The 521,672-nt window shown below is 38.5% G+C and overlaps 20 protein-coding genes, 9 long non-coding RNA genes and 9 other non-coding genes across 52 annotated transcripts; 16 read left to right on the top strand and 22 right to left on the bottom strand.

Annotated features, from left to right (window-relative positions):
- Positions 1 to 5,750: 5,750 nt before the first annotated feature.
- Positions 5,751 to 12,843, bottom strand: slc3a2a (solute carrier family 3 member 2a). Its single transcript, XM_008435897.2, has 11 exons — positions 12,712 to 12,843; positions 11,438 to 11,642; positions 11,154 to 11,338; positions 8,970 to 9,143; positions 8,798 to 8,889; positions 8,578 to 8,711; positions 7,387 to 7,496; positions 7,078 to 7,277; positions 6,883 to 6,918; positions 6,565 to 6,775; positions 5,751 to 6,329 (listed from the first exon to the last, which is right to left on the bottom strand). Exons 2-11 carry the CDS (start codon positions 11,632 to 11,634, stop codon positions 6,190 to 6,192), a joined length of 1,479 nt encoding a protein of 492 aa, XP_008434119.1. The 5' UTR covers positions 11,635 to 11,642; positions 12,712 to 12,843; the 3' UTR covers positions 5,751 to 6,189.
- A 7,033-nt stretch (positions 12,844 to 19,876) lies between these two features.
- On the top strand, positions 19,877 to 19,948 carry trnam-cau (transfer RNA methionine (anticodon CAU)). The gene has a single exon. It is a non-coding gene; the product is annotated as a tRNA-Met (tRNA).
- A 1,536-nt stretch (positions 19,949 to 21,484) lies between these two features.
- snx15 (sorting nexin 15) lies at positions 21,485 to 27,540 on the top strand. Its single transcript, XM_008435898.3, has 7 exons — positions 21,485 to 21,708; positions 22,410 to 22,566; positions 23,382 to 23,497; positions 24,114 to 24,393; positions 24,474 to 24,647; positions 25,418 to 25,615; positions 26,974 to 27,540. The coding sequence occupies exons 1-7, from the start codon at positions 21,610 to 21,612 to the stop codon at positions 27,105 to 27,107; spliced, it is 1,158 nt and encodes a 385-aa protein (XP_008434120.2). The 5' UTR covers positions 21,485 to 21,609; the 3' UTR covers positions 27,108 to 27,540.
- Positions 26,781 to 26,862, top strand: trnal-aag (transfer RNA leucine (anticodon AAG)). Its single transcript has one exon. It is a non-coding gene; the product is annotated as a tRNA-Leu (tRNA).
- An 11,345-nt stretch (positions 27,541 to 38,885) lies between the features above and the next one.
- prox3 (prospero homeobox 3) lies at positions 38,886 to 56,366 on the top strand. 3 transcript variants are annotated; one of them, XM_008435899.3, is made up of 7 exons: positions 38,886 to 39,396; positions 43,792 to 43,863; positions 45,720 to 47,404; positions 47,488 to 47,595; positions 50,845 to 50,957; positions 51,905 to 52,010; positions 54,205 to 56,366. In XM_008435899.3, the coding sequence occupies exons 3-7, from the start codon at positions 45,722 to 45,724 to the stop codon at positions 54,376 to 54,378; spliced, it is 2,184 nt and encodes a 727-aa protein (XP_008434121.2). In that variant the 5' UTR covers positions 38,886 to 39,396; positions 43,792 to 43,863; positions 45,720 to 45,721; the 3' UTR covers positions 54,379 to 56,366. The 3 variants fall into 3 exon arrangements, with proteins under 3 accessions (XP_008434121.2, XP_008434123.2, XP_081455544.1); XM_008435901.3 differs by lacking the exon at positions 43,792 to 43,863 and having other exon boundaries at positions 38,898 to 39,396; XM_081599418.1 differs by lacking the exon at positions 43,792 to 43,863 and having other exon boundaries at positions 38,899 to 39,396; positions 45,764 to 47,404.
- A 1,903-nt stretch (positions 56,367 to 58,269) lies between these two features.
- Positions 58,270 to 65,406, top strand: tmem179ba (transmembrane protein 179Ba). The gene is made up of 6 exons (XM_008435902.3): positions 58,270 to 58,585; positions 59,177 to 59,372; positions 61,530 to 61,726; positions 63,235 to 63,372; positions 64,497 to 64,575; positions 64,674 to 65,406. Exons 2-6 carry the CDS (start codon positions 59,274 to 59,276, stop codon positions 64,851 to 64,853), a joined length of 693 nt encoding a protein of 230 aa, XP_008434124.1. The 5' UTR covers positions 58,270 to 58,585; positions 59,177 to 59,273; the 3' UTR covers positions 64,854 to 65,406.
- Positions 65,407 to 66,931: 1,525 nt separating this feature from the next.
- LOC145548613 (uncharacterized) lies at positions 66,932 to 69,594 on the top strand. Its single transcript, XR_014084629.1, has 2 exons — positions 66,932 to 67,023; positions 68,456 to 69,594. It is a non-coding gene; the product is annotated as an uncharacterized LOC145548613 (long non-coding RNA).
- A 1,585-nt stretch (positions 69,595 to 71,179) lies between these two features.
- LOC103480740 (uncharacterized) lies at positions 71,180 to 75,179 on the bottom strand. Its single transcript, XR_536163.3, has 4 exons — positions 74,069 to 75,179; positions 72,933 to 73,028; positions 72,657 to 72,713; positions 71,180 to 71,749 (listed from the first exon to the last, which is right to left on the bottom strand). It is a non-coding gene; the product is annotated as an uncharacterized LOC103480740 (long non-coding RNA).
- Positions 75,180 to 78,234: 3,055 nt separating this feature from the next.
- brms1 (BRMS1 transcriptional repressor and anoikis regulator) lies at positions 78,235 to 86,078 on the bottom strand. The gene is made up of 10 exons (XM_008435905.2): positions 85,953 to 86,078; positions 84,469 to 84,694; positions 84,306 to 84,396; positions 82,401 to 82,528; positions 81,831 to 81,910; positions 80,641 to 80,737; positions 79,838 to 79,927; positions 79,694 to 79,758; positions 78,552 to 78,591; positions 78,235 to 78,471 (listed from the first exon to the last, which is right to left on the bottom strand). The coding sequence occupies exons 2-10, from the start codon at positions 84,686 to 84,688 to the stop codon at positions 78,464 to 78,466; spliced, it is 819 nt and encodes a 272-aa protein (XP_008434127.1). The 5' UTR covers positions 84,689 to 84,694; positions 85,953 to 86,078; the 3' UTR covers positions 78,235 to 78,463.
- A 1,435-nt stretch (positions 86,079 to 87,513) lies between these two features.
- Positions 87,514 to 119,540, bottom strand: ppp1r14bb (protein phosphatase 1, regulatory (inhibitor) subunit 14Bb). Its single transcript, XM_008435907.3, has 4 exons — positions 118,902 to 119,540; positions 92,506 to 92,589; positions 92,391 to 92,423; positions 87,514 to 92,300 (listed from the first exon to the last, which is right to left on the bottom strand). The coding sequence occupies exons 1-4, from the start codon at positions 119,100 to 119,102 to the stop codon at positions 92,232 to 92,234; spliced, it is 387 nt and encodes a 128-aa protein (XP_008434129.1). The 5' UTR covers positions 119,103 to 119,540; the 3' UTR covers positions 87,514 to 92,231.
- Positions 115,562 to 118,084, top strand: LOC145548949 (uncharacterized). The gene is made up of 2 exons (XR_014084895.1): positions 115,562 to 115,650; positions 116,868 to 118,084. It is a non-coding gene; the product is annotated as an uncharacterized LOC145548949 (long non-coding RNA).
- Positions 119,541 to 128,607: 9,067 nt separating the features above from the next.
- plcb3 (phospholipase C, beta 3 (phosphatidylinositol-specific)) lies at positions 128,608 to 189,829 on the top strand. Of its 2 annotated transcripts, XM_017310518.2 has the most exons (35): positions 128,608 to 129,324; positions 144,419 to 144,442; positions 146,829 to 146,915; positions 166,088 to 166,156; positions 170,791 to 170,925; positions 171,041 to 171,120; positions 171,367 to 171,420; positions 171,905 to 171,977; positions 174,199 to 174,299; positions 174,391 to 174,557; positions 175,028 to 175,174; positions 175,329 to 175,486; positions 176,082 to 176,164; positions 176,309 to 176,393; positions 176,994 to 177,132; positions 177,444 to 177,533; positions 177,628 to 177,701; positions 177,782 to 177,878; positions 178,024 to 178,108; positions 178,532 to 178,656; positions 179,651 to 179,805; positions 179,891 to 180,052; positions 180,143 to 180,242; positions 180,364 to 180,468; positions 181,072 to 181,157; positions 181,276 to 181,393; positions 182,109 to 182,153; positions 182,265 to 182,374; positions 182,993 to 183,060; positions 183,178 to 183,313; positions 184,057 to 184,133; positions 184,287 to 184,367; positions 184,515 to 184,572; positions 184,772 to 184,858; positions 186,979 to 189,829. In XM_017310518.2, exons 1-35 carry the CDS (start codon positions 129,226 to 129,228, stop codon positions 187,267 to 187,269), a joined length of 3,651 nt encoding a protein of 1,216 aa, XP_017166007.1. In that variant the 5' UTR covers positions 128,608 to 129,225; the 3' UTR covers positions 187,270 to 189,829. The 2 variants fall into 2 exon arrangements, with proteins under 2 accessions (XP_017166007.1, XP_008434128.1); XM_008435906.3 differs by lacking the exon at positions 144,419 to 144,442 and having other exon boundaries at positions 128,612 to 129,324.
- Positions 189,830 to 197,219: 7,390 nt separating this feature from the next.
- On the top strand, positions 197,220 to 293,692 carry LOC145548537 (uncharacterized). 4 transcript variants are annotated; one of them, XR_014084549.1, is made up of 4 exons: positions 197,220 to 197,891; positions 222,374 to 222,429; positions 280,496 to 280,634; positions 292,724 to 293,692. It is a non-coding gene; the product is annotated as an uncharacterized LOC145548537 (long non-coding RNA). The 4 variants fall into 4 exon arrangements; XR_014084547.1 differs by lacking the exon at positions 197,220 to 197,891 and adding an exon at positions 215,817 to 215,963; XR_014084548.1 differs by lacking the exons at positions 280,496 to 280,634; positions 292,724 to 293,692 and adding an exon at positions 224,939 to 225,256.
- Positions 198,871 to 310,331, bottom strand: LOC103480746 (sodium/calcium exchanger 1-like). Of its 3 annotated transcripts, none has more exons than XM_008435908.3 (17): positions 310,173 to 310,330; positions 264,474 to 264,721; positions 263,898 to 264,037; positions 262,883 to 263,035; positions 262,564 to 262,791; positions 262,026 to 262,430; positions 260,115 to 260,225; positions 259,880 to 260,032; positions 258,468 to 258,564; positions 257,270 to 257,461; positions 256,476 to 256,668; positions 227,854 to 227,960; positions 224,483 to 224,607; positions 222,434 to 222,463; positions 221,858 to 221,957; positions 220,644 to 220,916; positions 198,871 to 206,505 (listed from the first exon to the last, which is right to left on the bottom strand). In XM_008435908.3, exons 2-17 carry the CDS (start codon positions 264,646 to 264,648, stop codon positions 206,126 to 206,128), a joined length of 2,862 nt encoding a protein of 953 aa, XP_008434130.1. In that variant the 5' UTR covers positions 264,649 to 264,721; positions 310,173 to 310,330; the 3' UTR covers positions 198,871 to 206,125. The 3 variants fall into 3 exon arrangements, with proteins under 3 accessions (XP_008434130.1, XP_008434131.1, XP_081455188.1); XM_081599062.1 differs by lacking the exon at positions 198,871 to 206,505 and adding an exon at positions 218,950 to 219,382 and having other exon boundaries at positions 310,173 to 310,331; XM_008435909.3 differs by lacking the exon at positions 222,434 to 222,463 and having other exon boundaries at positions 310,173 to 310,329.
- A 21,278-nt stretch (positions 310,332 to 331,609) lies between these two features.
- badb (BCL2 associated agonist of cell death b) lies at positions 331,610 to 338,844 on the top strand. Of its 2 annotated transcripts, none has more exons than XM_081599316.1 (4): positions 331,610 to 331,781; positions 333,522 to 333,674; positions 334,232 to 334,446; positions 335,195 to 338,844. In XM_081599316.1, exons 2-4 carry the CDS (start codon positions 333,530 to 333,532, stop codon positions 335,330 to 335,332), a joined length of 498 nt encoding a protein of 165 aa, XP_081455442.1. In that variant the 5' UTR covers positions 331,610 to 331,781; positions 333,522 to 333,529; the 3' UTR covers positions 335,333 to 338,844. The 2 variants fall into 2 exon arrangements, with proteins under 2 accessions (XP_081455442.1, XP_008434133.1); XM_008435911.3 differs by having other exon boundaries at positions 331,612 to 331,781; positions 334,229 to 334,446.
- Positions 338,845 to 339,957: 1,113 nt separating this feature from the next.
- On the bottom strand, positions 339,958 to 344,196 carry LOC103480748 (glyoxal reductase). The gene is made up of 6 exons (XM_008435912.3): positions 344,095 to 344,196; positions 343,523 to 343,796; positions 343,304 to 343,449; positions 342,271 to 342,410; positions 341,215 to 341,373; positions 339,958 to 340,855 (listed from the first exon to the last, which is right to left on the bottom strand). The coding sequence occupies exons 2-6, from the start codon at positions 343,774 to 343,776 to the stop codon at positions 340,676 to 340,678; spliced, it is 879 nt and encodes a 292-aa protein (XP_008434134.1). The 5' UTR covers positions 343,777 to 343,796; positions 344,095 to 344,196; the 3' UTR covers positions 339,958 to 340,675.
- Positions 344,197 to 344,279: 83 nt separating this feature from the next.
- majin (membrane anchored junction protein) lies at positions 344,280 to 353,746 on the top strand. 2 transcript variants are annotated; one of them, XM_081599314.1, is made up of 12 exons: positions 344,280 to 344,389; positions 344,509 to 344,625; positions 345,432 to 345,477; positions 345,585 to 345,660; positions 346,154 to 346,252; positions 346,455 to 346,471; positions 346,648 to 346,781; positions 349,466 to 349,532; positions 352,180 to 352,253; positions 352,824 to 352,867; positions 353,219 to 353,333; positions 353,431 to 353,746. In XM_081599314.1, exons 2-10 carry the CDS (start codon positions 344,525 to 344,527, stop codon positions 352,861 to 352,863), a joined length of 654 nt encoding a protein of 217 aa, XP_081455440.1. In that variant the 5' UTR covers positions 344,280 to 344,389; positions 344,509 to 344,524; the 3' UTR covers positions 352,864 to 352,867; positions 353,219 to 353,333; positions 353,431 to 353,746. The 2 variants fall into 2 exon arrangements, with proteins under 2 accessions (XP_081455440.1, XP_081455441.1); XM_081599315.1 differs by having other exon boundaries at positions 353,253 to 353,333.
- Positions 353,747 to 354,923: 1,177 nt separating this feature from the next.
- gpha2 (glycoprotein hormone subunit alpha 2) lies at positions 354,924 to 358,539 on the bottom strand. Its single transcript, XM_017310487.2, has 3 exons — positions 357,142 to 358,539; positions 356,628 to 356,812; positions 354,924 to 355,232 (listed from the first exon to the last, which is right to left on the bottom strand). The coding sequence occupies exons 1-3, from the start codon at positions 357,254 to 357,256 to the stop codon at positions 355,128 to 355,130; spliced, it is 405 nt and encodes a 134-aa protein (XP_017165976.1). The 5' UTR covers positions 357,257 to 358,539; the 3' UTR covers positions 354,924 to 355,127.
- On the top strand, positions 355,129 to 358,629 carry LOC108167214 (uncharacterized). The gene is made up of 3 exons (XR_001777579.2): positions 355,129 to 356,856; positions 357,081 to 357,277; positions 358,537 to 358,629. It is a non-coding gene; the product is annotated as an uncharacterized LOC108167214 (long non-coding RNA).
- A 5,034-nt stretch (positions 358,630 to 363,663) lies between these two features.
- On the bottom strand, positions 363,664 to 367,648 carry LOC103480754 (glycoprotein hormone beta-5-like). 2 transcript variants are annotated; one of them, XM_008435917.3, is made up of 3 exons: positions 365,638 to 367,648; positions 364,835 to 365,036; positions 363,664 to 363,929 (listed from the first exon to the last, which is right to left on the bottom strand). In XM_008435917.3, exons 2-3 carry the CDS (start codon positions 365,033 to 365,035, stop codon positions 363,741 to 363,743), a joined length of 390 nt encoding a protein of 129 aa, XP_008434139.1. In that variant the 5' UTR covers position 365,036; positions 365,638 to 367,648; the 3' UTR covers positions 363,664 to 363,740. The 2 variants fall into 2 exon arrangements, with proteins under 2 accessions (XP_008434139.1, XP_081455200.1); XM_081599074.1 differs by lacking the exon at positions 365,638 to 367,648 and having other exon boundaries at positions 364,835 to 365,631.
- LOC103480753 (uncharacterized) lies at positions 364,950 to 416,163 on the top strand. 4 transcript variants are annotated; one of them, XR_014084551.1, is made up of 5 exons: positions 364,950 to 365,040; positions 399,277 to 399,390; positions 399,607 to 399,730; positions 399,822 to 399,905; positions 414,852 to 416,163. It is a non-coding gene; the product is annotated as an uncharacterized LOC103480753 (long non-coding RNA). The 4 variants fall into 4 exon arrangements; XR_014084553.1 differs by lacking the exon at positions 414,852 to 416,163 and adding an exon at positions 411,310 to 412,904; XR_014084552.1 differs by lacking the exon at positions 414,852 to 416,163 and adding an exon at positions 406,513 to 406,901.
- On the bottom strand, positions 370,033 to 416,560 carry ppp2r5b (protein phosphatase 2, regulatory subunit B', beta). The gene is made up of 13 exons (XM_008435916.3): positions 416,368 to 416,560; positions 394,997 to 395,193; positions 391,377 to 391,478; positions 390,778 to 390,870; positions 389,959 to 390,089; positions 389,137 to 389,196; positions 385,880 to 385,988; positions 379,859 to 379,912; positions 379,504 to 379,554; positions 379,309 to 379,428; positions 379,026 to 379,153; positions 377,684 to 377,785; positions 370,033 to 376,566 (listed from the first exon to the last, which is right to left on the bottom strand). Exons 1-13 carry the CDS (start codon positions 416,558 to 416,560, stop codon positions 376,338 to 376,340), a joined length of 1,569 nt encoding a protein of 522 aa, XP_008434138.1. The 3' UTR covers positions 370,033 to 376,337.
- Positions 416,561 to 418,034: 1,474 nt separating this feature from the next.
- On the top strand, positions 418,035 to 423,347 carry LOC103480755 (uncharacterized). Its single transcript, XR_536168.3, has 3 exons — positions 418,035 to 418,917; positions 419,045 to 419,199; positions 422,859 to 423,347. It is a non-coding gene; the product is annotated as an uncharacterized LOC103480755 (long non-coding RNA).
- On the bottom strand, positions 420,380 to 434,495 carry batf2 (basic leucine zipper ATF-like transcription factor 2). The gene is made up of 3 exons (XM_008435919.3): positions 432,705 to 434,495; positions 430,145 to 430,264; positions 420,380 to 424,522 (listed from the first exon to the last, which is right to left on the bottom strand). Exons 1-3 carry the CDS (start codon positions 432,795 to 432,797, stop codon positions 423,674 to 423,676), a joined length of 1,062 nt encoding a protein of 353 aa, XP_008434141.1. The 5' UTR covers positions 432,798 to 434,495; the 3' UTR covers positions 420,380 to 423,673.
- A 2,459-nt stretch (positions 434,496 to 436,954) lies between these two features.
- Positions 436,955 to 439,691, top strand: arl2 (ADP-ribosylation factor-like 2). Its single transcript, XM_008435920.3, has 5 exons — positions 436,955 to 437,218; positions 438,024 to 438,134; positions 438,310 to 438,472; positions 439,305 to 439,385; positions 439,456 to 439,691. The coding sequence occupies exons 1-5, from the start codon at positions 437,154 to 437,156 to the stop codon at positions 439,588 to 439,590; spliced, it is 555 nt and encodes a 184-aa protein (XP_008434142.1). The 5' UTR covers positions 436,955 to 437,153; the 3' UTR covers positions 439,591 to 439,691.
- Positions 439,692 to 440,138: 447 nt separating this feature from the next.
- On the bottom strand, positions 440,139 to 440,912 carry LOC145548667 (uncharacterized). Its single transcript, XR_014084671.1, has 2 exons — positions 440,615 to 440,912; positions 440,139 to 440,421 (listed from the first exon to the last, which is right to left on the bottom strand). It is a non-coding gene; the product is annotated as an uncharacterized LOC145548667 (long non-coding RNA).
- On the bottom strand, positions 440,499 to 440,571 carry LOC145548986 (small nucleolar RNA SNORD31). Its single transcript, XR_014084930.1, has one exon. It is a non-coding gene; the product is annotated as a small nucleolar RNA SNORD31 (small nucleolar RNA).
- A 16-nt stretch (positions 440,913 to 440,928) lies between the features above and the next one.
- Positions 440,929 to 448,194, bottom strand: LOC145548668 (uncharacterized). Its single transcript, XR_014084672.1, has 15 exons — positions 448,116 to 448,194; positions 447,483 to 447,516; positions 447,218 to 447,248; positions 446,016 to 446,061; positions 445,767 to 445,817; positions 445,534 to 445,582; positions 445,273 to 445,321; positions 444,707 to 444,746; positions 444,455 to 444,514; positions 444,144 to 444,192; positions 443,561 to 443,584; positions 442,575 to 442,596; positions 441,910 to 441,953; positions 441,577 to 441,603; positions 440,929 to 440,970 (listed from the first exon to the last, which is right to left on the bottom strand). It is a non-coding gene; the product is annotated as an uncharacterized LOC145548668 (long non-coding RNA).
- LOC145548988 (small nucleolar RNA SNORD31) lies at positions 444,035 to 444,108 on the bottom strand. The gene has a single exon (XR_014084932.1). It is a non-coding gene; the product is annotated as a small nucleolar RNA SNORD31 (small nucleolar RNA).
- LOC145548989 (small nucleolar RNA SNORD22) lies at positions 444,283 to 444,408 on the bottom strand. The gene has a single exon (XR_014084933.1). It is a non-coding gene; the product is annotated as a small nucleolar RNA SNORD22 (small nucleolar RNA).
- LOC145548985 (small nucleolar RNA SNORD30) lies at positions 444,588 to 444,656 on the bottom strand. Its single transcript, XR_014084929.1, has one exon. It is a non-coding gene; the product is annotated as a small nucleolar RNA SNORD30 (small nucleolar RNA).
- LOC145548983 (small nucleolar RNA SNORD29) lies at positions 444,819 to 444,885 on the bottom strand. The gene has a single exon (XR_014084927.1). It is a non-coding gene; the product is annotated as a small nucleolar RNA SNORD29 (small nucleolar RNA).
- LOC145548984 (small nucleolar RNA SNORD26) lies at positions 446,143 to 446,219 on the bottom strand. The gene has a single exon (XR_014084928.1). It is a non-coding gene; the product is annotated as a small nucleolar RNA SNORD26 (small nucleolar RNA).
- A 1,379-nt stretch (positions 448,195 to 449,573) lies between the features above and the next one.
- On the bottom strand, positions 449,574 to 458,261 carry LOC103480759 (uncharacterized). Its single transcript, XM_008435921.3, has 4 exons — positions 456,621 to 458,261; positions 455,717 to 455,822; positions 452,355 to 452,981; positions 449,574 to 450,763 (listed from the first exon to the last, which is right to left on the bottom strand). Exons 3-4 carry the CDS (start codon positions 452,940 to 452,942, stop codon positions 450,608 to 450,610), a joined length of 744 nt encoding a protein of 247 aa, XP_008434143.1. The 5' UTR covers positions 452,943 to 452,981; positions 455,717 to 455,822; positions 456,621 to 458,261; the 3' UTR covers positions 449,574 to 450,607.
- Positions 458,262 to 477,259: 18,998 nt separating this feature from the next.
- b3gat3 (beta-1,3-glucuronyltransferase 3 (glucuronosyltransferase I)) lies at positions 477,260 to 484,077 on the bottom strand. The gene is made up of 8 exons (XM_008435925.3): positions 483,905 to 484,077; positions 483,644 to 483,744; positions 483,094 to 483,277; positions 482,059 to 482,242; positions 480,851 to 481,012; positions 480,080 to 480,166; positions 479,085 to 479,288; positions 477,260 to 478,977 (listed from the first exon to the last, which is right to left on the bottom strand). Exons 2-8 carry the CDS (start codon positions 483,735 to 483,737, stop codon positions 478,879 to 478,881), a joined length of 1,014 nt encoding a protein of 337 aa, XP_008434147.2. The 5' UTR covers positions 483,738 to 483,744; positions 483,905 to 484,077; the 3' UTR covers positions 477,260 to 478,878.
- Positions 484,078 to 485,021: 944 nt separating this feature from the next.
- naa40 (N-alpha-acetyltransferase 40, NatD catalytic subunit) lies at positions 485,022 to 496,004 on the bottom strand. The gene is made up of 8 exons (XM_008435926.3): positions 495,624 to 496,004; positions 493,165 to 493,260; positions 492,026 to 492,078; positions 491,851 to 491,946; positions 490,686 to 490,844; positions 490,523 to 490,606; positions 489,756 to 489,833; positions 485,022 to 488,340 (listed from the first exon to the last, which is right to left on the bottom strand). The coding sequence occupies exons 1-8, from the start codon at positions 495,627 to 495,629 to the stop codon at positions 488,193 to 488,195; spliced, it is 720 nt and encodes a 239-aa protein (XP_008434148.1). The 5' UTR covers positions 495,630 to 496,004; the 3' UTR covers positions 485,022 to 488,192.
- Positions 496,005 to 496,521: 517 nt separating this feature from the next.
- trnal-aag (transfer RNA leucine (anticodon AAG)) lies at positions 496,522 to 496,603 on the bottom strand. The gene has a single exon. It is a non-coding gene; the product is annotated as a tRNA-Leu (tRNA).
- Positions 496,604 to 503,052: 6,449 nt separating this feature from the next.
- rcor2 (REST corepressor 2) lies at positions 503,053 to 519,340 on the top strand. The gene is made up of 13 exons (XM_008435927.3): positions 503,053 to 503,281; positions 508,627 to 508,752; positions 510,139 to 510,195; positions 511,010 to 511,090; positions 511,214 to 511,266; positions 511,355 to 511,516; positions 512,385 to 512,509; positions 512,805 to 512,871; positions 512,964 to 513,206; positions 515,136 to 515,213; positions 515,389 to 515,446; positions 516,517 to 516,743; positions 517,933 to 519,340. The coding sequence occupies exons 1-13, from the start codon at positions 503,065 to 503,067 to the stop codon at positions 518,257 to 518,259; spliced, it is 1,821 nt and encodes a 606-aa protein (XP_008434149.2). The 5' UTR covers positions 503,053 to 503,064; the 3' UTR covers positions 518,260 to 519,340.
- Positions 519,341 to 521,672: the final 2,332 nt, after the last annotated feature.

Raw genomic sequence — 521,672 nt, forward strand, 5'->3', positions numbered from 1 at the left:
AGAGCGCAGACATTTAGATCGGGCTCCGGAAAATACGTCATGATTTTGCATAGCCGACATCTTGTGCCATGCTCTTTCCACTGTCTCGTGAAGCCACAAAATGGCCGTGATGATCAGCTGATCGGGTGTTTTCCGGGCAGTTGCGTCATCGCCCGAGGACCTTTATATCTCATCAACTGTTTTTAAATAGCTCTAAAATCTTAACATTTTGGGCAAAACCTTTATGCGGAATAGTTTTTGAAAGATTAAAGCCTCTTTTAGCGGATAATTAAAAAAAAAAATTTTAAAGGCACGTGGAGCCTTTGTTTACAGAGCGAGCCGAGGTCACGTGGCAGCTGGACCACCCTAACCGGTGGGTCCGTCGGGTTCAAGCTTAAGGTGATGTATTGATATTAGCTAGCTAGTCATCTTTTAACTAACTTTACCTGCATCCAACAGCTTTACTAAACAGTCTGTTAGTTTGGGGGGGAAACTGTGAAAAGTTCTTTGCGTTTTTGCTGGTTTGCTGCCATGATTCTAACACACCTGTGCAGCTCCGCACAGTAGCAGCAGATCTCCTTCACTGCCGCACAGGTGTAAACCCAGCGTCGTAGCGCTCATGTTGCGTTTAAAGACGACTCGGAAAAACAGAACAGTACATTGTATAATTTATTCATCCTTCGACCATCATCTGCTAGAACAAGCAGAACAAGTCATGGATGTTAACATTTTATTTACACATTCATGAATATTGTGAGGTACTGTATATACAGAACAAGAAATTTTGAAATCCTAGAACAGTCTGTTAATTTAATGGGATTAAAAGTGGACAGAACCGGAATGAACCGGTTTTGTTTCTGCGAAGAGCACCTGACATATCTTTTGTTGATTTACTTCTAAATATGAGCTAAACTGAAACACATTAAACTGTTCTGAAATGAGTTTGCTGTTGCTAAATTGATGTGGTCTTACATTTTGTGTCAACTTCTAACACCGACAAGAAAAAAAAAACGAGACCACGGAAAAGGGAAAAACTTTGTCTATGAACTCTATCGTGACGGAATTGTAGGATTTTTGTTTAGTAGGATTTACTACAGCGATGCAAAACTTGTGTGAGCTTTTTCTGTGACGTATACATTGTTTTGATTTTTATGTGCTGATCATGTTCGATAAAGAGAAGACAATGATTAAGGTTTCCAAAATGACTCCATCAGGAGTTATCTTTACAACACGCGAGCTAAGTGAACGTCCAATGATGAGTCAGTCGTACTTTTCGTAAAACAAAGCGTTCTACAAACGTTGAAAGCAGGAAGGCAGACGTCAAGCCTTAGAAACATTCCCAAAATATCAAAATGATATACAGAGTCTTGTGTCATTATGTCATATAAAGAAAGAGTCAGGTAAAATGAGTAAATACTAATAAAACTAATAAAAGTGATTGAAATCAATCAATTATACAGAATGAGGAACTGTAGAAACTCAACTGTGTAGACTAGATTAGCAACGAAACCCTGTGTAAAAGGCAAAATGATTAAATAAACATAAAAGTTAAGATTGTAGATAGTAACATTAACTAACGACAACATATATAATGGTAGAGAACATTAATCAGTCCTTGCTATGAATATTTACCACTTAAAACGCCCCAAAATAATAAAAATGTAATGAAATTTGCTAAATTTTGAAATCAAATAATACATTATAATGTAGAATTGCTATAAACTTCACCTGAAGTTAGGCTGAATCTTTTGAGCATATGTTGTGTTTATATCTTAAGTAACTGCTTAAAATGACTTCATATTGATATTCTCAGTGTGAAGGGACTCCTAGTGGACATTGCATTCCCTTATTCTATAGTTTCTATGTGTTGTGTGTTCCATGAAAGCTGAAGAAAGGTCATGCATCTTCATGTTTCTGTGATGTAAAAGGTGGTAGCGTATCAGGCTGTCAGACTCAGACTGAGAGTCAGTCATGAGTGTGCACGGCGGTGGTTTGGTTTCGCAGCGGCGTGGGGTGAACTCAGAGGTGCCGAGACAGGCTCTGATTCCCGGTATCGCCGACTTCAAACCTCCCCTGTGATACCACAGTAAAACAGCGGCACCGTATTGTATCAGACCCCGAAACCGTGCTGAGTTATGTCTCACCTGTTAGATGAACACTTTGACATTTTTATCAAATGTGGATTAGTACAGTGTTTTTTTTTTTTTTTTTTGGTTGTGATGAGGATAATTTTTTAAGAAGAGGAATATATCTTGACTGACATTTTTACTGTGTTGAAATGCCTTATTTCATTAAGTTCAATATTATTTTGTCTGTTTCCAGTAAAATTAGGTAAGGTTAAAATATATATTGCTTTATTAATAACATTTCATTAGGTGTTTCAGTAGCTTATAACCATTTGCTTTTTGTACTACTAAACTTTCAAGTACCTTTAAATCTTGAAAAATGTACTTTCAAGATTTAAATCTAAACTATTCTTGCTAATTGGACAAGAAAAAAGACTAAACCTAAATTTAAGTGGTTTTTCTACTGATTTAACAAGCACTTGTTGCCAGTAATACTTACATGCAGTTTCAAAGTATTTGGTTTTGTAAAATCAAACATATATTAAGCAAACATTTTATTTGTTTTTGTTAAGAAATGTACTTATGGTGAATAAACTAACTCATTTTAACTCTTTAACATTAAGTTGTAATGGTTTCTGCAAGGATGATTGTTAACATACACTACGGTTGATGTTGTGGTTTTATGATACTGTATTACAGTTATAAGTTAACCACTAATCTTTAAGATATGTTTAATATAAGACTATTTTCCCAGGAGTCATCAATGCACAGTTTTGCCGAGTTTCTTTCAGAAAGAACACGAACGTTGTTGCTTGCTGATGTACAGAGAAAACCACAAACGCTGTGCTCAAAGATGCTGTACTGTGGTGGTTATGTTAGCTATCAGTGTGACCGAAAAAACAAAATCAACGCTTTAGACAAACACGTCAGTCATACGGCTAATTTACTGAAAATGAAGTATTTGGTTGTTTATCAAAAGTAAGTGAACTAGACTCTTTCTCAGATATTCGTCTTTAAGTCTGAGGCAGATTTACAGTTGAAACTTGATATTTACTTACAAATAACATTTTTCCCTCACTGAAAGAAATTAAATTTACTATTTTAGGTCAGTAATGATGATCAAATTTATTTATATTTACTAAATGCCAAAATAATGAAAAAGAGTTATTTTTAATTCTGATCCAGATGTTTACATGCATTTCCTTAGTATTTTGTAAGATAAGCTTTTAAACTGTATGATATTATGGGTTTTCTCCACTGGCTTCTTACAGCAGTTTGCTGGAAATTTGGCCCATTCCTCCTGACAGAAGTGCTGTCGTTGAATCAGTGTTGTAAGCCCTGCTTGCACACTTTTTCAGATGTGCCGTCATATTTTCTGTGATTCCAGATTGGTCCTTTGTAATGGCTGATCCAAGACACCGCCTTTGTTGTCCTTAAACCGTAATTTAGCTGTGCACTTATGGTCATTATCCATTTGGAAGACCAATTTTGGGCACCTTGATGGTGCTTCAGTATTTCTACATAAGGTTATGCCATCTATTTTTTTCTGAAAATGCACCAGTTCTTTCTCCTGTCACTTAATACTGCTATAAAGTCTTTATTTCCTTAAAAGTCTTTATACATGATTGTAATTGTTTGAGCCGATGAACGTAGACCAAGTTGTACCCAATGATGAACCAGGCTAGTTGAGGTCAACGGTTGTCTTGTTAATATCTTGACGTATTTTTTTCCTAAATGATCACTTGAATAAGCAGTGTTTAAGGTGTTTCCTTCAGAAGTTTCAAACCTGAATTTGAAGAGAAAAATAACACTAAATCTCGTCATTCTGGGATTTAGCTAATAGAAATAACTCTGGTCATCCTTACTGATCTAAAATAGGAAAAATGATGTGTGATTTAATGTCAGAGTTGAGAAGAGAAAGTTTAAACATTTATACAGTTCAGGTTAAAACCTGGTTTCAACTGTTTATATTGGGTTGATATATTGGTAAATGATAAATGGTGATGTATTGGTGACCATCTACTCTATTTTTGTTGCACCTTATTTCTTTTGTTTTATTTTTGTTTCCTAGTTTTGCAGCTAAAGTGCTCTTTATGCAACATGGAAAAATGGTCACTTGAATAAATAGTTTCTAATTCAGACCTTTAAATGTATAGTGAGTGACTCAGGATTTTCATTCAGATTTTTTTTAATAAATGTATTTTTATTTAAGCTAACGTTGTTAAACTAAAGCCGCACACATCAGTAGTTGCTCCAAGTACCATTGTCATCACTGCAGTCAAATTAGCGGCTAATTAATCATTTTTTATATTATTTAAAATGCTTTGGCTGTAATGCTATCATTTCCATGGAGTCACCAAAACAGTTTTATTGTTTCTTAAAAAAAAATAAATTAAAAACATGTAAAAACAACAATGACGGTAGATGAAAGGCGAAAGCGGCGATGCATTTTGTCAAAATGCTGCACAGTGATGGTATCAGCGGCCGTGAACCTTTTGTTCTCGGCTAATCTGTTAGATAATAACAGTCGTACAAATAATTTGATAAATCTTTGGGTTGTCTTGTCATTTCTGTTCAAAATGAAACAAACTGGACTCTATAAATATATAACAAAGATGGTGTTTGTTTATAGTTACATTGATAAAATTTAAGGCTAATGATAAACTGGAATTTTAACATCAAGTCAGACACTTTAATGTGAAGAGAAAACTACAGCGGCTTTAGTATAAATAGGACATTGGTATTGCAGCCTTTGTTCAAAGCAATTGTTAGGTACATAAAACATGTTAAAAATAAAATGACCTACTCTATAAACATAGCAAGACTTGATCATTTTAATTTAATAGATAAGTATTTGTAAAAACTGGAACATTTTTCTTTTAATACACACTATGGTTTAAATATTAATTCAATGCCATTACACAAAGTGTTAAGTATATAAATAAATATTTAGGGATTAATTCTGATGCGTCACCAAGACACATTAGTAAAGTTTCTATATATATATATATATATATATATATATATATGTGTGTGTGTGTGTGGCCACGAAGGCTTTTTCCCCCCCTCCCCCAAAGGTGCAGCACCACAACAGCAATGCAGTCCTTGTTCACTTCATCGTTCTCCAAAGTTCAATACTTCAAACCAAACATGCCAATTGTAGAGATTTTTACCAAACTAAATGATTTGCTTCACCTCATCACATATTTTTTTTTGTCCAAACAGAAGACCCTACATTTCTAAACAAAGATTAAACGTGAATGGAGTCATCACAAGCTCTCACTTACAGATGTAGTTTTGTCTGAGTTCAGTCCCTGTAATTTCTGAATTTATGTGGTTTATTCAGAGTTGATGTCAGCCATAACACTGAAACCTCCGGTCGTTTAAATTTCCACCTCCGTTTTATGGTCATAGCAAAGCAGAGTTAGACAAACTTACCCAAATTTGAAGTAGTTTTACATAAGTCATTTTAGAGCCGCTGCCAGGTGTTTCAAACACTTAAACGCTATAGAAAGTGAGCTACGTTTGCATCAGTGTCGTAAAATCTAAATTATGTTGGTGAGAATGAAGACACGCTTCCCCTCAACATCTGTGACACAGTTTCACACACCTGTATAAGCTGAAAAACATTTTGATATTATCTTTGGCTTAGATAAAAAGACAACTTTCATAAGTGGTGTTGCAAAAAACAAACAAAAAGCGTACTACGCAAGAGTCGGCACAGACCAGTTTACTCATTTCTTTAACTTTGTTTCCACAAGCTTCAGTTACATGTGTCTGCATCCAAAAAAATAAAGAGCTGGAACATTCACTAAAACACTGGTTTAAAAACAAAAACAAAGGAATGCTCAAAATACACAGATGGAATGTCTTGCACATCTGAACAAAAAGTTAACGTTAAAAAGCATTTTGTTTTTGAACAAAAGACATTTAAAAAAAAAAAAAAGAAAAAAAAAGCTAAAACTGGCAACTGCTTTCCTCCAAACACATTCTGACCAAACTAATGATCTGTTATGGTAGCAAAATACAAATCCTGAATTTTTATAATGTTTCATCCAACTCCTAAGATTTAGCACTGCTGACTTTAGCTTCTACAAAATAAATCTGATCTGCAGACAACTTTGCTGTAGGTTTGGCGCCATCTTCAGCCTGTGAAGGGGAACTGCAGGATCACTGCTTTTTCAGGTCCTAGAGTGAATTTCTTCAGGCTGACAGTCGACTGCACTGCCAGATTTTCATCTGTCGATATCTTCACTACCGCTGTGTCTGGCAAAGTTACACCTTCTGCAGGAGCAAAAAAAAAAAAAAAAAAAAAAAAAAAAGCTTTAATACAACCAATATTAAACAATAAGAAGAAGAAGAAGAAAAAAAGAGATTTACTATTAATCTCAAAATAGTAAGTTGGAATTTTGAGGGGGAAAAAAAAATAAAATGACAATTTTATTCCCCAGTTGCTCCAATCCTCTTCACTGTAATTTACATGACTGTTTTTCTGCATAATATTTGACCACCAGCTCACCTGTAGGAGGAAGTGTAAGTTTTAGTTCTGCTGGTTTCTCTCCCCAGTTAACTGCGGTTATGTATCTTTCGCTCTGGTCCCACACTCGAAGGAAGGCGAGGGATGTGGCAGAGGAGTTGAGTGGATAATAGTCGCCGTGAAGCAGCGAGCGCTCCTTTCCTCGGAGGTCACTGAGGGATTTGAACCATGACCTGCTTTCCGTCTGGTTAGCCTGCATACCAGAGATGTAAGGATGTTTAAAAACAAGAAGCTGCTAGACTGCAAATTAAGGTCCTTTAGAAAAAAAAAAAAAAAAGTCATAACTGACTGAATACTTACATCCAATTCCCAAACCATGTTGAGCCTTCCAGAACCCTGAAAATTGGAAGGTTTTTTTTCATGTTGAAATCCAAGATTTGATGCATTTCATAAATGGCAAGAAAAGTTTTCAGACACAAAATGCAGATTAGTGATCAGAGTCAATTACAGGAACGTCGTTTGAACATTTCAACACATTGTCAGGTTGGGGCTTACATTTCCTTGAAGGCCAATTTCGTCTCCGTAGGTAAACACCGGTATTCCAGGCAAAGTGAAGAGCAGCAGCTGGTAGAGATGCTGCAGGTCTGAGGACGTTGCCACTTTAGACAGAGGTTCCAGTTTGCTGGCACCAAGACCCCAGCCCACATTGCTCTGCTCAGAGTGGAGGACGTCCACAGTTTTGATGCGCTCCACACCTGCAAATCCACAGGGGAGAGAAAAAAAAAAATGCACAAAATGCATCAAAACTCCAAACAAAAACAAAAAAAACAGGGAAAGTTCTTAGCTCAAACAGGCTAAACCCACCATTGTCACTCGAGCCGAGGAGGTTGGGCAGAATAATGTCCACACCAGTGGTGTTGATCAGGTGGAGCACCTCACCTACTGGAGCCCCTTCTACCGCACCCATCAGCGCACTGAGGGGAAGAATGCTACGTCAGTCACTAAACAAGGAAAAATCAAGGCAGAGCTTTCCACTGTAGCTGCACCGCCACAAATAAATTAGGCCTAAGCAATAAATTAATTCCATGAGCTCAATTTCCATTTGAAAGATTTATGGCTTTTCTTTCTACCAAGAACTGGAAGACGAGAGTTTTCAGTCTGGTGTTTTAGTCTCAACTGAAGAACGATTTTAATTAGAGACTTCATAACTAATTTTGTTTTACATCTGTTTTGGATATTTAAAACGTCTTCCAGTTCCAGTGTTAAACGTTCATTATAATTTATCATTGCCATCATATTACTTGAAAAATGGTCTCAAAACAATATTGTTTATCGCAATGACTTCTGGGAAAATTTATAATCCAACAAAATTTGTTTTCATGATGGGCTGCAACAATTCATCAAATGACTCAAAGACCTACGTTTTTAAAATTTCTCAAGGCAAAATATCTCCCTTGAAGCTTTGTGAAGTTATGCTTTAGTATCTAGTGCATTGTTGATTGTGTTGCGCAACACTCTTACTTCTGCCACAAATGACAAATGTTTAGGGGGAGACAGGAAGGCACAGAAAGAAACACCAAAAATAAAATATAAACAGGGGGCTGCTAACAGGTGATGTTTTTGTTGCCTTTGCAAAAGATTAACTTTTATCTGATTGTCAGTGCAGAAGAAAATACAAGTCAAAAACTTAGAATAAACTGGAATCAAATTTAAAGACCTACTGAAAATTTAGGATGCATTTCAGGTTTAAAATGAGGTCTAGAGACAGTCTAGTTAACATTATGCGATTTTAAAAGGTCATGATAAAACTTCACCACCAGGGGTCACTCTACCATGACAAAAAAAAAAAAAAAAAAAAAGACACTTATCTACTCGTTTTCTTGCCGACTTTTCTCCACTTAATACCTCCCACTGGAATGTCTTTGCAACAAATCAGCTGATATTTTTGAGAGTTTTGAGATCAAATTCATGGAAAAATAACCCGACTGTCAAATTAATCTCGCTTTTTCTCCCCTAAATCTAGTTTCTCAGAGGTCAGAAAACGGATTCAGTCACCTCACTTTGCCGACAGTGCGGTTGCCCTGGACGGCAGTCCTCAGTGTTTGCCACTCGTTGAAGCCAGAGGCAAACTTTAGGTCTGACACCTTGATGCCATCAACACCCAGATTTATCCAGTGCTCTGCTGCCTCCTGGAAGAGAGCAGAAGCGCATCAGGTTGGTACAGAGCCGCTGAAGAAAGCACGTGAAATTCAGACAAACGTAAACACTGGCTCACCCTGACTTTCTCCACCATCTCATCGGCTTCGGCAGAAAACCATGGATTAGCGCCCTCGTAGTTTGGAGTCAGGTCAACAATCACAGAAATACCTTAAAAAGAAACAGGAAACGCCAAACTAAATAACTGAACAATTTTAATTTTGAGCCTTTATGTGAATAAAATAAGCTACCTTTCTTTTTAGCCTTCAGCAGCACAGCCTCCAGCTCTTCCATCGTTCCATGGTCTATGCGGATCTTTTTAAGATCCAGGGTGTTTGGCTGGTCCTTCTGGACGACGTGAAGAGGACCAAGAACCACACCTTTGACCTTTAACTGGTTCAGCTGGTCCAACTTCCCCTCAAGACCTGGCAGAGGACAGAATACAGGCCCATAAAATAAATCTGCAGTTTGAATTTCACACCAGTACAGAACCTAGAACATGCGTGTGAAAAATAACACATTTGTCAAAGTTTGTACACTTTTCCCACAGTAAAATTCAGGCAGTTTGAAGGCAAGTTTTCAAAATCTTACACCAGTTTTGAGGTAAAAAAAAAGGCTGTTTCAATTAACCATTTCATTATTACTGTAATTAGATCTGGACAGGATGGCTGAAAAACGCATCACAATACAAGCATTTCACATCAGTTGATAGATCAATATTTATCGTTTTAAATAACTGAAATGGTGCCAAACTGGTGACGTGACATTTCCCCGTTTTACCACAATTTTGACTCTGCGTTTTTTTTCCCCCCACTTTTGAGCAGTTATGAGGAGCAAACTGCTGCATCAGTTACTCAGCAGGTCGTTGCTAGGTAACCACAAGTTACTCAGCAGGTCGTTGCTAGGTAACCACAAGTTACTCAGCAGGTTGTTGCTAGGTAACCAGAGAGTTAATCTCGTTTAGCTTGCCGAGAGGTGAACATTTTTCCTCTGCTTATATCCCCCATAATACCATAAATTTTCTACCAGGAGCTTTATTTATAGATATTAATCACGTGTCTATTGCGATATACATATTGTTATTTATTGCTAATAAAATAAAAGATTACATTTAGGAAACATTTTTCATACTCCTGACCAGTCCAACAACAAAACACTAATTTAATGACACATCCCCCAATTTCAATAACTTTATCATAATTTCCCTTTGGGATCAATAGTGTTTTTGAATTTGAAAACAAATAAGAATCTTTATTTCAGTTACTGTGCAGTTCAAGCACCTGTACAAACCGTGAGTTGCGGAGATCTGAAGGACACACTTTAGGAGAAACAAAAGAAAAAGGGGGGGGGGGGAAACAAAAGGTGTGAAATAACAGACAAGTACCGACCCAAGACAGGAGTGTGTGAACAACCACATCCACACCCTGTGCCAGCCATGTGAAGTCTGAGCACAAGCGGGGTCTCTATGCGAGAACAATAAAGTCACATGTGGTTTCTGGAATTCCTCCCAAAGCCAGCTGGAAACCAGAGTGTGTCCCCCACTAATTTGCAGCAAGTGCAGGACGTTCTGTCCTTTTGACCCGTCTCCAAAGAAAATTGGAGCCGCTTGAAGCATTTTAATGAATGCATTAAAAAATATAAAATAAAATAAAAGTTCAGTTGGTAGTTAAGAGTAACTCTGTACGACTTTAATCTGAATGAGATATGAAAGAAGTGACTCAGTCGTGTTCTACGTCCCTTTGGCCTTTAGTCGCACAGTCCCAGCCAAGTCAGCAGTTTCTTATCCAACTAAGCAAAACTTCATCACAAGACTACACTCATGTGAATCAGCTGGAACATTTAAGGCAAGAGAGTTAAAAAAAAGAACTAAAAAAGCAAACAATGTAGTCCAATTTTTGGTACAAAATTAATTGTATTTAGTGTAGATCCAAATTTTAAAAAGTATCTAGTTTTTAAATTCTTTTAAAAAGAACAATTTGTTACAGCTAAAGTAACAAATTGTTCCCTTTGTTCAAATGAACAATTTGTTCTCTTACAACTGAATAATAAGTTTGTTCACTTGAGCAAATTATTCAGTTTTATTAAAATTTGTGTGACTTTTCAAAATGCTTGCTACGATTAGCCAAATAAAATAATGAAATAAAAGCTGATTTGGGTCGAGAAAAGTCGGCTTTTCAGTAAAATGTCTCTGGATAAACGAGGCTCTAGGGGCTTTGGAGTAAAGAAACTGAGTGAATCTAACATTTTCCATTGTTAGAAATGGAAAGTTAGAAAGTTATATTGGTTAATTACAAATAAAAAGTCTCCATTTGCATGAACCACCTGCGCAGTTGGGGGTCGCATAAAATCAGCACCCCTGATTTAAGTCTTGTTTTTGTGCTTCAACACAGTAATCAAAGCTAAAGATTTTTTTCTAATCTCCAAAAACATTTTACCTTTCAGTCCATTGGAGAAAGCATGAAGGTTGGGGATCTGGTACAGAGGCCCTTCATTCCACCAGTGCATCTCAGGGATGGGTTTGCAGCGAGGAGCCTGGACAATGATCACTATGGCGCCGGCCAGCATGCCGACCCAGCCCAGCCAGAACAGAACCAGCAGCGCCAAGCGAGTTCTCACCCACCTGCATGTTAAAACATACATGCAAGGTTTGGGGAATGTTTAAATAATAACCTACAGATGCCGATAGATAATGACAAAGTTGTATTTTGTCGGCTCTTACCCTGGGGTGCCAGCCACCTTCATCAGCTCCTCCTTGGAGAGGCCGGTGAACGTTACATCCTCATCAGGGATCTTCAGCTTCACGCTGCCGTTCTTCTCTCCAGTAGGGGAAGGATGGTCTCCGGCCATAGGCTGCTTCTCCTGGTCCACCGTGTTCAGCTTCACCTCCTCCAAGTCGATCTCGGTGTCCTTACTCATGGTTGGATCTGATTTACGATCAAATAATGAGCCTGTCAAGTTGATTTATGGTCTCCTCTACAGCGTTTGACAAGGTGCAAATGAATATTTGATTTTTATCAGTTCCAGTTTACTCAGGTTTCACATTAAAAAGCAAACTGCAGGCCAGGGGAGTAAAGTAAATGTTGATGAAGGCTACTAAAATGTATAAAGAACTGCAAATTAGACTAAAAGGATATTTTAATATACATCAAAAGTTTTTAAATCTTAAAATGTCACTAGTCATAAAGTCACGAAGTCATAAAAAAGTACCAACATATAAATGTTAGTAGTTCTACATATACTTAACATAAATTTAAGGTTTTCATACATAGATCGAAGTTGCAATTATATTAATCTTAATGTGATTTTAAAATTTTGATCTACAACAATGGAGATTTTTTTTTTTTAAATTATTGTAGATTTGGACCGCTTTTCATTTGCTAAAGATTATAATCCTATTTCCGCGTTCAACAGTGTCTGACGAAATCATCCCTTTTAGTTGCAGACTAAGCCGAAATTGTAAATTTCACAATAAAAGAACGAGAATATTTTTTTTATTTAAAAATTTAAATCAAATTCTAAAACGCCACAATATGATACCTCCTTTATCTAGAGAATGAAAACAATATCAATTCTCGCAACTCCTCATGAGCGTTGCAGTCTAAAATAGTCAACCTAAAACCTCGTGCGTCTTAATTTGTTGAACCGGAAGTGGTTCTAACCAGCATTTGATAAGTTTATTCACTTTAATCGCTCCTGAACTACAAATACAGATTAACCGGGACGGGGGGGGGAAAGCGAAAACCACTTCATGTTTTATATTGATAACTCAAAGTACAAATGAGAAATTAGACCAAGAAAAAAATAAAGTTGTAATATTCTAGCTTTTGTCTTCTTGGAGGATAAAATCCATCTACGTCAGGAGCAGGAGCCAGTCCACAATGGAAGTCCACCTTCCATTTCCTCTCGAGACTCCGTAATATTATATCTGAAATGTAAGCTAACTACACGGTTCCCAGGGAAGAGGAAAATCCCACAAAATAAATTTAGGCTTACCTGTTAAAAGCAGTTAAATATCCGTCGAGTCTATTGACCCACTTTGAATGGCGTCTCCTCTGATCTCTGTTGAAAAGCCGGTTGGAGTGCATTTGTAGCCCAGTATTAGTCCCGCCCACTGAGAAATCAACCAATCCGTTTGCTTTACTCTCTCTCTTCGGCCACGAGGACAAATATGGCATATTTTACTAAACTACATACAAATATAGTTTTTAGCCTCCACGTCGTTGCAGTCAAATATAATGTGATAGTAGTTAGTTTTAAATCCTCGCTGATGTTTCCTCTTTTGATAAAAAGTAAAGAAAGTACAAAATGTACTTTTTGAAGATATATTTAATCGAAATGTTCCTTATTTCTCTGAAATAGAGAAATCAGTTAAATTAGGCACATAATTGATTATATCATTAGTATAATTAGCCATGATGATTGATTTAGACGTCAAACCTTTGATCTTTAAATGATTGACCTGTCTGTTACTCACAGGTTTAATTAAATCATCATCTGTCCTAAAATGGTCCCTTCTTCTGTGATTAACAAGGCACATGTGCCTTCCAACTTTTAACCAACTGAAAATTGTTCTTTTGTAGTCTCCCTTACCTGGTTTGATACCCCTGAATAAAATCCAAAGCAATGAACCCTCAAAGAAGAATCCAGTTTTGTGTAATTTATTAACCTTCTCTAGAAGATCAGTGAATAAAGTGAGGTTCCAACCCTAACTTTAAAGCAGGATTACATATTTAGATGGCCTAGTTAAAGTCTAAACCTGAATGTAAAGGGGAATCCCTGACACACTGACCTTAAACTCTTTTGCAGAGACAGACAGGTAAAATGTAAATGTCTTGATGTGAAAATACTTGCATCTATAAAGTACTGTCTTAATTTGAGTATAGTAAAGGAGTAATAAGGAATACTCCTTATTGCTTGAATAAGAAGTTTTCAAGCAAACGCACTTGAGTTGTCAGGTTGTATTTGTAAAAAATCTATGTTTCAATTTTTCTGTTTAATCCCAGTAAAATCAAGTGATTTCTTTGGGTACAAAAGAAGTTCAATATTTGCAAGGCACTGATTGTATTTACAAATGGAGACTAGGAAATGTAACAGGGGATTCTTTCTTTCTACAGACGCTGTAGGCTTATGTAAACCTGCCATGTTTTCTGTTTATAGTTTATTTTCCTGTCTCCTAACAATGGACGGGATTTACACAAAGACTTTTCTCGGTAAAGGCATAAAAACACCTCTTTGATCTCTCAAATGTCTGCGTTTCACCTTGCTGTTGTTTTGTTTTGGTGTGAACCCTTCTGTTTTAATTTGATCTGATTTTCGCTGATGACTGAAGTCATAATTACGTTATAGTTGATTTAAATGATCTGATCTGAAAAACAACATCCTCCTCCTGCGGCTGCTGCTGCTCTGACACATTTCCCAGCTGCTGCTGACCTTCACTGAACAACATAGTTCTCAGAAAAAACCTCCCAACAGTTTCATGCTCGCAATCCATTGGGGCCTCCAGTGCTATTTGCTTTGTTTACAGCACAAGGCTGTTGCCTGAATATTTGGAGAGCTTCATTACATGCAACAATCACGTTGAGCAAAGCTTTTAACTCAACAATCATTTAAATTATTACCATCAGGTGTGGGGTTTGTAGATGAGAAACAGGCATTCTTTTGGCAGTTTCTTTGTAACACAAGCTCGTTATTGCTTCACACTATGTATTTGATCTGTACCTAACCACTCAGGCTGTTATTTCTGAGTCAGTCTCTACAATTTAAAAACAAGTCAACAACTTTGTGAAGCCGCAGATAACGACAGGAACCAGCTTAGCTACTCTGCTCTCACCTCTGCATGACCGCACCTCTGCATGTAAGCGCTTGCTCTGTTCATGTGTTTTTGTAGATTGAAATAAATAAAATAAAATAAAAACACATCTTAGTGACGTTTGAAGAGTCTGATTTGCTCCAGATTCTTTTCACTCTTTCACTGTAATATTATAGGTCACATAAATCAGAGCTGACCCATATATTCATGAGGTATAAAAATATAAAGTTGTACTCCAGCTTCTCATTCACCACAGTGTCAGTCTGTCTATTTAGGTCTTGGCCTAAAACCTGCACCTGTCTATTTCGGACACTGTGACACAGCAACTTTTAGCCTCAGTTATTGGGCCAGACCTCGGAGAGTGTCTCACAATCCCATTGAGCTGCAGAAATGTAGGAATTGACCCAGGGCAAATGTCACTTGACCCGGAGCAAATGTCACAGCCACCCCCATTGCTTCCCAAAAGTTTCCACACCCTTCTAATTTGTCCGTCTTTGGTTGGTTTATCGGGATGATCCGTAATAGACCAACAGAAAGTAGTAGATTAAAAGAATAGTGGAAAAAAAATGATACATGGTTAACAGTTTCTAAAAACAAACATTTGAAAAGGGTGAAATGTGTTCAACCATCTTTACTCTGATGCCCTCATATAAAATCTATTGTAACTTATGCCTCATTTTTACTGATTGGTATGGTTCTACACAACACTTTGTCCACTTCCAGTGTAAAATCGACCCACAACCGACCCGTACCACACCATTCCTGAACCTCCTTCAGTTGGAGGTCAATGGACAATGGTACAATACGGTTAGGGTGGAGCTACTCCCGTCTCATATTACAGTCCACTGATAGTGGAGCAGAAAAACGTCACTGCTTGCAACAAGCGCGAGACATACTACTGCGCCACCGCAGGTACGATTGTCGTTGGCTAGCATGACGCCACATCACCTGCCCAGTGAGTCCAATTGGCAGGGGAAATGTCCTGAATTTGATAAAATAAACCCCTGTCTACAGGCGTTGCTTTTGTTTGGTTCTTTCCCAGATTTGTCTGCAGATCCTATAGTTCCTCCCCATTGTTTTGGAACCGCCTCAGAGATGGTACAAGCCGGGTGTTGCGTATAAGTGATTTGATTGGCAGGACACTGCATTCATTGGCTGTTCAGCGTCAGTCAGACTGGGCAACCCGCACTGAACATACCAAGAGATTTCAGAGAAACTAACCCGCTCATGTCCACATGGTGAAGAACACACATCCAGTGGAGACACTCAACTTGGCTAGAACCGAACTAGACATTATCTGGCTGGAGTGAGACTTGACATTCAAGAAGGGGATATAGTGTCACCAGTGGCGAACCACTCAGTGGAAATGAGGAAGATCCACCTTCAGACATCAGCATAATGGTAAAAACCTGACTCATCTGTAAAAGCTTCAGAGGTTCAGAGGGAAAATAAATTAATGTAAAGCATCATAAAGACCAAAAAACCACCTACAAACCAACCACCTATCAGAAGCAGACCAATAGTAACTCTGGAGGAGATGCAGAGATCACTAGCTCAGCTGAGAGTCTGTTGACAGGGCAAACATTAGTTGTGTGCTCTACAAATCTGACCTTTATGCAGACAAGAGAAGAAAAAAGCCGCTGTTTAAAAAATGCTGGAAGAAGTTGAATTTATATTGAGCAACCAGACTGTTCATCCCGACAGAGAGACACGACGATAGCATTACAGGGAAGCTGGTGAGACTTAGTGGGAAGAGTGCCTGAGCTAAATATAGGAAATTCCTGAAAGGAAACGTGTTGGAGTCTGCAGAAGACTTGAGACTGAGGTGGAGGTTCGCCTTCAAGCAGGACAATGACCCTGAATATTCTTCATTTGTTAGTTTATTTGACAGGGACAATGCACACAAACATAGAACAGAACAAGTCCGTAACTTATGGGTTGCATAAAGAGCACAACTCCACCCCCTGGTTGGGGATTTCTATGCATTAAAGTACATACAATTTATAAATCAAAATAAAGTAAGAATACAGAAGAGTATTTCTGCCTAAATATTTGTGTGTTCAACCTTGCAACCTCAATCAAGATACAATAAAAATACATTTATAAACAACCATGCAACCTTCTAATTTATATACATGTCCTGGTACATCTTCACACTTTCAACTAATATACTAAAAATTGTAAGTATAATACTAACTCACTCATAGATGCATTTCCACACATACAACCAGAACTGCAATGGAGAAGCTAAAATCAAAGCATATCATGAGTTAGAATAAATCAGTCAGAGATTATAGTACATAGGTACAAGCCACACTGTATATTTTCTTAAAATATATTTAAAAAAACATGTTTTTTTCCTTCCTTTTTATTACTATGCCAATAAAATTGTCTGACCAAATATGTAAAAGTGCAACGGGTATTTATCTTGACGTGTTAGAAGATGGACCCAAATGGAGAAGGCAAGAAAACATTTAGTTGAATAAAATATTTAATGACAAAAAAAAGATGACAAGGGCTAAAAACTAATAATGAACCACTGAATCCAAAGAAAAACTATAAATCCAACAGAAGGATGGCAGGGAATAGACGAGAGAATCTGGCGAGGAGTGACTGGGAATGAAGTGCTTCAATGCAGGGAGGTTGAATGCAGAACTGAAGACCTGGGCTGATGGGCTGACGGCTTGTAGGTGTGACAGGGGGAAACAGGAGGCCGACTGAGGACAGGGAGAGAGAAAAAGTGGCACAGAGAAAGTACAAAGGGGAACAGGAAATAAATCTAACTCTAAAGAACAACTGAACTAAAGAAGCATAGTAAAACTAGAGTGACAAAGAATTACTAGAAACAAAAAAAAACCATAATGAACTAGAGGAAGAGCTGAAGTGGGAACAAGGCAGAGCTAATAGAAAAACCTAAATAAAAAAGACAAAACCCTAAACCCCAGATCCTAGCAGTATAATCGCATTAGATTCTCCAGACAGTCAGATACTTGTCGTCAACATCTCTGTATTCACTTGCCGCTCCATCTGGTTCTCTTTTTATCTCTGTGTGACGCTCACGTGTTTGCAGAGTCAGGTTGTAACAGAGCTGCCCGATGTGAACACAGTGTGCTGTTGATCTGCAGCACATGGGACGAGAGACAAAGTACCTAACCGGCTATGCTAACGTTTTCACTCTCTTGAGTCCTCTTTCCAGGCAGGAGTATAGTGAACAGCAGGAAACATGGTAGAAAAAACGAGGGGAAGAGAAAATTTGCCGTGTCAGTGGAAGTATGACGGAGAGGAGGAGTCAGAGAAATAAGGGGAAAGGGCGTACGAGCTGAAGGAAGGAGATGTAAACATGTTTATGAGCTGAGGAGTAAGCAAATATTAGTAACGTTAACATAATACTGATCTATATATGTATGTGTGTGTGTGTGTGTTTCCACTGATATTGTCTGAGCCCTGGACCCAAGAAAGGGAGCAAAGTTTATGCATTCAGAGTTTTTCTCTGTTAGATAATGCAATTTTTTCTGTTTGTGACTAGAAAGGAGTTAAAGGTTATTAGCTTTGAGCTCAAAAATGCATGCAGGCTAGTAATTCCTGTTCTCTCCAGTTCAGCTGTCTTTGTTCGATAAACAACACATCTGGTTCAGGTTCGGAGCTTCAACAAAGACACAATATCCCACTGCTAAAAGAAATGAAAATGTGCAATCTGAATGTCAAAGTAAACAAAAGATAAAAATAAACATGAAAGAGTAAGCAGTGTTTCATTCCAGCTTTCAGTGAAAGTGTTTAAGTTGGTTAAAAAGCACAAACAGGCAGAGATCCAGCCTCACAATAAATCCAGGTCTGATCCCCTGTGGGAGAGTTTATTTTGCGAGACGGCGTGAGCTCAATGGAAAAAAAAAAAAGGCAGAGCGCAGCAAAACAAACCCAGACCAGTTCAGACCAGTCTGTCTGAGGATGCGTGTTTTTCATCTCATTGTTTCAGGATCCCAACATGTTCCCTCAGACACCCAACATGCAGATTTCAGGCTCTGAAACAATGAACGACTTCAGTCTCAGCACAGAACAGAGGCTCAGGTGTTTATTTTCTAAACTTGCTTCGCTTTTCTAGGAGTTTTGATCCATTTAAGATCTAATCAATCCATATTACTGTATATCTCTGATTTAAAATAAGATCAGGGTGTGAAGTGCTCAATAATTTAGTCCTGAACTTTGACTGGTATTGTGCAATTCTTGATGTATCACTGATATGATCTCCATCTTGTAGGTGTTTATTAACCCATAGAGTTGTGTAATCAAGGTCTTCATTACTTGAAAGGTACATGTTGATTTGTTTGAATTAAATACACAAATAATCAGAGGTTGAAGCATTTTATTGTTACTGTTTGTTTGTGGTTGAGCTGTAATAAGAACCCTAATAACACAACCGTTTAAAGAGCAACTAAACCCCACAGGGTTTTTTTTCAGATAAACTTTCTAAATCGGTTCTTAATGTTTCGGTGCAAATTGAGACATTTTCATGTAAATATTTTTATTTCTACAGCATTTAGCCTAAAGCTGACTCGGTGCTGCCCTCTTTGGGTTGAACAGTGGCTACTGCAGCTGAATTTTCTCATTGGTTATAGCGGTACATCCCAGCTGAAGCATCTGTTTTTTTCTTCTAACGATCTTGTATGCATTTGTTTTCAAAATAAAACATTAGGTCACCACATCTGTATATTCCCTTTAAAAATACTAATATTTAAGAGGTAAATATTCAGACCTCTCAAACTTTTTCACATTTCATCACACTACAACCACAAACATGAATGTGTTTTATTGGGATTTTATCTCGTTGGCCAACTCAAAGTAGATAATAACTGTGAAGTGCGAGGACAAGAATACGTGTCCTGAAAAGAGTGTTATGTCTTCAATCCTTTAAAACTTGGTCAAAGTCCAGAGCAGTAGTCAATGTAGAATCAAAACCTAATTTAATATTACTGACCTGAAGCTATTTTACAAAGATGAGTGAGCAGAACATGCTATAAGTTACTGCAGGTTAAAAGGATGCACTATGTTTTGTTGATAAAATCTCACTAAACTACTTTGAAGTTTGTTGTTGTAATGCCACAAAGGTTAAAAAAAAGTTCAAGGGGCATGAATCCTTTTGTAAGACACAGTGTAAGACTGCTAACTGTAAATGGTTTACTCAGTATTCATGTGTTGAGCCTCCTTAAATCCTCCTAACTCCTTTGAGCTCCTCTTTGTGAAACTGCGCTGCAAACAATGGCTCCATGTTACGTAAGAAGCCCCTCACTGTGAATGTGAAGCAGCACACAACGGTGATGAAGCACTTTTCCCTCCCCCATCAACCCAACGTGCAGCAGAGTGGCGCAGCGGAAGCGTGCTGGGCCCATAACCCAGAGGTCGATGGATCGAAACCATCCTCTGCTATTTTCTGAAAGCTTGCGACGTTGGATCTGCATACGGGAAAATCAGCTCCGTCGCTTTCCCCTTCTGTCCCTGGAGATTCAGTGATGCTAAACCAGGCAGATGGCTGGGCAACTTTAGATTAAATATTTACCTCATTTGAGTCTGTTACACATTTTCCCTTCAATTTAACAGGCAATGAGAGCAGCAGACGCAATGATGAACACTGACCTTTGACTTGCAGTCTGCTGCAAACAAACGCTCATAAAAATGCCTTATTAATGAGGATATTTTACATTATTTACACGGTTAAATTCTGTAAAATATAAACCTCCTATTTTTAGGGGAAAGACTGGAAATGATGGTAATAGGTGTTACACGACTGCATTGAAGTCATTTGTTGTTGATCTCTTTGTATTGTGAAGTGTCCTCAACATGTCTGTCTGGTTTTCTTGTTTCAGGTTCCTCCTTCATACATAGCATTATTGAAGTCAATTTAAGAAAATGTAAAAACAAAAGAAAGAGGTTTATTTCCAACCCCTATTTTCTTTCCGCTTTCACAATAGCTTTTTGTATAGCACCCCCTAGAGGATCTTAGCTCTCATTACTATCTGAAGAGGTTTGAGGTGGAGCCATATGAAGGATTAGTTTTGTTAGTTTTAAATATCTACAACTACATATACTCATATACTTTCTTGAATTTTAATTTGCACTTATTTCATCACAATTCCTATGTATAGTCACAAACTTGATCTTGATTATTTTTATTTTTTAAGAACGCTGCTTCTGGTTAACTCAGAAATAAATAAATACCTCTTAACTCATATCTGCTTTTCTAAGTGCCTTTCATTTGTAGATTTTTTGCCTCCTTTATCACAGCTTTTAACAATTTGTCTGTGTTGTAGCACTGTCTGGAACAACACACCCAATTGGAAGGCCTCAAAACCCTTTTCTAAAACTTGATTTTTACCACAAATAACCTCATAAAGTTTCAATATTTATTATATGTAGAAGACCTGACTAAGACATGAGCATAATCACGCTAATTTTCTAAGGCAGACAACAAATGAAGTCAAAACGAAGCTCATTTGCCATAGGAGAGTGTAAATAAAAAAGTTATATCTGAAAAAGGTTTAATTTAGCTACGTCATACCAATAAAGCAGCTAATATCGAAAAAGGATGACTATGTTTACATCCACGTCCTCTTTCTATTTTTAGACAAAACCAAACAGCCAAACTAAACACATTTTACTAGTTGAATTAAACACAGTGGGTTTGTATATTCTCTGTAAATTAGGGCAAAAGTACGTTAGGTGCATTTCAAGCACGTCGTGTTAGCCAAACTAAAAGGTCACCATTATTTGTAGCACAATCTTAAGTGCTCTATATAAAGCACTTAATAAAAAAAAATTAGCTGTACTTAAAATTTAACGACTTGTTTTCATACGCACCCGTCATACGCACCTTGCCAGTCACAATATGGCCGACTCGAAGACAAATCGTTGCTACGGCAACAAAAGCGAAGCGGCGTCCACTGTTCTATACGCAAGCACGCACTGAAGTACGTCACAAACCAGGAAATGTCCACAGAGATAAGTGACTGAAGAATCACAACAGAGCAACTCACCGCGGCTGTTTCCCGACGGTTCTTTTTCGTGTTTCTGGTTTTAATTTATCTCTGGAAATGTCACGGAAACCCAAAGACGAATACTACCGGTTCTTCTCTGTTACTGACCCACGGAACCACGAGAAGGGGTACACGGAGTACAAAGTGACAGCCAGGGTGAGTTATAACTCTATAACCGTAGTGTTTCATTTATACAAAAAAAAAAATTACTTCTGTTATTGAACAGATGTTCATGTTCCAAAAATATGTCAGGTGCATTTCAATGAATTAGAATAATATTGAAAAGTTTATGAATTCCACTCACTCCATTCACTAAGACAAAGACATTAAATAGATTAAATACGCATCTATTTTTGCTAATTATCATGATTTTCCACTTACAAATACATTTATGATTAGTATAGTAAATCAGACCAATAATAAAAACATTGTAATACTGGAATGTCAGCTTAATGAAAAGTATGTTCAATTTTCGCCTAAAGCTTATTTTCAAAAGGTTATTGTACTAGTAAATATTCAAATTCAGCGAGCTGAACCTGTACTTCTGTGTACGGATAAAATATTGTCGGTTTTCCTACACAAAACAAAAACAAGAATGCAAATGTAAAGCCAGATAGCATGTCTAGATATAAACACAAATACACCCTGGGGGGATTTTATTTGAATTTGAGATGCTCTGCTGGTGCTGGAATGAAACGGGACATGTGATTCTGTTCATGTGCTCCAGCAGCCTTATGACCACTTTAATGCCCGTTCAGAAAGGATTTATGAAGCTCAGATGATCTCTGCAGACACAACAACATGCTCAAAACTCGAATTAGGTGGAACCAATCTATTTTAACTTCTCACCCTTGCAGTTTGTGTCCAAGCGTCACCCGGACGATGTGAAGGAGGTGGTGGTGTGGAAGAGGTTCTCCGAGCTGAAGAAGCTCCACGGAGAGCTGTCCTACACCCACAGGAACCTGTTCAGGAGGCAGGAGGAGTTTCCAGTGTTTCCACGTGCACAGGTTTTTGGTATGATGTGTAAAAAGTTCTCTTCAGATCTAGTTTACTCATCTGGGTCTGAATGATGCTACACCTCAAACAGGTTTGCATATCTGAGGTGTAGCATCAGCTATGCAAACATAGAGTCCCAATAGAGTTCCTGTCAGAGCTGCTGCTTCACATGCTTCAACGTTAGAGTGTTTCTTTAGTAAATACTTGTGTACTTCATCACTTGCACCTCTCTCTTATCTCTGGGTTTATAGTGTTTTATTTAATAGCTCTTTTTCCAGGGTTGGATGCTCTTACAACAGACAACGAAAACAATGTTTTGACACAAGAATTAGCTGCACAAGATTTTTTTTTTCTGCAACACAGGTTCTCTTTTCTCCTTAAAAGTTCAGTTATATAAATAACCCAGTCATGTTTGCTTCAATGAGCCTTCCATCTTACCTACACACGTTTCGAAGCTTTTGGTGTAATTCTGACTGGATTTTGGGAGTCAGTTACCTGGTGGTTCCTGGTACAGACATGACTTTTAATCATAGTGCAGAAATTTTCCTCAGAGGTTGAGGTTGGAGTTCTTCCAGAAACGAAATGTAAGATGGATGTATCTAATCCACCATGATTTGTGAAGTGTGTTTAAGATTATTGTTCTGTTAGAAGACCAACTTGTGTCCAACTTATTTATTTGAAGTTAAACTGAGGAACTTGCCAGCAGTCTTTTTTTTAGTTTATTGTTCCAGTTTGTCCAGAGCACCAGTAAAACCAGTAACAGAAAGAGCAATTTTTAAAAAAAAACTTTCAGCATCATAATCAGCTTTATCATCTTGTTGTGTTCATCCTAGGAAGGTTTGATGAAGCTGTGATTGAGGAGAGGAGGAAGGCAGCAGAGAGCATGCTTCTGTTCACTACCAGTATACCTGCACTATACAACAGCCCACAACTAAAGGACTTCTTCAGGGTGAGGACACAGAACAGGCTCTCTGTTTCATCTCTGTACTTTTTTCTTTTTGATTTGTATACGTTGTTCTGTTTATTTTGCAAATTAGAATTCTAATCTTAAAACGCAACAAGTCCATTGTTCTTCAAGTTAAAATTAATGACATTTCATAACGTGGTGAACTATTTATTATATTCTGCAAATAATATACATAACAGTATATTTCCAGCATGTTTTCAAAAAAGATTTATGACAAGAGAAAGCATGTATAGTTTGAGAGGATTGGAGATATTTTAAAAACAAAGTCTGAACTAAACATTTCTGTCAAAAGGAAACAAAGAGAGTAAATCCATTTTCACTTTTAAGGAAATGGTAAAATATTCTATCAAGGTGTAATGAAGTATTTGGTAAAGTGCTGTGTCATTACAAGGATACTATATGTTTTGTTCTGTCATTATTAGCTCTACATATATGGATGGTTGATTGATGTTTAGTTACTTATGGTTAAACAAATTCACTTTTAAGAGAAAGGGTAGACTATATAAGACTTTTTCATTCAAAACGTGACATTTTGTGACATGTTAATTTAAACTGCAGAAGAATAAAATAAAAATAAAAATAAATGAATGAATGTTAGGGTGGTGAAGTCAGCAGACCTCTGGATCCGTCCCCGGCGTCCTCAGCCGGGCCGCTGCCTCCTCCTCTCATCCCCCTGCCGAAGAGGAGGACCTCAGACTGTGAACCCGCTGAAGAGGAGGAGGGTAGGGAGGCACCCACCTTACCTCAAGACCTGGGCACCAACATCAGCTTGGAGGTCGGGGAGCCGGAGGTGGCGGCTGAGGCCTACAACGAGATCGGAGGAACGCCAACAGAGGAAGAACAGGAGGATCTTGACGACGCAGAACTGGATGACCGAGGTTTAAATCTAACAATCTGCAAGCTGTTTCTGGTTTATTTGTGTCTTTGTCATCATTTCGGTTCATGTTTCCATCTGCAGTGTCGTCTCCTGAGCTGTCTCTAACGAGACTCGAGCAGTCGGAGGAGACGCAGGAGGAATTCGACTCATTGTTTGACTCGGTGATCGAAGAGCAAGTCCCGTCTCCCAAGGAGGAAGTTCCTCCTCCTCTGTCTGAAAATGACCTGGCTGTCTTTGATCCCTGCTATAAACAAGGTGGGTTCAACCACAGAATATAAACTATGACTCTCTGCAGCTTTTACTTATCCTGGACATTGCCTTCCTACGCAGTTCTGCTTGATTCTGATCGCCCTTCACTGCTCTGCTTGAGATTTCTCTCACTAACCTGGATTTCTCTGGTAGAGTAACAAAGACTGAGAAAAACACTATCTGTGTTTCCATTGACCATATAATTGCACAATTTGAGATTTTGAAAATACATTCTCTTAATGGAAACATGGCAATTTTGAAAAAATAATTTCTCAACAAAAAGTTTTAGGATAAAGTGGTTTTAGGCTGAAATTGGTTTATTTAGCAAAACTGCATTGGAAACACTTTTTTCACATGATCAACGACTGGTGCAAACCACAAAGAAGAAGACGACAGGAAGTAGTCAGAAGATGTTGGCGCATCCTGTGTTTTAAATACTTATTATGTGAACAAACTTATTCATGTGTGACTTTATTTGCATTTCTAATTTAGTGGAAACACTTCAATTGCAAAATTGTGTTTGTTTTTTTTGGCATTAGCAGAATATTGACAAAGTTTTGCTCACCTTTGTAATGGAAATGCAGATATTGTTTCTAAGAAAACATGCGGAACCTTTGATAAAAGCCCTTTAGAATATTACAAGAAATCTACTTTCTTGAACACAAACTAAAAATAAATTAGAGATAATTCAAAACTTTTACAGGACTGTTTATGAAACTGCTTTCTTTTAAACCTTAAATTAAAAATCAGTTTTGTTTTTTCTCGTTCTGTTTAAGAAAGATCAGATTCCTCGAGCGATCACTCTGAACTGTTCTCGCTGCCGCTGGCCAGTCTGATTGGAGGAGACGCCGGTTACTTGAACCAGGCGGCCAATGAGCTGACGGCAGCCCTGGAGCGGGAGAAGGAGGGAGAGTTCGGTTCTGCCATCCGTGGCTACCGGACAGCGGTGGACATACTCATCACTGGAGTGCAGGGTAACATGAGAGACCAGTCAAACCAGTTCATTTTCATCATGATTAGTTTCATCAAAGCTGTAAAACATGCAGATTGTAATGCAAATTTTACACCAACTGCACCAAACTGTGCAAAAGAAACACAGTTTTGAGCTTTTTACACTTTTTTACGTTTGAGTTTTTACTGTTTCCAAAAACAGCCCAACTGCCTAAAGAAAACCACTCCGCCATTTTTCCGGAATGTAACGATACAAATCATCAAGCACTGCTCCGTTACCTAGCAACCCCAGCAGAGCTTCAGCACGTTTGGTCAGCAGGTTTTACCGCTGTATTTGCTGTACAATGGCTGCTGAAAAAGACAAATGCTTTGTTGTTGACTTACCCTCCAGAAACCACTTGTAGCATTCTTGTTGGTTGTGCAAGAAGCTCCACTTCTGCTTCTCAAAGTATCTAATTGTGCATCTGTTTGTAGCCGTTTTCTCATGTTAGTGTAAACGGTGAGTTGGCCAGCAGTAGCTTATTTGAATTTAAAGTGACAAAATGCCTTCGGGCAGAGCTGACCTTGTTATTTAGTGAAATGAATTAGCTTGTTGATGGTATTCCAGTTTATTGAGACAAATATGTATTTTTGGTTTCCACTCTTGTGCCCAGCTGACGGACACGGCCAATTCTTCACAATAAACCGCATGTTGCATGGGGAGAACATGCAAACTCCATTCAAGACTGAGGCTCTAACTCAGGATCTTCTTGCTGCACAGGACCATGTAGCCTATGAGACAATATATTAAGTGAAATGCTTACCTTGTATGTGTACAGTTAGTGCTTACTCAGCCTTTTTAGTGACTATTGTATTGATCCATGCCTGGGCTGCTGGACCTTGTCCTTTCCCTTAAAGCGTCACTGAGTTGTCTGTGGCGCTAAATTTATAACAGCTTCTCTGCAGGTGTTGGTTTACATCAAGCTGGAGGAAAAATGCTTCTTACTTGAAATAAAATATGTTTTGTTGCTCCTCTTGCTTATATAAATAAGTGTGCTGTGTTTTTTTGGCTTATAGTAAGATACAAATCAAACTAAATAAACTAAAAAGGCGTTGTCTGCAACATTACAACATGCCACGACTCAACATTGAGTCATCTGCTCCTCCCCACTTCAGTGTAGTTTCTGACACTGATCCAGTACCTAACATGGTAGCGTGGCCGAGCGGTCTAAGGCGCTGGATTAAGGCTCCAGTCTCTTCGGGGGCGTGGGTTCGAATCCCACCGCTGCCAAAACATTTTGTTATTCAGCTGGAATGTGACTTAAAAATAAATGGAAAAAGCTACAATCAGAGCACAGAAAGTAAAGCTTGATGAGATTTTTTATGTGTTCATGTTCTGCAGGAGACCCAGATCCGGTTCGCAGGGAGTCTGTGATGAGGAGGACGGCCCAGTACCTGAAGCACGCCGAGATGCTGGTGGAACAGCACGCTTCGCCGGGTCACACGGCTGCTCACACACACACACAGGACCCGTAGATACACACTTCACACACTTCACACACACAAAGACGACTTAAAGGCAACGGGAGCTCAGGTTCAGGGCTCATGAAGTGATGACAGGTTTGACAGCTAAAATAAGAATCCCAAACCAGTTTCCATTCCCAGTAACAAACCGTTTCTGGTACCTAATGCGCCAGTAACGACGCTCTGCGCACTGGGACCTCACAGACATCTAATCTACAAAACACAGACAAAGTCTTTAAGTTTATGGATGAAAATTTCCTCTGTTTGGTCTTTTTATATTGTTGATGTTTGTAATGTTAACATCTCTGTGGCTTTGCATTTTGCACAATATTTTGTTAATAAATCTGATTTTAATTTAATTCAGAAAAACGTTTCAATTTGATTCAAAAATATTTTACTCTATTTATCCCACGAGGAAAAATAAATGCTGTTGTAACTCATTTTATCCAAGAATCTTCAAAGAGTTTTTGTGGGTGGTGATGCTGTGGGAAGGAAGAATCTCCAGTAGCAGTCAGTCTTGCAACAAATCTGAAAAAGCCTCTGACTGAAGACAGTTGCTGGGATGACAGCCGGTCTGCAGCGGCTGAATTTGAGCTGCTAACATGCTCAAATTATGTCAGCAAATTATGTATTTCTCCTGGATGACGTCATCCAGGACATGGTGCTGATCCACCTCATTTGCTTTTGCTGCTTGTCGTATGGTTAGAAAGCCGGGCAGAAGGATGTTGGAGTAGAGGATGTGAGAAGACGGTTTGGTTTTCTCCTACTCTGCATCCATGAAGCCTCCTCTTCAGCTAATCTGGGATTTTGAGGTCAAAGTTCAGGTATTATTTGAGCTTTTTGAGCTTATTTGAGCTAATCAGCTGCTCCAAGTATTACAAACAAACAATACCCGGTTGTCCTGGTTATGCACCGTAATGTCAGTTGTGTTGTGACAGAAGAAAGTTAAAAAAAAAGGAAGAGTAAAAATCATTCCAGCTTCACAGCATCCAAAAAAAACAAAAAAATAAAACGTGAGGGAATATTTAACCAAACATTCAGTGACTCAACAAACTAAACAAATCACATCGAAGGCAACAAAACTACAACAACCTGTTGTTGTGCAGGTGTTATCTGAGCTGTGAGATGCTAATCTGCTGCTGCAAGCTTACGCGTCATAACTGTCTGGAGAAATGTGATAAAAAATCGTTTATACGTTTTGTGTTCTGGAAAAACAAGTTTTCCTGAACACAGGTTTTGCTAATACGTTGACAGTTTATTAAAAAAAACTTCAGGTTTTATTGTTGCTAAGCAAATGTTCGGTGTAGCTCCACAACAAAAATACAAAAACAGCACGACTTTGTGGATTTTAAATATAAATCATACAATTTTGTGCTTTTGATGACTTAAGCTAGAAGTGTCCAAACTTTTTTGGGCCAAAATCATTGAGTCAAGAGTAAAGGAAACTAAAAGAAACTGAAATCAAGCAATAAAATAGTTATTTTGATCGTCTTTTTGTTTTTTTCTTAGTAGATGCGAAACTTAAAAATAATTTTGCACGTTTGTTAAATTATTTTAGAAAAACACCTAGTTTTTAAATTATTTTGGGCTCGACTGAACAAATTCATTTTCTGCTATAATAACAGGATTTGAGTCAAAAAGGTTTCAATATTTAGTCAAGTTTAATAAAATAGAAGCTGATTTGAAAAGGGAATCCCACTGATAAAGTCTGCTTTTTTTCTTTTTACAAATATGCTCATTTCAACTTTTACTTTGTAGACCTGGAACACTTCGCTTTTGATAATCGGATTACATTTTTACATCTAAAGCTTTTAATCCTTACAGTGTTTATTTAGTGAGACGTCACGTAGATTTGCTGTAGTACCTATTAAATTCCTGTGAGAGTCGCTGTTGCTCATTTTAAGATTAAAACGCGCCCCGGACTGGAGAAACGGATGAAAGAAAACAGCTGCTGGTTTTTAATAATAAACATGAAGCTTGCTGCAGTTAATCTACTTCACATAATCATGATTGTTTGAACTTTCTACGTTTGGTTAAAGAATTTAAAATGTCTTAAATTTGACTTGAAAAGATAGTCAGCCTTTAATATCGTCACCTTACTAGGATAGTGGCCTAAGTAATTTTTTGCTAAAAGATGTGTTGGAGTTATTTATTCTTTATTTTTATCAATTTGAATTTTGTTGACAGTTTATTCTTAGTTTACTTTATATTTTTTGTATTACTTAGAGTTTATTTGTAGGTTAATAATTGTTGATTTTATACATTTTTAGTTTTGTTATTTTTATTTGTTTTTCTTTCACAGAAACTGTGGGTCCATTTTCTATAAGTGTAGGGACTGGTATAGGACCAGCATGCACTGGGTTTGGAGAGGCAGCAGGAAACAAAGAAAAGTTTGATTTTGTTATTTGCTTACCAACTTTAAGCCATAAAGAGCAACATTCAAGTTTTGGACATTGGATTTCTTTTGGCTGCGTACGAAACTTCACCCCAGTGCAGGAGTGGCTTGTTGATTGAACTTTTATGGGATGTTTGGTTTGACAAACAATCACTACTACAAGATGATTTAGGGGTGGGGGGATCACTTTTGGCAAATTATTAATAAACAATTATCTTAGTAAGGTGACGATATGCTAATCACAGGTCTTAAATTTTGCTTTGACAGGACAATTTAATCTCATATATTATATTTTGTTAATTTTTTTCTTGAGGGACTTTTCTGTCAGGCAAAAGTTTGAGTCGCACTCAGAAATCTTTGTTACATTCTTTGACTGGCTACCACTAACCAGCTGCTAACACAGCCTTGCTAACTTGCTAGCTGGCATTTTTGCATCTGTTAGGTAAGTGCATATTTACCACCAGTTGGACCATGTGTGTCAAACTGGAGGCCCGTGGGCCAAATCCGGCCCAACATAGCTTTTTATGTGGCCCTCTTCTAGACGAAACACTAAATGTGCTTAAATATGTTATTAATAAAATCAATGCCGCTTTTATCTGTTTACTGATAAATTATATCAATCAGTTCCTCCATTTTCTTGAGAATTATCTAAATTCATGCAAAATCGACAAATTCATGCGCTTTTTTGCGCTAATAATTGGGATTTTATTGCAAAAACTGTCTTTTTTGTACTGAACAGCTGCCTCAGCTTTAACTGGTGTCAGATTATAGTCCATAATCTACACAGTGAGTAATAAAAAGTTATATTTACTATCATAAATAAGTGGAAATATTTCCAAATTAGTACCACAAACATTTTGATTTTTATTGCAAAAAAAATCACAAATCAATTGTAAAATCCTGGAGGGATGAAAAAGACATTCAATATTATTTTTTTATTATTTTATTTTAACAGTTTGTGAACATGTTTTATCAATACATTCTGGCACAACCGGCCAGAATGATCTGGATTTGGCCCAAAATAAAAATGAGTTTGATGGAAGAAGTTTGTACATTTCTGTGAAGATAAAAGTCACAATAGTCTTAAAAAGTCTTAAATATGATTTGCTGAAACCTTCAGAAGCTATTCTAAAGACCTTTAGCTGTAACTTCATAGAAAATATCGAGGGTATGTGCAAATTTATCACCAGTTAGACAAACAAAGTTCTTGCATTTCTATGGATATAAAGGTCTTACATTTCTTTCATAATGGTCTTAAAAAGTCTTAATTTTTTTTCCTGCTGAAACCTTTCGAAACCCTGCTAACGACCTGTAGCTGTAACTTCAACTCATTAGGGAACACTAATGCACGGCAAACACCTAAGAGAGATAATCAAACGCATTTTTTTTGCATAAAAGTAAGTAATTTTTCAGTAGTTTCAGCATGGATGGAAAGTTATTGGTTTGGCATCAAAGAGGGGAGAGAGGGAGGATGGGATGCAGAAAAGAGAAAGCAAACAGCAGAATCCCTTCTCTGGAGAGACGGGGGATGAAAGGAGGGCTGGAAACAGATGGAGGGGTGACCATTTCCCCAACCAGATGAGAAAACGAGGGGTCACGGAGAAAGAGAGACAACAAACGCTGGAGGAGAGGAAAAAACGAAGGGATGAGATTAGAGGATAAGCAGAGATGATCCTTCTATTGTTAACGGGGTGGAAAAAAGCAGACCATCCCTCTTCCTCCCTCCGTCTCTCTCTTTGGCTTTGTTTTGACCACTGCGGGGTGCTTGAAGAGGATGGAGGGATGGCAGTGAAAGAGCGATAACGCTGCTACATCCTGTTATGCATCCCTCTTTCTCTCTACCTTTCAATCCATCTCCCCTTCCCTCGTTCTGGTGCTCCACCTGTGAAATGCAGAAAGAAACAGAAACAAAGAGACGGAGGTGAGGAGGGAGGGGGGCTAACAGCCGCGCAACATTAGCATGCTGAGAGTGTCAGCACTCTCCTCTCTTTTCTATCATCCCTCTTTCCATCCCTCCTCCCTCTGTCTCTTTCTCCTCACTGGTCACTGCAATTATACCATCCAAACACTCCAGCCTGAGAGCATAATGGCTTTCCTCCACATGTGTGTGTGTGTGAGATCAAAAGACACAGATGTGTGTATCGGTGCATAATTTAGAGCCACACGTGACACATTAAGTGTGACACAGAAGGGGCGGCTGTGGGTGTGCAGGAGAAAAACGAGCATATGTGGGTGCGGATGAGGGTGTGTGAGTCCTCACGGCTACAAAAACTGCTTCTCCAACCTCTGAACCGAGCCCGCTCTCCAACGGGCTCCGGCGAACCCGCTTCACACACGCAAACACACGCATACACACACACACACATTCTCGCTTGGACCGTTATGACCTAAATGGCCACTGGGTTGAGACAAACAGCACACCTGCTTTCGCTCTGTTTTTGTTTTCGTTCCATCAACTTCTTCTTCTCCCCTCTCAACCCATCCTCCTTGTTTTTATTCCACTACACACACACACACACACACACACACACCCCTCCTCTGTGAGCTTGTTATCCCTCCCCGTCCAGTCGTTTCTCTCTCTGTCACCTTGCCCCCAGCTATTCCAGCACACTTTTGTCTCCCCCCGCCTCATCTCTCACTCTCACACACTCACATTAAACACACTCGTTGTCTATTTTCTGTCAGCCCAGGGCTCTGTGGCGGCCTGACTCTCTCCTACAGACAGGCTTGACATTTGTTTTCACCCTCCCGGGGTCTGTTTGGTTGTTGCTGTGGGGCTTGATGTTGATTTAAGACTATTACTATCTGAAGTATTTTATTAATATAAAAAAACAGACTGAAAATACTAACTAATAAGATTCTGGCTGGAGGTGTAAAGAACAGTGAAACAATTTTACTGACAAAGAAGCCATTTCTCCCGAAGTAGCGTGGAAACTCCAGACTACACATTGCAAATGTAAATCTGATTAAACTACGGGTTCATTCACACCAACCCGTTTAATCAAACTCGTTCGTTCGTCTAGAAAGTCCGTTTCGTTTGAAGACTAAAAAGAGCTAAACCTGGTCGCCTACAAATCCCGGTTTCGGTTTGGTTGACGTGAACTCTGCTGCCGTTTGAATGCGGACCGGAGACCGCGCCAGAACCAGGAAGTGGACTACAGCGCAGGGCATTCTGGGTAAATACAACCTAAACAAACGCGCTAGAATATCGCTAGTGGGGAACATGGCTCACGTTCTTTTACCTAAATAAAATCCGACGCCAATCCATTTTTGTTGACATTTCGCTAAGAAGGAAGTTGAACGCTTGTCTTCTTCAGGCGTTTTCATGTTCAGTGTTACTTGGTGCAGCGCCACCACAGGCGAGGAGGGGAGCAAGTTCCTCAAAGGGTTTGGTTCGTTTGACAGTGCAGAGTGAAAGTGAACCACAGAAGCTAAAAATATAACAAATGTTGCAACGTTGGTCCCCAATCAAACCGAGTCTTCTGGACTGTCAGGTGTGAAAATACCATAAAGCTAAAACTAATTTGTTTGGCCATAATGGCAGTTGTTACATTAGGAAGAAAAGGGAGAAGAGCAGAACTGTGAAATACAGTGGTGGGAGCGTCATCTTTTGTGGCTGTTTTCCTAGGGAAAAGAAATATGTTGAGCTCACTGAGGCTAGTTGAGAAGGCTAGCATGTGTTTTTAATTGATCTTGTTGCAGTAAGCGCCGAGGACCCAACTTTGGGTCCCCTACAGCGACAGAGAGGTTAAAGAAGATAACCCAAAAATAAAGGACAGAATATAAAGCTTTGACTTGCCTGGATTTTTAGGCCCAGTCTAAATTCTAAAAACAATTATTTAAAAATTTCTCTACATATGTAACATGTTCATTAAAGTATAATTTTTGCACAGAGAACCAACATGGAGGGATTAAGAGCAACATTTTTCTCTGAAGCCACTGGTTGCAGATCTCTCTCCTAAACTCCCATTAGAACCAGTTTTGTAATTGAATAATCAGACAGGTACACAGCGGGTGATTGACAGCGCTAAGACCCGCCTCCTGGCTCTGATTGGTTCGCACTGGGAGACGGCAAAGGAGCTCAGATCTTACAACATAGTGACAGTGACAGTTTCCACAGATATTTAAAAAAGAATTTTAAAAAAATGACATACTGCAGCTTTAAGGTGAGTTTTTCAAACATTAGAAAATGTAATGTCAGGCATGGTGACAGTTACAACCCAATTGCACAGATTTGGGTGAAATGATCAGTTTTGAACATAATTGGGTGTTTTAACTGGACAACAACACACAAAGTTACATTGAATATTTATTCAAAACTGCTTTCCGTACCAGGAACCCAATCAATTTTAAAAACTCCGACATTACCGGTAGGATTGGACGAATATTCAGGCAGAAGCTTGTTGGTTCCCCTAACAGTAATCATCATAACTGTCGTCTCTTCCTGCTGGCTGTCTCGCTCCCTCCTCCCTTCCCATATTAGTAAATCAATAAACATACACTTTATGCCATTTATTGATCCGTTCACCCCCCCTTTTGTGTCCACTTTACTCTCTATTTTCTCACTCCATGAATATAAAATCTCGTTTCTCCGCCTGTCTCTTTCACTCCCTCTGCCTGTCAGCCCCTTTCTCTTTATATCTCTCACTGTGGGATATCCTATTTATATGGCTGGCACCTCCATGGCTCCACTGAAGTGTGTATGTGTGTGTGTGCGTGGGCGTGTGTGTGTGTGTGTTTGATGTTAGTCTGAGTGGTTAACATAATACGAGTCCTCAGAGAGATGATGATGATGATGCTCAGGCACTCAAACACACACAGATACATAATTTTAGACCTTTTTTTGGTCAGCCTTTCTGTGAACAATCTGAGCTTTTTTTTTTGCATCCTCCAAGCTGCGCCGCAGTTATTATCCGTCGCATTCTCCCACTGTCCACACGGACACGCACCTTTGTTCCCCGACCTGCTTCCCAGAATGATAAAACCCAGCATTATCTTTTGTTATTCATTACCGCAGATGGAGCCATCATTTCGCATCCATCCTCCTCCCTCTGCATATGTTTTTATTTATTCAAACCTCTTACTCTCTCTCTTTTTTTTCCATGCCCGTCTCCTCCTCTTTGCATATTTATCCAGGCACATCTCCCTCTCTGTTTTTTTCCCCTCTCCCCACTTTCTGTACCCATGTGTCCAGCTTTTGTTGGCTGCCTTGTTTCCATAACAACTTGCGACCTTTCACTCGGTGCATAACCATTTTTAATCAGAAGTAGAGAGAGAGAGAGAGGGGGTGGATTTGAAAGGGTAACATTACTCAGGTGATGCGCTGAAACTGGTGAGAAAAACAAACGAAAGACTGTGACTGAAACGAGGAACGAAAAGTGGCCTTGGCTCAGCCTGAAACCAGAAGAGTTTGGTTTTGAGTTCACTGCTTTGTAACTAGTTACATTTACTTTTTTGAAACAATGTACTTTTTGGAGTATTTTTACTGTGCTCTACATTTTACTTTTACTTGAATAATTTAATTATGAAGTAGTTCTACTCTTGAGTAAAATTTCATTCAGCGGATTGATATATATATATATATATATATATATATATATATATATATATATATATATATATATATATATATATATATATATATATATAAAAGGGTTGAATCTGCTGGATTGTAATTTTGTAAAACATCATCGAAATGTTGCGCACAAAGAAAAATTACAAAATTACAATCCAGCAGATTCAGCCCTTTTTTTTCAACAGAAAGGAAAGGAAAATTAAACAATAAAACAAAAAAACAAACTCCCCCTTCCCATCTCAGCTCAAAATCAACCCGATGGAAAAGAAAAAATAAAAATAAAAATATTCTTCATTAGATATGAATACCCATATTTATAACCCATGAATACCCATATTTATATTTTGCTCATCTTCAGTTGGGAAAAACTTCCAAGTTTGAAAAATAGAAAAGAAAACATTTTGCCATTTTTGGTAAAACTTTTGTGAAGACCCTCGTAAGGCGTATTAGATTTTCTCAAACTTCAAAAATAACATAATGTCCTTAAAACCCGCAAATTTCCACATAAATTTATATTTTGGTCCATCCGATTATGTAATTTTAAATATTAAATGATAATTTGATCAGTACTCGGTATTTGAGTGGACTTTTTTACCAAATACTCTTTAGTCTTACTTGAGTAAAATATGTTGCTACTCTTAGTTTGAGTACAGGTTTTGGATGCTTTTCCCACCTCTGACTGCAGGTTTTTAGAAAACTTGTCAGGTGAGTGTTTTCTTCTTATAGATAATCTATTTCTCATTGTAGTGATGCATTTTATTTGTTTTAGAAATAACCTTGTAATCCAGTCTTTTTCTACTTGCACCTTCTTGAACTGAAGTCTGAGATTCCCCCTGCAGAATGATGGATTTTCGTTTGGATTGTTTGGCCTTTGTAACTCTTCTCAGATTGATGAGTGGCCATAATTGTTCCACTGAGGTCATGGCTGATGTCCTTCAGCCTTGGCAAGGTGTTCACATACACCTGTTGGCCGCTGACCAGCAAACTGAAACAACTCCTGCTTTTATAGAGGAGTTCACACCTGGACCTGGACCTGGCTCCTGTCTTCCTCTGTGAATCCTATGAAAGCACCAAAAGTTTTCTTAGTTTTTTTTTTTCCCAAAGCTGTAACAGGTTTTAATCCTTCACATTAATAACAAGCTAATACTTAAATTTGACCTATTATGTTTTCTTGAACGGGTTAGAGTAGAAATATAGGCTATAAAAACATATTTATTGCATTTTTGTTTTGCTCAAAAACCATTCGAGTTTCTATCAGTTATTTTAGCGCCTCTGTCACTTTAAATCCAAATAAGCTGCTGCTGGCCACGCCCCCTAGCTCAACGTTTACATTAGCACGTGCGGCTGAAAATACAACTGTAAATCTTCGTAAAGTAGGAAGTGGTTTCTGAATGGTAAGTCAACCCCATAGACATAATATAAGAGTAGACCCCGCATTGGCTGCTCCGGCGCAGGAAATACGGCGGCCATCTTGGAGCGGTACACCCTCCTACTTTGCTCAATCAAAACAGCAGAAGATGCCTCAGCACTGAGGGATATTGTTGTTCAGATTGATGGACTATTGTTGTGAGGGCTCCTCAGACAACATTTCACAAGTAAGATGGACATATTATTGTGTATATATTGTGATTAGAATATTACTTTACTGTATTTATGTCCACCGGCGAGATACCAGCTAATATTAGCTACAGTGCTTGGTATAATACCGGGTTCAGCCCCGCTATGAAGACTGAGATTCCGTAAATCTAAAAAAATGAATTATTCTCTAACATTGACTTAGATTATCTGACACAAGAGCCTATATTAGAAATGAAACAATATAACACATATTATAAAACTTATATTATGTGTTATAACTTTCACCAGCAAAGTTTACACAGGTGGTAAAGACTATTATTTATATGTAATTCTTTCACTAGTAAGATACATCCCAAATCTTCCGTTTTTGTTTTTAAAGTTTCCTAAAGACACGATGTGAGGAAGAAGAGGGAGATATCTATAAAGAGAGATACATTCACTGCAGCACGGATGAATCTCACATCCGATTTTGGACTCTATCTCAGCTGCTGAATCTCTCTGAAGCTAGAACTCGTCGACTGGAAAACATATTTAAATATATAATACACAGGGGCGCAACTACACATTGTTCAGGTGGATGCGAAAACATAAATTATGTCTATGAGTGAACCCTCCATAACAAAACACTTGTCTTTTCCAGCAACAAAACAAGCTGGTCAAATTCAGCCAGGGTTACCTAGAAATCCAAATTGACTTCCGACACATTTGACCTTAACTGGGGTTGCTAGGTAACGGGCTGGGCCTGCTAATTTGTGACGCTACATTCCAGAGATTTTTGAAACGGCTCATTTTCCTAGACACCCAAAGACATTAACTGGTGTACCAGCAATAAAAATAATATAGAAATAATTTTCCATGTGTAAAGGAATTTAGTTTGTATTTTTCAACATGACTTTTTAAATATATGCATACATTTTTATCATGCTAGCTAGGTGCTAGCTTAAGTAGCCGCTTAACTCGCCTTGTTTTAATCTTCTGCTCAAACTGTAAATGGCGGTGAGGGCAGCTCTACTTTTCAAAGGTTAACTTCATGCAGCAACAAGCTGCGAAGCGGGACAGTGGATCTTTGTGTCCAGTTTCAGGGCTGGAGCTCCGGAAGAGATTCCTGCGGTGAGATAAAGCTGTTAATGTATGACTTGGTCACTTTCTGAGGTTAGTATCTATATGGTATAGGTGCAGTGTAGATAGGAAAAAATGAGTACATTTTGGCAAAAAAAAAAAAAACAACTCACATTTTGAGATTAATCTCCGAAAATTTCTAGAAAAAACAGAGAAGTTTCTGAACTTCGAAAGTTGAATATTTCGACTGAAAAACTCAGAAATGTTGAGATTAGCCTCAGAATTTTTTTTTTTTAGAAAAACAGGAACATTTGTGAGCCCCAAAAGTTGGATATTAGTGAGAAAAAATACATATTTGAGATTGATCTCAGAAATTTTCTAGGAAAAGCAAGAATATTTCTGAGCTCAAAAAGGAACTCTTGGATCTAAATATTTTTGACTTTTTGAACTCAGAAATAAACTTCTTATTTTTTTCTCAAACATTTCTGAGATAAAAATGTCTGAGCTCAAAAAGTTGAAAATTTGGTAGAAAACAAATTCAAAATTGATCTCAGAAATTCACAAGAAAATTGTGGAAGTTCAGAAATTTTCAAGATGAAAATTTCAAAAAGGAGAGAAATTTTGACTATGCAACACAGAAATGGCCTTTTTTTTTAAAGAAAATATCTGACTCCAATCTCAAATAGTTTATAGTTTTTTTCTCTATATTTTTGACTTTTCAAACTCGGAATTTAATTTTTTATTTTTTTTTCAACTTTTTGAGATTAATTAAAAAATTTCTGATTTTTTTCTATTTTTAAAATAATAAATTTCCATGTTTTTCTAGAAAATCTCTGAGATTAATCTCAACATCTCTTGAGTTTTTTTTAATTAATCAGGCATTTTCTGGAAAAGCGTGGCAATTTTAAAAAATTCGATTTTTGAAACTTTTTTTCTAGAAACTTTCTGAGATTAATCTAAAAATTTCTGAGTTTTTTCTAGCAAATGTTCTACTTTTCAAACTTATACATTTCTGATTCTACAAAATTTCTGAAATTTTTAGATTAGTCTCAGACATTTTTTAGAATAAATTGGAAATTCGAGAATGCTTAACCTCTGAAACTCTTTTTCCAGAAACTTTCATAGTTTTTTTGTGGGCATGTATTTATTTTGTTTCCATACAATGTCTTTGACAGCGTTGCACATTAATGCCCTGCGAGTCTTCTGCCAAATGAAGTCTCTTCCCATGATGAGTGTGGCAGCAGCTACTGTTATTAATGGGCAGAGTGAGCTGAGTAAGTTAAGGAGCAGCAGAAATGTTGGTGTTTGTAGTTTCCGTGTGATGTGTATGAGCTCATAGTGGGGGTCATGCCAACATGGGAGGGATCGGACCGTCAAGTGGACAGCTCTGTAGCCCGCCTGCCCGCCCACTGCGCTCCACTCCACTCCACTCCACTCCACACCGGGAGCAGCGCGTCAGGGCTGATGCCAGCCAGCCGAACATAGATGGACTGACGAGGGAGGAACAACAAAAACAAAACCTCTGCGCAACTAGAATAAATCCCTAAGAGCTGCTCAGCGGGTGAGAATAAAACTGTGTGACGCAGCTCTCTTACGGGTCCCGGTCCAGGTCAGTGCCCGTTCTGGAGACAGTGAGAGGCGGACAGTGGAGTGGAAAAAGCTTCGGGGAGCGGACACAGCTGGAGCTCCTCTCCGTGAGTTATTTCTTCTGAATTTAAAACTTCATCTTTTAAACGAAGCCGCTTTAACAACAACCCGAACCAGCGGCTGCCTTTAGCGCTCTGTGTGTTTATCTGCGTGTTTTTTTAATGCGACATTAGTCCTCACAGCTGCCAATTAGTCACAGGACGCAGGCGCGAGCGCGCGCACAGAAACAAACTGACGGCTCGGTGCGCGAGAACGGCCAAAGCGGATTCCTGTCGCGTGACAGAGCCGGCAGATGTTGCCACGCGCCCCGAGGCTTGAAAAAGCTTCAAACGATAGATAGATATATAGATAGATAGATATATAGATAGATAGATAGATAGATAGATAGATAGATAGATAGATAGATAGATAGATAGATAGATAGATAGATAGATAGATAGATAGATAGATAGATAGATAGATAGATAGATAGATAGATAGATAGATAGATAGATAGATAGATAGATAGATAGATACTTTTAAATAAAACTATAAATATAATACAACAAAATAACATTTATTTATTTATAATTAAACTCGTATACTCTATATTAATGTTTAGAGTTTAAATATTTTGAGCCAATGACAAAGTAAATACTGTGTGTGTGTTAAAATATTCAACATAACCTTTGCAACATGAATGTTTTGAATTTATTTTTGAAATTATGTTTTGTATGAAAACGTTCTATTTGTAAGCAGAAATTATTTTGAAATATGAAAATATAACAAAAGCTGGAATTATTTTTGAATTTTTTTATTGACTGTGTAAATGTCATGAAATAGTTCAAGTTTTTTTTACTTTGAGTTCTAAAAAAATATGTATTTGTAGTCAGAGCTTACGTATATTTTATATGTGAATTATATACCAATAGTTACTTAATATATGTGTAATTTCCACTGTGAATGTTGTTAATACCCCCTCTCCATTTTTAGTATTTTTGTTTTTTACAAATTTTTAAATTAAAAAACATGTATTTCTCTCAATAGGGTGCTTATATTTACAATCTGATTTTTTTTAAAATTATTTTTATATGAAGATTTTTAAAACCAATGTTTAGTTTTAGTTGTAATGAAAGTTTATTTTTACTATTTAAAATAAGTGAACTTTTACCAGAAATTCTGTTTTGTTTTTCATTAAAATAAACATATTTCCATTTGTAGTTTAATGCAACAATCAAAATGGACTTTTTTGACTATCAAATCTCTTAGATATTTCCTAAGGTTGTTTTATTCAAGCCAGTTTTTGCATTACAAAACTGACGGCTCCAGTCGATTTGATAATTACTTTTAAATTTGCAGATAGGGAAGTCTTCCCAACATGCATTAGGTCTATTAACATCCCCGGTTTAGGCACGTTAATCACTGTGCTGCTAGTTTTTTCTGCTCCAGCAGTGCCATATTCTTAAACCTAATCTGGTGGTTAATAGCGCTCATATTTGTAGCTCAAGGCTCATATTTTGTGCAGCTTTCCGCTGGCTTTGAAAGGCTAATCTGTCCCTGATATAAGCGCATTGGTCGGCCTGCCATCTGGGCTGTATTATAGCGGAGAGGAGAGGGCATTTGAATAATTGATATTTAGCTATTTATAGGAGGATTATTCTGTTCATGTTGCACCAGGGCGATCTATCTATCTATCTATCTATCTATCTATCTATCTATCTATCTATCTATCTATCTATCTATCTATCTATCTATCTATCTATCTATCTATCTATCTATCTATCTATCTATCTATCTATCTATCTATCTATCTATCTGTCTATCTGTCTATCTGTCTATCTGTCGATCTATCTGAAGTGGATTATGGGTGTTGCTGTTCACACTACTCTCACTCCATTTCACTCTACAAGGACAGTTGACCATTGTTAGCCCTCTCTCAAGCCTCTTTCCCGTTTTTTTGATGGTGAAAGTGTGTGTGACGATAAACACTCTGATCAAACAGAGCTTAACAACCTGCCCAAACAGATAACACACTGAGGGGGAGGAAAAGAGAGGATGGCAGAGGAAGGAAAAGGGGGGGAAAAGTGGGAGGGAGGTTAGGTTAGTAAAAAACAGATGAGGACCGGTTCTTTGTGTTTAAAATGCCCCGTTGTACAAAGGAAGGTGAAAATAAGCCGATGTTTATTATTTGGAACATCTAAAAACACACCTATGTTGTTGTTATTTCCAGTTTTTGTTAGGTTGTGGAGTACGGATTCAAGCACAACAGGAAGTATAGAAAGAAACCCGGAGGATGATGCGAGGCAGAGATCATGAGCCAGATGTTACCCGGTGCCCTACCAGCACATAGCCTGACCCACAGGCTGTTAACCTCTTTCTCTCTGCCCTACATCTGATTTTGGTTCCTCCTGTTCAGCCTGATACAAATCTGTTGCTTAACAATAAATATATCTTGTGATGTAGAGGTAGAGCAGGCACCGTATTTACGGATGCGATAGTTTGCAGCGCAGTCGTTCTGGGTTCGATTATTGACTCTGAAACTTTTCTCTCTTCCTTATGTCAATAGGCCACAAAAACCCCATTAATATGTTTCATATTTATTCCAAAGTTTAAAACTGATATTTGAGTGCAACATGTCAAATATTTAAGGAAGACCTATTTTGCAAAATTCACATTTTGCACATTTTTATACTTCCATGTGGATTTCTGCTGCTTCTAATAACAGCCCACACACCCAAAAAACCCAGCAAGCTGTTTTTTGGCGTTCGGAATATAAAGCATTTCAAAAAACCTCCATATTGTTAAGTCACGACAGGCACTGTGTTGTCGCCTAGCAACCCCAGTGAAGCCCAGTCTGTCACCTAGCAACCAAAGTGGAGTTCCAGCACATTTGGTCAGCTGGTTTTACTGCTGTATGCGCTGTACAATGGCTGCTGGAAAAGACAAGCGTTTTGTTGTTGACTTACCATCCAGAAACAACTTGCTGCACTCTTGTTGGTTGTGTAGGAAGCTCTACTAATGTTTTTCAAAGATGAGTAATGTGTAATTGTGCATCTGTTTGCAGCTATTTTCATGTGCGAGTGGGGGCCAACTCAACGCTTTGTGCACAGTTGTAATGAAACTGTTTGGTATAGCTCAGAGACCTATTCTAACGTGTTCAAGGAACCCTTAACAAACAAAAACTACAAAAACAAGCTGCAAAATATTTACGTTTGAAGCTGGTAAGCATGGTTAAAATGAAACTCAGAAGGACGTCAGACCCAACTCACCTCTGTCAGTGTCAGGACCAAACTAGCGATGATTAACTTTACAAGCCAATAACAAGATGCATCTGAAAAATATTCACACAGCACAGCAAAGCTTTCACTGACACTATGTGACAAATTTAATCAGATATAACCTGGTAGAAGTACAAATAATATTCATGATCTGCAATTTTTATGTTTATGCATGTGGCAGTCATCTTGGATTATGAGGTTGGGGTTTGAAGTTGGATGTTTGACTTTAAATGATTCTGTTGGTGATTTCAATCAATCAATCAATCAATCAATCAATCAATCAATCAATCAAATTTTATTTGTATAGCACATTTCAGCAGCAAGGCATTTTAAAGTGCTTTACATAATTAAAATAAAAACAGCTAACTGAATAAACAGAAAGACAAAGAGAATTTAAAAAAAAGAGGTTAAAGATAAAAACATTAAAACCCGCACCCCTTGTAGGACTTCAGTTAAACGTCTCACACCTCAGATTTTTAGTTAAGATGTCATTTAACAAGGATTCTCACACCCCTAGATATAGATTCGTTTAACTGGGACGTTTTCCGGGGGGGCTTCACATAGACAGTGTGAAAGAAATAAAAATAAGTTAATAACTAGATGAAAAGTAAAGATAAAAACATTAAAAACATCAAAGACATCAAAACCCGCACTCTAAACCTAATTTAGCCATAAGCAACTCTAAACAGGTGGGTTTTAAGTTGATATTTAAAGGCACCTAGTGTTTCAGCTGTTTTACAGTTTTCTGGAAGTTTGTTCCAAATTTGTGGTGCGTAGAAGCTGAATGCTGCTTCTCCTCATTTGGTTCTGGTTCTGGGGATGCAGAGCAGACCAGAACCAGAAGATCTGAGGGGTCTAGACGGTTGGTGCAGCAATAACAGATCTTTATTGTGGTGCTAAACCGTTCAGTGATTTATAAACTAACAACAGTATTTTAAAGTCTATTCTTTGAGCTACAGGAAGCCAGTGTAGGGACTTTAAAACTGGTGTTATGTGCTCTGAGCACATAACACCAGTTTTGGATGGATGGATGGATGATCCATCCATCCATCCATCCATCCATCCATCCATCCATCCATCCATCCATCCATCCATCCATCCATCCATCCATCCATCCATCCATCCATCCATCCATCTTTAAGGATGGTTAAAGTTAAAGTTCTCCCTCCTGTTCAATTTTTGCAGATCATCATTATAAAGATCCAAGTGGACAAGGCTGCAGCCTTTGACCGATCAGTGGCCTGTTTTGTTGTTCAGGTTAGTTGAGCATTCATGTTCTGACCATGTTACAGTGAAATAATAGATTAATTCACCAAATCTCACATTAAAAACATATTTTCATTGGAGATATTTTCTTTCTCTGAAAGGCAAGGAAATTAATTTGAATGTGACATTGGGAATGTAAAAGACCGCTTTCATTTTGCTTTTGTAAGAATAATCCTTATAAAAAAAAGTGTCAATGCTTTCAATTTTTTAGTCCTTTTTATTTAGAGATTCTAGTAAAAATTGTGAGTACAATCAAAAAGTTTCTGTTATTCATCTTTTTGGAATCTGAATAACTTTGGCAGAGAAGGACCAAACCAAGCAAATAAACACCACACAGGAAACTATTCAAAAGTCTGAAGTCACTTCATTAGTAAAAACATCCCGTTTTCAGGAGCTCTGGTCAGATGACACCAAAACAATACGTTTTGATCCACATTTAAAGCACCATTCCAAGAGTGGGACACGGTGGTGGCAGCATCATGGTGTTAGCATGCATTTGTTCAGCAAGAGTTGATGGTAAGGTGGAAGAGAACCTGTTAGAAACAGTACAGACATGGGACTGGGGCGGAGGCTCATCTTTTAACAGAACGACAAACATACAACAAGATTGCATAATTTACATCAGAAAGTCAAAGTCCCAAAATCCAATAGACCACCTGTTTCTCCATCCAATCTGACTGAGCTTGAACTGTTTTGTCAAGAATGGGCAAAAGATGGATCACTGAATTATCAACAAAAGGTCGCTGTAGAAAACATTGACGTAGAACACGTGTCAAACTCAAGGCCCGTGGGCCAAATCTGGACCGCCATAGCTTTTTATGTGGCCCTCTACATCATAGATTAAACACTAAGTGTGCTTAAATATTTTGGTATTAATCAAATCATTGCAGTTGTTATTTGTCTACTGCTAAATTATATCAATCAGTCCCTCCAGTTTCTTGAGAATTATTGTGGAATAATAATTCCACAATAATTATTATTCCACAATAATAATTATTGTCAACAAATCCTCGCACTTCATAATTGAGAGTTTATTAGAGATTTTTCTCAGAAATTGTCAAAAACTTTCTTACTTGTTCTAAACAGCTACCTCAGCCTAAATTGATGTCAGATTATAGTCTATTTACCATCATAAAGAAGTAGAAATATTTCTAAATTAGTACCACAAACACTTTGATTTCTATTGCAAAAAAATCACAAAAAGAATCACAAAAACCTAGAGGGACCGAAAAGATGTTCAATAATATTTCATTTCAAGAATTCATTGATATTTTAACAGTTTGTGAGCAGGTTTTGTCAGCATTCTGGCACAACTGGCCCTTTAAGAGTATTCATAATTTTGATTTGGCCCAAAACAAAAATTAATGTATCACCCCTAACTTAGTGGGTTTAATATTAATAAACTGAACACTTTTCATATTTTTATTTCTTAAAAACGTAACTAGCCCCCTTGTTAAAGCCTAAGCCATGCCCCCTGGCAGATTTAGAAAGTTACAGAAAGTGGGCGGAGCCAAGAAACACAAAGGGGTGTGACCAAGATAGAGTGTGGTCAGGATGAGAAGCACTGTTGCCAACTTATCCACTTTATCGTTATATTTAGCAACTTTTCAGACCCTCAAGTGGCTTTTATTCAAAAAAGGATAAATTTATACAGTTTATCTGCAAAACAATAGTTGATTATAAGTGATTTAGTTAATCTATATCACTTATAATATACACTGAAGTTTGCAATAGTCGTGCAGTAGTGGATATGAATACCAGTTTTGTCACTTTTACATTTTTAGAACAACAAAAACTGTTTAAAATACAAACTTATCAACACAAATTTTCTGTGGTTGTCTTTGCAGTGATGAATTCATCTACAGACCTTTTCGATGACTCCTCCCCCCAGATACGGACTTTTACTCCCGGTCTCTCCTCCGCCGACCTATCTGGAGTCCACACCGCTCCCGGCTTCAGACCCCCTGGCTTCCCCCTCATCCACCATCTCCTCCAGCCGGGCGGAGGTCCACGGAGGATCCTGACTGCAAACCAGAACGAAGTGACTGCCACTCAAATAGAGCAAGAAGAGGGGATAATGGAGGGAGAGGACGAGTTGACGGAGGTGAAAAGGAAGTGCAACGACAACGCCCTCATGGCTGAGTGGAGTCAAGATGTCATGAAAGTGAAAAGGATGAAGCTAGAGTGCAGGCAGAAAGATAAGGAGTTGGAGGACGGAGGGAAGAGGAGAGAGGGGAGGAGACGGGAGAGGGAGGAGCTGAAGGAGCAGCTTGAGGAGGCCAGGGAGAGACTGCAGGCCCTGCAGGAGAAAGTCTGGAGGGCGTTTGGGGAAAAGGCAGAGAAGGAGGAGAAGAAAACGAAGCGCCTAAGCGGAACCAGGTGTGATGGAGATGAAGGGACGGTGGAGGATGAGGAAGACGTCACAGGAGAGATGTTTGATGAAGAGGACATTGATGGCGCTGAGATGGAGAAGGAATCTTTCTCCCTGCTTTCTGTTTCCCATTTTGACAACTTCCACAAACGGAAAGACGAGTTGCATAAAGACAGAGAAAGACGGACAGAGAGAGGAAGAGAAGGAGACATGGAGGGCATCATGGAGGGATCAAGACTGTGGCTGGAGTGCGGAGGTCTGACCAGGGGAGACTGGGACGGAGGCACTGAAGACGAGGATGAGGAGGGAGGACAGAAGTTTGCTCAGGCGCTGAAGCTGGAGCTGGGCAGCGCCGTGGCGCGAGTCATTGACCGAGTCCTTCGTCTTTACACGGAGATGATGGACCATTCCTCCCAGCCTGCCGCCATCTCCTTCCACCCATCTGATCAGGCACAGGACGGAGGGAAGGGGAGGGACGACTGGATGGGACTGTTGACGAGAGGAAGAGTGGAGGAACCGATGAAGGAGAAGGAGGACGGAGACAGAGAGCAGCAGCTCAAGAAGTTGGTTCCTCCTGGACCAGATCTGGCAATGCCATTGGCCGTTCACAGGTCACCTGACACGCGGAAGACCTTCCCTCTCCTCGGACCGCCACTCTCTACCAGCATCAACTCCTCCCACCCAAATCTCCCCCTTCATCACCCCTCTTTGACCCGACCCACTCCTCTTCCTCACCCTCCACTCTTGCCTCCAGCTTCACAGCCCAAAGAGACTTCCTCCTCCACTTCTTTCCACCCCTCTTCATCGTCCTCTTCCTCCTCATCATCCTCCTTCCCTGCACCACCTCCACCACCTCCTCCTCCACCTCCGCCTCTTCCTCTTCCATTACTCCACTACTCCATGCAGCAGCTCTTCTCCCGCTCACTCCACCACCCACAGCTCCCGCATCTCGCTCCGTCTCGGAAGGACTACCTGAATTCTGACCCCTTCCTGGAGTTCTCCTCTCACGCCTCCTTCCCTCCGCTCCCTTTCCTCGGGCACCTGGACCCGTCGCTGACTCGCCATGGAGTCAGAGAGAGGGAGAGGGGGGTGAGGGGAGACGGCAGCATCAGAGGAGGTGGAGGAATGGACGGAGGAGAGCTCTACCTGACCGCCGGCGGGATATCCTTTTTGTCATTTGAGGGAAGGAATAACAGAGAGGATTGTGTTTGTTCATGTTTGTCCTTAACCAGTGTCATGTTTACGCTCAGGAGGGATTGTCTCCCTGCCATCTGAAGAAAGCCAAGCTCATGTTCTTCTACACACGGTACCCCAGCTCCAACACGCTCAAGACCTACTTCCCTGATGTCAAGGTAAATGTGCCTCAATGATCCATCCGTCCATAGTCCCTAGTTATCCAAGACAGGGTCACACGGTACAGTAAAGGAAGATCCACCAACCAAGCCATCGACTGACCAACCAACCAACCAACCAAGTTTGTTTGTATAGCACAAACTTTATTGATTTTCACAACAAGGCAGTTCAAAGTGCTTTAATCATAAAAACACAAGAATAAAAAATCATAAACACAACATACAGTCAACGTTTGTGAAAACCAGTAACAGACATTACATTTTGACAAGCGCCATCATCAAGATCGTCAATACGCATCAAGTATTTTGGTCAATGTTTCATTAATTATGTTTCAAAGGAAACTCTAAACAGGTGGATTTCTAGTCAAATTTGAAAGAAACTCAGTGTTACGGCTGTTTTGCAGTTTTCTGGAAGTTTGTTCCAGATTTGTGGTACACAGAAGCTGAATGCTGCTTCTCCATATTTGGTTCTGGTTTTTCAGAGGAGAACCAGAAGACCTGAGAGGTCTGTAAGGTTGATACAACAGCAGATTGTGGTGCTAAGCTGTTCAGTGATTTATAAACTAACAACAGTATTTTAAAGTCTATTCTCTGAGCTACAGGGAGCCCGTGTAGGGATTTTAAAACATACTCGAACCAACTCTCTCGGTTCCCCGAACAGGGTAGTGGCTGCTCAACGCAATTTCTTCACCATGACAGATCAGAGCAGTGCTTACTTTATTTCAGACAAGACTCCAATCCATCTATCTTCCTGTTTCTCAGCTCTGCTATTGCTCCTGTACAAGACACAAAAATGATCTGTACCTCTCTGTCCTGGTAAAAACCAGCCCCTGGTTCTACGCTTTGCTTCGTACAGAGGGTTTGGACCCTTGGCTATTCAGAAAATACTTGGCGCTTATTTTACCCAATTGCTAACTTTTGTTAGCGAGGTCGACAGGTCGATGAAACCTATCAGAAACTGCGTGTGCTGTGAACAACCCTGACATTTTTGCCAGTGATAAAATGTCTAAAACATTCCTCTTGCTCAGAGTTGAATTGTAGCTCTCTTCACGTTATCAGACACAGGTTGATTCTTTGATGTGTGAATTAATTGATATCTTCTTACCATTACCATCATGTAACATCATAGGATGTCACACCACTAACTAGCTAACTAAAAAGTTAGTTCTGCTAACACTAACACATCACACCAACACAGTACTTAGTGGAAGCTAGTGCTAAAGCGCTAACTTAATTTCAAGCTATATCTGACCTTGAAAGACAACTATTGAACAACAATTTAACTTTTGCATTGTAATTTTGTGTGTTCTATATTACCCTTAGATACTGTATTTACAGTATGTTTATATATTGTTTGCTGCTGTCCATGTTTTATTTTGTTCCTGAATGTTTCTGGTTTAAAATACAGTTACTGCAGGAAAAAAGAGAGGGAATGGAACTGCCGTGTAAGCAGTCTTCACCCACTTCAAAATAAGAGCATGGATATAAATGTCTAACAAACTAAGAACTCTTAATGGTCAATAACCAAAACTTCAACAAAGATTTTGAACTTTATTCAACAGAATATTTACAAAACATCCAAGTATATTTGGGATTTAGCTGGAAAAAATAATTTAGAGGTAGCTAGATGTGCTAAAAATGTCAAAGGATAGCAAAAATGCTAAACTAAAACTTATTTTCACTATTAGCATATTAGCTTAAATGTGCCCACCCCTGAATAAAACCACCTGGCCTTATCTTTTGAGTCTTTCAGTCTCAGTCAAAGGATGGCCTTCTTTATATATTCATTTTAATTGCTCTTTAGACCACAATGTAAATAGATTTAAAGTTCAGAGTCAGAGTCTTAATTCATGTTTGATCCACATATAAAACTGAATATTCAGTTATTGATAGGAAGGTCAATCAGCCCAGAGGAGAGTGAATGCAGTATTAAAGTTCAATGTTGGAGTCTTAATATATAAATGATATTTATGGTGCTTTCCATCTGGATACATCAACTAGTTTACATTTAGAACAGGTTCATTTTGGACCCCCTGATGCAAAAATGACATTATGTAAAATCACCAAATATGGATTTTTACAAACTGATATGCTTTTAAAGCATTTCAAATAGATTTCTCACATTTATTAGTTTGATTGAAAACTTAGAGGTAATTGCCTTGACGTAACAAAAACCCTATATTATCCTAGATATGTCTGGCCCTGAGTGAAGGATTTGAATCCATCTGCTACCTTATACTAAGAGTGAAACGTTGTACATTATGTTGCATGTTCACAGTAGCTGCATCTCCATTGACCATAGAACTACACAAATTAGAATTATGAAAATAAATTTGTTCAGTGGAAAATCAACATTAAAAAAAACAACAACACGTTTTTCCATAAAAAAGATGAGCTGGTTTTTCAGCTGCATCAAAATTAGATTAGATTAGATACGGTAATCCCGATCAACAACCATGTGATTAATAACCTGCTGTTTTTACTGGCAGTAGGTGGTTAGAGGAAGACGGTTGTCATGTTTTTTAACGACTTATCGGATGAGCAAACATATTCAAATGTGATTTTAATTGCGTTAGTTTAGAAATTGCGTTTTCTTCCACGTTAGTGGAAAATTGACAAAGTTTTGCACACATTTGAAAAGGAAGCACAGATAGTGTTTTATCTGTCAGGTTTTAAGACGGTGCTGCAAATTAAATCTCAGAGCAATTCGTGCATGTTTTCACAATGTTTAACAAAAGTCTGGACAGAAGCAAAACACACAGCACCAACTGTATTTAACAGAGGTGTAAAAAGTCACATGGTGACTGCAGGAGCCTTGATTCAATCCCTAAAATAAAAAAGAATGATTTCCAACTATTTTTTACAATTTCTTCCCCACTGAATGAATTTACTGAACCCATATGTTTGGTTTCTCTAGATTATTACGTGTGAGCTGCTGCAATGAGGCAGAATTAGTTTTACACTTATTTAAATGTTCTGCAGAGGGATCAAAGCTGTGACCTTAATTAGTTTGTGGCTTCAGGGTCGGCCAGCACAGGTGTCATCAGCTAACCCAGCAGCATAAAGCAGCCGCAGCCGCAGCCTGGCCAAACTCAAACTGTACAGACCAAAAATAGCTGCTCTCTGGTTTGTTAATCGTTTTCAAATAAATTGAATCTGGATATTGTTTTGCAGTCTGTCCAACCCATGAAATAAAAATATTATGATATAATAAATAAAGCTAATAAGCGTCTTTCTCCTGCTGTCTAGTTTAACCGCTGCGTGACCTCGCAGATGATTAAATGGTTCAGCAACTTCAGGGAGTTTTTCTACATCCAGATGGAGCGATTTGCACGCCAGGCGGTCCGCGACGCTCTCACTCGGTGAGTTACACTCTGCCCCGAATTTACTCCATCTACACTAGAGTCTGCTAGTGTTTATTTTAATCTTTTTTTTTTTACAAATTTAATGATCTATATTTTTTACAAAACGGAGTGGAACAATGTATAGATATAGATATATGTTAAATAGGGGTGACCAAAGTGCGGCTCAGTTACTGCAGTTTGATTTAAATTTGACCCGTCCATCACCGGCGGACATTTTTAGTAATAAAAATAAAATAAATATAGAATAGAATAAAATTATTACCAACATAATTTTCTTGAAATGGAAAAATTTTAAATCCAGCACAAAGTATTCATCTTTTTTCAGCCAGGCGTTTATATTAAGTAGAACCGCGTTTATCCAGAGATGTTTGATTTCGCTGCACCTAAATCAGCTTTTATATGATTTGTTAAATTTGGCTAAACATAGTATGTGTTTTGAAAGAAAATGGGCCAAATCCTGTTTTTATATAACTGAGAATAAATCTGTTTAATCGAACCCAAAAGAATTTGAAAACTAGATGAAACATTTTTATGTTTTGCATCTATGATGAATAACATCAGTTTCCTTAAAATAAATAAATAAAAAAATTGGACTACTTTATTTGATTAATTTTAGTTTCCTTTTCTATATTTTCTTGTGAGTACTTTTGACTCAACATTTAAACCCACATGAACAAAGTTTGTAAACCCCTGCATTAGAAGATAATCCAGTTTAAATGTGTTTAGAAGTAACTATAAACATGGTTTTTATAGTTCTTTTCACTCTCATACCATTAATCACATAAGCAGCTTCACATGGCAACAAATGAAAACAGAAAAAATGATTTGTGTTGCTTGACACTTTGATTATTTTGAGCTCATTTAGATCGTTTGTGTTCTAATATGTTGAAGTCAATAAATGTCTGTAAAAGGGATGAATGAAACTGAGGATGTTTCTGACGCAGGGACGGCACAGCTCGTCTGGGCCGAGAGAATCAGCTGCGAGTGGGTCGAGATACGGAGCTGTACCGCATCCTGAACATGCACTACAACAAGAGCAACGTCTACCAGGTCAGGACAGGATCAGTACAGAAGTTTACAGACGTGTAGGCATTCTTGTCATGCGAATCTGACTTATTTCAACCATCTGTCACCAGGAGGGAATGAGTGTATGAGAAACAGCTGTTTTAAAAAACAAAAAGTAGGAGCACAAGTTTCAGTTTATGCCAAATTCGGTAAAACATAAACATACATACTGTCGTACTGATATTTGGAGGACAGAAATGGCATAAATCATTAAGTTTCTGGCATAAATGTGTCAGCCTATTGTATTTACTCTTTAAATTAACTCCATTTAAGTTGGTTTTTATTGGCTCATTCCCAGTTTTAAGGGAAGCGCATATAATTTCCATATTTTCCATATAGTGGAGATGGAGTCATTCCAGAAGAACCAGTTGGGATGTGTGCTTTGGATCGGTGTCCTGTTAGGAAAAGCTTTTATTGTCGAATTATATCCAAAATTTACATTTTGCCTGTTTTTGTTCTTCCATTTGGGACTCAACTGCTTCTAAAAAACAGACCAAGTGATTTAAAAAAAACAAAACAAAACAAAAAAAGCATCCAGCTATTTTTTGCCAACAAGTTTGTGTTTTTAGGGATCTGGAAAATGAGACGTTTCAAAAATATTAAGTTCCATTTGAGAGGCACTGCCCCCGTTACCTAGCAACCAATGTGAAGCTCTGCCCGTTACCTAGCAACCCAAAGAAAGTTCCAGCACTTTAGTTAACTGGTTTTACCACCGTTTGCGCTGCTGGAAAAGACAAGTGTTTTGTTGTTGAATTACCATTCAGAAACCAGTTGCTGCAATCTTGTTGGTTATGCAATTAATGTGTAGTTTTACTTAGTTGTAGTTATTATTTTAAACTTTTTGGTTCAAAAAATCCAGATTTTGTTGCTTATAATTGACTTGTTAAAGCAATAAAATGTCATAGACTTCAGTCCTATTGAAAATCCCACAATTTAAATGAAACATCAACATTTCTGTTGAGAAGAGTGGGTAAATATCCTGTTAGAAGATTGTTTCTGTACAATTTCAGTGGCATTTATCTAAATATTGGTTGCCTCAATATATACTTGAGCCTGGGTGTGTAATTTTGACAGATTTGAATTAGAAAAAATCTCCAATAAAATGAAATATTTGTCTTTAAATGTAATTGAAAAATGGGGTTGTATTTTCATTCTACTCAGGGAAATAATGTCTCAAATAAATTGTCTGTAATAAATAAACTTTTAACTTCTGACTAAAAATTTAAATATTATGCAGTAGATGTTATGTTGAAATGCAGGACACAAACTGTTAAAACCGTTTTTATCTTGTCACAAAATGTACATCTTTTTTTCACCACTAGCCGGCAGTAGTGGTCCACCAAATTTACAGCAAAATGTCAGGAAAAATCTTTAAGTGAATCAGGTTGGTATTTAAAATTTAAAACCAATAACTTTTAAAATGTAAAATTAAAAATAGTGCCTGCTTTGAAAAAACTGTGAAATATGTTATTTTTCTTTATAAAACTGTCATAAAAACCTGAAAAGCAAATTTCAGTACAAACCTCCAGCTTGGAGGGGAAAGCTCTCTCAATTTTTCTTATATGTGGTCCATGCAGCTTTTACTTCCTGTTTATTACAGTCATAAGAAATGTCAAAGTTTTTCAAAATTACACATTGACTGGTCAATTTGCTCCAAACCAGTAGAAACGTGACAAATTCACATTTTCTGTTTTATTTTCTCTCATAAATCACAACAATTGGTTGGAAATGTAGCTACTGAGTTGATTTTTAACTTCTCTTTATAACAACATGAGACCAAAAGGACAATGATCCCAAACACAAAGTCAAATCTACAACAGAAGGGCTGAAAAAGAAGTGAATGGAGGTACAGCAGCGGTCCAGTCAAAGTCTGGACCGCAACTTGATTAACATGTTTGCAACCTCAACAAACTGAAAATGATTCTGTGCTAAATAATGACTATTATTGGAATCTGTTGTGTGTTTTTTTAAGTTGAATTTTACTTATTTTTTTTTTAACCTTTTCAAATCTAAATAAATAAAAAAATGTATCACCCTGAAAGAGGGTGTACTTACTTTTTTAGAATTACTGTTTATTTATCATTTGCTGCTTTTAAATAATGATAATCTACTAAACTAAGGGTTTGCCTCCTCTGCCAGTACGTGTTACAGACTTTGACTGGTCCGTTTCTGTGTGCAGGTTCCTGAGAGATTCATCGAGGTGTCAGAAGTGGCTCTGAGGGAGTTTTACTCGGCCATTTGGACTGGGAGAGACAGCGACCCCTGCTGGAAGAAAGGAATATATAAAATCATCTGCAAGCTGGACAGTCCTCTGCCGGATGCCTTCAGGATGCCTGGCTGTCCGGTGGGCTGAGCTCTGCGTTTCTCCTCTACGTGAACTCCACTGCATGCTCAATCACATTTTTATCAAGGTTTAAACAAACCGTCAAGCTGTAAATGATGAGTCTGGTTCTCAGTTTGAGGTTAAAAACAATTATTTGGGACATAAACACAGGACAGACAGTGGACATGCTAAGTGCTCAAACAAGAGTCTTGTGACTGCACTCATCCTGGCCATACCGCTGAATTAAAAGCAGGAATTCCTTCTGCAAACATTCCTCTGCAGTCAGGCTGCAAACCGCAGCTTTTCTACATTACACGTTTGATAAAACTCTCCTGAAACCGAGCGCTGACACAGCCTCGTATTGTTCGTTCTGTCACAGATTCATAACGAGTCCCTCTGTATGTGTGAGGCTGAGTTTTACTGACGATTAGCTGGAATTTTAGAGAAACATTCGCAAGTTATTCCAGAGAAAATTAAATTTAAAGCAATTAAAAGGGATTTTATGTGACATCAACAGAAAATAGCGCCCAACTGTGAAGTCAAATGTAATGGTTTAACATTTGTTTTTACAAATTAAGTCAGATATACATTTGTATTCAGCCTGCTTTGTTTATTTGTTGTAAATTTGTTCATTTGAGCCCAACTGAGTTGCACATCACTGTCGATCTTGTTTTGGATCGACAATGAATAAATAACATCGGCGTCCTACAAACGACAAACAAAAAAATCGGACTAATTTATTTGCTTTATTCTATTTTATTTTATTTTTTTAAATCTTCCTTACTGATTACTTTTAATTTAACATTTTGGGCCACTTGACAAAAAGTTTAAAGGCTCTCCTGTTATAAAATCTCAACGTCACAAATTGTTTATTTACATAAATAGCAAATTGTTTCGCTGATAGACGGCACAAAGTCAACGCCGCTGAAATGCAGTTTTTAAGCAAAAATGGAAAGTCACAATGTTTAACCATTCAGCACAAAAAGTGTCAGGGTTAAAACACCCACAGCACCGACAAAAGTTTAATCATTTTCTCATTTGATCAGAGTTTCCTCTTCCATAGATTCGCTGTGTTGCATAGCTTCATATTTGGTTGCCATGGGTTTTAGCCAGGTGTGTCAAACATATTTTTTATTTGTATACACAAATGAAAACCACATATCAAGATTTCTTCAACTTCACAATTACGCACGACTCTGTGTCGTCACAAACAGTCTCAACAAAATACAATGAAATTTCTGGCTTCAAGGTTAGAAAATGTGAAAATACTCAGAGGATGTGATCACGCTAGCGGGGAATATCCTGGCTGGTTCTTCTAAAAGCTCAAAAGATTGACTTTGATTTCCTGCAGCTCAAAGACAAACATTTATTAACAAAAACACGTCATGTTCCTGTGAATCCCGTCACTATCCAGTGGGAAAACATCAGAGTCCATTTTCTATCAGAATCTGTTTTACTAATTTCCCTCCATCTGAAGCAGCTTTTAATCTTCATAGAAAATAGTTCTTTGTGATGCTGGACAAATCTTTGATTATTTATGAGAGTCTAGAAATGTATTGATTATCCTTCAAAGTCTTTGCTCAGAGTGTAACTACTGTACAGCTTTTGTGCATGATAAATACAAATGTACTCAACATGGAAATCTGTTCAGACATATTGAAGTTGACATAGCTGTATATTGATGTTTCTGGTGTTTCTCTTATGTTCTCTTGAAATATTTTATATTCTTTGAACGTGAAGCTGAACTAAATAAGTTAAAATATCTGAGCTTTGGTTTTTGCAGAATGGTTGTTTTATATTTTAAATCTTGTATGTTGTGATTGTTTGATCTGAAAACAAAATAGCTTTTGTTGGTGTAATTATTTGTGACGTGTATTCAAGTGCGTGTTTCCCAGATTTGTAATTTTTATTTTTTTTCCTTTACATTGTACAGAATGTGCTGCAGTCTTTGCTGTAGATCTGTGCCTCATTCAATGAATTTTACGTCTTATCAGCTAATTAAAGTAATACCAACCTCATGTCATGAAATGTGTTTATTTATATGCAACATGAACACCTTCCATATTTATTGGTAAAGATGTGTAGAACACATTAAAACACGCCCACAGCATCAAGGATCCTCCACCGTACCCAACATTGGCAATGAGGGATTTAATTTTTTATTTACTTATTGGTGACATTTTTAGTCTGAACTGACTCAATTAAATTCAATTTAAAAAATACTTTATCTTTTTTTCTTTTAATTAAGTGAAAAAGAGTTTAAAAAGTCCACATGATTACAGTATAGAAAGCCTTTTTGTAGTTTCAATGTGGAAGAGCAGCTGCTCTACTATGAGTCCCTCCACGATGACTGAGCTTCTTAACAGCCCCTATCTACACTTCTGGTACCCCATTCACCTGAATTACCCCCAACAGGACTTCCCAACACCTCTTCAGAGTCCAAAAACACGTAGACCAGTTGGGTGGGCTCCCATACAGCCGACAGGACCCTGCTGAGTGTACAGAGCTGTTCTTCAAAATTAAGTAATTTTCCTTTTTCGCATCTCTCAAATACAGAAATCTTCCTCAATTTGTTAAGTTAAATCAGCTGCCCTTGACCCTTGTGATAGAGCAGCTGATTCTCATTCAGAGGGAACAGCACTCACAAAGGCAAACATTTTCCAAATTTAAGGATTAATCCTTTGGATTGAAGACAATACATTTATTCACTTGTATAAAAGATGCAATGCTGACAGTAATTAGGGATGAAAGAGTGATTTTTCACCAATTTGACAGAAAACATGCCAATGTGCCAATGGTCAGTTTTTCCAAATGCTTGATGGATCCTGTTGCTGCCAAAAAACAAAACAGAAGAAATCTATTAGCAAGTAGCCTTTTCACAATAATGTATTAAAAAATGGATTGCATTTAAAAGCAAAATAAATGTTTCTCTTTATCCTTAAAGCATATATACCACTAATGCCAGAAAAGCTTTTTATTTTTCCTTCAGTGTGAATCTTTAATAATCATTTACACTATTTATTTCCTTTATTCGAAAGCTAAGATCTAAATTTAGTACAGTTGAACATTTTAAGTTTTTTAGTTAGATATTTTTCTGTCTACAGGGTAAACAAATATTTCGAATTTAGTTGTTTTATTCACTATTGAATAAAACAATAATTAATTACTCCCATATTTGGTGGAGATGGATCATTTATAATGTGTTTTATTTTCAGTAGTCTATGTTGTCTTTGAATTGCAAATAAAAAACGGTATTAAAGAGCATGTAGAAATAAGAAACAAGTACTGAAGTCTAGCGAAACTACACAGTTTAGCTTCAAGAGCAAGAATTTTAATGACTTGAAGTAAGACAAAAGTAACTTACAATTAACTTTTCAGAAAGATATAGAAGCCTGATTTAAGTAAATAATGTCTTAATAGTGATGAAAAAGTACTAGTTCCACCGGCAAATTATATTTTAAAATATGGGGAAAATGTATCCTTATCTGTTAAATACTCTGCTAGTGGAACTAAGACTTTTTCCATCCAATATTAAGGAATTATTTTCTTAAAATAAGCTCCTATATCTTGCTGAAAAGTTACTTGCAAGATCTTATTTGCACTAGAAACTCGACCAAAAGAGTTTGTGGTTTTGCAGTGTAATGAACGAACGAGAAACTTTCTGGTCCACTAGCTGATTTAAAATTGTGTCATATATATATATATATATAGAAGAAAATGACCCGGTCAGATGACAGAAGTCACAAGGTTTGATTAAGCTTCGCGGAGGAGAAAAGGCTCCACTTTGAGTCATCTGCAGTCACGTCTAACTGCCATGTCATGCCTGTGAAACCTCAAACGGTCAAACTTATGACAAAGTCTGATCGCCTGACTCTGCATTTGCTATACCGAACCTTAAAGCCAGTGTAGTTCCCAGTGACCCTGCTCTCTCTCACAGCTTTTAGAGGTTATACCTCCCAGCTGGAATCAGTGGGTTATGCGGTGAAAATAGATTTGCTCGCTTTTGTCAGGAAATGTCTAAATGAATTACCTCTGCAGTGTGACAGACATGATTTCTGATGTCTTTATGCGGGGCTGTGCAGACTGAAAGGATGAAACTTGACATCATATGAAAGAAAGGAGCCTGAAGGCTGGAGGACTGTGGCGGTGGAGGCTCGACAGTTAAAGCAAGCGAGCGACACCGGATATTTACCACTTTTACCTTCAAAATAAAAGCTCGGCACGCCCTGACAAACAGGTGAGTTGATAAACTTGGCTTTATTGAAACTATACTGTGTTTGCTTGTATGGGTTTTGTGAGATCTTCCAAAAATACAAAACATTACCACGTATCTTTGGTCTAGTTCCTAATGCAGATATGTAAGTAAACTAACCTCAAAGTAACTTTTCAGCAGCTTATTTTAATTCCTTAAAGCAAGACATTTTTCTCATGTTATAAGTATAATAATCTGCCAGTAGAACTATTTTAAAAAATCTGTAATAAGAAATTATTTACTGAAAACAAGGTTATATCTCTTGCTTGAAAGTTACTTGTAAGTTTTGTCTTATTTCAAATGTACTAAGATATTTGCACTAGAAAAAATAGACCAGAAATGTCCTGTGTGCTTTTGAAGTGTAGACCTTATCAAATGTGGACAAAGCAAAGTATCACAAAACACCAATAATTTGTATTTTTGTGCTCAACTGAATACCTGAGTAAAAAAATATGCTTAAAAAAAAACTTCTGAAATTTGAGGGGCTGAAACTTACTATGCATTTGCAACGACATTAATTTACCGTCTTACTAAATATTCCTGAAAGTGTTTATTTTCACTAACGGTCACCTGTAGGAATCAGGTTCTTATTTTGAAACTCCTTCCCGGAAGCGGTCCCTGCTCATCGCGGCTGCCTTGATTGGTCCCTGTCCAGAAGCGGCCCGCGGGGTGGATGATGGCGGTGTCGGTGCTGCTGGTGCTGGAGCTGAGCCTGTACGCCTGCTGCTTCGTCTGTGGGATCGTCGCCGCCGCCTCCCTCACCATCGTCCAGGTGAGATTCACGGAGAAACCCCGCATCTACCGGGGCTTCCACCGGGGCGCCGCGCTCTCGCTTCCGGGAGAACTCACGTCTCTGCTCCGGGGAGTGTAAAAAGTTTAGAAAACACGGAACCAAAAGAGAGAGCCTCGCTCAAACTAAACTATCTACCACTGTAGCAACTTTTTTATCCACAACTAGTTAAAGTTTTGACACGTTCTTACGTCCCTCTGACAGTGTCGTGTACTTTATCCATGGTGTCACATCAGTAAACTTTCATTTTCTCCTGTTTCCCAGCTTTTAAAGTGTAACTGCGGTTTTATTTATAACTATTATGAAGGAATATTTCATATTAAATGTGAGGCGAATAAAAAAAAATTTAATGTAGGTATCAGGAAAACACAAGTTCATCACGGTTGATAAGTGTTTTAAATGTTCGGGTTTTATCTTGGTGTGTTTTCGTTAGAAATGTTGGAGGAAATGTGAACATGTGCGCCAGTAATAAGCGAGTCTTGTGATCGAGTCGCTAGTCGCGCCCATTCGCTTTCACTTGTATGGAGCTCTGGAGGTGCCAAATGTAGAAATCAGAAAAAATTATTCATTGGACATCTGATAAATGCAAAATAAATAAATAAAAATTGTCAGAGAAACTGTGATATGAGATTTTATAAGCTTTAATTTAGTAAAGAATGCAGCACTGTAATTGGAAGACATCTTAAACACATCAAAAACAATCAATAGAAATCAATAGAATTAATCAGAAATTAAAAAAACCCCACACACATCTGAAATGATAAATAAAATGGTTAATAAAGTCTGTAAACAAAATTGCCTTTAAAAAATTAATCATCATTTCAAACAATGAAAATTGTCACGCTTCTATTAATTTATTATGTGATTAATCGATTAAATACTTATTGTGACAAGTGTCACAATAAGCACTTGGGATATTAATGCATTAGTTTATAATATATGTTCAGTCTGATACTTTCGCTGGCATTGAATTTAAGTTTTTTTTTGTTTATATAACTTGGATTCACAACAAATGTCACCACAAGTATATATTCAGAAAGTTAATTTAATCCAGTCACACAGACAGATTAAAAATAAATTGCTTTCCAATTTGATCCTTTTTATAAAACACTGCAGTTAAATTTAAATTACTTTTGCTGTTGGTGAAAAGTATTTTGTTGTGTTTATCTAAAGAAAACCAGCTTCTTTAGTTTTTTTAGTGTGAACTAAAAAAGCTATTAGTGCTAACTAGAAACAACCAATCAGAGCCAGGAGGCGGGTCTTAGTACTACCAATAACCTCTCCTTGTGGTGCTGCTCATCCTCCCTGCAGTCCCTTTCTTGCCGCAGCTAGCATAACCTGTTGTGAATGCTAATGCTAGTTAGCATGGTCACCAATAATAGATAGATAAACAGTTTTCCTGTAGCGGGGAGTTTTTTCTCCACCATTAGCACATGTAGCAGCGAGTACATGAGGATGATTGACAGCACTAAAACCTGGCTCTGACTGCTTGTTTTTCATCGGGAGCGCTGCATTTCTTCAGATAGCATTAGTAGCTCAGGAGGTCAGTGGTCGACCTTTTCACAGATGATCTGTTTCATAACAAACAGTTACAACATGGCAACAGTTTTAACGAATACATAAAAAACATATTTTTATAATAATTACATACCGCACCTTCAATATGCATTAATACGCAGATTGGAAGCCATTTTAGCACTACCACAGAAGCTAACATCTGCTAACATCCCACATAAAACTAGCTAAGCCTGGTGGTAGGGAAGCTAGGGCAATCATACAGCAACTTTTAGTGTTTTTGAGTTAAAAAATGTTTAAAGTTGAGAGGAAATTTTAAAATATTACTAGGTAACTATGTGCTATTGGAAGACATTATCGACAATACTTAAACAACTAAAAAGTTTTAAAAACCCTAAAATAAATAAAACAAACAAAGCTTAGCCTGGTGGGGGTGCAAGTAAAGCCTGGTGGCCCGCCAGGCTTATAATAACCCTGTTCCTTATTTCTGATCTTGGGGGCTCAGCCAATCAGCACCAAGGAAAGTAAACCCTGGATTGGCTGCTTTGCAGACTTATATTCTTGTGAACATTTTAGATTTGCTCTGAGTCTGTGAACTCAAACCTGTCTTTCTCTCTGTGTCAGGGTAACTTCGGTGGTCTGTGCATGCTGTATGGACGCGTCAGCTACAATGCCACAGGAAACGTCATCGGAGTCCAGGCTTCCACCTCGGCCTCTCTGTGCTACTTTGTGTCGGCCATTTCCATCATGGTGGCGGTGGTGTGTTTCTCCCTGTCTGTGTACTGGGTGTACGCTTTCTGCATGGAGGGAGAAATGAGAAGGTGACGAGAGTCCGTCCTCATGACGAGACATGGCAGGACATGTCCTGTCCTGTCAGTTTTATTGTTTTAATCACCGCCCAAACCAGAGGAGTGACACATGAAGCAAAACAAGCTAACCTGTTGGTATTCCTTTAAACTTCAGGAACTGGAAAGCAGTTGTTGATCTAATTTATTTACACGTTTTTTATGAAAACTGTCTCAAAGGTTCATTTCTTTATGATTTATTCCAAATGGAACAGATCGATATGCTGCATCTAGATAAATATGGAAGAAATGTGTCTTGGGCAACTCCAGGCTCAACTTTTCTTCCTTGGATTGTAACATTTCTGGAACTTTCAGCCGCTAAAGAAACAACAAACCTTTTACAATAACAAATAAATAAATTGTCCCAGAAGTTATTGCGATAAACAATAATATTGTTTTGAGAAACATTTCAAGTAATATACAAGAAATCATTGTCACGGAGCAATAAACTTTAGTTTCTAAAAAACATTTAACACTGAATCTGAGAGACATTTTAAATAAACAACAAATCAATGACTTATGACGTCTCTGTAAACAAAATTGTTCTTACAGAGTTAATTGAGACCAGAGCTCAAAGACTGAAGACTTTCCAAGCATGCAAATGGAAATTATTGAGCTCGTTTTCATTTATTATTTTATAATTAATTGATTTACTGCTTATTGCTACAGGGACAAACAATATACAAAGCTAGAAAATGCTGAACTTTTTGCAATATTGTGTGTTTATTATCGTAAAAAGTAGAACAAAACCAAACAGACATAACAAGAAAAGGCTGTTTCAGGAATGCAGGCTGCAGAACTCTAATAAATATCTAATATTTGAAATGCGTTTACATAGACTAAATCCTGCCAATTAAATTTTTTTGTCTTGCTTCTAGTGCAAATATCTTAGCACACGTGAAATAAGACAAAACTAATTTACAAGTCACTTTTCAGCCAGATATGGGAGCTTGTTTTAAGTCAGTAATTCCTTAAATGACTTAAAAGTACAGAATCAAAGATGGCGGCGTCTTTCTTTCTATATTTAGCAACATTTAAGACAATAATAAATTGGTATTGGCCAAAATCAGAATAGGCAGATCAGGTTTTTAAAGATTGGCCAGAAAACTGCAATCGATGCATTCCTACTCTCAACCGGCCCTTTATTTGAAGAGACTTCATAATTCATATTACTTGTTTTCTGTTTTTTTATTTTTATTTTGGATATTTAAAACATCTTCCAGTTCCGTGTTAAATGTTCATTAGAATTTAAAGTTTATTAATCTTTTGAGAATGTGTACTTGCATTATTATGCCATTAATATTACATTACTTGAAAATGGTCTCAAAACAACATTAACATTTATTGCAGTAACTTCTGGGAAATTTGTTATTATTGTGGCAGGTTTACTGTCTGGCTTGAGTAAATATCTTGTTTCCACTGTGGTTAAAGGCTCAGCTGAATCCTCCTTTCTGTTTCTCTTCCTGCTTCCTGTCGTCCTCCAGGGAGCGCGTGTGGCTGAACGTGATGGTGTTTGTGAGCGGCATCTTTCTGTTCTTCCTGCTCATCACCGGCTGCATGCTGAAGATCGGCCGCGACTCGCTCTGCGACTCCATCCTCCAAACCGTTACCGGGGTCAAAAGGTGCTGCAGGCACTCGCTCGCTCGCCTTTTCCTCCTCTGGTCAGAAACCAGACAGGCTCAGACACGAAAAAACAGACTAAGCAAAGCTCGTTTCAGCTTTTTATTTCTGAGGTTTCACAGGAAGCTGGACCTTTATTTTTCAGATTTTCTCTCTAAATATCATAGATATATCTTTTTTTTTTTAAAATTGAACTGGTGCTGTCAAAAAAGCCAAACTTTGCTTTTCTTTTGTCGCAAAAAGACATATCTTTGTCTGATAAATGAGGATTTTATTCATATAGCTTTTATATAGGTTTAATACAGATTTTTTTTTTACTCAGTTGGGTTAATAAAACTTACTTATCACAAATGTTCTATGAAGTTAAAAAAAAAAAGTAAATTTCTGATAAATATCTACTTTGGGAAAACTATTACAAGCAGAATGAAATTTATATTTGTGGGATATTATTGTATAATCAATTTAGTTCATATAAATCAAGATGGTGGCTAACTTTAGTCCAGAAGCTTCTGCCCCACAGTTACTAAGGGCAACAGAAAAAAAGGGGGGAGGAGCTGTCAGTTACTGGTTGCTACGGTAACCGCCAACTGCCAAGCGCAGCATAACAGAATTTAACAGGTGAATGTAATTTTTTTGACTAAACAAAATGAATTTGAAGAACAAATACAAACAAATGTTTGACAAACTTCACATCTGTGATATTGTCAAAGTAAAACCCTATTACAAATGTAATATTTAGAATTTAGTTGAGCATAAAAGACGAGGTTTATATATATATATATATATATATATATATATATTTATCACCAATTAGTGCATATAGGACAAACATTACAGACTAACAAAAAGCAAGAAGAGGTATTGATCTACACAATAAATAACCAAAATGGAGAATGAGTAACGGGCACAAAAATAAAATAACCAACCAAACAAACAAAAAAAAAACCTAAACAACGGATACATTCAAAATAAACACAAAACATAATCAAATGGTGTTACAACAAAAACAATGAAGTTGTTTATCATTTGTGGATTAGGATAAAACTACATACTATTCTACAAAAGACGAGGTACAAATTCCCTTTTGCTTTGTATCTGAGGTTTTTTTTTCTTCTTTGTCTTCAAGTTGTGACGAAGTTCAGAGCAAAACTTGGGTCAGTCCAATTCAAGGAACGAAGATCTACACCAACCTTCACAAATCAGAGGTACCGATCTCACCACAATCTGACGTTCATGTTTATTCAAAATGCTTGAGGTGCATTGATTGTTTGTTTTCCTGTTTTTGTGTCACGTTGCTCCTCAGACAGCGGTCTGGGTCAACTTCTTCTTCTGGCTCATCATCGGGGTGCTGGTGATTGTCCAGAAGCGCCAGAGTTCGGGGGCAAAGCTCGTCCCCACGCCGGCCGGATCCCTCTTCGGCGAGCCGGGGGCGAGCGCCACAGAGACGGAGCCGTTCTTCAACCGGCCCCCGCGGCCGCAGTAGTGCCCGGTGACCGCTGGGAAAACTGGAGATGTTTCTTATTTTATACCACATTCATTTCAGGTTTTTTTTCTGCAATCAGCAGCGTACCTTAGTGAAAGTAATCACAGTTTGTGCTTTTGGCATCGTAATCCAAAGATTTAAGAATGTAACTAAAGCCAATTTAGTTTTTTTAATTGTTTGTATTTTTTAAGTTGTTGAATCAAAAACTTTGTGTTTCAGCCAAAAATTGTGAGACCTTTATTGCTGCAACTTATTTTTCATAATCTTTACCAAAAAAAAACAACTTTCAACCAAGTTCTGTTTCAGTAACACTGAGATAACTTAAGACATTTATCTGATACAGACCTTGTGTCCTTGTGAGTCAGAAGTGGTCTTTATTTACCTAAATCAAGTATTAAATATCAATATAACCTCTGTAGCTTCAAATGTGAATGTTTGCATCAATACTACTTGATGTTTTTGTGTTCAGTCTGTAAAAGAAGCCCTTATTTGAGAAGAAATGTTGCTAAATGTCTCCCCCTGCTGGCCAATACTAAATTCATTTGTACTGGAATGCAGCTTCTTGTTTCTTTTAAGATGAATCTTTTGGTTTTTGCAAAGTATATTTTAAATGTTCCACGCACGCGCAGTATAACTTCATGTTTTACTTTAGACAGACATTTATCTTTGTGACCATCTCAGTTTTTACTTCTTGTTTTCCTCCCTGTGGTGGTGGTTGTACAAAATGTACGTACCAACCCCATAACAAAAGCAAGCAACCTTGTGAAGATGCTAGCTTTAGCTAGTAAGAAAGTGTCAGCATCATGTATGGCTGCTTAGCAGTAGGAGGGACTGGTGCACTTGACAAAACAGAGGACATCACGATTAAAGAACAATTGGGGTGAAATATTGAAACTGCATCTCAAGACATCAGGCAGGAAGTCAAAGCTTGCACTAATGAGTTTACGAAACAGGCAGTAGCTGTTTCCATCGGTTTCCAAAGAACGATTAACAGCACAATGGAGGAATATTGTTGTGATGATCTCCTGAAGGTGGAGTGTCAGAAAGAGTAAGCACTTCTTAAAGAGACGGGCCCAATTTCAAGGCGTTGAATTGTGAAGTCACGTTTCTTTTAAGTGATTGATGTATGCAGCAGTCTAAAAGGCAAACTAAGGAACTATATGTAAACTTCTAAATTAGGAGAAAGTGATAAAGATTCTTTCAGTTTTCTGGCATTTAGAAAATAATTTGGGTAATCCTCACTGACCTCAAACAGGAATGTTAAGTCTGCTTCATGTCTGACCTGGGATAGACTATAGAAAAGGCTTAAAGGGGCAGTAGCCCCAATTTTCAAATAATGTTTTCAAACAAATGTGTATTCTGAAAACATTGTACTTTAAATAAACTAATAGGCCTAAATCAGGTAAACTGTATTGATATTTTAGTTGTTTTTTTTCATAAACATAAATCAACACTCAAGTATTTAAAAATTATGAAGTTATAGTAAATTTTTTGCTAACTACATGAAGCTTACATGGTTGGATATATTAAACCAACCATGTATCAGTTCATACCCACAGATGTATTAAACTAATTTGCTGTAAAAGTACTTTTCTATGTTGAGTGGGGACCAAAATTGGCTCCTCATCCTTGTAAATCTGGCTCTGTGTCCAGCAGTCATTAAAATACAGTTTTATAGGGTTTATGTAGATTTTCTCCGTTTGAACATTCTTATTTAGATTATCCTCTTCCTTTTTGCCTGCAGTTAAGTTTTTATTGAGGCAGCTGTTGGGATGTATCTTTTTACAGCATATATTGATTAGTAAGCTCCTGAATATAAACCAGGCAGATGAAAATAGAGCAGGAGGAGAGCTTACACAGTCCTCTCCTTTCCCTAATGGTTTTATCTGAGGATTACCTGACCTCACTTTGAGCCTGAGGTAAGACGGTGACGCTCACTCAGAAAAGCCACCAGTGACAGCTTGGACTTCAAAGACGGATACTGAAATATCTGCAGCAAAACTCGCCTTAAAAAAGGATTTCTGGAGTTATATGCTTTTTTTTTTAATGAGCAGGAAGTAAATCTGTGAAGTGAGAAAAGCAAGGGACTATCAGACACTGGAGAACAGTGATACGGACCAGGAAGCCGAATCTCAGAAGACTGGAGATCAATCTGACCATGGAATCAATGGTGAGATGTTGTTTAAAGTGACGGTTAGAAAAAAAAGCAAAATTATATAAAGAGATGATGAGGAGAAGGCAAACAAAGCAGTGAGATAAGCCAAGATAAACCTTTGTAATCCACTTCACACACCCAGATCAAATGTTGAGTTTTAGTGTTGTCACAACTGATAGTCAATTAGTCCCTGTTTAATTGGGAACAAAAGTTGCAACATTTGTTACATTTTCAGCTGGTGTGGTTCGCTTTCATACTGCACTGTGTCAAACGAACGAAACTCTTTGAGAAACCTGTGTATCCTCCTCACCTGTGGTGGCGCTGTACCAAGAACCATTGAAGGAAACGACACAAAAAAAGCTCTGAAGAAGACATGAGTGAAACTTAACTGCAAACAATAATGGAGCAGCGCCAGATTTTAGTGGTTGTATGTTTTTCTTTTGCCTTTGGCAAAAGAAAAGCCATTTCTTTAGCTAGCAATAGAGTAGTGCATTTGTTTTGGTTATATTACCCAGAATGCCCTGCACTGTAGCTCACTTCCGGCTTTGGAAGCAGTCTCTCATCCCCCTGGCATTCACATATGCATTCGAACCGCACCAGAGTTCACTTTAACCAAACCAAGACCTAGGTTTTTAGGTGGACCACAGTTCACTTTTCTGGTCTGTATCAGAAGCTGCATTCACATCAGTCCTTTTTAGTCCATTTTAATTAAACTCTAGTTTGTTTGTCCAGTTTATTTTGGGAGCTTTCAATCAAACTGTCTAAAAAATGAGCTCTGGTCTGCCTAAAAACCCAGGTCTTGGCTTGGTTGAAGTGAACTCCAGAGAGGTTACAGAGCATATGTGAACACCAAGCGGACTGAAACCGCTTCAAAAGCAGGAACAGGACTGCAGCACAGGGGATTCTGGGTAAATATAACCAAAACAAATGCTTGATTCTAGAACTATTGGGAGAAATATCTCATTGTCTTTTGCCAGAGACAACTGAAAACTCTTACAACTGCCAAAATTTGACACCACTCTACACATTGTGTTTACATTTGGTGAAGAAGGAAGCTGCGCTCAGTGTCTCCTTCATATTCCGTGTCATTTCCCTCAGTTGTTTTTGGTGCAGCGCCACCACAGGCGAGGCGGGGCACAGATTGCTCACAGGGTTTGGTTCATTTGACACAGTACAGTGTGAAACTGAACCACAGCAGCTGAAAATGCAACAAATGTTGCAACTTTGTTCCCAATCAAACCAAGTCTACTGGAGTTCAAGGGCGCAGTCACACCTCCCCAAACAAACCAAACTTTCTTGACAAACAAACTAGAGTTTGATTAAGGCAAACTAAACAAGGCTGGTGTGAATTCACCCTTAAAACCTGCCCATCTGTAAGTGACCTGCAGTTCACAGCTTCCATCTGCCCAGATGCTCTTCATCCATTTGTGTCTCGTCATCTCTGCAGGAGATGTCCAGCAGCCAGTGCGACTCGGTGGTGGTGAGCGTGGAGTCGCTCTTGGGCGACGCCAAGCGGATGCAGCAGCAGTGCAGGGAGCGCAGCGAGCAGCTGTCAATGGCCGCCACGCAGCTGCGGGTGGAGTCGGCCGCCCTCAGGGAGCAGTGCGAGGCCACCCAGCTCGACATGGCCCGGATCCGCCGGCAGCTGGATGAGCTACTGGACACCAAAGCGGCCTTTGAGGCCAGGGAGCGGCAGGCCCGTAAACTCAGCAAGCAGCTGTGAAGAGACCAGAGGACAGAGAGCTGATGTTTGGATGATGTCAGATAGTTTAATGATCCTTTATAAGGGTGGAGTCATTTTCAACAATCACAGACTGCATTTCCATTGACTTCCATTGTGCAACTTCACATTTGAAGATAAATTCACTTAATGGAAACACCAATTTCAGAAAAACGCTCGGTTTTTGTCCCCATTGGAACCAAGTTTACTTGACTATCAGGCTTGAAAAGATTCTTAGCACAGGTTGTAGTCAATGGCAATGGAGGAAGTGAACAAATATTGATCTAACATTAGCTGTTTCCAATGACCATGAGCAAATTGGAATTACAAAAAAAAATTTTTTTTTTAAATCACTTAATATAAACAATGGTGCTAGTATGAAGTGTAGGGTTGCCACCTTTCAGAAATAAAAATAAGGGACAAAATAAGTTGCTTTAAACTTTTTTTGGGGGAGGGGGCGGGGGGGTCATGTTAAAACCTATAAATATGTAGGAATTTAATATTTGGGAAGTACTTAAACTTAAATGTCAGCACCAGAGTTTTCTAGAAAAATATTCAGATTTTATTTTTTGGTTTTATAGGCTCTACATTGAAGATGATAAGAAATAAAGGCATACTTTATTTTGTTTTACTGCCAGCTGCAGTAGTTCATCTGCTCTGGGCTCCCATATTGAGCTGTCTGCTAGTGTTAATGCTTAGCCGGTCCAGTTTCAAACTCTTCTTATTTGAGTAAGAGTTAGAGAGGCAAATGTAATTAAAATATTGGCTACCTTCGACAGAAAACGGAGCCAAGTCTATGAAAGCAATGTAGCAGTTTAGCTAGTTTTGAATTCCAAGGCAGTTTATCATGATTCAGCCAAAGTAATGAAATGTGTTTCTTCCTGTTGAGCAGTGAAAGTAAATAAAAACATGGTACATGTCTTTTGATCTAAGTATTTACTTAGTGGAGGGTTTTTGATAGTGCTGCACAGCCACAGCAATAGATAGCTCCTCACTTCAGTGGCTCTAATGGAGCCCATGTCGTTCAGCGCTGCTGTTGCTCCTCCTACACTTTGGACTGACAATAGTTGTCAATGTTTAATGTTGTTCTAACAATAGTGTGTGGAGGTGGGGGGGAGCTAAAGATTAATTCTTATTTTTTTTCTTAGATGTATGGTGGATTTACTTCGTTCTTTGTTTCTATTGCCTTTTTTCATATTGATACACAGTAAAAAATGCTGGGTTATTTTCATAGCCCAATTTCTGGGTAGAAGCTGTTGGGTTATAGGTTGGGTTAGTATGACCAAATATTGGGTCAAAATTCATAACTCAAGAGTTGGGTCAGAAATTTACCAGAACTACAGCTTGAACACTTCTGTTGGGTCAGGTGTTGGGTAGATTTACCCAATCGGTTGGGTTAAAGACGAAACTTGGAAGAAGCCCCACCGCTCTTCACAAGCCTCCATTTTCAACAAGACTGAACGTTCCTTATCGGACTTCTCCTCTACTTTGAAATAAGACATGGTAAGTAAAATGAAGACAAAGTTTCAACGTGAATAGGATTTTATAAATAAATAGAATTTATCTAGAACATGTTTGACATTTATTTTTAAGGTTATATAAAATGTTTATTACAGTAGGTTGCTCTGACAAAGAGCTTCAGTGTTGCTACAAACATGGCTGTTTAAAAAAAGATGAAGGGGAAGGGCACAATTTGTCAAGTAAATTAAAATCAGTTGTTTAATATAACCTCAAACATATTTGTTCGTAACTTAACATAGTCAAATTTTTAAAAATCGATTTAGTTTTAAGAGATAAGATAGTTGACGGTTTGTCCCGATTTTCGCGGGCTTAGTTCACTAGCAGGGTGTAATATGCGCGCGCATCCTTAGAGGGCTGAGGCGACGTTTTCGAACACCACCAGTAATGGCGGAGGAGAGCGAGCAGAGCTATTAATAAAATGGGTATATAATGCTTTTTGAAAATAAAATAACTTTTACAAAGTTATTAGGCGATAAATTAGGTGTGTAAACCTGAATTATGCGTTCGGTTTATTAACATATGGCTTAATTACAAACATGCTCGGACGTGTTCGGACTCATCCGCTCCCCAGCAACTGCTGGCTCTCGTCTCGCCCGCTCTTAGTTGACCGCGCGGTGCGGCTCGTTAAATAAAGAAAATAAACAGGAGAATAAATAAACCTATTTATCAATCTCAATCCCCTTTGTCAAAAATGTTATTTCAACATGAACAATGCAGAACATCTGGAATCAATCTGGCCAACAGTTAAAGGCTAACGGCTCGAGGCTAAGGGCTCAATGCTAACGGCTAAGTTACCTTTAATTCTAAATAATATTCATACTAAGTTAAAAATGACATTTTATAAGCTAGACAGAACAGCAGAACAACAGTTGGAAATAAAATATTTCCAACTGTTGTTGAATAAATAACACAGGTTGTGGTCAAAGCAGCTATGAGTAGATTAAAATTAATAATTTATTTGGGCAAAAAAAACAACAAAGAAGATAGATATGAAAAACTTACAGACTGGGAGCCATTTATCCTACCCTTGGGATCAATTTTGAATGTTGAATTTGTACAATCTTGGGAAATAAAAAAATACAATTCTTAAGTTGATAGTTATTGTCCATAAACTGGCCATGTTATTCTTTTGATTTTCTTTTAGTGTTTTTTTCCTGTCCTTTCAAATGGTAAATATAAATTTTTACACTTATGAGAAATGATTATCACATGCCACATGGTTGACATCGCTACTTCCATAACTGGCCCGTATTTGGTATGAGTGGCTGACAGGAAGCTAAGCCATCACTGGTCCAGGTACGGCATGCCTCATGTGAACCGCGCCATCATTGCCAGACCGGATGCGGGCCAGGGGGAAGGAGGGACCGAGAGTCTGGTGAGTCACAGCGTTAAACTGGCGTGAACAGAGGCTGGTGGCCACAGCAGGTCACCTCTCCTTGGGCTGCAGCGGCTTTAAACCCCGCTGGGGTTGGATTCTCCTCCCGCAGTTCGGCTGCAGATCTGAGGGCAGAAGAAACAGGAGCTGAGACTCCAGAAACATCAGAAATGCTGCAGACATGGATGGAGTGAGAATCAACACGTGGTGCACTTTCTGAGGCCAGTTGCACAAAAACTGCAGTGTGTAAAGTAAGATGAACAGAAGAGATGAAGTCCTTAAAGCTCTAGAGATACCAGTCACAAGTTTTTTAATTTGAAGATGCTGGAATCCAATCTTTCTGTTCACACCGCGCCAGTTAATCTGCTTGCTGAGGGAGTGTGTGAGGAGCGCTGCAAAATCCTTCCAACACACTCATTCAGTGATCCTCCACCCTTTAAAGCTAGAGCCTACTGTGTAAGTAGAAGAACAGTTCTTCAATAATCTACCTATTCAGTCGTGTGCTAATGTATCAGGGAACAATTTATTAGTCTAACAGTCTTGGATTGTGATATGTAAAGAAACAGAAATCTTAGAACTGTGCTATGGCTCAGACTAAATGTTGAATGTGAGTTACTGTAGCTGTTCTTTAGATCCGTGTTCAAGGCTAAACTCATTCCTGCAATGGAATGAGCATTTTAGCCCTTAAATTAAATATTTATACTGAATATTCTGTACTTCAAATAAGATGATGAATGCAAGTGAGGATAAAAACTGAAAACTTTTCCTAATAAGTGGAGGATGTAAATTGCTGCTTATTCTAATATTATTTAGTATTCTCCACATATTGTGTAGTTCCTGTTACAGTGCAGCGGTGCCTGTGGTTCCTTCAGGTGATAAATCTGAGAGGTTATGTTGTGATGCTTTAAGAAACCATCCAGCCTGGATTAAAACATGAACACAGACCATCATGACAAAGTTTTTTTATCCGTTACATGCAGGTCAACAGGCTCACTGGAATGCATTTTCCTCAAGTGTTATTCACATGCTTACCAGTTGCTTGTGAAGTTCGGGGTTGTCACCAAGTTCAGCTTCCATGTCTTCAACAGACTGTCGATTGTTCAGTGGGAAAGAGGAAAGTAATAACTCATCTCCAGATGGAGTCTGTAATCTTTGCATTGCTTTGTAAATTATTTTAATCTGATCCATCATAACTTCCTGGTTTATTAAAATATTTTCGAGGAGTGCTGTAAAATAAAACGGTACTATCCATGAGTACTTTAACCACAACATTATGATTCTAAAACATGATCACAGTAGAACACTTACAAAGATGAAGAGTGTAATAAATGGTGGTGGCTTCCTGGAGATGGTGTAGAAGGGCGGTGGCTTGATGATCAGTGGCTCAGTGGTGATGGAGCAGAACTGCGGTGGTTGAGATATACAGGATTAGAAATTCTTGGTGCTTTTACTGTAAGATTAATCTAAGTAATGCAGCATGTGTGCAAGTAAAGTTATAAGTTTATGCATTAATACAATTCAATTAGTTGTTCATTCTGATTTAAAATGGAAAAAAATTGAAATAGCTTTTATTGTCCCACAAAGGGGAAATTTGGAAGCAACAGCAACCTTAGTATAAAGGTTCACACATTTTAATCCTGGGTTAGCAAAACCAGCCTAAGTGATAACTAACTCTAGATCAGGGGTCACCAACCTTTTTGAGACTGGGAGCTGCTTCACGGGTACAGAGTAACATGAAGGGCTACTTGTTAAGGACAAATTTTCTTTTCTCAGCCTTTATAACAATGTATATATGATTATGTTAGCCCTTATAAGAGGGACAATTATAAGAGAATTGACCACAGATGAAACCAGTGTGCCTTCACTTACTTTTGTATTAAATGTAAAGAGCAGAACACAGAAATCTCTTTTTATACAATTCTTAACCTAAGTACAAGTCGACACTACATTTTTTTCAGAGAAAATCAGTTACTTAATACTTAAACATCCATCCATCCATCCATCCATTTTCTTGCACCCTTGTCCCTCAGTGGGGTCGGGAGGGTTGCTGGTGCCCATCTCCAGCTAACGTTCCGGGCGAGAGGCTGGGTTACTTAAACATTTCACTCTGAATTAATGTTGTTATGGTACTGTCAGAAGTACATTAATTAAAAAAAAGAAATATTTCCTATCAAAATGATGAAGAACAGTACATTACTTCTACTACACCATAAAAATCACAATTATTCCGGTTTAAACAAATCAAACTACCGGACGCCGAACGGAACATGTTCCTGTCGCCTTACTGCGGTTAGGAACAGAGCTACGTAGCTAGCCAAACACTCTTCACACATCACATTAAACCAAGGTGACTAATGAAAACAAACTAAATACATACAAACTCGCACATACAGGACTAGCATTCATCCATATCATCCTCCTGAAAGATTAATCTAATTTCTTACCTTATAAGAGGGACAATTATAAGCAGTGGCGGCTGGTACCGACAGTTAGCTGAACGGGGCTATCAGAAGTCAGCCCTTCGGAAAGATCCAGGGATTTTTACAGGCGGTTTGACACCAGGTTTGTTGAAAATTCAGCAAAATGGGATACATTATTTCTAAAATGTATTTATTTTAGGTAGTTATTTTATTATTTTTTCTTTCTTTACTTTATTGTAAATATCAGGGAGGGTTTAGCCCTCGATCGGTACTGTGTCACTAAAGTGATTTATGTTATGAAAAAAAATTGTTTATTTCTAACAGTTAGGATTATGTATTTTAAGTTGTTTGGTTCACTCACCTTTTGAGATTTTTGTAAAATGTTTATATTTCGTGTCGAACTATTGTTTGTTGGAAGCTATCGCGAGATATGTGTATATGTGATTTGTGTTTTTGTGCTGCGAGACTTGAATAAACAGAAGGAACAGAGGCCTTGTGTCTCGTGTAGCTGTTAAGGTATTTTGTAGTTATGTTTGAAATATTTTGTAAATTTATTGGTTATGATGTTTTAATTACTTAATATTTTATTTTAGAGTGGACGACGAAGTATTAATCTGCTAAATACCTCCGAAGTTGCAGGCGGCCATGAGGTAACTTTGTTAAAGCACGTGTCACCTGTCTGTCTGTAAATGTATCTATGTCTGAAGCTTTGTGTTTTATTTCTATAGTTTTCACGGCATTTAATAAGAAGAGTCCATCTAAAGGAAGCCGTACCAGTGTGTCACTTTGGAGATACAGGTACACTTAATGATATTGTATTAGCGATTAGGTTCAGCAAATACTTTTACTTTTAATACTTAAGTATTTTTAAAAGCCAGTACTTTTTTTTTTACATTTACTCAAGTAAAATGTTAATGTGATACTTTTACTAGAGTACATTTTTGTCTGTGTATTTGTACTTTTCCTTAAGTGTATGTTTTGAGTACTTTCTCCACCACTGTGTACAACAGTAACCAAATTATATATTGAGTCAATATTAGCGCTGTTGTGCCTAAAAAATGTGATGAAGCATGATGTTTAACTTGGCCACCATTTAAATCTGAACCGAGCCTCTCCACAGGCAGCTTGGGGGATGGAGAGCTGTCCGGAGATCCGACACACTTGGCCACAGCCCGAAGTTCCTCCACAGTCCTCCCATTGTCACTCATGAGGCGGTGGAGACTTCTGGTTTTATAAAGCGGAATTCTGGAACAACATGTTTATTGGATTAAGACGCGGCGACGCATGAGCATCACGGGGCTAAAAACACGCTTCCGTGTCCATCGTTCAATAAGAAAACTTTAAAATACAGCTACCCTTTTTTGACGAGATGGAAAAAAAACTGCAGACATCTTTCAACTTCTGTCTGGAAATGGCAATGCAGTCAAAGAATTGCTCTTTAAATGATTAAAAGTGACAACCTGATAGTTATTCACAAGGTCATAGGATGTTTCAGAAGAACCCTTGCACGACCTAAAAAAAATAAATTATCTAAAAACGGCGTTGAAGTGGATTCAGCAAGCTGTCTGCTGTGGAGACGATTCAGGCGATGCTCAGACTAAAGGACCCTCAAGAGAAGACCAGAGGTTGGGTTTCGTAGAACCTCTTAGTCTGGATAGGCCTCTGACTCGGAACCAGACTATGACTCAGGACTGGACGCTGACTCGGAACCGGACTACGACTCAGGACTGGACGCTGACTCGGAACCGGACTACGACTCAGGACTGGACGCTGACTCGGAACTGGACTACGACTCAGGACTGGACGCTGACTCGGAACCGGACTACGACTCAGGACTGGACGCTGACTCGGAACTGGACTACGACTCAGGACTGGACCCTGACTTGGAAACGGACTCTGTGTCAGGACCAGACTCCGAGTTTGGACCGGCCTCTGACTCGGAACCAGACTATGACTCAGGACTGGACCCTGACTCAGAACCGGACTCTGAGTCGGGACCTGCCTCATAGTCTGGACCAACCTCAGAGTCGGAACCGACCTGGACCAACCTCAGAGTCGGAACCGACCTGGACCAACCTCAGATTCGGGACTGACCTCTGAGTCAGAATCGTCTTCCGAGTCTGGACCTGCGTCCGAGTCATGTCCGTCCTCTGAGTCTGTCATGATGTGGTCTTGTTTGTGGTGAGGAATATGCTCGTATTCCCAGGCAGACATTCCCAGGCAGGTGTTTAATGATAAATCCAAGTAACAAGAATCCAGCAACACAGGTAACACATGGAACACCGAGGAACAAGACGTGCAGCGACCGAACAGACGTACCATAGACGACTCGACAAGGAACAAAGACAACAGGTGGACTTAAAAACACAGGGAAGGTAATCGGGAAACTAGACACACCTGGGAAGCAATCAACAGGGAAGACAAGGCAGGAACAGGACTAAATGCAAAACCTCAAAATAACTACACAGAAAAACACGGATCACAACAATACCACCCCCTCAAGGGCGGCTACCAAACGCCCAAAAAAGTCCAACAAAAAACAACCTATCAGGGTGGGTGGAGGGGTGAAGGAAGGAGGGCCAGAGTACAGAGAAAAACAAAACTACTGAATAACTTGGTCCTTAAACAAAAAAAGAACCCAACAGAGTGGGCAGAGTACCAGGAGGCGGACCCCCTCGAAGGTGGTCCGGAGGCCATCGCAGAAGGCGAATCCCTCAAGGGAGGTCCGGCGGGAAGCGGAGTCGTGGAAGGGACGGAGCACAGGGAGGCAGAAGCTCGGGAAAGTATGTACGTACGTACCATTGCCATTTCCATACATTCATACGCACGCACGCATGAGTTGGCTGTTGCTGTGGCTCTGCAGCACCAACAAAAAAAACCCTCCAGTAAGTAAATACTTAAAACAAAAGATATGCAACACGTTTTAGAAACACATTGACAATAAACTGTTTGTTATTTCATTACTTTGGCTGAATCATCATAAACTGATACCTTATGCCTTGGAAATCAAAACTAGCTAAACTGCCACATTGCTTTAATAGACTTGGCTCCTTTTGCTGTCGAAGGTAGCCAATATTATATTTAGCTCTCTTAACTCTTACTTTAATTAGAAGAGTTTGAAACGGGAGCGGCTGAGCGTTAGCACTAGCCGACAGCTCTGTATGGGAGCCGAGAGCAGAGGGGCTACTGCAGCTGGCAGTTAAACAAAATAAAGTATGCCTTTATTTCTTACCATCTTCAATGTAGAGCCTTTAAAACCACAAAATAAAATCTGAATATTTTTCTAGAAAACTTTGGTGCTGATCTTTAAGTTTAAGGTATACTTCCCAAATATTTAATTCCTACATATTTAAAGGTTTTAACATGAACCCCCACCCCCCAAAAGAATAAAAAATTAAAGTTTAAAAGCAACTTAAATTCCCATTTAAATAACACGACTTGCAGTGAGAACCACTGCAATAAATCAATATTTGAGGAATTTGATTAAGTGGAGTTACTTATTAAAACTTGTTTTTATTTAGAGCCTTTAGTTTTTGTAAAGGTGTAACAGAGATTAGATCTGTGACTGAACCAAACTCGTATCTAAACATTTGAATCTTAGTTTGACTTCTACGGGTCTCAACATGTATACTGAGAAAAACACTTTTATTCATTGCTACTTACTAGTCATTTTTGATGGTGGAGCTTGAACACACAAAAAAAAACACATTTTACTGTAACTTTGCCAACCCCCCCCCCACCCCAAAATTGCTCTTAAAAAATGTCCCTGTTTACGGTCCCCTTATTAATGAGATGGGATTGACGCTCTTGCCAAATGTATATAAAATATTGCTTTAAATATTAGAAAATGAAAAACATAAAACCTTTCCTTAAAGAGAATGAATATTTTATTCTTTGTGATTTTGATATTTGTGGGAGTTAATGTTAAATAAATAAATTGCAAAAAAAAAAAAAAAAGATTTACTGGTCATTCGGTTGCAGGAAGTTAATGCAGTTATTTCTAGAAAAAAAACTGCTAAGCATTCATTTATTACATCTACAGATGATTCTTTATCCTCTTAAGGATAAAGAAAGTTGTTTATAGCCAAAGTTGTTAAGAAACATTGTGGAAGGCCCAAAGAGTCTCAGATTGCAAAACCCGAAAATAAGTTTTATTTTTTCTCTCATAAACAAACAGCAAAAGGCCTGTGTCATAAAAGATTAAAATTTTAATCGGCATTATAAATCATTCTATAAATACATGGTTGTCATTTCATTAAGAATGCATCTTAAATAGCAACAGATAAACAAGCAGTCAGGTTGGGGGTCAAAAATTTAAACAAAAACAGCGGAGCAGCGTGAGCTGCTGTGTTTCAGTCAGAAACTGGGAATGTTGTGCCTCCGTTAGGTTTGGTGTCTGCAGCTCGGCTTTTCACGTCATCACCGCTCTGGGAGACATCAGAGGAAACAGTTAGAGAAATAAACACTTGCAGAATGACAGGTTTTTGTGCAGCTGAAGCGAACTTACTCTCGACTTTCTTTTTTAGTGGGGAGAGCGCCGCTTTTGCCTGGAAGACACAGAAATGCTTTTATATTAGCGACTGCGACGGATGCACCGATTGATCGGCGGATGACTGGAATCTGACGATATCCGACACTCGGCATCCAAGCTCTTTTTCCTGTTCCACAAATACGCTGAAGGTAAATGACCAAACTGTAAATAAAACCTTAACAGCACTAACAAACAATATATACGTGGAAACAGATCTTGGATAGAAAAAGCCTTTATTCAGATTTAACTGAATCTATCGCTACAGGCAATTATTCAATTAACGGGTTAAATTATCATTTCTATACTGATGATTAATATTTTTGAAGAGCAATTTTGTTTTTTGAGAGACTTTATTTTTTACTTAGTTTCAAGTTGAGTGTGTTTTAAATTTCCATTTTATTTATTGAGTTTGGTTGTTGTGTTTTCATTTTGGATATTTAAAATATCTTCCAGTTATAGTGTTCAGTGTTCTTTACTAAATTAAAGTTTGTTATCAAGCCATTATCAATATATTACTTCAAAATGACCTCAAAACAACAATATTAACATTTATTGCAATAATTTCTGGGTCAATTTATCGTCTAGCAAAATTTATTGCAACAGCAACAGATATAGAGATTCACTGAAAACACTAGAAGACTATAACAAAAATTATATCATTTTGAGAAACTGGGGGGAGAGGAACTTTAATTTTCCTTTTTTAAATATCTTATTTACCTATAGACCTCTATAAGCTGCTTTCTTCTAAATTATTTTATTTTAGCTAGTAGTTTATCTTAATTTGCTTTTTAAAGATCTTTGGTCAATATTTCATGAACTCAAATGGAAAAATGTCAACAGTTTTCAGGTTTTATCTTATTTCTCAGCTTTAATCAACTTAAATTCAGTTTAATCATGTTGCACCAATTCACATCAAATGTCTCAAGGAAATTTACAAAAAAACAAATAAACATTTCAATTTAATCATAAATACATTCCAATTGATTCTAGTTATTAAAAGCAGTTTACAAAGTTTCTATCTTGTGAGAAAAATCATCTTGCAGAAATATACAAACCCTTTTATTGTAATTTATGAGAATTTTAAGTGATTAAAGAACTAGAGAAAGTGGATTTCCGACCTTCTTGATGGCGGTCCAGTCTTCCAGGATGTCGATGTCTCTCAGCATGTAGACAATAAACGGCCCTGAAACACGAAACCGGAGCTTTAACCCGACCTGAACCTGTTTGTTCACTGGAGGATCGTTAAGATTTGCTTTTCTTACCCGAAACTAGAGACACTTTCTTCTTTCTGTCCGAGCGGCCAAGCAGGTTCTTCCTTTTGCACTTCTTTCCTCTCATCTCATCGCTCCACTCTGCAGCAAAGAAAAGCAGCAGCAGAAAAAAACACGTCTATAAATAATCACACAGAATATCAACATGAAGAAACCAACAAAGTTTCTGAACATTTTTCTGTTTTAGTCAGAAGGAAGGAAGAACAATATAAGAACAAAAAGGTGAAAAGAGGGAAAGGCACAAGATGGGGAAGGAAGGATTAAAGGAAGGAAATGTGGAAAGAAGGTATGAAAGCATAAAAGGACAAAGAAGGCAAAAAATACAAGGAAGGAATAAGAGGATAAGTGGAAGGAGGGTCTAAAGGAAACAGAAGGAAGTATGAAAGGAAGGAACGATGTAGGAAAAGAAATGAAAGGCAAAAGAAATGGAAGGAAGGTATAAGTACAGAAGGAAGTAAAAAAGGAAGGAAGGAACAAAGGACACAATGGATGGAAGGAAGGAGAACGATGGTGAAAGTAAGGAGGAAGGTAGAGAAACAGAACAAAATGGGAACCAAGAAAGAAAGGAAAGAAGATTAGATAAAGGAGGAAAACAAAGACTAAAGGGAAGGATACATGAGAAGGATGCGGTGAAGGAAATAAGGAAGGACACAGAAAAAGAAAAGACAGATTAAAGATTTAAGGGCACAAGGAAGGAAAGAAGGATGGAAATTTGTAAAGTACTGATCAGTAAAATACTGATAATCTGACAGCGACTCCATGTCGACGAAACCGTTTCCATAGTAACCGTTTACCTGAGGTGAGGTCTATGTTCTGCCTGTCCTCCTCCAGCCTGCGAATCTTTTCCAGAAGCTCCGCCTTCATGGCGTCAAACAGCAGGGAGCGCTCGCTCTGCAGCACAAAAAACACCGTCAACCTTTAGTCACTGGGAGACTTTAAGGTCCAAACGGGTCAATCAGACAGACAGACGCCATTCAGATCAGCTGAACGACTAAACCACCAGGTGGCGACGTCAACAACACGCTCCAAAAGCCGTTTGGATCGGTCCAAGGAAACGACAAGTCGTTCTGAATATTTGTACGACAAGAACCGTTTGGACCTAAACTATCCTCTGCACTTATTGGATGAGTTTGAAGCGCAACTGGATTTATTAAAGGTGTCGGATTAAGAGGAGCTGAATGCCCACCACACTTTTTAGATTTGACACTTTGATGTGGAAGATCAACACAATCTTTACCTGCTTTTTCTGTAAAACCATTTAGTTTTACATGCATTTAGGAGGTTCTGATGACAAATAAGACAAAGGTTTCACTGTGAGCGTCTTTTTTTAATATTAAGAGGATAAATTATTATCTACAGCTCTATTTTATTGTAGAGCAGCAAGCGGCTCTTTAGACCTTAATAACTTTGGCAAAAAGTAATAAAGGCCAATTAATGTATTTAAATAAACATAATGACAAATGCAGGCTTCAGCAGTTTTTCAGATTTCTTTTATGGCGTAATTGCACTAAATATCTACAAATGAAGGACTCAAAATTCAAAAGTAGGTTATTTAATTTTGAGTCATTCTTTTGTAGATATTTAGTTTAGTTATCCCATCTAAAAATAAAATCAGAAAAACAACTTGTAATTTTATTAAGTCTTTCTCTGTAATTAGGTTGGAAACTATCTGCTGGTTTTTCAGAATAAAAAAAGAACATTTTAATTGTCATATTAGGTATAAATGTATAAACCTTAAAGGACTTTTTGTAGTATTTTCCACCAATATCGGCGTCCCGTAGAAGAAAATACATCCACCCACTTAATTACAAAAATGCTGCCTCTTTCTTAAAACCCATAGAAGAATAAATAAAATGTTGGTTGCTTAAATGCAAGATAGATATTTATCGAAAATGTTATTTTTTAAAAGACGTGCAGCTCTAAAGTTTAATGTAGGACTGAGGTTTAGTGTTTGTGGTGGTTTTGATGCATGAGGCAGAATCACCTCCAGGTGTTGCTTCGCCCCCTGGACTTCACAGTCGTGCTTGTGTTTGATCACCTGCAGACACAGCTCCCTGTAAACTCCTGCAGAGGAAACCAGAGAGGCGCATGAGAGACCCGAGGTCCAAACATCCATCTGGTCATAGAGGCAGAATGACCAGACCACTTAAAATGATCAGTTTCTTGATCAGACCGATCTCCAGTCTGGATTTTACTCGTTATAGGTATATGTTTAAGTAAAATTAACATTGTTCTTTTATTCTATGAACTACTGACAACATGCCTCTGCAATTCCAAGCAAAAATGTTGTATTTATTAGCAGAAAATGAGAAATGGTGAAAATAACAAAAAAGATGCAGAGCAGAGGTTTTCAATGGAGTTCAGTGCAGAGGTCTCTTCATTTTTTCCATTTTGGTGTCTGTCTATAAAATCTAAGTTAATAACTGCGTCTTTAAGACGCATTGTAACCAAATTTGACATCACTATATGCCTGTTTTTACCAGTACTGCAAATAATCCATCTTAAGGGAGGATAAGGTTATCAGAGCCCTTGTTATGCTGGAGGTTTGATTTACCGGCCACTTGTGTTCGTATCTGCATGCTGTTCTGGAGAGCAGCCAGCGGCTCTCTGTATTCCCCAGCCTTCCCGGTCAGAACCTCGTCCAGCTTCACCTTCACCTGGTTCAGCCGCTCACGAAACAACCTGCAAACACCATGAAGTCGGCCATGTTCTTCAGCTCAATGAGACTGTTTGAGAAAACAACACTGGGGCGGGTTGAGCAGACGAGAGCTTGAGTCGTTTTAACAAGATTAAAATTTGAGTTAATTGCAGTTGATCGTACTTTAGTCGAAAACCAAAGTATCGACAAAATAAGAAACATTTTCAATTCAAAAATCCACTTTTGTGCTAAAATATTGAATAAACATATGAGCTCAGCAGTAAAGATATTTATTGTTTTTAATTGTTTGAGTTATTCAACCAGCAGATTTCAGCTCAAGTTTTTCAGGAATCTGAAATCATTTATGTAGCTTCTTTAAAAAAGTCCTTCTTTAGAAATGTAACTGTGGACGCTGACATTAGCGACGTCTGTGCTGCATGTTTAGCATTGAGATGCTACCTTAGGCTTGAATAGCTACACTGATATGCTAACTACTTTTAGCACAACAGTCTTCTCAAGAGTTTCAACAGATCGTTTTTTGAAGCAACAATTAATCCCAGTGGGTGAAGAGAAGCACTTTGCCGTCTTTGCTGTTGTTTCTGGATGTCATTTGTGCATCGGCTAATTTCTGCATATTAGATAATAAATAATCAATTAATCACAGGACGGATTAAAACGAGCTCAATAATTTTTATTTGTACGATTCTCCTTTTTCTCTCTTTCTACCAAAACCGATCTCCAGGCTGGGGTTTTGGTCTCAACTTTTTGACAATTTTGGTTACAGAAACTTTATAATGAATTTGATTTGTTTTTTGTTTATTTATTTTGGATATTTTTAATATCTTCTAGTTCCAGTGTCAAATGTTTGACAGAATTTAAAGGTTATTGATCTTTGAGAGTGTGTAGTTGCATTATTATGCCTGTAATGGAACATTTTATAATGTGCTCCTCACCCCTTTTGTGCTTTAGATTGTGTCTCATGATGAGATCATGTGCCTGCATGATCTCATCATGAGATTGGTCAAGCTGCTCTCCTATAGACTCTATGGTGCCGTATAACAGCAGGGGACGTCGTTGATCCTGGAGACCATCTAAGTTGTAGAACTTATCAGTCCTCTTTAGCATGAAAGAACAACCTCCATATCCTTAACAATAGACAAACACCAGACCATCTGGGTTGGGCTCCACAGAACTGTTGGTACATAACAATCAGGGATTCACACCTATTGTCCAATCAAGTTTCTCTGCTCTGACCAGAACCTATAAAAGGAAGCCAGATCCACTGTTGGTCAAACTGATAGACGCCTTTGACTCTGTATTTCTGTTCTCACCTTGCAAGGTTTTAATACATTTCTTATTTCTTCTCCTCCAGACTCTAGTTAAAGTATTTTTTTTCCACGACAATGCCGTTACCATTATATCACTTAAAATGATCTCTAAACAACAATATTATTGTTAATCGCAATAACTTCTGGGACAATTTATCGTCTAGCCAAATTTGCTGTGGCAGGCCTACCAGAAACACGGTACAAAGGTTTTCAGCTGGGACTCTTGTAAATTAAAAAAAATACTCCGATGAACTGCATTTAAATTTTTAACATGTTAAAATCCAATTAAAATGAAAAATCTAATTAATTAATTGAAACTAACACATTAAAGTGCTGGCTCTGATTTTGAGGCATGTAGTTTGGTATCTTGAAACTACAAGCACTGTGTTGCTTTGTTTAGGACAGTACATGTCCCAGTTAGTAAGCAGTTCATATCTGTAGTTATTATTTACAGCACAGCATGGGCAACATGAACAGAAAAAAAGTAAAGTACTTCTCTTTGAGTTCCTGGAACTGTTTCTCCAGATCCATCATCTCGTCTAGACACTCTCCTCTTCTCCGTTCGCAGTCCTCATCGTCCATTTCTTCAGAGAGAGACATGTTTCACACCAGCAATGGTTTCATTCAAACGCTTCTCCTTCCACAAGATTTCCTACCTGAACTCTCCTCTTCCTCTTCCTCCTCCTCTTCTACCTCCTCACTCTCCTCCATGTCGCTGTCCCTCTCCTCCACGCTCTCCTCCATCGTCTCCTCTCCTCCCCCCGTCCTCTCGGCGTCCTTCGGTTCCTCCACCTCTCCGTTGGCTTCGGGGAGCTGCGACTCTCCGTCTGCCTCCATCTCCTCCTCCAGCTCCCTCTCAGCGGGTTGGGCAGGCATGGAGGGCTGGAGGGAGTGTTTTTCATTCAGAGGAGAGAATAATTACACATTTTATATTGTTTTCAAACAAGGAAACGGATGACACGGCTTTAAAGTGTATCTATAGATGCGATTTTCTTTTTTAGTTCAACAGATTGAGTCTGTTGTATCAGAAGGTATAGAAACTCGAGTTTCAAATATAAAAATGTGTTCTTTATCACATCAGTTCAGCTGTTTTTGGTTTATCTGCAATTGGTTAACATTTTAAGACAATTTAAAGTTACAGAATGTCAGTAAATATTAATGCAATAAGTTTAGAACCATGTTCTTCAATCACTGATTCTCAAGTGTAACGTTTCAATGGATATTTAAACAGAATTGAATTAGGCAACAACATGTTATTGCTTTTTTTATATTACTAGTATTTTATTTTGTTTGTGTGTGTATATAAATATATATAAAAATGAATGAAGGGCAGATTGTGAGATACTGAGCCACCTTACGGTTCTTACCGTCTGTGTGAAGTAAGCTACGTAAACATTGGCGTTAACCGGAAGTTAATATTTTTATTTCTTAGAAAGAAAGTGTTTTGTTTTGTTTTTTTAATGGGTAAACCTTTTAAAATTAATTTCGATTTGTACCATGTGACAAAAAAATAAATAGATAGTGCCTTTTAAATTTCCTCGAAAGTTTGTACAACCGCTCCAAACAGAACTTTATTTTGGTAACAACCGGAAGTCAAGCATTAAAATTAGACAGTTTCACTCTTCGTAGCTTCCGTGATGTCATTGAGTAAAAAACGGTAAATGGGGAGAGCGACAGCATTTAAACTCAATTAAGCAGCTGACTTCATCTTAATTTGAGTTGTATTGAATGTATTTCTTACTAATAAATCACGAAAGGTAGAAGTGAAAACTATTTCCCCGTATTCTTTTAAAAAGCAGCGGTAAACGGCCAGTGAAGTCAAGTGCAACACTAGCTAACATGGAAACAACACAGAGCGAGGGAAACACTGTTCGCCGTATTTACAGTCAAACAAACACGCCTCATTTTGTATAAACAGATGCGACGGTTAATGCTAGACAGTATAGTAGGCGGGGTAACGCCGCTTAACAGCGCAGAGAAACACCGGAGCATCTTTTGGAATGATCTACAAGGAGAGCAATACTCGGATTAACAAACGCCGTTCTTCCTCTCCGAGTGAGCAGGCAGGCAGCCGATGCTGTTTGTTATCAGATCACCGCGCACCGCATCTGGCGGCAGGCAGGAAAACCCCAAAGCTCACCTTGTCTGGTTGTTGAGCTGCAGAAAGTTTGAAGTTCGGTTCACTTGTTTATTTCCATTGTGAAAAGTACTTCCTCTTCGTCTGGCTCCGCTTCTGTTCGACACTTTGCCGGACTCAACGAGCCCGTCAGCTCAGCCAATCAGCGTCGAGAAGTCCAGTGAAGTTATCCAATAGGAAAGCCCATCCCGCAAAGTTGTCGTCCAATCAAAATATAAAAATATTTCACACAAGCCAATCACATAATATATAATAATTCAGCATATTTTTACTGAATTAAAAGTAAAGTCATTCAAGAGTAGAAAAGTATTTTGCAAAATGGCTACTCAGATACTAAGTAGCTAATCATAATATTTAATTATGTAATTAAGTAAATGTAACTAGTTACTACTCTGACTTTAATGTGACATAATAAATTATTGTTTTTTATGAATATTAATTACAGAATTTAACATCTATAATTACAGTGTAACACAGTTTTAGTCCAAAAACTCTTTATTAGGCAGAAAACTAACCGTTCCCACTGTGAAACATGGTGGTAGCAGTATCATGTTGAGGGGACGTGTTTCTTTAGTAGGGGCAGAGCTGAACTGAGCAGTTTAAAGGTTTAATAACAGATTTCAAATTTAAATTATTTTTTAACATTTAAGAAAATTATGCATTATTTGCTGTCACTTGACAGTTAATATTTTCTTTTGGTTGGATACATAAAATCTGTTTGTGTTTGCAATGGGCCAAAATGTGAAAAACATCACAAGGTCTGTTGGCAATTGAAGACCACTGTTACTGAAAGGAAATTTAGCTTTTAAATATTATATTCTATGAATAATGTGATTAAATTAAACAGTATACAAACATTTGCTCCCCTGCTACTGTAGAGAAAGTTTTGTATTTACAAGCACAAAGAAAAGTACTGATAGACATGTTGTAATGCTATTTTCAACCACCAGCTGGCACCAAAGAGCCAACGGTTAAGCAGGTTCAGAACCTTTTCATAAAGTAAAAGGTGCAGAAGATGTTATTGGTCTCAAATGTTGCATCAAACTGTTCCTGCCGTTTAAAGTCCTTTTACTGAGAGATTACCAACTAGCCAACATGGCTGTGTGTGCAAAAATAACAACCGCTAAATAACTGGTTATTGCCTTCCTTATAGTGTTTGTAATAGCAATAAATGGCTGTGGAAGAATTTTGTCCAACTTGAAATAATTCACAACAACACAGCTCAGTAGGAGTGAAGTGTCGACTTTGAATAGGCCATCCCCAAAACTATAATTAGCTAAAGTAAAAATAGGGAATCCTGAATCTAAATTTTATTTTAAAATATGTTCAACAATCCACCAGTGGAACTAGTACTTAAAAACAAAATCAACATTAAGTAATTGACTTTAACCAAGCTCCTACATCTTGTTGAAAAGTTACTTGCAACTTAGCTTTGACTTATTTCAAGTGTATTTGCACTAGGAACTTGATCAAAATGTTAAGATTTTGTGTTTTTGCAGTGTTGAGGTCAATCCTGTGACAAATTAATGCTATAAGGAATCGAATTAAAAACAGGGAAGAAAACTCAATTTCAAATGTTTTTATTAAAGTTGCATAAAAGAGTAACAAAATTGGGCAAAAAACAAAACCTGTTGTTGATATCGCTACATTTGTTTTTCTAATCATTGTCAAAAAAACAAAGCAAAACACCTCCACCAGTACTCCATCCTGCATGGTTTAGCTCTTGTATTTAGCATCAATGATAATCACTTGACATTTTTTTATATTTATTTTTTATTTTTTTGCAATTTTCCCCAACAGTAAAAAAAAGAAACAGACATATCAATAACAGTCTAAGAAGATATATATAATATATAATCCAAAACCTGAATTTAGAAACAAAAATCCACTCAGCTACTGATTGAAGTTGCCTAAAACAATCCGACCAATCAGAGAAACCGCCGGGAGCTCAGTCTGGAGACGCCACAGATAAAGGCAAAAGCAATTGCACCAGAAAAATGCATCTGAATGGATTTGTTTTGTTCAACTAAATGTTGTTTCAAGGCTTGGCATCAAGAGGTGCGATGATCAAGTTAAAAACAGACCAGACTTAAACAGGTCCGTGTGAATAGCATTGCTTACCTAAACAGAGTCGCTTTATAAAGGCCTAAGTATTAAACACTCACTTCTAATAAGAAAAAGAAAACATTTCAAAACAAGGAGCAATAGATCAGAGATTCTCCACAGGAAGCAGAGTGTCTTACAAAAGAGTTTAACTTTACATTTATAAGTGTTACAACCACAAACCTCAGAGTTTAAATAGGATTTCATTTGATAAACTCAAAGTAATGGATAATTGCAAAGTGGGGAAATTTTTTTTTTTGGATAACTACAAATAAAATCTCAAAAGTGTGGAATGCGTCTGTATTCAGCCCAAAATAAAAATCCCATTCATCTCACAGGGCTCTGTCATCTGAAAATAGAAAGAGACTTACAAAAACCTAAACACTTAAAATTCACACAGCAGTACCTGATGCTCAAATCTGACTTTTCTTTTTCTTCTAAAATCAGATTTAAATTTTGTTTTATGTGGGTGTTCATACTACTAATTAAATGCAAGCGCAATCAGACTTTTGGGTCCAATCCCAAAGCCACACAGCATTTAAATGTTTATGGAAGTAGCAACGGATGGAGCCATCAATGAAAGTTATTGAGCAATAAGAGTTGACAATATCATTAAAAGATCACAAGACAAAGGAATCTAATAAAAAGAAAGCCAAGTGTCATCACTCTCAGCGTCGGCCATTGAAAGTTGGATAAAATTTGATATCACTGTTCAGTCTACAAACGGTTTGAAAACTAATGGAGATACAGTTAATGTGGCGTTCCAGTTAGCTGGGAACTGTCAGCTGGGTTTGACGTCAAACCAAAGCAAACAGCCGTCTAGTTAAGATGCAGTAATTTCAACATGGCGGCGCCCAAACACCATTTTAAGCTTTACTTTCCAAAAGCAATCTCAACTTCTGATTTGTTCAGTTTAAGGCTACATTGATTTTAGACGCACTCATAGATGTGTGTCTTGTTAAATAAAAATGTTTCCACCACAGATTACTTCTGTTGATGCAAGAGGCGGCCATATTGCACCAGGAAGTCCACTGTACAAATTTTAACTGGGGGTAGTGAAGTTGCTCCCAGTTTCCCAGAGGGAAATCCAATTTCAGAGGGTGTTCTGACTGGGGAAGCTGGAATTTCCCAGTTCAGAGTACAACTGGTACGCAGCATCAGTACCACTTATGGAAGAGGCACAAATCAGATTTTTTTTCACGGTGAAAAGATCAAAATGAGAACGTTGCACGTGTCCTAAAATGCAACAGAAGCAAATTCATCAAAAAAGTAGGCAAGTGGGCCATGGTAGCTCTGTAGGAGCTGCAGAGGTCCACAGCTCAGGTGGTAGAATATGTTGACTGGAAAACTATAAACCATGTCTTTATTAGGATGGTGCATCAAGAAACCACCAGAAGTCCAATTAGCATCAACCCATATAGCAGAGACAGGAAACACGTGGAAGAAGATGAAGACATCTAAACTTTAAAAATAGTTGTCCAAAGCAGATTTCCTTCCAGTTCATAATTATGCAACACTTTGTTAATCTACGACATAAAATCCCAACAAACGACAGTGAAATTTCTGGTTGGAAAAGTCATAAAATGTGAAAAATTTCAACCCATTTTTGCAAAGCAGAGTAGATCTGCTCAGCAGCAAAAAAAAAAACTGAAGTACTCCTGTTTTTCTTTTTTTTTTGGTTTGTGTAACATAAATTATACCTAAGGCAACATCTGTTTTTATTTTTGTTTTTTAAAGAAAGGAAATGGAGAATGAAGGGAAAAGGTTGAGAAATGGATAAAATGTAGGAAGGAGTGAAATGAGAGCAGCAGTCTGAAAATGGGCCGTAGTAAAGAGAGAAAGGCAGACGGTAAAATGCCGGTAAATGTCGGCGCAGACGAACTGCAACATGCTGATGCTGCCGATGGCCGGCGGGCGTCGGTCTCTGATCTGATTGGTCGGCGATCAGAAACAGATGGCTTATTCTTTGAGATGATTGGCAGGAGCCATGAGAAGAATAAAAGAAAAAAAAAGGCTTAAAGATGAGAGGAGAAGTGACTGTTAAGAACAATGTGACGTTAGGGTGCTGTGGTTTTAAAAAAGGCAGCTTTTTACAGGGTTCCCTCTTTACGACTGTCAGGTCGTAAACACATCCTCAGGGTGTGTTTGACAACAAGGAATAAAAAAGGAACCAGTCCTTTACCAAAAAAAGTCTGTCCTACGTAACAGCTGAATATACAGGCCCAAAAACACTCCTTACAGATGTTGCTGTACATTATGTAGCAACACACACTAATAGCAACACAGACGTACATGTGTATGTGCAGGCTGGATCGAGGAACCAAAATTCACATTCAGCCTATAAAAATAAAAAAGAAGAAAAAACCCCACTTCTGGTCTAGCTTCAAATAAAAACAAAAACATTTATTTGAAGGTCTAAAACCGGCCTTGCAGCCAGACGGCTGACCAGTGAGTCTTTCTAAAGGTTCAATCACTATTTCCAGGCATCAAAGTTTCCTCTTCGCTGTACTAAAGATAGATTTACACGACGCTGTGGTCAGAGGTTCAGATTTTCTTCCCCCAAAAATGACACAGTGCTGGGTTTATGTAAAAGAGCATATATCACCATATAATAGAGCCAGAAAACCCTAAGAAACATACACACTACATCCAAGTCTTTTCTTTAAACAAAAAGACTCTTTCGAGTCACGCCTACTGAAACAGGAAGGCACTACCATATATGGATAACTACGTAAAGTCTGAAAATCTCTCATGGTAATCACAGAACTACATTTTTAATGAGTATGTGGAGAAGAATAGCAGGAGTGAGAGATTTTCAAACGTGTTGCCCTAAAAAACAACCAGAGTTAAAGCGATCAGGAGACGAAAAGCAGGGAATCAACAGCCAGACCGAGGTGATGGCTGTTTGTGAGCATAAAGTTTATCCTGTAAGAAAATGCTGTTTTCTTTTCAATAATTAGCAGGATTTTGTTTGTTTTATCGTTTATAAGTCAAATGAAGGAGAACAGATGAAGTATCTCTGTCAACAATTGAGATTCTAATAAACAATCTGATGTGTAATGATGGCAAAATGTGCCACGTGTTCTTTGACTTTGTATTTTTATGATGTAAAGCACTTTGAAATGCCTTGTTGCTTAAATGTGTTATACAAATAACATTTGGTTAGATTTTTTTATTTGATCTCAGCTCTGTTCTTCTAGCCACAACTGGCGTAGCATAAGATTGATTTTTTTTTTCTGAGCAGCAACTGGAGCAGTAAATGTACTGGTTCAGATTTTTATCCCAAGTTCTCCACTGTAATTACAGGAAGACTTCCTGACCGAGCTTTTAAATCCTCCTGAAGTCTGCCGGTTTGTAAGATCTCCAATCTCTTGGATATTTCATTTTCATAAAAATGATCACTTTATGAATCCAAATTTTATTCTCTTCAGCAACTTTCAGCTGCTTTACATTTCCTCTTCCTGTCACTTTTTTGTTTTATTTTACTTTTTTACATATTTCTCAATTTTAGTCATGAAATGAGTCCAACTATTCTGAGCTGTGAGTCTGGACACAGATGAAGTTGCTAACATGATGATATATGCCCTTTAAGAGACACCAAAAAAGTCCTTTTGCAGCACTCCCTGTGCTTAGGCGGCAGAAACAGAACCCCAAAAATATTATTATTAAAAAAAGATTAAGTGAAGTGACGATCTCCCTCAAACAGAACCAGGAGAGGGAAAAAATCTCAAACAAGTTAAAATATTCACATAATCTCGCTGGTGGAGGCTGAAGTATTTGCCCCTGTTTCATCCTCAGTTTTCACTCCGTTTCGTATTTTACTTGTTCTTCCCCGCTTTTACAGTAATTATGGGACTCTGCTCCTCCTCAGACAGATGGGACAGGTGGGAGGAAGATTAGGAAGAGAAAAGTAGAGTAACGGCAGGAGACGAAACAGTAGGGAGAGGAGAGACGAGCCGCAAGGCGAGTTATTCATTTCTGCTGATGAAAGAAGTCCAGATCCATCACGGCACACGCAAAAAACCAAGACAGAGACAACTATGATCAGAAGCAATTCTAACATTTTATGACCTTCAACGGAGGAGGAAGAGGACCTTAAATAAAAAACGAGGAGCGTGGAAGGAAGACGAGATGGAGGGCCGGAGAGGAGGGGAAAACGTGGGGAAAGTTTGGACGCCATCATTTCTTCTGAGGCGTAGAGAGCTTCTGCATTCCTCTGATCTTGTCAAGCAGCTCTGAGATGAAATCCTGCAGGGCAACAAGGAGAACAGGACTCACAAGGCGTGAACTTAAACAGGAAATGGAGAGAAAACACAAGAGAGAATCAAGCCGCTTTACCTCAGTGGGTTTAAAACAGTCAACCAGCAAGTCCTGCAACACGGAGAAATGTCACACAAGTGGAAAGTTTGTTTTTGTTTGTTTATTAGCGTGTAAATCTGCAGGTTTTCCTCACCTTGACCCTGGCTGCTCGCTCAACGTCACTGGGCATGTCCAGCAGTTCATCCACGTCGATCTCCAGCTCTGGGATGGCTTCCTCCTGCAGCAACCAAAACAATACGGAGACGGCAATGAGCAACAAACGGGCTGTTCTGTCAGAGCGGAGTGATGCCCACTGTTAAACACTAGAGGGCAGCAAACATCCACCATGCCTTCTGAATGTTTAGAAGAGGAAAAACCACAAGTTTGACATAAGATAATTTTTACTTTTGTATATTTTCGATGCAGACAGGAAGTGACTGCATCAGACTTTCAAATTACACAGTTTTCAAAACCAGAAAACACTACATTTTAAAAACGAATCATATACATTTTTACCATGCCAGGCCTCAAGTGTACGAAAAATTAATGCATACTGTGACCAAATAAGGAGAAAAATTAGGCCTGTAACCATAACAAACATAGCTGGACAATAAATTATCCTAGAAATTGTTGCAATAACTATAATATTGTCAGTTTGATACAATTTTCAACTAATAAAATGATAGTAAAGTGGCATATGAAAGCAAGTACAACCTCTCAAATATCAGAAAACTTTAAACTGGAAAACATTTTAAAGATCCAAAATACACAAACAAACCGAAACGAAACAACAATTAAAACATTCTTAAGTCTCTGTAAGAAAAAAAAAGAAGAAAAAAAGTCGTCATTCAGCTTAGACGGGGAAAACAGGAAAAAGTGGCAGGTTGTGCAAACCAACTATTTTGTTCTGGGTGTCGCAAAATGCCGGCGTTCCAGTGATATTAGAGAAGTGCATCTCTTTAACAAGTCATTTTAATTTATCATGAAATTGATAGATTTATTGTTTATTCTGAAAGGCTTTAGGTGGAACTCGATTAAACCTTTTAATTTGGTTAATTTTGAGGGAATTAACCAAAAATCATTCAAATCAAAAGCAATTTATTGACAAAACAAGCAACATTTTCAATTCAAAAAACCTTTCGCTGCTAAATTATTGAATAAACAGACATGTTTTCTATTTATTCTGTTGTTCAACCATCAGATTAGTGTGAAGGGCTGTTTCACCCATTTAACATACAAATTTATCACCTGTTTTCCAAATAGTGCTTGAATTCAGGTAATTTTAGGCTGCGTTCACACCAGGCCTGTTGTTCGGTTCGCTTTAGTTGAACTGTTTGTTTGCATAGAAAGTTCGGTTCGTTTAGGTTGGTGTGAACGTACAAATAAATCCAACTCTGGCCCGACTAAAAACCTCGGTTCAGTTCAAGTGAACTCTGGTGCAGTTTGAGACTGCTCCAAAAGCAGGAAGAGGACTACAATGCAGGGCATTCTGGGTAAATACAACCAAACAAGCACACATAAAGAGAGAAATGGCTTGTGGTCCTTTGCTAAAACCAAAAGATAAATCCTACAACCACTAAAATCTGACGCCACTCCATTTTTGTTTACGTTTCATAAAGGACGCTGCGCTCAATGTCTTCTTCAGAGGTTTTTGTCGTTGGTGCAGCGCCCCCACAGGTGAGGAGAGAAACAGGTTTTTCAACTCTGTACGGTGTGAAAGCGAACCGCAGCAGCTGAAAAACGTAACAAATGTTGCAACTTTGGTTCCCAATCAAGCCAAAGCTACCGGACTATCAGGTGTGAAGACGGATAAATCGCCCTCCATAAAGTCAGAGAAAATGTAAAGAAAGCAGAAAATGGCGGCAGCAGTGAGTCCACCTTTTGTGTGCTTCCATTGTCACAATCCTGGTTCTCCATCTTTCTAAGACGCACACTGGCTCAGTGTGCGTTCTGTCAAAGCGGTACAACACAACCCCCCCTCAGAAAACCCAGCAGACACATTCATACCAGCCCTCATTTCCTGCTCTTTTCAGCTGAATTGCTACCCTACACTCATGATGTTCTCCAGGAATCTCGCCGTCGCTCCGGTCCTCCCCCTCGGTTAGAGTTGCCCACACCAGCTGTCTCTGCACCTGCCCGCCTAAACCCCCGGCTATCTCACCACACAAACACGGCATCCAGAAGCAGCCGACAGCGAGGCGCAGCATGCCGAGTCTGCACATTCAAGTGTCAGATTAACCCGGCAATCTAGATTTTTTCTTCCCCCCACCCCTTTTTTTTTTTTTCCTGTGAAAACTCGCACACTTCTTCCTCTTTTCCAACGTGAGGCTTAAGGAATTATAAAATGAGCTAAATAAGTCTGAGCTGGAGAGTGTGTGTGTTTAATCCTGCACAAGGCGGCCTGGGTGTGTGAGATAGAGACTGAAAGTGACAGACGGACGTCGTGTCAGCAGAGCGCCGCATGCAGACTTCATGTGAGCATCAAAGCAGGCATTAACACATGAGAACACGAGAGAAATGTACACTGATGCACAAACTAAGGCTGGTGATGAGTCTGGGGTTTTTTTGACAAAAAATACAAAAAATATTTGATAAAAAAAAATGATTTGATCAAAACGTTTTTGATAAAAAATTTGGTGAAAAATCTGGAGTTTTTGCCAGTGTGTTTCATTGTGTTACCAAAATTCAGAGTGATGTCATCGCAAGCAGGGCGGCCATCTTGCTTTTACAGCTTCCATTTATTTGGGCTTTGAATTCAGGTCAAATCTATGATGAAATATAAGAGTCTGGCTAAGACCTTTTTGATTTTTCACGAAAATAAAGTCACAATGTTACAAGAACACAGTTGTAGTAATCTGAGAATAAAGTCATGTGACAATAAAGCTGAAATAATGAGCATAAAGTCTCGATATTACAAAAATACAGTCGTAATATTAGGAGAATGAAGTTGTAATTTTATGAAAACTCCACTTTTTAGAGAATATTTTCTGCCATCTAATTTCTTATTTTTACAAAACTCATGTCACTCAGCCTTTTCACTAAACGAGGCCTTTCACAAAAACGAATTTTGCTGGACGATAAATTGTCCCAGAAATTATCGCGATAATCGATAATATTGTTTTGACACCATTTTGAAGTCATTCTTAAAGATCAAGAAACTTTAAATGTAACACTGGAACTAGAAAACATTTTAAATGTCTAAAATAAACAAAACAACAGAAAAAAGTGACATTTATTATGAAGTCTTCAAAAAAAGATCTAGTTGAGACCAAAGCCCCAGTCTGAAGAGTTCAGTCATCCAGTTTTTGTTAAATCATGCCAATGAAAATTATTGAGCTTGTTTCAGTTTATCATGCGATTAGTTGATTTATTGTGACAGGCCTGTTGCTAGCCCTGAGCTAGCTGAAGTCTGACACAAAGAAGGATCTGCCCAACACGTGGTCTCCATGCACGTCGAAAAGCTAAAAACGAACCACAAACTGAGCAGAAACAAGGATGCCAACAATCCAGCAGACATGCAACAAGAATAAATCACAAGTTCTGGCCAGTTAAAAGATTAAATATGACGCAGCCTCGGAGACAGTGATTTAACAGGCGGTGTTAATCTGTGGAGCGGAGGGGGAAGGGAACGCCGAGAGGAAGGAAGGTAAAAGGTTAAGGAGCGCGCAGAGCAGAGCGGAGCGCTCCGAGAGAGCGAGGGAAGAAGGAGGAGAGAGAGAGAGAGAGAGAGAGGGACGAGCTGTGGAGGGGGGAGGCCGGAAGACAGGCTTCAGAGAGGAGACACAAAGAAAGCTGGGAATCACGAGGGAGGATTTCCAAAACAATCCTCCAGACTGACTGACTGCGAGTCTGAACTGCTGTCTGCAGATGAGTCCTGGAATAAAAACCGGCCGCAGGACACTGGCAGGCCGGGGCGTGGATCAATTCAGAGAATAACGATGAAAAGGTCGGCTTTATGCTGAAATACCTGCAGAAAATCACATAAAATGTGCTTTCTCTCAACCTTTGATGCCGACCACAGAAGAGGAGAAAGACTTCATGAAACAGAAACAAAAGTTTGAGGCCATTTTTATTTCACCCAACCAAGAACAGTGGGGCAAATTTAATATTTTCCTGAGTAATAAACAACTAAACGATTAATCAGATAACTAGACCATACAGACTCAAAAACATGGAACTGCTGAAAGAACAACACGCTCAGAGCAGCAATTCAGCCAAAACTGTTAAAAAATATACAAATTTAGCATTTAAGATAAAAAAAAAACACTTGTCCATGAATCTGTTTCACCCAAAACTCTTCATGTAACTTAGTTTTCATGTCACCTGGTTCAAATTATGTAAAAAATAAATCTAACAAACACCTTTTTCTGGCCAATCATTTATTATTTCACCCAAAAAATAGTCAACATTTTAGTCCTACACAAGCAGAAACGGTTGATCAAGTGTAAACCGGAATGCTGCTGCTGCATTTTAGACAATAAAATGTTTATTTTCTTATTTTAAAAAAGGATATTTATCATTTATTAATATTACATAAAAATGGCTTACATGGTTAAATGAAAAATTTAGTTTGAGCTGATTTTCTTCAACCGATTCTTCTGATTACTGATCAGAACAAATGATTACTAAGGCGATTATGCAGCTCTAGAAACAACCAATCTGGTTAAATAGAAGCTAATTTAACTAATCCGTCCCATAAAACAGGAGAATCAGACGCTGTAGGAGCCGTTTCTTTAATAAATCCCTTTTTGACTATTTTTTCCTGATTTGTTGAACGTATCTGTTGGGATAAAAAACTGGCTGCTACCACAAAAGGTTTTCCTGTCCTTTAAGTCGAATGAAATGCATTTTTAAATGACGCAGAGATTCTGTGGTGAAAATGAGGGAACATCGCTTTGTGCTTTTCAAATTTAAGAAATACTTTATTAAGCCCAAAAGGAAATGAAGTAATGATTCAAATTCTCCACATGTTGGCAAAACTTCAGAGCCCGGTTCTCATCACAAATTTGCTGTTTGGCCACATAAAAATATAAACTAAGAAACTCTATGTTCATTAAAAGCGGAGCAGCCATGTCTTATTTATCACCGCCCGAGTTAGCAGAAAGTTTAATATTGATTTCCACTTAGTGACGGCATCAGTGCTCCGTGTTGTGTCTGGTTATTGGGTCGTCTCTCTTCTTCGCTCCCAGATTTAATTCCTCAAACAGTTTGACTGTAACTCCGCTTCATCCTCTCCATGTTCTCTGAACGTGAGGATTTAAACCTCTGAATCCTCTCCGTTTCTTTTAAGAGTCAGCCGCGCAGATTTTCCTCACTAATCTGCTGAAAACGTCCGCAGCTTTCAACGGATTAAACGCTTGCAGCCTCATGACGCATTCTGGTAAAATCTTACAACAGATCTGAGTCCATTTAGGACTTTAATTTTTTTTAACTATTCGCCACCACAGGATGACACAGAGAGAGAGAGAGAGAGAGAGAGAGAGAGCAACCAGACTCTTTCACCTTAATAAGCAACACAAGCGACACATTTATGATGTAATAAGGTTTTTGGAGAACAACAGTAAAATTTCTGGAAACGGATGTTAAGAGAGAAAAGAAAAGATACTGGAGAAGCAGTTTCTCCAATTGGGCTGACTTGATTTATTCTTTCGGATTTGAATAAAACTTCTAAACACTTGGAGTAATTAAGGTTAGTACACATATAATCCATTAATTTAACAGATTTAAAAAAAATCTAGAGTTAAAAGAAGGAATTTTGCTCTCATTACTAAGAATGAACCGATTGTAGCTTTTTCACACCACTTCCAGATTTTCTCCACAGAAATGTACAAACTTCGTCCAGCCAGCTGGTGGTAAATTTGCACTTACCCCTGACAGATGCAAAAGGGTAGCTAGCTAGCCAGCTAGCAGGGGATGTTAGCATTGAATCACAGAACGCATTAAAGATGTCTGAGTGCGACTCAAACTTTTGCCTGACAGAAAAGACCAGCAAGAAAAACAGTAATACATACAAGATTAAATTGTCCTGCCATGAAATTTAAGACCCAATGTAAGGCAAACTTACAGTTTTAAATTAATTTATGACATTTGAGGCATTAAGTTCAGGATTCAACCACATAGTGAGTGGATGATTTAAAAGGTTATCACATGAGCCACATCCCAGCTTCCTGCAAATTAAATCCTTTGCATTTTCACTTCTGGATTTCTGGATTCCTTCAGGGCGCCGAACCTTTTCACTCAGCGAGCTTTGAAATTAAACGCTGCTGCATCTGGGAAAACACTTGATCTGTCGGACGGCTAAGTCACTCATCCTTTAATAACTTCACGAATGCACGTCTGGATAATCCTAACTGTTGAGTTTATATTCTGCCTGTTTAAGAAACAACAGAAAGGAGGGAAAGCATCCATTTTATTCAGCGGTCACTTGACCAACTTATATCTTCCTCTGTCACTGAAATCAAACAGAGGAATGTGATTCTTAGGCTGCGTGAGACTAAATCTGATTCTTGACAAGCAGAACTGCTGATAAGTGACCATCTATCCCTTCCCAGTATTAACTGTGACCCCTTGCTGCTCTGAGTTAAGAGCAGACCTTTAAGTAGGTCAGATATGGCCACCTACAAGGACTGCACATCCTGTTTCTGATTCATTTGATACGGTCTGCGAGTCGACACAGAAAGAAAGCGCTCTGTTGTGTAGAACATGTATAAAAACACAGATTGAGTTTACAGAAGAGCTGTTAGACGGATGATGAATAGCCACTTTGGCTGCTCTGCTGCCTCAGTAACAAACTGGGATAAAAATAACCATCTACAGGATGGCTAAATGCCCGTTGTGCAACAAAACACAAGCCGTCCTCTGGCTGAGCGCGAAACGGGGACAAACACGAGCGAAGGGGGAAGAAAGCTGGAAGCAAAGCGGCGACGCAGGAAAACAGCCGAGTGCCGCTAAACAATAAGATTTCACTTTAATTGCCCTGGACGGCTGTTAGAAATCTGAACTTTTAAAAACTGCTTGTTGATATTATTTAAATGCACAAACACGAAACTCGGAAGAGGAAGGCTTTAAATACATAATGTGCAAAGTTTCACTTCTAAACCATGAATCTATTTTGAGCGGCTCTGATTATTCAGGCGGTGTTTGTGAGCGCGGCGCATTAAAACTACAGCCCAGAGCTGTTTGCCTTGGCACAATGAAGCAGGTACACGTTATGTTTGGACGGCAGATGAACACACACCGACACTCTGCACCTAATACGCACAAATATGAGGCCGATTTACAGCTATCTGACTCCAGCTCTGCAACTAAGCTGCTTATGATGATTAAGAAACACCTTAAAACTCTGAATTGTGCAAGTCGGACAATTTTTCAGGCTAAAGGGAAAAATTGTGCAATGATTGCGGCTCCGACTGGGGCTAAAAAAGCACCTAAAGCAGGTCGAGCAACAAATCTTCATGCATGAGCAGCGACTTATTGAGCAACCACAGATGTGCAATAAAACAGAATTCAGCAAAAATACAAACAAATAATGGTGAGCAGGTTAAGTGTTTCTTCACAGTGCTCGGCCTCATCTTGTGACAGTGAAGTTAAGCCAACTTTCATTTATAAGGAAACAGTTGAAACAAGTTTGCTGCTGAGCTGACAGGCGAGTAATGGGAATCTGGGAGATTTATGTTTATCTTGCAAAGCCTCACTGCTCTTTTAATTTGTTTTTGCTCATTAGTTAAGCAGATTTTCTGGAAGTTTTTCAAATTTTCTTTGATTTTTCTCTCAATTTTTGCTAAATCTTGAAGAGAAATGACAAATGAAGAATAAAGGAAGAAGTTTCAGGCGATCTATTTTAAGCCGCATTTCAAAACAGATGAAATCCTGAAGTTCACATGTTAAACCATCTTTAGCAATTAACTCAGCCAAAACCATGTACCTCTGGCCATCAGTGGCCATGCTAATTAGCCTGAGCATTCATGACAGGCTACGCTAGCTGTAGCTTAGCAGAGCGCTGTCAATCACGGCTAAGATTGACAGCGCTAAGTCCCGCCTCCGGACTCTGATTGGCTGTTTCAAGTTAGCACAGTTGGGAGGAGGCAAAGGAGCTCGATCTTTTTTTTTCCACAGACATCTCATACAAACTGTCACGACATAGTAACTGTTTCATCAATTATGTTAAAAAAATTATTTGTTACCCTGCAGCTTTAATATTTGCAGAGCCTGAAAAAATCTTAATCAAAGCCATTTTAAAAATAAAATAAAACTGGGATAATTTGAAGCTAATTATAAACCGCTGAAGAGCGCTGCGTCGCAAGGTGGTCGTCCATAATCAGGAAGAAGATGGCTGAACTGAGATCGATCCAGCTTCCTGTCTTGTTTTCGCCCCACTCTGACTCTTTGTTAGCCTCCCCCTGTAGCTGGCTCGTCCAGATCCCCCCTCGCAGCCGACACTTCGTCCCCCTCGCCGCTCATGAGAGGCGCAGATAGATAGAAGCAGTCACCGGGAGGTCAGCAGGGGTCCCAGGGATTAGCAGTGCTCTGTGTCAGTCATCGCCTGCTGCTTTCCATCCCTCGTATCTCTTTCTGCCGCATACACACTTCATCAGGAATCTGCAGGGCCCATAGGAGCAACCCGCTCCTGTCTGCCCTCCTCTGAGGATCTGAGCAGCTACGTCCTGTCTGGGAACAGGACCTTGGAAGATAAGAGGGGAAGTGAAATGATATTGTTTGGCTGTATATGCTAGAGGCTAGACCTGACTGAGCGACATTAGTCATATTGTATGCTTATGTGTCTCGGTAATTAATCTGAGTGGCGGCTGGCATCACACGGCGCCTTCAGCCATAAACCACAGTGATCAGCAGCCAATGCACTTAATCCAGCCCAACATCTTGTGTTTGAGGTGAACCTCTGGCTGCTGCAGGCTGCTAATCTTCATCTCTGCTGCCCGTCTAATCAGCTGGATGTACTTCCTCACAGGAAGACTATGATGTCCTGTTTTGAATCATATGAAAAGCAGACAGAAAGAGCAGCAGGCCAAGCAGATTTACCGGAGCGGCCTTTGTAACCAGCTTACAGCACAAACAGAAGCTGGAAAATAGCATTTCCTTCATTTAGTCGCCACTAATTCCTTCGTTCTTTCTAACCTTTACATTTGGATTTTTCTGTTGTTTCACTGACGACAATTATTTAAAGCTTGTTAGAATAAAAACAGGAAATTTATTGTCTTCATCTAACATCCTACAAGTGTTTTTATCTGTATTTGCGATGAAATGAAAACTTTTCGTAGCATGAACAAGCTACGAAAAGTTGCATCTTCATGCTACTTCTAAATCTGATGACATAGTTCATCTGTCATCAGATTAACTCAGTCTGATGACAGGACGCTGGACACTGCTCCAAATGAAACCCACGACACTTTGAACTAAAGGTTACACAGACAAGGAGCGTACTGCATGTACGCCGGCATGTTAGGGTCATCGTAGATAGCAAAATAAAAAAGGAGGAGCAAATTTCTGCCAAAAAACTCAGACATTTCTAGAAAAAAGGAAGGACATTTCTGAGCTCCAAATGTTGAACATTTGCAAGAAAAACTCAGAAATTCAGATCTCAGAAATTTTCTAGAAAAGGAAACAAGCTAATTTTCTGGTTTCGACTTTTGAAACTCGTTTTTTTGTAGAAAAAACACTTGTGTTTTTTCTACAAAAAAGAAAAGAGTTTTGGAGAAGCATTCAAAATACTGACTCAAAAACAGAGACTAGCTGAGGTAAAACTTCAATAATTGGATGTTCTGAACCTGAGATTTGCAGATTTGCAGAAATAAATGTTTGTGAAAAGTCGTGATGAAAAATCACAACCATGCCGGATATGAAACTGCTGGTTTTCCTCCAGACTCTCAGCGTTTCCCTTTTAGCTGCAGCCCTGCTGAACCTGAAGAGATGGAGTTGGTGAGAGGCTGAACATTGTTCTTTGTGCTGTCAGAATGACAATAAAACACATTCAGGTCACTGGTGAATTGGTTCTTATGGAGGTGGAACAGGATTTTCTCACTTTTTTGTCTCTCAAGACTTTTCACGGCTGAAACTGGGTCATCGTTCCCAGTAATTCCTCCTTTGCTTTTTTCCACATATTGTTTACATATTTTCTCTATTTTGCCCCCATCCTTTTGTCAGCCTCACATGAAAACGGCTAACGCTGATTTAATCAGGGCGCTGAAGACGTGCTGTACTTGTACAATCATAAAACTAACAGAAGCAGTGATTTACTGAAAAACACAGTGACAGGAAGACTGAGGGAAAAACCCAGAGTCACCAATAAGAGATGAACTGACCTCACTGATAACAAGCAACACTGTCCTCCATCTGATGAGTCCAGTTCAGTAAACATAGCATTTGCTGTATTTGCCAAAGCAAAAATGATTTACTGTCCCAGAAATTATTCAGATAAACAATAATATTATTTTCAGACCATTTTCAACTATTTGACAATAATAATCTGAATAATTAATGCAAGAAGAGCGGCGCAAAAATAAAATAAAAAACCCCATTTGATTTCTGAAACTGGAAAACATTTTGAATAACAGAAACAATCATTCAAATGGATTATTATGAAGCCTCTGCAACTAAAATTGCATTTCAGACAATAATAATCATTCAGCTTAGACAGGAAAACAGGCAAAAGTGTGGCAGGTTGTGCAAACTAACTGCTTCGTACTGGGAGTCAAATGTTTGCAGAATTTCTCAAAATGTCGGCTTATCAACATTAAAGGGGAACATCCGAATGAAAGTGATCGCTCTCATTTTAATTTATCAGTTGTTTACTTTATTTATTGCTAATTGTGGCAGGCTTACTTCTCAAACACACACATTATACACAAAAATATTAAAAACCCAGACTAACTGAACCCTGACCAGCTGTGCAGCAGCCGTGTCTGATCTCTGGACACTTGAGTGATTCACACATCGGCTTGTTTGTGCTTTCTGAACAGGCCGCAGGTTTTCTATGTGTTTACTGCAGACGTCTATGCAGCAGCTTCTCAGCTAAGATGCTGGTCCCTCTGGGAGGTAACAACCCGCCTTAGGTAAACTGGTACTGCTTTGGCAACCGTGCAGCGCTGCTGCCAGGGCTGGAGATCTGCTGTAATGGCTTCCAACAAGAGCAGGAAAGCAAGAATCAGGCAAACAGAAGCAGAAATCTGAGAACGACAGACATAAATATGAGTTCATTCCCTAAAAATAGAGATTTGTCTGATTTCTGATGTTCAGTTTTGATAAAGCTTTAGCATCTCCTATTATAGTGGCGAATAGCCACTGTAAACATCATTCGTTTTGCATATTCTCATCCTTACTGGGTCAGCAGGATTCTAGGAAAACATGGAATTAAAATTAAAACAATGGTTATGATTTACTCAGATTGGCACAAACTCATGTCTTCTGGCAGATCACTCTTTTTCTCCAATAACATTCAGGTACAAAACAAACAAAATGGTAAAATGGCTGGGCGATGCAGCCAAAAAATAAAATCTCAAGTTATTTTATATCAAATTTGATTTCTGATTTAAAAAAACATTTTTCCCTCACTTTTCTTCCTTCCTTAAAAAAAAGAGAAATGACACTGAATTCAAAGTTGAAATAAATAAAAACTGTCAAACATGTCAAACAATACTGTAGTTTAAGAGTGGATTATTTATATCACTCTGGAAAGGGGGGAATCCAGATATTAAAGCTTCAAAAACCGAATGAATGAATTTTACTTTAATTCATAAAATCAATTTATCATCCATCATCCTTTGCGCTGCACAGAAGGCTGTTTGTCAGTGAAATGGCATAATTTGGCCATGCCAGGCTTAAAGCTAAAACACAACAGAAAAGTTGTTTCCTCCAACTGAACTCTTACTATTGATTTTTCTCTCAGTGACCGCCTCTACAGTGAAGAGTGTTGCTGTTACCGTGATCTAGTTGGACTTTGGTTTGATGCAAGAAATCGTTAAGCAACATTTGAGTTTCCAATCATTGGTCAAAGTCTGTTGAATGAAGCAATTCAGTGAGATTTCTTGGCGGAATTCATCTTAAAGTCTGACGACGATTAATCAGTTCTTCAGCCAAGAACTGACAGTTTAATCAGTTCTTGGCTGATTGCATTTGAAAAGTTCCTTCAAGTCAAATCCCAACACTGGGGTGAACATAACATGACTGTTTGGTCATGCAACATTAATAAAACTGTCCTGAAACAGAGGATCACGGGTAATTTAACTACAGTAACACGGCAATGTAGAAGTTATAGTCAAACTGCTGCAGGCAAAGCAGATTCATCTCTACCATCAGATCTATCCCAGATAGTATTTGCATTGGTACGTGTAGAGCATAGGAGCTATGTGCCTCTGCATGACTTCCTCTGATAGCAACCAACTTATTTGCTGATAGGTTCAGGAAACCTTCAGCCACAGCTGCACAGAAACTCCCCGTCTGCAGCGACACCGGCCGACATGTCACATCCTCCTGCTGATGTCTTCAACTACGCTCTGCCAACTGTAATATCGATTGTCATTCAGCATGGCGTCGGGACTCAATTTAATCGACTTGGCTGTGCTGGTTACCGTCCAGAGTCACAAGAGCGACGCCATCTGCTCTGATTTGAAACAATGGAGAAACCGGAGTCTGAACAAAGCTCAACAATCAAAGGTTTGATTTGTAAAGCTGTTCTCCACTGAAGCAATGCATTGGAAAAAGATCAAGAAAAAAGTGAAAAGCTTTCAAAGTGGAAAGAGTTCATCCTGTTCAGATTGTTTCTTCACACAGCAGTGACAACGTCTTATGAAGAAGCTAATATATTCAGCTTCTCTTAGTAAAAAATACTTCATATTTGAGAATTTCCTGTCTGATGAATTGTTTTGGGAAAGCATTCAAGCCTTTAAACGTTTTACATTTTGTCACATTACAACCAAAAACTGGATGTACATGAAGGTTTATTTGGATTTAAGATGATTGCACAATTTTGTGTTGGTCTGAGTTGTGAAGTGGAAGGAAAGTTAGTTTTTTGGCAGAGTTGTCTCTATAAGCTTTCCATAACCAGAGACTGCAATAATGCCTATTTTCTTTGAAAAACATTCATTTTCAAGTCAGATTCTCAATTGGATTTAGGCCCTTACTTTGATTGGTCCATTCCACAACATGAACATGCCTTGATCCGAACCTTTCCAGTGTAGCTCTGGGTGTATATTTAAGGGTTGTTTTCCTGCTGGAAGGTGAACCTTTGCTCTGGACTGGAGTCTTTTGTAGCTTTTATCTGGTTTCTATCCAGGATTTTCCTGTTTTTAGCTGCACTGTTCACTGTTCTCCAGTCCCTGATGATGAAAATCATCGTCCTAACCAATGTTAGGACGATGATTTCAGGTAAAGATGATGTTCAGGGTAGCGACAGATTCTGCGACCTGAGAGTTGTGAAGCTTTGTGGTTTCTCTGATTAAAGCTCTCCTGTATGTTTAGTTGGACGCCTATCAAGTGAAATACATGGAGGTCTGGGGTGATAAAGTGACAAAATATGGGAAAGTTCAAGGGGTATGAAAATGTTAGCAAAACACAGTAGATTAAGGTAAAAATAATGAATAAATCATTAATCCCATGATGAATTAAAATGAGTTTGATGATTTCCATTTGCAAAGTTATTTGTCTTTCTCATGTTTTTCTCTTTCTACCAAAATCTGGATGACAAAAAGTCCTCAGTCTGGTTCATTGGTCTCAACTAGCCCCTTTTTTGAAGGACAACTGTATTTACAGAGGCTTCAGTGTCTATTTTATCTGTTGTTTTGGGTATTTTGCTTACTTATTTTGGGTATTTAAAATGTCTTCCGGTTTCAGTGGGAAATGTTCATTAGAAATTAAAGTTTGTTGATCTTTGAGAGGGTGCAGTTAAATCATCCCATTACCACTGTATTACTGAAAAATGGTCTCAAAATAACAATATTACCATTTATCGCAATAACATCTGGATCAGTTTATCTGGATCAGTTTATCATCCAGGAACATTTGTTAGGTTATATAACCATCACACAACACATTATTTTAAAAAATCAGATGGGAAAGGTGAACCTTCAGCCTCAGTTTCCTGTTGAGGACAGGAAGCCCAAACGATTCATAGTAATACTGTTTACTGAAAAACATGAGCGAGACAAAGAGACGTTATGCACGTGCAGAAGAGACAATGTCACTAGAACTGGACGGAAAGAGGAGATTACCTGCAGATTACAGTACGACTGCATACAAACAAGGATTACTGCAGATTATCATTATGTCACTCTTGGCAAGAACAACAAACACAACAAGTAGCTTAAAGTGTTCATTTAGCCTCGTCATTCTTTAAAAACATTGCTTCCTTTTATTCTGAAAATGTTTAGCAGGAAAGGAGGCCAGGGAAGATGGGAATGTTACTCCCATCAGTTGGTAAATGAGGAATATCCTGAGTAACCTTTATTCAGTATTATTGAGATTTAATCCTTGTGGATTTGAAACTGGAACAGAGGACATATTTGTTCATACAGATCAGCTATCAGAGCAGTTTCTGACCTCCTAAACCTTTGCAACACAACGGATAATCTGACCCACTAATGCGCTGTTTGTTTTATATTTAGCCAATAAGAGGAAGATTTCAGTAGATTACAGTGAGTGAATGAATTTAGGTTTTTTGTATAACTGCAACATGTAATTAAAAGATTATTTCAGACAACAGAGGTGAAACTTTCAACTGATAATTGCATAATTTTTTCACTTTTACATATAATCAAAAAACTAAAGCTGTGAAGCTAATTTTTATTATTCATTGACTTTTTTCCCTGTGGCTCAATCCCTGTGCAGAAACAAATTATTCCCTGGTAGATTTTTTTTCCTGCATTTATTTAAAGAGTTAAAAAAAAAAAACTGCTCACTGCTGTGCAAATTTTAAGAAAAATTATAAGAAAAATGAGCATGCTGAGAGCTTTTAGAGACTGAATGACCACTCAAAACCGAGTGAAGCATCTATCACCGTCACCTTTTTCGCCAATCAACTTTCTCATCGCTGCCCTCAGAGCTTTGATCCCACCAATGTTTAAAACAAGTTTTAAAATTGACGGTTGATTTTTGAAACCTGAGACATCATGCATGACGACTAAAATAATTGTAGCTATTACAAGTTTGGTTGTACAGATTGGACAGATTCCTCTCACGGATATTCAGATGTCAGACAGGAAACATCGGAAAGCCTCTCGAGACCAAACATAAGTTCAGAGTAAACAAACGTGTCCGACGAGAGGGAGATCGTTTCTGAACTATATTTAACAGAGAACAAACAATACAAAGACGTCTGCAACGTCCCCCGGACTTTCTACTTCACCACGGCAGTTGTTTTGTCTTCTGTACTGGGAATTCCCGTCCACGTTTCTGTTGCCTCGCTTTCTGATTGGCTAAACGGCACGATCAATAGGCTGTGTGATTGATTATTCTTGGAGAACACCAAGGACGCTGCAGTATCAGGCCAAAACAATCCAATATTCTAGATTTTAGATTGCCGGGGTCACAGCGTCCTTCCAAGCGGACCAGATTGTTCTCAACACAGGAATATCTCTTCAGATCATCTCAGAGCCGTCACAAAGAGATTGTCGGATGAAGAACAAGGCTTTAGGTAACTATCCACAAAGTCAATCAGTCTAACCATGATTATTAGGAGACTTTACAAATCTAGGTTTACTCGAGAAAAGTTCAACAGACGTTCTTGGAATTGGTTCTATGCGCTTCCAGAATGCGGAACGTTATGTGGAATTGTGACTCCAGCTGTTTCTGGAACGTTCTCAGAGATGAATAGTTGTCGGAAAGATCATCTACTCTCTGAGAAGTGAGTAGGTGATCATAACAAAACTTGTGTTAAGATCTGGAAACCTTGTTTGACCCATGTGGGCGGCATGCCGGTGCCTCTATTAGATGCTGCATAGTCATGTGAAAAGGTTGCTACATTTCACAAACTATCAGTCGCTGTTTTATTTTTGGGGCGGGTCAAGGAGGGACATTGACATCTTGCTGATGTTTTATTAATGTTCTACAGACTTAAAACCCTTTAAAAATATATATCTATAAAAAACAGTCTAACCATGACACACAACAGTGAGTCTGATCAAAAATCAGCAACTCATTGGTTACAATAATGATTGCTCCACTCCTCTCTTCACACTTACTCGCCAACTCGGCTGTGAACTTGATACCACTGGGAGTTTCCAAAGCAGGATAACTTTAGCTTTTGCCAATGTTTGCTGATTTAACTCACACCAAGGAGTCAATAAGGAGCGTTTCACAGACAAATCAGGGCAGCTCTTTTTAAACACATCTAGCATTTCAAAATGACCACCAAACACTACACCCATGTTGCTTTTGTTGCTAAAAATATTTTACGTCTCACTGACTCCAGAGAGGCTTGTACGTCTTCTTAATGATGACGCATTAAATCCTTTTAGAAAGCGCTCTCATGCAGTATAAAACTGGCTCTCAGAAAGATACAAGCAGAACAAAGTCAGAGACTGAATAAAGCCGTAACCTGAAGAGCTCCACTGCTGACAGCTTGACTGATGTCGGCTGTGATCTTCCTCCGGGGAAAGAAATGCTCTGCTGAGTGGATCGGTGTTACCCGCCGGACCGAGCGGCTGGCAGAGGGAGTCCAGACTTATGATCCCTGCCTCCTGAAACACGCTTTATTGTTTTCAGACGGTTAAAAACAGAGAGGCCAATAAACACGGCAACAGAGTCGCTCATCTGTCTTCTACAAGTACTTTAAAGAGAAAACACCCTGGAGCCACTTACGGTTTTAATACACGCCTGCGTATCACACCACATCACCATTATACTGCCTTTGAAAAGCCTCATCAAGGTGCTCAGAAACTCTTACTCAACGGCTGGAGAAAATAGCATTTACAGTTTTAACTGAATAATAATTTAATAGTTACACTCAGAACTTTGCTGAGGACACAGAAAACACTTCAAACTGAGAATGATTCAGTATAATTAGCCATAAAAACGAAAGGTTTCTTAACATTTATTATGTTCGTGAATGAAAATATGTCGTAACACTGACTAAAATAACACACGCAGCCTATAAGTACTTACCAGAAAGGATCTGATCAATAGTCTTTCTCAGGTCGATAAACATGTCATCACTTACTCTCCAAAAACCAACCTACAGTGTCTTTGAAATGTATTCATTTCCCTTAAACTTCTCCACAGGTTTACACATTACCACCAAAAACGTCAACACACTGGAATCAATGGGACGGCGTGTCTGTGAGAATTAGTTTCTCTCTCAGACTTTTCTTATGTCTCGTAATTTAATGGCAAGACAAAAGACGGTTGTACTAAACTCAGAGACTTACTGTATACGCTATTTATGATGTTCAACCTATTTTTTTTACCTAAAATAAAAGATATTGTGAAGTATTTTCAAGTAGTTGCAGCAGTTGGTGGTAAAAGTTGTGTCCAAACTCGTCACAGCTAATTTAAGTTTTATCTCAGATTCAGTAAACGCTGTGTTGTGGATTTTACCTCGTTAGTTGGCGTTTTTGAGCAGAATATGGTGCCATCTACAAGTTGTAAGTTATAACACAAGAAAAATGTCTTATAAGTGAAATAATCTGCCAGTGGAGATAGTACTTTTTAAAATCAATAGTATTGATTATAAACCAAGCTTTTTCTTGCTGGAAGTTCACTGTATGTTAGTTTTGTCAATGCAAGGGTACTAAAGTATTTGCACTAGAAACAAGACAAAAATACTTGGCAAGTTTTTGTGCTTTTGCATTTTAGCACACGAAAACGAGGCCTGTCAAAATAAACAATCAATCAATTAATCGTATGATAAATTTAAACAATCTTGATAATTTCCATTTGTATGATTTATTGTTTTTCTTTTGTCTCTCTTAATGTAAAAAACACTCTTCAGTCTGATGCTTTGGTGTCAACTTGCTCTTGTTTTAAGAATAATTTTCATTATTCACTTTATTTGTTATTTTTGTTGTTTTGTTAATTTATTTTTGGATATTTAAAATGTCTTCCAGTCCCAGTGTTAAATGTTCATTAGGATTTTTAAAGTTTATTAATCTCTGAGAATATGTTCTTGCATTATTATGCCACTACCAGTATATTTACTTGAAAATGGTCTCAAAACAACAATCGTTTATCGCAATAACGTTTGGGACAATTTATTGTCCAGAAAAATGTATCGTGACAGGCCTGAACAAATGTTTTTGTCTAAGAAAAGAGTGAAAAGCTAAAGACAGACATCTCTTGTGCCGATGTGGACAGTTAATATTTTAGCGTCACACTCCGCAGGTATAGAACATTCTCGAACAGTGAGCCGTTAGCCTTGTTCTGTTTCATATAACCTGGTTCTGATTAAACATCTTTCTGCGACAGTAATTACTGAAAATAACTGTTAAAAATATCTGAACTATTTTACTAAAGCTGTAAAACCTCTCAGCGGTAATAGTTGCAAAAGTCCCAGCTGCAGTTTAACCTCAGTGAGCATCTGCTGATGAAGTTGGTATTTTTATGAACTGTTTGTGCTTCATTTCACTTCCTGTGACTGAAAGCTTAAATATTCATCTCAATGACTCAACTCCTGGTTTCCTTATACTCTTCTCCCCTTATTTGTTGTCCTGAACTTCCTTCCCATCTTGCTCACGCACAGATCCAAACACATGCTTGGGTCTCACGATATCCTTGGCCGTTTTCCACCTCTTTGATATGGCCGTACATCCAGTCAGTGTTCAAAAAGAAAAACGTTCGCTCGCTGACTGTGTAGGGCTGTGGCTTGTGCTGAGTCACCCCTCCTCCTCCTCCCTCCACACAGACAAACAGAAAGACAACTGTGTGTTCAACATGTAGGACCACATGTAACCTACTGCAACATGTGTGCGCACCCATCTGTGTGTGTCGGTGTGTGTGGGGAGCTTCCTCAGACACAGTGGAGTCTTTCAGTCCCGCTGTGCAACAACCTCTCTTTGTAGTCACCCTCATGTGAAGCAGGGCAACACTGATTGGTATTCAACCCTTTAAGTTGTGCGTTTTAAAGGAGTCTGGTGAAAACTAAGACGATCACCATGAGAACAAAAATCTGGCAGTTTGGATTATGATTTGCACGTCGAGACAGAGTTCAGGTTTACAGGAAGGAGGGCCACTGAGCTGTTATTTGAAACATGAAGTGATCACTTCAGTGAGGAGCTTCATTTCCTCTTCTGTTGTTGACTCTTCCATAGGAAGAGCCACGTTTCCTTTGGTCAGTTTATTGCAAGGCTTTCTGCTAAATATGTGGCATTACCTCACTTTGAAGGGCCTTTCTGTTGGATTTATGACGTGTAGTATTTACTCCAGTGGCTCACGCAGAACATTTTGATTTAAGGTGCATTAGAAACAATTGTAGCTTTAGCAGATAGTGGTATCTTGGGGTCACCATGTCTCCATAATAACCATCAGACACCATCTACTTGCCGTTTGGTTGTTTGGGAGTACAACAGTACAGTGGACCCTTGTATTCACAGAGTTCACTACCAGTCACCTGAAAATAGCTAATAATTGTCTATTTTATTAGATCAGCCACCAAAAATACCTTAATATGGACGTATTTGCACAGTAGAAACTGAATTGGCACCACAGCAGAAGCTAACGTCTACGGTCTTCCTTATTTCCTCTCTTGAGGGTTCAGCCAATCAGCGCCAAGCAAAAAAAAAAAAAAAAAGGCACTCCTGGATTGGCAGCTGTGCAAACAACAGCCAATAGAGCATTAAGTATCATTTCACATTGGTATTTTATCTTCCAAAGATGCTTTTTCTTTTGAATATTTCAGATATGCAACTCATTACCTGGTGTCTATGGCGACGTTCACACAGCACGCAAATGCAACCGATATCCGACTTTTTAACCGCAATCGGAACGGTCATATCGCTTTTTAAATGACTTTTACGTCGTTCACATGACATAATTCTGCAACCGAAGAAGCAGACACAATAAATCCAGATGTAAACAATGGCTGACAAGCCACAAAGAGACATTGCTATTAGTTGTGCTTTTGTTTTGTCAGCTACTTTCGTCTTATGATCTTGTGACAATTCAAAATCCATCCACAGACGCCGGCATCCATTATTATTTCTATGAACAATGCACTGCTATGTGACATCCACGTTCTTTTTCTGCGGATGTGGGTCACTTTGGGGTCGTAAACCATTCACACAGAAGTCTGATTGTAGTCGCAATCAGTAACGAAGAACATGCAAAAGTAAAAAGAAAAATCGGGATTGAGTGTCAATATTATTGCAAAACTCACCAGTATGATTGCATAGGGCATCTTTTCTTAATGTGGTGTTGTCGTAACATTGACCCAGATTTTCCTATGATAAAGATATAGATTAGATTAATTGTCCTCCTATGTTAGAGAAAAAGCCAAAATGCTGTTCAAAGTGTTAACAGCATGGATAATAATTGACAAATGTACTCAAAATAAGGCTTAAATCTCCAGTGTGCGGTTATTTAGCCGAGTTTTCAGATTGTTTTTCGACAGTAGGTGTTCCTAAATTTGGCCGGCTGTCTGTGCTTCAACATTTATCATCCGATGACTCAACTCATGTATTTCATCAGCGTTCAGCTGGGTTTAAGTACAGTGCTCCAAGATTTCAACACTGCCTGATTTCCAATAACTTTGGCGTTAAGTGATCCCCGTATACACAAGGTAGGACAGAGCAAGGAGATAATCGGTTTTCAAAGAGACAAACTAAAGCCCTTTGCCGTACTGGGGCTAAAGGCTCTAATAGTCTCCCTGACTAATGACTCATTTGGGAAAACCTTGAAGGATAAAATTAGATTTATAGAGACGGATAACGCCAAACGTTCCCGTCTGGTTTCTAACCAGATCAGAAGGACTTCTGCACAGGAAGTCATTTACCGCTCTCCAGAAAGTTCGTTTCATTGTGAATAAAATAGGAAGACACCATAAAAACAAGTATTAAGACGACATGTTTCATAGCCATTATTTAATTTGCTCGCCTCTACTGCGCGCTGTCACAGGGTTAAGGAAACACTTTCTCCCTCTCCTTCCTACTCCTTTTCTCTCTCTCCTTTTTCCATCCCCTTCTCTTCCCCCGTCCGTTGCATTCCTGCTAACCAGTCCTGCCTCTGTTCTCACTCGTATTCCCATCTGCGACTGTGTGGCCACGTTGGACCCTGGAGATCAGGGTCCGCCCACTCGCTCCTCTGTTAACCGTGTAGCTACTGCTTGGTTTCCTGCACGCTTACGAAAAAGCAAACAAGTCCTTTTAGGAGAAGTAAAAAGTTAACGGGGGAAGTTGCCATGGAAATGACGAGGAAATCTGATTGTTCTGCTAAAAGCATCCCAACGACCAAAGGCCGAAGCTCACTTAGCACCCCACGCCCCAAACCGCTAAAAGGGTGGCAACGAAGGACAAAGTTTGGACAGTGTTTATAAACCGGCAGCATATGGAGAAGCCCTGCAGGCCTGTTATCTGCTAGCTCAGGGTTTCTGGTTTCAAGCTAGCATGGCTGGGTTTAAAAATAAACAAAGAGATGGGGAATGTGGGTTTTCTGCTGCAGCTGCTCCCACTCCACAAAACACAGCACACCTATCAGATAACCTGAGGCACCTCTTCACAAACTGCACCTGGGATGAAGGTCCAGGTGGGTTTTGCAGGGCCTTCCATCACCTAAAACAGTTTAGTCACATTACAAACTCAACCCTCAGCATATTTTAGAAGTTAGTGGTGAATAACTGTAGCATGGAAGGAAAATTAAACACAAATAAACCCCAAAAAGTGTGGTATTAACTTGTATTCAGTCCCTTTCACCCTTAAATAAAATCCAGTGCAACCAGGAGTCTCACTATTGGTATAAAGAGGAAGGTATTCTGGTCAGATGAGCCCCAAAAATAAATATTTTGGAAACACTGATTCACACATTTCTCCATGGGGAACATATTTAAAAGAAAAAAGACTTTACGACTTTCTTCTGCTGGAACAAAGACGATGTAAAAGAGTTCATACCTAAAGCCGAACCACCGTAAACAGATAACCACAGCTCCAACTGCACCGACCAAAGCAGCGATGCATCGATCGCAGTTTTCTGGTCGATCACAATCAACAGACTTTAAAAAGCCTGACCTGATGAATACGATTTAAACCACTACCAATTTTCTTTTGTTGCTGTTTGAAAAGTTTCTAAAGACAGAGACGTGCTCCAAAAAAAACAACCAAAGCAAAACATGGTTCTACAACATGGTCCATGCAGCAGATCAGGGCGCAAATGCATGCAAAAGATTAAGATTGGTTTGCCAAGAATACTTTTGAGGCTGTGATAAAGTGACAAAACCTAAAAATGTCAAAAGGGTATGAATATTTTTTACACCGGACTTAAGAAATTTAGGCTGACTAAGCACCAACTAGTTTTAACCACATATCCATCCTTTCACTTTGTATTTCACATGCAATGGATGGAAATATGCTAAAATCTGGATGTCAACCAATGCCTCATTAAAATCTGCCTGCTAATACAACCATTTTACAATTTAAGAAAGGTTTTCTTGATTTAAATGGAATGAGGTTTTTCTCTTCACACTCCAAAAACACAAAATCTTACCAAGTATTTTTGGCCTAGTTTCTATTGTAAATATCTTGGTACACTTGAAGTAAGACAAAACTAACTTATGAGTAACTTTTTAGCACAACACTGGAGGTTGATTTAGGTCAATAATTGCTTAATATTGATGAAAAAGTTCTAGTTCCATTGGCAGATAATTTCACTTACAAGGAGACATTTTTCCCATGTTGATTTTCCATCAACATTAAGGAATTATTGACTTAAAACAAGCTCATTTTTCTTGCTAAAAAGTGACTTAGTTAGTTTTGTCTTATTTCAAGTGTACTGTGACATTTGCATTAGAAACCAGACCAAAAGTACTTGGTAAGAGTTTGTGTTTTTGCAGTGCAGTGCTTGGTTAACCAACATAAACATTTAGCAAACCTTGTTGCCATGGATTTGTGCCACTAAATACTCATAGCAGCAGAAACCGCCGGCATCTTTACTTGTGAGTTTGTCTGAAACTGGGGTTCCTCTCCAGTTACTGTTTGGCAGCACGTGCTTCACATCTCCCACTCTAACTGAGCCCGGCGCGCCTCCGTCAGTGAACCGACTGTAAATTAATCTCTTTGTTGTCTAACAGCCTCGGCTCAGACTGGATCGGGACAACGAAGAGGGGGGCAACCACGAGTATGGACGCCACCAAACCAAGAACGTGAGTCCCAAGGTACAAAATAAGGCAACATTGTCACATAAATTCAACTAAAAGCTGGTTATGCACACACAAGGATAAAATACAGTGGACAGTTTCGTCCCATATATATCCCATCAGGGAACGTTATCCGTTTATAGATTATCAGTGCATTGAAACCTCCATACACAATGAGAGGTCTGCAGAAGATATTATTGGCAGAAAATCAAAGCATGTTGATTTCCAAATTCTCTTTAGGCCCATTAATCCTCTCTGCTGGCTTTAGAGACAGGATGGACGATGTCAGAGAAACAAAAGGCTGCAGGCTGGACCTTCAGACTGAACGTTTCCCCTAATTACACGATTACTTACAGAAAATAGTCCCACATCTATGTTTAGCATGTTCAGACCTGGCAAACTATCTGAAGGAACGTTTGTTGCAGTTTATTGTTTTACCAAGTCAACCTTTTCAGTTTATTTGCTATTTATTTTACATTGGCTGTTATACTGCTAACTGCACTGACTGAACAAATTAAATGAAAGTTGTTTTTACATGTTTGACTGAGCTTGTGAAGCTATTGGTGTATTTAAATGTGCCACTCTGGTGCAGAGTTATCAAATACATTTTTTTATTGGCTGATACTAAATCTTAGATATCTGTATTGGTATCAGAAGTGAAAAATGTGGATTGGTGCATATGTATTCAAAATTTGATCAAATGAAGTTACTGCATGCAGTTCAGTGATATAAATAACACTTCTTTAAGCAAGTGGCATCCCAAAGAAGTCAAATTAAAATGGAAATATTATTCAAGCAGGGTTTCCTTCAGTTTATTATAAGTCTGGCAGGCCACCAGGCTTTAGTTGTGACACCGCCAGGCTAAATATTGCTAATTCATTTAATTTCCTTTGAAATGTTTGCATTTTTAAGACTTTATAGTTGGTGTTCAGGTATTGATCTTCCAATAAAATATAATTATCAAGGGATATTTTCAAATTTCCTGTTAACTTTAGACATTTTTTAACTCAAAAACACGACGTGCCGCTGGACGGATGACTGCCTGACCTCCATAACCACCAGGCTTAGCAGGTTTTCTGCAGGAAACCTTGTTCAAGTGCTCTAAAACTGCTGTGCCATGCCATCACAGACACACGGTTATCTAAAAGGGAAGTACTAAATAGTTTTCCCGTCATCGTTTTTATTATTATCGGTCAGTAAAAGCCTGGCTCTGTCCTGTCCGACTGCATCTTCAGGCCCTGTAGGTCTCCAGACACTATGGACAGAATATGGGTCAAAGCCGGCTCAGTGGACCTGACACCAACTTACCAACTACTGACGCCAGCAGTTATACGCCACACACAGCTGCCGCCGGGCCGCGTCAGAGAAACCGCTCGGTCTGATGAGGTGAAGGAGGATTCTCCTGACAGCTGCATGTCCAGTCATCACTTCGGCTACAGACGGATCGTTGCAAAGAGCCGGGCCGATCAGACATGAATGACTGGACCTCTACAGTCAGACGAGGCACTTCAGAACCTTGTTCGGACTCACTGTGGCTGTGACTAACAGGGAAGGACTGGGAAGTGTGGGTTTTGAAGATATGGATCAGGTACAGGTACTGGGGAGAGTTCTCCAGACCAGTTTTCTCATTCTGATTGGCGGACATAAATTGGCTTAATGGTCCTTATCACCAACTTTGGCCTCTGCAATTATTTCACTAAAGTGTCAAAGTTTTGGTTCCCCATCTGATCAGGCTTGTCTCAATATCTAATTTTTGCTTGATGATAAATTGTCCCAGTAATTACAGCAAGACCATTTTCAAGTAATATATGGGCCTGTCACAGTAAGCAATAAATCAATTAATAGCATGATAAGTTAAAATTAGCTCAATAATCGTTTGAGTGATTTATAGTTTTTCTCCCTTTCTACCAAAAACTGGATGATAACGTCTTCAGTCTGGACCTTCGGTCTCAACCAGCCTTTTCTTCTGTTATAGAGACTTTGTAATTCATTTTATTTGTTGTTTCTGTTGTGTTATTTATTTTGGCTCTTCAAAATGTCTTCCAGTCCCAGTGTTTAATCTTCATCAGAATTTGAGGATGTGTTCTTGCATTATTTTGTCATTATCATTATGTTACTTGAAAATGGCGTCAAAACAACGATATTATCATTTATAGCTAAAACTTCAGGGGCAATTTATCGTTCAACAAAATTAGTTACTGTGCCAAGCCTAGTTGATGATGACTTAATGCAAAACCAATAAAAGTTTAATCTTGTAATGAACACTGGAGAACATTTTAAATATCCAAAATAAAAAACAACAACCAAAAACAATAAATACCAATACACCCAAACAAAATTTCCCTTCATAAACTCTTCGACACGACGCAACTTACTTAAAATTTTTAATTTCTGCATTTAATCATAATGTATTTTCACGGAACCGACAAATATAACATTTCTGATAACACTGTCAGCTTTGTTTTTAATCACCATTAATTAAAATTTATCGAGACAACACTAAGTCATAAGACATTTTTCACAATCAAATGATACACGATAGTATGGATGATGAATTGATGATCTTTACCAATTCTGTATAAGTAAGTTTAATTATTGTTTGATTGTTCAAGTCAAAAACTGTGAAAAACTGGCAGCAGCATTTACTTTGAGCATTTTTTTTGTGTGTGCATAGTCATTAAAATAATTGTCAAAAACCAGATTTTGGTCCACCATCCCATATACCCACAATAAATTTAGTGCACATGGTAGAATATGTTCCCTAAAGTAATAAAAGCACAAGAATTGGAATTGGAATAAAAACAATGCTAAATGGACACACACTGCCAGGTTTAATTTTTTAAAAAAAGCATAACATGAAAAAAATATAGAAAAGCAGGGTGTATTTAAATAATGTGAAATAATTCTCAGGTGTGCTTTAAGCCCGTTTCAGCCAATCAGAACAAAGAGCCACGCTGCCAGCTTCATGATGAGGCTATAAAGCACCATGTGCCACATTTAGCCAACCTGTAGGAGAGGATGGGAAGTTTCCCCGCATCGCTCCTAAAAACACGCAAAAATAGAGATGTTCAATCATTTATTTTCACTATTTGTGTCTTTATTGCTTTAATTACAAACATGTCCGTCAGGTCTGTAAACAGTTCTGTCTGAGAAAATAGCGAAGCTAGGCCAAAAGCAACGGCCAAGAGGCTGATCGTGTTTCTTTCTTCTGGATCAGGCTGATTAATTAATACGCCGCCGAATCGACAGGCTCGGTTCGGTTGTGTTACCTCGCAGTCGTAGAGGTCCGTTAGCTGGTCGATGATCCACTCCTCCAGGTTCAGTCTCTTCCTCAGCTCCTTTCGGTCGTATTTGACGGTAACCCTTCCCTGCTTCCTAACGGGAGTCTCCGGTTCCTCCGTGGTGCCGGCCGGCGTCTGGAAATATACCCGCGGTTGAGGGCTTGTCTCCGGGCTCGTTACAGCTGCCATTGTCGCTCGGTTAGGGGATGATTTTTCTCTTTTTTAAAAAAAAAAAGGAAAATGGACCCCCCTCCTATCTGGAGGTGTGGAAGTGTAAAAAAATGGGACTGTTGTTCTACAAATAAATAGCTGTGTGTGACTTGAAATCCCCCCGGTAAGAAAAAAAAAGAAAAGAAAATAACGGTCGCTGGACCTTTTGTTGTCCAAAATGGCTCAAAGGGACACTGACATGGGATGTCCGCTTCCACAAAGACAGACCGACTGCTGCGGTTCAAGTGGACGTGTAACCGGCTTATCGGGCTATTTCCAGCAGTCAGGCTCCCTGCTTCTGTTAAAAAAGGAGAAGGCAGCGGAGGCAGAGCCGGCCGCAACTCTTCTGGTTGAGTACAAAGAGGAATCACACGTCGGTCTCTCCGTTCCGCTGGTCCCCGGGGAGCAGCGTGGTGGGCTTTACGGGTCTTTTCCGGGATCCGACTATGATGGATCGGATCTTCTGTGTACGAATTGTTCACGGGTTTATTTTTTCAGCTTTTAGTGCATTTTTAGTCTTTTGTTTTTGTATTTTTAATAGTAGAGTAAATTAATTAATGTTTCTTCTCCGTTCCGCTGCTCCGAGGAGAGGAGCATGATGGGCTTTCCGGGTTTTCTCCGGGATCCAACTCTGATGGCTCGGCTCATTTTTTTTTCATTTTTTCATCTTTTTGTTTATTTTTTGTGCGGTCACTGTATGTTAATAGTATATTGAATAAATTTCTGTTCTTTTCTACCAAACACTATTATTATTATTATTATTATTTTATTATTATTATTTATCCAACCTGGTACTAGAGCAGATTCTGAACAGGTTATTTTGAACTGGATTAGATTTCTAAAAACAGGGTAAATATGTTTTTCCAATAAATGGTTTTTTTTTTGTTTTTTTTTGCAATATTTTGGGAAGGATGTCAGAGCTGGAAGACAATTGAACTTATTTGTGGGCAAATGATTTTACAAAATTGTTGCAGCCTGGATCATTGCTTAAATTGAATAGTGCAAAAATGAACTCTATAGACAGATTGATTGATAGATACTTCCTTATTGTTAAATAATGAACTCATACATGGCTCATTATTAGTTGTTAGCCTTACATCTTAATTTATTTAAATTATAAGTTGATTAATTTACTTATTTACCCAGCATGTAAAAATGAGAGTTGCTAAAGAGCCTGAAATAATTTGATTTAGAATGTTTTCATGCTGCATTGGGATACATATAGTGAAAGTTTCTCACCTTGATCTCACACTTTAGCTTCAAAACAGCACAATAAAACCCAAAGATACTTCATGCTGCTTAAGTTTTCAATAGCCTGTCTCTCTTCCGAGATTACAATACAAACCATAGGTGGAAATCAGCAGGAACAACTGTATTTTCTGCCTCATTGTTGGTCTTGAAATGAAAGTGATTCACCAGCAGGCGAAGGCCACAGCGATAAGGTATTAAAAGGAGAAATGTGCCGCATTTCTTCACAGTGGGTCCATTGTGCTGTCACAGCGGGGAGCCTCCTGCCTGGACGGGCAGATTGAAACTAAAGTTTGAATAACAACAGGAGTCAGGGAGGAGGTGCAGACAATCACTGTCTCTCACTTCTTTTATTGGTCTCTGTGTGTGTGTGTGTGTGTGTGTGTGTGTGTGTGTGTGTGTGTGTGTGTGTGTGTGTGTGTGTAATGTGGGGATGTTCACATCTATCATTTCTTCATATCTGTGTGTGTGTGTGTGTGTGTGTGTGTGGAGGGGGTTGAACACGTGTGTGTCCTACTGGGCAAATTTCACAGACAACCATGGCAACAAGACATGAAACCTGAATTATTCAGAGAAAGGTCTGAAACTTACAGTCGAGTAAGCACACATTTAGACATGTGTGCTCAGACATGCACAGCTTTTCACCCACATTTCTGCAGCAGAAAAACTCGACAAACACGCTGCAAGGTGAACAAACTCTGTGTCTTCTGGAAAGAGGGAGAGACGTTATTAAAACTCATCAGTTGTTCTGTCAAAATAATGAAGAAGGTGATGGTGAGTTTGTGTGTTTTGGTTATAGGCTGGGCAATACGACTTCAAAATAAAATCAGATTTTTTTATTTTTTTTAAATGCCAAATCGTAGATGCCAAATATTTTCAAAAACCTGCTTTTATTTCAGGTATATCTTCTGGAAGATCTTAAAGTTTAAATAAATGCAAGCCGTAAAACAGGATTATAAGCCCGGAGCGGGCTGACATCACTGAGATGCTTTGTCTGGTTTTCTATGTTGCTCTGTATGTTAGCAATGCCAGAATGCAAAGCAAACTCAATTGAGCTGAACCTAAAGAGTACATTGGTGGGAAAAAAAATCTTACTTTCCAAAAATTAAATCTTCATAAACAGAAAATCTGACTTTTTTTTTTTTCCTGCCCAAATAAATCTTGTAAAAATATTTAAAACGACACGTTTAGACAGAGAATCCAGTAGTTATCTGCAGATTATACGGTAAACTCAAATCAAGTAAAAGTTTATTTATACAGCAACATTTACAACAACCTCAGCTGACCAAAGTGCTTCACAACAAACACAACATCACAGGTAGAGAAATGATCAAATAGAACATCAAATTAAGTTTTAGGAGAAATAATAAGACAATAATTACAAACCTGTGTTAGAGTTTGAATAAAAAACAAAACAATACTTAAACAACAGCTGCCGTCATTTTCTGCTGCAGAAAATTGCTGCATGTTTATTTCCAACAACCTATTAACCCCAATTGCTTAAAAGGGCAGAATTACATAAAATCGACTATATTGGGCTTTCATCATGTTATAATGTTATTCCATCATCGGTTTAGTTTGATCTGCGTTAAAACTGTTGTCTAAAATCCAGAGATTTTACACACACGTTGGGAAGGCCGGCTCCAGAAGTGGCATTTCCTGCACTGGTTCAGTGAGCCAAGAAGCCTTTGAAGCATGAGAGACAAAGAGATCTGCTGCTGATCTGAAAACTCCAGTTTTTCCAGGGCGGCTCGTTGTTTTTGACAGTTTGTGACCGAATGAAGCTGCTCGTTGCATCAGATTCTGTTCTGTTCGCAATGTTTGCTATTTGAGTTTTTCCTCCTCGTTGACTTTTTTCTGTTTTATCTTCAAAGGTTTTTTCTTCAAGAATTAAAAAAAAACATAGATTTTTATCAATCTAAAGATGTTTTTGTTTTTTTTTTTGTAACAAATGTGACATGATTCGTCACGCCGAAGCGCCTTGAGGCAGAAGACGCTTAACTGTGGATTAACCGAATCGCTGATGCTTCTGAGCGGAACAGATTTTAATGTTCCCTGCAACATCAGCGCTGAAACAAGTTCAACTGGTTCTTTAACAGAAAACATTTCTATCATCTTTTAACTTTTTTTTTTTTTTTACATGTTTTGCACACTATTGATTTGCGTGTAGAGCTCCTTCAGTGACAGACAGACTGCATCCTAGGTGCACATAAAAGCGTTATCACAGATCCTTCCTCCCCACATTTTATAACCATTTATACGTTTATAGCCGTCACTCCTCCCAACAAACGTGTTTACATCCCTGCTGACGCTAAGGAACTAATAAATAAAATTATGATATAGTCATCATATGACACGAATAAACTCGTACGAGAATAAAGTCATTATATTATGATTCTATTCTCATACACCTTTACTCTTGTAATTTTATTTTATTTCCTTAGAATAGCCCTAATACTCAGTTGGACATTATTATCGTTATTTCCACTTATGCTAAAAGGTTATGAATCATCCTGAATGAAAAATCTGTCATTTAAAGTTTTAAATTAACATAACAGCCATCTCTATAACGTGCTTGTTTGTTTGTTTGCTTGTTTGTTTGTTTGTTTGTTTGTTTGTTTGTTTGTTTGTTTGTTGTTTGTTTGTTTGTTTGTTTGTTTGTTTGTTTGTTGTTTGTTTGTTTGTTTGTTTGTTTGTTTGCTTGTTTGTTTGGATCCCCAAACAAAACTCGACCCCTTCTCTTCTGGGGGTCCAGATCATAGAAAACAACATTAATTATAGAAACAGTTACATTAATGCAAAAATATAACACTTTATATAATAAAATAATTAAACTGCATTAGAAACAGCATATTTTCATAAATCTACAATTATAAAACTGTATAATAAAATAATTAAGCAGAGCTCTTTTAAAAGCATTCGTTTCATGTTTTTATTCTTCTAAAAACAAATCTTTTGTTCAGCCTTCCTGCTGCATGGTGGGAGAGTAAAACAACCTTTTAAAACATTCATTGTATTAACATCGCGCAAAGTTTGGCTAAATAGCAGTGGATTATATAAAGCAATCGGTATCTTACGCACTACAATATTTCTAAAAAAAAAAAAAAAAAGCACAAGAAACCATTTAAATGAGAGGTACTCAATGTTCTCTCCACCAGAGGGAGCTGGAGGTCAGTTTGCATTTTATTTCTTGCAGTGTGTGGGAAACAGTGAGGCAGACCAGGCCTCTCTATGTAAATCTCCATTAAAATAAGAAGCTCTCCCCTGCTTGTGTGTGTGTGGGGGTGTGTGTGTGTGTTATCTTTATCATTCCATGCGTGAGTGTCCTCTGTTTGCACCTCCGTGACTTACTGTGATTTATGTGTGCACAACGAGGATTGATGTGTGTGCACATGCAGGTTACACCCTGCACAGCTGAAAATGGTCCATCCACATTCCTAACTGTTGCACAAACACCGAGCGTCAAACGTGGGCGCAGTTTGGCTCTGCCGCCACTAGATGGCGGTACGTTACTGAACATGTGCCTCACATCTACCGTGAGAACCAGACAGAAAAAATTTATGTCATTCAAAACATTTTGGCACGTTTGCAAGAGATAATTCAGCTGTAAATAAATAAAAGCCTGCAGTGAAAGCAAATGGTAGTTCTCTGGTAATCGACATTGTCCTTGGATTGGTGCTCTAAAGGGGGGGGAAACTATAATCAGCGCTCGGCCTGGACGCCCACATGAGTGATTTTCTCCAAAACAACCCTGACAATAATCCTGCAGTGTTGTGGAGACAGCTCCAGACTCCAGTAAAAGCTGACAGCGGCTGCACGCCAAAGTCTCAGGAATCTGATCAAGTTTTTATTGCTACTGTGGACAGGCCTCTCCCATTGAAACCAGAGCATGCACTGGGTGTGTGTGTGTGTGTGTGTGTGGATAGAGAGGGCAGTGTGTTGAGGACACAGTGAGCATGTCTGTCTTTTTTTTTCTTAACACAATGTGTCTTTGTGAGTCCTTGGCGTTGCGTTGGAGAGAAAAATTTGTCCGTTTGCTGGACAGAGAGAACGAGAGAAGAAGGAAAGATGAGTGGATGGGAGTTTTTTTCCTCTCAAACATCTGTTCATTTCTGCTCCTCCGACCTTTACCTCTGCTCTGTTTTTATTATTATTATTGCAAGCCACGTCTTGACTTCTCTTTTTGTTTTATGTCCAGTCAGAAAGTTGGTCGTTGACTTCCTTGTTGTGCTAAATGCCTCGACACATTCCCGCGCTGCGACCGGTTCCAGTAAAGAAACCACATTCTTTTCAGAAATCCCTTTCACTTTTCGCTGTGCTGCTCACCTCTGGGTGAGGCTTTGCCTGATCTGTTGCCAAAAACAAAGATGAAAAAATTAAATTAAATTAAAAATGAAAAAATAGATTGTGAAAATCTCCTGCACCTTGCAGATGTAACTTTTTGTGTTGGAGAAGCAGCAAATTTCACAATGGTGTGGTGGATAAAACAATAAGCAGTCATTTCAAGTCTTTAAATGTAGGCTAAGAAAACAACTGCGGATATTAACCTCACAGTCACAAACTATGAAGAAGTTCTCCCGACTTGCTGTTTGAAGCAGCCAATCAGACGTCAGAGTTCCTCCTAGTCCCGCCCACTGAGTTTGATTGATGAAGGTGTTTAGTTTAAATTAATTCATGATGTTCTTCAGCACAAGAGCATGAAATCATCTAGAAAATCATGAAATAATAATATGTAGATTTTCACTACATATAATTCATTCTATATTTAATATATTTCATAGTTTTCAGTAAAAACTGAGCAAAAGTACTTATTTTTGGCCACTAAGTTGTGGATCTCTGCAGCTCTTCTTCAGTTACCGTTGGCCTCTCTGTAGCTGTTCTCTAATATAACACTGTTTTATGAATATATCTGTGTTTTAATCTCCAGCTGGTGGAAAAACTACGTCCCCTAAACTATCTGTTCTTGTTTCAAGAGAAGACCTTCATCTTTAACACCATAAATCTGCTGCCAGGGTGAACTCTAACACATATGATTTGCAGTGCTTATAATGTCATGTGGAAGTTTTAAACAGAGATTTAATTTCTGAAAACCAGCAATATGTTGAGTTGAAGTGTCTGGGTAGAAATAGAGAGGCTGTAAATATGAAAAATGTACAACCTTTTTAACCAAAATCCACATTTTGTACCTTTTTGTACTTTCATTTGGATTTCTAATGCTTCTCTAAACAGCCCAAGCAGTTGAAAGAGACAATAAGTAAATGTTTTGAGCCGTTTCAAAAACCTCCACATTACTGGAGCGCTCTCCGCCATTACCTAGCAACCCACGCTGCGCTCCAGCACATTTGGCCAGCTGGTTTTACCGCACTGTGCAATGGCTGCTGGAAAACACAAGAATTTTGTTGTTGACTTTCCATTTAGGAGCTTCTGCTTTTCAAAGATCTGGAGTTGTATAACTGCGCAGTGTAAACGTTGAGTTAGGGGGCGTGGCCAGCAGCAGCTTACTTGAATTTAAAGTGACAAGACGCCCTAAAGCAGCTAATTACACCGATCAACAGAAAAAAAAGTTGTCTGGGGTTTTTCAACTGTTTTAGGGTAATTTTGATTTACTGAATCCAAAAATCACATTGGTTTTGATCATCGGGTCAACTTTCTGAACTACGGATGCAACATCAGCATCAAAATGCAGTTGTTCTCACATCTGGATCGGTTTCCTGAGAATCTGGGATTGACGAGTGACGATGAGGAGAGTTGAAGACATAATGTTCAGTTTCCATGTATCTGTGTTTTTTTATTCAACTTACAGAAATCCAAGTTTGTAACAATTAATTAATTAATTCATTCATTCTGTTAGAAAACATTAGTTTTTTTATCCTAAAACCTCTTTTTGGATGATAAATATTATCAGTTCATTTACGTTAGTATCACAAAAAAGTAATCAATTCACTCAGAAGATCAGATTCTCTAAATCAAATTAGAATGAAAACCTGACCTGATTTAGAAAAAATGGGATTTAATCTGTCACCGTCACCAACTGAATATTTCTAATTCAGTTGAAGAAACATAGACAACTTCCAAAAAAATGTGTTATTAAAGAAGATCAAAATAGGCAGAACAGAATAAAGTCTCATTATGTAAGAACGATTTTGAGCAAAAAAAATGTAAAGAAGATGTTTTGTTTAGACCATAGACTCATCCTAACCTGTTGCACGTCCTCTTTAAATGCTGTGGGCAGATCAAATAATGTCCAGCAGCTTGAGTCCATATTTTAGAGGCCTGTCTGTGGGTTTCTCTGTGACGGGCCAGAAACAGGTGCCTGCACTTCAGTTCCAGCTGACAACACACCATTGTTTGGCCAAAAGAAATAAAGTGGAAAATGTTTTTTTATTTATGTATATTTATGACAGAGAGGAGTGGAGGGGGGTGCGGCTGTGTGTGCATCTGCTTATAAACCAGCGAAACAGAATATTCCTGCCAATGTGTGTGCATGCTGCAGAGCTGTAAATATGCATTTGCTGTGCTGCGTGTGTGTGTGTTGGGTTACGGTCTGGTTAATTAACAGTGTGCCTGGTTTTTGTTACTTCCTGGATTCAATTTCTTTGGATCACATGAACCCAAAAGATGCAAACAAGCTTCACAGGTTAGAATACGTTGCAGTTTGCTGGCTCTCTCCTCGCCTTCGTCGTCCGCTGCATGTTCAGGGAAACACAAACAGAAAGTATGTTCATCAGTCATTCAGTCAGCAGGCTGCAGCATAGCAAACATTCCTGCCTGGTGGAGTTAAGGAGTAGGGGAACAGCAACGGGTGCGGGACCCTCTGAGATGTTGCTCGGCAGCTGGATTTGGTCGGGATCAGAATGCGAGTCCTTTGTTCCGCAGCAGGCGACCGCAAAGAAAAGTTGCTCTCTGGTTTCGTTTACCGTAAAGTCGTTTTAATGCAGATTTGCAGTTTGTTATGCAGCTTCTTTGTGTCACAGAGGGAACGGCTCCCCTCCAGGCCTGTCAGATCAACACTTTGAAGATTATTGTGAATCTTTAGAAAACATTGGTCAGGTGCAAGCATGTTTTATTAACCAAGCAATCTGTCACTGTCAGCAAACTCAAAGACGTAGGTAATATAGAGATTTACTTCAGATCCATGCTGTGAACACTGTGAGTTTTGGCCCAGCTATTAGACATTAGATTGGCCGTTGGCTTTCTCTACGATTCCAGTCATTTTACAGCTCTTCTGGGATTTCTCCCATTAACTCAGATTCCCTCTGGTAAACTTTCTACCGGGCCAATCAGAGAGCAGAAGGAGAAGCTGTAAACAATGAGGTCAATTTTCTGTGCTGTAAAGTGGCTACATTCACATCAGCTCCATTTAATCCGCTGTAATCGAACTTTGGTTTGTCTAGAAAGTGAGTTCACTTGGGGAGCTGTGAATGCGCAGTCAAGCAAAAACGTGAACCTACAAACTTAGGTCTGGCTTTGGTTAAAGTGAGCGCTGGTGCAGTTCGAATACATGTGTGAGCGCTAAGCGAACCGCAAACTGCTCCAAAAGCAGGAAGTGAACTGCAGTGCAGGGCATTCTGGGTAAATACAACCAAAACAAACGCGCTAGGTTAGCGCTAGCTGGAGAAATTACTTATAGTCTTTTACCAAAGACAAAAAAGAAATCCTACAACCACTAAAATTTGACACCACTCCATTTTCGTTTATATTTTGTGAAGCTCACATCTTCTTTAGAGGTTTTTGTGTCGTTTCCTTCAGTGGTTCTTGGTGCAGCGCCCCCACAGGTGAGGAGGGGAACAGGTTTTAAAGGAGTTTGGTTTGTTTGACAGTGCAGTGTGAAAATGAACCGCACCAACTGAAAATGTAACAAATGTTTCAGTTTTGGCCCCCAATGTAACTGGGTCTACCAGAGTATTATAGTGAAAACAGAATTAGGGCCAGTTGGCCTAATTGGTTGTTTCTTAGTACTGGGAAAAAGAGAGGAGCTCGATTTTTCCCCCCACATATTATCTGTCTCAAACTACCATACTCTAACATGACATTTTTAAAAAATTAATAAAACTTACACACTGAAGCTTTAATCATCCGAAACATTTGAGTGACAAAAACAGAGGCATTTTAAGGAAGTTTGAAGACCTAACTATTAGTCAAGACCGCTTTTTTTGCACAATCTTGCACATTGCACAGCTGTTTCAGTCTCACGTCCTCATTGCTTTACCATTGTAGAGACACAAAGCAGCAGAGGAACTCATTTAAACACACCCATTTCACACAAACTCCGACTCCCCTCTCGCTTCTCTCATTTCTCTGTCACTCAGCGCTATCTGACGCCGTCCTCCTCCTCTCCCTTTACGGCTCCTCTTTCAAAAAAAAAAAAAAAAAACTCTCTCTCTCTTTCTGTTTTTTTTTTCCTCACAGAAAACATGCTGGTAGGAGAGGAGGAGGAGAGAAGAAGAAGAAACGCCTCAGAGGCGACAAGAGAGTAAGAAAGCGGGGAAAGTTGAGAGAGGCGACCAGATGGACCGGAGGAGGAAACGGGAATCTCCACTGCGCTTTTAGGAGGGGATCAATAAACAAATAAATGAATCAAAGCTGGTGATTGAAAGAAGACAGGGCGCGTCGCCGCGGGTGCGTGGACGCGGACGTGAACAAGACAGCAGTGACTGTGGGTCCCGTCTCCGTGTGGATCTGGCTCCTCATGCGCCGCGGCAACTTTTAAGGGGCCTCCGAGAGGAAAAAAGGAGGCGAAGAAGAAGAAGAAGCTTTGGAGGAAGGAAGAAGCTGATCGATAAGCTCCCGGGGAGTCCCGCAAGCGCAAGCCGGGGTTTTAGGCGTTGGCAGCCGGGCAGGGGAGTCCCTCGTCATGGCCGGGGCCAAGCCGGGAGTCCACGCGTTGCAGCTGAAACCCGTGATCGTCCACGAAGAGCTGAAGAAGGGGAGCAAGTTCATCAGATGGGAAGAGGTGAGGTGCTTTTTGCTGAATCTGCGCTTTCAAGCGCATAAGTTAGTGATCAGCGTGTGTGTGTATGTGTGTGTGTGTTTCATAACTAACAGCGCAGGTGTGCGTGGACCGTGTCCTGAACAGAGGAGCTCACTGTACTGAAAGTGTGTTAATGTGATACTCTGCCTTAAAGAAAAAGAAAGAAAGTCCCTTATAGTTGCCAGCAGGGTTTTAAATGCGCCGTTTTGTGTTGACTTCCAGTCGAGCCGGTTTCTCCTCACCTTTACGTAACTTCCCCCAACTCCTGCGTCCCTTGAGCACCTGTCTCAGCAGGACGCATTTGAGGGGCGTGGGGGAAATCACGCTCAGGATCTCACCTGAAAATATCATTAAGCCTTTTTTAGACACGCTTCCGCGTATTTTCGGAGTCTTTTCATGCGACCGCAGATGTTTGCTTCCGCGTTTTACCTTCCGCGTGTTTATCCTCGTGTCTGGCAACCCTGACACGCACTGACGGTGTCAACGAGTGAGTGTAACAGGGTGTAAGGGCCTCGTCGTACCCATTAATGATTAACAGAGGCTCGAGCTGCAGACCGCATGCAAAGCGTTTGTCTCTGTGTTCGGTTGTGACCGTAAACGTTTCGGCTCGGAGGGGAATGCTGCCCTATTTGCGCTCTTATTGCGATCATGTTTCGCAGATAGATCAGGTTTGGTCACCTGCAGGAGCTCAAAGCTCTCAGATTTAAATACATGCTGGCAGAAACTGAGCTGAACATGTTAGAATGTTTGGGTTTGACTGAGTTTTCTAACTTAAATATAATCATACTTTCAAAAAATAATAATAAAATAAAAAGCCCTAGCTGATTCAGGGCAGTAGTTTTAAAAGTGAGACGACGTTTAAATTTCTGTCACCTCCTCAGATTTTACAACATGATCATAATTTATTTATTTTAATGTTTTTTCCAACTTCAGAAAGTGAGTGTTTAGTATTTCCATCTTAATAGGCAGAAAGCTGATGTTTTAGAAAAAGAAGCAAAAATTCAGACTCAATGCACATTAATTTTTGACAGTTTTACAGCTATAAAATGAAAATGTATATGTATACGGGCCAATTATAATTACGGTTATAAAAGGATTAAAGTTTATGTTCTAATTTAAGTTTATAAGTTGGAATAGAAACGGCTCAGTTTTTGTGTTTCCTTCATAAGTTCAGAATTTGTTTCTTAAGGAATTCAGTAAGTTAACCCTAAAAGCTCCATTTGATTGCAGGCTTGTAAATAAAATTTCACCACAATAAAAGAACATGCAGTTGTATTTTCACCACTTTTTAAAATTTTTTAGAGTGGAACATAATTTCTATCACTTTAAAAGTTCTTAAATTGGTCCCTGTGGTTCTACTCCAGTCACTTTTAAAGTTCACAAAGTGGAACATGCAGTAGTTATTTTAAAGTTTATATATTGTTGAATTTTCATTCCTGTTTAGTAGTTTTCTGTGAGGAACGTTGGCTGTATTTCCGTCACTTTTTCATATGAAGAATCGGTTAAATTTTGTGGCTTTACAGTTCAGATGATGAGAAAATGTTGATGTTTCTGTCATTTAGTCAGAAGTTGGGTAGTTTTCTGGAAGTGAAACCTTTGTATGGATTTCATCAATTTAAATGTTCAGAAAGTGAAAACGACGATTGTATCGCCGTCACTTTGTCAGACGCTCAGACATATTTCTGTCACTACGACAGCAGTTCAGAAAATGGACAAACGCCGATACTTAAATCATTTTTATCCCTTTGGTTGTATATTTTGTCACTTTTTGAGCGCTGTCTGCTTAAAGCCGTGCCCCATCTCTGTGATTTTGACAACAGGCTAAAAGCAACGAACAGTGATCCAAATCTTAAAATAAAAGACGTGAGGGAGCTCAAGACACCAAATTTGGATTTTTATCTAGATGACATTGAATTTAATTTGATTTCCACTTGGTTCTTTTTGACGCCAACAACCTCACTGAGGCAAAAAACTTGGTCCAGTTATTTTAACAAAGATTTAACCAAATTATAGCACATCGTCATGTCATTGTGTGCATCGTATTGTCTTCCGGAGAAGGGTTTTTTCTTTCAACTGTGACTGAGACGTGCTTTTATACTTCCTTTGCTTCCTTTGCTCCTCCAACTCTTCCAGTTTCTCTCAGAGGGAATTCCCAGGAAATGCTTCTGCTGCTGATTAACCGTGTGAACGTTCAAAAACGCGTACAAAACGCCTCCCCGTGCGTCGTTTAGTGTCTCTGTTTCACCGCTTCACGTCCACCTAAAGAGGCAGCAAATAAAAGCACAGCGTTCTTTACTCATGATGGTCACTGTGTGCTGAAGCGCACCAGTCCCTCCTGCAGAAGAGCAGCCAGACTTTGAGGGTTTTCACCAGGTCTTTTGATTATTTCTGGGGTTTTGGAGCATCTTTTTTGTATTTTCTGTCTGTTATTTTATTATAATTGTTTGATCACATGAATGCGGTGCCTTCAGAAAGGATAAAACCAGACCTGTGGGGCTCCTCAGTTTGATTCCTGATCATTTTTCTGTCTTTCTTTTTTATTTTTATGATTTCACACAAGGAAGTACACCAGCAGGTGTTCCTCTTATTTACTCAAATGTGGTAAGCTAATTTACAAATAGAAACCCCTGACATCACCATCATCTGGGTTTCCCCCGCCTGAGGGAAAGTAATGTTGGTACATTCAGATTTCCAAAAATCATCAGATGAAATTTAGCAAGTCCATATAATTTGGTTAATTTACCTGTAACAGTTTATTTTGATTTAATATCAAACATAGAGGGGAAAAGTTGGTGTTTTTATGCAGCGTATGTAAACATCTGACCTTACATGGATAAAACCAAATGTAGTTTCCCATCTACTTCAGAGTAAGTTTTCTTCCAGCTGCTGACCTGGATGTGTTGCCCTTAGATTACGCCCAGTGCCGGAGTTACAGGGATGAGGGGCCCTGGGCCGGAGCCAGTTTTGGTGCCTTTTCAGGAAAAATAATTGTATTAATTATAAATTACAGTACATTGATATATAGACTTTTAAATCAGGTGAAATGAACTGATTCATGGTAGGGTTAATATAGCCAGTAATTCAATGTTGTTTCCAAAAAAATCATCTACAACTTCAATCTGAATTTTTTTTATATTCATAAATATCCTTAAATAATACAGTTCACACCTATAAGTTTTATAGAAAGTACAATGTTGGCAAAAAAAATCACATTTAATACAAAACTAAAAAAATTTTAATCTTTGCCCTCCGCTAGCCTCTCAAAGAAATTGGCGCCCTGGGCTACTGCCCAGATAAGCCCTTTCTAAAGTCTGGTCCAGATTACATCCTGTGTTCTCTGACAGGTAATCTATTAGATATTGATTGGCACGAAGTTATTTTGGTTTAGGGATTTGTTAAAATGTGATAAGAACTGGTATCCAGACAAAGTGCCTTGGGGAACTCCTGTCTGTTTACATCCAGCCCCCTCAGTTCGTCTCCGTCTACATGGATCTGTTTTTTTACGCTTCAACTTTATCTGATAATCTCAACGTTTGGTTGCATTTTCCCGTTTCTGTCTTTGGTTCTAATATTTCCTCTGTCTGTAAAATTCACTGCAGAGTTTTCCAAAGGCCTTCAGGCTGTGAGACGAACAGAAAGACACCCTGACTCATGCAAGGACGGGGGAGGAGGAGGAGGAGCAGCAGGAATGCATTCCAAATTGACTCTTTCTTTCGTGTTTTGGCTCGCGTACACATGTGCTCGTATGTGTTTGTGCACGCCTGGTCTTCGTTTCTTTTTTTTACTGGTTGTGTGTTGAATGACTTCCTGTTTGAGCTTGTTGTGAGGCTCCAGAGCCAAACCATTTTTCCCCCCCCTTGGTTCTGCCGCGCTGCTCCAGCCCGGCCCAGTGCAGCCCGGCCGCAATTCAATTTAGGCAGATTCCAACTGGAATCCAGTTAAAATTCCTCCCAAACAACCAATTAAGCGAGGCGCTTCAGACTGCTTGTCTGCAGCGCAGCTTTGGAGCGCCGTCAGTGATTTGGAAGTGAGGTTACGCTGCAGCTGAACTCTGGGATTTCTTTAATGTTGGCGAATTACTCAAGAAGCCCAACATTTTGCTTATATTTTGTACAACAAAACTTTTCTACCTGTTTTTTTTTTTGTTTTTTTTTTTTGGTTTGACCAGATGAGAAAAGTTGCGTAGCTGATTAGCTTATCCAGTTTAATGTAGTTACTTTAATCTGGACCTGCACACACCGTCACATGGGATCACGTTACCTTTTGGAAATCTGACATTCTTTTAACGTCCGGGCTTCTTTTCATATTCATGTTCAGCTAAATTAGGCGCGGAGGGCCATAAAAACACGCATTTCAGGCTTGTAAGTTTTGTGGATGCTGAATCAATCCTACAAGCCACGCTGCATTTCGCTTCAGACTTTCAATTTTCAGCCAGAAATTATCCTCTTTTTCCTTTATGTCAGTATTTCTGTGTCAACCCAAACTGAAAAACATGCACTGTTTTCTCCAATATTCAGGCTTTTGCTTTTCTAATTTCCATCATTTAGTCTGAAAGGCCTTTTTTCTTTTTTTTTTTGCCATATAAACAAGCCTGTTTTAGTGGTGCAGACACATGCGTAATCTGGGCCATTTTCTGTTTGGCTCTTAGCGGGTTTTAATCTAAATTACTTTGAGGTCTGCTCAGCTGCAGGGCAGATGGTAATGTAGCTTGTTAAACCCGGCTGCTGCAAGTTTGGGTATACTTTTTCATTTTTTATTCCTTGCTTCTTTTGAAGGGATTACAGAGAAGATTGATATTTTCTCTTGTTTATAAACAAGTAGCCGCAATAGTTTAACATGAAGATCAAACACCAGGAAGTTGTTGTGTGACATGAAAACGTGAAAAATGCTCAAAATGTCCACAGTGACCCACAGTGAAATCAAAGCAGCTGCTTTTCTGAGTCCAGTCCAAGTGGAAAACTATTTAAATGCTGCCGTTTTAAAGGTTTACCGTAAATCTGGTTTGGGCTGAATATCTTCGCTGAAAGACAAACAAACAAATTGCATAACCTCCATTATAAAGATAAAGAGGAAACATTTTTACATGGAATTTAGATGCGGAGCTGATTAGTTACCTCTAATTGGTCATTTGTTACTAAACGAAAAAAGATTTGGTGAATTTGGTTTACTTTAAAGTTGATGTGAAGCTGTCATTAGCCTAAAAAGCTAACTTAGGCCACGTACACACATTAGATCTTGATGCTCACGTTAAATTTGTTGCTGAAATCCGATTGTTTTTTTTAATTTTTGTAGCATGTTTGGTCACACTACTTATTAAATGTGACAGCAATCAAACGTCTTAGGAATACGTCAAATCTTTCACAATCAATGTTTATCGTAAAAGATAGCATAAGCTAGCATTTTGCTACATAGACATACAAAACCCATTTATTGTCTATATTTACAACCTATCTGCTATTAACCCTTCATAGCTGTGCTCTCTGGAGAAATGTAATTATAAATCATTTTGGTAGGAAATGCTACCAGCTAGCATTTCCTGCTAAGGCTAACTTAGCTAACCTAGCTAAGAATAAACACCACAGAAGAAAATGTTAAATTCCTAGTAAGAGGGTCTTAAGCATTTCCATGAATGATGAGCCGTTAGTTTTATTTTTAGCATGAAAATAATAAATATCGCTCCATCTTTGGTCAAATTTAGCAAAACTGAGTCTTTGGCTACACGTGGTAGCGTTTGCAACCTTTGAGGTTATAGTTCTGGTATCTCATATCTGTTTTGCCATTTTTCAGTGAATATTAGCATGAACAAGCACGCAAAAAAAAAAAAATTCTGCAAGAAATCATAAATCAGAGTTGAGCACGAATGTTTCCTGAACAGACAAATTCCCTCCATGTTCAGACTTGTACTTCTGCTTTTTTTTATTATCACGCTTTGCCTATCAACTTTGCATCAGCATGATCTTATCATGGCCCACTATTTGTTTTCACTCAAACTAAAACCAGTATTTTTAGGTTTCCATTTGAAACGATATGTTTTTATGCAGACTCGTCAGTGTTTGTGGGGGTTCATTCTGGGTGATGTGTTGCATGTCGAAGCAACAAGTCCCGATTTGTCAGATGTTTCAGAGATTAGGAAAAAAAAGAAGAACGAAGAGCGAAGGATGGTGCGAATGTGTGACACCAAGTCTAGAAATGCTCCTGACATCTTGTCAGGTTGGTGAGAAACGAGCCCCGGATGCAGGGAGGCCGAGAGGTGAAAGGTCAACCGTAGCCACATGTGAAGTGTGGTGCTGACATCTGTGCTGTTGAGCTGTGGTCATAATTTGACCTCCATCCATTCCAAGCTTTGCTGCTCATGTTTATCTGACGACTAATCTCTTCCTCATTCATTATTGTCATTTCTTGCTCTGTCTTTTCCCCACTCGTTTGCTTCCTGCCTGTTTACGTTCCTGTTAAATGTGTTTCTGGTCGAGCCTCTTTCTTTTGTTTTCTTTGAAAGAGTAGATGATTTAAAAATCTTATTAGCCTTTAACACCAATAACCCTCAAGGTTTAGGGCCACCAGAAGAAAAAAAACAACACAATAATTTTTACCTTTTTCTAGGAATTCTGACTTTAAACTCAGAATTAGAATTGTTTATATTGTTAATGGAGAGGATTTTAGTGTGGATAAATACTACAACAAGCCAGAAGCTATTTTGTGATTATTTTCATTATTTTCCTATACCAACACATAATTGACATTCCCCTGACGATGTTTTATTTATTTTGTTTTTGACAGAATTCTGAGGTAAAAGTATGAATTCTGAAAAGAAGTCATAATTTTGAGCTTAAACTCCGACTTCTGAATTTAAATCGTAAATTCTGAGTCTGAAGTCCGAATTCTGAACTTTGAAAGTCTGAAGTCTGAATAAAATTAATATTTTTACTTTGTTCAACACATTTATCAGATGCATTAACTGTAGAATTAAGCAGAAGCTGATATCTGTTCTGTAATATTCTAATACATCATTTGTCCTGTAGCTTATGTTGGGGTTCAATTATTATTTGGAAGACATTAGAAGAGTATATTCTATTTAATGGTGTTTTAAAGTCACTTATAACTCTTGTTTTTTGCAACCAGAAGGTATTTTTTCCATTTCATTAGGTTTTTGTTTAGCTAGGAAGCAACAAGCCTGTAGTCATGTAATCCTGTGATTGTGTGTTTCTGTAATTTATACTAATGTTGGGGAAAAGCTAACGTCACTATAGATGCTCCTTTAGCATTTTCTCTACAAACCTTAGTTTTTAAAAATAATTAATATTTTTATATTTTTGTCATCTTCAATGAATTGACATAGCTGTTGAAAAAAATGAGGGAAATCATCTTTAAATAGTTTGTAGAAGACCTAAAAACATAATCGCAACTAAAATCTAAGCAGAAGATGAAACCACGTTTGACAATAAGCCAAAACCTGACATTAAGTTCAAGCTTATGAATGAAAGACTTCTAAACTCTTTATTTAGTTGATAAAGTTTCACATTTTCCATATGCAAATGTCAAGAAAGTAAATTATATTCCTAACAAAATAGACTTTTCAGGGTATATTGTGTTTTATGTAGATACACACTAGCCCAGTCAGGCTAGCAGATTAGCATTTTGTTGTTTTTTTTCTCATGTAAATTAATCGGAAAAGTGGAAATTGCCTCTACACACACGGTTATTATTGATTGTGCAGAACATCTACAAACTAAGGGGTCCAACGGTAGAAAATACAGCCTGATCAGATGAAAGTTAAATGAGCGGAGTGAAGAAATAAAGTGCGCAGCACGTGCCAACGCAGCGAGAGCAGCAGCCAAAAGTACTCAGGGTGAACACAAGCAGACCCAGCTAACAGAGATCTTATCGAGACTTAGCAAAAACTGCCGGTTATTTAGATTAATCACTATTTATGTGGTGCAATCACTATTGTCGCCATGCGAGTCTCTTTCTGTTTGGCTCATTTCCACCTCCGCCGCCTTCGTCTCCTCCCTCTTTTCTCGGTGGAGTGTAAAGGTTACCGGCTGTCCTGAACTTCCAGCATATTGCCAAAGCAGCAGCTGAACTATGCTCACACAGATCTCACCGAGCACAGAGAGAGGCAGGGCGGACCAAAGGTGCGCTTGAAACCGGCCACTTTTATCAGCTTCCACACTAATGGCTTTCTCCTGACTCGCACACTCATATGCATAGTAGAGCAATGAAAAAATGGCTGCATTGTTGGGAAGTAATGTGTGTGACTGTTTCTGGTACATTCACTGACTTGATGAAGACCTGTTTATGAGGACGAGCCCAGAGGAACCCCCTTTCTAAGGGTTTAGAGGCACAGTGTGAATTCAGTTTTGATTAAGGCAAATAATGTGTTGGTAAAGATTGGGATTTTATACAAAAAATCACTTTTTGGGTGTTTTTGTGTTTCCATTTGGGTCTCAACTGCATCTAAAACCAGCCTAAGCACTTAAAAAACACCCAGCCATTTTTTGGAAATAAGTTAATGTTTCTGGTTTCTGGAAAATGAACTGTTTGATGGGAACTGCGCTGTTGCTTAGCAACCCAAGCCGAGCTCCAGCATGTTTGGTCAGCTGGTTTTATTGCTGTGTTTTGTTGTTGACCATTCAGAAACCACTTGCCAGCTTCTTGTTGGTTGTGCAGGAGGCGCCGTTTCTGCTGTTCAAAGAGGTATCTGTTTGCAATAAAGCAATAGCTACATAAATATAAATACCACTATATATATTTCTGATCAATATCAAAAGATAATATGTCTAACAGAATATTTAATATTCGATATGTAGAATATTTACTGAACTCTGATCCAGAACCGCACAGCATTCTGGGAGATGTAGGCAGAGGAAAGCCGTTGGCTCCTCAACCTCTCACGGCCAGCTAAGGAAGATAAGTGGCATTAACTCTTGGTTACCTAGCAACCTCGGTAAAAAAAAAATCCCTCTTTGTTTACCTAGCAACAACCTGTTGAGTAACTCGTGCAACAGCAGCTGCCTCAAAGCTGCTGAAAAATAAAAAAAAAACAGGCGAGGAGTAAAAACTGGATAAAACAGGAAATATCGCGCCAGGAAATATCATTATTTCAGATATTTAAAACAAAAAACTAGTAATAATCATCTATTAACTGATATGAAACTCTTATATTGTAATAAGTTTTTCAGCCAAATTGTCCAACCTTAGCTAGCGGCCATGTTGGAGTGTAAACATTGAGTTGGGGGGGCGTGGCCAGCAGCAGTTTATCTGGATTTAAAGGGACAGGACGCCCTAAAGCAGCTCATTCTGAAAGGAGCTCAAAATAAGAACTAAAATCTCATTATCCAAGAATGATTTTGTGAAAAAATCTAATGAACATGTTTTGTTTAGCCCATAGATCTATCCTAATATGTTCAAGGAAGCATGATAGGTCACCTTTAAGAAAAATGTTTGGATTAGGAATAAATGCACTTAGTAAAATGAATGGAAGTCAATACAATGTCCTTATACGGGTAGGAAGACAAACTTGTGTGTCCTGGAAGTGTAGTGATTTTTCAAGAGGTGCTCGTTAGCCAGTCGGTACACATCAGCCCCAGGGTGGTCTCTCCACCCCGACTCTGGGTGTTTGACAGTGAAGACTAGTAATAAAGATGTTTGTCAGAGGGGGTCAGGACATTAGGACGGATGGAGGGTCCGGAGAGCCTCAAGAGGCCTTTAGGTAGTTTAAGACAGAAGAAATTGATGTAAATGTTTGCAAGCTGTGTGACACAAAAAGGCCAGTATGAGGAAGCAAAACCAGACTTCAGAAAGCTCCGACATATGGCTGTTAGTTAGGGAGTGGGCTCTGATTATAGACCCACCACCCATTGTCACAGAAACACACTGCGGGGGTCATGTACAGTAAACAAGGTGTGGGAAGAGGCCATGCTCTATTGATTTTCTTGGACAGGGCTTTCCCTTAGTTTCAGAGGGAGCATCAAGCACAGCTTAGAAGTACATGTAGGATGCTTTCACACCAGTTTAGTTCACTTCAATCAAGCTCCGGTTGGTTTGCCACAAAAGTCCAGTTTGTTGAATACGCAATTGAACTCCAATGCAGACATAAAAAGCGAACTCTGGTCTGCCTAAAAATCAAGATGTGGGTACTATTAAAGTGAACTCTGGTTTGGTTTGAATGTGTACGTGAACGCCAAGCGGACCAGAGACCGCTCCAAAAGCAGGAAGTGGACTATAGCGCAGGGAATTCTGGGTAAATACAACCAAAACGAACGTGAGAATCTAGAGGATTTCTTTTTACCAACAACAAAAAAGAAATCTTATAGCTGCTAAAATCTGACGTCACTCCATTTTTGTTGCCATTTCATAAGGAAGGAAGTTTCACTCAGTGTCTTCTTCAGAGCTTTTTGTGTCGGCGCCACCACAGATGAGGAGGGGAACACGTTTTTCAAAGAGTTTGGATCGTTATACACAAAGTAGTGTGAAAGTGAACTGCAGCAACTGAAAATGAAACAACTGTTGCAATCTTGATGCCCAATAAAACCTGGTCTACCAGACTATCAGGAGTGAAATCGCTCTAAGAGAACAGCAGGTTGGAATGAGGAAAAACTGGGTCCCTGAGTTAAACTGAGATATTTTACAAAGAAGCAACAACAAAACCAGTTGGTGACCATGACTGGACGACTTCAGCTTAACCAGATTGTCCAGTAATGACTGTAGCATTGAGTTGTAATGCTACAGTTGCTACAGTTGTTTGTCAGTTGTTTAGGTTTTTTGTCAACATTTTTACTGGACAAATAATTCCAGATTTCCTGCATATCGCTCTGTAAAACGACAACGTATAGAGCAGAGATTGAGTGCGACTTCTGTCCTGGCATTTCACTGGCGAGACCAGAACACTGCCGTTTACAGGAGGCCAACACACCTGGAAATAAATCAAATAAAGTAACTTAAGTAGATAATTGAATAAATACAGATTTTTTTGTTTAGCAGCTGATAATAAACATGTTCACAGTAATTTTTATAAATGTTTTTAATAATGAAACAACAAATTAGACTTTTGTGACCCGTGAGTATTTCAAACTTGACACCATTGGCCTAATGTAGTAAAACGTTTGGACGTCCCTGACATAGAAAAATTATTTGTAGATATTCAGTGTCGCAGACATTGGAAACTCGTACTTGGTGACATTTGTGTAAAATAGTGTGTTTAAAGATTCATTTTGTAATTACACACAATTAAATACAAAAATGAAAAAATAGTTCCTAATGTAAGGAAATTCCAAATAATTGGTTTAAGTTCAGTAATCTATTTAAGACAAGCTAGATGTTTTAAGTTGTAATCAAAAGTTTAACTGGATTAACAAACTAAAAATCATTTACGTAACATTTCGGTGACATGGAATGACACTTTTGGGTATATTACGATTGAAAACCATCACAAGGAAACATCTGTTGGCTGCAACGTATGTAAAACCGTCCCGCAAATCATGCAAAAATGGATCCAAACACAATGATGTGTGTGTGCCATAATTTGCATACATGTAATTTTATCCTCCAAACAGTTCTTACCAGAACTTAGTCCAGAAATAATAAGGATAAAGTTTATACATCCCACACCCGAGTGTGAACAATGTTTTTGATTTTGCTCCAACTGGAAATTTGTGACCAACTGGTTGAAAAAAGAGTCACTGGAGAACCATTGTAAACACAACATCCAACTGGTCACACAAACTGGGACCAGCTGGAGGTTGTGTGTTGTGAAGCCAGTGACCAAACTGCTGGACAACATGCAAAATAGGTCATTATCAATAAATGACAACAATTTATAATGGTGTACAAAAAAACCAAAACAAATAAAAATAACAAATAATAATGTATAATAATTAATAAATAAGGCACTAAAGACCAAAGAGATTTTGCTAAAACATCACATTTTAAGCCTGTTACATTTTCCGTATTATAAGGATGCATTCACATTAGCCTGTTTAGGAGACCATTCCAAAAGCAAGAAGTGGACTATGACGCAGGGCATTCTGGATAAAAACAATCCAAACAAATGTGAAAGTCTAACTCTAGCAGGAGAAATAACTCGTGGTCTTATGCTAATGACAAAATAGAAATGCTTCAACTGCTAAAATCTGATCCTACTCCATTATTTTTCTTACATTTTGTGAAGAAGGAAGTTGCGTGTCATCTTCTGAGGTTTTCATGTCGTTTCCTTCAGTGGTTCTTGGTGCAGCGCCACCACAGGCGAGGAGAGGAACAGGTTTTCCAATTAGTTTTTTAATACTTTGGCACAGTGCAGTGTGAAAGCGAACCGCAGCAGCTGAAAATGTAACAAATGTTGCAGTTTTGGTGCCCAATCAAACTGCGTCTACCGGACTATCTCTGTTACTTACAGTTTTAAATCTCTGTGATGCTCCATTGTTTCTGCTCACATAATCTTTTTATTTAAAAAAAGAAAAACATATTTGTTGCACCGTTTAAAATATTTCTGATCACAAAAGTGTTATCACAGATCTACAATCTGCAGTTAAAGCTGAATAGAAAGTGGTTTGTTTTGGGGAAGAAAATCTGTCTCACATTAAGCTAAACTCAAATTGGATTAAAGTTACATTTTTCTTGTAATGCTCCAATTTGCTGTCAGTGCCCAAGTGAAGCATTTTGATTTCCTGCACATGCCTTTAATAGAAAGCAAGGTTCTCTCAGTAATTATGACATTGAGTTACTCTGGACAGCTAAGAGTGCTTTTGGCTCAGTTCTGTTGTCTTTAAAGCTTTAGCTCAGCATGCAAAAAGATAAACAAACATGGCTGTGAGTTTCTCAAAGAGGAGCGCCGCTCCAACGTTTTCGGCATCCCATCGACGTCTGAAGGGAGCCTCTGCCATGAGGTCGGAGCCTTAAGATGGTAATCACGGCAGCACATTTGGGACCGTATGGCTCCCCGGTTGTCCCAGTGAATAAACAGAGGTCAGGAGTTCAGTCATTTATAGAGCAGAGTTCACCTTTCATCCCAGTTACGCTCATGTTACTCTGTCAGGGGGGTTATGTGAAGACAGACCAGAATTTCCTTCTGGTTTTGGCTTCAGAAGGAGATTTGATGTCTTGTTTCTAGCAAATGATTCACAAATTATTGCTGCTTAGTGCAGCTTTATGATGTTTTCGAAAAGCACCAAGGTTATCCTTATTGCTCTTCTAACTCAGGAATCTGTTACAAGACACAGAGCATTTACAGCCATTTATTGTATTTTTATCAAGTTTTTTTCTTTTTCTCTTTCTTTCTTAAAATGAAAATGATATTAATTGGCTTTTCTTTCAATCATCCTGTCTGTGAGCTGTATGACTATTAGGGTCAGGCTACAGGAATTTTAGCTTAATTACAAAAGTACAGGCAAAATATTAGCAGAATAAAGAGACAAAATTAAAATTTAGTGAAAAGAAAGTTGGTGAAAAAAGCTCAGTTTGTGTGATTTTCTTTTCTTCTTCTAAATATTCTCATTTCTTTGTTTAATTGAGTCAAAGTCCTTCTACTGATATTAATTTGTTCATGGTGTGTTAAAAGATTAAATATTTCCTTAGTTGAAAAACTTATACCAAAGTATAACTTCACAAGATGCTCCATATTTCTCGTTTTATTTCTTGTTTTTGTTTTCATAAAATTACTACTTCATTTTCCTAATATTATGACTGTGTTCTTGTAATTTTAAAACATTGTAAAAATCATAGCTTGGCCCTAATATTCTGTCAGAGTTGACCTGATTTCAAAGTCCAAATAAACAAAAGCTGTAAAACACACTTGTCAACCAAGATGGCCGCCGTGAGCGCGTTGAAATCACTCTGAACTATGGAAACCCAAGGAAAATCCAGATTTTCCAAAAATTAAATCTTTAAAAACCAAAATTTTGATTTATTGATAAAGTTGATTCTATTTCCCAGCCCTACAACTATTTCTGTTCAATTATTTTCATGCTTGTAGTTTCCTATGCTAATAAAATGAAATTCAGCACAGTGGACAGTGATCAGCAAAAACTAATTTGAAACTATCACATTCTGGCGTCTGCTCCAGTTCTGACCAGCATTATTATTCTAATGTATGTCTATCTAAAGAACTGCGTGGTCATGATGCTTTATACATCCTTTTCAGTTGCCGTTTCGTCTGCTGCTGAGGTATCTGAACAGTTAAAAAGCTACTTAAAACAGATCTCTTCAGACTTTCTGCACCAGTTTGGTGTGAAAAACTGGTTTTTACTGATAGGATTACTTGTGTATTGTTTCAGTTGCTACACGGCCTTTATACTCTGTTTTTAGAGCTCTTTCTGTTTTATTTTTGACCCAGTTACTTGTAATTCATCGTGCTAGACTTGTTTATATACCACCTGTTTATATACCAGATGTTTATATGCATCTGGAATAGTTTTTAAAATGTCTAAATGCAGTGATTATGAGGGCCTCACATAGGAATAATGCAGCTATCAAAACATGGTGCCAAGAATACACTTCAAGTTAAATCCACATATGACATAAATTGACACAAAGACTTAAAAATTGTGTGGATAGAGTGAAAAGTCCTCCATATTTACTTGTTTACTGTAACAAAGATACCAGTGTTTCATAAACAGACATTTTTTTGTAGTTAAAAAAATTGGCCTCAGTTGGCCTGTTTTTGCCAAGAAAGCAATCTGTGAAATTTCAAGATTACATTCCTGCTTAGGGTGGGGATAGAACTCAACCATCGGGAAACTGAAGTTTTAAATTACTCATCAAGGTTAAAAGATAAATGTTTGATAGTTTATCTTTCATATTTTAAGCTTTTCTGGCTCTAAAGCATGATTATTTGTGCTCTTTAAGGCATCCAGTTATACTGGTAAACAACATTATGGGGGGATCATCAATTCCCCCCATAATGTTATTTACATTGAGATGCCCCATCAGATTTTATTCTGTTTTTCTGACTTTGTTTCTTCTTTTTCAACCTTTTTCTTTTCCCTCCTATCATCCTCTCCATCTTTTCCCGCCTGGTTTTCATCATCCCTCTCTTCCTCTCATCCTTCTGCCAATCCAAACCTTTGCTCTGTTTTATCTTTAGCCACCCTTGGAGCCTAAAGTGAAGGTACGTTCTTAGTCATAAAGCTAATAATTATAGAGCACTTAAGGTTTTATTACTAGCTTCATATTGAGAGTGACTGCCTAAAACCTTGGCACACCTTAACACTGGTATTGCTATTATAAATAGTAATTTTAGAGTCGTATAAAGATGTGGTTTGTTTTTGCTTCATTCTCAGTTTGGTTTCTTGAAATTATTTCATGATTTCCATGCTTGAATACCTAACATTCAGCTATTCCAGATTATATTTTTGTGTTTTTGTTAAATTTCCACCATTATTGCTGCTCTTTTTTTAGCTGCCTGTGTAACCCTTTTACATCTCAGCTCCGGTAGGTCGACTGCTTCACGGCAGACGCACTCAGGCTCACTGTATTTATTCTAACAAAAGGCGAAATCAAGATGGTGGCTAACTTTAATCCCGAAGCTTCTGCCCAACACTTAACAGACAGAAAAAAGGGGGAGGAGCTGACAGTTACCGGTTGCTACGGTAACCACCAACTGCCAAGAGCAGCGTAACGGAACTTAACACACCAATAAATGTCTGGATAAACAACTTCTTCACTAAATAAAATACATTTGAGGAATACATAAACAAAATTTTGACATTCTTCACGTCTACAATGTTAAAATAAAACCCTGCTTAGTAGTGACTGGTGTCTCTGAGACATCCGCCACTTTAAAAACAATCTGCGTCGTCGCTGTTTTCCGCCATGTCTGGACTGAATTGTCTGTGATTGTAACTGATGAGCGTGTGTGTGTGTGTGCGTGTGCGTGTGTGTGTGTGTGTGTGTGTGTGTGTGTGTGTGTGTGTGTGTGTGTGTGTGTGTGTGTGTGTGTGTGTGTGTGTGTGTGTGTGTGTGTGTGTGACTCTATAATGATGATGCCATTGACATGTTGATTTGGGTTCCTGTGCCGTCATTATTCCGAATATGAATGAGACCTTCAAGCTGGCTGAGGACCAAAACAAACGTTGCTCTTCAGGAAACGCAAACACATGGCGCCACAGCCCGATGTCACCGCTTCTCCACGTGTCGTTTCAGTTACTATTTACCCATCAAATTACTGTTTTTAAATTTAACTTGATTCCTCAACAACAAATGGAGATAAGATTGATATTTTTCTCTTTTACTTGATAGAAATCAGTGCTGCTTTGAATATTTATGCTTCTGTTGGTTTAAGTGTCAGTAAAAATCCGAGTGAAGTTGCTCCCCACGTTGACCTTCTTCAAATTAAACAAAATTGGTGTCAAATGTTTGTGCAGCACAAATTTTTGCGTGTGCTGCTATCATTTAAAATGTATTAATAAATGTCTCCAGAGGTCACCAAAGATCAAACAGCCTGTCCACATTTACGGAATAAAACATGGTGTCAGTAAACTGTGCTACGTTTGTGCAGCAAAATTTTTTGTTTCTGCTGTTATTTTTAAGATTCAAAAACAAAACAAAAACAAAGGTCACCAAAGACCAACCTGCCAATCCAACCCACATTAAAACAATCAAACAAAATGTATATAAATGAATTGTGCTTCGCTGGTGCAGCTAAAATATTTGCTTGATCTTGCAAATCCTGAATCGGATCGTAAAACCAAACTAAACCTTTGCTCTCTGGTCACCAGTGTGATTTATCATAACTTTAATTACTTTGTAAAAAGATTTCTAAAAAATGTCTTCATTCATTCCTTCAGTATTTGGTAGAACTGACTTTTCTTGGTTTTCTATTATTAATAAAATTGCAAAAATCTCAAACTTTTTTTTCTAAATAATCATTGTAAGGTATTTGTGTGTAGAAGTTTGAGAAAAAATAAATGCATTCAAGTTCTGATAAGTGTCTACAAACGGATGGAGGCAGGATTTATAAACACCAGCTATTCAATGTTGTTTATGAACATGATTAAAATTAACAAATTAAAATTGATTAAAATTGCTCAAACAATTTTAATCAGTTTTGGGTTTCTATATTCCCACATTTTTCTACTTTTAGCAGAAAAAAGTTGGCTAGTTGATTTAATTCAAATTAATTTGACCAATAACTAAACTAAATCCTCTACAAATTAAGTACATTAAGAGATGTTTTGTTTAGTAATCTTTTAGCTGTGCCTTAGTTTTATGATTGTCTTATGTTATCAGGTTAATCAACTACAATCTGTTAGGAAAATGAGCAGATGTGTTATGACTGCTACTTCAATATTAGAGATGCAAAACTAATGCTCAGTTTTGCTCTATAAAAAGAAGGAAGATTTTCTAAAACTTAATCCTCTAAATGAAGTAACAGTGAAAGAAATAGCATCCACAACCTAAAACAAACCTTTTAAATGTCCATTTGCTAAACCATGAGATGTCTTTTTGTTTTGTTTTATATTTGCAGCTTTAACATCTTGTTTTCTGTCCTTCAGGATTCGGCCAACTCCACACCCGTCCTGGGGACCCTGAAAGTCGACGAAAATGGGTTTTACCTGACGTGGATAGCAGGGGGCCAACAGGTAAGACAAATGCACAGAGAAAAGCCTCAAATGTTGGTTTGAAATGATTTTTTTTTTTTTTTTTTTGCTATCTGACGAAACCGAAATGGACCTCGATGTGTTTTTAATGTCCTAATATGAGCGAGAACATTAATTTGTCCACTTTAACGCCGCTGTATGGAAAATAGACCGACTTCCTCTGTATTGCTTTATGTTTTTTAACTGCTTCTCCTCCTCTGAGCTCCTATAAAGTCTCACATTGTGGTTTTCCTGTCCATTAGCTCCATCCAAATTGGTCTGTTCAATTTGTGGTGTTTGTCTTCTTCTCCTTCCTTCCGCCGCCTCCTCGATGTCGTTGTGGTCTTTATCAGTCTCGTCTCTCTTTTGCTCCATCATCACCACTTCCGCACATCCATCCTCCCCTTCATATCTTTGGTTGGCTGCATTTGTGTCTCCATTAGTGCCGTCATATTAGATTTGACATTTTGGGCATTTAGCTAATTGGTCGAATGCAATAAGCAGCGGGCTGGTAGGATGATTCCAGATTTTAGTTGCGATTGTGTTCCACAGATGTACTGCAGATGTACTTAATCATAATTGGGGTAATTTTGATGAATTATTGTAAGAATTGTAAGGAATTATTTTTGGCTCTGGTATTTATTTTATTCTCTTTCATTAGATAGAAAATGCACCTTTGCTGTAATACCAGGTTCTAAATTTGTCATTTAATCATTAAAATTTAATTAAATCATCCAGTGATTTTTTTTTTCTTTCTCCACCCCTTCATAAAAAAGTTGCTCCTTATAGTTGAAGTATGTCACTTTAAAAAGAAGAAAACTGTTTTCTTTTTTTTTTACATATTAGTTAAAATAATCACCACGTTGTGACAGTATGAGACAGATAATCTGTAAAAAGATTAGTCTCCTCTACCTCCTCCTGGAATTGCTATTGTTGGCTGAAGAAATTACCAAAAACAACCAATCAGAGCCAGGAGGCGGGTCTTAGCGCTGTCAATCAACCTCAGAAATGAGATGCTCAATATGCTAATGGCGGAAAAACAACTCACCGTTACAGGAAAACTGCTTATCCGCCATCACTGGTAGACATTCTAGCTAATTTTAGTGAACAGTGCGCACACAGGCCTGATTGACAGCGCTAAGACCCGCCTCCTGGCTCTGATTGGTTGCATATTTAGCATGAGGAGCTTTATTTTTTTATTTTTTAAGGTTTTATTGGAAATGAGAGAGGGGGAAGACATGCGGCAAAGGTCGCCAGGTCGGGAATCGAACCTGTGACGGCCACGTCAAGGACTAGGGCCTCCATATGTGGGTTGTGCTAAACCCTTGCGCCACCACAGCACACCCCAGGAGCTTTATTTTTTTCACAGATTATCTATTTTATAATATTCTGTCAAGACATGGTGACAGATTCAACAAATATGTAAAAAAAATAATTTTATTCTAAAAGCTACATAGTGCAACTTCAACTTTTTAAATAGTCGTTCTGTAAATCAGAAATGAAAAACTGCTCAAATTAAATGCAGATGATGGAAGAAGTGACGTTATTGCTGTTTCATGCAGACTTTCTCTCTCTTTTGATTATAAAAAGTGATTTCAGATAAAAGTTGTGAAGCGGTCATGTGGTATTTTGACACAATATTCAACCCAAATTTGGTTTTAAGTGGCGTCTGCCGAGGAAGTCGTCCAGAGAAGCATCATAATTAACCCAATCTTCCTCCTCACACCCAAACTTTGTCCGTTTATCAGTCGGCATGTGTGCCGTGACCCGCTGATACCAAAAACCTCTCACTATGTTGTGTGTGCATGTTTCGGATTGTGAGGCCCGGTGTTGATATCTGGGCCAGAGCTCACGTCACCCCGTCAGTCGACACGCGTGTCAGCATGTGGACACCGAGCTTTAAACTCTCATTTCATCCTGATGTGCTACACGTGTGTGATTGTGGGAATGAGATAATGGGCCATTTGTCGCCGGAGGGGCAGCTGTGACACTGTTTAGCAGACAGAGACGATTACGTCTTGGATCCTTTCATAGAGATGAGAGGAGATTTTACACAAAAATGGCTGCCAATGGAGTGAAGTTTTTATCGCTTAGCTGGATGAGAAGAGTCTCTGCTGCAGAATGGATGATTTGTTGGTTTCTTTGAACGTGAATCAAATTAAATTAATGATCAATATTAGTATTCTTTATAATTTCGGTTGATTTTGTGTCAATGTTACAGAGAGGTAGAGCGCACAGAGATCATACTCAAGCAGGAGTACTTCTACATATTTTACAAAGTTGAAACATTTCCACATAAACAATTATATGTTTGTAAGAGTAAAAAAAGCCAGTTGAGTTCTAATGTGTCAGAACATTTTAATATGATGCAAGACAAACACTAATTTTATCTGCAAAGGTTAATAACAAACTAACAATAATAAGATTTTAAAGGCTGAAATTAATTAAAGATGGATCCATCCATCCATCCATCCATCCATCCATCCATCCATCCATCCATCCATCCAATCAACTAACTTTTTATCCGTCTGTCCGTTCGTCGGTCGGTCCAGTCTCCACTAACAACAGTATCATGTTTTTATTGCTGCCTAATGTGTTTTCCATCTTCTTAAATAACGACCTTGGCTGATTTACTCACTGCTGAAAAGGTTAAAAATACTTTAAAAGACAAAACATTAAATTTGCAGGAGGATTTATGACTTCCTCTCCTCCTTTCCCAGCTACACTATTCGCAGGACAAAAAAATTCCCCATCTAGTTATGTTTATCTGTGTTTATTAATCAGCTGACTTGTCTGCAAAAAAAAAAAAAAAATGTTATTAGTCACATTGTCTGACTTGGGTGAAAGACTGAGATGAGGACATGTAACTGAGACCAGCCTGACATCAAACGTCTCTCCTCCGCGCCACAGAGAGTGTTATTACAGAAATCCCAGCGACGGAACTAATGGTAGCTCTGTGACAGTGTTTGCCTGTTCCCTGATTACTGCTTTTGATTTATGGTAATGCTGGCATGACTGAGCCGGGTTAGTGTGGCTGCTATTCTTGTTCCAGTAGCGGGAACGCGGCTCGGTCAGAGCCGCAGAACGCCCAGACCACCGAGGCGAACTTCTGGGAAATCCGGGAATTTAGGGCCAGGGAGTCAAATGATGTAATTTTCTGTTGCTTTGGTTGCGCTGAAAACCAAAGCAGCTTTTTATCCGCTAACTTTCCATAAACTTGTCAATCAAACTGTTGTTTTTTTATGCCTCTCTTTCTGCAAACTTTGTTGTTGTTTTTTTTCACCCGAAGCTCCTCGGCTGCATCTGAATGTTCCTGAGTGTCGTCATTTCATCGATCCCAGAGCGAAGCTTTAATTCAGCCTCTGGGCTCCCCAGGAGGCTGGAGGATAAGAAAGAGGACAGGGCAACAGAAGCGATTATTAATGAGAGCAGCTAATGCGCCTTCACACAGACGACAAGGATATTCTGGATAGAAACCCATTTCTCTGAATAGAGGCGCCCAAAATATGAAACTCTCCGGTGCAGCTTTATTTTTTGCCGCTCCGCTCTTCTTCTTCTTACTGCAAGAAGCAGATTGTTCCGACACTTTTACCTTTAGATTCTGCATCACAAAAATGTCAAAACGACTTTTTTTTTTAAAGTGAGAATGGGTCTTAAAGGTGACATTGCATTTTATTTACAGCCAGGAAAGTGTTGGTGTTTATTGGGATTCACCGCTGTAGTTTGCAAAATGAAAAATACACATTGAACTTTTTCACTTTTTGCCACGACACAAAGACAAACGGACCTGTCACCACAACACATTTTATTAAAGATAAATTATCCTAGTAGTTATTGCGACAATTATGTTGTTGTTGTTTTGAGATCATTTTCAAGAAATATAACAGTAATAATGCAAGAACACATTCTTAGAGATAAATAAAAATTTAAATCCTGGTGAATATTTAACACTGGAGCGGAAGACATTAAAAAAACTATATATATATATATATATATATATATATATATATATATATATATATATATATTAGATTCTTGAGACCAAAGCAACAAACTGAAGACTGAAGACTTTTGTCATCCAGATTTTGGTAAAAAAAAAAAAAAAAAAAAGAAAAGAAAAAAACCCAGAAAAATAAGTCATGGAAATTATTGAGTTTGTTTTAATGCATCAGGCAACTAATTGATTTATTAATTTATTGCTTATTGCTACAGGCATAATAATAAACATCTGTGTATTTTATTACAACAAAATGGGAAATAATTATAAAAAAGTCCAAACTTCTATGTATTTCAGAACCGGCTTTGTTGCTAAGTTTGTTGACACAAACAAGAAATTTGACTTCAGTTCATTTTGTTCTCAATAAAGACGTTTAAAATATAAATCACAGGGGTTGCACCGATTCTGATTTTGATGGAAATCGATTTTTTTTCTTTACTCAAAGTCGGTAGATTATAGGCAGGTCCGTCTGACAGAGCAAAGGGACACTGGCTGGTTTCTAGACCTTTAAGGAGGCAGAAAATTGGGGCCAATTGATCAGTGCATCCTTAATAAGTATATAAAAAGTCTAAATATCAAAGTTTTTTCTTTATTGTAACCACGTGTGTGAATAGTGTATCAACAAAAGAAGAAAAGGTTGAAGTGGTGCAAAGAATTAACTGTCTTAGGTAGCTGGTTTTTAACAGAGTTTGAGCCATTTTACCAAACTGTATTGCTCTAATCGCCATTTAAAGACGTTTGTAGGAAGCACTGGCTAAACACAAAAGCAAGACACACTTTCCAGATTTTATTTTCTCTTCCTGCTTCTTCAGGATGATGTATCTTGTGTTGGTCCATCACCTAAAATCCCCATGAAATACGCAGAGGTTTCTGGTTGCAGCTTGCCGGAGAGAATGTGGGAAAAGCTGCAGCTGTGTGAATACTTTTGCAAATCGCTGCGGCTCCACAGATTTTAAAGACATAAACTTCAGATTTGGCTCTGACCACTTATGTGTACTTTCTCCTACATCTTCAGAAAACATTGAACTGACAGAGCGGAGCTGCGGCGAGTTTCTGCCGGATAAATCTGCAGCGATTCTGACATTTCACTGCTCATATGTAAACGACACGGAGAAGTTAAACTGATTTATGGGTAGATGTTTCTACAGGGTGCAAAGTTTTAACTCCAAGTCCTTCCTGCTGGCTCCGTCCATCATCCTTCCATTAGACACTTTCTGTTCCAATCTGGTTCTGTTTGGAGAACCAACCCTCATATTTCTCCTACATGTTTTATAACATCTCCTTTGTGTGTCTGCTTTGATTTATGGCTTCTTTCACCTATTTTCCAGCTTTCGCTCCGTCATCCCGTCTTATCGCCATCTGCTTTGTGTCACCGTCTTGTTCTGCTCCACTTTAACGTTTTACTTCAAATATTTCAACACTTTTGTCTGTTTTCTTTTCCTAGTATTTGTCGTACCTCTGTCCTGTTGCTGACAGGACCGGCCTTCTTCCCACGATTTGTCTATCTTTCACATCTCTCTCTCTCATCTGCTGTTTCCTCCCTGTAGACCTTCCTCTGGATCTTTTTATCAGCAGTTCTCCATCTTTGCAACATATCTTGACGTCCGGCTTACAACAACCCTGACTTTTTCTTAGCCCAGATTTTCTCATTATATTGAGATCATTTAATGTAATCGTTCATTACAGATTTTCATATCAAAAACTATGCTTTGGAGATATAAGTCGGGGTAAAATAGGGGTTCACACTATATTTTCACTTCAAAAAACGAAATCTTATTAAGAATTTTTGTCTAGTTTCTTCTCTGGTGCTTGAAATAATACAAATATTCTATAGGAGTTTTTTTTTTTTTAAATCAATAATTCTTTAATATTGATATTTTTTTCACTTACACAGGGAAAATGTCTTGTCATAAGGAAAAAAAATCTGCCTGTGGAACAAGCATTTTTCAATTTATAAACATTTTGTACATTTTAAAACAGCCCAAATGCTTGAAACCAACGTCCATCATTTCTTTTGGCAATAAGTTAATATTTTTTGGCATCTGGAAATGGATCCAGACGCCAAATGTCACACTGCGCCGTTACCTAGCAACCCCAGTCGAGCCCAGACCCATTACCTAGCAACCCAAGGGGAGTTCCAGCACGTTTGGTCAGCTGGTTTCACCGCTGTATGCGCTGTACAATGGCTGCTGGAAAAAAAGAGAGAGTTTAGTTGTTGACTTTCCATTCAGAAACCACTTGCTGCATCCTAATCAGTTGAGCAGGAGGCTCTACTTTTGCTTTTCAAACAGCCGCTTGCAGTCATTTTCACATGCGAGAGTAAACGTCGAGTTGGACGGCGTCGCCAGCAACAGCTTATTTGGATTTAAAGTGACAAGACGCCCTTAAAAAAAAACTCATTCTGAAAAGAAACTTAAAATATTCATAACTAACCAGACTGAAATCTCATTTAGGAACAATTTTGAGGAATGAACATGTTTTGAATTACCATAGACCTATCCTAACTTGTTCAAAGCAGCATACTAGATTGCCTTTAAGGAGCTATTTACTTTAAACAAGTTGCTATATCTTGTTGAGAAGCTCTTTGTAAGTTAGTTTTGTCTTATTCCAAGATGTTTGCACTAAAAACTAGACAAAAATACTTGGTAAGATATGTTTTTTTTGCAGTGCCGTTTCTTTCACTTTAGTTTAAATGTGTTGGTTGCTGCTGTATCTCCGAACCCCAGAAGGAATCCAGTTCTGGAGCTACTTCCCAACATTCTTGCTGCGGGACGTGGGGTCGCATCCAGCTGAGGCTTCGCTGTAAACACAAACTGCATGCCAGTGGCCGCGGGTTGCGCAAGATCCCAAAACCAACACGCGCAGCACGCTTGCAGCTTCCTGCGAAACCTTCTCTCCGTGTCTTCTGCCAGTCCTCTTCCTCATCTTGGCGTTTGCGTTCGTTGGCGTTGCTGAGAGTTTGCATGTTCTCTCTCGGCGTTTCTGCAGATTCTCTGGCTTCCTCCTGCAGCTCAGAAACATGCACGCGAAGCGGTGACCCCGCTGACCTTTGGCTGATCAGCCTTGCTGATAGGCTTACCAAATTTTGAACAAAATCAACAGCAAACATTCATTTACTGGGGAGTTTACTGAGATTTCTCTAGCAGATCTTTACATTAAACGTCTTTTTCAAAATCATCACTAAAGCGCTGTGTAAAAAAAAAAAGTATTCAATATCATCTTAACCTATAATTAACTGATTTGTTGCTTATTGCAACGGCTCAACCATTTGGGTTCTGATTTGGACCGTTTATCAGATGTTTCCCCTCTCAGGGTAGTAAATATTTAGGTTTTGCAGAACAGATAGTTCAAATCTGAATGAGTCACTCAGGTTTCAGAGAGCAGCAGGATCTAGTTTGTTGTGAACACAGAAACCAGGAAGTTGTTGGGTTTCAGAGGTTATCTTGCTGATGTATTTGTTGGTTTAATCAAGCGTTTAATAAAGTTTAAATTTGGCTCAGTTAGGCTGTCCCCCTCACCTGAACACACTTTTGCTTTCATTTGGCTTCATCTTATTTCATTTAGTCTGCAAACTCGGCCTCAGTTTGTCCGAGTTTCTCGCTGAGAGTCCTTGGACAGCTGGTAGCCATCAGAGGGATGAGGCAGAAGTCACTCCTCTAGCATAAACTAAAACATATCATTTCCTCTGCTTCTGCTATTTTATTCTTTCTGTTTTCCTTTCACATCACTTTTTCTCGGGTCTTCGGATTCTTTTCTCTCATCTTCTCTCCTCAGGAATTACTGCTGCCTAAATTCTTACGACAACACTTCAGATCTCTGTAATTCTGCCTCTTGGCGTGGGAAAGTGGGCAGAAAGTCTCAGAGAGAAACATCGGGGTGGTGGGGGATTTTGTTGCCCCTTTTTTCTTTCCTCCCACTTCTAATTTCACCATATGTTTTTAAGAATCTCGTGTTGCTACTTTCCCTTTCATGTTCGTATCACCTGAGCTGTCGGATGTTTTTCCTCTGGGACGTAGCGACACCTCTGAGGTGGGAAGGTGATCCGAGATTTAGAAATCTGGCGTGACAACCGCTCTGTTCAGATGTTTATACAGGCTTCAGCATTTTTATTAAATTGCTGAATTGAAATGGTTCTTGAATTATGACGATCACACTAGGTTAATCTTTTCTCCAGGAGTGGAAAATGGCTTTTAGTGTTGTTCACTAGCTTCCCAAATCATCACAACCTTTTTACCGGCTGTAAGGAACCAGACTTAACCACGGACAAATATTCAGACATGAAGAAAAACTTCAATTCAATAATATCAAAAATAATTAAAGTATCAAAATTCAATGCAAAATAATTATTTATTTTAAATAAACTTCTCACTATAGCCTGACAGCTCAACCTACGGCTCATTTTGAAATGATTTGTTTTCTCCATTTAAGAAGGCTCTAATGTTAGTTTAATGTTAGACTTTCACCGTGGCATTTCAGTAGTTTCTAGTTCGTTGTGGACTGCATGTTGGGCGGCTCCTGCATCGTGTTTTGGACTTTACAACCAATATTCTTTCATCTCAGGGTTTAGAAACTGGGTGTTCCAGCAGGACAATGGTCCCGAACAGGTTTTGAAAGGCTTTTTGAATTGCTTCACAAAGGTTTGACTTCTACTGTATTGAATATTTGACTACGCTTTTTATGGAGGAATAAAGCAGACCGTCATTAAGATGGCTACTCAGTCCTATTATTAATCTGTAGACTAAAAGCATTGTTGGTGCCGGAAATCGCTAATCCCATCAGATTAAACAAATTCTACCAGTTCTACCAAGTAGAGTACCAAAAATTAAGTGGTCAAAGTGAAACTTACACTTCGTTCACACTGCAGCCTGAAGTGACCCAATTACGACCCAAATTACGTTTGTCGAGTGTCAATGACGTTCAGATCAGCTGAATGCGACCTGGCCGTTAGCATTCAGGTCACATTTGAAAAGACCGGTAGATGTCCAAGTGGCCTGGGTTGCATTAGAGAAAAATCTGATCTGTGTTGTTCAGACTGTCATACAAAGATCAGATACAGGTCGCTTTAAGGCAAAAATAAAATAAAAGAATTGGAATTGGGTCACTTTGGGCTGCAGTGTGAACGCAGCCTTACTTAGTTAATATATCTTGTTGAATCTATTTAAGCCTTTATATATATTTTTTAACAAAAGCTGATCGTTTATATTATCTTTTTTAATTGTGGGTTAAATGCTGTGCAGATAGATGTAATCCAGATTATCTCTGTGGCTCTTGTCAGTCATTCACATTGAGTTAAGTGGGATCAAATTGGTGACACAACAAGCTCTCTAGTCACTTCTCTGCTCCCAAGTGGGACTCTGCAGAGGAAGTTGAAAGTGACAGTTGATAATGTGACGGCTTCCTCCCTCCTTCCCCTCTTTTTGTTTGGCAAAGTGGACCTTATTCCACTCATGCAATATCATTACTCAACAGAGAAGTGATCATTTTAACTTGCACATATTTAGAATAATGCAAATCGACCCACTGTGCTCTTGAGCAGTGTGAAAACTCAATCGCACGGAGAACTGAGATGTTTCCCGCACAATCTGGGAGTTCCAGTGGATTTGTGTCCTTTGTTTTTTCAGTAACCTAATGAAACCGTGACCATGTGTGGGTGACTTTTCATACCTCTAATACAGATTAGACATGCTTTTTATTGTTTGATTGTCAAAAAAACAGTTGCATTTTCGTTGGAATTTTAACAATAGAAACATAATGATACAGAAGACATCTAATATATTCAATATTTATTGAAGTTCTAAAGGTAGAGTTCAAATCAAGTCAAACAATTTTAATATATTACACTGAAATGACTACAATGTAGGTAAAATTATATGTAAAGTGGACAAACCACATTTTCTGGCATATTTCGTTCACCTAACAAACATCATTTCACACTGTGAAGATCAACAGAACATTTTGATAAAGCCAAATCAAGAATATTGTCAAATTTATAAGAATAGTAAACAAATGTTTATGTTTGACTCTTTAAATGACTTTTCTCTGAATTTACATGTATAGAAAGTAGTGATGTTCTGATCAAGGTTTTTTGTCTGCAATACTGTTAGCATTTGCCAATGTGGAGTTCAATTCCAATACCAAATAAAAATCAAAAGTAAAATAACTACATCCAATCTGATGGCCATCAGCTGCTTACATGTCTCTGATTAACTGTTAGCTCTGATTACATCTTAGTTGGACTCTAAGTAGCTAGTAGTTCAACTGTAAGTAGCTGTTAACTTGACTGTGATTAGCTGTTAGCTCAACTGATTAGCTGTTAGTCAACTCTAATTAGGTGTTAGCTTAAGTAGCTGCTAACTTGACTTTAGGTAAATGTCAGCTTGACTGATTAGCTGTTAGCTTGGTAGATTAGATGCTAGCTTGACTTTAATTAGCTGTTAGCTCATAGCTCAACTCTGACTAGCTGTTAGCCTGACTCTGATTAGCTGTTATCATAACTAAGTAGTTTCTAGCTTGGCTCTGAATAGCCGTTAGCTTGACTGAATATTTTAGCTCTGATCTTTTGGCTCCTAGTTTGATTCTGAGCAACTGTTGTTTTTTTAGTCTTGGTGAATTGCTGCCTATAACTTCAAACCCAGTATTTTGTACAACAACAAACAAATCTTTCAAATTCAAACTGACTCTCTGGTGCTGGTTTTATGTCCGTTGGCTGCAGGAGGCGGCCAACTAACATGGCTGCCTCCTGTTGTGGTCTCTGCTGTAAGAACCTCCTGATCCATCTTTGTTTTTGTTTCTGGAAATATTTTTTTTTTGTTTTGTGAGATTTTGTATGTGCTCATTCCAGCCATTTATTTGCACACTGGGAGGCTTGGTATGTGAATATTGTTTATGTGCATGGTTATTTTTAATTGATTTTCCACTTACTGTAGAGAACCCCTTGTCCCTTCATAGGGGATGTTTGTCATGATCCACATTTATGTTTATGATATTACAGTGTCTTATTTTTACGATCTATTCTGCAGAGTTTTTCTCTTTAGCAGATCATTCATTCTTAGTCAGTCTAGTTGTGATTGTGACAATATACTTTCTCTGTTGCTTGTGCTCCATTAATGTCTGCTTGCACTTTAAGCCTCAATATAAAACATCTGAGATGTAAAAATGGATTAAGAAGGGGAGGAAAAACTGAAAGGGGAATAGTTGAGGAGAAAACAGTGGAAATATAATAAAATGGAGCTATATCAGGTTTTCCCTCTTTATTTTCTTTATTTGAACTCTCCTACTGAAACCGTAAAATGGTTTAAATCTTCAAATTTGACATATTTCTCCACTTTTGGTGCCCTTTAAATTTCTCCAAACTCCTCCCTATTTGCCTTTTTTCTAACTTTCTAATCTGTCCGAGTGCTCCAGAGGTTCAGTTTCTGATTGGCCTCTGTTTTGTTATTTGATAGCAGTTGTAATTGGTCATTTGAGATGTTTTTAGCTAAGGTGATCTTTTAGAACTCACACAGGCACGTCACAGGAAAGGAGTGCCGCTGCCTTGATTGTTTAGTTGGCCTTTTGTATTCTTTTGCTCTTCAGAAAGTGAATGGTGGAAGGGAAGTGGAAAATCAGAGAAATGAAGGAAGGAAAGGAGTATGTGAATGAGGCTCTAATCACAACGCATAAATATTTGCTGTGCTTATTTGAAAGGCTAAATATAGGCTGACTTAATAACAGGGGGAGGGATTAAAATCACTTAAATCACACACGCAAAGAAATTCAAAAGGTTACTTTATAATACGACTCCTTTTTGCTTTCAAGACATACTCAAATGTGTCGGTTGTGACCTTATTTTAAGAATCTTTTTACTTTAACTAACTATTAGGTTGTCTAATAAATGCAAGCATAAAGCTAACTGTTAGCCTAACTATCAGCAGTAGTTAGCGTCAGCAACTATTAGCTTTACTAGCATCTTTTGGTCTGGCTTTGAGTAGATATTTATCATATTGGGGTATTTTTTATCAGAAAAAAAATTATAATAATTTTGTTTTGTGGTGAGAATTTTAAATTACAGCTGGCAGTACTGTCTGATTATTTATTTATTTATTTTTTGTTGCAATTTTCTCTGCAGATTGTTCCACAAGAACATCAATACATGTCAATAAACTTGAACATATAATGAAATTCAGTTACTATATGGTAGCTAGTGTTAGAAATAACACTACTTTTAGTAACTGGTGTCTTAGAGAAGCCTAGTACTACAAAAAAAGATTATTTTAAGAGCAGTAGTTGCGTATGTGGGGCATTGATTTCTGTATTACAATGTAGCCATACAGTTACCTAAAAAGACTGCAAAGAAAATCTAAATATTTTCTCTTTTATTGTTTTCACAATAGTACCACAAACTATTATGATAAAATAACAAGCCCATATCACTTACTGTTATCTTGACACTTGGTAAAAGTTAGCTTTATTAGCTGGTAGCTTGATACTGAGATGAAGTTGTTAGCTTGAGTAGTTGTTAGCTTCGCTCTGAGCATCTGTAAGCTTGGCTCTGAGTAGACGTTAGCTTATGAGCAATGGTTAAGTTGAGCAGAGGTGACCTGTAGCCACTGTTTGCTTGAGTAGCTGTTAGCTTGACGCTAAGCAGTGATTTGCTTTATAAGGCATAAGCTTGGAGCTGAGAAGTTAACTTTATTAGCTGTTAGCATGAGTAGTTGTTAATTTGACACTGAGAAGAAGTTGGCTAGCTTGAGAAGCTGCTAGCTTGTTTCTGAGGAGAGATGGGCTATCTTCTAGCTATCTTCTAGCCCATCTCTGAGCAGCTGTTAGCATTTGTTCCCTACTGGCCACTACAGCCCAGGGTCTACTGATCAAGTTAGTAGAAGAAAACAAAATTATGAGAGATTAATGATAGCACTGCTATAGACATCATGGTTTGCGAGCTTCAAACCATGTTGTCTACAGAGCTTCAACATTCTACAAATGTATTCAGGTCTACAACATTTGTAGAATATTGCTAGCCTTGTCTCTGGATTTTTTTTCCATGAAGCCATCTATATACATCAATGTCTGAGTTATCATCAAACCACTGTATACAGTCAACAAATGCTCTGTACAGTTACTTTAACACAAAGCTGGTGCTCTGCTAGCCAGAGAGAAACCAAAACAGTGATGTTGCACTGGACTGTGTTTGCATAGAGATATTGTGAATGTAAGCCATGTAGTGTTCAATTAAATAAATATGTGGAAATATAGATGTTTACAAGCTGTTTCTGCATTATCTTTATCTGCATGCAATAGTACAGTTTCTGTTATTGACCTTTGTTTTCAAAGGTCAGTTTCACAATACATTAAGCTGTTTCTCACCAGCAGTTCAGTTAAACATGGATCTCATTTAATCAGGCTTAAATGATTTAAATGATTAAATTTAAATGTATACATGTATAAAATACCATGTATTTTATACATGGTATAAAATATTACCATGTTAATATTTTATACTAGCCTATCAAATCTGGACTTCTGTAATTGAGTGTAATATGTCTGTTATCTGAACGACTTCAGGAAGTGTTTCTGTATCACTTCTTTCAAGTCAGAACCACTATACCGACAAGAATGCATTTCAGATAAAAACAAAGATGTAGTTTGAGGAAATAATTTTGATTAAATTGTCTTCTCACACATAGTCCACAGCACAGTTTAACTTCCTTTAGTTCACAAGAAAGCCTCAGATTTTATCGCTCACCTCCAAGGTAGTACACGGTACTTTTCAGTAATGGAAAGTACCGACTGGTCACGTGCAGATAACCAAAACACAGCTGTTTTTAGTACAAACGCGAGCAGCAGCGGTTTGACTTTCTAGGAAGAGCTGTGAAGAAAACAATGCGACTAGGATGAGTTTCTCTAGATATTGCTGGAACATTGGTTCTTTAATCCTGGAAATGTTCTTCATGTGATAAAAGGCTGACTTTGTAACTGACTTTATGTGTCTCCGAAGGTTCAGGTTTGATTTCATCACTACACCCAGATTTAGAGCCTGATAAATTTCCAGCTACATCGTCCCTCTTTAGACCCAAAGATGATCATTTCAGTTTTGTTACTGTTCAGGTTTTGTTTCAGTTGTGTCTGTTTGCAACTAGAGTGCAAGTTTTAACGTTGAGTTTCGGGGCGTGGCCAGCAGTCCCTTATTAGCATTAAAGTGACAGAACACCAAAATGGCTCATTCTGAAAAGACTTCAAAATAGACAGAACTGATCAACTAAATCTCATAATCTGAGAATTATTTTGTGAAAAAAAATGTAATGGACCCTTTTTATGTAGCCCATAGACCTATTCTAACTTGTTTTAAAAAAAAAAAGCACAATAGGTCTTCTTTAGTGTAACGTGAAGTAGCTATATGAATACACTTTCTATAATAGTCCATAAAATCAAAATGCTGTAAAATTTGAGAAGTTTCCAATCCCAGGAGAACGTGTAAGCTGAAGTTCATAGCAGCTCTTTATTCCTGCATCCGTCTTGGGAAGCCCTCAGCGCGCGTTGTTTACAGCCGTAGTAAACTTGAGTGTGAAGAGGTGAGGGAAGCTGTGTTTAACACACTGAGCTGAATGGAGCAGCTCCCAGCTAAACATCACACACACAGACACGTTATCACAAAGAAAACAGCTGGGATATGTTAAGAATGTGATCATGGATGTTCACCCCACTTCACTTGATACGCCGTTTTGTGTTTTTCTTCCTGGGCTCATTAGCCTCTAAAGTGGTCGATTTGATATTTTTTGTTTCCTTCCTGTGCCACATGTAGTGAGTGTGTCGACTTTCAAGGGTTTTCCACGCTCGCATACACACCCTGTGTTGCTCAACAGGTCAGGATGTTTCACAAGTTTAGACCTGAACGCAGAGGATTGGTTTGTGTGAATTTTATCACAGGTCTCTGACTGTGTGTGGGTGAGCGACTAAGATTTCCTTGCCTGCGTGTGATGTAAGAGAGTCGCAGCGGCCAGAGAGAAAGTTGTAGTCTCATTACTCTCATCTCCAAGGAGTCTCCCTGGCAGTGGCAGAATGAAACCATGGCCTGTGGGAGAAGTGAGGAGTGTGTGTGTCCTAAAGACCCAAAAGTCGCTTGTTCCCCCAGGAAATAATTTATTCTCCACAGGCCAATCAGAGGTCAACATTTGAGAAGGCTTAATCCAATTGGTGCGTCGCTCCTTGACCTTTATTTGTTCCAGCCGATCCCAGGGGAGCTGGCAGCCTGAGGGCCGGTGGAAAGCTGGAGGAGGAAGGCATGAGATTCGGTGCTTAGAAAATGATGCTGACTGCGACTGCTTGCTGTGTATCTATGAAACAGAAACATGGACAGCAGAGACGAGAGTTTGGCACAGTGATGTTTCAGACCAGGATGGCGCTCTGCAAATGTTGTTACTGCATTCAGCCAGCTTCATTGGGATTTTAGGTGCCAAGTCAACATTAATTAGTACATTTTGGAGTAAAAGTGATGACTGAAAAACTTATCACGATGATATAAACATTTATATCAGTCAATATTGATATTTGTCTATCGATAATTGTTGATTAGTTCTTTGTTTTAGATGTCTTTATAGCTAGTGGTACAACCTTTCCTGTTTTATCCAATTTTCATTCGACGCTGTTTTTTTTTTAAGCAGTTATGAGGCAAAGTGGTGGAGCCTTAAACTGCTGTTTCGCCAGTTACTCGGCAGGTTGTTGCTAGGTAACCAAACGTTACTCAGCAGGTTGTTGCTAGGTAACCAAATAGTGAGTGAGTCAGTTGATTCCACCATCCTAGCTTAGCTGGCCTCCAGAGGTTTTAAACCGCTAAAGCCTTTCCTCTGCCTACATCTCCCAGAATGCTGTGTGGTTCTTGATTGGAGCTCAGTGAATATTCTATAAGTAGAATATACCATCAGACATATCAGCTGTTGATATTGATCACTTGTCTATTACAATAGGACTGTCCATTGATTTGCTGGACAGTCCTAGTGAACACAGCATGGTGGTGGTGAATATGCACGCCACACCTTTCATGTCAAACTTGTGTGTATCTTTTGAAAAAGTTTCATTAACGGAGAAATTTCCCAAGACATGGAGTAGGAAGCTGTAATTTCTAGAACACCTCAGAATGAGCAGAGTGGATGGAAGAAATAAGGAGGTTTGTGGAATGAGTGTGGGTCTAAACAAATATTTACACAGAACGGAGCATGCATCCTCCCCTGTGTTTATGGTTGGGTTTATGACCGCATCTCCTCCCCAGCCTTCTCATTTTTATCCCATGGTTCTTTTCTCAAGGCAGCTGTATCCCAGTGGCTTATGGTGCTCCCAACTCTTTAGCCATGAATCTGAGGGGAAGCATCGAGAACATGTCCTAAAAAAAAAAAAGAAGCCTCTGTAGTGTTTTTAGTGGGCCTCTGTCTCTGTGATGCCACACAACAAGCCAAACACACACACACATGTCACTGGTTGTGTTTCTTGCATTGAGGAGGTAAAATGTCTAAGAAATTTTGTGGAAGGAGATAAAAGGCTGCACAGAGTATTGGGTGTTAGCCCGAGGAATGGATTACAACTTCTTTTATTTTGGTCATCCATCTAAAAGTTGTGTTTTGTACCGTCTTCATCTGTTTGTTCTATCTTAGATTAATGTGTATAGAGGTAATGAAGGATCATAACATAAAGCGTCACTCTTCCTGGGTTTTTCTATCTGGCTGCAGTTTGTTTCTTTTTTTGTCTGTTTTGTTTATGCTCAGTTAAATTTCAGAAGGGGATTTTGTAGTTTTCTGAGCCTATTCACCTTTATTTCCAATTTCTTAATGTTGTGATTGCCTTTCATTCATATTGTTTAGTAATTTTTAAACTATATCAAATATTTGCTCACTCAGACTTTAAGACATATATGAATGTAAATATGTAAGTTCATTAAAAATCTTATTGGATTTTGTTTAGTTTTAAATAACATGTTTCTGTTCAGACATGACTATTATGCCATTTGGTCAAATAGAGTAAATTAGTTTATAGTGGAAATAATTTCCAACAATAAGCTTGTAGTTAAGATCACAATTAGCTAATTGTATGGCTAAATTATGCTAAGAATGGGCAAAAATGTTTGAAATTCGACCAAACATTTTTGAGTATTGCATCTGTATTACAAACGATCTTCGACATATTGTATTTGCAGAAATATGACCGCGTGAGTGCTCTTAGCAGCAATCTACCTTTGAGGTATATTTCTGCGGTAACCATGCCAACAAGAATTTAGGCAGTTAGGATTACGTGAACGTATTGTTTGTTCTTTGGTTGATTAAATGTATAGCGGTGCACATAATTTTTGAGTGTAGCATGAAGACGTGCTTTAGCTAGTAACCTACTTATATTTCCGTTATATTTCAGCTACTAAAACGTTTTGACCGTGGCATTAAGGTGAATGTTTTAACCACTAACCCATTTTCCCTTGTGTTGTATTTAGTTTCAAACATTTATGAAAAAAATTCAGTTAAGAAAAGCAACCTTGTGTGGAAACTTTATCAGTTGTTCTGGATGTCTAATTACATACTCACGTATTGTGAGGACAGCACAACGATTGTATTGTAATATCAGTAAACATCAGCCATTGTAGCAGTATTAATATCGGCCCAATTTTAAGCATATCCCTAATAATAAGTCGGATAAATGGGTTTTGATGCAAAACATCTTGCAATCTTAATTTTCTTTAGAAAAGATCCAGCAGCACTTTTTTTTTCCTTTTATGTGTTGCAGTCTAAAAATGAAAAAACGGTCAAAATTGTAACCATCAGACATCAAAAGAAACCAGAAACCGGTGTGTTTGCAGTTTGATTTGCAGTTTGTTTTTGAAAATGTAGCATCAGGGTAGCATGTGGAACATTGGTAACAGTAGGCGACCAAAATACGGAGGCTATTTTTCTCTCTGCTGTTGTTGGAGGTTTGAATCCTGGCACCTCTGATGCATCGCTTCCCCCTTTCTTTCTCTGTCCATTTCCTGACTGCATATTGCTCATTTAGGCCTCTAAGGCCACAAGAACATAAAAAAGTTTATGCATCAGGTACTATATTTCTACCAATCACTATAGATTTACCAATCAGGCTTTTTTCTGCCTTTTTCAGAGTCAATTTTAAGAAAATCTCTGCATATTTTGTTGCATCGCTTGCAGTAACATTGCACTTAAATGATGGCATGAATTAGGGCTGCAGTTGATGCTTAATTTTTCTATTGATTATTCTAACGATTGAGATAACGAAGCCATTCTGAAGATTTTTCATGCGAGCCTTTTTACACAAAATTATAAATGCAATAAAAGATGTAAATGACCAAATAAATCTATGTTTAGATAGGAAAATAAACATTTTACTGCCTAAAATTCAATAACGTAACATTCCTTTACTGTACACTTGATCAATAGTAGCAAAAAATGCAGCTAAACAAAAAATCTTAAAAAAAAAAATTAATAAATGTAGAGCAAAAGGTTTTTAATTTATTTTTAACAAGATTTGAACCGGGTGAAGCTAAAACTGCCACTTGAGGTGTTGTGGGTAGAACATTTACAGACAAAGAAGGTTTTTCATCTTAAATGCAAAATGTATATATTTTTGTTCCATTTTGTCTTAATTATGGCTATGGCTGCATTGTTCTTTTAGCGAATGGCCTTTTTTACAGTCCGTATACTCCAGTTAGCAATTATTTGATTACTGAACTAGTTAATGATTATTTCAGTAATCTTCTAATCATGATTAATTTCATTGTTTCATTCCTATTACTAATTTGTTCATTGTAGGCATCTTTTACATAACATGTCTTAATTTCTGCTTGAGTTTTGTAAGATTTTAGAAATTATTGTCCTCATGTTCAAGGTTTGAAATAATTTGTCTAGAAACTGACGTTTGGGCCGATCCTTGGCCATAACTGTCAAAAATGTATCGTTCAACTGAATGAATTGGCTTCAGCTGCTTTAAAAGCAAACGGTTCACTTTGGGGTCATCATATAAACATAGATTAATGAAGTGAAAGCAATGCTGATAATTGAGTCCAGCTTTAGTAAACTGGGAAGAAACCACTCCTACTCCCACGCCAAGACCAACTTCACTGTTTCCTCTTTTGCCTTTATTGTGCTGCAGCCATGCTTTAAATGCTGTAAATATTACTTAAAGACGTCACCAAATCACTGTTTTTGTGTTGCAGGAAACCGAAATCATCGATATGTGGACAATCTGTGACACAAGAAAAGGAAAGTTCGCCAAGTCACCGAAGGTTGGTAACATGTCCTTGAGTCTGAGTCAGAGAGAGGGAGACTGAAGTTCTTCCTTCTGCTGTCAGGAACTTTCTCCTCGGAGCATGAATGTGATGTTCAAATGTTACTGTCAGGGAGAAGTGTGTGTGTGTGTGTGTTTTCTCACTCAGCTGATGGCGCTAAGGTGACGGGGTGTTAATGAGGCCGCCGACAGCTGGCCCGTCAGACAGGAAGTGATTTAACCAGTTTCTGTTGGAGGGGAAGTTATTGTGTAAGTGGGTTCATGTGGCTGAGACGCAGATGAAGCAGCGTTTTTGACCTCATCGACGTCTTCGTGTTACTCAAATGAGTGGATTAATTTGGAAAGAAATTCAAATATTGAATAAAGTAAAATAAAAAGGTTATAATTTCATATTTTTTAGCAATAAATTTAAATTACCAAATATTATATAGTGGCGTATCATTGAATTTTTAGTGGGGTGTTTCAGGTATTCCAACTTATTTAAACTTGGTGAAAGTGAATTGGTATTGGAGACATTTTTATTTCTATTTGAAGGCATTCATATTCAATTTGACTGACAGTTACAGTGAGTGGAACAGGTCTATCAACCCCAAAGTTGTAATTGCCCTGAAAAGAAACCATAAAGTTGCTATGGCTGGAACTGCAGCAGACTCTCTGGCTGTTGTCAGACTTCAATGATTAGCAGTATTTGAGACTTGGGCATCCTGTACTCTGTGAGGTGATAATCTTAGTCTTTCTTGTTTTACATCATAATTAACAGGAGATTGGGGTTTATTTTTTTAGAAAGACAAATTCCCCTGTACATCCAGCTCTCCACAGAGATACCACAAGGCCCACATTCAACTGATTATGTTTTATAGAAAATCTTTGTTTAACCATAAATATTAGATTGCTAATTTCATTAAATCTCTTGAAAAAGTTACATTTACACTCGCTGGGAATAGTCAGTCGTTATAATGTGTGACCGTGGCAACAAGGTATTGATTTTTCAACTGGAAACTGATTAGCATCTCAGAAGCTCTAATTAAACCTAAACTACATCCCCAAATCCCAGACGGGTTGAAAAGTTTGTTTTATGAATTCCAAACAGAACCAAAGAGCAAACGGAGAATGATTAAGTTCAGATCGTTTCCAGTCTCTGCCCGACTTTCTAATCCTACGACCTGATAGAGATATAAAGAAGAACGGCAAAAGCAAATGAGGTGGATTAGCTCTTCAGCTCATTGGAAAACTGGCTGCTGCCTTTACGGAAACAAAAGTATGTAAATTTTTTTGATTAACCAATTAATGATTTGATAATAAAAATATGTGAAATAGATTTTTTAGGTATAATTTAATCTATATTAAGCTAAAACTGCCACTTGAGGAGTTCTGGGTAGAACATATTTACAGTTATTTTTTTCTGTCTTAAATGCAAAATGTATATATATTTTTTTGGCACAGTTTGGTTTTAACTACTGTTTTGAGTGTTTTTTCAGCAAATGGTTGATCATTTGTAGCAAAGGCTCTGGATGCAAAACATTTTCTGATATCTCCTGTAAAATGCTTGGATTGGGGATTTACAGCCACATTTGGATTGTGATTAAACTCTTTCTTAGTTCAGGTTATAGCTAAGTTTGAATTTGAAAGGTCAGTTTCCGCTGTTGCTCCCAGTTCAGACCAGCACAGGAACAAAACAATGGCGTCCGAGATAAACCAGCATCAGTGGGAATAAACCGACTGATGCTTTGATTCAGCCTGAGACATTCAAGACACATCAGGGCTGGAGGATCACAGAGTCCGTTCAGCGTCTCTCTGCTGTGGAGGAAAAACAGTCGACAGCAGACCCAGTCCTCCACATGCAGCTCAGCAGGCAGGCAGAACCTGCTGCCATGAGAGAGAGAGAAAGATGGAGAGAGAGAACGAGATGGCTCATCCCACTGAGAAAACTATAGATTAAATCATCCATCAGATCATCTGTCCATCCATCTATCAGATCATCCATCTGTCCGTCCGTCTGTCCGTCCATCCATCCGTCCATCTGACTTTCCACCCATCCTTCCTCACAGCCTGCAGGTTCCACTGTGTACCAAAAGTTCACCATTACCTTTGTATTTATCCATGAGCAAATACTGGACATATTCAGGTTTATATTTAACTAAGTAGCGTTTGTGTCCATGCACAGCATTTCCCACAGCTTCCTGCATGGCTGGCTGGGCTTCATGCGGTGCATTTGTTTATTCATTGCCGCTTCATGCTCTGTATGTAAATACTTACCGGCACACCAAACAGCTAGGAGCAAATTCAAACAGCTTTACTAAGTCATGGAAATGATTCCCCTCTTTTTTACACTTAAAGGAACTCCTAGGAGTTGCACTTTACTGCACATATCGTATGTTTTTCTCGACCCACAATGCTTTTTCCTAATCTTCACATGTGACTGTTGAGCAGTGTAGATATTTGTATTTGCTCATAGTTAAAATATATTCAAGATTTTATTCATATATGACTTTACAGCTTTAAAGAGGTTTTATTACATTTGATCAAATAAGTTGAGAGTGGCACTGGCCAGATGGCGGACATGCTTTGCAGAGCATTTTATGGTCCTTAATGACACTGTTTTTGATGTACGCCCCCATAACTTTACTGTTTTGATTGGCCTTCATTTGGATACCAAACACACAGTAGTAGTGCAGTTACTGTGGCTGCCAAACATTGAAATGTCCGCCTCAGCAACACTAAATGCAGGATTTAAAAGATCAACAGCATCATTTTAGATCAAGGACCAACAATCGTACCAATCAGGAAGGAGTGTAGTCTTCTCAAAAATACACAACAGCTCAAAATGATAAGTAAAATATGTTTAGAATATTTTTTTTTAAATATATATATATATATATATATATATATATATATATATATATATATTAGGTGTTTCCACTCTAGAACTTGCTTTAGTTGATTAGAGTGCTGGGACGTTATTTAATGGTGAACAAAAAGAAGAGTTGGGGAAAATGATATTTGATCACAAACATTATCATTTACTTTAATTAGTGCCGGGTCTCTATTAACTTTAGGGACGTCTGTGCTGCTGCTACATGGTTAGCGTTGAGATGCTATTTTAAGCTTGGATAGCTTCATGAGACTAACTTATGCTAGCACAACTTGAACACAACAACAACAACAACAGTCTTTTCCAGTGTCAGTGTCCCATCAGATCATTTTTTTAAGAAATATTTATGCACAGTGGGCCGAGAAGTGACTTTTTCATTTACTGTGCTTCAGATTTACAGATGTACCAGAAACACGTAAATACAAAGGTTCCATTAGCAACTCTTGTATTAAAAGGAACAAAACAAAAAAAACAGTGATATCTTAATCAAAAATCTATATAATTAATCAAAATTAATGCGTTAATCCAGTCCCTAATTTTTATTGAATAAAAGTAAAATTTCAAAAATTGGAATATTTAAATTAGCAGGTCAGAAATCGAATATATTGGTTGGCAGCACCATTGCCTTGCAGCAAGAGAGATGCTGTTTTGAATCTCAACCTAGTTTCTGCATGGTGTTTGCATGTTCTTCCTAGTAATATGATTAACTGAGTTCTCTAAATTGTCCTTATAGCCAATATTTAGAATAAATGTTCTTTTAAAACCCTTAAACCAGTCCAGTTAATTCAACTCCCTCACCTCAGGAGGTGAGGGAGTTGACAGGTTTTACCTGTGACAGGTTTTACCTGTCACAGGATAAAACCTGAAGTCCAACGGTCCGACTGTGCTGCAATATAGATTTGAATACCTGGCACGTTTCCATGGCAATATCTTTGCATCTGCCTGTCATTTGTTGTACCTGAAGTACAGGATCATCAACTCATCCATATAAGCTGTTTTTTTTTTTTTTGTAACGTTCACTTATATAATCTTCATTTTTTTTTTTTTAATGACCAAAAAATTGCCTATTTCTCCTAAATCACCTGTAAAGTTGCAGCACAGGTGCTCCTAACTACATTAGGATGTAGCTAAATAGCTTAATCATTAAATTTGGTAATTCAGTCTTAAAAGTGTAAGATTGTAGTTGGTTTATGTAGCTTGTGTATTTTATTAATATATTTCTGCCAATTTTGATCAATAAAAATTATGTTACTAATCATTGGAGCTGACCTGACCAACAGATGGTCATCGACACCTTCTACCCTCTTTGCTAAAGAAATTTCTGTGTCAAAGCATATTTATGGAAAGTTTAGTGGAAGAAAAAAGGTGCATGAGCAGCGGTGCTAGCCACAGCAGTATTTATAAGATGAGTTTCAGTTTTTTAATTTGAATTAGTTAAATAAATGAAAGTTTTGGTGATTTATGTCATCAAAATTTGCAATCTTGGGAAATTACTCCACTCAACCTTCCTCTGTAACGTGACTGAGGAAAAGTGATGCTTAATTGCAAGACAGATGCAAGGTACCATAGGGAGTTGGTGGGCTAAAAAAGAGGAAAGAGTCATTTAGATAATTAGTTTAGAATGCAGAGCCTCGTGCATCACATTCTTCCTTCCAGGAGAGACGGACACAGTTTGTGTTTGTCCTCACTGTTCAGATTGTTTGGCTCTTTGTTGTTTTGGGGACATTGTGAAAAATGAAGCATTTCTGTTGTTTTGTTAGGATCCCAAGTTACGGGAGAAGCTGTCCTATGAAAAAGAGGGGTTTGAATCAAAGCTGCTGACCATCGTCTATGGAGTGGACATGGTGAACGTCTCATTCATGTGTTTGTTGGGCTTGGATGAGAAAATCACACAGGTAATCCTGGAGCTCCGCCTCCCTCCGACACACGTTAGCTAGTCATTAGCATTGTCTGCCTTCCAGCAGCGATGCGGTCGAGTCACACGCCGTCCTCATGTGTGTTTGTTTCCAGATTTGGACAGATGAGCTCTTCGACCTGGCGACCAACATACTGTCCAGGAATTCATCGAGGATCAGGCACCTTTACAAAGCGTAAGACACATTCACAGTTTAGGGAACCGAAGCTGCTGACTGGCGTCAACAGGAAACAAAATGGAGGACAGAAAAGAGTTTACATGTCCAGGATAATTCAATCCATCCATCCAGATATGCATACATACATACATCCATACATACGGGCTGAAAAATGGGAGAACGCTGTGAATGTGTGGAATCTGAACAGGAAGTGTGAAGGACCCAGTTTGTAGATATTTCCAACGATGCTCTGTTTGTTTTCAGGTACACTAAACTAAAGCTTCATGGGAATTTGGATGGGAGGATCCCTATGAAGCAGTGAGTAAAAGCCTTTTCTGCTCCCTCTGTAACACACCCATCTCTACGTTGCCTATTCATGTTCTCGCTTTGCTCTTTGTCTTAAAAACATGGAAGTTGCCGTCCGTTTTCTCTTTATTTATAATCTATGATGCTGTGGGAAGTGTTTGCTCCCTTATAGATTATTTATTTATTTATTTTTTACCTACTCTATGAAGAAAACTCGGCCAAAAATCCTCCACTGTGAGTTAGAAGACTCACCAATCCAGGGAGGCATTACTTACGAGGCTGTAAGGGCGCAATTGCTTTTTCACAGCAGGTCAGGTTGGTTTGGGAAGCTTTTTTTCCCTTAACATAGGAATTCATCTTTTGAAAAATTGCTTTTTTAGGGTTTATAACTTGTGATCTGTAAGACAGCAAACACTTTTTTTACCCCAGCAAACATTAACTTGTAGCTCCAACTTGAACCAAGCCAAACCTAACAGTGAGAGTTTTTGCTTTTCAGCTTTATGAAGTTGTTTTCTGATAAGAAGAGGGTGGAGACTGCAATGGAGCAGTGTAACCTAAACAACAACAAGGTAATCAATACATGCAATCTCTTGTGATTAACCAAAAGATATTCATTCAAACAGCAACGCTTTCATACAAGGAAATGGAAAACGATTTATCACTTGATCCACCAACTTAATGAAGAATATCTGAATTATTGATTTTTATTATTTTTTACGTTTAATAACTTCCTCTATCTTTAACTTGCTGCATCATAAGATAAAACTTCCTTCCAGTTTTGAAAGAGAGCACTGAGATAAATTCACTGTCATTCAATTAAGTGTTCTGTTCCAGGCCTGCTTCTGGTTTAGATGCTGGTATTGAGCTTCCTATGTTTTGAATTTAGGCAAAGAGATGTCTGAATGTTACAAACTTTTAAATGGAGACGATCTAAATTACTTGCTAAAAGGTAAGAAAGCAGCCTGCTAAATTGGAAGCTCACTTGAGCTTGAAGCTTTTTTGTGCTTTTTGGGGCATTTTTATAAAACTTTATAAAAACAGCTTAAAAAATCTAGAAATCTGTTTCTGGAAAAGTAATATATTTGAAAATTATTCCTTATATTAAAGTGTTTTTTTTATAACAGCTAATGGCCACAATCTGCACATATCCCCTCTAAAAACAACAATAGCTTCTTATTTTAGTATTTAAAATATCAAATATAGCTGATATGCAGAAACATGCACGGTGGGAACTGTTTTAGAGCTACAACAGACGACTGTAACATCTACAGTCGTCTTTTTTCTGCTCTGCAGCCAGTAGCATGTTAAGCAGCAGTGCATCCAGGTTGAGTATGTGAGAAATACTCTAGGGAAAAAAACGCAAATAATTTGTATGCAAATTTCTCTCAAAAATCCACAGATGCCCACAGTGTGTAGACGGACATAGAGAAGCTAGTCGAGCCTCCTTGTGTTTTATGAAGCCTAACTTCCAACAATTTGATGTGTTCCTTCTGAGTGACTGTGACTAGTTGCAGAACAGGGCAGCAGTGGGAAACTTGGGTTCATACAAGCACTGCTGCATCTGGCTGCTGCCAATTAACTCACAGCTGATTGAGCTGCTGATGTTAAACAAGTCTGGTTCTTGTTCATCAGCCCTCACCGGTCCAACACGATGAACTGGCAGCACTGGTTCTCCCAAGGTTTCAGAGGAAACTGAACGAATGAGCAGTTTCCCCTTTCACTCCACTGTGGCTCGTCTAGTTTTTTTCTCTCTCAAGAAATTTATTTCACTGACAGTTCTTCTTGCTTTGACCACCCGAACATCTCTCCCAGAAATTAGATTGCCAAATGCAACAACCATTATTCAATATTTTATTTATTTATTTTTATTGGAGACCAGCAATAAAAGTATATGTAAATTTTAAACATGCAGTTGAATAACAATGAAGTCTGTGTCAATACAGAGGTTTATGAAGAAATAGATTATTTGCAGTTGTGCTGTAGATGCTTCAGAGTTGTTTGTTGTTTCATCCATCTCCTGACTGATACTTTTGCAGGATGAGTTTCTTCTGATCTCATCCTATAAGTTTCCTGGTCTGGAAACTGTGACTGTAGCTGAAGGATGTACTATATAAGGTTGTTTATGTTTACTGTTGTTTACTGGCAGTGCTTTTACATTTCTACCAGTAACGGCTGGGTGGGAGTTACCTGTGTCTTCCTCTGTTACTGTCTGGGGCGAAAGCTGAAAAATGTTTGGGGGACTGCTCCTCCACCGTGGTTCCACTCCTTACAGTATCGCAGTTTTACAGATTTTGAGATGAAGCCAGGTCTCTTAAGTGTTGAATATTCGCTGTAGTACTAAAACTCTTTTTTTAAAGTCACAAGACTTGTTCTTCTTGATCAAGTCTGGAAACATGGCTGACAGAGCTGTGTGTGCTTGTCTCTTTGCTCTGGTGCCACCTGTTGGTGAAAAGTGTTGTGGCGCCATGGTCTGCACTAACTTTAAACACATTGTTACAAATTGCCACATCTCTCTCAAACAGCTCCTTTGAAGGAATAAAGCCTGTTTAGAGAACACGAGTTATATAATACAAATTGAAAGAAAAATAATTTTGGGAAATTGAGGTGATTTGTGATAATATATATAAAAAAGCCCTGATACGTTATCATTATGTTTAGAAACAGCTGAAACCAGATAGTTTTTCTCTCTTCCTACTTTAAGTGACTTGGGGTTTACAAAGTTATCTGTATTTGATAAATAACCAGATAATGTTTATAATCTTCCAATCCTCCGTCTTGATCTCTCTGCAGTCTGAAAGTATAAAGACCGATGATTTGACATGGGAGGTTTTTCTAAAGTTCCTCGACAACTTGTGTATCCGACCCGAACTGCAGAGCATCTTTGAGGAATGGTATTTGTACTTTTAGTTTTTCTTCTTTTTAACCTAATTGCTCAGATTTTTGGGGTCGCTCCTCGGTGATACGGTTCTGTCTGTCGTTCAGTGGTGCTCGGAGGAAACCGTTCATCTCTCTCGACCAGTTCCTGGATTTCCTCAACGACAAGCAGCGGGACTCCAGGCTGAACGAGGTGCTGTACCCGCCCCTGAAACGGGACCAGGTCCGACAGGTCATGGAGAAGTTTGAGAGCAACCTCAGCCAGCTGGAGAGAGGTTAGCAGCTCAGATTTAATTTCTTGATCTGGTTAAATACCCTTATGAAACGACAATAATAAAGAATAGTTCAGGGGACGTATTATTCTTCCTTGAACATGTTAGGATGGGTTTATGACAGGGTGTCCAAATTCTGGCCCAAATCTGTGGCCTTTTGAGTGATTTTATTTCATGCCACCCAACTGCAATTGAAGGATGACACAAATTTGACCTGTCCATCACAGGTGCAGATGCAAACTTTTTATTTTTAATCAGGGTAGAAATTATTACCAACAAAATTTTCTTACAATACAAAATGTGAAGTACAACACAAACGTTTGCATTTTTCTAACCAAGCTTTTATAATGACCAGAAATCAAGTCATTATTCTTCAGACTTTATTTCTGTGTTTGAAATTTGTTTTGTTTAGCTGTAAATGTTTTGAATAATAAAAACCACACCTGGTCTGTCTGTCTGTCTTTCTGTTGCAGACCAGCTCAGTCTGCAGGGTTTCAGTCGATTCCTCAACAGCGAGGAAAACAATAGCTTACCTCTAGAAAACCTTGACCTCTTTGACGACATGACACATCCGCTGGCTCACTACTTTATAAACTCCTCTCACAACACATACCTCACAGGTAAAACGCTCTCCAGAAGAATCTACATCTTTACCTTCGGTGGTTTATTTAACTGAAAAGATTCAAGGTGCTTATTTAAAGCTGCAAAGCGTTAATTAAATCCCCAGTGGCTCAGTTTGAACATGCAGCTATGTGTCTCTCTGCCTGCCGCCAGTGGGTCAGCTGACGGGCGCGTCATCGGTAGAGATGTACAGGCAGGTGCTGCTCACCGGCTGCCGCTGCATTGAGCTGGACTGCTGGAAGGGCAAACCACCAGACGAGGAGCCCTACATCACCCACGGGTTCACCATGACCACTGAGATCCCATTCAAGGTCTTTCAACACTTATTCAAATTCAGTTCAAATTCAAAAATGCTTTATTTATCCCAAATGGAAATTAAATGTTGTCGTAACTCTTAACATCCTTCAAAGTGTCGTTGTCGATGGCGATGCTGTGGGCAGGAAGGGTCTCCTGTAGCAGTCAGTCTTGCAGCATACCTGAAAAGGCCTCTGAATGAAGACTGTGTTTCTGTGTGACAGTCTCACAGCTCTATGAGCAGGAAAGGCAATATTCCGCAGCATGTGTAAATGTGTCAGTTTTAATGAAGACATATCATGCTTTTAAATCATTCACGAATGGTCTATATAAAGTACAGCTGCAATGCTTTGGTTTGAATTCCTGGTTATTGTAGCTCTATAGACTTCTACAATACAAGTGAATTAAACAAAGTGAAGCAGTTGGCTAACGGGAGCATCCAGAACGTCACTGAATGCTTTTGGGTCATGTCTTCCTCAAGACAAAAACGGTAAAAACCAATCCAGACAGAAGCAGAAATGTGGCAATAAAAATATTTATTTATTTTTCAGATGTATTTTATGATCTGAGACTTTCACATTTTAAATGTCCTCTTCCTGTCGTGGCCTGCAGGATGTGATTGAAGCAATAGCAGAAACCGCTTTCAAGGCTTCCCCCTACCCTCTCATCCTGTCTTTTGAAAACCACGTTGACTCGTAAGTCTCGTTAAAACTTTGTCACAGGCTGCCTGCATGTGGCTCTTCTGTGAACTCTGTGCTAGTATATTAGCCACTAAACTTGGCCACTGATGCTTGAAGGCATGTAGGGCTCCAGTTTCTAATAAGTTTCTGTCATTTCAGACCTAAGCAACAGGCCAAGATGGCAGAGTACTGCAGGACGATTTTTGGAGACGCCCTGCTCATTGATCCGCTGGATAAATACCCGGTAAACTCAAATCTGTGTTCTCTGTGCTGTCCAACCTCAATCATCGCCTGTGATGCTCATATCTGCTTAATCTGACCCACAACCCCACAGTGGGGCAATGAAGGGGAGGGCAGACGGGGGAAACTTTCCTTAGAAATTGGGGGAATTAAGAGTAAATTGGGGGGTAATTTTAGCAAATAGTATCATACACATCATGAATATGTTTAATCTTAGGAAGAAATCTATGCAAAATAACACAAGTGAGAATATTACATTTTAACATGAGTGAATATGTGATTGTGGGGATCATTCAGTTAATGTTCATGTGTTTCCCCCATTCATTTTACGAGTTAAACCAGAATTGACAAGCCTGTTCTTAAGCAAAATAAGATACTTCTTTAAATTCAGTGTTGCGAAATCCAACAAGAACATTCATGTTTTGACAATTCTGATAGCTTTAGCTTCAGTTTTAAACATCGAGTTTGGCTCTGAGACTGAAGTTTGTCTCTTATATCTGATGAAATTAAAGATACCTAGTTTTTTATTATTATTGTTAATTTGGTATCAATCCTGTTTTATTTTAGCTCAAACATTACCATTTGTCATCTGTATGGGTTTTAGCTGGAACAAGAAACCCCTCTTCCCTCACCACAAGACCTGCTGGGAAAGATCCTGATCAAAAACAAGAAGAAGCCCCACCTTGAGAAGACAACCGTGCGGCGCAAAGATCCCGTCCCGACCCAGCCGTCGCCTTCCCGGGGTACGGATGCAGACAGTCACAAGGGTGAACCATAAAATGTCATTGCTAAAGTAACTGTATCCAAGAAGAATAATAAAAAGTTGTGCGGAGGGAAAAAGTGCAACCAAAATGGATGAACAAGCAATAGGACCTAAATGGGTTAGATTTTGATTTGATTTGGTTTATGGGAGGGTCAGACACCACAGTGCGGTGCCCAGCCTACATAAAATACAAATGGCTCCTTGGACACAAAGAGTTAATAAAGTCTAAGTGATTTAAAACTTTTTGCAAACTTACTTAAGCTGACAGACAAATGGCTGCTGGTTTTGCAGATTCCCCCCTTACAGAAACAGAGGGACAGAAGATCCTGTCCAACGGTGACCAAAAGCAAGCTGAGAAGGCGGCCAAAGACCCCGGGCAACGTAAGTCGCTCTGTATTCTCAAACAGAGTTGAATGGATTTGACTGGCACACATACGTACATTTTTTTCTGGATATATTTATCCTGTTCTGGCAGGAGGGGAAGGAGAGAGTGAGGAGGAAGACGAGAATGAGACGCTGCCAGAGGGAAAAAAGGCCGCCAGTGAAGAGGTATTAGAAATAGCAGATTGGCCCTTTGATGGTCTCTTTGGGCGGCTTGCTGATGGATTCCTGCGATCTTCTCCCCTCAGGGTACAGCCCTAAACGAAGTGTCCGCTACTGAGGAGATGTCCAATCTCGTCAACTACATCCAACCTGTTAAATTCAAGGGTTTTGACAATGCATTGAGTGAGTGTGTGTCTGCCGATGATGAGAAGGCTGGAGACGGTGGCAAAAGGATATCTTTCAGTGCTTTTGAGTGATCATTAAAGTTTACTTTCATGTTCCTTTACCAGTTCCTAATATTTATCCTATCCACATTCTGTTTTACCAGGGAGGAGAAGGCTCTATGAGATGTCTTCATTTGTGGAAACCAAAGCCATAGAAATCCTGAAAACCTTCCCCTTTGAGTGTCTTACGTATCCTTAAAAGCTTGAAGCAGAGCTTGTGTGCTAATCTCTCCGCCAGTATTTCTCAAATTCCAGAAAATGGATATTCAGGTTCCAAATCCGTATTCCTCCCAGCAGAGACAGAATCCATAGTGTTAAGTTGTTGGTTGGTCTTGGTTTTAGGATATGTATTTTAGGATATCTGGTCAAACAAAAGTCTGGTCCCATATTTGCAGACTCTACATTTTGACTTATATAAACAATTGACATCATAAGTGGTACCGCTGATACAGCAACCAACGGATCCACCTTCTTTATTCGAACATCGGCCTGGACACCATCAGGAACTGAACTTTGAGTCTTGCTGCGCCCAGCATGTAATAAATTGAATCTGCAGATGTTGCCCCTCCCTGTACCTGTTCAGCATGTTGATCCTTGACAGGACTCTTCCAGGTATAATAAGAAGCAGCTGAGCCGGATCTACCCCAAAGGAACGAGGGTAGACAGCTCCAACTACATGCCTCAGCTCTTCTGGAACATCGGATGCCAGATGGTGGCACTGAACTTTCAGACTCTTGGTAAGCACTGCTAATTCAGCCTTGTTCCTTTGGATTTGTGTTTGTTGCTCTCTAAAGCTGACGTATAAAGCGCCTTTCACATTCACTGGCAGCTCTGGTAAAAATCTGTAAAACACTCTGACGTAGATTCCCTTCTTCACCCGTCAAAGCAGTAGGTAATAAGTTTAAAACTACTAGAGGTGTGACAATCAGGAGGCCCCGAATGTCATGATGACTCCTAACATAGTCTTAGGAAATATTCCTGTTGTGTTTTGGGAGTTAAGAGCGACCTAGTCTGCTCAGAAAGCGCAGAATAACTGGTGGCGTGATCAGGAATTCACTGGTCTAAAACCTGAGATATTCAACATGTTGGATTGTCTTGGCCCATATCGCAGCGTGTGGTGTCCCCTGAAAACAAGCGAGTAACGCAACCAGTTGATTGTGATGTTTGGCCAATCAGAAAGCGTGATGGAGGGGCATCCAAAATACACTGAAGACAACTGCCATCTTAAAAATAGTCCATAAACTCTCACCGTTGCTTCTTCCCAGTCGGCCATGTTTGTTTATTCTAAACTCACATTGGTCTAGGGAGGTTTGGCGAGATTTCCTGAATGTTGTTGAGCTAAATCTGTCCATGTTTGGTGTTTTGTTTTCACCCTGTGGCTGAACACAACACACTGCACAAAAAAACTTGTTACACCTGAAACTTTTTTATCATCATGTGGGGTCTGTCAGGTTTTGAAAATCGGCCTGATCATTTAAATCTTGCCATGTGAACAAGACTTGACGATAGCTTTTCTGTTTTTCAACAAGAGAAAAAAGCCATTCTTAAAGTGTAATTTTTATTCTACTGAACTAAATTTATTTGCAATAAAATAATTTATTTTAAGCCTTATAGCCTTTTTTAGCTGTGCCAAAAACACAGAGGGCTGTATTAGGAAACACTCTTATGTCAGCCTTCACAAAAATCTTCTCCCTTCTGTAAATTATGTAAAATGTTTTTGTTCTCTCTCAGACCTCCCCATGCAGCTGAACATGGGCGTATTTGAGTATAATGGCCACAGCGGCTACCTGCTGAAGCCAGAGATCATGACCAGGGCGGACAAACAGTTTGATCCCTATACGGAAGAAATTGTGGATGGGATTGTTGCCAATACGGTCATAGTTCGGGTACGAACCAAACTGTCTGTGTATTGTCTGATTAAAGCAGCCTGTGTCATCGTGCTATAATTGTGTGTTACTGCCCCTCCATCAGATAATCTCAGGTCAGTTCCTGACGGATAAAAAGGTCGGTGTGTATGTGGAGGTTGACCTGTTTGGACTTCCACATGATACAAAGAGGAGGAGCAAAACCAGGACCTCCAATGGGAACTCCATGGACCCCGTGTGGGAAGATGAGCGCTTCGTCTTCTACAAGGTTTGCTCACAAAGCAAACTTTTTCCAACATTTCGTCTTCTGTCGTACATCCTTTTTTAAAACTGGTGTGTTGGTTTCAATACATTCCAGGTGATTCTCCCCTCACTGGCCTCTCTGAGGATTTCTGCATTTGAGGAAAACGGCAAGTTCATCGGACACCGAATTCTCCCAGTGTCTTCCCTCAAACGTGGTGAGCTTTCTGATATTTATGTGATCTGAAAGCAAAGTACTACTACTAAATTATAATGTATGTCCTCAGGAATGTTTTATATCTATCATTAATAGGTCTCCATTTGTCTTTTTTTTCTTAGGCTACCGCTACATCAACCTGAGGACCGAGTTTAACCAGCCACTATTAATGGCCTCTCTGCTGGTTTACACTGAAGCTAAGGACTTTGTCCCTAATCAACACTTGGGTAAATTTATCATCCTTCAGTTGGAACTTAAACGATATGATCATCTTTAAATCAACAAGAAGTAACAGGACAAGTTACTGCCGCCGTCCAATGGGAAACAACGGCTGTTAGGAATCTCCTGTGTTTTTCATTCTTTTTTCATTTTCCTTTTATAAAGAATTTTTAGTTTATTTCTTTGACAAATTAGCGACTGTTCACAGAAGCTAATCTCCACTTTTAGCTAGCAACATTTTTAGGTCTGCTTTTTATGTAGCTAGTTTCTCTTTATTCTATTTATTGAAATAAATTAGTTTAAATAAATGCTTTGATATATTTGAAATCCATTTTTCTAGCAAAGAAACAATCTTGCAGTTGCCACCAAGGTTGTACTTGGTTGGCGTTGATTAGCAGCTCGACTACCTGTCATGTTGTTAGCATATTTGTTGTTTTATTTAACTTCCTTATTAACAAAACACTTAACGTTTACATTTTTGACTGCACAGTTATTTTTAAAATACTTTTTAACTTTTCAATCTGTTATGTATGGCTCTCTAATCAACAGTTAAACGCCATAATCAGTTAAGCTAATCTGCCTCTGGTGTTTCTTCATTTTTCTGTACCCAGACTACATCGAGGCTCTGACCAACCCCATTAAGCACATCAATCAGTTGGACGCAAGAGAAAAGCTGCTTGCTGATCTCTTGGAGGAAGTAAGACAAAAATACGCTTTACTTTGTGTAGGAGTTAGTGAGCATGTCTTTAGTGTTCTTCATCTATTGTCCATTGTAATCAGTTTTAATATATGAAATGTTTACTTTTGGAAAACAGTTAGAAGATGATCCTAGCGGATTTATGTTTGAGGACATTCAAGATTCACACCCTTCCCCTGAGCCGGCGCTTCCCAGCAGTCCTATTGAAGAGACTCCTGAGTGTCTACCTGCACCAGGTAGGCACATCCACAAATTCACTGTTTGAGTGTCGGCACTGGAGTGATGGTTTATGTAAAAGCTTATAGACATTCCTGTGCCAACTAGAAACTGCTCAAACCAGACCTGCGGGTCAGCAGGGTTTTTTAGTGTTACATTAGCCACCAGATGCAACACTGGTTCAGTCGAGAGAAGTGCAGAGAAGAGCTGTAATGTGTGCTAAGCTGATGTTCGTAAATGGGCAAGAATCATGAAGGCCAAGAAACGCATCGTCACACAGATCAGGGAGAAAATTGTGAAGACATTTAAAGAAGAGTTGGGTTATAAACCAACATCTCAACCTCTGAACAGATCTCCAGCCTAAGCAACACTAAGCATGCAGTTTAACAGGAGACGGGGTGAAGGACATTAACCCTACACCAACCTAAAGCTGGAGTGTTAGCAAGACTCTATCACATAAGATTTACAAACAAGACTTTTATGTTTGTTGTTCTCTTGAGACAAAATGTGGAAACGTTAATAGGATATTTCTCAAGGCATCATACTGTTCAGAAGCTCCAATTCAGACATTTTTATGACAATCGGTGAACGTATTTTTTTGTGGATCTGCAGTAAATTTAGCTGCATTTGCATTCAAACCAACGTCTCCTGTTGTTGAACAAGTCTGGGAATGATTCATTTGTCCATAATCTGTTGCACATGAGCTGTGAGTGTTTTCTCTGCCTCCTGTTGTAGTGCAAAATCCTACGGAGGAGGATTTCGTAGTATCCATAGTCACAGGTAAGATTACAACGCATTCATTTCCACCCTGAAACAAATGAAGTCGTCTTGTTTGACAAACAGCCATCAGGGTTGAAATAAGCTGGACTTAAAGTGATGTATATATTTCAGATATCTCAAGTATGTCTCTGGAGGAACTGAGGCAGCAAAAGAATCTCACCAAGCTGAAAAAGAAACAAATTAAAGACTTCAGTGAGCTGCGAAAGAAAAACCAAAAGAAGGTAAATGCAAAATAGAAAAAGCTTAAAAAGAACACCCAGCCATTTTTTGGTAATACGTTAATGTTTTTTGGTGTCTGGAAAATGAGCCTTTTCAAAAATCTCCCAATTGTTGAGTCGCAATTGAATGGCACCACAATGTTGCCTAGAAACCCAAGAAGAGCTCCAGCATGTTTGGTCAACTGTATGCATTGTATAATGGCTGCTGGAAAAAAAAGACAAGCGTTCTGTTGTTGACTTCCATCCAGAAACCAGTTGCTGCATTCTTTTTGGTTGTGCAGGAGGCTCCACTTCTGCTTCTCAACGATGTACGGATATATAATTCCACATCCGTTTGCAGCCGTTTTCATGTGCGAGTGTAAATGTTGAGTAGGGGAGCAGCTTATCTGGATTTAAAGTGACAAGAGGCCCCAAAACAGCTCATTCTGAAAGGAGCTCAAAACGGGCAGAACTGACCAAACTAAAATTTCATAATCTAGGAATGATTTTGTACAAAAAATAAACATGTGTTGTAGTGCATAGATCTATCCTAACTTTTTCAAGAAAGCAGGTTAGCGTACAAATACTTTCTTGTGCCAAACTGTATTTGGTTTTTCATTGTGTTTTTCCCCCCACCCCTAGATTCAGGCTGAAAGTCAAAAGAAGCGCACCACCATTGAGAAAAACTTCAAGCGTAGCATCAAGAAAGGGTGAGTAAAGCCTGAAGGATGGAAGAGGGATGAAACGGATGAAAGACGACAGCAATGTGAAGATGAAGATAAAAGGTGAACTGAAAGGTGCTGAACTGGTGTTCCTCTGTGCTCCAGTGATTCCCAGGACAAGATTGGAGACCTGGAGAAGCAGAAGGCCCTGCTCTGGGAACAAAACATGCAGGAGCTGCTGGAACTGCGGCAGAGCCTCCATTTGCAGGAAAAACAGATGCAACTGCAGCACTTGGCAGAGGTAACAACACTTCAACACAAAGCTGAAAGCACCAGTTGCTCTAAGAAACAGAGATGGTTTAACGGTCGCTTTCTGGACCGCAGGGACATTTCGTAACTGACCTCGCTGACCTCCAGCAGGTTCCTGCCCAGTAAGAGAAGCAAACAGGTGGATCTGGAGTGATTTATAAGACAGTAACTGAAGAGTTAATTTATTACAGTCATGCTGTATTGGTAAAACGTATCGACTTCCTACTAGTTCTACTGCTTTGGCCAAAGGTGTATAAAATACAGGCCTTAGCCGGAATCACCAGGTTTCTGCAGAGTCTGATGACCATCATGAGATGCTAGCAGCTCAAGTTCTCGGCAACAGAGACGATATTTCACGTCTTGGATGAGGTGGATTAGCAAGCAAAGCTAATTAGCAAGCAATGCTAATCCACCTCATTTGCTTTTGATGCTCCCCTTTAAATCTCTGTCAGGCCGTTTGGTAAAAAAGCCGGGCAGAGAGACGTTGGAGTAGGGGATACGATCCTTGTTCATGATAATCATTGGAAGAGATGGTTTGAACTTCCTCCTTCTCTCTCTGCTCTCCCGATTCTGTGCACTAGCAACACTTGTTTAATAAAAAATTAGCTGTTTCTTATTAAAATGTTCAGACATTTCAGAAATAAACTCTAGATTCTACACAGGACAGTTTGATCCAAAATGCTTCGCCTGTCAGCCTCCAGTGTTACTGAAAAATCTGCTGCTGTTTCTTCTCAGGAGCACGAGAAGCTAAAACTGATGGTGACTGAATATCAAGAATTTCACACCAAGAAGCTCACAGACGCATGCACCAAGTAAGAGCAACAGCCAACGCTACAGTTTTCCAGGATTCATTTTGCTCCTGGTTGGACTTTCTCCATACTCTTAACTCTCAGCTGTGTCTCTTAAATCAGGTTGATTTGGTTTCTTTTTATATGTATACAGTTAATCTGTGACTGTGTCTGCAGGGAGAAGAAGGAGATCCAAAAGGTCCTGGAAAGGAGGAGAATACAGAACCTTGTAGAAGCAAAGAAGAAAGAACCTGACTTGTACAAAAACATTTAATTTCCATTTACCTGTTTTATCAATCTGAGATAAAATGCTTAGTTTATTTTTTAGATCCAGTAATCTGTTGTCTTTCACTCCTCTCTTTGATCTTCATTGTTTTATCTTTGTTCTTATTTTTCTCTCTCTAGGAAATTATCTGATTTCACCAAGAAACACATAAACGAAAGTGTGGAAGTTTTTCGCAAGGTAATCCAACTCGTACATCATTACAGCTCCTAGCAAGTTTGAAATGACTTCATTTACAGTCCAGTTTTCTGTTCTGGGCTTCATCTGGGGCCAATTTATCTGGACCAGCAACTTTAGTAACTTTCATTAGCTTTTCTTTGTTATTTTATGCTGTTTTTCTTCCTGGTTTTACCTAAAATCTCCACTTGCTCCTCACCAGCTTGAGAAGTTGCAGAGCATGAGAAAAGAGAAGTTCTTACTGAAGCATCTGGAAATGACGCAGCAGATGGAAAGTCTGCTTACACAGGTGAGTGTAGGCAAAACTAATCATTACAAGAAAGAGAAATACTTTAATCTAAACAAGGTTTCCTCTGGTCCTACTGTGCTGCATGTTTGGCTGCTACACGTCTGATTCAAATGAACTGGCAGACTAAAACATGGTATCAGAAGTGTGCCAGAGCTGTTCATTTAAAGCACTTTAAACCGCCTGGTTGCTGAAATGTCCTATACAAAAAAAACCTGAATTTGACTTAAAATGTCCCTTCAAGGTAATGCTGCATGTGGTTGAAAGAAGTCAAAGCACTGATGTCCAATTTTCTTGTTAGCTCACGGAAAATCAGAGTATCACAGCAGCAGCTAATTATTGTTGAGAAGGTAGTTACTGATTTATTTAATGGTAATGTATTTTTATAACGCTTGTCTAAGCACTCAAAGTTGATTTACATGAGCACAACAATATGAAACAAAACAAAGCAACAAAACAGAAAACCACAAAAAGTCAGATTTAAATATTAGAAAACATTTTGCTGATGTTACATATGCACTTATTTTGTCTTCTGTGAAAACCGAAATCACATTCTTAGTGGTGGTTTCTTGGATCACCGCACCACTGACTGATATTTATATTCAGATTTTTCTTCATAGATACAACTCAGACTAAGAGCTTGATAAGTACACAATTCTTTGTATAATCTGCTACATATATACAAAATAACATTAGTCAGCATAAATAAACATAAACTTAACATGCATTACTAATAAAAAACAATTTATTATAAATGCGCCATGGATATATAATACCGTATAAAACCTTGCTAATCTAAAATAAAGGGGGAAAATAACCGTTAAACTTCCCTATCTCTTCAACAGACATGCTAAATGTGGCTAACGATTAGCCTAAAACAGTGGTTCTTAACCTGGGTTCGACCGAACCCCAGGGGTTCGGCGGAGCCTCTGCCGCGGAGGTAAATACACACTTGTGTAAAGTCATGATGACGCCCCGCTTTGCCGTCACTTGCTGCAGAGGATCACGTTACATTGCTTAGCCAATCAGAGCTGCGGAGGAGCCCTGATTGTAGGAGCTCCACTCTCAGCATGGATGTGAACTTGTGTCTTTAATTACTTAAGCAAAACTCACCGTTTTTATCATAGACATTAATACTATAATATTAATGTCTATGGTTTTTACCAAATTCTATAGTCTAAATCTGCTCCTTAGTTGCATCTTTTCGGGGTTGCTACTGCCTCTAGTGGCGTGGGGGTGGTAACACAGCTAATATAATTAAATCAGAATACCGCAAAGTATTTTGTGTGTCGGCGGGGGGCAGGGGGGGATAAGAAGGGTTCGGTGAATGCGCATATAAAACTGGGGGATTCGGTACCTCAAAAAAGGTTAAGAACCACTGGCCTAAAAGCAGGTAACCATCACCTCACCTCTAGCTAACATTTAGGTTAGCGACAAGAGCAATACTTGACTTCCAGCGGCTTCCTTCGCTGCCATTGCAGCGCAGAAAATCGAAGTCATTGTTCACGACTTCTTTTGTTCTCTGATACCAGAGGGAATCGCAGTCAGCAGCAGAAAAAAGGCCAGGCTGTCCGCAATAACGCATGAAGTCAACGGCCAGGCATCAAAACAGAATAAATGTCAACAAACAATGTTTCTAACTTACAACAGAAAATTTCTAGCCATCTAACTGCCCCATATGCACAGGAGCCACCTGTGAAAACAGAAATCACTTTCTTAGTAGCGGCTTCGCAGTCATGTTGTGACGCTCTGATGTTGACATCCGCATTTGACGTCAGTAGAGCTGACGCAGTAAGACTGTGGTGTAAGTCTCTCTCCCTCGTCACTACTGCCATCTTTTGGCGTTAATTGGTATTACACCGGAAATGACTTCACAATCATCTAGTAGTGAATGAGAGTCAGCTCCACAACACAAATAATTAAAACACAGATAATAAAAAAAAAATAGCTAAGGGGGTGACTTCAAATAGCTCAGTAATCCTGGGTGCCACAAATGTTGGGTACACAAAGAAAAGATGTGAAGATGTAAATTGGTGCTTAAAAATGCCTTTTATTATCTCAGAAACTTTATGCTTACAAACAACATTTGAACCCCCGGTGTTTGTCTTTGTGCTCCTGAGCAGCTTGAGTCGCAGCTGAACGAAAAACTGGAGGAGGAGTACCGTCAGCTGCCGAGAGAGATCAGTCAGCACCTTCCTTCGGACCTACAAAACAAAGGCGCCTGTATGGATTCCCCGTTATCGGCCCTGTCCAATCACAGCAGCCCCACCTCCAGCACGCCCTCCAACTGCTCCACGCCCTGGTTCCCGAGATCGTTCGACAAGAGTATGGACAATAATCAGGGCTCGCTGCACGACTCCACGTCCTCCTCCACAACTCCTGCCCCGTCGGAGTCGGAACTTTCTTTCAACTAGACTTTTACATTTTACAGAGAGAGGGAAAACAAGATGGAGGTCTAAAGTGATCGCGTGTGGGGTAGAAATGATTATGGATTATCTACTAATTTTATTCTTTTTTTTTAAAGAAATCACTGTTTTGTCCTTGTCTACGGAGCTGTATTTTTTATTTTGCTGTTTTTGACAAATTTGTAATTGAAATCTTCATTAGCGTCATAATCAGACCTTTCTTTGTTACACATTTAAAACATTGTTCTTGTCTCTTTTAATTGTTGTATTCCTCTGTCTTGCAGCCAGTCAGATTTGCTGCTTCATGGTGACCCAGGGAAGCTGAAACTTTGTGTTTCAAGCATCTTTAACCTCTTTTTTTATACACATATATTCTGGAAAGCTTTAAATCATGTTGAACAGAGCAGCATCTGACATTTTACTGGTTCAGATATGATCACCCTGGACAGATTTTAGACCCAAATATGTAAAAATACTCGAGCTAAAATTAAGGGATTTTATTTTATTTTTTTAAGGTTTCAAATCTGAAATTTTGAACTGTAATAGCGGAGGCTGACCACTAGATGGTGATAAAGCCCTACCCTTTTCCTTCCTGTGGAAATATTCTGCACTCCACCACCATCTTCACCACAACCTGCAGCCTAATTGATCAGCGTTTCTGCTCTTTAACTCTTAGATGCAAGTCTTTCTGTTTCTGTTTTTGTCTTCCCTCTGAATGGAAATGGGTTTAATTTGAATGTTTTTTTTATCTCCTGTGTGTGCCATGGCAGCCTGGAGAGGGACGTTGCCTAAATTAGCAGGACTGCTGTGGAATAAGCTGCACTATGACATCTTAATGTAACTGAGATTCTGTTTCCATCCTGCGGATGTTGTTGTTGTTGTTTTAAGGCTGATTTAACTCCACTTCCATAACCTCGATGCTTTAAAGCAGACATAAGAAAAGCTTTATGTAGATTTTATTTCTCCTAAATGTTTCCCTAATTAACTGTGGTGCACAGAGTTAACGGTACGTTGGGTTTGCTTCTACCAAAGCTTCCAGTTTTTCTCTGTTATTTTTTGTGAGTGTTTCCTCTTTGTCCACTCTGAGTGGTGAACTGATGGTACTATGTATAGATAATCCGTGTATATGTGTAGCTGTACATGAGTTTTACTACTGACTACTAATGCTGGTGGGTGATGGAGGTTAAAATGGGGTGAGGGAAGAACCAAAACGAGTAATTTTATTTTTTTGGTTTTATTTTTGTAATATTTAGGGAATCCTGTTTGCTTTTTATGAGCACTGACTGCCTTTGTTTCTTCATGACCCCTATAATTACATATCTGATCGAGCTGATTGTTGGCATGGATTCTTTGGAGGAATGGGTTTACATGGACCCTGCGTGACGGGTTCATTCAGCGGTTCTGACATATCCACTCAGCTGCTAACCCTCCAGGTGTTTGAGGCTTAAAACACTGAGACCGTTATAAATGAATCTCACTGGAATCCTGACCAAATCAAAGGAAAATCAAATTAATCGGTTACCTAAAATCACTAGTTTATTTTAATTTAATTATAAAATTACACCATTATAACTTTTTCAGACAACCACATGGATTTTAAAAATATTTTCTATTTCCTTTTTCATCCAGTGAAGTCTTTTTTTGTTGATTTGGATGCAGGATTGGACCTGATGTAAAGACGAAGATACTAATCAGTCGTCTCCATCTTGAAGGTTTTGAGTCAGGACCAGTACTTGGATCTGCTCAATTTCCTTCACTTTGACTAAAATAAGTCCTGTTTGAAGTGATGTAACCCCACAGCATGCTGCAGCCACCACCCTGCGTCGTTGTAATTGGTGACATAAATTGTTGCTTATTTGTAAAACAAATATTTTAAAGATGTTTATAATTGGATAAACCTGGATATTTTCTTCAGAAGAAAATGAATCTGTTTCTCAACGCTTTTGTACAAAAATAAGGAGATTACATGAGTTCATGTGAAATTACTGCAGCTCCACTAACAGATTTGTTACATTTTTAGTTGATTTATACGAGATGAAGGTGGGAAACATTATTGTCTCAATGTTTTCAAGTCCTAAACACTGGAATTGTAACAATAATCCAACAAGGAGCTGCTGTTTACGTTCAGGGTTTTTTACTGTACAATTCTAGTTTGCTCCTTTTTTTTTTTTTGTTCTTTTTTTTTTTTTACCTGTCATAGCAGCGTTCACCTGCAGGAGTCAGTGTTTCCTTTGAATGAAACCTCTCAAGCTTTACAGATGCTCGTCAAAGCGCTCTGCACTAACACAAAGCGCTCTACTCTGGACTCGCATGTGACTGTCATCAGTCTAAACCAAAAATCTCAACGCATTCCTCTCAGTCCGCTCGGAAATGGAGCGCAGTTTAAAGTCACCGTTCTTGTTCTTTGGTTCTGACAGGATTATTATCAGGTACTCGCTCGTTTCGCTGTGGTTAAAAAGCACTTTTGGATGTTTGTGAAACATGTTCCCATGATGCAGGCTTCATTGCAGTTACACCTGCTCTCTGTGCAAAGCATCTGTAGCCTCCTGAATACATTTGAAAGAACTGAGGTGGTTTGTTTTCTATTTGCACTTTGAACTTGGATTTTATTTGGTACCGTTTCGTCTCATAATGCAAAGAAAAGTCATTGATTCACATGCACATTAGTTTTGAACCATTTCTTTCTTCACTTTAGGAATCTACAGAGGTGCATTTATTAGTAAATGTCATTGCTGGGGATTTTTGCACTATATCAGCTGCAGTTATGGACCATATTCTGATCAGTGGTGATTCCCACCCATTAAGATTCAAGCCAGCATCTCAAACTTACTCCACCAATTCTGATTCAAAGGTTTACCAAGAAACACTCTAATGAAACATCCATCATCAGGTACATATCTCAAATAATCCAACCTGGTAATCTGCATTTTAGACTTTAACTGTCTTTACGATTGAGTATAGGCTTGTTTAAAGATTGTGTTGTATCAAAATGCAAAAAAATAACTTTAACTGCACCTTTAATAGACCAACAGGACACTACATTGTGAGGTTGGAGAGAAAATGTTCTACATCAGCGGTGTCACTCATTTTAATTTTGGGCCAAATCAAGATCATGAATGCTCTTAAAGGGCCGGTTGTCCCAGAATGTATTGATAAAACCTGTTCACAAACTGTTAATATATGAATGAATTCTTAAAATTAAATAATATTGAACATCTTTTCAGTCCCTCCAGGATTTTGTGATTCTTTTTGTGATTTTTTTTTCCCAATAAAAATCAAAGTATGGTACTAATTTGGAAATATTTGCGATATTTGCGCTTATTTATGTCGGTAAATATGACTTTTTATTACTCGCCGTATAGGTCATGGACTATAATCTGACATCAATTAAAGCTGAAGCAGCTGCTTAGTACAAGTAAGAAAGTTTTTTGCAATAAAATACAAATGAAGTAGCGCAAAAAATTGAGAATTTGTTGATTTTGCATGAATTTCCACAATAATTCTCAAGAAACTGGAGAGACTGATATAATTTGGCAGTAAACAGAAAAATTGCATTGATTTGATTGAAAACATAATATTTAAGCACAATTAGAGTTTAATCTAGATTCTAGAGGGTCACATAAAAAGCCACGGCGGGCCGGATCTGGCTCACGGACCTCCAGTTTGACACGTGTTCTGTATCAATGATTTCTTTGTGATTTAATGTAAAACTGCATTAACTGCTGTTCTGTGTCAATAAGGTTGTAGAATGAAATTAACCCTTTGCATGGATTTGCGCAGATTTGTCACAAATCGCGCCGCCTGGGCATTATATCGGTAACATCAACAGTATCGATGTTACCCTCGTCAAAATCACATCTTTATGAGTCGGACATTTTCCTCTCGTGACATCATCATTCCAACATGTTTGTATGATTTTCTCCCTGATCTGAATGTTGCTTGTTTCGATTTTTCAGCTGCTACAGTCAAGTCAGAGGAGTTTTACTAGTTTGCTTCAAAGTTATTGATTACTGATCCTGGAGGTGAAAACTTCTAAACTTCACTGAAAGCCAGGCAGTTTCTTATTTTCAGACAGGATGGGAATTTACCTAAACTGTAGAAAAATGACTGCAGTAACACCTGGCAGTATCTGTACCGTGGTGTTTATGGCACAATTATTAGTATGGATTAGTATTGAGAGCAATATGTATTCATTAATATTTTTGAATGCAGTTAACTTTGCTTAAAAGTACATTTGGATTTAAATTAAAGGTGACACATACGTCATGTGAATGGTGGAAGTGGAGTTAATGTTAATTACTAAGAGCACTCAGGCTGCGTCACACTGCAGCCCAAAGTGACCCATTTCCGATTTTCTGCGACCTGCATCTGATCTTTTCAATGACAAGCGGGAAGAAAAACAACAGTCATGACGGACAATAACGAGGATTAAGTTGTTAAATGTGCTGGTTCCGGTCGGACAACAACTTCAAAAGTGTAAGCTACACTCAACAATTAGCATCCATGTTCACTTCCGCAAACACTGAGCGCTTCTTCTTTAAGGCAGTTGGCTCTCTACGTGGGACATTACTGCGCATGCGGGACACTTTCAGGTCGTTTGCAGTTCACTGGAAATCACATACAAGTCATATAATTACAAGTGTAAACAACCACGGCAAAAAAAAAAAAAAAATCTGATTTGAGAAATCGGAATTGGGTCACTTCAGGCTTCAGCGTGTAACTGGTGCTATTTTCTTCTGAAAGATTTGCTTGTTCGTTGGTTTTAAATTAATTTTGATTTATTTAAAATGTGCCATACTGTGAATCACACTTTTATGTAGCACTAAAAGTTGCTACATTACAGCCATAAGTGGCTGAAGTCCTAAACTACTTTTTCTGGTAGAGCTATTAGCAACAGGCTACTGTTAACAAGCACAAGGACAACAATCTGGTCCTCATTATGGGTATTATATTGCCTCATTATATTGCCAAATCTAGTTAGAAACAGGATATTAGTCAAATTACACTTTAGTAGTAAGCAACACATTAGCTCTTATTAGCAGTGATGCTAAATATCAGGCCTATTCATTCATACAAGCTTGTACTGCTTGAGCTGTTACCAATTTAGTGCTAATTAGCAATTTCACTACAATCTAGCCTTAAGTGAAACTCTGTGGTGCTGCTACCGATTAGCAATTGTCCAGGACTAATTTATGTTATCACTACAACCAGCATTAATCGTAAGAGCACATAGTGGGCTACAAATCAACTAACTATTAAGACCTTTGTGACGTTTCCACATCCTGTGTTAACTACAAACAGGCTAGTGCTAATTAGCACCAGCACTAATTAACAGATAACTGTCAGTGGCCTAATTCAAATTAAATCTGTCTCTATAAGCTGGTGTCAGTCAGGATGATATGGACAAGATAAAAAAAAAACTGCCAAAAATGCCAAGGTACAGTCAATACTTAAAGAAGGTCAATTTTTTAAAGCTTATTTAATGTTTGTATTGCAATGAGTATGGTACCATTAGCTGTTATGTGTATCAGATTTTGTTCAGAAGTAATTTTCTAATTTATAATGCGGTCATTTGTTGATATCCAGAATCAGGCTGTAAAATAAACAGAACCGTTCCCCCTTGTGGCCATAGTTGCTGTTTTTGCTCTGTTTGGTCTGCAGTGTGGCCCGTGTGGCCCAGTCCATGTTCTGCTGCTGTTTGTTTTCTTTTTCCATCACTATAAACCAGCTGGATCGTTTTTAAGCCACAAACTTTAACTTCCTCTCTGTCTTATTTACGTTGTAAACTACCATTTAGATTAGAACATCGTACTTACAGGATTGCTGCAGCAGATATTACGGCACCAAGCAGAAGTCTTTCCTCTTATTAGACATTTGGTGGCGGGTCTCCCTCGGGCCGACCCTCAGGCCTCTGGCTGACATCTTTCCCCCTCTGTTCTTCCTGTCTCTGCCTCTCTGTCACATTTCTTCGCCTCCAGTTTCACCCAGTAATGAGCCCATATTTTACTCCTGCACTGGTTAAATTAATTAAGAGCAGCAGTAGAGTGTGTTCGCTTCATGTCATGCAAAATACATGAGACGAGATGTGGGTTCAGTTTTTCTGTAGTGTAAATGACTGTCGGATATAAAGGGAATACTATACGTCGATCCGGATGTAATATTTTATTGTTCCTTTCTAATTAATGTAAAGTATATGAATGAACATTTAGTAATAAACTTGTAACTTTATGCAAACCATTTGCTGTTTTCAGTTTTTCTTTGTTTGTGGTAGTTGAAAAGGGCTTAGAAATGCATATTTTCCTGTCACTTTCCTCCCATTATTTCTAATAAACACAAGTAAAAAGCATACTATCAATTTTAATTAAACAGCGCCTCTTCAGTTGCTCTTTTAGCCTATTTACACAATATATGTATTTATTTATGCATCCAGGGGAAAATCTGACTTTATGCCTGATGGAGCAAAATGCATCAAATTATGAAAGACCAGCGCAGTTTGTGAAGCACAAATTGTGTAAAACTGAATTCAGTTTGCTTAAAGCTGTTGTTAATTTTAAATGGCAAAGGGACATGATGAACAAGGAAAGTGGAAGAGTTTTAAAGAAGATATAGTTACTGTCAACATTAAAACTCTGCAAGAACAGGAAGTGTTTCTCATTTTGTTGAATGTATTTAATTTAAACTGCGTTGTAGAAACTTCTAGTCGCTCTCTAACGCTCAGTTACATAAATACTGATGAAGCTCCCAAAAAGCAAAATAACTTTGATAGCATTACAGTAAATAAACTAATAGTGTTTAGGCGTTCTGTGACGCTGTCATCTTCATTAAAACTTTTACATCAGTTTTTGGAATATTTAATTAGATCCAGATTTTTTTTTTTTGCATTTGTGAAAACAAACAGCCGTTTCAGATGGTTTTTAAGATGAACTCACATTACCTTCTCTTATATTATACGACTATTCCTCAGACTTTTACTGCACAGATGCATTTTTATGCCTTTTTGATCAAATATAATTTGTTTATTTTGAAACCTTGTCCTCTCATTTTCAAAAAAAGTTACATACAACTTTTCTAAAACTTTGTTTAAATTGACTTGTCATTAAAGATATTTTAATCTTTTTCATTTTATATTAAAATTGAAATCCTTTTTGTGGACCTATTTGGAAATATTGGTTATTTTAAGTTATCATTAAAGATTTCCTTTAAATTATTTCAGCTTTTCTTTCTGCGCATCAAACCCTTAATTGTCCTTTCAGTTTATTTCACCAGCTAACAAACCTCATTTCAGCTTGTTAAATACATTTAGACCACATTACTTTTGGTTTCTGAATGGTAAGTCAACATCAAAACACTTGCCTTTTCCAGCAGCCATTGTACAGCACATACAGCAGTAAAACCATCTGACAAAATGTGTTGGAACTTTTGGGTTGCTAGGTAACGAGCTGGGGTTTGCTGGGGTTGCTAGGTAACGGCGCAGTGCCTGCTGATTTGTGACTCTACAGTCTGGAGGTTTTTGAAATGGCTTGTTTTCCAGACACCATAAAACATGAACGTACTGCCAAATAACAGCGGGGTGTTTTTTTTTTTGTTTTTTTTAAGTGTTTCTAAAAGCAGTAGAAACCCAAATGGAAGTATAAAAAACTGCAGAACCTGAATTCTGCACATGTTCCATTTAACACATAGATGCATGAAAAAGCCATAAATTAAAGACATTTACGGAGACGGCGGGTAAACTTGACACGAAAAATGAAATATCTAACAATTTTGAAAGTCTTGTTCTCCTTTGCCATTATTGGCTTGTTTGCTTTCAGCCGACATCGCTCTGCCTTTGCTAAAGCTTCCTGTCAGACAGAGATGACAGATAAAATCACAGCCTTTACGTTTCATTTCATGTTGAGTGATAAAAGCCTCCTTTGTTTCCTGTCTCCCTCCGCAATAAGCAGCCAGCTTGTTTGGGTGAATACTAATACGAAACTGTTTGTACAACTACAAAGCCAATTAACCGACTAAGAAGTGTCAAAAGCGTTTAGGCATGAAGGCAGAAACTCGGGGCCCCTGAGAGACGAGGCTATCAGCGTAGCGAGTCGCTTTCTGTCTGCCTCATCCCACTGGATGAATTTGCTCCAGCACCAACTCCATCACTCGTTCTGTTCGACGTTTCTTTCTTCTCATACACTTTAAATCCATTCTTAGCAGTTTCATTCCAGCCTGCTCCTGCCTTCCTTCATGTTTCCCTCAGGTCTGGGGTGTTTACGCTGCGTCCCGTTCTCCTCCAGCAGAGGATGCAGCAGCAGACTTGTCTCAGCGCGGTGGTCACCGCCGGATCGCTGTGAGGATAACAGCTGCCACTCTGCTGTTGGGGAGCTGACGGAGAAGAACGGGGACAGGGGGGGAGACGCAGGAGCTTAAACACCTGGAAACTTTGCCTGCTATCTGCCCTAATTGGATCAGTTTTAGTAAGTGAATTGAAAACACAACCTTGTGTGGCGTCACTGGGTCTATTTTAGGGGGGCTGTAGCCCCTCTGAAATATTCAGATGCCCCTTAAATAATTTGGCAGTTGGTTTCTTTATTTGTTTTTAATTTTACAAGTAACTGCCAACAAACTCGATATAATAGGGCCAGAATACGAGTTTAAATAATCAAATAAACTTTTATTTTTTAACTCAAATATGATTACATGCATATGTAAAAGGGTTTTATTTTAGCAATATTATAAGTTTGTCAAAATGTGTTTATTTACTCTTTGAATTTATTTAGTTTACGTCAGACATTTATTGGTGTTTTAAGTTCCGTTACGTTGCTCTTGGCAGTTGGTGGTTACCATAGCAACCAGTAACTGTCAGCTCCTCCCCTTTTTTTCTGTTGCCATCGGTAACTGATATGTATTAGAATCAGCTGTGTTTTCTTTACAGGTATTATATTTTGAAATAAATTTTGGACAAATTTGATAGTGTACAGAGTTTTATGAGTAATTTTGCTATGTTTTGTGTTTGTTTTTAAATGTTATTGTTAACGTTTCCCATTTTAGCTAGCATATACTTTTTTTTAGGTATATGTTTGAGTAAAATGAACATTGTTCTTTTATTCTATGAACTACTGACAATGTGTCTCCAAAATTCCAAGCAAAAATTTAGTTTTTATTTGTAGAAAATCAGAAAAGGGCAAAATAATGAAAAAGATGCAGTCCTTTCAGGCCTCAAGTAATGCAAAGAATAGAATAAGGATATTCAAGAATAGTGAAAGATTACCGTAGATGGAATTTTAGCCATTTCCCATTTTCAGAAGCCAACTTCTGCTTCGTTTTATGTTGAGAAAATCTGTCCCAAAGTGCCTGAGAGCAGATCCGTAAATCACGGTTGAGGTGTTTATTGGTCAGCAGTGCAGCACGGCTATTTCACCGGTTTGGTCCCAGGTGTCTTTCAGTGTTTGCATGCATGAGTTTACAAACTTTCAGCAACCTTTCCCTGCTTCATGCGGCACAAATATTCTAATGTTTCTCAGGTGGAATATGAAACTCTGTAATATATCTGTACTCTGCTTAGCTGATAATTATTGCTGATGTTTAACTTTTTGTCAGGTCGCAGACCAGAAATTGGAGACTGATCTAATCTCAGACTTGCTAATTCTTCTTACCACCAGATATTTACATAAAATTAACAAAGAGACAATTATTTTATTTCCTCAATGCTTAATTTAAATATAAAGCTTTTCCTGCTTTGGGTCTCTTACTAAAATTATTTTTCTATTTGCTAAACACAGACAGAGATTTGATAGCCCTTTTTATGGCAGAATATATTTGCCATAAATATATTATGGCAAATAATATATTTATGGCAATAAATATATTAATAAATATATTATTTATTGCCATAAATAATATATTTATATTATTTATGGCAATAAATAATATTGCCATGTGGAGTAAACACATGGAGTTTACTTTCAAGTTTCATAATTGTCCAATCAACATATAGTAAAAAAAACCCTCATGATTGTTTTAGTTTACATGTCAGTTTGTTGATTTGACATTAAGTAGTTTGGCCAATAATAACTGTGGGTGGACATGGTTTCCAAGCTACTGGCCCAAGATCAGATTATTCTAAAAACAAGCTGTAATGGATTGGACCTTATCCATGTTCAGTTAGGTGGAACTGTGGGAAAATTGATCGAGGTAATGTTGGCAAAAAATGAACAGCGGTAGCAACAGAAAGTCCTGCAGAGCTGCAATAAAATCGAGCTGCTGGCTAACGTTAGCTTGTAAACATCGCTCTCTACCAGCTATGTTCGGCCTGAGCTAACGGTGGCTAACTGTAGCGAAGCTAGCGATGACGCCGGTGTTCTGACAGCGTACAACGGTTAGCAAACAGAACGACAGCGGCAAGGCCTCATGGAGACCCACCACAGAAAGCTAATGGGAGGAAATTATACCCAAGGGGTTTTGGTTTTTCAGAAACTGTGAGGAAAAGAGGACTTTCTCCACAACTGAATTTTATAAAAAAAAAAAAAAACGAACTCAGAATGACAGAAGAGGCTTTCTGCAGGCTCCTTGATGGCCATAAGGTCAAGTTGGACTTTAAGGAGTTGATTTTACAACTTTGCAAGAAAACAGACAAGAAAAAATAACTTGTAAAGGTAAGAGCTATTGTGCTTTGTGTAAATTAATATTAGCTGTTGTGATTGTGCGACCAGATGATTTTGTTTATTTGATATGCTGCTTTGAATATTGAATCATTATGGTGGGATGCTTAGAGTTAGTTTGAGATCAGTAATTGGGTTTTTGTGTTCCGGTTATCTTATTTCAGCAAATTGGATGATTTCTATTGTCATAATCGTGAGGTTTGGGATGATTTAATTAATTGCATTAGGCGATTTGTGAGTGAGATGGCAGTACATATAATGGAAATTAGCAGTCATCAGCTTTTGACCACCAGGTGTGTGATTTGACATGCTAGCTTGTTTGGAAGCTAGCATTAGCTTCAAACAATTAAGGTGAGCCTTAATTGTTGTATTTGAATTTTTTTACCTGTTGAACTTAGGCCCATTTCTATCCCATTTACTAATCTTTTGAAGAGCGATGAGCCTTCCAGGGACCGAAGCCCGGTTCTAATATGGCGGACCCTCTTGTGAGGCATGAATGCAGTTACTAAAATGAATGGAAGTCAATACAAAGTCCTAATTTGGGTAGAAATACAAACTTGTGTGTGTTAAGTCTGTCTGGAAACCCCTGTTTGTTTGTTGGGTGTCAATAACTTTAGCCAAAACAAATTTATTTGGACAGCACAATTTACAGAAAAATGTAAGGAGTGTAAACTCTTTTTAACTTCCTTTTGAGTGGGTGTTATGGTCGTGACATGGGCCTGTCAGCTACAGGGCCCGGGGCCCCTAGGATTACTAATCCGGCTATGTATGCAACATCTCCGGTAAATATTTTTTCATTAAATATTACATCTAAGCATTTTTGTAAGTACTTATTTGTATAATTTATCAAAATGTCAACTGGTTAATGTTGATATAAAATACAGTTATGTTGGGATAAAACTGTGGCATAAGTTGACTGAAAGTTGAATTATTCCAGATCCTATTTCCACCAAAGGAAAAGACCCAGACATGCTTTTAACATTTGCCAGTCATATTTTATTTCACTTTTAAGAAAAAAAAGAAAAGTTTGGTCTTTGTAAACATCTATATCATTGTTCATATCTTGCCATTTTCAGCATTTAAAAATACTTTACTCTTTACTACAACATCTCCAACATCAACACTGTAGTCAGAATGAGCGTGATTCATGCATCGACACACCCAGGGAGGGAGAAATATGAATGAACCCACACACCCAAAACAAAAGGATAAAAGCACATTTATTATATTATTTTACTAAGCTAAGTTGGTGTTTTTCTCTCTGAGAGGCTTTTCTCTTACAAAATGATCAGAAACGACACAAAACAAAAATAAATGTAACAAAACAATAGGATCCTAAAATGAACAAGAAAAAGAAAACTTGAAATACCAAAAACTGATAAAGCACTTTGTGACAAACATGTCTGCATGAGTATAAAGTGACAAAGATATAAATACTTGGAAAGGAGGAGTGGCTAAAGGAGAAAATAATCCAATAAAATATAAAAATGTTGATGCTTTTTTAAAGATGGAAATCTCAAACCACAAAAATTACAGTAATTCTTTGAATTTGTTCAGCATCACTTGTACAACTTTTAGATATAAAATATTCAAATATGAATTCACTTGAGTTGCCTTAAATAGAATTTTAATGATCAAGAAATATGACAAAGGAAAACTAATGGTGATTAAAAAAAATAAATATAGAAAAGGTGCCTAATACAACAAAGAATAAATAGATATCAAACCAAGATCCCTGTAAAATTCATCTTTTAAACATAAATCACACCGATGTTCGTCATCAAGAGGTGGTACTTTTGGGTATTGTTATGGTAAACAACCAATATAATAACAGAATTCAGAGTAATAAGTATTTAAACAGATGGCAAAAAAAAAAAAATCTAAAAAAAATGGTGAGGTAAATTTCCCAATTTAAAAACAAAGTTATATCTTTGTGTATAATTAAGAATGTAATGTTGCTTTGCTTGGTCACTTCTGGATTCTTAATATTCTGGAAATAATTTTTTATGGAAATATGCCAACTCTGGAAAAAGGCAATGTAATCGTAACAGCAGCTTCCTTCATTAACCATCCGGGTTTTTCCATATGAACATTCTGCAGTACAATCCTCTCGCCTCCAACCTGATTTAACACATTCCTCTCATGACACACAAACACAGAGCTCATTAGGCCTTCAGATACATGGTGAACTGCAAATAAAGTGTGAAGCCAGAATATAGATTTCCCAGTTAGAAATTGACTATATTGCCCCCAGAAGTCAACCATTCTGGTTTCCAAATCCAACATGGCCGCTTTACGCATAGAAACCGCCAAGGAATACTTAAAGATGATTTGGATAACTTCCTTTCTTCCTTCTAGAAAATAAACAAAGTATTACAAAATATATACACTGGACAAGTAGGGAGCCATCATTTCTTTCTACAAACAATCTTGGCTTAAACTTATTGTAAATGAATAACATTTCCTTCTAATATTCACTGTTTTGTAGAACTGAGCCACGTTAAAAGGCAAAGGGTTCAGCCTAAGTGTTATCAGACAGACGAAGTGGTGCCATCACTGTTTCTAGAGTGCATTGCAAATGATAAAAAAGGTAATCGATACTCTACTTTTATTCGAAATGACACAAGCTATAACTTAGGTAAGACAAGTCATTTTCAGAACAAAAGTTATAGATTTAAAAAGTTGTGGCCACCTGGAACAGTAGTGCAAACCCAACTAGTTAGATGTAGGCTGATATAAAATTGTCATGGTATAATAGTTTGTAAAAATACAATGGTTCAGTATTTACACAAAAATAAAAGTCAAATGTATAACTATATTTATTTATATCTATTGTCTGTCATTTTTGTTCTTTTTGCTGGTCGTCTTGGCCAAAAATAGAAAAAAAAAAACTTTACTACAATTGGTATTTGTTTTTTGAACAACATCTGAATGAGACAGAGATAACTGGAGTAAATGTAAAACATCCCCCAGAATATAATACAGCCAGTCTTATGTTCAAAAGTAATTTCAGTCCTTGTTAAATCATAAATTCACTATGATTTATACTGGCCAAACCCAGGTCTGAAATGTCTCAAATATTTCAAAACCTCATAATATGAAGTAGGTGAAAAGATGTCAAGAACCAAAGCAGTTCATGAGCAGATGTGAAATGAAATAATTTGAGTCATCAACCAGGTTTACCAGGGACATTTCTAACACTTTGAGTCCAGTGAACCACAGTCTCCCATTGGCTGTTTAACTGATAGTTTTAAAAATGGCGTTAATTTAAATGTTGCTAATTTAACAAGAGTGGTGGTTAAAGCTCCTTCAGTTTCCAGAAAACGACTGATTTGTTTTTTGCTATACAAGATACTTCCAAACTGCAGAATTTTCTGTTTTCAAAGCAAAGAGAGTGTCGTAGCCTTCTTTAAGCCGGCTGACTGGCAGTGTGCAGCAACCTGTGGGCATGGAGGGGCTCCCATTGCTTTCCTCAATACTCTTTATAGTTGAGCACTCCTGTTAAACCGGCACTTTTTCTGGCATCTCATTAAAGTGCCAGAAAACTTTGAACCATATTAATGAAACATTTCTTCAATTTTGTGAACCGTTTCTCTGATTGTTTCAGTTTTTAAAAACACATTTCTGCGTTTTCTCTGGCAATTTGATGTTTTAGCTGTCTGCATGTGGTCTACCTGTGACGGTGTCTTATGAACGTACGTAAACACGACGGCGGCGACCGTCAGCCGGTCGGGGAACGAACAGACGGCGACCTCAGCGTAAAATAAAAGGCGACACTTTCAACCCTCCTGCCAAGATCTATTCTCAGTTTTGAATGACAGCCAGATTTATTACAAATCTAATATTACTTGGCAGGTACCCCCCCCCCCCTCCCCCCACACACACACATACACAGATAATCCAATTTATAACCTTTTTTTGTTTTTATCCCCCCTGTGGGTCCGGCTGTTATTCGTATTCATTAATCTCGTGTTTGGGATGTTTGCCAAAGACACAGGGCAAGTCCTGGTAAGGAGATTACAACACCAGCTCACACAGACAAAACCCCCCTAACACACGTATGCTTCACAGAGAGAATAACTGAATGAGAAATGACACGGTAATGTTCGATAGAGGAACAGAAAACACGGATAATGAAAGAGAACGACGACACAGAGCTAGAGTCCCACAGACTCAGTTTAGCTGGTAGCTAAGCAACAGGCAGAAGGACAAAAATATTGTTACATTTCTTCACTTTCCAACATGCAGCTGTCCTCCAGCGAAGATTACCAACCTTTAAACAGCCAGGCTCTCTAATTCAGCCTGCTTGTTTACCCCGTGGCGTCAGCAGCATTATTATCCTGCTGCCTGCTCTTTCTTTAACCGGTTACAGAAGCTTAAGTCATTGAGAAAAAGAGTCTGGCCAGACTGATGGCCTAGCAGCCAATCAGCAAGTCATGTTTTAAAAACACAAGCAAGCTAACGAGCAGTGCTACAAACAAGACTGAAGACCGGGCCGGCCAAAGCCTTTCTGGGGCCCTAAACAGGTTTTTATTTGAAGCTGGTCAACACCACATGATTATATTCTTCCTCAGCTATTTTGTGTAACATACCTACTAGCATTAACATCATTTGTAACTAGCTTACGTCGTGCCGGTGTTATGGCTATTAATTTGAACCTTACAGGAGTAACAAACTAAAACGAAATAGTTAGATTTTGAAATGCAGAGTGGTATTTAAGTGTGCCACATCATTTTAACTCTTTGAAAATAACACACTAAACAAGTTTCTTATCTTATATTTCCCCAATCATGGCAACAGCAGGAAGATATTAATCTATTATTTGTGTAACAACTGTAAAAATAATATAAAAATTGTTTGCCATGTGTAATAGCATTTAGTTTGTATAATTCAATGTTATTTTCAATGTACATACATTATCATGCTAGCGTTGTGCTCTTGGGGGCCCCCTGGTGGTGTGGGGGTCCCTAGAAGCCTCTTTACTTGCATATGGCGAACTAAAGACATGCTAAAGAAATGAACAGAAATTAGACTGTGGAGGCCAGTGGTGTCAAAAGTGGCTAAAAATACCCATTTCTAAACCCTAAAATCTAAAAAATGTATATAAACGTTATTGGACAGATGTGTTCTTGTCAATGATCAAATTAAAGAGAGTGGTTGTTATTAAAAGAGAATACTTTTAACAAATGTTTTCCATTGTAGAATAGTTTTAATACGTCAGAAATAACTTTTACTTAATTAGAAATTAAGAAGGGGAACATTTTATTTCTTTATCTTCAGTTCACAAATTTAATCCTGGGACAGCAAAAGGTCCCTACGGCACACATTGGACAGACACCCTGATGTCGGCTAGAAGCCCTGAATGTAACTGCTGAGGGCAAAATCTTTACACTGATCAAACTTGGACATCTTGTCTTTTTTCTTTTGTCACTCAGTTCTTTCACTCTGCTAAAAATATTCTCCCCAGTCGACCTTGGATTGAACTGGGATGTACTGGAAGTGAAGGATACCATCGATGTTTCTAGAAAGCAATAACATTTCTGACAACTAAAATTGTACCAGCTGTTTCTGAGACAAAAACTATATTTTTTTGTTTTCCTGATCAACTCAAAATATAGTTTCTGAAAGAAGATGATAAAGACCGTCCAACAAAACAAATGTTAGATTTTATGGGGTATTTCACAGATTGTAGGAGGTATATATCTTATCTGGTAAGAAAATGATTTGTTTTACAGACAATTAACTGTAGCAGCATCATTTTCCTCCGTGTCTGAGCCAAATGAGGCAGAGAATTTTTCACTGCTGATGCCTAACTTCTCTTACAACCACTATATGCGTAGCCTTTGCTTGAAGTGACGCAGTTCCTCTTACTCTATTCCGACCTTTAACTTAGGAATAATTTGATGTGTTTCTGCCTTCATTGCTGCCAAAAAAATCTTAAATTATAGAAAATGGGTTGTTATACATGCAGTTATGCTTGCTGAACATTGTACTTGCTGGTCTTTTCAAAAGTTTTGCTGGTTCTCATCAGCGTTGCAAACCTGTTTTAGTTGGGTTCAACGTTTATTTCCTTGAAGTCTGCAGGCAGCATGGTCCTCAGTTAGAGGAAAGTAGCTTGGTTTCTGTGGGTTTTTTTCTTTCTGTAACGTGGTTTGACAAAGGGAATGAATTTATTAATAATCCGCGTCGACCAACCATATGCCGTCCCATCTGTCCGGTTCCAGACACGCTTCTGGGCAAGAGACGATCTAAAAACTGCGCTTCAACACTTCTTTTCCAGACAGACGTGGATGTCGGAACAGTTAATTTGACATGAAATGTGGCTTAAAACAATTTCACAAAAGCAAAACAAACAGATTCACCCATAAAAACACAGCAGATCACGTAGCACATTTAATTGTAGTGTTGTACTCACCACAGCTGCCGGCACATTGGGGAGTTTAAAAAGTAAATCTGCACAGTTTAAAAAGGTTGTGTTGGTGATTTGTGACAATTTGTTATAGTTTGGTACAAAGAAACGCCCCGTGATGCAGAACAGACGCGTGATTCTTCAGCTGCCTTGTATTTTTCCCTTTAACTCTCTCAATCTTGTTCCCACAAAGATGGAGGCTTCACATAAATAAAATACCAGTCATGTCCCACACACATCGATACAGGTTTCTGATAATATCATGTACAAATAGAAACACTGGTTATGGTCATAGTTTGGATTTTTCTACACCGTTTCCTTCACAGTTGTCGTCACGATCACAGTCAGTACGATCCTTCATTTTGATTGGTCCTTCTGGTGTACGGAAGTCCCCTATTGGCTATAGTTCGATTAGTTGTTTTTCAAAGTGTAAACATTTTACGTAACAATGTGTAGCGCTCAGTACTTTTGTACATCCTCATCAGCTTGGCTTTTATTCCACTCTGCGTTTCTTGACATCTTTCTTCTGTCGCTCTGTTTTTGTATATTTGTTGTTGTTGTTTTTACAATTCCACGATAACAACATCAACACGTGACGCCATTGAAAAGAGTAGAAAATGTGTTTTGGGAGGAGGAAAAGGGGACATGGGAAGAGTTTAAAAAGGGTTTTATGGTGGCGACTTGTCACAACGTCGAGTTTTCTTTTTGGACACGTAGGGCGAGGATGGGGAACATGAGGCAGGCAGGGGGACGATCAGGACAGGAAGGTTTGTACAATGAGACAATTTTTGCACAGTGTATCCTTAAATAAGAGGAAGAAGAGGGTTAATTTATCATCTCGCCGGCAGGTTTTAGTGCAGGATCTCCTGAGGGCCCCGTCATTTTGAGTGTATTGAGAGGAAAAAGGCGATGAAAGTTAGAAGTCAAGGGCGATGATCCACTGTTCCTCTGTAGCACAGAGCCTTTCAAACGTATTCATACCTCCTGAACTTTTTTACATTTTGTCGCACTACAACTGTAAACTTCAGTGGGATCTTACAAAATAATAGAAAAGATGAACTAAAGAATACATGGATTTCAAATCTGTTGCACACTAAAATATGAAAAGCATGCTATGCACATTACCCCATTTACTCGAATACCCTGTAAATAAATACATCAGTCCAATTCCCTTCAGAAGTTACTCAATCAGTGATTGGAGTACTAGTGTGATATAACTTCTATATAAAACGTAACTTTTAGTGGGTGTATCACATATAATCTAAATAAAAAGTGTTAAAGTTTGAGGTTGTAATGTGAGAAAATGTAAAAATAGTTTCAGTGGGTATTCATTTTTCATGGAGGTGTAATGACAGAGGAAAGACTGTCGGGGTTTCCTGCAGCTCAGTTTATCTCTAACCTTTTTCTCCGTCATTTTTCATTCGGCTGCTGCACGACGCGCTCTTCTCTCTGGTTTTGTTGTTGACTTTTGTAGCTTTATCGCTGACCTTCGTCCTTCCTCTCAGCTCTGCTTCTTTCTTCAAAGCTCAGCTGATTATCTTCTCTGCAGCTGGTTTGGCTTTAAAGTGAAACAACAGCAGTCCTCTGATGATAACACTGTTTCAAGGTTTTCCTTGATACACTGGAGGGCCTTTATTGTTCAAAGAGCTTCTTTAAAAGACGAGAATAATTAGTCTCAACATTGTTGGGGGAGTTGTTGGTTCTCATGAGGGTGTACACTCATTTTATTTAGGGAAAAAACATAATTGAATGACATGAAATCCATTTTCAGATAAAGTCTTAAGGTTTCCCACCTCCTCCGCACCAGTCAGGTCTCTTTCTAAAACACTTGTATATGGCAGTAGGCCTCCATCGAAGCCAGCAGGATGTAAATTAGCCACAGAGAGACGAACAGCAGCGACGTTAGCAACTTGCAAGTCCGCGGCCCGCCCAGCTCGCCTCCGGCCACCGTGGGTCGCCGGCGGTAGAGAAGCGTCAACACGCACACCACGGCCAGGATGGTGAAGAGGGTGACGGAGAAGGCCAGGTTTCCTGGGTCCACCCTGAAAGGCTTGCCCTTAGAGCGCCAGGCGATGGCGGCAATGGTCCACGCCACACCGATACCCAGGAAGACGTTGACGGCGTTGGAGCCAGTCACGTTGCCGATGGAGGCGTCAGCGTACTGGTCCTGGATGGCCGCAACCTTACTGGCAAAAGTATCTGAGAAAACAGCAAAAAAAAAATTTAAAATCAATATTTAAGTCGGCGGTGTATAGAAAATTATTTGAAGATGTAAAATGCATACAAGAATGGAAAAATATCAATTAAACCACCAGTATAGACCAAACAAACGTTCAGTGTCAGGATTCAAATTTTACTGGACGATAAATTGTCCCAGAAATTATTGCGATAAACGATAATATTGTTCTGAAACCATTTTCAAGTAAGTTAAATACATAATCTTTACCTTCATAAAAATGTTTATGAAGGTAAAAAAAAGTATGTAGAGCACCAAGGTTCCAATCAGTAGATCTACTGAATGCTAACTAAGTTGAGATAAGTTTATGCTAAAAATAAATCTCTAACTCAACAATGGTGACTCTTGAGCAGTTTGTTTAGTACAAAGAGTGAGGGTGCTTTGAGGACTGTATGTTGTGCAACAACTCAAACAGCAGAGCGATGCAGTGACCCTGCAGTTTTTATAGGATTACATTTGCATAACCATAAATGTCTCAGCATGTTTCGGAGTATTAATTTAACAAGTGAGCCCATTAGAGCTGAAGGAGAAAAAGAGATTTGTCAAAGAGTTGTAATTACATGAAGTAGCTCTCCAATCAGAAAACAGAATTTGATCCTGAGGGTTGATCTTGCAGCCAAAACCATACTCTTATTGATGAGTAGTTGGTTTTCATCTGCATAGTGGATTTTATATAGTCAGAAAACATTAATTTAAACATCTAGAAAGTCAGATTTTACATAACTTAGTACATATGATATAGGGGTGTAGTGATACAATAATTTCACGATACGATATTCTGGTCACGATACGATATGTATTACAATATTTGTTGAACGATACCATTCGATACGATTCAGTGCATTTTTAGGATTTTTTTGAAATATTTTAGAAGGACAGAGTGATTTTAGGGACATTTTGTGTTCCATAGACTTGAATTTAGTTAACTGAAAACTGATTAAAAGCACCAACTACACAATACCTGTTTAGAAACTCTGATTGGACAGTCTAACAGTCTGCAGCTGGACAAAATGAATCAAAGATGCAGTGAGAGAATTAGTTTCTGTCATTTAATTCATGTGGACTTGACATAAAACTCAAAAGTTTAAACTGTAATCCAGGAGCAGAGTGGGGAGGTTATCAGGCTCTGTAGACTCTCAATATGCAAATGATTTCATTTATGTTTTTTCTTTTGGACACTGTGGCTGCATTTAATGCATATCAATTAGCAGGAGTATGAAAGACGTAAAAATAATGAACTATAGTATATTAAGAAATTATATGTAATCCTCTGTGCTACATGAATGCAAATTAAAACATTTGCAACAAGTAAATCAAGTAAATTAAGTCCAATATTAGGTCTGTGTGAGCTAAACGTGAGAGTGAGACATTTTATATATATATATATATATATATATATATGTAATATACACACACACACACATACTGGCATATACTGCCACCCCTGAAAAAATCCCTGCCACCGTCTTGCCACCCCATAAATATTTTTCTAGATCCGCCCCTGAGGCTTTTATATGGGGTCAAATGATAAGTTACACCAGAAATAAGACGAATAGAAACTTTATGGAGATGATAAAACTTGAAGAACAAATTAAAGAGGCTGAGCTCGAGATAAATGTAAAGGATTCTAAAGAAAAGCAACAAAAACTGCTAATATTAAGGGCAAAATATAACAAACTATCTACTACCAAAGCTTCATCAGAGATATTCAAGCTGAAACGATCCGACTACGATCAAGGAGAAAAGGCAATCTCTAATCTCGCCTGGCGCATTAAAGCTCTGCAGAATGAAAATACTTCTGATCCTCTAAAAATTAATGATCTCTTTAAAGATTATTACTCCAAATTATATACATCTAAAGGACACATATCACAAATATGACTAGATTAATTTTTTAACTCTACATATCCCCACACTTAGTGAAACGGTTAAATCAGAGCTGAATATCCCGATATCTATAGATGAACTTTCAAATGCAGTACATAAATTTAAATGTACTTCCCGGTCCGGACGGGATCCCTTTGGACCTTTATAAAATATTTAAAAACAGACTACTACAGCCCCTCTATAATATGCTTGCAGAAAGTTATACCCTTAAAGAATTACCTCCTTCTCTACGAAATGCAACCATAACAGTACTACCTAAACCTGGAAAACCTCCCACCAGATGCGAATCTTTTCAACCAATCTCTCTTTTAAATTCTGACATAATATCTAAAGTACTAGCACTTGGGCTTGAGAAATGTTTACCATCTCTTTCTGAACCTGATCGGAACAGATTCATAAAGGGGCAGCAAGCTAAATATGAACATCCCGATACTGCTTTACTTTCACTTGATGCAGAAAAAGCATTCGACAGAGTGGAACATAATTATCTATACAATGTTTTATCTCAATTTGGCTTGGGTAGTTATTTCATAACCTGGATTAAAATAATTTATAATAAACCCACAGCCTCAGTTATAACGAATAATATTATATCTGATTCATTTAATCTAGCTAGGGGAACACGTTAAGCGTGTCTCCTCTCACCCCTCCTCTTTATTCCTGTAATTGAACCATTGGCTTTTGCCATAAGGAACAATCAAAACATACAGAATAAAAAGTATTGAATCTAAAATTAGACTATTTGCAGATGACATTATTTTAATGATGTTTAATCTGAAGTCCTCAATCCCTCAACTACTTAAGTCCTTCCTTCCTTCCTTCCTTCCTTCCTTCCTTCCTTCCTTCCTTCCTTCCTTCCTTCCTTCCTTCCTTCCTTCCTTCCTTCCTTCCTTCCTTCCTTCCTTCCTTCCTTCCTTCCTTCCTTCCTTCCTTCCTTCCTTCCTTCCTTCCTTCCTTACTTACTTACTTACTTACTTACTTACTTACTTACTTACTTACTTACTTACTTACTTACTTACTTATTTTAATGTCTAATCTGAAGTCCTCAATCCCTCAACTACTTAAAACCATCAATGAATTTTGGTTGTCCATCCATCCATTTTCTAACAACCTTTGTCCCTTAGTGGGACAGGAGGGTTGCTCCCACAACCCACAACCTTCTTGCTGCAGGGCAACAGCTCTACCAACTGTGCCACTGTGCAGCCTACACACACACACCTAGGGGCAATTTGGAGAGGCCAATTAACCTGACAGTCATGTTTTTGGACTGGGAGGAAACCGGAGTACCCGGAGAAAACCCACCATGCACAGGGAGAACATACAGAAACACCGGAGCCGTGAATCAAACCCACAACCTTCTTGCTGCAGGGCAACAGCTCTCCCAACTGTGCCACTGTGCAGCCTACACACACACAACTAGGGACAATTTGGAGAGGCCAATTAACCTGACAGTCATGTTTTTGGACTGGGAGGAACACGGAGTACCAAGAGAAAACCCACCATGCCCAGGGAGAACATGCAGAAAGACCAGAGCCATGAATCAAACCCACAACCTTCTTGCTGCAGGGCAACAGCTGTACAAACTGTACCACTGTGCAGCCTACACACTGACACATAGGGGCAATTTGGAGAGGTCAATTAACCTGAAAGTCATGTTTTTGAACTGGGAGGAACCCGGAGTACCCGGAGAAAACCCAAGCATGCACAGGGAGAACATGCAGAAAGACTGTGGCCGTGAATCGAACCCAGAACCTTCTTTCTGCAAGGCAGCAGTTCTACTAACTGTGCCACTGTGCAGCCCCAAAGCTAAATCCTATTTTTAAATCAGTCCACCTCAAATTTAACAAGGGGACGATCTCTAAATTTGGCTCAAGAAATCGAACAGCAATTATCTTCATCAAGGAGGTGTGGGTTATACTTAGCTCTGTCTTCGCAAGTTGGGCATGCGGCATATTTTGATTTGTTGAGAGCTCGAGCGCCGTAAATGTCCTCGTCCTTCGCCCTTTTTACCAGCACAGAAGTTAGGGTCTCGTCGTCCCGTCTCTTTGTAGGGCGAACGTCCTCGGCCGAGGACGTTTTTGGAAGATTTTCCAAATCTTCCCCTACGACTGCCCTGTCTTGAGACAGGTCTTCCAACGCCGCTTCTGTCAGAGCAGAGGTTGAGGATCTAGATCCAACAACCTCTGCTCTGCAAACTTCCCCAGCCGGGGAAGCTTGGTTGGCAATCGGGGCAGGGTTGAATAGATAAGCATCGAACTCATCGTATTCAATGGACTCATCCCTGTGGCTACTAACGTCAAATGTCACGCTAGGAAGAATCTTGTTAAAGATTTTCCTCACTCCGGTGGTAATCAAGTAACCAGCACCAAAAGTTAACGGAAAAAACACAGTGGCTACGACCTGTTCCATACTAAAATCACTAAAACACACAGAGCTCTAAGTCAAAGATGCTTGGAAATGACCTCCTGTTTTTGAGACCCAAGCATTCATAACCTCAGATGTTCTTTGATCTATGTCATAGATGATGAGGTCATAAGCAATGAGCTCACTGTAGTTCTGGGGAAATGTCTTGCTTCTGATGGTTGCTATGGAAACGGTCAAATCAGTTCTGCATGACTCAAACTATTAACCCTTTGCAACTGCATCACTTGATCATTCAAGGCGCCATGACAAACTTCAGAAGGGTATATTTCAGGAGGCTTGGGATTAAAACAGGGATTTTAATCTTTAAATATTAAATTTGGATTGACAATGGTATATTAAACCATTAATTTAAGAAGGATTTTTCATCGTTCTATCAGGTTTAAATTTTTGAATCATACTTGACTTAAAAATATCTTAAAAGTAAACTTAAATGTAATTTACAAACATTTGCTGCTGCTGCTGTTTTTAAATTGCGACAAGAAATTTTGCCTGCTTGGACAAAAGCTACAAAGAAATACTTTAGGTTTAATAATTTTACATGTTAGCATAAAAAAAGAATAAAGAATGATCCCTAAGAAATGGTGCTGCCGCTCCATAGTTGATGGGTTGTAAACGACCCATTAGAACACATTAGTTCTACGGTGCGTAAATGTAAACAACAGACTAGTGGTGTCAAACTCAATTTCACCGAGGGCCACTTCAGCATATTGGCCACCCTCAACGGGCCACATTGACGGTACAAATCAGGAGTGCCCAGGTCCAGACCTCCAGACTGCAACTTTTAGATGCATCCCTGCTAAAACACCCCAGACAAAAGGTTGACTCCCTCATTCAGTTCTGTAGAGGCTTATAATGAGTCAATGATCCAGGTGTGTTAGAGAAGGTAACGCATCTAAAGTTGCAGATGGTAGCTCTGGAAAACTAGACTGTGGCAGCCCTAGCATAAATGTATGAAAATACAATGTTACACTAAATTAAACACCTCATATTGTTAAATAACTGATTTTATGTACTGAAGTTTTAAATATCACATTGGAGTTTGCATGGATGTAAAATTACTGCTCAGTTTAAAAATTACAATATTTAAATCAGTGTTAAAAGGTAAGAATCTGCTTAATTTGTGATAGGATCTGGATTCACGGTGAATATTAACTAAACCGCATAAAGTGCGGCTAAATAGCCGATGTTAATGATTGTAATTTCACTGGTAAAAATAATGCATGACCGATTTTTTTTTATGTTGTCGGTCAAGATAACGGATAACAAAAAAAGTCTAGTGCGACCTGCCTCTCTGACACCAATTCACACACATCTTCATTCACAGTCTTACTTGTAAATCGATTTAAAAACAGACTACTACAGCCCCTCTATAATATGCTTGCAGAAAGTTATACCCTTAAAGAATTACCTCCTTCTCTACGAAATGCAATCATAACAGTACTACCTAAACCTGGAAAACCTCCCACCAGATGCGAATCTTTTCAACCAATCTCTCTTATATATTCTGACATAATATCTAAAGTACTAGCACTTGGGCTTGAGAAATGTTTACCATCTCTTTCTGAACCTGATCAGAACAGATTCATAAAGGGGCAGCAAGCTAAATATGAACATCCCGATACTGCTTTACTTTCACTTGATGCAGAAAAAGCATTCGACAGAGTGGAACATAATTATCTATACAATGTTTTATCTAAATTTGGCTTGGGGTAGTTATTTCATAACCTGGATTAAAATAATTTATAATAAACCCACAGCCTCAGTTATAACGAATAATAATATATCTGATTCATTTAATCTAGCTAGGGGAACACGTTAAGCGTGTCCCCTCTCACCCCTCCTCTTTATTCCTGCAATTGAACCATTGACCGAACAATCAAAACATGCAGAATAAAAAGTCAGAATAAAAAGTATTGAATCTAAAATTAGACTATTTGCAGATGACATTATTTTAATGATGTTTAATCTGAAGTCCTCAATCCCTCAACTACTTAAAACCGTCCGTCCGTCCATCCATCCATCCATCCTTTTATCCGTCCGTCTGTCATTATTTTAATGTCTAATCTGAAGTCCTCAATCCCTCAACTACTTAAAACCATCAATGAATTTTGGTTATCCATCCATCCATTTTCTAACACCCTTTGTCCCTTAGTGGGTCAGGAGGGTTGCTGGTGCCGATCTCCAGCTAACGTTTAGGGCAAGAGACGGGGTCACCCTGGACAGGTCGCCAGTCTGTCGCAGGGTAACACAGAGACAAACAACCATGCACACACACTCACAGCCAATGTCAATTGGTATTCATATGTATTCATATGAGTAATGCATATCAATTAGCAGGAGAATGAAAGACGTAAAACTAATTAACTATACTACATTAAAAAATTGTATTTAAGCCTCGGTGCTCCATGAAGCTCATTTTGAAACAATGCAAGTTAAAAACAATATTTCGTATTGTTTTTAATACGAAATATTAAAAACAATATTTTATATATATATATATATATATATATATATATATATGGAATGGTTAACTGAAGGGCGCACAATCCTGATACAGAAGGAACCCTCGAAGGGTTCAGTCCCATCCAACTATCGGCCAATAACCTGTCTCTCTACAACATGGAAGCTCATGTCAGGCATCATAGCGGCTAAGATAAGCGGGCACATGGATACATACATGAGCAAGGCACAGAAGGGCATAGGCATAAATAGCAGAGGAGCCAAACACCAACTCCTTGTAGACCACACAGTCGCCCGAGACTGCAAAACCCGACACACCAACCTGTGTACCGCTTGGATTGATTACAAGAAAGCCTATGACTCAATGCCACACACTTGGATCATTGAATGCTTAGAGATGTACAACATCAATAGGACTCTAAGAGCCTTCATTGCAAACTCGATGGGGCTGTGGAAAACCACCCTTGAAGCCAACTGCAAACCACTTGCACAAGTGTCCATCAAATGTGGCATATACCAAGGAGATGCTCTGTCCCCACTGCTGTTCTGCATAGGCCTGAACCCTCTCAGCCAAATCATCAACAAGACTGGCTACGGATACCGACTCAAGAATGGGGCCACGATCAGTCACCTCCTCTACATGGATGACATCAAGCTGTACGCCAAGAGCGAGCGAGACATCGACTCACTGATCCACACCACCAGGATCTACAGCACTGACATTGGGATGTCATTCGGACTAGAGAAGTGTGGTCGGATGGTTACAAAGAGAGGGAAGGTCGCCCACACAGAAGGGGTCTCACTCCCAGAAGGAACAATAGCAGACATAGAGCACAGCTACAAGTACCTGGGAATACCACAAGCAAATGGCAACCTCGATGAGGTCACAAGGAAAGGAGCCACAGCCAAATACCTCCAACGAATAAGGCAAGTCCTGAGAAGCCAGCTCAATGGCAAGAACAAGATCCGTGCAATAAACAGCTATGCCTTACCAGTAATCAGATACCCTGCCGGAATAATTAGCTGGCCAATGGAAGAGATGAAGGCCACGGATGTTAAGACTAGGAAGCTACTAACCATGCATGGAGGGTTCCACCCCAAATCCAGCACCCTGAGACTGTACACGAGCCGTAAGGAAGGAGGCAGAGGACTAGTGAGTGTGAGAGCCACTGTCCAGGATGAAACATCCAAGATCCATAAATACATCAAGGACAAAGCCTCAACGGACGATGTGCTCAGCGAATGTCTCAGGCAATGGGGAACAGAAGACAAGGTGCTGGAAGTACCATCATGGGAGGACAAGCCCCTACATGGGATGTACCACCGACAAATAACTGAGGTGGCTGATGTCAGGAAAACCTACCAATGGCTGGAGAAAGCTGGACTCAAGGACAGCACAGAGGCTCTCATCCTGGCCGCCCAGGAACAGGCCCTAAACACCAGAGCAATAGAGGCTCAGATCTACCACACCAGAGAAGACCCAAGGTGTAGGTTGTGCAAGGAGGCCCCTGAGACAGTCCAGCACATAATAGCAGGGTGCAAGATGCTGGCAGGGAAAGCATACATGGAACGACATAACCAAGTGGCGGGCATAGTGTACAGGAACATCTGTGCAGAATATGGACTGGAAGCCCCGAGATCAAAGTGGGGAACACCCCCAAAAGTGGTGGAGAATGACCGAGCTAAGATCCTGTGGGACTTCCAGATCCAGACAGACAAGATGGTAATGGCGAACCAACCGGACATTGTGGTGGTGGATAAAGAACAGAGGAAAGCCGTTGTGGTGGATGTAGCAATACCAAGTGACTACAACATCAGGAAAAAGGAGCATGAGAAATTGGAGAAGTACCAGGGCCTCAGGGAGGAACTGGAAAAGACCTGGAAGGTGAAGACCACAGTGGTGCCTGTGGTCATCGGGGCCCTCGGGGCAGTCACCCCCAAACTGGAGCAGTGGCTCAAACAGATCCCAGGAACAACATCAGACATCTCAGTCCAGAAATGTGCAGTTCTAGGCACAGCCAAGATACTGCGCAGAACCCTCAAGCTCCCAGGCCTCTGGTAGAGGACCCGAGCTCAGAGGATGAAACAGACCACCCGCGGAGGGTGAGAAGGGAATTTTTTTTTTTATATATATATATATATAATGCCACCCCTGAAAAAGTCCCTGCCACCCTCTTGTCACCCCATCAATATTTTTCTAGATCCGCCCCTGATTTTGGAGTAAAAATGCAGCCACAAATGCAGTCTTTTGGACTATGGGGTAAAAGGCTTTTCTACCTTGGCTCCCGGAGTTAGCCGTGGCTGTAAGCTGTTTACTACTAACTGTTAAAGTAGTTTCTCCGCCTCTCCCCGTAGTGATCGACTCCCTGCAGCTACGCAGCCCCGCTATTCCCCTGCTTGGATCTCTGAGTAGCTGCCTTTCAGACTGCCTCGGTGCTCCATGAAGCACCGAGATTTAGAGATTCTCTAAATCTCTGATACTCTTTGTCTGTTGCTAATAAGAATGATCGATCAGCCATTGTTGCCATGGAAATCCTCACTGCGCCGCGGATTCCGGCTGCGGGTTTTTCCTCTTCGTCTTCCTGCTGAAAACAGCGCCGCTGCTTTTGCGCGCCCGCTTCGGATGTTACATCCCATGTTCATTCTTCAGGTAATCCTTTATATACAGAACAGAAACCGCTAAGCTAAAAACTAATTTCGAAGTGAATGCTACCAGTCGAAATTTGCATTAATTTCGCGATCTCACTGCTTTTGCAGCTGCTCCGTTCGTGCCGCTACTCCTTTCCGCTTCTTCGTTCCGCTTCTCTTTCACGGTTACTTGCGCAACTTTACTTTGTTTCTTAGCAACAAAATACAGCCCATCGTTATTTATTGAAGATTTAACATTTCCAAAAACACAGGAATCTAATGTTTCGTTTTGTACGTTTGGAAGCCCATTCCCTCTCACATAATCGGAAAAGCCGGGAAATGGCGGCGCTTTTGACATTTCTCTGACATTCGGAAAAATATGGTTTACTAATGTTAGCATAACTCCGGTTATACTTGGCCTATTAACACAATTTAAAAACTGGTGTGTAGCTTATAATCTGCACTTTAAGCTCAAGTTGAAAGTGAGACTCAGGGAGGCGGAGTCTTGCTGCTACGCCGTAAAAAACTAGACGTTAAAAAGAGCTGTAAGGCTATGGACCCCTATGGTTTAACGGATCGATACACTGGGATGAAAAATCGATACTTTCCTAGGGCGGAAAATATCGATATATATCGCCGAATCGATTTATTCCATCATATATTAGGGCTGTATATGATGAATGCATCATATACAGCCCTAATATGATGCATCCATTGATGTATATGTTTAAGATGGCGTACTATGATTGAAATGGTATCACTCCACAAAGCACAGAGTGAATGGTTTGAAGATCCATAAGACAGAATTACCAACCCTGGATCACGTTTATTGAAATCAGGTGCTTTTATTTTGTAATAACTAACCACAAATACTGAGCTGTCGTCAACCACTTGGTATCAAGCAAACCCAAACCATTGCTGCCATCAGAGTCTGCTGTACTGCTGTCCGACGTGTCTTCCTTCACTCACTGTTTGGACTCTGTTGGATCACCCTAATCTGATATTCTCCATCAGATTCAGATCAAACTCTGTCTGGACTTTTTACTTCTGGTTGTTAGTCAAATCTAACGGGGTACTTTAAACTTTGCATGAATAATCTTTGACTCATCTCTAGTCTCAAGGGTCCCAAATTACCAAGGAATCACTTTTGGGTCTCTGGTTCTTTGGTTAAAAAGTGCAGAGTAATCTTTACTGCGATCCATATTTGTATTCCGATACCATAATGTGCTAAAACAAAGTAACACATACTTTGAAAGGGGTGTAGGTGGCTAGGAGAAAGCTTTTCCATCGGATTGAAATTGTGTCAAAAGCTGAGAGTCTGCAGCCCGGCTGTCAGGAAGCACCAGGGAAAGGGCTGCCAGTCACTGCAGGACCGCATCGGCTTATTCCCATTTAGAGTCTGGCTGCTGCCATGAGTCTCGCTTCTCATTTAAATGTCACTGAGATTAATTGAAATTCATATCCCAACATGAAAACCATCCTCCAGAGTGAGTGAATTGTAATCCTTTTGGTGGAATCTCTGTGTGCTTTGACGCTCGGGTGGGAGAGGTTTAAATTACAGAGCGAAATCGGCCCCAAAACAGACGGAGTTCACTCAGACCTCATCGAAGAAGAGGCCTCGTTCACCTCAGTCGGATAATGACGGCTTCCAGGCTCTCGCACATTAAAAATCATTTATCTCAGTGAAAGCTGCTGCTGCGTTTGATAGACGATGAATCGACATAGTAATGGTGTTGTAGTTCATTTTTCTGTTTGAAATATGAACTGAACTTCAGCAACACCAAATTATCATGTCATTAAATCTCGTCCTGGATAAATAAAAAAAAATATTTTCACAAAGTGAATTATGAACTAATGTGGGCATCCGATTAAATGCTTAGTTGACATCTTGATATGCAACGTTTTTATCTCCTGAAAGGTAATTTAGTTGAACTTTATCCATTTTTGTTACATCCAAAAGTCTGTTTTATTTTTTCCCAAATTCCACTTTTTTGTTTTTATTTTGACCAAGTAGTCAATTGAAAAATCTGCAGAATGCACATTTATTTTATCTGACTACTCTATTAATTGTCAGAATAATCAATAATTATTACTTTGTTCACACAAGCAATTTAAATAGAAATACAAATCTTTTTGTGTAGTAATTTGATTCTGATTTTTAGGGTCACAATTCGATTTAGAAACAATTTTTTTTCTGTTTAAACTATACAAATTATGTAATTGACAACAATATTTAAATTATTCTACAATGCTCCATACTTTATCAAATTTAATCAGTTTATAGTTAAAATATGGTTAAATAGGCTTATGCTTAAAATTCAGTAGTTTAAATTACCACTATTACATTAGCTTAGTTGCTTTTTCTTAATTAGAAAAATATTAAAGAATTATTCAAAATATTAAAAAAAACTGGGCAGATTAAAAACGTTTTCTGAATCAATTCAGAATTCCCAGGATCAGGAATCTTTTTTTTTTTTTCCAATAAGAACTAAATGTTCCAGTTTTAAACTGCTGGTGCTCTGGTACCGAACAACTCAAATGGTTACAAATGAGCTCAATAACGCTCTCCAACCACGTTCTGGTCCAAAACTGCTCCATCATTCCCTGAACTGGCAAATTTACAGTAAATGGTCCTCATAATTGCTGAGCATAATAATGATCCAGGGTAATAATGCCTTATGAAGAGTTCAGGGCTAAAAACGCTGAGAGAGGATGAGTGTTGAGGAAGATTACAACCCTGAGCACGGCAGCAAACTCTCCCACTGGAAGCTATAATCACCTTTTTCAAGCAGAGTTCTGCAGCCCACAGGTCAAAATGATGGATGAACCAATAGCAGATACACAACACCCAATAAAGGGAAAGGAAGGAGACAGGAGAAAGCATGTCACAATAACAAACTGCTCCAGATGGGGCATCATGGCAAGAACTCAAGCTAAGGAAAGACCGAATATGCAAGAGTGATCTTGCATCTAAGACAAAGCAGAAAAAAGGAGATTTAGAGCATCAATTAATCACCATTACTGGTTTATTTTATTGTATTTTTTTGTGAGAAAAGATGCAAATCCGTGTTTACGTCTCCAGTCCCAGCACGGCTGTCGAAGCAGCTCACTTGGATATGACTTCTCAGAAACCTCCCTTGCACGCCATCAAAGCTGCCACCTGGAAGAGCACCGCTTGAGCTATTTCTATAACTCATACGGCGCAGCAACAATAAACTCGCTGGCGAGAGCAATGAGGTAGGGAATTGAATTAAAGCCTGGGGACGAGCAGTCCCCTCCGGGTGGAGACTGGCTCAGGCTGAAGGCTGAGATAGAGTCTGCTTTTTACAACTCAGATTGGATTTTCAGCCTCCTTGTTCGGGCAGCTGGAACGACGGGCCCTTCTTTCATTTGGCGCATCTGTCTCAGGTAAACTTTGAAAGAAACAGAACTCAGTGGCGTCTGTTTAAACACAGAGCAACAATGCTGAGTGAGAAGGAGAAACACTGAACAAAATTTCACAAAAATCAATTTTTAACGTTTATTCCTGTCTTATACCTCCTGTTTCTCTTAAGTACTAAGTTATATTTATACATAATACAGTCTATTAACTAAATACCCTTAAAGTAGTAACATTTTGGGGCACCACAGCCAGTCTGAAGTAACAATAGAATATTATCTTAGTGAATTGTCAGATCTGAATAATTTTGGACTTATTTGTCCATTATCAACGGTTTTGATGCTGCCGTTGCAATATGTTCTTTTGTATACTTAATCTAAAATAATTCCTTCCTTAAAGCCATAAAGTCATTTTATGAGGTTACAGACTCAACGGATCAATGCAAGAATGTGGTTGGAAGTTGTTTTCTTTCTGTAGAAGGTACAGCTGGTCCAGTTCTTCTGTATTTTACTGAATTTACTTATTCCATTTATTTGAGATGATAAGGCTGCATTCACACCAACTTTGTTTAGTGCGCTTTAATCAAACTCTGTCTAGAAAGTCCAGTTCATTTGGGGAGGTGGAAATGCGTAATTGAACTCTGTTCCTCCTAAAAGGTCTCTTGTTTGGCTGACGTGAACTTTGGTGCGGCTTGAATATATATATATATATATATATATATATATATATGTGTGTGAATGTTAAGCGGACCAAACACTCCAAAAGCAGGAAGTGGTCTATAGTGCAGGGCATTCTGGGTAAATACAGCCGAAACAAATGCAAGAGTCTAGCGCTAGCAGCAGAAATGACTTGTGGACTTTTGCCAAAGACAGAAGGAAAATCCTACAACCACTAAAATCTGGTGGTACTGCATTTTTGCTTATATTTTTGAAGAATTGTCTTCTGAGGTTTTTGTGTAGTTTCTTTCGGTGACTCTTGTTGCAGCACCTCCACAGGCGGGGAGGGGAACAACTGGGTTTGGATTGTTTGGCACACTGCAGAGTTGCAACTTTGGTCCCCAATTGAATTGAGTTGCTCAGGTGTGAAAATACCATAAAAGAAAGAAACGTTTAGATTTGAAAAGTTTCAAATAAATTTTTCTTTGTCGAAAAGTACAACTTCACCTCTGCGCTTCCAGCAACAAAGGATCTTTGCATAAATACCAAGTTAAGGAAGACAGGACTTTGAGAATAACTAGGGTTATTCATTAATTAATACCACTAAAACTAAAAATGTAGGAGGTTCCAAACACTGAATGAAAACAGCGATGCCATTCTGTCTCACCTGGTACCGATGTCCCCAAAGCCACAAACACCACGGCCGTCACGGAGTCCTTCAGTCCTATCGTGCAGCCGAAGTGCGAGGCCAGATCCCCGGTGACGGCAGTGAGGACGCCGATCAGTGAAATGGAGACGAAGAAGCAGGCCCAGCCATTCCAGTACTCCGTGGGTGGGACAAAGGCAAACAGAACCTTCCAGAACACTGTGAGGAAGTGCATGATGTAGTCGAAGCAGGAGGGTAGCCGCTCTTCGCCACTCTCCTCCTCGTCATCATCTCCTTCAGGGGAAGCAAGAGATTAAATATAAACAAGTCATACATGAACTAAAATTTCTATAACAGTGAAATTACAGCCAATAAACCTTTTTAACTGTAGGTTACTCAGAAACACTGACCATATTATTTTAGTTTTTGAAATTAGCTTAGTTTAGCATGCTTTAATACCAATACTCTAACTGGGTTATCAACTACAACTAGACTTGCATTCCCTTATTCGATCTTAACTATGTCACCACCTGGTGCTCTTATTTAGAGTTCAGGTATAATTAACTGGTTCATTTTGACCTTGAAGTTTTAGCAGCAGCGCTAGCTCCAACGAGCTAAAATAAGCTAGCATACAGTGGCATAATCTAGCCTACGTTAGCAGATACAGCAGTAGCAAAAAAGGATCATTATCCAACTCATCTAAATCTGAGGAAGCACACCACAGGTTCCTTGCGGTCATTATTCCTCTAAATTCATCTATCTGAAATTAAGGCAATAAAATAATTAACATTTATAAAACAATATATAACTTTGCCTTAAACACTGGCCTTAAATTTTGTCGTGTCCGGACTATTTAACCGCGTTTAATCTTGTAGATACTTTACAAAAGTCTGGAGGCGGTTGAGGCTTCCACTAACTAGCTGCTAATATACTCTACGCATTTAAGAACTGACTTACACAGTTTCTCTATAAAAACAAAGTTGATTTGGGGTTAAGTTTCTTTTCAAGGAAGAAATTTCCTGTATTGGAGACAAAATGTGTAAGAATTTTGGGTAGATGCACCTTAATTTAAATGTTTAGAGGAAAACCAGCTACTCAGTCTGAATGAAACCGGACCAGAAAATGTAATAAGGACAAAATCTTAGCAGTTGATCCAAAAGTGTTTATATTATATGTTTCACTTGGTGATTTTGCGTAATAATTTACCGAATGTGTCTGTAGTCGGTGAGTATTACCTGCGCTGACAGTAACGGCGCTGACAAACTGCTCCCTCCAGCTGCTGCTTCCCACCACCAGGGCCAGGTTCGTCTTCTTGATCAACTTATCTACTGTGTTCTGCATCCACACACACAGGAGCACGCATGCAAGAGCACACACACCAAACGGAGCAACAAAGACACAACCCCGAGTTGTTGATTCACCCGCAGCCACACACAAAGAGAAAAATATCGTTTTCAAGTCCTGAAATTCACAACCCAAGTGGCAGAAGTATATTTAGACACTGATGAGACGTTGAGGTGCAAGATGTGTTAATTAACACATGCCATGTTTTAGAAATCGAGAACATGCCGTTAGGCTTTTCTTCTGGGCTGAAAGATAACAGCAGCTGGGAAAATGGGAAAGTAAAATATCCTGATTCAGTCAAATCCTGCAGGATTTACTGCATGTGTGCTTAAGGGAGCATTGAAAGTAAAATATGTTTGTTGATATAAGTAGGAAAAATCTGAAATTAATCACTTTGTGTTTTGTAGGGAAAATATGAAAGACAACAAACGAGTGAAGAATGAGCACTGCATGCATGAGAGAGGTACCTTATCAGTAAGCAGAGTATTTACTGCTTTCTACACATGCATAAACACACACACACACACACACAACAGAAATGGACAAATGAGGCACAATAAATGAGTGAACGAAAGAACACAAATGATTTATCACATCAGAATCAAACAAAATGGTGGAAAACGGAGCAACACAGTGAAAAACGGTGACAATGAGCTGCTTGCAAGAAATGCCAAGTCACTTGGCATTTCTTGCAAGCAGAAGAACCATTGGGATTATTTAACCCAATGGTTAAATAATCCATGCTTTGATTATTTAACCATTGGGCCGTCTCTGAACTAATTACATCCATAAAGGTGAAATATGTATGAAACTGAGCAGAAAGCTGGCAGGTTTTTATTTCCTGGATCAGTGAGCAACCAGCAACTTTTCAGAGTCTGATATCTTGCAGAAAAAAAAAGATTAATAAGGTTTTTAAGCCTTTTGGAAGTCTGATCTAATAACATCTCAGGAGAGAGGATTACTTTGCATGGTCCATTACATGCCAACAAGCCGAGATTTATGAGATTAACAATCAAATCTTTTACTATCATCCATCTACAGTGTTTGAAAAAGTATTCACACTGCATAATTTTAGCACATTTTCACACAATCTAATGTTTTTAAGTGGGATTTCATGTCACAGAGCAACACAAAGTGGTGCATATTTGTGAATTGGAAGGAAAATAAAACCAGTTTTTCAATCTATTTGGAGAAATAATCTGAAGATGAAGTGGTTTTGTATTCATCCTCCCTGAGTTGGAGTTTTCACCTAAAACTCAGTTTGTCTCCAACTTATTTGCACTTAGAGACACTAAAAGGTTTGTTCACACTCCTTTGTAAAATAGCTCATTTCAATTTGCACAGTTCAGATTTTTTTATGTAAACCCTTTCTATATTAGAAATGCATTAAAACACACAAATCATCTTTTTAATTAAGACATTTTATTGTCTAAAATGGAGCATTGCTTTAGTAAACACTTGCTCATTTGTAGCAAATGATAAATGTTGACTGTTTTGTTTGGATTACCAATCAATAATTGGATAGAAAAAGTTGCTTAATACATTTTATTTTTTAAGAATTTGAACCAGGTGAAGGTAAAACTGCAACTTGAGTTCTAGGTAGAACATATTTACAAAGTGTTCTTTTTAAATCTTATGTTTATATTTTTGTACCGTTTTTGCTTAATTAATGCTCTGAATGAATTGTTCTTTCACTCAATCACCTTTTTAGAGCCTGTATACTCCAGTTAATGATTAATTTAATTTACAATTATTACAGTAACTGAGAAATTACAATTACTGTATTTTCCGGACTTGAAAGCGTTTAATTTGATCAAAAGACGACGAGGCGCCTTGTATTTTCTTTTGGAGTAAAGCAGCGCCCTCTAGTGAATCAATAAGGAATCATTCAGGTTGTGCTTACTGACCTCAAAGTGATTTTGTGTGGTACGTGACGCTCACAGCGCTCTGTCAAAACGTTTCAGCTACATTACGGCTACCGTAGTCAGGAGAGTCGTTGAGAAATACGTGCTGTTCTATGAATGACTTATGACTGTTTGTTTCGGTTCATTTTATATATGAAAAAATATCTAAAATAGACCGTTTAACAGTGCGCCTTATAGTGCGGCCAATACGGTAATGCGATTAATCATTTCAGCCCTGATCTGAATGGTCTTGACCATTTTGCAGTTTAAATGATCAAATAATGGACCGAACAGATGCTAAAATACTGACATATTGTTTTATGTTAATATAAATATTGCTCTTCCTTGTTCTCTAATATTCTGACAAACTGCTGAAGTCTTCACAGAGCCGCTGGATTCATGCTGAGGTCAAACTGGGTGACTTCTGAAGGGTTACACAGGATTTTATTAAGGCCATCGGAGTAAACGTCAGATACAAATGCTCACTCCTCTTCCACTTCACCATGTTGCAGGACTTTGTGTTGTTAAGTCGCATTAAGTCAAAGCAGTATGAATACTTTTACACTGTCCTGCATAGTTTGGCTACAAAGGCTAATCCCAGCGCACACTCACCTTAAACTCGTAGGACTCTTCGATGATCACCTCCAGTTGGGTGTGTTCACCCAGACTGGGGCAGCCCATCTTGGCCACCTCTTCCTCCTCCGCTCCCACCAGCGGTTTGTTCTCGTTGGAGTCACCTGGGTGAACAGCGGGGTCATAGGTCAGCAGCAGTCAACATGTTCTGCTTTAAAACATAATTTTTTTAATTATATTTTTATTATAAAATGTAATGTTTTTCAGTCTTTAGGATAAACTATAAGTTAAAGTAGTTTATTTGCCATGCTCATCTCTCTGATTGGATGCGAGTCAAGTTTATGAAGATGCTTTGTACCTAAAGCTAGCATCACTAGCTAGCATGAAATGGAAGATGCAGTGATTTCTCTTTTGGACTTATATTTGATGTTCTCGCACATTGTATTGTCTCTCTCTTTTTAAACGTTTCTTATACTTGATGTCTTTTTTTTATAGATGTAGCCTTTCTGTGTTTGTCTCAGGACGACTGCTTCACGACAGACTCACTCAGGTTCACTGTATTTATTCTAAGAAAAGAGGAACTCAAGTTGGTGGTCAACTTTAGTCCAGAAGCTTCTGCCCCACAGTTACTGACGGCAACAGAAAAAAAGGGGGCGGAGCTGTCAAGCTGTCAGTTACTGGTTACTATGGTAACCACCAACTGCCAGGAGCTGAGTAACAGAACTTAATACACCACTAAATGTCTGGAGAAACAACTTGTTCACTAAACAAGATAAATTCAAAGAATAAATAAACAAATTTTGACGAACTTCACATTTATAATGTTAAAATAAAACTCTTACACATATATACATGCTGTGACTTGAGTAAACCTGAACCTGAAAAGTTTTTGACAAGAAAACGACTGAAGGAACAGTTTAGTAGCCCTGCTGTGGAGGACACTGCTGCAAAAAACAAAACATATTCACAGGAAACTAAAATCAGACAGTATGAGGCATCATTTACGCTAAATTAAAGTAATAATTATTGACTTTTTTTTTTTTTTCCCAAGAGTCAATGTTTCTTTACATATGTTGTCACATTGTGTTGGGTTTTTGCAAAAGGTGTTTTTTTTCTCTGACCAGAAGCTGATGCTGTGTGGAAACCCCTGTCCTAAATCATGCAAACCTCATGATACCACAAGGTGTCTTTCTCTGTTATTAGTTTCCTTTCTGAACATTTCATTACTGGACAAAAAATATCCTAGAAAACTGAGAAACTATTTCCAAAAACCAGCAAGTTAGTCAAGCTACTGATTGGCATTAAACTGTCAAGCTCTGCTTTGCTGTCTTGTCAAATATTCTTGCGATTTGTCCGATTTTACGCAGCAGCTGAAGACGTTTCATGTATTATTCAGTCTTTTCACCATCCTTAATTTATTCGCTGCAGTGGGAATTATCACTGAAAAGCATGAAGTCTGCAGAGGGAAGATGAGTTTTATTATTGGCTGTCATATCCCTCATGGGAAACCCAGGCTGTTCAGGAAGGCTTTTCACTGCAGAAACAAACGGACGCGCACTTTCAGCATTCTCCAACCTTCCTATCACCTCGTTACCACCTGTCGCATCGTTAGCCGCTCGGCTCCTTCACAACGCCCGTGTCCTCGCTCAGGCTGCACAATCGCTGCCGGAGCTGCTATCTGTGTCTTCCTGCTCTAATTGAAAAGCGGAGCATGTGTTACAGTAAGCGTGTGGCGTGTTTAAATGTCAGACTGCGTGTTCTTTAGCCGTGTTGTAAAACTAATTATATTCCCCTGTAATGAAACGCGCCCCAGGCTGTTGCTCCTTCTTGTCCAACATCTTGACTGTGAACCTGTAATCCACCAGAGGAAGACTCTACCGCCATGCTCACTCTGTGGTGTGCTTAATTGATGCTACGTGTAAAACTCAACTGGAAATATTTTAAAGATATAATGGTGATAAGTGTAGAACATAAAAAGCACATTTCCACTCATTTTAGAGCTAGAAAGTTAAAAATAATCTCGTATGACTCATTAATGTGTCATAATCTAACGTCTTATTGTTTCTCAAAGTAGCTTAATTAAATAAAACTTTAACAATGTGCTGTTTGGAACAACAGAAGCAAAACAACGCCTTTCTAACTTTTATATTTTTGAATGAATGTTGTGGTTCTTACTGGAAACATAGAAATATGATGTAGTGAGCGTCTTGGGTTTGTGTGTTCAGCATCAAGTTTCTCTGGTAAGAAAATGTTTTTATGATTATTATTATTTGCCCTTTCTACATTCCCCTCTGTCAGCGCAAAATATCTGCTTATTGTGATTAAACACGTCAATTAGTTCAATCTTTTGCTGCATGTTTACCCACAATAATTGGCATCAAAATCAGCTTTTCTTGTGTCTGAGCTAAATGAATGATGAATTTTATATCAGTAATTTAAATCCCCCACATTCACAATATTTGTGACTAAACGCATAAATTAATTGAAACCTTTACAGCATGTTTACTGACAATAATTGTCATCAAAATTAACTTTTTTGTGTCTGAGCTAAGTGAATGACACATTTTATATCAGTAATTTAACTTCCCTACATCTGCAGCATGTGTAGCTTTAGCTTAAAGTGATGCTTTATGGCCAAAAACATGTTTTATGAAAGCTGATAGATTTTTGACAGTGGTATTACTGTACTGTAATAAACTCTTACAAGGTAAATAAAACTACATTTTAGGAAGCAGCCTTCTTTTCACAGTCGGGTCTAGAGGCTCAGTAATGCACCGAATGGAAGAGGTTTTGTGAAAACCTCCGAGGAGCAATTAGCTGAATGTGGGTACACGTAACATAAACTAGACGGCAGATCTACCATAATGCATTTAAATTAATCATTTAGACTTGATTTAGTTACATCAGACTAAAAAAATTTTTTAAATTATTGCAGAAATATAGGCTTAGTGAAAAAGTATGTTTAATACTTGCTAATTTTGAAATTGCAACCTTTGAAACTAATAAAGGTTCATAGGAACACATCTAACATTTTTAACTTGTTTTTCATCTGTAGATAAATTAATTACAGTGAAAAATAATTATTTTCTGTCTTTCACACATTAAAACTGCCTGCATGTGGCTGACTTGGTCAGGATGTTTGAGTCTGTGTGTATTTAGTGATATCTGCTTTGTGAATCCAGTGCAGGAATAAACACATATGGACACTAAAACAACTAAAAAACTCCCCTCTTTATTTAAAAATGTTAAATCTTGTCCAACCCATCTCTGCCATGCGTTAAAACACAAAGTTTCCGAAATTAATCAGAGTTCAGATAATCAATAAAGGGTTTCGAAGTGATAAATTTGCTCCTTGCTTAAAAAACCACTTTTATTATTTCAGCATAAAGCAGACAGAGAAGCAGACCCACCATGTTTCTGTCCGATCTCCAGCAGAACCGGCTCTCCAAGCTCAATGGTGAAGGTTTTGTTCTTCTCATACTCTTCATCGTCAATAATTTTCACCTCAATGACCTTCCTGTTAATGAGAGGACAGAAAAAGCACGTTCAGTGAATGCATGTTAATTATGCCCTCAGCATTATTAGAAGTTGAGAAGCAGCCAGAGGTCTCTTCAGATCACACAACTTTAAGTAATAATTAAGAATATAATCTAATTGTCTCTGGTTTAGCAGCCATTAGGTCGCTTTACAGAAAAGACTGAAGGCTCAGGTTCATGTTGACAGTTCCATACTGTGTACTGAGTATGCTAATATCTGACTCCCGGGTCCTGAAAGATTATTTTCTGAAGCTGCGGTGCATGGCGATGCTCAGCTCAGCAGCCATTGTGATGTGCATTCAATTTAGAGTCACCCTGAGGCCAAGACTAAAACGCTGCGCAAAGAACTTTTGGGAAAAACGTGTGCAGAAACCCAACCTTAAAAAGTAGAGTGGGGGAAAAAAGAGAGAGCTGTGAAGATGGGCAAAAAAGTAACTCCAACCACAGCGGCAGCAATATCCCAGCTGGTGAGACGTAAATGGGATCTGTACGGAAATATGGATGAAGAAAAACCCCAAATGTTTGGTTTCTACGGAGGCCCAGAAGGGCCAACAAAGTGAAAAAGCCACAACTAAATCTGCCACTGTAACAAATTTTGCTGGGCGATAAATTGCCCCGGAAGTTATTGCGATAAACGATAATATTGTTGTATTTTGAGACCACTTTCATATAATCTATTGCTTAAGGCATAACAATGCAAGTTTTCTCTCTACACAGTAGAGCTGGAAGACATTATTCCAAAATAAAACACGACAAACAAATGTAAATAAAAACCCACACACAACCAAAACATAAATAAAATGGATTATGTTTCTGTAAACAAAATGGCTCTTCAAAATGATTAATAATCAAAATGATGGAAATCATTAAGCTCATTTTAATTCATCAAGCAATTAAATCAATGTTTTGTGTTTTGCGACAGTCCAAAATCTTTATGCTCACAGTAAAAGGACTCTTACATCTGAATAGAAAATAATTTAAGAGCTGTTACAATTCATTATTCATTTGTTTAAAATCATTAAGCTCATTTTAATTCATCATATTTGACATCTTTTTTTTTTTCACTTTTTAGAGCCTGCAGGGTCATTTCTGTCTCCGTTTCCCTCCACCAGACAGTTTCTTGATATCTTCACTCTAAAGCTCTAAATAGGCTTTGGTTAGGAGAGGTAAAAGAGTCTAGAGACAAAAAAACTATCTCAACGAAGCTGGGAAAACTTCTGAATACTTTAAAAGATGAGAAATATCTCGTAGTTGATGTAAAAAAGGGGTGTCCAAAGTGTGGCCTGCGGGCCATCTGTGGCCTTTGGACTGATTTTTTTTGCGGCCCCCAACTGCAATTAAAAAATGATACAAATTTGGAGAGTTTTAATTTGTAAACAGGGTAAAATTATTACCAACATAATTTTCTTACAAAGTATTTGCCTTTTTATAACCGAGTTTTAACAAAGGTAAAATAAAATGTATCCAGAGATTTTTTTTTACTGAAAAAAATCAATTAAAAAATATTTACTGCGTACTGGTCTGTTTTAGGAATCCCTTAATTTGTCATATGCAACGTTCTAACTCTCTCAGAACCATAACTGTTGTTTTTTATTAGCAGTAGCTGTAATTATGAATCATAATAAAAATAAACGGTAATAAATCTAGTGAAACTCTATACCTCATCATACGATGTGATGACTCGTACATTTTGTATGGAAAAACATATCAGTGTTTAGAAAAAGTTTGGTATAAGAGTTTCTAAATGCAATATTTAGTTGTTTTACAATTAATATTGAGTGACTTCATAATTTTATTCTTCTGTAGACAGAAAAAAAAAGTTTGAAGGAAGAATCAAAATGAAAAAATTAATATTTAATGAAATCCACTTACTGACTTCACTGGAGAAATAGCTTTTACTAAATGTCAATTTAAAAATTATGGAATCAGATTTTTCACTTTTGTATTCAGAATTGATTGAATTAGACTGGATGTAATTAGATTAGTACTGGACTGGTTTGTTTTTGTTTATAGCTTCCTGTGATAAATTTTGTTGCAGTTTGAAAAGGATTAAACTGATTGAGTCTGGAGAGAAAGTCTTGGTGCAAAACTTGAAAATTGGTTTATGGCGTTTCTGAAAAGTGGGATATAAAGTAAGAAACATGAGCAACACCGACTGGGTGCTGTTGACTATTTGAATCTTTCTGAAGTCAGATTTTTCTAGGAGTCGACCAATTACCATTCTTTTCTCCTGATTTTTAAAGTCCAAATCTATAAAAATTTGTTAAAGCCGGTCTTTGTTTGGAAATCTCTGAATATTTTGTGGCTCGGTTCTGCTGCTGCAAGAACTCCCACAGCTTAATCACACTCCAAGAATTACTTTTATTGTTCACAAAGATGGACACATTAACCCAACATTAAATACATCAGGTTTGTACTAATCACAAAATCTTATTTGAATGATTAAAAAACCCTTTTCTGAAATAAAACATGTAGCTAAAAAGCCATCACTAATTAGTTTTGACTTTAAGCTAATGCTAGCTTAATTCGGCAGTTAGCTTCAGCTAGCAAATTCCACATTCATTACTAAGAAGCACTAGCCTTTCCTTGTAAACAAAACCTTATATTTAAACAATACATTCTATGATAAACCTGTGGCTTTTTTGTGCTAATCAAAGTTTTGACTTTAGTTTCTTGCTAGCTTAATTAGCTAGTTAGCCTGAGCTACTAAAGTGTGTGGAGGATGAAATCATCTTGAAATCTTTTATAAGATGACTTCTATAAAAACTGATACATTTAATTATCTCAGCTTTACATTTTTTCACTAGAGCTAAAAGATTTTGCAATGACGGGTTTAATTTGATCAGAAATGTCTTTGAGTTTAGAGACGTATTAATACAATGTTGAGGAGAGGTGTGATAGTTGTATTTATTGAATGTGATTTAATTGATAAATCAGGTATTTCTAAAATTCATAATTCCAAAGTTTTCTCTTTAGCTTCATTTCCTGAGTAGGTTATGCTGCTGTTGAAGTAATTTGATCCAAAGTTGATTTTATTGCATTAACTGGATGCATTGCATAATAATAATATATCAAACTTAATGACACTTTTTAGGACACTCAAAGACACTTAATTATAGATTATTGTGCATTTTTGATGTCATACCGTTTCTGTTTCCAATATTTTCTTCCCTACCAGGGAAATGTGTCTACAGTACAAGCTAATGAGGATTTATGAGCAATTATCCAGAAGTATGATTTGAAGAAAACAGGAGAGATAAAAACTAAACTTTTTTATTTTTAAATAATATTTTTAGTAAAATATAAAGCAGATATTGAGAGACAGGAAGTGAACAAATGACGCCTGAAGACGAGCATGACTAACACGCCGTTCCTGCTGAGAAATGAGCGTTACGACTCACTACACACCGAGCTCATTCAGGGGGACAAACAAACAAACAAACGATGTTTTTCTGAGGACATTCACTTCATAATTCATTGATTGGATCTTTAATCTGAGCGATGTCTGTTACAGCTAAGAGTCAAAACCTCAAAACCCATCAAATCCATCCTTATAACCAGACCAGGGTGTCCTTATTTTACCCCAAGTGGTCCAACACCCAAGCTTGTCCTTAATACGGCACACGGTGACTGCAGACACAGCAAAACAAATTATATAACGGCATGAATGCACAAACTTCCCTGTATTTACTTCATTGTCGTGTTTATATGAGCAGGCAGCCGTCGCTGCACGCTGACCTGAACATCTACATACAAACAGTTCAGCTTACAGCACACAAGCAGGTAAGCATGAAAACACGGCTCCCACTCAACACCTGGGCGATTGCAAACATTATTCACCCAGCGGAGCAAACTGCATGGAAAACACACTAATATATAAGCAGGAAGCTCTTGTTTACGTCTATTCCCACTTCTCTGCTCTTTACTTTGCAGAAATAAATACACAAATGCATGCATTTTATACGCAGCACCGCTGTTAATGATGCATGTGCAACATAAACGGTGTTAAAGCCTTCAGCGTTGTGGATGTCGATGTGGACTCCTGGGTTAAATGGCTGCTTGGGCAAAAGTCCAATTGGATCCAATTGAATCCGGTCCAAGAACGGCTGGGAAAACTGACATGTCGGCGAAAACATGAAATATATAATTATGCTTCTGAACAAGAGCAAAAAGTTCAACCTTTCATTTGTTAACAGAGCTGAGTAGAGTAGCTGAAAATTAAACTCGAGTAAGAGTAAAAAAAGTATTGAGTAACTGATCAAATTATCAATTGTTCAACTATTAAAAATTACATAATTAGACGGACCAAAATATATAGTTAAGTGGAAATTTTGGTATTTTAAGGACGAATATGACAATAATCCAATTAAGTAACAAAAATTCACAAATTCAGGCAAAACTAAATTTTCCAAATTAGTTTCTTTAAATAAAAAACTCATGAAATTGTAACCAAAACTGCAGCTGTGTGTCTGTTTCTGGTGACGTTTTGGCTAAAACAGAAATTTTACTCAAGTAAAAGTAGAAAGTACAGTGTAGTACAAATACAAATGTTACTACAGTAAATGTAATTGAGTAAGTGCAGTAACCCGTATCTGTGTTTTAATCTGCTGTGAGCCTGAACAGAAGCAGCTGCTGGTTTTAGTTTTAACTCTTCGTTCTTGTTTTTCTGGGCGTTTCTTGCCAATTAAAGGATTGACAAAAGCTACTGAATTCAAGTGGGAGCAGGTTGTTGTTTTAAAATGAAAGTACAGATGACTTCTGGGTTCATGAGCTAATTGGTCAGTGTGTCCCATTTTTATTGAGGCGCTGGAAAATAATATGTTGATCACTCACAGCGCTTCCAGGAATTATTCAGAATTTAGGATTTGAGGGATTTAGCAGATTATCTCCTCACTATCACCACTGAGGATTATGGTTGATCTCAGACATAGAGAGGCTTGACATCAGAGCCGTTTGAGCAGAGAAACTTAAATATCCTCTAAAAATACATTTGATGCATCGTCTAATTAAGTAAATAACGGTTTAGCATCAAAACCTTTGGTTTACTTGAAGGTTGAGAAGATTCGGTTTGTTTTGGACAGTACAATCAATCTTCATTAATGTCTTCCAGATCTATTCCTAAAATAAATCTCAGAAAATGTATATATTTTATTACCTAGCGATGCAGAATCAGCAGAAGTCCCTTCTCGGCCTCTTTAAAACATGATCTTCTGCACAGAAAACTCGTCCCACCACTGCTGCTGACGCCAAAGTCTCTTTTTCTTGCTCCAGTCTATTGGCTTCCAGAGCTGACAGGTCATTTGTTTAAATCGCACCAGAAAGGCTCTGCTGCAGTTTGTTTTTAGCGATGCAGATCATCATGGAGGTGCAGCAACGCCAGACTGTTTTCAATGAATCTATTTCATGAAGCGATACGAACGTTTTCAAAGGCAACAAAAAATGACAAGAGGCTGCTAATAAAGTGGCCACTAATTGCATATTCTGCACAGCTTTGGTTTTGGGGATGAAACGATTACCTGTGATGAATCGATTGTGGAAATAATCAATTAAGTTAACGATTAATTGGTTAAATCAGTTAAATTGGGCTACTTCACCAGCTTGACTTCAGGTTGGGTTTTTTTGACGCCCCTGCTGTAACCACTGCCGTCTTTACTGGTTTACATTCCAACAACTTCAGCAAATAAAGTCACTAATCAGGGATAAAGGGTCCAAACATTTGAGAAACAACAGAAATAATACTGGCCTTTCTTAGAACCATGTCTTCCTATAACATATAATTACCCTGTGATATTTTCAAATTTCCTTAAGTATTTGTATTTTGCAGAGTTGTAACATTTATTTATCCAAACTAAGCTTGTATAAAAAAACGAAATGTCTTTAAAGAGTTGCACTTGGACCTCAGTAGGAGCGCCTCCGCCTTGTGGCGTCGGCTGCCTTTCAATCGATTTGGAGAATATAGGGCATCATAACGCTCGGCGTCATTAATAATTTCTCAGAATCCTCGCTTCTCTCCAGCCTTTACCTTCGCCCCTCTCGCCGTCTCATCTTCCTCGTGTTTCTGCCTTGTTACTTTTTGACATCTGCTCCCTGGAAAGTTCTTTTGTCAGGCTCAACGCCTCGGCCTGTCAACAGTCTGACACCAAACACAGACGCACCGACATACTCCGCCAGGTTCGGTGAACACACCGCTGCTGCCAGAAATGGAGTTAAAAACCCAGAGCAAAGGAAGGTATTGCTCACTAGCAGCTCCGGACAGGATTTTTAATTTAGTGGAATGGAGAAGTTGTCCTTGTAGTTGGATTGTTGCGCTAAAGTTTGTTGCTAAGCGAATGACTGAGCGACAGCCTGATTTGATTAAGTTGGGACCTCGTTGCATTACCTAATGGACGAAACCTCTGCTTACGTCTTTATCTTTAATCTCTTTCCTTCCCAGGCTCCTCTGGGTCCAGTTCTGCGTTTTGATTTGCAGCCGTCAGACGCGTTGTTTTAAATGTTAATAAGAAACAGCATTTTCAAACGGGGCATCTATGGGAGCTGCTAAAACCAGCCAGTAATTTCCTTGAGTAAAGGTTGATTTATGTGCCTGCTTTATTCTCCTTCTGATGAAAACCTGGGCTGTAAAAAAGATTTAAGAGCGATACTTCAAAAACAATGCAGCACGTCTAGTTTACTGCCTTAATAAAGTGAATAATGAAGAGATGGGAAGTGGAAAAATTGATCAGCAAAACTGGAACAAAGACGGCAAATAATACGCTGCAGTCATGGTAAAAAGAAAACACGACCTTTTGCAGATTAAAGGTTTTTATCTGCTAGGACATCATCTAAATTATTGTTATTATTAAGGTAAAAGTGACCTAAATATAGTCAAAAAGAGTAAAATATCTTAGAAAACTAAGCGTATACCAGTATTTAAATGGGAAAGTATCAGTGAGGTGCAAATGTAGGAGGATTTTGGGTTTGGAGATTACAGAGATTTAATAAGACTGTCCGGATGGACAGACGTCCACAATGACCTGAGACACATGTGTCAAACTCAAGCCACTTGTGTCTTCCTTGAAACTTAGTTTCTTAGTTTCAAGGAACTAAGAAATTCCCTTTCTGATTTTTTTTTTCTATACATTTTTGACTTTCCAGGCTCAGAAAATAATTTTTTTTAAAAATTCAAGAAAATTTGAAGTTTTTTTGCAAAACATAAAATCCTCCTTTTTCTCTAACTACTACGGTTCTAATACACACATTTCAGCCTCGGCTGTTTTTAAATAATGCGAAGACGGTTTCAGATCGAGGCTGTGAGGGTCTGAATCAGGCTTTTGCTGCGGCAGCCATGTTTCTGCTGATCCTCTCTGATTGAAAGCAGCACAAACAAAACCTTTGGAGAGAAGCCAGCAGAGAGAGAGAGATACAAAGCTCTTAAAGGGGAAGATATTCCCTCTCCTCATCACAGATCCATAATGAGGAGCTGTACAACTCGCACACTTTGTCACCCACATGACCGCTCCTGATAAGTCGTCTCCAGCTGTGCTGAGTAATAAAGTTACACCTCAGATGTGGACTGGGAAATAGAGACGGCTAGTTTGAGGACGGACAAAAGACCGTCAAAAGAAAAGGTGAGAGAGGAAATCTTGGCGCATTTACATTTGGATCCAGTTATTATCAAGTAAAACCAGCAGAAATAAACAATGTAAAGAAAAACAAATATAGTTTATGAACTCTAATCCTAATTAGTTACTTTTCTTCAGTTCTAAGAAAATGAAATAAAGGAAAAAGGTGAGAGAATAATGGACACGATGACGAGTCCTGTCACTACAATAAAGTTTTCTGGACGATAAACTTTCCCAGAAGTTATCGCGATAAACGATAATATTGTCGTTTTGAGACCTTTTTCAAGGAATATAAATACGGCATAAAAATGCAAGAACATATTCTCAAAGATCAATAAACTTTAACTTATAGTTTAACACTGGAACTGGAAGACATTTTAAATACCCAAAATAAATAAAACAAATGAATTATGAAGGAGCTAGATGAGACCAAAGCACTGAAGACTTTTATCATCCAGTTTTTGGTAGAAAGAGGGAAATAATGAATCATGCAAATGGAAATAATTGAACTTGTTTTAATTTATCACGGTATTAATTGATTTATTGCTTATTGAGACAGAAAGGTGTTGAGGATTAAATTATGGAGAAAGCGAAGAGATGCTGTATGAAAAATATATCAAAACGGAACCAGGGAGGCGGTGATGTAGGTAGGAACAAGTCCGAGTGATTAAACTTGATTATAAATGCTCAGAGTACGAAGTTTACAGCAGAGAGGAAGTGGAGCAGATATCAGCCATGCGGTCATGAAGCGGCGACGGCCGAATGAGGCGGCGCGGCGCTAACACGCTTTCATTTCTCCCCTGATCATCATCCGCCCTCACAGCTCCTTCCCGCTCCGCACCTCTCCCTCCTCTGCACATCACATCCAATCAGCTTCATCCGCACGAACGAGGCCGGCGATGTTCAGCCGCCGAGGAGGAAAACATGACATGCGACTGTTCACGGGGGGTGACGCAGAGGGAAGCGATCCGCAGATGTTGTTTCTGCTCCAGTTTTGGAGGAAATATTCCTCTGATGTGATTATGGTTTTCGTCAGGAGAGAATGAAAAGGAAGCGCTGCTCGTCTGTGTGGTTCCGCGTCCTAATTGAAAACGCTGCGTCCTCCCATGTCTCGTTTTTATCCCTGATGCTCGTGAACTTGCGGAAACGAGTCCAGCATCAGCGATCATTAAAGAGAAACGGGATCATTGACTTATTTCTTTGTTTTGTTTGAAGGTCCAGTCTGAGGCATCGGGGCTGTGTTTGAGCCACCTAGATAGTTTTTAATTAGTGATCCGGTGTCCTGTTGTGGTTCTGATTTGGGTTGAATTATTGCGTATTTGGACAACTGTTCCTTCTGGCTCTGCAGCTGGAAGGATGTCTGCTGTAGCTTTTTTTTTTTTGCTTTCAGACTGTTTCGACAACCGTGGCAACATGGTGCTGTTTTTACACCTGGGAGTGGCTAATTAGCATCTTAAAAAGTCAAATCATGCCTGACCTACGACCCCGAATCCCAGAGGAGTTGAGACGGAGATTCATGGTTTTGGAGCAGAAAGAGAAGAAGGAAGTTTAAAACATCTCTTCTTTCTCAGAACTTTCTCACACTGCAGGTCTGGAAGCTCAATCCAGATTTTTATGCTGAAGTCTGATTTCTTTTTCATTTTTTGTGAACGGCTGACTTCCCTGACGCGACACCAGCGTGCAGAAAAAGAACGTAGACGACTCAGCAGCAGCGCATTGTTTATGGAAATAATATCTTTGTTTATAGACTGATTTTAAAGATTCTGAGCTGATTGTGTCGTCACAACACAAAGGGAGCCAAGAAAAAGAAAGCACAACTGATGGCTGTTTGTGGAGTATTGACTGCAGGTTCTGCAGATGGTCTGTTTGGATCTGTAGTTTGAGCCAGTAGTGATACAGACTTCTTTTATTTTGATTAAGCTAGTAATAATAATAATAATTTTCAGCCATTGTCTGACTTCTTCTGGTGCAGAATTATGATGTAAAAGTCGGATAAAATGTGGCCTGACTCTTCTGACTGAAAACAATCGGAAACGTATCCGAATTAGTATCACGAATCGGAAACGGGCCGATCAGACAGCGGTAAAACGGTTTGATATAGGACACAAATGTGGAAGGTGAAAGAAAGATCACATGCTCGACTCTGTCTCTGCCTGACTTATTGACCGCATGAACGGACGGGGATTTAAAAAGGAGCGGCAAAAGCAAATGAGGTGGATTAGCAGTGTTTCATAAGAGCTAATGGTGTCATCCAGGAAGATGGAACATCATCTCTGCTGCCCAGAAACTGAGCACAAGAGTCACAAGACTGTCATTTAACAACAGTCTTCAGTCAGAGGCTTATTCAGATTCAGTGCTCTACTGACTGCTACAGGAGATACTTCCTGCATCACGAAAAACCTTTGTGGTTGATCTGCTCAGACTGGATATGTGCAGATGATTTAAACAACGACAGAGTCTCACTTCGTGCACAAACACCATCTATGTCTGATGTAGAAACCACATCATTGTTTTAAATCAGTCTCCTGTTGTACTTTCTATCTCCATTAAACTTTTAATGCTGCAGAAACACGACATGAAACCAAAGCCTGCGACACAATTTTCTCCTTTATCTGCTGCATGACAGAAAACAGACTGTTTATGTAAGCTAACATACAGCAGATGAAACATTAACAGAGTCGATGTTTGATCAATGTGGCTCACTGCTCAGGGGGTCATACCTTTGGTGTGATGGAGGGGCAACTAATTGTGCTGTGGTTCTTTATTAAATCAGTTTGAAGAATATTTCAGGGTTTCCACCCAGAAAACCTGATAAGCCCAGTGTTGGGGAGCTACAGGGCGGTCGTCCAGCGCCCTTCTATGTTTTTGAGTTAAAAAAAATGTTTGATGTTGACAGAAAATGTAAAAATATTACTAGCTAGTCATGTGTTATTGGAAGACATTACTCAAAATACCTAAATCCTGACTATAAAGTCAAACAATAAAAATGTAAAATCAGTAAACGATGCTTAGCCTGGTGGGCTGAATCAGAGAATAATTGAGGGAAAAATGACCAAGACCTGGTAGTAGAATAAACCTGGAGAGAATATTTCTTCTTCTTAAATAAGCTGTGATCACAGAGCAGCTAAACATAAAGAAATAAACGATCAATAGGAACATCCTGTTCTCTACCATAACTTCTCTCTTCTCGTTTGTTCTCATGTTTGTTTTAAAGCTCATTGTGAATTTATGATGTGGCTGAATGGAGCGCTAGCTAGCTGTCGCAGCACAGAGGCTAAAGGAGCTTCAAACTGGGCGACTTCAGACACCAAGAGACTCAGATGTTGTTTATCTTCTTACGGTTCCCTCAGCGTCTTGCGGAATGATTAATTCATCAGTTTGTTTTCATGTTTCATCCCATGAGGCTTCAGTTTAAAGCAGAAACCAAACATGCAGCGTTCAGACGCATTCAACATGTCTCCCTCGTTTTTAACCGTTTAAAAACACCAACAGGCTTTTCATTTACAGCAGGTATTTATGAATGGACGATTTTTAAAAAGGGAAACTTTAAAAAACACTGACAGGATAGAAGAATTCAAGGAAGAGCAGAGGAAAGGAAATATTAAAAATGGATACAAGTGAGGATGTTGGAAGGGAGAAAACTAAAGGACAGAAGAAAAAAGTAAACAAGGAAGGATGAGGGAAAATAGGCATGGCCAGTAGTTGGCAGTGTATTGTATGATGCACTCGTGTCCATGTCAGTGATCTGTGTGTATTTATGACATAAAAATCCTTAAACACAGGAAAACGGTTTTTAGACAGCTGTCTGCTGCAGTGGCATGAAAGGGTCAAAGTGTGAGTTAACGTCAGGAGCATGAAGGGTTGTCAGAATCAGGACTTGCTGAACTCATGTTTACATCTCAAGGTGAAAAGTTAAACATCCTGCTCTCCCATCTCCCTCTGCTACCACCCAAGGAGCCACCAGTTGGTTTAAGCGACTGTGGCCCACATCTCGTCGTTTCCCTCCTCGCCCTCCGGCTGGTATTTGCTCCAGTTTCTTCCCACCTGTTCCTGCCCTTCCTTCTCCTCCTTGTCTCTTTGCTCAGCAGCCCATCCATCTCTCCCCACCTCCGACTTTTCTGTCTTTTCAGTCGTCCTGCAGAGGTTTAAACTCATTCGTCTTCCTCCGATCCCTCCATCGTTGTCCGTCTCTCGCAGTGAAGCCAGCGGTGTGTTTATAAGAAGGGCGTCATGAGAGCTTTTAAATGCGAACACTGGTTCTGTCTGGTGTGTGAATGTTAATGCAATTGATCCAACAGTTTCCCATCTGAATGTCTTAATAATTTAAAAGCTGAGTTTTTAAATAAAACATAGCTTTAATATTATAAGACAAAATGCTGCAGTTTGATGTTGGAGGATTTTTTTTTTAGTTCTTACAAGATCGGCTCTTTGAACTTTAATTTTAAACTTCACAGAGATTTGCAGCTGCAAACAAACTAAATGAAATATGAAAACGAGACGAAGATTAAGATGACAAGAACATTTAGTTCAAGAAACTGACAGTGCCAACTGTAGAGCATGGTGGTGGCAGCAGCATGCCGTGGGGCAATTTCTCTGTTAGTGGTAGTGGTGCAATGCACGAAGCGGGTGGAATAATTTAGGAGGACGTCTTTAACTTTACCTCAAATTTAAAATTTTGCACCCAGTATTTCTTTTTAAAAGACATTGATGTAGCTTGTTGACTCCATCTTGTAGACAAAAATAGCTGAGCTAAATCAATGATAAATCAATAAAATACACGAAAATGGCTGCAGACAGATGAGCAATTATTCAACTGTACATCTTTGAAAAGCTTTAGTAAGCCTCCTGCACAGCCAACAAGACTGCAGCAAGTGGTTTCTGGATGGTAAGTCATCAACTAAGCACTTGTCTTTTCCAGCAGCCATTGTAAAGCGCTTACAGTGGTAAAACCAGCTGACCAAACATGCTGGAGCTCAGCTTAGGTTGCTAGGTAACTCATTATGACTTAATTGGGAAGTTTTTGAAATAGCCCGTTTTCCAGACACCAAAAAAAACATCAACTTATTGCTAAAAACAGCTGGGTGTTTTTTTTTCTTTAAGCATTTTTTTGCTGTTTTGTAGAAGCAGTGAACAAATATGTGCAAAATGTGAATTATGTCTCCTTTAATATGCATACTTTACTTTACTGTCAGTCATATGGAGCTTTTAGCAGTTTTTCTATTTTTAGTTCAATCAAATTGGTCTCCCACCTAATATCCACCTTGGTATTTCCTTTAGATGATCATTAGAACCAGAAGAATTGTACTTTCTGACCTTTTTTTTTTGGGACATTTCTGGAACAAACATGCGCCGGTAAAGGTCCGCGCAGGGAAATTTGTGTTTCTGTTGGAAGTTGGTTTCAGGTAACCTTTATAAAAAAACCGGCCAAAATTTGCTAAATGCCATTTCTTTCCTGGAACTGCAGAAGAGTCGAGCTCACCTGCGAATGATGAATACAGGCAAGAAGGAGGCAGGAAGGGAAGAGGAGGATGATAAAGTAAGGGGTGGTGAAGATGAAGGGCAAATTTTAAGAATTGAGAAGAAGCTGAGAGAGTTTGGAAGAGGTGAAAGGGGACGGCTGAATGAACAATAAAATATAGAGGGGCGATATATCATCCCAGGAAATGATGGGGTAGATAGACAGGAAATGTGATGGCACAAATAAAGAAGAAGGTGGATGATGAATTGAACCGAGGAGGGCAGAAAGAAGAGAATAACAGAGAAAGATGGAGAGAAGAAGAAGGACAGTAGTGGAGAGTTTGGTGAAGAGGAGGGTGAGAGATGCAAGTGGAGATGAAGAGCCTGCATGAGTCACATCGTCTCTTCCACAAGCCATTAGTGATTTAATCACTCTGACATGGCTGTGTGTGCCTGTGTGTGTGCGGATCATACCAGATTACCCCGAGGTGCTGCAGTCAGGAGCTGGCTCATCACTCTCCTACAGCGCCGTGCGTTCATCATGTCACAGCCCAGTTTACCCAGAACCCACCAGGGCGCCAGGTTCCCACCGAACGGTCCACAGTAGAGTCTTACATGTGACCCTGCAGATGATCTGCTGATGACGGCGGCCTGATTTACTCCAGAGCTGGTTCTGAACGACGGGTCTGCAGCTCAGCACCAGCTTAATGCCTCATTCAGGCGCCACTGCTGCTGGATGCGCTCATTAACCTGAACTCCATTCATTTTCATGGCGCTTTGCATGTCTGTAAAACTCCTGTTGGTATTTTGAGACGGGAATGTTAAGTATGTTGTAAAGCTTAGGCGCTGTACAGTCAGGTCTGTATAAAACAAATATCTCCACCACATTGTTTTAATAAATGATATTATACACATGGGATTGGTTTAAGGAAAGTTTTCATCCACATGAATCCATACAATTTCACCCCTGAGCGTTATTTTCAAGGGAAAGTATTAAGCAAACTTCACAATTTGCACATTATTTTACTTACGTTTTGGTCTCCACTGCTTTTAAAAACAACCCAAATGCTTCAATAAACCAGCCAGCTGCATTTTGACAATAAGTTATTAGAGTATAGAATAGAGTAATTCGCAGAACCCCAAAGTTCATATGCGTGCAAATGAACCTTCACTTTGGTCTGAGTTTCTATAAATGTTTTCATGTGGATTAAAGCCCAAAAAGCATAAAAATGTTTGTTTTCCCAGATATTGAGCTACATGCGGACCAGGTCTTAGTCTGTCTGCATATAAACTCCACATCATTTGGGTCAAGGTTCTGATGGACCAACACCGGTAAAGAACTATAAATCACACCTAACTCAACTTTAAGACCAAACACTGGAAATGTGAGAAAAGCACCTTGAAACTTATTGAATTGTTTTGCTCCATCCATTTTCCCCATCAACTCTGACCTGCTAAACACGAGCATCACCACATCTTGATGCTGCCACCACCATGCTTCATTATGTGATGGTTGGTTCAATGTTCATCGTCGGTTCCCAATTATGTAATATAATTTATTTGTTGGCTCTTTAGCCCAGTATATGGAACAGACACATGAATATTCTAACAATATATTTCATTAAATTGAGATTAGGGATTAAGGATTAAATAAATGTTCACTTCTTCCTACTCCTTTTCAAACAGAAAAATAGTGAAAAACAAATTATTTTGTTTTTGGTTATGAATGCACATGATTTCTCTTGTTTTTAAAAAACTGTTTGAAATAAATCAAATCAAAAATCACTTATTGTTCTTACCAAACCTTCACAAAGGCCAATTATGAGAAGTGGATGACTAAGAATGAAGGTCCCTGCAGCTTTTATTATATTCTCACTTTAAATATTTGAGGTGGATAAACTGAAACAACCTTTTGAAATCTGCTGATGTGTCTCTACAGCTACTAGAAAAGTTGCAGTCAGACTAAATAAACAGGAAAGTAGCAGCACAGCTGACACACCCTGGAGGCTCCTCGTTGGCCTTGTTGGTCAGTGAACCCAGCGCTGAGAGTTTTAATGTGGTCTGGGCCTGGCGGGGCGGGGGGGGCAGAGGAACTGCGAGGCCCGAGGCAGATGGGGAAGTAAGGAGGCACAGAAGGACGAGGGGAAGGCAGCCTGTTGCCGCAGCTCTCGGTGGGTCTCCGAGCCGTGATTACAGGGTGTGTGCAGTCGGCGGGGGTTTGATCACAGGCCTTGGCTGGCAGAAAACCACGGGTGGAGAGCGCGCGCTCCGAGTGTGTGTGGCTGCGGACGAGCCGCTCCGGCCACTGGGCGTGTTGCTGCCAGTGTGCGCTGACTTGGCAGGACTGCAGCGTCGCCAGCAGAGTGGAGAAGTACACCGAGGAGAAACGGAGAGTGACAGGGAGGCTAAACGGGAGGATTTCACAGTGGGGATAGGAAGAATCAAATATGGCAACGATTTTTCAAGTAAACATTTTTCTGAAGGGACCAGTGACATGAAACTCGCGTCACATGTAGGCCTGTTACAATAAACTGCCCCAGAAGTTATCGCGATAAACGATAATATTGTTGCTTTGAGACCCTTTTCAAGCGTAATAATTCAACAACACATTCTCGAAAATCAATAAACGTTCAAATGAACATTTAAAACTGTGACTGGCAGACATTTTAAATGTCTAAAAGAAATAAGGAAAACGACAAATAAAATGAATCGTGAAGTCTCTGTAAGTAAAACTGTCCTTAAAAAAGAGACAGTAGTTGAGACCAAAGCACCAGACTGAAGATTTTATCATCCAGTTTTTGGTAGAAAGAGAAAATGGAAAAACGATAAATCATGCAAATGGAAATTATTGAGCTGGTTTTAATTGATATATTGATTTATCGCATATCTGCAGGTTTCAAGTCAAATATAAAACTCTCTAAGGCCTTTCAAATGTCACTGAATGAAACTGAAGACGGAAAAACCTATAAATTCAGGGGACGGTTGGGAGATCATGCTGTACTTCAATCAAGCTTCTCAAAAACTGACATTTCTGGGATCTATTTGTGGCTCTTGGGAGAAATCTTTGTGCTCCTCACTCCTCATATCGCTATTTACAGCTTTATCCCAAGTAGTTTAAAAGTTGTTTTTTTCCAACAATGAAAAGCATCAACAGTTTAAAAAAAGAAAAATCAATACACGGCACTGAAGAACTGTTCAAACTGTGGACGCAGCAGCATAAGGATGGGCGTGATGAACAAGAAGTCAAATCAGGACTATGGAGAAAAATGTGACTGCAGCCAACAGCAGACAGCGGCTGCCACATCGATTTTTCCACATGACACAGCCGAACTCGCACACATGGAGGGAAAGCTTAAAAACTGGCTAAAGATGTTGGCTTAAGCTACTTAGCGTTGACTGCTCTCACATTAGGAGAGACGAGGAAGAGGAGGGAGACACTCAGACCTGGAGAGGAGGAAGACGGAGCTGAGGGATTGATGTGTGCTTTTTATTCTCTTTGTATTTCTTTCCTATTTTCTCTTCAGCTCTCTGTCACTTGGCTGTCTGTCCTTCGTTTTTCTCCGTCTCGACCGGATCATGGTTGTGTCTTTGTGTGTTTTCCCCCCTTAAGGCTCGAGATTTTCAGCTCTTCTAATTAAAGATCAAACAATGGACATGCATCCCACCACCAATCTGACGACAAATGCTTCAGACTAAAAGCTAAACACGGTGAGAAATAATGTGGGACGTAATCACACAGTTCTTATTCAAACCTCCAGCAGAAACAGTAGAAAAACAAACGAGTACACCACGAGGGCCCTTCCTTTATCCTACGCAGATAATTTTATTTTTTGTTGCCTCGACTTTTGTGGAGCGATGAATGGAGGAATCAAAAGTTGCTAAGGCAACAAACAATGAGTTGAAGAGAGAAGAAAAAAATAACTCTTTGCTTTTAGAGACTCAGGAATCCTCGGGTTGAGAGGCGAGAGAAATGGAGGAGATAAAAATGGTTTCTGTCAAGCAACAAGCTGTTTGGTACCAGACATCAGCGAGTAAAACTCAACTCCAAAATGCAAACGGACCCTCAATACACAGAAAATATGAACACATTCACACATCTGCATGCAAGGCTGATTGGTCAACTGAAAACTTTAATCTTTAATACGGCATGTAGATTAGTGGTATAGATCAGTGGTCCCCAACCCCCAGTCCGTGGACCGGTACCGGTCCGTGGACCAATTGGTACTGGGCCGCGCAAGAAATAGTGAAATATTTCCGTTTTATGTATTATTTGAGCCTGGAGGATCTTTCATTTTGAACCGGATTCTCTCGGTTACTTGTGCGCCAACATTGAGCCCACAAGCAGCAAAATGAGTAAGAAACAGATCAGATGTCTTTGGAAAGTTTCTTTGCAAAGGGGAAAAGGCCCAGAGAAGAGACAGGAGAATGGATTTATCCCGGACCGGTAGGTGAGTCCCACATTACAAGCCCGCTCTGCGTAACATGCGGCGACCAGCTGTTAATGAGGGAATGAAGCTTCAAGCTGCTTCGCAGCGTAGAGACCAAGCAGGCTGTGGATATAAGCAACACTTCAGGTGTTATTGTCTTTCATCAGTTCCAGATCGGACCGCCTCGTTGCAGAGAAACAAGCTCAGGGCTCCCGTTAGTCAGTATCGTGAGTTAAAATTTTCACGAAAGCAAAATGTTCGTTTTTGTGGCACATCTGTATCTTATTTTGAAGGGATATATAAACGTTACCATAGCGACCAGAGTCAGAACGTTTGGGCTGCGGTCGAGAGGAGATGAGTAGAGCTTGAGTCTTAAGTCTGGTTTAGACAAAAAGATTTAAGAATGTTTGCCGATTCTCCAAACCTCTGTGACCACAGAGCTGATAAAAGTCCAACAGGTTCGATCGGTTCGTGTGTCCAAGGCAGGAGCAACACGACCTGATTCCAGTCACGAACATCCCGATTCCAGAGGATAATCCAGTAAAACCCCCAACATGGCGGGAATTTAAAATAACCTAACACGGATGACGATGTAGAAGCAATAGTGATAGTTTGTGGAGTAATTTTAAGAGATAAAAGATGTAACAAAAAGAAAAGGCGGTGGATAAAAGACGACGGGAGCAGCCGCTCTATTTGCTGCACTATGATTTGGAGGTGACTGTGTTTTTTCATTTAACATTTTTAACTGAATAAACATAATAATGACCTTTAGATTTAATAATAAACATTTCCACATATCATCTCCGATATCCACCGGACTCAGTTGCGCAATATGTCAGCTGTTTGGGATTCCCCTCTGTTCTTACGTCACCGCGCTTTTTGATTGGCTACCTGTCACATTCAGCAGGCCTTTTGCTAACTTTGAAAATGTTCCTCTAAAATAGTTTTCTGGTGCTAATTTACTCTGCTGTTTTGTAAACTTTTAAGATATCCGTGTTGAAGTTTTGGTTATTGACTGTTAAGAATTCACCAAGTCGACGTTTATATTCACGCTCTTATTTTGAAGTTATTAAAAACTGTTGAAGTATGACATGACATTTATTCTGCTGGAATACGTCGCTGTAGAACTGCCGTAGTAAAATCTGCTGATGCTCGGCTCTTTTTGACCGAAGCCTACTGTAGTGAATTAGCCAAAATCGGCAACAGAGTTAAAGGTGATTTTATTTATGTAGCACATTTTCAGCAACAAGGCAGTTAGAAAAAAATAGAAATAAAACAAAACCAAAAAAAAAAAAAAAAACAAAAAGGTTAGGGTAACTACAAGAAGCTAAGTCCTTGTTTGACTCTTCTTCTGTGTTGCTACATAATCTATAATTCATAATCTAACAGGAGTTTCTCGATTGAGGTATAAAACTAAATGTTGATTTCAGTTGTTCTGGGTTGCAAAGTAGATGGTATTTTCTGAGTTTCTTCTAGATTTGCAAAGTATTAACCTAAATGTTGGTTCTCCATGTTTGATTCTTGTTCTGGGTGCAAAGTAACACTTTATTTGAAGGAATGTGAATAAGACACGACATTATCATAAACGAGACATAACGCCTGTTATGAACGTGACGTAACACCTGATCTGAACCTGATTTGAACCTGACATAACACCTGATTTGAACCTGACATAACACCTGATTTGAACGTGACATAATACCTGATTTGAACGTGACATAATACCTGATTTGAACGTGACATAATACCTGATTTGAACGTGACATAACACCTGATTTGAACCTGTCATAACACCTGATTTGAACGTGACATAATACCTGATTTGAACGTGACATAATACCTGATTTGAACGTGACATAATACCTGATTTGAACGTGACATAATACCTGTTATTAACGTAACATAACACCTGATTTTAACCTGATTTGAACGTGACATAACACCTCTTATTAACGTAACATAAGACCTGTTATTAACGTAACTTAACACCTGATTTGAACCTGACATAACACCTGATTTGAACGTGACATAACACCTGCTATTAATGTAACTTAACACCTGATTTGAACGGGACATAACACCTGTTATGATCGTGAAGGAGTCTTTATGAATGTTTATGACTGTTGTTATGTAGTATCATTCGGTCACTTTTAATGAAATTTACTTTTAATGGACGATTTATGCAAGTTTTAAAGCAACTTTGCGTTAAAAGTGACATTATTTACTGAATGACACTTCATGTTCATAACAGGTGTTGTCATGTTAATAACAGGTATGTCATGTTTATAACAGGTGTCATGTTTATAACAGGTGTTATGTTAGGATTATATCAGGTGTTATGTCATGTTCATAACAGGTGTTATGTCATGTTTATAACAGGTGTTATGTCATGTTCATAACAGGTGTTATGTCATGATTATAACAGGTGTTATGTCATGTTCATAACAGTGTCATGTCAGTCTTATGCACACCCCTTCAATAACGTGTTACCCAAAGGACTCTGTAATTTCTAAACTAACAGGAGTTTCAGCAAAACTCAACTATAAAACTGAAACCATGACAGAAAAGTCGGTTCCAAAGAGTCAGAAGTGCAAACGTGTACGTAGACGTGCGATAACGACATTTATCCTGTTATCCTGAGCGATATATTTATGAGCAAATGTGGATTTAATGTAAACAGCTTCCAGAAAATCTGCATATTAACCAATCACTTGTTCCAGAATTATTCATGCTAAACGTTATTTACCTTCATACCAGTTAGCTTTCAGCTGTAAAGTCCACAGATTTATGCGACCATATGAGGTCAACCATGTGCCTAAACGACTCCTGGATGATCATTGGTCATGTCCTGATGATGCCAGATGAAATAAAAGAGTCAGCCGTGGTCAACATTGGTAGCACATCCTTCTGAGCACCATCTGCATCATCTAGATAACATTTGTCCAGGAAGCAGCGGCCCTGTCAGAGCATGAGTAATCGTCTCTTTGTCCCTCCAGCTGATCTAATCTACCGCTGACCATTACTCTACTGAAACAACGGGATGAAAGTATTTCTTGCGGTGAAACATTTTTAGCTGATCCAGGAAGAAAGTTAAATGCCAGGTAATATATAGGAGCCTCTGAGTAGATGATGTGTGGGCTGTTTCTGTGTTTTTGACTTCAGCTTTATTGAATTTTCCTTTGGATGGATTATTTGTTGACCACCAAATCTCTTCTGTGCAACTTTTCCCTGCTGTTGTTTTTCACCTGGATGTCGCTCCTCGCAATAAAAAAAGGAAGAAAGTCAGCTCGATTAGAAAAACGAGTGAATGAGTTTTAAACAGACGTCTCTGCTTAGTTTTCATTAATTTTCCTTCCCTTTACTTTAATTTATAGCCTCACAACTGTAACATCAGTAGAGAAAAATGCTGACTAAAACGCTAGCTGTGCTAACCCTAAAGCACAGGTGTCAAACTCGAGGTCTGGGAGCCAAATCTGGCCCGCCGTAGCTTCTTATGTGGTCCTTTAGACAACAAATTACATCAATTAGTCCCTCCAGTTTTTCACAAATCTGCAAAATCCATACAAATCAACAGATTCCAACATTTTTTTCTAATTTTTATTGTGATTTTTTCTTAAAGTTTTCGGAAAAACATTGGGTCCAAGTGACTGCTGCCTAACTTGATGTCAAGTTATAGCCTGTGATTGATATGGAGAGTAATAAAAAGTTAGATTAAACAACATACATTAGCGCAAATATCATAAAAATTCCTTAGATATTTCTAAATTAGCACCACAATTTAGAATAGTGATTTTGATTGCAAAAAATGCAAAACAAAATTAGCTATGCTAGCAAATTAGCATACAACTTTAGTCTGCATCCAAATCACAGAATGATCCCCTCTGAATTTTAAATAATGCACATTATAAATACGTTTATGATGCGCGGCACCTGATTAGTATTTTCTCCAGTGTTTGCTCGGTCAGATAAGGGAAACAACCGCTGCTCCAAATCCAGGCTGTTGTTTGAAGGCTGTGCGTTATGCAGCCAGCTGATAAGCAGCAAGGACAAAGCATGCATTGGGGGAATGCTAAAGACGCTGGAGCGCGTGCAGGTGAGAAGAGAAGATGATGTCACACAGGCTAGAAAACACACGGCTGCATGGAAATGCAGCGAAGTGCTGAGTCACACAGATGCACGTGCAGCAGCCGCAGGAAACGCAGACATGAAAGCGGCGCGGTTGTGTGCTGTACGCACAGCACGCCTCTCTCTGGGGGATTTGGAGTTCAAAAGATGTTTTATTTTAGGAACAGCTTCGGGTTAGTCACCCTACATTGGTGACAGACGGAGAAACAGGTTGCAAATATCAAACGCGTCACAAGCACAGCAACAAGCAGAAAACACCGACACACACACACACACACACACGTGCAGCAGGCCCCCATCGCCTCCTTCCCATTTCCTCCTAATTCTCAGAAATGTCTCACCAAAGGGAGAAAGTGTTGCTTTAAGCGTGCGACTTGACGCCTGCGTCACCAGCAGCTAAACGCACGATCCCGGCTCTGTTTTGACAGCTTTGCCAAAAACAGCAAGAGACGTAGCTTCATCAACACACCGCAGGAAACTGGGAATATCAGGAGACGGAGCTCAATATCAGGAAGTGTTAAGACCGGCATGACTAAAGACTGGTGTGTTAAAGTGGCCCAGTCAAAGTCCAGACCTAAATCTGAACATCTGCAGCTAAAGTTGAAAGATACTGAGAACAAATTGTTTTCATTCAGTCTGAAGAATATGCCAAGAGGAGGATTCACAGAACAGTGCAGTGTAGTTTATTATTTTGTTATTTTACCTAATTTTGAACATTTTCATAAATATTTGGAACATTTTACAAAAGGTGATGATACCATCTGCCTTTTATAACAGTCAGGACAGTTCTCCATAAAGCCATTAGTGTATCAGGTTGATTTTCTTTCTTCTCTGAGGTGTTAGCCAGTTTTCAGCAGACAGTATTTTTTCCATGCAGTATATGTTCTACGTTCACACAGCAAATCCGACCTAGAATGGACAGATATCCGTCTGAACCGTGATGTCGTATTTGGTCCGACTTTTATGTCATTGATGTGAGACGGTCATCGTAGTTCTGCATCAGACGTGGTAAATTGTGCCGTAAACAATGGTATGATTTTGTGATAATCCTGTTGGCTCCGTGCTAGAAGATTTTTATGCATCCTAAATGTAAAATCTATATTTTTTGCACATGTTTGGCTTTATTACTGCTTTCAGTACGTCATTCTTTCAGCAAACAGCAGGTTTTAGTCTTTATACTCCAATAATCGATTAATTTGATTAATTATTTTAGCCTTAATGTGTAAAGGCGTCAAGATAAATAACCTATGGTTAATCTGTTCGGTAATAAACTGAAACCTGAAATTCTCTCATAAATCATCAAATAGTTTCATGGGCTGGCCAGAGCATGTTGGTGAGGACACCTGTTGGAAATTCATAATGAGGAGCCAGGGGAGACGACCACACACACGCACACACACACACACGCACACACACGCGCGCACACACACACACACACACACACACACACACACACACAAACACACACTCGCTCACTGCTGCCCTGTTCTTGGCTGCGACTCTGAGCCAAGTTGCAGGTCAGACGAAGGCTAAGAATAAACTCACCCTGCTGAGAGCATCCCTTCATCTCACACACAGCACAGTTCACTATTCCTTTTACCCTTTCCACCGACACACGCACACACACACATGCACACACACACACGCACACACGCGCGCACACACACACACACACACACTCACACACTCATATTAATTCAAAACAGCCAGAAAGGAGCAGAGGACACAAAGTTGGAGCTCCACGCTGAAATCTAAGACGCTTCGTCGGCTCCGCTGGGGAATCAGCCAGAGATGGATAAAAGAAGCCCTAATTGACTGAGCACAGAGAGAATTAATTACTTCCTGCAGTGCATAATGGGGTCACATCGTGAATAAATACAGACACACACATGGGTTCACCCAGAGTGACCCTGAATAATCCCCCCGCTCCTCCGCAGGTCACAAACAGAGCCGCCTCTACATGTCAAAGTGTGACATTTTTCTCCTGATATTCAGAGAAGCCGCTGCTTCTTAAAGAGCACAGCAGCAGGAAACACCTTCTGCTTAACCCTTAAATAACCTGCTAACGCTACGCTACGTCTCTGTGAGAGCGCCTCTTCATGCAGCCACGTTTCAAGCTGCACGCTCGTAGTTTCCACAGCGGGATTTCATCATCAGGGTCGAGCCTTTCCTTTCCTCCTCAAAGTGACGATGCAGAGCGGATTTCTTCACCCTGAAGGGAAACTCGTCAGAGTGGCCAAACCGACATTTCCTGAATGTTTTAAACCGCCTGTTTGCACACATCTTTCAGGAGGCATTCCTTCATGTCTTAGTGCTCAAAGGAACTTGACCTTTGACCTGTGACTAAAAGAAAACAACAACATGTTTTCTTCCACATTGAGTGTGGATCTGAGCCACCATTTTATGATTTGAAAGAGGAACTCTGAGGGCGTTTTCACACCTGATGGTCTGGTAAACTCGGGGACATTTGTTACATTTTCAGCTGCTGTGGTTTGTATTCACTGGGTCAAACCAACCGAACTAACTGAAAAACCTATTTACCCTCCTCGCCTGTGGGGGCGCTGCACCAAGAGCGACTGAAGGAATCCGAACAAAAACCTCTGAAGAAGCTGAGCACAACTTTCTTCTTCATGAAATGTAAAGAAAAATGAAAAATTGAGTCGCGTTTTAGCAGTTACAGGATTTGGGTTTGGCTGTAGACCATGAGCCATTTCTCCCACTAGAGATAAGCTAGCGTGTTTGTTTAGGTTGCATTTACCCAGAATGCCTTGTACTATAGTCTGCTTCCTGCTTATGGAGCAGTCTATGGTCCACTTCGCATTCACATATGCGTTCGAACCAATCTTCAGTTCACTTTAATTGAACCCAGGAAACAAACTAGAGTTTGATTAGAACAGAATAACAACAAATTCTGAGAAGCAAAATATTTCAGATCTAAACTGGATCAAATTAAGAGTTCAACAACTGAACATGAATGAAACAGTTTTGGTCTCAAAAGAAATCCCTGCAACGAGAAAAGATATTCACCTCCCTGCATTATGATTCTGTTACAGCTTAATAAATGTCTAGTTTTGGAGACGGGTTACGGTTTCTACATGAGGTGGAAGCTAAGGTTGAAAAGCTCATGTGTGTTTGAGATGAAATCGCAGCGCCATCCAGTGGCCTGGCATGTCAACTACAGCAGATTCAAGATGCAACATTTCCCCAATAAACATCCAAAAATACTGTCAGCTTCTAAACAGCGCCTTAATAGATCACTCCCCACTTCACACCTACTCTCCAACACGACCTACTGACTGCAGCATTTAAATCTCCTGATAAAAATGCATGTACTGGAATCAGGCTGGTGGAAGAACCTGAGTTTTAAACGGAAGAAATCTGTTTGGTTTACTTCAGTTTCTATATGTTTGTAAAAAAATAAAAATAATTAAATCTGCCCTAAATGTTAGCTGAATAAATCACTGAAGGCAAAGTTTGAGAACTAAAAACAGAGTCAGGGAAGATGACATCAGAAATGGCAGAAGGTGAAGAGATGAGAAATGAGGTGCTAGAGAGAGGAAGGTGAGAGGGAAGGAAGTCTGACAGTGTAAATATGCAAAGGTTAAAGGAAGAGGGGAGAAAATGCAAATTAGGGGAAGGTATAAACTGACAGCAAGGTGGAAGTAAAGGTGAAGGAGGGAAGAGGAGCGAGACTGAGAAAACTGACTGAACGGCAGAAAATCTAAAAATATTCGACACAGGAAGGCAGGAGGAACGGGTATGAAAATATTTGTTCATAAAATAAATATTCACAAAAAAATAGAGGAAAGGAGAAAAACAAAATATTGAAAGAAACAAAAAGAAAAATGTTAAAATATATACATATATAAGAATGAAGAATCTGTTAACATTGGTAAAAAAGAAAACAAAAATATAAAAGGAAACAAAAAAACAACAAAGATGAAGAAATTAGAAAAAAATACATTGAAGAGAAAAAGTAAAAATAGTGACTAAAATAAAGAAAAAAAAGGAAAGAAAAATTAAACCAAAAATATTAAAATTCTAACCAAAATAAAGAATAAAAACAAAGATTAAAATCTGATAAAAAAGAAAAACGCAAACCTAACGACCAATAAAAATGTATTGATAATTACGTAGTTAAAATCAACACAGTACTATTATGCATCAGTGTTTTAATTTGAATCATGGGAAGAAATGATGCAATAGAAAAGCAACACTCAGATCGCCTTCATGTGCATTTAACTCTGTAATTTCCCTGCAGCTGGGTCACCACTGAATGACCGCAGAGTCATAACTTTCACTGCTCTCATTTCATTACAACCCAACTACGACCCAAATGCCGCAGCAGCGACCCGAGGAGAACGATTCTTAACTTTGAGCTCTGCAGACGATTAATTTAGCTTCGGTGAGCTACGATGGAGAAAGCTACAGTTAACTGAAGCTTGTTGTCTGATAATTTGATTTATAATAATAATAATTCATAATATCAAAGAATGAGCCGCGACCTCAACGCGCCTCCACATAAGACTTTGAATGTAAACGCGACGCGTGAAAAGCTAAGTGCAGAACAAAATGTGAAACGTCTGCATTCAAAGTGCAAACGCGTCAAACTTGAAGCGTCCAACGCGTTTCTGACACGCGTGGCTGATTTGGTGCGAACGCACCATCAGCTCTGACTGCATCCAAACAGATTCCTCTACAGAAGGTCAAGTCGATGCTCCACAAAAGGCTGTTTGTAGTTGTGCTTTTTTATTTTTATTCTTCGTCTTGTTATAATTCTTTGACGATCCTTTTGACTCCTATTGCTGCATAAACTTTAAAATCAATCCATAATCAGCAGCACCAATTATTATTTCCACAAACAGAGCGCTGCTGTGCGGCGTCGACGTTCTTCTGCGCATTCGGGTTTGAACAGAAGTCGCATTTAATGATCAGTATGAACGACCACGCAAGAAATAACCGGATTTAATGCAGCGTCTAGACCTGCCGTGTGAACGTATCCGCCTTAATCCCCACATCTGGTGATCGGACCGAAGCGCGAGAGGAGTGAAAAGACGAACACGCGGCTGCTTAAAGCGGCCAAACACAGAAACTCAAGACAAACATGAAGGCAAATGAGCCACAAAAAGGCGCAGAGATTAGAGAGACGACTGGAGGGATGAATCGATGTCCTGCTGAGGTCTCCTCTTACTCCAGCTCCTTTACATGAATACGGCAGAATATTGATCCTTCTTTGTTCCTTAAGCATCAACCTTAAGCGTTCCTAAGCAGCTCCCAGCTTTTGTCCCTCATCTTTTAGCCCAAACTATCCTCTCTGTTTATCAAAGAATGAGCCGAGGAACAGGAGAGACGATGCAAACAGGCTCATCAAAAATCACAGTTTGACTAGAGAAACGTTCCTGCCTGCGTCAGTTTGATTTCAGGACATTAACTCATCAATCTCTGGTGCGGCGGTGAAATAATTCAATTAGAGTCCCTAATTAGAGGACATAAATGTGTTTTTTTTTCTAATAACAGTAGAGATGGTTACACCAGTAGATGTCTGTCTCTGTACATTAACCACAGCAGCAATTTAAAATTAGGATCATATTAAAATAATTAGATGCTCAAATCTGAGGAAACATCAACATGATTTGGACTGGAGGGTAAGAGAAAGCTGCCGCAGCCTTCACAGTGGAGCTAAAGCTCTCCAAACGCTGCTTCAGTCACTTCATGCAAAGATTGGAAAAGATTTATAATCCAATTAGAACCAACAAATAATCAAACCCAGAAGGTTCAGCTGTTAAATCGGGACATTCCAGCACTGATTTGTTGCTTTGCATTGAATAAATTAACGTCACAAACTGCCTTACGGACTGGACATTTCTTTTCTTTAACTGCGCTTCTCAAGCATTCCTCAGTTTAATTCCAGTTGAGCTCATTTTTACTGGTGCGTTTTATTGATTAGCCGATATTTCCATGCAAACCGATCTTTTTCTCTGATGTGAGAGAGGACTGACTGACTGACACCAAACTGAGCAACTTTGTCCCGTTTTTTCAGCAGCGTTTCAGACTTACAAGGCCGCGAGTTAGAGAAAAAAAAATCAATCAGAATCGGAAGGTCAGGCTTTTGAAAGATCAATGATCGGTCAGAAAAACTGCAATTCATGCAACCTTACATGAATTGCTAGCTTCTAGAGCTAGCTGGCTAGTTAGCTTCTAGCTCCACCCACAGCTGAATGGTTACCATGGAAATTAAAGGATTTCTCAAACAAAGCACCCCATGGATGTTTTTACTGAGGGAATAAATTTATAACATGATGTAAAACTCGAAAAAGTGGATTTTACGTAACGCTGGCCCTTTAAGACTCTTCAAATGGATGAAGGAACGGCTTTGGAACAATTTAGAAGTTAAACAGCTCTCAGTAAATATTCTCAGTCTTTCTTTCAGGGAAACGCAGAGCTAAACTAACAAGCTGTTACCTTTAAACCTGCACAAATAGTAACGAGGAAAAAGGCGTTTATAAACCTTTAACCTTCAACACCGTGAGCGAGAATCAGCTGCGATGTCCTGCTCTCTGTTTGCAAAGCCACAGAGGGGGAGAGGGAACTTTATGAGCCCCGCGGGTCCCAAGGAAACTGCACTCCCAGTTGCTTTATGTGTTGGTCAATTTAACACTGCTAACATCAGCAGATTAAAAATGCATGTGCCCAAGGACGCTCTGAGAGTGTGTATGTGTGTGTGTGTGTGTGTGCAGGTGTTTAATCACAACAAGCACACCATAAACAGTAGGGTTATTACACCGATACCCAGCTTTTACAGGGAAATCCTGTTAAGTTTTGTTTTAACAAATAAGAAATGAAAAGAAAAGAAAGTTAAAAAACTCAGCAGACGTCATGAACTCACATGGTTTCGTCGTTCTGAAACTCCAGCTTTCCAGCAGCCATTTCGTAGTCCTCCCCTCCTTTAGCTGTCCCGTCCAGGGTCCGATAGGGGACGGCGACCAGACCGCGGGCCCCTGACGTCCGGAGGACCTTCACCTCCATCACGCCCACGCTCTCACTCACCCTCTGACTGGCGCCTTCGAACGTGAAGATACCTGGAGACAGGAGGGGGCAGATAAATGCCTACACAGAGAGGAAAATTAAACTCTAAATAATCAAGACTTCGTATCCATTTAACATTTTTATTCAGGGCTTGGGCTTTAAAGATTTAATTTAAAGTTAATTATATAGATTTAAATCAGATTTTGTCCGGCCGGAACATTTGTATTTGCGTGTTTCTGGTACATCTGTAAATCTGATGCACAAGCAGCGTCGATAAACAACATAATGGACGACAGAACTGCTTCTCTAATCTAAACCCACTGGGGGTTAGCATTTGCTTAACCTAAGTTTCAAATCTCCATCGGGATATTTTTGCTTATTCTAGTTGTACGAAGTTCTTTAAATGCCCTGTGAGTAAATAATTTTGCCCATTTCTCCATTATACTGGACCTTTCAATATCCAGTAGTTATTTTTCACAGTTTACCGTCTATTAAAAGAGTTTCTTCAGATTAAACTGAAGTAAAACATCTTGAAATGGCGGGAGTGAAATTACAACCCTCTGGAAAGCAGCACCGACTACCAGAGGACATATTGGTCGTTTTTTTACCTCAGGGAGCTTTCAGTGTGATTTATTTGTTGAAACCCCGTCTCACCTGCGTGGTCGTCATCGTAGATGGTCACCGTGGCCGTGTGGTTTTCTCCCAGCACGGCCTTCGGGGCGGCGCTGGCGTCCAGCGGGGCGGCGCCAATCTCGGGGCAGCCGACCACGCGGGGGTTACTGAGGTGAACGTAGAAATACTCGTCCTCCTCAAAGATGTCATCGTCGATGACGCCGACGGTAATCTCTGGAGAAAACAAAAGCAGCCATCGGGACATCAGATTATGCTCCTGACCCAGATCGTCTGTGTTCGCTGCCTCACAGATAAAACTCTTAATTAATTTGATGCCGTTTCTGTTTCTAGAAAGTGAACCTCGCTCTGTGCTTCTGAGCTCAGCTGTGTCTCTTACCTGGCCAGGAAAGACTTTGGTGCTCAGTTTTTGTTTCAGAAATCGACATTTGGAGGAATAACCGGGAGGTTTCCAGTGAGGTTCAGAGCAGAGGGCTCTTAGTTTTTACAGATTGGTCCAAAATGTGGCCTGGGAACTATTTTGTTCGGCCCTCAGTTGATGCAGATTAAAGCTTTTTATTTTTAATATGTATTCATCTTCAAATAACCACACTTTTACATTCTTTTGCAAGGGTGACATCTATCCATTTTCAAACACAAAATGTTCTAAATTTTACTTTCATTGCTCCAAACTGACTAAAATGTTTGATTTTTAATTTTTTTTTAATAAACACTTAACAAATATTTATTTTACAGGGCAAACTCTTCCCAAGTTTTGGCTCTGCAATAGTTTCCACCTGACTACTTCATTTGTTTTATTAAACTGTTGCATCATCAAGTCGGTAAAGAAAAATTTTTAGCAAAATGTGACACTTTCTTCTTTTTGACCAACCTTTCTGGACACCGTAGAAAGTTCTCTCTGGTTTTCTGAGATTTTTATACTGTTACGAAGGAGTGGATCCTCTCCACTGTCGCCACATGCTTCATTTCTCTAGGTGAGAAACTTGTTTTTTTCACCTGGATCTGAATCTAAGAAACTGGATTGTTTTGAGCTCGAATCTGATGCAAACTGATTTCACGCAGCTGGATGTGAACTGGACCAGTTTGTTCTGTTTTGTTTTGCAGACTCAGTGCGGTAAACAGGACATGCAGTCGGCCTGCAGGGCTGCAGATGACGTCTGCTGTCTCAGTGACGCCGCTTTTGAAAACATGTCGTGGTTGTTCATGTCACTCCTGCCTCTACCTTTGAGGGTCTCTCCAGGCTTAAACAGCAGCGTTCCTTCAGCAAACTCGTAATCTGAGCCCGCGTTGGCCGTGCCGTCCTCTGTGCGATAATCCACCTGGGGCAGAGCGTAGATAGAGAGAGGACGAGAAAAAGAGGGATGAGATAAACGATAGCAGATACATGAAGAGGGCAGATTAAACAGAAGGGAGAGAGACGGTCTCATTAAACCAAGCCTTGTGGTCAGATGCAGTTAAATCATTGATTCTTTGAAGATGGCACAATAAGATATTCTCCACATTCTGCTCCATTCATATCTGAGCCTTCATACAAAAGCAAACTTTAAAACCAGGAAACGAGCAGAGCGACCCTGAAAGTCGCAGGAGAAGCTGAAGTGACTGTGACTGTGGTAATTTACTCCTATTTTTAGCTCTTCATGAAACGTGTATGCTCTTAGAGAGACTCTGAGCTTAATTTATTTTCAAAAACACCCATTCAGATATTTCTGGTCCTGTCCCGAGGCTCGGTAATATTTCAAAGTTTCCAGACATGTAGGCTGCTGGTTTCATACATGAAAATGTAAGAGATTAATCCTTTTGGTAATTTTTTGGTAGACAAAAACGCTGCAAATGTAGTTCCAACACAAAAACACTTCTGATTTATGTCACGTTTATCTCTACTATTTCTCATAATCACCCAACGCTCTCAGTCGCTGTTGGATGATTAGCATCGATGCTCGACAACAAGGAGTTAGAAACCCATTAGTGTTTATTTGGAGCCAATATCATCCACTCATTTCATAAAAACTGGAAGGTTAAATATTTCTGCTGCTACAAAAATTAAGACCTGCTATTATTTAAGGACAATTTACATTATTTTCTAATGAATTTAAGTCATTGCAGGGTCTTAATTTAAATGAATGTAAGACTTTTTAAGGATGTGCTAACAACCTTCAGTCAGAGGCCTCTTTAGATTAATTGCAACACTGACTGCTGCTGGAAATCCTTCCATCAGCAAAGTCTGTCTGAAGATACTTGGATGGTGAAAGTAGCAGCATTTAATTTCCCTAAGGATTGAAAACAGCAGCATTTATATGCAAGACAAAGAACATTTCAAACACCGCAGACGGCGCTGAGATGAAGCAGCCTTTGCTAAAGGACAAGGATTTCTAAAACAACAGAGGAAGACGTTCACGCCTCATATTTCCTCTGTCGTCTGAGCATCACAACAGCATCAAATTAGAAAAGAAAACAAGGATTTCCACGTCTGCTGGATGTGAAAACACTTCATGAGGGAGATCAGATGTGCTGGAGATGTGAGCGATCGCTTCCCCAGGTGCCTGCTTTTATTTCTCGTTACGTCTTTTAGCCTCCGCCCCCACAAGCGTTTTAATCCCAGCGGACTGGGATTAATTTGTTCTAATAGAAACTCACTTTGACAGTGACTCCGGGGTCTCCTCCGTGTCTGGCTACGGTCAGATTCAGGGAGCCGCAGTTTTCGAAGCACTGGTACAGAGACGGCTCAAACTCCATCCTGATGGTGTGAGGGTCGTCCTCCTGAGTCTGCGTCTCGTTGCTGCTCACCACCTGAAGAGCAAAGTGAAAAAACGCGCAGGTGAAAGGCTGCCCGACGGCTGAGGGTAAGAGGTTAAAGGTCACCGATGATCACCTTGCGAGCCTGGTCAGCGGCGTGCTTCTTCAGGATGTTTCCAGCTCCGATCATCATCCTGGTGGCCTGGATGCGGTAAAACGCTCGGCTCTTCTGCTGCTGCATCAGAACCTGATCAGAAACACAATCAATAACCAAGATCAGAAACACAATCAATAACCAGATAACTGTAGTTAACTGGATATGTTCTGTTAAGATTAGACCTTTGTTTATGATTAGAAGACAGAAAAACCCTTTTTTTAGTTACATATTTAAATCTTTTATTCGTCGCAAACACAAATGATCCGTCATGACCAAACATAGAAATAATCAACAAATGTGACTGAAAGGGCAGACGAGTAGTGCTGATATGCTTAACTCTAAATTTGCAAACTTTCTCCAATTAACTTTTTATATTTAAAACAAAAAACACAAACAAATAAAAAGAAAACCTTCTTTTTAAAAAAATTGTCGTCCAGATTACATAACGTCACCTTTCTAAAAAATAATGACCAAAAGTGATTTTAGCAAAAAATGACTAAGGAAGGCGACAATATTCATTCATTCATGTAGATATTTAAAGTAGATCGTCACATTTATATAAAAAAAATTAAAATAAAGATGAGCTGAGTTAAATTACTTTTTATTTTTTCATTTTATTTATGGGTCCATGTTCTCATTTATTAGAAACCTGTTTTGATAAAGTTACAACCACAGATAGGAAAGTTTGACTCAGTTAAATGAGCTAATAAAAAATGAACTAAAAACAAGTTTCATAAGAATATTCCTCTTTTAGTCCTAGAAGAAATTTGAATCATCCCAAAGGAATTAGATCGTGTTGCAGAGTTTCACATTGACAGGGCAGAGTTAGAAAATGTTGTTTTTACCCAGGTTTTGACCAGTTAATGGAAAAATTAAAATTTTAAATGGAAGAAAATATCCAAACGAACCTTTCTCTAAAGGAAAAACTAATCACCCATGAGCCTAATAAGTGTTTGCAATAAATCTGAGTAAGTATTTAACGTCAGTGGAGGAACTTTGGCACATTCTCCATTACAGAATTATCCTAAATTAGACAGATTTTAGCATAAACAGTTTATAAGAGGTCAGAACTTTAATTAGACCACTCCAAAAATAACTTTTTTAGCCATTCAGAAGCAGAATTGCTGAAGTTCTTTGCAACACATTCGGTCCAAATGCACCTAATCCCCCTCAGGATTTTCTGGTAGAGAGAAAAATGTATGCCTCCATGAATTATCGCCAGATCGTCCCACTAAAACCACTTTTTTCTGCCTGTTTAATGTTTTATTCTCTGAGATGCTGTGAAACATTTTGTGTGTGGCTGTAAACAAAAACAGAAGAAATCTTTATGGGGGTAAATACATTTTCAAAACTCTTTAGTCGACTTGACTTTTACCTCCTTCATGAAGCACCAGACTTTTCACTCTGAAATTTAAAGCTAATGATGCTTATCAATCCAATGGCACTGATTTCAATAAAACTGCACTGTTGAATAGTAACCTTAACGACCTCCCAAATTGAAAATGGACAAATTGGCTATCCTAGAAGTGAAGATCATTACATTAAATTGACTCTCTGTTGGCTGGGAACAATGTAATTAATGTAGGTTTAGGCAACGCGGTGCAGCTGGATCCTAAATCAATCTGCAGCAGTTTAGATGGAGGCCAATAGCAGGTGTTTTTACAATAGCAATCAGTAACATAAGTACTATAAAACATCAGTGCTATGAACAGTTTCCCATAACGTCTCCTAAAGCAGCTGGTCCGTAGGCCTCATTTCAAAAAGTACATTTAAAACTCTGAGACACAGATGGGTATCATTTCAAATGACATACGAGAACGTCATTGGACGCTTTGTTCTTTTTTGATCAAAGAGTCAAGCTACACGTTTGTCTAAAAAATGAGATTGTACCTGGTAATTAGCCATCTCGATCAGCTGCTCCATGTCCTTGTCTGGGTGTCTCTGCTTCAGCTCCTTCAGTGTCCTCGCCATGTCCCTCCTGGCCTCATCATCCTCATCCTTTCCCCCCTCCATCATCCCTCCGTCCATCCCGCTGTGGCAGTTCAGCGCGATCTGTCCGTCTAGTTCCAGCATGTCCATCTTTGTGAATCCACCCGGACCCAACGCTCCTCCTCCGCCTCCTCCGTCCATGCCGCCAATCCCTCCATCTCCCTCCGTCTCAATGATGATGCCGCGGTGCTTGTCGGCACGGTAACGCTTGCGGACGTACTTGTAGAAGAGAAGTCGCCGGTCGGCCACCCAGGCTTGGACGACGCAGAGGGGAAAGCAGAGGAAGGTGAGCACAGCCTCCCATACCTGCAGAAGAGAAAAGACAAGGGGGGAACTTATTTAAATTTTTTTACAAACGGCGCCAATCACAATTAATTACGATTAAAATAATGCGATATTAAATCAGCGCAACGTTGCCCTCCTTTTTACCCTTCCTCACCTCCACCTCTCCGGGAGAAATCACGCTCAGAATCATGTAGAGCCAGATGTAGGCGAACAAGCTCCATGCTGCCGTGACGAAGAACACCCGGAGGTGTTTGATCTTCCTCGTCTCTCCGTCGGGAACCACGTACACGCAGAGGGCGATGATCACGAACATGTTGAAGGCGGCGCTGCCCACGATGGTGCTGGGACCCAGAGACCCGGCCTCAAAGCCGTGACCGCACACCTGCAGGTCGGAGGTCGGACAATCGGATTATTGCTCCGGATTTCATAACGTCTGGTCTGCTGGGCAGCTACTGACCTCAACCCGGACTTACCTCAATAACTGACAGCAGAATCTCAGGAGCGCTTGAGCCCAAAGCCATGAGCGTGAGATTGGAAACGGTTTCGTTCCAGATCCGGACCGTAGCCGTTGTGGTTTCACCGTTTGGCTTTTTTATTGTGATCTCCTTCTCTTGGGATGTTATGACCTGCAGAGGAGAGGAAAGGCAGCAAAAGGAGTTTAAGTTTATTCCGTTTTGTGGAAGGTACTGTGGATGCTAGAGGTGTGAGATATTTTGGTATTGATCTGATACCAAGTAAATACAAGTATCACTGATATTACCAATACCAATACTTTTTATTACTTAGGTTTGATATATCGTCAAACCTTCTGGCTTTTGTCTTTTCTTAATAGGTACTCCAATTTCTTGGTGCCGATTTTCTTAATTTTGGGAGATTGGCGATCGGCCGATACCTGTGAAGCTGATCTTATGTCCTGATTTTATCTACTTTGGCAAACGTCTAAAAATCAGCCACCAGGTCATATCTGCATGTTTCCAGCTAACAACAGTCACTCCACTGTCACCAACTCGGCAACATTTAGCAACATTTCAGACACAATTTTTTATTTTTGACCAAAATTGGAATCAGTAGATTAAGGTATTTATAATGATCGGTAATCGGCGATCGACCAGAAAATTGCAATCGGTGCACCCCTCGTTTTACCTATGAAATGTTTTGTTAAATCCTAGGATGGAATTTGGACAAAGTGTATTGGTGTCTACAAAATACTTTCACAACATGTTAACACGATAAACAGAAAAATAGATGAACAAAACAAATTTGTGCGAGTCTTTCCTAAATGAAAAAATTTTAATTAGAGAACAGATCAAAGCTAAATCTTTTTTGAGGAACTGTTGAGAAGCAATGCTGCAAAAATAAAATATTCTGAAACAAAAGTATTGATCTTGCCATGTTAGTATCAATCCGGTACTGTGCCACGTTTATCGATATTTTTGGATCTATCTGCCCGGTTCTAGTGGACACATGAGTGTTTAGTGAGTAACTTACCTCTATGGACGACATGAACCGGTCCGCTATGATGCTCATGCCCAGGAACATGTAAATAAGTGCCACAAAGTAAACAATTGCCCGTGCCACTTTGTCTCCCACTGACGGGTTCTGGGGGTTCCAAACAGGAAGTACCACTCCTGAAACACAAAAACAAAAATTAAAACAATTTGTCTTTACCAGCAAACATTGTACAGCGCATAAAGTGGGAAAACCAGCTGACCAAACTTGTTGGAGCTCAGGTTGGGTTGCTAGGTAACGGGCGGAATTCCACTGCGGTTGCTAGGTAACGGGCGGAATTCTGCTGGGGTTGTTAGGTAACCGTGCATTGCCTACTGATTTGTGATGTTACATTTGGAAGGTTTTTGAAACAACTCATTAACTTATTGCCAGAAAAACAGCTGAGTGGGTTTTTTGGGGCTGATATTAGAAGCAGTTGAGACCCAAACGGAAGCATTAAAATGTACAAAATGTGAATTTTTGTGTAATAGAAACAGCTTAAACATTACAAGGTTATGTCACTCTTTCACTCTTTCAACTGAACTGGAGTATATATAAAAGATATCAGTGGCCCACCTTCCTGACAGGGGTCTCCGCTAGCCGTACAGTTCCCTGAAGACTCTGCGAGGGCCGGAGCCGGGCATGAGATCAGCACAGTGAGGAAGATGAGGAGGAAGAGAAGTGAGGAGGAGGAGGTGGAGCGGAGGGAGACGAAGGCAGATGTAGGGACAGGCATGGCCGCAGGAGCCATTGTTACTGAAGCATCCGGCCCGACGTTTAATCACTCGCTTAGGGTCAGCTCAGAATCGAGTGAGGTCCAAAACCTGCAGGATGGCAGAGAGAAAAGCTTCGGTTTTATTACAGGACAGCGTGTTTAACAACATACTACTGACGCTCCGCTCTACATCTTTTAGGGGAATAGTTGGAAGGTGATTTAAGGTGGATTCAGGCACATAAAATGAAAAAGCAATAAAAGGCGGGTCATTACATGGGAGAAAATTAGAGAGATTCTTTAGACGTGATGTAAACTCTGTTAAAGTCGTGGCCTGCAGCTGTAATGGACCTACAAATAATAACCGTTTGAGCTTTCAGTGGATTTGTTGAGCCTGAGGTCTTGGAAAGCACAGATAAAAAATATTAATCCTCTTTTATTTTCTTGCCTCGGACAAAAAGAGACAATAAAAACATTGTTTTTGCAGTTTAACCCGACGATGACCGTAAGTGTTTTTATGTATGCTTCCCCAATATCTGGCCAAAATGATGCTGAATTCATATTCAGGAAGGAAAATTGGTGAAACGTTTTCCGTTTTGTTTTACCATAAACAAAGCAAAACTTAAGGATGTTTTTAATTTTACCTTAACAATCCTTAAAGGACGGGGAGATAAACCAAACAAATGTTTATCAGTTTTAAGATGTAATTTGTTATCCTCTAGGATGTTACTTTTGTTTTGTCAACTAATTAAGTAGTGAATTAATTACTGACTGAAAAAAATGACCATTTACAGATTGAACAACAAACTCAGAGCAGTAATTAAGCAAAAACTGAACAAAAAATAGATATGTTCTACAATTAAGATTAATAAAAATATTTTAAAAAACCAATGTGTAAAAACTTTCTGTTGTACCCAAAACCTCTCAGTTGTCAGCTTCACCTGTTTCAAATCCTGTAAAAACAAGAGAAAAAGACAAATCTCTTATAAAGCACCTTTTGCTGTCCAATTATTAATTGCTTAATCAAATAATCAAGCTTTCGGGCTGCACAGTGGAGCAGTTGGTAGAGCTGTTGCCTTGCAGCAAGAAGGTTCTGGGTTTGATTCCCGGCCCCGGTCTTTCTGCATGGAGTTTGCATGTTCTTTCTGTGCATGGTGGGTTTTCTCCGGGTACTCCGGTTTCCTCCCACAGTCCAAAAACATGACTGTCAGGTTAATTGGCCTCTCCAAATTGCCCCTATGTGTGTGTGTGTGTGTGTGCATGGTTGTTTGTCTCCGTGTTGCCCTGCGACAGACTGGCGACCTGTCCAGGGTGAACCCGCCTCTCGCCCGGAACATTAGCTAGAGATGGGCACCAGCAACCCTCCCGACCCCACTGAGGGACCAGGGTGTAAAGAAAATGGATGGATGGAAATAATCAACAGATCAATTCTACCCTGTTTTGATAAGTCAAGCAAAAGAGCTGAGATTTTCACATGTTGATGTTAGAGGTATTTTTTGCTACAAATGATCAAACTAAAGAAAATAAAACTGATTTTGCATTTTAAGCAATAAAATGTTTATTTTGTTATTGGATAAGGAATTATTTGTTTATTTGCATCTTTTAATGTATTTCCAACATTGTATAAAGTAGAAAAATGTTCCAAAGTTTGCACACGATTCATCATCGGATTATTCTATAGTTTATCCAATGACATTGTTTGGATTAACACGCAATCATATGTGAGAACGGCCTATCCAAAGTCGAGATTAAATCCAGATGAGAATGTGAATCGATGTTCAGACACAGGGATGGTTCTGATGGATTACATGTTTTCATGTTTCAAGGGCGTTTCACTAAACCAGAGATTATCCAAAGGTTCAGTTGATGAATTTCATAAAATCAGAAGTTCTGATCCAAGTCAGTTTTTAAATCATTTTCTGATTTTAGATCCTTTTCTTTTTAGATAATTTTCTGTTTTTAGATCATTTTCTGATTTTAGATCATTTTCAGTTTTCCTCAGACTTTTGTTCTTAAATAATCAGTTCGCCAAAATAAAAGCCCTGCCGTTCTAACATTTGCCTAAGAACATCAGACATGGAGGATTTGTTTAGTTGCAGAGAGAAAGAAGGCAAACAGAAACTCGCTGCTCAGTTTGAGTTTGAGGTCAACTTTTCATGTGGATTCCTTTGACTCGATGTCTTCCCACACCGTAGCCGCGTTAGCAGAGACGGAGAAACGGCGGAAAAACGCAGCTTTAAAATCGATTTTTCAATATTCCCCCCAGAGTCTGGTGAAAATAACGGCCTTCAAATGTCTTTCTTTGCACACAGGTCATTGCGCACAGACGTGTCTGTGTGCAGACTGCGGTTGGTTTCATGCTGGGAAGCCAAACTGTGGAAAGCAGAAATAAAATGGCAGTATGTTTCCTGAGCGGCTTTTCATTAATCTGTTAAGAGAGAAACCCTTTTTAAGATGTCGGGTCAAGTCAGGGCAAATAAATGCTCACAGTCACAGAGAAACAGCCTCACTTCCTTTTTGACATTATCTCAAATACATTCAAACACCCTGGACTCAAACTGCTGACCCGCTTTTCTCAGAAACACCAAGTACAAATAAGCGTGGTTAGTCATCTGTAGTGACATCAACGTTGGGTCGCTCACCCCGTCCTCATCCGTCTTCAGGGTCTTCCTGCTCCGACAGCAACCTGTCACTTCAATGCTCTGTTCACGTCTCTCCTTTCTACTCTGTGATGTCAATGCTTCTCTAGCATCTTAGCCTGCGAGATTTAACAGAAACTGATACGTCCCTTTCTTATCTGCACGGTTCAAATCTACTCATTTAAGCATCTTTTCACAGCGCAGAACAACAATGACACGCAGGAGTGGCTTGTTGCTTTTGTAGCCTCCAAGTCAAATGAACAACACATTTTAACTTCCTTTCAAAATGCCAATATGCGGCGCTAGCTTGAAGTGACGCAGTCACTGATGTGAGAGAATCAACGTCAGACGGAGAGAAAAAGTGAGAATGGCTTTGTGTAAAGTGTCCCCAAAATAAGATTCTTAAAGTTGCATCATGGTTGAACAATTCAATAAAACAAGAAAACTGAGACCTTTAGCTGCTTCCGTTCACTACGGCCACTCTGTATTCAGTTTGTTACAGACGTTGGGAGAAATTACAGCTCTGGAAAAAATTGAGACAACTTAAAATGGTCAGTTTTTCTGATTTTACTTTTTATATGTATATGTTTGAGTAAAATAAACTTGTTTTTTTTTATTCTATGAACTACTGACAACATGTCTCCGAAATTCCAAGCAAAAATGTTGTATTTATTTGCAGAAAATGAGAAATGACACAATAACAAAAAAGACACAGTGCTTTCAGATCTCAACTAATACAAAGAAAAAAGTTTATATTCATTTAAAACAATACTAATGTTTTAACCCAGGAAGAGTTCAGGAATCAATATTTGATGGAAAAACCAGGAGGTTTTTAATGAGGTTCAGTGCAGTGGGCTCTTACGTTTTTCCAGAGCTGTATGGTGAATTATGCTAATCCAAAGTGAGCTAAGTAACATCACAATTTTAGTATTTCATATAATGGTGCTCAATCATCAGTGTGGTGAATTGTAGGCAGAAGTCTGCTCACTAAAGAGCACGTTTAAATCTCTGGGGAGGGTGCTGGTCTAATATGTTTCCAAGCTGCTGCTTTCAGACAACACTGATCCAGACTTTCACCTCATTGAATAGATCAACATAAACTCCTCATAACTATCACTCACTTAATTTTGAAGCAACTGGAATACAATCAATAATTACATTATTTAGTCTGGTGAGACGCTATGCAAAGGTTCAGTCTGCGCTGATGAAGATTCACTCATTTCAGGGTGATGGATGCTTCAGTTTTAAAGAAACTGTCAGAACAACACAGTAATTAAGTCAAAACTTTACAAACATACACACATTTTTCATGGCATATGTTTCTAATACTGTATAAAAAAAGGCTGAAGTGCTTCAATAAAAAATCTACAGAATGTGCTAATTTACTTTATCTGATTAAAATACTCAATTATGAAAATAATCATTACCTGCACCCCTGAAATTAAATGTGACTTGAAACCTTGTTACTTATTTTTTTGTATAAAAACAAAATATGCCAGAATATGAATAGAGAAACAATAAAAAACTAATCTTCATTTTGTGAATCGGTAAACATGAAAAAGAAGATGAAGGCGGACGAGGAGCATATTTACAGCCACTGTAGAGCAAATCACACACCAGCTTTGACCTGTTTATTGAAAGCAGTAAGAGCACTGACAGCGGCCGTCAATTCACATCAACTCAGCTGTACCTCACTGCTCTGCCTCACACACACACACACACACACACACACACACACACACACACACACACACACAGCCTCAGAGGGCTCATGTCTCAGGGTTAAATGACATTTCCATTCGACTTGTTTATACAGATTCAGCTGGTATTTATCCTTTCAGTCGCCTCTCTTCTCTCCTGCGCCGCGTTTTGGGGTTTTCATGTACACCATATTGTGATATTAATAGTTTAACTCTCCTGTTTCTCCCTTTGTCCTCCGTCAGGAGGAAAAAACCCCGCAGTGGTGAATGGATCAGGATTTATGTCCCTCAGCGCTGTTTTATTCACAGATTTTTCTTCATCACTTTGAATCTGGGATCAGATGTTCGGTTTTGGGAATCTTTCTGCACTTTCTCGTCTTTAAAGATGTTAATCAGATTGTGTTCGATGAGTTATTCATACTTAACAGATTTCAACAATTCATGTACCAAAATATTCAGCTTCTTCTGCTGCTATATCTTGTATATCTTTAGGTATACAAGATATACCTAGATTCATGTTGGGCCGAATCTAAAATCTGAATGTTCTTAAAGGGCCAGAATGTATTGATAAAACCCACTAAACTGTTAAAATATCAGTAAATAGCTGTTTGTTTCTGTATTCAATAAGCGTTTCTTAAAACACTGTAATACTGAGCATCTTTTCCATCCAGGACTTTGTGAATATTTCTGTGTTTTTTTTATGGTGCTAATTTAGGAATATTTGTAAGGAATTTTTATGATATTTTGCTCATGTATGATGTCAAACGTGACTTTTTATCAATCGCTGCATTGATGATGGACTGTAGCTTGACATCAAGTGAAGCTGAGGCAGCAGTCACTTAAATCCAACGTTTTCTGACAATTTTAAGAAAAAATGTGCATTAAAAATCAGAAAAATGTGGGGACCTGTGGATTTTTTTGTGGATTTTGTATGAATTTTGTAGATTTGTGAAAAACTGAAGGGACTACTTGATGTAATTTGGAGTCTAAGGGGCCACATAGAAAGCTACGGTGGGCCAGATTTGGCCCTTGGACCTTGAGTTTGACACGTGTTATATACTAATATTATACGTGTTATATACTAATATTATACGTGTTATATACTAATATTTAAACTCTGCTGCAGATTTTGCCTCCGCTGAAACACACTATTGCAGCTTTGAAACGTTTGTTTGACTGACTGATCATCGTCTGCACTGAAGCTCCAGGTGTTATAAAGCTTGCATGTGGGTGGAGGAAATGCAAACAGGCAACCAAGCAAAAGCAATTATTACTAGATGCTGAGGAAATTACATTTATCAGTGGAGATGATACATTTATTTCTGGAGATGCTTAGTTGAGAAAAATTAGCAAGTGGCAAAACAAGGCGGCTTATTTGAAGAGAAAGAGTCGGGATTGGTGGATTAAACCCCAGAGATTACGTAAGAGATGAACTCGGATAAGGAATGTGAATCAGAGAGGGAATGAGTCCATTTGTGGCTCAGAGTTCGGAGCTGTCCAGAGGCTGAAAAGCTGATGAGATGCATAATTAGGCAGATTTAAGGGCGATAGTGAACGCGCCCCACTGGGCCGACGATGCAGCTGCTGAAGCACGTTAGGGGAGCCTGCAAAGCGCTGCACGTTCTCCAGAGAGCGATCCGGGTTTAAGAGAGAGAAACAGAGAAACGCTGTGGAGAGGGAAACTCGCCGGGCCTCAAAGACTTGGAGAAACAAGTTGCTTTGAAATGTTCAGCAGTGAATCTATAATAGTTGCGTGCGGCAACTCAGTGGGCAGCAACTTTTAGACGCCTTATCAAATTACAGCCTGAAGTAACAATTACTGTTAACAATATTATATCAATTCATCACATGATAAATTAAAACAAACTCAGTAATTTCATTTGCATGATTTATTGTTTTTCTTTATTTCTGCCAAAATCTGACAAAGTCTTCAGTCTGATACTTTGGTCTCTACTAGACCTTTTTTTTGAAGGATAACTTTGTTTATCATAATTAATTTTACCTTTGATTCAGTTTTATTTATTTTGTATATTTAAAATGTCTTCCAGCTGGAGTGTTAAATGTTCATTAGAATTTAAAGTTTGTTGAAACGTGCTCTTCCATAATTATGCCATTAGCATTGTATAACTTGAAAATTGTCTCAAAACAACAATATTATCGTTTTATCACAGTAACTTCTGGGACGATTTATCGTTCAGAAACATCTCTCATTGTGAAATGTCTAATAGGAGTAGTTATTGATTATTCTGATGATTAATTGGATAAAAAAATTGCAGATTCTACAGATATTTCAGTTAACCATAGCGATTAATCGATTACTAAATTAGTTGACATGTACTTCACTAACTGATTAATCTGATTAATTGTTTCAGCTCTGAATCAAATGTCTGGCCTTTGGAAAACTTGCTGACAAAGTTTTATTTCTCTTAGGAATTTGCCTTTAGCCAGCAGCTTTATTATCCACAGCAAACTGAATATGAGTGATAACCTGCGATAAATGAAACAAAGAGGACACAAAGATGGCTGAACGAAACCTGAACTTTCTAAATCTGCTGCAGATTATCTGATGATATTTGAGTTTCATATTGAAACAGGAATTTAATTGAATGTATGTCCCGAAACGCGTTGAAGTCATGGACGCCTCGCGTGTAATAATGGATGGTATGGATGTCAGTGCGGGTCGCTGCGGCACAGGAAGTGGGATGAATCCTCAGGGCTGGATCCAGAGCGATGGGGTTTGTAATCCCGCGGTTTAATTTGGAAACGGTTCCTCTGTTTGCCACGTGGCTGAACAAAGTGAAACTCTTTCCTCAAGACAATAAGCCTATTACTCACCCCTCAACTTTTCTCTAACTTTTCCATCTCCTGACATTTCAGGATTAGAGAAAGCGCACTGCTGCGTGTTTTCAGGAGCAGCCGTCAAAGTTGGCACATTTTGAAAGTGTTGCATCCCCGCCTCTGTGAAAACATTTTGTGTGGGCGAGGATGTCATCCAGATGAAGTTAAAAAGCTGCTAATGGGCTGTGATGAGAGAGAAGACGAAGCATGATATGATGATGTTGGATCTGTGTTCGTGGATTTATTCTCTAAAGTTCAACTTTGGTTTGTCGCTGCAGCTGCCGTGATTCTTGCCGATTCTCATAAGAAAGAAATATTAAAAAGAAATAAAAAGCTGCATAATTTTAGGCTAAATAAAGGATAAAAATCCAACTTTTATTTTATTTAGAAGAGAAAAATGAATCTCATAATAGAAAATAATCACAACACCAAAACTACAGGCATAGCTTACAAATCCTCCTGATGTTTTATTTTATTATTTATACTTCACTTATTTAAGTTGTTTAGAGTGTGTATTGTAGGGGAGTTCTAATAACCAAGTGAAAAGACGCAGCCAACTCATTAATTTGAAATAAAGTTTTTTTAATAACTTTTTTGCCTTTGAGAGTTGTTGTAGATTGCAATGATGACAAAGACTTTAAAAGTCTTATTTAATCTTTTTTGCTTTAAATTTGCTTTAATTTGCACCAAGAACATAATTAGTTTTTTTTTCTTTTTTTATTTCTTATTCTTAAAAGAAGCTTTATTTAAAATGTGCTATACAAGAGATTTTATTTCAATGCCTGTTCTATTTATTTAACAATACTCTATTTTTTTCAGTTCTCATGTAACGCTTGAAGATTTTAATTTGAAAATATAAAAATATATATTTTTTAAAAATCTTCAAATCTTACTTAGCAGCACCAGGAAACATTAGATGTTGACAAAAATCGTGATTTGTTTCATATTGTGATATCAATATTCACTGATGTGAAAAATGTGATCATGATCGGATTGTTTCCCGTTTACAGGATCTGGTAGAAACCTGGCAACCCGAACCGGCGCGTCCTTATCGGAGGCCAATAAGTTAGCAGCTCCTCTAGATGAAAACAAAACTTCCATCTGCGGTAAAAGTTGGCATCAAATTAGGTTAAAATGCTTGCTCGTGTATTCCTGAATCACTGAGGGTGAAAATTCAGTCGTGACAAACCTTCATCCCTCCCTCCTCTTCCTCCCCCCGGCCTGTTTCAGCTGGGCGAACTAAGACTCTTTCGCCTTCTTCTCCATTTCTTTCCCATCGGCATCACCCCATCTGTTCCCATCGCGCCGCTTCCTCTTCCTGTTCGTTCCCCTTTCATTTTATTCACCGTCCTTTATTTTATTTTTCCCTTATCCAGCGTCTCTTACTGTCTGTCCGCTCTCTTGGGCTCCGCATAACAGCAGCGTTTCTTCAAAAAGGCCAAAATAAATCCCCTTGTCACTGGGCTTAGGGGAAAGATTGTCGCAGGGAGAAAGAGGATGAAAGGAAGTGGAGAGTGGAAAAAAGAGAAATCAAGCACACGGAGAATAATTAGAAGCTGCTTTAATCCCCCTCCCTGATCTTTTTATATATATATATATATATATATATATATATATATATATATATATATATATATTTATATATCCGCTCCTAGTGCAGCGACAAACACATTCAGAGTGGATACAACACGCGGCTTTACAGCTGCAACTCTTTCCTTTATCTGCTCACAGTGGAAACATGTGATAATAAGTTGCTTCTGGGGAAATCATGTCCCTGACGGCAGCAATTTTCCACACCTTTCACGCTTCTACTCTTCAATTTTATAACCAGTAGAAGTCTGGAATCATCAGTCATTTCTTCATAGTTACAGATTTATTCTGCTTCTGCATTTTCATCGCATTTAAATGTTTCAGGTCATGATGGCTGCGTGAATTCAGTAAGTAAGCAAAAAGATCTCAAAAAGCAACACCGATCTGATGTCAGTCTGTCAGACACCAGCAATGTCCTCAGAGAAGCAATTCCTACTGCCGATAAATCCAAGAAGAAGCCATTTCTATATCATCTAAGGGTGTTTTCACACGATAGTCTGGTTGGTGTCGGGAACATTGGAAACCAAAGTTGCAACATTTGCTAAATTTTCAGCTAGTGAAACTAGCCAACCTGTTCCCCTCCTCGCCTGTGGTGGCGCTGCACCAAGAACAACGGAAGAAATGACACAAAAGCATCTGAAGAAGACGCAAAACAAACGTCTTCTAGTGAAAATGGAGTAGCATTAAGTGTCAGCAGTTGTAGGATTTCGTTTTTGTCTTTGGCAAAAAATTACAAGCCATTTCCTCAGGTTGTATTTACCCAGAATGCCGTGCGCCGTAGTCCACTTCCTCCTTTTGGAGCGGACTCTGGTCCACTTGCCGTTCACATATTTATGTATTTGAACCAAAGCAAAGTTCACTTCAACCAAACAAAGACAGAGATTCTTAGGAGGACCAGAGTTACTTCACTTTGCTGTGGAGAATTAGTTTTCTCTAATTTTCATTTTCAGGTTTTTCTTTTTTATATTTGCAGAAATTTAGCGTCTGTCTGTGCGTGAGAGGAGCCTTTCATTTTAATTTTGTGAAAAACCTGTGCACAAATCAATGACAGTTTCTCTGTTTTTAACATGTTGCATTGTTTAATGTGATTTATGAAATAAACATGAATGGAACTGAACACCCCTCCAAATGAGCCAGATTTCCAGTCAAACAGTTTGTTTAAAGTGGACTGAACAGGGCTGGTGTAAATGCAGCACTAAGTCGAGATATTCTGGAGTCAAACGCAAAGCCGTCTGTCTGAAAACGGGTCAAAACGAAGCAAAGAGGCCAAAATTCTTCCTGTCAGACAGAAAACGACTGCTTTAGATGATTGAGCTGAAGTTCGTTCTACAGGTTAATGAGTTTTGGACTGTAGTTCTTCCACAGAACATGTAAATAACAAATGGCGTCCTTGCTGTGCCCAACGATCATACCCAACGTATCACACTGCAGTTGGCCTCGGCTGAAACCGACGCTCCGTTTTAGGACCGCTGCTGTGAGAGTGGTCTGTTTTTATTGTAATCCCCTCTTAACAATGTAATTTACAAGAAAAACCCTCTTATCTAATTGATTTAGTTAATGCAGGCCTTGAATAATCAGCCAGCATTTCTCCCATCTGCTGCACTCACAATAACCCAAACACTAAATGGATCATCCGCTCATTTCATATCCAGATTGTTAATCACATTAACTTTGCTAACCCATTAGCCACTCTGTCCTTTGTTTTGTTTTTTGGTTTTAATCTTTTACTCTCAGTTGATTAAACGCATATCTGACTGGTTTACTCCTGCGGCGAGCGGCGCTGTCCGGCGCACGTCTTCTGGATCGAAATGAGAGATTTTCACGCTGTGGTAAAAATGAACTTTATGAATGTTTAATTTACAGACGGCAGACAGAGGCTCATAAATACCAGATTAATAACAGCCTGGCGTGTCCAACTGCAGCAGCAGAACCTGATCAATGTGTTTAATGATTGTTTGAGAAGTGTGAATCATCTCCAACAGCCTGAGTAGTGACTTTTTAGAGATTTGCATGAATTCGCAATAAAATTGTCTCCCATAGGAAGTCGTAATTTACAGAAAGTGTAGATCGTTGGTGAAGTGAAGGCGACTGGAAATCAAGGATTATTCAGTGTGTCAATAAGAAGAGGGTTAGGGTCACTGAAGAAAAAAAATTACAATAATCTCAGAATTACAATTTTAATGTAAGAATTATGACATTAATTTCAGAATTGAGACTTTAATCTGAGTTCAGACTATTAGGATTCAGAATTCAGACTTTAATTTTTAGAATATGACTTTAATGTAGGAATCACAACTTTAATCTCAGAATTTTTTACTTTCTCAGAATTCAGATTTTAATCTCAGATTTATGACATTAATCACAGTTTTCAGATGTTATTCAAAGAATTCAGACTTTAATCAAAAAATTCTGACTTCAGTTTCATAATTACAACTTTAATCTCACTATTCTGACTTTAATCTCAGATTTACCACTTTAATCTATGAATTACAGCCTTAATCTACAATTTCAGACTTCAGTCTCAGAAATCCAACTTTGATCACAGAAATCCAACTTTAATTAATCTACTTTAATTATGTTGTCCGTGGCTGTTCAGCCCTTTCCACATTCAAGTCATTTCTCAAAACGCCTTTCAGACCAGACTTTAACGCATGATTAATGTCCATAAGTGCTCTGTTTTTGTAAATAAAATTTATTATCATTTAATCTCAGCATTCTGACTTTGACCTTAAAATTTTGGGAAAAAAATAAGTAATTTCTCACAATCTCAGAAACTTTAGAAAAATTCAGATTTTAACTTCAGAATTGTTTCTTGAATTGACCCTAATCCTCTTCCGTATCGTCACAGTGAGAAAGCACTGGGTTTTTTATGGTGGGGATTTGTCCGAGAGTTGCATTTTCTCCAGGTCCAACTGTTCAGACATGCATGTTATTCAGTCACTAGAAATTGCCTTTAGGCGCCAGTGCATGGTTTCATGGTTTGTTGCCCTTCACATCTTGCCCACTGACTGCTGGCTGAGACGACTGCCTTGCTCTGTTCTTGCTCTGACTACATGACACAACTTTACAATTTCAAATAATTCTAAAAGTTAAGAGGAGAAGGCCATTTTTTTTTCATCTCTGGTCTAAATAAAGTGCGACATGAACAGGCTGTTGTTCAAAAAGCCTCCAATTAAAACAACTCTGCAAGGAAGAACGGGTTAAAATTCCTTTGTAGTGATGTTAGACACATTTTACACATTTACCACTGATGTGCACATAGTTTAATCACCAGTTTCTAAACATGTCTTGTTGAACAATGTCAGTCCAGCTCTCACATACAAGATGATCTGTAAAAGAGCTAAATCAACGGCCACCGATTCACTTTTCAATGTTATGCCACACTATGCGAAAACTCACTCTGCACTGATGAAGAGTCACTCACTTCAGGGTGCTGAATGCTTGAAACATAAAGTGAAACTGTCAGTATGACCTACTTTTTGATTAATACAGAAAATATTTATCTGACCCCTTGTGCCTTCAACCCCAGACAATCAGTTTGCTAAGAAGAAACAGGTGGGGGTGGAGGACTTTGTCACAGCTCTGACTGCTCAGTTTGCATTGAAACTTATTAGGGCTGAAGTGATTTATTGGATTAATCGTGATGATTCGATTATTGAAATAATCAATTAATTAAATAATAGACTTTTTAAAAAGACCATTTGCTGATAAAACAACACTCAGAGCAGTAATTTAGTCAAAACTGAACAAAAACATACATTTTCCATTTAAGATAAATAAATCTTTGTCTGTAAATATGCTGTACCCAAAAATCCTCAAGTGGATTAAGTCTAGCTTCACTTGGTTCAGATTTCATAAGAAAATATCTCCTATTAGCACCTTTTTATATCCAATTATTAATAATAAAAAGTCAATAGACCAGCTCTACACTATTGATGCCAAGTCAAGCAGAAACGGCTGAGCTTTTCACATGTTGACGTTAAACGTTTTTTGTTTTTAGCTGCAGATGCCTTCTTTGTTACAAATGAGCTGTGCAATCATGGCAATGCAGTGTTTGTGTTTTAGGCAAGAACATTTTTATTTTCTTATTTTAAAAATGAATTATTTTCATTTTAATGTATTTATAGCATTGTATAAAACAATCTTAAGTGGTTAACTGAAAAGATTTGCAGAATATTTTGGAATTAAATAGTAATCCATTAATAATTAGTAATAATAATTAATAATTGTGGAACTACAACCTATTAAAACAGCCAATCAAATAATGTTTCTGTTGTTCAGCTGTGGTGGCAGAACAAGGAGTGCAGAGCTTGATATTCTCATACTCTAGTGTTTGGTCATTTTGTAAATTTCCCATCATAATCTCTCCCAAAAGTGAAAAACCCAAACATGCATCTGTGCTGAGAGACGTCCCAACCTGATAATTAAAGCTGTGAAATCCTCCAGTTATCATGCAGGGCAGGGCTGCTGCTTGTGCGTGTGGGCGGACGCTGATGGTTACCGAGACTGAGAGCGCTCAAAATCGGTAAAAAATTCTCACACGCATATAAAATCATTGTCTGCAATAAATGCTTTGCTGCTGTTAGAAAGAAAATAGCAGTCAGTGTTCCTCAGCCATCAGTTCAGTAAGTCTCCATGGCTGCAGCATGACTGAAGTGGAAATGAGACCTGCACCGTCGAAGCTGTAGCGACGAGTTAAGCAGCAGCACTTCTAACAGGTGAAATTAGCAGAGCGGCAATCGCACCACCAAGGCAAGAGACAAACGGCTTAGGCGCAGATAACCGCGCTCCCTGGTTAAATCCAGTCTGAGGAGGCAGGCTGCCGGGTCGGGAACAAAGACAGAGGCAGCAGCGAGGAAAAGCAAGAGGAGACGGAAAAACAAGCAGATTAGAGGGAGAAAGTTTGGGGGTTTGGCAGCCAATCAATTCACGGTATTACCCACCGAGTTTCCCAAGCAGCCAGGTAATCAGCATCTGCACAGACCTTGTTAGCGCAAGGTCAAACACACACAAGCTACACACCCACACACACACTACACACACACATTAAGGCTACGTTCTCACACTGCAGCCTGAAATGACCCAATTCCGATTTATTTATTTATTTATTTGTGAAATTAGATTTATTTATTTTTTGCCGTGGTTGATCACACTTCCAGATATATGCAAATTTTATGTGATCTCCAGCGTAAACTGCAAATGACCTGAAAGCGTCCTGCATGCGCAGCAGAGGGCGCAATAACGTCACACAAAGAGGACGCTCAGTGTTTTGCCAACCGCAATAAAAGAAGAAGAAGAAGAAGAAGAATTGCTCAGTGTTTCCAGAAGTAAACATTGATGCCAACGGTGGAGCATAGCTTACGATTCTGAAGTTGTCCGACCAGAGCCAGCATATTAACAACTCAATCCTCCTTATCGTCCACCATGGTTGTTGTTTTTCTTCCAGCTTGTGAATATCAGGACGCAGAATAGTGACGTTTGTCGAGTATCAATGACGTTAAGGTCGGATGAAAGCGACCTGGCCGTTAGGATGTAGGTCACATTTGAAAAGATCAGATACGTATCGGACCCAACTGGCCTGGGTCGCATTTGAAAAAGATCTGATCTGTTGTTCAGACTGTCATACAAGATCAGATGCAGGCCGCTATAAGGCAAAAAAAAAGAAAAAAAATCAGAATTGGGTCACTTCTGGCTGCAGTGTGAACGCAGTCTAAGTCTTTCTATCTTCACAAGAACTTTGCATCGACTTCGATTCATTAATTTCTAAAGCTAAACTCTGACCCTATAGCTACCCACGAACCGTGATAAATGAAACACTGGCCAACTTATTTGACGTGTGTTGATGATTTTGATGATGACCGTCATCAAAATGGAAAGTTTGTAAAAGGTTTTCTCAATTGTTGACTGAATGATGACTTTGTATTTTATGATGTAAAGCACTTTGAACCGACTTATTGTTGAAATGTCCTGTACAAATTAACTTGATTTATTTGAACCATTACTTATAAGTCAACTAATCAATTAATCTAGTTTATTTGTGCAGTACATTTCAGCAACAAGGCAATTAAAAGTGCTTTAAATAATAAAAACGGACAAAAAAATTACGAAACAATTATACAGTCACCAATTGAGGAACTAGTAAACATCACATTTTGTCAAGTGCCATCATCAGATATGTTGGTGAATATTTTATTTATTATGGTTCAAAAGCGAGTGGTTTTTATCCATCATTTAAAGGAAATCTGTGTTTCATTAGTCAGAAAATGCATGTTGATGATCTGATCAGGTGACACTTTGTGCTCAGTTTGGTTTTCGACAAACTGACGACTTTGGTTTTTTACATCTCCTGGAAGTTTGTGACGCACCGATGAGCAGCGGGGTGGATGAGCTCATTTTTAAGCTGCATCAAAATTTGTGCATTTCACAAAACCGCATTGGAAACACTTTCTTTCTCTTAACAGTAGTTTGTAAACAGCAGAACCGTGTTTATTTGTAAGCGCTGGCGTTGTTGGATAATGCTCAACCGGCTCCACCAGAAGTCCATTTGAAAGTGTTGAATCCAAAGCTCTTCTGACAAAACTGCCTCCGAGTTTGTGGAGTTTATCAATCCATCGCCTGAATGAGACGCCATTGAAAGTGGCTTTTCATCTGTTGCCTCCATGATTTTCAATGACTTATTGCATGAACAACATATTCATGTGCGGTTTTAATTGAATTTCTTATCAAATGGAAAAACCACATTACTTTTTTGACAGAATAGTGAAAAAGTTTTCTCACATTCGTAATGGAAACACAGCTAACGTGCTTGGCAAAAGAAACCCATGCAAATACACTTGAGTTGTAGTGATGCGGAAATGCCAAAAAAGAGAAAAGAAAACATTTGGAGATCTTGACAGAAGTTGAGAGCAGAGATTAGGGAGCGGAGGAGACACCTCCGGTGTCTGTGATGTGCTTTAATCTGAACAAACTGACTGTTGCATCATCGGATCAACCGCAGGATGCTCGCTGTTCTGACGGCGTCAAACACACAAGTTTATCCCCTATCCTCAAGGAAACCTTACTTACGAGACATATTACAAACAAAACTCCAAAACAAAACTCTGTCTTTTTGTCTTCCAGCTGTTTGATGAGAAACCCGCAGGAGCCGCAGTTACAGAAGCGATTCAACCCAGATCAACAATGGCAACAAGGAAACAGAGCGAAACTCTGCTGTTTCTGTGTCAAGCATCCTGAAGGTTGTCTCTACAGCTGGAGCAAGGTAATCAGTGTTTGGCTCATCAGGAAGGCAGTCTGTTCATTAAGGAGCCAGATGAGACATGAAAACAGGACATCTCCTTCAGATTTTATCACACTACAAAAACACATTTCAATTTATTTCACTGACATTTGACGTGAGGCTACAAAAAGTAGCTTATAATTGTGAGGTGAAAAGAAAATAATATGGTCTCAAATCTGAAAACTGTGGCATTCCTTTACTCTGATGGCCCCTAAATAGAATAAAATAGATTAATCAACTTGTTCTTCCTTTGTAGGGAAATGGAAAGCAAAAATATTGACAAATGTTAAACTGGGATGGTGAATTAATGTTAAATGTTTAGTCTGCTTTAAATGAATTCCAGTTCATTTGTTTGGTGAAGTGCGAACGCTCAATCAGAACGCTCCTGAAGCAGGAAGTCGACATTAGTGCAGGGCATTCTGGGTAAATACGGCCAAAGCCAACAGGAGTCTAACACTATTGAGATTTGTGGGGTTTTTTTTGTTTGTTTGTTTTTTACCAAAGACTAAACACAAATCCTACAGCTGTTAAAATCCGACGCCATATTTGTTTACATTTTGTGAAGAAGGAAGTTGCGCTCATGTCTTCTTCAGAGAGTTTCCTTCAGTCTTTCTGGGTGTTGCGCCACCACAGGCGAGGAGGGGAACAGGTTGTCTACGTTCATCATTTATTTTAAACAGTTTTTTTTAAATTAGTTTGGTGCGTTTTACAGAGCTGAAAATGTAACAAATGTTGCAACTTTGGGAAAACATCAATCCCAATGAAATATCTTGATTTAATGGTTATAACATGAAACACAAAAACATTTAGGGGATTTAAAAACTGGCTAAATTGAATCTTTAGGATGTTTACAGGAAGGTTTAACATTTTTCATAGCAACAGAAGAAACTCAGTGGGATTTACAACTTAAAATCACCATTGTGGGTTTATTTTATAACTTTGAGAGACAGGAAAACTATACTCGCACATAAACTTATCAAATGTACAGTAAAAGCCTCTGGTAAGATTATGCATAAATAATCAGCTGAAGAGAATAAAGTAAGCCATAGCGCTGATGGGAACCTGGGATGAACCAAGGCTGAACTTCTTCTACAATCTGTGCAGGCAGGGATCAGTTTCAGCGGTTCTAACCTTCATGCTGGTTCCATTAGTTCAGCCGAAGAGGCAGGGAGGGGCAATTTCAACCAATTTGTCTGGCCTCTAATGCGTTTGTCTGTGGCCGGCAGGCAAACTCGAGACGCTTAATTTTAAAATGCTTTCCATCTCAAATTACACAAGTCCAATCGCGTTAACCCAGGTTTGAGAAGGAGATGAAATATGTTGCTTCCATTTTTATCCTGAGGTCTGTGAACAGCAGCTTGATCCATCCGGAACAAGTCTTGGGTTTGATCCAGTTTTAGTTCAAAATTTAACATTTTCTTAATTATCATACTAATTTGCAGTGGTAGCCACACTTTCTTTAATAGCAGAGCTAAATTGTTGTTTAGCTATTTATCATTTCCGCGAGCTTTGAACAGCTTAGCACACTTAGCTTTCCCTAAATAAATTTTTCTGGATAATTTACTTTGCTGTAAACTTTTGGTTGAATAAATTCGGCATTTGTGTTGAAGTTTAGGTGTTTTTACTCCTCATAGTTCCTCAAGTAGTTTAACGTTTATTATATTCATGCTCTTATTTTGAAGAGGCTGAAGACTGTTAACGCAGCAGTTCTATTTCCTCTCCTCCCATGATGCGGTGAAACAAATGTTTACCGAATATTATCCAGCTAATATGCTAAAATAAAAGATCTCAACACAAAATGTTCACTGTGGTTCTCAAAAATGTCGTTTTTTATTTGCAGAAAATGCAAAATGGTCAAAATAACGGAAAAGATGCAGTGCTTCATTTAACATTAAACAACAGTATTAATGTTTTAACTCAGGAAGAGTTCAGAAATAAATATTTGGTGGAATAACCAGGAGGATTTTAGTGGGGCTCAGTGCAGTGGGCTCCATGTATCCAGAGCTGCTCTGAAATCTGCACTAATATGCATTTGAAAACAGCAACAACAAACTCAGTTACAGCAACTGAGTAATAACAAAAATAAAGAAAAAGCCGACTCAAATATCTTGAAAAGTTTACCAATCTGCAGCCTGCGTGAGAAACATTGGATCAAAAAATAAACAAATGCAGAGGAAGCAATTAAGATTTCCTCCCTGAAGTGAAATCAGGAGTTTTCTTCCTGGACGTAATAATAGTTCATCATGTAGGTGGGCGCTTGTGAGCCCACCTCGTTTCTGTAGCGATAAGAGCCGCCGTTAATTACTGCTGAGTGTGTGTGAGCATTTTCGTTCATTATGCTGAGCACGCTCAGCCGGCGTGTGCAGTCAGGGGCGAAAGCAGCTCTGAGCTGCTTTCGCAGAGACAAAGGGAGCAAGACGAAGAGAGGCGAAGCTAAACACAGACTCCAACCTGGAGGAACAGTGAGTTCACCCTGACCTGGTCATCGATCCGCCTGCAAACATACACTTAAATATGCACAGAGGGACAGTAACTCGGGGAAATCAATGCGAGTGGATGTTAATTTTAGTGGTCTGCACTTGACATCACCATCTGGCTTAAAGCGGCCAGAAAACACGCTTACAGAATTTTTAATTGGAATGTGCCAGACTTTATCCAAACATGAGGATAAGTCTAACTTGAAACTATGAAAACAACAAAATACATGAATCAGAAGTTTATACACACCACTGCAAAAACACAAAACCTTATCAAGTACTTTTGGTCTAGTTTCATGTGGTACACTTGAGGTAAGAGAAAACTATCTTGCGTGTAACTTTTCAGCAAGATATAGGAGCTTGTTTTGAGTAATGTTTTTGAAAGAAAAATATCTTTCAAAGACAAGATTATGTACCACTTTGGTACAAAATGTGTCTCGTAATAAACTGAATTAATTATTAATGTAGTTTTTTTAATTTTCCAACATTTTTGCTAGATATTTGCAGAGTGTGGTATGTTCACATGCAACCTAAAAAAAATAAAAAAATCCAGCCTTTTTTGCAGCAGTTTTAGAAGCAGACGGCCTCAGCGCCTGCTGCTCCCTGACAAACTGCCTCTGTGTCGCCTCGCCTTTTCCCTGAACTAAATCATATGAGCCTCTGGACCGCTGAACCGAGCCAGACTTTAAATCTGCAGCACATTGAAATATCGAACGGTGGCATTTCAGAAAGTGCAAACAACCAAACACGCCGTTTTGCTCTTTGAATCATTTGTCAGATTAACAATGTGAAGAGGCGCCGCAAATGCCTTTTCTGATGCATTTCTGTTTGTTACAAGCTTTTTTCCCCCCCACATCTCTAAACCTCTGAAGTGTGGAGCCCTGTTAGGAGAAGATGACTTTCTGCTACTGGAGGAGCTGAAATTGACGAACCACTCCGGTTTTGTGCATGTAATGGGAAGTATCATCGTTGAATCTGCAGCGTTTCCTCACTCGGAGTGCTTGGCCTCAGTTAGCACCTCCGTTTCCTCTTGTCCAACAGCTGAAGGAAGGGAAACGTGTGAGTGCTTCCACCTCTGCCCCTGAACAGACGCCAACGCCTGGCTCAGATTGAAACCGACAATCTTGCAGTTGCAGCATAACTGTATTAATCACAGTGGTCTGCTGGACTTAGATCAGAGTAATCAGGTTGCCTGGCTAGGAGCTAAGTGTTGAATTAAATGTAATATGCCAGATATTTTATCTTCATGTCCATTAAAGGTCTGATATGCCTTCAACAGCGCCATGTTTGTTTTTATTCAGTGAAGTAAGGAATCCAGAAATTTTCAAATAAGAATAAAAATACTTCATAATAAAATTACGCAAGTAATAATAAAAATTACAGCGTAGTAAAAATTCTCCTAAAAGTAAATTTTTTCCAAAATGTCCCTCAGGTAAGTGTAATTGAGCAAATGTAACTAGTTACTAACCAACTCTGGTTATATACAGTTTTTTCTTAGCTCCATTTACCTTTAATTTACTACTGGTACACCTGAATTATCCCTGGATAATAAAGGATATTTCTATTTTATTTCTATCCTATAATAATTCTGTCAGCAGAACCATCCAGTCGCTCCAGAAAAGTGAACAATGAATTTCTTCAAAGTGCTTTAAAAATGCAAAAACATCTGACTGGATTATTGCATCGTGGCTACATTGTTTTCTAGGATGACGACATTTGGGCTGTAAATATCTGAACACCCGTCGGTTTGAGATTTACTGAAGAGATGAGCTGCAGACACAACCCGGTCCTGATTTAAAAGCAATCAGAGGCTTGTTGGCGCTCAGTAAATCTATCTACGGTTGGTCTTATTACGTTTTTGGTGCATTGCACGTTTTTAGTAGAGCTGCTGTTTTGTGTGCAGCTTGTTCTTTATGTCGGAGTGTCACTTTAGACATCTTTTCTCTGCTGCTGATAAACAAAGCCGGGGGACGAGAGCTGAATGCTAACCTCAGCGCAGAGATTATAAACATTTATATACTGTATTAGCAGTATATAAAGCAATGTATGCTGCATGGACATGCTGTCATTTCTGCACTCCAACAAGATTCTTTTTAAGGGTTTTTTACATTTGTTTTTACAAATAATCCTTCGGGATCATATTTTCTCTACAGCATTATCTATGTTCCCCTAATATCTTTCTTCTTTACAGCAAATCATCATCTGTCACTAAGAGCTCTTTCTTTCTGATGCTTTCTGTGTTTTATTAATATTGATCTTCTTTGGATTAGATTCATGTTTATCCCTTTTTGTCCGTTTTCTTCACTTTGTTTTACACAGAATCTTCTAAAAATGTCTCTGGTTGAATTACCTCATCTATTAAGGCTCTCATTCTTTATCTGCAGTGTAATGAATTCAATCTATTCGCTCACTATACGAGGTTATTATAATGTTTTAATTAGGTCCCACGCTTCATAGCGTAATTCATCCTCTCTTGCCTCTCTTTGCATCACCTTTTCTCTCTGCTTTGACCTTTCCTCATCTCTTTGTGACCCACGTCCAGTAAAAATGATCAACCATTGTTTCCTAACTTCACCCTCTTCCCTTACCCATCTTTCAGTTTTTCCACGCTTCTTTATCCAAGCTTCGCGTTCCTCCGTTCTTCTCTTCCGGGGATGGATTGATTTTTGCATCCACCGTTGCCATAAAGCAGCACCATCTGCACACATCAGCATCTCCGCAGCGGATGGCCACAAATCAGACACTGAGCGAAACAAGCTCAGCAAAACCAATTATGTCAAAGCTGGCAGCAGTTACCAGGCTAAAGGATGTAGGGTCCCAGAAGTCAACCGTGATTCAAACATACTTAACGACATCCGTCTTTCAGCTTCGTCCCAACGCTGCAGTCTGAACATACAGAAGAGCCCACTGCACTGAACCCCACTGGAAACTAAAAATATTGATTTCTGAACTCTTCCTGAGTTGAAACATTAATATTGTTGTTTCTTAATGAATATTAATTTCATTTAGAAACAAATGAAGTTAATATTCATTAACTTCATTTGTTAATGAAGTTAACAAATGAAGTTAACTTCATTAACTTCATCTGAAAGCACTGCATCTTTTTCGTTTTCTCATTTTCTGCTGATAAATACTAAATGTTTTCTTGGAATTACAGAGACATATTGTCAGTAGTTCATAGAATAAAAGAACAAAGTTAATTTTACTCAAACATAAACTGGGAAACTGCTGTTCAACCCTCAGGATGTTGAGATTGAGCTGATTGATAAACAATACGAATATATGAACCTGCTTGCTTTTTTTTCTGGACGATAAATCGTCACAGAAGTTATTGCGATAAATTATAATATTGTTGATTTGAGACTATTTTAAATCATTATGGCATAATAATCCAAGAACACATTCTCAGAGATTAACATTTATCACTGGAGGACATTAAATATTCAAAATAAGTAAACAAAACAACAAATAAAATGAATTATGAAGTCTCTGTAAACAAAACTGTCCTTCATTTAAAAGGCTAGTTGAGACCAAAACACCTAACTGAAAACTTTTACCATCCAGTTTTTGGTAGAAAGAGAAAAACAATAAATCATGCAAATAGAAATTAAAACGCTTGCTTTAATTTATCTAGGAATATATATCTCAAAATATCTTTTCCTCATCAGACATATGACAGTTAGATTTTTAATATGCAGGAAAAAAAGCTAATATTTGTGCAGCTGAAACTGAAAAAGGAAAAAAAACTGACTGGACCCATTTCTGATATCAATATTGGATCTGGACAACACAAATAAAAATAGTGATTTGTTCTAAATCGTAATATAATTTGGTATCGACTGATATGACATATATCATCATAATGACAGGATTTTTTTTTCCCGTACTGCCCCGCCTTTTGTAAAGGTGTAAAGGAAATGTGTGTTAACTGGGTTTTTCAGGCGCTCAACTCAAAAGCTGAACAAGATTTTAAAGACACTACATTAGCATCCATTATAATGTCTGGATGATTCTGTTTTTCTCAACAAAAGCTCGTTTTGTGCAGCAGCAGCAGGTTAAGAACAATCAGCTCGGCACAAACGCTCATTCTTTATTCCTAATATTATCATCTTTCATAACACAGCATCCTAGACGGAGAATATCAGAAAGAAATGTTCAGAAATTAAACATTTATGCATCCCCTCTCCTCCTCTGTCTGGCTCTCACACACAGAGTAAAGCAGCGGTGTGTGACGGACCGAAGGACCTCCAAAGGTCAGAGAGCAGCGCAGAGCTGCTTCTAAAACACAGACACACACACCTGCACTGCCGCCAGATGCCCATGCAGAGACCTGTGGCTTATGCTGCACAGACCAACAACAACAGGCCGGTCAGAAGTGATGAGCAAGCTGACAATCTCACAAAGAGTCACACCTCTCAGTCTGGTGGAAACGACAGCGCTCCGAGCGGAGAGCCAGTGACTCACTGCTGCAGCTGACGGCCTGTTTGACGGGCTGCAGTGCCGAAGGAGGGAGTCAATAACCGAGGTGCGCTCACAAGTTTAAAAATGCATGAGCAGGTCAAACAGTGGGGCTCCGAATGCGTGTTACTGGAGAGATGACTCATTCCTGTCTGCAGACTCTGTGCACAACTGGGAGCTTGACTTTGCCACCATCTGGCCGTCTGACCCGTTTGCTGTCGATGCTCGCTGCAGAAGGACAAAATATTCCTGCTTGAAACTCAGAAACTGATAGCATGACTTTTTATTCTGCTGCCAACGTTTTTCCCGGAGAGCGGCTCGAATGATTTGTAGACCTTAAAGCAGGGTGTCAAACAAATTTTTATTTTGGGCCGTATCTAAAATCTGAATGTTCTAAAAGGGCCGGTCGTGCCAGGATGTACTGATAAAACCAACTAAACCACATGTGTCTAAACTCAAGGAACCGGGGCCAAATCTGGCTCGCTGCAGCTTTTTATGTGACCCTTTAGACTCCAAGTTACATTAATTAGTCCCTTTTGTTTTTCACAAATCTGCAAAATTCCCACAAAATCTATAGATCCCCACATTTGTTCAGATTTTACTGCAAATTTTTCTTAAAATTGGGCGGAAAAATTAAGTTTAAGTGACTGCTGTCTCAGCCTTAGTCTGTGATCAATATTTAACATCATGCATTACTGCAAATATAAAAATTCCTTACAAATATTTCTAACTTAGCACCATGAAATCTGTGATTTTGATTGCAAAAGGAAAAAAAACCCCACAAAAACAATCATGAAATCCTGGATGAACTGACCAGTGTCAAAGTATGTTAAATATTATTTAATTTTAAGAAAAGCTTATTGAATGCTGAAACAAACAGCTATTTACTGATATTTTAACAGGTTAGTGGGTTTTATCAATACATTCTGGCCCTTTAAGAACATTCAGATCCAGGATTTTCTGAGTGTTTCTTTTTGTTTTTCTGGATCCCGGTTATAAACGATAACAGGCAGGGGATTTTATAGCAACTGAAGGTAACACATTATGCAATAAAATGCCACTATGTGCCTGGAAAATTCATAAAACCGCCACTTTAAACGTAAAACTGAGTTTTGACTGTGAGTTAGGTGGTACTACTTGGGTTTTACAAGAGAAATACAAGCAGTGACAAGTTTGTAACAGAGAGCATATCAGCTAAATAGCTTCTCCAAGGACTTTTCTTTGTGCGGCCAGCACCATTCGGCCTCTTTTGCCCACAGCAGCGTTCAGCGTCAGCGGGTGACAAGTCTGACTATAAGTCATGTAAGCGTTGCTGTCTTTGCTCCGACGGCGCTGGGGGTTTTAGCTCCTGCTGACGGCGGACTTCATCAGCGTCTCTCACACAAACTCTGTTGTGTCCTCTGATGAATCACTTCTGCTGCGATGCAAAGATGCAGCCGAATGTTTCAGCTGCATCTTTAAGAACGTCTGAGTGAGACTCCTGCGTGTCTCGGACTCGTTTCGCTCCGTCAGAGGTCATTAGCGGAGACTTGTTGAGGCCGCCCGTGGTACCAAACATGCCGGCACCAAACATTCACATCAAGGACTTTTCATCACAGAAGACGACAGAATTGGTTCACAATTAACCGCCCGCTTGTCGTTAATGTCTGCTGCTGGACGTGATTTTCTCCTTAACTCCCCAAAAAACTAATTCAAAATTGATCATGTTTAAAAATAAACCAAATATCACATCTGTGGAGTATTCCCAAAGGTCACAGCTAAAAGGCTCTTCAGGTTTGTGAGTCGAAACGACAGAAAAACACAATCAATATTTCACCGTTATACTCCGATTGTCCTCAAGTCACAAATCTGCAGTCCTGCCAATATCTCCTTAACCGAAACCTCAGGAGCATTTAGGCCGAGCATCGTCTTCTCAGAGCAGCCTGGAGAACAAAATCTGAACTCAAAATCACATAACAAGATACTGTGGTGCAAACTGATTGCAGCTTTAGCAGGGACTTTAAAGCACATTACACATACCAAACGGCAGAGCACGTCAAGCCTGATAATTACTGAACTGGTTTCATTTTTACAAAGCAGACTGACTTTCCATTTCTCTACCAGTCTCAACAAGTTTCATATCATTTCTTAGAACTTAAGAAGATAACACTTAAAATGTAAATTTCAAAAGTGCAAATTACTGACTCTTTAATTCAACAGTTAAATGTAACATAAAAAGGTATAAACTCAGCTCGTCCTAATAACAAATTTTGCTGGGCGATGGATTGTCTCAGTAATTATCGCGATAAACGATAATATTGTTATTTTGAGACCATTTTCAAGTAACATAGTTCAAGTTCGCTCTCTCAAAGACCAATAAACTTTAATTTAGTTAAGAACACTTAGCACTGGAACTGGAAGATATTTTAAATATGTAAAATGAAATGACCAAAAACGGTAAATAAAATGGAAATAAAACTCATTTACAAACCATAAATGAAACGGATTAGGGATTCTCTGTAAACAGCAGAAAAACTTTTAAGCTTGTTAAATTTTTAATTTATCATGCAATTCATTGTCAAAAATACTTTATTGATCCCAAAGGGAAATTGAATAAAATTATTATTATAAATTATTAGAACAGACTCAGTGTAGACCTTCCATTTAAAGGTATTTAATTGGTTCATTATTCCAGTTATCATCCAGTTCAGTTTGGAAAGTAATGGGAGAAATTCACCAACCCAAAACATTTTCATTTCCACCTTATCTCATCTGGGGTTTTTTTCTATTTGGTCCTTTGGATTAATATTTAGATTCAGCCTTAGCTTCGTTCTTAAAGCAGAAACTGTCCTTACCTTCAGGCAAATATGTGTTTATATACAAGTCAACCAATAAATCCAAACTCACATTTTACCTGCTAATAAAAGTAAAAGCAGTCTTTAAATGTAATGTTGTCCATATATCCTACATATCTTCCCTTGGCCTCCCAGGAGCTTTTATATAATAATCTCTAGGAAAACACACAACATGCATTAATTATGTAACATATGCACCAGTAACATTTGAGCGGTTTCCATCTGCTCTCTGTTAAAGCCGTCTTGAGCTGCAGCCCGGCTTTAACTACACAAACTGTGGTTTCTACATTCATGCAGCCATCGAACCAAAGTTAATCCATATTTCCTGCTGTGTTAATGTGTCTGCAGCACGCACAGACACATTTAAGGAGCTGTGGCACAAAGTAGCGCTGCTTTTTGCAGGCTTACGCAGCCTACGCAGCTTATTATTACCTCCAAAGTAGTGATTTAACATCTTAAAACACCTCTAGCAATTTTATATTTTGCTCCCAAGACGCCAGACTTGCTGTTATTTCTTTAAATGGTTTTAATTGACATCTCTTTAAGACTTTTTATGATTTTTTTTGTAATTTCTTGTTGGATTTTGATAACCCAGTGTTTTTGGTTTCTTAACAAACATGGATGAAGAAGTGGACAAGTTAAGGAATTTTTTTCCATCCGATAGTCCAGTTGATTCGATTTGATTGGGTTTCAAAATCGCAACTTTTGTTACATTTTCTGCGGTTTGCTTTCACACTGCACTCTGTGATCCAAATCCTTTGAAAAACCAGTTCCCCTCCTCGCCTGTGGTGGCGCTGCATCAAGAACTTGTGAAGAAAACGATAAAAAAATCTCTGAAAAAGAGGTGAATGCAACTTCCATCTTCACTAAATGTAAACAAAAAATGAAGTAGCGTCAGATTTCAGCGATTGTGGGATTTTTGCTTTGACTTTTATAAAACTCAACAAGTCATTTCTCCTGTTAGCGCTAGACACGCGTTTGTTTTGATTGTATTTACCCAGAATGCCCTGCGCTTTAGTCAACTTCCTCCTTTTGGGGCGGTTTTGCTCTGCATCCGCATGCTGCCCAAGGCAGATTAAAGACTGAACTTAGAAATGTATCAACTTTTAAGCATCTATCTTATCTCCTTTTCTTTTACTTTCTTGTCTTATCTTACACTTCTTTTTAGATCCAAGTACATTTTACTATAACTATATGTGACACAAGAAACTATTATGAAATCTAGGAAATCACCTTCTTGGTGCTAAAATGCTATTTTCTGTCTGCCTGTGCCATCCTTTGTGTTATCTGTTCACAGATTCAACTAAAAAAATAGTAAAGAACTGTTTATGATCTGAGAAAAGATTATCGAAGTCCTTGAGTTTAGAAACCTATTAAAAAAAAGGTTGAAACAAGAATAGAAAAAGACACCTTTAGAAGAAAGGATAGATAAATATATAGATATAGATATATAGAGATAGACACATATAGATATAAATAGATCTAGAGATGGAGACATAAATATATAGAGACATGGATACATAGATGGATACATAAAGGTAGATAGATATATAGATGGATATAAATAGATCTAGAGATAGATAGATGTAGATATATAGATATAGACTTTGTATGTCCAAGGCAACACAATGACATTTTACTGGCAGCAATATGTCTGACAGTAAATCACAGTGCAAATTTGCTCAAATTATAAACATTATAGTTAAAAGCAAATACATGATATACATTTCTGTTTAAAGGTCAATGAATGTGAATGCTCTGTTATTATTCCAGGGTTTAATCTGCCTTGGAAACATAATATAAACAAATGTGAATATTTCCACACATCCATTTGCAAAATGTTAAAGTTGACAACAACAAATCCAGCAGCAGATCGTTTAGGAACAAGATAACAGCTAACACGTCCTCTGCTCCTGCATGAAAGTCAGAGAGAGGAGAGTTAAACAAAGAGAGATTAGAGAGCAGGTCCATTACTGTTGCTATGGTGATTAACGAGATACAAAAGTCCTGATCGTTACGGGTTAAGAGAGGAGTGGGTGACTCTGAGTGTGTGACAGTGAGAGATAAAACCAGAGAAACTCTCAGGGAAATGAGTCCCGTCTAAAACCCTTCGGCTGGTTTTTCCATCACTGATCGATCTGTGTGACCGGGACAACAAATTAGCTGTTGGCGGAGTTCAGCAAACGCACACAAAGCGAGCAGAGGCGGTTTCAGAGTAAATCTTAAAGAAATTGACTCCCTGCGTGCCTGCCCGTCACTTCTCTTTGAATATATGAATTAAACTGTGACATTTGGCCGCCAGCTCCCGGCAGCAACGCTTGGAGGAGAGGAAAAGGTCTGCCAGAGGACGGAGGGAAACACCGACTGCAGAGGATTATGGACAGATTTGAAGCTACAAATGAGAAACAGAGAAAATAACAATCGATTCGGGTTTAGATGTGATGCCCGTAAGTGGAGATTTACGCACCTAATTCCCAGCTTTAATGTAAACATGTGAGAAATATCAACTTTCCCACACGTAAACAAACCTATAAAACCACAGCAATGATTTTTTTTCTTTTTGTCTTTGTTCTAAAAAGTAATTAAAAACCTGAGAAATCCACATGTGCAGCAGGTTTTGCTTTGCAGAGGCATAAAACACACTTCTAGGATTTACTGACAGATTAAATGGAAATGTTGTTAGAAAATTATCACAATAAAGCAGCTAAATTATAACGAAAATCCAGGGAATCATAAGGTGGATGTTTAAACCTGAAGGGACAAACTTTGTGTTCAGGGAGGTTTTAGAGTCGCACAGTAACTATTTACATTTATTTGAGTAACTTTTTGAAAATAATTTTAAAAAGTTCAGGAGTATTTTTACTGCGCTGTAATTCTTGCTTTTACTTAAGTAATTTTACTGTAAGGTATTTCTGCTCTTACTTTAGTAACATTTCTGGATTTTCTACCCACAATCATGTTTTAACCAAAAAATTCACCAGAAACAAAAACACACCTACAGTTTTTGTTAAAGTTTCAACTAACAAAAACTGATTTGGAAAAATTTTCTTTGGTCGGATTTAGTTATTTTATATTTATGTTGTTTATATGAGTGAGTTTGGTGATTAAAATACCAAAATTTCCACATGACTTTATATTTTTTGGTCTGTGTGATGATGTAATTTTTAAATACTAAGTGCTTGATATTTTGATCAATACTTGAGACTTTTTACCAAATACCTTTTTACTCTTTTACTATGGTGATATTTAGTCAAGTTTCAGAAAAAATAAAAGCTGCTTTTCAGTAAAAGAAAATGATGTTGGTAATAATTTTTTACCCTGATTACAAATTAAATCTCCATTTGCATCCATGGGCAAAATTTGAATCATTTTTAATTGCAGCTGGGGGCCGCACAAATCAGTCCAAGAGCCACAAATGGCCCACGCGCCGCACTTTTAACGCTGTACAATAACCGATTAAAGCGGAGGTATGCACCACACTCAAATATTCCCCAGAGCTTAGACACTGTGTCCATTTCTGAATGCGTTTGCGTCCGTCTGAATGTGTGCCGTTGAGACTCGAACCGCGATTAGTCGGCTCTGGTTTCCCAGTAATGAGTGAAATGAAGGGCCGACGGATGGCTGAGCAGATCCAGAGGTTGATGAGACCTGAGTGCGGCGCGGCGTCTGAAGCGCGTCCCACTCCATACGCAGATCTGAGAATAACGAGGATTCATCAGGACGACGGGCGCGCACACATCCACAGCAGCACACACTTTCATCTTCCTTCCTATCGCACATAAAACGCCACGGAGGGGTTTGATCTAATGGCCGCACTTTCAGTTTTCAACATTTTTTCAGCTCATGAAGAAATTAGCTGGATGAACTCGAGCAATTTGAGTGGGTGGGAGTAGAAATGTGACCAAGACTCTTTGAAGGCAGATATTTGAACCACCAACAGGCTCACGGTGGAGGTGTTGAGATGCATATCAGGCCTTTATGTGCCTATATTTGCCATCACCTTTGATTAATCTGATTCAGTCGGGAATAGATACCAGCAGCGATAAGAGCAGCAGAGAGGAGAGGAAATGAAGCAAAGAGTTGATGTGGACAAAATGGGAAAAGTGCCGTGGAGAAAATAGTAATAATAGTGAGAACAATGGTGAGGAGGAAATGAGAAACGGTTCGAAGGGCCCTTTAGGCTGCACAGGCCAGAGAGGAGCGATAACGTTCTGCAGCGAAGGAGAAAAACGGACGACCTCCCAGAAAGTACTTCTGGGTCAGATCCACTTTAATGAACACAATAAAAGTAGCTTAATGTTAATCAATTATGATGGAGTGCAAGGGATTTTTCGTTGCTTCATGAGAATCCAAATAGTGCTGCGCCATATTAGAAAATATTGCGATGAAGATAACTGTAGCCAGGGCCGGATTTAGAAGAATAAGGGTCCAGGGCTGGACATATGTCAGAGGAAATTTAATAACAATCCTCCACTGATGCAAATTAGAGAATATTTAGACATTTAAAACATCTGGCAGATTCTAATTTTGATGATAAAAAAGATGATAATTTTCAAATATGTGAGTTGTTTCAGTAAATAAAAGTCCAATAACATTTTCATGAAACGCCACTTGTGAAACGAGTCGTTCACTTTAATATGAGGTGAGATATTTGTGTGAGGTCTGCGTTGCTTTGGGGTCGTTATCTCTTCTCACAGGCGTCCGACTGCGTTTGCATTTAATTAGTAGCAAAAATAAATAAATCGGATTTCAGCAAAAAATTGGACTTGAGCATCAAGGCCTGCAGTGTGAATGTAACCTTTGACGCTGTGATTTTGACCAGCGTGACTAAAAGCTTGGACAGTCCTGCTTTAAAGCTGCAGGATGTAACTTAGTAACAAGTAACGTTACAGAAAAACTGCTAACATTCACAAGAAGCTCTGCTGACGAAGAGAAGCTGTATCGTAGCAAAGAGCAACACAGACATGATTGACAGAGCTAAGACCCGCCTCCTGGCTCTGATTGGTTTGATTGGCTTCTAGTTATAACTTGGAAAAAGCAAAGGAGCTCAATTTATTTCTTTGAAAATAAGTTATATTTTTATTAAAGTTACATACTGCAGCTTTAAATAGCTGCAGCCAGATTTGCAGTACCGTAATTCTGCCACTCTTTGAGCTGTCTGAAAAATTTGAATGGTTCCTGAAAGGAGAGACGTTGTGCTTTCCAGCCAATATCAGGTTATTACGGTAATTTCACCTCTGCCGTGGAAGGCAGTGAAATTAATCTGAGGGGACAGCAAAATGCGACAATCACTTGCTAGATATTGAAAGTTCCAGTTGTTATGGACAAATGGGCAAATATATCACAGGCAAATAACTCACAGGACATTTAAAGAACTGTGTGCAATTAAAATAAGGAAAAATATCCAGGTGGAAATTTGAAACTTGGGTCTCAGATATGGAACTTCATAATCTACATGAGCAACAAATATGAGCTGCTAAAATATGAGCTGCCAAAGTTGTGTTTGCTCCTCGTGCATTGCTACGGCAACAGATTTAATACAGCAGAGCCCAGGTGGCTCCCCTGATGAGCAGCAAACAGAACCAGACCTGTACGTCGGGCCCCGTGCTGCGCTGCTCTAACACGGCCTGGCAGTTTAACGCTGTGGCTCTGGGTAATCCACATAATCTAATGTATGCAATCTCATAATGCACATTACACATAGAACGTTACGCAACCCAACAATCAGCATAATCTGATATGTTTCGCTCACCCTGACAAACTCCCGGCGCGCAGACCTCCCTACCCTAAGTCATTTTGCAGATGTTCATATTCAGTGTCTGCCAGCATGCGTTTGTTTGTCTTAACGCCGTGTGTGTGTGTGTGTGTGTGTGTGTGTGTGTGTGTGTGTGTGTGTGTGTGTGTGATGTTGAGAGGTAGTGGCAGGGCAGAGCTCAGACTTTTCCATCCCTTAGTAATGTCGCACACAGAGGGGAAAGAAAAGAGCCTGAGGAAGCTTCCTGCTACACACACACACACACACACACGCACACACACACACACACACGCACACACACTCCTCCATGCTTATCATGCAGAAATAAACGAACATGAAGACTGAGAGTGACTGTTTAAAATCAGCCGCTGTTTCTGAGCTGCTTAAATTAAACTGATTAATCAGTGGAGAAGTCGTTTGCTGAAGTCAGAGCGGGTTGCAGGTTTCTTTCTGAATTCTCTGTATCTGGGCCACTCCGGATCGACTCAGAGGGTAAGTAGAAAAGATTTGCAGCATGAATTTGTGTTGCAGTTCCTGACATTTCTCCAAAGCAGCGATTCCACACTCGCTCCCTGCTGTCACAAAAAGAAATGCATTTTTAAAGTGTGCTTATGGGATTAACAGGTAGTGGGAAATATGAGTACAGAACAGGAGGCTGCGGCGTTTTTGATTAAAAGTTTATTCTTTGCAGCATTATTTTAAAATCCTATTATTTTCCAGACTTTGATTTACAGAGTTCTCATTTTTAAAAGATATATTAGTAAAGAGCAGATATTTCCACAGTGGGTTTAGGAAGCCATATGGATGGATCTGATGTTTAGATAGAACTGGGAATTACATTTTTTCAGACTCATGCAGACCTGGAAAACGTTTAAATCAAAGTCCATACGTTTCCCAACTGAGCCTGAAATCTGGACTCTGTTTCCCATGATGCAGCTTGTTTTGGTAAGGAAGTCAAATCCAGTTTAACTGACATTTATGCAGAACTACTGTGTAAATATTGGCCCTTAAAATGTTAAATATGATCAAAAAGGCCTAAAGTGATATTTTAACTAAGGAAGTGACACCAGATGACTAAGTCTAAGCTTTCTTAAAATAATTGGTCATGGAGTACCTCAAGATCCTGTGTTTGGACCTTTTCATTTCACTTATTGTATATTAATTTTCATCTTTCTGCCTCATCTCCCCACGTTGCCTCTATCTGAAGATAGAAATCTGTTTTTCAAGGGTTTTGTGTCGCCCACAAGCAACTTTTTTATAGGGCAAAAATTGGTAATATAATTATTTTTGGTTCAGAAATAAACTAGGTCACATTAGGGAAAAAAACCCTGATCTACTTAGCTGGATTTAATTGACTCGTCTCTAAGCCAAATGTTGATTGGACGTGTAGTTTATCTGTGCAGCACCCTGGGCAAACTTTTGTTCTAAATAGCCACTTTATTGAAAAAATTTAATCCACCTAAAACAGGACTTTACAAGCTCGGCATTGTCTTGGGCCCTTTATCCAGCATGCAGTTAGTTGTGAAAAAACGCGTCTGCTTTGAAATGATGCCAACAAGTGGAAAGAGAGTCAGAGCTTCGCCAACAAGCCAGACAGTTGGATTCCAGAGCAGATGGAGAGCGCAACTGATCCGTTTGTGAGCAGGAAGTGGGAGAGACGGAGCTGTGGTAAATATGATGGAGTTTAATGGGAACCTCTTTCATTAACTCTGTGCTTTGCTGCATAATAAAAACATCTCACCATACACTTCCGGGATTTTACAGCCAACAGGAGGAAACATCCATCTCTGCACTGCAGAACCAGTTCTGGTTTTCTGTCCTCACTGATGGGTTTGTACTACAAACTTTGTAGGTTGGAAACTAGTCCCACTCAATTCTTAATTAAATACAGATTTGAATTGTTTTCATTTGCATGCGGGAATTATCCTGCCCTAATCCAAGAGTACACACTTTCATTTTGAAAGCAAGATTTCATGTCTTTCTTCTCAAAACTTGTAACGCTTCTACTCAAAACTTCTCCTTGTGCTCAGACTTAGCCTCTTTTCAGACTCTCTGCTCGCTTACGAAACATTTTCTGCTTGCTTCTGGAACAAAAATCCACCGTCTCTAGCAACCTCTCAGCCAATAGAATGAAAGGTTGCACTGGGTGCGTTTGTTTCCTTCGAGTGTGGCGACTCAATTGTAGCAACCTGCACTCCCCACAGGATGTATGGAGAAACAACGACCTCAGCTTTCTGCTCCATGTTGCACTAAATATCTGCCAGCAGAGCTACTCATGGCTAACAGCTACTGATGGCTAACAGCTACTCATGGCTAACAGCTACTGATGGCTAACAGCTACTGATGGCTAACAGCTACTCATGGCTAACAGCTACTGATGGCTAACAGCTACCGATATTAGGCAGGAGTTTGTTCACCCAACCAACTCCCTACATTTAAAAAAAATTGCAGCTCTGTCCGTTTATTATTCTATTGTTCAGCTATAGTTACTTTTCTGCGTTAATAGCAAAATGATCAGACGATGAGGTAACAATCTATTGCTTTACTTATTACATTTAATATGCACTTAATTATTACGTAATGATGTGTTGCTACACACGGTGAGTCCCCTAGTTGGTTGCAAATGTGTGTTTCGAAACAACTTTACAATAATGGGAGCTTCTGCCCTGGAAGCCAAACTATGACTGAGTCTGTTTATCCTGTTTGTTTTTATTTTTATTATTTTAAGAAAGTCAGAACTGTAGCATTTCCTCTTGTGTCCCATCGGTTGTTTGCTCTTTGTAACCCTGCAGCAACAGGTTGGGGAGGGAAGTTATAATATAACTTGTACATTAGGGCTGAAATGATTAATTAAATTAATGATGATTAATCGATTCCTAACATAATCATCAACTAATTGAGTAATCGATTGTTAAATGACGTATATAGACACAGCCAGCTGCTAAAAGAAAAACACACTCAGCTTTAATTAAGCCAAAACTTCACAATAATGTATATATAATCTGTTTTAAATATTAAAATATTTCTTTGTCTTTATTTATGTTCTGCAGATGCATCATTTGCTACAAATGATCAAGTTTTCACTAAAGACAAGCTGTGTTGCTTAATTCTAGGCAATAAAATGTTTATTTTGTCATTTAAAAAAGGAATGATTATGTTATTTGCATTTTCTTAATGGGTTTATTATGTATAAAAAAGGTTAAATGGTTAAATAAAAAATCTGCAGGATGTGACTTTTCATATCTGATTAATCGTTATAATAACCAATCGATTACCAAAATAATTGTTAGTTGCAGCTCCACTTTACATCTGCTTATACATTTCCATATTCTAAGTAAAAGGTTTTTCCATATGAATACCTGGAGAGAAGGAAAACATCCTCGGTTGTAAACTGCTAATCTGGAATTATGAATCTGGAAAGTATGCAACTGTAAATATAGAAATGTGTAGGAATCCAGTTTTAATTTGTGGGAATAATATGATGAAAAATGTTAAAAGCATTTTCAAAAACCAGCAGAAAATGCGTTTGCTTATGATCTTCCTTCATTTTTTGAAAATCTAGTCAAGAAGAGGAAAAAAAATCAGCTGTCATATAAATCTCAGAAACATGCAATCCAGACAAGTAAAACCGTTTTGCAATCACGCATGCATGTCATGCAGCCACAGCGCATGCAGAATCAGCCATGCAGCAGCCATGATGGGCAGACTTTGTGTTCTTTTATCAGATTATGTAAATCAGATTCTAGTTTATGATGCCGTGACAGATTACATACAAATGAAGCGAGGAAGAAACGCAAGGAAACAGATTTTTCCTGGATTTGGATAATGATAAAAGGTGGAGCAGGAAGTTGGGGGAACATGTGGAGGATTTTGGTGAAAAGGGGACGAAGCGGTGACAGGCGGGAGGTGAGGAAGAGGAGGAGGAAGGTAGTAAACAACCAGCGAGTGGACAGGCGAGGAGACAGAGCAGAGTAATGGCCGACCTGGAAAACAAAACTGATAGAGCGAGGATGACAGAGAGAGGGGGAGAGAAATGTGGATCTGAAGAGATAGAGGCAGCAAATAAAGGCAGACGGCGCAGATGAGAAGAACGAAAGAACAAAAGAGTTTTGTTTTATTTCATGATGATAAACCAGACAGAAACGCTGCAGGAATCAATCCTCTCTAAGCTCCAAGCCGCAGCTCTGAAGGTTACCTGGACGGATTATGACTGTCTGAGATTAGATGCTGCTGTTCCCAGGATGAACAGGAGAAATTACCAATATTCTGATTATGTAAGAAACAGATTAAATAACTGCAGGAGAAGAAGAGATGAAGGAGAGAGAGCAGAGATTTACCATCATCATCCATCCAACCAACCATCCATCTGATCATCCATCTGATCATAAATCCATTCAGTCATCCATCCATCATCCAACTATCCATCCAACCAACCAACTATCCATCCATCTGATCATCCAATCATCCATCCATCTGATCATCCATCCATGCAGTCATCCATCCATTATCCAACTATCCATCCAACCAACCAACCATCCAGTCATCCATCTGATCATCCATCCATCTGATCATAAATCCATTCAGTCATCCATTCATCATCCAACTATCCATCCAACCAACCAACTATCCATCCATCTGATCATCCACCCATCCAATCATCCATCCATCTGATCATCCATCCATGCAGTCATCCATCCATTATCCAACTATCCATCCAACCAACCAACCAACCAACCAACCATCCAGTCATCCATCTGATCATAAATCCATCAATCAATCCATCCATCTGATCATCCATCCATCTTATCATCCATCCATCCATCATCCAACCAACCATCCATCTGATCCATTCATGCATCCATCCAACCATCTGATCATCCATCCATCTGTCCGTCCGACCGACCGACCATTCATCCATCTATCCAATCATCCGTTTGTTCATCCATCCCTCGCTCGCTCCCTCCCGTTTGCAGATTCTAGGAACATCTGCCTTAAATTCACCATGAAGTTTCATATTTGGACATTAAAACACCTCAGTAATAAAAACGTCTGGTAAACTCTGGCAGCTTGACATGACCGATGAGTCTCTGCTGTCCAGAAGAGATTCTGATGAAACCATCCAGCCCCAGACACTCACTTTTCTGCTCATCCAAAGTTCATGCTGAGCAACAACTGCAGCCAGAAGTACAGAAAAGAGAGGCCAGACCACGACGACGGGGCGGATGGAGCGAGTCGAACAAGCAGACTGGAGGGTTAAATTAAAGACTGACAGGGTGGAGACAGAGGAAGAGAGAAATAACAGGGCCTCTAATGGGAGGAGAGGACGAGAGTCAAACCATAAACCTGCTGCTGAAATTAAAAGCGTCTCATCTGCTTAACAACCGTTTGATTTGGGCTGTTCTTCCTTTAAAAGCGGCGAACATGGCTGTCTTCACATGAAGCCCGTTGGAGCGTGTCCAATCCCTAAAGCCCCAACCCGTCCCCAGGAGAAGCCATAACCGTTAATAAAACAGAATCTACAGCCACCATTCTCTCTCCAAGCGCGGCTTTTCCAGAGCTCTCAAAGCTGGAATAATAAAAAAAAAAAAAAACACTGAAGGGACTAAAATGGAAGAGGCGTTCGGTCTGCTTTATTTTGGATTCTCTAGAAGGCATTCAGTATCAAGGCCTTCATTTGAGTCAGAGAGATGAGACTGAGAGATGAGGACTAATTAGATTTTAAATTTCCTGCAAAATGCAGCTCACGCATTGACGGCGTCACCAATCTGCCCCCCGGTGTTGGACTCACTTTGGTTGCTCCAGGGTGTCTAAAGGTCACTGAATTCATTCTTCATTTTCACAGTCGGCTGCGTAAGTTATTGTTCACTTTCTTCTTTCCTGCAACTTGCTTCCCATTAACGGTTTCAAAAAAGCAGATTGCACCAAATCTGGCCCGAGAGAGGTTGAGAAAGAAACCGGCAACAGGGTGGTGTTTTGATTTTTTTTTTTCCTCTTTTTTGCATCTTTATGTTGCTGCAATGAATCAAAGCTTCAGTGAGATGTAATTTAAGGCAGAAACAACAATTTCCAACAACAAATATGACATCTCCAGGACAGCTCACTCTGAATCAATGCATTTACATCACACACTCACGCTGCTGTCTGTGGAAGTGTGTGTCACGTGCTCGGCTCCACTCCACGATGTTGTTTTCTATTCTTAGCAGCAGAAAGGAGAGCCTTTCTGCATATCAATGACCCCGCTCATCTTTAAACATCATCTGGTGGGATGGCAGCGATGCGTGAAAATTCATTCATCTGCCTTCAGTTGTTCTGATATCGTTTGTAATGGTCTGAATTTGTGCAGATTTTAATTTTTTTTTTTTAAGATTTCCGTCACTGTGTGCAAGCTGAGTGTGCGTATTTCAATTAAATACCTTTAAATCTCTATGCTAAACTTTCAGAATGCATGCGTCAGCCTGGCCAAGGAGTCAAATCATGGGCATTTTGGTTTCTGCATCACTGGGGACTCTAAAGCTGAAAATAAATCTCCCCCTGTGTTTCCTCAACCAAAAAGTCCAACCATTTTTTGTGTTTAGTGAAGAGTTTGATGGGGATAACCTTGTAATTCTCTGGATTTTCTGCTGAATTTTCAAATTACTGCTAGAACTTATTCAGGCTTATTGGCCAAGATCAGCCTGATTGCTGCATCACTATGCATTGTATTAACACAACTGTTTGATCGCACTTGCTGATTATCAGTTAATCAGATGCTTTGGTTAAAGCAGCAGCTTTCCCTGTAAATTCAATAAAACAACTTTGTATTTTTTTTTCCATATTTGAACAATAATTTGCAGTATCTCTGCCCCTAGTTGTTTCTCAGGGTGTGCTCAGATCTGCTATTCCAGTAGACTGGCTGCAACATTTGTTCCATTTTTAGCTGCTGTAGTTAATTTTCACACTACACTGTGTCAAACAAACCAAACTAATTGAATAACTTGTTCCCCTCCTCGCCTGTGGTGGCGCTGCACCAAGAACCGCTCAAGGAAACGACATGAAAATCTTTGAAAAAGATTGTGGTTTTTTACCAAAGACAAAAGAGAAATTTTACAACGCAAAAATCTAATGGCACTCCATTTTTGTTTGCCCTTTATGAAGAAGGAAGTTGCATTCATAGGATTTTCTGTCGTTCAGTGATTCTTGGTACAGCGCCACCACAGGCGGGGAGGGAAACAGGTTATTCAGTTAGTTTGGTTTGTTTGACAGGGTGTGAAAGTGAACTGCACCAACTGAAAATGGCACAAATGATGCAACTTTGGTTCCCAATCAAACCAAATCTACTGGACGATCAGGTGCTGGTTTTAAAGGATTTGAACTTTAGATAACAGCAGGACTTGTAATCAGACTGTTGAGTGTGAATCACAGAACAACTAAAAACTATTTAATGACAAAATGTACCTATTTGACTTTCCTTTTTATTATGGTCCGTTTCTTTGCTAGATGGAAGATAACCGTCACTTTGTTTAATAAGGTGAGGCTCTTTAAGCCTCTGGTGCCCACAGCTGAAAACCGCCTGTTTTCCCATGCATATCCCCACATGAATCATTAAACTTTCATCTCTCACTTAAAGCTTTCTTATAGACCACCCAACCTTTGAATGCAGTGCGTGTCTGGAAAGTGCCTTCATTTAAAATGTACAAAATCCCCTCAGTGTCGGCCATTAAGTGAGGATAACTTAAAGAGACATTTCCAAATGACTAAAGTGTGTTATCATGGCTGCCGGCTGATGAAGTATAGCTTTAGCATACACACAGCTTGATCTAGTAAAAGATCATGCATCCATGTAGCATGAAATTGTTGCTGTTGTGTCTTTAATGCCATATTACGGGCCAATAATTAGCTTTCGTTTTGCTTAAGGTAACTAGAGTTCATGCTTTCCAGTCAAACATCTTAAATCCTAAACTTTATCAGATCAGGAATCTGATATATTCTGATGTGAAATTAGAAATAACTCATAAAATATGGTCATAAAAGCAGTGGAAAGTGTTGAAGACACAGACTTTGGTCAATATATTGTTCCTTCTTCCACTCTTGAAGAAAGCCACATTCCCTGGGGGAAAAAATCAATTATTACTCTCTCTGCACTGAATCCATCTATAAATTTGAGGAGTGCTAACCTTTAAGCACCTTTATATCTCTCACGGGGCCGAGCAGGTCGGCTCAGCCACATGAAACATTTCATTCCTCTCCTTTTCTAGTCGCTCCTCAAGCATCACCTCAGTGCTACATTCATCCAATTTGTTGCCAAACAGAGGGATTTCCAGGACTTGGAAGGATGAAGCGGGACATGATGAACTAGTCTGAAGCACTCAGTGTTACATTCAGGAGTTTGTTTAGTTCCTGCTCTGAATTAGCTGATTCTCAGGCATTAAATTAATATAGCACCGCTAATTAACACTTATGAGAAGAATTTCCAAATTCCAGACTCAAGTTTCCTGAGTTCAACCGATGGATGGATGGATGGATGGATGGATGGATGGATGGACGATAAATTGATAGATGTATTGAACCAGATCCAACACAGCTGTGAAGATCTAAAATTAGCCATGGGTCTAGCAGGCCTCCAGCACTGGAGGTTGCTAGACCCATGGTCTAGTCAAAGTCCATCATGGTAAAAATGCAGCAGAAATAAACACCTGCATTCATCATGAATGCCCACTGATGGCTGGCGTATCCTAATGATTTGATAGTTTGCAGTAGATATCCCAATAAAGAGTGTAAACTTTCCGCAGAGTTTGAAATATTTCACGTGGAAAAAGAAGTCGGACCAACTCAACCTCACAAACCGGTTCCCTATCGACGTCGTCTTCCGTTTGCTCTCACATATTTGCATTTCTTATCTCATGGCTACTTTCCTCCGTGCCTCTTCATTTTCTCCCAATTCCTTGTCTTCATTTTACACACAAACCTTTTTTGCATAACAATTTACAACAATCACATCTCCACAGCTAACCATTCCTGCAACATGGCAAGTATTGACCACACACACACATGCACACACTCACACACACAGTGTCACACAGAGGAGAGAGGAGGATTACAGCCAGGTATTTCCTGTCGCTTTCTGCAGACACAGCCCTCGGTAACTAGTAACAAGCGACGGCTGGAGCCAGTGAAACACATAACCAGATTATCCAGGACCAGAATAACGGGCCGGGTTATGGGTTACCACCTCCTGCAGCAGGGAAGCAGGCGTGTTGCTGGAGGACTTAATGGATTAGCTGCGGATACAGTTGCAAGGCTAAGAGAGAGCAAACAAGGAGGGAAGGCAGAAGACAGTGTTTTGTTTATTTTTGGCACAATAACAGAGGTAGGCAGAGTCTCTGGGTGTTGGTTGTACACAGAAAATACACAGGAAAACCCAGAGGGGCAACTATGACAGTTAGGATACATATTAAAGGTGACTTATTGTGCTTCCCTGAACAGGTTAGGATACGTTTATGGGCGATACAAAAAACACTTTTTGCACAAAATTTATCTTAGATGATGAGATTAAGAGTTTCTTTCAGAGTGAGCTGTTTTAGAACCTCTTGCCACTTTAAAACCAAATAATCTGCTGCTGGCCACGCCCCCAACTCAACTTTTACACTGACACCTGAAAATATCTGCAAACAGACATACAACCGTACGCCTTTGCAAAGCATAAGTGGAGCCTCCTGCACAACCAACAAAAATGCAGCAAGTGGTTTCTAGGTGGTAAGTCAACAACAAAACATTTGTCTTTTCCAGCAGCCATTGTACACTACATACAGCGACAAAACCAGCTGAACAAACTTGCTGGAACTCCACTGGGGTTGCTAGGTAACGGCGTAGAACCCAACTATTGTGACTCAACAATCCGGAGGTTCTTGAAACACCAAAAAAAACATGAACTTATTTCCAAAATATGACTGGGTGTTTTTTTTTAGTGCTTAGCCTGTTTTTAGAACCAGTACAAACCCAAATGAAAAAAACATGCAAAATTTTTATTTTTTTTATAACGGGTCCCCTTTAATGATGACGTTTCCAGTAAAATATGGATGTATGGATAAATACATGAGGTTTTTACTCAGTGATTCTGCACCCAGTGGACTAATACCAATAAAAATTTATTTGAACTCACTCCGCTCAGCCTTCTCTAAAACCCTGCAGGTGTTGCCCGCATTCACAGCTGTGGTCGGTAAAATCCCGCTCATAAGAACAGCAGGCTCGGCAGAACCAAAGCTGTGGAAAACAAAGGCTTATCGCGGCTGATGGAGGCTGCTATTATTATTTTAAATATGCAAATTCATCCGTAGCCCACATTCGCCAAGACAGATTGGGTCCCTGAATTATTAAATTAGTGACATATTTTTGGAGGTTAATAATTGATAATAGCTGGAGAAAGTTCCTGTAATCATCATCACGCATAAACTGACATCCTCCAAATTTCTATTATCATCTCGTCTTGGCTGAACAATCACTCCTGATTCATCACCATAACGTGGCCATGTGTTCTCAAAATGTGTCCAACTTCTCAGCTTCTGCCATCAAAATCACCATAAACATGAACACATCCAACCGGCAGCGCACCGTCATCAAATACACCTGAGTGGAAACACTAAGTACCTTTGTGTTTGTCATGACAGGAAAAACTTTAAAACACATAAATGTGCTGTTCTTGAAAGCAAGAGACCCTCTTCCTCTCTACTCTGCTTGGCTTGACTCAGTTTGGAGGTATTTCAAGCCTGTAAGATAATTATGCCAATTTTTTTGACCCGATTTCCCCTTTCCACCAATCTTAAAGCTTCTCTGATTATCATGATGATCTTAATTGATATTTCTTAATGCATTTGTCTGTTTATACCTGATTATTCCTCTGTTCCCCTGTTATAAGGGGTTTGGTCCTCCTGCTCACTTTGTTCTTCTTTTGTCCCGGGTCCTCCAGGACTATTGTAAATATTAGGTTATTCATTTCCTCTTCCCTTTTATTTATTTTGTTCAAATGTTTATTTTTCCTTTCTGTATTAATATGTGTTTGAATATTTTCACCTTAGTTGTTATTACATCTTTATAACATTAGAAGATCCTAAATGCTTGGTTTCGTTATGACCACAATGTGCAATACATGCTAACGTTATTATTTTACATAGATTGGATTGGAGAACTGAAGCACATGCTATGTGCTAACGCTAACATCTCCCGATTGTTGGGGTAAATAAACAGAGACCACCTCCGAATCCAGACTTGGTGTCATTTGGTTTGTCTGATCACACAACACAGAAGTCCACCGGTCACACATGTGTGGTAAGGAACTGCTCTCGTCTAAAATCTGGAATATCCAACATGTTGGATTGTCGTGGTGAGATGTCGCAGCATGTTTCTAACGCAGCCTGTTGAATGTGGCAGGTAGCCAATCAGAAAGCGAGGTAGCGGAAACACAGCTACCTCGCTGGATTCCCAAAACACAGAAAACAAAACCAGAAAGTCTGGTGAAGGTTTTCTCTGTTAAACTCCACAAACCTTCGCCAATACTTCTTCCTTGTCGGCCATGTTTGTTTACTCTGAACTCATGTTTTCTGAACATTTGTGAGTTAAACGTGTCGATGGTGTGCTGAACACCAAACACTGCAGGACCAAACCTGTTAAATATCTGCTTTATTGTCATGTGTGTCGTCTGCCAGGTACTGAAAACCTATTTTAAAATCTTGTCATGTGAATATTTACTGGTACTAACTTCTTTATTTGTATGCACTCCATCAAACCGAGTCGAGGTGAAAATGCAACATAACAAAACTCTCTCATTGGTCAGATGACAAGTGAATCTGGTACAAGAATCAAACCCGCCATTTTAATAAAACCACCAGCAGTAATCTGAAAACAAGAGATCAGTGAGAAGGTGGAGACATTTTTAGGCTTTGTGATAAAATACAGACGGAGCTGTAGGCAGTAGTTTACCACTGAGGTGGATCTCCATGGCAATATAAAATGACTCAAATCGTAAAAAGTGGAATAATCAAGTGGAGCGAACTGATGGAAAAGATGAACAGCAGGGCAGTAATAGGTGGGGGCAGGGCAGAAGAAAGCTGTGCCTGTAAGCTGTAAGTCGATGCCTCGAAACTGGTACCTGCCTCATGCCTACAGGACTTTGCAAACATTTCCTACCTCTTTAACTTTTTGACATCACACCAAAAACTTTCGCAGATTTTACTGTTTTTTTGTTGTTGTTTGTTTTTTGGTGGTAGACCAACACAAAGTAATATACGACGTCAAAGTTCCAGCCTTTTGAAGAAATAACATCCAAAATGACTGGCTTTCATTTGTGTCCACCCCCTTATTCCCTGACGCCCCTAAATGAAATCCACTGCCACTAATCGCATTCAGAGTTTTCCTGACTATCCTCAGAGAATATTAGTGAGCAAACAGCTTCATGATGCGCAGACAAGTCAGAGAGAAAGTTAAAACAGAGTTGGGGTGTAAAACAAATTTCAAAGTTTTGAACATCTCAGAGCTCTGTTCAATAAACACTGGGCATTTTGCTTTGCAGACCTGCAAACTGACCAATTTATGACTAGTAACCTGAACCAACACCCTGCATCAGGAGAGCATTGATCAAAGCAGCAGCCAAGACCAATTAGACACTCCATCAGTGCAGTAAAACATGGTGGTGGCACCATCATGCTGTGGGGATTTTCTTGAGCAGAAAATCATACTTTGATGATTGAAAAACATTAGATTTACAAAGAAGTGTAATAAAAATATCTGATTTCAAATTATTATGCTGATTTTTTTGTGTGTTTTTGCCCACAGATAACCAATTGACAGCCCACACTTTGAAAAACACTGGTCTAGTCAAAGTCCAGACCTAAATCTATTGGAAGACTTATGCTCACAAATGCTTTCTTTCTGACATTACTGACATTTTGCTGTTTCGTAAAGAAGAATGGACAAAAAAAATCTCCAGACATGGTGGAGAAGTAAAGTTACATCACAATATTTTGAGGCAGCGTTGTGATAACAATAAAAATTACGATAATTACTTCTTTTTTATGCAACTCTATGGCTGTGAATGCATGGTCATGCAGCTAATTACTGTTGGCTTCACAGGAATACTGCTCTTGAAAAACAATTCCCATTTGTGATGCACTTGTTTACCAGACGCAGAAAAAAGATCATTTGTTTCACTAAACTGCACACAGTAGCTGCATTTAATCTTATTTTCCTATTTATTGATGCACTTTTATTAACAAACAGTGGGAAAAAAAACCCCAGTTAGAATAAAATCTAGAGATTTCCAACCATTAATTGGAATGATCAATCAAAATCTTAAAGGGATCGTGATAAATGATAATGCAATAAATATCCACCACCAGCTGAACACAAGCAAACACTACCAGGATTTTTATGTATGAAAAAAACAAAACGAAGAGAAACCCTGATGATTTCCTTTCACTTCATAATTTTACTTTGTGTTAGTCTGTCATGAAATGTCAATAAACCACACTGACGTCACAAAATGTGAACCTATCTCAGGGGATGTGAAAAGCTTTGCCTCGCATTGTTTATAAAATCATTAAAGAATATTTTACATATATGTAAAAACACCTAAGCAGCCTGAGTTCATGGTTCCTCTTCGGTGCGCTGCCCGCTGCTGACCCCAGTCATCCCTCCGTGAAATGCTCGGTCCTTGTTCACTCCTGCCGAGCGGGATCAAAAGGAAAATCGCCTTACGCACGATTGCGTCGTCTCCAAAAACAAGGCGCACCGATTTAGCGCTTAATTGGAGGCATAATGAAGGCGCTTCCGCGGACCGTGCAGGGCTCTGCGGCGCCGCATGCACACCTGAGGGCAGCGCTACCCTCACTCAGGCAGCTCCCTCTCACATTTCGCTCTTCTTCCTTATTTACGCATCCGCACACCATCAAGTGTGGCCAAATATTCATTTAACAGCATAAAAAAAGGAGAAACACGCGCGGGTTTTTTTTTTGTTGCGCTTGCTCACCGGTTCTGTGTAGTAGAATGAGCCCAGGTCTGGTTCCGTTCATTGATTCACCGAGAGGTTCCTCTGTGTGTGTTCATCCTCTCCTTCATTCAGCAGCTGAATAAACATCTCTCCTCCTCTGAAGCCGCGGCGCAGCTCAAACGCCCTCCTCTCTCTCTCTCTCTCTCTCTCTCTCTCTCTCTCTCTTTTCTTTATCTGTCTCTGTCTGCAGAACAACAAGGCGACTGATGGTGAAAAATAGAGAAAACGGAGCTGATGTGAGCAGGAATGAGGATGATCTTTTCTCTGTGTGCAGCAGAGAAACAAAGTGAATCTCTGCCAGACTTTTAGCAGCGATGCAGAACTTATCTGTGTTTATTCGCTCACAATTAGCAAACAGCAGCTTCCTCAGCAGGCTACAGTTACAGCCTCTGAATCCTGAAACCCACATAAAATCACAACAAATATTTGTAATGTACAAAAAAAAAAATTTAATACGTATAACAGAACGTTTTTAAGAATATATTATTGTAGAATATATTTTTTAGAAATTTAATTTCAAGTAATAAAGTCACAAATATAATTTCATCTTTTAATATGATATGTCAATACATGGTATTTAACATACTTATTTAAAATATTATACATATATATGTAATGTAAATCAAATTATAGTATTTTAAGTAATACTGAAAAAATATTTTAAAAATATTGGGTTTGAAAATATTCTATATTCTGTAAATATTTTAATAGTTAATAACTCACTGCATGAGCAATCTGAAATCACTGTTTACAAATAAATTACATATACATTTCACAAATCAAAGTTTAATAAAAAATAAAATATATTAAAAATGTATAGTATTGTACAATTTAATTTTTAAATAAAGATGTTTATTAACCTGATAATTTACTCTTTTTTTTCTTTTAATCCATAATGTAGCCCATATTTTTATTTTTTTTTTAGAATTATTTCTCATAATATTAATAAAGTATTAGAAATACACATTACATTTAAAGATAAAATGTTCTTAAAATATTCTATTCTTTTTTTATTCTTCCTTTGAGAAATTTAAAACGGCATTATTGACCCTAATACAATCAGTTTTCATGAACATGTATACTGTGTATATGAATGTTTAATGTATATATTTTTTCTTTTTATACTGTGAATGCATAACATAGTCAATTTAGCTCATATTTCTTTCTGAAGAACAGTATTATTATTTTTCTTTTGATCTTTTTTAAAAAGTTCATCAGGGAAAAAAAACAGCTTTGACTTCTGGGGCTGCAGCTCCCCTAGTGGTGGGTTTGTGTCATAAGCTAACTGAATTTACAGTAACGGCAGCAAACAGGATTTTTCATAAGTTGAGGTAGCAGGAAAAATGCTGTCAGTGCCACTTGTAATGATTCAACCAAATGTAAGCTGTACAATGAGAGATGCAGCATCTCTCATTATTTATTAGCACAGTGAAAATCTTTGTGTGGAACAAATGAGTTTCACCTCTTCAGCTTACAAAGGATCCAGGAAGTTAAGTATCCAAACAAACACATTTAACAAGCTGATTAACAAACTTATTCCCCGTGAAAGGATGAGTAACTCCCAATTTAAAACACCAATCTGGATGTAATTAATGTTTATAATGTGTCACATTAACATTACAAGCAAGTATAAAGGATACTATATCAAGAAGGTGCGTTAAATATTAACGGTTAAAAATTTGTCTTTTTGTGAAGTTTATGTGCAACAATTTCAACTTTTTTGTAAGACATAAAACTTTAGTTGACCTTTATATGACCTATTATTTTGCTTCCTTGAACAAGTTAGGATTGGCCTATAGGCTATGCAAAATACATTTATTACATTTTTTGCAGGAAGTCATTATTAGACAATGAGATTTCAGTGAGCTCAGATCTATTTTGAGTTTCTGTTACGCTTTAGGGCGTCTTGTCACTTTAAATCCAAATAATCTGCTGCTGGCCACGCCCCCCAACTCAACGCTTACAGTCACACGTGAAAATTGCTGCAAACAGATGTGCAGTTATTCAACCATAAAAGTTTGAAAAGTATTAGTGGAGCCTCCTGCACAACCAATTAAGAATTTTGCAAGTGGTTTCTGGGTGGTAAGTCAACAACTAAACAATTGTCTTTTCCAACAGCCATTGTACAACGCATACTGCAACCAGCTTACCAAATGTGCTGGAGCTCAAGTTTGGGTTGCTAGGCTGGGGTTGCTAGGTAATGAGTCGTGCCAGTTGATCGTGACTTAATTTCCAGACATCAAAAAACTTTTAAGTCATTGCTTAAAACAGCTGGATTGTGATTTTTTTTAAAGAGCTTTGAACCATTTGTGACAACAATGGAGGCTCAAAAACGTGAAAAAAATGTGAATTTCTTTTCAAGTTTTAAGGGAACACGATGCCAGAAAAATGAGCAATTTTGGGCTGCAACAATCACAAAAAAACATTGTAACATCTTGGAGGGGCTGAGATGTGTGATGTGGATTTCTGACTCCTCAAAGGTCCGAGAGCTCCGCTAATGATGTTCACCAACAACCCTCTGTAGGACAGGCAAGTACCAGAAGGTAAATGAAAGAATGGATAGAAGCATCTTCATTATGATTCACCGGCACTCTCTGAGTCATATTTTTGTGGTGCAAAGATATAAAACCCTTAGCATGTAAATCAAACGGATGTCTTTTTAATCGATAAGTGCTGCTTTTCTTCAGGAGAGCAGAAGTCGGAGAGTTTCCAGCCAGATCAGATGGATGAGGAGGAGAGCGGACGAGCAAGAGCTGAGGGTTATAAGTGCTGGTAGGATGTAGAAGATGGGGTGAGAGGTGAAGGCGAAGGCCGATGGAATCTGTGTGAGTAATGAGCGTTTGGACGGGCGCAGTTTTACATTATTTTTCGCCACAGTTCATCAGAGCTCTGCCTCAGCATGAAGAATGGCCTTTTACACTGCAGGGTAATTCACACAGCGAGGGAACATCACATAGCCACACACACTGGTCCTGACTCTATATATGATCCACACACACATCCACGCTGAATGCTTTCCTGAACGTTCAGATGCATGTATGTATTTTATCCACAGACTGGATGTGAGGCAGTTCATTTAATGTTAAACACCTTCACTAATAAGGAGCATTGGGAATATTTTCTCACTTTAATTTAAAAATCAGAAACAAAGGCAATGTTCACACAGCAGGCAACTCAACCCAAATCCGATTCTTTTTGGACCCATATCCAACTTTTTCCACGGCAGATTGACCCAATTCTTTTCACCGCCCCCAAAAAGTCTGATTTGTGCCAAGTCCATGTGGGATACTAAATCTAAACGTATCATATAGTTTTAAAAGTCAGAAATGCCACATCGAATTTTACCCAACTTTTACGTAATTGACGCAAAACCTGCGTCATAATGCTGCATGAGAAGAAGCCAGAAGTGGTAAAGCTGGAGGTAAACAGTGGCTGAAAATGATAATTATGAAATTACAAAAGCAGTCTTTGCCACTGAAGCGCATCATATTAACTGGTCTCCTGGTCCAAATAAACACAAACATTCAGTAGCATGAAGGACAACGCAAGAAAAAACTAATCCAATTTCTTTTTACGTAATCTGTCTGATGTGAGGAGCCAAAGTGCATTTAGGGTATGCAGTTTATCACTTTATGCTTATGTCTTTTGTGCTTTGAAAATCACTGGATTCCTTTTTACGGTGTTTTACAACCCACACTAGCTTTTGGATGAACACCCAGATTGATCCGGTTTAAACTGGTTTTTCTTTTCGTACAGTTTTATTGTTACATTACTGCCCCCTTATGGCCAAAAGAGGTATCGGTGCGCTAATTCACTTAACTAAATTTTGTTGTGTTCACCCAAAACAAAATTATTTCTTTAGGTTAACATGTGACAAAATCATGTTATCTTTACTAGAATTAAGTAAACACAACAAATAAATTTTTTATGCGCTAACTTGAAGTGAAATATTAGCACAACGTGAACAACTGCCATGTTTCACATTTTTGAGGGCATCTGACCTCTGAATATTTTGTGTTTTCAACACATTTTGCTGCAAAGCCAGAGATTTAAAGCATTAATCAGCATTCCTACAGCTTCCTTGGATCTCCTTTCTTCACTTCTGTGCATGCTAAGCTAGTCTTATCACGTATTAGTGATTGTCAGTTGGATCAAAAGTGTTCAGCTGGGTCAGGACAGGGTGCATTTCTTGTCTTAACATTTAAGAATCAACTGGCCATCTTGTGCCTTTGATTAATCAGAAACGTTTCGTCAGAGACAAAAACAAAAAAAATTATAAAATGTGACAAAAATCCACACACTGTCATTTTTCTTCTCAACAAGACTGATCAGATGAAACCTAACGGAGGCCAATTAATCTTCTCCCATTACCTCACAGTGAGCGTCTGCAAACAGCGTAACGATGTCCGGGGAGGAAGCTAATTTTTATACTTTGGTGACAATGAGACAATAAGCGACGCCTTCTGCCTCACTATGGTTGAAAATGATGAGTCGGAAACAGCGTGGAGGAATATTTGAAGTGGAGTTAACAACTCCAGCCTGGAGGATAATTACTGCTTTCCATTAAATATTAATCATGTGTTTTTATGGCGCAGCTTCAGACTGTAAAACGCTGGTTACAGTTCAGCATAGGCAGAAATTGCAAGGGATTGAGAACATTTATAGAATAATTGCTTTAGTTAAAGCTCTTTTGTGTTTGTGCTTTGATAACTTTGGTTAAATCTGGTGCCATGGAGGTCAAAGTGTGGATTCCTCGTAGCTTTTCAAGCTGTAAAAAGAAGCAGTGCTGGTGAACAGAAACACGTAAAACAAAAGAGGAAACGAGGGATAAGAATTTCTAAGGCCATGCAGAGAACCAACACTAATCTAGCCGTGAATGACTCACAACTGGATTGTCTGTTTAATGGTACATCTGATGGAAAGAAACAAATACCATTATCAACAACTTCCTAAAATTACATTATTGGGAGCTATTTTAGTCTTAGGATTGTTGGTGAATTTGGGCCCAAACTGGTGGAATGTTCTACTGTAGATATCTTGGTGGATTTCTCCTGATTTTCCCGCGATGCCACACAAGGAAGCTGAGTGCTTGAGATGCTGCCTTAACCCTCCTCGTTTATAAATGTCACTACTTTAGAAGAAAAAATGGAAAATACATTTTAAATAAGTCAAATTCATGTTCAGGATTGGTTTTCCACAATAAAAAAAAAATGTAAAATATTTTTAAAATGAAAAGCGAGTGAATTATACTCACTGTTCCATCATCTGTAAGAGGTAAAGAACATCACTGCAGTAAATGTTGATTGAAACTGTGTTGATAATCGGATACAAACATGTTTTTGGAAAATTTGGGATTCTAACACTACTGGATTATTAAAGTCAATTTGACTTGGGAACATTATTGCTGCACCACAGAAATGAACATAACACAAATGTTAAAATATTTCCACAGTCCTCCAAATAACCCAAATGCCGTCAAATCAGTACGGCAGGCAGTTTTAGCATTAAATTAGTTTTGTCACATTCTCTCAATAAGAATAATGTGTGCAACATTTTATTAATAAACTCATAAAACCTTTTTTGGATGAGAAATATTAACGTAAATGAACTGATGATGTCACAAAAATATAATCAATTTACCGGATTCCTCTAAATCAAATTTGAAAATGTCTAATGTATCATAAAATCTTGACCTGATTGAGATTTTTTGTTGTTGTCGTTTTTGGATTGAGGGGTGCTTTATCAGGGGTGATTTAATGCTCCACTTTCACCAGTGGAGCATTAAGGCTTTCATCATTATTCTGGACTTGATAAAACTTTGCTAGAAATTGCTTTGGGTATATTTAAATTTTAATGAACATGTAGAAAAGAAAAAAATCCTCAAAGAAAGGGAGAAAATTTGGGGAAAATGTTTAAAAGAAAAAAAGACAGAAGCAAAGGAGAGAAATAAGCACAGAGAGAAAACAACTCAGCACCCTGGGAGTCAGCATCTGAACCTGAAGCAAGAGAAAAAACAAAGCTAAGATGCGGCATCAACAAACAACATGTGCATATAAAATAACATGAGTTATAACATCATTGGAAAATACACAGTGTATCGTAATACAAGATGTTTTAAAGCCATTATATCATAATTTGGACTTTTCCAAACTGATTAAACTTCTGTGTACAAGCTTCAGAATTTGAAGTAAGAAATAAAAAAGTCTCATTATTGTTGCATTTAGGAAACAGAAGTAATGATGGTAATCCTAACTGACCTAATGAAGGAAAAAGTTTGGTCTCATTTAATGTCACAAAGCCAGAAAAAAACTAAGTGTTTTCTTTCAGAGTGATTCAGATTTCATATAAACCTTCAGCTGGTGCACTTTTCTGCCAAAATTGCTCAACTCAGGACAAATCACCTTCTAACCTCATGAGTTCACATGAAAAATAAGTTTCCCAAACAGAAACTGTCACTAGTGGACTTTCACTTCCTACATTTCCATCATTTTCACTTCAATAATTCAGAGGGACAACAAACCATAACAGTAATGAACCCAGGCTGGTGGGTGTCTAAATGGTTTTATTGGTGACATTATCTTTAACGATTAAGGACTAATGAAGCCCTGTTTTATCGTCCCTTCACTTAGCCGAGGCTAAAGCAGTGAATCCACGGCAGCTGTGTAATATTTCCATTCTGTTTTATCTGCGACCTCATGGCTCTTGATTATTCATGAAGCTGCCTCCCACTCGTGTTGCCGCTGAAGTTGTTTCACATGAGGAGCAGTGAAACAGAACTAACTCACTGTCAGCAGATCAGCCCTGCTGATTTAAAAATAAGAGAAGATGAGACTTCCCAACCTGTGCGGTTAAGACAGATCTATGGTCTAAACAAAACATGATCATTACATTTTTTACACAAAATCCTTCTTAGATAATGAGACTGTAGCTTAGTGCCTCTTGTCAGCTGCTGCAGGCCATGTCCACAACATTCGTACGTGAAAACAGCTGCAAACAAATGTGCAATTATTCACCATACAACTCTGAAAAGCAGAAGTAGAGCCTCCTGCACATCCAACAAGTATCCATCAAGTGGCTTCTGGATTGTAAGTCAACAACAAAATTCTTGTCTTTGCCAGCAGCCATTGTACAATGCATACAGCAGTAAAACCAGCTGACCAAACATGTTGGAGCTCACTCAGCTTAGGTCGCCAAGTAACAGGCGGAATTCTGCTGGGGTTGCCAGGTAACGGGTGGAATTCTGCTGGGGTTGCCAGGTAACGGGTAGAATTCTGCTGGGGTTGCCAGGTAACAGGCGGAATTCTGCTGAGGTTGCTATGGCGCAGTGCCTGCCTATTTGTGACGTTACATTCTGGAAGGTTTTGAAATGGCTCATTTTTGTTCTTTGTTTTCCAGAAAACCAGCTTTTTTTTTTTTGAAAACGTGCAAAGTGTGAATTTTGCACAGTACGTCCCCTTTAAAGCAACCAATCAAGCCTTGTAAAGCACAGTGTTCCGACTCTTTTCGCTCTATTTAAGGTTATTGCTATTCAAAGCAACGGTCATTATCGGATCACAATAAAAGCTGATTGGAGAGTGGCTAAGAAGCTCTGGGTCATTTGTGCACATATGTTTGCTTAGCATAGCATCGGTGACATGACGCTCATGCAAAATGTTAAAACAAAGCACCTCAGTTTGGATATTTAGTTATTAATCTCTGTTGATGATTCATTAGATGACAGAATATGAGCATAAAGCGCTTTTATGTATTTTCACACAAATAAATCTAATTTAGAAACAAAGAAAAACACTCAGGAGGTGTGTCACAACCATGACGTTAAAGTTTCTTATCTCGACACGTCTGGGTTTATTCTGCACCTCAGTACTCTTGACACAGTTGCACAATTTCAGAATTAGCACCAGAAAAAGGGGAAATGGAAACAAGTAAGAAAGACATCTACAATGCCTCCATTTACACTTGCAGACAAAAACAGCAGCATGTTGTGGGGAAGCTGGTTAGAGCGAAACACGATGTGATAAAGACTCAGAGAGGAGAGCAGAATGCTGCATATGAGCATCCTTACACTGGACTGCAAAACTATTCACTCTCGAACAATTTTGCATTTTCTTACCCAAAAACTTCCAACTATTTTAGAGCAACACATATCTGTGCATAACTGTTAAGTTTAAAGCTGAAGTATAACATATGAATACGGCTGTGTGTTCTTGTTTGTCCCGGCGTTGAACCACTGCACGCCCAACATGCAGGGCAGCTGCAGAGTTCAACCGTTTGACCTCATTCAAACAAGTTTTGCTTGACGATAAATTATTCCAGAAATTATTGTCAACAAATGATAATTATTCTGTTTGGAGACTATCTTCAAGTGATGTATTTATATTGGTGAAATAATGCAAGTTCATCCTCCCAAAGATCAATAAACTTTCATTTCTAATGAACATTTAACTCTGGAGCTGGAAGACGTTTTAAATAAACAAACAAAACACGCAATAAAATGGATGATGAAGTCCCTGTAAACAAAATTATCCTGCAAATTAAGGGCTGGTTGAGATCGATGAACCAGGCTGCAGCCTGTAGTAGTAGGTAGTAATTAGAGAAAAACGATACCATGTCGTCTGTCTGATCCTTATCTAATAATTTCCCTCTTCTTACTGTCAGCATGACGTTGGTGGATATTTTTTTTTCATGTTTCCGATCCCACATTAAAAAGCAAACCACTAACTAACTCATTATGCATAACTGCAACTGCGATTTTCTGTTTTCATGCTTTTGTACTGTAAAACAATGCATTAACTCTTGTTGTACTCATTTAAACCTTCACAGAAACCACTCCAGCTCCTATCTGCATGCGGTCGGCTGTTTGTCCCACCCACACATCCACACGGTTCAATACGAGCTGCGCTGCAAAGGAGCGCGGTCTTAATTCATCACTTGGGTCTCCTCTTTAGTTTGCAGCCGGGAGCAGTTCTGACCTTTCACTGAGACGCATGTGTCCACTCTGAAACCGCCATACACCAAAACGTCCAGCGCGTTTACGGCAGAGGAACAACGGACGCGTCTTTGCATCTGATGTTAACAGGAATCTTTTGACCTTTGTGTTTAAAGCGCTAAATGCCTTCAGTTTTGCAGAAGATTTCAGCTGACAAAACATTTTGCTTTTGCGAAGAAATATGTGCATTCAGTTTTTAGCTGAACAACAGAATCAACTAAAGTGAATGGAAAAATACATTACATAGTTGACAAATGAGTTCCAGCTCTTTCTTCCCCTAATGGCACTTATCTATCACGCCATTTCTTTGATTATTTTTATGCAGATTTCTGTTGCGCCGAAGCCATTCTTGCTCATCCCATTTCTGTTCTGCCGAGTTGCAGTTCTCGAAGCCAGCAGTCGGACTCAGTTCCCATCAGCCTTCAGTTGTTTGATAACATAATCAAGCTTCAACCCTCGACAGGCTTTTACTGCTCGTTTCAAAGTTTATAAAAAGCAGAAGCGCAATCAGCAAAGTGGGAAACCTTGACACTGAAACAGATTAAGAGCCTCATGATGGAAAGTTTTCTTAAAGGGGAGGTATTATGTGTTTTCCAGGCACATAGTTCCATTTCATAGCACAATAAAATAACTATGCTTCCTTCACATGTTAAAAAAAATGCCACATATATGTAAAATAATTTTACTTTGCAACTTGACGCCTTGAAATTGGCCTCCGTCTCTTTAAGAAGGTTCTGTTCTTTCCAGGATTCTTCCATCAGCACATCGTCATCACAACAATGATCCTACGTTATGCCATTTACAGCCGTTCGTAGGAGTGCTAATGAGCTCAGCAGCTGCACTGTTCCACCGGGTGTTTGCTAATTGCTGCTGGCTAGTCTGAAGGAGCTGAGAGGAGGAATCCCAGTGTAAATAGGCGCACTATGTGAGGGCAGCGTTTAGGCTGCCACTGGAGATTACAGGACTTCTCAAACCTGCATGAAAGAATCAAAGCAACACTCCAGGTATGTTTATGATGAGGGAATAACTTTATAACGTGATGTAAAGCTCAAAAACATAGATTTTACAGGATAGACTCTTCCTCCCTCCCCAAAATGAATTTTATCCAAAGGCAAACAGATGCTCTCACATGCTCAGAGAAATTCATAACAAACAGCTTATCAGACATGTAGATGTTGCTTCTATGCTTTGCTACTTCTGTCGAATTTTTGTGTGAAGTTCCTACAGAGTTTTGTTTCGTTTCTGTGGCTTTTCTTCAGAGTTTTGTTTATCTTTCAGGTCCAATTTGGTTACATATTCTGAACCAGATCTAGCAACTGAAAATCTTACCAAGTGTTTTTGGTTTAGTTTCTAGTGGAAGCATCTGAGAAAACATGAAATGAGACAAAACTGACTTTCAAGTAACTTTTCAGCAAGATATAGGAGCTTGTTTTAAATAAATAATTCCTTCATGTTGACTAAAAAAAGAAAGTACTAGCTCCCTTGGCAAATTATTTAGCTTATAACATGGAAAACATGTTCTGCTATAAATGAAAGAGAATATTTGATCATTTCATTGAACACCAGAAGAGAACCGCACAGCATTCTGGGAGATGTAGGCAGAAGAAAGGCTTTACCTGCTCAACCATTCACAGCTAGTTGAGCAAAATTAGTGGAATCAACTAGTTCACTTGCTCTTTGGTTACCTAGCAACTCACTCACGCTTTGGTTACCTAGCAACACTCTATTAAGCAACTTGCGCAGTAGCAGTTTCAGGTTTTGCCGCCTTCCCTCATAACTTCTTGAAATAAAAAAACAGCAGCAAAGAGTTAAAGTAGAAAATGAGAAAAACGACTTGAGAGGAAACTGTAGATAAAACAGGAGCGGCCATGTCATCAGTCTGGCAGTATTTAAAACTAAAAACTAATTTATCAAAATTGCCTGATATAAAACTGCTATTACGTGATAAGCAGCAAATATTTTAATGAAAGATTCCCCGGTTTTTAAACTCCAGAGAGAGCAGGACGCTATATTTAGTTTAGCTAAAATATTCCTTTATTTGTTCCCTGCAGAATTTACTTCTGCAGGGAACAAATCTTTGTTTCTGTTTCTTTTTACTTACCTGAAGAATGAGAAAATAAGCCTTAATAATAAATTAAATCCTTGATTAAATATAAATTATTTAATTGATTGAATGGATCTTATACACATAATCTTCACATTTATTGGGACAGGTGAAGAACTGGTCCTGTAACATGTTGAGTATCTGCTACGCATGAAGAGCATCTTGTTTCCACCGAACGCCATCAGAGAGAAATCTCTTGATGAACTAGTTCAGACAGCAACCCAGATACGGCGAGGAAGGAAAAGGAGCCAAAGAGAGAAACGAATGCAGAGAGACGAAACATTAAAAGGTTGATGGGCGAGAATGACGGGCAGAAATGATTGATGGCGCAAAGAGTGAAGTGAGACGGGCTGGAAGGGAAGGAACAGGAACATGACAGACAGAGAGGGAAATGTAGAGTTTGTGAATTAATTTTATGACGAAAGGCAGAAATAAATGGATCTACTAATGCAGAAAGCTTGTTCTCTCATTGGGCTGTAAACTGTAGGGTTTTTTACACAATGTAGACTTTGTGTCATCACTGTCAAAATGAAGCTGAATCTTTAAGGAGGATAGATAACCTCGTTTTTAAAGAGACGGGAGGAAAGCAACAAAGTGTTGTTTGACCTAATAACAGTTTTAGATACGAATTAACATAATTAAAAATAATGTGACACTTGAGTTGAGAAGGCAGCTCAGTTATATTTATATCACATTCATTAAATAAAGTTAAGAGGGGAAAAAAACAGAAAGAAATAGATTTAAGTGATTTTTCGTGGTGGAGCTCTAGGTCCACAACTTAAATGTTTCTGTAGGTGGGCTGTAAACATGATTACAGACGTGTGGACATCATGAGGTTTACATGTCAGACACGGAAAACCGGCCGCCAGGAACCGATTATAGGAGGAGAGGGGGCAGCAGAAGGCAGGTGGGGGGTAAGAGGTGGGTAAGAGGGGGCAGGAGGGGCGTTTCAGGATTTCAGTCTGGGACGGGGTCAAATTAATTCAGGAAGAAGTTAAAGACTTTGGTTAGTTCCTTTCCTTTCCTTTCCTTTCCTTCCTTGTTTTTGCTCCCATTCATTACTTTTAGCTGGGTCATAGGAGCAGCTAGTTGCCCCTGGGTGGGGTAGAATAAATTAGTGAGCTGCCATATGTCAGCCTTGTGATCACAGAGTGACTAAGTTGCACAGGGAGGGAGAGGTTTTTGTTTAATGAGCATGTTCTGAGAGCCACGATGAAAGAGTCACAGGCTGGAGGAGTGTATATTTAAACTGGTTATAGTCTCTGTTTGCGCCTCCCTCCCTACAAGTTATTCTGTTGGTTTCTGTCTTGAGAATATTTTTATATTTCATGTTATGTTGACTTTATTGCCATCTTTGAGCTACTCCATACTTGTGTTCTTAAAATCTCAGTGCCTGTTTTTACTTTTGATCCTGCATCTGTGGCTCTTTGAGTCCCCTCTGCTGACTTCCTCTTTGTCTGATCCGTTTCTTATTCGGCTTGTTTGAAGTTTAGATTTGATTCAAACTCTTGAGGGAATTGGGAAATAAGTTTGTACTTCTTCAGTTTTAATAAGAACTGGCTTAACGTAATGCCCTGCCTTTGAACTTTTGCTCATCTCGTCTCGTCACAACCTCAAAGTTCACTATATGTAATTGATTTTTTATCTGAATGTTGTGGAAAAACACAGATAATGCATCAATAAAGCTTACAGGCAATGCATGAGCAGTATCAGTATGTAGAGAAGTGATTGGCCTCATAAACAGAAGATCATTAACTAATTATCAACTTTCAAGAAAATTATCGTCATCAGGGAGTCTAAATTTAACACAGATTGTAAAAATAACCCACCAGTTTCTCTGATTTTACTTTATATGAGTAAAATGAACATTGTTCTTTAATTCTATAAACTACTGACATGTCTCTGAAATTCCAAGCAAAAGTTTAGTATTTATTTGCAGATAAAGAGAAATGGTCAAAATAACTAAAAAGATGCAGTGCTTTCAGATCTGAAATAATGCAAAGAAAACAAGTTTATATTCCTTTATAAACAACAACAGTAATGTTTTAACTCAGGACCAGTTCAGAAATAAATATTTGGTGGAATAACCAGGAGGTTTTCAATGGGGTTCAGTACAGTGAAAACCTCCTGCTCCTCTTAGTTTTGTATATTTTAGATCAGTTTTTGTGGATCTCTAAATTCTGCATGAACGACCAACAAACAGAAGTGCTTCATTGTAATGAGAAATAAATTATTTGTAACATTTTAACATAAAAGTCTGAAAGGATTTCCAGTAAAATTGAATGTGTAGTGGCTGTGAAAATCAGGTTTCAAGTTTTGCCACAGATTCTCGGTTGGATTGAGGTTTGAACATTGACTGCATCATTCTAACATGACTATGGTTGTCTTAAAAGGAATCAGCAACTTCTACAGCCCAAAGAGACGGTTTTGGTTTCACTTCTGAAATATTTTATCAATATGAGCTTTAAAAATCAACTTGAAGGATTGCCACAATATTTAGATTTTCTTGAATTGCGTAATTATAGAAAATGAAAAAGAACGTGTGGGTGACCGAGTGTCAGATGTTAGTTTAAGTAAGACGAGAAGAACTGAAGAAAACAAAAGTAAAAAGAAAACTACATATTAGAAAGAAACTACATCTTAAAACAGAATCCACATTATAGTTTTCTATAAAATCAGAGAAGCCTGTTTTTATGAGTGAAATTCACAACATGTAGAAACATCTGTATAAAGCTAAATTAATATTTATTCAAAAGGTGAAACATAGAACCACAGTATTTATATATATATATATATATTTTTTTTTTACATAAAAAAACATTTAAAATTATAAATGTCAAATATCTATGGATACATTTTAGTGCTTACGATAGATGTCTGCAGCCATGACACGTCGTGTTGTATTTATTTGCCAATTAAATTAATGGAATTTAAAATAAAATTAAATAATAACGTTAATGTTAGGATCTTTGTTTGAGTTGGTTTTGGGTTTCGTTAATTTCGGTGTTCCTTTAATTTGATTAGATCGGTCTTGTGTCTGTTGAGTCCTCTCTGTCTGATTCTAGTTTTAGTTTTTCTGACTAGTTATTGTTTGTTGCTCTAGTTTAATTATGTTTCTTAGGTCTAGTGCTAAATTTATTTCCCAGATCCCTGTGTACTCTAGCTCGCCCCCTGTGCCACTTTCCCTCTCTCTCTCCTCAACCTCCCCAGTATGTATATATATATATATATATATATATATATATATATATATATATATATATATATATATATACACACACAACTCATTCTCAGTCACTCCTTGCTGTATCCTCCTGTTGTAAATCCTGTTATACCCCGTTAATGTCCCCATTTTATCTTGTTGGCTTTTTGTTCTGGATTTCTGTTTTGGTTTGACTCTGGTTCCTTGTGTTCCCTGCGTTTCCCGGCTCTTGCTAACTTGGGTAAGTTTTTTTTCCATCACATTTTTTCATGAAAACTTTCAGCATGATCCATATTCCCAGCTGTCCATCCACAAACTCACACTTCATAACAGTGCAGAGTGTCATAAGCGGGTAAAGTCATTAAAAACGGGTCTTGTTGCTGACTGACTTGATTCGTGTTGATCAGGGTGAAGAGCCATTTAGAAGAATCTGATTGTTCATACTGCATTCAGCTTTAACTCACAACAGTTTCACTGTGTCTGCTTAACGTGGGCCTCCCTGCAGCATGATGCTGCCATCACCATGAGCAGGTCGTTCCTCTCAAGTTTTACTTCATCACGTCTGTTAAATAAAATCCCGATGTATTCCAGGAGAGGTTTTGGTCGGTTTGAGACAGAATGTGCCACAGATCAAGAAGTGTGGTTATTTGTAAGAGATCTTGATCTTCAGAGAAGAAAAAGAAGAAACATTTGACACAGTGAGAGTGGCTGCAGTGGAGCCACACAGTCAGCATCCTGGCATTAAATTGAAAGGAACATTTTGAGGGGAAGCTGAGGAACACGGCTGCACTTGCACTTGCACTCAAACAGCCACACACACACACACTGAGTGGTGGTTTGGAGACAGTGTGGGAGTGCATACGCCTCCGCTTCCCGAAATAACCCCCCAGATGAGGGGCAGGGAGGCAGGGTGAGGTTGGTGCAGGGAGATATAAATGGATGTTAATTGTATGGCTCTCAGATTGCTCTCAAACCCAGCCGACGGACTTACAAGCAACCAGTCGCAGTCAGAAGTTTTAAGGTCTTTCTCTCCCGCTCACACACTCATCACGGCTGACAGCTTTGGAGCCAGTGTGCGCACACATCAGATTAACATGGATAATAATTTTACGGCTCTGGAATGAAGTTGAAATCCAACCAGAACTCTCATGTAATATTTTCCTTTAATCCTTCCAAGAATAGAGTGCAGAAAAGGGCACAGGAACGATGATTTCCTAAAGCTTCCTCCATTAGAGTGAGAGAAGACGACTGTGCAGACTTTCCTGGGCTCAGAGACTCACATTAGTTATGTTTGGATGAATCCAGTCACAGGAAGCTGCATCACTGTGGCGCAAAACACGACTGGTTTCTCCTCTGCAAGTGTCAATTAAAGACTTAGAAAAGAAAAATAGACTAATTTAGTCTCAAACCTCCTAGCAGAAAGAGCAGCAACATTGAGGGTTAGAAGAGGAGCAGGAGAGGCTCTAAATATAAATGGTAGATAATTACACACTTGAATTTTCCACCTTTGATGTGCAGAAAGAAAACAGAGAGGAGAAAGCTCTGTAATATTACCAGTTTGCATACTACAAATACGCTCTGTAGTAACATTTTGCATTAGTAGATTATGTACAGTTCAATTTTTTTACTGCATGTCTTACTAATAATTTTATTTTATAACTTAATAAACCTGGAGGGAAGATGTAGGCCAGGATTACCAGGAAGAAACTGAGACATCTGCTCAGTTTCTACTCAAACATCTCCACCTGCTGGTCAGCTAGGGAATTACACGTTACATTTTCGTCTCAGCCTCTTTACTCTTATCGCCAGTTATTTAAGTGGAAAAAATAAATAAACAAGTGGAGGTACTGACCTTAATATCATACAAATATGGGGAATAAACACCAGTAATATTTATATTTTTTACATAAATCTGTGTATAGATTTATAGATCAATAGTTTTATGTACAGAAATTACAAGAATAAAGCTAGTTCTAAATCAAATCGTGAGTCAAAGTGTCGGAGCCACTTTTAATAACTTTTGCCCTGTTATGTTTCAGGAAGTTATATTGGATAATCTCCTGATGAAATAAAAGTAAAAATAAATAAATACAAATACATTTATTTAGCCCCTATTAAAACTGTGGCGTCCAAAATGTGGTCTAGGGGCAATTTATGGCCCCTGGAATGATTTTGCATGGCCCCAAACCTCAATTTAAGCATGACTTTTGAATTTATTTAGCCAATTATGCAAATTAATGCAGATAAAAATGTTAGGGTGCAATTTATATTGATACAGGCAAGTTCAAATATTCTTGAAACAAAAAAACTTTAAGTGAAATGAATAATATTAATTAAATTTGATCCCTTTGTGAACAAAACCACAAACATCCAGTGAGCATTTATTTAACTTTAACTAAAGAAACAGTTTCTGAAAATCTAGACAGAGGTTATCTACCTGAAATTTTATTTAGTCTTTTTTTCTTAAGCCATGAATGTCATGTTTCAAATATACAATGATTGAGTCTTGCTAATTTAATTAAAATATTGTTTTTGATTTATTATTAAGCAAATAAGAAGAAAATGATTATTATTATTTATTTATTTTTATTTATTTTTTTTTTGCAATTTTAGTTGAAAAAGATATAAAAGACATACAAACACGTGAAACTTAAAACTGGTACTTTTAAATTGAGATTTTTGCCCCCCGTGACACTCTGGACACTACAGTAGTAAACCAAATGCAAGATGCGCACCTACCTCTTACATTACGGTAAACCGAAGAGACAAACAAGTCCAGGTCTTGTGAGAAATTCTGTTCCCCTGAGAAAATCTGTTCCCCCTGTGTCGGGAGCGCGCATAGCAGCCAGAGAAGTGGATCCGGCGGATCTGACCATATTCACGGCGCTTCTGATCGATTTCTCGGTAAAACTACTCATATAATCACGTCACTGTTGTAACTTTCAGTTTAATCGGCAGCTATCAAAATAAAAATACATACATAAATAAACGAGGTCTTGTGTGGAGGTCTTTTTACGCTGTTTTGTGTTATTTTAAACGCGAAGTGAATCGATCTTTTTTCAGCTTTTGTCTCGTAAGCCTGACAAATAAAAGTCAGTCAACAAACACAGGTTTCCAACACGTTGTGTGCATTTATAATTTTTCATTTCTCATAAAGGAGGAGGAGGGAAGCTGGCCGATAGCAGGGCAAAAAAATAAAGACTTCCTGAAAAGATCAGAGTGTAAACGTTTTGGTAAATCCCGTTGTTATGTAAAATATGACATTACTGGATTAAGGAAATGTCTGGTATCATACATAATATTTTTTGAGAATTTGGAAACAGGTGCTTTTTATTTCACAAAGGTATTGGAGGGGAAGAGGAGAGGATGGAAATTTCAGCTGCCTGAAATAATGTGTTTGCCCTCTATAAAATGGAAACAAATTAATTTACCTGCAAGTCTTTTGCTGTGTTTATTCCCCTTATGATAAATAAGAAATCCTGCAAGTTTGAAAACATTTGCTCTTTTGCCAAAGTTAGGATGGGGGAACAAAATATCTTAAGAGCCTGATAAAATCTGTTCCCCCCCTTAAAATGGAAACAAATTAATTTACCTGAAAAGTCTTTTACTGTGTTCATTCCTCTTATCAACAATAATTCCTGTGATTTTCATAACATTTGCTCTTTTATTGACAAAGTTAGGATGGGGGAACAAAATATCTTAAGCGCCTGATAAAATCTGTTCCCAACCTTAAAATGGAAACAAATTAATTTACCTGAAAAGTCTTTTACTGTGTTCATTCCTCTTATCATCAACAATAATTCCTGTGATTTTCATAACATTTGCTCTTTTATTGACAAAGTTAGGATGGGGGAACAAAATATCTTAAGAGCCTGATAAAATCTGTTCCCCCTCTCTAAAATGGAAACAAATTAATTTACCTGAAAAGTCTTTTACTGTGTTCATTCCTCTTATCATCAACAATAATTCCTGTGATTTTCATAACATTTGCTCTTTTATTGACAAAGTTAGGATGGGGGAACAAAATATCTTAAGAGCCTGATAAAATCTGTTCCCCCTCTCTAAAATGGAAACAAATTAATTTACCTGAAAAGTCTTTTACTGTGTTCATTCCTCTTATCATCAACAATAATTCCTGTGATTTTCATAACATTTGCTCTTTTTTTGACAAAGTTAGGATGGGGGAACAAAATATCTTAAGCGCCTGATAAAATCTGTTCCCCCTCTCTAAAATGGAAACACATTAATTTACCTGAAAAGTCTTTTACTGTGTTCATTCCCCTTATGATCAATATTAAATCCTGCAAGTTTGAAAACATTTGCTCTTTTTTTGCCAAAGTTTGGATGGGGGAACAAAATATCTTAAGCGCCTGATAAAATCTGTTCCCCCTCTCTAAAATGTAAACACATTAATTTACCTGAAAAGTCTTTTACTGTGTTCATTCCCCTTCTAATCAATAAGATATCCTGTGATTTTCATAACAATTGCTCTTTTTTTGACAAAGGTAGGATGGGGGAACAAAATATTTTAAGCTCCTGATAAAATCTGTTCCCCCTCTCTAAAATGGAAAACAAAGAATTTACCTGCAAGTCTTTTACTGTTTTCATTCCTCTTATTAGCAACAATATTTCCTGTGATTTTCATAACATTTGCTCTTTAAAATAAAGTGTTAAAGCGGGGGAACCGTTTATTTTAAATGTCTGTAATGATCCATTCTCCCCGTAACATTGGAATAAATAAATACATTCTATTAATTCTTTATTATTTTTCCATATAAAGTTTGAAGTCCAAAATGGTTTAAATAAATATGACTGTTTCACAATCTTTATTAAATGTATTTTATGTTTAAATATTTATCAACAAATTTAGGAATTTTTTTTCTGATATTGCATCTAACAAAGTACATTACAATATAAAGACATACGGTGTTTTCTGGAAAGTCAAAAATCACGTGACACTATTCCTTCAATCAATTATGGAAATATCCATGTCCGCTCGGTGTTTGGCAGGTTATCACTTTTTGCTTTATGTTAAGAAAAATATTTTATTAATATAAGGTAGCTATGGAAAGATGATTTAAATCAGACAATGAAGTGCAAATATTTTAAAAACACAGTAAAAGACTTTGCAGGTAAATTAATTTGTTTCCATTTTAGAGAGGGGGAACAGATTTTATCAGGCCCTTAAGATATTTTGTTCCCCGTCCTAACTTTGGCAAAAAAAGAGCAAATGTTATGAAAATCACAGGATATCTTATTGATTAGAAGGGGAATGAACACAGTAAAAGACTTTTCAGGTAAATTAATTTGTTTCCATTTTAGAGAGGGGGAACAGATTTTATCAGGCGCTTAAGATATTTTGTTCCCCCATCCAAACTTTGGCAAAAAAAGAGCAAATGTTTTCAAACTTGCAGGATTTAATATTGATCATAAGGGGAATGAACACAGTAAAAGACTTTTCAGGTAAATTAATGTGTTTCCATTTTAGAGAGGGGGAACAGATTTTATCAGGCGCTTAAGATATTTTGTTCCCCCATCCAAACTTTGGCAAAAAAAGAGCAAATGTTTTCAAACTTGCAGGATTTAATATTGATCATAAGGGGAATGAACACAGTAAAAGACTTTTCAGGTAAATTAATGTGTTTCCATTTTAGAGAGGGGGAACAGATTTTATCAGGCGCTTAAGATATTTTGTTCCCCCATCCAAACTTTGGCAAAAAAAGAGCAAATGTTTTCAAACTTGCAGGATTTAATATTGATCATAAGGGGAATGAACACAGTAAAAGACTTTTCAGGTAAATTAATTTGTTTCCATTTTAGAGAGGGGGAACAGATTTTATCAGGCACTTAAGATATTTTGTTCCCCCATCCTAACTTTGGCAAAAAAAGAGCAAATGTTATGAAAATCACAGGAATTATTGTTGATGATAAGAGGAATGAACACAGTAAAAACTTTTCTGGTAAATTAATTTGTTTCCATTTTAAGGGGGGGAACAGATTTTATCAGGCTCTTAAGATATTTTGTTCCCCCATGCTAACTTTGTCAATAAAAGAGCAAATGTTATGAAAATCACAGGAATTATTATTGATGATAAGAGGAATGAACACAGTAAAAGACTTTTCAGGTAAATTAATTTGTTTCCATTTTAAGGGGGGGAACAGATTTTATCAGGCGCTTAAAATATTTTGTTCCCCCATGCTAACTTTGTCAATAAAAGAGCAAATGTTATGAAAATCACAGGAATTATTGTTGATGATAAGAGGAATGAACACAGTAAAAGACTTTTCAGGTAAATTAATTTGTTTCCATTTTAGAGAGGGGGAACAGATTTTATCAGGCACTTAAGATATTTTGTTCCCCCATCCTAACTTTGGCAAAAGAGCAAATGTTTTCAAACTTGCAGGATTTCTTATTTATCATAAGGGGAATAAACACAGCAAAAGACTTGCAGGTAAATTAATTTGTTTCCATTTTATAGAGGGCAAACACATTATTTCAGGCAGCTGAAATATCCATCTTCTCCTCTTCCCCTCCAATACCTTTGTGAAATAAAAAGCACCTGTTTCCAAATTCTCAAAAAATATTATGTGTGATACCATACTAGACATTTCCTTAATCCAGTAATGTCATATTTTACATTACAACGGGATTTACCAAAACGTTTACACTCTGATCTTTTCAGGAAGTCTTTATTTTTTTGCCCTGCTATCGGCCAGCTTCCCTCCTCCTCCTTTATGAGAAATGAAAAACTATAAATGCACACAACGTGTTGGAAACCTGTGTTTGTTGACTGACTTTTATTTGTCAGGCTTACGAGACAAAAGCTGAAAAAAGATCGATTCACTTCGCGTTTAAAATAACACAAAACAGCGTAAAAAGACCTCCACACAAGACCTCGTTTATTTATGTATGTATTTTTATTTTGATAGCTGCCGATTAAACTGAAAGTTACAACAGTGACGTGATTATATGAGTAGTTTTACCGAGAAATCGATCAGAAGCGCCGTGAATATGGTCAGATCCGCCGGATCCACTTCTCTGGCTGCTATGCGCGCTCCCGACACAGGGGGAACAGATTTTCTCAGGGGAACAGAATTTCTCACAAGACCGGTTCGCAACAGTGACGTCAGCACGCCGCGAAGTGGCTCTGACGCGCGGCGATTGGGTGAGCCCGGAGCTAAAGTGTGTTACAGAGTAAAAAACGAGACGCGGATGAGAACAACAACAGCTGCCGCCGCATGAAGCCAGCTAAAGTCACTGTCTCACTCCTCGGGCTCATGCTGTAGAGACTTCGGGTAAGGAAACCTGCCTCATGAAGCGTTTTTAAAAGCCGTAGTTAGCGGAGACTGGCCGCAGCAGCTTCCGCCCTGTACGAAGTTTCTTTTGTCTTCCTCCGACAACAACAACAAAACAAGACGGGCAGTGTTCAGACCGTTGAAGACGGTTTGTTGCCTCTGTTAATAAATGTGTAACAGCAAGTCATCAATAATATGACTTATTAAAGCGTCTTGGGAAAGAAAAGTGTTTGTTTTTGTGCGGCTGTTCCTTGGAAATACCTTTGGACCGGTTTATGGGGGTCAGTGTAGCGAAGCTGATAGCAGCTGGGTGTGTTAACACATGTGGTTCCTTCACAGAAACTCCCACTAATGAGACATTTTATGTGTCCTGGATGCTTAGATAGTAATATGTGAAGCAGTAACATTATTATTGGGATACATTTGGAGTAAATGTTGCTTAATCAGGCCTGTCTTTGAGGAGAAGTTCACCCACACAGGTCAAAAATAGAATAATGTGAGTATTAACTTAGCTCGGTTTATTTATTCATAGTCAATTCACAATGAAAAAGAAATTAACATTAATTATCAGTTGCATAGCAATTCAAGTTTCAGGTTAAAATTGTCCCCACAATTTATCCTAATTATAATGTCCTATTCAGATCCAGTTGCAAACAGTCCAAATTGTAACACAGTGCATTCAGTCAGTTGCCTTTTTAATGTAAAAAGTTGAGTGTCTTAAGAATTCTTTAAACAGTAAAAAGAGTGCTGAGTCAGGAGTACCTTCTATATGAAAGATGCATCACTGGCTTTGCTAAAGCAATAGCCAAACAAAAACATTTTGAATCATCGGCAAGAAGGAAAGTGTTTAATTGAAACACACTCAGATGTACTTTCAATTGGAAAGATTTTTCTCTGGCCTTGTTTGGGAAATAAACACAGCTAAACAAACAGTACGCCATCAGTATACACAGTGGGAAAGAAAATAACAGAACACAACGCTCTGAAAGAAAACCCAGCTAACCTTAGGATCACTGAGCCAGGAGTACTTTCTATTGCAAGGTAATGTGTTTCTGATGGCTCCACCTGTGCCCTCATCCTGGAAAGAAAGTCTGCTGAAACACATTAAGAAAGCATTTATGTATGGTCAGTGGCAGCAGTGGATTTTGTTTCTGTTTATTGTTTGAAATAAAATTATTGTTTGAACTAAAGATGGAGAACTTGAGTGGAAACAGAGGTGCTACGTAGACATTCTTAGCCCTCATCAAAATAAGAGCATAAATATGAATATCTAACTACTAGAAGAATTCTCAATGACTGATAAAATGCTTCATTGCAGATGTTGAACTTTATTCCACTGGAAGTTTACAATCACATAAATTAGTGCTGTAGAATTTAGCTGAAAAAAATAATAATTTAGGTGTGTTGAACATTAAACTGCTAACCAAAAATTAGCTCTATTAACAATACAATTCTTTTTTAATGCGTTCAAACTCTAAAGAAGCATATGTAGAGCAAAGTGTGCACCTCTTTTTTAAAAAACGTCAAAAGTAATAATTTGTACATGCAACTTTCCTCCTGTTATGCTAGCTCAGTGTCTGATACTTTCAGGTGCGAATCCAAACATCAAGGAGGCTTCTTGTTCTTTTCCCAACTGACAAACCCAAAACTGTGACTCCCCAGGACATAATAGAGTCTAATCAATCGTACACTTTTATTTCTCGCTGTCGTAATCCCTTAAATTTGTCTTTTTGTCTCCAGATGTTACGATGGACGCAAAATTTACAATTTCAGACAGCGACTCTGAGCCATCGGAAGACGTAGAGGAAAGAGGAAACTTGCAGCTAATGCAAGTAAAGGAGAGGCCGCTCAGTCAACGCCACACCCTCACGCTTCCTGAGCTCCGATCTACAAGTAGGCATACGGAGAGGATGTTACAGGAACTGTGGAGTGGGGTGGTGAGGCTATAAAATGGGTGAATGTTAAGGGAAAATATAAAAAGAAAATGGCCCATGCAGGAAATGTGCAATTACATTTGCAACTGCGAGCTTTCACATCAGTCTAAACTCTGGTTTTTTTGCTTTTTTTGAAAAAATTTAAATAAATAAAATATTTTGAGGAAAAATATATTTTCTGGATATTTTTATGCAGTTTCTCACCAAGCAGCTCTGAATTCATTGTGTGAAGTTGAGCTACTGATCATTACATTTCACTCTTCATGCTAGGCAAACAAAGTATCTCATAGTTTTCTTTCACGAATGCTGCTGAACTTGTTTTTCCACCGTAACAAAAATATCAGGGATGCTTGGATCTCTTACCTCCAAGATTTTCGTCTGTTGTTGTTTTGTCTTCTGCCCTAATTGCTTTGTTGGCATCAATTCATAGAACCTGAGCAGTAAAAAGGGAAGCATTATACACATTCCAAGAAAAAAACCCTGAAACCCATTTGTCCTTTATCCTCTCATTAGCAGGTCGGGTGAGACTGAACTCGGAGTCCATCGCTTCCACCATCTCCAGAGAGGAGGAGCTGCAGGCCAGGGGGGAAGAGGAGGTCGGGACCCCAACTGAGGGCTTTCCATTCAGGGTCCGGTCTAATTCAGCTCCCCCCTCCCTGTGGGCCGCCAAGAAGTACGGCCGGCAGCTTCGGAGGATGAGCGATGAGTTTGTCAACCTGCTTGATAAAGGGGTGAGGATGAGGAATCTATGAGCTTTATTGATGTAAAAAAGCTTAAAGTGTAACTTAAAGTGTAAAAAAGCTTAAAGCATAAGCCCCGCACAATTCCCAATTTAAAATAGTTTAACTGAAGTGGGCGGAGCCAAGAGACACTGAGGGGCGTGGCTAAGTGTGGGAATGAGTGGAGGCAGTTAGCGAGGCTCTGGTCAGGAAGAAATAAGCAGCTACCAATTTAGCCACTTTGTCACCATAATAAGCAACTTTTCAAACAAATCGAGCGACTTTTTTTTTGTTTTATTTAAGTGTAACTAAGTAATCCCCAAATAACCTTTTTTTTTCTAATAAACTGTTTAGATATTTTTTAGTTATTTAGGGTTCTATCTTTATTTTTCTGTGCAAATTAGTTTAGTTCTGCGTTATTTTGGCTAAAGCCGTCTCAGTGTTGGCCTCCTTCAGTCAAGCGGTGCCTAAGCAGTAGGATTCTCCTATTTCTTTGAAACGGTATGCAGTTATTAGGTATGGTTGTAAAACGGTCTATCTCAGACACACAGCTCCTGCAGCACTGAGACCGTTTCAGGCAAATTATTGAAAAGTTTAACAAATTTACACCGAAATGTAAAAATTTGCACAAAAAAGTAAAGACAGCACCTTTAAAAACCAATTCGTGCAGCTTATCTACTCAAACAAAAAAGTTTCTTTGGAGTTTAGTTACTACTTAAATATGGCAATTGTTTTATGTTTCTGCTTTTGTGTCACCCAGGAAATGAGGAAGGTGAGCAGTGCCGGGTCGAACGGACCGATCCACCACTCCAGGAGCTGGTGGAGCTACCTCTTCAGTCACCAGGAGACGGAGGGAGAGAACAACCACCACGAAAACCACGCCTCCCGCACCGAGTAGACCCTCAGAGAGGAACGCAAGAGTTGAACAAGGTTTTTATGGCGGGGAGAAAAACCACTGAACAACCTGTGACTGGAAAAAAAGGTTTCCAGGTTTAAGGACTTGGTTAAATAGATCATTTATAGGTTTTGTTTTTATGTCTTTGCTATACACATTAGATTTTTTTATTAAGTGTTAGTTGTAATTTAGTAATGTTAGGCTGTCCATTGTGTCATAGGAAAAGTCAAAATACAGCGAAAGTGAGATGATATCTTAAAAGTTTATTTAGACTTGCAATTAGTGGATGGAAGAAGTTGTAATTTACATTGGAGTTTATTTTATTGCACCAGAGGCTACAAATGCACCAATTTGGATTTTTGTTTTGGTAAATTGCTCAGTTTAATCCTTCTCTGTACGCCCCAATGTTACACCCATCTGCTGGATATCAGGAAAATGCAGTTGCAACATTGTTGCTGAATACTGATTGCAAATAACTTATGTTTTTCATTTGTTTTTTTTTCCATCGTCATTATTTTGTCCTCACTCCTCTCCCAGAGCTTTAGCATCTTGGTCAATAAAATCTATATCTAGATGGTTAAATATATTATCGACAATCAAAGTCCGACTGATTGATTCTCACATAGGCTTTAGAAATTGGGATGTCCGTTGGGATTTGGTACTTGTATGTACTTAGCATTACATATCAGCCAATTTCCATTCATAATATTATACTTTTATAAGTTATGAAGATAAATGTTCACCAGGATACATAAATCTAACTTAAAATTGGGTGCCATCTTTGATATTACACCTCATTTCCATTGGTTATGATTCATTTATGCCTGCTAGTTTTGGTTGATCTTATTGTCTTCTCACAGTAGAGGAGAAATTTTGTTTCAATCAACTGCAAGATTGGACAAAGAAACCCAAAGACAAGTACAACAAGTGCAGAGGTAAACTGCTTTTTCTGGGAGAAGAGATTAAGTGGTTATAGGGCATGTATCATAATTTTTTATTTATAACTATGTTCTGATGTTTGGACTGGTTCTTAAATACGCAACTCAAGCTTTGCCTAAGAAAAACAGCAATGGAAAAGTCTACAGCTGTAATTTAAGTGAATAAAGTCAAGATTTTTGTAGCAATTTGTTCAATTAGAAAGAAGAAATCAGGAAAAAAGTTGCGCTCCAACAGTGGATTTGAGACTCGACAAACCGGCACCCAACCTATGGATTTAAAAGCACTCTGTGGTCAACCAAAAAAATCTGTAATTTGGAGCAAAATTCTGGAAAAACCAGAATATTTTAAATTAGGGAGCCATGCAGTGATTATGTACGTCTCATTTTCCTCCACATAAGTGCGTTTTGCTCATAAAGGTTTAACTACATGATGGTAACGTAGCTGTCCAAACCTGATTCCGAGGACTTCTTCAGTAAACCCACTCAAAACCACTTTTGTCTATCTACAGTTTGTTTCCCCATAAAAAGTCACTTCAAGCTAATGCTTCACATGTCAGTTCCTTATCCCGGCAAACTTTATGCTCACAAACAACAGCTGCGGCCACTTCAATGGTCAGGCTGTTGACTACCTGTTAACTGTGTTGCATACTCGCCTCTTTAGGTTGGCAGCCGCAGATCTGTTCAGTATGATCGGATTAAGTGTCTTTTTTTGGTCAAGAAAACAATCCTTCCTGGTAGAAATCTCTGGACTGTTCCATTGCAGACATGTCTATATATGTGCCTTCCTGTTTTTGCGAGCTTGACTCAAGGTTTTTGTTTTTCTTTCTGAAAAGTGTGGTTTAAAGATTACTTACTAAGCACAACTGGAAGAACAGATGAGGAATTCTTTACATTTCAAGATTTGAAGGTTTTAATGTAAAATATGATAAATGCCCTTTAAAGAGTTAAAACAAGCCCCGTTTCTTCACAGTTCTGTCATGATTTTTATTGTAATCCAGCAACCTTTAATGTTTTTTTGTTTTTTTTTATACAAACTTCTCGTTCCGCTGCTTGCAAGCCTTTTTCTATATTAAACAATCGTGCTTGACTATCAGAGAACTGCTTTATTAGAACAAATTTATCAAAAGAACAACAATCTTGTTAGTGGGACAATCTGTGACGATGCACAAATATTATAAAACTTCAGGGTTTAGATTGTAGACGGTGACATTAAAGCCTAAATATAAAAGCACAAAACAAGCCTATCTTTTTAAAGACTTGGACAAGCAAAAAAATTATAGAAAAAAAAAAAACAAACAAGGAAAAAAAAAGATTTTTAACTGTAAATATGTTGTAAATATTTATTCAAATGACTTTGGTGGAGGTTTTAAATAAAAATGGATTAACCAGAAGTTTATTTACGAGGTTTCCCAGCTGTTCAGTAAGCAATAGGCTTTGCACAATCCACGGCTGTTGTGATAAATGTTACTGTTTAAATGAATCGGCTGCTGCAGGCCTCAACTAATGGCAGGAGGAGTTCTCATCTGGTCTTATTTAAAGACCAGATGCTTTTTGTATCCAAACTTTCCGCAGACTTTGTTCAGAAAAGTCACTTTGTACTCTTGTTTTTATAAAAAAAAATTGTTCATCAGCGTATGGATAAAACTTCTTCTCACTGGAACAACTTGTATTGTACTCTTGATTTATGAGCAATTCTTGGCACATATTTAAACATTTTTGGATATCATTATTGCCTCATATAAAATCAGCGTTTCATACACAGCTTGGTTTAAAAAAAACAAAGCAAGGCTTGTCTAATATGTGATTATTAACAATGGTGATAAGTTCGTTCTGCTTGTGTCTTATCGTCTTCCTCTCGGCTTGTAGGGTTGAGTTGTGAAGTGCTCGGGTTTGTCTAATAACATTTTATGGCTCTGGTTCGGTCTTCTGTAGCTTTTTCATTTTATTTATTTTTGCCTGGTATGCATTTTAATCTGAGAACTCCAGACAATCTGAACGGTGCCACAGAGACTGAACCAACGACTGTTTAAAAACGATTGACTACTGGTGGATCCCATTTCTTTCACTTTAATTTCGTCACTTAGGAAAGCTTCACGTCTCAATAGGTGGACATTTACTTGAACTCTGATGTGGAAGCGAGACTAGATCCGAACCGAAGCTGAGCTGGGATTTAAGTGCTTAGTTATTAAATGAGCTGCCTTGAACGTTTTTGTTACCGGTGAATCGACAACACTATCTTCCCCGATCAGAGCCTTAAACGCTCGCTGTCCCCGTTTAGAGCTCCAGAAATAGCACAGCAGGTTTAGACGGACGTGAGCTCTCTGTCCAGACTGAGAAGAGACATTTCAGATTCTGACAGAGCGAATCCGTGGAGTAAAGAAAAACCAGGAGGGCACCAGGAGTTTTGCATACGATGTTAGTATTACTTGAATCTACAGATGTGTGTAAAGAAAACTGAATTTTATCTGATTTTTCTTTTCTATTCTTTTCAGTTTTTAATGACTTTTTGTAAATGTATTTTCTCTACAGCTGTGAAAATTGATATATGCTGTCATGAATAAATGATTTTAAGATTGACTGAAGTCGTCTTAGTTTCTGTCGTTTGGTAAAAAGACGATGTTTTGAAAGCTGTAAAGATAAAACACTGCAAAACCCCAAATCTTACCAAGTATTTTTGTCTAGTTTCTAGGTACACTTGAAATGATACAAAGCTAACTTATAAGTAAACTTTTTAGCAATATAATAGCTTGTTTTAATGTTGAAAAAGTACTAGTTCCACTGACTATTTTATTTATAACAAGGCATTTTACCCATGTTTTAAGTAAAATAATCTGCCAATGGAACTAGCACATTTTCATCAATATTAAGGAATTATTTACTTAAAGTGTTTTTAAGTAAATGTGTTGCCAAAAAGTTACCAATAAATTCGTTTTGTCTTAATTCAAGGGTACCTACACTGGAAACTAAAAAAATATTTGATAACATTTTGTGCTTTTGCGGTGAATTAAATTTATTGCATAATCTAAACCCAAAAAGTATGGGTTAACTTTTCATTTCTAGTTTCAGATAAGTTTCAATTTTTAAAAAATGCCTTGCGTATTCTCACCCTGCGAATCTTTTTTTTACATTTTTATTTTTAACTTGCGTGTCCTGTCCGGCAGTGCGACACTCAAGAGTTGTTGTCTGAAGTGTCAAGAAGGAGCGCAACAGATTTACCTTCACAGGTGAAGCATTACGGCTTTTTCTGTACCGTATTTTCTGGACAATAAGTTGCTACTTTTCTTTCATGCTTTGAATGCCGCATAAAGAGTGTAGCACAAGCTCAAGAGTGAAAAGCGACAACAAAGCAGAGACTGAAGTGTGACGCTGTTCGATCCCGACACTGAAGAAGACGACTGTAGTCGCAGGAAGAAGAGGAAGACTGTAAGTTATCCTGGTGAGCTACTGCATTTTTCTTTTAACCAGTCGTCTTACAGGTGCTGTTTGAAAAAAAATAAATGCATGGTTTGTGTATACATTTGTGCATGTTATTTCATTAAAAGTTGTTTCAACATGGCTGCCAGTGGCTAATGGACAAGTGCTGCCATATATGTGTTGGTTTTAATGTAAAATATGATGTGGAACATCTGGTTTCATACTGAGGTTAAATTGTACACAGGTGACTGTTTACCAATTAGAAAACTTCTGAAAGGAGTTTGTTACACTTTATTGAAGACATCAAAGTTACACAAATGCACTTTTTTTAATGTGCACCTGTAAAGAAAATGTAGAATTATCCATCCACTTCAGATATGCACTGCTTTGTGTTGGTCAGTCATGTAAAATCAAAACAAAATACAGTGAAATGATTGGCTGAAGAAAGTTTATACTGTAGCACCAAACATTTAAATAAAGATACTTAAGATAGAATTAAAATAACTAAACAACATTTAAGGCCTCATCTTTAACTATTAAGGATATTTTCAAAAACAGAAACCTTTGTTTGCTCAGCTTTGGTCCACAAACACCCTTTGGTTCTGCTGTTGGTAACAATGACAGTTTGACTTTTGTTTATTTTCATTGCATGTTTTTAACACATATTAGAAGTTTTCATGTCAGAACAAAGTGAGGTAGTTATGAAAAAAAACAAAAGTTGCTATTGTTGTGAAATCAGGAAGTGATAGTGGGCGACTGGCAAATATCTCAGTTTTTCTTACAGTAAAACTGTTTGTGTGAATGAGAGGTGCAAACAGCAGCATTTTAAAAATAATTTTACCTTTAAATGTTAAAATGTGTAGAAATCCTGCAGATTCTTGGTTTAAACAGCAAACTGAGACTCAACTACGAAGCAAATATCCCGTCTGCATATTCCCTCTGTGGAGGTTTTAAAACGTTATGGCAGATCTGTTTCCACCCCCCGGCGGCTGTTTCAGGCCACCTCCGATGGATCCCAGCAGAACCTCTGACCACAGTCCAGAGCCGACAGCCGGTCCATATCCGGGTCGCTCAGGGCGAAGTGGAACACCTCGGCGTTCCGCAGTATTCGCTCTGGATTTGAGGATTTGGGAAGAACCGGGACGCCCTGCTGCACCGCCCAGCGTAACAAAATCTGGTAGCAAAAGGGAAAAAAATTAAAATACTGGCACTAGCGTTTAAATTATAAATGTGCACAAATCTTTGCACATTTATAATGTACAACTTCCTGTCGTCTTCATAGTTTTGGCCAGTTGTACCATCCAGTTGTTGATCATGTGACTTGTGTGATCAGAAAACGTGTTTCCGTTTCACTTCTGTGACATACATCTATGTCGATGTGGCTGAAAAATCACCTCATCCCAACTCAAAAAACGCTTTTATCAAAAATTGAGTTTTTTTCAAAATTGGCGTGTTTCTGTTGAGCAAATTTATTTTTGTAATTTCAAATAGTGCAATTTTATGTTTAATGGAGACACAGTTAGTGACGTGTACCTGTGCAGGTGTGCGTTTGCAGTTCTTTGCCACCTCCAGGATCACCGGGTCAGTGAGCAGCTCTCCTTTCCCTAAAGATGAGTACGCTTGAAAACAGACACCAAACTCCTTACACAGACTCCTCAGTTCAGGCTGGCAGAGCCGCGGGTGAAACTCCACCTGCAGGAAGCAAAAATTCAGAAATAAACCAGGAACACTGCAAAAATACCAAATATTACTGAGCTTTTTTGGTTTACATATTTGAAATAAGACAAAACTAACTTAGAAGTAGCTTTTCAGCAACAACTGTTAGCTTGTTTTAAGTAAATAATTCCTTAATATTGAAAAAGTACTAATGCAAAGTAGAACAAGACATTTCCCCTCAATTATAATATCCTTAAATAACGGCCTACGCTATTTCTTGACAAAAAATTACTTGGCTGTTATTTTATCAAGGTGACTGGAAAAATATCTTGTTCCACAGGTAGATAATTTCACTTATCTAGTGATAAGTGATTTGTTCTCTGCTATTAGAGTCTGTCGTGAATGCTAAGGCTAGTTAACATGGCCACTGATGATGGAGGTCAAAAGTTTTACTGTAATGGTAATTTGTTTCTCTATCACTAGCACATTTAGCAGCACGTTCATGATGATGTCTGACAGCGCTAAGCCCCTCCTCCTGACTGATTGTGTGTTTTTGGTCGGGTGCTGTGCATTTCTTGAAACTGTGTTAGTAGCTCAGCAAAGAGGTGGAGGAGATGATTTTTTTCACATATTATCCGTCTCATATTATGCTGTCATGACATGGTGACAGTTACAACAAATATGTAAAAAAGTTGTTTGTTTTTTTAATAAAAGTTACATACCGCAGCTTTAATACTCAAATCAAAATGGGTCATCAACAGAACGTTGATCCTTGAAATATTAAGGTGCTGGAATGGCCTAGTCAAAGTTCAGAACTCAATCCTGGTTTGAAATGCTGCAGTGAGAACTTGGGAGAGCTGAACAATGTAAGAGATAGACAGTCATGCAGAAATCCACAGTGATTAAACAAGCTAATGCGCAATGTAAGACTACCTGTAAAACCGCAGGAGGGACTTTACAGCTTTGCATCAGAGCTCTCAGGTGTGCTGGTGTGTAGTTGGAGACTCCAATGGCTCTCAGCTTCCCCTGACCATGCAGCTCCTCCAGACTAGCCCAACTCTGAGCTCGGTTACCTGGAATCAAACGTTACATCATCCTGTTACACAAAACCTGCATCTATATTTTAGGGAGCAAACATGAGAGATCAGTGTTATTCAGTACATAATGCACTAATCATTCAGCAAATAAAAAGCACTTTAACCAGTGAGATATTATTTAATATTATATTAAAGTAAAATGAGAGCTGATCTCCAGCGTAAAATCTTAATTACAAGAGTTAAGAGTAAAAATGTGTCTGAGAAACACTAAAAACAACCACTATGAAGAATCTATAAGAGTCACAAGTTAATCCTGATAAAAATTGAAGAAGTTCTTTTTCTTTTTTCAGCCTTAAGGTTTTGCTAATTGGACCTTTGTGATTAAAAATGTCTACACCAGTGAGGCTTTATTGGTCAAGTCAAATCAAGTTCATTTATTGAGCACATTTCAGCAACAAAACAGTTCAAAGTGATTTACAACATAAAAACAATGCAGCAACCAATTATGAAACAAGCAGAAAACATTAAATTTTGTCAAATGCCATAGTCAAAATCATCAAGCAAATGAACATTGATCAATGGAAATAATCAATGGCAAGATGGGTTTTTAACCTTGATTTAAAGAAACCCGCTGTTTGATGCCAATACAAGAAAACAATCACAAATAGTCAATCTCTACTCTAACAAGCATTTATGTCTAACACCAAACACTCAAAAACACATACGTACAACAAGTTTACCTGTGAAAAAATGAAGAAGCTGTGTTCTAGTAGTAATTTGTGTTGGACTAGCACATAGAATCCCTATAAAATATTTTAAAGTTGGTGGTTGCAATGTGACAAAAGTTGAGGGAGTCAGCATGGAAGGAAAAGCATTGTAATGAAAGTGTTATTTTTGCAAGGAAAACGATAGTATGATCTGTCCTGTACCTGGGTTGCGGTCGTCAGCCACCTGCAGTCCTTGAGTACCGGGCCAGTGGACCAGGTAGAGATCAATGTACTCCAAGTCCAGCTGAGACAAACTGTGGAGGGCCCCGTCCATCGCCCTCACACCTTGATCCTTTGGGCCCAGCTTACTGCAACAAAACATAGAGGAAAGGACATTACACACAATGTCAACAATTAACTACAGGAGAAAAAAAACCCCACCTGGTTATGAACACATCCTCTCTAGTCAAGCCATGTTTTGGAAGAAGTTCTCTCAGAGCTTTGCCTAAGTCAGCTTCATTGCGATAGACCGCTGCACTGTCGAAGGATCTGTATCCAGCAGCCAGAGCAGCATCCACAGCCTGATAAACATCTGCAGGGCCACAGAGCTTGTAGGTCCCCAGACCCAGCAGAGGCATCTGAAGCCCAGTGTTCAGGGCAACAGAATGGGAAGAAGAGACGGGCATGGGAGACATCTGATGCTGAAAACACAGCTCTGTCAATGATGAAGAAACACATGGGGCATGGCAATTAAACACTAGAATAAAATGGTGCGAAATCACATTAAAGCATTGTAAATGGAACCGGTTTAGCAAAGTATAGGAGCTGAACTTAAAGCTATAAACTACATTCAATAATCACAGCTAAATGATCGGTATAAGCTTAAAATTGTCAAACATCACAGTTTTAACTACTCTCCGTTGAACGAATTTAAGATAAAATAACATAAACCCCAAACTATTCACTTTTAACAAGGAGCAGCAGAAAATGTCAACTAAACAATAAAAATCTACCTTGCACAACGCTGACAACGTGCAAAAAAACTTCCTGTTATCAGCTGGCAGTCATGTGACACAATTGGGCGGTTTTTTGCCGTCACCATAGTGACATCTGCCCTGGCCCCGCTGATTGGATGAAGACGAAGCCAATCAGAGCAGCGCAACTGACTTAGAGGCGGGAATAAAGTCACGAGAAACGGGTTTGATTGACGGGCAGGTTGTTAACCGTTGACGTCCTGCCGCCTGCTGGAGACTGAAGTCGCAACAGAGAAGACGAATTTGACGACGCCATTTTTCTGCTGCTATTACGGTAATTAGAAGACAGTTAGAGTGGGAGTTTATTTACAAAACTACTTGATAACAAGTTGAACAATGCTTTTAAAAATGCGTTAAAAGTTTCAAAGCTGTTTGTACGTTATCTAATTTCAGTTACGGCAGGTCAGAGATGGCGCTGCGGCCCTTTTCTTTCCCATCCCCAGAAACTCGCTTCTTTACAGCTGATAGTTTAATCTACAAGTTCAAGATTAGAGGAGGAAACAGCTTCAGGCAAGGCAGATATTCATGTTTTTACATTATTCTCGCATCCTTTCGGAGATTTGAGGGAAAATCACAACCTCTCAACAGAAGGGAAAGAAACTCTGGTTTCTGTTTTTTTTTTTTTGCTCAGAGCCAGAGATACAAATATTCTGTCAGTTATCCGCATGTGTGTTTTCTAATTTCTTTTTGTGAATGTCATCATTATTTATTTACGTCCTCACCGTATATCGAAAATATACATGCATTTTCTGATACTTAGCCACTTCATTAACTGCCTCTTTTTTTTTTTTTTGTTTACCCACATGTAATTTTCTATCTTGCTAGGTTTTGAGTTGGATTTTTATTTATTTACAAATGATCAGAAATTCTAAATCTGATCATTTAAATTCTTTTCATGCAAAACCCTTAAAAAATATATCAAATACTCATTTTTATTCTCCAATCAGATATTTTTAAATTTGATTTGTTTTTGTTGTTGTTGGTTTTTTTTATTTCAAGTGTAGTACTTGAGCTTGGCAGTCTAAAAAAGAGGCAGTAATCTTGTTTAACTCCAGGAAAAATTTTGTTAATGCAATGTTTGGATGGTGGGCTAAAAAGAATAAATGTACTGCTCACAAATTACTTGCACAAACTGGTTGAAATGTGATATAATTTTTTATGTATTTTTACAAATTCTTTCTAGATTTTATGTATCATACTTTCTGTTTATGTTATGTTTAGGGTGTCAGTATTTACTTTTTTTTCTTGTGTTTTTATTGACCTGAGTCTGTTATTAAAGTTATTTGTATTTATGATGTACATTTTTTTATACTCAGTGAAGATGAGGTTTTGCAAGAAGGAAGCTTTGATCAAGAAATAGAGGTAATTACTGAGGCTTTGTCATTGCCAGTTAAAACTGTTTTTTGTTGTTGTTTTTTTTCATCTGTGTACGTTTCTTTTTCTTACCGTCTCATATTTTGTGCTTTAAGGAAATTGTCAGAGCGGTCCTCGGCAACTTGGACTACCTCCAGCCCTTCTCCACTCAACATTTCATCGTTTTTCCTTGTATCCTTTCCTTTAGTTTTTCGTCCATCATTGTCTTAACATGTACCACCCCCCATTTAGCCAGTGTTGGCCTGTTAACCTGAAATTGGCTCATCAACAGTTACATGGGTCTTTGTATGGGTCAAGTTTGTATAAAACTTGTGATTTTGGTCTGCTGTTTGCATCTACTGTAGGAAACTACCTAAAAAAAAATACAGAATTTCTGTAGTCTCAAAGACTATTTGGTAAATTAAATAGATAGTTAAAGAAATAATTAATCAATTAAATAAATTATTAAATAAACAATTGAACTATTTACATTAAATAGTTGCGTTCATCCAAGCAGCTCTCCATGTACCAATCTGTACATCCGACCTCCAGAAGTCCAACCTGCTGCTTGGAATATGTTGGCCAACAATTGTTGCACTTAAAACAGTCCTTTACAGCGAATACAGCACACAGTGATGCTGTCAGCCATCCATCACCTAAACGTTTTCTTGACTTCGCCTTCCAGACAAAAAGAACTGGGGGAAAGTGTGCAAACACGATGCGAAGAAGCTGTCGTTCTACCCCTTTGCTATCATCCTCTACCTGGAGAAGAACACGTTCAGAGGTGAGGATGGATGCAGCATCTGTTCGATAAGCAGACGGTATCACCGGGGTTATCCTCAAACTAAGGTTTATTTATCTGCTAGTGGAGCTTTAGAGCAATTAAGACGAAGATGAAGAAGTGATCACAAGCTTTTTAGGCAAGCTGAATGTGATAAAGAGCAAATAAAACATCCTCTAATGTGGAAATGTGTATCTTGTTTCAGGGAATCAAAGAGAGAAGGTGAGTTATTCTTTCTTATTCCCTAAAGACAAACTGTAAAGCCTTTTTTGTGTGATATTCATGCAAAATCATTTCTGTTTTTAGGTTTTGTGTAATACTGAAGCTATGTACCATGATGTAAGTTTATATATAAAAAAGAGCTGTTAACGTGTTTTGTATTTTTATTTTATACAAAGGAAATGCAGCTCATTCCCACGTTTTCTGATGAGCCAAGGCCAAAGCGCAGTCGTGGGGACTCACCACTAGAGGACGCTATTATTAAACGATTAATGAAAGACATGGAGGCTGAAAGCAGTAAATCAGTGCCTGGGTGAGTACCTGAAGATGAGTTATATTTAAATGTAGAAATATGTCATACACCTTTAGAGTCACACAAGCTTGAGGTTGGTTTAGCAAATTAGTCTTTGTTAGGGTTGGTATACTATTGATAATGCAGCCTTTTTTTGGTATAATGGTAAAAGAGTTTCATATTTATATCTATAAAAGACATGTTTAGCTAACAATTTCTGTATAAGAAGCGTGTAAAGTCAGTTATATCAGTGCTATAATTTGTTTAGCATTCCTGCAATCATCTCAGACTTTATTCAACAAAACAAAGTTTTTCTACAGCTCAGGTTATTTGAGTTTCTTTAGCAGATTTTACTCTTAAAAATCAGATAATTTAAACTTGAGACAAGCCAAACATCCTATCAGAATGTAGCTTTTTTTCCCAAATATTGCCGCATTTCCACCTGTAAATTCTGTTCTGTGGATTTCATTCCAACACAACTCAGTCTGTCACATTCAGACCAACTTGCACACATGCAAGTCTAATCATATTTTATTTAACACTTATTTTTGTTTCTGGAGTTACCTGGTTGATGGTATCAAGTTGCTGAGTTTGCAGCAACTTCTCTGTTTTACAGAAGGAAATCTCCACTATGTGCAACAACCTGCTGTGGCAAACTGGGGTTTTATACAGCAGGAAAGACACAAAGAACAGAAAAAAACAAAGAAGTCTTTAGCCTGGAATACTTTCTAATGGAAATGAAAGGCAATTTTTGTATTATAGCTCCACAATAAACACTAAACTAAGCCCCCAGTCAACCCAAACTTTTCTCGTTTTTATTCATTTTAGGCTCCTGTGAAGAACTCTGTTCTATTTAAATAAATTGACTTTATCAACCCCCACGTTACAGATACTTTTGTCTTTTCACATCATACCAGGTGAGATCCCAGCGGCTCATATTGCTGTGATCACTGAATCAAAGAGGCGTAGATTACAGTACTGATCCGGGACTGATCTCTGTGTCGCAACCCTCACTCAAGCTGTCCAAATGGATTCAGTGCTTTCAATACAAGCAAAGTCGTTGCAAATTATCCTCAAGGTTTTTTATCTATATCGGGTTCAACAGATTTCTCAGATTAGGTGGACAGTGGAGGATGGTACGATGGACTGAGCTGCTGCTGTACGTTACACAAACCCTGGATTAGCCCTTACAGTTGATAGTGGTTACGGGTTTATTGCTGAGTAAATATAGTTGCATGTTTCAGCGGCTATAAAAACTAGCAATGAACAAAAATGCAATGACATAGAGCCAAATTTTATCCTACTTTTAGACAGGTTTACAGTGCTGGATTCTCAGTTTGTGCCATGTAGGAGATCGAAAAACCACTCAACTATAAAAATATAATAAAAATGTAAACGTTCATATTTGGGTTTATGTATTACTTAAAAGTTTCCCGCTCTTTTATAACATCAGAACAGCATGCTGGTTAACCTTACATCACCAAACAGCATCTCAAAGGCATCGATACACTCATTCATTGCAATTATCACAGTTTTACTCACACACGAACGCGCTTCAGCAGTTCTCGCAGATACGAAAGAGACGAGAGGCGAGCGGGCGCCACGTCAATCACTCTGACAGTCCGATCAGTGGGGCGTAAACGATTATTTCGATTGCGCTTGCACACATGAAAAAGGTTTTTTCCTGACTTCAGATTGTATTTCACCTATATAAACAGAATCCTCTCTACGCTTGATGAGCAGACGTTTTGATGCACAAACTGTGTAAACATCCTAAAACACAAAAGGGCCGCAAGCATCAGCAGCACTTCTCTGGTAACCTTTGAGCTGTTCTCACAGATTAAAACCCAGAGACATGAGTTTAAGCTACAATAACAGTACATCAGTGCAGCATTTACAGCTGTCAGTGTTCAGCTCTCAATGGTTTCTTACAAGCTGCTTCACAGCTTTGCCTTTATGTCTGAGTGTGTGTCTACATGATGGCCTGCAGCGAGGATTTGTTTTTTTGTGCTTAACGAAAGGTGGAAAAAGTAAAAAAAAAAAAAAAAAATGTACTCAAGTAAAAACACAGTTATTTTGATATTTTTTCTTAAGTGAAGTAAAGTTACTAGTGTGGTTTAAATTAAAGTAAAAAGTGCCTCACTAAAATTTTACTTCAAATAAAAGTTACTTTTTATGAGCAGAAGAAAGTTCTGCTCGTGGATTTTAGAAAAGGAAAAAAGAACAAACTGGAGTTATGTTTAATTTTAATTGGACATAAATGCCCAATATTTTCTGTCATCAGCTGTCTTTGGGGTTCTCAGAATTACATTCATTAAAAATGATCCAATTAAATGTGAAATTCCTTATTTAATCTAGGCATAATTTAATGTAAAAATAAAATACAAATTAATAAAATTGTAATAAAAAAATGATATGAATATTTATGCTAAAAATTTGTTGATAAAGCACTTTTCACAGACATTTTTGGTGATCTTGTACACCAAAAACCATCATTAAGTTATACAAAGAATGATAAAAAGCACAAGAAACGTAATAAAATCCTGGCATAAAAGCTTGAGAAAGAGTTTTCAGTTTTTTTTTATTCTCTCTTGTTGTGTCTTGCTTCATATAAAAACATTATTTAATTATCCTTGATATAATTCCCATATGACGACAGTAAAATTAGGTATTTTACAAAGGTTAGTGTTGCATCTGTCTTGCAGGACGGTGGAGTTGGAGCATCAGCACACAGTGAAGGAGGCAGTGCAGGATTCAGCAACTGCTGAAGAGGTGAATCTTTTTATTAAAGGGGATTTATTGTGCAAAATTCACATTTTGCATGATTTTATGCTTCCGTTTGGATTTGAACTCTTTCTAAAAAAGTGCTTGAAGAGAACACCCAGCTGTATTTCTGGCAGTAAATTAATGTCTTTTGTGTCTGAAAAATTAGCCATTTCAAAAACCTCTTGAATGTAACAACACAAATCAGAAGGCGCTGTGTTGTTACCTAGCAACCCCAGCTTGGGTTACCTAGCAACTTAAGCTGAGCTCCAGCATGTTTGGTCAGCTGGTTTTAACGCTATATGCGCTGGACAATGGCAGCTGAAAAAGACCCAATGCATTCTTGTTGGTGGTGCAGGAGGCTCCACTTCTGCTTTTCAAAGATGTACGGTTGTGTAGTTGCACATTTGTTTGCAGCCATTTTCATGTGCGAGTGTAATCATTGAGTTGGGGGTCATGGCCAGCAGCAGCTTATTACAATTTAAAGTGAAAGGATGTCCTAAAACAGCTCATTCTGAAATTAGCTCAAAATAGGCAGAACTGACCAAATAAAATCTCCTTATCTGAGAATCATTTTGTTCAAAAATGTATTAGACATGTTTTGTGTAGCCCTAACTTTTTCAAGGAAGCATAATACCCTGAATCTCAAATTAAAGTTATTTTAATGTATATTCTTCCAAATACTCATCTGCCAGTTTCATTCTCATATCGCTTTTCAATGTCTTATCTAATCCATTTAGATGTAAAAATAGAAGCACACGTAGCATCATCGTCTTCCTTACAGCCTCAGGTTAGCTGCACTGACAGACGGGATAACGAGGGCGATTATGGTTAATAATAGCATTACATCAGGTTGTATGAGTAAATGTGTGATTATGTGTATGTGAGCGTTTCTGCTGATTGTGCTTCAGTTTGATTAGCAACTAAGTCCCCAAATTACCCTCCTCCGCTGCCGTCATGCCCTCGGCCTTTTGTCTCACCTGATCCTTTGTTCTTCCACTCGTCCACTTTGACTTTCTTCTCCCTTTCCTTTGCTTAGTTTGTTCTTAACATTTGCTGCAGGTGGAAAAAAAAACTGTCGGTGGCGGTGCAAGTCTTTGAGCTTTTAGAAGGGTTCAGTTTGGACAGCATGTTCTGTACAAAGTGTGCCCTTCTCTCACGAAGCTCATCATGACACGTGTGATGAGTATTTTCATGGAGCTTCCCATTTATCAGGGTTCCTGGAGGTTGGTTAATGTATTTTACAGGTTTGGATAAGAACAGGAGTAGGCTTGTCACAATAACACATTTTGTTGGAAGATAAATTGCCCCAGAAGTGAATGTGATAAATGTGAATTTTGTTGCTTTGAGACCATTTTCGAGTAATGTAATGGTAATGATGCAAGAATGCACTGTCGAAAGTTAATTGCTTTGGAAGTGGAAGACATTTTAGATATCCACAATAAATAAACAAAACAACAGTAAAAACAAATAAAATAAATTATTACGTCTCTGTAAACAAAATTGTCCTTCAAAAATGGGGTTTTATTTTTTAGCTGAGACTAAAACACTACACGGAAAACTTTTGTCATCCAGTTTTTGGTTGAAAGAGCGAGAGAAAGAGAAAATGATAATGCAAATGGAAGTGAAGTTTAATTTATTACTTGATGGAGAATGAGAGAGTATAAGGAAATAATTTTATTTTCTAACTTATTTATTCATGTGAGATTTGGTGATACTGGAACATAACGATATTTCTCGTTGAGGTGACTGCTGTCTTGCGACCGTAAGCTAGCTGAGGTCATCATGGCTTCACCTGATGAAGTTGTAATGGAAGATGCCCCAATTACTCTTAAATAATTAGTTTTGGGGTTTCTAGTTGGGACAATAAATAGTGGTAAAGTAACAGATAAAACAAACAATATGTTAGCAAGTTCAGACACTGAAAGAGGCAGAGGACGTTGCTATGTTAGTAATTTGTTATATAAAATTTACAACAACATTGAATTTCCTTTTAATATTTTGTAAAAAACCAAAAGGTGTACCACTCCCCCATTTATGTCATGTTAATCTTTTGTTTTTATTTTTAATGTGAAATAGAAAGGTGTGCCAACTGAGAATAGAATACGGTTCAACGATATGGGTGAAAAACTTATCATGATACAAGTGTTTCATATAGGTCAATATTGATAATTATTGATTAGTTCTTGTTTTAAATATCCAACATATGGCCAAACTGGTGGCGTGGCATTTCTTGTTTTATCCAGTGTTCTCTTGAGGTGTTGTTCTCTTTTGCTTCTTTCACTCCATTTTTTTTAATTTATTTTTAAGCAGTTATGAGGCTCGTTGGTTAAACCTTAAACTGCTGCTGCGCATATTACTCAACAGGTTGTTGCTAAGTAACCATAGAATGAGTGAGTTGCTAGGCAACCAAATAGTGAGTGAGTTACTTGGTTCCACCAGCCTAACTTAATTGTAGGTTAAACAACTAATACCTTTCCTCTGCCTACATCTCCCAGAATGCTGTGCGGTTCATGGTTCGGAGTTTAAATTATCGACTATTCAGTCAGATTTATTTATTTTTTTATACTGATTACATGTCTGACGGGATATATTGTTATTGATTTATTGCCCAGGTGGTTCTCCAACTGCTTAATGAGTTTGATTTCTTCTGCAGCCTCAGTTGACACAGTTCACCGCAGAGAAGGACACGACGCCTGAGAAACCAGGGATTCTCAAGCAACTCATCAGGTTGGTCAGAAAATTAGACAATAAATAAAGGGCATTAGACATCAACAGCTTGTGACAAGTTTCATAAGCTGCTGACCTATGTAGTTTTTTAATTTAACTTCCAACATTACTGGAGTCTGGTAGGCGACCGATGTTCCTCCTGTAATCACACCACAGCTTTTCCACTCTGTTTTTCCTTAACCCACAAACATACAACATATTTGGAGAAAAACTAAAAAGCCATGGCTGGTCAGCACACTCAGACCTATGATGGTTATGTCACCAAGCTTCGTTGACTTTCATGCCCAAAGCTGAAGCAAGAGCTGAATTGTACTGTAGAAGCTCAAGAAAGAAGTTATGAGAGATTACACAGTGTTGGGGAAATCCAGCTATTATCTGCAGACTTTTTAATATTCCTCTGACAAGTCTGGTGAGACAGATGCCAGATGTCCCCAGGCACAATTAGGCCTGACAAGCCCATGTGTGGCGTAAGCTTGCAGTTTGCAATAGCTGCAATATGAAAAAAATAACTTTTTATGGCAGTGCTGACTGTTCAGTTTGCATTCTTCTCTCTCTTTCTTCTCTTTGCAGAAAGGTCTTCCCTTTCATCTTCAGACCTCCTGAAGATTAAACAGGTGATTTTTAGAAGTGTACTACTACACAATACTTTACTCAGATTAAGTTCATTCATGCTTAAAGCTTATATAAAAACATTTAAAACTGGAACACTGTCATGGAAGTGGGACCCAAAATGATTGAAGCTTGTTTAATTTTAGTGCAACAGAAAAAGCAAACCACACCGAAACAATGAATGACAGCCTGCTTAAATAAGAAGGCAGCTGAATTGGGAGAAACTATTACAGGGGATACACAACTGAAAAATGATCAACAAAACAAGAATATTTCCTTTAAATGCATAGCTAATTAAGCATTTATAAAGCAAGAGAAACAGAATATATTTTAATTCCAATAATTACTCAACATAGAAACACGCCTCTAATCCACTCCCTGGTGGTGCAGACCCAGAACTAATAACTGTGCACAATCCACCTGGGGAACGTTTTACCTGTGCACACCTGCTGGGAGAGAAAAATGGTAGAGGTGAGTAGTCACAACAACTATTTTACTTCCTTAATGTTTTAATTTTATGTAATTATGGCTTAAACAAAATTAAATGATCAATTTTCCCTTTTTACAGAACATGCTACGATGAGGCCTATTAAAGAATTCAGACCAAGAAGTCAAATAACCAAATTATAATCTGTTTATTGTTTACCTGTGCTGTCTTTCATTAACAGTTCATTAGCTATAAATATAAGAACAGTTCATTGTTACAAAAACAACATCACAACAAGTAGTAGATGCAGAATAGGCAAATATTTATTTAAAGGAAGTAGGTGTAGTGCATTATGTTGTTTAATTTGCCATGTCCAACAGCCTTTGTTTAATTTACAGATATTATTTACAAATGGTCATTTAAGTTCAGATTTAAAATAAATACATTTTCTACATTCTTTTGGTCTCCTGTTTTGTATAATGGTTATTGCAATATGAAATATCCTCAGTATTTGACCATTTCATGTGATTTGTACTGATTTATTCTACCAAGTTAGCAGAGAGGTGAGCAAATAAAGTAACAAACTAGCTAACGGTGCCACGCCTGTTATTTGTGGTGATGTCGAAACATGTGGGCCACATTCACCACATTCAGAGTACATGCAGGCCACCTTTTTTCCCCCAATTAAAAATACAACAATATATATTTTTTTACTTGTTCCGCCTTAAATTAACATGCGATATTTTAATTAAGCAAACAACTGATTCAGATTTTAGTAGGAAAGGGATTTGTAAATCATCGTGCCTCTGAAATATAAAAACAATGTCGCAGATTTGATTTTTATTTATAGAAAAGCATAAGTTTTAAAAAAAATTATTTAAATTTTTTGTCTATCATTATGATTTCTTTAGAGTGGACTAGGGAGAGACTCGGTCTTTGAAAATTTATTGAACGTATGTGTCCAAGTCTTTATTTTAGTAAATGTGGCTGGAGGTTTGTGTTTTCACTTCCTATTGACCTAAAAAAAAAAAGCATATTAAGAGAAAAAACATAATAAAAAGACTAAAAACCTTTTGTATTCAACAACATTTTCCATTTTACTGTAAAGAACTCCCTCTAAAAAATGTAAACTGTGTCTGTCTGCATATAACATCCGGATGCAGACAGACGTCTAGATACTAGATGTGTGTCTCATGGCAAAGGTCATCCAGAATCATTCTAATGGCCACACTTTGGACACCGCTGTTCCAGGCTTTGAAAAGATTCCTTACAGAACATGACCGACAAATACAATAAAAGTGAAACAAGAACACAAATGCATTTTTTATCCAGTAACTAAGAAGAACTTGAGATGCATTCAATGCTAATTTTCTTCAGGATTTTAGAGTTCAGTCAACAGGAGTCCTGCTAAGTTTAGACAAGTCGTCAGAGACACATTATTCAGTCATAAGCATGACTCTGTTCATTTGATTCAGGTGTGTTTATCCAGGGACAACTCAAATTTTCAGGACGGCGGCCATCTTGCTTTCGATGATTAAAGAAAAATTATTGACAAAAATGTAAAACATTTTCAATTCGATGGTCAGAATTGAATTGAAAATTCTGACCATCGAATTGAAAATTCAATGCATATTTTGACAAAATACGCATCTAACAGACAAAATATGCATCTAACAGACAAAATATGCATCAAACATTTTGTCTATTCAAAGCCTGACCAGAAGTGGAAAAGTTTCTGCTGAAGTAGTTTTGTTTTGTTTTTAACTCTGTAAACTATAATCTGCTTTTTATGCGGTGAATTGTTGGAATGCAGCATTTTGTCCTGTAGTGATGAAATGTCAGTAGCGGGATTTGCGGCACATGTCGCAGCGACACGCCTTCGCCGTCAGGATCTCGATTTCGTCGTAGTGCCGACCACGCGGGCAGTCCAGGCGAACTTTGACCTGAAAAACACAGAATATCCATGTGCTGAGAGCAAAACTATCCTCGCCAAACAGTTTTTACACGGCTAAGAATAAATTTTAAATACAAATGACCTGTGAAGGATCAAAAAGATTTGAGCAAAGTGTTCTTTGCTTCATGAGAAGACTCTGAAAAGAGAAGCATTCTCTGTACAAGCTGAAACTAACAAATGTGTTGATGGCTACTTATTATTTGCTCCTTTTACTTCTGAAGGCAGAACTTAAAACATAAGTTCTGCCTCTCAACCTCTCAAAAGCTAAACTGAATTCAGAGCCAACAGAGTAAAACTTAATTAGTCTGTATGTGGGAATTACACACGACATTAAAAATATTGAAATAATTTTTAAAAATCCTCTCATGGACTCGATGCAGTACAAACACCCCTACTGATAAATAAGGATGATTTATTTCATACCTTGCAGTCCGGTAGACTTGGTTTGAACTTATTACCTGAAATTTGTCTCTTTCAAGGCAAAGTAATTCAATTTCAATTCATTTCATTTTATGTATATAGTGGAAAATTACAACATGTCATTGGGAGGCATTCATCATTTTACATTTTAACTTTTTTATTAAAAAAGTTTCCATAGGTCATCAGAAGTCATCATTAATATCTTAAAAGTAAAAAGCAGCACAAACAAAACTTTTTGCTGCACAAACGTAGCTGAGTCGTCTGACACCAAATTTGTTTGATTTAGTAAATATGAGTGCGAGGTTGATTGACCTCTGGAAGCTTTTTTATGAATATCTTTTTAATTATAGCGGCATATATAAAATTTTTTACTGTACAAACGTAGCACAAACATTTGATGCCATTTTTGTTAAATTTGGGTAATGTGGGGGGGCTGGTTAACCTTTTGACCTCTAAACTTTCATATCTTCAAAGCATACGCAGCACAAACAACATTTTTTCTGCACCAACATAGTTGGATTCACTGACACCAACTTTGTCTGATTTGTAGAAGGTAGGGGTTGGTTGACCTTTCACGACCTCTGGAAACATTTAATATTTTTGAAATAATAGACGCACAAAAGAACATTTTTGCTGCACAAACGTGGCATAAATGTTTGACAATTTTTAGACTTGTAGAAGGTACTGCTAAGGAACTTTATTTCTTTTACTTTAAACTTGGACATCTTTAAATTGAAAACCTAAATATTTATCCTTTAACCAATCACACGGAGCAAAATGTAGACACATTTTTTATTTTGTTTGTTTCTCTGACAGGAGACAACATCCTGAAAAGGTCCATTTCCCTTTGTAGTATAGTTTTAAAATCTGTATCTTGATGCTGGTGCCTTCAAAACTTGGTATTTACAGGTCCAAAATGTTCAAGAACCACTGATCTAGACTCATAAAACAAAGAAAACCGCACCTTGGCGTCCTTGCTGATGGTGCAGCAGCGTGAAGTGGAGGTGATGTTGTGTGTGAAGTTTGAGGCCACCAGAACTGAGTATCGGGACGGGAAAGCACTGGACTCACAGTAGCCCACGCAGGCGTACACCAGATGGGTCCCTTTGCAGGTGCCACGACGGTCGCTGCGGATCGTCACGTTGATGGCTGGAAGGATGGAGGAACTGAACTCAACAGATCAACTTACAGAGGTTTGAGATTTTCCTTACTGCACTAGTTCCTAAAACAAGCTTTTTTATTTTTAGATGTTTTTATTTTGGAAATAGAAGGTTTCCTTGTTAGTTTAACAAGTTGTGAAGATTTACAACCTCTACCTGAACTGACTTACTAATTTACATAATTGCAGGTATGTTTTCAACATACAAATCCAGTAATTTCACAATTTCTTTCTCTTTTTTTTTTTTCCCCAACAAAGGCCAGATTTTTTTTGCCAGATGTGCAAAGTCATTTGCCACTTTTTCCGTATTGAAACTCACGGTATAGGTGGCATCCTGGGGTTTGTTTCTCTTTGCTCCACCCAAGAGGAGAGAAGAGCAGCAGCAGCAGTGACATCAGGGCCAGCAGGCAGATGTGTGAGATGCTCTGCAACATCTGGGCCGATCAGACAAAACGGTACATTAAACATTGCTGGAATCCTACAGTCACGGAGCTCAATGAATTAAAGAAGCTCATGTTTTATTTGCTTATTTAATTGAGTCAAATTTTTGAATTGCTTGTTTTGTGGCTTTGTTTGTTTTACCCAAACAGGTCTCTCATGTAAATGAGATATTGTATCTCAATGAGACAACATGTATAAATAAATAAATCATTTATCTGGGTTCTTTGACTTTCAATTTAAACAAGTGACGGCCTCTCTAAATTAATTAAAGTGTCTTGTTTTGCTTTTGGGCTGACAAAACCAAATTTACAGAGCCTCCTTAGGAACATGGAGGGATTTATTTTATTTTATTTTTTTACCTCATCTTAATGTATTTTAGCAGTCAGTTCATGCGTCTTCTTGACTACTGAAAGTCTTTCTTCTACAATATGAGGATTTTCCATGTAGGAATTTTATGTTAATATTTCATTTGTGAGGTATCCAAAGTTTTTTCTTTTGAATAAACACACCACAAAAAACGGGTCAAACATGGTTTTTCCATCCCTACTTTAAAACATAAACATGACAAAAACTTTCTGTAAGAAGAAAAGAAACACCCAAACTATTTGGACTATTTCTGAGTTTTTTTCACAGGCAAAATTGCCATCTGACAGTTTTAGTCGCCGTCAATTTTAATGGTTCATGTGTAGTCCCGTCTCCACCAAAAGATATTACACAGACAAACATGAGCATGTTGTTCACACATTGATTTTCAACATATTTTCTGCACATTTGTTATCACTGTTACTGAATACAAAATATGCTGGGATTTATTTGCAAATGTATTGAGAGGTAACCGAAAAGAAAATATTTCCCCCATGTCTCCTAGGGGCTCCATTAAAAAGTTTCTTATCCTCTTCTGCTCAATTTTCTCCTCAAATTAAAGCACCCCCCCCCCTTCCTCTGAGGTGATTTCCCCTTCTGCAGGACTGAATAATGTGAATAATAACAGCCCTGTCTATGTCTTTCCAGTCTGCCTCATCGAACAGTTACCTGCTGATACATGCACATACACAACTTCATCACGTACTCCGCCTCTCCCTCTCACTGCACAGAGCGTTAGCGCTATACTGTGAAATCATTTTCTTCATGAACGTCAGTCCAGATGTGATATGTACACATGCTGAGTGACACCCAGCCCCCTCCTGACTCACACACTCCCACACGTGTGCAAACAAAGCTAAACTTTTCCTGGGACTTTGGTGATCCTGACCTCTGCCCTCCGCTTTGCCAGCTTTTTCCAGGTTTGTGAATCAGTGCCGTGGCGGCAGCAGAAAGACCCCCGCTGGGACTCAATTAGGACCGTAGGAACGACCACAGTAACAGGTCAGCACTGAGGCTGAGTATTTACGTTTTAAGGCTTTGTGTCCGCTGATGGCGAAGGGGAAAACCCTGTTTTTTCCTCTTATGTGGGGTTTCCACTCCAGGAGGTTTGTTCTGTCTCGCTTTGGGGGCATCCGTTAGGGAGGCTCCAATAATAAAGTTACAATCAAAACGTTTCCTCTGTCATAACTAATTATCTGTAAATGTTTTTGTCAAGACTTTAAAAAATTCACACTGAACAGGGTGTCTGCATGTTCCTAAAAAGTCTTCAATGTATCTATAGTTAAGACCTCAAAATGTCTTAAATTAAATTAAAGATGTAAGTTGGCCTTAAATACATTAATCACAGGCTGTGCTGCTTGATCTTATATAAGTATTTGTGTTTTTTTTTCCTCGCAGGACTTTACTGTCAGAAAAAAGTTTGAGTTGTGTGCAGACATCTTGTTTTACATCTATAGTGAGTAACTGCACATTTTTGGCCAGTTTTGAGGACAAAGTTAATTTATATCGCTGCCTCATGTCTGTTGCCATCCCATACAAGGCCAGCTCCATTCTGTACCCCCAAAAACTTTAAGCTTTGGCACTATCTGGATTAGGAATGCCAACTGTCCCCCATATTGGCACTAAAAATGTCTTAGAAAGTCTTAAATTTGACTTTGTGAAACCTGCAGAAACACTGCTGGATAGAATAATCAATTTTGCACGGAAAAACAGCAGACAGTACTCTTTAAAAATATAAATAATAATGTATAACCTTTAATTAACAGTTCAAGTTACAACCACAAGCTTTGATGTGTTTTATTGAAAGTGGTGCATTAATGTGAAATACTGAGAAAAAAATGCCTGATTCTGAAAAGCATCAGAACATCTCAGAGTTTAATCATCATCTAATGTGGGAAGAGTGTTTCCCAATTGTAAACCTACCAAGACAGGGCCAACTGGACAACATTAATCAGAAAAGCAGCCAAGAGTTTTGTGGTGACTCTGGAGGAGCTGCAGAGATCCAAGGCTCAGGGGGGGGATTAATGACCCAGTCAAAGTCTAGACCTAAACTTAATTTTGAGTCTTTGAATTTCACTGGTTCTCCTCATCTAATCTGACTGAGCTTGAGCTGTTTAACAAAGAAGAACGAGCGAACATTTCAGTCCAAAGCTGATAGAAACATAAAGGCCCTAAAGGACTTAAAGACAGTTTAACAAAGTATCAACTCAGGGGCGCTGGATTCAGATGCTCGCCACGCTCTTTAGATTTTTTTATTTGTAGTTAAAAGTAAAAACCCATAAACTGAAGCTTGTCAGAGTTGAAAACATGTAATCTTTCAAAGGGTGTGAATACTTTTACAAGTCTCTGTGTATCTGTTGTAGAAAATTTCTTGCAGTAAATTTGACTCTCATCATGCTGGACAATATGGCTTAAAAATAAAAAATTTTATTTATTTTTTTTCACACCAGATCTGATTTTTATTTTTCTCACTTTCTTTTCTAAAAAAGAATTTACAAATGACAGAAAATATGTTTTTAAAAGTGGCTTTTGTTTCAGTCCTCTCTTCTGAGTTGTACAACAGAGCATTAGAGCCTGGCTACAATGTATATTGTAGAGAATATAGAGAATACAGTCATAATAATAGCAGAAGAAAGACGCAATTTGACCAGAAAACATTCTAAAATTACGTGAAAAAGTTTTTTTAATGAGGAAAAAAGCTTGTAGATTTAAAAAAATCTGACTTGATCAGATCAGTTCAGTTTCAATTATTATTTTAAATAGACTAAATTGTTTCAAAGCAATTTCATGCTGATTTATTAAAAGATTAAGTATTTCTGTTAAGCATTAAATATTAACTGTAAAACTAATACCAAAGCATAACTTCACAAGACGCTCAACATTTCTCATTAAAACTTTTGTTATTCTTTGTGTTGGGGTTCTCATACCCTACCCGACTTTATTCAAGCATTACCACTCTATTCTCATCATTTAAAATAAATGTTGCGTCCTGGCCCTCATGTTTTGTCTTAAAGTCGACCTGTATTCAAAGTCCAAATAAATAAAAGCTCCAAAAAAAGCGCTTGTCAAACAAGATGGCTGCCCAGGGTGTGCTGACTCTGAACGGTGGGAACTCAATGGACTCAAACATGAAAAAAATCAAGATTTTACCAAAAATTTTTCAAAAAGCAAACAAAAAATACATGAACTTTTATGCATTTTATTTTTCTGCCAAATTAAAATAATCTCCATGTTACATATTAATCAAGCCAAAATGTATTTAAACAATTAAAATGCACTCATCTGTTTTTGTCCAATTGATTTGATTCATGTTTTAAAATATCTGGCACATTTAAAAATAAAAGCCTGCAAAACACCAATTTATATTTAATTGATTTTAAGAGAGCATAGTAATGTGTTCTGTTAATGTAACTATTTTCCAATTAACTTCAGCATTTACAGTTAAATCCTGTTCATTAAAAAAATAATTTTATCTCATGAAGAGGACTAAGAAAAAAAATACGTTTCAGAGTTTTTCTCACTAATGACATGGATGATGAATTAAATGTGGTTCTTACCTGGACAGATGAGAGTTCTTGTTTTCAGGTGAGTTGTCTGACAGGTGTGTGAATGTGTGTCCCGAGCCCCATGCAGGGATATATGTAACACAGGTAGAAGCTACGCCACTTATAGCTTTTGACACACCCACGATTAGAAAGATGAGTGTGTGGGATTTCCCCCCTACCGACTTCTCTTTCTCCTTCTCTGCAGATTATCCTCCTACCTGCACAACCAAATTCTCCAGAAGTATTCAGATCTTTAACTTCTTTCCTTATCGTTCGAGTTACCTTCCTCGCATCTCCGACTGGTCCACCGGTTTTAAGGCTTTTTTAGGGACCACTTATTGCAGTGACACAGAGGAAAACTAAATAGGTTTTCCATCAGTGCAGAACACGCGCGCACACACACACCACACACACACGCATTTGACTTTACCTTACTGCATTTTTCTAGATAAAGACTCGCATGTAAAAGCACACTCATGCATAAAGAAAATCACATAATAACTGAAGTTTGTGTGCTCAGGTGTTGGTTTATGAACACTGTGAATGAGTTAATAAGCAGCAAAAACATACACACAGCAAATCTGTTTTTTCCTCAGGAAGGACAGAGTCGGGTCAGAAGATCCTGCGGGTTTGGATCAGCTGTGTGCCTGTGTGGCTTCAGCACATGGTAGGTAAATTGTGGGGAAGTGTTGGCTCTGTGTCATCCTAGCAACAATACTTACTAAAATCCAGAGCCGTTTTAGACCAACGTAGCTACTAAATTAGACCAATGATGACTGTAACTCCTGAACAGCTGAGCTATTGACCAGAAAACTGTCTTTTTTCTGCAACTTTTGATTTGGATTGACTTTAAAAACATAGTATAGTTTTATTATGGATTATCATGAGGTGAATGGATGATGTATAACCAAGATTTAGCTACTCAACTGAGGTGTAGTAAACCTTTAAAGGGGACATATTATGCAAACTTTACACTTTGCATGTTTTTATACTTTCATTTGGGTCTACTACTTCTAAAACAGCTCAAACACTTAAAAAATCACCCAGATGATAAAACCATTAACTTACTGTCACCTTTTTGACAGTAAGTTAATGTTTTTTGGAGACTGGAAAATGAACTGTTTCAACAACCTTCCAATTGTTCAATCACGTTTATTTGTATGGCACATTTCATTGATTGGTTTCATTGTCATCATAAAAAACACAAAAATACAAAGTTATTGTACACACAGTCAACAACCGAAACATTGCACTTTGTCAAGTACCATCATTACACGTCAAAATGTTGATTAATGTTTCATTTATAATGTTTCAAAAGCAACTCTAAGCTGGTGGGAATTTAGTTAGAATTAAAGGCACTCAGTGCTTCAGCTCAGTGGCACAACTACACATTATTCAGGTGGATGCGAAAACATAGATCGGCGCCCCCGTTAGTGTTGCCCACCACTACAAATCTTACTAGTTAATTTTATCCAGGGATCATCAAGGTTTTTAGACATAGCCATAACAATCACCCTAATCTTTAGCTCCTTCTGCAAACTTTCAATAAGATTCAGGTCAGAACTCTGGTCCAGATTATTTCCAGTCAGACAAACCTTGTTTGTGACTTTAAAGGATTACTTTAAACTTAAATCTGTTGGAGTAATGCTCAGTTGTTTTTTTCATTCAAACATGCAAACATCCTGTACAGAATCATCATGCAGCCCCAAACAATTCCACTCTGATGGAAAGAGAAAGTGTGACGCCATCGTCTTTACGGCACGCTCTAACTCAAAGCTGTTAGCTGACACCGATCTGCACATTCAGTCACAGATTCTACGGTTTCCTCCGATTACTTTCCCACCGGCGGAGAAAAGCCGAAACACTGGATCTGAATGAGCTGCAGCACCTCATCAACAGAGAGACGGGACACACACACACACACACATTTACTCCACGGTGACTCAGCGAGGTCACCGATATTTCTGTCGCTTAGGGGCTCTGCCGCTTTCCAATGTCATGGAAACCACGGCATCTCAAGGATGTCGTTAAAGTGTCCATGTCGAGTCCAAACTTGTTAATGTGAGTGTGGGTTATGTCACATACGTCTGCTTGTGTGAGTGTGTTTCTGTCACGTGTGTGTGTGTGTGTCATTTTGGGCACACCGACAAAGTAAAGAAAAGATTAGACAAAGTTTTTCTGTTTCTAAGATGACTGGCTTGTATAAAATCATGTACGCATCCATGTGGACGGGAGATACATCCACAATTGTTTTTACTTTTTTGTTTTTGTTTCATTCATAGATTGAAGGCTTGGTGTTATAGATGGAAATCATCTATTAATGAGTTAATCTAAAGTCAGTTGATCTCATCTATCAACTAATGATTGATAATTGGCCATTTTCTTAAAAACCTGAGTTTTCTCCGGTATCAAGAGGGCCAACCATCCTTCCATAACATAAAGTAAATTTAAGTACAAACACAGTGGAACAATATCATTCTGGTATTCATGAATAGTTTTTTTAAAATCATTTTATTCAGCTCTTGTGCATTAGCAGAAATCTTTTTTATTGGTTAAAAACAGGTGTCTATCAGAAGGTCTGACACTCTGTGTCCTCCATGGAGCAGAAGGTGCAGTGGCATTGCAGAGCCATTGGGTAGTGGTAGAGAGGGGAGACGTTGGGCAGGCAGCCCGGCAGCCGGGCCATCATGTGTCGGATGCGGCTGTAGGTGCAGACGCGGTGGTGCCGGTGGATGTACGGCGGCTCGATTATTGGTCTCTGCAGGGTGCACAAACACAAAACACATCAAAAGCAGCTGCAAACTGGTTGTTCCTACCTATTTTATGAAATATACCTGCCATAATTTTACAGGAATATTTCAAGGTAATTTTATTTATATAGCACCTTTTCAGCAACAAGGTAGTTCAAAGTGCTTTACATGATTTAGAAGGAAATACAAACAAAACAACAAAACCAAAAGAAAGACAAAAAGGAAAAAGTACAAAGCTAAATATTGATTCCCCATGTTTAATAAATAGTTCATAATTTATAAACTAATAGGGGTTTCTCTGGCTCTTAAGTTTGTTCTGAATTAGACAGGCATTTACGAAGTGTTAGTTATCCATGATTGGTAAGATTAGCGAGATATAAAATTAAATGTTGGTTCCAGTTGTTCTGGGTTGAGTTCTAGATTGCATAGAGCTAAATGTTGGTTTTCCGTTTAGCTTTCTGGGTTGCTAAGTAAAATAGCAACCCAAGCTCTTCATATAAATGCAACAGGTCCAATTCAGTTGTTGCAATGCCGTTTAGAACAGAAATTGAATTAAAAAATTGAAAATGAAATCCAGAACTATAGAGTTTTTTCCATTTATACAAAAGAGTAAGTTTTAGTAAATTGTACAATTGTAAGTTGTAGAAAATCTCTCACAGATTTAATTAAGCAAACAGAATATTTGATTATTTATTTTGTCAAATTAATTCAAAGTCATTAATTTGGTAAAATTAATGAATATCAATAAAGTTATCAATATTTATTAATTAATTCTGGTGAAATATAACATGAAAACACTTATTTTAAATCATGTCTGCACATTTTAGACTTTTATTCTTTTATAAAGTAAATATTTGTTTACATATTTTCTCTTTTATAAATAGGACTTAGAAACTTCTGGTCGTTGTTTTACCTCCCAGGTATGACAGCGCCCCCAGCAGGCCTCCGTGGTGATGTGCAGCCCCCTACAGCCCGGCTTCTGGGCCACAAAGGAGAACTCGCGCACTGCGCAGCCCCGGAAGCTCTGGAGCGGCGTTGTCATGGAGACGCACACCACGGCTGCCGCGGCAACAAGGAGGAGAAGTACGGAGAGGGAAAGGAGACGCAGCGGCATTCTGGGTACGTTAGGAACACATGAAAACAGTTAAAAACTCACTAGTTTTGGTTAAATAAAGCGCTAAAATATTTGTTTTTAGCTTTTTGTCAGGTCAAAATGTAATGATTAAAACTGGATAAACTAATCTATACCTTTTTATTATTGTTATAAAATATGATTTCGATCACGTAATGGTCTAATTAAAAGAGAGCACTTAAAAAGCATTTTTTTAATCTAGCCTAAACACAGATAAATGTTGAACAAAAAACGAGTTTTCTCTCTTTTTGCACGAGTGAAACTTACCAAACTAGAAGGTGATTCACGGCGCCCTCTAGTGTTTATTTAAAAAACATTTACTTTCAGACCACAAAAATTTTTATTTAAGTTGTACATATAACATGGAGGGGAAATGGTGTCTGGTCCTTTCGCTTAACTGACACACAATCAAGGGTTGTTTACTTATTAATGCTGTTTTATTCATTAATAACACCAAACTTTTTGACAATAAATTATCCGTACTGTGCTTTGTAGAGAAAACTACATTAAGCCATCTTATGTATCTATTCCAGCTATGTCATTTTTAATGATTACTTTTCAGCATAGTAATAAAGAAACCTCACCTTTTAAGCTGAGAACTTGTTGAGGTTTCAGCTGCTTGTGTCTCTCAGTCTGGACAGTCCGGTGAATGGAACCAATCTGTCCCTGTTGTTGTTCTTAGAAGGCCATTAGGGTGGACGGACACTCTGACATCATAGCAATTCAATGAAATACCATTAGATACCCCAAGTCAGAAATAATAAGAGTTTCCTGGAAAATACTCGTGCTTGTCTATATTTTCTTAACCTCAGTCTGCATCCGTCTTTGAGTGCGTGTGTGTGCGTATGTGTGTATGTGTGTGCGTGTGTGTGTGTGTGTGTGTGTGTGTGTGTGTGTGTGTGTGTGTGTGTGTGTGTGTGTGTGTGTGAGCGCGCGCGCACTTCTGGCTCGGTGTGCTCTGAGTGGAGGAGTGGCAGAACTGACCCTCCATAACAAATGCACACACAGTTTGTTATAACTGGGACTTTAAACTGTTCAAATCAGAGACATGTTGAATGTTACTGAGTATAAAAAGGTTTCTATAGATTAGAAGTTGTTTAGAAACAATACATTTTCACTATCGTCCAAGAAATAGGATCATAGAAAACTGTGAGGAATACCGTCAATCAAATAAATGCTCGCTTTTCCAACTCCTGACTCACCATTACAAAACAAACATTACGTTTTTACTCAAGTATACTCAGAATAAAATTATCTTCCCTGTGAAAATGCACATTGAGCACTAACCTTAAAACACACTACCCACTTGTTTAAACAGTTTGTTATAATAGCCAGTTAGAGTAAATATTTTACATTAATACATTTTTTCCTGTTAATTTACCCCTGACACTGACAAAAACAAGGTTACTTCTGCTCATTGTTATAGGTAAAACCGTGTTTGAATACGGTTCAGTTAATTTATTCATTCATCTATTTGCTTTCGACTCCAGATTATCTATATTTATGCGTTTATTTATGGTTTGTTGTGTGTTTCTGTATTGCTCTGAATTGCCCAGTTTTTGCTGGAGATGGGCACCAGCAGCCCCTGTAAGGATATGATGGATGTTTGGTTCCTCAGTGAATCAGACATCAAATAAACTCAGTGGTGCTTTACGTGTGTCTGTTACTGCGCCTGCTGCAGTTCAGACTTAGTATGACCTCATCAGACTGGGCCTGCAGAACTTTAGAGAACAGCACCAAATCAGACATGACACCACTGTGGACGGTTGGCATCCAATTAATGTCAGTAGAGTTCAGTGGAAAGATGTTTAAAAATCCCAGGGAGCTTCATAAAGCTGAAAGAAGCCAAAAGTTGTTCATTCCAAGAAAGAGATACTCAGACAGGTTTTTACCATGTTCGATTTGGTAGTTCTGTGTGTGCGCGCGCGTGTGTTTGTGTGTGTGTCAGGTTTTTATATCCTTATGGGAACCTATTTCTGTCTACAATGTGGGGCTATGGGGGCCATTGCCCCTTGTGGGGACATTTTCTTGATCCCCATGAGGGAAATTGTTGTTTTTGGGTTAGTGGTTAGGTCTGTGATGGTTAGGTTTAGGGTAAAGGTTACCCTAAACCTTAGGTATGTGATGGTTAGGGTTAGGATTAAGGTAAGGGTTAGGCTGTAGAAATTAATGGAAGTCAATGTGAAGTCACCACAAGTGATGAAAACACGACTGTGTGTATGTGTCTGTGCCTGCGCACTAGCAAACACTTTGTTACAAATTTATAATTCTTCCTAACCACACAACATAATGTAACACCACATATACAAGCTACTATTTTTGAAAAAGCTGATAGTTTAATTATTTATTAAAAACATATATATTTGATATACAGGGTTTCCCCTAGAAAACTTGTTTAAGCCCGGTGGTCGGGGCGTCGAATCGGGGCGTCGAATCGGGGCGTCGAATCGGTTCACCGGCGGTCCACCGTGTTTTTGTATTAAGAGATGTTAAGTTGACAGAAAATGTAGAAGTATTACTGTGTAATTACATGTTACGGAAAAAGATCTCCAGTGAAATGCTATTTAAATCTACAACTAGTCTAAAAACAACAAATTTGCACTTCTGTTTAATCCAAATTAAGTCAGTGACTCCATCAGGCCCCGAAGGGCTTGAGGGGCCCCATAAATGCTAATAATTTAAAACAGACCACAGATACATAAATGTAACACTTGTTCATTGAGATTATCAATGCTGTTAAATTTTATTCAATTGTTTAGGCATGCATAAATTAAATTATTTTAAATTGTTTAACATTTTATATACAAGATTTTAAGGAGCTGGCAAGTTTACTTAGTAAAACTTCAAAGAACAATATTCATAGTTAGATTGTTTTGTTACCATAGCAACAATCTGATGCTGTGAGTTTAATCTTTGAATTTACAAATACAAATTAGTAAACTGCGATAATAATTTATTGCTTTTTAGGCTGGCCAATTAAACTACTCCCTTCTCCCATATTTCACTAAATCTAACACAGAAGCTGTTAGAGGTGCTGATATTTTTTAGCAACAAAAGGGGCCCCTAAGTCAGATTCTGCTCCAGGCCTCATACAGCCTTGGACAGGCCCTGCATGATGAGGTAATCTGCTGCACTACGCAGAGATGCACAACAAACAGGAGATTTAATTCAATGCTGCTAATGTGGCTTGAGTAGCTCTTTCATTTTGTGTTTGTTGAGTTTTTAATATGCGTCACAGAAACTATTTTGGTTGGTCGAGTTTATGGGACGAGTTTCTCAGATTTCCATGCGGCCGCGCGTATTAACTCTAAGACAACGCATTTGATATGGTTTGATGCATCGTGTAACCGAAAAAATACTACTAAGAATAAATAATATAAAATCATTATGATGGGTGACTCCGAGGAGAGCGCGAAAGCTCCTCACCGGGCTGAACCTGCGTGAGGTTAGCGCTGCTCCTTATCACAAACTCTTCAGCCAACCGGGACCATAGACATAAACTTTACAGGGAAGACAGACACAGAGCCACATGCTGGGCAGCGCGTTGAGATGTAAACACCGCATATAATTGTTCGTTCACAAAGATAAATCATTCTCACTGCTCCACAACGCGCACCTCTGAATTCGCTATCCTGCGGTTCACATGGAGCTGCGCAACCAGAGCTAACACGGCGGGTTTTAAACTCTTACCTAGAGTTCTCCAAATGATCATTATTCCTCACAGTAGGTTGATGTAAATATCCATACAGGTCAGCCTTTGTCCAGTTTGAGTGAAAGGAGGCGCGCGCGATCCCCGCTGAAGTAAAGCAGCGGCAGCGCGCGATTCAAAGCGCAGAGGCGCCAGCTGTGTGATTGTTCCGCGCGCTGCTAGCTTTAAATGCATAAACTATAAACCTATCCTTTAGGAATAAACCTGCTCTGCTAGTGAAATGCTAAGAGATAAAGAGACGCTTGCAGCCCGGCTTTAAAAAAAAAAAAAAAAAACGATTAGATTTTTTTTTTAAATTATTATTTTATTTTCCTAGAAATGTAAACAGCAACGCTTACCCTGGCGGCGGGACTAGTAAAGCATGGCGGGCCGCCAGGCTTATAATACACTGGGGGAACCTATATGTTTATATTTAAACTCTGTTTTTAATGTTTTAACTTAAATAATGTGGACTAAGTGAATCTAACTCAGGCACCTTGAACATTTGAGTTGCTGGAAAAAATGCTTCTCTTCGTTTTACAAAGGAGTGTAAGGGCCATGCTAACAATTTTTTTAAATTATGACAGTAAAATTATAATGTTACCAGAAAAAAGTCATAATAGTGTGAGAAATAATACAAGAATAATGTTGTACGACCAAAATTCATGATGTTATAAGAACAAAGTAATAAAAATGTGAAAAATGTTGAAATCTTATGAAAATAAATTCATATTACATGAAAAGTGACAAGAAAATAGTAATTTTATGATAACATAAATTATTTTAAAAATCTAATAAAATGAGGAATGTTGAGCATCTTGTTAAGTTATACTTTTGTGTCAGCTTTACAAATAGGACATACTTAATTTTTAACACACCAATATCAAATTATCAATAGCAGGACTTTGAAACGGTTGTGCAAACTATTAAACTACTAAATTTATTTTGAAGAAAGAATCGAGACGAACTGATCAGGTCAGATCTTGATCACTTTTTCCTAGTAATTTTACAACTTTCTTCAGATAAAATCATGTCTTAATTCTACTAATATTTAAAAACAATCTTAGGCTGGCCCTAATACGCCGTAATAATTTTTACCTTTGGAGCAGAAGAAAAAATCTGCAATGATTGCACTGATGTTCTCTACTTCGGAAATAGCAGAATTTTCACAAATATATGAAGTAAAAAAATTCAAGTAAAGCACACGAACATATTTTATAACCTCTCTAAATTGCAATATTTAAAGAATTTTTCAAAGTGATGACACAAAAAACAACACAGACTCCCAGAATGTTTTCTCAAAGTGAAATTTCATTTTGTTTTTTTAGCACATAGATGTTTTTTTTTCTCCAGTCTACATCCCCCTGTTGTTATGTTATTACATACAGTAGTTAGCTTCTCTACATTCAAACCCCCCTCCCTCCCACTGACGTGTTGGTCCCCAAAATATACATCTTTTCCAACCTCTCTATCATCCTCTGTATTGTTTTTATCATCAACAAAACAAACACAGATCATTGGGCAGACAGTGCAAATCTAGACGTTCTGTGAAATTGCTACGTAACGCAGTTGAAGTTTTTATTAACATTATATTCTCGTTCTGTTGCTCTGACTTATTGCCGTGCTTTCATGTATAAACTCTTTTCGTCTCTCCTCCTTTTGCTTAATCGTCACTGCCTGTTGTCATTCAGTCCCATAGCGTCACCCCTCTGATTTAAAGCATTTTTTTTAAATGTAATTTGGCTCAATAAACATGGCCAAAATATAGAAACATGACAGTCAGTGAAATCAACATGAGATGTCTGTCTGTTGGGTGCGCTCTGAAAACACTCCCCTCTCCTCTCTCACTTTTAGACTTGGATTAGGGCTGGATTAAGGTGAATTTATCAAATACTCAGAAAATCTGAGAGCAGTGAGAGCTGGGGTTTTGTTTTCCTGGAGACAGAAACAAGCAAATGTTTTTTTGTGTGTGTGTATTTGTTTTGTTTTTTTAGTTTTCAAGCCAAAACACTATAAAAAATTCAAATAAAAATTTCAAAAAAGAAAGAAAGAAAGAAAGTTTGTGCCAGAAAGGTGAGACTTTTGTCTTGGCTTACATCAGTTGTGTTTTTTAATAGTTGCTTTCCTGAATCAAGACAAAGTTTGAAATCCATCTGAATGTTTCCAGATTAGAGAAAGTTATTTTTAACAGTTTTATTATAACAGCGACAGCATTCATTAACATTTGACCTAAAACTGCTATGCAAGTTTTCCCAGATTCTGTTATAAGTTCATGATATAACTGTAAGTGTTGAGCTCACCAATGTACTTTAAAAAAAAATAAAAAATTCCTGCCTTATATTAAAAGCTTTGTAGGAATCAAGATGATAATATTTAGGTCAACATTTGATTAATTTTTAATGTAATCGTTGTTTTGACTCAGATAATTAAATGTCTGTTGCTTATGTTCAGGTATTTATTTGTTTTTTCTTGATGTTTTACCTCTATCAGAATCTTAAAGGGATAATAATTCTGGTTTTATTTTGAAGTGGGGTTCTGTAGAGTTGCATCAGCTGTCAACATCTTACCGGTGGATCATTCTGTGAGGTAATATCAACAAAGCTGGAGTTTCTTAGTGAAAACTGAAATTGACAAAATCTGAAACTCAACTGAGAAACAAGAGGTGCTATGGTGCATCTTCACATAAAAAAAGGTGTTTCATGCTTTATTTTACATTTTTTTATTCTCTGACTCGATAGATGGAGAGGTTATGGAGTTTTTAAAAAACCTGCTACAACTCTACCCAGAAAACTGTTAGTTGTGCAACTCAGTAAATTGACTATTTGCTGTTTGGGTTATGAGTTTATTGCATCTAAATCTGAGTTTAGGAACATTTCCAGATCTCTGTTGTTGACTATGTGTTCAAGGCAAGTGCTTAACTACGCTGGATAGTAAAACAACTATTTTTGTATTTTAAATTGCAACTAACCACTACTATATGTAACCTGACGAATTTGATTGAATGTAATTAGATTTATTTCAACTCTTTAGGATGAAATTAATCTAATCAAATCACCCCATTCACCAATTTGTATCCCCATTTTGTATTGCCGGTTCATGCCATCCTTCCCCACTTCTTCCCTTTAAAGAAACTATTTTGTAGCGTTTTACTTCACCCTATATTGTTTCCAATAAACCTCAAACCACCAGACAGCTAGAGTGGCGTATGTATACCAAAGGTGTCTGTTGATTAAAACTCAAAACATTTTTAATATCAGATTTGAATCATCTTTGCTGCCACCTACTGGTGAGTTATGCCAAATTAGGCCTAATTTGGAAAAATTTGCATGCAATTACCCATATTTATATTTATCCTATAAGCGCTGTATTCTAATAATAAATCTCATCTTAATCAAGGATTAGTTTGACACAAAAACAGACAAAAAATATGTATATGCTCGCAAATAAATTCAGGTAGCTGCAGGTTAAGCCATCAGTTTATGTTTGATTGTTGTATTTTCATGACCTTTTGAGATAAACTGTCATCAAAATGTTCAAATATCAAATGTAATTCCATTTAATTGTTTAATGTGATCTAACAGCATTTTGTTACACCCTGTTTCCATATATTTTGGTTCTGATCCCCAATTGACCCGCTGAGTCACAAAAACACCTTACAACCGACTCAGAGCAGAACATGGAGAGTTTTTGTAAATAGTTGGATGTCAAAGACTTTAGAAAAAACTGTTTGAAACAAAATGTTCTGTGGTAGATGCCACCATGTTGTGATTTACAAAATACGGTATGAAACGACCAGAACTGCAATGGTACAAAATGTTTAAAAGGCTGAGTGACCAGGATGATATTTGCAATGAACTGGAATAATATAAACAGGCTGAACTGAGGGTGATGTTGATAAAATAAGTCTATTTAAAATCCTTCTTCACCCAATGGAAGTGGAAACTTTACTCCTAAAGCTGTAAATAAAATGAATTTCACAACTTTGTTGATTCAGGCTTGATCTGGTGTGTGTTTGTAAGAGTTTCTGAAGGTTTGCCACAAAGCAGCTGACAGGTAGCTCTGCGTTTTTAGCATTTAAAAAAAGAAACAATCACTTACATCGTGCGGTACATTCGAGAATCAAATCCCCAATCCCTTAAAAAAGGAGAGGAGAGAGAAAACGAAACAAAGAGAAAACTGCTTCTTCCTCTCAATCTCTGTCACTCTTTCTACGCTCGTCTTCTGCTCACCGATTCTCTCACTCACTCACTCACTCACACACACACACACACACACACACACACACACACACACACACACACACACATACACACACACACGCATCCACAACCTGAACATCACCTCCAAATAAGGTTACATTTCCTGATCAAATAGAAAATAAATAGCATCAGAATTGATTTTTTTTTTCCCCCACAAAATGAACAAAGTCATACAAAAAGACAATAAAATGAACAACATAATTACAAAGCAAAATCATTTCTCGTCAAATTTACAAATAATGTACCTTAAGACAATGTGAATATCACGGACGCAGCAGGAGATAAAACAAGAGTTTCTTTTATCCTGTCTGACTCCCTACAAACACACAGATTATCCTGAAAGAATGAAAATATTGCTAAAATAACTTTTTTCTGTTTTTCTCCCCTCTTCGTCCCACTACTCTATTTTAATGATCAGACAAGAATGAACAATGATTCTGTTGATTCACAATGAAAAAGTTTTCATCTCCATGGTCACCTTCTAGCAGCTTCAGGTCGGCCGGACTTACAGACGCTCCGGGTTCGGAAATCCAACCGGACTGCAGCACTCCTTTTTTTCTTTTAGTTTGAAACCGCTGTGGTGTGCTTCATTTATTCACCTGTTATGTTTTAGACCCGATTAACCAAACTACTGCGTTAATTCAACTATTGTCATCGTGAGTTCATTATAATTAGAGCAGAGCAGCAAACTGTTTTATTAGTAAGCTGGGCTGAAGCTGCATTTCCACCACTTGACCAGCCGGTGGCAGTAGAGAGACCGCTACATTTCATTTAGGATGGGGTGAAGAAGATGGAAGCTAGCTAACATGCATGTAGCTGCATGATCTGTATGTTTTGCACATGTGCTAAAAGAAATACTTCCAGCTGTGAGGGAATTCTTATCTATTTGTTTTTTCTTTTTGTATTTCATTGTAATCATAAAAATAATATATGGCATGAAGGGAATGAAGATAAAATGAAGATAAAACCGATTTAATCACATTTGATAGGTCTTTCAGAGGGCGCATCAACAGCGTAAATATCTTACAGTCCCCTGAGTCCAATACAATTCAACTGAATTATAATATTCAAACTAAATTATGACACTTAGAATTCATTAAGATAATTATTACATTGTCCAGGAAAATCAATCCTCTTAAAGCAAGTAGTATTTAAATTAAGATAAATAAATATGCTGCACTTTGTGGATGATTTTAAGAACTGTCTTTTGGATTTTTGGATCGTCCCTTTAAGCAGTAATGAAATTAAAATGTAGGAGGACACTTTGGAAAAAAACCTGGGGAACTGCTGTAATTTAGCTTCTCCAAGGTAATTTCTGTTGGTTTACGGACTTGGCATGATGTTAAACACATGCACACTTAAAATGAGCAAACTGATAAAACTCCATCGAAGCCTAAATTATGAGCTTGTCATTCTTTCCATACACATTTTCTTTAGCTTTGTTTTGTTGAGGAGTACGGAAATTTTTAACTGCCAGAACTTGGAAATAAATTCAGGAGCAGCATCTTGTTAAATCAAGAAAATGTTTTTTGTTATAACAAGATGGGAATCTTGTTATAACAAGATTTATATATTATTAAAGCCAAAATGTCTTCTCATTTAAGTAAAAAAAGTTGTGACAGTAAATAGCAACATATCTTGAGATTTTTAGAAGTCATCTAGAGGAAAAAGGGTGAGAAGGAGAGTTGCAGTGAGCCACTTTAGGCTTTTTTAACGAGACGTATTCTGTCAGAAAAGCACTTTTACATGTGAGAAACTTTCTCCTTTTAACAAGTTTTACATTTCCTTTTACCAAGATATAAAACTCATCTCATTATAGCAAGTAACTTTCTCATTTTAACATTTTTGCATCTTGTTATCGACAAACATTTCTTGTTTTAACAAGTTTTGCATCTTGTTATAACGACAAAGCTTTCTTGTTTTAACAATACATTTTCTCGTATTAACACAGTTTACAAATCCTTATAACAAGAAATAAAACTTCTCGTTGTAATCACAAAAAATCTCGTTTTAACTAGATATCGCTCCTAAATTTCTTTCCAAGTTCTGGCAGTTAAGTGCTTCCGTAGGGAAAGGATTGCAACACGTTAGCTTCTCTAAGGTCAGTGCTGATCTTTCCGATTTGGCGCTGAGCTAATTAACACCCACCATCTTGCTGCAGACCTAAAAACCTGATAAAACACTTCCTAACGATTATTTCAGTAAGTGTATTTTTTTCGCATTATTTTGCTGCTACTTTTTCTCTTCAATTATAGAAAAAAAGCAAGAATGTGCTTAGTTTTTCCCGTATATATGTATGTTTGTAGTAAAATCCAAATGTGGTCTATGATGCTTGCAGCACATCACCAATGTCAAACATTTCAAAGTAAAAGAAAAACAGCTGCTGCCGGTCCAGTTCATTCCCCCTCGTTAAGGTCTGTTAAAGGGGTATTCTGCTGAATTTCAGCACTCACATTATGGCCTCACACAGCGTAAAAATTAGGATTTCCAGTCGGCCTTCCCCTTTTTATGGTTTCTGCTACACTAGTGTTTCTCCCATAATACACTACAGAAATATCCAGACGTATGTATATCTATATATATTTATATATATATAAAAACATCATCATCAGTAGTAGTTAGAGTAGAGTAGTAGTAGTAGAGTAACAAGTAAGAAGAAGGAACAATATTGTACTTTATACCAGAGTCATCACCTTCTTCATTAAGGTGCTCCGTCGGTGGCGCCCAGAGGAGTGGGAGGAGTCAGCGCCACACCTGGCTGTTTGTGTCTGAGTAAATCTGTGTGTGTGCAGGTGTTTTGTTTGTGTGAGATTCGTCTCCACAGCTCCTTCCTCTGATATTTACAGCAGATACCTACATGTTTGTGGGTTGCTTGTGTGCAGCGATCGCTTTTGACATTTGTGTGAAATTGCTTCGTCTGTTTTTGTGCTATGCACGCGAGGAGTTAGCATCTTTCGGCTAAAAAGGTAAAGATGAGGCCACGGTACGGGACTCTGTTGGTCAAATGTCGAGACGAGTTGGACACCAAAAGAGACGCTCTTTTTTCTGTCTCTAGTTTTGCAAGTTTACTGAACGGGATATTAAATAACGTGACAGTCTGCACCTGTTTGGAGTTATGATCTGCAACATGTACAGCTAAAAGTGAACCAGTTTCACACAACGCTGTCGGAAACAAGGCATCACAGAGATCGCACCTTTGTACAAGAAGCTGCCACCTCCATGATACAAGATAAAAACAACGGATTTTATACCTTTTCTGTCTCCCAACACTTTTCACCACCAACCTCAAGTCCCACCACCCTTTCCCCAGTATTCCCCCTCCTGTGTGCAGCGGCGCCTAGGTGGCGCTCTCCCCGGCTCCGGTGGAGGCGCCGCTGGGTTTGGGCTCGGGCTGGTCGGACTGGGCCGTCTGCGGGGACGAGGGGCTCAGCGGGTCTCCTCTCTCGCCCCGCTCCTGCAGGTTGCGCTGGTTCCTGGCGGCCTCCGTTAGCATCTGCATGCGCCGCTCCTGGTACTCCTCCAGGCCTCGCCAGAGGTCGGCACGCTCCCGCTCCCGCTTCATCTCCCTGGCCGGGCGCAGACACAGAAACCAGCAAGGTTAGGAGAGAAGAGAAGGATTTTATTTAGGAAAACTCATTGAAGAGCCATGAATTAGAGTTACACAAGTCAGTAAAGTCTTTAAAAGCCAAATCACTAAAAAAAACTGCAGAAAAATAATCCTTCATCCCACTCCTTTTTCCATTTCATTCTTCCTTGTGTCCTTCCTTCTTTTTTGTCCTTCCCTTCCTTTCCTCCTTGTGTACTAATGCCATTTCTTCCTTCATTCTTTCTTTCCATTCGTCCTTCTCTCATTCCCTCCTTCCCTCCTTCCCTCTTTCTTTAATTATTTTTCTTTCCTTCCTTCCTTGTATCCTACTGCCATTTCTTCCTTCCTTCCCTCTATCCTTTCTTCTTTGCTTCTTTCCATCCTTTCTTCTTTTTTTCTTTCCTTCCTTCCTTGTGTCCCACTGCCATTTTTTCCTTCCGTTCTTTTCTTTCTTCGTTCCTTCTCTTTTTCCTTCTTTTCCTGCTTCCTCCCTCCCTCCCTTCCTCCTTTCCTTCCTTCCTTCCTTCCTTCCTTCCTTCCTTCCTTCCTTCCTTCCTTCCTTCCTTCCTTCCTTCCTTCCTTCCTTCCTTCCTTCCTTCCTTCCTTCCTTCCTTCCTTCCTTCCTTCCTTCCTTCCTTCCTTCCTTCCTTCCTTGTCTCATTATGATTTTTCCATTTAAAGTTCTGACCACAGAAGAAATATCTGCCATAAAATCTAAGTAATCTTTAACGTTTTAAAATTATTAACCAGGAAAGTCAAACAAGTAAAAGTTGGGAATTTTTAATCAGTTGTTGTGGAAATAAAATTAATTTGTGAGCTTCTTTGGAAGCGCTGCTTCACCCTTCCTTCAAAGTTGGAGAAGAACTAGTTCCTCCTCCTAGCAATAAAAGTGACTTAGTTAATGTCTCTGAACTGATTCTTATCTCCAGTTTGAAACTAATAAACAAAAGGATCAGGATTTTGTTGCCGGCTGACGTTAACCACACTAACCTCTGGATTACCATCTCACTGGACAGATAATGGAACAAGAGCTGATTTAAAAATGACTCCTGTTTCGTTCTGTCGCTGAACACAACACGACGGTGAGTCATACTCACTTCTGTTTCTCCACTTTGTAGGAGGCAGTGAGGTCATCAAACAGTTTGCTGTTCATCTCCATGAAGGTCTTCAGCACGTTGTAGATCAGAGACACGATGGTTCTGCAGGAGAACAGAAACACTTTGAAAATATTCACGTTTTAGGACAAAATGGACAATCTGAATTAATCAAAATGTTGAGATTAAAATGCAAATAGAGACTGACACCCCCCATCAACATTTAATAACTTGTGCAGCATAAAAATATGATGAATGAATGTGATCAGTTCATCTCGCAGCAGTTTCACTCTTAATTTTTAATAGTTCACTAATTCACTTTTATTCTGTGTGAACTGAACTTACATGACACAAAAGTTACTTGTCAACACTGACAACTCACAAAGGATGAATACGCTGTTTAATTTGATAAATTTAACAATAATAATTCTTAAATAATTCAATAATCCTTAAATAATTCTTTTAGTGTTACAAATTGTCTGGGTTTGTTTAAATTGTATTTTGAGCTAAAAATCAAAGTTTGAGGGTATTTAGCATGTTGGTCAACTTAAAGTTTATTTATTCTTACTGAAATCATTGTTTACCTACAGAAGAGGATTAGGGCCACTGGAAAAAAAAAATCAATTTTCAACATATTTAAAAAAAAAAAGAATTTTGGGAAGTCAAATTTTTGAGATTAAGAAAAAAAAACTGAATTCTAACATTTAAGTCACAATTCTACAATGGTGTATTTAGAACATTATAGATAGAAATAATGTGGAGTAAATTTTTGCGAAAATGTTTTTTGTTTTTTTTACCTTTTAAGATGTTTTCTAGAAAATTTCTGATTACTCTCAACATTTCTGAGTTTTCTGGTGGAAATTTACTCCTTCTCTATTTTCTTCTATTGGCATCAATAGATGTGAATAGAGTTTGCACCAATACATGGGAATAAAAATACAATTCAAACTTTTTTCTCAGAATGTTGAAACAGTCACAATTGTTTTTTGTTTTACTGAGAAAAATATCTGAATTCTGAGTTTGAAGTTAAAATTCTGAGATTATACTTCACAAGAATTCTGAAAAAAACAAAAAATTCTGAAAAGAAAATCAGAATTAAAAAAAATTATCTGAATTTAAAATCTGACATTAATGTTAAAATTCTGAGATTAAAACAAAGTAGAATTTTTAAATGTTGTCTTTATCAGAATTCCAGAAAAAGAAAAGTTATTTTTTTTAGTGACCCTTACTCTCTTTTCTAATATACCCTTTATATTTGACAACAGATTTGACGTTGACATGTCTCGTTTAATCTCTAAGCAGAACTCCATAGATGAAGTTGCGCGGCGTGTCTGTGTGGCCGTACTGGTTCCAGTGCTCCTTGGAGACTCTGTAGAGCGTGGCGAACACCAGCGGCAGGATGACTTGACAGTTCTCCTCTATCAGGCTGAGGATGTACTCGTTGTTCCAGAAGTAAAGAGCGCGCTCCGCTACCTGAAACACACAGAGCAGCAGAGTCTTATCTCTAGATCGTACGATTACTGTAGCTTCCTAAACTCCCCAGAAACATCTTTTTTTTTTTTTGCTGTGTGAGTGTGATTTCTGTGGGTGTTGTATTTTGTTTCTCCGGTTTGCTGCTCGTTCATCACCTGAAAGTGAGGGCTGGAGATACAGGCTGCTATCTGCCTAAAGAGAGGCTCCTGGATCCGGATGAACTGCGACGGCTCTATCACATCCAGTATCTCCTCAATCTCCCCCAGGAACATCACCTAAAATCACAGATACGTTTTTATTTTATGACACAGGAGGAGGAGGAAAGATAAATCAGCCGGTCTCTTCTTTACCTCTTTCTGGGTGCAGGTTTTGGGCCAGTACTTAAGCAACCCCCTGATGATCTGCAGAACAAAAACAGTGCAAATGATACATCTGTATTCATAACACTCAAATTAGATATATGTATCTTTAAAAGTTAAGAATTTAGCTTTCCAGACATTCGTTCTAGTTGGTATGAAGGCACAAACATTCATTTTATTATCAATAATGTTCCTGAGAGTAGGGGTAATGTGATCACATGACTAAATTTTAGGCCCCACAAGGCTAAAATATCTTGTTTTCCATATGCGTTACACTTTTCCAATGTCTCACTCTTCTCACTCTGAATTAAACACTTTATTTGTGTTTATTGAGTTGTTGTCTTACGTATTCGGTCACTGTAGCGTCTTTCTCCATGAACTGCACCACACAGTACGCTAGCTGCAACGACAGAAGCACTTTGGTTTGAAATAAAGAACAGATAATATATCAGGTCATAGATTACTGATGAGAAATAAGGAAGATTCATTTTAGTGATGAGTCTGATTAAGTTTTCAGTCTTTCCAAATAAATAATGAAAAATGTGTCGTGTGGAGTCCCACAAGCTTTGGTGCTAGGCCCCAGATTTTTGTGGTTCATCAGGGTTGTTGATGCAAATTTGCAAAACTGATGTGAATCTCTTAGTACGCACTGAAAAGTGTTTCTTTTCTCTGGATTACACATAGTTCTCATGTGATGTTACACTTGCCAGGTTTGTAACTGACAGCCATGTTGATACAGCCGTGACCAACTGTCATGGAGTTGCTATGACAACAGTAAAGAAGCCACAAGCTTAGAACTAACTCTCGCCTCGTTCCTATCTAATTTATAAACAGTGTAAGATAGATAATAAGGTAATCATACTTCATCATTATAAATAAAGTAGAAATAATAATAAACATGCATTAAATAAGTAGCAGTGACAGCCTTATGGACACACACACGTCGCTCAGTATATTGTTAAATATATATTCAACATTTAAAATGCACAGCTCTGGAGACTCTGTGTGTGTTATAAAGTCTGATAGACTCAGGCCTTTCTGTAGCGTTCCTCAGCATATCTAGGATGTAGTAATCTGCATCTGCTCCTCAGGCTGTCCACCACACAGGAGAGGGGATGAGAGACATCATCCTACAGCTCTGGTCTTCTTCATCTATTGCAACTATTACTCAATTACAGTTTCCACTTTCATTTTGTTGGTCTTGAAGCTATGGTTAGTCTATGCTTTCCGCTGCGCTTGCCTACCAAGATGGCGGTTCAGTGGAGTGGATCACTTCCAATCCAGACTTGTGGAAACTATGCATTTCAAGTTTTCTAAGAAATTTGCCTTAGAGATTAGGCCAAAAATACTTGGCAAGATTGTGTGTTTTTGCAGTATTATTTTGTTACTCACGTAAAGATGCACAAATAATATTGTGGCCTTTTTGTTTGGACATATATGTACACGTAATACTGGAGAGAAAATTCTCCTACAGCCGTCAGAGAGACGAGGCTCTTATCCCTCAGGAACCGCTGAAGGTCGGAACGACGGGTTTTCCGACCCTGTTTGAGTGAGTAGGACTACATCAGCTCTCGTCTGCGCTCACTTACGCAGAGACCAGTCTCTATTATTCAGTGTGTGTGTGTGTGTGTGTGTGTGCGTGTGTGTGTGTGTGTGTGTGTGTGTGTGTGTGTGTGTGTGTGTGTGTGTGTGTGCGTGTGCGTGTGTGTGTGTGTGTGTGTTTTGCGGTTGCCCCTTCCACCCAGGCCGGTTGCTGTGGTGAGTGGGCGCGTGTTTACTTCGGAACGAGTGATGTCACACACATAAAGTCCCTTCAGGCCAAATGTTAAACAGAGTTTAGACCTCTATTCTCTCTCCTCCTTATTGTGTTGCAGGTTCAATCAAACCATTTTTTTTGTTCATTTGGGTTACATATGGGTTGTGGTTACTGCAGACTGAGTTTGTGTTGTCAGGTTGAGACGATGTTCTTCCTCATCCTTACAGAGGTACAGTTAAGGACGGAGAGGGATACAAAAACACTTGTGTGGAAACAGACATGTTAAGCTTAAGCACAAAGAAAAGCAGAAAGAAAAAGATGAAACCAAATCCTGCTGCTGAGAGGTGAAACTATTACAAGCATTAGAGAGGCATTAGAGGAACTGGTTGGGGTAAATATGTTGGAGTCTGTTGTCAGGTTGGGCTTGGTGGGGGCAGGAGTCATTGTTTGGCTACGGATTATGACCTTTCAGTCTTTTACAGGTGCTAAAGTGAGGATTCCACCCATACTAAGCTCACATACAGTAGAAATATTTCTGAAACGATCCGGTGTTGACTTCTAAAGAATCCGTTTCTAAGAAGAAGGAGGCAAGCGTGGCTCAATGTTCTGTAAAGTGCAGAGTTATGAAAAAGCATTTCTTCTTTTTTCACACTTTAATGTTTTAGATAAACTAATTTCACATCAGAACAAAGACACGCAGAGTAAATTAAAAAGGAGTTTAAAAACAAAGGTTTTATTAAGTTATAAAAGCACCGCTAGCTAAAAAGTTAGTTGCGTTAACCCTGAAGCACTAGTCATAACTTCAGCTACACTAATGCTAGAAGCTAATGCTAACGCTCTAAATTCAGCCATGTTGATATGCACCCCATGTGTCAATGACAACATGTGTTACAGGTACAGAAGAAACGTAACTTGCTGTACTCTATCCAGTGGTGGGAAGTAACGAAGTACAAGTACTTCGTTACTGTACTTAAGTACAATTTTCGTGTATCTGTACTTTACTTAAGTAGATTTAATAATGGGTACTTTCTACTTTTACTCCACTACATTTTACAGTAAGTATCTGTACTTTCTACTTCACTACATTTCTACAAACTGTCGCGTTACTCGTTACATCCAAGTCGCGTTGCGCTTTTTGTCCGTTTAAATGTGAAGTTCAGGGATTTAAGGTGGCGCCGTAAAATCCAAGCAATAACGTGACTTTGTGTCTGTTGTCACCCATCGGCTCCACCTTTACTCGCACGCGGAGCTCCAGACATGCGCAGTGGTTTCCTCTGAGCGTCAGTAATATAATAGCGCTGCATAAATCATAAGATATGGCGACATGTAAAATCAGAAGCGCTTCGCTTTCACAGACGATGGGACTTCGTCCAACTTTTAGCGTCACTTAGCTTAAAGAAAGGTAAGCTCCGTGGACGTGATGCTAGCAAAGCGAGCTGTACTGAGACACATGTTGCATCTGCGATGAAAAAAAGTTGTCACTCATGCACTGAATTACTGTGTGGAAGTGTTGACTGAGGTGTTGCATATATGGGACAACGCTGTGACCAAAGTGCAATATAGTAATATGACATTCATGGACGATCCGATTCTTCTGGACGGATCTTGACCAAGTCCTATAGTGCTGAAGCCTCACTGAGAGCCATTCTTTGTTCTTGTAATGCTCTGCGTACACTGCAGTAGCTATTTTACTTTATATTTAATTGGCGAATAAATAAAACAAGAACGTAGGAACACAGAGCATGCTCATTTCTCTTTGTTTTCGTCACCTGTCATGGTGGCAGACGTTGCAGCAGGAGGGAGGATGAGAACAGTCACGATGCTCCTCCTGCTTGGTTACTTCTTGCTTATTGGGCCTTGGACAGTGTTCATAGTTGAGCGTTGTTAATTGCTATGTTTAATGGTGCAGACAATTATTATTTCTGACATTGGCAATATGGGCAACTGCCCAGGGTGTTATTTTTTTAGGGATGGCAGGAGACCTCTGTGTATTGTGGCACATAGATGAAACCAAAACAGAATGAAGAAGAGTTTGAATTGTCACTGGTTAAATTTATTTCAGCTCTAAGTATTTAATATCTAGGTGTTTTTATGGGAAAGTGAATCTTTCAGATCAATTTGAGAAGCAATTTTGATAGGTGCACTTAATTTTATTGTCATGCAGCATGGGGTACTGGTTTTGATTTGGTCTTGGGTTCGGTGGTCTAGACTACAACTCTGCTACGTGGCTCCTTGGTTCCATGTCCTCCTCTGCCAGTTGGATTTCTTTCAAAATAAATGTGTGGCAAAAAAAGTGAAGTTCATGTTATGTTAGGACAGGAGACGAGATGTTTCCATCCCTGAAATTATGATGCATAGAATCACATATCTAAGTCTAAACTATGTTACAGAGTAAACTCAATAAAAACATGCTTTATCTGTGGCATTGTTCATTAAAATGGCACATTTCTGATGTACTAAAATTAAATACGATTGGTACACTTAATGATATTAGTGATTAGGCAATGCATTCAGCAAGTACTTTTACTTTTAATACTTAAGTATTTTTAAAAGCCAGGACTTTTTTACTTTTACTTAAGTAAAATGTTAATGTGGTACTTTGACTTTTACTTAAGTACATTTTTGTCTGTGTATTTGTACTTTTACTTAAGTAAATTTTTTGAGTACTTTCTCCACCACTGACTCTATCACAGGTGGCGAACGTAAGGAGAGGAAACTGAACTGCTGCGGAAATGGCCTTCACCCCCTTCAAAATAAGAGCATGAATACAAACGTCTACTTGAAGAATCCTTAACAGTCCATGAGCACAACTTTAATGCAGAAATCAAACTTTATTTAGGTGAAGGTTTATAAAACAGCAAAGTAAATTAACGCTTCAGACTTTATCCGTAAAAATTAACTGTGCTAACCGTTTTCAAAGTTAGCAAAACTATCAATTCTCTCCATGTTAAACCGACAAATAACATCCGTTTCACCGGCCACATCTAGGCTGATTTATGCCAGGAACATAGAAATAGCTAAAACAGGACCTGTCCGACAACATGAAGTAGGCTAAAAGATCTCAAAAAAACCAAAACTCCCTGTCCAGACCTGAAGACATTCAGTAACAGATACAAACTCTTTAATGTATCTGGAAATGGTAACAAAGCCAAAGTGTTGGAACTGCAGCTATTTTTTAATAAATGTAATAATAATTTGAAAACTGCAGTTTGTTTTTATTCAGCTTATTTTTGCGGGTCATGCACATTATCTGAAGACTTAAAACAATGAATACGACAAAGAAGCAAAACTAGAAGAAATCTGAGGGGGAAATTACTTTTCCCAGCACAATATCTCCAACAGGCTGAACTTTAAATACATTTTTTATTCTGACAAATGTTTTTTTGTGGATTGTAACACTTATTTGTTGTTTTATTATCTTAGCAAACAACCAACTTGAGCTGTTGGAAAGGAAAAAATATGTTAAGGTTTTCAACATATAGGTTTTTTTTTGTTTGTTTTTTTTAGTTTAGGTTGTTTTGGAAGCTTTTGTTTTGACCTCTGACACACGAGAGAGGGATATATATATATACTCCACACAGTTAAGAAAACTGTACAGTTATTTAAATTTTCTGCAGGGTTGTCATATTCTGACATTTCCACCCAGAAGTGGGTCAGTCGTGCTCCCGTGTCCCCCCCCTCGACCCCATCAAAGCCAGTTGTTTGCGTGAGTGACTTAATAATGCATGTGTGTGAACTGCGGGGGGAGCGAAGGAATGTAGGGCACGGCGGCGCCGAGACCCAGAATGCACAAACACAAGAGCCGCTGACGTGCCGGTGCAGAACAAGCTGTACCCTCTGTAGCAGCAAATAATGTGGGACGCAAATAAAACGCACAAACAGACAGACAGCCTGCCATCTGTGTCATCAAATATTGTGACTGCCTAAACACAAACACACACACCAAAAGGTGAGCCGTCTCGATTATCTGCGACGCAGTCCTGCCTCCTAGTGGAGAACGTGACACGTTGCAGGAGAGGTTCAGGCTGATTCTCTTACTTTGCTCTCTGCTGTTTGTTTATAGCCTTCGCTGATATTTGTGTGTTTTTAGATGTTGCTCATTGCTGTGTGTATAACTGCAACATTTCCTCTGGAGTTTTGTAAAGCAGCACTTGGATTATTACAATATATACAAACCAGTGTATTTTATTGGGATAGAGCAACATAAAGTAGCAAAGTAAAGCAAAACGTGGTTTTAGGAAACGTTTGCAAATAAGTATTTAACTCTTCTAGCAGGTTTTCTTCCAGGTTTGCCTTGAATGTAGCTCTACTCATCGTTGACGCTGCCAGTGCTGTGTTTTAGTGTCAGCATGGTGTGTTCAGAGTGATGCACAGTGTTAGTTTGTTTTGTTTGTAGCCCAAATTGAGCACCTTCTTCTGCGTGTCTCTCGTGTGTGGATCTTTTCCAGATGACTGTTTATCGGTCTCTCTGAATTGTCCTTGTGTTTTTGTGTGTGTGGTTGTTTGGGGACCGGTTGCGGTTGCACCCCGCCCCGCCCCTCAGTGACCGCTGTAAGGACAAGCAGGTGTAGCCGGCGGCTGGATGTTGTTGTGCTGAGGTTAGTCACTGACCTGTGCATGGAAGATGGAGAGGGATTTTGCTGTATGTAGCGGGATGAGGACCCGCACCAGGAACTGCTTGTGTTCAGCTTTCAGCGGCAGCGCGAAGCCATTTATGATGCTGAAACACACACACAAAAAACAAGAATTATTCATTTTTTTCCTCACATTATTTTCTGTTCACATGGTAAGAAATAAGTTAAAATCGACAGTTTCTTTTTTCTTTGATGGACATCAAAGAAATATTGAGATAATTTGGAACAACACTGATTTGATGAAGGCATAATTTGATTTCCAAATTTCACAGAAACAGTTTAGAAAGATATTTGTTTTACTTAGTTAGGAGCAAGAGAGCAAATTTCTACTCAAACTAAAGATAAAATGTGGCATCACTACTGACATCTGCAGTTATTCTTACAGCTTTGGCTAATTTTAAATAGAATCCTTATTGGCATCTGTTTGAAAAGTTTTATGTGGCTGTAAAAAATGAATTAAAATGTCATTTTTTACAGCCACATCACGTTAGCTGTTTGTTTTTACTTAACTGAGAAGCAATTCAGTCTGTATTTAACTGTTAAACTATCCATTTACTTTTTTTTATTTTCATTTTAATTTTGTGACTCTTCTAGGTTTTTAGTCAACAAAAAAAAAGGTAGATCAACTGTGAATAATCTGAAGTAGCTTTTGAGACAGTCCTCAGTTATGAGGATGAGCCATGATCTCGTGTTGCAGCATTTTTCAGTCCATTACCTCGGAAAGGCTGCTGCATTGTTAATGGATTAACGATGTAATTCTCAGCAGTGACGATGTGAAAACTGATAAAACCTTGTCTACACTGCAAAAACACAAACTCTTACCAAGTATATTTAATCCAGTTTCTTGTGCAAATATCCTACTACACTTGAAATAGGACAAAACTAACTTTCAGCAAGGCTTGCTTTAAGTCAATGATTTCTTAATATTGATGAAAAAGTTCTAGTTATAAGTGAAATAATTTTAACTTGTACTATGGGAAACATGTCTTGTTCCACTCATAATTGTACTTTTCCATCAATATTAGGGGATTATTGACCTATTACAAGCTGAAAAGTTACTTCTAAGTTAGTTTTTTCTTATTTGAACTCTACCAAGATATTTGCTCTATAAACTGGACCAGAATACTTGTTAAGATTTAGTTTTTGCAGCGTAATTCTCCGCCAACATCCCTGTTTGTCTGGTCGATGCGTCGTAGTTTCTGACTGAACTGCGGCTCTGAGCAGCAGGAGAGTGGGAACCAAACTTGGAAAGTGTGACAGCCTCTGAGCCGTTTGGATGTTTGTAAAGATGATTTATGCTCGTCTACCTGCCGGTCGGACTTTGTCTCTGGCTGCGTCTCAGTCTGCTTCATGCTGCTGCTGCTCTCATGTGAATTCTGCCTTCCTCTCATCTTTTTTTCTGAATGATTATCTGTCTTCTTCCTCTCTCTTTCTTTTGTTTTGCCTCCTCTCTTGCCCGTCGATTCCTCCCCCTATCTGTGTGTGGGAGGAGCTATAAATACCTCTGTTACCAACAACATGAATACAAGCCTCTCTCTCTCTCCTGCTCTTCTTCTTCTTCTTCCCCCACCTCTGACTCACTCCTCGCTCACTCATCCTCCTCTACAAGCATCCCTCTTCTCTCACCTTGGACTCATCCTCGTCTTCCTCCTTCCTTTCTCTCCTCACAACTCACTATTCAATTTAAAGGTCAGTTCTCTGATCACTGAATCATCGCCTGTAAGGGGGGTTGTGATTTGTATTTGAAAACAGGCTCATGTGTTTTTAAAAAAATGTCTTATACCTCTTAAATTATTTCAAACTATTAAGCAGTGTGAACTTAATAACCAGTCTAAATGCTCTTAAATAGTTTTTAATTTGTTTGGTATAACAGTTTTGATGTATTTGAGGTTTTGACCTCAGTAAATATACTTGCAAATTTAATTGTAACATGGTCAATTAAAGGAAAATGAACTATTATTAAAAAGATTATTTTTTTTTACATTTGCAACGTGAATAAATCTATCTACATACTCGTACATTCATATTTACAGCTCAATAAGTGTCCTGGTTAACATTGTTTTTGGCTCACTTGCAATTTAAATTTATTCTACCCAGCGTCAAAGTAAAAGCAAGCGGACATTTTTATTGGAGCTAAATTGTTTTCGTTTTTTACGGTTTTATCGAGTAGCCATAAATAGCGGCTAAGTTTTCTGCTGTAGAGTCCAGGCCAAACAGTCTAACGTTGGAGAATGGAAGAGTCATGCCAACAAGTCCAGATTTCATTTAGAGATTCATCTTTTTGGAACAAAACATGGACCACATTGTCAAAACTGTACTAATCTGTTCTGCAATCGTTGGCTACTCAACAGAAAGTAGGCCCTTCAAAATAAAAAAAAATGAATTCCACAATGAAGTTAACCTACAGTGGTCTGAGAATGACAAAAAGCATTGAGCAAAAATATAGAATCTAAATATTACTTATTTTTTTCCTCAAACAACATTTTTGACATTAGAGTTTTTTGTGATGGTAGAAATGTGTTTTAGAACTAATTATTAATTTCAACTTCCTGGATGAACTGGTCTAGATTGATCCAAATTGGGAGAAATTTACTGCAGGTAAAATATTAACTGATTTTAACAACAGCTTACTTTAAAAAATCCCAAACCTACACCTTTAACTAATTACCGTGTTTTCACAAATGGCTCAAATAATTTTGAGATTGTAGTGGAGTTTTAGTTTTCTTTTCTTTTCTTTTTTGTCTTTGCTCAGTTATAGAGCCGTCGTTCTTTTCAGAAATGCTAAAAATCTCAAACCCAGCAATCAGCTGTTTGTGCTTTTCAGAAAGGTCAAAGTTAGAAAACAAACCAGATAGCAACACCTTGATCCTATTACTGCCTCAGCGTCCTCCCTCTCTATTCATCTACATCTAATAGGTCTGTGTGTGTGAGGAAATGCGACTTGTTTATCAGTTTGGCTTCATCTCTGTCTTGCTCATTTTGTTTCCTTAGAGACAATTTTAAGATGTTACACAACCACATGACTCACAACACTTCGTTGAGGATGTCTCTCAGTTCCTGTCCCTATTTAAATTAATTTCTCAGTAAAATATCAGAAGATAATCAGTTAAGGAACAGCTGCCGCAGTGGCTGAAACTAAAACATCCGCAGCTCAGTCATGAACACAAACATCTGGTTATTGATGATGCGTTTTCCTGTTTCAGGGCATGTTTGGGTGTTTCTGCTCGTACGAACCTGCCCAGGATTTCCAGCAGCTCTGCCACTCCGTTGAAGTGCTCAGTTTCATAAATGAACCTAAATATTAAAAAGAAAGGGAGAAACGGTCACAAAAATAATGAGAAGGATGAATGATTAACTTAATTTAAGCTTCATTGATTAATTTAATGTCATTAACCCTTCAAGACCCACCGTTTTAATACTACTCTATCTGAATTTAAAGCCAAAAAATGTGCAAATGTTGAATTTTGATATGGATTTTTGACACAAACGTAATTGATCAGTTTTGGAATTTTATTTAGTAGAAAATGTTTTTGCAACACTTGTGCAAAATGCAAAATATTTTTATGTTATATTTAATAAGCATTCATAAAACCTTTTAAAAAGCCACAGAAGAGGCCGAACTGTTGTTTTTCTTTCGTGTTTTTCTATGTCTGGGTTTGCAGGGTTAAAACTTCACAGAATCAGATACAGGTATATTTATTATTACGTACTTTAGGAAGTTTTTTTTTCTGGTCACAATGATTTAACTCTCATGAGAAAACAAAGGTTTCATGCATAACATCCCACTGATTAGTCAGCAGTTCCAACGGTTTCCGTTTTAATAAAACACGGGACGACTGCAGCCTTTGTTTTTCTATTCTTAGAAACATCAAAACTAAAAGTAGCCTTCAAGTTTTTCCTTTCTGTAATAACTCTGCATTATTAAGCTGACACTATTCAGAGTTTTTTCAGAACATTAGCCTGTTTATTATAAGGAAAGTGCTGCCATTTATTGTAAAATAATAATTTTTAATGCAAATTGAGGCTTAATTTTTATTTTTTAAGTCCAGGTCGTACCTGAGGAAGATGTTGTTGATCTGTTTGCGGATGTACGCTCGGAGGCCCAGTAATTTTCCATAGACGCGGTGCAGGATGGTCTTCAGGTACTCCCTCTCCCTGGGGTCCTCGCTGTCGAACAGCTCCAGGAGCTGCAAACACACGTAATGTAATTACAGCCACGAAATATGCAGAGCTGCAACTTCACCGACTGCAATAATTCCACAAACACCCCGCACTTATCTCTAGTAGCGACTCTTCAGGAGTATTATTGCTTTTTGCTGCACTGTGAGATTTCAACGACAAACAGCAAAACTGTTATTGTACTAAATGATTAAAGACTTAAAATACTAACTTTTAGAAGTCTTTAGGATATTTTAAAGTGTTTATTTATGCAAAAGTATTTACAGCCCTTAAAGTTTTTAAGACTTTGTCACATTAGAAATATTAAACTTGTGTAGCGCTTTAGCACTAGCTTCCACTAATATACTATGATAGTGTAGCACTTTAGCATTAGCTTCTGCTAATATACTATGATAGTATAGGACTTTAGCATTAGCTTCTGCTAATATACTGCATTGATATAGCGCTTTAGCCCTAGCTTGTGCTGATATACTGTGTTTGTGTAGCTTTAGGGTTAGCATAGCTGACATTTTAGCTATCAGTGTCCACAACTGGCTTAAAGGTTCATAAAACAGCTTTAGCGTGATCTGCAAAATCCCAGTAAAAAACATTTTGAAGTTTGTGGTTGTAACATGATGCCGGTCATGCGAATACTTTGGCGAGGCACTGAAACAGGATCCTGTGAATCTGGGTTACACGAGGATGGGAGGGGATTACCTGCAGGACAAACTTCTGGTCGATGTAGCGTTTAGCCATGGATGGCTGGAAGTCCGGACTCTCCAGGAATCTCAGGAAAAACTCGTACACCAGCTGGGGAAAAGGGAATATAAATGAGCTTCTCATAATCCAGAAATACATTTTATAGTTATTTATATTAATCCGTGACAGAGTCCAGTCTTCGGAATCACTTTCTCATGAGAAGTTAACAGATTATAAAAGATAAAATATGACAGAATATATGGAACATCCTAAAATTCTCTCATTTCTTTCTAAGGATATAAAGAGACTGTTTCTGATCTGAAATATAATCCTACGTTTCAAATTATGGCTGATTAAATTCAACCTTCAGCTCCAGAGGATCCAGTTCTCAGGCAATAAATCAATTTGACATAAAGTGCATTTAATGTCAGGGATCGCCTACTTTATGAATGACAAACAACATCCAGCAGGTATATTCTGATGCTCAGCTGCTAATTTTACTTTGTAACACTAACATCTGGGGGTATAAACTGAAAAAGTCAGGATGTTTTGCAGATAAACTTTGTTTTTAGCACTGAGGTAAATACAATTTGTGCCGCAGCGAGAACATGGCGTACCTGCAGATGTGGCCATGAGGCTTCGAGAGTCGGCTCATCTTCCTCAGGGTCAAACTCTGGATTCTCACTGGGAGGAAGCGTGCGGAAGATGTTTACTGAGATCTGGAAAAAAGAAAACATGGGAGGGACGAGATCAGCGAAGCAGAAATGAGGAAATCTGACTTTCATAGCATTTTAGGAGAATTTGACTGAGAAAACTAAAATATTTGACTGTGGTTTAAAGACTTGATGTCATCTGTGTCAAAGTTAAACATCCTAATTAGATAAATAAATATTAAATATTTAAATGTCGTCCGTTTAGCCATCACATATATTTATTACATCTTTTATATGTAAAAAAATAAACATAGGATATTAATCGAATAAACATTGAGATTAAGTCATTATACTAGAAACAGCCCAGGCTGAAAAGGAGGAAAACGTTGACATTTTTTCTCTAATAACCAGTTTATCAAGAGAATCTTCGTGGAAAGAAGCAAATGTTTTCAAATTGTTCTCTCATTTGCAGAAATCCAGAGTTCAAACCATATTAGTTTAGTTTTAACAATGATCCCGGATAATTACAGGAATACATTGATTTAATTAAATCATTGAACAAAAATGCTCCAGATTTCATCTTTTGGTGTCACTCTGGACCGAACAGATGGGCTGAACGGACAGCAGTGCACACGCTTTGTCAGACGAAGAAGCTGTTGCATTGCAGGTAAGAATAAAAATCTATCTTCAGCCCCGTTTTCAGTTTCCAAGCAACTCCAGCCGGTGTTGGTCATCTCTAATGCTGATGCCAGCCTGTGTTCAAGGAAGAACTGATAAGTCATGCAACGACTGTTCACTAAGTCATCATTAATTCAGCAAATCCATCTGCACCGGCCAGCTTTAACTGCTCATTAAAGGCACTGTTTAAATCTTTGTTTGGTTTAAAAAGAGGCTGTTTTTTTATCGCATTATTTTCGCTTCATGTGGTTTTCTGGGTATTTAGCTGCTGAATAAGGTAATATTCTGGAGATTGCTTCCACCACTATGCATGATCTGATCTCTAATCTGATTGCTTTTTCTTTTAAAGTATCGTATAATCTGGGTTTTTTTTAACCCTGAGGCTTCATTAGTTCATGCAGAGGAGCAGGTTTGACTCTAATGTCTTCTAAACAGTAGAAGCATATTTTCAGGTTGCTCTGTGTTTTGTTGCACTGCACCAAATTCTAAGGTGCTGCCCATCCCTGCAACTTTTGCAAAAGAGCAATTTCTTTTTTCACGTTGCTATTATTGAGACTTTTCTTAAGCAGAAAGCGGCACATTGGATTGTTCCTCCACTTTCCTTCCACCCCATTTTCACACCTCTGGGTAGAGCTGCTGAATGCCATAAGCAGCTATATATGTGCTGCAGGCTTTTCCTGCTCCTCTGGGATCTCTGCTGTCCACTCTTTGCAGCACGCTCCACTTTATCTCTCCCTTCCATCCCTCTTCTTGTCATCATGTGTGCAGACTTATGCTTCCCTCTTTGTTAGCTCCTGCTCTCCTCTCCATTCTCACTCTTATCAGTTCATCCAGATGCTCTTTTTTTTTTTTTTTGATGCCATGCAGGTTAGATTAGCGCGTGGAGGTCTTTTTAAATTTGTTCCCGATCCACTTTTGACCTATTTCCACATCAGCTTGATCGTTTAATATTCTGGCACCGCTGCAAATTGTAGTTTTGGGAATGTTGGCGTTCGTTAATTGAACTGAAATTTGGGAAGTTCTTCTTAAAGCTGCAGTAACTTTTATAAATAAACATTTGTCTACATATTTGTTGAAAGAAATGAGCTCCTCTGCATTGCCCCAGTGCTAACTAGAAACAGCCAATCAGAGCCAGGAGGCGGGTCTTAGTGCTGTTAATCACCCTCTGTGTGGCTGCTGAGGAGGTGGATGAGATTCATCTTTTGACAGGTTATCTGTCTCACAACATACCGACACGACATGGAGACGGTTTTAGAAAATATGTAAAAAATATATATATACTTTTAAAAAATTACATATTGGAGCTTTAAGTAGTTATATTAAAAAATCTGCAATATTTTTATCCAATTAATCAATTAATTGTCAGAATAATCAATAGAATAATCAATTACTAAAATAATGGTTAGTTGAGTTACGGATCTATAGTATAATTTTAAAAAACATAAAATAACATGATTATGTGGCGCAGCTCATCCTTTACACGCTTTAGAGAATGTCAACTTTGTGTGCAGGAAAATGTCTCTTCCTTAAACGGATAAGTGGAAAAATTTCCTCCAAGACACAAAGGCAGGATGCTATCCTGAATTTATGTCCCTTTGATTATCCGACATGTCGGCTGCATGATAAAGATGATTTAGTGAAAACGTTGGACAGAATATTTCCTTACAAGAGCCTTTGTATTGTAATATTATCAGTTATTATAGTTTTGTTCTAGTCAATGCTGATACTAAGTGCTGTTTCTTTTTCTATTCATGGATAAGGGAGGGAGGAGGCAAGTTAAGGGGAACAGTGAATTAAAAAATACAGCTCTGGAAAAAATTAGGAGACCACTTAGAATGATCAGTTTCTCTGATTTTACTCTTTACAGGTTTATGTTTGAGTAAAATGAACATTGTGGGGTTTTTTTATTCTAACAACTATTGACAACATATTTCTGAGATTCCAAGTAAAATGTTTGTTTTTATTTGCTGAAAACGAGAAATGGTCAGGATAACAAAAAGATGCAGTTCTTTCAGACCTCAAATAATGCAAAGAAAACAAGTTAATATTAATTTAGAAACAACAATATGATGTTTTAACTCAGGAAGAGTTCAGAAATCAATATTTGGTGGAATAACCTGGAGCTTTTCAATGGGGTTCAGTGCAGTGGATTCTTAAGTTTTTCCAGATCTGCATGAAACATCCAAACAACCATGAAAATGTTTATCATCACTGTAACTAAAGAAACGACTCCAGTTACAGTTACAACCATCTTATTATCGTTAGTTTTTATATCTCTTTCTCTGTTTTTTTACATTTATTTATTGCTATATAACATAGATTAAGAATAATTTGTTGGCAGGGAGTTGGTAAATATTCTAATGCTCTGTGTTCAGTTGTTGTCATGATTGTTATTATTATGATCCGTAGAGTTTATTGTCTCGTTATGAGTTAGTTTGTAACCATTTCGTCTATGTAATATGTATAATGTATTTTTTGGCTCTTTAGCCCCAGTTTATTGAACAAGCACATGACTATTATAACATGGTTTTATTTTTAAAAAATGTTTATAATTATTGAGTCAGTAAAATTGAGATAAAGGGTGGGATTAATAAACAAGTGTTCACTTCTTTCTGCTCCTTTTCAAAGAGAAAAACAGTGGAAAACAAATCATTTTGTTCTTGGTTATCCATGCACATGTTTTCTCTGATTGCTTGTTTTCTTGTTTTTAAAAACCTGATCGAAATAAATGGAGATAAAAACATCTGAGCATAGTTATGTTTATGACCCAAACGTTTAAGTTTTGCTTTGTCTGTGGTGTCAAAACACAAAAATGTTGAAAAGTTTAATAAATATATATTTAGAAAAACAACAACTACTAAACTCATCCCAACTCATTCAACCTTTGACCTTCCTGCTAGTCTTACCATCTTTATGGCCTCTGGGTAGAGAGGCTCGATGAGGACTCCTCTGCTGGTGGCCACGCTCTCCACCAGCTCGTTAAGCGCCGCACGTTTGATCTCCTTCCCCTTCAGGTCGGCCACGCAGTCCAGGAAGTCAAACAGCACGCAGCACTGCTGCAGCTTCTTGCAGAACAGGTCATGTAGCTCTGCCACCGGGGCGTCTGGGAGAGCCATGGGTGGGAGGAAACACAGAGAGAGGAAAACGTTAAAAGCCAGAAAGTCGGCTAAATCCATTCCCAAAAGAAGCTCTGTGTGTTTGAAAATAAACTGTTTGACAAAGTGGGAGCGTGAGAAAAAGAGCTCCAGCACATGTGTTGCACAAGTTTCTTCTTCTCTCTCTCAGGTGATGAGGGAAGGAGAGCCAGACCATTACTCTACCAGCACAGGCAGGGGATGGCATTCGTCCACAAACACGGCGAATTCCTCCAGATTTCTGCGCTGAATCCGAGTCCTAACATCTGTCACAAACATTCAAAACACCTGGTTCGTCGCACTGAACCAACCTGCTGGCTGCGAACACAATAGAACCATCGAAAACTCAGACTTTCACACAGACAGTGGAAACCCAGGGATTACATATCACAGACAATGAAATCTGAGTTGATTCCAGGAGCCTGGGAGTGTGAAAGTTATCAGCTCAGCTTGTTAAGCATCACACAAAACCAAATGACTGCACACGGAGTTACAGGCGATATTACAGGACATGGCAACAGCAAATAAGACTCATTTGCTCTTTATCGACTATGACTGGATTTACTCTGTTCGACTGGGGACGAAAGCTGAAACATTTGTTACATTTTCAGCTTGTGCGTTTTGTTTTCGCTCTGCACAGCGTCAAGCGATCCAAACCTTTTGAAGAGCCTGTTCCCCTCCTCGCCTGTGGGGGCGCTGCGCCGGCATGAAAACTCCTAAAGAAGACGCTGAGCACAACTTCCTTCTTCATCAAATGTAAACTAAAATGGAGTAGCATCAGATTTTAACGGTTGGAGGATTTCTCCTGTCTTTGGCAAAACAATAAACGTTTAAATTAATTTAGTTATTATGAATCAATTTCAGCTCTGAACAAATGGGGCGATTTAAAATAACTCAGTGTTTCAGCATTTCTGTTTGTTTTCTGGATACCTGTCCAGAAAACAATCGTCTCAGCAAACTAGACTGAACAAACTAAATTCAAACATTTAGTTTAGCTAAACATTTTGCTCTGGATCCGGCAAACAAACGTCCCAACTAAATATTTAATCTGCAAGTGAAATATTTATCTAGTGAATTAAATATTTAGTTTGGAACTATGTGACATTTATAAATGTATGAATACCATGGCGAAAATATGACTTTGAAAAATTAATCTTGTTTTTTCTCAACAGGCTAAAAACCAAAATACTACTGTTCATATTTTACTGTGTTACTTTACAAACGGCACCTCAACTGTAGCATCTCTTCAAAACCAATGCTAATGTCACCATGCTAACATGCACACAAAAGCTACAGAAACCTGATGATTGTGAAGATAAAAGGTTTATCAGACCGATCAGATCTCATGATTGAAAAGGAAACCTTGCAGAAGGAATAATCGGCCGTCTCAGGTTTGGCATGAAACTTGTTTTTTCTGCCTCAGGCTGCATTTCAGATTTATATCTTCATCCAGATTTGGATTGCAGGAGAAAATAGGAATCTAAATAATGACTTGTTGACACAAATATGCTAATATTTTAGCTAAATTATTTTACCCCAATATGAAGCATCTACTAAAAACACAAAAAATAAAGAAAGTCCTTCTCCACAGACAGACATTTCATCCCAACTGAGGAAATAAAACCATGAAATCCATTAAAGACACTAGTTTCAACAGGGAACATTAAGTCCTAAATAGATTATTTTCCTCTTTTTGGAACAAAACTAAACAGTTCACAAGTTGCTTTCTGCGCCAACTGAGCATTGGAAGAGCCGAGGTTTTTACCCGCAGACAGAATCACAGGAGGAGAGGATTAAATTTAACCCGTCTTAACCTGCAGGCGTGAAGGGGGCTGCAGCCTGGAGCCCCTCCACTCCCAGAGCCCCCTCACCTCCTCTGGGCTCACCTAGACCATCTGTTCCCTTTGCTATGGAGTCAAACAGGAAGAAAACTAAAAGTGTGAGGAGCTAAGAAATCAGTCACAGCCTCGGGAATAAAAGATCACAGGAAAAACTAAATCCACCCTTATGCTCCTGGATTTAGGAGGGAAATTAGTAGATAATTAAAAACATTGTATTTTATTAGTTGAATATACTTCTATTAGTGCAGCATTTCTCTGGATCTTAAGGATGTAAAGAACAACACAAAAAGATTTTGTTTTGTTTTTTTCCTAAATCAGTTATCGGTTTTAAAAACACATGTACACAAACTTCCAGAAATGTTTTTATCCACATGGACACAGAGAGAGAGAGAGAGAGAGAGAGAGAGAGAGAGGGAACGCCCCAAAACGCTATTTTACTCCTCCAGACCAGTAAGTGGCGCTAAGCATGGAGTCCAGGAGAAGATTCACTTAAATCCTCCACACAAAGTTGGCAGTAAATACAACAAGAGAACATAACTGGAGAACAGAGATAGAGTTTAGGGCTGAAATGATTAATCGTGATGATTATTGAAATAATTGTCAACTAATGTAGAAAGTGGAGTATACAGACTCAAAAGAACGTTATTTACTGAAGAGAAGTGATTAGCCCAAAACTGTACAGAAAATCTACACATTTTTCATTTAAGATAAAAAAAAAACATTTATTTAATAAGTTCTGGTCGGAACTTCTCAAGTGTTTTAGTTTTAGCTTCACCTGGTTCAAATTCTGCCAAAACCTCTGTTAATAAGGAACTGTTGCTGTCAACGTATTAATTAGTAAAAATAAATAAATCAACAGATCAGTCCTACGGTGTATTGATGTTAAGTGAAGCAGAAAAGGCTGAGCTTTTTACATGTTGATGTTGGAAATATTATTTTAGCTGCATCCTTTAACTCTAAAGGAATGCTGCTATTGCATTTCATGGAATACAATGTTTAAATATTAATTCAATTATTTGTTTATTTGCATTTTTTCATGTATTTCTAGTATTGCATAAAAAAGACTTCCAGCTGCAGTAACTTTTATAAAAATATATATTTTTTACATTTTTGTTAAAGCTGTCACCATGCGATGACAGTTTGTTATGAAACTTTGCTCCTCTGTCTTCTCCCAGTGCTAACTAGAAACAACCAATCAGAGCCAGGAGGCGGGTCTTAGTGCTATCAATCAACCTCTGTGTGGCTGCGCAGGCGGTGGAGGAGATTGATCCTTTAAAGGATCTTTCTCATAACGTACTGTCGCAACCCGGGGACAGCTTTAACAAATATGTAAAATAAATATACATACTTTTAAAAAGTTACGTAAGTGGTTATATGAAAAATCTGCAGAATGAGCCAATATTTTTATTCATTTAATTGTCAGAATAATCAATTACTAAAATAATCATTAGTTGAGTTACGAATCGATAAGAAAAAAACATGAATGTGCTGGTTAGCACGGTGGTGGCAGGGTGGTGATCTGGGCTTGTTCTGCAGTTATTCTCGCTGAATCAAACATTAATAAACTCTGCAGAAAGTCCATCTTAAAAGCACAAACTGATTCACGAGGATAACGGCCCGAAACCCTGCAACAAAAGCAATGTGTTGCCACGGCCTAGTCAAAGTCCAGACATTAACTTGATTAAAATGCTGTGATGGGAGCTCTTGGGAGCACAAAATAAATAAATATCTGCAAATGTAAGTGAACTGAAGCGTTGATTGCAAAGGAAAGAGTGACCAAAACAGCTGCAAACATTTCCAAACTGAAGTCAGATCTGATGAAGACGGAAAACCTTGATTCCTCTTTACCGTTCGACTTGAAGGTTAATTTATCTAACGATATAAAGTCCAGATATTAGGTCTCTTTTACGTCTTCTGATGAACCTTTTATCTGCTCGAACCTTCGCTGTGTCTTCTCTCCGTTGTCGACGCGGTTCTTTTTGTTTGGCTGTTTTTCGTTTTGACACTCGGTGAGTCGCTGAGAAGTTCCAGTTTGTTCCTGAACCGCAGCCAGTTTGAGTGACTGGCAGCAAAGTTCCCACTGCTCCCCAACAAACTCACTTATTTCACCACCAACACGTCTTTAGGTTAGACTGAGAACTTTACGCTCCACTTTTCCGTTTTTGTTTTAATCTTTCTCCTTCCTTCGTCTTTTCTGCTTTTTCTCCCCAGACTGCGAAGGTGAAATGTAACCCTCACTGAATGTGGAGAGGATGGGACTGAAAGGAAAGAGGAGGAAATAAAGACGTGAAAACTGCATTTGTGTTGAGAGGCACGAGAACAAATGTAGGTAAAAAGGTGAAGGACATGAACGCGAAAAAGCCTAAAACACTGAGGAGAAAAGAAAAAAATTCTTTTCTGTTTTTTAACAACTTAATGCTTGACGAGGAAGCCTCATGCTTCCTGACAATGCAAACGCAGTATTTTACTCCAGTAACTGCAGAACGAGGCGCTCACTATCAGTTTTAAAACAGTTCAGTTTTATATTTCTGTTTGTTTCAGCTCAATTAAAGGAAATCACCGCACTCAGCAAAGGTAAACCACCTACGCCTGATCCCCAAGCAGACAGGAAGAGAGTAGGCGGACAAAAATTAACTCCAATTCAGAAAACAAACGACTCCATTAGGTAATTTTGGAAATTGTTCTTTTCTTGCACTTTTTTTTCACAAACAGATATTGGAAACCGCTTTTAACATTTTTTTTTTTTTTTTTTTAAGATTTTCAACAATCTAAGACAAATTCATGAATTTAAAGTTGGGAACAAGCAAAACATTTCAAAAAGTTGGAATAATAATTGGAAGGTAAGTCTAGAAAACTTGTATAAAAGTACAAACTTGCAAACGTTTTCACGAAAACTGCCAACATGTCAGTGAAATAACTTAAAGATGGAGAGCAGCTACATTAAAGAGTTTATTTTAAATCCATCAACACTGCATTATAAAGCTGGAGAATCCAGATAAATAGACACAAGCAACAGTGTAAACAAAAATATAAAAAATCTATTTTAAATTTACAGCGCCTTCCTCAATTACTGGCACGTTTTGTACAAAGACTTTCAAATTAGTTGTTGCTCCGGAGGCTTGGCATCAGCTCCTGCTGTTGAAGTCTGCTTGCAACAAAACCGAGAAAAAAATACAAACGTGGATGAAAAAGTACGTAGAAAAAAGGAGAGAGGATGAAAATCAGAGTAAAACTTTGTGCACATAGAACAATTACTGCACAACAACCCGAAATGATTGACTTCCTAATGAAATACTGAGGGAATCATTAGACCTGACGATGTTACCGGCTCTAAAATGAAACCAGTTTTGGTCTCGTCACCGGAGTGTGTCACAGCATTTCAACCTGTGTGACAAGTAATTAAAAAAGCCACCTCAGCATTGTGGGAAATAAAGTCAAACACACTGAGGCTTGCACAGGAGACCCAATGTACGGCTTCTTTTCTCATAAGGAGCGCAGTGGGCTGCAGTCGATAATAATGACCTTCCTCTGTGAAACGCACACTGCGAACAGAACCACAGTCGGTCAAGTGAACAATACTATTTTTATTTTTAACCTTGATTTTACACCTGATAGATTCTATAGCAGGAAACGCCTCACACTTACTGCAACACAGCCTACAAAATAAATTAGACTGTGAGCTCTGCTGAGGCTCGTTTGCCAAATTAAAATTACCTTTACATACATAGGTATTACTGATGGTTTTCATTAATTAAGCCCACATTTCTTTATTTTATATATATATATATATATAGCAGTTAACTAACTGGTAACTATTAACTGTTATATATATATATATATATATATATATATATATATCTGGTGTAATATTCTAATCTGTTATGTTTTCATTAGAAAGGTGAAGCAAGTACAGGCTTGTTCAGTATATTAGAATATTATTGAAAAGTTCATTTATTTCACAAACTCAATTCAGTGAAACACAATACATAGACTAATTGCACACAGATTTATGTTTTAATGCCTTTATTTTTTTAAATAACCGTTAAATACTAGCATATCAGTCTAAGTGTTAAAACAGTGTTGACATAAAAAACTATCACAAGGGCTTTTTTAACATAGGAGGTACTCATTTTTGATTGATATACTGTTTAGCTAACTGTTAGCTGTCCTCCAAGGTAGTTAAACTGATGTTGGCTAAATGCTAATAGTTAGGTATTAAATAACAGCTAACATAGCCTACAGTTTATAATTAGCAATCTGTTAGCTAACAGCTGAACAGTTAGTTAAGTTAGCTATTAGCTAACTATTAGCTGTTAGCTAACTGATGAACTGTTAACTAGTAGTGCTAACTTGCAACATTTCCGCAGTTAACTAACAGTTAATAGTTACCAGTTAGTTAACTGCTAATTAACTGTTAACTAACTGCTGAAATGTTAACTAAGAGAGCTAACTAATATATTAACTATTACCTCCTAGTTAATATTTTGCTATTAACTGATAGCTTATCATCTACTGTAGCTATCAAAGCACAGACACTAAGAGCTGTGGCGTTTTATTTCTACTTAGAGGCTGGATTTGTTTATTTTATATTTTGGCTGTTGGAAAACTCAACCGCTACGTTCCGTTACGTTGGAATTCTGATGTCACGGTTGCTAGGCAACAGAGCAAACTGAGACAAGAACAGGAACGAATTTGAACGTTTTAGAGATGCAGCCCCTGAATCTGGACACAACCACAGACTAATCAAAACCAGAGTAAAATATTCCAATGACTACAGATTTATGTACATTTTACTGTATTTATGAAAATACAAAACAGATATTCTTAATTTCAATTTTAATATTTAATTTAAATTGCCATTGGAAGTGCAATTTTAAATTTAACAACAGAGTCAAAATCCAATTGTGCCTTTTAAATAGATGCTCATTTGAAAAAAATAAAATAAAATGTGAATAGAAATGTTCCTCTGGCAGTGAGTCACACGCTGCCTGTGTTTGTAGAGGCCGTGTAGAAATAAAGCAGCAGCGCTTTGCTATTTACATAAACAAAGGCGGTATTTACTGCTGGTATTTTTTTGTACACAATATTATTTCCAGTTTTGCCCTCAGCCACCCCTGGAAGCATCCGTGTGTTTGTGTTAGATTTTTTTTTTTTTTTAAGTGAAGGCACTTTTTGTATGACACAGGGACGTTATTTAAACAGAGTTGGGCTGCAGAGACGAGATGTTTTTCATTTTAAATAAGCCTTGTTGATAATTATACAACATCTGCAAAAAGGTGAGGGAGCAATGATGTGGCAGGGAAGAATGAAGAGGAGGAAGAGGAGGGTTTGGTAAAAGGAGCAGCGATACATAAGAATCAGCAGCTCAAACACACACAGCTGCATAAATCTAAATATAGTCCTGCTGGAGAGAGAGAGAAGGTGGAGAATAGGGAGGAAAAAGGAGGAAGAAGAGGGGAGTGGTAGAGGGTTAAAGAATGACATCATCCTCTTCCTCCTCCTCTCTCATCTTTCCATCCCTGGGTACCTCCCTTGGTCCTCTCCCTCCATCTTTCCCTTCCTCTTCTCCGTCTCTCTGAGGCTTTTTTTTTCTTAAATGAGCCGCTCTCGTCTTTAAATAACAGTTATTCTGTTTGGGGCTGAGTGTGTGACACAGAGAGAGAGAGAGAGAGACGGAGAGAAAGGAGGACAGCTTCTGTTTCAGCGAAGCCGCCTCTGCACCTCTGTCAATGCACAGATAGAGTGACGCAAACGGCATGGAGAAACGGAGGGAAGGAAAGGGGGAAAGAGGCAGATAAAGAAGACGCGGTTATAAATAGGAGAAGGGAACAGCAGCTATTAGCATTGAGGCGCCGTGCGGTGTAAAAGTCAGGGCGGTATAAATACCACCTTAAGGGGTTTACGTGACGCACTTCAAGTCCGTCTTTAAATAATCTAATCCCGACCCGATCACAGCAGCAACGTCCACTCCACCGTCCTGCTCACTGGACAAACAAAAACCTGGAGAGCTCAGTCATTTTCACCTGCAGATACATTATCTTGGTGCTTTAATTTAGGAGAATAGAGTCTGAGTTTATCACTGAACGGCTTAGCAACACAATACATTAAAGATCCGGACCTCTCAGGCCTTCTGGTTCTGGTCTGAAGAACCAGAGCCAAACATAGAGAAGCTGCATTCTCTATGCTGCTTCTCTATGTTTACAGATCTATACAGATATATACAGATCTTCTATAGAAGCTCCATAGAAGATCTGTGGAGCTTCTATGCTCCACAGATCTGGAACAAACAGCCAAAACACTGACTTCCATTAAATCTAGACTAAAAGCCCTCCTGCTTCGAGTTGCTTTTGATTCATAAAAACAAGAATATTGATCAACATATCTGATGCATCTTTGCTTGGTGATTCTGTTGATGACATTTATCATAAATAATGTTAACTGCTGGTTCATAATTGGTCACTCTGTTACGTTTTTATAGTGCTAAGCACATTGAACTTGCATATAAATACAAACAAACTTGACTAGACTTGTTTTTTTTTTGTTTTTGTTTTTTGCCCACAAGCCGCAAACTAGTAGGCAAAAAAGTAAATAAAAAAAATCACACCTGAAATCAAAGTCATAAAATAAATACAGCAATATCTTACCGCAGCTGTGCAATACTTGGTAATTTTTGATATATGTAAATCTGTTCAATGCTAACAATACCAAAGTTTAGTTTTAAAAGTTTCATTCCAAATTACTCAACTAGTTAGATATCCTTTTTCTATTTCTTGGTTTGTTTACTTGTTTTTGTGATTTCCTTCATTTTGTCAGTGTCATTAGTCAGCTAACGTCATATATTAGCATAATTCCTAGTCAGGGCTAATGTAGTGCATCGAAAACAATTAATGAGCAGCAGCCTGCAGTGCGCCGTTACAGCCCGACCAGCAGCAGACAGAACTGGGCTTTAAAACATACTTTCCTTGAAAATAAGGCCTTTTCATGTATTCTAGCAGATTCTGTGAATCAGCATATTGGTCCGCTCATCCTGCTGTGTTCAGCGGCTGGCGATGTCCGCCACAGCAGATTGTCCTCAAAAACATAAACACTTCCAGCGGGCAGTTCCTGTAATCAGCTCTGAAACTGAATCTGCTAAAAACAAACCCTGGTACAAGACCTGCAGAAACAACCCAAATACCCATGTTATAGGTTAATGTTACACTGCAAAAACAATGAAGCTTAACAGGATTTTTTTGGTCTAGTTTCATGTCAAGTATCTAAATTCACTAGAAATCAGACAAAACTAACTTACAAGTAACTTTTCAGCAAGATATAGCAGCTTGTTTTAAGTAAATACTTCCTTAATATTGGTAAAAATAAAAATAAAAAAAAAAGTGCTAGTTCCACTGGCAGATTGTTTAACATTTATGTTAAATGTGTTGAAAGTTAAAAAAATCTACCAGTTAAAAAAGTACAATAATCTGTTAATCTGGGATTGCATCAAAAGGTTTGGTTAATCAATAATAGTGGATCACTGGGATTACAGCCACTCTAAAACACTTAAAACTGCCTATTTAATTTGTTTAAACACTAAATATACATTAATTTGCATTAATACACACAGTAGAAACCGTCTTAGCACAACGACAGCAGCTAACAGCTGCTGCCGTCGGGTTCAGCCAATCAGTGCCAAGGAAAATAAATGGCACTCCTGGATTGGCTGCTTTGCAAACACCAGCCAATAGCATCGCACCAATGAGGTTTAGCTTCCCAAAATGCATTTCTTTGGAATATTTCAGGTTTGCTCAATTTCCACAAATAATCTGGAGAGACGTTCCACGGAAAATCCACTAATCCTGAACTAGTCCAGTGTAAAGCCAGTAGAAGTGGTAGCCTGACCTTTGACCTCATGACCCTGGTCATGGCCACATTCAAACACATGCTCAACGTTCACTTCACTTCTTTTGTGTGGATCCATTTCAGACGTAATGCCATGGTTACAACAAATGTTTTGACTAAGAAAAATGCAAACATTTGCCAAAAGTTTAAAGAAAAAAAATTATTTTCATATAAAAAGAAATGTATAATTCCACATCCTGCCATTCAGTACGTGATTTCTTATTTAGGAATTGGAGTTAATTCTCATTAAAAATGGGGGAACTGAACTCAGCAGGACTCATAAGGTCCAGAAAAGGTCATTTATACACCAACTTCACTCCCTTGTTCTGTTATATATATTTTATAAATAACACAAACTACTGTGTTTTCAAGTACCTGAATTTTAACAGATTTTGAAGACAGAAAAATGCTGAAATCTTCCATATAATTTCATTATGATGTATGAAAAACTTTGGTTTATATATTACTTTAATTAGTTTCAGTTGTTTGGATTCATTTATTGCTCTGATCATAGAAAAATCCCTCTAAGCCTCCTGCTGCTGGTTATTATGTATTGGAGTCACATAACCACGTTTCCTCGCAGCGTAGCTGCTGAAATCAGCAGCACTTTTGACAAAAAGGACGCTTACTATGCCCTTTATTAAACCTCCAAACGTATTTTCTAATTACTTTCGGGTTATGAGGGTAATAAAAATCTCCTCTGGAAATAATATCTGCTGGTAGGATGTAAACAGAAATGGCCGACAGTTAGTAAACAAATCTGGGCCGAAGCTCTCCCAGCTGGAGACATCTTCAACATCCGATTAGCAGCTTTCTGCCTCGCCGCTGCGTCGCTCACAGATAAGAAAATGTGATAAAATGGAGAGAAAATAAATCACATCTCCCTGAATTTGACTGAGGCTCAGCTGCTCTTTTCTGAGGTTGATGTGTTTCTAAATAGAAAGCCGGATTAGATTTTTCCCTTTTCAGTATATCTCTGTAGTGTGTGAGGACTACGCCTTTCATGTCGACAAATTTTACTGGATGATAAGTAATTATTGCAATAAACGATAATATTGTTATTTTGAGACAATTTTCGCGTAATTTATTGATTGATAGCGGCTTAATTATGAAAGTTCTCCCTCTCAAAGACAAATAAACTTTAATTTTATGAAAAACACGCAACGCTGGAACTGGAAGATATTTTAAATATTCGAAATGAAACATGGCAACCAAAAAACAATGAACAAAAAATAGAACAGAAATGAAAACCACACAGCTGAAAACATAAATAAAACGTATTATGATGTTTCTGTAAACAACCAATGCTGTTTGCACTTCCAATGGAAATTATTGAGCTCTTTTTAATTTATCAATTATCTATTACATCAGGTTTAGTGAGATCATATCATTTCTGAATGTTTAATGTTTTATTTTCTCTGCTTCCAGGTGAATGTTTAGGTTGTGATTATAACTTCAGAGTTATTGCATTGTTTGGCTTTTTATCACATCCTCTGCCAACCAGTTTCCTTTGCTTTTTTTTTAAATTTCCTCCTCCCTCTCTGCTCCTGCTCCTGCTCCACCTATCAGCTTAATGTTAAGTCATTTCCTCATCCGCTCCGCTGGACCACTTTCTTCTCCCCCCACTCTTTCTCTTAATTGATCTGAGAGCAGAAACTACTCCACGCCTTCTGTAACACTAAACCGGACCGACCCGGCCGGGCCTGAAACGCGCACCAGGAGTCATTCAGTCACCACATCCAGGCTGCTGGAGAAGGTGAAGCGTTACAGCAAACACTGCGTTTAAAACACAATCATCTGTACATTGATTGTTATGATATGAACAAACACACTAACTAACACACTGGGTGGTGTTTGTTACATCGCTTTGTTTATTCTCTGAGTGGATTTATGAATAAAAAAATAACTATTTAAAACTACTCGCCTTTTCTCTGGAATAATTGACAGTTCATTTAGAAGTAGGTGTTCAAAGTGGGGGAAGGGGACCATTTGTGGCCGCTGGACTGAATTTGTGTGGCCCCCTGACCACAATATTACAATAAATTAAATAAATTGGAGACTTTTTTACTAAAATTCACCCACAAAGACGTTGCAACACAAGGTGATCATCTTTTCCCAGCAACTAGAGCCACATCTGCTCATTGACTTTTACTTTAAAGGACACCTTTGTGGACCAAAATCTGCTTTTTTTTTTTGCTTTATTGAAAGTTGGATGATTGCAGCAGGTGTCTTCGAATGAAGCCGGACGCAGATCCAGTTTTTATCGCTGAGAAAAGACAAAATATTTTTCCAGGTTTCTTCAGTTGAGACTGGCTGCCTTTTATTTAACAAGGAAAACCATTTGAATAGAATAAATAGAATAGAATAGAATAGAATAGAATAGAATAGAATAGAATAGAATAGAATCTATATTGTCATTGTAACAATGAGACATTCAAGGTTTCCCCCAGAAAACTTGCTAAGCCTGGTGGTTGAGTTCATCCAGCGTCCTGTCGTATTTTTGAGTTAAAAAATGTTTAAAGTTGACAGGAAATTTGAAAATATCTCTTGATAATTATGTGTTGTTGAAAGATTGGAAGATTAATACCTGAACACCAACTATAAAGTCTTAAAAATGCAAACATTTTAAAAAGACTTAAATAAATAAGCAATGCTTAGCCTGGTGGGGGCACAAGTAAAGCTTGTTACTTTACTTATCCTTTGGTAAAAATGAACTGAAACTAAAAATATAAATAAAAATAGATGAGGTCAAATTGACATGTTGATGGCTGACGGGTTAAAATTTGAAGTTTTGGATCTACGATCCCCTTACTGCAGAAATTTTGCATCACGGTTAGTTTATTGTTGAGTAGGTAGGGAAAAAAATCACAACATTTTTGATTATTTATTTTAGCTGATGATTTTGGCACATAAAAAGTTTGAACCTCCCTGATTCAGATACAATTTGTAATTTTTTTTGATATTTTACAGGTAAACAGGTAAAATTTGCAAGGGAGATTTTATATCTCCGATTTACACCTGAAAACATGCAGACGGTTCTTCAGGTTTGTTTTTGGTCATTTTCCAACCATTCTCGCAGTGCTTTGCTGTGGGTTGCTTTAGACAGCATCTTCGACTTGTTTCCTGTTCGTGCAGTTAACAAAAAGCAACTTGACCACGTGTGAACATCCTGTTCTGAGTTTGATTTGTGAATTACCAACTTGTTCTTCTAAATTCGTCCCTTTTTGATCACTGACGCAGCCTCTAAATGTGGTTAAAACTGGAGGCTAACGGGTTTGTTTTGCTTTCAAACACAGCTCTTCACATCTAAACACCTTCCTTTCACGTCTTTCTGAATCCATATATCGCAAGATAGCAGCGTTTCTTTCTTCTCCTTTGGTTTCGATGTGGATATCTGGCGGCATGCTCTCCATCGTCTAATCCCCTCATTGTTAACTGTGAAAATGGCCCAGTTCTGAGCTTGTTATGAAACACAAGCAGTGGTGTATTTTTGTACAATGCAGACAGTGGTGGAAGCATTTCCTTCCAGAAACAGAAGGCTTGCAAAAGCACACTTTGACCCGCTAAACTGCATTTAAACGATTATACTGAAACCGGCCAAATGTATAAAATAAAACAGCTAAAACTCTCCCTAATTCTTATGCTAAACAGGATCTGAGCACAAAAATGTAGCATTTATGTAACACTTTAACTCAAAGCATGCAACAATAATTAATTCTTCCTGCCATGCCGCTCAGCTTTCACTCTCCATCTGTTACTCTGTTCAACAAAGTCTGATCCATTTACTGTCTGTAGAGCCTCTCTGATATCTGCAGGCTGATTCAAGGCTTTTAGAGATACTTAACCACTGGCACAAAGCAGCAGAATGGGTTTTGTGCAGGTGCAGGAGGTTTAACACCCTCTAAGGTAACACAACATGCTTTAGGGCCTGGTGGAGTTATTTGAAGCCACTCGGCAGGCCTTTAAAAGTCACTGCTGCTGGCAGCAGATGATGGAAATGTCAAGGGCAGAGAATGTTTTTGCATTGCTATTTACCTTTTGGGGCATTTCTTTTGAATAGTAAAGTGAGCATGAAAAAAAAGCTTGAATAATTAAAGGAGGTCTATTGTGCTTCCTTGGACATCTAAGGGCTACACAAAACATGTTTATTACTTTTTATTTTGCACAAAATCACCCTCAGATGATGAGATTTTAATTTGGTCAGTTCTGCCTTTCATAGTGAGCCGTTTTAAATCCAGATAAGCTAATGGCCACGCCCCCCAACTCGACGTTTACAGTCGCACGTGAAAACGGCTGCAAACAGATGCGCAATTATGCAACCATACATTTTTGAAAAGCAGAACCAACAATAATGCAGCAAGTGGTTTCTGAATAGTAAGCCAACAACAAAACACTTGTCTTTTCCAGCAGCCATTGTACAATGGATACAGCAGTAGAACCAGCTGACCAAAGGTGCTGGATCTCATGTAGGGTTGGTGGGTAAGAGCGCCGTGTTCATCGAATGTGACTTAATAATCGGCAGGATTTTGAAACGGCTCATTTTCCAGACGCAAAAAAAATATTAACTTATAGCCAAAAACCAGCAGGTTGTCTTTTTAAGCGCTTGAGCTGCTTTTTGACCCAAATTGATGCATAAAACCCTATAAAATGTGAATTTGGCATAAAAAGTCCGCTTCAGTAGATGGGAATGATGTTCAGATTTGAAGCTGGGTGTGTTGAATCGTTTTCAAAACCTTCTGCTGCTAATCTGCTGCTTTCACGTCAGTATCAGACAATAATAAGCGAGCCGGTATAAATTTTTGATGAGAGGAAATCCAACACCGCAGCTGGGTGTAAGCAACAGCTGTGGTAAAGCAGGACTATAAATTCCTATTTTCCTCATCTGCTGCTGTTCTCAGGAAAAGATGTGATTTTGTTCTTTCACTAGGATTGTTCGACTTGTGCCTCTGGTGACACAGAAATGGTTTTCATATGATCGTCTTGTGACTTCTAAATACAGATGCGAGCTCTCAGATGAACTACTTTCTGAAATAAAAGGGAGAGAGGCACATTACCGGTGGGCTTTTTTTATGGAACCAGCAAGCAATTGGATTTTCCTCATATGCTGGGCCGTTTTTCATGGCATCTATGCTTTCAGCCACAGAAACAAGTTTACAGGTGGACATAAAGTTTACACACTGCTGTTAAAATGATGGGTTGTTGTGGTGTGAAGAAATGAGAACAATAAGAATCATTTTGGAAGTTTTTCCATCTTTAACCTGCTGTGTGCAAAAACTGAAAGTAACTTTGAGTGTTGTAGCTAATTTAAAAAATACTTGACAACCAAAGTACTGTAAATAAAATGGCAAAAAAAGCTACTTATTATACTAAAAATACAACCTAAAACTACCATGAAACGACTAGTAAAACGTAGTAAAATCTTAACAAGAAAGAACTAAATCATGTTGATACTAAACTATTCTCCAGCTGATGTAAAACCAAGTGAAGAAGTGCGTAAAAGTGATTATCAGTGAATGAACCGGCTGAGTTTTATCTCTGGGTTCGTGACGAGCTAACTGCTAGCGACAGTACGATTCTCTCTCAGATCCCAACACGGCCCAAAAAGTGTCCCACTGTTATGTTTTTATAAGAAGCACACAAAGCAAACACCCAGTGAGGCTTTTAATAAATGTTATTACTGCAACATTTTGTCAGTTTTCAAACCTCGGGCAGCTCCACATATAATTACAATAGTAATACATGATGAAACCCAAAAAGGTCCCAACCTCCAAACTAATCATCTGCCTGCAGCATTTCCACCTTCGCTGAGGATTAATATAACGCTATGATGAGGTACTTAAAAGGAACCTGTTATGCAAAATTCACTTTTCCTCATTTTTATACTTCATTTGAGTACAAAACCAGCCTTAGACCTTAAGACACTCAGCTGTTTGTTGGCAATAAGTTAATATTTTTTCAGTTGTAGGATTTCTCTTTTGTCTTTGGTAAAAGACCACAAGTCATTTCTCCTGCTGGTTCTATACAAACGTGTTTGTTTAGGTTGTATTTACCCAGAATCCCCTGCTCTCTAGTCTGCTTCCTGCTTTTGGGGAGGTCTCCGGTCCGCTTGCATTCACATCTGCCTTCAAACTGAACCGCAGTTCACTTCACCCAAACCGAGACCGAGTTCTTCTCCTGATGTCTGCATTGATGGTCTTGTTCTTTCTTTCTCTGGGTCGTATTTAGGACGACCAATCAGAAATCTCCTGAAGTCCTTCTGGGTCCACATTTGTACCGTCTGTCTCAGGAGTTTGTCAGCTGGCCTCTGCTGGCCTCCTGAATGCATAATGGATACAATGTGACCTTAACTCTGGTTTGTCCCAACAGAATTGGCCCAAAACCCAAGACCAGGGAGCCAAACGGGAGTCATGACCCCTGGGGGGCACATCGCAGCTGAAGGTCAAGGAGCAGAGAACCGTCACAGAAATTAGATTGTTCTAAACGCTGACAGGTTTTTACTGAATCACCGAAATTCCAGGTTTGGACCTGCTGTCAGATTAGTTTAGATTAGCTACTTTTCAGAACTCTTCAGGCCAGATCGCCTTTACTTTAATGGACTCCACCTCTCAGTTTGTTTATCTGTTTGAGTCAGCATTTTGTTTCACTTTGCTCTGTGCACAATGGCGCTCAAACAGAAGAATCCTTTACATCCTTTACATTTACTCTGAGCTCTCAGCCTCTTTCTGATGACTTGAAACATGATTAGCCTGTAAAGTCAGGAAGCCAGTTTCACCTCCATGTTTAGGCTCGGTAAATGTGTGAAGGTTGATTTTTTTTAAATGTCAGAACTCATCTTGTTCTCTGAGTTCTGCATCTCTGATATGACTTTGATACTCATCCCATTTGAGGTTCTGCTCTGCTTGCTTTAAAGATCCATTTCTTGAGCATAATTAGAGTCAAAAAAGTGACATTTCTGAAAAACATGAAGCGAGAGTTTCTGAGGGGAATCAAGTAGAGTTCAATTTTAGCTTGATTCACTGGATAATTTGAAGCTTACAACAACATCGAGGCTTCGTTCTGTGGATAAATCGTAAGAAAATTGTCTTTTTTACTCCATCAGTGTTTAGCGATAGAAACAGACGAAAAGACTCACAATCAGTTCAACAGTTTACAAAACAAAACGACAAAATTTTACAGAGTCAAAGTCCCAGATTCCTATTTCTGTTCAATGGATGGATGGACGGACGGACGGACGGACGGATGGGCAGAAAAGATAGTTGGACAATGGATGGATGAAGCGATTGATTGATTGATTGATTGATTGATTGATTGATTGATTGATTGATTGATTGATTGATTGATTGATTGATTGATTGATTGATTGATTGCAGACAGTCCCATAGTTCTTTTGCTCCCAGTGGGAATAAAACATGTAATTTTCCAGTCAAACCTTTCTCTCTGCTCTTTAGCTTCATTCCGCCCCGTTTGGACCTGAGCGATGCGTCGTCGCTCTTTGTATCCTCTGCACTGTAAGCACACGTAGAGACGCTGCTGTAACCCAGAGGCCGGACATGAATCCTCTGTAAAACGACTTATTGGACCTGGTTACCCTCAGCCTTCACCTATTGATCAGCTGGCTGCTTCGATCATCCCTGCGGCTCCCAGGTCCGATCTGTGTTCACCGGAGACTCAGAGATACCATCTCTCTGCAAGATCACATTATCTGTCTATTATCCAAACCCATGGGGGGCTGCAGCCCACCCAGACCGCGTCAGCACTCCTATCACAGGCGCGACTTACACATGATCGCACAAAAATCACAATTTTATTGGCATAATATCCAACTTGTGATTGGTTTGGCATCACCAAACCATACAGGCAGATCTATTCTCTGTAATTCTATGTGCTCTGATCAACGTCACATTTTATGATTTATTTTACATTATAATGTAAAATTTAGAATTTTCTAATTGCACTTTCTGAACCATGTTTTTGTCAGTTTTAGTTTATTTGGCTACTGTACTCCTAATTGTGCTGACTGAACAAATTAACTTCACAAGCTTGAGAAGCTGTTGGTGTTTTTGAGTTTGCAGAGTTATTAAATAAATGTGTAATTCAGTACATTTGTGTCTGTGCTTAAAAAAGGAAACCTTTCAAGTCAATTCAGTTCTGTTTTTCTGTATCAGATCGGTATCGGCCAAAATTAAACCTTTGATATCGGTATCGGAAGTTTAAAAAAAAGCAGATCGGTGCATCTCTACTCGGTATGTTAAAATTATCATTCAACCCCAGAAGAGAATAGTTTGTTTAAATCAGGCAGAATAAATAAGACATGAAAGTTTCTCTTGTGTTCAATAGTTAATAGAAAAGACTAGACAGTATCTAGTTATCCTGCTGTACATCTGACTCTGTTTCTGTTAGCAAGAAGCTCAGCTGAAGGAACATGATGTGCATGAAGGCAGAGTGTGTTCACATTTGGCCCACATATCGACGATGGGAGAGACTTTCCCACAGCAGACATTTCTCCTACACCAGGCTGCTGCTGCTGCTGCTGCTGCTGCTGCTGCTGCTGCAGCCATGCAGGAGGCGGGACGCCTGCCTGCTGCAGCATCATGTATGTATGCAAAGTCAGAGCTGAACTAAAAGGTGCAATAAAAACCAAACCACTTTACCCCGCCCTGGCAGGACGTTAAAGCCGGGGGAAATGAAGTGTAAAAACACATAAGGGAGGACAGACAGAGGGATCTCAGAGCTTCTCTGAAAGCAGAAACGATTTCCCTCAGTTCAGAGTTAATGGGAGGAGATCGGCGACTGCACAGAGGGAGAATGGGTTTATGAAGCGGGGTCAGAGCAAAATATAAACACAAACAGTCGGCCATGTTGCCAAAACACTTGAGACACAAGAGGGGCGGAGCAGGAAGAGCTCAGATAAGGACGGAGCTCATCGGTTAGTAAATTATTTAAAATTAATTGTGTCAATTATTTAAAATTGTAAAATTATTTAAGGTAAATTTTGTAAATCATTTGAAATGAATTTCCAAATTTTGCAGATTATTTATTGATGTTTGCCTGTTTTGATTAACAATGCTGGTTGTTTACATCTAGTTTTGATTTAAAGGTACATGAAGTTTTCAATGTTTATTTTCTACCTCATCAGATTTATTGATTGTCAATAAATCGATCAATAGTAAATCAAATAAATCCGTTAATCACATTGTAAGCTGAAATGAGCTCCATAATTCTGATTATCAATCATTTTTAGAGGGAAGTTTTTCTGCCAATTCATTTATGGTTTCAGTTTTGTGTGGTTTATATTTCTGTTTATTGTTTTTGGTTGTTTGTTCATGTTTTGGGCGGGAGGATTTATTTTAGCATTTTATTTATTTAAGTTTTAAGTGCGCTAGTGCTAAATGCTCTTTACAAAATCATAATTTATTGATCTTTGAGAGGGAAAACTTCATGATCCATTTTATTTTAGTTTCTGTTTCCCTTTTACTTTTTACATTTTTTTGTTGTGTTTTATGTTGAATATTGAAAATATCTTCCAGTTCAAGTGCTACGTGTTCTTTACAAAATTAAGGTTTGTTCATTTTTTGCCATTGTCATTAAATTTCTTGAAAATGGCCTCAAAACAACAACGTTGCCATTTATCGCAATAACTTCTGGGACAATTTATCGTCCAGCAAAATTTGCTATCATGACAATCCTGGTTATTGACTCAGACACCGAAAAGAAAAGAATCAAAAGTATTGATCGCTTCGACATGCATCTCACTGCAAAAACACAAATCCTGCCACAGAAAACAAACGTGCATCAAGCCGCAGGCCGATTCCCGCAGACATACACTGCGACTCAAATGCAACATGTTGTTGATTCCACCTGCTTTGCAGCCTTCAGGTAGATTAAAAGTTTCCTCTGTGTGTTTTCAGGAGCCGAGGGATCACAACTATGGCAACAACAGATCTGCATCTCCAGATCCCCATCCAGTTTGGCACAAAGGTCACTCATGTTTATGTATTTCATGGCAGTCAGGAAGCGAGTCCAGTCCGCAGCTGAAAAGGGGGGAAATGTTCCTGTGATGGAGGGGCTGCTGCGCCCGTTTCCCAAATCAATCAGTCAGGGAGACGAACTGACGCTGTGACTCAATGAAGGCTAACGGCGGAAACTTCACGGCTTCAGTTCAGACGACTCCACAGATTCAGCATCAGCTTGTGGTCAGTCCAGTTTGCCTAAACTAAGCTGGACTTGTTTTTGTCTTTATATCTAAATGCTGTTTATCGTTACTTAGGGCTGGGCGATATGATATGGTTTTTTTTCAAACCGGATGCGATTTTAATCGATTCCCACTTTCTTTTCTGAAAAGGAAATTACAAATGACAGAAAACATTTCCAAAAATTAGCTTTTATCTCAGTCATTCCCTCTTTGTGTTGTACGACCTGGTATTAGCGCCAGGCTGCGACAACTTTAGCGAAATATTAGAATAAAGACACAATTTAGCAGAAGAAAGCTGGATGGTAAACAGCTTTTACTATCCAGTTATTGATTGGTGAAATAATAAAATAATCAATAGATTAGTTGTGCTCTGTACTGATGTTAAGAGGGCTGAGCTTTGATGTTTTTTTAAGTTATAGATGCATCCTTTGCTACAGATGTTCAAGTGTTCGCTAAATTAATTCTATGTTGTTGTGTTTTAGGCCAAAAAATATATTTTCTTACTTAAAAAAGGAATTTAATTGTTTGTTTATTTCCATATTTCAATATATTTCTAATATGCCTGCAGAATCTGCCATGTCTTTCCGATTAATGGATTCATTGTCAGAATAATCGATTACAAACAAAAGTAGTTCAGAAGGCTGACGTTTTTGCATTAAAAATTAATTTATGATCAGTTAAATTTGGGTTTTCATTAGCTTTAAGTGATAATTATCAAAATTAAGAAGAAATAAACACCTTAAATATATCACTCTGAGCTTTACAGAACGCATCAGCTTCACCTTTCGAAGTGAAAAAGAGAAAAAAGATGTGGATGCCTGTCCAGTGGCGCAAAAAGGGGGTATGCGCTATAGGTGAGGCACAGGGGCGCTGCGCTGGAGGGGGCGCCAGAATATGGCGGAAATCAGATTCCTAATAGAGAACAAGCTAGTGGGCGCTTTTTATATCTTCATTTGAATTGTTTTGTCTGATGACTGAGAGCTAAAGATGGAACAAACGGAAGAGGGAATAAAGTGATGAAAAATCTCTTCAAAGTGGTTTTGTCAATCTACCAGAGGAGGCTTGTACACATTCAGGTTAGCTGAATATGTACAAGCTAATCAGTCCTGATTAGCTTCTAGTAAAATGACGGGTTGAAAATAGAGCCTATAATAGAGTGGGAGGGCTTCATCTGTGTCGGAGGTGAGTTGACAGTCTTTGTAGGAATTGTGTGTGCGTCTTTTGTCTCTCACCTTTGAGCAGGGGCAGCGGGGTGAGCTCCACCTGGGAGCTCTGGTAGCGGAACTGGGACGAGCTGTGGGACCTCCTCTGCCGCGCTCTGCGCATCGACCTGCGCGGAAAGCCGTCCACCTTCTCCGCGGACGGCACCGAGAAGCTGGTGGTCGGCGAGGAGGGGCTGGACGGGGGCAGCTTGGTGGTCTCCATGACGGCTGCAGATGTGGAGCGCGTAACGGAGGATGGATGGGTAGATGGACGGGTGGATGGATGGATGGAGTGGGAGGCTTTGTGAATCACAGATGGATAATCAGTTGATTAGGATGGAAATGCGCAGGAGGGGGGAGGAATATTTCTGGAGGTCCAGTCCTGATTTGCGCCTCTATGAGAGCCGCACCGATGGCCGCATCGCCTGAATCTCCTGGTTTGTTTTACGCACAGATGGAAATGGGCTGGCGGCTCCTTCCCAGTGATGCTCAGACACACACCTCTGCTGCTGTACTGGCGTCACACAGGCTCCAGACTCGGTCATCGGCCTAAACGTGGATGTTCATTCAGGATGATAATAACAGGCTGATGAAGAAAACCCGCAGAGCGCCTCCTGCTTATCCCAGATTGGGGGGGGAAAACACACAGATTCCCGATCAGACTGTGGTTTATCCTCCTTATTAATCGGATCCGGTCCTGGCGGTGGATGATGATATCATAAAACCATCAATCTGGGCCCACCTCGGCTGCCGCATCACTGTTGTCCTTCTCTCTTGTTTTTATCGCATCCTCTCCTGATTGTCTCAGCCGCTCCTCGCATTAACACATTTATATATTTCTATTTGACTCCCTGCGGCTCGGTGATTGTTCTCCACCTGCTCCTCCTCCCGCTGCCGTCCTCCAGCCGATATCAGGGCGGAGAAACAAACGGAGCCGACATGTGCAGGTCCTCCGCCGCCGAGCCGAGCCGAGCCGAGCCGAGCCGCGCTCCGGTCAGGTTCCACCTCCGAGGAGCAGAAAGCAGACAAAGAGGAGAGACGGAGCCGCTCCGCCTAGAGGAGAAACTCAGGGCCTGCGTTACACAACAGGAGAAACACACACCGACTGTCCGACTGATCCGTTTTGCTGCCGTCCTCCTTCTCGGTTCCCGTTATCCGGTTATTACAGCGCCAGATTTGCGTCAAAGCGCACGAGACGACCGGAAATGATCCAGTCTGCCTTTTCAAATTAAATCACAGCCAGTTGACCAACATTTGTCTCTCTCTTTTCTTTATAATTATCGAAACTCACTTTATTACAGCGGAGTATTAGACACTCATTGTGATGATCAAGTTTTAATGGCACAAAAATAAAGTTATAAAATTACCACTCTATCCTGGTCATTTTATGACTTTATTCTGATATTATTGTGACTTTATTCTTATAAATTTTTTTTTAAAATCTCATTATGGCCCTAATATACTCCATTGCTTAATTTCAGCTTCATTCGCGTAATACTATGACAGTATTCTTCTAATTTAAAAAAAAAATTTTTTTTAGTCTGGCCATATTTTTTTTTGTCATATTATTTAGACTTAATTATCATATTACAGAATTTGTTTTTCTCAGTATTGTCCTAATTCTATAGAAATTTTTATCCTAAGGAATTGTTTTTTTGTAATTAATTCAGTTCACACACTGATTTATTTCTGTTAATTTTCTGACCATTACGGCTGTCAGCTGATGAAAACTCCAAGTTCATTTGTTTTTGTTTATTTTTAAGGAATTAGAAAACCAATATTCTGGGGCGAGGTAAACTGCACTGGATTATGGATTATGCATGTAAAATAGCTGCCCGTTTATCATCACAAACCATCATTATAAACCGGACTGGGCAGCAGACGGTCACTGAAATCTTCCACAGGACAAGCAACGGAAAAAGAAATGATTCAACTTGTTTTTTAAAAATTAGCTGACTTGTTACAAGTAACCAAATTAAGTTTAAAATATATACAGTTTATTAAGTCGTCATGTTAAATGTGAATAAAATAAGCTCTACAGACTTAATTTGATCACAAATAGCAAATTAACTTTTTTTTTTCTAAAGTTGGAGCTCCATTCTCTTTTTTCAATGTATTCACAGAGTGCTATGTTCAGGTTTAAAGTGCAAAGTAAAGTTGAGTGGAAGAAAGAAGTGTAGTAGATACAGGCGCACAAGCAATAACAAGTCTTCAGAGGATTGAGAAGCAAACTCAGTTTAAATTCACAAAACATTTCACTTCATCAACCCTCCGATGCTGTTCAGCAGGTCTGGATGAATTTTGTTTTTAACTGATATGAAATCACATTTTCTTTAATTTTATAGACAGACAAAGATATTGTGTTTAGAAAGTTGACATATAGACATGAATAGAAACTTTTTTTTACTGACTGGTTTAACTGCGCAGGCTTTTATTTTGACAGCACCAACCGGATGCGCCCTCGCCCCACTCTGACCGCCTTGACTGCTGAAAGGTGGTGCAAGACGAGAGAGAAAGGCTCCTCACTGCAGATGACGCTACGGCATTGATTTATTTATTTATATGGCTTATTTATTTTAGGTATGTGGCTTTAGGAGGATTTATTTATTTCATTCGGATCATTTTTGCGCCTTTCTGTAATATTTTCTGCTGAAAATCTGCAATATTCGTGCGATTTGGTTGTAAAATATCTCCTTCTGACCTCCAGCAGCGCTTTGACGTCCATCGGTGTGTCTGTCTGACTCCCTTCCCCTCCTCTTCCTCTTCCTCCCTCCATACCCGGCTTCTCCTCCAGGAATGGTTGTAAGTTGAGGATCAAGCTTCCTCCTATTGTTCCTCCCAATCAGACCATCCAGCGCCCAGGTACCCACAATCCCCTCATCTTCCTCCGATCAGGTCCTGATGTTTTAAATGTTTTATTCCCTCTCTAAAAGAAGACAAACTAACTTCAGATCGTTAGCTGCAGCGCAAAAGGAGAAATATTCAAACTGGTTCAACATAGTTTTTTTTTTTTTTTTTTTTTGTCCTAATGATGGCGCAATATAAACACCAAAACAAACACAGACCAAATTTATACGGTTGTTTATTTGTGTTATTTCAGTTTTATTGATATTCTTCACAGAAATAATCACCAATATATTGATATAATTTCAGTACAACTGATTAAATGAGCCCAGGAAACAATTTTTTCTCCATTAAGATATTTTTTGTGCGTTTTAAGAAATGCTTACACTGTAAAATCTGTCATGTTACTTCAACTTTGAATATCTTTCTTGAAAAAAGTTGTCTTAAAATCCAAGGTTGGGTTAAAAATCATTATTTTTTCAGCTGTAAAGTTTTCATTCTTGTTCAAATCTCTGTTGGTTTGATTAGTGAAGATTTGATTATTGGTTTAGTTGTCAAAACATGATCATTTATTTAATCTGAATTATAAAGTTGTATAAACCTTTCATTTTTTTGACATAGATTTTTATATAACTCGAGCTGTTTTATTTACAGCAAAATACACGGACTAGGCATAACATTATGCCTAAATTGTGAGTACAGCCTGCTTGCATTTAATATTTGAGGGTTTTTCTGCGCAAAATTCACATAAAAGTTGCAGATTGTTTTTATACAGGTTATCTAATATTTTCTAAATAAAATGCATTTGCAATACGTTTGACCATTAGACTGAGATGGGTTCTATTTAAAGTTATATTTTTGTGATATTTTAACTGATTTGAAAAAACAATTACTTTACTTTGTACCACTTTGGTTTGTAAGCTACAAAGTTTCCTGGTTTGCTTCCTGGTTCTTGACCTGTTTTTCCTTTTCTTTGTTCTTCAATCTGTCTTTTTTAAACTCCTCTTCTCCGACTAACTGAATGAAGATGTTTGGACATTTCCACCATTTTGCTTTAAAGTTATTTTTTGGTGTAAAATGGAGTCATCTGCAGTTCAGACTTGCTCATTTTTACGAATAGAAAGTTTCACGTTTTCGTTCTACAAAGTCCTAAAATTAAACTAATAAGAGAGAACACACTTCAGGAGAAAAACATGCATGAATTTGATTTAGTTTAATGTTTTAATCATGGAGTTAAACAGAGAGAAACAGATGTGTGCATTAAAGAAAAGTTTTCATTTCGCATTGTTTTACACAAAAATACACGACCACAGCATCAATCCATCTGATAAATACACACACTCCTAAAAACACACTGAATTGTTCATATAAATCCATATATTTCCTCTCTCTATTTATATATATGCAAAAACTGTATATTTTATACTTTATTACAGAGACAGAACCAACATGAATCATTAGAGAAATCTAAATCGTCATTTAAATAAAAGCACTGGCCTTTTCCTAGATGTAAGAAAAAGTAAATTAAAAGTAGAAACTAAGTGAAAAACGAAGTTAATGCAGCATTTTTATCCAAAGCAAGGCAATCTTTAAATAATTAAATGGTCCCTAAAAACCTCTCATTCATCCAAACTAAACTTATTCAGCATTTTTGGCAACTTCTGGTTTGTAAGACAATAAAATTTAGTGACATATAAATCAGAAGAGCATAAGTAAGCAATTTATTTACATAGTTTTTAAAATATATATATATATATATACCTGAAACTACCAAACCTCTTAGAATCCAATTTGAATATTTAAGAAAAAAACTTTGTGTTTGAAAAAAGATAGCTGAACAGGTTAAAAAATCAGAATACTATTTGATATTTGAGGACTGAAACTGATGAATGTTGAAACGTAATATTTCTATAACTATCTTTAAAAGGTCACACTTTGTGCCCTTGGCCCACAGCTGGAGCAGTTTACTGTGTTTTCTACTTTTACTAGCAACATCTTTCTAAAATATAAAACTTTTGCTGCCAAACTTCTGACGTTATAAAGTTACTATTATTATTGCCTCCTCTGAAAAAACACGGTGAAAAATCCACTTTTTGTGGCTAAAACTGGCATTAAATATTCAGAAAATAATAAATATTTGCTATGTTTGCTGGCGACTGGCATTTACTCTCATATTTATGCAAAATTTGGAAAAACATGTTGATGCAAAACATGTTTTATGATCTGAAACATAACTAAACAAACGACCTGGAGGGATTGCTGCGTGTTCGGTGTTGCATGTCAGCTCAACGCGGCGCCCTGCGTGTGTCGGCTGCTGCAGCGAGTCGTGAGTCAGACCAGCCCCAAGGTTTCTTCACCGCCACATTTACATTTGGTACCTGCTTCAGCCCACAGCAGCACAGACAAAAGGACTGAAACCAGATTAGTTCACATCGCACTGCTTCGTCCCAAAGCACAAATGAAACACACTGTAGTGTTTGAGGAACTGGATTTGCAGTGTAGAAATAAAAAAGCAGCAGCAGACAGGGAAGACAAATCCCACGGCGTCTTTACATACAAATATAAATTTTCAAAATATGCAGCCACAGCTGTCTGGTTCAGTTTCAGATGCAAATATCTACAAAGTACATTTCCACGAACCTGCACGGAAGTGCAGCCTCTGCTGGCGTGGACTCAAAAGTTTACAGAACCAACTGTTTCTTTCTAAATGAAGAAACAGTTGAGGACCAGGAGCGATTTATCTGCAGTTCTTAGTAACAGAGTGACTCAGTTCAGTTGACGTTGCAGAGTTTGAGTCCTGGTGTGAGCAGCAGATTTCGGGGTCATCATTTCAAATCCAGTTTAAGAAATATTTAACGATTATTTCAGTAATCGATTAATCGATTACTGAAATAATCGTTAATTGAAGGAAAGAGACTCAAAAAAGAGACTATTTGATGAAAGAACAACACATTCAGTGATTAAACCAAAGCTTTACAAAAATACATACATTTTGCACTCAAGATAAAATCTCTGAATGTAAATATGTTCTACCCAAAACTCCTCAATTAACGTAGTTTTAGCTTCACCCAATTCAAACGCTCCTATTAAGCACCTTTTTCTGACCAATTATTAATCTGTCCATCCAACAAATAATCAATAGATCATCTCTACACTCTATAAAAGCTAAATCAAGCCGAAACAGCTGAGCTTTTCACATGTTACAAGTGTTTTTTTAGCTGCAGATGCATCATTTGCTACAAATAATCAAGTGTTCACTAAAGGAATGCTGTGTTATTGCACTTTAGGCAATACAATGTTAATTTTAATACTTTAATGTATTTCGAACGTTGTATAAAAAAAACTTTGATGGAAAATCTGCAGCATGTGCCAACTTTTTTTTATCTGATTAATTGATTATTCATCAGAATGAGCGATAGATTAATCAATTGTTAGAAGTAAAGAGTGTGTTATCTGAGAAAATTAACTGAACCTCTGAGATTGAAAAAGCAAATCTGGGGTTTGCTGTGTTTTTTCTCTTTAGATTTTGGCAAACTAGACAGAAATAAAACTCTTTGTTTTGATTTTATCATGTGTAAAACTTTCTCAAAGACCATACTGCATTTATACCTTCCTTACAACAAGTTTTGAAATCTCTTAAATGGATCCTGATGAGTCGTTTTTCTTGCTTTCTGCAGGCGTCTGTGGTCGCTGACCAAGACTACACTCCCCTCAAACGGAGGACAAATGAAGAAGTATTGAGCTCAAAACAGAACAGGAACAAAATCATGCAAAAGGCCTGACACAGAAGCTGATCGATGCATCATCATTCTTTTCTTAAGTTGATTCATTCTCTGAGAGCTGCAGCTTTACTCATTTATTACCAGCCAACAGACACAGACGTATTTCTTGGAAAATGTGTGAAATATTTAAAGTATCTTGATCTTTCATGGGATCAGTAATACCAGGAAAGAGCTTTTTCTGCTCTGTTCAGTGGCGGTTCTCACATAAACGGGGTCATGGGCGACCCGTTCTCTCTGCAGCCCCCCAAGAGGGAATTTAGCAAACTTTATTCCTGTTTACATTTGTGATGGTGGAGCAGAAACATGTTTTTTTTCTGGCATTACTATAACTGAATATGTAAGTGGAAAATAATACTGCTGAATTAAAAATGATTTTTAGTTTAAGGTTGTTATTATTGACATCCCTGGTAAAAATGAGTAGAAAATGATCTTATTGTTGGGAATAACAATAAGTAACTCCACGCTATAAAGACCTAATAGGGTTTGATGCAAAACAACTTTAAGTGATAAGCTCCCATTTCTTCTGAATCGTAACTTTAGGTTAGTTTTGTCTAATTTAAAGTTAACTGGGGTGTTTGCACTAGAAAGTGGACCAAAAATACTTGGTGAGACTTTTTGTTTTTGCAATGCGAAACGTTGGTTGCGTCTTACTTTCTTCAGCCAGTTGGAATATCTCTTGTTGTAATAAAACAAGCAGCTGTTCCGTGATGCTACTGGTTGCCGAAGTCACTCAGGATCCACTCGTTGACCTCCAGCAGCTCAGAGAGAGACATGTCTTTAGAGGCGGCTGGTGCTGGTGCTGGTGCTGGTGCTGGTGCGTTAAAGCTGATCTGACAGTGATTCAGAGGGCTGGGCACGGTGAGCAGGGACAGCAGAGACTCAGGAGCTGGAGAAACCTGGTGATCGTAACCGTCGATGGAGGCTAGAGGAGCAGCAGGGGGAGAGGTCACTAAGGTCGCAGCACTGCTTCCACCGAACCTGCAGGGAGGAAACTGAGGCAGATTCCTGGGAGTACTTTGCTTCGGTAAATCTGAGGAGGAATGCACTGCGGGTGCAGCTGCAAAGGAGGAACTGAGGGTTCTTAAAAATGAATCGTCTGTAAAGGAACTGCTTTGAGATGCTGAGGCGGTTGTGTTAGCTTCGTTGGTCAGTAGCTGAGCTGCTGTGGAGGGAACGAAGCTGGGAGGCGGTTCACAAAACAAAGAATGAGGAGCTGGATGTGTGGAGAAAGAGGCAGAATAGGTAGAAGTCGACGAGGACGATGTGACGAGGAGTTTAGCCGACGAGGCTGCTGCTGCTGCTGGAGAGGAAGATGAAGACGGGAGGCGAGTCTTTTCAGGATCACTGAAGGCTTTTAAACCAGCTCTGGTGTTTAAGGAGGAAGAGCCCTGCAGAGGAGCGGAGCTGGTTTTGAGATCTGCCGGGGACGGAGCGGCGTCCTTTAGGCGGCAGTGAGGTTTGTGGCGTTCCAGCGCCGTCTCATAGAGGCGGAGGTCTTTCTTCAGCTTTGCAATTTCCTTCTGCAGAGCCGAATTTGACTGCTCAATACTCTGCAGCTCCTAAAGAAACAAGAGGCAAGAAGATGAGTGATGGGATTTCTTTATTAAAGGTTTCAGAGTATGCTTCCTTAAACAGGTTAGGATAGGTCTATGGTCTATACAAAACAAGTTTATTTCATTTTTTTAACCAAAATTATTCTTAGGTAATGAGATTTTAGTCTGCTCAGTTCTGCCTTTCATAATGAGATGTTTTAGGGCCTTTGTCACTTTAAATCCAGAGAAGCTGCTGCTGGACACGCCCCCCAACTCACAATTTATACTCACAAACAACCGTACATCTTTGAAAAGCATTAGTAGAGCCTTCTGCACAACCTACAAAAATGCAGCAAGTGGTTTCTGAACACTAAGTCAACTCGGGATAGGCATTTATCGTATCGTTTATCATTTATCGGGTTAAATTACTTCAATTACTGATTAAAAAAACTGTCCATATTGTCAGGATTGTTCTGTTGCTTTTTTCCCCCCATTTTCTCCAATGTTTAATAACAGTATTAATAAATATCAATAAATTTGAAAATATGATCGTGCACGACCAGCCAGAATGCAGCCAGCGGTTTCTGGATGGTAAGTAAACAAAACACCTGTCTTCTCCAGCAGCCATTCCACAACGCACACAGCTGTAAAACCAAACGTGGCGGAACTCAGCTTGGGTTGCTAGGTGACGGGTTAGAGCTCAGTTTTGGTTGCTAGGTAACCTGCTTCACTGGGGTTTCTGATTTGAGACGTTACATTCCAGAGGAAACAGAACCATAAAACATTAACTTATTACCAAAAACTAACTAGGTGTTTTTTTAAGTGTTTGGTCTGTTTCTAGAAGCAGTTGAGACCCGAATTAAAATATAAAAACGCACAAAATGTGAAGGTCCCTTTTATTAAAGCCCTCATCGGCCATAAAAATCCCACAGTAACACAAAACATCCCACCCACATACGATAACGCCAGGCCTGACGGCTGCTGTAATTAGATAGCAGAGACTCTGAGGCTTTGAGAGAGCTGCAGCAGAAAGCATGAAAGTCACCGAGAGGATGATGCCCGGTTCACACCACAGTCCCCAAGGAGAAATGAAATATGGCCGTTAATAGACAGCTCAGTGAGCTCAGCATGAAACGAGTGAGTGGATGATCAAACAAGGACGGCGATCCCCTGCTGATCAGTGCTGAACTCAAGAGTTTAATTAGAAAATAAGCTGCTGTTATAAAGGACATAACTGCAGCTATAAAGTTTGTCAGTGACATAACAGAAGCAGCTCTTCCTGTCTGTGTTTTCAAGGCCTGTGATGTTGTCTTAAGTGAAGGTCTTAGTAAATAAGCAGAATGATTTGCATCCTGTAGCTAGATCTAAGGTAATTAGGTCCATAAAGGGGTTCCACAAGGCTTAGTTTGTGACCCATTGTTATTTTCTTTCTGTATACAATTGGTTGGTGCAAAGTTTCCCCCAGAAAACTTGCTAAGCCTGATGGTTGGGTGCTAGGGCAGCCATTCATCCAGCGTCCCATTGTGTTTTTGAGCTTAAAAAATGTGTAAAGTTTACAGGAAATTTGAAAATATCACTTGATAATTTTGTGTTATTGAAAGATTGGAAGATTAATACCTGAACACCAACTATAAAGTCTTAAAAAATGCAAACATTTTAAAATGACTTAAATAAATAAGCAATGCTTAGCCTGGTGGGGGCACAAGTAAAGCCTGGTGGCCCGCCAGGCTTATCATACACTGGGGGAACCCCTGGGTTGTTAACAGAAACAGGATTTCACTTAACATGTTAAAGATGAATTCCTGCAGGTTAAGCCAAGCATCAGAATGGGGTACAAACGTTGATTTAAGTGACTATACTACAAGTGACTTTGATTGTTGGTATCAGACGGGCTGGTCCGAGTATTTAAGAAACTCCTGACCACAGCCATGTGTAAAACACATGTGTAAATTATCACTTAGAATTTATCATGAAAAATTTAATTACGGGAAGCTAAATGTGCTAAATGTTTACAAAATTAGCAAAATAAAAAGTTAGCTCTGCTACTAGCGCATTAGCAGATTAGCAGAAGCGTGTGTGTATGTAAAGGAAGTGTGAGTAGAGTCATCCTTACGTGCTCGCCCTGTCAGAATGTGTTCAGGTACTAAGCAGTCATTTCCTTCTTTCTTATTATCCTTTTGACGTGGAAACAATGAAACTTTTCTTCAATACACAGTTTCTACAGGGAGCCACGTATTAAACCCTAAAGGATTTGCAGCAAATCTGCGATAGAATGATGATTGCTGCATTTGAACTGTGTTGCTGCAACGTTAGCAAAGTCTCTCTTATAAAAAAATATGTTATTAAGCTTCCTATTTCTATAAGCAACTTAAACCTCAAACTTTGTACTTGGACATTGCTTAAAATAACAAAGCATCCCTCAAATAAAGCCACACTAAGGATCTTCTTTCGCTCCAGATAGTGTAGTTGGGCCCTGAATCGCTGACACAACTCTGTGCTTTTGACTTTTTTTTTTTTTTTTAATCAAGCAGCTTGCGGTCGGCATGCTTCTTCAAAATGTGGTTAAACGACACACTGAAAGCAGAAGTGAAAGAGATGAAAGACAGAAAACAAAAGTCAGGACTTACTACACATGACAGAGACACACCCATTCATAAAACCCGAGCGATTACATTAAAGCTCATCCGACCGGCTCCAACAGACGCAACGCCCCGGGCATTCACACAGGTCAAGAAACTGTTTAGGTGTTATAGGTTTCACTTTCTCTTTGACGGACAGATGCTTGTCTGAAACACACGACAGGCTTATAAACATGATTTAAACTTTGGCCATGTTATCTCTCTTAAATAAATCAAATTATTGACTTTACCATAGAAAATGTTATTCTTTTGGCCTATTTCTCTTGGAACCTTGAATTCACCTTTAACTTTGTATCAATTTACTGTGCAAAAATCTTGAGTCATGACTCATTTGTCATGATCTGTTTAACGTTTTTCGTATCTGTTCAGTCCAGCACTTTACCAGTTTTAAGGGAGTGTTTTTTGTTTGCTTGTTTTTTGGCATTTATTAGACTCCTTAGCTTAAAACTAGTGTCCAATAAAAAAAAAAAAAAAAGCAAAAAGATTTCTGACTTTAACCTTAGAATTCTGAAATTAAAGTTAAAATTCTGAAATAAATCAGAATTCTAAAAATTCAGATTTTTTTTTTTTTAAGAGTCAGAATTCCAAAATTAAAACCAGAATTCTAAAGTGGGACATTTTTTTGAGGGGGCAAAAAAATTCCAAAAATAAAGTCAGAATTTGAGGAAAAAAATTGAATTCTGAGAAAAAAGTTAGAATTCTGACTTTAATCTCAGAATTCCAAAATTACAGTCAGAAATCTGAGATCTAACATTAAATTCTTGTCTGTTTTCAGTGACTCGTCTCTGGACAGTAATGTGGAGTTTTTTTGTCTACCTTTTGCCGGCTGCAGTTCTGGTAGTGGCAGCATTGTTCTAAGCTATTTGCTGGGTTTTCCCCTCGTCTTTGAGATTACAGCTTTCAAGCTGCCATTTAACGTGGCATCACTTACTGAATTTCTGTGACGTATTTTGGTCAAAGTGAAACACAAACACAGAACAGTATTCCCCTCCACACCGTCTTTAGAGCGGATTTCTTTGCAGTTTACAACAGGTTAAGTGCAATTTATTTTAAATATAGTCAGTTTAACAGAAATATGTTAAGTTAATTTCAATTTAATTTATTATGATTTCATTTAATGTATTTTAGTTCAGTTCAAATCAGTTCAGCTTCATTTAACATCTTTTTCAGAGATCCTTTGATAGATAATTTGAAAAAAATGTTCAGTTGCATATGGTGGTGCAGATATTTATGCCATTTATTGTATTTTTGTCAGTCAGAGGGACATAGAACAAAAGAATGAAATAAAAAAAATAATGGCAATCTTTCGTAATTTAATATATTTAGACCCAAAGAGCCACTTATGGCTCCGGAGTTCCAGATTTCAGACCCCTGAGATGAAAACTGTGATCTTATCTCAGTACAGCTGAAGATAAAATTTAATTTTTAATTCATTATTGACATAAAACTATCAAGGTAACGCATACAATTTATCCAAGGGACCAATAAGTCAAATTCTAATTCCAGTTCTATAGGTGCACAGGCCCCTGGTGGTCCCCATCTAGGACTGCCCATGTCCCCAAACAGAAGGCGTTTATAAACAAATATTTTATGGTTAACCATTGCTAAAAGACACTTTTTAGTTTATTTTGTCTGCTTTCCAGGAGTTTGTGCCCATTAACAGGTTGTGTCCAACTGGGTGTTTGGGAAATCATTAATCAATGATCTAAGCTGGATAGCCTGTTAATATTTTTTTTAATCAACCTTTAAAGTCTGATATGATAAATGTTTGCCAGAAAATTTACATTTTTAAAAATTTTAAAGTTTTTTTTTCTTTCAACAAAAAAGAGCATTGAGCAGGTTTTCCCCATTATTTTGCATCATATCTGATGTACTCAGCTTTTGTGCTCATGTATTTATTCTAAACATATATATCTGGGGAGGGGGGTTAAGTATGTTTTTGCATTTTTTAAGACGGACGTGTGAAATACACCTGGAAAAATATTTTTCTTGAAATAGCAATCTAATCTAAAGGTTACAGAAATAATTGAATAAAAATGTTTGGTTTTATAAGATTAACGATTAAAGCCTGATAATACAAGAATCCAAAAATTCTGATTTGTAAAGCAATTAATTATTTGCATTCTTTTAAGCATGTTTTGGTTTCTTTGCATCATATCTGATACATTAGGCTTTTGTGGTCAGGTGACTATTCTAAACAGATATCAGGGTTATTTTTACTTTAAGTTTTTTTATTTTTATGAGGAATGTGTAAAATATACCCACATCTGCAGCTATTTCAGCTATTACTTGAAATAGCTGACTTTTATAATTTAGAAAGCACTAACACAAAGGGGCACAGGCCACAGAAATACTTGTATCAAAAATAAAGTAAGGTTAACAATTTAAAACAAGAGAAAAAGCCAGAAAATTCAGATTTTTAATAAATCAAAATACTAAATCAAATACTTTATATAGTTTTTTGAGTGCCTTGAGATTACATGTTATGAAATGAACTGAATTGATTTAAATTGTATAAAATGTGTAGAACATATTTACTTAATTTTTTAATGAAAGAAATAACTTAAGACATTAAAAAGGAGCTGGTGATTCATGTGTCTGAGCTCCAGGTATTTTTCATAATGGTTGGCTTAAAGTCAGAATAAACTGTTGGAGAGGAGTTCAGATTTAGCTCTGAGGGGGAAACGAATCAGTAGAGGAAGAAGAGAAAGGATTGTCTGTGTGTGGATGGGTGGTGCGGGTAGAGAGAAGGGGGCGGGCCAGAGTGGAGGAGAGGCCAAAGGGAAAGTCTTTCTCTTAAAGCCGAGCATTTACAAGAAACGGCTACAAGCCTGCAGCCCGATTGCACAAGATACACAAACATAAGCTCCCTGATTGTCACACTGTCTGAGGCTGTGTGGGTCAGTGTGACTAGGAAGGCGGCTGACTGCCGGAGGTTGAAAAATGCAGGAAGCATGAAGAGAAACAGGCAGAAGTTTCCTCCGGTTTTCAGGGAGGGATTGTTTCGCACCTCGTGCAGCTCATCAGCTCTCTCCGTTTGTTTACGCCGGCTTTTCCTCGCCGCGTCTCGGTTCTTTTCTCGCCTTTTTGTCACTCTGGGTCGAGGCTTGTTCCCCTCTCCTTCTCTGTCCTGCAAAACCAAAAGCAAAAGGTTTAATTGCCACCCTGCGGAGTTAATGACACACTCCAAAAGATTGGGTTTACTCTATGTTCACTCTGACTTCACGTGCCTCCTGGTTGTGGGATTGCAGCTATAAAAAGATAAGATATAAAGATTTAAAAGCTAATCTATACTGAGGCAGCTTGTGATCCCTAAAACTGAAACAGAAAATCAATAAAACCATAAGCAGCCCTGGACATGTGAAGTTAAAACTGATAATCTTGAGATAGAAAGAAAGTAGAGCAAATTTCAGATTTTTTTTAAGTAAAAGAAAAATGTCAGGGTCTAATTTCCAGAAACCCATATTAATGATGAAACCAGGAATCCTTTTAGTAATAAAATGTGCTTTCTGATACTATTACCAATCCATTGTATTGTCCAAAAGTTACTGAAGAACATGCTTCATTTTCAGGTTCAGTTTTCATTCACATACTTGAATAAATTCACCAAATTCCCCGTTTCTTCCTATTCCCATTCACTTGATCATGTATGTCTGGAAACATTTAGTGTTTTGATTCTGTTTCCAAGTTAAACATTAGTTTTTCTTGAAGTCCAGAGAGCAGAAAGAAGCATTAGGTAAGGCCTTCATGAGACAGCATGATGTGTCACATTGATTTTCTTTTTTCTTGAAATAAGAGGGAAGTGGGCATATTTTACGGTACATTCATTAGTAATTTACTCTTAAGTTTCATGAGTTTGAAAACTTCCTGCAGGCGTCCCTGCAAACGACTGCATGGCTGCTGTCTTGTGGATTCAGAGTGAAGATAAGGATTAGAAATGGCAGTAAATATTCCCATTTCAAAGCGAAGGTGGAAGTACACAGAACGTAATCCCTTATGCTATTCACTTCCAAGAAAAATATGAAACTCGGATGGCTTATTTGAACTAACAGAGCCAGTTTAATTTATAACTACAAAAAAAAAAATCTAGAAAAAAAAAAGAATACTTCCATTATAACAATTCCACCTTAGCAAAATATATCATACATCTAGCTAACATTTACAAATGTAGTAAAATAAATATGCTGACAAATGTCTTGTCTCCGTGGTTCGGTTCGCTATTTTATGTTATGAGACGTTTCAACAGCCAGTTGGACTCTCACTGAGCACGCAGGGCTAAACCCAAACGGCTAACATGGCGTCTTAGTGCTAGCACGACTAGTGCTAATAGTATTACGCATGTCGCACTAGTAGTACGCGACATGCAACAAGCAAGCATATCCCTATCTTGTTGCAAGCAATAACGTTTTTTTTTTTGTTTGTTTTTTGGCTCTAGTGTCCTTTATTTGATAGTTACTTGACAAGACAAGAGGGTAATGAGAGAAGGGGGAAGACATGCAGCAAAGGTTGCCAAGGCCGGGAATCGAACCTGCGACAGCTGTGTCAAGGACTAAGGCCTCCATAGGTGGGCCGCGCTTAACCAATCCCTGCGCCACCACAGCACAACCCAGCAAAAACGTGTTTATGTCCGCCAATCGACATAAAAACGTCGACACATATATATGTGTTGTGTGACGCCATTAAATAAATAAATAAATAAATAAATAAATAAATAAATAAATAAATAAATAAATAAATAAATGGTTGTGTGGTGCCACTCGTATTTCTAAATACCGTTTCGCATCGGTTCAATACGGGACGCAACATTTGACAGCCAAATACGGGACGATTCCGTATTTTATGGGATGGGTGGCAACAAAATTTCACATAATGGATGCATGTCCAAATGTGGAACCCATATGGATTTTTTTCTATGTTATAAAATTTAAACAGATAATATATTAATATCCACTTAAAACGTAGGGTGACCAGTTAATTGTCTCTTAGTGCCCATTCAATCTGAGCATATGGGGCCTAAATAGACTTGATTGGGTACCAACTACACCCAATTAAAAATCTATAAAATTGGTTAAAATATGGGCACCATATGGGATATGTCTATTTCTGCTAACCATTACTACAAACAATAATTTGTGCAACAAATACTGCACAGTAATTGTTATACAGTTCAAATATGACACGATTAGATAATAATGAAATGTTAAATTTAATTAGGTTAAATTAAATATTAACCTAATTTTATATATATATATATATATATATATATATATATATATATATATATATATATATATATGTATATACACTGCTCAAAAAAATAAAGGGAACACTTAAACAACACAATATAACTCCAAGTAAATCAAACTTCTGTTAAATCAAACTGTCCACTTAGGAAGCAACACTGATTGACCCGACGAGGGTCCCTGTTGTCAATCAGTGTTGCTTCCTAAGTGGACAGTTTGATTTAACAGAAGTTTGATTTACTTGGAGTTATATTGTGTTGTTTAAGTGTTCCCTTTATTTTTTTTGAGCAGTGTATATATATATATATAAAGGTGATGAGGGCTTACCAGAGCAGAGGTGCTGCTGCTGCACTCCTCCGCTGACAGGGAGCCACAGGGGCTGCTAAGCTCACACCCGGTATCCATAAACAGCAGGGGCATGTTTCTCCTCCAACAGGACCGACGTTCACCCTGTCCGGATCAGCACACATCCAGCCTAGCAGGGTGAGTCAGGCCGACCCTCCTGGGCTGCAGGTAGCTCGGTGAGCTGCTGATGCTGTGTGAGGACTGAGCTGCTCAGTCAGCTGCTCCCAGCAGTTTTGAGTGCAGGCGGTTTGACTCCCGGCAGATGATGATGATGATGATGCATCATGATGCAGCAGCTTCTTTCAGTTTCTCTTTATTTTAAACGGCCCCGTTAATGCTAAGGCTGTAGTAGGCTACCTTCACTTGCTGTTTATTAGTTTCACTTAGCCGACATGTAAACAAAAGACGCTCCAGTGTTCCGCAAAGACGGCGCCAAACAGACTCAGACTCGCGATGATTTCCGGACAGTTACACATTTCCTGAGAGAAATCTGCTTCCAGGTGTAAACATTTGCGGCAACCAGACATCTGTAACCGCTGTTTCCCACAGCCCGTGAAGGGCTCCGCTTTCTTCCAAGCGGAAGCTTTGACCATATTAGGAGAGAGGTGGTCGCACTTCCCCCACGTGCAGGAAATTTCTGGACTCAATTTTGCCGGGAAACGAACAGAACCCACCCCCTCAGAAAACAGACTGTTGCTGTTACTGGACCTGCGTGGAAAAGGACTTCCTACGAATCAGTTAATGACTCCAGCTTGTAGCCAGAAGCTGAACATCGTCCTGAGTCAGAGGTTTCTTTACAAAGCTGCTCTGTTTCTGCTCCTCTGCAGAGTTAGATTGTACAGTAGTCCAAAGAGAACGTTCTGTTCAGTTCAAAGGAAAGTATTCCTTTGCAGTCATTTCACACAGGGATACATATAATTATCACAAATTGCGTATCGGCAGACAGGCTCATTACCAAACATAACTGTTAGTGGTATAGAATTTAAAACGTGTGTAAAGAAATTTAAGTATAAAATGCATTAAATATATACAAATGAGAACAAGTATCTAAATAGAAACATGTGACTCTACAAAATATTTAATTCTGCTGCTTCTGGACTGATATTTGTCAGGGTGTAAAATTTGTCAGAGGTGAAAATGTACGAAAACTGGCACTAACCTGCCAGGGTTTGCTCACTTCTGCATGAGTGAGCAAACCCTTAAAGGGGCAGTGTAACAAGCTTTCCAGCCACATAGTGTCATTTTACAGCATAATGAATTAACTACACTGCTCAAAAAAATAAAGGGAACACTTAAACCACACAATATAACTCCAAGTAAATCAAACTTCTGTTAAATCAAACTGTCCACTTAGGAAGCAACACTGATTGACAACGGGGACCCTCGTCGGGTCAATCAGTGTTGCTTCCTAAGTGGACAGTTTGATTTAACAGAAGTTTGATTTACTTGGAGTTATATTGTACTGTTTAAGTGTTCCCTTTATTTTTTTGAGCAGTATATTTCACCTTCAGTTGCTGTAAAAATGCTGTATATATCAAACATGACTTAAAAGAAAAATTTACTTCCTGATTTAACACCTTGAATTTGGGCCCCTGTCTCTTTAAAAACTCTGCCTTCAGGAAGTCATCACAACATTAACCCTTTACCAATGTTTTCATCAGCTTTGGACTGAGAAGTAGCTCAGCAGATGTGCAGTTCCTCCAGGTGTTTGCTAATTGCTGCTGCCTAGTCTGAAGGAGCAGAGTGTGGGAGTCGGAGGGCTGGGCACCCCCCCCCCCGAAGTTTTTACTACTTTGACTCAGCTCAGAAACATAAAAACTGCAGCCCTGAGGAGGAGCTGCGTCTGGAAGGCGGGGCTAGGTCCACCCAGGCATTTTGCTAGGTGAATGGTTACCATGGAAATTAAAGGATTTCTCATACATGCATGAAAGAATCAAAGCAACACTCCAGCTATGTTTTAGTCCATTTTACATAACACTCCCCTTTAAACTTGTCCACCTTCAGTGACTTCTTCCTGCTGTTTCACTTTTCTCACTCATGTTCTGACTTGTTTCATTCATCTTCTCTCCAGGGTATGCTAGAACCTCTCCAGGGTTTTTCCACTTCCACAGAAACTCCCTACTGTTTAAACCAACCTCACACAATGTACCACTCTCTCTTCTTGTTAAATATGTCCTTCTTAAACATGTGTCCATTTTTTCCATCAGTCTAGATTAGATTATTTGGAAATTTGCTGTTTGCTACATTTGGGATTCCTGACCTTTATGACCCAGCCATCCTTGTGACCTCATTCTGATAAAAGCTGAACTTTTGATCTTGTATAGCTTTCTTTGGAAAACATTTTAATTGACAAAAAATTTTGATGACAAACTGCATTGATGTGTTTTTTTAATATAGATTTTTACTATAGATAGTCTGCACTTCAGGTTTTGCTTCTCTATAATCATTGGTTTCATATCTTCTGTTTTATTTGATGGTGTTTTTAATTTTAAAGTCTTTCTTAGCATCATATATTTTAACACTGCAGTCTCTTCTCAGTTTTAGAACATATGAGGTGATTTCTAAGATTATCTTAGGAGAAGCACCTTATTTGGAGCAAGAAAGGTTTCTTGGAGTAACTGCACTTTCAAACACCTCATACTGTTTTGGTTTTTACTCTTTAGTTTTTCTTTTACAAAGTCTGCTGTAGGTACAGAAACTGTTTGAACACTCTGGACAGGTTGCCAGTCAGTTACACACTATATACTTAAATTTCTGCTTGAACTTTTTTCCTATTTTGTCACTGCAGAGTGAAAGGTATTTAATTAGGGATTTATGTGGTAGACTAAAACAAATCACTGAACAATTTGGAGTTAAAAGAAAATTATACAGTACTGTTATTTTTGTGTTTTACAAAGAAAATATGAGAATTGTGGCTTTTGTTTGTAGTCAGCCAGTCTTAGTCACTACTTTGTTGAGTCATCTTTTACTACAGTTACATCTCACGTAAAGTGTTTCCCTTTAAGTCAAGCTCTGTCAGACTGGAGGAAAGACATACATGAACATGAACTTTTGCCACAGATTCACACTTATTTGGGTCTAAACTTTGACTGGGCCATTTCTACACATGAATGAGGATCAAATTTTCTAGACATGGTATGTAGAATAATAATGCAAATCCAACTTTGACCACTTGGTGGCGACAAAACCCCACCTGACAGATAAAGTAATTACACAAATTCAGTGGGTAAATGAAACAAAAATACCTTAAATCTTATTGAGTATCAAAGACATTTATTAAAAGAGATTTTATTTTTTGCTTTTAAAAAAATCTACAAAAAACTAATGAACGTATCCACAAAAGTACATTATTCAAACAGTCCCAAATTATTTTAAGGTTGTAATAGTTACATTTGGTTTATTTAACACAGTAAGAGGTAAAAAACAAAACAAAGACAATAACAAATCACATATTGCAGTAGAAGGTTCAGAGAAATTATGTAAATTCTCCACTGAGATAATAAAAGTGGTATCAATCTATCAATGTCATACCATCATCTACTGTGCGCAAAACAAATAAGAAACATTAACAACATACAGTTTACATATTGATTTATACTAATAAACAGAAACAAGTGTTTGATTAGATGCTCTTTATTTATGTATTTGTTTTATGTATTTATTTTATTTATTTCAGCCAAGTGAAAAAACATATTCCCTAGTTAAACATCCCATAATAGAAAATTTATGAAAAATCAAAACCTGTTTTATAAAAACAGATTTCAAAGTTAAACACATCTTGAGAAAATATTTATTGCGAATTGGCGCTATATAAATAGACTAAATTGAATGAACAGACCATGTTTAAAATGCATATAGAATGTCTTCACATCTGTGGTTACAGCACTAGGCCTTCTTGGGTTCATACTTTCCATAGATACAGTTGAAAGTTTCTGACATTTGATCATTTAAATATTTTAACAGAAGTCATAGTTTGCAGAGAGGTTTCAAAAAATTTAATGGAAACAGAACTTAAAGTAAAAAAAAAAAATAATAATAATAATAATAATAATAATATATATATATATATATATGTGTGTGTGTGTGTGTGTGTGTAAATGCTCATTTTAGTTCTATTACGTCACATAGCTACCCGTCCCAACATGGCGGAATCGTTGACGTATTGCGGCAGCAATTTTTAACCGTTTTCAGTACAGTTTCGCCCAGCTAACCATTGGCCAATCAACAAGCTTCAAGGACACGTAACAACCAATCGGACCTTTGTTAGAAGCAAAAGAACCAATCAAAGGCTATGAGGGGCAGGCCCAATACTCCCGGATGCGTCATGGATTCCAATGCGGCTTCTGAAAGCTAACATGTTTAGCCATTAACCAACGGTTACTGTCTTTGTAATGCGAAAATATTTATTTTGGAGACTTTTTACGCTTCAAGATGGGTTTGCTGACGATATTAAAGAAGATGAAGCAGAAGGAGCGGGAGATGAGGCTGCTGATGCTGTATCCTTTCCCTTAACGGTTAGCTAAAAACAAAGTAGCATGCAGAACAATATGCCAAAAGTAGAAACATGTGAGTATAAAAGAACAGTTGTTTCCTGCAGCACTTCTGTTTAACACTGCATATTTTTCTGTTTTCTTATCACAATATATTACACTTAAAAAGTGGATAAATATATACAAAGTAGATAGATGAGGATGTCTAAGTGAGTTTAACTGTAGCATCATATCTAAAGGTAATTCAAAGTGCTTTAGTGAGAGCTGAAGGAATAAATGTAAAGAAATTTACATTAAGAATATTTAAATAATTTTAAAATCCAAATTTCACTTTAAAATACTAAAACGATTTATGCATAGTTAAGACATGATCAAATGAATCGGTGACTCGATGTCAGTGAGAAATAATCTCATTATTATTGCCCACTGTAATCAATAGAAAAGATGGTTTGAACTTCATCCTTCTCACTGTTACACATCAAATCAAATTTAAAAAGTTAGAGAAAAGATCCTTCCAGTTGCTCAGTATCCAAAACCAGAGGGAATAACTGTCCAAACATGCAAGGCCTCAACCAAAAGAAGAAACAAATCAACTAATGCAGTAGACCTAATCTAACATCCTGCCATTCAAGTGGTGCCATTCAAGATTACAGCCCTAATTTTGAGGGTTTTCTCAAAATTAGCTGGTTTAAATTTGACTTTTTTTTTAGTATTTGCTATAGAAAATGACAAAAAATAAATAAATCTAACGTTGCAAATAGTGGTGTTTATCTGGATCTGTGTAGAGTTTCTTTAACTTTGCTCCCTGCAGAGGTCTGGATAACGCAGGGAAGACGACCATCCTGAAGAAGTTCAACGGGGAAGACGTCAGCACCATCTCTCCAACGCTGGGCTTCAACATCAAAACTCTGGAGCACAGAGGGTCAGTAACTCTCAATCCTGGTTTGATTTTCATTTTTAAGACATGAGAAAATCACGTTTGACAGGAAAAACCTTTAGCGTTATTTAACCTGGGTGTTGGGAGGGAGGGTTGGAAGTAATCGTCTGTGAAAGAGTGCCGAATTTCCACCTTGATTCCACTCTGATGTTTTTGCCAGGTTTAAGCTGAATATCTGGGATGTTGGAGGTCAGAAGTCCCTGCGCTCCTACTGGAGGAACTACTTTGAGAGCACGGACGGGCTAGTGTGGGTGGTGGACAGCGCTGACCGACTCCGACTGGAGGACTGCAGGCAGGAACTGAGCGCGCTGCTGCTGGAGGAGGTTCGCCTTGCTTCCAATTCTGGTTAAAGTCATGAACATAGAAACTATAGCCATGAAATGTAGTGTTTCAAGATTCCGTTTGGTTTGTTTTCTTGGTAATTATCAAGAAATACAAGTAAGTAGGTGAGAGTTTTACACAAATGAGTCACATCTCAGTTGATTGAAGAAGAATGATGCTGTGCGACATGAATACAGGATGTTGGCAAAACAAATCTTCCACTCTGGAAGGAAATAATTAGTGAGGTAGAGCTGAAATGATAAATCGATTATTGAGATAATGGTCAACTAATTTAGCAATCAATTAACTGTTAATAGAAGTACAATGACTCTAAAACAGGCCTTTTGCTGAAGGAACAGACAGAGAGCTACAATTAAACCAAAAAACGTATTTTATGTTTAAGATAAAATAAAAAAATGTAAAATATGTTCTACTCAGAATTTGTGACAATTTTAGCTTTTTGGTTCAAATTTTGGTAAAAAATCTCTTAAACACATTTTGCTGATTATTAATCAGTAATCCTAAAATAGTCAGCAATACGCAACTGTCAATAGATCAACTAGGAACTGCTGAGCTTTTCAGATGTTAGAACATTTTTAGTTGCAGATATATCCTTTACCACAAATGATCAAGTGTTCAGTAAAGGAATGAATAATTGAATAATGTATTTCTAATTATTGTATAAACATTACTTAAGGTTAAGTAAAAAATTTGCAGAATGTATCAAATTTTTGCTAATTTTTTTTAATCCAATCAGAATAATCGAGTAGTTAGTTCCAGCTCCATTTGCAGAGTCCAGATGATTTATTTCCATCATCTTTTTTCTTGTTGCAGAGATTAGCAGGTGCAACGCTGCTGGTGTTTGCCAACAAACAGGATTTACCAGGAGCGCTGACCAAAGAGGCGATTCGAGAGGTAAAATAAAACAAGTCCTGACTTTTCTAAACAGCCTTATTTCATGTTTGGTTGTTTTTTTTTAATGCAGGCGTTGGCTCTGGATGACATCAAAACTCATCACTGGTGCATCATCGGCTGCAGCGCAGTGACAGGAGAGAACCTGCTGGCCGGAGTGGACTGGCTGTTGGACGATATCGCTGCAAGGATCTTCACTGCAGAATGAAACGCTGGTTCTGTTCGAATTAGAAACCTGGACTTTTGTTTTGCTTTTCTACTTTGTGTTGTAAAAGACGTTTTTTCTTTATTAAATGCTTGTCTCTATGATCCAGGTTCTGGTTCTTTACCCTATTCCTTCCAAAACATGTTTATGGTACAGCACCATTTATGGATCAGAAGCATGAAGCCCAAAACTAGCCAGTGGTTCTGGTCCACCTCAAACTCCCAGTGGGCCTAAATTTGGCAGTTCCAATTACTGTGTGCCGATCCATTTAAGGGCTCAGGATCAAGATGGAGACAAAGCTTTCCACCATCAGGTCTGCTTTTACGTTCCTGATGGTATTCATGTTCATTAATGGCTAATATTTTAGCAAAACTGCTTAAAAGCCAGTATTAAATCCAGCAGCAAAATTTAAGTCCCCAAGTATGAATGTGCTCTGAAAGTTCCAGACTTATTTAACCTGTTAGTTTAAACCCATTGTGCAACCTGCTTGGTTAAAAACAAACAGTTAAAAATGTGACTGATTTTAGTCAGAGTGCAAACAGGACAACATGTTAGTTATGAATAATTTTATTAAATCAACTGTTCTGGGAATTAAAAATACAGAAATTCAAGTTTGAATTGGTACAAATTTTCTAGGAAGAGAAACAAATCAGATTAATCTTAAGTGTTTAATTCCTTAAAAGTTTGAGTTCAAAATGTATTTTCCATCTGCAACAACTCTAAATATACAAACATGAAATTCTAATGACATTAATTTTCATTTCAGTTTTAATGCACAAAGAAAAAAAAAAAAAAAAAAACACAGCAAGTTTGTCAGATTCAGCTTCAATCCTCCTGCAGCAGAAAAAATAAGATTTGATAAGATAAACAGCCAGATGGTGTTTTATAAACATTTAAGGAGCTAGTAAACACAAAAATCAGAAAAATACCAATCAGTCATAAATTCTCAGACTGGGGCGGTAACAGGAAATCATCACGATGCAAGCCGTTCTAAAAACATGAAACTCAAAGCAGCTCCGATACTCACCAGCAAACCTCAAGCCAAGACGTCAGGCTGTCAGGAAAAAAGAGGCAGAGTCAACATTTATTTAATAGATATGTACCAGTATAGATGTGCAACCCATGTGAGAATCAGTTTGAGCCTGGGATGTGATCAGCTTTCGTTTTCAGTCAGACTCTCAGCCGTCCATCAGAACTCAGCAGGTCACCGTACACCTGGGAGGCCCAGGGTTCTAAGTGCCAATACTGAGCCAACAGGAGCTGGCTGAGAACGGGGGGTGTCATGCCAAACCCCCGTGACTGGAGCTGACAAGTCATCACTTTTACAATCCCAGGCACATCAGACATCATCTGGTCCGGTTTCATCATCCTCAAGAAGAAAACCTGCAAAAAGCATCAGATTAGTGACAGAGTGACGACAGGACTGATGAACGGTGAACAGAGCGGGACACCAGTCAGTCATCGCTTGTCAGACTGGGGCGCCATCAACAAGAAAATTCTCAATTAGAAAATCAACTTTAAAAAACAAGGAACCACTATGTAAAAATTCACATTTGGTCTCCACTTCTAAAAACTGCACACAAAAAAAACAAAAAACAAACAAATCAGATCAAGTGTGACTGAGTTCAAATGCATTTTCCATCTGCAACAGCCCTAATATACAAACATGAAATTCTAATGGCATTTAATTTTTATATTAAAAAAAGGGAAATTTTAGTATTTTTCAGTTTCAATGCACAGAAAGCAGTAAGAAAAAACCTCAACAGTAAGTTTGTCAGATTCAGCATCAGTCCTGATGCACAAGGAAAAAAATAAAAGATTTGTTAGATATACTAGACTAGACAGATGGTGTGATGTAAACGTTTAGGGAGCTAGTTACCACAAAAATACCAGTCATAGATTCTCAGAAGGGGGCGGTAACAGGAAAATCATCACGATGCAAGCGGTCATTTCTAAAAACATGAAACTCAAAGCAGCTCCGATACTCACCAGCAAACCTCAAGCCAAGACGTCAGGCTGTCAGGAAAAAAGAGGCAGAGTCAACATTTATTTAATAGATATGTGCCTGTATAGATGTGCAACCCATGTGAGAATCAGTTTGAGCCTGGGATGTGATCAGCTTTCATTTTCAGTCAGACTCTCAGCCGTCCATCAGAACTCAGCAGGTCACCGTACACCTGGGAGGCCCAGGGTTCTAAGTGCCAATACTGAGCCAACAGGAGCTGGCTGAGAACAGGGGGGAAACCCCCACCCCCCGTGACTGGTCAATGGTCAAGTCATCACTTTTACAATCCCAGGCACATCAAACTTGGTTTTACATACCTGGAATACATCTGGTCCGGTTTCATCATCCTCAAGAAGAAAACCTGCAAAAAGCATCAGATTAGTGACAGAGTGACGACAGGACTGATGAACGGTGAACAGAGGGGGACACCAGTCAGTCATCGCTTCTCAGACTGGGGCGCCATCAACAAGAAAATCATCATCATCTCCATTATGCAAAAATTAACATTTGGTCTCCACTTCTGAAAACTGCACCCCTCCCCCAAAAACAGCTTTTTTATGGGAAACAAGTGTTTTACATCACCAAATTGCACAAATATTTCATAACATTTTCAAAATTTATTGGCACTTTATACGCCTACCGACCAGTGGAGAAAATGGCAAAAGATCCCAATAATTTAAAATCAATAATTGGAATTTTTCCCTCTATAAATGGTAAACGACCAACGCTAGCAGTTACAATTCAGAACCCACTTTGCTGCATTCTTGTTGGTTGTGCAGGAGCCTCTACTTTTGCTTTTCAACAATGTGCAGTTGTACAATTGTGCATGTGTCTGAAAGCTCAAAATAAGCAGACGTGAGCAGACTCAAATCTTGTTATACAAGAATAATTTTGTGCAAGGAAAAATGTTAACACACTTCATATAGCCAATAGAGACATCCTGATCAATAAATGTCCCTTTAAAAAGCTTCAAGATACTCACCAGTTCAGTTGATGATTTCAACCTGAAAAACAAAAAGGATCCAAAGTGATGCTCATGACATTTATTGGATGCTCATGTACAACTGGTAGCTTGGATTAGGTCAGAGTATGACCTTCAGTCAAAATCAACCAGAACCTCCAGCTCCATCAGAATTCAGCAGGTTACTTTACACCTGAGAGGTGTTGCTCTCAGGGTTCTCGGTACCATACTGAGTCAACAGGAGTGGATACTAGCCGAGCTGGGGAAGCCAAAAAACCCCATGACTGTTGCAACCGTTTCATCATTCCCGTTGCCACCAAGGTTCATGTGTCACTTTGGTCCCCGTCCCAGTCAGAAGGTTACATTCACTCAAGCAAACTGGGCTTTTAGTGGTAGAGAAACAAATTTCAACCAACTGACATCACATGGATAAAAGCACAACTTATCAATTCAAAAGAGGATCTCATGTAGTAGTTTGTGTTACAGCAGCTTTGAAAAAGCCTCTGACTGAAGCGCCATTTTTATCATTACTCAAAATGATGAGTCAAAATTACTTCTCTTCCTGCACCAATTAAAAATCAGACAAGAGACATTGACAAAACACAATAAGGTTTGGGACATCATGTTTGTTTCCATTACAGATAATAAAAAAAAGTAAGCAAAAAATATAAAATATATGCAAAAGTTTCAGCTGGAACCCTTGAATATGCAACTTTCTGGTGCTACTACACTGCAGTGTGATGGAATAATTCAACATCAAGTTTCTTACTGATCAGAGTATTGGAGAAAATATTGAGTTAATCAAGCTTCTCGGTTTCTAGTTTGAGGTCAAAGCTTGACCTGAACAAACGGGAGCAAACTCAGGAAGATTCAACACTTTAAATTAAATTTAAGCCCAATCCAGCTGGAAACAGCCTGCACCAGTTCATACATGCATGTAAGCCTTCTGACCAGAACGGCACCTCAGAACACTTCAAATATGGAAGAAAAAAAAATAAGATACTCACCTATATGGTTCAAGCAACTTCAACCTGAGAGGAGAGAAAAGAAACCCGAATTGACATTTGAACAGCAGCTGTGAAGTAATGAGTCACACAAACATTCCTGCAGCCTTCACAACCCTTAACGGGTATAAAATAACTATTTGTAGTTTTTCAATGAAAAATTTAGACTCCCCAGTTGAGGAAAAAAAATTCCTCCAAAGTCAGATTTTCCATTGGGAAACTGGAGCAACTCCTGACTACTACTAGCTACCACTTGCCAGGCGGACTTCCTGTTTCAAATATAGCCGCTCCTCGCATCAACAGTATTAACTGTGGTGGAAACATGTTTATCCAAGAGAGCATCTTAAAGGGACAGCATTATGTTTCTCCAAGCAAATGGTGTCATTTCACAGCATCATTGGTTGTTCCTGCAGCTCTGAACTGAAAGTGGCGTTTGCATTTGGAAAGTAAAGCTTTAAGTGATGTCTGAGCGGCTGGGTTGGATCAGAGTTATACCAATCAGTCATTACTTCTCAGACTGGGGCGGTAAACAAGGAATCATCACATCCACCCATCAGCTGGTAAAACATTATTGATTAGAACAGACCTCCATCTGCGCTTCGTTCCAACGCTGCGACTCGGGAGGCTCCTCCTTCCTGAAACACAAACACAGGAAGTCATTTAATCCAAGCTGCCATCTTCAGGGCGAATCAGTTTTAAAAAAGGTCAAATCCGTTAAACGCGTTTCCAATCAGACTGTTGGTAGCCCCAACGAGTCGTCCCCTTGTTGCCGTGGCAACGCCAGTGGGTTCACCTTTTCAGGTCTGGCATTGGCACACGGCGTAAGACGTGTGCGGGTGTCATCACCATGGAAACAGAATAGATATATTTTCCCCTCTCTGAAACCACTTTGCTCACCTGGATGAACGCCAGTTCCGTGGTGGGGAAACCTCAATGACATCACTTCCTGATTTTGACCTGAAAGAAGAACGAAAGGCGAGATTAGAGGACTGAACTGGTTAATTAAAGGTGAATAAACGCTGAACTCCACTGATGTCAGATGTTTTATTTCTCAACAGCAGTTCAGACGAACGAGATTCCAGATTTTCTCATCATATTCAGCAGATCTACAGGTTAGTGGAGCTAAAAGCTCAAATTTCCAGATCTTACCTTCAAAACAGGAAGTTTCCATCAGGTCGGTGAAGCCGTTCTATTAAAAATAAAAACAGGTCAATAAAAAGGATCAGATCACATAAAGAGCCTGAAGAAACAGATGAATGCAGCTGCTCAGGTGTTTGGATAATTTTCACATCGGTTCAAAGTGAGCTGAGTAGTTTTCATCACTGAAGCTGCATTAGAGCTCAAGTTTTTCTACAGGATGGAAATCGGCACAAAATGATTAAATGCACATAAATGCTCTTCAACAAGCCACAGTGAAGCTTTCCTGCCATTTGAGCGTCAAGATGTAAAATCTGATCCAGATGAGATGAAGCTAAAGTTTATACAATTGGTGTAGGACGCTACATATCTTCAGAAAATGTAAAAAAATAAAAAACAAATATTGATGTAATTAAAGGGTTTTTGGAGAACAAATTGAGTTACTCATCTACATGTGCAACTCTACTTAATGTACTATTAAAATCAAAACAATTTGAACCCAGCAGAGGGTTGTAATTTAAAGGGTTAATTTTTACCCCTCTAGGATTTACACAAGATGCAGATTTAAAAATCCTTACCAGGACATGTTTGATTTTTCAGTGCCAGATGTCGGTCACTTTAGATTCACTGCAGGAGAAACATTAAATTAGATCAGAACGAAGCAAGAATAGTCTCTGCAGGCAAGTTAAAGGTTTGGATGTTTGATCAGGGCTTTGGTGACAAACTGCCATTTGACATTTGAGTCGTCCAGGAGATTAATGGGTGCTAACCCATGTCATCCTTTCAAACAATACGACTTTCATTCTCTAAAACTACACCATGGTAGGACGTAAACTTACCCATTAGTGAAGCGTTTCTCACAGCTGAGATTTCACATCAGGTTTTCATCTGCAACAAAAATATGCAGGTTATTAACTTGCAAACTTCTCTTGTTGTCCTAAATGTCAATCTCAGGGCAATCAGATTAAAGTTTGACATCATTATGTTCAGGCATATGCTTGTCATTTAATTGTAATCATCAGATTTACACCCACAGCTTTCATTAACCCTTAAACCTCTTTTCTTTACTCACCTCCACTAAGTTTCCAACACTTCTCCAGCATTTATGATGTTATTGTTAATCCTGCAAGAAAAAGCATCTTATTAGGTAATGTCTTAAAATAAAACAGACATTGTTCTGTTTTAGGGCTGGTTCAGATAAATAAGCCGTCATCAGAAGAGTCAGGCATATGCTTGTCAGTTGTGAAATCATCAGTTTAAGCCTTGAGATTAATAGGAATTTCAGATTAAAAAAACAAAAACAAAAAAACCCGCAGATTACCTGCTGGGCTTGAGGCGTTCATCCTCATGGGAGGTGTTGATCACATCTGTGGGAGAAAAGATACTAATTAGAATCAACTTTAAACCAAAATAAGTCAGTTTGAGTCAATATTAGCTGGAGCCATCATGCTACTCAGAATCTGGTAAAGGGTTTTCTTCAAAGGTTGATTCGGTAAGAGAGAGTTCAAAAGATTCATCACTGTAGCAAACAAGCTCTGCCAGAAAGAGACTGAAGGATGTGTGTGTGTGTTACTTTATTTCACCCCTTCATTTGATTCAACACATGACTTGATTTTCCTTTCTATGTAAAGCAGTCAAGTAGTTTTCCACTCATCAGAATGGATGGCTGCCATTGAGGAGGATTTTTATTGATAAAATCTATTTCTTAGGAATCAAGTGGTTCAAACTGGTAAGTTTGGACTGGATATCAGGTGTAATAAATCCTTAGTAAAGGACTGAACCACAAACAAAATAAATACTCTTTAGTGGAGGAAATTAACTGGAAGTCTTTAAGCACCAGATAAAGTAAGAAGAGATTAAATTGTAATAAACATTTGGTGGAGAGGTGAACTAACCCAGAACCACACAGGAAGCAACTTTAAGGCTGAATCCCATTTCATCTGTGTTTCCCATTCAATATTGTAGTGGGAGGGTCAGACAATATGACTCTGCTGGCATTCAGAAACTCAGACAAGAGTAGGACCTCTAGATGAAAATATAACAGGTATTATAGTACATTAACTATCATGATTTATGCGTTTAAATTAATTTGTAATGCTTGAAGTCAATATCTACTTTAACTCAAGAACAAATTAAATGTGGTAACTCATACCTTCCTAGCATCTTGCAGTAAATCTGAAGTCTGTATGACAGTCTTATAACAAGCTAACCACTCAGCTTCTGGGCAGCAGAGATAAAAACTGAACAGTAACATGACCTGGATGACACCAAGCACTGCTAATCGATTTTATTTGCTCTTGAGACTCATCTTTAAATTTCTATCTGGCTGTATGGTTAGAAACACGGACAGAAAGACTGAATCAGGGATAATATACAACGTTTAATCGTTTAATAATAAACAGTCCATTATGGTACCACAATGGGTCTATTGTATGGTTAGAAACAGGGGAGTGGCAATAGTATAAATAACTAAGAAATGGGATTCAGCCCACAATGCTTCCTAGTTAAATGCTAAATAGTTACCTTCTTTTGTAAGAAGCCTCAAAATCCAAACCTGAAAATAAATAAAAATTGGATTACAGTAATCAGACAGACAATAATAAGCTCGTTTCTGGTGGCCTCATGCCACTCAGAATAATTGATTGAATTGTCTTCAATGGACTATTCAGTGAGAGAGTTCAATTAGAACATCACTGTAGCATGAGGCTGCAAAACACTTCAGATGTAAAAAAAAATAAAATACTCCATTGCGAGCATAAACTCGTGCCATGTAAGATGCAGACCTCACCTTTAGCAGCAAACCATGCGCCATCTCTTCTTTGCTAAACACAAGAGCATAAATGTTAGCATGCTAAGTTAGCATTTTTCCCCACGCAGCCAACACGTGACTGGTCCATGCGACCCACCTAGGAGAGCATGGATCAAGTTTTTGAAATATACGACTAAAAAGGTGAAAATGCAACTTCTCTCATCAGAATAATAAAAGTGCAATCACAGTCACTCAGTACAGGTCTGTGAAAATTCTCATCATTGAGAGACTATGCAACAACTAGCAGCCGCGCCAAGCGAGCAACGGCCATCGCTGTATTCTAGCTGGAAAATATAACATTTCTAGACGAAGTTTGGCGAAAATAATGAAGCGAAAAGTTCAAAAAAGACGTTTTGAATTAAGTTTGGGGCATTCAGAAAGCAAGATTAGAATGATTTAAAGGCGGATGGTGCAGGATTGTTCTCAGCTCCTTCGTGCTGCACCGTTGAAAGCAGCGAAGTTTCTGGATTAATTACACCTTAAAGCTAACTGCGGGCCGCAGGCATTGGTCAGCTGCAGTTCCAATGTTATTTTAAATTATTTGCGTATAAAAACACTATCATGTAAAATAATATTGAGGAGAACTATAATGAAGAAGGATATCCATCTTACCAGCAGCAGAGGTTAGGAGGAAGTGGAAGAAGAATCCGGTGCGTCTGCTTTTTATGTCCCGCTTCTTTGGCTCCTCCCTCCCCAGAAAATTCAGCGGGAAAACGACTTCATGAGCTTTATTTTTGATATATTAAGATTAGAGCACGTTAAAAAAAGCGTATTAGAGCAAAAGTACTGTATTTATTTTAAGAAACATATCAACTTGTAAATATGTGTTAAAGCGCCCGCTTTTTTTAAAAAAGGGAGCGAAATGTTATTGCTGACGTCACTTCCGTTCCACGGATTTTGACCACAAGGTGGCAGCAGTTGCATTCAAAGCAACCACACGTTAAACTTAACACTTTTTATTTGACACGAATAATTGTCTTGATTCCACAGTAATAATTAAAATAAATTACTAAGCACGTAAAAATACGAATAGATTAAAAAAAATGTGTGCCCTAAATCATGGGGGAAAAAATTTCATTGCGTTTTTGCATGTCTAATCAGCACAAACAGGCAACCCGCTGTTCAAAGTCCTTGTACGTGTGGAGAGCGTTGTTAGCACTGTTGCTGCAGTGAAAAGGTTTTGGAGCTTCTTTGCATGGACTTTGCATGTTGTCCCTAGTTTCTTTCTGGGCATTCCAGCTTCCTTCCACCATCCAAAAACATTAGTTGGTCTCTCTAAATGTTGCCACCTTACAGCCATTGATTGTTGAACACGGATACAAATAGCATTAAGCTGTTGTGATGTTGTATGTAGTCTGTAGTATGCGCAGTATTTTTATGTTTGCACCAAATTAACGCACTGCCTCTTACATTTCAAAACTAACAACGCTCCACACGTATAAGGATCAGCAGACTTTGGTTGTAGATCCTGGATTTCCTTCTGTCTTTTCAGAGATTAAATTATACTTGCACAAAATCTGTTGCTAGATTTATGTTTGCATAAGATAAGCCATCTTTATTTGACAATCGGTATCAGTCATGCTGCATGTAGAACTACAACAACAGAAGGATTGCTTTGGTCTAAATCTGATTCATGTGGGGAAAACAATTAGTCTTGGTTATAAATAGCAATTCTTTCATGCAGTGTTCTGTACAATGATCGGCACCCTGTTAAAGATGCATAAAAACCCTTAGGATAGTTTTTGGTTTGTTTTTCTTCTTTTTTAAAATGAATTTTAATCTTAAAATTTGAAGGAAATCAAACTTTAATTCAACTTACTGATTATCAAAAAACACTGCTAGTTATTGAGTAATTTTAATAATCATTATAAAATAAATGTCACTGAAATGTTTTAATAGGGTGCTCTAATATTTAAAGCTCTAATTAGGAGATACAGAACATGCTTTTAAGTAAACTTAGTCATTAGAAGTGTTCTTTTATGACATTTTAGAACCTTAAACTAGATCCTTTAACTAAATATATTTTAAAAATACATATAATGTTAATAATTAAGACAAAAACTTGAAAAGTTCTTAAAAATGTATTGCAAATAGTTTATTTATACAAAAATCAATCGTCAACAGCTCTTTAACACACACTGGAGAACACCAGGGTTGTGTTAGTCCCCAAAACAGAAGAAATCTTAAATATTAAAACATATTTAAAATAATTATTTACAAAGCATTTTGTATAATTTACACACAACTGCAGTCGATATAAATGTGTTGTGTAAAAATGTTTTAATTAATTTCATATGGAAATAAATACATAAAATAAACATTGCCGTTTTCCTGTGCAAAAAAAACCCCACCAAGAAATACACTGTTGCTCAAATTGTTGTCTTTTACATTAAGATGTAGTTTGTCCTTTCGGGTTTCTACAACCTTCATCAGAACAAAATATGGATAAAAAGTTGTAGTTTATGTTTTTCTGTGCTGGCACGTAGGTGTTTAAATGTGTTTCTATAAATACTGTTAATCAGATGCGTTGCGTGTGGATGTGAGTCAGAAACATGTGCAAAGTGGATGTGTGGGTTTGGGTGTGTATCCAAACGCCTTAATATCAGCTGATCCCTGATCAGTCATAAATAAAAATGTTGATATTTCCAAAACAAAAACTCCACCGATCAGTCATCGCTGCTGATGAAATCTTCAGTTCCTTTAGCAGTTACACATCAACACGTGAGCGGTTTCATCATGCCAACCCAAAGGAAGCAAAATATCATCACTTCATGCTCCTGACGGCGAGTTAAATGTATAACAAAAAAAGATTTTTTTCACTCTTCAGAATAAAGTAGAAAATAAAAGGAGCAGCTCAGTCACAAATGTTAGACTTCAATGCAAAATCCACAGCTTGGCTCCTCCAGGTGGTAAAATACATACCTGCAGTCTGCAAACTGAAACAAAGCGATAAGGCTGCCCTGAGCAATTAAGACTCAGTAACAAACATCAATAATTATTGCTTATGTAACCTAATCTAAGGTCCTGTAAATGTCAGGATTTGAGCTGCAGCCCTGATTTCATCATGTTGGATTTTAGAAAGTCCAAGTTTTTTTGCTGCAGCTCTACTGAAACTCAGCCAGCACAGAGGAGTGCAGGCTCTTCTTCTTCAGTGAAGGCGAGGTCGATGTTGGCGAGGAGACCGTCACAGGAGTGAGCGTGACGCTGTAGAGGTTGGTGATGAAGGCCTCCCAGCCGCGACGAAGCGCCCGGTCAAACGCCTGAAGGAAAAGAAGATAATTATGCATGAATAAAACATGGAGATTATGCAGATTAGTCATGTTTTAGTTACTTTGGATTACATGTTAATGTTTTATTTTATACTTTTTGCTGCGAGATTATTCATATCTCTCAATGCATTTTGTTCTGGTCACCTGTAGAGTTCACTGGAAACTGAAATTTCCCTGTTAGGAGCACAAGCTGCCTATTGTTTCTAAATGTGGGGCGGCTTTGTTACTGTATTCTGGGAAATGAAAATAACTAGGAAATAAAGTCGGATACTAGTGGGAATATTTACATTTCAGGGACTTTTACCAGCTGGAGCTTCACCAATAATGATGAAAAGGATCATCAGAAGTATCAAAAGGTTTGAAAGAAACAAGTTATCTAGAAGATACCAATTGGGACGTTCAACAGCAAATATGGATCATCCCATTCATTACCAAAATTTTGGAAAAGCTAAAACAGTGTTTCAAAGAATCTTTGTTCAGAGTAGAATAACCCAGTTCGCAGCCGAACAATTTAGACATTTAGATTTTGAGCTGGAGATCAAATGTGGCTTTGATACCTTAAATAAAACGGAAGAAGATCTGCTGGGAGGGTTTCCAATGAAAAATTTACAAAAATGTTCTGCAGTCCACTTCCTGCTTTTGCAGCGGGATATGGTCCGTCCGCTTGGCATTCACATACGCATTCAAATCGCGCTAGAGTTCACTTCAACCAAACTAAGATAGGTTTTTAAGAGGACTAGAGTTTGCTTTTTTGGTCTGCATCAGTGTTCGATTGCGCATTCATTACCAAAATCTTTGAAGATTTCCACAAACAAAACAAACTTTCTAGACAAACAAAGTAGAGTTCAATTAAAGCGGACTAAAGTTTCAAGTTTGAAAAACGCTTGGATTTGCTAATTGATATGCTCAGAGAGCAGCTAACCACTGTTAGAAAAACAGTGTTTTGAACTTTCAAAATCTAGTCTGTAAGATCTCCGGAGAGTCAGACGTGATTCTTAGGGCTTGGGTCAGTGGAAAAACTTCATATTTGGCCATTTCCAAGCCGAAACAGTCCTAATCTGGTGGTACTGGGGGTCTGACTGTGAGAATTATGCTGGCAGATTAACATCAGAAGAATGTTTTCACTCTGTTGGCTTGATAGGAAGGCTCTTGTTTCAGTCCACTGATCAAAGAACGATAAACCGGAGACCCAGGAATGCCACCTCGGTGTGAACGCGTCTCAGTCGGAGCAGAAAATCTCTACGACATGCGAGGATGGTGAAAGTACACGTTTTGTGTCGCCTGCTGACCTCTGTCTTCTGGTTTCATTTTTATGACCCATTAAGGGTGAGGTAAAGGAAAAACTGCAATTACTGTGTTGGTGATATGCACCAGTGGCTGCTGTACTTTGTCCCAGGTGGTGATGTATTATTAAGGTGATATGAAAGGTTTCCTTGGTGATTAATAACCAACGATGAGCCAGAACTTTGCCCTCTTGTTCCACATGCTCAGTTATGTAACCTTTAAGGGGATTAAAGTTTAACCAAGTGGCATAAATGTGGAATTTGTCTGACAACTTTAACCGGCAGAAACAAAGTCTCACCTTGCGATAATTCTTCCTCTTCACCATTTTCATCCCTTCCTCTTGCTCCTTCTTCATCTTCCTCTCTTCCTCTGACTCTTCCTCCTCTTCTTCTCTCCCTCTCTTGTTGTCTCGGATCAGGACCCGGTCATCCGCAAACTCCCGGACTTGAAAGTGAACAAGGCCAGACTCCTTCACCGTTTCTTCCTCCGTCTTTACCTTCATGTCTTCCTGAACTTCCGGGCTGGACTTCTCGTTTTGGATTGCGTAATCTTCAGCCTTCTCGTCCTTCTGCTTCCTCCTGGTGCTTCTTCTCCACTTGCTGCTGAGGCGGCTTGGCTTTCTTTGTAGGAGAGTCTCTCCGTCGTCCTCAATCACCCCAAACGCCTCCACGTCTTCATCTGCCAACGTGTTGGGTACCATTGTTGGGGAGGAACTGCTGTCTTTGACCTCAGCCTCAACGTTACCACCGCTTATTTCACACCCGTCGTCTGTGGCGGGCTCGGATTCATCAAGGCGGCCGTAGAAGCCGCTGGATTTGTCAAGGAATTTGGGGGCCCGGACGGAGTTTCGGGTTGAGGTTTTCCTTGAGTTTCTGCCGATCGTCATCTTGTCTTTGCTTTCTTCTTAAACACTTCTTTGTTTATCCTAAAACAGAAAAGACATGACAGATAAAGAGATTAACACCGTTGCATAATCCATTTGCATTCTTTTAAGGTAACCTATTATGCTTCCTTGAACAGAGTAGGATATATATAGAACATGCTCATTCCATTTTTTGCACAAAATCATTCTTAGATAATGAGATTTTAATCTGGTCGCTTCTGCCTATTTTGAGCTCCTTTCAGGAAGAGCTGTCACAGAGGCCCTAAAACCATTTCCCCCCAACTCAACATTTACACTAAAATGTGAAATTCGCCGCAAATTTATGCGCAATTATACAACTGTGCATCTTTGAAAAGAGCAAGTGGAGCCTCCTGCACAACCAACAAGAATGCAGCGGGTGGTTTCAGGATGGTAAGTAAAAAAAACAACAACACTTGTCTCTTCCAGCAGCCATTGTACAGAGCATATAGCAGTAAAACCAGCTGATCAAACATGTAGCTCAGGCTGGGTTGCCATTTCGGGCTGGGCTTCACTACGGTTGCTAGGTAGCTGCATAGTGCCTGCTGATTTGTGACAATATATTTGGAAGTTTTTGTATAAACTCATTTTCCAGACACCAAAAAACAGGTGAGTGTTTTTTTTAAAGGACTTTTAATGTTTTTAGGTCCCCTTTAAATTAAAATTTTCTTGACCTTCAATCAGCTCAGGTCACTCTCAAAGGTTCTGATGCTAAAAAGAAGTAAAACAGAAAAGTCAGTACTGTGAAAGATTATTAATGGCTAATTCTGGTACAAATTCCAGCTTCGTTGGTACAGATTGTGCAAAACTCTGCAGGTTTATCAGTGTAGATCAGCTGCTGTGGCATGTATGTACTGTAGAAGGTCAATGCCAGTGTTATCAAGGTTGTCAGTAAGCCAGATGTTAAAACCAAAGGCACATTGTTCTACAGATAAATACAAACACTGACAGTTCGACTTTGATATCCAGCTCTCCTGCCGTAGACAAACTAGCAACTAAAATCACTAACTTCAAACTGAAAGGCAAAGTTAAAGCCAGGAGACTTTTAGTATGACTCACAAGTTACTAATAGTCAGGATATGATATTATCTAAAGCAAAATACCGTAAAGTCTGAGCAGGTTTGGTCTGTATTTTAATTGGGCAAAAATAAAATAAACTTAACTGTCTGTCTGACAAAGTTACTTTAATTTTTAGGGTGTGGTTTAGGTGTTAGCATCATGGTCCATATAGTAGCCTCAAAAGGAGCAACTCATGTAGCATTTGATTCATCAAAGTGTGAATCAGTCTCAAGCTTTGACTGCAGCTGGGAGGGACTGCAATGAGATGACCTGGTTGCCTGCGAGTGCTTCAGAAAAGAGACGGCCCCACAGGTGAAATCCACTGTTGAGAAAAGTAAAAACGACCAAGCCAGAGTCTCCAAAAGTCTCAAACACTGGAAACAGTGTTTAACATTACAAACACTGTCACTAGATATTGATTATGTTCTTTTTGTTCTCTTTTTTTAAGAGTCGGTTTCAGTACTAGCTAAATATATCAATAAAGTTTGTGAAGCTATTAAATATGTGGTGTTAATACATCTATGATCTTAAATCCAGGAATAGTAAAAAACCCATTTTTTACTGTGTTTTCAAGCTTAAAATCCAGTGGAATTAGCTAACTGAACTAATCTGTGAACATGCTAATTACTATTAGCCTTACAAGCTAACTACAATCTGCATTTTGTAACTATATGTTCACTAAAACAGGTTTTACAGTATGTGAGAAAGAGTTAACGATTGTCAGATGTGCAGAAAAATGTTTTAGTGCAAATATCACGTTTTAAGCTAGGCAGCCATATCGGATTTTGAGGTTGACGTCAATGAGAAACCTTTGAATTTCTCATGTGGAAGAGAAACTTACCAAAAGTTAGCTTACTTTGTGATGATTCCTATCACGTTACACCAGTGGTAAACAAAGTATGGTCCAATATTTGTCATCTTTTAACGTTTGAATACATAAAACAGAGACGTGCACTGTTGCTAATGTTGCTAAGAGTTGTTAGCAGCGTCACTGACTGAAGTCAATAAAAATTGTTCCAGATGAAATGTTCTTTCATCTGGAACAATTTAAATTTCCTAAAGGTACCAGCTGTTGGAGTGAATGCCAGACATGCTTCCCCATGTTTTTTGTTTTCTTCTGTGCTCATATTTTGGGATTAAACCGGATGAACCGTCGACCACAGTGGATCAGAGGCAGAACCACTTTGCATGCAACGACGCATAGCCTCACCAATGTTCTTCTGCCCGACACAAACCAAGTAATGGAAAAGTTGGTCTTTGTAAAGAACACATTTAAAGCATAATATCTTATTTAAATATATGTTACTTAGATGGTACATTATCCTCCTTCAGATGACGCCTATTTTGAAACTAAACAAAACATCTAAAATGTAGGGGTTTTTTTTAACCTAATTTGACTTTATTATTATTATTATTTCCTGGTTTTGATTAGTCAGCCATTTTTTTACTGGGTAGTTGTAAAATGAACATTGAAATGTAGCTTAGTTGTTTTATTTTAGTCACCATTTGAGTTTTAAAGTTTTCTATAACTTAAAGGGAAAGAAAATCCTAAACTTTATGAGTAAAAGGTGGTAATTTACATCTTTTTTAAAATTCTACAATACAAAAGTATAACTGTTGTTAGCAGAAAGAAATCATTCTGTATATAAAATAACTAATAACAGCTGAATTGAATTAATTTAAAAATGAAAAAGTCTTACTTGTTGTTGTCCTGAGTCCTTTTCCTGCTGTGTGTGAATGACTAAGGACGACTCCCTTAAACGCACCAGAAGCTCCACCCCAATGTGACGTCATTAATGAGGTGAGCTGAACCAGCAGCAGAAAAAAAAGAAAAAAATGTTCCTGTCAGGGACTTCGTGTTCATACCATGCAGACACACATCCTCTTTACGCTCTTAGAGATAAAAACTAAAGTTCTGCACTGAAAACTAAAACATAAACTAAGCATGTCTGAATTAAGTTTTACGTTCAAACTCTTCAAGATCTAAAATATGCAGAGATTTATCTCTGAACCTTTTGCAGGCTTCTTATCAGTGAATAGCAATGATAATGTTGAACCTGAACAGCTGTCAGCGATAAATTAAAAGTCTCAAAGGTTGATCAACCAGTTACCTTTAACCCACATTACATCAAACTACAGGCTGGGGAATCTGGCTTAAACATAAAATATCTGATTGCTTCGTATATGATTTCTGGTTTTAATCTCTTGCTTTTCTAAGAAAAAAATATACATATATAAAAAAATATGTGAAGTGTACGTCGGAGTATTCGGGAACTTGAACTTTGTGTTTAATTACGAGAATATGCAGTATATCAGCAGAATAAAAACACAACTTTACCAGAAAAAACATCTTAAAATTACGAGAAAATAAATTTTTATTGAGAAAGAAAAATCACAATCTGATGTGACCAATTAGTTGAGTAGATCGTTTCAAAGCCCTGATACTGATAATAATTTGATGCATATACATTAAAGGATTAAATATTTCCAAAGTAAAACTTAACGTGAGTTCTCATAACATTATCACTTTCTTCTTGTATTATTTTGACTATTGTCGTACAAGTGTCGTTTAAAACAAAACAAAACAAAAAAATCTTAACTTACCCCAAATATTTTTGTAGAGTTGAATCCAAAGTCCAAATGGATAAAAGCTGTAAAAACAAGATGGCGGCCTTGGGTGTGCTGATGTCACTCTGGACTGGAGCTCTTTATGACTTAATTAGCTTCATATTGTTGTAGAGTAAATTTCTTCTTTATGACTTTGCTTCAGTCCATCCAGGCTGGCAAATATTTGTTTCGGACGGTTCGTTTCATTGTCAGCCATCTTGTTTCACATCTTCAACCTGTGGTTCATGGCTCATGATAAATGGGACTAGTGACAAAGGAACTGCAATGGTGTATTAGGATATCAACTTCTGCCTACAAACCCAGAAAGTTTTAGATTAATCTCAAATTTTCAATAAAAAAACTAAACAAAAACCAAGAAAACATTTCTGAGTTTAAAAAGTTGTCAATTTTTGACTTTTGGAAGTCAGAAAATTGAATTTTGGACTTTTTTTTGGGAGGGGTGGGCGATCAGAAATTTCCAAGTTTTTTCCTAGAAAAAGTTTCTTTTTTGGTGGAGATTTACTACTACTTTTTTTTTAAATCTACAATGACCCTAATATGCCTTTTTAAGATGTTTTAAATGTACATTTAATAACAAATACTGGGTTAAGCAGTTTTTTCTCATTTAATAAACTGATTTCCAATTATAATGACACTAAAAATAGCAGTAATGCTGTTTTAAATATATTTTTGTCATTATGTTGTAAATCATGTTCTTTTCTTCATTTTCATTTCCCATAAGTTTTAACATGCCCCATGAGGAAACATATCCATTGTCTTTTCTGCAAAGTTTTATGTTTTTCCTTATTTTAAAACCTAAAAACAGAAATAAAATGTGATTCTTTAAAAATTACAACACATTTCCTTAAGTAAATATCAAAAATATTAAGTTCTCTGTTTTTAAGTTCATGCAACATTTGTGGTTCTAAACAAATCTTATTTAGCTGGACTGACAGCAAATATGGCCGAAGCACCTAATTATTGTTTTATCTTATCATTACACTGACTACCGGCAAAGTACAAGATGAGATATGAAACCTTTCTGATTACATAATAATGTCTGGATGCACTTATCTTTCAAATGGTTTCCTCAAACCAGAAGTTGCATTCTTTATCTATTATCTGTTCTGTGATCAGATTTGACTGCAGAACTGATTTTTCCTTTTCTAGTAGAAAATATTTGTCCGTCTTCATTCTGATAGGTGGACTCTAGTTACTAATATAGTGACTAAACACAAATACAAATAATTTAACCAAATATTTTGTATTTTGTAGGTCAATAAAATGTTTTAGTGTTTGATACAGTTGATCTGCAACAAATGCAGGAGTTCATTTGTTGGGTTTTTCCTTTCAAACAAGAGCGTTCCTCAGGTATTAAATGGGAATCTTTGCAGCCGAGGTTGAGGCAGATTAATGTTTGTGGAAGAAGATATGGAAATGTCCTTTCATGCTTCTGTTGGGAGAGTAAATAGTGAGTTTGGGAGGGGCGGGGAGTGGGAGCTACGACAGCGTAGCAGAGATACTGCAGATAGAGAAAACAGGGAAGAGTTCCTTTCTGCCAAAAAACTGATAAGTTTTGAGATTCGTCTCAGAAATTTGCAACCAAAATTTGGACATTCTTTAGTTTAGTTTTTGACTTTTCAAATTTGAAAAGTCAAAACATTTCTAAATCATAAAAATAAAAATCTGAAATTTTAAAATTAATCTCAAAAATTTTCCAGAGGAAAATTTATCTGAAAAATCTAGAAAAATCTCAGTTTAATATTTTTTAAGTTCCAAACTCAAAATGTAAGGAAGTTCTGAGTTTGAAAAGTCAAAAATTTGCTAGTAAAAATTCTGAAAATTTCAATTAATGTTAGAATTTTTTTTAGAAACAAATTGGGAATTTTAGAGTTTTTCTAAAAGAAAATCTGTATTTTCAAATGTCAGATATTTTGTAGAATTTCTGTTTAAATTTCCTAGTTTAAAGTGTCAAAAAATTTGCTAGAAGAAATTCACAAATTTTGAGATTAACCTCATAAATATTCTAGAAATAACTTGGAAATCTGAGTGTCAAAAGTCAAAAACTTTCCAAAAAATTTCCAGAAGTCACAAATTTTCAACTTCGCAAATTCAGATATTTCTAAGTTTACTTTCTAGAAATTTTCTGAAATTAATCTAAAAATGTCTGAGTTTTTCTAGAATATGTTCGACTTTCAGAGCTTATAAAGGTCCTTGTTTTTTTCTAGAAGATTCTAAGATTAATCTAAACATTTCAGAGTTTTTGGCAGAAATTTGCTCCTCTTTATTTACCCTTTCTAAAGGTCCTGTTATGCTGTCGTAGGGAGTTGATTTGCTGTGTGTGAACTCAGTGCTTGCTTCTCAGACATGCATGCTGAAGCATGAAGGGATGACGACATCATCAGCTGTTGTTCTGTTAAAGCCTGAAAGCTTGAAACTGAGTTTGAAAACATTAAAATGAGAGTGAATCATTGTGGATCTAACAGAGTTACGACCTCAGCTCCTCTTACTCACATCCCAAACTGTGTGTGTGTGTGTCTCTTCTCACTCCATATACGGTCGCGCAGCGGAGACTTCCCCACTCAGAGGGCGTAGCAGCCGTCAGTCAGCTGAGGTTAGAGGACGATGATGGATGACGCTGGAGGAAGCCGCCATGAGGCAGAAACAGGTGAGGATGATTAAATCTGCAGCTCATCAAACTGTTGAATGATCGTTCAGGGGCAGACTGAAGCGATAAAAGTCAGACAGGTGAGAGGTGTGACTAAGAAAAGTCCTCCTGAAAGTGAATAGTGTCACCTGACAGGCTCAGACAAAAACTGATGCAGCCATGACAGACATGGCAACATTCAAAATGACCGAACGCCGATGGATATCAACATAAAAGTAAAGCAGACCGTGTCCGCTTTTAACCAGGAATAAACAAACTTAGGGGAGTTGGATCAATTATTGCCAAGTATATCAGCAAATTGATTGTTTTTGCCCGTTTTTCCAATAATTTTTTTTTACTTTTATCAGATTTTGATTCTTTTGCAAGTGGGAAAAATAATTATTCCAATAGTTTATTGGCATAAACCAGACTTTTAAGTGCTTTCCAAAACTTTTTCAAAGGGTTGAGGTCAGTTTACTTTGATCCCCAGAACCACATAAGGCTCAGGGTAAAGGTCAGAGTTTCAGGAATACAAATGAATGGAAGCCAATACAAAGTAATGAAACAACAAATGAATAAATGTGATCAAAAAGGCATGAGCATAATACTGATATGTCTAAATGTGCAGCCTTTAACAAATTACCTGTAGTATAAAAAAATACTAATAAAAAGATGTCCTAACCATTCAGTTGTGTAAGTATTCAAAATATACCGTGACAATGTTTTTAAAAAGAAGCAGAATTTAATTTCTAACATTATTCTGAGTGCGGAGAACCGGCAGGAGTCTTTGATTTAGTGTTTATTTCAGCCTCTGCTGCAATAAACTTACATTCATCTCTAAAATTATATTAAGTTTTTTGATGTACAAAATATATTTCAATACATTCTGGCAAGATCTTGGATTTTGAATTAAACATTGACTGGCTTATTTCATTTGCAAAATAAATAAATAAATAAATAAATAAATAAATAAATAAATAAATAAATAAGGATCAGAAAATTTTTACCTGTAATAAAGTAGACCAATTCAGGAATTTGATTGACGTGAGAGTGAGACCTCGTGTTTGTACACAAGCTTTGTTATTTTAAAATGATTTATTTATCCCAAAAGGAAATTAAATGTTGCCGTTCGCTGCTTGTCATTGTTTAAAAGTCACTAGATTTATGGCTGATGGTTTATGTAATGAGATACTATTTCAGTATAATTTTATTATAAAGAGATAGTATCTTAGTATACTGAGATACTGTCTCAGTATAATCAATCAATCAATCAATCAATCAATCAATCAATCAATCAATCAATCAATCAATCAATCAATCAATCAATCAATCAAATTTTATTTGTATAGCACATTTCAGCAGCAAGGCATTTCAAAGTGCTTTACATAATTAAAATAAAATAAGAACAGAATAAACAGTGTGAAAGAGAAAGATATTTTGAAAAAGATTAAAAAAGATCCATCCATTCATCCATCCATTTTCTTCCGCTTATCCGGGGTCGGGTCGCGGGGGCAGGAGCTTCAGAAGGGAGGCCCAGACTTCCCTCTCCCCAGCCACTTCTTCCAGCTCCTCCGGGGGAATCCCAAGACATTCCCAGGCCAGCCGAGAGACATAGTCCCTCCAGCGTGTCCTGGGTCTTCCCCGAGGCCTCCTCCCGGTGGGACGTGCCCGGAACACCTCACCAGGGAGGTGTCCAGGAGGCATCCTGACCAGATGCCCGAGCCACCTCAACTGGCTCCTCTCGACGTGGAGGAGCAGCGGCTCTACTCCTAGTCCCTCACGGGTGACCGAGCTTCTCACCCTATCTCCAGCCACCCTGTGGAGGAAACCCATTTCGGCCGCTTGTACCCGTGATCGCGTTCTTTCGGTCATAACCCAAAGCTCATGACCATAGATGAGGGTGGGAACGTAGATCGACCGGTAAATCGAGAGCTTCGCTTTTTGGCTCAGCTCTCTCTTCACCACAACGGACCGGTACAGCGCCCGCTTCACGGCAGACGCTGCCCCAATCCGCCTGTCGATCTCACGCTCCCTTCTTCCCTCATTCGTGAACAAGATCCCCAGATACTTAAACTCCTCCACTTGAGGCAGGACGACCCCCCTGACCCGGAGAAGGCACTCTACCCTTTTCCGGCTCAAGACCATGGCCTTGGATTTGGAGGCACTGAGCCTCATCCCGGCCGCTTCACTCTCGGCTGCGAACCGCTCCAGTGAGATCACGTTCCGATGAAGCCAACAGGACCACATCATCCGCAAAAAGCAGAGATGTGATCCTAAGACCACCAAAACGGATCCCCTCAACACCTCGGCTGCGCCTAGAAATTCTGTCCATGAAGGTAATGAACAGAATCGGTGACAAAGGGCAGCCTTGGCGGAGTCCAACTCTCACCGGAAACGAGCCCGACTTACTGCCGGCAATGCGGACCAGACTCTGACACCAGTCATACAGGGACCTGACAGCTCGTATCAAAGGGCCCGGTACCCCATACTCCCGGAGTACCCCCCACAGGGCCCCCCGAGGGACACGGTCGAACGCCTTCTCCAATAATAAAAACATTATTAAGAGTAAAAATAAAAACATTAAAAACATCAATCCACGTGAGGACTTGCCCTTACGGGGTCTCCTCGAACAGAGTTTTAGCAGAGCGACATCGTACAAGGATTCTCAAACCTAAGACATTAAAACACACAATTTAGCCATAAGCAACTCTAAACAGGTGGGTTTTAATTTGAGATTTAAAAGCACCCAGTGTTTCAACTGTTTTACAGTTTTCTGGAAGTTTGTTCCAAATTTGTGGTGCATAGAAACTGAATGCTGCTTCTCCTCGTTTGGTTCTGGGAATGCAGAGCAGAACCAGAAGATCTGAGGGGTCTAGACGATTGGTACAGCAATAACAGATCTTTAATGTATTGTGGTGCTAAACCGATCAGTGATTTATAAACTAACAACAGTATTTTGAAGTCTATTCTTTGAGCTACAGGGAGCCAGTGTAGGGTCTTTAAAACTGGTGTTATGTGCTCTATCTTCCTGGTTTTAGTCAGAACGCGAGCAGCAGCATTCTGGATCAGCTGCAGCTGTTTGATTTATTAGTCAGACCTGTGAAGACGCTGTTGCAGTAATCAATGCGGCTAAGGATAAACACATGAATGAGTTTCTCTAGATCATGCTGAGACATAAGTCCTCTAATTCTGGAGATGTTTTTCAGGTGATAGAAGGCCGATTTTGTGAATGTCTTAATGTGGCTCTGAAGGTTCAGGTTAGAGTCCATCACTACTCCCATGTTTCGGGCCTGATTGCTGGCTTTCAGTTGTAATAACTGAAGCTGTGCATTGATTGTGGTTCGCTCCTCTTTAGGTCCAAAGATATTAACTTCAGTTTTGTTTCTGTTCAGCTGGAGAAAGTTTTGGCACATCCACACATTGATCTGTTCTAAGCATCTATTCAGTGATTGGATGGGTTCAGAGTCACCTGGTGACATCGCGATGTAGAGCATTTGTTAGGATCCAGGTGGTGGGGATTAGTTTTTTCCTTTTCAGTACTTCACCAGTCCACCTGAGGGAGCCATCGGGTCACTCTGCTGGAGAGGCGTGCCCGCAGACTCCCAACTACCCGCACCTGAGGGGAATCATCGTTTGGAGCAGTATATAACCAGCAGACAGCCAACACTTCCTTGCCAGAGTGTTTGCCAGTTTTGGTACTCTAGCTCCTCAGTGTGATTTGACTAAATCTTCTTGTGTTTTGACCCGAGTCTGTTCAGGTTCTCAACCTACTCTCGTGACCTTACCCTCAGGAATCCTTTGGAGCCCACCAGTCCAGAAGAATCCATCTGTGACGCCTCTGCTGCCGACTCAGCTGCTCCCCTGTGGGGACACACCTGACCTGCCACCCTCCAACGTCTGGATCCTTCCCAACCTGCCTCCAAAGCTCTCTCCACTGCCTGGAACCCCGTTCCTCCACCCGATTGTCCAAGTAAGATCTGTACTCCCAACCAGTGGTTATCTCCATTTCCTACGCCCCCCCCGTGAAACCATTTTAACCTCTCTATTCCCTTGTGTGCAGACGCACCCGGACTCCGACCCGCTGACCTCCCTAGTCGGGCTACCTTGTTTGATTTTTTGTATTTTACAATAAACACTCTTTTCATCCATCTCTCCGTGAGGGTTTCTGCATGTGGGCTAAAAACATTAGACCAAGCATGACAGAACACTCTGGCCAAACTGAAAACCCAGCAGAAACTTTCCAGAGAGCTCTCCACCAACAACAAGCGTCTATGCAGAAGCATGAGGCCGCCTTACAAGACCTGGGTAACCGACAGGCTGAAACCAACAGTCGCCTGGCTGAACTAACAGATTTTCTTCGCTCACGTTTTCCACAGACTCCAGATCCAGTAGGAGAACCTTCCCAACCTTCAGCTCCAGATCCTGCTCCTCCAGTCCAGCCCACGTTTTCCGACTATCCGTTGCCCAATCCACCCAGGTTTGATGGGGATCCTAAGAAATGCAGGGGTTTCTTAATGCAATGTACACTTCAGTTCAATCACTCTCCTCTTAGATTCATTCACGACTCCACTAAGATTTCTTACATTATTGCGCACCTATCAGACCGCGCGTTGGACTGGGCAGAGGTTAAGTTCTCTTCATCCCCTGACTACAATTGCACCTTTTTGGAGTTTATAACTGAGTTCAAACAGACCTTCAATCAGGATACAGATAAGGCTCTCAGTTCACGAGACTTGTTAAAAATAAGAAAAGGCCCACGGTCGGTGGCTGATTTTTCGATTGACTTTCGCATCCAAGCGGCCGCTTCAGGATGGAACAGTGTGGCGCTCAAAAGTGCATACCTAAACGCCTTAAATGATCCCATTAAGGACGAATTGGCAACCTTAGATGACCCCGAATCTCTGGAGGACTTGATAAAATTGTCCATCCGGTTAGATAATAGGATCCAAGCCCGAACTAAAGAGAGAGGCAATAGAAATACTCAACCCAGACCTCTTCCTGTTGTTGGTCGCACCATCCCAGCTGAGCCCTCACCAAATTTATCCGGCCCCGAACCCATGCAAATCGGGCACACGAAATTATCTCAGGAAGAGAGGCAGCGCCGAATGCGTTCCAAGTTGTGCCTCTATTGTGGCGAAGCGGGACACTTCGTCTCCCTTTGTCCTCTGCTGTTAAAAGCCAATGTCCGTCAGTAAAGGCGAGGGAGCTGGCGGACCACCAAATAACCATAAATTCACCTCGTCTACTGTTGTCTGCATCTCTTCTCGTAAATAATAAGTCAGTCCCAGTATAGACTCTGGATGTGAACGTAATTTGTTGGATTCATGTTTTGCGCAGCAGATGGGAATTAAGACCGTCCCTCTTCCTGCTCCCCTTCGTGTTTTAGCCCTTGACGGCAAGGTGCTGCCACAGATTACTCACCAAACCCAACCCATCCCACTAACAGTTTCAGGCAACCATAATGAGTGCATCTCTTTTTATGTTTTTCCCACTGCAAGTACCCCATTGATTTTGGGTTTCGAATGGTTGCAACAGCACAACCCCAATATTAATTGGGTTGGTCGACACATTGACTCGTGGTCTCTAACCTGCCATTCATCTTGTCTCCGCTCCGCAGTTCCGCCTGGCCCACCACCAGCAGACAATTATGAAGCCGATCCACCAGATCTCTTTTCAGTCCCCGCTGAATATCATGACTTGGCTCAAGTATTCAGTAAGACTAAAGCCTCGTCCCTGCCTCCCCATAGACCATATGACTGTGCTATAGATCTGCTACCCGGGGCTCCTTTGCCCAACAGTCGTCTCTTCAACATCTCCAAACCCGAAAGGGAGGCCATGGAGAAATACATACAGGAGTCATTAGCAGCTGGCATAATCCGCCATTCCTCCTCCCCTTTAGGGGCTGGTTTCTTCTTCGTAGGGAAGAAGGACGGATCATTAAGACCTTGTCTCGACTTCAGAGGTCTGAACCAAATCACTGTGAAAAACAAGTACCCCCTGCCACTCCTCTCCTCTGCCTTTGAGCCTGTTCAAGGGGCCAAGGTGTTCACTAAACTAGATCTTAGGAACGCCTATCACTTACTCCGCATCAGAGAAGGGGATGAGTGGAAGACGGCCTTTAAGACTCCGTTAGGCCACTTTGAGTATTTAGTGATGCCCTTCGGGTTAACTAACGCACCAGCATGCTTTCAGGCTCTTGTTAATGACGTCCTAAGGGATTTTCTTAACGTGTTTGTGTTCGTCTATCTCGATGACATTTTGATCTTTTCTAAGAATCTACCTGAACATAGGAATCATGTCCGTCAGGTGTTGCAGCGTCTCCTGGAGAACAAGTTGTTTGTAAAAGTGGAAAAATGCGAGTTTCACCAACAATCGGTATCCTTCCTGGGTTACGTCCTCGAGGGTGGACAGGTCAGGCCAGCGGAGGAAAAAATCAAAGCAGTTCTAGAGTGGCCCACTCCTACAACCCGGAAACAACTTCAAAGATTTCTGGGGTTCGCCAATTTCTACCGACGATTTATTCGTAATTATAGTCAAACTGCCCTACCCCTGACTGCGCTAACCTCAACCAAGACTCCATTCAGCTGGTCCCCTGCAGCCAATGAAGCCTTTTCCAGGTTAAAGAGTCTTTTTGCTAGCGCGCCCGTTCTCATCCAACCTGACCCCAATAATCAGTTCATTGTCGAGGTGGACGCCTCAGATTCAGGAGTAGGGGCTGTTCTCTCTCAGCGCTCAGAGAGTGATCACAAGACTCATCCCTGTGCCTATTTCTCTCGCAAACTGTCTCCCACACAGAGAAATTATGATGTGGGGGATCGAGAATTACTTGCCATCAAACTAGCATTAGAGGAGTGGCGACACTGGCTCGAGGGTGCAGTTCACCCTGTCATGGTTTGGACGGACCATAAAAATCTAGCCTATCTCCAGTCAGCTAAGAGACTCAATCCTCGACAGTCACGTTGGTCGTTATTCTTCTCTCGGTTTAACTTATCCATTTCTTTCCGCCCAGGATCCCGTAACGTGAAGCCTGACGCCCTGTCCAGGCTTTTTTCCCCAGACGACTCTGAGAAGGAGCCTGCTCCCATTCTACCCCCAAGTTGTTCGGTAGCTATGGTGACCTGGGAAATCGAAGACCTGGTTAAGCAAGCACAGCGATCTGAGCCAGATCCGGGAACCGGCCCACCCAACAAGATCTACGTACCTACTGCTATTCGGGCTCGTGTCATCAGTTGGTTACACTCCTCAAAGTTTTCTGCTCATCCAGGCACCAGCAGAACCGTCGCACTGGTAAATCGACGTTTCTGGTGGCCGTCTGTCCAAAAGGACATTAAAGATTATGTCTCCGCCTGTCCCATTTGTGCTCGGAATAAGTCCTCTCATCAGCCTCCTTCCGGACTTCTTCAACCTTTGCCTACTCCCAAACGGCCCTGGTCGCACATAGCGATCGATTTTGTCACCGGCCTGCCCATTTCCAAAGGTATGACCACTATCTTGACCATCATAGATAGATTTTCTAAAGCTTGCCATCTAGTGGCTTTGAGAAAGCTGCCTTCGGCATATCAGACAGCTCAACTCCTAGTTAAGCATGTCTTTAGATTACATGGTATACCTATGGACATCCTCTCTGACCGAGGCCCACAGTTCACTGCTCAGGTTTGGAGAAATTTTTGTCGTGCTCTTGAAGCAAAGGCTTCACTCACCTCTGGTTATCATCCACAGTCAAATGGTCAAGTCGAACGAATGAACCAGGAGTTGGAGACCACCCTCAGATGTCTGACCACCACCAATCCGGCCGACTGGAGCGTTTACCTCCCCTGGGTGGAGTATGCGCATAACTCGCACGTGTCCTCTGCCACTGGATTATCCCCTTTTGAGGGCTCTTTAGGCTATCAACCCCCGCTGTTTCCGGCTGACGAAAAGGACATTTCGGTCACCTCCGTGCAGCACCACATTCGACGGTGTAAGGTCATCTGGGACAGGACTATCGCCGCCCTTAACCGAACCGCTGCACAGAATCGTCGTTGGGCTGATCGTAAGAGGAGAGCTGCTCCCACGTTTGTTCCTGGTCAAAGGGTTTGGCTTTCCACAAGAGACATCCCCTTAAAATCAATGTCCAAGAAGTTGTCCCCTCGTTTCATTGGGCCTTATGAAATTGAGCGCCTTGTTGGCCCGTCGGCGGTTCGTCTGCGACTGCCATCTTCACTTCGTGTCCACCCCACGTTTCATGTGTCCCAGGTTAAACCGGTCCATTCCAGTCCCTTGTGCCCCCCGGCTGAGCCCCCCCCCACCTTGGACATTGATGGTCACCCGGCTTACTCGGTCCGCCAGATTGTAGACTCTCGGAGGCGTGGGAGAGGGTGGCAATACCTGGTGGACTGGGAGGGTTATGGTCCTGAGGACCGTTTATGGGTGCCGGGCTCGTTTATTTTGGATCCATCCCTTATTTCAGATTTTCGTTCTTCCCAGTCACTTGGCTCTTCTGGACCGCCAGGTGGCGGTCATTGAGGGGGGGGTAATGTTAGGATCCAGGTGGTGGGGATTAGTTTTTTCCTTTTCAGTACTTCACCAGTCCACCTGAGGGAGCCATCGGGTCACTCTGCTGGAGAGGCGTGCCCGCAGACTCCCAACTACCCGCACCTGAGGGGAATCATCGTTTGGAGCAGTATATAACCAGCAGACAGCCAACACTTCCTTGCCAGAGTGTTTGCCAGTTTTGGTACTCGAGCCCCTCAGTGTGATTTGACTAAATCTTCTTGTGTTTTGACCCGAGTCTGTTCAGGTTCTCAACCTACTCTCGTGACCTTACCCTCAGGAATCCTTTGGAGCCCACCAGTCCAGAAGAATCCATCTGTGACGCCACTGCTGCCGACTCAGCTGCTCCCCTGTGGGGACACACCTGACCTGCCACCCTCCAACGTCTGGATCCTTCCCAACCTGCCTCCAAAGCTCTCTCCACTGCCTGGAACCCCGTTCCTCCACCCGATTGTCCAAGTAAGATCTGTACTCCCAACCAGTGGTTATCTCCATTTCCTACCCCACCCCCCCCGTGAAACCATTTTAACCTGTCTATTCCCTTGTGTGCAGACGCACCCGGACTCCGACCCGCTGACCTCCCTAGTCGGGCTACCTTGTTTGATTTTTTGTATTTTACAATAAACACTCTTTTCATCCATCTCTCCGTGAGGGTTTCTGCATGTGGGCTAAAAACATTAGACCAAGCATGACAGCATTGTATCATCCGCGTAGTTATGGTAGCTGATCCTATGTCCTGTTATAACCTTAGCCAGTGGGAGCATATAAATATTGTAAAGAAGGGGTCCTAGGATTGAACCTTGGGGTACCCCACATGTGACCTTTGACCTCTCTGATGAGAAATTTCTGATTGAAACAAAGAAATCCCTGTTCTTTATGCAGGATTCAAACCAGTTGAGCACTGGACCGGAGAGTCCGACTCAACTCTCCAGTTGATTCAGTAAAATGTTGTGGTCAACAGTGTCAAAAAATGCACTGAGGTCCAACAGAACCAGTACTGTGGTTCTCCCACATTCTGTGTTTATATGGATGTCATTGAACACTTTTACAAGGGCCGTCTCCGTGCTGTGGTGAGCACGAAAATCAGACTGGAAGGAGTCAAAGCAATTCATTATTGTTAGAAAGTTATTTAATTGTTTAAAAACAGCTTTTTCAATAATTTTGCTGATGAATGGGAGGTTGGAGATCGGCCTGTAATTCTGCAGTAGGGATTTGTCCAGATTGTTCTTTTTTATAACTGCTGTTTTCTTAGCCTGGGGGAAAACACCTGAAGAGAGCGATGAGTTTACTATTTGGATCAGATCAGTAGCAATGACAGGCAGGATTTTCTTTAAAAAATGTGTGGGTAGGACATCCAGACAGCAGGAACCAGAGCTTAATTGACTTATAATTTCTACAAGGGTTTTATAATTGAGTAGTTGAAATTGGGTCATTTTTCCTGCGTTTGTTTTGTTTGGGCACAGCATTGGTACTGGCTTTAGAGTGGATGTGCAGATTAAATCTCTGATTTTTTACATTTTCTCTGAAAAGAAGCTGTAAAACTTGTTGCAGGCGACATTAGATTGAAGTTCAGGTGGCAACGTTATCGGAGGATTTGTGAGCCTGTCAACAGTAGCAAATAAAGCTCGAGCATTGTTAATGTTTATGACATCTGCAAAGAAAGCCTCTCTTGCATGTTTTAGTGTTGAGTGATAGTTATGTAGTCTTTCCTTGTAGATGTCATAATAAACGTAAAGTTGAGTTTTACGCCATTTCCATTCGGTTCTACGGCAGAGTTGTCTTGCAGATTGAACTGTTTGTGCATTTCTCCATGGAGATTTCTTCCTACCTGTCACAACCTTCACTTTAATAGGGGCAATGTAATCAATGATATCTGAATGTTTGCACTGAAAATCATCTACCAACTTATCTACGTCATTGTAGCTTAAGGGCGAGGAAGAAGAGTAGATTTGATTAAATGTTTCTGCTGTGTTTTCTATGAAAGTACGTTTTGTGATAGTACCCGTTTGTCCAAGTGGGTTAACGGATAAAAAACTGTCAACGATAACAGCAAAGTTATCCGACAGGGCGACATCAGTTACAGAGACATTGGAAATATTCACACCCTTACTGACAACCAGGTCCAGTGTGTGTTCATGAGTGTGTGTTGCTTGTTTGACATGTTGTGTTAGACCAAAACTCTCTAATATATTACAGAGCTTTTTAGCCCCTCGGTCTTGGGAGTTGTCAACATGAATGTTGAAATCACCGACAATTATCAGACAATCATAATCAATGCATATGAGAGATAGCTCATTGAAGTTCGTAAAGAAATTTTCCTCATATGTTAGAGTTTTGTATAGAGATAGTGTCAAAGATCGTTTGTGGCCTTTTACCTGGATTCCAAGATATTCAAAAGACATAATATGACCCAAAGAGATTTTACTACAGTTCATGGTATTCTTAAATATTGAGGCCATGCCTCCTCCTTTTGTGAGTTTTCTATTTGCTCTTAAAAATTTTTTACGTAGGAGGCGTTGATTCAATTAATACGATTGCTTCATTATTGTCATTCAGCCATGTTTCTGTCAGAAATTAAACATCAATAATGACATTATTATGAGATCATTTTAATAATCTTACTACTAAGTTTAAATTGAACTACTAAACATGAACAAGTATAATATGACCTAACTACTAAGTTTAAAATGAACTAACTACTAAACACGAACAAATATAAATATACCAAACTACTAAGTTTAAATTCAAATAACTTCTAAACATGAACAAGTATAAAACGACCAATCTACTAAACATGAACAAAAAGACCTAATAAGTTTAAAATGAACTTAATAATAAACATGCACAAGTATAAAAAGACTTAACTACTAACTAACTTTAAAATTAACTAACTACTAAACACTAACAAGTACAACATAACTAATAAGTTTAATGTGAACTAACTACTAAACATGAACAAGTATAAAAAGACCTAACTACTAAACATGAACAAGAACAAATATACCTAACTAGTATTAAAATGAACTAACTACTAAACATGAACAAGTATAAATATACCTAACTACTAAACATGAATAAGTATTAAATGACCTAACTACTAAGTTTAAAATGAACTAACTACTAAACACAAACAAGTACAAAATGACATAACTACTAACAAAGTTTAAAATGAACTAACTACTAAACACTAACAAGTATAACATAACTAATAAGTTTAATGTGAGCTAACTACTAAACATGAACAAGTATAAAAAGACCTAACTACTAAACATGAACAAGAACAAATATACCTAACTAGTATTAAAATGAACTAACTACTAAGTTTAAAAAGAACTAACTACTAAACATGAACAAGTATAAAAAGACCTAACTACAAAACATGAAAAAGTATAAAATGACCTAACTACTAAGTTAAAAATGAAATAACTACTAAACACGAACATGTACAAGTACAAAATGACATAACTACTATGTTTAAAATCAACTAACCTCTAAACATGAACAAGTATAAAATGACCTATCTACTCAACATGAACAGTCTAAAAAGAACTAATATAAAAAGACTTCACTACTAACTAACTTTAAAATTTACTAACTACTAAACACTAAAAAGTATAACATAACTAATAAGTTTAAAGTGAACTAACTACTAAACATGAACAAATATAAAAAGACCTAATTACAAAATTTAAAAAGAACTAACTACAAAACATGAACAAGTATAAAATGACCTAACTACTAAACATGAACAAGTATAAAATGAACTAAGTAGTAAACATGAACAAGTATAAAATGAACTATCTACTAAACATGAACAAGTATAAAATGAACTAGTAAACATGCACAAGTATAAAAAGACCTAACTACTAAGTTTAAAATCAACTACTAAACATGAACAAGTATAAAAAGACCTAACTACTAAACATGAACAAGTATAAAAAGACCTAACTACTAAACATGAACAAGTAAAAAATTGCATAACTACAAAACATGAACAAGCATAAAATGATATAAATAATAAACATGAACAAGTGTAAAATTACATATCTACAAAACATGAACAAGCATAAAATGGCATAACTACAAAACATGAACAAGTATAAAATGAACTAACTAGTAAACATGAACAAGTATAAAATGACCTAACTACGAAAAAGTTTAAAATTAACTACTAAACATGAACAAGTATAAAATGACCTAAGTACGAAACATGAACATGAACAATGAACTACAATGAACTAACTAGTAAACATGAGCAAGTATAAAAAGACCTAACTACTAACTAAGTTTAAAATGAACTAACCAGTAAACATGAACAAGTATAAAAAGACCTAACTACTAAACATGAACAAGTATAAAATGAACAAAGTAGTAAACATGAACAAGTATAAAATGAACTATCTACTAAACATGAACAAGTATAAAATGACCTAACTACGAAACATGAAAAAGTATAAAATGAACTAGTAAACATGAACAAGTATAAAAAGACCTAACTACTAAGTTTAAAATCAACTACTAAACATGAAGAAGTATAAAATGATATAAATAATAAACATGAACAAGTGTAAAATTACATATCTACAAAACATGAACAAGCATAAAATGGCATAACTACAAAACATGAACAAGTACAAGTACAAAATGACATAACTACTAAGTTTAAAATCAACTAACCTCTAAACATGAACAAGTATAAAATGACCTATCTACTCAACATGAACAGTCTAAAAAGAACTGATATAAAAAGACTTAACTACTAACTAACTTTAAAATTTACTAACTACTAAACACTAAAAAGTATAACATAACTAAAGTTTAAAGTGAACTAACTACTAAACATGAACAAATATAAAAAGACCTAATTACAAAATTTAAAAAGAACTAACTACAAAACATGAACAAGTATAAAATGACCTAACTACTAAACATGAACAAGTATAAAATGAACTAACTGGTAAACATGAACAACTATAAAATGACATATCTACTAACTCATTTTAAAGTAAACTACTAAACATGAACAAGTATAAAATGACCTAACTACGAAAAAGTTTAAAATTAACTACTAAACATGAACAAGTATAAAATGACCTAAGTACGAAACATGAACATGAACAATGAACTACAATGAACTAACTAGTAAACATGAGCAAGTATAAAAAGACCTAACTACTAACTAAGTTTAAAATGAACTAACCAGTAAACATGAACAAGTATAAAAAGACCTAACTACTAAACATGAACAAGTATAAAATGAACTAAGTAGTAAACATGAACAAGTATAAAATGAACTATCTACTAAACATGAACAAGTATAAAATGAACTATCTACTAAACATGAACAAGTATAAAATGAACTAGTAAACATGAACAAGTATAAAAAGACCTAACTACTAAGTTTAAAATCAACTACTAAACATGAACAAGTATAAAAAGACCTAACTACTAAACATGAACAAGTATAAAAAGACCTAACTACTAAACATGAACAAGTAAAAAATTGCATAACTACAAAACATGAACAAGCATAAAATGATATAAATAATAAACATGAACAAGTGTAAAATTACATATCTACAAAACATGAACAAGCATAAAATGGCATAACTACAAAACATGAACAAGTATAAAATGACCTAACTACTAAACATGAACAAGTATAAAATGAACTAACTAGTAAACATGAACAAGTATAAAATGAACTAACTACTAAACATGAACAAGTATAAAATGACCTAACTACGAAAAAGTTTAAAATTAACTACTAAACATGAACAAGTATAAAATGACCTAAGTACGAAACATGAACATGAACAATGAACTACAATGAACTAACTAGTAAACATGAGCAAGTATAAAAAGACCTAACTACTAACTAAGTTTAAAATGAACTAACCAGTAAACATGAACAAGTATAAAAAGACCTAACTACTAAACATGAACAAGTATAAAAATTTCTAACTACTAAGTAAATTTAAAATGACCTATCTACGAACTAAGTATGAAATGACCTAACTTCTAAATAAGTATAAAATGAGCTAACTATTCTAATCTTTCCTCAGTTTTGGCTGTAATTCATTTAGAGCCAGATGTACAGCCGATGTTGATTTTCTCTTAGGTTTTACGTTGCTTCCTTAAAAGCCTCTTCAAACTAAACATATTCCACTTAGGCTTAAGACGATTTCCGATAGTACAGAGGACATTTTTCTCAAAAATCAGCTTCTCTGACTCCAGGAAGAACAAGATGGTCTCAGCCTTGTTACACTCCCTCATCAGGTCCTTAAAAATGGCCTTGCCCTGTCGTGAGATCTTTTCTGGGTTGAGTCTGAGGACTTGAGGTTCTGTTTCAATCCAAAGTTTTTCGAACAGCCGATTAACAATTGTATTAAATTTGTCTGTAGGGTAACAGCTCTGTCCTGATTTGTCAACAATCCTCTGGATCAGATCGCTGATTAATGTTCTCATGGCCATTTTTCTGATTTTTATTTCCTCTGTCTCGCTCTGGTGTTCCTCTTGTTCACTGATGGACTCTGGTTCTGGTTCTTCCAGTTCTGGCTCAGTCAGAGTAATCTCCTGCTCCTCTGTTTTTTCTGACAGATTCTGACAGATGTCAGAATTCTGACAGATGTCAGAATCTGTCAGTTCCTCCTTGCATTCATTGTCTTCCAGCACTGAGGACGTCTGACTCTCTGACTGAGCTTCCTTCACCGAAGAGTCCTCATCTGGAGGAGGGAAGACGGATGTGTTTAAGTCAACCTTTGGCTCAGGCTCCAATTCCTGCACCTGAGGATCTTCTGTTAACTGGATCTCTGGTGCACAGTTTTCCAAATCTGGGATGTATGATGCATCTTCAGGAGGAGTGAGAGCCAAAGGTGAGACTTCATCGACCTTTGGCTCTGGTTCTAATTCCTCCTCCTGCAGATCTCCAGTTAACAGAACCTCTGGAGGAATCAAAGCTGCCATAGCCGGCTGAGTCGCTTCTACACATCCTTCTTCCTCTGGTTTTTCCAGGTCCATATTCAGTGGAGCAACCTTAGAAGAATGCTTGTGGGCAAATTTGGTAAAAAACCTCTTGATCCTCCCTGTCCAAACTTTGAGCTTCGACTTCGGCTCAGCAGATTTGGTCTGCATCTCTTTTTTGCCGTCTACGAGCTCTTTAGGCTGAACTGGGTTGTCGACAGCTACTTTCTTAGATTCCTCCCTGGATGCAAGCAATGTAACCATCAGGTCCATTACGATGAAGTTGGTTTCCTCAACCATATACTTGATGATGGATTTAAAAGGTGCCTGGTCGACATGAGTTGTTGTAGGGTCATCTGAGTCAAAGCCATGAGAAATTCTATCCAACAAATATTTCGCAATGAGCTGGTTCAAATTGTCTGTGTGCTCTGTATGGTAGTCTCCATCGACGTCCATGATTTCAGCGAAGGTTTCAGGTACTTTGTTGCCCACGGCTGCCTCTAAGGTCTCAAGAGTGAATTTTTGCTTGTGTAGGTTATCCAGGACGTTGGATGTAAATATTTCCAAAATGTCTCCAAAAATCTCCCCCAGAGTGCAGGTGGTGCTGGGTAGTGGGTTTCCAACTCCCAGTCCCAACCACTCCTCTGGGGTCATGTTGATGAAAAAGCGGTCGACCACTGCCTCCAAGGCTTCGACGGTGACGCTCTCTACGGATGGAGAAGTCATTCCACTGGACATGATTGCTAGATTTTTCAGGTTTGAGCTGCTAAAATAGCGAGAACAATAAGAGATCTGGGCTTTGGACAAACGAGTGCAAAGTGACAGATAGAGAAAAAGAACGAGCAAATAAAGACCCTGCCTATGACGTTCGTCCACACGTCATAGGCATCAAACCAGTCTTCTGACCTCATGTAACAAGTCACGTTGCGTCAGCGGCCACTTTACTGCGCATGTCGCCTTCAGGCTAACTACTTATATTATGTACAGTTGGGCTGCGGCGTCTGTAGCCATCAGGTTTTATTTTAGCGCATGGTTTATGGTTTGTGAAGCTCACACCGCCTCCCGTTCAACCCGCTGCTCTTTCATTTCTGAAGGCATTTAGTTTGTCTTCATGGATGCAGCTCTGGTTGTGACCAAAATAGCAATACATTATTGTATTTGTTCTTTGCACGCTAAATATGAATTGCGTTTTATTGGTTTTCATGAAAACTTATATTTTAGGAAAACCCTGTTCTGGTGTCCTTATTGATCCCCATGTTCGTTTCATTTAGAGGGACTCGGCTTATCTCAGAGCTGGTGATTTTACCGTGAATAAAAATTCGCTATTGTTGTCGTTATAATATCCAATGTTTGGGGAATTTTCTCTCACCTGTATTTAATCATTACGGCTCATTAAGACAGTGAAAGATGCGAGCTAGAACAACTTACTTTATCAGGTTGTGATAAACAGCTGCAGTAAACTGACTGACGACATGCCATGCTAGCTAATGCTAAACTTGTTCGTTAACAGTATATGCAAACCTGTATGCGAGTGTGTGATGGTCCGTCCTGCTCCTCTCAATGATCAATTTTAGGAAAAAAATGATAAAATTCAAATGTTACTAACAGAGTAATGCGTGTTGGCTCTCTGTGCATAAACAGAAACAGACCCAACGTCCATGTTGGATTCAATTGTGCTTCTTCAGAAGTGATTTTCCTTTCAGATTCCTGTCGGTCTGTCCATCGGAGGAACTGTTCTGAGGTTCCGGTCGGGTTCAGGGCTACATCAGCTTTCCGGACCGCTCAAGTTTTCTGGCTCACGTTAGGAGTTCTTCTTTGTCCGTTAGTTTTGTGTTTCTCTCTTTCTCCGTTTTCAACTTTTGAAAATCAAGTGGAAAAAAAAAACTTGCTTAAACCGTCACTCGTTATTAAATGTATAGCCTACTTAAAATATAAATGTATTCTTAATGATGGTGATTCTAAATTCAGATTGTGCTTGGAAATTTTCTAGAAGAGATTGAAAGATAAAAGATTTGCTAGAAAAATTCAGAAATTTTGAGATTTTATTTTTTCTAGAAAAAAAATGGAAATTTTCTTAATCTTTCCCCAAACGTCCAAAATGGTCAACTTTTGAAATTGTTCTGATTTTCAAGTCAAATATTTTTTACTTTCATCTTAGAAAATTCCTACTTTTTTTCTAGAAAATTTCAGAAATTAATCTCAAAATTTCAGAATTATTTAGCTGAAATTCAGTCCTTTCTTCTATCTACAATGCTGTTTTGAAAATGCTACTCGTATTTTTCTTATAATTGGGCAACAGTTTGGGAAAGATGGCTGAAATTGGGGCACATTTGGTCATTTCAACATGATCAAAAACACTTAAAAATTGTTTCTTGGCTAACATTTGTCGAATGCCTGGATGTGGCAGTGAGGCTTTTTATTAATTTATTTTGTTCAGTTACCAACCATGTTCTCCCTCACCGCCTGTTAGAAGTAGATGCTTGAATACATCACAGACAGATTAAACACGTTTATTTACAAGGCCTGGGTCAGACATCATCACACTGTACAATGTAGAGAACAATAATCACAATAATAAATACACAAACACCAGCAGATAAACTTTCTCACAGGCACTATTATTTTTTTACGCAGGCACAGGCTGATTTTACAGAAATGGAGTTTAATGACCTTCAGTCTGTTTGACTGCAGACGACGTTGTGGGGGGAAAACCTTGATATGCAGCTAAAATTAAAATAAAAAGATTCCTCCCCATTTTAGTCAAATTCAAGTGTTCTGCAGAGTGGAAATGCAACCCACTGTGCATTTTTAGTTTGCTTATTGCGCTGTGAATATACGTGTCTATGAGCGTCAGCAGTTTTCCCCTCATTCAGGGATTTTCATGGTGCAAGACATAAGCTCTAGAGCGGCTCTCGGCGTCAAACCATTCAATCAGAGGATTGTGTCACAGTTGCACCAGAATGGAGATGAGGCTGGTTTGTTCGCGCTATTACTAAATATATAGCTAGTGTTTATGTTGTGAATGTGTCTTATTGCTGGAGAATTACTGCTAATGATCTAACTTGGCTCAGAAATATTTAAATAAGAACAGAACTCGTCCATGGTTTGATGCTTTAGAAAATATCTAAGAGTTATAGACATTAGTCATGCTAAAAACAAAAGACATGCATGAATATTTGTCCTTGAATCTTAAAATAAATAAAAATGGAGTTACAGAGAGGTTGAGGTCAAACCACATACAGTCTAAATATATCCAGCTGCTGCCGGGAATAAATACTGGTTTATTCTAAAGAAAGTTAACATGGAAAACCTCTATTCGTGTATGAAAATACAGTGTGAACGTATGGAAGAACAAAAGTGCCACTATGCTAAAAAAAACTAAATTAAATTAAATACATAACCCTATGTTGCAGCATATTATAAATGTTTTATATTTAAATGACAATATATATAATAATAGTATACTTGTTTATATTAAAATAAACCAAAAAATTGTTTTATATTTTTAAAAAATATGCAAAATCGATCTTTTTATATATTAAAGATCATGGATTTAACGAGTTAGTTTCAATTAATTACATTTAACCTGGTAATTTTAACACAATTGCTTTTTTAAAAAAACATAATCAAGTCCCACTAGAATGCTGTAGTATCCCGCACTAGTACAGGATACTAATATAACTGGAGAACTTCTAAAACTATAGATTAAAAGGTTTTAGATGCTTCCCACAATAAATAGAAGTAAATTCCACATTTATTTAAGTGTTTAATACATTATTGAACCGTTTAATAATGATAAATTAATGTGTTTCCAATTTTATTTAAAATATCAGCTAAATCCATATTTATTTCATGTCTATTTGCGCATTAATTTTTGGCCCTTCTGTCCCTTGATAAAAACGAAGCTTTCAAAATGTTTGGCGCCACCTTTAGGCAACTGTTCAAACTGCACCATAATCGTTAAATAAAACTGCAGAACGATTCAGGGAAAAACACCAAAACGGTTACCTGTAACACTCACTTATGAGCTGAACCAAAACCAGACAGTCAGAGATAAGTAAACTTAAAAGCCTGTTTTGAGCAGATGCTTTTTAATGTTGCTGTTCATGTTGCTCAGACCTCCACAGCGGGATCTGAGCCCAGTCCCTGCACCTGCAGCGCCTCCTCCCTCTTCATCTTCGGCTTCTCTGTCCGGGTGTGCCACACCAGCACCTAAAAATCAAACGCAAACAATCAGACAGCACGGCGACATGCTGAGCACTTAAAGTGCAGTTCTATTCAGTCTCTGCGACAGAAACAGCAGCAGCAGCATTTCGTACTTTAGTGCAGTTGTCTGCTTTGGGCTCCAGCTCGTCCACTGTCACCAGACCCTTCAGCAGGCTGCTTTCCAGGAAGCCCATTGGTGCTTCTCCGTCAAAGCAAGCGTCCGGATTGGCCAGGACCAGTCGGAGGGACACGGCGAAGCCGGCCATGTCCATTGGGAACGGCCGACTGGGCCGCCAGCCGGTGTGGAAGCGAACCACCTGAAGCATCAAGAATGAAACGGATGATCTGTTAAGGCTTCAACACTTTATGGTACTAATCATTAATCTGTCGTTAACCCTGTAAGATCCTGTTGTAATATTTCAGCATATCTATTTCAGAAAAATATAAATGCTGGTTTGTCTTTTAGGTTCTTACCCAATCTTAAGAGACTGAACCCTTGTTGTTCAATCTTCAAATGATTTTACAATGTCTAGAAAATGTGGACATGTGTAATTTTTATGTGCAACACTTGTTCAAAATGTAAAATATCATATTTAACAATGTCATATAAGACATTGTGAAAAACAAACCAAAACAAAAATCTGAAAACATGATTTAATGTCCAAAGTATTCCTGAAAACCGTCTATGAGGTTGAACTTTATCTTTCTTTGAAAATGTTTCTCTACGTTTTTGTCTCAGATGGTTAAAATAATGGAACTCTACGACATTGATTTGCAAAGTGACATCTGTATCAATGGTGTCCAAAAGGTGGTTAGAGGGCCATTTGTGGCCCGTGGACTGATTTATAAGAATTTAACACAACAAGAGGCACAAATAAGAGTGGAGGGTTATGAACTGGTGGCTTTTGTGTGAAATCTTCCTTTATTAAAAGAGGCATTTAAAAATCTGTGCAGAAACAAATTAATCTGTTGTCGGATTAATCTGATTTATTACAACACAAATAAAAGCTTACATTGTTTTTTTCCTCAGTTGAAGTTTATTAAGATGTCTTGAACTGAATTTATAGCCAGAAACTTAAGGAGGCATCTTAGAGAAACAACAACCCACCTTCCCTCCTTCAACCACGGGGCTCTCAAACTTCATCCCACCAACCAACCCGACGGGCCAAATGGAAACCCGCTGAGTGCTCCTCATCTGACAAAAACACCAGGTTACGCAGAAAGAAAAAAAAAAAAAATAATCAAACACTTTACATGACATAATTTGTTACTGTTAATGTCTTGTGATAGTATTAAATATAACAAAATGTTATGTTTTGGAACGTCTCACTCACCCTAAACAGAAGAAAACCCAAAGATAACAAAATAAGTCCCATAATTTCAATTACTCTAAGGTATAAAATAATATTTCAATAATTATTTCAATTAAGCAGATACATATTTTTCATGTTTGGCACAATGAGCTAAATATTCATTTGACAATCTAAACAAACTGTGTTGAGGTTAATCACCTTCATGCTCAAATGAAATGCTTAAATGCCGAGTACAGCTGAAACCAGGTATTTACACACATCCAATAAAAAGATTTTTTTTTTAATTATCCTCACTATCTGAAGTTAAAACAAACTAAATTTTTTGTTTTAGGTCAATCAAAATTACTAAAATTATTACTATTTACTAAATGCCATAAAATTTAGGAAGAATTTCCTTTGTAACTTTTGTTATGAAAATATCTAGTTTTGGCTGTAAATAATACTTTTAAACGTTAGTCAAACATTAGGTTGCACTTTACTACAAAACCCTGAAAACCTCGGAAATTTTCAGCACCTTTAGGAAGCGTATGTTCAGGATCTCGAGCAGAAATCAAACATTCACAAACCTCTTCGAACAGCTGCAGGCTGTAGGTGTTGTCGTCATCGGCGAAGTAAACCACACCCTGCTGACCGTCGTCCCCCGGCTCAGTCTTTCTGTCTTCTCTGAGCCACCGTAGTCCTTCATTTCTCTGCTCGACGCCGCGGGGTTTCAGCCAGCTGGGGTCACCCTGAGGTCAACAGCGAACAGTCAGAGTAAAGCGTTTGAAGACATAAAAGCCAGCTTTGATGTTGCGTTTCAGTTTGACTCAGAGCTGGGACTTAGTTAAGTATGTCTTGGTTTTTATTCATATTATTTTTGGTACTTTACTGCCAAATTGTATTGTTGTTTTTATTGTTATGATGATTTTTAAAATCAAACTTGATTTGATTTCTTGTCTTTTGTCCATCTGTGATGTTATGAATCGCTTTGCTCAGCTGAGGTTTTGTAAATGTGCTATATAAATAAACTTTGACTTGACTTGGACGCCCAGCAAAAACACTTACGCATAATTCTTAATTCAGATAAATAACATTTTAATTTTTGACTAGTCAGAATTGCAATCAAGATATCTTGAATTATTTTTACCAGCAGAGTTCGGTAGTAACCAGTTACTCAATTACATTTACTGGAGTAACTTTTTTAAAATATTCTTTTAGGAGTATTTTTACTGGGCTGTACTTTTTCTTGAGTAATTTTATTATGAAGTATTTGTACTCTTCCTTGAGTAAAATAAAATTTAACCAAAAGCTCACCAGACACAGACACACACCTGCAGTTTTTGTTAAAGTTTCATAAGTTTTATATTGAAAGAAACTGATTTGGAAAAAATGTCCTTAGTTTGATTTTGTTACTTATGGGATTTATTGTGATAATTTTCGCTTAGTTTCTATTCTGGTCCTTCTGATGATGTAATTTTTTTAAAATTAAGTGACTGGTAATTTGATCAGTTACTCAGTAGTTGAGTTAACTTACCAAATAGTTTGTTACTCTTACTTTTTTAATTTCTTGGATGGCAACGTTCACTTCGACTTGAGTAAAAATATGTAGAAATAGTGCTGATTTTACTCGAGCACAAATTCTGGATACTTTGCCCGCTGCTTACTAGTCAGAATGTGAATGCAAATATCCTAAATTATCATTCAGGATCGTCAAAATGTCGTTTTAGATATCTAGAATGTAATCATGAATAGTCAGACAAAACCGATTGTATGCTAAAATTTCGCATGCACCGACCTCCTGCAGTTTGCGCTCCTTTGCGGTGGGAACGTTCAGATGCGTGTAGGTCAGGCCGCTCTTCATCAGGAAGTTGGAGACCAGTGGCGTCTTGCGTGGCGAGTCCTCCACCAGGATCCAGTGCAGCTGAGGGACATGAAGGAAAGTCTGGGACAGACGGGTCAGCTCGGCCTTCTGCACCAGCCTGCAACGAGGAGGAGACGGCCACTGATAAACCTTTCTGGATCTGACATCGACTATCAGCCGCTTTAGCTAGTGACGCTCCTACAGACGCCATTACTGTGAGTCACAGAGTCACGTCCATAAAACCAGACTGTTCCAATAAGGGATGAGCAGGAATCTGTCGTAAAAATGATTGTAGTGCCTTTCTTATCCGATTTCTATCAAATATGGCTTAAATTAAGGAAAATTCCTTATGGTTTGATACGTATTCTCCTATAAATCTATAACTTGGTTACTGTCAGTTCTGTCAAGATGCAATGATTAGGCGAATTTCTCTTATTTTGGTTAATAATTTAATTTACAAAATTGCCGTTGTAGGAGACACTGTTGAAATTTAACAAACGATAGCTGCTACACTTTGAAATATTTCATCCTATTTGATGATTGTTGCGAATTTTGCCACGTTCAACGAACAAACGAGAGAATTAGCAGTTTTGCCTTTTATTGAACCTTTAGAAATTACAGCGACTGCTGTCCGCCACACCAAAAAATAAAATGGCGCCAAAAATAGTAAAAAAAAAAAAAAAAAAAGAACTTAAAACCGCTTGTAATTTGCTTTTCTTCGCTCTGTTGGTTTTTACATTACACGCAGACCCGATGCCACGTCAACCGACGGACAAAAACTTCGCGTGCTCACAGTGCAAAGATTAAGTTCAAGTTTATCAGGAGGAATCAAAACCGTCCCCACCCCAAAACAGAACATTACGTCTGTTACAGTCTTATAAAGGTGTCACTTTAACTTTCTTCCCACATTTTGTAAAGTATATCAATGGTGACGGAGACCGAGGGGACCGGAGAATGGAGGAGGAATACCTGGCATATGTTGGGGTGATGACAAAGATGGTGGAAAGCGAGGACTTGGGAGGCTGCTTCTTCTCTGGTTGCTTCGCTTTCTCCAGCTGCCGTATCTGGCCCTGGAGGCGGTAGAGCTCCTCCTGCAGGCGGGATATGGCGCGGTCTTTCGGCAGGTCGTGCTCTGCGCAGTCGCAGTGCTGGCCTGGGCAATAAATCGATTTGATCGATTAATAGTATTTATAGTTTTTGAAGACTTCCAGAAGCGCTATTTTGCTCGATATAAAGAAAAAATTAAATTTTAAAGACATTTCCCACGTGTTACTTTCGGTTCCTGAAAGTAACGTGGGAATATTTTAACCAGATGTTGTGTTGAGCTTTCACTCATCTGAGACCCTTCTGCCATGTCAAAAAAAATAAAATAAAATCTAAAACTGAGAGAAAAACATCATTTCTGTTGTGAACTTATTTTATTTTCAGTTTCGAATAATTTTTCTTCAATTTATTTTTTTAGTTTGAACAAACTTTATGGCACCAATTTAGCTCCATAGTTTCTGGTTATCCCACTTACCGAGCTGCATCAATGCATAGATGAGACCCATCAGGGAAACCATGAAGTATAGCACAAACACAGTCTTCAGCTTCAGCTTCATTCTCGCTGTCATGGTACCTCTGAGAAGAAAATAGATTAAGCTAATATGAATTTAAACAAAATGAACCCGTTTCTTCCCCCGGCAGCTTTACATTTAACCCCTAAAGGCATCTGAGGTTTAAATAGCACGATGACAAATCAGTGGGAGGAAAGGCTAGGCTAACATTTAGCATCACTCACCAGCGGCGGGAAACGGGGTCAGGGAAACTTAAAGCTTCATGTCATCTCGACTAGATGTAAGCAAAGGTCGCTCACAGTATCAAAACCTCCATTCATTATTGTGTCTGTTCAGGACATTTCTGCAGCGACGTGCACCAACAACGTCCGGTGTTAGTGGAACCCCATAAAGAGTCCCCTGGAAACATCTATGATTAGTTCCGCACAGGAAAAAGCTGAAAAATAAGTGTAGAAACAAAAGAAGAAAAAAACTGGTACAGTAAAATATTTTTTACTGTACATTTTTAGTTAATTAACCAACATGTAAAAATTAAAACTATGTAAATTATATATAACTAGCTATCATTATGCATTTCATCGTTTCAAACTAATTTTCATAACTTTTCAAGTTATGAAAAATTAAAACTTAATATTTATGCAATTCATTTTATGTGCCATAAATTTTATGCTCTTCCACTTTTTCATAGGTTACAATTAAAAATCTGAAAAATACCCACCTCATAGTTTTAAAATATTAACTTTAAATTGCATTATAAATAATGCATATTATTTCAAAATGAGATAAAAAAGTCAAAAATAAAAACTATGTAAATTATATAATGTAATCCATATTGCAATTTTTAAATAAAATTTAAAAACTGAAAAATTGTAACTAATTTATGAACTATTATACATGTTGCCGTTTTGAAATAAGTTTTTGCAAGTAATTACATAAATGTATATCACAATTGATGTATATTATCAAATTAAAATCAGCTAAATGTTTTCAGTTAACCATACTTGAACTATAAAAAATGAAAACTTTCTTTGTAAAGGATGTATTAAATACAATGTATTATTTTAAAATCAGAAATAAAACAGTCAAGTTAACTCTTTTTGATAATGCCAAAAGTAATACATTTATAATATTACAAATGTTTTAGAATATTTACCCATTTCACATATTTTATTGTATCTTTTTCTAAATAAATTTAATAAACTATAATTTTTTTATACAATTAAACTTCACAGTTTAGTAAAATGTATAAATCAGATAATTTCCCCAAGCAATACATGCAAGTGGAAAATAGAAGTGTTTCCTTTACATTTAGGCCCAATAAAATAACTGAAAAAGGGAATATTTCTTATGAAGTCAGACAACTTTCCTTTATTTGTAACATACAAATAAAACACTGACAAGGCAGAATGACTTTCCCTTTCATTGTCACTGAAACAAGGACTCTCAAACATGGCGTTTGTTTTAATTCAACATCACGTTTTTTTTAAAAAAAGCGTTTCGCCCCTAAAAGGCCGAGAAGAGACGAGAGGATGGATCCACAACAGCTTATATATATTTATACTTATGTACAGAGAGGAAACAAAAATGAAGAGAAGGACGTTGAAGAAACCAAAAATACTCACTGGATTCAAAACAAACTGGTTACAGAAATCCTCCTCAATCCCCAGTGAGGGTTTTTATAAAAAAAAAACAGAAACAGCCTGCAGCAGATCTAAATTTACTCTCATGCAATGTCACATTTTTAAAGGAACTGGAACAAACTAAAACCGAACAAGTTACTTACAGGGATTTCAGTGTTTTCACTATTCAGGTTGTGTTTAAAGTCTTTTACACATGAAACCGACTCCAGATCAGAGCCAACAGGAAGCTGAAAAGATGATTGACTGACCTGAGAAAGAGAGAGAGAGACTATGCAGAACAGCATTGATCTAATCGTGACCTACATGGTACAAAAATGTGAGTTATAATAGAAATAAGCATGTTGCCTGCTCCTTTTGTCCTTTTCCTGATCACTGAAAAAGACTGAAAACTTTTTTCTTTTTTAGTTGGGAAACAATCAGCAAGTCTCACTTCATATTCAGTCAGCCAGGCGGTTATTTTTGTGATTCATGACCTTTCTGACCTGTGTAGTTTTTCACATTTCCGCTTCCAGCTTCACATTTTACAACAGGCATCAAAACCGTACAAAAACTCGACAGAACCGCTTTAGAAAGAAAGAAACAAACAAAAAAAACCTTAAAAAACGTACCAACCTAACACCCTCATCATGATGCTGGATGGAGAAACTTCCCATCTACTCCTCATGCATGCATTTAAAACAAACAGTACTGGATGTAAAACCAAAGAGCTTCTGGAGGGAGAAAAAGAAGAAGCAAAAAACAGGGTTTCTGATTTGTAATAGCACATGAACCACCTTCATGTTTTTTTTTTTTTTCTTTTTTTAAATAAATGGATGTGAAAGTAACCTTAAAACGATTTAACAATTACTTTTTGGTCAGACAAATGTCATGCACATGTGCAGAACTTACTGCACCTCTAAATGAAGTCTAGATTTTATGCAGCTGCACGTTTTGGCTTATTTCTGCTGGTTTAGAAAATTTGCAAAAGGAATTTCAGAGCTGCTGTTGGACCAGTTTTTACCATTCATCAACACGCTGAAAACAAGTTAACACTGGGGAACGGAGAAGGAATGACGCTTAGCTTCCATGCAAACAATCCTCTGAACCCGATTCTGGCCAGAATCAATATGATTTTAGGCGACTGCGTGAACGTTTTATTTCTGTTGGCTCTTTAGTTATTTACTGATGCCGTTCTTTTTCCAGAGTAAATTGATTATACGGCAAATAAAATCAGAATTTGGTGTTCAACTTTAAACACAGGATCTCATATTTACATGCATGTTTATGGTTTATTAACTGAATGTCTCAATTGTTGTGTGGAGCAATCAACAACGTTCTGGTTTAATTCTGGGTGGATTTTTTCCCACAATTTGTATCAGAAATGGAAGAGCTTCTATGAAACTCCTCAAATAATCCTCAGATGTAAAAATTGTCAAAGTTGGAGCTTAATAGTAACCTGTTTCTTTATATTTTCTACTTCCAACATGAAAGTCCCAGTTCCAAAATGACAAATTGTCGAGCTAGATGGTTAAAACTTGGGAGTCGAGAACCTGTTCCAACAGGTCAAAGATAAAAGAAAACACGGGTCCAAACTGGGTCTGAAGGCTAAACCGGACCAACATCAAACCTGTACCAAGAAATCAACCAATATAAACAAACTCTACAATGTCTAATAAGATGTCAGATGTGACTGAGGTACAAACGGCTATTAATAGGAGTGTATGTGAATATTTGACCCTGCATGTACGCTGCAAAAACAAAGAAAAGAAGGAGTTCCACTGACAGATTATTTCACTTTTCACAAAGCATTTTTCTCATGATAAGTGAAAAAAACCTACCAGTGGAACCAATACTTTTTAAAAATCAATATTAAAGGAATTATTTAATTAAAACAAGCTCCTATATCTGACCGAAATATTACTTGTAGGTTAGTTTTATCTCATTTAAAATGTACCAAGATATTTGCACAAGAAACTAGACCAAAAAAAAATACTTTGTAAGATTTTGTGTTTTATTTCTCTGTGGGTTAGTTTTTAAGCTGTGCAACCACTTCAGGTTTTTTGCTATATAGTTGTTCCACCTGTGGCGAGTTCTGATCTGAACTCAAAATGTGGATTTATAACACTGATATCTGGACCTCTGAAAAACGAGGCAAAATGGTCGAAAGGATTTTCCAGAACTTTCAGGCACAGAGGAGAGGGAAACGCGAAGGAGAAACTGGAGTGTGGGAAACCGATTCAGCGTCATAAAGCGCTAAAAGAGAGGAGGACAAGGATAAGTAATCTAAACTTCTGGATTAAAAATGGCAATAAAATAAAGAAAAATTGGGATTAAAGCAGCTTCTATGCAAGTACAAAACGGGGAATGATGGGGGACTGAGCAGATTATAGCAATCCTGTGACCGTTTCCGTAAGGCAGGGAGAAACGTCCATCGTCAAGAAGCTGCAGCTTGTCTACACAAACTGGACAACTCATTCAAGTTTCACACCTGCTGTCTTGAGTCAGGACATGATTTAAAGCTTTTCAACTGACTAGAGGCTGAACCAGCACCAGTATCGGGTCTTAAGCCACAGAATCAAAGAATCAAAACGACTCGTTACACGGCAGAACATGAAGAGACGGGAATATATCTACGAACGGCAATGAGTGGGTGGAGGTGAAAAAAAAGAGGGAGCGGGTCAATAAGTTGGGTGAAGAGAGAAAAGCTTGAGCTGCTTTCCGACTTTGCAGCAGGAATAAAAACAAACGCACACAAAACAGAATCCTGAAAAAAAAGCTCATCAGCATCAGGACTTCCACCTGCGGCTCGTTTCTGACACCGTTCAACCACCCAACCCAGAAAAACGCTCCGTCATCCACACACACACGCACAGCTTTCGAAAGTCGTCGCCCATCAGTGGCAGCAGCCGCCGCAGTGGCCGCCGCCGTGGGTGTGGCCAGCGGACGCCTCGCCGTGTTTGGTCCGCCTGCTTAGGATCTCGTAGGAGCAGTCGTCGCCGCAGCAACCGGACATGCTCGGCGAGGTTTCGTCGATCTCAAATCTGGTGGAGGAAGAAAAGTTTGTTATTAGTGAAGGAGAGGCGGCAGAGTCGGTTTTTACCCATAATGCTCAGCTTTACAGCGAAAGAGAATGTTTGAACTATAAACTCAGCTGGCAGTGTGTCGAGTTTATAGAGTCAGGGTTTCTACAGGTTTCACCAACTCAAGTTTAAGACTTTTTAAGACCGTTATTAGTAAAATTTAACACCTAAACTGCAAAAACACTAAATCTTACCAAGTATGTTTGGGCTAAATTCTAGTACAGGTGTCTTAGTATGATTAAATAAGACAAAACGAACTTCTCACCACAATATAGGAGCCTGCTACATCAATAAAAAAGTCATTAATTCTTTAACATTGGTAAAAAAAAAAAAAAACTAGTTATAAGTTAAATAACCTGCCAGTGTAACTAGTACTAATTATTGACTTAAAACAAGTTCCTATTTTTTTGCTGAAAAGTTACTTGTAAGTTAGTTTTGTCTTAAAGTGTACAAAAAAACTAGAAAAAAATACTTGGCAAGATATTTTACAGTGTATATTGCGACACAGATGTACAAAAGAAACACAAGCCAACAAAATTGTAAAATTTTCTGGACAATTTTGTGGCTCTTTGAGCAGTTTTGTACTTTTCACATGACATATTGCTCTACAGCTAGCTAGAGTTAGTATTGCCAGCTAGCTAGGTAATACTTTCTAGCAAGTTATCATTAGCCTCAAGGCGGTCACAGAACATATTGAGTGAAGATGTAAATAGCCCTGCCTCAATAAAATGTAACACCTGTAATTAAATTTGAATTACCAACTTGCATTTTCTTTAATAAATTTAAAGAAAATACTTTAATTTAAAGAAATTAAGGCTTTAATCTTAACCAAGGCCTTAATTTTAGATAAGAGTTTTTAAGACCATTATCAAATAAATGTAAGACCTATGTTGCAACAGAGATGTACAAAAGAAATGCTGTAAATTTTTAGGGCTACTTTTGTGGCACTGGGCAGCAGCTTTGTGCTGCATAAAGCTCTCAGGTTAGCAGCTAGTTACCAGTAGCCTTAGCTGCCTCTAGTCACAGATCGAATAGAGTAAAGATGTCTGCACACGACTCAGATTTTTGTCAGATAGAAAAGTCCCACAAGAAAAGTCTACGTAGAATATAAGAGATTAAATAGTCCCACCTTGACAAAAATTAAAACCTGTTATTAACATATTTAAGACTAACTTGCATTTCTTTTAATGAATTTAAGATATTTTAAGGCCTTGATTTTAAATATATGGATTTAAGACGCTTTAAGAGACAACCTGAAAATATAAAATGAGAATTGGGAGTTAGAGGATTTCAGCTGTTTTTAAAAACAGTGCTCTGTAAGAGTTGCATCTTTCAGTATTTATTGAAATGTGTCCATAACCAGCTCCTGTACTCACTGTAGAGCTTCTCTGAAGAACTGGTAAGCCCCGTGGTTGTGTTTGAAGACCGTCAACATCACCTTCTTCATCTGCGTACTGAGCGGAAACAAGATTAGTTTATATATTCACCACTTGGAAATAATTATCAAGATCAAAGTACTTGCAGGCCACACAAAAAATTAGTTTTTCTTAAGAATAAAACTCCTAAGTCATTGTAAATTTGTTTTATTATCTGCTCAACAACAAACATGTTTTAATGAGACGAACAAGATAAAATGAAACCCATCAACATAAAAGCCATATTTTGTGGGGGAAAAAATAATATGAATTTTGTAAAGAAATGAAATGGGAATCAAAGTGGATCTGAAATATTAAAAAAAAGGTTTTTGAAAAGTTTAAATAATCTGAATCTGCTCTTAAGTAAAAATTGCAGAACGTTTGTAGTCCTACTCACTTTTTTAAGAACAGGAAATTTAAAACCTGATTAATAAAAGACAAATAGTTTGTGTTTTCCATAACATTTGCCATTTTATGGTTAGAATTTATCAGTGATAATCTCACAAGCAAATAAATAAGAGATTAAAACATGTCTATCAGCTGCCTGGTTAAATTTGTAACATTCTTGATTTGCAGTTGGGGGGCCCGCACAAAATCATTTCAAGTAACTCAAATGGCCCCCAGACCATACGTTGGACATCTCTGATTTAAAATGGACAGTTTAAGTCTTGATGCAGGAAGGGGAGGAACCAAAGGTCTCTGTGTGAAACCGTGGCTGCGGTCGTCACCTGTTAGCGATGAGCTGCAGTATCTGGATGAGGAACTTTCCGAGCCCTTTCCTCCGCACTTTGCTCTCCAGCTGCACCTCGTAGCTGCACAGCAGACAACGCATGACAAACGGAAACAAAACTCGCTTCCGGGGTTTTTATCCGGACAGCCGGAGCATCCTACCAGTATAAAACCTCTTCCCCGCACTCCACGTCGAATCGGAAGTGGGAGAAGGCCAGGGGGGTGGAGTCTGCGTCGCGGGCCAGCAGGTACCACGCCCTCTCGTCGTTCATTTCCTCCCTCTTTTCCCTCTCCTTCCATCCCCACTCGCTCTGCTCATATCTGCAGCGACAGCAGAGAGGAAGCTGCTCTGAGGCCTCACAAACTCCAGAAAGATTTTATAATCATCTCTACTGGATTGGAGCAAATTTGGAAAGCCGGAGAAACTTTGCTAAAGTGTAAGAAAAAAAAAAAAGAAGAGAAGATGAAGCAATTGACATGACGCCAAGGCAAGATTTCAAAAATGTGCAAAGAATGAATGTTTTTCATTGTCTGTCAATTTGTAGTTCTGTTTGGTTTTGATTGTAATTGTCAGACATGTATGTAATTAAACACCAACCTTGCTTTTCATAAATTCATAATCTGTTAAATTCTACTTGATTACATCAACCTGTCCAGGGGCTGGAGGCGAAAATGAGCATTTTTTTGGTTGTGAACTGGTGCCATGCATCGCTGCTTCTTCATAAAAGGTTAATGAAATGTTGCACATCGTCTCTGTGTAAACAAATAAACTGTAAATATGACGCCGTAATGGTACAACGGAGAAATTTTCCCTTATTTCTAATTATAAGAATAAAGTTGCATGAGACAAGCCATAATAATACAAGAATAAAATCATAACTACGAGAATAAAGTCAAAATATTGAGATTAAAGTAAAAACAATACAAAAATAATGTCTAAATGAGAATAAAGTAGAAACAATATAAAAATAGTCAAAATATTGACAATAAAGTCAAAATTGAAGTCGAAATAACGTGACAATAAGGGAAAGATAATGTAAAAATTAAGTGGTAATAAAGTATTTAAGTAAAGTTTGTTTTAAGTGAATTTTCCCAACTCAACATTTAATCGTGTTTTCCAGTTATTTCCCACCAAACCTCTCTGATCTCGGCACTTTCGTAACGATCAACCCCGACACCCTAAGGTTCAGTTCCTGCAGGTGAGCGGCGTTTAATGCTGATTGGTCGGTTACTGCCAAACCCACTGGACTGACTGACAGGCGGCGTCATGCGAATCGATCCCGTCTGCGTTCGGTTTTCTAAACTACAACAGAACCAAACTTCTTACAGCGTCTGCATGTTGGCTCTGGTGAGTTCGAAGGCCCACTCCACGGCCAGCGGGTTGAGCGAGGTCACTCTCTTGCACTCGATCTGCAGGTTCAACCTGGACCAGACGAAAATCATCAGTTCAACGGCACCGGAGACGAGGAAAGACGGAAAAACGTGCAGAAACCGATGCGTACCCATGTCTGTCGTACTTTTTGAAGGCTGGGAAAGCAGCCAGAGGATCGTCAAGCTGGAAGGAGGAAACAATGATCATTTATTTGATCATTAAGCATCAAAACAAACTTTTTTTCACCACTCTCATTTCCATGGACCAACGATGGAGACAGGACTGATATTATTTTATTATTATTTTAGTCAGTGGAGCAACTATTTATTCAGGTGGATGCGAAAACATAGCGCCCCCTTTGGTGCTGCGCCCCTATGCGTTGCATACCCTGCATACCCACTTTTTGAGCCACTGATTTTAGTAATCGACTAATTTAATCACACTGTTAAATATCCATTTGAAAATACTAATAAACAAACAATTAAATTCCTTTTTTAAATCAGAAAGCAAACCTTTTACTGTTTGACAGGATTTCTTAATCATTTGTAGTAAAGGATGAAGTTATAGCTTAAAAAATATTCCATCAACTACATGAAAAGCTCAGCTATTTCTGCTTAATTTAAAAGTTAATACAATGGAAATCATTAATTTTTTTAAATCAAGCAATTAATTGGGCAGCAAAATGTGCTTAATATGAGATTTTTAAAAAAGTATATCTTCTACAGAATTTGAACAAGGTGAAGCTGAAACTAGGAGGAGTTTTGGCTTGTAAATACATTTACAGATAAAAATTAAAAAAAACTTTTTTTCATCTTAAATGCAAAACGTTTAGTTTCTGTTCAGTTTTGGTTTAATTACTCATCTGAGTGTTATGTTTTTTTCAGTAATCTGCCTTTTTTTAGAGTCTGTATACTCCAGTTAATTAATCAATTACTAAATTAGCTGCAGATTATTTCCATGATCGATTCATCACAATTAATCATTTCAGCCTTAATCACAAGAAACAACCAGACAGGAGAGTTTAGACGATTCTGCTGTTTATTCATTTGCTTAACGCCGCCACTCATGGCAGGAATACGTCCGGAAATGTTTGTTAAAGGTTTGTGGAGGAAGCAGCTGCTGTTCAGCCGGTGGATGATGTTTGTAAACAATCTTCACCAGATTGTTCAAGTTCAAACACGACTGGTGGATTTAGTTAAGTGTAATGAGGCATATGGAGTGGTAACTTTTAGTACCACGTGCCATCCATACGTTCGTTTGAGTAAATACCTTATTGGCTGCGTCCACCTTTGCACACACGGCGTCCATCGCTGCCCTCTCCTCCAGACGCCGGGCTTTCTTCTCCTTCGCTTTGTTGGATTTCCTCTGAAAACGCAGGAAATAAGGAGGCAATGAGGGCAGACTTAATGACTTTATGGAGCGAAGATGAGCGGAGGAAAAGGAAAAACACCTTTCCTCTAGATCGAGGCCAATCATAACATGGCAGAAAACTATTATTATATGTTTTTATCACATTTTAATTGACAAACTTTGATCTAAACTATTCCAGTGTTTGGTTTTCTGGCTGGAAGGTGACCCTCCGCCAGTCTCAAGTCTTCTGCAGCCTCCAGCAAGAGCCTCCACAGCATGATGCTGCCACTACCGTGTGTCACAGTGAGACACGTGCAGTTGTATCACAATATTTTGTGGTACTGCAGAGAAAACAAGGAGTAAAAACTAGAAATGTCAGCATGCTTCATTACTTTGGTTTTCTTTTTTCTCGCATTTATCCAAACGTGGAAAATAATGAAATAAGAATCCATACTTTTTAAGATCTTACACTTCACAGTGTTGCTAAAGTGTTTTGGTGTATTACATGAAACCCAAATAAAATACAATGAAGTTTGCCGTAATTTGAAGATTAGTATTGAAGTTTTTAAAACAAAGTTTCTTCAAAGTCTTATCACATTTGGTGTGACAGATATTCTAACAGTCTTAGTTTGAAACAATTGAAGCGAATGAGGAGGAAATATTACAAAATATGTTTAGATTGATCAAAAAATATATGAATTGGCCAAAAAACATGGTAACGTTTTTTAAATGTGTATTGTAGATTTGAAAAGTTTGAATGTCAACTTTGTTTTGACCAGATATAAAAGTCCTCACTGCTGAGAGTCAGGCTGGACAATTGAATTAAGCACATGATGAACATTTGATGCAATTATTTTGCTGCTATGTGATAAATATTAATAGCTTGTTTTGCTGCTTTGTGCAGCAGTAACATTTTTACAAATAAAAAATAAATAAACCAAAAGAATCTAAAAACATATACAACCCAGAAGATCACAACAAGAAATGTGATCAGTCCTGCAGATCAAATGAAATTGCTGCACTTGAAATCAAATTATGCTAACATGCTAGCGTCTTTTATTGTGGGACAATGAAAGATATTTCTGCTCCAAACAGATTGATGGAGATAGAAAAACAGCTGGGTGGACAGACAAAAGGACAATTGGATAGATGGATGTTGGAAGGATGGACAGACCTGGATATATTGATGGACAAAGATCATTAAACTTTAAATACAAAAAAATATTTAACTCTGGAACTGGAAGACATTTTAAATATCCCCCCCGAAAAAAAAACAAAAACAAAACAACAAATAAAATGAGTAATAAAGTCTCTGTAAACAAAACTGTCCTTCAAAAAATAAAGGGCCAACTGAGACTAAAACCAGACAGAAGACTTTTGTCATTTAGTTTTTGGTAGAAAGAGAGAAAAGAGGGGAAAAAACAAACCATGCTAATGGACATTATTGATTTAATCTAATTTATCATGCAATTAATTGATTTATTGCTTATTGCGATAGGCAGGACAGTTTGACAGATATATAGACATCTTGATGGATGGATATATTGATTTGACATTACTACTGGAGAATGAAATGGGAATAGAAGGCAAAACAACACATTTTTCATACTTATCCTGTGGAAAACACTTTAAATTAAACTCCACACTTTTCCTGAAGCCTTCATACGTGAATATCACGCACATCCTGCTAGTGCAACAACTTGTGCAAGCAGCAAGAATGTCAAACCCTGATCTAATTTATGCGTGATAATAAAGTTCGTTGTTGTGTGTTTACAGTGCCGAAGTGATGCGTTCGCGTTCCACCAACAAACAAGCAGGAATTAAGCAAGAAAAGTGCTCCACTGCAGGCCTGAACAGACCCAGGAACAATCAAGAACTGGAATGCACGCCGAGTTGCCAACTTTAGCTCAGGGAGCATTAACTGTGTACCAGGCACAGACTGAGAAAACACGTGGATGGGTTTATTACAACTGCAGGGGAAAAGTGGGGGAACAACCAGAAGTTTGACTGAACACGTTCAGATTGTGTCTGTTAGGAAAGAAGCGAAAAACTCCCAGAAAGCTTGACTTTTTTTTATTATTAGCAGGTGGGTGAAAGCAACACACTCGGGCCTGTGTGGCTAACATAGCCTGCTAATAACATCACAACACATTAGCACATAAATGTCAGAAATGTGACGGGAAATGACGTGTTAATAACAGGGGGAACTAGGCAAAGTATGTATGAGCTAACACTACAATGCTAACTAAGCTGTCTGGATGAGGCCAAACACCTTTAGCTACATCCATCCACCACCATCATCTTCTCCTTTCATCCTCTTTTCCTCTCATCATCACTCACATTTCAAGGCAACATTTAACAACAAAAACATAACTCACCCCCATTTTTTTTTACAGCTGTGACTTATCGTTTTCTTCCAGGGAAATACTCCTCTATTGTCCCGGTGCTGCTCAGTTATTATTAGTACCGTGACTCCGACCGCCGGAGGAAAGAAAAAAGGGGGAGCAGATTAATGTGACAATGATAAATAAGGTGCTAACGAAGCTAGCTGCAGACGTCGCCGACTATTGGAGGTGAAAGAAAAGCGACCACCAGTCACAAAATTTGACCAAAATCGCAATGAAAATCTTTTAATTGCTATGTAAGCGGTCGCATTCGCGCCAACACCGCGACGTTGAATTCATTAGGGCTCCTTCCTCTGCCCCCCCCTCTACGCTTTCTTTCTTTCTTTCTTTCTTTCGTTCCTCCTCTCTGTGCCGTGCTGCATTCACTTGTTCCTTTTCCCATCGGAATTCTCAAACTCCACGTCCTAACTAAAGACTAAACGCATTCAAAGCCCCACATTCTACCTCTAAGCAAACTTATATTTCAAGTATATGTAAATTTACACTTTTGTAATATGTAAAAGTATGGCTTTTATCACTTAATACCATTATTAAGATAAATACGCATTTTATTCAACTGTAGGAGGCGATCCCTTTAAGAAACAGACACATTCTGGTGTAACTGTGTAAAGTAATTTAAGAACTAATGTCTGTTAAATAGAAACGCGAGTATGAGTACTCCTGATACTCCTGATAAAGTAGTAAAGCGAAACCTGTGACAACTTCTGAAATGTGGAACAACTGTAACTGTATCTTCTTTACCTCGAACATGGTCTTGCATTACGAAGCATAGAAAGTGCTAAATTGATAAATAACAGTTACTTGTGTTCACTTTCACGAGTCGATTACATGAAATATCAGACGACATCAAGGAGTTATAAAAAGTAATTCTTGGCAGCGGTGGGATTCGAACCCACGCCCCCGAAGAGACTGGAGCCTTAATCCAGCGCCTTAGACCGCTCGGCCACGCTACCATATACACGTACTGCTTCGACAGGGATTATATGTTACTAACCTCCGGATATTTCAGTTTTTGAAATGTTGATCAAGTTATATAAATGAAGCAGATTGACTAAAAACAAAAATACAAGTAAATTTCCAATCTACGTTTAGTTTTTTGAGATACTCATTTTCTGTTTTTCTTGTTCAACTGTCTAATCCAGATTGGGATAACATACTAGATATAAAAAGCAGTTTTCAGATTATGATTTTGATATTTAAATTAAAAACTTATCCAAAGCAACATGGCTCTATATAAAAAAGTAAATACTTTGTTTTGTATGGCTAACATCAATGCAATAACTAGCAGTAAGTCTTTTACATCACCGTGGAGGAGTTTTCTCCCACTGTTGTTCGCCAAATTGTTTTAATTCAGCCATATCTGAGAGTTTTTCCAAATATGATTGACCTGTTTATGGTAAAGTCTCAGGCTGATTTAAGTCCAGACTTTGAGTAGGCCATTTCAAAACATCAAGCGGGTAATAATGTACTGCTGTAATTTGACCATTGTCCTGCTATATAAAACGTTTTTTGAGTAAAGTCATCCCATATGTCACTGTGTTGTTTTTCAGTAAAATTATGAAGCACCGACCACTGACAACCGAAGCAGCAGTGTGCCACACCGACCACTAGATGGCGATAAAGTGACACAAAACTGCCTAATCACACTCCAGTCCCAAAGAGCAGAATAGAACAGTAAAAGCCGTAAATTAATAATAATAATAATAATAATAATAATAATAATAATAATAATAATAATAATAATAATAATAATAATAATAATAATAATAATAATAATGTTTGAGTGGAGCTTGGAGCAAAAACGTAGCTTAATCCCACCATAACGTTAATGTTTAAAGGTAATAAAAGATATGATTGTTGTTACAACTTCTGTTATTTTTAATCTTTTTTGCTGTACAGCGTCTTTGAGTGCCTTGAAAAGATGTAATTATGTAATTATGATAAAATTATAGATTTAAGTTTATTTTTTTGTACTTATACTTTTCTATCTATAAAATTATGGAAATTCAAGCAATAGTTTTTGCCCCACAGAGCAGAAACCATTTCCACTATTTTTATTTAGATGATCTGGGAGAACCTGGTTCACCTTTGATTAGCAATCCTTAAGCTATTTATTATTATCATCTTTAAAATAATGACAATGTAGCAGATTGCTGCACAAACATGCACTAAATTCATACAACAAGGTGTTTGGTGGCATTTCTGTTTTTTTAAAAAGATTTTTAAGAACACGGACAAGGAGCAACTAAATACCACTGGAGGAAAGGGTGGATGGCTTATTCTTATCACTGCAACAAGTTAAAGGCTTAAGTTAAATTAAGAAATGTCCTATCTGGATATTTCTGTGTATATTGGAAGACCTGAAGGACTCCCAAATTACTTATATCTGGTTAAAACATCAAATTGTCATTGATTGAACAACATTGTTTTTGTGCCTCAGCATGGGGTGTACAAATGTATTTTAGTCATATGACATTGGATGATCACTTGCTCTTGAAATATCTAAATAAAGACTTTGTGTAGGGGTTTCTGTGAATCTCAGAGCACTAGCAGCAGATCTCCACAGCAGGCAGATGGCCTTGTCTCCAAACCCCGCCTACAGTCTTTTGTCCTCAGGGAATCTGTCTCTTGGCTGTTCACAGAAACACCTTTTTTTCCCCCCAATCGTCAGAAGAGGGCGCAGTGAAGCCCATTTGAAAGTGAGGCCTAGTGTTCATTGCAACAAGCCTTTTCTATTATTGCATGCTGCAGCCAGAGAGGCCAGATAGTTGCTGCTCAGATGTTCTCGTCTCTGTCAGTAAGCACAGCGGCGCAGGGGAGGAGAATAAAATGCAATAAAGACCACTGACCACCTCCACCCACACGTATATTGTTATACCTGTAACTACAGACACACTCAGCTGGATGAGGAAGGGTGGAAACAGGGGGGAGGATGAGTGAAAGAATCAACAGTGCAGTGTGGAGAGGTGCAGAGCAGAGCGGATGAAGACAGGAATGAGCTCAGAATTGCCTAGACTGGGCGTCTACAAGCCTACGGTGTGCCTCATAAGAAGATATCTGCCCTCAGGACTGAAACGTTAAATCATCTTTGATCAGTTATGTTTAATTTGCTGTGTCTTGCAAAACTATTCATACACTTGGTCATGTTGCACTCAAACCTCCGTGTGTTTTTCTAGGATTTTATGTAGCAGAGCCACTGTGAACTGAAAGGAGACATTTTTCGCACATAAAAACGCAAAAAGTGTTTATTCACGAAGACTTCAGAGGTTTGCTTCGCTTTGCTTCTCCAGAGCGGTACGTCACGGGTTGGTACAGTTTGGTAAGTTATTTTATCTGTTTCGTGTACAATCTCCTTCAGTTGTAGATCCATAGGACAACGGTACAGTTAGGGAGGAGTTACTGGCGTCACTCTACACAGTCCATTGATTGGGGGACAGAATCACACACTAGCAGGATGCAACGTTAGACCTTTAGGTTTAACCCTGCATCCCAGTGAGAGTCCAACTGGTGGTGTACATTTGATTCTCAGCAGATTGTATTTGTTGACTGTGCAAAGTTTCCCTTTTACATCACTTTGTGGCCAATTATTGCCATATTTTACGCCAATCACTGAGACTATTATAAGTAAAGAGATGCAAATTAGCTTTTGTTACAATCTAGTATAACACATTAAATGGTGACATTTATGTTTGAGTTGTACTTTGTCCCTTTTTAATTAAAGTTCATTATCAAACTGACCAATTTATGATCATATTTTTGTTTAAAAATGACAGTTTAAATTGTTATTTACTTAAACTCGTATTACTCAGGCCAAGTTACTCGCCTGCCATAATTTATTAGAGGAGAATCAAAGGGTTCATCACCATGACCTGGTTATAGTGACCCAACAGAAACCCCTGTAAGGCCAAAATATGCAAATATTCCTCCAAATTCTGTCATTGTAAAGCTGAGCAGGAAGCTAATCTGTGAAGCTAATGACCATTAGTCTGTGTCCTGAATTTAATGAAGAGCTTTCTTCATTTCAGGATTTCATGACAACATCAGGAAGAGTTTTTTTCTGTTCAGTCTGATTCTAGGATGGATGGATGGATGAGTTGTGTAAAAATGTAGAGAGGAATGCAAAGGAAAACAGACGTTTTCCTCACGTGGAGCAGACTAACAGACAGGCGAGAAGAAGGAAGGAGACAGGTGGAGAGCTATGGAGGTGGTGGGAAAGAGAGGATGGGCGGAACGCCGAGCTACAAGAGAGGATGAAGAGGAGGAGGAAGACTGGTGGATGAAAGGAGGGAGCTAAGAGGGTGGTGAGAGGGAGATATATAACAGTTGTTCATTAGTGAAGATATGTTAGGGACCGGAGAGACAGTGGACTAATGAGAAGGGAGACAAGGAGGAGAGGAGAGAAGGTGCAAAGGGTGAAAATGAGACTGAAGAGGGAGGAAGAGGAGCAGGGGAGGGGAGGAGTGGGGTAAGAGGTGGGTGGAGGAGAAGGGGTGGTGAGGTGGTGGAAGTGAGCGAGGCGAAACTGGCTGGGGGAGGGGAAGGGAAGAATTTGCACGTACGCACACCACACAAACACACACTGTTGAAACTGCAAGGAAAGAGGAAGAGGAGAACGTAGAAGAGTGAGATGATGAGGGCAGGAAAGACACAGGAAGAAGAGGAGGAAGATTTAGAGAAGGAGGTTGGGTAGGGACATGAAAAGAGGTGAGGTTATGAAGGCGAAGGAACAGATGAAAAAGGAGGAGGATGTGAGGAATTAGGGCATGGAGGAGAGGAGGAAGAGAGAATGTTACAGAAGCAAAAAGACCAACAAAACTGGAAGGTGAATCAATCAAATGAAGGAGGAAGCAGGAGCACTGAGGAGAAGGAAGAGGAGGGAGGGGTGGAAAACAAGGAAGATCATGGAGGAGATGGTGATGAGCTGGGATGAGGAAGAGGAGGTGGAGGAGTCTGTAACAGTCTGCTGCATGTCAACAAGTAACCCTTGTGAGGGTCACAGCAGGTTGTTGCAACAGCTGTCCATAAAAACACTCTATATTCTGCTCTCACTCTCACACACACACACACACACACATGCATACACACACACACACACACACACACACACACACATCTACCTGTGCGTGTTCAGGTGCACGCACAGATGCAACAAAATGTCTGCAGACACCAGGCCGGGACTCGTCTTAAGCTTTTGACATTTTAAATGAAAAGAGTAATAAAATGGAGCAGTCTGAGTCTGTGCAACTGAGTCACCGCAAGTTCAAGAACAAAGTCACGCATGCTTCTGAGGACACTGTCTCTCTCTCTCTGTCTCTCTCTTTCTCTGTCTCTCGCTCACACGCACACACACACACACGCACACACGCACGAACGCACGCACGCACGCACACACGCACTCATAGCAGTATGGAGTCATGAACGTGCCAATTGTGGAAATAAAGATGGCGGTGCGCTACGGAACAGCATCTATCAGCTAACAAAGAAACCTTTAGGTATATAAATTAAACTGAATTGAACTGAACCCATTGCTAAAAGATTCTTTAAAATCATACAAATGTACAGAGCTCTGCAAAAGTATTCACACCCTGCTAACATTTTGTCATATTACAACCCCAACCTTCATTATATTTTACTGAATTTTTGTGAAAGAACTCAAAAATAGTTGCTACCCTTTTCTCTTTGTAAAACAATTCTGCCCTGGTCAGACTGGATGGAAAGAGTCTGTGAACATAAATTTTCAAATGTTACCGCAGATTCTCAGTTTGATTTAGATCCGGACTTTGACTAGGCCTTTCTAATAGATGAATATCCTTTGACACAAAGCTCTGGACGTATCTTTTTAACAGCTTTCCTCCAGGATTGTGCCATATTTAGTTCCATACATCTTTCTATCAACTCTAAAAAGCTTCCCTATCCCTCCTGCATCTTCAAAACTCTAGCTTTACATAAAGTTTTGTGTTGACTTCTGTTCCAGAGTTTCTGTTTCCTAGTTTTAGGTTAAACTGACATATTTTTGCAGTACTTGCTGACGGATTTACTTTCAACTGGCATCCTAAATAAGTATTCATGTCCTTGACTGACTTGAATAGGAAATGGAAAAAACATAAAGCGAGAATACTGCTCACAAACACTTGTTTTATTTAAAAAAAAAAATGAAGAAACCAATGTCATTTCTAAGGTGAATATTTGATTTTCTGATTTCGATGTAGAGTCATCCAGGAGGGTGTCATCGTAAGCAAGCTATACATTTGTAAACAGAAACAGTTGCCCTTTCTCAGCTCATGCAAATAATTAGAAATTTATACATAATCCAAGTTGTGATTTCTGATTTTGCATTTCTATTTTTTACTGTTGTATGGACATACATCAAGTATAAACTAAGTTATACAGTCTTATGACATGCTAACATGCTAACAGTTCAATATCCAGACATGAGAGATGGTAAAATGTCCTGGATGTCACCATCAGTTGTTGGCAAGCACTGCTCATCCACAACATTTGCTTTTGCCACACCTCGTTAAATCTCTGTCTGGTCCTGTAAATGGTTGGAAAGCTCTACTCCATACAGCCTCCTTTTCAACTCCTCTGAGATTTGGATTTGTAGTTCAGGTAAGATTTTAGCTGTTGAGATGCTAATCAGCTGCTCACATGTGTAAGACCACACCTTGTTGCCATTGTGACACATCATAACAACTGTTCAAAAGTTTAAAAAGTAAGAAAAAGAATCCCTCCAGGTGCACAGCATCAAAAACCACAGGGAATAGTTGTAAAACATGTGTTGCCTAAACCAAAAACAGCATAAAATGACTAAAGTCTACAAATCAGAACATAACAGAGATGCTCCAACATGGTGCATCCATTAGGAATGCAATTCTAGCACTAAAAGAGCCATAAATCCAATTTCAACTGATTTTCCTTTATTATTTTACACACTGGCACTTCCTGGCCTCCATACAGTTGTACCCAGCACTCTCACCCTTTCTTCCAACAAGGATACACCAGTGCAAGTCTGGACAGCCTGCCTCTGCACAGAGATGCACAGTTGACGAATCACTCCGCCAGCACACTGGCAAGTAGACCCTAAATTATGGGAATTTGATGGATGGCAGATAGGACTTTAATTTAACTATTGCTTTGCTAAACTATAACTCATATGAGATGTCGCGTTGTTATATGCTGACTATATAAAATGACTAGAGGGAAGTGGGTTGCTGTTCAAAAGCATATTCCTTTCAGTAATGGCTTTTTAAATAGATGAGTGGAACACTGTGCACCCTTATATTTATGATATAATTTACAATTGAGAGAAATCTCAACTTAATGGGAGGCTAAACTCAATAGTTTTCAGAGGACTATTTTCAGTCAATCCCAACGGTTAACTGGGAGAGGCGGAGCGGATGTCCACCTCACTTTTATGCGGGTGTTGTCCGTCCCACGCTCACTCACGGCTGCTTCCATCTATCCCTGCACTTCTCTGCTCTCATCAATTAGGCACAAATTAAGCCGTTGTAGATGCTTTAACTGCCGTCCTTTCGCAACTTTGAAGAGGATTGCGTTCCGCGGACGGGGGGTCCGGACAAGTTTTGTGTTTTGGAGTGCCGGGGGGGAAACGGAGAAGAAGCGAAACGCAGGTAAGAGTGTGTGACTGTAACCTCGACTTCCAACTACCCGACGTTACAAATGTAACGCGGGGGGGTTACGAGCCGGCCCCGCGAGCGAGCTAGGCGGCTAACGCTAGCATCCCGGCGAGGAAAGTGGGGAGGACTTCCAACTGCACTTTGTGAGGAGGGAGGGCGGTTCGTGTCGCCTAATTTTTAATATACATACATATATATATTTTTATCGTTCGGCTTGTGGTAATTACTCCGACCGTTGAAACAGTTTGTATTCTGAGCGTTAGGTTCTGAAACAGTTAGGGGGGAAAATAGAGCTGAAAAAGTGGAAGTTGTAAGTTGTAGGAGAGAGCGACCTTCGCATGGGGGGGAAACAAAAGGACCTTAAAGTCTGACACACACTGATGATGACTGCTGTGTTCATTTAAATATTGAACGCTACATGTACATTATATGCGTAGTATGGAAATGGTTTTAAAATATTTGAGACTTGGCTTGTAATCATTTAAAAAATAAATAAAACTGTCCATAGTCATGATGTGAACTTTGCCAGATGTATTCTTTAGTAGGACTTGAAGACCAATGAGCGCTTTATTAATCGGCCTTATTTGTAAGAATCTGAAGTTATGGATGGCACAAATAAATCAGTTTGTGCTCAAAAGTACAATTTTAAACATGTTTTGTTGTGTTTAGCTGTAATTCTTGTCTGGATATATAAAGATGGCGATTTAAAAGTTATTAAAGCACAATCTTATGTATGTATTTGTTAGATTTATGTATTTTAATGATAAGTAGAGAGTATATAGTTTAGTTTTAGGTGTTTTGGCTTGTTTATATTGATCGAGGCTACCCATATTCGAGGCTACTGCGTTGAAAAGTCCATAAAAGTAAAGTGAACCAGAGCGATATTAATGCTTGATTTACCCGCTTAATGGGTGTCAAAATCTTTATTGTAGTAGCAGTAGTTTATTTATGAGTGTTGGTGTGAGCGATTTCTGTCCGGTGAAGTTGGATGGGGCAGCTGCTGTTGTCTTTGGGAGGGAGAGGGGGGCTCAGGGAGCAGCGACAGACAAAAGACCTCCAGAGAGCCTCTTGCATTGTCTGCCTGTAGCTGCTGGTTGGTGTGATCTAATCTCTCGGATTGGAAAGCTCATCCGGCTGCAGATGTATAAACTGGCCAAATTAAACGTGTTGAATGAGAGATGTGGGGTTAATCTAGGGGGTCTTTGCGTCCTCCTGCTTTGTTCCGGTTGGGAAACTGAGGATGATGAAGTATCTGATGGGAGGATGAGGGCTGGGAAAGTTCAGGCGTTTAGGAGGCGACTGTGTATGATGATGGTTATAATCTGATATTATTAGTGAGAAGCCAGGCGGACTGTGTGGATCTGCGTCTTCTGAATAAAAAGCTCTGATTTAAAGCTGCTCAAATCACATTTAAATGCTCTGATTAAAGAGGCTGGTGCAATATTCCCTCACTCTCATCTCAGATGCTGTTGGTTTTATGTTTCTTTTGCGATAGATTTTACCGACTTGCTTGGCTTTTGGTGAGTTTAAAAAGTTGTAAAAAAATTTTATTTTAGAATATTTGGTCTAGAATGTTGATTTGCAGAGATTTAACAACCATAAGATATTTAAGTACTTCAAAACTTTTTAAATTGAACTTGAATTACCTTGTGATGGACTGGCAACCATTAACCAGTGGAAATGGGATCCAGCTCCTTGTGACCCTGCAAGGACAAACATGTATTAATGGATAGAAAGACAAATAAACTGGAGTAAAACTCACTTCATTGGTCCAGTGTATATTGAGCCACGAAAAGGAAGTGGCAATCTAAAATATTTGTGATAATCTCAGGGTTTTCCCTGGTGATGTGGGCGCTAGGGTGGTCATCCAGTGTTTTTAGTTAACAAATGTTTAAAGTTGACAGGAAGTTTGAATACATCACTAGGTAATTATGTTATTGGAAGACATTATTAACAAAACCATAACAAGAACTATAAAGTCTTAAAAAAGGCAAACATAAAAAACCCCAATTAAAATACATATAAATTTTTTGCACTTCAGTTGTTTCATCTTAATTTAAGTATCCAAAATGTTTTTGATAATTTTTCAAGCACAGGTGCTTGAAAAATGTAACCATGTATAAATTTTACTGGTAAATTTAACCAGTAAATTGATATTAACAGGAATTACTAAGCTACTGCTCTTGAATATGCAAGAAACAAAATAACTTAAATTATTATTTTTATTTATTTTTTTGCTTCTTGTCTTGTCATTCTGATCGAGCCTGATGCAGTTGTTTATAAATGTTTAATTACTGCTTTGACTGACCAAATTTAGGAAAATTTATCCATTTTCTGGCTTGTGAAGAACAACTAACATGCACTTTGAGTTAGGGATGCATGAAGTATATCGACACCTGCATCATTATTGGTCAATGTTGGTCATTTTTTAACTTATCTGTATCGGTCCAAGTAAGTAAAACTGGGCCAATATTGACGACCAGTGTTGATGTCGGCCCAGATAGGGAGACGCCTCCGATGCAGCGCAAGATTATGGGATGTTTTAACTGAAACAGAGAAGAAATGTAGTCGCTGTGACTGTGTTTACGTGTCAATAGGGTAGGGACATAAATGTGATATCGGTTGTTGGCGATAACAGCAGTATGAATATTGACTTCACTTTTGGTATACGTTTTCATATCGGTGCACAAGTTCTCTTGTTTTTCCTATTTTGAAGAGTGACTGTATGTTGGTGAAACAGCTGTCCTGATTAAACTAAAAAAGTGAATTATAAATTAGATTGCAGAAACTAAAATGTTTCTGTTGCATCTATTTTTTTAGGAACTATTTGGAGTGCAGCCTGGTGATTTTGCACAGAATTAATTTTGGCTAAAGACCAAATGACTCTCAAGGGGGTTGCTGTGTTATTTGGGTTTGCAACTCAATCTTAAAGGTTATTGCTCGTCATCATTTAGTTGGATACTAGAAGTCAGAGAAGCAGCTGCAGGAACTAATCCCTTCATTTCCATTAAGAGGTCTAGGATGATTTGAGACACTTTAACTTAAGGAAAAGGAGTTTTGTGTTCCTTAAGGTATTCATTCAAAAACGAGGTGATAACAATAATTCTGGTTAACACAAATGATCTTAGTTGGGAGATTATGAATATTTCTAATGAGACTAGTGACTCTGACAATGGTTCCTTCAAAAAATTACAATAATCTTAACCTTGACAGGAGTATAAGGGAAAAATGTTTCACTTAAATGTTTACACCTTAAGGTGAATGGCTGTTAGCAGAAATGTTTCACGTCAAGTCGTCTGGAAGACGAGAAAATGTTCCAGGAAAAGCTGCTCATGACTCTGCTAGAGAGGCTACCCTGAGTAGTGGTGGCGCAGGTTTCCGTTGTGCAGCTCAAAATGACCTACATGCAAGAGTCATCACAAAACTAAACCTCACAGGTCCGCAGCTGATTATTCTGACAGAACTGCTAGATTTTGCTTTTGAAATGTGTGGTTTATATTAAGCATTCTGACACATTAAGGCTCTGAGAGGAAAAATTAGTGCAGAATTTCATGATGTCCCACCCCGTTGTTAATCACCAGAGAAGATCGATAACGTTTCATGCTTGCGTTTGCAGTCAGTAAAGCGGCGAATATTTGTTGGGTCGACGGAAGAAAGAACGGATTTAATTAAATGAAAGCAAATTCTGGAAGTAATGTTTACAAACGCACATTAGACAAGCTAAGGAGGCATAAAGCTAAAGGTTTTTAATGACTGTCAGTGCTCAACCTAAACTTGGTAAAATTAGTGACATAGAATGTGTCCCAAGCCCATAGTACTGTTAAAGTCATCCTTTCTTAAAACATTAATAAAATATCATATTTTACAACACATTTAGCCCCAAATCTTCATCTAAGTGTTTTTATTTATCTTAAATGTTAAAAAAATGCAATAAATGTTAATTATTCTGACTTTTCTAATAATTAGTAAGTTCGTCAACTCATGTCAGACTACAGCAGTGACAGAAGCTGTGTTAGTTCTTAAAAATAAGTTAATGTAATTTATTGTAATGTACATAACATATCTATGAAAACAAAGATAATATAGAAATGCATTAGGAATAGAGATTAGGAATATCTCGATCACTATTTTTGGCAGACAGAACCAATCTAAATCATTTCAGATCAGGCATCATGTTCTTGACTGTAAAAATGGCTGTTTTGACTCCACAGCTACAGTGTTGAATAAGCTCGTTTTTCTTATCAGCATAAAAGAAAATTTAATATTTTTCTTTAACGCTAAGCTAATGCTAACACTCTGCTTTGATATGACTCCTTGATAGTTTGGCTTATTAGTTCCTTTAATCGAATCTGGCAAAGTGTAATGGGCGAAAGTTCTCCTGCTTTGATTTAAACATTTTAATTTTACTAAGTAGTTTTTCAGCTGCTCTCTGAGTTTCCTTGCACAAAGCAGGTCTTACGATGTAAACAGATCATCTTTGTAAAGAGGAAAAACAATTTCTTTGTACAGTTCGTAATACAATTTTACAGACTAAGCAATAGCATACCATGAGTTGAGTTTCGTCAGCAAGACGGATAATTTAAAGATGTTTTTGACACTTTTGTCACATTACAGTAACAAATTTCAATGGATTTTATTGGGATTTTATATGATGGACCAACACAAAATGGTGCATGATTATAAATAAAATCCAGTGTGAGGAACTGGATTTTACACCTAATTAGTAAATTGTCCACATCTGTAATTTAGTCTTAATATAAATCCAGCTGTTCTGTGAAGGCCACAAAGATTTGTAGAACATTAGTGAAAAAAACAGCACCATGAAGACAGCAGGGAGAAGTTTAAAGCAGTTGGGTTATAAAACATCATCACAACCTTAATCCGACACCTGAAAATGCAAAGAGACTAGCACAACTGCAGATGTAACAAAACAGGGCCTCCCTTTATCGAAAAGAAAAATAATTTTCCTAAAAACCATCTTACCTGATAGGCCGAGCAAGGAGAGCGTAAAACAGAGACTCGGGTAAAGGGCCCATGGTTACTCTGGAGGAGCTGCAGAGACGGAACCTGTCAGCAGGACAATAGTCAGTCAAACACATAAAACTCATAAAACGCATTAAGTTTGTGTTCTTGGTGGGAGAAAATGTGGAAAAATGTAGCACCTGTTCTGTTTTATGAGAGTGTTGCAATTTTCAAGGATTTCAAGTTCAAAAAGATGTCAACTCCTACATTTAACCCGACTTTGAGTCTTTGTTTTATTGCTGGGATAATCCCACCTAATCCATAAATGTCAGGCTTGGAGAACCGATCCACTCTGTGTGTTCGTGTGTGTGTTGCAGTCATGCCCTCAGTGATGGAGCGCTCTGGGGCCGGGGTCCTGTCCAGGAGCAGAGCCAAAACTGTCACTAATGGCAGCAGCCAGCCCCACTCTGAGGAGGAGAGCAGCGATGAAGAGCACGCTCATGGTAGACACTTGTTGAACGGTTGTTCTTCTCTTCCGTTGATTTAATGCATGTTCCCGGCCCAGATGACGCCAGCTGTTCTGGTGGAGTTTGTCGTACTGCTGCAGTGCTACAAAGCGTCCCCTCCCCCAGCATCTCCCCACACTCATGTCACCCACTGCCTGAATGGATCTTTCATTCTGTTTTTCTCCTGCCTCTGACTCTTTTGGTTTTAGTTTTTATATTAGACACATTTGTTTAATTTTGTAACATTTTCCAGATTTTTTACAGCCCGTTTCCTCTTCTTCAGTCTATTTTACTCATGTGATGCATCTACTCTTGTTTCAATCCCCTCCAGCTCCTCTGTTCCTATCTTCTGTCCCTGAGGAAAGCCTAATGTGTCTTCCTGCATCGTCTCTGTCCTCTGCTTGCTGTCCACTCTTCCGGTCTGCGCTGCTTCCTGTTAGCTGAGGCACAGCGCTAATTACTCAAAGCCAGCCTCTGCTGTTGCTCCATCTTAGATGTTGCAGAAGAGTAGGGCTGGGCGATGAATATATTTGGTTTTTTCAGATTTTTAGAAAATAAGATATTTTTTTTTCCATCAGTGCACTCCTTGGATCTGTATTTCAGAGCGATGTCAGCACGCCAAAAGCCGCCATCTTGTTTGACATGAGTCTTTTACAGTTTGTATTTATTTGGGCTTTAAATTCAGGTCTACAACAAAGTTTTAGGACCAGGCTGTGATTTTGAATTTTTTTTATAATTACCAGAATAAAGTCGTATTACAAGACTACGATTGTATGACAATAAAGTCCAAATAATAAGAGAAAAAAAGTTTGAATTTTACTACAATAAATCTGCAATATTGGGAGAATGATGTGTGAGAACAAAAAATTAAAATGGGCAATGCTTAGCACCCTGTTAAGTTATGCATTGGTATCTGTTTAACAGATAAATAAATATTTCATCTTTTAACACATAAGTATAAAATTATTATCAATTGAAACAATTGTGAAAACGACGCTTGAACTGAGCACATCAGATCCTGATAACTCTAGAGAAGGGTATTTTCTTTAAGACGTTCTTGTGGTAAAATTTGATTTTTATTCTGATAATATTACAACTTTATACTCATAATTAAACATTTTTCGTAGCCTGACTCTGAATTTCTTTTTTTAAAAATAAAGAAAAAAAACTCAGTTAAAATCTGATCTGGTATGAAAAAACCGGAGAGTTTATTTTTAAGTCATATCGCCCGGGCTTACTTAGTAGCATGGATGAAAATGCTTTCATGACAACAGAAACTATAGATTATTTATATTTATGTTTCATGGTTTATGTCCCAGTTTGAACGTAGCTGAGCCTCATCATTGATTACTATAAACTTCCTGTCTTCTCTCTAATACACAGACAGCATGATCAGAGTCGGAGGAGACTACCAGGCCCAGATCCCAGAGTTCAAACCAGGTAAGCCGGAGAGAGAAGCTGGTGGAGGGGATGGAGAAGGACTTTAATGTAACAATGATGTGATTTATTGTTTCAATCTGTTCCTGGAGAATCAGGGACTGCAGATGAAAATGAGCCTTTATGGCCAAATCTGCCACGTCTACATGAAGGACTAAAATATTTGGTTTTATTTACATTTTAAATAATAAAGAGAACACAAATGTCGATTAAATGAAGTGATGCATTATGCTGCAGAGAGGTTTTCATAAATCTGGAAATCTCTTGAAAAATATGGATTTTGGCAAAAGATGTTTCAGTGCAGAGGAAGAAAACGCATGGAAAAATAATTAGTGTTTTAAAGCCGAATCCTCCTTCCCACCATCTGAGACATAGATCTGTGAAAATCAATCCATCCGTCCGTCCCTACGAGAAAAATTAAATTGTGAACTTTTGGATGAACTATTAAAAAGATAAACTGAAGAGAAAGACTGATCAAACTTTTTGTATCTGGATTGATTCATTAAAAAACCAGTATGATTTTGTCAACAATTTGCTGGATGTAGCATGTGTGTCTGATGGTTAGCATCTCATCATAAACCATTTGGCTCTGTCACTCCATAATAATTCCTCAAATTGTTTTCTGACATCACCTTCACTTATCAAAGAAAGAAATCAGATTAAACCATAAAGTATTTTTTTAAAGGTCGTTTATTGTTTCAATAATTGTCTGTAATAAATAAAACATGAGTTCTATCCTGAAGTAGAAGTGAAGAGTTTGCTTTGAGTTTATGAGGAAAATTGAAACGTATTAAGTTGTTTCTGTTCTGACCACCAGACAGTCCAGCCCGCTACAATGAGAAGGACCAGAGGAGCATGCTGGTCTGGTGTCCTAACACTCAGCTCTCAGATAACATGTGTAAGCTGCTTCCATCTGCACAGAGTTTACAAAATAAACCCAAACTTCTAGTTTAAAAGTTTTTTAACTTTCTATGGAAGCACTTATTATTTTTTTCTTTCTGATTATTTGATTTAATTGCAGTGGATGAGTACATCCTAATGGCTAAAGAAAAACATGGATACAACATGGAGCAGGTATGATGTACGCCAGAATGTTACTGACAATAAAAGTCATCTGGTGACCTTTCTCTGTTCCTGGTTTCCGGCTTTCGGTTCCCATCAGGCATTGGGGATGTTGTTATGGCACAAACACGACGTGGAGCGCTCGCTGGCCGACCTGGCCAACTTCACGCCGTTCCCAGACGAGTGGACGGTGGAGGACAAAGTTCTGTTTGAGCAGGCCTTCAGCTTCCACGGCAAGAGCTTCCACCGCATCCAGCAGATGGTGCGGCACGTCAACAAACACAACAGAGGGTCTATAGACGCGACAGAACCATCGACTGAAACTTTTCACCTTTTTGTCACATTACAACAAAAAAACTTTAATGTATTTCCTTGGGATTTTATGTGAATTAGAAGCAAAATGATTAACAATTTTCACAATTTTTTTACAAAAAAACCTTAAAGGGGCGCTTTTATGCATTTTCCAGCCACATAGTTTCATTTTGTAGCTCAGTAAAGTAACTATTACCATCAATTGTTGCAAACATTTCCACATATATCAAACAAAAAAGAAATTTGACGCCTTGAAATTGGCCTCTGTCTCTTTAAGAAACTCCTGCTCTTTCCGACTCTCCGCCTTCAACACAAAATCACAGCAGTGCTCCTCCATGATGCCGTTTGCATCCGTTCTTAGTGTTAAACAGAAAAGTAGATCACGTTATAAGCTTTAAACGTTTCTGTCCATCATAATGCAAGTTAATTTTGTGAAGAACACTTTAGACTGGAAGTGGAAGATATTTTAAATGTCCAAAATAAAACGATAAATACAATGGAAATAAAAACACAACCGAAACCAGAAATAAAATCGATTATAAAGTCTATGTAAGCAAAGTTTTCCTTCAGAAATATTATCAGAATGGAAATTATCGAGCTGATTTTAATTTATCATGCAATTAATTGATTTATTTCAAAGTATAAATTGGTAAATATTGCCATAATAGCAGTATTAATGTCAGGAATTGTTATCGGCACACATTTTCATATCGGTGCATCCCTAATTTAGGTTTATTGTTGTAGGGTGACAAAGTCTGGTAAAAGTTTAAAGTATAATGGAAACTTTTCTAAGCTGCTAACGTTTGTTTGTTCTGTAGCTTCCAGACAAGCTGATCTCCAGCTTAGTGAAGTATTACTACAGCTGGAAGAAGACCAGAACCAGAACCTCCGTCATGGACCGACAGGCCCGGAGGCTCATCAACAAGAGAGAGAAAGATGACAGGTAAGAACGCTTCTGTTGATAAATGCAGGCGAAAGGAGAGAGGGACGATCCCAGACGAGATGTGGCATTTACAGAACTTCTTCGTTAAATAAGACCGGACGAGTTCGTCGTCCTGGGAAACAATTCTCATGAATTTAAATGAGGCAGACTCGTCATTTCTGCCCCTTCCAGCTGACATGTGGAGAGTTTAAGACGTCATTTGTAGATTTAATTAGGAGGCTGGATGGAGACGGAGCTTCAGTTCAGACCAATTCTTGTCTAATCTATTTTTTGTCTTTTTTTTATTTTTATGCAGTAACGATGAGATCGAGGAAGGAGAGCCGGGTGAAGACAGCGACTTCGAGGTCGACGCAAAAAAAGAGGTGAGCGCCACAGATCTAAACTTTGAGTCCTTCACTTTCTACCTGACGCGGTGAAAAATGACAACATGGTGGCGCCTCCTCTCTGCTCTCAGGCCGTAAAGCAGAACAGCAGCGGCAGCAGCAACGCAGAGAAAGCCCCGCCCAGCCGGTCCGGCCCGGTGAAGAAGGAGAGCATCGGGGCTCAGTACAGACACCACCCGCTCAGAGCTCGCCGCAGACCGCCCAAAGGCATGCACCTGGACCAGACCGACATCACGGCTCTGTCCACCTCCCACGATGCCGGGGTTCTGTCCGTACGTCAGCTGGACACACACCTGGTGTCGCTCAAGAGACAGGTGTGTTCACGGACAGCAGTAAGACGTTGGTGTCCTCAGAGTGCTGCTGTTTTTGAAATTTACATTGAGAAATATAAAAAATAAGGTTGCACCGATTTTCTTAATTTTGGGAGATTGGTGATCGTCCGATACATGCGAAGCCAATCTTATAACCTGATCTCATCTACTTCAGCAAAGATCTAAAAATCAGCCACTGTCGTCCTCTGTTTGACTGATAGACCCACCAGGTCATGTCTGCATGTTTGCAGTTAACCACTCACTCCACCAGTACCACCGTTTAGCTATATTCAGACAAAAAAATCAGTTTCAGCTAGAGGTGTGCCGATCGATGGGCCACCGATCATAACCGGCCGATTTCCGTGAAAAAGTGTATGATCGGTGATTGGCGATCATTGGCTCTTGTTGCCGATACCGATCACCTGCTTCTCATTCCACAGCCTGCCTGTGCAGCTGGTCTCCTCTTTCCTTCACACTGCGCAAACGCGCAGCAACAAATCCTAAGCGATGTGGAACTATAACGCACTGAGTGAATGGGGAAGTTTGCGTGTTGTGGCGGAAAATTGAAGCACGTCAAAATGCATCAACACAACGAATCTAATACGACATAAAAACAATGGCATACTTGACGGAGTTTGGCTACATCGAGGCTCACTGTAGTAAAAAAGACATATGGAGGATCAGATAGCAGGTAAAGCAGCGCACAGCTACAAACATTCACCCGGATTAGCATGACGGTCAGAAAGTTAAACAAATAACCCGCAAAATTATTTAAGTCTTCGAGCTGCGATGTAAGACGCTGGATCTGCTCTCACTGTTGAACCGCTGCTACGCGCTACAGGTAGTAATATTTGACAGACAGAGTGCCGCTTCTGCTCCACCTGGTAATGACTCTCACACCGAACCTCTGCTTAAAGCTGCAGCATCTAACCTAAAAAAATTAATTTTACATACATATTAAAACTTTCGCTATCCTAACATGAGACAGATAATCTCTAAAAAATAATCGATCTCCTCCCTGCTCTGCATAATTACTCCGCTCAGTCAGAAACAGCCATTCAGAACTAGCAGTAATCAGCTAGCCGCCATGCTATCAGGAAGTTTTCATTCAGTAACTCTGGATTGTTTATTGTAATGGAACCTGTATTTGCCTTTGAATGTTAAATTTTATACTTGAATTTTTTTTGGCAATGTTGAGAAGTTTTATTTTGGCCCTTTGCATTATTTAGCCTCTTCAGAGCCTTCATATGTTTTCAGTCTGTTAAAGATTGTATTACTGATAGCAGTACAATTTGCACAATGCCTGTTTTGTTTAGTTTTCTTCTTGAAAAAAGTTATTAAAAACAAGTTTTTTCATAGTTCCTTTTTCCACATAACGTAACCGGTAGTGTTTATGATAAAAGAAATAATAATAATTATGTGATCGGTATCTGTGATCGGTGATCGGTATCGGCAGGAAAAAACCTGATCGGCACATCTCTAGTTTCAGCCAAAACCAGCTTTTTAAAGATTGGCAATCGGTGTTAGGTTGAATTTTATGCATTTTTTGTTCCTGTCTAGAAATATTTTGCATTTTTGCTGTGCCGGCCATCTTACATTAGCAATTAGCACTGTTAGCTTTATTTAAATTGGAGTATCCATGGCTACTTTCACACAAGGCAAATCCGACCTGTATCTGACTTTTTCACGTTTAACGATATACAGATTGTATTAAAAAAAAAAAAAAAAGGTTTTGGTTGAGCAGGTTAAACTAAATAAACTAAAAACTCATCTTTGCATTTTTAATTTAATGGGTTGTGTGAACTGCCAGTAGTTTAAATTTGCCTGTTTTATTTCCCGGGCTAAAAGGTTTGGACAGCGCTTGCCTTACACCTGGTAGTGCTGTGGTTTTAAATAAACCAAACCTCAAAGTCTTGTTTCATTTTTCCTCAGGTTCAGTCGATCAAACAGACCAACAGCAGCTTGAAACAGAGCCTGACTGAAGCCGTGAACGTTTTCAGACCAGCAGAGGTAAAACTCCATCTGTCTCCTAACCGCTTTCTCCTTCACGTTCTCCGTTAATTCGTCTGCTTCCAAGGTTTATTTTCCATCATGTAGGATGGATTAGTCTTGATCTGTTTGCTTCCTGTCGCCTCGCTCAGTGACTCTGAAATGTCTCCTCCCTTCTTCTTCTTCTTCTCCTCAGCCTGCCCCGAAGATGAACTCTCGTTGGACCACAGAGGAGCAGCTGCTGGCCGTGCAGGGTGAGTAACAGCCAGAGCGTCATCTCCCTCTCCCACAGAGTCTGCTGTCTGTCCTCGCAGCCAGACAACACATTCATATTCTCCACACAGGAGCCGTCTGTGCTGCTGCGGCTCACAGCTTCTCTCAGGTTTGGAGTTAGTCTGACAGAGCCAGTCAGAAGTTTACATACACTCGTATCAGTGTTTCACATTTAATGATTTATGATTGGGATGATGAGGGGAAAAAACAACTTTCTGACATCTGGATGCACTGATTTGAGTTTTATTGGGGATTTTATCTAATTCTTACAGGATTCAAATTATACTCATTTATAAACACATTTCCATTATCATGATATAAGCTTTTCACATCAGTCGATATCGATAATTGATTTTTAATTAGCCGAAATGCTGTCAAATTGGTGACATGACCATTCCGCTTTTATCCACACTTTGTGTTGTTTATTTTTAAGCAGTTATGAGGCACGTAGGTGAAACAAACTACGACGGTTTGAATACATATGTGAACGCACCTAAAGTAGGAAGTGGACTATAGTGTAGTGCATTCTAGGTAAATGCAATTTGTCATTTACTTCAGTGTTTTTTGGTGCAGCGCCCCCACAGGCAGCAGTGGGAATAGGTTTTTCAATTAATTTGGTTTGTTTGATTGAGCAGTGTGAAAGTGAACCGCACCAGCTGAAAATATAACAAATGCTGCAACTTTGGTACCAAATCGAACCAAATTTATCAAACTAATCTGGTGTGAAAATATCCTAAGATTACTCCACTGTTCATTCTTCTCTGTCTTACTTTGCATATGGCCACATTTAAGCCTGTCTTAGTGAACATTTTCTGTTTATTGACACAATAGTAGATAGAGAGTAAACTTCTGACATGTTAACAGAGGAAACTCATGAAGCCTTCAGGTTCTGCATGAAGGTTGAGGCTCGCTCCCTCCCAGCAGCTGCAGACTTGCTGCCCTCCATTTTCCAACCACAGGAACCTCTGAAGCAGCTGTGCTCACATTGAGGTTAACTGTAGATGGAAACGAAGCTCCTTGTTCATCCTTTAACCTGACGTCTCCTTTTCAGCCATCCGTCGCTACGGTAAAGATTTCACAGCCATCGCCGAGGTGATCGGCACCAAGACGCCTCCTCAGGTGAGCTCGTTCTTCGTCAGCTACCGGCGGCGCTTCAACCTGGACGAGGTGCTGAGGGAGTGGGCCGCCGAGCAGGTGGCCACCAGCCGGGACCAGAAAGACGCCCGCAGGAGCAGCGAGGAGCTGGCGGCCGACGGAGGAGGCGGCGAGGAGGAGGAGGTGAGGCTGTGGGCTTTATCACAGCTGGTCAGGATGAACGGGCAAGCTCTGGTAAAACAGAACATCTGTTTGGTTATGAAAGACTTCACTAATGGAAAACATTTCTACTTTCAGTCGGATGATTTCTAATCACCAGTTTGAGCAAGTTTAAATCTCTCAGAACTATAAAAACAGCAAAACACTTTATTTCCACTTAAGGGATAAACTGAAAATTGAACTGTGGTGATTAAAAGTTTTACAGTAAAATGAAATTATTTCTTAAAAACAGCCCAGAATTAAAGAACGGTTTGTATCTGAATATTTATAGATACGATAAAATCCTACAGGTTTACTTCGGATTGATGACCGGTTTTCTTTTTGAACGACGTGCAACATGCCTCAAGATGTTTCGTTTTAGCTGGATGCTTTACCTCAGGGGTAAGCTAATTAGAGTTGATGGGAAGGTTGGATGCAGTTCAGCACTAGAAAACAATCTGTTGGAGGCTGCACCAGACTTGGACAGTGGTGGAGGAAAGAAAATGTTGAAATGTATTATTTTAAGTAACATATACTAGCATATGAAGCCAACAGTCGGGAGCAATTGCTATGCACGCCCAGTTTAATGCATCAACTATAAACCTAGCTTAATCCGTTTTTTACCGTCACTGGGGGATAATAAACAAAGAAGGACGTATAAAACACTGAGGTAAACCCCGAGAGCTAATGCGAGCTTCTCCGCTAACTCTGGCATCGTCACCAGTAATCAGAGCAGAGGAGACCCACTCCACGCTGTCCAAATCAAACATTAGTAAAGCTGAGTGATGCTAATAATCAGTGTTCGTTATTCCAACTCCTGAAGAAAAGCCATCATTATAAACCTCCAGGAAATTCAACTGCAGTACTTGCTGGTCAACCAAAGTGGGCAGCACTGAGATGGTTTTAGGTAGAATATAGCAGCATTAAACAAATTTACATGAAAATGTCACAATTTGCACAGAAAAACCTGTCCAAACAGGTTATGTAGGGTTCTAAATAACCTGTTTGGACCAGCGTGTTAGTTTAACTTTTGGGGATTGGGAAACTTTTACTCTTTACTCAGAGAAACAGAAACCAAACAAACGGTTTGTTTCTCTCATGAATGAAAGGTAAAAACTCCAGAGATCAAGTTTTCCACCTGAACCAAACCGTCGTCGTCTTCTCTCCTCCTCAGGTGAAGATGGAGGACTCCCCTCCAGACTCCTGCAGCTCCTCCTCTCCTCCCTCCGTCACCCCCTCCTCTCTCTCCCAGCCCCCACCTCTTTTGCGCCCGGCCCCACCCTCCGCCCCACCGAGCCTCCTCCGCCAGCCGCCGCCTCTCCAGACGCGGCCGCTCCAGAACCGAGCGCCCCACAACCACCCCCCTCCTCCGCTCATCCGGCCCGCCGTCACCTCCTCCTCCTCCAGTCTCAGGGGTTCTCCGCCCAGCTCCTCGTCCGCTGGATGCCAGATGCCTCCGTCGCTGGTCGGCCTCAAAGTGGAGCAGCCCAACTCGCACTGATGCTAGCTTCTTCGTCACATGATGGCGCTCAGGTGAACAGCTACCTCCAAACTGCGGCTACACCGACCAACCGACACGAAACACGAAACCCACCAAACCGGAAGAGAAACACGAACATCTGAAAAACAGGAGGAGTCCCCCACATCTGAGCCAAACCTGCGTTTTTAAGACGGGTCATGTGAAGAAATTGCTTTTATTTCTGAGCTTTACTTTAAATTTTTAGACCCTTAGAGCTGCAGTGTGTAACTTTTATTTAAAAAAATGTTTTTTTACATATTTATTGAAACTGTCACCATGTTGTGACAGTTTAAGAGGCAGATGATCTGTGGAAAGATCGATCTCCTCCCAGTGCTACTATCGCCGTCTGAAATGCTCCCAACCAAAAACGACCAATCAGAGGCAGGAGGCGGGTCTTAGCGCTGTCAGTCAACATCATGAATTCACTGCTACACGTTCTAATCGCAGAAAAAACGGGAAAACCATTTATGTACTGATGTTGGTGGCCATGTTAACTTGCCTTGGCTTTCATGACAGGCTATGCTAGCTGCTAGCAGAGAGGAAGGGGAGACGGTGAGGGTAGGATAAGCAAACAGAGGGTGATTGACAGCACTAAGACCCGCCTCCTGCCTCTGATCGATTGTTTCTAGTTAGCACTGGGAGAAGATTGTTTTTTGTCCCCACAGAATATCTGTCATACTATGCCGTTATGACATAGCGACAGTTTCAACAAATATGTAAAAAAATATTCTACAATGGTTACATAATGCAGCTTTAAAGATGAGGAAAAAACGGTACAGAAGCGTAGAGAAGCTGAGTCTGTTGTTGTGGATTTAGGTAGTTGAATCTGTTGCTTCCAGTTTAAATTAAAAAGACATGAAGAAGAGCCGCAGCTCTTCAGTATAACTGGAGCCATATTTAAGGTTGAGTCCTAGATAGACTGTTAGTGACTGTAAGTAGTGTAGATTGTGCATACTGTTGATGACTGAGCACAAAGGAGGCAAAGAGACGACGAGAACTTTAATCTGCTTACCTGTGGCACCCCAGAGTCCCAATTAATCCATTAAAGTCACATTTTCCACCATTGGTTTGATTATCACTTATCAGATGACGGGAAAGTATCACTTTGAAGACAAAATAAAAACTAAAAATCCTACTTGGCTGGTTGGAACCAGAAAAGGTTTGATCTGCTACTCTTTAGTGTGGAAGTTGCTACCGTCGGAAGTCGAGTCAGTGAGACGGTCACTAAACTACAACACAGCGAGGGTTCGTTCAGAGAGAGAGAGCGATGCGTCCAGCGGAGAACATGAAGATAGAGGAGAGTGAAGAAACATTTCTACAGGAAGGTTTTGAAGCTGCACTTTTATAAACAATGTGTTTTTCACATGTTAAAATTGTCATTTGTTTTAACAACATGATAGCTGAATATTGTCATCTTGCTAAAAATGACCCAACTTTTTTTTTTACAAAAATCTGCTGGCAAAAAATTACTGGTAATTTATTAGAAAGGTGACTACATGAGACAGATAACAAAATAATTAATTGAGCTCCCTGTGGTTCTACTGCCATCTGGAGGAAGATGCCGCTCCCGGTCAAAAGTAACCAATCAGAGCCAGGAGAAGGGTCTTAGCGCTGTCAATCATACATATGTATATGCTGCTCAAACACTCTGCCTTTCTATGTTACAGCTAGTTCTAAATGCTAAAGCTAGCAAATTCAAAAATACTTTTCTTGATCTAAACATTTGGTTCTGATTGGTTGTTTCTGACCTGGAGCGTTGCATTTCTGCAGATGGCAATGGAAGAACTTTTTTTTTTTTTTTTTCCCCCAAGATGATCTGTCTCATATTTTACTATGACAGTTTTAACCAATATGTAAAAATCATTGTTTCTAAAAGTTACATTCTGCAGCTTTACTCTTACAGAAATCTAATCACTAAGTTCTGATTGGTGCAGCAGAATGACTTCCTGCTTGTTTGATCCAATCAGGAGAAAGGATGTGTTGGCGTCTTCCTGGAGGAACTTCCTGCTGAAATCCCAACCACTTGATAACTTAAACCAGTCCATCATGAGGAAACGCTGCAGTTTCTGTTTGTTTACATCAATATTTTCTTTAATGTTGCCTAAAGTGTGGCAACACGTTTACCTGAAGCGTCCTCTTCTTCACTTGGACATGATTCCCAACTGGAAACAGAAGCAGTCCCACACTCAGTTTGGCTTCAAACAAGGACATTTGTTTTGGTTCTGCTTGTTTGTATCTTATGTGATACGTTGTTTACACTGTGGAGAGAAAAAAACACTCTGTTCAACATGTTAGTTTTCTGTTCAACATTTTAGAATAAAAACCAAAATGATCAAACCGTTTTAGCTCCCGTCGTGTTTTAAAGCAGAGATCGATCCTGGACGCATAGGAAGGCTAGACAGAACAGAGGTAGGTAGCATTCAGGAACAATAGTTTTTGTGAAAATGTATTCAGATCTGGAAATTTAAATTAAGTCCTGAACTGCATTCAAATGTCCTTTTGTCACTTTTCCTAGCCTGTGCACTAATCAGATTAAATCTTTTCTGTGAATCTGAAATTAAACTCAGCTGCTTGTTAAATTACAGTAACAAATTTGAAAATATAATTAAATATGTCCTCTTTAGTATTACAAATTCTACCTTTTTTAGTGACTTGACTTAAAGAAGCGTACTACAAATGGCAGGGGACAGGACTTTCTGTCATTGGCCCAAAGTTGTGGAATGACTTGCCTTTGCAGGTCAGAGAGGCCCCTTCACTGTCCACTTTTAAAGTTCGTCTTAAAACCCATTTATTTTACTTGGCTTTTAACACCAGCGGGATCTAGTTTTAAATTGTATGTTTTTAAACTAAGTTTTTATTTAAATTTTTTATGTTGTGTTTTAATGTACAGCACTTTGTATCAGCTGTGGTTGTTTTAAAGTGCTTTACAAATAAAGTTGGTTTGGTTTGGGATATTTTAAGAGCATTGTTTGTTGGACCATTCAGCTGCGCTAAAAATGTAATTCACAAGTCAATTATCATTAACTACTTATCAATTACAAATGTGCTAAAAACTTTGTCAATATTCCACTAATGTCTAAAAAACAATTTCGATGCAAGAAACGCAGTTAAAATCACGTGAATAAGTTCGTCAACGAAATAAAAAGCCGTCACTGCACGTTGTCTCATTTGAGCATGCGCTGAAGAAATACTTCCGGATTATATCAATAAAGTAGCATGTATTTAAATTAATAACACTTGTTCCAAGAGGTCAGACATGCAGCCGTCACCCAGCTTACTATCCTCCGGTCACTTCCTGTCTTCGTGGGTTGAGCCAGTGGCAACATCCGGTTGTTGATCGTGTGTTGTGAAAAAAAGTGTTTCTATGGCAGGTTTGAGAATTTAAAAAAATGTAA

This window comes from Poecilia reticulata, chromosome 18 (assembly GCF_904066995.2).
Source record: "Poecilia reticulata chromosome 18, P_reticulata-male-v2, whole genome shotgun sequence".
In the NCBI taxonomy this organism is placed as follows: domain Eukaryota; kingdom Metazoa; phylum Chordata; class Actinopteri; order Cyprinodontiformes; family Poeciliidae; genus Poecilia; species Poecilia reticulata.

Excerpts from the sequence above, each read along its gene's own strand:
- slc3a2a (XM_008435897.2), bottom strand. The coding sequence starts at position 11,634 with ATGAGTAAGGACACCGAGATCGACTTGGAGGAGGTGAAGCTGAACACG. Across the intron at positions 11,339-11,437 it reads AAGGTGGCTGGCACCCCAGG|GTGGGTGAGAACTCGCTTGG; the intron begins GTAAGAGCCGAC and ends TTTAACATGCAG. Across the intron at positions 7,497-8,577 it reads CGCACTGTCGGCAAAGTGAG|TGCGCTGATGGGTGCGGTAG; the intron begins GTGACTGAATCC and ends TCTTCCCCTCAG.
- snx15 (XM_008435898.3), top strand. The coding sequence starts at position 21,610 with ATGTCACGGAAACCCAAAGACGAATACTACCGGTTCTTCTCTGTTACT. Across the intron at positions 21,709-22,409 it reads AGTACAAAGTGACAGCCAGG|TTTGTGTCCAAGCGTCACCC; the intron begins GTGAGTTATAAC and ends TCACCCTTGCAG. Across the intron at positions 24,648-25,417 it reads TGATCCCTGCTATAAACAAG|AAAGATCAGATTCCTCGAGC; the intron begins GTGGGTTCAACC and ends GTTCTGTTTAAG.
- prox3 (XM_008435899.3), top strand. The coding sequence starts at position 45,722 with ATGAATTCATCTACAGACCTTTTCGATGACTCCTCCCCCCAGATACGG. Across the intron at positions 50,958-51,904 it reads GTCCGCGACGCTCTCACTCG|GGACGGCACAGCTCGTCTGG; the intron begins GTGAGTTACACT and ends TTTCTGACGCAG. Across the intron at positions 52,011-54,204 it reads ACAAGAGCAACGTCTACCAG|GTTCCTGAGAGATTCATCGA; the intron begins GTCAGGACAGGA and ends TTCTGTGTGCAG.
- tmem179ba (XM_008435902.3), top strand. The coding sequence starts at position 59,274 with ATGATGGCGGTGTCGGTGCTGCTGGTGCTGGAGCTGAGCCTGTACGCC. Across the intron at positions 59,373-61,529 it reads CCTCCCTCACCATCGTCCAG|GGTAACTTCGGTGGTCTGTG; the intron begins GTGAGATTCACG and ends TCTCTGTGTCAG. Across the intron at positions 63,373-64,496 it reads ACCGTTACCGGGGTCAAAAG|TTGTGACGAAGTTCAGAGCA; the intron begins GTGCTGCAGGCA and ends TTTGTCTTCAAG.
- brms1 (XM_008435905.2), bottom strand. The coding sequence starts at position 84,688 with ATGCCTGCCCAACCCGCTGAGAGGGAGCTGGAGGAGGAGATGGAGGCA. Across the intron at positions 80,738-81,830 it reads GGGCGAAGCAACACCTGGAG|AGCGAGCGCTCCCTGCTGTT; the intron begins GTGATTCTGCCT and ends TTTGTGCTGCAG. Across the intron at positions 79,759-79,837 it reads GAAAGTGTCTCTAGTTTCGG|GGCCGTTTATTGTCTACATG; the intron begins GTAAGAAAAGCA and ends TTCGTGTTTCAG.
- ppp1r14bb (XM_008435907.3), bottom strand. The coding sequence starts at position 119,102 with ATGGCAGCTGTAACGAGCCCGGAGACAAGCCCTCAACCGCGGGTATAT. Across the intron at positions 92,590-118,901 it reads CGGACCTCTACGACTGCGAG|GAGGAAGCCATCCCAGAGCT; the intron begins GTAACACAACCG and ends TGGTTGCTGCAG. Across the intron at positions 92,424-92,505 it reads AGCGAGCAGCCAGGGTCAAG|GACTTGCTGGTTGACTGTTT; the intron begins GTGAGGAAAACC and ends TCCGTGTTGCAG.
- plcb3 (XM_017310518.2), top strand. The coding sequence starts at position 129,226 with ATGGCCGGGGCCAAGCCGGGAGTCCACGCGTTGCAGCTGAAACCCGTG. Across the intron at positions 184,368-184,514 it reads AAGAAGAAAGAACCTGACTT|GAAATTATCTGATTTCACCA; the intron begins GTACAAAAACAT and ends TTCTCTCTCTAG. Across the intron at positions 184,859-186,978 it reads TGGAAAGTCTGCTTACACAG|CTTGAGTCGCAGCTGAACGA; the intron begins GTGAGTGTAGGC and ends GCTCCTGAGCAG.
- LOC103480746 (XM_008435908.3), bottom strand. The coding sequence starts at position 264,648 with ATGGCTCCTGCGGCCATGCCTGTCCCTACATCTGCCTTCGTCTCCCTC. Across the intron at positions 262,792-262,882 it reads TTCTGCTGTCAGTTATTGAG|GTGTGCGGTCACGGCTTTGA; the intron begins GTAAGTCCGGGT and ends TCCGACCTGCAG. Across the intron at positions 260,226-262,025 it reads TCGAGATGGCTAATTACCAG|GTTCTGATGCAGCAGCAGAA; the intron begins GTACAATCTCAT and ends GTTTCTGATCAG.
- badb (XM_008435911.3), top strand. The coding sequence starts at position 333,530 with ATGGACGCAAAATTTACAATTTCAGACAGCGACTCTGAGCCATCGGAA. Across the intron at positions 333,675-334,228 it reads TCCTGAGCTCCGATCTACAA|CAGGTCGGGTGAGACTGAAC; the intron begins GTAGGCATACGG and ends TCCTCTCATTAG. Across the intron at positions 334,447-335,194 it reads TCAACCTGCTTGATAAAGGG|GAAATGAGGAAGGTGAGCAG; the intron begins GTGAGGATGAGG and ends TGTGTCACCCAG.
- LOC103480748 (XM_008435912.3), bottom strand. The coding sequence starts at position 343,776 with ATGTCTCCCATGCCCGTCTCTTCTTCCCATTCTGTTGCCCTGAACACT. Across the intron at positions 341,374-342,270 it reads TCCCTCCTGCGGTTTTACAG|GTGGAGTTTCACCCGCGGCT; the intron begins GTAGTCTTACAT and ends TGCTTCCTGCAG. Across the intron at positions 340,856-341,214 it reads GCAAACGCACACCTGCACAG|ATTTTGTTACGCTGGGCGGT; the intron begins GTACACGTCACT and ends TTTTGCTACCAG.
- majin (XM_081599314.1), top strand. The coding sequence starts at position 344,525 with ATGGCGCTGCGGCCCTTTTCTTTCCCATCCCCAGAAACTCGCTTCTTT. Across the intron at positions 345,661-346,153 it reads ACATTTCATCGTTTTTCCTT|ACAAAAAGAACTGGGGGAAA; the intron begins GTATCCTTTCCT and ends TTCGCCTTCCAG. Across the intron at positions 352,254-352,823 it reads ATTCTCAAGCAACTCATCAG|AAAGGTCTTCCCTTTCATCT; the intron begins GTTGGTCAGAAA and ends TTCTCTTTGCAG.
- gpha2 (XM_017310487.2), bottom strand. The coding sequence starts at position 357,256 with ATGTTGCAGAGCATCTCACACATCTGCCTGCTGGCCCTGATGTCACTG. Across the intron at positions 356,813-357,141 it reads CCCAGGATGCCACCTATACC|CCATCAACGTGACGATCCGC; the intron begins GTGAGTTTCAAT and ends CCATCCTTCCAG. Across the intron at positions 355,233-356,627 it reads CCATCAGCAAGGACGCCAAG|GTCAAAGTTCGCCTGGACTG; the intron begins GTGCGGTTTTCT and ends TGTGTTTTTCAG.
- LOC103480754 (XM_008435917.3), bottom strand. The coding sequence starts at position 365,035 with ATGCCGCTGCGTCTCCTTTCCCTCTCCGTACTTCTCCTCCTTGTTGCC. Across the intron at positions 363,930-364,834 it reads GGCGCTGTCATACCTGGGAG|AGACCAATAATCGAGCCGCC; the intron begins GTAAAACAACGA and ends TGCACCCTGCAG.
- ppp2r5b (XM_008435916.3), bottom strand. The coding sequence starts at position 416,560 with ATGGAGACCACCAAGCTGCCCCCGTCCAGCCCCTCCTCGCCGACCACC. Across the intron at positions 379,555-379,858 it reads ACGCTACAGTGACCGAATAC|ATCATCAGGGGGTTGCTTAA; the intron begins GTAAGACAACAA and ends TTTGTTCTGCAG. Across the intron at positions 376,567-377,683 it reads TACAAAGTGGAGAAACAGAA|GGAGATGAAGCGGGAGCGGG; the intron begins GTGAGTATGACT and ends GCGCCCGGCCAG.
- batf2 (XM_008435919.3), bottom strand. The coding sequence starts at position 432,797 with ATGCCCCTGCTGTTTATGGATACCGGGTGTGAGCTTAGCAGCCCCTGT. Across the intron at positions 430,265-432,704 it reads GCAGCAGCACCTCTGCTCTG|GACAGAGAAGGAGAGGGGAA; the intron begins GTAAGCCCTCAT and ends TTGGTTTTGCAG. Across the intron at positions 424,523-430,144 it reads GAGCTGATGAGCTGCACGAG|GAGCTGCAGAGTATTGAGCA; the intron begins GTGCGAAACAAT and ends TTGTTTCTTTAG.
- arl2 (XM_008435920.3), top strand. The coding sequence starts at position 437,154 with ATGGGTTTGCTGACGATATTAAAGAAGATGAAGCAGAAGGAGCGGGAG. Across the intron at positions 437,219-438,023 it reads GAGATGAGGCTGCTGATGCT|AGGTCTGGATAACGCAGGGA; the intron begins GTATCCTTTCCC and ends TGCTCCCTGCAG. Across the intron at positions 438,135-438,309 it reads AAAACTCTGGAGCACAGAGG|GTTTAAGCTGAATATCTGGG; the intron begins GTCAGTAACTCT and ends TGTTTTTGCCAG.
- LOC103480759 (XM_008435921.3), bottom strand. The coding sequence starts at position 452,942 with ATGACGATCGGCAGAAACTCAAGGAAAACCTCAACCCGAAACTCCGTC. Across the intron at positions 450,764-452,354 it reads AGAGGAAGAATTATCGCAAG|GCGTTTGACCGGGCGCTTCG; the intron begins GTGAGACTTTGT and ends CTTTTCCTTCAG.
- b3gat3 (XM_008435925.3), bottom strand. The coding sequence starts at position 483,737 with ATGACAGCGAGAATGAAGCTGAAGCTGAAGACTGTGTTTGTGCTATAC. Across the intron at positions 482,243-483,093 it reads ATCACCCCAACATATGCCAG|GCTGGTGCAGAAGGCCGAGC; the intron begins GTATTCCTCCTC and ends TCCTCGTTGCAG. Across the intron at positions 481,013-482,058 it reads AGGAGCGCAAACTGCAGGAG|GGTGACCCCAGCTGGCTGAA; the intron begins GTCGGTGCATGC and ends TGTTGACCTCAG.
- naa40 (XM_008435926.3), bottom strand. Across the intron at positions 490,845-491,850 it reads AGAGCCAACATGCAGACGCT|ATATGAGCAGAGCGAGTGGG; the intron begins GTAAGAAGTTTG and ends CTGTCGCTGCAG. Across the intron at positions 490,607-490,685 it reads GGGGAAGAGGTTTTATACTG|CTACGAGGTGCAGCTGGAGA; the intron begins GTAGGATGCTCC and ends TCTGCTGTGCAG.
- rcor2 (XM_008435927.3), top strand. The coding sequence starts at position 503,065 with ATGCGGGTGTTGTCCGTCCCACGCTCACTCACGGCTGCTTCCATCTAT. Across the intron at positions 511,517-512,384 it reads TCCACCGCATCCAGCAGATG|CTTCCAGACAAGCTGATCTC; the intron begins GTGCGGCACGTC and ends TTTGTTCTGTAG. Across the intron at positions 515,214-515,388 it reads ACGTTTTCAGACCAGCAGAG|CCTGCCCCGAAGATGAACTC; the intron begins GTAAAACTCCAT and ends TCTTCTCCTCAG.